Here is a 429172-nt window from a genome sequence, read left to right on the forward strand (position 1 = left end):
CCCCGGAGAAACCCCCGGAATGGCCACCGCATGGGGAGCCCAAGAAAAGAAACGGGCTCCCCATTTGGAAGCCACCTGGAAGGTTTTGTTCTCTTCCACCCACCGTTTCTTTGGTAGCCTGACTTGTTACAAGGGATTGTATTCCTACCAGAGAAAATGCCACCATTTTGTCTGGGCAATCCGCCTTGGAGGAGCCGGGGCGCGAATTCGGGTCCTACAAGTCACAAGGCATGCGCTCAACCCTAGAACCAGAGTGGTAGAGCGGATGCTTGCAACCTTCTTAACAATGACATTATGTTATTCCACGAGTTTACTGTAGTTTCGTGTGTCATTAACACGTGAAGTACGTGCAGTAACATCTAACCTCGGTAACGAACAAATTTATGTGTTCTTATGTTGTTCGTTCAGCATGAATGATGTAATTTCATAACAGTAAAATTTAATTTGTATAACTAGTCTGGCAATTTTTTAGTTACTCTCCTGCAAACAAACTTACAGTCCCGCTGTACAATAATTATATAGAAATATAGACTAGTAAAAACATATGTAACAGCTTGTACTGTTAATGGTAAAGTTATTTTGAAATAAATGTTAGATATTAAAAGAGTGTGTTTGGTTAAAATATTTGTGTGCTTACAAGCATGCAGTTATTGTATAAACATTGTTTTATATCAGAAGTGTCTCTAGATGTGGCTCAAATTTTTATTTATTACATGACATTACTATTAAAGTGAATTTGAGTAGATATTGGCTGCTTATAAAATGTATCCACTATAGCGTGTTGAAGAACTACAGTACTCAATAATTTCAATATCCTGCTATGAAAATCAATATATTCGGGAAGTCATTGATGTTTATTCTAAGTCAGCATATCTTATGGGTGACCATCCTTTGTTTGCAAATGTCTCACAAAAAAGGTTTCTCCCATTTGTTCCAGTCCGATTCCAACGTAAGTTTCAATTGCATGCAGTTGTACCAAATTACACTTGAGTATTCTAAGAAATGTTTTAAAATTTTTTTTTTGTCTTCTTTGATTAGGAAACGTTCACATTCTTTGTTGAAATCTTTAATCCACTGGTAAGTATTTGAGTTTCTGCCCGTGAATTTCTCAATCATGAAATCTTTTGCAATTTTCCCTAAATTTTGTGTTTCAGATATAGTTTTTTTTTCTTCAAGAAATTTTTCTAACAGTTTTCTAACAATTTTTTATTTGATCCACTAGGTATAGATTCAGCACTTTTTGTTTTTTCCTCAATTTCTTCCAGGTAAAAATCCTTAAACTGTAAGTTTTTATCTCTATCCAAATATGTTTTTGATATATCATGTATGTTTGATGTCTTTTATTTAATGATTTACTGACCTTGGCATAGTTTATAGTATTTGTATCTGCTTGGTGTAGATGTGCAGGTTGGTGTTCGAGTGGAATTTCAAAAATCTGCCCATCAGGTGTAGCTATTGAGGTTATGCATATGGTGTTTGATTTCCCATCTGCTGTTGGTTTCACAGCAAAATCAAACCTCAATTTTTCCATGTTTCGTGAAATATTTGCAGAAAATGTTGTTTTATAATAATGTTTCACTCTTGGTTAATTGGTAGAATGAAACAAAGACGTAATTGTGTTTCTGTATTTAACGAAAGAAACAACATTTAAAGCCCTTATTTCAGGTTTTTGACGTGAAAACGACGAACGCCGGCTGCACGCACGAAAAAGTGTCCCGTTACGCACATTGATCCGTTACGCTCATTGTTCCGTTACGCTGTGTTCCGTTACGCTGTCGGCGAGTGCAGTAATAATAGGTTATGTTACAATTGACTAAAAAATTATGGTGATTCATATAATATATTATAGATATTTGGTTACAGTTTATTTATATGAAAACTTGTTCATAATTATATTTAAACTTTATAGCTAAACGCCAGTTTTTAAAATTAATTACACGTCATCCAAAAGGTGAACTGTTTCGTCGACTGTTTATAAAGTGAAGTGAAAAGTTAATGTGGTTTTCATTGCTTATTACAACAACTATTTCGGCAATAAAGGTTAATTATTCTTGCATTTTAAAAATCTGATTACTAGTATAATTTAAGTATTTATTTTTTTATTATTAAAATAAAAATGATTCAATTTCATTCATAAAAGTATGCAATCATTTCATCAATGTTTTGTTATGACGTCACGTTAAACTATCGTCCATAAACCGACTTTACAGACAACCAATTTTTTTTTGACGTGACGTCTAATAAATCGATGAAAGCCGGCTGCACGCAAGAAAAAGTGTCCCGTAAAGCACATTGTCCCACTACGATGTGTTCCGTTACGCTCATTGTACTCTTGCGCCGCAACTCTCGTCCATTCGATTGGAACAACCATCGATTTGACTTTTCAATCATATTTTCGTCGTTTGAATTATCATTATTATGTAATTTCGTCCACCGATTTTCAGTACAATCGGTACGGTATTTAAAAGTAATGTTGAATATATTCAAATACGTTTTAAAACTTCCACAACACAAAACAAAATTTTGTATATATAACATCTGAAACAATCATTTCCAATATGGCCTCGTGGCCGTGCGGTTAGCATAGCTGATTACCAATTCAAAGGTGGACGGACCGAATCCTGTTCACAGAAATATTTTTTTTTGTACTTGTAAAAATTAATACGGCGCGCGCGACACTTCAAAAGTAATAACTATATTTGAATTAATGAATGTAAATAAAAGTACATTTATTAATTAAATTGTATATTTCATTTCACTCCTTCTTTGTTCCATACAACATAGTGATAATTCAATTTTATTCATAAAAGTATGCAAAGGTAGATTTTATCATACAAAAGATATAAAAATTTTTAAAAAAATATAGGCCTACCTAAAAAAATATAATATGTTTAATGCCTAAATGGTTTGGTTGCAAAAACCTATTACGGCTCAGTCTGAGGCCGAATATGGTATTTCATTTTCTTCTGGATCAATCATTTCATCAATATTTTGTTATGACATTGTCACGTTAAACTATCGTCCGTAAACCGACTTTACAGACAACCAATTTTTTGTACCTACGAACAATGGTGTTTTACAGTTACACATAATAATTCAAATTACACCCGGGATCTTTTGAACAATGTTTTAAAAAATATTGTAACACATTATAAATAAGTTTGGTGTATTTGGGATGCGTATGTGTTATAAAATCGTATTATAAAAACGAAATCATATTATTCCCCTACGGTGCTGTCATCTACGGTGACGGACGCGAACCGAACGAATCGCGCTATCTACCCGCTTCCGCGGCAACAAGGCACTCGTTAATACATATTTTACTTTGTTTATCGCGAGGGGCGTTATTATTAATGAATTATAAATAAAATTTAGTGCCCGGGGCCACAATTGCATATCATTTTGAGCACTGGAAGACATAAAAACGTAAAATATTCTACGAATTTTAATCTCTGTCCCAGCGTACCCCGAGCATCTGGGTTGGAGATTAAAGCCGAAATTATTTCTTAAACTTACTAATACTTATTTTATTAACTGCAAGAGCATTTTTATTAAATTCTACGTTTAATTTCACGACGAACAAACTTCGTCGTTAAATGTGTAGTTGCGAAAAAGCGTAAAACATTCTCGACGATCTTGAAGTTAAATAGCAAAACTGTATAAAAGTTATAGTTAAAATAATCTCTTCGTTAAAGTAATAAACATATTTGAATTAATGAGTGCAAATAAAAGTAAATTTATCAATTAACTTGTAGATTTTATTTCACTCCTTTGTATCCATACAAAATAGTGATAATTCAATAAAAATGATTCAATGTTATTCACAAAAGTATACAATCATTTCATCAATGTTTTGTTATGACGTTGTCACATTAAACTATCGTCCGTAATCCGACTTTATAGACATATTTTTACAAATATAGATAATATTCTATTCAAGAAAGTATATTGTTCACAATAAATATAACCCACTCTCACTTTTCATTTAATTAAATGTCACTATATTTAGTAGGCTTTGTTTATATCGTGCCAAAGACAAACTGAAAGAAAAAGAGTTCGCACATGAGCGAAATGGTTTTCTTTACAATGTGCGAACTCTTTTCTTCCAGTTTGTCTTCGGTGCGATATAAACAAAGGCTACTAAATATTGTGAAATTATATAAATTGACAAAAATCTTATTTTGCAAATTGAATAATGGAATAATCTTATCAAATTAGTGTATTGTCATCGGTCCTCGATAGATCTACAAAGTTTGAATGAAATCTGGCCGTTTAAAGTTGGTCATAATCGCACCCAAAGGAGTCGGTTACAAACATACAAACAAACAAACAAACATACAGGTGAAGCTAATATAAAGCGTGTAAAAAAGGTTCGCGCGTAACTCAGCACACGTGATAGAAGGAAACTTATTTGGCAATTCAAACCTTGACGTTGACTCGTTAGTAAATCGTAAGGGGTAAGACGGCAGAGAGAGTGAGAGATAGAGAGACAGAAGAATATTGTCTAAATAAACATGAACTAACAAAATTGTTACTCACTTCAAAATAACTGGATTCCTCAATAATGATTAATTAACAAATATATTACTCACTGTTGAAATAATCACACTATAAAATGTTATATTAAGATTTTTAGGATCCCCACTATAGCATGAAAACCAAATCTAATTAAAATTTATACTCCTTTTAAAACGTTAATCAGCTTCTATACATTTTATTCTCAACCACATTTATAATAGCTATTACTTAGTGTTGCTCAGAAAACCATTTATATAATTTAATAACAAGATAACACAGTCGGGCTGTTTTCGTTTTCATTTAATTTTCAAATATTTAAGAATCATAACTTTTTGTATTTATTAAATAATTTTATTAAAATATAAATTATTTAATAAATATGAATTAACAAAATTATTACTCACTGCAAAATGCAGCTTAGAATATCAATAATTATTGATCAATCAATATTGGTCAGTTAACAATAAATATTACTCACTGTCGAAATTCTCACACCATAAGGAAAATTTTGTTTAGTAAATATCAAAGTTATAATTGATTACAGTAAATTACTGTTTAATTTAATATTATATTATATATAGGTTAGATGTCATCGATCATTTGTGACTGATTTTGTAGTTGTGCAAATACTACCTTATCATTCAGTTATAGTGCAACAGATTCTGCCAATAGGCTACATAGACATACTACAATGCTTTCATAGGCATTGATAATGTTCTGCCGTCGAATGAATGAACAATGACAACATGTCCGCCGCTCCTCAACGCGAAAACTAAACGGCACGGACCTACCTCACGGTAATTCTTTACATTACAACCATATTGCCACAAAGTGAAAATAAAAACAATTAATATTCCACGCATGGGATTTGCTGAAATATTTTTCAATTAGCATATTCTTAGTTGGACTTTGCATATTTGCACATTCGTGGGCTCATAATTATAATACGGTGTGTGATTTACTTAATCAAATAATAACTCGTGACAAACAATTACCCTGAAAAACTAAATCGTGAAAAGTATTATCCCAGCAAAAAATATTTAGTTACACAGTTAAAACAATACTCATATAAATAGTGTTTAACAATACTTATTTACCCAAATAATTAAAAAATACGTACTTGCGAAGATGGCCAGTGGCGCGGTGCATATGTATGTAATAAATAGAGACCCGAAAAATTCGCGGGTTAATTTAGTGTTATGCTAAAATTCAAATAATTATACCTTAGTGCTGCTTCTGTCATTGGTTCACTGTTAATCTGAAGGACTGAGGGCCAATTAGAGACCCTCACTCATAGAAGTGTCGAATCACAGACCACCCAGTCGAGACGACTCACAAGTCAGCAGCCAATGAACAGTTGGCATTTGCCCGAGTGTGTAGAGGATACTGGAGTCTATACTGGAGGTCATTGAACCCGCGAATTTGCTGGGTCTCTAGTAATAACCCTCAAACCCCGTTGTGTTGCCTCTATCCCTGCAGCATGGCGGGGTTAGACCTGAGCCGCACACCGTCACGTGGAGCCCGCGGCCCGCCGAGTTCTCTGCACCGTCCGCAACCTACTAGCGTCAGAGATGTTTATAACAACAATGTTTCACACGCAAAAACCTCCCGCCAGCCGACAACAGGCCGCAACTACGTCTATTTGATGAGCCAATCCCTCACAAGGACGTAGTTAAATACCTAGGAGTCCACATGGATAGGAAACTCCTGTGGAGACAGCACATTGACATTAAACAAACCCAAGCTCAGGTTAGAATGCGCGCATTATATCCTGTAATGAGCAGGCGATGTGGCAGCACAGTCAAAAATGGATTACTGCTCTACAAAGCTCTCATACGCCCGATAATCACGTATGCAGCCCCAGTCTGGGCTACTGCAGCATACTGCCATCTAATAAAACTGCAGCGAGTTCAGAATAGGTGCATTCGAATCGCTGCAGACGCCCCGATATACTGTCCAGTAGAGAACTTGCACAGTGAAACTAACACTGAAACTTTGCAAGATTTTTATATCCGCACAACCCAAAATTTTTACGATAAATGCGTAAATAACTTAAATCCACATATTTCCTCCCTTGGGAACTATGATCCAAATGATACACAGAAGTATAAGCTTCCGAAATCAATCCTGGCGCACCGCCCGCCGTAGCTGCGGGCGAGGCGCCCCCTGATTGGCCGAGCCTGACAGCCAATCAGCGCACGACCCCCTCCAAACAAAACTAGTTGCCGGCGCTCGGAGCAGCGCGGATTCCGAGCTGCGCTGCCGAGGAGAGAGGTCGTCTGACGGAGCTGCTCTGCCAGACCATCCCGATCTTCAAGGAGCCGCCCTGAAGTGAAGAGCGAAGAGATTCGACAAGTTGTGCTAGCACTTATCAAGTGCTACACAGCCACCGAAAAAAAAATTCCTGTGCGCCCAGTGCGCACAGGGGGAAAGGTTAAAGCTGTTGCTGTTTAACGACTGACTTGGACTCAACAGCCAAGCAACACTGACTACACCCGGGGTTAAGTCCCCCTTGGCCTAGCCACTTGCGGTCAGTGGGTGATTCTGTGTGAAAGGCACGACTGACTGAGACTAGACCACAACGATGGACACCTCGGAGATGGCTCCCATGCCCTCCGGCGAAACCACGAGTGACTGCCCATGGCAAACGGTCCAGGGCAAGCGGCCGAAACGCAACCACGATGACATGGTAGGCGTGGCCGGGGGCCCCTCACCCCCCGCGCCCTTCGCAGCGCCCTCAGCGCCCTCAGCGCCTGGCGCGCCCGCAGCGCCCGCAGCGCCCGCACAGCCACAACAGGCTAGCACAAAAAAACCTCAGATCAAGCCGCTCTTTGTCTTCCTGGACAAAGGGCACAACTACCCGACCATCTTCAGCGCCCTGAAGAACTCCCTTCAGGAGAAATGGTCGGTGTACAACCGAGGCCGCGACCAACTCCAGGTCCAAACGGCATCAGTCACCGAGTACCACACCGCGATCAGGGCCTTAAGGCGTCGTCCTAGTAAAATTTTTGAGGCAAGCGCGCGAGCCAACACGTGGCTGTGGAGCTTTGTAGGCGGAGCCGAAATGCAGCGGCCGCGAGCAGGGTGAGGGGAGGAAAGTAGGGGAGGAAAAGGTTGCGCAGGAGAAGATGCGCGTAGAATCATTCGACTGGCTGCGTTCAGCGAGGCTGTTCATGTACAATGGATTTATAAACCGACCTGCCTCCAGCGCAAGAGCGCACGGCGCCTCGCGGCTTGCATACACTTTCATACCGAATTCGTTGTTTATATATGTACAATGTTACTAAAATACTTGAAAACACTTTAAAAAAATATGTAACTGATTTTATTTTTCCTATGTTAGTATTTCTTGCATGTTAGAAAAATTGGGATAGCAAATTTAAGCATTCGTGGGGATTTTCATCTCATCGACAGTGAGGTTATTACAGAGATTACAACTCGGTTCGATTATGGAAACTAGGAGAGGAGCCAGCTATTGAATTTAAGAAAACTTAACGACTACCTTTATTATAAACAGTGAGTTGTGTCCATTTTTCTATGCAACTTCATATCCTTCTCTTTGCGAAACACATCCGTTTTGTTAAGCTCGCGGCTGCTAACGAACTAAAGGCACTAATAACAGTTTCGTTTAGAAATTTGTCAATAGATGGCGTTGCCTTTAATTTGTAACGCGCTTTCGTTTGGTGCATCACGTCTTTCCTATGGGTTACCTGATGCCTTACCACAAAATGAAGTTGAAGATTGGCGTCCCGGTTTTGCTGATGCGTAGCCTTGATGCGCCGAGACTGTGAAATCAATGGGACTTTAAAATTGACATTTCCCGTTTTTCAAGTTTATGTCTTACAGACTTGAAACTTGGTATTTATGTTCCTTATATTATGATGTGTTTAGCCTGGGCAACGCCTGGTACTTCAGCTTCGATATTTCGTATTGTTAATTAATCATGGTTTTCATAAAGAATAAAACTTACACCTTCATAGTAACGAGTATATGTGGAATTAATGTATTAATATTACTTTGTCCATGTAATATTTTATACTGAGTCAAGTATTTTATTCTCTATGTTTCATCTCCGGAAGCATTGAACCGACATACTTGAAATTTGGTACTCGTATTCCTTTTGCTAAGTGACTACCCGCTAAGAAAAGATCTTACGAAAATCAGCTCCCAAAGGAAGTTTGCGGGGGCGTTAAAAATCAAAATTCCTTTTTTTTTCTTTCAAGTATCTATGTGCCTTACATAATTAAAACTCGGCAGGGATGTTCCTTATATTACAAAGACATCAACTAAGAACGTGGTTTTCCAAAAACTATATGGGAGGGGGGATTGTGGTGGCGTTATATATATATATATATATATATATATATATATATATATATATATATATATATAAGAGTATATTTTTGTTTCTTTCTTACAAAAATCTACCGTTTTACTCCTATCTCGATGATATTTTGACACTTGACATTTGAAAAACGAGGAAGGTCAACGTATACGTGAGATTTCGGAAAAACATCCCCATACTCCATCCCCACACCCCTTAAAGCCAAATTTCAGTACATAATATGTACTGTCTCATGATATTTCGAAAATAATTATCCCCATCGGCCTACAAGAAGTCTCTTCACGATGTGTTTAGCCCGGGAAACGCTGGGCACTTCAGCTAGTTGCAAATATTTCATCAGGCAGGACCTGGAGTTTAACTGTACACTGTGTGTAATAATTTCATATCACTTCTCACATTACTAATGTGGGTAGTAAATTAAGCCTGTTAACTAACACGTTTGTTTATTATATGACCGTCAGTTTCTGTCGAGACTTCGATGCATAAGTACCGATCACATTAATGTAGGCTACTTGCACACTGAGTGATCATTGGTTCTTGTCCCGCTCCTATGTAATTTCTCGGTAAACTTACCGGCAGAACGGTGGAGAAAGTTGAAACCGCATTAATAGAATTCGTTCGGCGCACAAATGTATGGCCTCCGTACCTGTTTCTATTTATGTCGAATTTTTGGTTGTCCAAATTGGCAGCTATAAAAAATACAAACAAATAAGCTGAATGAATAAAAACAGTGATTCAAGTGGTTTTAGAGAGGAAATAGAAAAAAAAATGTAGAAAGAGCAAAACATAATCATCTTCTATCAAGTGTTCAGTAGGAAATATTTTACTGTAGATAGTATTGCGCCGGAATCAGTGGTGCCACGAACAGTTTCCCTATATTCTATATCGCATAGGCCGTACTAAAAATGTTCAACTGTTCCCCGCAATTTTTTTTTCAGGAAAAAAAGTTGTCAGGGTATTTTATGAGTTTGCGTGTGTATCAAATTTCTTCAAACTTGTAACACATACTAGTTAGGTCACCTCATCTCTATGTACTTAATTCAAATTAAGTTAATATATTCCAAAATGACGGCCAATTCAAATTTTTTTTCGCTACAAAACCATATTACAGAAACCATTTTTTCAGCATGTCATAAAATTTGTACCACACATAGTTTTTAGTAAGGTGTCTTGATTAGTACACATTTTGATCATTTCGAGTTTATTATTTTAAAATGTTATTTGAAATGTTATTAAGAACTATTTCCCCAAATTTCATCTAACACGGTACACATGTAGACTATTAGTTAGTAATAAACCTACCTAGCCTTTTTTGTAATTTGTTTATACCATAAATAAAATAATAAATATTCTAACTAATCGAGATAAACTGACTATGTTTCTAAGTCCACAATACCCAATTAAAGGCAACTTGACTATTAATTACCTGTAGTTTCTTGTATTTTTTGAAGTGACTTTCAAAACCCTATTTTTGGAAAACAATATTGTAATACTTTTTTTGTAACATCTTTATTAATGTTTAAGATATGGATAATCAGAACAACACAGTCTACAATAAAGTGGAACGAAAAACACAACGTTTAGTTGTATTCTTGTCAGTATTCTGTTTTTAGAGCAATGATTGTACTTACTTGATGCTTTGTTTTAAAATATACGTACTCGTATACTAAGTTACGTACAAATAATCTGTACACAAATGAATGTTAAGTGATATAAATATTCCAAGCAAAGAAGTGCAATATTATGATTTAACTTTATATGCTTTTGACAGTCCTGGATCATATTTATCAATTAAATTAGCGTCCGTTTAATTTTAAACGTAGGTTATTAACAAGATTTTTAATTTAAGTTGTGTGATATTATAAATATCAAAAATGAGCCGAGAAAAAAAAGGCTTGCGAACACTAGTCTCAGGAACTTGAGGCAAATTAAAAAAAAAAAATAGTACTTATTTTAAAATGATATGCAAATTAACTCTCTGCACTGTTTATTTCCAATGACCATACCCACAAAAAAGAAAGCGGCTTAACAAATATATGAGCAAGTAGAAAATTTGAATCACTAGTCTGCTAACAAAGCAGTATTTACATTTGTTCACAAACCTTTCATATGTGATGTGCTCAGGAAAAGAATAAACATTTAAGATATGAAGGTGAAGGACACACAAGTAAAGGTGTGGATCCATACGTACAGAACCTTACAAAATAGAGCATGTATTTCAGTACCCATAATTTCAAACAAAAACACAGTTCTTCCAACATATAAATCTTGCCATCAGATGGACCTACTGATTGAAAACATTTACAAAACTTATTTTAAAAATATGCTGATTGTACATCGAAATCAAAATTACAGTCTTGGTTGCCTGCGTTAAAGAAACTATGTTTAAACGGACAGGTTTTTTGTGTCAGTATGTATAACATAAAATCTAATTTGCGTTGACACATTCACGTTAACTTCGCAGCGCCGTTATATTTAATCACAAAAAAATATATAGGTATACACACACACAACAAAATCTGTATTTACATTAACATTAACTGTTAGTATGTATCGCATATCAATATAAAATATAATTACAATAAAATAAATGCAGATCAATGTTTATAAATTGTACATGGGTTCTTACAAATATGAAGAAATGAGCATCAGAAGCGTGTGCAAATTGTAGTTTGTTGTCATACTGAGGAAATTTTTATTTTTAGGGTTACCTATTAGTAATTTCACAATAATCACTAAAATTGTAATTGCCGGCAAGCATTGACAATATGGCTTTAAAAATGTTTTATTTAAATATGAGTCGTACTGGTATTGTGATGATCAGAATGGGTTATTGATTTATTCCTTCCGTTTTTTTAGCATTTTGTGCTTCTGTTATGTACCTATGCTGGTTTCCTTATCGACATATTCCGCGAATGTCTTGGTTCAATAATTTCAGGAAGTAAGCAGTGGTTGAAGAAAGTGACAAGTTTAGTAAGCATTTGGTTTTTCCAGAACTCTTTGTCTCTCTGTATATTCAGAGTTACCATACCTTGCGGAGTCCACACAACAAAATGGCAAATTTGTCTTCGTGAAATATGTAGGAGACCTTGTACTTAATACATATAGTTATGGGATGATTTTAGTTGAAGAGTATCATTTTTTATTTCTAAAAAATTAATCTTTTCTTTAACAGCATCCATTGCTTTTCTCATTAGTTTAGCCGATGAGGGACACTTGACTTCAAGTATTTCGTCTTCGCCTATTAGGCCATCAGGTGATGCTCCTAAAAATGGAAACTCTCGTCAACAATAAGGCCACATCGCCTTACCACAATTCCAGGATTTTCGCTTTCAAACTGAGCAGCTACCGGTTCTTTTTCAGTGCCCCAGCATGTGCTTGAATTTCCTTTGAAGACCTGATACATTATTTCTTTAACAACGTTGGCACAATACGTTGCTGCTTTCATTTTGCATATCCTCCCGAACATGGATGATGACCACAGCAGCTTGTGGCCCATAATCGCTGTCTGCACTGCTTTGTTTGCGATTTTCTGTTTTCTTTCTGTTTGGGAAGATCAAACGACGTCCTTTTTGGTATCCTGCTCTATTTTTGCGTCTGTCAAGGAAATTCTTCGTGAGGATTCCAGGACTTTTCTTGAGAGCAGATTTGTGAATAACTCGGTGCAACTCTCCGCTGGAATTCACAGATACTACTGCTGCTTCACATCGGGTTTTGTTGGAATTGGCTAAGGCAAAATTTCCTCCATTAAACTTTGCTACAACCGAATTGAAGTTTTCTGCAACATTGTTGTCGACATCCAAAATAAGACTAGTAGCGTTTTTTGCCACTCTCTGAATGTGTGTCATCAACTCTTGCCTCAATCCTGTTCTTTTCATCTCATCTACCAGGTTTACTTCCCCAAGTTTTGGTGACCCATCACAGAAGTATTTCCTTTCTCTGCACTTGGAATGATCCCCGAGAACGTGATATGGACTATTTAGAATATCCTTTCTCAGTTCTTCAACAGACAAATGATGATCATTCTCACTCTTTTTTTTTTTTCTAAACGTAATGGCACAAATTACAGCTGCCCTCAATCTTACAATTCGACTTTGGAGAGCTGAACGTAGCTCATTATTCGAAATTTTTGTGTTGCTACAGGTATCTCGTACTTTGGTTACATAGTTCCTACAAATGTGGTAGCGGCATTATATTTTCTCTACTTGTCTCATTGGCCCATAAGGCATGGCATCAACTAATTTTGCGTGCACACTACTATCGCCATCTGCGATGAAAACGACTGTAAATGATACCATACATGCTTAAGCTTTGGGAAAATCCTTCTACAATCACATCTTGCTCCATTGATGTGGATGTTCCTGACCAGTTCTTCGCACATTTGTGTTCTGGAATAATACCTGTACCTTTAGCTGAAGAACGTTCACAAACAGTGAAATATTTATTTCTTACGCCAATGAACAAAATCTTTTTCGTCTTGAAGCCGACGATACAGCCCTAGAAAAGAAAACACTAAAGTCATAGAATTAAGATACGAACTATATTAAATCACTATTATAATGGCCTATTTATATCTAGATGTAAGTATTGTCTATAAACTTGTTACATGAATAAAGTAATGTAATTACAACTTACCACACCTGCTAATGAATTATATTTGCTTTTGTGAGATCGCTTAGACCAAGCTGCGTCGGCAACAACGGCTATCATTGGACGACCTTCCTCATCAGTGTCGCCAGCTAGTATAGCGATCTCTGCTTCTTCTTGCGCCGCTTCATCCATAAGCTCCCACGCTGATTTCTGAATAGTATCAGAAATACGGTCATGGTTTGACTTCCAAGTTTGTTTTGAAATACAGGGCATGTTTAATGCACCACATAACTCTTCCAGTTGTGATTAGCCTCCTCCAACAGATATTGTCCCTGACACGGCAACTGTATTGACACTCATCATTCGTCTTTTTTTCAGTGCATTCAGTTAGCAAAGTCTTAATAATGCTACAAAATTTACTTCTGAAAGTGATGACACTACTGAACCCAAAACGTCGTTCACTGATTACATCCATGTCACTGAATGTACAATCAAATCGTTCGTTTCGGCTAATTGATTTTATACTGTCAATAACATACTGAACATCAACTATTCTTCTACCTTCTAATTTGATGTCTGTAGCTGTTGGTAAGTCGTGTTCTGTATTTTCACTCACGTAAGCATTGCATTGGGAGTCACTTAAATTTTGTTCTGCGTTTGAAGATGTGAAATAATTATACAGACAAATAAGTTATCAAAATAATAAGTTACTTGACTGCTATGCTAATTTGCATGAGTCTCCTTGCTTTCTGTAATTGTAGTCATTTTATAAGTTGAAGTTTACAATCGCTATTAAAAAAATTGAGGTTTGATTTTGCTGTGAAACCAACAGCAGATGGGAAATCAAACACCATATGCATAACCTTAATAGCTACACCTGATGAGCAGATTTTTGAAATTCCACTCGAACACCAACCTGCAAATCTACACCAAGCAGTTACAAATACTCCAAACTATGCCAAGGTCAGTAAATCATTAAATAAAAGACATCAAACCCGGAAAATATGTATACGTTTGACAGATGATATATCAACAAACATATTTGGATAGAGAGCAAAACTTACAGTTTAAGGATTTTTACCTGAAAGAAATTGAGGAAAAAACAAAAAGTGCTGAATCCATACCTAGTGGATCAAATAAAAAATTGGAAAAAACTGTTAGAAAAATTTCTTGAAGGAAAAAAAACTATATCTGAAACTCAAAATTTAGGGAAAATTGCAAAAGATTTCATGATTGAGAAATTCACGGGCAGAAACTCAAATGCTTACCAGTGGATTAAAGATTTCAACAAAGAATGTGAACGTTTCCTAATCAAAGAAGACAAAAAGTAAATAGAAATTTTAAAACATTTCTTAGAATACTCCAGTGTAGTTTGGTACAACTGCATGCAAATGAAACTTACAGTGGAATCGGACTGGAACAAATGGGAGAAAATGTTTTGTGAGACATTTTCAAACAAAGAATGGTCACCCATCAGATATTAGAGACACTTCTGAGATAATATAATATTTATCGATTTTATTTTAACTGCAGCCAATATCTATTCAAAATCTACTCTAATAGTAAATTGATGTAATAACTATCAAGTTTTTTTACATTGTTGTAAAATTTCTTTCATACGTCGATAAAGAAGTATCACTCTAAATTATAAATAAACCAAACTAAAAAGTATAAAATAAATAATATTTTAAAAAATCTAAAAAAACACGCTTTATATAGAAAACCCAACAAAAAAATAGAAAATAAATTTTAATAAATTTGAATTAAGAATAGTGTAAAATTTTTTAGTAAATATAAATTAATAATAGTGTATATAAGAAAAAATATATTTTATTAAAAATAGCGTGAGGTGCTTTTTAAGATATTATCGAAATGATAATCCTTCTACTCATATATGTCAATAAAATATTTATGACTATTGACACCATTCACCACACGCTTTTTTTTTAAATTAAATAAAAAAATTTCTTATATACACTACTATTAATTTATATTTATTAAAAAAAATTACACTATTCTTAATTCAAATTTATTAAAATTTATTTTCTATTTTTTGGTTTGGTTTTCTATATAAAGCGTGTTTTTTTAGATTTTTTTAAACTATTATTTATTCCCATAGCGCTAGCCTTTGCTTGTAGAAAACATAATGCAACGAACTCAATTCACACACCAAAGCACATCAACACCCATCCTTTAAACACTGGCTGGGGTGTCCTGCCTCTTTCACTAAAACCTGTTTCCTGCCAACTTCGTTGCCTTCCCGCACCGCCCGCTGGGCCAACCCCTCCCTTACACTACCCTTCTATCCCCTCCACTCGCCGACCTCAGTGTTGTCGCCCTCCTGTCGCCTTCCGAAGCAGAAGCAGCACCGTCCGGCCGTGCGTAGAAGTGAGGTTTGCCGGAATCATGGCTTAGCTTAGAGCAGGCCTCAAAAAACCCAAAGCGACAACTATGCAATTTTATTTGATATTTGTGTTGTCGAAGTATGTATCTATGTTCCTGTAGTCTCCAAAACCTAATAAATTTATAGGATATAGTTCAAAAATTGTGTTCAATTTGCTAATATTACGATAATTGAACCACGAATTACTAAACTAAATTACGAATTTTACGAACACAGATGACTATAGAAACATCAATACATCTTTCTTGTTAATTATTTTTTCGAAATTACCCTGACAACTTTTCTCGTATAAGCAGGACATGCTTTACCGTAGCCGTCAGTTTATTGTCTCTATTTCTTACTAGGACGGCCCCTTAAAGGCGATCGGCGCCCAGTACTCCGTCCTTCTCCAGAAGGACGAAATTCCAAAGAAATTCGTGTTCCGCGGCGTACATCGCGAAACCCCGGCCGAATTCCTGACCGAAGTCTTCACCGACATGCAGCTCCCAGTCCAGTCCTTCTGGTTCCTGGAGAATCGCCAAACGCGCCAGAAGTGCGACAAACTGGTTGTCGAGGTCCCTCAGACCTGCGACACAAACACAATTCTCGCGATCAGAGAATTCGCGGGCATGATCATCCGCGTTGAGGACTACCGTCACCCCGCGGGTCCCTCACAGTGCAGCACCTGCCAGCGGTTCTCGCATGTTGGCAGAGGCTGCAGCGCCAAACCAGTGTGCCGCTGGTGCAGCGGGCCCCACCGCGCTCCCGACTGCCCCCACGGAGGACACCGCGACCACGTGAGGTGCGCGAACTGCGGCGGGCCACACGCGGCCAACTACCGCGGCTGCTCGGTGTACAAGGCCGAGAATCGCCGACACCTCCCCCCTCAGCAGAGGAAGGAACGCGAACGCCAGTCCAAGCTGGCCATGCGGGAAAACCGGCGAGCTGCGGCTGCCTCACAGGCGCAGCCCCAACACCCAGGCCCCTCTGGCCAGCATCCAGGCCCGTCAGGCCAACAGGGGCCTCCGAGGCCCAACCCATGGGGCCCGCCCAGGTACCCGGAGCCGCAGTACTTCGGCCAATACCTGGCTCCGGCACTGCAAAACCGGTATGCCCCACTTACGCAGGGGCCTACCTACAATGAGGTAGATTACCCGGCCATCGCGAATGACTACAGACCACGCCGGCAGTACCAGGGAAAACCAAAGCCGCACTTCAAGAAGCACCATAGTGGCCACAAAAATGGCGGTGGTGCTTCCCACGCGAAGCACGCAGAGCGAGACAGGCAGCCGGCCACACCCGCGGCACCTACCCCCTCACCAAAACCGACTCCGCGGGTCAAGACCCAGGCTCCCCCCGCCCCAGCATCTGCCGAAACAATGGCAGTAGACGCGGCCCCAGGCCCATCGACCGAACCACAGGCTGTGCCACACAGTGAGCCCGCACCTGCGCCAGACATGTCGCAGTTCCTCCAGGTCTTGGAACAGTCCGAGACCTTTAAGGCTGACCCAGTTCTGGCCGCGACCATCCTCCCTATGTGCCAACTCATGGCCATATGGTGCAATCCCGCAACGGAGCTTAAAGAAAAAATCAGAGCCACAATGGGCTTTGTCCAGGTCATCACTGCTCGCCATAATGGCAGCAAATAATCAGGGACCCGACATAACACAATCGACCAACCACACAAACTTACACAAAATCCTTTTCTGGAATGCAAATGGAATAAAAAATAAAATGAACGAATTTATTCATCACCTCGACAAATATAAAATAAATATTGCGGCAATAAATGAAACACACTTGCAACAATCCGATCGGTTCACAATTTTAAATTACGTCACATACAGATGCGATAGACCAAATAATAGAGGAGGGGGCGTGGCCTTAGCTGTGCATAAGAGTATAAAACACTCAGAATGCCAGCTCCCTCCCTTTCCAAATTTAGAAGCTGTAGGAATTAATCTTGTAATAAATAGGCAGCAAATTAAATTAATTTCTATTTACGCGCGACCAGGCAGATCACTAGAAGTAGCAGACCTAGATTTACTATTTGATGTAGGCCCTTCGTTTTTAGCAATCGGCGATATAAACGCGAAACATATAGAGTGGAACTGTAGGTACCAAACAGCGAATGGTAGACTACTCTACATGCACCAATTAAATAGAAACTATCATGTCTATGCTCCCTCAGAGCCCACGCATGATTTTGGTAGACAAAACACACAACCAGACATTTTAGATATTGCACTTAATAAAAGAGTAAATTCCGGATTTGAACTTGAAGTTGTGCATGAAATGTCTTCCGATCACTTTCCGGTACACATTGTATTTGATGATGCAAAAACAGAGTCAAACACGCCTCGTAAAATCAAAGATTATAAAAAAGCCGACTGGGGGGGTTTTCAAAATTATCTCCGAAATAATCTACCGGACGCGGCCGAAATAAACATAACAGACAGTGAAAATCTAGAGACAGCAATCACTGAATTAACAACAAAAATTCAAACCGGAGTAACCAGGTGCATTCCAGAAAAGGAGATTAGGTTCATGCATGACGAGCTGCCAGCACACATAGGCCAATTAATCACACAAAAAAGTCGACTGCGCCGCGAATACACACGACGTAGAATGGCCCAAACCAAGCGCCGAATAAATGAATTACGAACAGTAATATCAGACGAAATTGCCCTTTGGCGAGCGAGCACATGGGACGCAAAAATTTCTAGGCTCAAAATCCAGGACAATAGTGCCTGGACTATGACCAGACGTCTCCTAAATAAAACAGATAAAATACCACCACTACAAACAGACACTGGTATTGCCTTCCAACCCCGTGATAAGGCAGAAGCCTTCGCGAATACACTTGAAGCTGCGTTCCGGCCTCACAATCAGCCGTGCGACAGACAATTCACTGCCCAAATATACAGGGAATTGCGCATGAAACTACAACAACCTGTAGTTGCAGAACCAGTCCCTACACTAGCGCAAGAAGTCAAACGTGTTATTAAACGCATGCGACCTAGAAAAGCCCCGGGGAATGATAGTATACAGGCTATCGTCCTAAAACAACTACCAGATGAAACACTCGAATACTTAGCAGCATGCATAAATGCTATGCTAACACTACACTACTTTCCGACACAATGGAAAGAGGCTAATGTTATAGTATTTCATAAGCCAGGAAAAGACAAATCCTTGCCGCAAAACTATAGGCCAATTAGCCTACTAAATACACTCTCTAAAGTAGCAGAATGTATATTATTGAACAGACTTAAAACACACATACGAGAAAATAACATATTGCCTGACGAGCAATTCGGTTTTCGTAGTGCACACTCGACTGTACAACAGCTAGTCCGCCTAACGGAAGAAATAACTAGCGCATTTAATGTGCGGGATTATGTAGTAGCTACATTCCTGGACGTAGAAAAAGCCTTTGATCGAGTCTTTCACGCAGGTCTAATCTATAAAATGTATGAAACAGGCTTCCCTGACTGTTACATTAAATTAATAACATCTTACTTAGCCAATAGGACATTTAGAGTCACAACAGAAGGCTCTAAATCAGACATAAAACCTATAAATGCAGGCGTGCCACAAGGCAGCATTTTAGGCCCTGTTTTATTTAATATATACGTGAGCGACATGCCAAAACCTGCACACCGCCTTGTAAAATTAGGCTGTTATGCGGACGACACAGTCCTCTACAGCCGATCGCATAACCTACAATTAGCCACAAATAGGCTACAAACCGCACTGAGCTCCATGCAAGATTGGTGCACAAAATGGCGCATAAAAATAAACACTACAAAATCAGAAACTGTAATTTTCACGCGTAAAAATCTACCACCCCACGATCGCAGGCCTGAATTAAACCTGTTCGGCGACCAAATTCCCCACAAAGACGTTGCTAAATATTTAGGTGTTCAAATGGATCGCAAACTACTATACAGGATTCACATAGATTCGAAGAAGGGACAGGCACATGGCAGAATGTGTGCATTGTACCCAGTAATGAGTAGGCGCCTCGGAGGCACAGTTAAAAACGGACTGCTGCTCTATAACGCCCTCATCCGCCCAATAATTACATATGCAGCCCCTGTGTGGGCTATAGCAGCTAAATCACACCTTGCAAAACTACAGCGAATACAGAACAGATGCATTCGCATCGCTACAGACGCTCCCCGATACTGCCCAGTCGAGGCTCTCCATCGGGAAACGAACACAGAAACATTACATGATTTTTACGTCCGAACCACACAGACATTTTATGACAAATGTGCAACACACGAAAATCCACTTGTTTCATCACTAGGACAATATGATCCAGATGAAATAATTAAATTTAAGCGACCGAAAATGGTACTTGCGCACCGACCACCGTAGAGCGCTGTGATTGGCCGGACCCTCCAGCCAATCACAGCGCGCGCGCGCCCAGAGTCCGGACCCCGACCAAATGGTTGCGGACTGTTCAGAGAATTCCGTCCAGCGCCGAGTGTGGCTATACTGTAATGGGTGGCCATGCCGCTGGGCACAATAATTTCTTTACCGCGTGCTGGTCGGAGAAGGGTCAGCCTCTCTCTTTGCCTAGCCTGGCGTTCCTAAAAAGGAAGCTCAGGTCAGTGGCCAGTGCGTAAGGTGCTAGGTTCGATAGGTAGCTAGGACGCGGCGAACAGATAGGAATACCACGCTAGTTAGGTCGGACGATACGCCTGTTGTGTGCCCTGCTTTTTTCAAGGCGGGGCACCTACTTGCGATGAGTAGTAGCGACGAGGAGATGGAGGTCGGCACCGCGACGAAGCGCACGCATGAGGGCAGCGACTCAGAGACTGAACACTCTGTTCAGTCTAAAAAACCGTCAGGGCTCCAGCCCACCACAACCGAGGACGACAACAGTGGCTTCACCACTGTTGAGCGTAGACAACGCAGGCGTAATAGCGATGCGTCACAAGCGGTACCGACACCGCAACAACGAACACCGACTGACGAGGCTCCGCGCTACAAACGCGTACCATTCGTAATCCGCAACAGTCAGGCAATCGGCAGCTTGGGCCCTGCCTTCGCGCGACTCGGCATCAAAAACCGAATGACGCTGACGAAGCGTCAAGAAGTGCGCATAACTTTTGATGGCAAATTGGACCAAGACAAAGCGACCGCTTGGTTTAAGGCAAACGATGTGCCTTTCCACACTTTCTCCCAGCCCAGCGAGCGAGGGGAAAAAGTAGTGATAAAGAATTTGAGTAAATTCACGCCGGTTGATGCGATTTCTGAGGAGCTCACCGCGCTCGGGTTTAAAGTAAATTTCATCAAACAGCTCAGTCGGCGGCTAACAGACCGCAACTCAGGGCAAGAGTTTTTCGAGCCAACACCGTCATTCGTGGTGTGCGTGGCACCTAGCGCGCACGACATCTACGCCGTCAAACAACTATACTACACAAGTGGTATAAAGATTGAGCGGTACACGACTCGCGCGGAAGACGTCCCGCTCTGTAAGAGGTGTAGTTCCTTCGGACACACCACCGGAAACTGTTCAGAAGTACCTAAATGCATCAGGTGCGCGGGTTCGCATCCCCGCAGCGAATGCCCAGTCCCAGAGGAGGCACCAAAGGTGTGCTCGAACTGTAAAGAGACAGGCCACACCGCGGCCTGGCGACAGTGCCCCGCGTTTTTGAAGATCGTAGAGTCGCGGAGACAGGCCGCCGCGGAACAGGCAGCACAGAAAGCTGCGCGCACAGCCTCGCGAGCACAGCCGGCCGCACCGACGCGGGAAAGTTTCCCCCCTCCCCCCGCGCCCACCAGGGAACACGTGCACCGGGCAACAACAACAACAACAGAGCGCAGTCCGCGAAACGCACGGCCCAGCGAGCAGGCCAGCCAACCGGGCATAAATCAAACACAGGCAGTAGCTTCCACGTCATACGCGGCAGCTACGTCAGGCGTAAGCGCACCGCGGCGCACGGCAACGGAAATCGTGCAGGCTCGCGTCGAGAAGAGCCAGCAGCATAGAACAGAAACCGCGCCAGAAGCACAGCCAAATAATAATATCACTAGCCTCGCGGAACTCGCAGAGATCTTGCGCATGTGCGATTATTGGAATTTAGTGAAGGCACTCGAACCGTATTACGCACGCATCCGCTCCACCGAGAGCATTAAATACCGCCAAACCATTCTATTGGAAGCACTCGCGACAGTGCTCCAGTAAATGGCAGTAAATATGGGGAAAACACTACAACTCCTAAACTTTAATGCATGTGGTCTCCGCCTTCGGTCGTACGAGTTGGAACAGTGCCTTGTAATATATGGGATTGATGTGGCATTCATTACCGAGACTCACCTATCACCGCATCATCGATTTAATATTTGTGGTTACACCACTTACCGCACTGACCGCGCCACTCGTGGGGGCGGCACAGCCATATTAATTAAACACGGGATTCATCACCATCCGATAGAAATAACTGGCTTAGAGCACCTAGAGGCCACCAGCATAAATATTCGTAATAAAAATGCGCATGTCTGCATGTCGGCAGTATATAAACCCCCAGATAAGCCACTACTTTCTAGGGATTTAAATAAATTAATTAATCCACAGCAACACTTTTTCATCGCAGGCGATTTAAACAGCAAAAACGAAGACTGGGGATGCAAAAATACTAACCCAGCAGGCAGAAAATTATTAGATCATTCGGCAGCAAATAATTACGAAATTTTTGCTCCAGGCTCGCCAACTTGCTATCCAACGAATGGTAGCATGCCTGACATATTAGATATAGCTCTTACAAACATACCAGGTGCGCAGGTTATTTCAGAAAAATTAGATGAGCTTGACTCAGACCATTTTCCGGTACTTATTCAATTAACTTTTAATGCTCAATTTTGCGCAGCGATATTTAGCCGCACTTTTGGTATTCCCGACTGGGACAAATTTCGCGAAGACCTGGAATTAACTTTTACAGAAACTCCAGCGATAGACACAGCAGATGAGCTCGAAACTCACGTAAAACTTTTCACCGACACAATTACAGACGTGCGCAAAAAACACACGAAAATCGTGAATAAAAGAGAATTTACGCGAATAAATTACCCAGATGTAGACATGCTAATCGTTTTAAAACGGCAGGCGCGCAACACTTATCAACGAACGAGAACACCGCAAGCTAGGACTGAATACAATCGCCTTAAAGCTCAAGTCTCGCGAAAACTTAAAGATTTAAAAATAGAAAAATACGGAAACTTAATAACAGAGTGCGCAACTCAACCTCGGCAAATGTGGCGGCTCACACGCAATTTACGAGGGAAAAATAAATTTATCTCCACACCGGCCATTGTTACAAACGCGGGCATTAAATATGACGCGATAGATAAAGCAAATGCTATAGCAGACATTTTTGAAAAACAATTTTCACCAAACGAGGACATAAACGAGCCTCAGTTTACTAGGACCACGACAGTAGCTGTTAATAACTATTTACAAATCGTTCCACAAGCCGAGCCGGAACTCGTAACAATTAAAGAGCTCTTAGAAGCTATTCACTCGCGACCAAAAAATAAAGCAGGCGGACCTGACGGAATAAATTTTGATACTTTAAAGAAATTATCATTTCAGGCTATACAATACTTTCTTAAAATAATAAATGCTATTTTTATTCTTAAATCCTACCCAGCGTCATGGAAACTAGCTAAAGTAATCACCATTCCGAAACCGGGAAAAAATGCGTCACTACCACAAAACAGGCGACCTATTAGCCTCCTAAATAGCATGAGTAAAATTTTCGAAAAAATTTTACTCAAACGACTTCAACACCATTCGGACGAACACGAAGTCATTCCAGATAACCAATTTGGTTTTAGAAGGGGCCACTCTACCTCTCACCCCCTAATTAAGCTCATTGAAGAGGCCACTGACGGTTTTAACTCACGAGCGAAATTTACTGTCGCAACGATGCTAGACGCGGAAAAAGCTTTCGACAAAGTTTGGATACCTGGCTTAATTCAAAAATTAATTACATTTAACTTTCCAGACACGTATATTCATCTGGTGGCCCACTATTTATGGCGTCGAAAATTTTTTGTATCAATAGAGGGGGCGAAATCATCCACTCGGGAGCTGACAGCAGGTGTGCCGCAGGGGTCCCCACTCTCACCCTTTTTCTATAATGTTTACACAGCCGACATCCCGCGGGAACATGCCCACGTGCAATTATATGCAGACGACACTGCAATAATATATCAATCCCCGAATTTGAAGTTTGCTTTAACCAAAGTTCAGAGGCAGCTTACCTCACTCGAACAATGGTACACTCGCTGGCGCATTAAAATAAATGGAGCCAAGTCCACAACTTTAATTTTAACTAAAAAATACACCGCCCCCGACCGCGAATTAAAAATTTTTAATCAAGCCATACCATTTGTTAAATCGGCTAGATATTTAGGTTTAACTCTAGATACCAGGCTCACCTGGAAAGTTCACACCACTAAGGTGACACAGTTTGCGCGAGGCACTTTGCGCAGCCTATACTCAATGTTTAAGGCCCCCCAATTTCCTAGAAAGAAAAAATTACAGCTGTATTTACAAATAGTTCGCCCTCAATTATTATATGCTTGCGAAATCTGGGGCTATGCAGCAAAATGCCATATCGATAAAGTACAGGTCACTCAAAATAAATTTCTTAGAGCCATTGCAGATTGCGGCTGGTACACCAGCACACTAGAAGTACACCAGCTACTCAAAGTAGAATATGTAGAGGAATATATAAAACGGCAAAACAGGTCTTTTTATGGCCAGCTCCCTGAACATGCCAATACTTATATGAATTCACTTCCGGACTACGACCCAGCTGCACAGCGACAGTTTAAAAAACCGCGACTTGCCTAAGCCAGGTTATACTAGAATCCACACATCCCATGTACGCAGGGCAACTTAGCAAACATAGCAGACGTTTCTCTCTGGCCCCGATGTGCCTGTCTACGTCCTGCGGTGCAAATAATCAACATTGGACTAGCCAATGATTGACATGCCCAGGACTCGTAAATATTGCGTCAACACTACTTTTGGCCCAGCGGGGCTCTATTTTATTGCGTCAACACTACCTTTGACCCAGCGGGGCTCTAATTATAAACCAGCGACAACTCGACCGCAGGCCCAAATTCCTTTAATTACCAAATCTTTCCTTCCCCCACCTCCTCCACTAGTCCTTGCTAGTTGTTTTCCCCAGCCATTATTAATTAATTCATTAATGTAAATTTCATTTTCTTGCTAATTCGAAATGGTCCGAAGCATGCAGGTGTAGGTTTTGACCCATGCAGCGGTCCACTGCCTGTGTGTTAGGGCTGACTCCGTATGCCTGAAGGGCGAGACCCGCCTGGCAGGCTTCACCTCCAGTGCCGGCCGCGTTTCGGAAGGCATGGGTTTTTGAATTGCGACAAAAAAAAAAAAAAAAAACTGGACGAGGGCATCTCTCTGCTCGAACAATAATAGAATAGGATGACATTCATTTACTAATTTCACTCTCTATTTTTCAGGTTTAGACGGCAACAGCCTGGGGGCTAACTACAGCAATACTGGTTTAGCCTAACTTTGACCGAACTATACTGGAACGCAATAGTTCGGTCCTTAAGGCGGCCAGGTGTTTACTAATCTATGTAATTTCTCCTACACATCGGTAAACTTACACGATGATATGCCTGCTTGGTCAGCCGGGTATGTGCGGCCTTGGAGCTATACACTACACTCACACAACGAAATTAATTAGGCCATTTTTGCGCACACTCCACACGCCTCTAAATACAGACATCACGACACTCTCATGCATCAGTTAGCCAACTAACTGAGGGGAAAGGGTGACCTCCCCCCGCCTGACACCTACACTATTAAAAATAGAGCCAAGCAACATGCGACAGCTATTTTACTTCTTCTGGACCGTGAGCCACCTTTAATCTTAAAATCACACACATCGCGCCCCGCCGACGTTTCCAATGATTCGATCAAAGTGACGGGGTTGCACTATTTATATTGGCGACCACATAGCGAGTTATGGGAACGTAATAGTTCCCGGTATCGCTGTCACACGCTCCCGGCCGAGCATATGAGGAAACGGCGGCGGCTGGGCACAATACACGAGCCTGCTGGCAGCTCAAACACTTACATCAAGCTCTCACACAGCCCGTACAACACCGTTAGAAATAAAGCGTAGGAGTTGTTGTTAGGGATCCGCGATGAAGGAGTGGGCAATTTCTCTAACCGACCGACTGCCTTTTGCTGGCGACAGGCGATCTGAAGCTATGTCCTCTCCAGAGTGTGTCCCGACACATCAACTTGCGGGTAACACAATACAAATTAATTACTCGTAGCTTCATAGCGTAGATGTTGCGGCTAGGGTCTTGCAATGACGGATCAGGTAATTTCTCTAACTGACCGACTGCCATCTTGGCGACAGGCGACCTGAAGCTATGCCTGTTCCGGAGTACGACCCAGTGCCAATACTCGCGGTTAATTAATGCAATGAAAAACACCGTGCGTACACAACATATCACTCTTCTTTTTATTTTAGGTACGCGAGCTGACTGGCAGCTTGGTGGGAACAACAACATGTTGCCCCTAAAGACCAGTGCCCACCAAAACAAATGCGGACAAAAGGTCCAAGCTCCCAAATTGCTTAGTAGAATTTTTCTATCTGCCCAACTCTTCTTCCAGGACCATCCTTCTTTTCCTGTACTCAACCTGCCTGCTAATAATGCATGATATTTTGCATCCCGCATGAAAGTGCCCAGGGTTTTCCCTGTGTCTATGCAGGTTTTACCTGGGCCCAACTTATCTAGTAATTAGTCTAGAATTAAGATAGGGGAGTTAGCCATGGCGCCAATTGCTGCCATGGTTGGCCAATCCCCGAACAAAGCACACGATGCATGCCTCCCTTTCTGCATGGCTTAAACCCAGCATGATTAGGCGTAAGGGCTTCGGCCTGGGACGCACCTAGAGTCTTCCCTAACCCAGACCCCTCCCAAACAAAATACACTTAGTTTTAGTTAGGTTAGGAAAAAAAAAAAAATAAAATAAAATAAATTCGGAGCAGCGCAGTACCTCTCCGGCTCCGCGCGTGCGTCCTCGCGCGGAGCTCGCGCCACCCAAGCAGCTCATAGAACATGCTATGAGTAGAGCCTTCCCACTAGGCTTACACGGCGCCCACCAGCCAACACACAATAACACGCACGACCAAACTGTTTGAATGCTAATTCAAAATGGTCCGAAGCATGCGGGTGGTGTTTCGGCTCCCAGGAGTTCACTGCCTGACATGTTAGGGCTGACTCTCTATGACTGATGGGCATGGCCAGCCTGGTTGGTTTCACCCCCAGTGCTGGTTGTGTTTCTGAAAGACATGAGATTTTGAATTACTGGCTACTGCTTTCGCATAGGCATTTAACCTGCGAGGTTTCACTTCAATTCATGTATTATTTAAATAATTTAATTATTTAAACCCACACAAGGCAGCTCGAAACTTAAATTAAAATTTATTTAAATACTCGGGGGGCTGAGTAAATTAAATAATAGTAAATTAGACGCTACTCTGCTGTGCCGCCAGCTGTCAGTGCAAATAAACACCGTTGAAGCTGACCTTGCCAACGAGTGGAATGCTGCAGCAAATGGTGGGTGCAGTAGGGTGGTATATTATATCACATACTATTTTAAGTATAATATTAAGTATTAATTAATAGGATTCCGACCGTGTGCCTGACCACGTCCTGCGGTGCAAATATGCAACATTGGACTAGCCAATGATTGACATGCCCAGGCTGGCAGCATCATGTGTCGGAATTAAGGCCCCCACAATCCCAGTACACTCGTTGCGCCGTTCGCTGAATCTAGTCGCGTTTTGACCCAGCGGGGTTCTAATGAAACCAGTCGCGTTTTGGCCCAGCGGGGCCCTAATGAATTACACACATGTTCCCTGACTGTCCCTTAGATTAAAATATATTCAGTGAGCAGCCTCACTATTGAATAATAGGTGTCTGACCATGTGCCTGACCACGTCCTGCGGTGGAAATATGCAACATTAGACTGGCCGATGATTGACATGCCCAGGCTGGCAGCACAATGTGTCGGGCATGCATGACCGTGGCAGCTGGGGCAACCTGGGAGCTGCGGTCATATAATTACAGCTGTAATAATGCACTTCTTTTTCAGCTAACCTGGCTGGCTGGCAGCCTGGCGGGAAACGACTAAAGTCGCCCCCTAAAAACCAGTCCTACCAAACTAAAGTGCGGACAGAAATGTCCAAGTGCCCGCCCTTGCTTAGTAGACATTTTCTACTCTTCCAACTCTTCTTCCTGAGCCATCCTTCTACTCCCGTAACCAACCAGCATGAAATTAATGCATGAATTTTTGCATCCCGCATGTCAGTGCCCAGGGTTTTCCCTGTGTCTATGCAGGTTTTACCTGGGCCCAACTTATCTAGTATAGTCTAGAATAGTCAAGTGAGGGGAGTTAGTCATGGCGCCAATTGCTGCCATGGCTGGCCAATCCCCCTCCTTAGCACATATGCATGTTCCCTTTTCTGCATGGTACCCCCTGCATGACTAGAGCGTATAGGCTTCGGCCTGAGACGCACTTAGAGTCTCTCCCTAACCCGGACCCCTCCCAATACACTTAGTTTTAAACTTAGGTTAGGAAAAAAAAAAACAATGTTTCACGAAAACATTGCATTCAAATTCGGCATTGAAATTTTACTCCTATCAAACACAAATAATTTTCACTTCAAAAAATAATACTAAACCCCGGTTATGGATTTGATTTTTGACAATGACATTCATTAAAATACATTAAACAGTTAATACTATAAAGGCTTTGTCTTTGTTCACTTTGGTTAGCACCATCAGCCACAGATGGCAGCACTGTGGTCGTTACACATTTCCGTTCCTTGACTTTCGACGCATTCACGAAATCACTCCCATCGAATGCCGTATACCGAGAGCTAAGATGTCACACTTTCAAAAATAAGGAAATAAAGATGCAAAAGGCGGATTGCACGGGAGTTCGACTCTGGGTCAATGAATCGTGAGTGTCGCGGCACCCCTCCCCCCCCCCCCCCTGCTAGTAAAACGGAACAGAACGCGCGTCTCCACGGCAACGGGGCGATGCTATCGAGAGGTGCGCCGCGGCGCAGGCGCAGAAGGGATGGGCTACGGACGGCACCAGGGGAGGGTGGAGGGGCTGCGTGACGGTTTTTTCTCCGCGCATGCGCAGCAACCGAAAAGGGCGACACGCAACGACGTTTTGACGCTCCCCTTCCCCTTACACAGTTTCGCGCAGTGGCCGACAGTCGAAGCTAGGTTTTGCCGCGTAGGTACATCACGCGCGCGCCTCGAACCCTGCCCCTTTTTTTTCTTCGGAAAATACGTTCCGAAAGCGGAAAAAAGGGGGAGAAATACCCGCAGGAATTGAAGGGTACGCGAAACCTAAAATTAAAGCAAAGTTAAAAAAAAAAAAAAAGAGCGGGGTCACCGGAGTTCTAGAGGCATCCACGCGCGGATGGGTTGCGTGTAAAGGGGCGACCTGTGACATCTGGAGGGCGGGGGCAAGACCACGGCGACAATCGTCCCGACGGGGTCACACCGCAGAAGGGGTGGATATTCTTCTCGGATGTCGCCCCGATGGTGAGATGTGCGCCGCGCGGGGTTCGAACCCGGACGGAACGGCGTGAATCCGACGTCGCGTCGGCCGGCGAGGTACTGCGCGAGCGGAGGAAAAAAAAAGAAGGGCGGAAACCGTCTGTCGCGACATGAGGAAACGAAGGGTGAGTACATTACCCCTCTCAGCTACCGACAAGTTTGCATTTCTTCTTTGCTACGGCCACTGTGTCACTGTGTCGGCGACGTGACGTTAATCTTGCGCCTTTCTGATAACAGCTGACTTTAAAGCCCGTGAAAATAAAGAAGCCTTTGAAGTTATTCCAAAGACATTCCAGCGTAAACATTGTGACTGAAAATTTATGTACCTGTAGAAAATAGTAACAATGTTTTTTTACGGATTTTAATTCCTGAATCACCCACCTATATGATTATCCATTGTAAAACGTTACTCCTCGTTACTCGCTTTGCACTAAAGAAGCCCGTCTATTGGTTGGTGTATGTGTGTTGGACGGGTTAATAAGCTCGACGCATGCTAGTATTTCTAGCGCGGTATAGCCTCTAAGCGCAAGGCTCTGCACTGGCGCGCAGTCTTCTCGTCGTCATAGTTCTTTTACGCCTAAAAATTACTCTAAAAACACGCATTTTAGCCGTGTCCACTCTTCTAAAAATACAGTTTAAAAACTTAATCCGGAATCAAAAGTACTTTTCGGGCCTGAGCGAATTCTTAAATGCTTTTTTGTAAACAGACCCCACTAGGATTTCCTGAGTAGTTTTGAAATCGCGTTGTTTTTCCTGAAGCACCGTGTGTGTGCCCGGGCAGACGGAGTCCATAACATGTTTCTCAAAAAGGTATGTTGACTAGATTAGCTAGGCACTAACTTAAACTTGTAAAGGTAAATAATCATTTTATTGAACTATTATTATTCCTTATATTATTTTTACAAAACGAAACTGAAACATGTCGTATGAACGTTTTGCTCTGGAACGATGTATTACACATTTTTTTTTTTTTTTTTTTAATTTTTATATCAGTGGGTTTTAGGCTCGGAAAGTTTCTTTTTTCTTCCAAAATGAATTAGTTTTTAGTTTTATTTGTACAGAACTCGTGCTGAGAGGATCATAAAAAAGTTAAATATGTTTATAATTATATATATATTACAATAAATTTCTCCGAATCTGCATAGATATATCAAATAGATTACGAATGATTGCATTCGTTTGCAAATGTCAGTTAAATATTGTAATAACATTATTTTTCACCCTTTGCTCTTTATACAAAATGAGTCTGATTTGGACCGACAGGAATAATTATTTTATTCAAATAGTTGAGGTCAGTTATGTGAAAAATAGTGGTACTCCCAATTATTTAAAATAAATAATTTTGCTACAATATGCCTATATAAGCTGAATGGAGTTGCTTGGCTTCTGGGGAACCCATTTTCATAATTTTTTCCATAACGCGCCTTAAGAAGTATAACCTAAACTCATTTATATAAATACACTTGAAATGGTTTATAAATAAAATTTATATCACTAATTTTCACAATAAATAAATGTTTGTAATGAATTGGGCAGTATTCAATAACAAACCATCAAACACTAAAGTGTAGGATTTAAAGGGCCATATAAAATATTTATTTGTATGTATTTTTTTTTTTCGTCCTGCGAAAATTTCGTTGCATATTGCGCAGGCATCATAAAAATTCACTCTCATCATTTTTTTTTTCATAACGCGCTTGAAGAAGTATAACTTCAAAAATAAAATATTTTCCAACAATTGGTGACAGTTTTCTTCAGGCTGCATGGATGTCAATGTTCAAGATAAGACTGATCTGTGATGACAAGCAAGTATCAATGGTTAGTTTAAAGTGTTCAGATGAGCTATTCGGTTAAGAAGGCAAGCCGTTAGTAACTGACGTGATTTCCTGCTCTTCAGTGGTGATTTAATTTTTTTTAAAATTACATTTTAGTAGAGCAAATTAATATTAGTCTTTTTTCAATCAAGTCTCACCCCACCCTCGGGAGAATTTTTGGCTTCCCTTTCCAAAAGCAAAATATAATTTTTAAGCTTTGTACAAGGCCTATGCTGGATCAGTCTAAATTCGACCGATAAAATTTTGGCTGCAGGTTCTTTACGTAAAAATAAGTTGAAAACTCTTATGCATACGGCTTATGTTCTTAAGTGCTTCCGAAGACTGTTACATAACTTTGTAGTAGCAGCTTAACCAGTCGTTTATTGAAAATAAATAAGAAATTAGTTATGATGGAAACTCAAACCTCTGGATAGTTTCTAATTGAACAAAGTTCTATAAATACTGCAAATCTTGTCGCTGAAGTACAATTATTTCAATAAAATAATTTAGGGTAACAACCTTAATTACCATTACCCTTTGTGACGAGAAGGAATAACGTGGTTTTTAAAAGCTGATTATTAATCTACACGTCTAAAATAACTAAAAACGGCAGGGTTTTTTTTACGTACTTTACCTCACAGTTTTCGAAAAAAAATACTAGTATAACATTTAGAATAAAATACTTCGACGCCTGTGCACATTCAATTTGCAATATCAGAGACACTGATAGTTAAGTGATGTACACACCAATGAGGTATTTCGAAGATAATATTAAACTACAAATAAAACTAAAACAACTGCAGATATATCTTAAAGAACAAACTTGCGTGCTGAACAAACCATACGTGCCAAACATCACAAAAGAAAAAAAAATGTGACCATGCCTTTATTTGTGGGGAAATATATTTTCACGAAACATAACCTGACAACTTTAGGTACCACAGCTAACAAAACGGTGGGGTTAAGGGCAATACAACCAGGCGACCTTTTTTCGTTACTTTTGACATTTAGATTAATAACCAGCCTTTAAAAATAACATTATTCCCTCTCGTTACGAAAATTTACGGGAATTAAGGAATTAATCCTAAATTATTTAAACTTTATGTTTTACTTCAGCGACAAGACTAGCAATGTTTTTAGAACTTTGTTCAATTGGACACTATCCAGACGCTTGACGTTCCGTCATAAATACTTTACCATTTACTGTCAATAAGCGACCGGTTCAACTGCAACTTCATGGGAAGCACTTTAGACTATAAGCCGTATGCATATGTATGTATTTTCAACTTAATTTTACGTGATGTACCTGCAGTCGAAGTTTGTGGGAAGGATTCAGACTCAGCCCCTATATCGGCCGGCCATCAGTGGCCAGAAATTACGAATTCTAAAGATATTTCCCATGAAGTGACACCGTGTGTGCGCCCGGGAAGACTACCCGGTTACCAATGCGGTATAAAGAGCTTCAGGAAAACAACGCGATTTCAAAATTACTCGAGATATCCGAGAGATATCTGTTTACGAAAAGCATTTAAGAATTACTCTGAGGCAGGATGATTGTTAAGTATATAGCAACAACCATCTTCTTCCCTGTACATTTTTACCCTGTTTTCAATGGAACAAAAAAAAAGTAATTTTCCAATTTGGCATAGTTTCTACGAAATACTTCATTTATTTCAAGCGCATACTTCGTTAAAAAGTCCGTAAATCCAAGATAATATTAACTTAAACTTTTTAAAAATAAAACTTGAGTGGACAGGAAATTGTTCATATTTGTATTGTCATTTTATAGTAAAATGCATGACATATTTTACGTGTTTAGGAACATCATAAATATAGAATTATAGAGTGCACAGTAAAAGAAATTGTTCAGAAATTTATGATACGGATGATGAGAAATTTAAAAAGAGATTTTTCCTATTTAACCGTGGTACATATCTCTTTCATATTCGTTGAGGAAAAAAATAAGTTCATATGAATTTGCGCCAATTTTGAGTGGTTGAAATTTCTTAGAAACTTACGTCACGTATTCAGTGACCTGCGACATTAGCGCGGTCGCGTCTGTTTGATCTGCCAGAGGTGAAGTTGCAGATGCGGGTATGGTATTTGATTGGTGCACGGCATCTTTGACGCCAGTTGCTGATGGTGCAGTCGCTAAGAGAGGATCCGTCTGATCTGAGCCAGTAAACCTTTGATGCCGGACGGGTCGGACTTCGCCATCTGCAGCTGTCACGAGCAATGTTCGACGGTAAATTCAGAGGTACTGAGTTGACTTACTTTGAACGTGAATCCTCAAGAGTTATCACGGCATAGCAAAACATTAAAAAATGGTCAAGGCTATAGCAAATAAAAAACATTTCTTCTTCTTCTTCACGTGTGTGTTTTTTACAGTGTTTACCAATAAACACAAATCTTGGAATAGGGATAAATCGCAATTACCACGAAGATTTATTGACGTGAAACTACGAAGAATTTTAGGTTTATCTGAGTTCCGTTCTTCGTTGTAAATTTATTGTAATTTCTGACCGTGCACTTAGCTGTGAACATTTATCAAACTATTCGAAATGGCCACATTGTTACGCGTGTTTTTTTTTTGTGACAAGAAACAAAAGAGCCTTCTCGCATATTGACATTGCTGGCTGCACAGGTTTTCTTTTGCTAGTTGTCGCATTATAGTCGCGCGAACGTGTATACTACTGCGCTCTTTGCTGCAAGATTAATTGAAAATTCTTATTGAATTAGTATCAAAAATCAATGATAGGCCAGATGATAGCTGTGGGCGCGAGCCCTGAAACGCGGGGCTATTGAGAAAAGTAATATATAAGGCAAAAAACAACAAAAACTTTTAGCCTTGCATAACCTAACAAAAACATTTCAGCATATTTAAAAATAATTTACTATGGCAAAAGGAAAACACTAAAGAACTTGCATTAATATATTAGTAATTGGTACAAGTATGTAGCATATATGCACTACTACATACAACAAATGCTTATTTTCTTACATCTTATAAACTGTATTTTTTTTCTTCTTTTTATTGGATAAAATTCTTTACTTTTACAAAAGATTCCTTTGGTAGCCAGTTGATAAGAAATAGTTTTTTTAACTTTGTTCAACACTTTGATTTATTTATTTTTGTATACACGAAATACAGTTTTCAAGATAATTCAGAGTATTTATTACAAAAATTAGTTCATAATTTTAAATTTTTATTTATGTTTCACTGAAGAATATTGTTTTTAAACCACGCAAAAGATAATCGATAATCGATATTCCAGTCATTATTCTTTAATTTGTTTTATTATGCGTATTAATGTGCGCAGTTACTTCTGTAAAGCTGTACTGAATGACTGAATAACTTTAAGTACAGGAATATTGTGACTGAGTAACTAAAATAATGGGCTACTGGGATACCTCAATATTGCTTCGAACACTAATTTTGTAGTGATAAACTTGTTTTCATGTAAATATATAATTTTAAAAGAAACATCGGTAACTTTACATTACTATTTCTGTTCCCTTTACAAAAAAAATTACAGTGTAAGGAGATTTACCACCCCATAAAGACCATCCAGCCAGGAACTTTCGCCAATGTGGAAAAGTTAACGTCCCTGTCTCTCTTCGCTTATTGCGCGAATGTAGGGACATTGACGGAAAGGATTTTTTTTTTTTCGGAGTGCGGTCGCGTAGACGCGACTCATTTAGACGGCGGAGAGCTACTTGTGGGGTTCGTCCGCGCGCCGGGAGAGAGCGTTTATCTCCTCCGGTAAAAGCAGCTTGATTCCCACGCAACGTGGGCCGCGGCACCGAGCCAAATACTCCTCTCCCCCCCCCCCCCCCCCCCCGCGACCCTAAAGAGACCCAACCCTTTCCACGCGGCGTCGGCAGTGACTCTGCGTCGCGGGAAACGGCGCGATTCCAGGACGATACCGCGATGCTTCGAGCTTCGCGGAAGCGACATTTCGCCGATGTGATCTCGGCTGGCCCGCCAAACCGCGTCGAAAATCTCTGCGCCGTTTGCAAAAAAAAAAAAAAATTTCAAAATACACAAAATTAAATATGCTCCATCTTGGATTCAACAAAGCCATAACTAGAAACCTTGTCATTCAATTACAAGCGAAACTCTGAACGCTTGTATAATTTTGGCACCGTCTTCTTCAATCGGTCCACAAGACAGTCCAAACCAATAACAAAACAACAACAACAACAACAACTGAAAGGTCGAATCACATTCATTTCATTCAAAACTATAATGTCTTCTCTCAAGGACTGCAGCCAATTAACGAGCGATTAAGTCTCGAAAAAAGCACAGCAGACATCAAGCAGGTTATCGATCCGGCGAAATTTCCGAGAATCTGTCGTTTGGTTTTTTTCAAAATTTGGCTTCTTTAAAGCAAGGTATAATTGAGCTGAACAAAAGTTGTATTTAAAATTATATTTAATTTTTTTATGTGTTCAATGTTGATACATTCAGAGAAAATGTACAAATGATCAGACACACTGTAATTTGTATTGTAAATGGAATTCAAATAAATTATTCATGTAAAATTACAGGTATTTATTTGTAAACTCATACATTTACAAGAAAATAATTGTATTACTACAAAATAAATTTCGCAGTTATACTGTGTTCAGATTATTAACCCGGTATTTATGCGTTGTGATGTCCCAGTAACTACAATAGTTAAAGTTATTTGTAAACCGATACCTAAATAGCTTTCCAATTTTAACGGCGCAAATTGAAATTATAATAAAACAAAGTCCAATTATCGAATTTCAATTATCATTTTGATGGTATAAAATTATGTCTGAATGAAACATCAATCAAAATATAAATTGTTGTGCCAATTTTCTTGAGAAATACTCGGTATTATCTCGAAATCGTATTTCGTATGTGCAAAAATAACCACAGCCACGTGATGTACAAAGTTACAATATCTTTCATGTAGTATTACAAACTATTTCTTGACAAGCGGTTTCCAAAGGAATCTTTTGTAAAAATTCAGAAAATTGTTTTCTGTGTACACGTAGCACTTTTCCGAGGTAGTGATTCCACAGCATTGTTTCTGCTTGCTCCTGAACGTGAAACCTTAATTGTAGTCTACAGAGTAGCTTTAATGTAACTTTAAACTGTAATAAACAATAGCTAAACACTTTTTCATTTAAGCAACACATGTGAATTCTTTTGTCTAATCCAACGAAATTGTGTAGGAAGCTAGTCACGAATAAGTTTTTATAAAATAAATTCATACTTCATGAACATTTAAATAATGAGCTGCCACTGACATTATCAAACAAATATACAATTATGAAATTATTTAGTTTTTCATTAAAGCTGTAAGCTGTTTTTATTTATACTTCTCGCATGTCTTGATAGGGATTGATGTGAACGAAATTCGACTTTTAAATAAGTTACTTTCTATTTTACACCACAATTATAATGCAATTTCATTATTCACACTTAATTTTTTTTACTTTAACTTGAAAAACTTCCTTTTATTTTCCCGCACCCCGCTACGAAATAAGTAATATCAATACATATCAAGGATAAAGCTCAGAAAAGATACCTGAATTGTTGGGGGGGGGGGGGGGGTGGTAGAGTTTAGAAATATTCTCTCACTCTCATGATTTTATTTTATTTCAAAAGGTAAACGAGATAGTTGTGTAAGTTAACGAAAGAAAATACATTTTTTTTATTAAATCGATAAGACCGTCCAAGAAGCTTATCTTTAATTTTTTAAAGGCTACGTAAGTAAAGACGAGGTATAAAAATTTCCATTACACACGGATGTTTCAGTTTCTAGCCTGTCATTGCTCCCTTACATGCATCCGTAGGGGGAAAAGGGGGTGGGGTGGGGAGAAATTATAGTGTACTTTCTGCCAATATTTTCCCCACCCGCGGGAATAAATACCTAATCGATGCGATATTTTCAACTGCAACCCCCCACTTCCTCTGTGAAGAATGGGTGACCGTCCCACCGAAGCCCATTCCTGCAGATGACAATAGCACAAGTCTTGCCCCCTACCGCGGGTGAAGTAAGGAAGGGGTAGATACATCACTGTCAGGGCTGGGCCGTGCCTAGTGCGAGAAGGGATGTCGGTGGTAGGCACCTACCTGCACGAGGGGGGTGCTACCCCTACTCACCCCCCTCCAACACGACATTCATCTCTCCCCTTCCCAGACGCCCACGTGCGGGCATACACGAGTAGGCACTGCTGCATTGAGGGGCGGTGGGGGTTGCGGAGGAAGAAAGGGGGGGAAGCGCTGCAGTTTCAGCGAGTGTGACAACAAGGTTGGGGAGGGGAATCGAGGGGGAAAAGGTCGTGACCTGCAGGCGGTGACGTGGTCTCATAATAAATATCCTTATACAGCATGGGTTCTGAATTCCACCGGCCAACTTCGGCTGCGGTTTCGTCGAAGAAAAGTAAATAAATTGAAAACTTATGAACTACTTATGGAATGAAATGCTTCCCAAGTTAAAGCTGGAGCTGAGAGACAGTTTCGACGTGGATAACGTCTTTAAAATTGCTTCTTAGTAGGAGGCTATTCAAAAAACGAATGATAAAATCGGGAGATACAGTTTGGTATTGCAGCTGCATATCTATCATCTCCATCCGAAATTTAATTACCTGCACCCCTGGATAGCTAAAGGATCAAAGAATTCGTTACGCTAAGTGAGGACTGTGACGCATCGCGCATGGTGGAGGGGGTAGCGCCGCCATTTTGAGGTCATTTTGCTGCGTTTCGAGATTTCCATTTAGTATAACTTTTGACTCGGAGAAGCTACGACGTTCGTTTGAGTTTCAATCGTCAGCTCTCGTCAAAATATATGGAACGCATGTATAAAACTTTAGTGTAAAATATTTACAGTGAATATATATGGTGTTAAAATAAAAAATAGCGTATTTTATATTTTGTATAGAAAGTACCTGTTACGTACACGTTTTTAACGTTCAACACACGGCCGTGTCCATGATACCACCCCACCCCATTTTTCTTAATAATAGAGAAACTATTCTATTTAAAATGTAACTCTAAGTGTCTGCATAATTTTGTAGCTAGTGAGTGCTATGTTAGTTTTTTATTTAAGTTATTATCGTTTAACTGTAGCACAATTTAAATTTTATAAGTAGTCGTTTTGTATTCGTTGATGTCCATGACAGCTCTATTAAATTTATGTCTTTTCTCTCGAGATGTAAGCAAATAGGAGTAAAATAATAAATGCTTTGCCAAGAGATTTTTCATGTAGGAATAGAACAAAATATTGATAATATAAAAAGATCTAGTTTTATCTTTTGCAATAAATTTATAATAGCCTATCTATTATAGTTTGGTATCACGTTCATGTAAAATAATGTCACAAGAAAACCTGAGATAAGTACCTATATTAGTACAAAACCGCTGTAACGTACTATTATTTTTAGCGGCTTACATTTCTGATTTATTTTATTTTAAATATGACTGTATCTGCAAATTTATGTGTATGACCGTTAAAGTAATTTAATATCAAATGGTCGTGAATGCTGTTATAAACAAGTGGAATCGAATGCTTTATCTATTCCATAATATTCTGCCAATTCTTGTTGGACAGCATAAAGCTCTGGGTTTATGTGCTTAATTATTTCAAAGCAGTTGTCATTTATTTTATAGGACTCTACATAACTAGTGTCAAACGTTGTGTGCCATATGACCATAACATTTTTGAACAAGAAAAAAATAAGCTATTTATAGTACTCTACTCTTGCATGAAAAACTTTCGTGACGAAACCTTTCTTTTTCTTCTCCTTTGTTTTTCTACCTGTCGAGAGAAAAAAAAATAGAGCTGTCATAGAAATTAAATAATACAAAACTATTATTAGTTTTATGAAGAGAAATAGTTCACAATTAAATTATAATAAATTAAAATAATATATATTTAGTGTTATCACTCGCTACAAAGTTTAACTAAATAAATTTAGAGAAAAACAGAAAATGCTTTCTGTTAATACCCATGATTCTACATTTTCAGAAAATTCGTTTATTAAATTTAAAACGAAATATTGAAACGAAAAACTGGAACGCCTGGCATGTTTGCAACTTGCACAACATCCAGTACCTGCTTCAAATAAGAGACACAAAACTACATAAATAATAATGTAAATGTTCGTTCCAAATCTTAAATCACAGAAAGTTCTTCACCGATTGCTTTGAAATTTTAATAAATCGCCAATAATCAGAGACGGATCCAGAAAAGGGAGAGAGGTTATGAACCGGAGGTAAGTTAACCCTCCCCCTCCCCCTCAAGAAGGGTAAATATGCAATGGATAAAAATACCTCTAAAGTATATTTTGGGATGTAATTATATTTAATAGATACTTATTAAAGAAGGGCGTGTAACTATTAATAAATTAATCGAAAATAATATTTTGGACATACGTCATTACTGTATGTCACTGTTCGTTATAGAGGAAAAATTCTCGATGACATACATATGTCCCAAATAAATTATTGAATATATCATCTCTATTGAAAGAATTATTTAAAAAAAACGTATTTATGACTTTGTCTGGGTCTAACATCCGGACTAAGTTATCCGGAAAGGGGGTAATCTCGGACTTAAGCTGGGTTTACGATTGATTTCCTTAAGAATTATAACTTAACATCGAGCACACTATTAAGTCAAAACTACATTTTCCAGTTTATGATTGACATAGAAGTAGTTAATTCCAACCAATCACAGCACAAAACACATGGTCGGCCATTGTTCGAAATGGAGAAGCAGGTTTGAAATAGGTTATTGACAAATGGTTTATCTAATTTTCGAAATGGATGATTACAAATTACAAATATACGAATTATAACCAAAAATACTGCCTCGCTCGGTACAATACCCAGACATAAACTTCCGGCTGAAAGGTTCCGGTTTGTTGTGATTGGTCGCTTCCCTTTAAGTCTTAACGAAAAAATATAAAATATAACCATTTCTGTTAAGTCTTAAGTCATCATATGGTTCGCACACGACCCGTCAAAATTCACACACGACAATCATAAACCATTCCACTAGTTTACATAGAGTCATATGGTAAGTACACGACTAAGTCTTAATTCTTAATTCTTAATTTTCAATCGTAAACCCACCTTTACGGTGCCTCCCTCCCTCCCCACCAAAAAAAGTCAATCCTGTTCCCGCTTCTGCCATTAAACATGGGCGTGTGTTGTGCGCCCGGTTCTAAAAGGCACGCTCATCTCGCCCCCGCTGCTGGTCGGACGCGGCGATCCAGCGCGAAGACGTTTATGTACTCTCGGTGAGTCAGAACCGCGGCGTCGTTCATTTGTTTGTGTTTGGATCCGACACCGCCCCGCCCTCCGACCGACACCCCCTCCCCCTCATGAACCAGCTCATCCGAACGTAAACGTATCCCCCTCCTCCATACAACGGGAAGCCTCAGATTCACTTAGCCCTGATCCATACCGAACACATCCAAAGTTCACCACTTGGAATTAAAGAAAATATATTAATATTTTGGAATGATTCATTCATTAAAAAAAAACTTTAGAGCATTTTTGCATGTCTCTAACCTAACCCAAACATCTTTTCATTTGAGTTACGTTCGTTTAGGCAAGCAAAAAAAAACTCCTCGAAATAAATAATTAAATATGGAACACAATTTTGTGAGAAATTTTTTTTTGAACGAACCAAAATTTATTGGAAAACCTAGAAAACTTGCGAGGTTTGAAAAAAAAAACTTTCATATAAACCTCTAAAACGCAGGAAAATTTGAATATCTTAGTTACAATACAGTATTAGTAATTTTTTATATAATGTAGTAGGCTATTTTAGTCTTAAACCTGGTATGTATTTAAGTCATAAGTTTGGGTTCCTGTAATAACCTTTATCTTGATTTTTACTGGCGTAAAATAAACATAAAGGATACAATTTTTTTTTTTTAATTTGGAGCACAATAAAATGTCTATAGTTTTCAGCCTGACCCCAGGCAATGATGTATCGTTTAAAAATTTGTTTGTTTTTTTAGCCTGGCAGTGTTAATGCAGCACAGTTAATGAATATTATATCATTGTTAGTTTAAATGTGTGTTTTTTAAATAAAATGTATATTTTAATCTAACTGTTATCTGTTCAGAGAGCCCCACTCAGTTGGACAAGGGAAACAGGGAAAAATTAGGAAAAATTCACTAAGAAAGAGCATAGGAACCCTGCAAACCTAAACTAATTTAAACTAACTACAGTTTTACAACATAAAAAAAAACGAAAACACACTAACTCTCGGGGTATGTGAATCTTAGGTTTTTACCCATCCACAGTATAGCGCATTCTATCTCAACTGAAAGTTTTGTGATTGACTTAAGGCATGGTCCTCACGCAACATACTAATATTTGTTTTCAATTTCCTCACCATTACTAATAGTTAAGGTTATTTCTGTAAATTAACTCTATACATCTCTTGCATTTGTCGTCTGTCACAAATGCTTTCAACATATATTTACTAAGTGTTACGCAATGGAAGTACGAAGTAAAAAGTAACGCCATTTTTTGTTATTGTTATCACTTACGTGAATTTTACACCTACTATACCACGCTTAGTAAATATCTCTTGAAAATATTTGTAACGAAACAACAAATTCAAGAGATGTTTACTTAGAGTTAAATTCATAAGAATTGAAAAGAAAATACAAAAAAAATATCACCATGGCGTGTGAGACTCCACCTAAACGATACACACAATGTTTTTTTTTCTACTTTAACAAAAGACCTTTAAAAATCAGCTGACATTATACAGTTTTTAATAGTACAAGAAAAATATGGTAATTTTGTACAACAGATGATTGTTTTTGCATATATGTAATAGTTTTTTGGAAACAATATTGAATATTTTTTGTCACACTTACGAAAAAATTGGCACATGTAAGGGTTCTATAATTATTCGTTGCCTCTTATTGTAATGGTTCGATGTTCTGACTCCACCAGAGTAAAGTATGGTAGGAAGGGGATGGGGGGAGGAGAGGGAAGTTCAAGATCATATTGGGCGTAATTCCATATCTGTGGATCTTCGCACTTATCTGTGAAGTATTGCATTAGACTGGGGAGTCATAAGTTTTACTCAGATACTATACGGTATACTCAGATACGGTGCCAAACACTATTTATATATTGTCTTTCACACGGATCTGCAATTTACATCTACGGTCGCCGGTTGCTCCTACTGTATCTAGCTTCGAACCGAAGACCTCCAGAGTACGTAACACGAGTGCAGTACGTCCTCAGTAATCGCTTGTGAAACCCACTGCACTAGTTCTGTACCTGTTGTGAATAAGTAAGTCTTATAATTAAGAGACTGGAATAATTCGCGGATTCATTTCGCGATAGGCTGAAATTCAAACATGTGTATAATTCTTCTGATTCTGCTATTGGCTCGCAGTTTAACTGGAGCTCTCTGGGCCAATGAGAGACTATCAACCAAAGAAGCGTCGAATCACAAGCTACCCAGTGGAGACGCCTCACAATTTAGTACCCAATGAACACGCGTGTTTACTTGAGAAGTGTAGAGGATAATGGAGGCTATCCTAGAGGTCATTGATTCCGCGAATTTTTCCGGTCCCTACTTGTAATGTAAGATATCGACTTACATAGTTATTCACGCTTGATACAGAGTTATGTCTGAGGGTACACGTCGTTTGTCCTAAAATCGTTTGTCCTAAAGCGTTTATCCTAATTTCGTTTGTCCTAAAAATTAGGACAAACGACTTTAGGACAAACGACGTTAGGACAAACGACTTTAGGACAAACGACTTTAGGACAAACGAATTTTAGGACAAACGACGGAACAGCTTCAAAATATTTTTACTCTGAGTTTTAGGACAAACGACTTTAGGACAAACGACATTAGGACAAACGACTTTAGGACAAACGACTTTAGGACAAACGACTTTTAGGTGTCTGACACACTACCATTGAAGTAAGGATTGAGTGCGTCTCTGCAATGCCTTACATATCGCTGCTCTCACTCGCCACTGACATAACCGACTCTGGCTCTCATTCGTTGCTTCGGTCCGAGTGCGGAATGACCTGTCGTCACCTGCACTCGCGGGCCAGACAGCGTACAAAGAGGGTAACTGCCGTCCGACACGACACACGCCTTGAGGGGTGGTTGCCACAAAGGGCGACGAACTCAAGAGCTGACGATGCGAATACACACACACACACACACACACACCACACACACTCGCACGCCCAAACAACCTTACAATAAAATCCATTTTCGAGTTTAATCACACACACAACTTTCAAAGTTAACTGTTTTTTTTTGTTCAAGCATAAATTTTGCATACCGTGGAAAAAAATAATAGAATATTCAACAATTGTTGGACTTTATTTTGTAGTATTTTGCATATTAATGTGCGCAGTTAATACTGAAAAGCTATTCAGAGAAGGGTATGTTAATAACTTTAACTAATGCATAAAATGCGCAAAGCTTACATGCCCGGGAAAGAATCAAAAACCCAGTGGCGAACCATTTTTTTTTTACAGAGATTCATTTGTTTTTGTGTAAATGTACAAATTAAGGAATTTCTGCAATTTTCCACTGATATTTCACACGTTTACAGGATATATATTCATTTAAGTCATTGACTGGAAAAACGAATTCAACTTTTATGATGATCGTGGTCTTAGGTGGCCTCATGTGGCGAGGATCCGGGGTTCCATCACAACACCCCAGTGTGAGGTTGGGGACGCACCACAACGCCGAAATACCACAACGCCGAACGTACAATAACGCCGAAAACCATAACGCCGAAATGCCAAATTGACCACAACGCCGACAGCTAGAAAACTGCTGTGTACCACAACGCTTAATTACCACAACGCCGAAATACATTAACCCCGAAAAATGTCATTGCAGGACTGCCACGAAGGTTAGGTTAGGTAAGGTTAGCACACAAATTCATTCAGTTGTTTTTCATTTTGCTCCTGTGCCCCCCCCCCTCCCCACAGCAACATTTTACGGCGTTACTGTATTTCGGCGTTGTGGTACACAGCAGTTTTCTAGCTGTCGGCGTTGCGGTCAATTTGGCATTCGGCGTTATGGTATTCGGCGTGATTGTACGTTCGGCGTTGTAGTATTTCGGCGTTGTGGTAGCGACCCATACAGGTTCAAGTGCAACGAGAGGTTCGGAGCCCGCTACAGTCTTGGAGGTCACGTCACCTTAAAAAGCCTGCCTAGTAAGGGGCGTTTCAGTGACCCCACACACGTTCCATAAATCCTCAGAAGAAAAACTGCACTGGCAAGGCCTAAATTAATTAATTATTTTTTTCACAAAACGTATTATACTTCTTGTTCTTTTTTCTCTTAACCCTTCTCCGCTATTTTCTTTTAATTCACTGTTGAATATCTCATATTTTAAATTTCCATTTAATGCTGTAAAGAATTGCTGATATTTTGCTATCAGTAATTTTTGAGGTAAAAACAAATATAGTTTTTAATTAGGTTTACCGGTACTAACCAAAACATGAACGTTAATACTAGCGACTCTAAATTTGAGCAACAGAGATCAATATATTAATCGAAGAAGATTAAGTTTTGAGAATGCTAATTAAGTTTATTTAACTTCGTCCAGGCGCTGAAGTACGAGTCGTTTTTCCTCTTACCCCCAATAACACTATTTATGTAACATTACGAAAATAAAATCCGACGTTTAGATGATCCAAAAATAAAGATAAGGGATATAAATAAGCAGGCACTACTTCCAAAATCTTATTGTAAAAATAAAAATCTACAATTAGTACGTTACCGACTTCGTCCGAAAACATTTTAGAATGACATGATAAAAAACTAAGTCTGCCTGAAAAATCCGCTTGTATCAAGTTTTCTTGAATATGTGCTTTCGGGATATACGGATCGTGCATGGCACGAATGCGCAGTTTTGGAGGACTCTACAGGCCGCTGGAGACGGATGGAAAAACAATCAGTTAAGCCTGCGTAGGCTGGCCTGAGCGAGGGTACTTTACTACAACAGTCCAGTACAGATGATGCTGAAGATCCATGTCTCACGACGTAATAGAATAGTTTATAAAAACGTAGGAATCAGAACGATGCCTTTGGCTTGTGAAAAATGAAGATTGGCATTGTTATCTCTTGCAGCGACTCGTACAGAGTTGCCAAGGAAGATAGGTTGGGTTTTTATCTTGCGAAGAAACTTAAACAGTTTTGTGTACAAGACGCTGTTATTGGTTATGATATAGCACACGACAAACATGCAAACTTGGTAGTGATACGTCGCCGTTTTCTTCAATAGCTGAAACAGGTTTACTGCAAATGGCTGACGATCTCTATGAACACAAATTACACACTTTTAATTTGATGCAATAATCTCGTAATAACAACAAATAATAATCCTGACTTTTAGCGATTATGTTTAGCTATGGCAACAAACAATATAAATTTGGTATTCTATTTTCTTTGAATTAATTTCCTGTTACTATCAAAATTCCAAACTAGAGTTAACTTTACTCAATTATACACAATCTTTATCTGACACACAATTTAGAACATACACTTGCATTAGACTAAGACCTATGCCACGAGTTTGGGTCCGCCCTCCATTTTTATTATATTTAAAATTTAAGTCAGATCCCTAGTGGCGCTTTCACCTACACACTATTGAGGTACGGCCAACTCGTCGTCTTTCTATTTCCGGTTATGAGACGTCTCAGTCCGGTCTCTATCAATTGACTACTCTATGTATAAAGTCAATTCCGGGTAAGTTCGCCAACACTACCTATAAACCCCTCTTCGCCGTATGCGGACGACGTCGATGTCGACTACCACTCTCGTTGCGCCGACTCGCTCCTTCCCCACTCGCTGAGCGAGTGTCCCTAATCAAAAGTCAGCTCCCTTCACTTCAGGGGATATTCGCCCAGCCCTGAGGACTTCAAATTTGATTAGCAGCTTTTCACAAAATTACTCACCGAGCGAGTTCCTACTCGCTCCTGGCGAGTATTGGTGGTGAGTCGTGGCGTCTGAGGTTAAGTCCGTTTCTTCTTATTATGTCGTCTGCAGCTAAGTCCCGGTCCAGTGTGAAAAGTTAAAGTTCCACTTACTGCTTGTTGAAATTCGCCTAAGTCCCACCTCGGCTGCGGATGGAGGTGATAAACTCTGGAGATGGCGGCGCGTCCGCCGCAGGCAGAGTCCGGTTGCTGCCTCTCGATGCAGAGTGACTGTCTTTCGTGGCGGAGCAGCGATTCCCTTCTGCCCCGAGTGCTGATTCTTCTAAGTCGGTAGCGGCGTGGTGTAGCGAAGTTGCGGACGTCGTGGGCGATGGCGGCAACGTGACGATCTGTTGTCTTCTTCGGAGCGGTGGTAAGCCGAAGCCTCTGGCTGGCAGCTAGGCACCTTCTGCTTGCTGCTTGCTAACAAACCCGTATTTATACCCGGCGAACCCAGAGTGACATCATCCAGTGCCAATCAGCACAGACTTCAAGTGACATCATCTAGAGCCAATCAGCGCTCACTGCGTTGTTGCTAAGGGCTCGGTTGCCTATGAGTCTCGGGTTTCCTGGGGCCTAGGAGTTATGCAACCTCTTAGACTCCCGTGTATTGCAGTTGTCCTGCCTTCTGGGGAATTCTCGTTAGGTAGGATTTTCAATCCTACGCGTGGTTAGTCAAAATATTAAAAAAAAAAAAAAAAAACTACTTAGCCAAATGACACTCGAGACATTTTAATAAAAAAAAGCATATTGAATGCGAGAAGAAAGAAACACAAAATAAAAAAAATAGTCGGGAGTTGGAAGTTATGAAGTTTACGAACCTAAATTGTGGTACTACAGTCTTTTAAAGTAAGTAACTTCTTTACTTCAGATATATAGAATTTTTAATGACATGTGTCGCAACTAAACACCTAAAATCATCCAATGCATCATCCCATGATACCATTGTCACCTTTGAACACGTTCTGAAACAGGCATGCACAGTTTTTCCTCATAGGATTTTCGGAACGGTCTTGGAGTGCACTGCGAAGCGTAGCGTAGCTTAGCGTCACACACCAGCAACCCGAGACCACAGCGGCGGACTATTCTGGTTCGTATCGAGGCCGGCGAAGGTTGGAGGCGACCCTCTATTCTCTAAATATTAGTGTTTGGTCGGTGTGCTTTTCTTCTACTCCCCCCCTCCCTCAACCCCGCACCACCTTAACGGACGGACGGGCGAACGAACGGGAAGAGAAGCTTCACTGGGTCACTTCGATGGAAGTGCAGCTCTTTACGAACTCTCTCGGAGGACTAGATGAATCTACCCCCGAATTTTCTCACTCAGTTAAAAAAAAGACAAAAGAAAACTTTTAAAAGTCTGTGTATAGACTGTTTCGTGTAAATTGTCTCAAATTCTACCCTTTTCAAAAGCGGTAACAATGTCCCACGTACCTATACTTCTGCCAATATATTTTTTTTTCTGTCAACATTATTCGTCAACCAACCTCACACGATGCTTTGAAAGTGAAAGTTAAGAGATATGGTACCGGTAGCACTACTTTTGAGAACTAGTCAAGCTTGAGATACGTTAAGTACATGAGACAGAGTGCGGCAATAACTAAACTGCAAAACTTCGATACCAGTTATATTATACGCCAAATTATTCCTTGCAGGATCAGCAACTGCACCCCTGTCGAGATAGAACTGGTTTAGGAGTGGCGTTACGTCATTTCTTCACGACTAGGAGGTGTTTGAGGAAAAGCTACAACAAGAGCTACAACAAGCTACAACGAGAGGCTGAGGCAACCCATAATAGCGTCGTTGCCACCAAACCCCCTTTAACCTATTCAGCTTACAGATGGTTGACTCAGAGGAGAACCATATAACGGTACCATAAGGCGAGTCCATCACATTTATGGGACCCCTCTGAAAACCCAGAGAGCCCAGGATCCGACCGTAGTGTATCTAACTTCTACTATCTGTCCAAGCTAGTACCGGAGCTGTTTCGTCGCTCACTGTGTCCGCCCATTAACATAGTTGGTAATCCTCTGGACATTCTCTAAGCAATCAGAGCAGCCACCAACTGCCAGTGCGCTTCCTTAACATGCGACCCGGGTGCGTTAGAGGGTACTTCAGCATGGAATCCCAGCGACAGAGTAAACCATATACAGAACATTCCAAACAATGGATTATTACAGTTGTGTGATCTGATGGATCAGTTATATTTACGTTATTGGTACCGAGCGAGGTGATGCATTCGAAAGGGCGTGGACTATAATTACGATTTCGGTGTTCTGGTGTTTACCTTTATCACTCCAGACAAATGCTGGGATGATTCTTTCCCAAACTTCCCTGCCTTAAATCGTATAAGTCACCTAACTAACCAACTGCTTCCAACCTGTGGCTGGGTCAGCAAAGCATAATGCCTCCGACTTCGTCTGTCACTCCACGATTATTCCCACCTTCTCTCTGTACCATTCTTCTCTCTCCTGCACTCCTTTAACTATTTGCTATTACCACTTCCTCCTAGGTCTTACTTAGGACATACTTCCTTAGTTTAACTCCTAATTTCCTAGACAACCTCTCTTTGCTCATTCTCTGGTCTTGGCCCAACCATCTCATTCTTGCCTTTTCCATGATGTCATTAAAGTCCTGTACTCCTTCTCTTGCTTGCACCATCTCGTTCCTGATCCTGTCTCGCCTCATAACTGCCAACATATTCTTCACAAACTTCATACATATTGCTCTGATCTTCCCTGCATCTCCCTTGTCTACAGTCCAAGTCTCTGCAGACAAAATGGTCTAAAATATGAATAAGTTTTAATGGCATATATGCATGTATGTATAATAAACCAAAATAAAATAAAACAGCCTTGGAGAATGGTATGTAGATGAGTTTGGTTCCAGATTTAGAATAACAAGTGAAAATGCTAAACATTGATTAAGATATATGAGTTGAAAAGTTTCCAACTTTGCACATCGAAAATGACAGAGACCAGCATCAAACACAATACGAAGATAGCAATCGAATTTTCAGCAATTCTAGTTGCAGCCACATGGTCAAGTTCAGAGCTCGCCACTGAACAACAGGTGTCAAAGCATCGGAGAGAGAATACAGAAGCACATTAAATTATATATATTCAGTTCTTCATAAAAACACAGTCATAAAACAATCAATAATCACCCTTGCTTTCACTCATGTAATCGTGCAGCTGTAGCTTACCTGACGTACAAAACATGACGTTGGTGGGACACATTTAAAACATTAACCAGTATTGAGTTAGTTTGTGTATCAAACAAAATTCCACAAAGTTTTTAATATCATCTACAAAATTGTTAACATCTCACGATGTAGGCATGCATAAGCAGAAGTCATATTGCGTTGCTTCAGTGCTACCCATTAAACTCGCATAACTTAAATGTGTTAAGCTGCTCAGTCAATGCACAGTACTGTGACCATACTTAAACTATTAATGCTCAGCACGTTATCTCCACTGTCGAAATAAATACTTTAAAATATGTAACCTATCACAGGTCAGAAAGAATCAGCTAACCAATGAGCAGTTTGCAGCATTCTTGTCCTTCCCAGCGAGATTCATTGACCGTGCCTCAACAACGATTAACCGTCTTTGATTTGCTCCAACACATACCGGGGCTAAACCATCTTTCCCTCGCGTGAATCGAAGTTTTAAAGTTTTTTTAATTATGTGACAACCAGCGTCAGCGGCGACGAATGATTGTTAGGCGCATCTGTATTGTTGAGCTGGATTGATTTCTAGTCGGTGCAATCGATTTTTACACGGCGAGCAAATGGTTTGATACGGTTGCCACAATATACTAGGAGTTCATGTAGTTACAGCACAGACAAACAAAGAAGTCTGCAAACGACGAGACAGTTTCAACAAGAACAGTAAACCTTTGATAAAACAGTTAAAATAAAAGTACCCAATGATTATGACTAAAAAGATCATCTGGACAACACAAAGGCAACACAGCGACGCAAAAGCTAACTTAGCGATGAAAAAAAACTAACCATATATTTTGGACAACACAATGACGACCGCACAGACGAACACAGTGGAGGCATCCTAACACAAAAGAGATGAAACGTTTTGGGAATATACATTTGCTCCATTCATCAGGCACAAGCTTACTCATGTAATATTTTTCTGATAAATTACTTCCACGTAATTCTCTGAGCTTATGCATTTAACATTTGACATCTGTTTTTGTGTATTTATCTTAATTGTCCGTTTCTTGAGGTTTCTCTATGACATACGTACAGTGTTAACCAGCAATGGCTTATGTCCACTGATGTGCTTTAAATTTATCCCGAAGTTTACAATGATCTTCGTTCGGCTAAAAACACAATGGTGCAACAGGAAATGCTGATGAACGATTATTATTTAACCAGTTTATGAAATGCATCCATGCATGAACTTTTGTACGAGTAAAGTAGAAGTGTCAGGAACACCATATGAGAAGTTTGAAAGGCCACCTTCGTGAATCTTCAGTAGCCGTAACTACTTGATTATACACCTTTTTTGAAGACTTTATTAGACAGTACTTAAATTGTAACAAAAAAAATTGAAACATCCTGGCCGTTGCTTTATTCAGTGCCCGCAACCGCTAGACTGTGATTTCATGAGTCGAGACTGCACGAAAAGTCACACAGGTACAGCTGATGGTATCAAAGTCTATAGTACTATATATTTAAAAGAGTTACAATTCGATTGTAAGGTACTATAATTTTGGGAGTGGTCATCGGCCTGTAGCATTTATCTGCACAATCTTTCAATAAACAATCTTCTCACCTTTCCCGTCTTAAATTAAAAAAAAAGCATGTGTAACCATTATTTGAAGGAGAAAGTTTTTACCTTATAGTCTGTGCCAAGCAACTTGTCTCAAAATCGAAGGTTATCAACAGTAGCACTAGTGGTTCCCGGTTCCAAAATCTGCAAGCCAAAACAAAAAGTCAGTTTACGTAACTTTAACAATCGCATGAAGTCGGTTACAAATGGCAGAAAGATGCATCGACTACCTACTGGCAATGCGTTTAAATACTTGGAGAATCTGAGACATGTTGCGTGGCACATACCTTACACTACTACAATTTATTGAGTTAAGGGCCTGGCGAATACAAGTCAGGCTGCTCCCAGTCTTTACGTAATAATGACGCCGTACTGACCTCATGACCTCATTCGGGACTTAGTTATTTGCGGACCCACTGTTAGGCGGCTGATTGGTACAAAATTGATTCCCCGTCGTTGAACTGGGACCTCTCTGCTGAACGATTTAAACTACCCCCCTCCCCCCTTCTCAACATTAACCAACCGCCATTCTCCGACTTCTCAGCTCGACATGGGTCACCCTCTGGCTTGTTCTCCGCGCCATATTCCGTCCGCGCATGCCCGGCGATAAATATCGCCAATTATCGAGGAAAGAGAAGGAGAGATGACTTCAGGAAGATCGCAAGGGAGAGAAGTAGAGGCGAAGGATGAGGGTAGGAGGGGAGGAGAGAGGGGAAGAAAAGGAGGAGAGGAGTAGGTAGGCCTTACACACAGACAACAATCTTGTGTAATTTAAAAAAAAAGATTCCTTTGCGAACCATTTGCCAAGATATAGTTTTTAATACTACATGAATGATATTGTAACTTCGTTCTACACATGGCTATGGTAATTTTTGCATATATAAATACGTTTTTTTCCAATACAGTTCTAAGTACTTATTACGAAAATTGGCGCATAATTTTAAATTTTAATTGATGTTTTATTTGAGCATATTTTTAATACCATGGTAAAGATAATCGGGTATTACATAATTTGACTTTGTTTTGTTAAATTATGCTTAGTAATGTGCGCAGTTAATAATGGAAAGCTATTCAGGAAACGGTTTACAAATAACTTTTAACTATTGGAGGTACTGGGACAGCACACAGCATAAATGTTTGGGTAATAATCCGATGCCAGTATTAGCTGCGAACACTATTTTGTAGCGATACAGTTGTGTTCAGGTAAATGTGCAAATTTACAAATATCTGTACTTTTACTTGAATATTTCTGTTATATTTTCAAAAAATTGGTAACAGTGAAGGATGAGGAATCATCACAGTCTCGGCAATCCCAGTCAAATAAAAGTGGGTGACTATGGCTACTATTGAACATCTGACACTCTTTCTTCGCCCACATAAACAAAATTAACCTCGCGAACCAAGTTTCACCAATTCCACGAGAAACCAAAGATTCACAAACCCAGAGTCAGATTCCCTAATAATCTACGTTTGTGATTCTGAATCTATATATATTTTTTTAAATTTGTACGTCTCGAGGTGCGTTGATGGTTAAATGTAGGTAATCAGTGGAAATGCGATGAAGTGCGCGTACACACAAACTGAAGACACTCGACATTCAGACAGCCTGATAGCCGATCGCGTGTGGTCGTGTTAACTCGTATGTAATCGCTTTCGTGAAAATCGACGGACATATCAAGCGTATAAGTGCGCGAAACAAGTATTCGTGATAGTGAAATCGTCTTGCGATAATTTTTAAGAACTTTAATAGTAATAGTTAAAGCGTTGAAAGCACATTGTTTTCATAATTTTTTACAGTGTCTTTTTTAGTTTAGGGCTTAAATGCGTGGTGTGGTGTTTCTAAGCTCTAAGTTCGAGTCCCGCCACTGGAAAATACATTTTTTTTTTACTTTTTATCAAACTAATTATTTAATTCTAAACTCAAAAATTTAATAAAATTATATTTTTACTAGTTAATATTTAACTTATTGTTAATAATTTTTGATACATACATAGTTTAGTCCATTGGTTTGGTAATTTTACACTAAGTAGTTAAATAAATTTGATTTTTTTCACGCCAATTCATTTTTCCTAACCTTTAGAGCAGAGTGTTTTGGTACTTCTAGATTAAACTTTGCAAACTTAACATTCGAAATAAGACAAAACTTATTGTCTACATCTACTTAAAAAAAAAAAACTCCCAACCCACATATACTAATAGTTAAATTTTCTGGAATAAAAATAACATTTTTTTTATTCGAGTACCTAACTGAAATTTGTTTCGATTCTTTTAAATTCGTGAAGCCCAGACAATGCCAAGTATTTATATATAAATACTTATAATAAAGTTTATAACTCTATATCCATTGTACTACAAAATACTTTTCTGTGATAAAGTTGTGTAACCAAAATTTATGTGAATTTTGTTCACTATCTATTTCAAAATAGTTTAGCGCATTTAACAAAAAAATAAATATCCTACAACTTCTAACGCGCGTATTTCATCACACGCTACCTTTTTTGACGTGAATACGTCTTTAAAATTGCTTCCACAGTGGGAGGAAATTCATAAAACGAATGATAACAAAATCGGGGGATACAGTTTGGTGTTGCAGTTACATATCTGCCATCTCTATCCAAAATTTAATTACACCACTGGATAGCTAAAGGATCAAATAATTCGTTACGCTAAGTGAGGACTGTGACGAATCACGCGTGGTGGAGGGGGGAGCGCCGCCATTTTGAGGTCATTATGCTGCGTTTCGAGAGTTACATTTAGTATAACTTTTGACTCGAAGAAGCTACGACGTTCGTTTGAGTTTGAATCGTCAGCTCTCGTCAAAATCTATCGATTGCATATATAAAACATCAGTGTAAAATAGTTACAGTGAATATATATGGCATTAAAATTTAAAAAAAATGCGTATTTTATATTTTGTATAGAAAATATTACCTGTTACGTACACGTATTCACGGACAACACACGGCCGTGTCCATGACACAGCCACGCCCCATTTTTTTTATGCTGTCGTGCGAAGTTGCAAGAACGAGCGTTGAACCTCGGATGTGTTCGGGGAACTGACTGGGAGACGGTGTATCTTAGGATCCCCCACCCCTTCACCCTGACCAAGGAAACAGAGCGTGCGCGCGATAACGCGCCCCTGCCATGGCAGTTTATCAACCTGTCGAGACGCGGCAGTGATACCCCCGCAATTAATACCCACTACCACTGACACGATCGCTCTTCATTACCGAGCTCTAATTAGACGTTAGCTCGGCAGCACCACCGCTGATCTAAGTGCTGCTGCGTCACCAATCTTACGCAGCTACACAAAATGCACTTACTTAGTTGGAGTCCTGCAGGATTACATTTGTGTCTGCAGGATTCACGTGTGTATTATAGTTTCAGCAGCAACGCAATACTGTAGTAACATTAAAGTTTCAGCAGCGTTGTAATATTGTAGTTTCAGCAGCAACGAGTGATACTGTAGTAATACAATAGTAGCTCAGCAACACTTCTGTTGTCACTCAGCTGTTACATATCGCAGGTCAGCAGCATCGTAATATTTTATAGTTTCAGCAGCGATTTATTTGTTGTAGCTCAGAAACTCTATATTTTGTTCATTTTTCACGCTTTGCAGTTCAGCTGCATCGTAGTATGTAGGTTCAGCAGTGTAAATCATGTATATTTGAACAGATTACGAAGACAAACTAAATTTATATCCGATGATTTTTTTCTCAGGGAAACTGATAATAGAAATCAAGGTATACAATAACGATGATCGGAGGCGCAAATCTGGGGCCCGTGGAAATTTCCTGAAGGGAAAAGGGGGGGGGGGGGGGAGGGCACGTGGGCCAAGAGTTTTGAATGTTGGGTTAAATGACACGTCATCTCTGGAAACGGTGCTTGATGTTATATTCTACCTAAATTTTGACCTAAATGCATGCAATAAGCAAAAAAATAAATAAATACACAGAAAGTTTTCCATAAGACATTGTTTTGATATCAAGCCCGTTTCACGATTTTACAAGTATAGGCAGGCCCACTCAGAGAGAGAGGCTCCTTAATTCCAAAGGGGTGGGTGCCCCCACCCCCTTTTCCTTGCCCGGGATTTACGCCCATGGCGATGGTCATCGACCGACGGCACTGTCTCAACGCCACATGACGTGTGATGCCCCAGCTATTTAGGCCATTTAAAACCGATTGAATAGTCACTGAATATTTCAACTAGGTTATCATATTGCAGTGATTTGGAGAAATTTTCCAACGTGGCAGGATTGATAAAGTGGCATGACAAGACACCCATCCTCAGGAAAAAAAGGTTTAGTTCAGCCTAACATTAAAATTCAAGTTTATTTATTGTTGTTGCTTGCTCATACGTTACGCGTTCAAGTATTAAGAAAAATTAAAATTAAATGGGGACTAAAGAAAGAAATTCGTTTTAGAGATAAAATCCCTTTTAGCTAAAAGTAAAATAATATAATACACTTTTCAAAAATAAGAGTTATTTTTAACACACTTATTAGTTTCACTTGTTATTATGTAATCAAATCTTTTAAGTCGATTTTAACCTACTTCTAATTGTCGTATCGATTTTAAACTTTGCAAGTATAGGTAATCTCGATGACAATACAGTAATTACATGACTATGACTCAAAGAGTGAAGGGGGAGGCGCATAGGGGGAAAAACCCACTACCTTCGTACTATGGGCAATTACCATGTTTTTTGTACAGCCATGAGTCCAGGGAATGGTGGGAAATTTTCCCGATGTCGACTGTCACCCCTTAAGGGGGTGGGGAGGGTCGAAAACACAAATTTCCAAAATTTTCAAAATAGATTCTTTTTCAATTTTGAGTGTTTCCGAGCCATTAGAAATTCTCAAATCGGGACAATAAAAGTACGTTAATTTTGACGTGCTTCCGGGGCCTTCGGGCACCATCGAACTTTCTTGGTAAGGGGAGGGGGGGAGGTCAAATGCCCCCGAAATTTTCGGGACTTTGAAAATTGATTTTATAGTACCTACCTTTCGAGGAATTTATTTTCAATATGAACTAAAAAATAAAAATAAAACATTTTTTATAAAGCTAAAAAAAATACGCTTTAATTGTTGTATGAACTAAGAAGTAATTTCAATCTAAGTAATTTGTTATACAGTGACAGAAATAACTAGAACACTGCAAAATTAAATATTTAATAAGCTGGACATAGGAATCTAGTAACAAACAAATAAAATAATTTTAATGAAAAAAAATCACAGGGTGCTTGATATCAGTTGTTTTAAATTTTCTACCACTAATGTCTATTCTTTAGGACAGGGTCACTGTGAAAATGAAAAGAAGAGAGCACCCCATTTTCTCCTTCCTCAAGAGAGATATTTCAGGACGTTGAAAGGTTCACCTACTCACACGTTTGTTAAATGTGGGTTTTACAAGGTATACCTTCCATAATAACCGATGAAAATGATATTGGCAGGTATAATATCGTCAGTAACGTAAAAGGTAATTGTTGTATTACGGGGGGAAAAAAACCTTCAGTGTTCAGAAGACATAGTTATCTATATCTAGTGCCTCCGTCCGACCTTTAAAAAAAAACCCGTTTGACAATTGATTCTTCTCACGCAGTTTTAAGCCAAATGGTGAGCCCCAACTCGGACCCTCAAATTGTTAGTGAATATCTCTTTTATATATATAAATGTGTATATATAAACACGATAATATATATAATATATAATATATAATACATATCTGTGTATGTGTGTGTGCTGTGTTAAAAAAAAAATAATAGTAACGACGAGAATACGAAACAACGAACCCGGCACTTGGGACAGGGCCTTAAATGCACAACAACAGTTTTCACCTCAGGTGTTCCGGACGGCGAGTGTAGATGACGTCGCATCGCATGGCGCTCTAGTGGCCGGATGATGGGTCTGTCTGGTTTTGAGGGGAAGCGTATGTGTGTGTGTGTGTGTGTGTGTGTTACTGGGGGGAGGGAGGTGGGTAGAGACCTCGCCACTCGACCAGTAACCCCCCCTGTGGTCACGATAACAGTCATCGAACCACAAGCGGTGGCCATTGTCAGGCGTGGAGAGGAACCTCGGCCATTGAGTAGCGAGGGTCAATGGGCAACTCTGCGTGGCCAGACGCACCAGGCCTACACACACATGACGTGCGAGTGGGGAGAATCATGAGTCCACGCCTTCATTTTTTTTAATTTTTTTTTACTTTTCAAAAAATGGAAAAGAACTATTCATTTAAAAGTACAGATACGTATTTGTAATTTTGTTACGTTTACACGAAAATAACTGTATCACCACAAAAATAGTGTTCGCGGTAAATACCGGGCTTCGGATTCTTTCCCGGGAAAAAAAATTCAAGCTTCGTGTCGTCCCAGTTAAACCTCCAATAGTTGAAGTTATTTGTAAACCGTTCCTTGAATAGCTTTCCAGTATCAGCGGCGCAAGATAATAAGCCTGATAGAAAAAAAATAAAGTTAAATGGTTGAATATATGATTGTCGTGTTTATGCTTTTAAAAAAAATTATGCTTGAATGAATCATCAATTAGAATATATAATTATGCACCAATTTTCATAGGAAATACTCAGTATTATTTAGAACTTAATGTTTCATGTATGTAAAAATTACCAAAGCCAATGTGTTGTGCGAAGTTACGATATCTTTCTCGTAGTGTTACAAACTATTTCTTGGCAACTGGTTTCCAAAGGAATCTTTTGTAAAAGTACAGAACATCTTTTTCTGTGTCGTGAGCCACCAGAAACAGCCCGTAGCGCCTAGCCGGCAGAGACACATACACACGAGAAAGACACTAGTTAGAGCAAACATTTAAATACAAATATGATTTGGTGTAGGCTTTTGGACATACGCCATTGCTTAGCACATGTATGTCTGTAGAAGAAAACTACAATAAAACACAAATGACAAAAAACACAAATTAAAATTTTTTGGGTTCGGTATTTTTGTGCTGTTATCATTTGTGGGTTTTTTTTCGTTCTGTTAGTCCATTTTTCTTTGTTTTCTTTGTTTTTCTTTGTTTGTTGTCCATATTCCTGTTGTGGAGTATTGTGTGGCGTTAAATCCTGACAAAAGCAATTTTTTGCTTAATTTGTGTTTTTTGTCATTTGTGTTTTTTTGTAGTTTTCTTCTACAGACATACATGTGCTAAGCAATGGCGTATGTCCAAAAGCCTACATCAAGTCATTCACTTCCATTGCACAAATCTTTCAAAGATAATAAATAAAAATATATTTTGAGGAGTTATAATTCAAGACCCATAATTTTACTACCCACATGTGTTAAAAATCTATCTTGGCTAGAAGGTGGTAGGATTTTATATATATCCAGGGTTATAATTTAGGTGGAAAATCACAAAAGGCAGCTTCCTATTGGCTCAGTTGTCAGCCAGTCAATGAGATCTATCTTGCCATTGGCTTCTGTATCGGCCAATCATGTTGGGCCTGTTCCCGTTATCTGTATTGGTCATTTGTAGAGACCGGAAAAATTCGCGGGTTCAATGACCTGTAGGATGAACTCCATAGCTCTACGTACACTCGGTCAAATGCCACCCACTCATTGGCTGCTGTCTTGTGAGACGTCCCAACGTAGCAGCCTGTGATTCGATGAAGTTTTTTTTTTTTTGGGTGTTTCTCAATGGCCCAGAGTCCTCCAGGTGAGTTGTGAGCCAATAGCAGAGGCAGCACTGAGGTATAACTATTTGTATTTTAGCTTGTCACGAAATGAATTCACGAATTTTCCGGTCTCTAGTCATTTGTAGCTAAACCGTACGTGGCCTCGGTCCTTTTGCTTTCTGCCAGTGATTTTTTTTTATTATTGTTTTCCGCAACTTGTACCCTCTGTCAATGTGTTTTGAGTTTTTCAATATTTATATGGAACATATATCTTGTTCATGTAATTTTATATGTTGGGTATTGGTTTGAATTGTGTTTGGTGATATTTGAACATTCTTCACATTAGGCCTACATCTTATATCTAGATTTATTCACAGCCCTAGAACTACATCTTACAACTTTATTAATTTTTTATGTCCACATTTTAAGACTCGTATTAAAACAATATTTTGACATCAACAACGTCACGGTCGTGATGAAAAATCTTTACTTTATTCTTACATACACTTATTTATAAATTTTCCAGCTTATTTGTCAGTTAAAACTAACTTTAAATGTTTTTTTTTGTACCACAAATATTTTTGTTGGGCTAACAAAATCTAACGAACAACGAAATTATTTTGTACGATCAACAAAATATTCAGACGAGAAGAAATCTTTCCTACTGAAAAATAAATAAAAATATTGGTTTAATCAACGAAATATATCCGTGCGCCAAATACAAACAAAAAATTCTGTTGACGCAAGTTAAATATTTCTCTCAGTGTGAAATCGAAGTATTGTCACAAAAATATATGTATATCAACCCCTTTTTTTTTTTGTTAAAACTTGTTGTAAATAAGGTTTGTTTTATATATTTCAGGTAGTTTCATATATAATTTTTTTTTGATCGGGCATACAGAGAAATGGAAGGCCTTCTCGACTAATTAGGAGCATTAATTAAATATCCTGACTGGTGTCGGCTCAGCTCGTGTTCGTATCGCTTGTCCGTCCACTGTTCGTTCCGCCGACTGACGCCGTGAACTTTTAACCCACTTTTAACCCCCTCCCCCCACTCTTCCGATATCCATACCGCCCCTTTTTTTTGCCCCCACCCCTCGCCAGATACAAAGCCCCGCGATTCATTCCCGGAATTCATCGGCCCCAGACACGAGGACGATTTTCGGAATCGCCAGCTAGTGACCCGGTCACGATGACAGCGCTGTCACGTGAAATAAAATAAAAAAGTGTAGGGCTGGAAAGAGGGGAGGGGATAATTTTTTTTTTTTTTAACGCGAGCATGACCTTCGACATGCTGCTACGTCGTCAGTTTCTCGTAGCGGGAAAAACAGACGTCGCTAATCACTGAAACTCGAAACACATTCGGACGGTTTTGCTCTGGATTACGTGGCGAAATCACCACCGCAAAGGGGTGGGAAAAAAATGGTAGTTCGAGACGAACAACACGTTATTCCTGACGTCACGTCAGACTTTGCAATTCAGGTAAATGGCAGTTGTAACTGTTCGTTCCTGGAATGAACTACCTGAGTTAATCAGGCTTCAAAATTCCCTTTATATGTTGAAGAAAACATTATTCAGGTACTTACTTCACTCCCAAGCTCAGGTTTAGCTGTGGCGTCAGTAATGTTTGTAGTAAAATATGTGTAAATAATTATAAGAAAATGTATTGTTACGTTTGTGATAGTTTTTGAATTTAGTTAATAAATGTTAAGTCACAAAACATGTTTTACTGTATTCAAAATTATATTAAATACTTTTTTGAAACATATAAATCATGAATCTGGTCTGTAATAAAATATATTAATTTATTAATCAAATTAGTTTTAGTAGGCTATCTATATTATAGGCTACGGTTAATTACTTTTATAATCATAGAAGTTATTAGTTTTTACTATAGTTTAATATTAAAAGTGTTTTTTTATTTCTTTGGCATTATATTTGTAACTTTGTTTACTTAGGTTAACTTAGTTATGTTAGTTTGGTTTTAATTATTAATTTTCATGGACCTTTTTAAAACAATTAACTTCACTACATAAAACACGTAAAACAGCTGCAGTTTAAAGTTTTCTATTTTCAAGTCGGCGGAATTTCTACTGTCTGCCGTATAGAAAAAAAAAGGGATTCATTTATGTATTAAATATTTTATAACGCATCATATATATAATCGATTTTTTCTGGAGGTTTTGCGTAAGAAGCGGCTAACCAACTGATCAGTTCCACATACACCCGTAACCCTGTGTCAGACTCGAGAAAATTCCCGAAAGTCAGTATTTTTGTCACGTTATGTGAAATAGTCATTTCCTATCTGCATTTACACGCAGTTAAAAATTACGGGATGTATATGAAACGGAAGCCAAGTTAGGAAAATATTCTTGATGTGTAACATCTTAGCTCTCGGTATGCGGCATTTAGTAGGAGTATCTACGTGAATGCGACGGAAGTCAAAGAACGGAAACGTGTAAAAACCACGGTTCTGCCATCTGTTGCGGACGGCGTGAAAAAAAAGTTCTCAAAGTCAAGGGAAAACTTTGTGGGATTAAATGTTTAAGGAATTTTAACCAGACGGGCATTATTTTAATACAATTCCTTGTCGAAAATCAGGTCCCAAGCCTGGGTTTAAGCATTTTTTCAAACCATTTTCGATTTTATCGGTGCCGTTTCATTATAAACCTAGTTCAAAATTTCTGTCTGAAAATCGAATGATTCGACGTAGCTGCTCCAGCAGCGAATTCTAGCGGCGAGTGCGTAAAACTACTTACGTGTGATTCGCGTCCAGATATGCAATCGAGAATAATTCTGTTTTCGTATATTTATAACTTTTGGCATAATTTTTAAAGAATTCTTGTCAGTGTTTCGTATTTAAAGTGTATTTGCAAAATGAGAACACAAGGAATCGTTACCGAGGTTAGATGTTACACATCACTGGCGGGTATTGAGAGACTCGCCAACTTTTTTTTTTTTTTTTTTCGCTTCTTCTACGAAGCGAACGAAGGAAGACCCGAGGAAACTTCCAGTTCTTTTATTGGGTTCGAGGTTGGCGGCACTGGCAACCGGGAGGACCTCCGAAACAACAGAGCGGCGCATCGCTAACCCGGTGGGAGCAGTTGGTGAGGGGAGGGTGGAGGAGGAGGAGGAAGGTAGGAAGAGAGAGAGAGAGAGAAGTTGTTGGAGTGTTTCCAACCCCACAAACCAAAACATTTCCAATTTCTTCCCGAGGTGCCGCGCGCACCTCCGGAAAAACGTCCGCGGTGATGACGCCTCCGCCTGTGCTTCTCTCCGACCCCAGTCACGTCCGCCCAACTTCCGACAGGTTCTCGCCTGCGCGGCGGACATGAAAGGCCGGCCGCTGTCGACGAGGAAGGCAAGAAAAGGCCGAAGTAGGAGGGGGAAAAAAAGTTCTTCTCGCACGTCCATCACAGCGGGCCCGCGAGAGTTCCGACGCTTTGATTGGGGCGGTGAGGATACGTTTTTTTGACGTGACAACGCCTAATAAATCGATGAACGCCGGCTGCACGCACAGAAAGCGTGTCCCGTAACGCACATTGTCCCGTTACGCTGTGTCCCGTTACGCTCATTGTACGCTTGCGCCGCATCTATCTCTCTTCCACTCGATTGGAACAACAACCATCGATTTGACTTTTTCGAGGCACATTAAACATGAAACACTCCCATTTGTTTCCTACATTTCCTATTATCGTCCTATCCTTAACAGAATTAACACAGATTGGAAGAAGTTAAATAGCAAACATGTATAAAAGTTATAGTTAAAATAATCTCTTATAAACATATTTGAATTAATGGGTGCAAATAAAAGTAAATTCATCAATTAAATTGTAGATTTCATTTCACTCCTTCTTTGTATCCATACAAAATAGTGATAATTCAAAAAAAGATTCAATTTTATTCATAAAAGTATGCAATCATTTCAGTAATGTTTTGTTATGACGTTGTCACTTTAAACTATCGTCCGTTAACCGACTTTACAGACAACCAACTTTTTTATTTTATTAAAATTGGCTTTTCTGTGCAATTATCGGGAAACATCCTACGAATCGACGAGTAACTCCGTTCCTTACCTAGTTTTCTTTTTTCATATGAATACATCCCGTATTAAAATAGTCCGTCATATCCGTTCGTCCGTCAAACGCCGAGCGTTTTACAGCACTCCACCAATAATATTTTCCCTTATTCATGCTACCAACTGTTGATAAAACCTAAATTTCGGGAAAAAAAATTACCATTGTAGGCTATAGTTAGATTAGTTTAGCAACCATACGAGCTATGCAATTATAACTCATTATAATACACTCTGATAAGTATTTCAACATTTTCGGAGTTACCATGCGTAATTATCTACACTTCTGCGAATCGGACTATTTTTTAGTTTGAAAACACGACCTTTGAAATGTGTCCCAACATAATTTAAAATAATTATGTAAGCGTATAAAGAATTAAAAAAACTTCTTATCTAATAAAAAAAATTCGTGCAACAACCTTACAGACATTTGGGGGTAATAATTTCATCTATCTGTCCGTCATTAGTATGAAGGTACCAATTTTTCGGGGCATATTGTCGCGGTCGCGGGTTGAAATTTTGCAGGGTTGTTGAAATCAAATTTAGGGACTTTACTGACGGGACTCTGGGCTGGCTGCTCTGTTCACTCGTCAGCGCAAGTGGCGTGACCATGTAATTGGGGCACGGGGCCGGCGCGGCGCGTTGCGGGCTTGCAGAATTTTGTTTGTTTGTTTGGCCGCGCGCTGGCGCAGCCACGGGCCGCAGTTACTGGGGCGCGCTGTCGTAACAAGCCGCGCGGTGTGGCCTGCACATCGGGGTAGAGGGGGGGTAGTCTTCCCAGATGTTCTAGTTAGTTGTTTAGTAAATTTGACTTCAATAACGAGCTTTTGTTATGGTAGGCGCGGCAGGGCGCGCGAATTTAAGCGCAAGTGAGTGGTGACTCGGGGCTCACTCAGGCGGAGGCTATGCGTCTCACCTGTGGTCACGAGTTGTTAGTTCGTTCGTGATGTAGGAATTCAGGCTCACTCAGGCGGAGGCTATGCGTCTCACCTGTGGTCACGAGTTGTTAGTTCGTTCGTGATGTAGGAATTCAGGCTCACTCAGGCGGAGGCTATGCGTCTCACCTGTGGTCACGAGTTGTTAGTTCGTTCGTGATGTAGGAATTCAGGCTCACTCAGGCGGAGGCTATGCGTCTCACCTGTGGTCACGAGTTGTTAGTTCGTTCGTGATGTAGGAATTCAGGCTCACTCAGGCGGAGGCTATGCGTCTCACCTGTGGTCACGAGTTGTTAGTTCGTTCGTGATGTAGGAATTCAAGCTTTCGGGCGGAAGCTATGGTCGACGCCAGAGGCCACGAGTCGTTTAATTTAAGTTAGGTCATAATGTAGTCGTCAAGCTTTCGGGCGGAGGCTATGGCCCTCGTCAGGGGTCACGCGTCATAGTTTTTAAAATGTAATGTTCGTTCGGGATTTCAAGGGCAGGAGAGGCCCCTACGTTATTTTTTTTAAAGTAATCGATCAAGAAAGGCTTTTCGGAAAATGTGAGTATGGACTTATCTTTGTTTTAATTTTAAGTATTAATTATGATTTGAGGTATTCGGAAGGACTAGGGAAGTGTTTAGTGAAGTTCTCTCATTCTCTCTCTTGTAAGGTCGTTCAATCGTTAAGGAAGTAAAGAGATTATTGTTTTAAATTGTAATCCCGCTATTTAAATGTTCTTTAAAATGATGTTGAGTATTTGACTTTAAGAATAAAATAATTTTAATTAAGTATTATGTTATTTTGCAAAATCTCCTTAGTTCAGCTCTCACCAGACATCCTGTACGGGATGACGAACCTATGATCCTAGGTACAGTACAGTATTTTATGAAGTTAAGACTAGTTGATGCCAAGCGAGTTGTTTCTATGTAAAGAGCTACGATTCTCTCCCCCCTCTGAAAGTGGATCGTGACAGAAATGGCGGTGGCACCGGCTAGGTGCACGTGACAGAAATGGTGGAGGCGCCGGGTAGGTTCTATTTCTGGAGAGAGAGAGAGGTAGATTTTTATGTTTATTATTAAGTTAGTTTCAGCTTCTGATAGCAGGTTATTAAGAGTTTACTTGAGGAGAGGATTACGGAATTTAATCTAAGTGGAGGAAGTCTTTGAGTTTTTTTTTTTTGACGTAACAGATGTTTATTTGAGGATACTTGTAAGGATAAAGTTTATAGTGATAAGTTGTTTTAAGTCGTTGAATTTATTGTAGATTTATATCGGGGATTATTACGTGAGGAGAATACGTTATAAGTTAAATGCTTATTAGAGATAATGCAAGTGGTTTAATTTAATTGAAATTAATTTTAAGATTGTAGGTTAAGAGAGTTAAAATTTAAAATAAAGTTTTTTTCGTAAATAGGAATTATTTTCAAGTGAAGTTTGTTTTGCTGTCGTGCGCGTAGGAGACGAGACGTACGAATTAAATCAGTCGAGGGAAGGATAAACGTTAGAAAGGAATTAAAGAGAAAACGAGAGTTTATGTAAAAGAGAGTTATAGAATTTATAGTGATGTTTTGTTTTAATTAGAAAAATGTTGAGAGTTGTTTCAGAACGACACGTCAGTGGACGTGGCAGAATGAACACGTGACGGGGAGGTGCTGAGACCTAGCGGAGAACGGAGGAACCGCAAGCGAGGGTTGGCGCACCTGATGGAATTCGGTGACGTCACGAGCACGTACAGAGACGTGGACGGCCGTGACCTTGTTTTGATCAGCTGTACGGTAACTTAGCGATAAGAAAATAGACTATTGGTTAAATAAATTTAAATTTAAGTGTGTTTTAGAAGAAGAGGAACTTTCAGTATGTAAGTAATTTAATTTAAGAAGTGTATGATGTATAGGCTAGAAGTGTTTCGTTGTAAGTTGTTTATGTTTTTGTTAGTTAAATTCTACCTCGGTTTTAAAAATATTTTTTTGGGATTTGTAAACATTATTAAGGAGGTACACTATAAAATCGATAAGCATTGAGAAAACTGGGAAGGCTAGATTTTGTGTGTAGAGGGAATTTACTCCAAAAGAACAGAGAGACAAAATTAATGTTTTCATTAGGGCGAGGGACCCTAAGGTGAGGCGTTGTGTCCCTGGGAAGAAAGGGAATTGTAGCGCAGACCATAGGAGATGGGCTGACTACGGAATTAAGGGTCAGGAGAATCCTGAGAGTTGTGAGTAATTGGGGCAGGAGTTCCCCATGGTAGTACCGAAGTGGCTATCCTGTATGGGATAGGGTACCATTTCAATGAAGTTTGTTGGTGGGGTTAGAGCCCCCTGTGTAGTGGGCCTATAGCAGATAGGCACTACAGTGAAATTTTTGGTTATTTTGTGAGGTAAATTCCCTGGAGGTTAAGTAAGATTGGATTCAGTTAGGAAGGAGGGAAATGAGAAACATTGCTGTAGAGAGTTAGTGTACTTGCCTAATGTGAAATTGAATTTTACTAAATTAATTTAGGAGAAAGTTTTGTTCGGTAAATAAATAATAATGGAAGATAGCTAGATAATTAATTAATTTTTTTGAGTAAGGTGTTTTAAGTAATGAAATAAAATAATGTGAAGAAGTTTGAATAATTGGGGAGGAATTTCTTTAAGAGTGTAGATAATTGTTTTTGAATTTATTGAGATATTCAGCCAGTGGAGTTTGAGTATGAGAGATACAGTGAGATTTCAAGGAAATTGGTTGTTTATTAATTAGGACGAATGAGATTTTATGATTAAGAGTCAGTAAGCATAGTTAAAATTTACGACATAATATTTGTTGACAGTTTACAGTTATTAAGGAGAAAACAGAGTAATCTATTTATTTTTATTTTAAGGGTTTGAAGATAAGATTATGAATTTTTTTTTTGAAAGTTTCTTGGGCATGTTTGAATAATTTTTATTTGGATTTTAAGAAATTACAGAGAAAATTTAATTGATTTACATTAGTTTGGAAGTATGGTGGTTTAGTGTTCGATTAGCCCTAACTTGATGGTCGGATCCCAAAAGAATGCCGTAAAACCGATAGCCAATTGAGAGGAATGCGGTAGGCGCTTGTGTAGAGAGGGGTTGTGGGAAAACTCCTTGGGACTGATGGCAGATCAGGGGCCCTAAATAGTGTGTGATGCTGTAAAACCAGTGCAGAGAAAGCCTGGTATGCTTAAATTTTTGGGCACAGGTTATGTAAACCTGGGGTTCCATGGGATTTAGTCATGTTAGCTGCTGTGAGACATTAAGATTTCCAGGCTCCATAGTAAATTCAATGTAAATTTTTGTTTTCTTAAAATAATAAATTTGTTTTTAATTTTTTTGAGATATTTGATTTGGAACAGTGAATACAGACCCCGAGGAATAAGAGTTGTCATGATGTGAGAGGAGAAGGTGGTAGGCCTAAAAGGGTACAGGCACCACAGAGGTTATTTGTATTGCATAATTTAAATATAAGGAAACTTGAGAATTTGAAATTTTGTTGTTGGTTTGTACACCCATAAGAAGAGTATAGGCAGAATTTTTATTGTTATGAGATGTCTAATTTAATTGAAAAGAAGAAAGTTTAAAGATGCAAGGTAACATTATTATTGTAATAATTGAAAGAGATTAAGAGGTAGAGAGAAATAGGCAGTTTTTGTTTGTAAGTACTAAAGTTTACATATAGAAATTTAGTAACTAAGAATGAATAATAAGTTAAGTCTAGTGTAAAAGTTTTTTTTAAGTTTGTTAAGTTAAGAGTCACAAGTAAATTTTTTTTTAGAGAGAATGTCTTTGATAGGAAGTATTAGAAACTTATGGGAATTTTAGGGTAACATAAATAATGTAGGTAATGAATAATAAATAGATGGTAGGTCTTAAGTTAGGATTAACATTTGAAGCAGAATTTAATTAAGAAGAAGGAAAATAAATAGGCCTAATGAAAAGAACAAAAAAGGATTTTATGGTAAAGCATTTTTTTTAAGTAATAAACAATGAATAATAATGTTGTTTCAGGGTAATGTGTACTAATAATACAATTTTTTTTTAGGACCAAAGAACAGGAATTATGTAATTTAAATTAACATGTATTTTTGAAACTGTTACAGATTCCTTAAGATGAGCTGAGCAGCAGTCCAGTTTACAAGATGACAAGAGTTCGAGAGACAAGATACAAGATCACTGAAACAAGAGCCAAGACTGAAGATTCAAGAGAAGAGAAAGCTGGCAGCCATGGACTTACAAGTGGAGATTAATAAGGTCATGTAAAGTTTTATTTTTTTTTATGGAAGACAGTAACTGGAGTTTTTTTTTGTTATAAACATTATTTACAGAACTTTTTAGGTTATAGTAATGTAATGGAACTAGTGAGTTGTGGTAGCTGTCAAAAAGAACTAATACCTTAAGTTTAATTTTTAAAGTTAATTTTCTTAATTTACAGAGGGATTAGTAGTTTTTTTTAAAACCTTATTTAGGTTGGAATTTAAATACAATAGCTTATTATAAATGTGTACGAACAGTTCAAGTTCACAGTACTGATAGGTAGGTCAGATGATCTTATTGATTTTGATGATTTGTTGTTTTGAGTTGATTTTTAAGTGTTGTGAATTAGACAATGAAATAGTTCTGAAAACTTAAATTATTTCAAGCTAAGAAATAGTAAATTTAATTGTAACTCGAAGGACACCAGAATTTACTTTTTTTTGAATTAGTAATGTTTGAAAATTTTATACTTTACAAGAAAGGTTATAAACAAACAGATCGGATGGAACAAGGATGCAGTAAATCACAATTTCAGTTAGAATTATTGATTTGCTTTTGAGGTTATGAAGGAAAAGTTGCTATAATTTAAAAGTTTAAATAAAATGTTTTTTTTTTTTTTTTAAATTTGTTTGAAATAGAAAGTTTAAAAGTTAATTAGTCATGATCTAGGTGGGTGATGGGGTGGGAATTGGCCACTCTTTTTCCCTATAACCTCCCTAACATGGCCTTCTATTACATCTAACAGAATAGAAGAAGAAAAATACTTATTATTAGTTAGAATGTTTTTTCATGAAGATACCTGATGAACTTTTATTGTTTGGAAGAATAGAAGCAAGGTTAATCAGATATTTTTACTCAGAAGAAGAAGAAGAAGAAGATAAAGCAGTTTTATGACTCGACAAGCCAGAGATTGGTGTTTCCCCTCTGCGCTTCTATTGACTACGTTGTTTACTCTCATGGGATAGCTGGTTCGGCACCATGGAGAGAGATTGGTGGGCATTGTGGTTGCCCCCAGAAGAAAAGAAGAGTAGAAGAGGTTATGGGTGGGTCATGTGAACTGACCTTCAACCCAGTTACTTCGTGGGGACTATTTGCTGTATAGAGAAGATCAAGACTCAAGAGTTAGGGAAAATCATTGGAGGTCATGTTTCCCTTCCTTAAGTTTTTCCTATCAAATTATTTGCCTGATTAGATTATGCTAAGGGTGGGATACTTTATGTTAGCAGTTGAATTAATTAATTTTATTTTTTTGTGTGTTTGCATCCTTGCCCATCGATTGCAGTTTAGTAGTTAGTTTTGTATTTGTCAGGCGTGATGGTAATGCCTGTTGATGATGTTTCAGAATTGTAATCTGTTCGTGATGAGGATGGCACAACTCCGAAGCAGATGTGGGGAGAAGTTGTGAGCTGCCCTGGAAGCCAGTCCAGTAGCTGTTGGAGTTGAGTGGTGTTTGCTGATGGCCAGCCCAGGGAGCTACTCTTCTCGACAACACTGACTTCGAGGAGTTGCACCAACCTTCACGAGATAAGAGTTTAATTAATTGAAACACTGTAAGGACACTTAATTTTTTTTGAAGAACGAAAGAAGTATGGTAATAAACGGAAACCGAAAAAAAAAAAAATAATAATAATTATCAAGAATTTGCACATTGTTTAACGAATACTGAGAAACTAAGAACAGTAATTTAATTTGTAAAGAGAGCTTCACTAACAGAACAATTTTTTTAGAATTGAGAACTCGAGCCTCTGAAGGTTCCTGTGAGAACAAACCAGATAAAAGTTTTACATTTAATTTTATGAATACTTGTTGTTTTAAAATAAATCTTATGCAGAATCTAGATGTATGTTCAGACAGCAAGGAACTAAGAAAATTATTATTTTTGTGAAATGAGGAATTTATAGTTATGGTTTAATGGAAAAAGACAATTTGTAATTTTGAGGTAGCTCGATGGGGCTCGAGCTCTGTGAGGGGAGGGTTATGTCGCGGGTTGAAATTTTGCAGGGTTGTTGAAATCAAATTTAGGGACTTTACTGACGGGACTCTGGGCTGGCTGCTCTGTTCACTCGTCAGCGCAAGTGGCGTGACCATGTAATTGGGGCACGGGGCCGGCGCGGCGCGTTGCGGGCTTGCAGAATTTTGTTTGTTTGTTTGGCCGCGCGCTGGCGCAGCCACGGGCCGCAGTTACTGGGGCGCGCTGTCGTAACAAGCCGCGCGGTGTGGCCTGCACATCGGGGTAGAGGGGGGGTAGTCTTCCCAGATGTTCTAGTTAGTTGTTTAGTAAATTTGACTTCAATAACGAGCTTTTGTTATGGTAGGCGCGGCAGGGCGCGCGAATTTAAGCGCAAGTGAGTGGTGACTCGGGGCTCACTCAGGCGGAGGCTATGCGTCTCACCTGTGGTCACGAGTTGTTAGTTCGTTCGTGATGTAGGAATTCAGGCTCACTCAGGCGGAGGCTATGCGTCTCACCTGTGGTCACGAGTTGTTAGTTCGTTCGTGATGTAGGAATTCAGGCTCACTCAGGCGGAGGCTATGCGTCTCACCTGTGGTCACGAGTTGTTAGTTCGTTCGTGATGTAGGAATTCAGGCTCACTCAGGCGGAGGCTATGCGTCTCACCTGTGGTCACGAGTTGTTAGTTCGTTCGTGATGTAGGAATTCAGGCTCACTCAGGCGGAGGCTATGCGTCTCACCTGTGGTCACGAGTTGTTAGTTCGTTCGTGATGTAGGAATTCAAGCTTTCGGGCGGAAGCTATGGTCGACGCCAGAGGCCACGAGTCGTTTAATTTAAGTTAGGTCATAATGTAGTCGTCAAGCTTTCGGGCGGAGGCTATGGCCCTCGTCAGGGGTCACGCGTCATAGTTTTTAAAATGTAATGTTCGTTCGGGATTTCAAGGGCAGGAGAGGCCCCTACGTTATTTTTTTAAAGTAATCGATCAAGAAAGGCTTTTCGGAAAATGTGAGTATGGACTTATCTTTGTTTTAATTTTAAGTATTAATTATGATTTGAGGTATTCGGAAGGACTAGGGAAGTGTTTAGTGAAGTTCTCTCATTCTCTCTCTTGTAAGGTCGTTCAATCGTTAAGGAAGTAAAGAGATTATTGTTTTAAATTGTAATCCCGCTATTTAAATGTTCTTTAAAATGATGTTGAGTATTTGACTTTAAGAATAAAATAATTTTAATTAAGTATTATGTTATTTTGCAAAATCTCCTTAGTTCAGCTCTCACCAGACATCCTGTACGGGATGACGAACCTATGATCCTAGGTACAGTACAGTATTTTATGAAGTTAAGACTAGTTGATGCCAAGCGAGTTGTTTCTATGTAAAGAGCTACGATTCTCTCCCCCCTCTGAAAGTGGATCGTGACAGAAATGGCGGTGGCACCGGCTAGGTGCACGTGACAATATGATTGGCTGCAAGTAACATGATCGACAGACGGATGACGTATGAATGGAGGCGACGGACTATTGTAATTCCGGCTCACGTTTTATAAATAGGAACGCCTGTTTGGAAAGTGGAGTGCAATAAAAATAGGGTAGATTTTTAAACGTTGTAAAGTATAAAATGTGTTTAGTATGTCCGAGTTTAGCACATTTATGTGTAGAATAATGATTTACGCACGCACCAATACATCTTTTAATATATATTTACAGAGAACTACTTGTAATAGGCAAGTTTCTTGAACTTTCGATTCCGGGTGACTCATCTTCTTTGAGAACAAATTTTGGACACATGCTTTAAACATTTATAATCATTTGAAATTTATTTCGTGCAGAAACCCACGTTTGAAACCACGTTTGAAAGTTAAAAAAAATGTTTAGGACACAACAATTGTACGACGAAATTACGAATAATGGTGCGAAAAATGTACAATGTCGAGGCATGTGGCAAATTTATACAATCTTAAGTGCAAGAAACGACGATTATAAGAACAAACAGCTTATGACGATCCCAAAAAAAGGTGCGAATCACGGGTGCCGATCGGACGAAACTCTGCAGGGAGGGCAAGAAAGCCAAGATGGCCGATATGGTCCGGCCCAGTATGAGTGCAGGTGTCACCGTTAGCAATCAGCCGCGACTTGGTATTGCTGTCCTTATTCACGTTAAAAAATGGCGGTCTTGAAAAAAATTGATTGTCTATAAAGTCGGTTTACGGACGAGAGTTTAACGTAACAATGTCAAAACAAAACATTGATGAAATGATTGCATACTTTCATGAATAAAATTGAATCATTTTTTATTGAATTATAACTATTTTGTATGGATACAAAGAATGAGTGAAATGAAATCTACAATTTAATTTATAAATTTACTTTTATTTGCACTCATTAATTCAAATATGTTTATTACTTTAACGAAGAGATTATTGTAACTATAACTTTTATAAGTGTTTGCTATTTAACTTCTTCCAATCTGTGTTATTCTGTTAAGGATAGGACGATGATAGGAAAAGTAGGAAACGAATGGGAGTGTTTCAAGTTTAATGTGCCTCGAAAAAGTCTAATCGATGGTTGTTCCAATCGAGTGGAAGAGAGATAGATGCGGCGCAAGCGTACAATGAGCGTAACGGGACACAGAGTAACGGGACACTTTTTCTTGCGCGCAGCCGGCGTTCATCGAATTATTAGACGTTGTCACGTCAAAAATAACAGCACAGATGAACACAGCGGGCTAACAATGACGAGACAGTTCAAACAATAACAGTAAGTGCAGACAGACAACAAACCTGGACAACGCAGCAAACATGCGAACACCACGATGAAAATAAACAGGTATTATGGAAAACACAACGTTTACAGCACCGACGAACACATGACAGTTCCGATGACGGGAACAAATGTCGGTTCCCGAAACGTCACAGTTGTTTTGTAATGAATATTTCTGTTCAATTAAAAAAAAAATACACTGTAGTAACCCGTTTTCTGTGAAATCAATCAAAAATGTAGTAGTAATTTATCAACGTTGAGAACTTTTTGTGGTCTGGAATTCATCCTACAAGATGGAAATTTATCACCACATGTTGTGGCGTGAACATTTCTCAGAACGGTGTGCCTGACTCTAAGGTTACGAGGTGAAGGCCAATAGCAAACCGTGTTACGGAGCGGGGATGGCGTGTGATTGGACACACACTGGGGCAGTCCGCCGGAGGCGCAGATACAGCGGTTGTGATTGGATTACGTGCGATGCCCAAAGGCACGGACAGGACCATTGTGAGGGAGTCACGGGCAAAACGGGAAACGTCCAACGTACGTTGACGGATATCTTACGTAAAACTCAATGAAATTGAGTCAAGAATTGAGTCAATTGGTTGAATTTTTTTAAGCCTACCATAAAAGTGCAATTAAATTTATTTTGACGAGTGTTTTACAGGTTTTAATTTACATTGTTTGAGCGCAAAACTTACGAAACCCCTTTTTGGCTCGGCAAAGACTCACGCGAAATTTACCAAAATTATTTCACACCCGGTCAAAAAAAAATCAATCATTCCTGTGTTCATACGTGTTTTTGACATGTTTTTGTTTTGAAAACTACAGCAACATCTGCTATAATTTTATTTTCAATGGGTACGTTCTAGTTATTTTGAAATCATGAAAAATTGTGTGTTTTCTTTATTAAAAAGTTTTGCATCATAGTAGTAAAGATATTAATAGATTTTTCAAAGAATACTAGTTTGCACTTGTGCGTAGAATTTTTGTCATCATATCTGTAATATCATTAAAGAGATGGTATGTAAAAGACCACAGTGTTCTTTTCTAGTTTGAAATGAAATTATAGACATATAGTCTTCATTCATAAGTAATGATCAAAGCGTGAAGGCTATTATGCTGTTTGACTAATTTATGCATAAATTTACAAAATAATTAATTAAAGTAAAATGAAACCATTAAAATACACACTAGTTTTTACTCAAATACCACTTTTCATGAACTAGAGTTAATTCATTCCTCAATGTCTAATCTGGAAGGAAACAGTTTGCATAGTGTCGTGTTATACCAAAAAATGATGTACACGAAAAGAACCTTAAGTCATATATAATATCTGTGTATGAAGAAAGTAGTATGTAGTAACATGGTTCATCGAAAGGCAAACACTAATAGTTCGGTTAATACTAGTTTATATAAGTTATGTTAATAAAAGGAATCACTGTGGAAATGGTAGTTATCTCCTTTTTGTGGCACAATGTAACCATTGTAACTTTAAAACTTACTAATTTTCCAGATAATCATCAGTGATCCTCCAGCTGTTAATTAATGAAGGCTTAGCACGTCTACAGATAATCACAGACATCTATACATGCATTGTATGAGACATTTACATTACAAATGTAGAAAAATATCCTTAGTAAATAAGTAAGAGATAAAATTGTATAAAATACCTTAAACATTTGTAATTTCTTGTTGCGCCCATACTTCGAAAAATTCACAAAAACCTTTTTGCAGTGTATGAGCCAATTAAAATTATCCATATGCTGTTTTATTTTCACGAACAATATGTTCTAACTTTCACTGGATTTTGTTGTTGTTGGTTTACTTTGGGTTCGTGTTTTTTTTTACGTGAAATTATTCAAAGTCCCTGCAAAACTAATGAGAATTTATAATTCTCTAACCAAAATCAGCAAAACATCAAAGTCCTTTACTACCAAGGTTCCTGTAATAAACTTTAATGACGTAATATATGTTTTTGACTCTATGCATATAAACCCAAAATTGCTGTAGACTCAGAAGAAGTATTCATGTAAGTGGGATTTACTTTAAAAGAAACGATCATTTCATAATGTGTCTGCCCCCCTCCTTTCTAGACTCGGCCAAAAGTTCGATCTAACTTTGCGTGACTGTCTGGAATATTTTGTGATGGCACGGGTTTTGACGTCATTTCAATCGATAGTTCGATCGAGAAAGTAAATAGGGGCATTCATACAGTTCTCACAAAATAGACGATGTTCAAAATTGATGATCATTAGAGGCCTATTTCTGTAACGCTATTATTCGTGAGATGGTGAAATCTTTACTCAAGGGACATTACGGCATATATTGAAAAATTTGATTTATCGTGACCCAAAAAAAGAGCAAGCAAGACACGATAGTTGAAAACTAATATATATATATATATATATATATATATATATATATATATATATATAATTATTGTCACTGACTAGAAAAATAGGTTCTTCTTTAATACAACTGAGTTTGAATATAAAATTTAAATACGCATATAAATTAGCATTTGTGAAACACTAATATCAAAATATTTTGAATCAATTTTGTGTTTGCAAACAGTTCATGTGACAGTTTAGAATAACCTACGATAATCTAAATTACTTGTGCTCGTCGTTTTTAATCATAACCCAATAGTTAGTTCTCACACAGCGATAGATTTATCATGTTCTCATAGTTAGAACAACCTACATTCGTATATGCTACACTCTGCTTCAAACTTTGTAGTTTATTCTATGAAACAATTTTTTTTTTAATAATACGTTAGTTTCTAGACTTATATTTTGTAATCTGTTTTATAACAGAAGTTCGAACATAAAAAGGAATATAGTTTCACCTGGGTTTGGGCGTTTAATTTTAACCAGAAATATATCGGTTTTTAGCTTTTCTGTGAATAAAGAATATTATTCAAACATATTTTCTGCGTTGTGCTTGCTTTATTTGAGCTGATGCCTATACGGCTGATGAAAGTTTAATATTGATCTAGGTCGTTTTCTTCGGCTCAGTCCAACTCCTTCTTTGCTCCGTTGGCAGGTTGAAATTTAAAGTCTTTTTTATTGTATTAAGTTATTATTTAAAATAATTTTTAAAGGATATAAAGCAATGTCAAGGGACTTAGAAGAGTTTCTTAAATGAGAAGATCGCTTACAAAAAAAAAGGTTTGGTAATGCGTCAAATAAACCACATAAGTCAATACCACCGAAATGAGTTTATTGAAAATGTTCGGGTTTAAAAAGTTGAAAAAAAGTATATAAAATATTCTTAAACTGTTTTAAAGTAAATTTAATATCATGAAAATATTTTTAATTGGGTACATTGCAAACAATACTTATTAATATTTCAATAATTATAAAAAAATAAAAAAATTATTGAAAGTTAAGTCATGTTTATTATAACCGAAAACATAGTTTAAAGTTAATTTATAAGATTACGTTAATCATTCATGTATTTCAATGCAAAGTATTGAAAAATTTGATTTGTCAATTAGTAGTGTATATGGAATATGTTGCTAACCAATTCTCGAGTAATTAAAGATAAAATTAACGATTAGGGCTACTACCGATCATTTTTGGCCCGTCATCACACACTAAATCCTTGCTTTATTGATATCACCCTAACAACATCAGCCTTAACAGGCATCGCTTTTATTTACAGGAGTAACGAGGACGTCATTAAAAATAATTTATCCAAATGACTACACTTTTGGTTTTATTTTGTGAACTGTAATTTGATTCCAAATATTCAAAAAAAAATGTTTTTGTTAAAGTGCCCTACATGTTTGATAGCCATTAAAGCTAGCCACATCTAACACAATTTTCGTGTAGTGATGTGGTGCCATGGCAATATATCACCTAAAAACTATATTCCCACCCACAAAACGTTCACAGCACGTGTGTTACAGTCAAAAGTTCCATCAGTAAGTTGGTACACTGTTAGAAATTACAGTAAATTTACGAACTTTTCAACCAAGAATTCATTTTAAATAAAAGAACAGTTCTTCGTAATTACTTATAACTCGATCTTCGTAGAAAAAAACACCGTATTTTGAATTATGAGTTCTGTTTTCAGTTATCATCATTATAAAATCACGCGTGGAAGGTAGAGCTGTGTTTTTGCAGTAGTCTTCAACAGTTTATCAATGATTTTATACCAAGATTATTCTTGTGGATTCATTTTCAAAGTAATTGATTTTAGTACATGCAAATCTACGAAGATAACGATAAATTTACGAAGATCTCTCGATAATTTATAACTAGCTGCCTTCGTAAATTTACGGTGAAAATTTTCTTAACAGTAATATGTCGTACACTGTTGAGATCAGGACCGATTATTGCAGACAGAAAACGTGTGTATCAGTTTTTTTTTTATCCTGAAGTCGCTTGTACCAATCCTAGGGTTAAGGAAGTTCTCAGACCTACCTGGCCCGTTGGGACGAGATTGCGTCTAGCCGATTACAAAGTATCGCCTTAATCCCCTTCCAGCGGGACGGAACTGGAGTAAACACGGTCTGGGAAAAAGAAATAAAAATACTATTAGTGCGGGATATCCGACTTGCAGCTAAGTAGTATATAATAGCCGGTCCTGAAACTGGCTTCTGGCTGTGGAGCGGGGAGCCGAGCCGCCATCTTGGATTTTTGACGTCACGGCGGCCATTTTTGACTCAAAATTCCTCAAAATTCCTCAAAATTCCTCAAAATTGACTCAAAATTCCTCAAAATTGACTCAAAATGACTCAAAATTTCCCGTTTTCGAGGGAAAAATTCCCGTTTCAAGAAAAAATAAGGTTTTGCCCTAGAAAGAACCCAAATTCCTAAAAACGGCTTAAGCATCCTTAACTCAGGCCTGAGTTAAGCCATTTCAGGAATAAGGATACCATGACCGCCATCTTGGATTTTGACGTCACGGCGGCCATCTTGGACGATCGTAACGGGACACAGCGTAACGGGACACAGCGTAACGTGACAATATGCGTAACGTGACACTTTTTCGTGCGTGCAGCCGGCGTAACGGGACACAGCGTAACGGGACACAGCGTAACGGGACATAACGTAACGGGACAAGTATATCACGGCGGCCATTTTGGATCCGACATTTTTATGACGTCATTGTGTTCTCGAAAATTCCGGCGATGTGTTTTCCGCCATTTTGAATCATGACGTCACCGTTGAAATTTTCGTTACGGCAGCCATCTTTAACTTTTTTATTTATTATCCGATTTTAACGAATTTTTTTTTAAAATTTATAAAAAAATTAAATTAATAAAATTTTAATAAATTATTAATAAAAAAATTACATAAACGACACGGAGCTCGGGGTCCTCGGTTCGAACCCGACAGAGGCAAAAAAAATAAATAAAATGACGACCAATCCTTCCCCCACGGTGGATGCAAGCAGAATGACCCCCACCACTTATGTCAATGCACATATACCATCAGGTAGTATGACGTCATGTCCGTCATCTTGAAATTTGGACGCCATCTTGGAAATCCGTAATTTTTATGTTAGAAAATCGGGAAAAATTCCAAAATTCATCAACAAATTAACGTAATAGAATTCTGATTGATTATATCGATGTTCGTCCTTGGTTAGAAACCGGTGAGGGCAAAAAATAAAAAAAAATCAGATCCTTCCTCCACAGAAGCCACCTACAGACTGACCTACCACCACCAATAACTAGGTATTTACCATCAGCTGGTATGACATCATGTCCGCCATCTTGTCTTTGTCCGCTGGAGGGAACCATCTTGTTTTCGTCTGCTAGAGTGTGCTGGAGTCATGTTAGTATAATGTTCTGTTCACCATAACTTTGACCTTGACCTTGGACTTTGACCTTGACCTTGAAATTTGACCTTGACCTTGAACTTTGACCTTGACCTTAAACTTTGACCTTGACCTTAAACTTTGACCTTGACCTTGAAAATTGACCTTAGCCTTTGACCTTGACCTTGAACTTTGACCTTGACCTTGAAATTTGACCTTGACCTTGATGTCCATCACGGATCCGTCATTTTATGTTCAGTACATGTTACCAGGAGCTACCACATGCTAGTGGTCATTGCCACCATCATGTTTTCGTCTGCTGGAGGACTCCATATTGTGTGTACTCGTCTTACCATCATGATAATTTTTTAATAACATGCTACAGTGCAGTAATCATTTATTATTACTCAGGTGCCCGACATCTTGAAATTCGGCCGACATCTTGAAATCATGTAATTATTTAGTTAGAAATGCGGGAAAAATTCCAATAGTCTCCGTAAAAATCAATTATTAATTTACAAATTGAATCGATGGATCCCTGTCCACGGTTCGATTCTTGACCAGAGACAGTTGTAACTAATTATTAAATAAATGTTAGGTTCTGTTTCCATAACCTTTCGCGGAGTTAATTAATCATTCACTCTACGAAAAAAAAACTCAAGTCAATATACCGGACCAACGAATTAAATCAGTGCCGATTAGCCTATTATGAAAGTCTAATTTTTCAATAATCTGAATAACATATAAACCGTTCATGTACAAAGCCACACATATAGATCAATTGTCTTCAGTCCATGAGACCGAGTCATGTCATTATCAGACGTATAGGCTAGTCATTTCAGGACCACATGACCTTCGTAATCCATCGTGACATTTTTATACATTCTAAAGGACCAAGTGACCTTGAAAAATATTTTAGTAACACCAAGAGGTGATAAACTAGTATATATTCAATCACTACATTTTGTACTACGTGCAATCAACAAAAAAGGAAGCACCAACAACGAAAAGACAGCACCACCAACGAAAAGGAAGCACATTTGGAAGCACCAACAAAGAAAAGGCAGCACCGCCAACGAAAAGGAAGCACATTTGGAAGCACCGACAAAGAAAAGACAGCACCGCCAACGAAAAGGAAGCACATTTGGAAGCACCGTCAACGAAAAGGCAGCACCGACAACGAAAAGGAAGCACATTTGGAAGCACTGACAACGAAAAGGCAGCACCGACAACGAAAAGGAAGCACATTTGGAAGCACCGACAAAGAAAAGGCAGCACCGCCAACGAAAACGAAGCACATTTGGAAGCACCGACAAAGAAAAGACAGCACTGACAACGAAAAGGAAGCACATTTGGAAGCACCGTCAACGAAAAGGCAGCACCGACAACGAAAAGGAAGCACATTTGGAAGCACCGACAACGAAAAGGCAGCACCGACAACGAAAAGGAAGCACATTTGGAAGCACTGACAACGAAAAGGCAGCACCGACAACGAAAAGGAAGCACATTTGGAAGCACTGACAACGAAAAGGCAGCACCGACAACGAAAAGGAAGCACATTTGGAAGCACCGACAAAGAAAAGGCAGCACCGCCAACGAAAAGGAAGCACATTTGGAAGCACCGACAAAGAAAAGACAGCACTGACAACGAAAAGGAAGCACATTTGGAAGCACCGTCAACGAAAAGGCAGCACCGACAACGAAAAGGAAGCACATTTGGAAGCACTGACAACGAAAAGACAGCACCGACAACGAAAAGGCAGCACATTTGGAAGCACTGACAACGAAAAGGCAGCACAGGCATCGAAAAGGAAGCACATTTGGAAGCACCGACAACGAAAAGGCAGCACCGCCAACGAAAATGCAGCTCATTTGGAAGCACCGACATCGAAAAGGAAGCACCATCAACGAAAAGACCGCACCATCAACGAAAAGGAAGCACATTTGGAAGCACAAGTTACGAGAACTTAATCTTAGTTAGAAATATGAATACAAGAAAAAAAAAACATTAAATTTTTATAATTGCAATTATTTATTTCTTTACATTATACAAATACAAGTAAAACAAGCCATTATTGTATGTAGCCAGCTTTCCTCAGTTCTTTGAGTATGAATGATATTTCTTTGATGCACGAATAGTTTCCTGCACAAAGCGAGTCATGTAGAAGTCTTAGCCGGTCAACCAATATGTTTGGATCGTTCCATGAAGTGTAATCAGTCTCTTCTACCACCATCTTACTTGTTTGATTATTATAAATATTATTTTCTCTGCTGTCTTCCGTTTTAACACCATCCTCTGGGTAACTTTCATTATCGAGACAATGATCATCACAAGCTTGATCCGATTTATTTAATATATCACGATGTTTCCATCGTTTCGGTCTCAGGTCACCACCACAGTCTTCGTTCTTGCCTGCTTTAGTTGCTTCATCACAGTCTATACCTTTGTCAACAGCCTCAGAGTCGCTGTAGCAATCACCGTAGAAGGCATCATCTTCACCCAGATTACCGTAAGAATTCGATGCCGATGATGTCGAAGTGTCTTCATCGTCTTCATGCTTCCTTTTTAGGAGTCCATCATTTTTACAGAGTAGGAAAGATCTACTTGAATTCGGCTGGAATGTATTCTCACTTTTCACGTTAAGGATTCTTCCATTGTCTTCATTCTTCCATAAATCATCTTCATCCTTCAATTTAAGTTTTTTGTCGAGATCGGAAGAGCCGCGAACATAATCTCTCCCAAGACAAGGAAAATTATTGTCGTAATGCAAATCACTCTTCCTTAGCCTAGTAGAGCCATCGTTGTCCTCGAGCTTGTACGCAGGCTTGACGTTACAAGTTCTGTCATGTCTTTTTAAGCTCTCTCTCCGCGTAAACGACTTGCTACATCTAACACAACTTATCATATTACGTAGTGGATTTTTAACACAGTCATTCTTCTTGTGTTGTCTTCCATTCTTTCTCAAGATAAATTCTTTGCTGCAAAACTTACACCTGTGTCCTTTCAATACAGCAACAGTCACCGAATCAGGATTCATATTAGTTACTGAGACTATTGTCAGATGCAAACTGAGTGAATTAAATTAGATACATTACTTAAATAGAATTTTCTAAATATTTCAACAGCAAGAATTAAGTTACCTCATACAAAAGAAATTGTTTCATGTGGTTTCGATTATTAGCATGAGATGTTGCCACGTGTTGTGTTGAGTCATAATTTATCTAGTTCTTTTATGTGGTATGCGGGATGCTCACTAACGTTCGCAAAACAAGGATGGCTTCGCTAGACATCAAGGAGAAGGAAGTTTATCTTTCATGTTAATGATTCTCAGCTGTCTCAAAGGTTATTATTTGTCTGAGTAAAGTTATTTTTTTAAATCCACCTGATAAAAATATTGTATGTTCTGATTTATTGACAGAATTTCACTGATTAAATGTAACTCTGAATAAAAATGACATGACTCAGTAAGTAAAAAATTCTTCATGCAGAGATAGATCTCTCACAAATAATCAGGATCACTCGGTGAAAACCATCAGATGTCTAGCCAGGAATAATCAAAACACTTGGAGAAAGCCATCAATATAATATCAAGATTAATCAGAAGCACTCGTAGAAATCCATCAGATGTCTAGTTAGGTATAATCAGAAGCACACGGAGTAAACCACCATAATATTGTCAAGAATAATCTAAAGCTCACGGAGTAAACCACCATAATATTGTCAAGAATAATCAGGAGCACACGGAGAAAACCACCATAATATTAACAATAATAATCAGAAGCACACGGAGAAAACCACCATAATATTGACAAGAATAATCGGAAGCACACGTAGAAAACCACTACTAGTTTTCTTTGATATCATTAAAATACAGAAAAAAATATTTAATAAATAACATAAAAAATTAATAAAAAAATTTAAATGACAAAATAAAATACAAAAATATATAAAATTCTGGCTTGTACTAGAACTATATCTTTGCTCAACAATGAGAAGTTCACAAGCTAGCAGAATATGTTTATGTATTTTTGTATTTTATTTTGTCATTTAAATTTTTTTATTAATTTTTTATGTTATTTACTAAATATTTTTTTTCTGTATTTTAATGATATCAAAGAAAACTAGTGGTGGTTTTCTACGTGTGCTTCCGATTATTCTTGTCAATATTATGGTGGTTTTCTCCGTGTGCTTCTGATTATTATTGTTAATATTATGGTGGTTTTCTCCGTGTGCTCCTGATTATTCTTGACAATATTATGGTGGTTTACTCCGTGAGCTTTCGATTATTCTTGACAATATTATGGTGGTTTACTCCGTGTGCTTCTGATTATACCTAACTAGACATCTGATGGATTTCTACGAGTGCTTCTGATTAATCTTGATATTATATTGATGGCTTTCTCCAAGTGTTTCTGATTATTCCTGGCTAGACATCTGATGGTTTTCACCGAGTGCTCCTGATTATTTGTGAGAGATCTATCTCTGCATGAAGAATTTTTTACTTACTGAGTCATGTCATTTTTATTCAGAGTTACATTTAATCAGTGAAATTCTGTCAATAAATCAGAACATACAATATTTTTATCAGGTGGATTTAAAAAAAATAACTTTACTCAGACAAATAATAACCTTTGAGACAGCTGAGAATCATTAACATGAAAGATAAACTTCCTTCTCCTTGATGTCTAGCGAAGCCATCCTTGTTTTGTGAACGTTAGTGAGCATCCCGCATACCACATAAAAGAACTAGATAAATTATGACTCAACACAACACGTGGCAACATCTCATGCTAATAATCGAAACCACATGAAACAATTTCTTTTGTATGAGGTAACTTAATTCTTGCTGTTGAAATATTTAGAAAATTCTATTTAAGTAATGTATCTAATTTAATTCACTCAGTTTGCATCTGACAATAGTCTCAGTAACTAATATGAATCCTGATTCGGTGACTGTTGCTGTATTGAAAGGACACAGGTGTAAGTTTTGCAGCAAAGAATTTATCTTGAGAAAGAATGGAAGACAACACAAGAAGAATGACTGTGTTAAAAATCCACTACGTAATATGATAAGTTGTGTTAGATGTAGCAAGTCGTTTACGCGGAGAGAGAGCTTAAAAAGACATGACAGAACTTGTAACGTCAAGCCTGCGTACAAGCTCGAGGACAACGATGGCTCTACTAGGCTAAGGAAGAGTGATTTGCATTACGACAATAATTTTCCTTGTCTTGGGAGAGATTATGTTCGCGGCTCTTCCGATCTCGACAAAAAACTTAAATTGAAGGATGAAGATGATTTATGGAAGAATGAAGACAATGGAAGAATCCTTAACGTGAAAAGTGAGAATACATTCCAGCCGAATTCAAGTAGATCTTTCCTACTCTGTAAAAATGATGGACTCCTAAAAAGGAAGCATGAAGACGATGAAGACACTTCGACATCATCGGCATCGAATTCTTACGGTAATCTGGGTGAAGATGATGCCTTCTACGGTGATTGCTACAGCGACTCTGAGGCTGTTGACAAAGGTATAGACTGTGATGAAGCAACTAAAGCAGGCAAGAACGAAGACTGTGGTGGTGACCTGAGACCGAAACGATGGAAACATCGTGATATATTAAATAAATCGGATCAAGCTTGTGATGATCATTGTCTCGATAATGAAAGTTACCCAGAGGATGGTGTTAAAACGGAAGACAGCAGAGAAAATAATATTTATAATAATCAAACAAGTAAGATGGTGGTAGAAGAGACTGATTACACTTCATGGAACGATCCAAACATATTGGTTGACCGGCTAAGACTTCTACATGACTCGCTTTGTGCAGGAAATTATTCGTGCATCAAAGAAATATCATTCATACTCAAAGAACTGAGGAAAGCTGGCTACATATAATAATGGCTTGTTTTACTTGTATTTGTATAATGTAAAGACATAAATAATTGCAATTATAAAAATTTAATGTTTTTTTTTTTCTTGTATTCATATTTCTAACTAAGATTAAGTTCTCGTAACTTGTGCTTCCAAATGTGCTTCCTTTTCGTTGATGGTGCGGTCTTTTCGTTGATGGTGCTTCCTTTTCGATGTCGGTGCTTCCAAATGAGCTGCATTTTCGTTGGCGGTGCTGCCTTTTCGTTGTCGGTGCTTCCAAATGTGCTTCCTTTTCGATGCCTGTGCTGCCTTTTCGTTGTCAGTGCTTCCAAATGTGCTGCCTTTTCGTTGTCGGTGCTGTCTTTTCGTTGTCAGTGCTTCCAAATGTGCTTCCTTTTCGTTGTCGGTGCTGCCTTTTCGTTGACGGTGCTTCCAAATGTGCTTCCTTTTCGTTGTCAGTGCTGTCTTTTCTTTGTCGGTGCTTCCAAATGTGCTTCCTTTTCGTTGGCGGTGCTGCCTTTTCTTTGTCGGTGCTTCCAAATGTGCTTCCTTTTCGTTGTCGGTGCTGCCTTTTCGTTGTCAGTTCTTCCAAATGTGCTTCCTTTTCGTTGTCGGTGCTGCCTTTTCGTTGTCAGTGCTTCCAAATGTGCTTCCTTTTCGTTGTCGGTGCTGCCTTTTCGTTGTCGGTGCTTCCAAATGTGCTTCCTTTTCGTTGTCGGTGCTGCCTTTTCGTTGACGGTGCTTCCAAATGTGCTTCCTTTTCGTAGTCAGTGCTGTCTTTTCTTTGTCGGTGCTTCCAAATGTGCTTCCTTTTCGTTGGCGGTGCTGCCTTTTCTTTGTCGGTGCTTCCAAATGTGCTTCCTTTTCGTTGGCGGTGCTTCCAAATGTGCTTCCTTTTCGTTGTCGGTGCTGCCTTTTCGTTGTCAGTGCTTCCAAATGTGCTTCCTTTTCGTTGTCGGTGCTGCCTTTTCGTTGACGGTGCTTCCAAATGTGCTTCCTTTTCGTTGGCGGTGCTGTCTTTTCTTTGTCGGTGTTTCCAAATGTGCTTCCTTTTCGTTGGCGGTGCTGCCTTTTCTTTGTTGGTGCTTCCAAATGTGCTTCCTTTTCGTTGGTGGTGCTGTCTTTTCGTTGTTGGTGCTTCCTTTTTTGTTGATTGCACGTAGTACAAAATGTAGTGATTGAATATATACTAGTTTATCACCTCTTGGTGTTACTAAAATATTTTTCAAGGTCACTTGGTCCTTTAGAATGTATAAAAATGTCACGATGGATTACGAAGGTCATGTGGTCCTGAAATGACTAGCCTATACGTCTGATAATGACATGACTCGGTCTCATGGACTGAAGACAATTGATCTATATGTGTGGCTTTGTACATGAACGGTTTATATGTTATTCAGATTATTGAAAAATTAGACTTTCATAATAGGCTAATCGGCACTGATTTAATTCGTTGGTCCGGTATATTGACTTGAGTTTTTTTTTCGTAGAGTGAATGATTAATTAACTCCGCGAAAGGTTATGGAAAACAGAACCTAACATTTATTTAATAATTAGTTACAACTGTCTCTGGTCAAGAATCGAACCGTGGACAGGGATCCATCGATTCAATTTGTAAATTAATAATTGATTTTTACGGAGACTATTGGAATTTTTCCCGCATTTCTAACTAAATAATTACATGATTTCAAGATGTCGGCCGAATTTCAAGATGTCGGGCACCTGAGTAATAATAAATGATTACTGCACTGTAGCATGTTATTAAAAAATTATCATGATGGTAAGACGAGTACACACAATATGGAGTCCTCCAGCAGACGAAAACATGATGGTGGCAATGACCACTAGCATGTGGTAGCTCCTGGTAACATGTACTGAACATAAAATGACGGATCCGTGATGGACATCAAGGTCAAGGTCAAATTTCAAGGTCAAGGTCAAAGTTCAAGGTCAAGGTCAAAGGCTAAGGTCAATTTTCAAGGTCAAGGTCAAAGTTTAAGGTCAAGGTCAAAGTTTAAGGTCAAGGTCAAAGTTCAAGGTCAAGGTCAAATTTCAAGGTCAAGGTCAAATTTCAAGGTCAAGGTCAAAGTCCAAGGTCAAGGTCAAAGTTATGGTGAACAGAACATTATACTAACATGACTCCAGCACACTCTAGCAGACGAAAACAAGATGGTTCCCTCCAGCGGACAAAGACAAGATGGCGGACATGATGTCATACCAGCTGATGGTAAATACCTAGTTATTGGTGGTGGTAGGTCAGTCTGTAGGTGGCTTCTGTGGAGGAAGGATCTGATTTTTTTTTTTGCCCTCACCGGTTTCGAACCAAGGACGAACATCGATATAATCAATCAGAATTCTATTACGTTAATTTGTTGATGAATTTTGGAATTTTTCCCGATTTTCTAACATAAAAATTACGGATTTCCAAGATGGCGTCCAAATTTCAAGATGACGGACATGACGTCATACTACCTGATGGTATATGTGCATTGACATAAGTGGTGGGGGTCATTCTGCTTGCATCCACCGTGGGGGAAGGATTGGTCGTCATTTTATATTTTTTTTTGCCTCTGTCGGGTTCGAACCGAGGACTCCGAGCTCCGTGTCGTTTATGTAATTTTTTTATTAATAATTTATTAAAATTTTAAAAAAAAATTCGTTAAAATCGGATAATAAATAAAAAAGTTAAAGATGGCTGCCGTAACGAAAATTGCAACGGTGACGTCATGATTCAAAATGGCGGAAAACACATCGCCGGAATTTTCGAGAACACAATGACGTCATAAAAATGTCGGATCCAAAATGGCCGCCGTGATATACTTGTCCCGTTACGTTATGTCCCGTTACGCTGTGTCCCGTTACGCTGTGTCCCATTACGTCGGCTGCACGCACGAAAAAGTGTCACGTTACGCATATTGTCACGTTACGCTGTGTCCCGTTACGCTGTGTCCCGTTACGATCGTCCAAGATGGCCGCCGTGACGTCAAAATCCAAGATGGCGGTCATGGTATCCTTATTCCTAGAAATGGCTTAACTCAGGCCTGAGTTAAGGATGCTTAAGCCGTTTTTAGGAATTTGGGTTCTTTCTAGGGCAAAACCTAATTTTTTCTCGAAACGAAAATTTTTCCCTCGAAAACGGGAAATTTTGAGTCATTTTGAGTCAATTTTGAGGAATTTTGAGTCAATTTTGAGGAATGTTGAGGAATTTTGAGGAATTTTGAGTCAAAAATGGCCGCCGTGACGTCACAAATCCAAGATGGCGGCTCGGCTCCCCGCTCCACAGCCAGAAGCCAGTTTCAGGACCGGCTATTATATACTACTCAGCTAGCTCTAAAGGACATTAAATCCCTTTTGGAACAGCAGAACAAGTAACACGAGTCAGAGAGGCAAATACCTTGGGAACAGTTATGGGCAATAATCATCTCTTTTCACGTCCGTGTCACCAACTGGATTATTATCTCTAATAGAATACGATTAGAGATTTCAATAGTAAGGAATTAAACAGCAAATAAGTAAAATAAAACACTGATATTTTAGTTTTTCAGAAACATTTAACCCCAAAAAAAAAGGCAGAAAGATACGCAGGTAGGTCATACTGTTGAGACCATTTACATGACATTACGTATATGTAATAATGCTGGCACCTTGTAAGCCTGAAACGTGGATAGTGACAAATTAATTTCATGTACCACATTTTAATTTTTAAACTAAAATTATAAAGGTAGAGGTTCTATGTGCACTGTGCGAGTACTTGGGATAACAAAACCAAAAACTTCTCTGCAACGACTAAAATCTCGAGATTCCACGCAAATTGATATAGTTCAATATCCATCAAACGATACATTCGAGATGTATCGATTTGTAGGGACCGGAAAAATTCGCGGGTTCAATGACCTCTAGGGCTTCGGTTGAGTGTTTCTCACTGACCCAGAGTCGTCCAGGTGAGTTGTGAGCCAATAGCAGAGGCAGCACTGAGGTATAACTATTTGAATTTTAGGCTGTCGTGAAATTAATCCGCGAATTTTTCTGGTCTCTATCGATTTGTATGGTAGCCGCGACGAACTCACGCAAGTTCTTACGGAAACGCAAGACGCTAAAAGTTTATGAACCACATCCTCAAAAACAAAAACGCAAGCGTCGGCCAACGTTCAACTTATTGCTTGTCGGTTTGCTATTCTACATTCCTAGTTTGAAGTGAAAGTGTTCTGAAAACGTTTGAAGACGCAGACGTTACGTGAATAACAGGCCACGATGGTATCTTTTTTTTTTTTTTTTTACTTTTTACAAGATGTTTGCACTTTCTGAACTTTAGCACAGTGAAATCAAATAATACTTTTAAGGTAAATTATTGAAAATTTCATCTTTTCATGATGAAAATAAGCTATCCAAAAGAACCCAAAGGAAAAATAATTACCATATTACAATTTCAAAGTTGTAGCGTTGTACATGTATTGCGACTTTCATGCTTTGTAAACGACAAACATTTTCTTGTTGGTTGCGTTGTTGCGTCAGCGTCGTTGCGTTAATTGCGTAGTTTATAAACCCGGCCTTAGCCCCGGCTGCATTGCGATAGTGACGTCATAAACGGACCTGGACGGGTGGGAAATGGAAGTGGCAAAGCGGGTGATGGAAGGAAGGGGGAAAAAAAGTAGATCGTGGAAGGGAGTCATTTGGTAGGCGAGGGATGGGTCGGAGAAGGGAGAAGCGAAGGCAGTAAACACGAGGCTAATAAACTGCGCTTGCCCATGTGGCTAAACGCGGAGATATGACTCATACGACGGGGCGTCGTTAAATATTTACTCCTTCATGCGCGTCCTTTTTTTTTTTTTAAAAAAAAAGAAGGTATTCAAACACCGTGTAGCGAAATACATTTTAAGTACCCCCAGCGATATACTGTGTGCGCCACACACAGTTTCTTTTAGAAGCGTCCGGGCTTTTCATTTTTAATTTTTGTTTTAACGAGTATCCCAGACGCAAAAAAAAAAATTCACAAAGAGGAACGTAAAATAAAAAAAAAATTACAAGGGAAGGTTTGCTAAATTACTTTTGAAGATACGTCTCTACGATGTGTCCAGCTGCATTTTCGAGGTAATTTCCTGCATTTATGCGGGTGAAGGGAAAAAAATATCCTATACTTTAGTTTTGTCGCGAAATCTTATACAATGTGTGGTTCGATGTATCGATCACTCAGCAAAGGGTACCACGATAGTAAAAGGTAACTATCAAAAAGGCACCTCGAAGCAACAAATGATTTGAAACGGGTGCTCGCGCGAAGACATCTTAGTCGGCGTAGTTCTCCCTCGTGCAATTTCAAAAATCTTTATACCACTTCCAATAAAGCTACCATGCTAAATTATTTTGTTACATGGCAAAGTACCTAGCTTTGGCTACTTGTTGAAGTCAACACTTGAGAACTAACGTGATTATCTTCATAGTTGTGGTCGCCCACGTGAAATCATAAGTTATTTCCTCGCGACGCTTACAGATTTAGAGCCTGTAAGTAAGTACAAAAGTTTTTTTTTTAAAATAACGTCCATTTAGTCATTAAAATATTAAACTCGTGAGAAAACGTTTTTATTCACAGTTTTAGTTTACTACATATCTTCTTCACTTTTACTCATAATCGCCATTCAGTTCTAAGCACTTCTCGTAACGCTGAACCATTTTAAATCTAACCCCTCTGCATAGAAGTTCGCCGCCTGGGAATTAAACGCTACTCGCAATGCAGACTAGTAAAGCGGGAAGCCCGCAAACAAGGGGCATTACACGGGGGCAGGCGAAGAACCCATTTGCACAGATAAATTCGAAACACAACGCGCAGCCTCGCGGGTCCGACTCTTGACATCTGGGGGTTGTCGGCGAGTAGCCGTGCCTGCCGGGCGTGTGGCTCACAGGATACCGTCAGCTTGGCACTGGGATTCTTTGGTAAATGCCCCTGTGTGCAGGCTTCCCGCTGCACTGGCCTGCACTGCGGGTAGCCTGGCTTTCTGGCGCGCGTCTCGCCTGCTCGCTTCGGCGAAACCGAGAGACTGGCTGTTTGTTGTTGCTGCTGACTGCCGTTTCACTGTATTGTCTTTGTGGGCGAATACGAAGAACGACGCGGAATTCAAGACTGCCGTTATCAACTGGTTTGATTTCCAGGCGGCGAACTTTAATGCAGAGCGTTACGGAAAAGTGTTAAGAACTGAATGGCGGTTATGAGGAAAAGTGGAGTATGTAGATGTGTAGGAAACTAAAACTGAAAATGAAAACTTTTTTCCATGATTTATTTTTAAAAAGACTTTAATTTATTAATATTCCTCGTAGTTATCTATGGCTTGTGTTTAAATTAATGCGTAAATTAAGCCATATTTTAAAATTAAAAGTTAATAATTTGTTTTAAGCAATTTGGGGAATTAAATAAAATATTATCTGCACAGCTATTAAAATATATTTAGTTTCAATAAAATAGACCAAATTTTGTGGGTTATGCCGTTATTGAGCTATTGTTGGCACCCAATTGAGACGTCTCGCAAGTCGCGGACAATGAACGGCACAGATGATTACGGAACTCTCCCCAGGGGTCATTGAACCCGCGAATATTTCCTGGTCCGTGATCATTGCCAATGCGTAGGGACAGGAAAAATTCGCGGGTTCAATGACCTCCAGGATGAACTCCATAGTTCTACGTACACTCGGTCAAATGTCACCCACTCATTGGCTGCTGTCTTGTTAGACGTCCCAACGCAGCAGCCTGTGATTCGATAAAGCTTTGGTCGGGTGTTTCTCGTTGGCACAGAGTCATCCAGGTGAGTTGTGAGCCAATGGCAGAGGCATCACTGAGTACAATAACTATTTATATTTTAGCCTATCGCGAAATGAATTCGCGAATTTTTTTCGGTCTCTACCAATGCGGTATTTATCGCGCAGTTGTTTCGAACTGGCGGGATGCGGTCGGTGGGCGCAAGACACGCGTTCCTCTGGCCAACGCGTGAAGGAAGTGTAGCACGGGAGAGAGAGACCGTGGAAGACCATGTTGGCTGATACCACTGAAGGGGTTGGAAGAGGGAAGGGGGGAAGAAGGTTCAACAAGGGCGTCCCTCCGGTACGTCCAATTTCCGGCAGACCTCCGGAGCAGAGCCGGACCAAGTTGACGGGAGCAAGTGATATCGGTTATCGGGAACGCGAAACCTACTACGCACTCACTGAACCCGAGTCAGTCAACCGAATAAACCACGTTTGTGCATCTTCGAATGTGTGTTAACATCTTAGCTCTCCGTATACGGCTTTTGGTGTGAGTAATTTCGTGCGTGCGACGGAAGTAATGTAACGGAAATGTGGAACAACGGGGCTGCAATCTGTGGCGGATGGCGCGAAAAAAGTTTACAACGACAAAAGGAAACCTTTGTGATGACCTTCAACGAGATGGACAGTATTTTAATAGAATTTCCTGTCGAAAATCAGGTCAAAATCCGGGGTTTAGTATTTTTTTTCACGTTTCTTAAAATCTTTGTTTGACCTGACAACGTCTAATAAATCTATGAACGCCGGCTGCACGCACGAAATGTGTCCCAGTACGCACATTGTTCCGTTACGCTGTGTCCCGTTACGCTCATTGTACGCTTGCGCCGCACCGACAGAAGTGAAAACTTAAAACTTTGTTTATACATGTGTAATATGAAATAATTTCTACGTCAAATGTACATTAGAAAATTAATCTGATTACTAGTATAATTTCAAGTATTTATTCTTTTATTTAAAAAAAAAAGTAGCACCGGTCGGCTAGTGCAGTAATAATAGGTTACGTTAGATATTTAATTACAGTTTATTTATATGAAAACTTGTTCATAATTATATTTAAACTTTATATCTAAACGCCAGTTTTTAAAATTAATTACAGTCAAGACATCTACACATGAACTGTTTCGTCGTCTGTTTATAAAGTGAAGTGAAAAGTTAATATGATTTCATTGCTTATTACAACAACAATTTCGGCAATAAAGGTTAATTATTCTTGCATTTTAAAAATCTGATTACTAGTATAATTTCAAGTATTTATTCTTTTATTATTAAAATAAAAATGATTCAATTTTATTCATAAAAGTATGCAATCATTTCATCAATGTTATGTTATGACGTCACGTTAAACTATCGTCCGTAAACCGACTTTACAGACAACCATTTTTTATCGGAAACCGTTACATCATATAGTTTAAAATTTTAGTTTGCTAATAGAATGATTCTATATTTGAAGTAGCTGCTCCGGCAGCGAATTCTAGCGGGGGGTGCGGAAACTACGTGCGATTCGCATCCGCGCACTCAAGATCTGAAATACAAAAGGAAACTTTAAATTATTAACTGTTTGATGAATTTTAACAAGGTACGCAGTATTTATAATAAAATTACTTGTGAAAAATCAAGTGCAAAGCCGGAGTTTAGTATTTGTTCAAGTATTATTTTTTTTAAGTGAAACTTCTTTACAGCCGGTGGGGTTAAGTAGAGCTGATGACTCGAAAATTGCAACGCTTCGGAGTGGGGCACTCGATGTATAAGAGGAGAGATGATTCTGGGTGAATCATTTCCCACTCTCGAGCGGCAAGCCTTTTTTTGTGGAGCGAAGCCGCAGCGCTGCATTTTTCGTTACGCTGCCGGCACACTCAACCTGCTGACCGCCTACCCTCGAGCACACAGTCCGCTGGGAAAACACCCAGGCCGTCTCCCAGCTCCGCATTTCCTACACACGATGTTGTCTACTGTGTTACTACGTGCTTTTTTGTTTAATTTTAGCGTTCATGTTTACCGAACGTGTTAATTTATCGTCCAAGTCAACTATTGAAGTGTGTAGTTTAACTTGTAATGCATGTTGGAGACTTCGCCACCCCCCACCAATTTATTGCTTTTGTCAATGTAGCCTATAACGTACGTTAGCTTAGATGTATTAGATTATAAAAAATGGGGGTTGTCTGTAAAGTCGGTTTACGGACGATAATTTCACGTAATAACGTCATAAGAAAACATTGATGAAAAATTGCATACTTTTAAATTTTCAAAGATTATTTACAGTTTTTTTTTTCAAATTTAATTTAAATAATTTGTTTAAATATAATCACGAACAATCAGTTAAAAAGCCCGCCTTAACCTGTTTGATATTCTAGAAGATTTTCCCGCACGGTGGTTGGCCGGTTCTTGCACGCTCGGCTAAGGTGGACCGTGACAATTTTTCGTGCATGCAGCCGGCGTTCAACAATTTATAAGACGTTATCACGTCAAAAAACATTTTCGCAAAAAAAAACTCTCTTCTTTACGGGAGCTTATGTGTTACGCGCGTTTACGTGGTTGGAACTTAATTAAAACGCTTGTTAGGTAATGCCAGCGAAATAATAAATACTCTAAAAACTTAAGTACCTATATGCATAGAAAATCTGACAAATTTCTTTGAAGTCCGACCGTGAAACTGCACGAGAGAGTGGTGGATTTCGGATATGTTCGAGACTAATCGGGGGTCAATGAATCTTAGAGATTTCCATCTGGTACTTTTTTTTTTTGGAAAAGGAAAGCAAAAAGCTCGCAATTGTATCAGAGACGAGGAAAAATTTCTTGTACCTTATAACGACAGTTTATATTTATTTAAATTTCTGTCGGACGCGTATTGATGGGCAATTTATTATCAAAACATATAGATGAATGACATATGTTTTTTAAAGATAAAACACTTTGGTAGAATCAAATGAAATACAACATTGCTAACTGAATCTCCGTCAATTACATTCCGTATCTAGCCTAGCGTTTAGCATGCTCTCTTACCTATTTATAATCAACTGTCTGCAAGATAGGCGTTTCTTATTTGTCTTACCCGTTTCAAATAACAGTAAATGTATATACATAAAAAAAACACATCGCAAACAAACTAAAATATTTCTGAAGAAACAAATAAAGAAATTAACCACAATTATTGTGAACTTATGAGTTCAAGATTTTAGTAATATAGAATGATATTAATTTTTTATTAGTAGGTAATCGGTTTGCTAAGTCCCGCTTCCAAATACTGTGTACCAATGAAAGCTGTATACCGATAAGTCTGAATTCGACAGACAAACTTCCGCTACAAGATCATCACGACAAAACAAGTTGAAAACATCAATATGACTTACGGTTGAAAGTGCTTCCCAACAATTTTGAAGATGAAGATGAATAACATTTTTATTTTATTTTAAAAATATAGAAATTATTTAAGATATTATTTCATTGAAATATTAAGGGATAAGTAACACGTCACAAAAAAAAATGTGTGGTAAATAAAGGTTTAACTCCCAAATATTTCAATGACAAAATTTCGCTACAGAGACAAAATTCGTGGTGGTCGAAGAAAATCATTCAATTGTACATAACGAAGACTCTCATTGTTCAATATTAATTACGTTCTATATTATTTACAATTATGAATATTTGTTCAGCTCCATCTTCAAATGCGTGAGCCAGCCTCGGTGGAGCACTTTGAACCCTAAGTCGCATGGAGGTTTTCAACTTTTATTTTGTCGTGGATGAACTTGCAGCCGAAGTTGGTCGGGTTGGTTTCAGACTCGGTCTGTATACAACGGTAACGGCAGGGGTTTCGGGGGTTGGGAACTGGGTAGAGCGGGATCTAGTATCTGGCGTTATATACACCTCCCAAGGCATTCGTCATCCTGACACGCAGCTAGCTCGGCCCAAGTTGGGCGAGGAGTGATTGATGTGCCCGCGAGGAGAAACAACACTAACCTTCCCCCCCCCCCCCCTCCCCGCAGAGAGCAGGAAACAAAAGAAGTCGGCGGCCGACAGACGCCAGCTAGACTTCCGTAGTTGAAACTTGCTCTCCGCCGATGCGAGATTCAATCGGCCAACGGTACAGGAACACGCCGTACCGACATTCGAACACTTTTAGAAAATTAAAATTAAAATGTGGACTTTTCAACGAAGAATTTACTCAAAATAACAGTAATACATAGTACAATGTAATTTTATTTTGTAAATGTAACGGAAACATTCATTTTTTTAATTTGTTCATTTCATAAAACCAACTGTATCACTATTAAATAGTGTTCGCAAAAATGCTGGGCTCGGATTCTTATTCGGGCATTTATGCTTTATGTTGTCCCAGTACCTCAAATAGTTCAAGTTATTTCTAAACCGCTCCCTGAATATCTTTCTAGTATTAACTGCACACATTAATAAGCACAATAAAACTAATAGAGTATAATTATTGAATATTCGATTATCTTTTCCATGGTTTAAGAAAATTATGCTTGAATTAAACATGAATTTTAAAAAATTATGCTCTAAAAAACACTAATTATTATCTCGAAATACGTGTGCTGGTTTCTTCTGAATTCTGTATTCCGTACTCAAAAAGGTTAACACGCTTGGAAGAAAGACCGTAATTTTTTTTGTTTAAGCTGCAGACTTAACATGTTTATTAAAGCTTTTGTTGGTATGCCAGATTTATTCTTTTGGATTCGTGTTCATAGCAAAATAGCTCAGTAACCGCAAATTTACCAGTATCACCGGGGAAATTTGTAAATCTTGTAACATTGTTAGAAGTAGGGAAATTTTGCGAATTCATTCAGCCGCAGGCTAGAATGCAAACCTTCAAACTCTCTAACTGGGTTCATGGTTGGACACGCCCCTCTACGAATGTGAGCCAACAATGCCCAGCTAGGAGAGAAGCAAGCAAATCAATTTGTGCCGATTTACGAGGACAAAGAGGTTATCACCTAGAAATCATCCAATTGAAAAGCAAACGTTGGTTGAGCAATTATTGCCAGACGCATGACGAAATTTCAAAATTTCCTGGTCTCTAAACATTGTCCATTGAGGAGGACATGAACATTTCGCTGCTTCATCTCGTCTACAGGCTGGAATTGAAAAAAAAAAAAAGTTTCTTTTGGCTTGCTTCAGCGCCTGACCTACAGTTAACGAGTAAAACTCTGAGACAACGAGACATCTTAGTGTAATCCGCCGTGTTCTGTTATTGCACGTTCATTTCATTGTTTATCCAGGACAATTTGTGGGAATGTTCCTCTATCTAATCATGGGATTTTGGTTTTTCAGTGTAAATTAAGTCGCCAGATACACGTTACAATTTACCTGCTGACTGTAAAAACAAAAGCAGGCAAATATTCATAACGGATGTTGTCGCAAGACTATTAATGTTTTTGTCACTTACTCATAGTTACGGGCGTGTATTTGTCCCTCATTAGACTTCAATAAGGTATGCCCGCGCTAGCGAATGTCCCCTTGTAACTGGCGGCCGTCTGCAAGAGAAGCCATTGCCCTGTTTGGCCGGGCCAGTCAGGACGAGTTTGCTTCCGCACTGGATGGCTATTTTTTGTGTACTCACATTGGAAATGTACATGAATGAAACCAAGCCAAACACGAAACACGGGGAATTCCACAAAGATTTATCACTTAGCTGGTATGAAAATCGTTTCGCGAAAAGTACATGGCCCTACCCATAGATCATTTTCTAGGTTTCGCAACTGGGTGACATTTATATTTCTTCATGGAAACTCTTAAATTTGTTAATCAAATTCACCAAGTGCATTTCTGGATTATTTTTTTTTATAAAATTTAAGCCCCAAATTGCAATACAGCTTTCGTATTAAAATTAACCACTTGGCAGGACAAAACAAAAAACAAAGCGTATTATGTCTGTAGTGATTGCTCGCGGAGAATATTTATTTGTTTTTATCCGAGCTTTAAAAGAATATAGTTTATTTAAAAAGTATCAGAGTGTAAATAAACACGTTTTGGAATATATAATTTATAATCTGCAATGACAAAAAAAATGTCGGGGAACAAATCCTCCCCCCCCCCCCCCCCCCAAACCTTTATATACACTGTTTGAAATTACAGTGAATTTACGGGTTTTTTAACCAAAGAAATTAACTCAAATAAACGAAGTATTTTTCGTAATTTCAAATAACGGAATCATCGTAGAAACTACGGCGTATTTCAACTTCCGAGTTGTACGTTTCATTCCAAACGAAGGTAAATAAATAAAACACACGTGGACAAATCAGAGTGTTCTGATTGTAGACTTAACTAGTTTTTTTAATATTCTTGGTCACGTTCCCATTTCAAAATTTCGGCTATGGTACTGACATTGAACCATCTTTAATTTCCCTCTCTCCTGTGTTCGGATTGGGGAGCAAACACGGCGTCTGCAGTATGCGTGCCTTCCCCGACAAACAGGCATACTTAGTCATTCACCCATTCATCTGCCCTTCCCACACATCCATCTTTTTTTTTACCCCTTGGTACAAGGTGGCGACCACGCCCTCGCCGCGATTAAACACGGAGTCCTTTGTTCCCGCGCTGGAAGGTCGTCCCGGTGATTAAGGCAGCGCTTTTGACAGGTAGAAGCGGCGTGCTTCAAGGTCGTGTGGAATAGGTAGAGACCGGAAAAATTTGCGAATTCATTTCGCGGTAGGTGAAAATTCAAATACCTATACCTTTGGGTTGATTATGCTGTTGGGTCACAGTTTAACTAAAGGACTCTAGGCCAATGAGGGACCATCAGCCAAAGAATCATCAAAACACAAGGCTACCCAGTCCAGACGTATCACTAGAGACCTGCAAAATTCGCGGATTCATTGACCTCAAGGATAGACTCCACAGTTCTTTAAATACTCGCGGAAATGTCACCTGTTCATTGGCTAATGACGCGTGACACGTCTCAACTAGGCTGTCCGTAATTCGGCACTTTCTTGGTTTAATGTTTCCCATTGGCTCACAGTTCCCCGGATGAAATGTGGGCCAATCGCAGAAGTGGTACGAAGGTATAGTTGTTTTGATGCTAGCCTATCGCGAAATGAATCCGCGAATTTTGCATGTCTCTACGTATCACAAGTTAACAGCCAATGAACACGTAGTATTTTTCCCCAGCAAGCAGATGATTTTGGAAGCTAGCCTAGAGGTCATTGAATCCGCGAATTTTTTCCAGTCCCTAGGAATAGGGCCTAACCCCGCAGGGAAAAGAATGGGGAGAGACCATCGGCACAGCGCGTTCCAGATACTGTGAATGAACATCTTGGAACAGCAGTTTCACCTAAAGATAGATATAGGCAAGCGAGTGCAATTTGCTCGTATCCCAGTTTTAGTAAGGCAGGCCCCAACCACACCACACACGCATACATAAACACAGACACCTACACAATTTATGTTTGGAAATTGCTCGGGATAAATTTAAAGGGTGGGCAGGGAATTCCGAAAAAGCAATTTTATGACAGTGGGAAAAAATTGTCCGGAAACGCAACCCTGAAAAATATTCAGGCGCGAGCAGTAGCACGCAAATTATGAATTTCGCGCCCATCAAGGCACTACTCCAACTTGCTGAGACTACGTGTGATAGCAGCGCCGTGAACATTTAGGAATCGCAAGCACCGCTCAAAGACCCCCTGCTGGAAAGGCATACCCCACAAGTTAAACATAATATATAAATATGATATTATTTTGGCTTGCGCTATTTTTCATGTTCGGCTTGTTGGGAAGTTAGATAACCAAACCCGGTACAAGACTGTCATTCTCTTGTTAAACATGAAAGTTTTTGAAGATATACTTCATTAAGCACTTTACGAAAAAAAAAATTGATGTGAGTTAATTTTTTTGCACCATGCAACTAAATTTTCACAGGATTAAATAAATGGCTGCACACTAATAAAAATTATACATGTGCTTTTTAATATTATACTACTTTAGTGATTGATACTCAATACTGAACCATATAATTAAAAACGTTTATTTATTGTGAATATTTGGGATAAAAATTATGTATGTAAACTTTTTCAAGTGAGGTTATGTTCCGTGTGTATAATTCTTTGCTTTATAAATTATTACATTGCTAGCGACCCGCCCCGGCTTCGCACGGGTGCAATGCTGATACTAAATATACTACAGAATGTCTTTATATACCGGCCCCCCGGCCGGTACCACCGCACCCGCAATGTCCCTGCATTTTAAATCTGTAATATCTTCGAAAATATTCATTTACATGCTGTAAAGGGCCATATTGATCTATTTTAAATGCAAAATATATTTAAGGCACTTAATTGGATAAGGATTAATGCTGTATTGCTTAAAATCGCTTCGTAAATAAGCCATTATTTCTCGTAAAATGTAAAGGATAAAAAATGGTTATTGTGGGTTATCCCTAAGAGATAGACATATACCATCACGGACTTTTTTGTAGACCTTTTTAAGGTGTACAATACTGTAGCACATTATTTTGACCTATCTCGTAGGGTTCAGCCAGCGTTTGCAATGTAAGCGCAAAAAAATGTGTTTATTTACATCACATTAGAAACCTCAAAAATTATCAGTGTTTCTCTACTATATTATGCATGTATTTATTATCCATATAAACCTTCATCTTGAATGAATCTATCTATTAAAAAAACCGCATCAAAATCCGTTTCGTAGTTTTAAAGATCTAAGCATAGTACATATAGGTACATAGGGACAGACAGACAGCGGGAAGCGACTTTGTTTTATACTATGTATTGATATCTTAAGAAATGATTAATATTAAGAAATTAGAATAGAGCTTAGCATGTTTACTGATTATTATTAATTAAAATTTATCTTGATAGTTTTATTAAATTAAATAATTAATTTTATACACATGTTTGTATAATATTAAATATTTAGAATTTATTATTTTATTTCTTTAATTTATATATTACATACTTATTTATAATAACCCTCCAGTTGTTTTATTATTTTATTTTTTATAATTATTTGCAGGCAAAATTAATTTTTTTTTTATCACGCCAAGAAAGCGTAACTTTTAACACGCGGACTTTTAAGTACATGAAACATTTTTAGGTAGATTTCGAAGAAATCGATTGAAGTCATTACCATGGTCGGACTTCCCAAAAATGTTTTAAATTTTTTTTCGTTTCGTGGTCTATTGATCTCAAAACCATCGGTAGATTAAAAGTTTATATATATTTATAAAAATTTTGGGTACACAATAACTGCCGTAAATTTTCACAAATCACTTTCAAACTGATACATAAATAGGGGCTGGAAAAATTCGCGGTTTCAATGACCACTAGGATAGACTCCACGATTCTCTATGCACTCGGGCAACTATCACCTGGTCATTGGCTACCGACTCGGGACACCTGTTTACTTCGATTCTTATGATTCGATACTTCTTTTGTTGAGTGTTTGCCATTGGCTCAGAGTCCTTCAGGTAAATTGCGGTCCAATCACTGACGCAGCACTAAGCTAAACGAGTTTGGATTCCAGCCTGTCTCGAAAGGAATCCGCAAATTTTTCCGGTCTCTATACATAAAATATAATCATGGAAAATCTCGTTAGAGTTCGTTCACTGGCAATATCCAACCAAAGAGGTGAAATGGGGAAGGTTTTCGGAAAAACAGAAAAATCGCAATAACTCCCATAATATGATTAATACCACATCCGTTTGAACGTATTATAACTCGTAGGGGTAATACAAAAAAAACATTTGCCTAAATCCATTTTTGATACGACTAACCATAACAGCAAGGGGTGGAAAAAACAAGGGGTGGAGAACAAAAAAATTCATAAATCCCTTAGTACGAACACTATCGAATCCGTTAAAATTATTTTCAAATGGTATAATTTATGTCTAAAACACGCATTAAATTTTTGTTAGATTGAACCATTGCAGAAAGGGGATTAAAAAACATGGGTAGAATGAAAAAAAAAAACATAAATTCTGCGTCATGTACACTATTCAATCCATTCCGATTTAGTGTAAAACAATAAACTATTATCTACAACTTTCGTCTGAAATAAATTTTCATACGACCAGCTATTACTGCAATGGGTGGAAAATAATAGGGGTCGAAGGACAAAAATTAATCAACCACTTAGTAATTACAATATTAAATTTGTTCATATTGTTTGTAAACCTCATAAATATTATCTAAGACGTTTGTCTGAAACAGTTTTTGATTCAACTAACCATTGCTGCAAAGGGTGAATAAAGAGGTGTTAAAATAACAAAATAATTTCATAACTACCTCAGTTATCAAACCATTAAATTCGTTCAAATTGTTCGTAAATTTTATAATTTTTAGCTAAAACTTTTATCTGAATTGTTTTTTGAGATGAGACTTTGCTGCAGGGGGTTGAAAAAAGATGTAAAATTAAAAAAATATATATTTTATACTTTCGTTCTAATATAAAGCAAAACCATGAATTATTATCCTCAACTTTCGTCCAAAATAATTTTTATACAACCTACCATTACTGCAAGGGATGAAATAAACAGGGGTTCAATGACAAAAAAATTCATACTTCCCTTAGTAGGCACACTACCAAATACGTTCAAATTGTTTGAAAAAAAATACAAATATTACCTAAAACGTTTGTCTAAAACAATTTCTGATATAATCAACAATTGCAAAGGGTGGATGAAGAGGGGTAAAATACGAAAATTAATTCATAACTCCATCAAATCCGTTCAAATTGATTGCAATTTTTTTAAATAACATTTGTCGGAAACAATTTTTATAATAAAAATAATTATTGCAATGGATAAAACCAACCTGGGGTTGGAATAAAAAGTAAATAAATAAAACTTCACTACCACTCGCATCCATTATTATTTTTGTTTAACTTTCTAAATGTTGTTTAAACATTGTTGTTATAATAAATTTTGTTATAATAAATTTTTATCTAACCTACCAATTACTACAAGGGGTAAAAATAACAAGGTTTGACATATACTATCAAATCCATGATAATTTATTACAAGTATCCTAAACTTGATCTAAAACATTGGCTCAAAAATGTTTTGATGAGATTAATTACTACCGTAAAAACAGAGGTTGAAATTTAAAAAAAAAATGGTTGTCTATAAAGTCGGTTTACGGACGATAGTTTAACGTGACAACGTCATAACAAAACATTGATGAAATGATTGATCCAGAAGAAAATGAAATATCATATTCGGCCTGAGACTAAGCCGTAATAGGTTTTTGCAACCAAACCATTTAGGCATTAAAAATATTATATTCTTTGAGAAAGAAATTTTTTTCTATCTTTTGTATGATAAAATCTAACTCTGAATACTTTTATGAATATAATTGAATCATTTTTATTGAATTATCACTATTTTGTATGGATACAAAGAAGGAGTGAAATGAAATCGATGAAATGAAATTGAGTTAAAAATATTCATAATATTTTAGCTACATGGAAAATGAGAAAATGTTTAATCGAGTATTTTGTAATGTTGGAGAACATAAATTTGTTATGTACTTATATAAAGTTCTTAAAATATTCTAGAATTTTATGGTAGTTTCTAAAATATTTTCAGCTTAGACGAACACAGTGAGCTAACAACTGCGAGACAATTTCCACAAGAACAGTGAATGGAGAAAAAAATGAAATGGTGCATGTCCAGATAATTAATTGTACTAAATCAAAATTCCGCATTGCATGAATCAGTCGAAGATAGTAACTTCACTATATTATGCTCGTTTGAAAGAAAAGGGGGGAGGGGGGAACTAGGTAATGATTCGGCCGTTTACCACTTGAGGACTTCTAATGCCAGGCCTTCCGTTTCTAAAGGACGGTAAAATCGTTAGAAAAGAAAGGTGTGAAATTTACGACTGCGACCTCAGACCTGGCATTAGCGGCGATCCTGCCGATAGCACGGAAGGTTCGCCAAACGAACGGGCGATAAAACGGTAAATGACGTTGGATATTACGATAACCACTTTTCAAAAGAAGATAACGCACTCACAAAATCGTTTGTAATGTGAGAAAGGTAAAAGTGTCTGCACACACTTTAAAAAATTAATCATGTTAACTTTGTCTTCGTGAACTTGTTAATTATTCTGTAATCATATTTAGACTTTACTGAAAATTACTGAAATAATAAGCTGTTTGACTCCAGAAATTAATTATCTTGAATGACAGGCTTTAAAACATTGGATAAAGAACAACGCTAAACATGAATGCATTATTGACTTTCTTAGAGAAGAAAGTGAATTTTTAAAATTTCACTGAAACTATTTTTGTTTTTTGTTATTTGTTTTTCCATACCGAAGTGTTAATGCATAGCGCATGAATAATGATAAACAGTTCATCATGTGACAAAGGAAGCTACTATAGCTGGTAATTATGAATGAACAAAACTTTGGACTTCCAACTCTTTAGAGACAACTTTCATGATCAAAGTACAGTATGTCAATAAAAGAATGTCCCAGTTATAAATTTTAATATAATAAACTGCAAGCGTTGTAGTGTGTTGGTTCAAGGTCACAATTAAAAAGTAACTCAAACAGTTTCAGGTAAGCGCATGTGGGAGTACGGCTTTGTTGTTTTTTCTCTTGCAACGCCACCTACGCAAAATGGCGACTCCTGAGCGTAAAGCGTTTGGTGTTCTGCAATTTTCTAAAAGTGAATCTGTAATTTCAGTTCAACGTGCATTTCGTTAAAGTCTAACTGTGATCCCACTTGTGGTAAAAACATCCGCCGATGGTACAGGTAGTTAGTTCTAAACGATTGGATGTGTTTGCAAAGAAAAAAAAAGAACAACCAAAAGTATCTGTACAGGATGTTAAATGTGTCAGAGAATCTTACCTGCGTATTCATAAGACATCTGTTCGGCAACTGAATTTCAAGACTTGCTTTCTAAATACGACCACGTGGAAGGTTTCAAGAAAACTTTGACGCATGCGTTTATATCGGTTACAGTTGCTACATGCTTTAAAGGTGCACCTACTGAACATATGTAAGAAAAACTGTGCTAGTTTACTTTTGATTTGATGTATGATTTATTGTAAATAGTCTAAATTAAACTGTTGAAGTGAAACTTCTTTGCTGAGGAAGTTTCCATTTTCGAGAGTTACGATAATTCCCATGCACGAGGGGAATAGTTAGGCACGTGGTGGGGGAACCGGTAGAGGAGGAGAGTGCGTCAGCGGCGACGCCACTCCAACGCATGCGTTAGCGGTCGAATGAGAAGCAGGCAAAAAAAAAGGGGGGGGGGGGGCATGCTATATGCTAGTTGTAATGGCTAGGGGGAGCCGGCAGGGGAGAGGCAGAAATGACGCAGCAGTGATGCTACGGAATTATCGTAACGCCGCTTGTGTTTTGTTTACTCCTCAGTTTTCGTAACGGCTAACGATTGACGCTAACAAATTTATTTTATTTTAAAGTATATACAATTTATTTATTCGAGTGGCAAAGAGTTATTGAATTGTGCAATTAACTTTATAAGTACCACTCAAGTTTATGTGAATAATGTGATTGAAAAAAAAAAAAAAAATATATATATATAGATAATGTATCTCTAGCTATAACTAACAAGCAAGAAGTTTCACTTCAATCGCGCGTGGATTCAACGCACACACTTTATTTTTTATTATAATGAACCAATGAACCTGTGACATTATTTTATGGACACCCCATATTTTACGTCGTGAAACACGAGGTAATCAGTTCCCACTGATCAGCAACCCTTGTTTGTACACCGGACCGAATTATAGCGGGATGATGATGATGACGACGTCATTCACCCTGCGCTGTCTGGCCGCGAGCGCGCACCGACCGAGTTCGACGTGGTTCGCTCTCTCTCTCTCTCCCTCTCTCTCTGTGTGTTTGTGAGAACACGTGGTCAGGGTTCAGGAGGGAAGGAGGTGAGAGAAGTGAAATTAATGCAGGGTGACGCCATGGCTGCACGCACTACTGGCCGCCTCGGACGAGCGAGAGTCCAGCGGCGCCAGAGCTCCCACGTCGGGATGAGGGAAGTGTCGACATGCGCATTTCGACATACACACGTTAGGCATGTCGTGGGGCAGACGATGTTGCTAGAATTCCGCTCGACGCGTCGGGGATGACGTCACTATACCGACATGTCGGGAAGTCGCAACTTGTAACATCCATGTCGTTTGAATGCTCGACAAAAAAAAAAAATCCACATACCATCAGATGTCTAGTTAGGTATAATCAGAAACACTTGGAGAAAGCCATCAATATAATAACAAAAATAATCTGAAGCACTCTGAGAAATCCATCAGATGTCTAGTTAGGTATAATCAGAAGCACCCGGAGAAAACCATCATAATATTGTCAAGAATAATCAGGAGCACACGGAGAAAACCACCATAATACTAACAATAATAATCGGAAGCACACGAAGAAAACCACCATAATATTGACAAGAATAATCGGAATCACACAGAGAAAACCACCACAAGTTTTCTTTGATATCATAAAAATACAGAAAAAAAATTTAAAAATAAAAAAAATTAATAAAAAAATTTAAATGACAAAAAAAATAAAATAAATAAATAAAATTCTGGCTTGTACTAGAACTATATCTTTGCTCAACAATGAGAAGTTCACAAGCTAGCAGAATCTGTTTATTTATTATTTTTATTTTTTTGTCATTTAAAAGTGTTCGCAAATTCGTGACCAACAAAAGAACTTTCATACACTTAAGAATATTTCTTACCTTAAAACTGTCGTAAGTTAGAAACATGTAGTTCAGACGCACACAGCTCAGAAACGCCAAAGCTTGAAAATCATTACATGTAACTGTAATAAATAACCTATAGCTTAGAAACACAACCATAACAATTTTGAATCACAAAACTTAGAATTAAGATAACTGATAAATTTTTATTTAGTGAGTTTTCAAGTTGTGACCGCAATCCAGACTCATTGATACGGACACTTTGAGGTCGCTGATATCGCCGAGACAGAAATGTCGAACTAGCATCGACGTGTCAGAGAAGACGAACATCGTAATTAAGTTTACGGGATGCCACAAATCTGCACATCTGACTGGGACTTAACCTTTACTACACAGGAGGAGTATTCACCATAGAATGGGTGTTTCCCATAGAATGGGGATTTACAGTACAGTCAGGGATTTCCCACGAAATAGGATTTTTTTTAAATACTAAGATATTTCCTCATTTTATTTTTACATTTTTTGACTACAATTTACTAGTTGATTAAATTTTAGAGAAGTATTTAGTTGGGTATAATTTACATCTTAATTCAGATAATTTAAATAATAAGAACTTGATTAGTTAAAAATAATTCGTTCCCGTAAATTACAAGAAACATTAATGAGCAAACTATTTTTGTTATTAGAGTGGAATCAGTCCTTTTCAATAAAATTTAATAAGATATTTTATATAAATACATTTAAGAAAAAACCACTTGGTTTAAAAAAATAGGTTTAATTTAAACCATGGTTTAAACCATGGTCTAAACCATTGTTAATGAAATCGGTCAACCCTGCTTACTAGACATAGCTAAGCTTTCGAAAGCGAAGCAAGATCACCGTTCCAACTAAGTATTAAATTTTACAAAGCCAACGTGCTTTTTTAATTATAATAATTAATTAAAATAATTTAAGTTTTCTTGGTTTATCAAAAGATCTCTACTGATGAATACCATTTTTTTTTACATTTACATTTTTTTCCCTTTTATATTTAAGAATTTATGTTGAATTTGTGAATAAAATATTTTGAGTTTACTTGTTTTTTTTTTATCGCCTTAAAATTTTCATGTAGATACAGAGAAAATAACATGTTGCGGCTCTAAAAAAAAATGGAGAATATGTTTACTCAATATTGGCTCATCTCACTGGAAGGTCTGCCTACCCCTGCACTAGACCAAGTAGAAGGACCCATTATCAACCATAGCCTGGAGATGTTCACGTCGAATTCAGGGCAACTAAGCGGTCGACACTGGTGTCTTTCAAAATGATTTGTGCCCCACACTTTAAAATAAACAGACCGTAAAAAAGAAAACCTCGCGAGCACGTTACACGCATCCGACGGTCATGATTAAAAGGCATAATATTTACAGGCATTAAACTTACGGAAACGAGAAGTTGAACCGTTCGTGTGATGAAGTACCGCGTGCGTCTAGTAAATCTTTCTAGTGTTATTCCTGGCAGGCGGTTAAGCAAATATTTGTCGTCCGTAGCGGAGTTAGCGCGAAACTAGGTGGCACATTTGATGAGCAGCGCGCTAAATCCAGGTAACGTGAAACCAGTAAAAATTCGTGTTATTTTGTGTCACAGAAATATTTTTTTGTACTTTTGCAAAATATTCCTTTGGCAAAAATTTTCAAAAAATTAGTTCCTGTTTCTGTTAGAAAAAATACTGAAACATTTGTACAACACATTGCTATGGTTATATTTGCACAACTGTTAATACAGTCGCTCTCAAATAAATGCAGAAATTAACAAATATCTGTAATGTTGCATGTTATTTCAGTTAAATTTACAAAAAAAAATGTAAGCTAGTCTTTCAATTCTCGCCAGAGAGATGTAACATCTAACCTTGGTAATGAGAAAATTCATGTGTTCTCATGTTTCAGATAGGTACTTCTCAATACAAAACTCGGATACGAAATGTACCGTATAATTCTTTAAAATAATGCCGAGCGTGTAATTATAAGCAAATTATATTTTCAACTTAATTACTTGAAGCGAATCACGCATAGTTTCCGCACCCGCTGCTAGAATTCGTTGCCAGAGCAGCTACGCTGACAATCAAATCATTCGATTTGTAGAGTGAAATTTTAAACTTTATAATGAAACGGCTCCAATAAAAGCGAAAAAAAATTAAATAAAACATACTAAAACCCCGGCTTTGAAACTGATTTTCGACAAGGAATTTTATTAAAACACTCTCCCCATCTTGTTCAAATTCACTAAACAGTTAATACTATAAAGTATTCATTTGGCTTTGTGAACCTTGGTTCGTGCCATCCGCCAGATGGCAGCACTGTAGTTTACATATTTCCGTTCCATTCGACTTCCGTTCCATTCACGAAATTACTCCTACAAAATGCCGTGTACAGAGAGCTAAGATTTACAGATAAAATTTAGCGAATAAGGCTACCCACACTTGTACATGAAAAATCAATGACTTGCTTTCTTTTTCTGCTCTTACATCCTTAGGTTCTTTTCCGGGTTGCAAATAGTTTATTCGTATTTAGGGATTGAAGAAATTAATGGTTTCAGTTACCTGTAGGATAGTCTCCTCAGTCATCTGAATAGTCGGGCAAATGTCAACTTTTCATTGGTTGCTGACTAGTGAGAAGGGTCAAACCGGGTAGCTTGTGATTCGACACATCTTTGTTAGAACGTTTCTCACTGGCCCATATTTCTACAGATAAACCGTGAGCCAATAACAAAAGGAGCTCAAAGGTGTAGGTTTTTAGATTTTAGCCCATCGCGAAATGAATATATTAATTTTTTTCCCGATCTCTAGTTACATAGATTCACTTTAATTTGGTTATTGGTTTCCTTTATTTCAGACCGCGCCAAAAATATTATTCAAGAGTATAATGGTATCCATTTTAGACTGTCTCTAAACAAATTAACGGGAATAATGCAGATTTCTGTTCTGAAGTTTTGACACGAATAAAACTAAAGTTTATTGGTTAAAATTTTTGTAAACTTTGCACTCAAGAGAAGGACTTGAAATATCTTAAAACTGAATCATTCTTAGACACATATAATTTCGTACAAATATTTAATGGCAAAATAATTATCAAAACAATGTTGTTATTTGTGGCTCAAACGGTAAATAGAATAATTGTGTTCAACATGACGTAATTATTTTCAGGAAAATCAGAGACGTTCGGTAGTTCATGAACGGCTTCTCCCCTAACCCTTTTAAGTGTACACTGACATCTATGCGTCACCTAGTGTGACCAAAAGAGAAAGAAAATCCTATACTGTAATTTTTTTTTTTTGTTACTGGAACAGAAATATTCCTGTAAAATTACAGATATTTGTAAATTCGTACATTTGTAAAAAAAACAACTACATATATCACTACAAACTAGTGTTCGCAGTAATACTGGGTTTGGATCATTATCCCGGCATTTATGTTTTGTGTTGTCCCGGTACCTCCAATAGTTAAAGTTATTTGTAAACCGTTCCCTGAATATATTTCTGGTATTAACTGCACACTGCATAATAAAACAAAAAATTTCAAATTGTTGATTATTCTATTATCTTTTTCATGGTTTAAAACAATTATGCTTCAATAAAACATCTGGTAAAATATGAAAGTATGCGCAGATTTTCGTAGGAAATATCAAAAAACGTATTTCATACATGCAAAAATAAAATTGTCCATGAACTTATTTTCTGTGCGTGCTCATGCGCAGAGGCTTGAATGCTACGGCACCTCACGCGGGCTCCGAACCTCTCGGAGGCCAACTCAGTGCTCATAAATCATGAGTCATGCCACGATGATGCCTTGATGGAAACCACAACACTCGCCACACGATCGCTACGTGTCGACGACCGACCAGGAACTTCAACTTTAAATGCAGTGACGGTAACTACTGATATGTTTTAGTAATGATGGCATTTAATGCCGATGTCTGAGAGAATATCTGAAATTGAAATCCCGGCTTCAACCTGACTCCTGGTTTGATAAAAAAAAAGTAGGTTATATGTTAACAGAGTTATGCGAGTTATCGGGAACAGATATATCGCTAGGAATACGGCACCAACATTCCTGCCAAATGAATGTTTGAAATATTTTACTAGAGATCTAACGAACTGTACGTGCATTCTCCTTTTTCTTTTTTGTGTTTGGCATTCCCGAAACACTTTGTAAAAACAAAAGCATACAGCGATGTTGAAAACAACAAAGAAAATATACTTTCAGCAGTAATTATAACGAGAAATGATTGTACATGTTAATTACATAATAATTGAATATAAAACAAAATATTTTACTACTCTTCCAAACACTAAACCAAAAAACACAAAGAAAAATAAGTACTAGGGATGAGTAAAATCCTAATTTTCTCAAATCCAAATTTCGAATTATAATCCCAAAGATTATCTCGAATACATCCCTGGAATCCAAATTTAGGTCTCAACGGCCAATCATAAAATAACGTAGACTACAAGAAATGGAAAAAAAAATTAAATATGGTGTTGAAACATTTAAAAACTTTAAATGTTTGTTTATAAACTAAGTTTCCAGAATCAATTCACAATGCAAATTTATTTATATAATTACATGTTAAAAGTACACTATCTTGGGGAATGGTAACAGGATAGGTATGAAGTAAGAACTTGCGGTTGTCAGTGTTGAATTATTAATTTTTTTTATTTCCTGTAGTATTTTTTAAATCCATTTTTCTCGAAAATAGAATACTTTGAATACTAAGGATTTTATGGTACATTGGGATTTAAGAATTTGATTGGCACATTTCTAGCAAATGCATTTAAAGAACCCAGTTTGTTTCATAAAATAATATAGCCTAACTTCTGCACTTCGAGAGCCGAAATTCCCTTCGCCAATTGAAGAAAGCCTCTATGATTACAAATTATTTCTTTGCAACTGGTTTCCAAAAGGAATATATTCTGCAAAAGTACAGGAATTTTTTTTTCCTGGGTAGATTTTAGGCGAGGAAATTTTTTGTGCCAACGACAAACGAATAGTAGGTTCGCCGGGAAATTACCTTTAACTAATGTAACGTCAGGGAAAATGACGTAACCGACTCGTCGTGCGAGACGCCTTACAGCGTCGGGACGCCGTCGCAGACACCCGCCCCTCCTGCCGCCCCTCCTTCCGCCCCTCGCAGGGGAAGTGGGGGGTTGGAGGGGGGTTGATCACGTGATTGCTCGCGGCGAGACCTGTCCCCAGGTGCGGCCTGTACCCCGATTGCAATCACTGCCGATTGACGCTCGCTCAATCCCTCCGGGACACAGCGCCTTGCCGGTCAGCGACGGGGGAATTCATTCCCTTGGTTCGTTCTCCAGCATTCAACCACCGAACCTTTCTTGAATTTCCGGCGACGTGTTCGGTTGGACGAAAGTTGTTCTCGACATTCGCAAAAAAAAAAAAAAAAAAAAAAAAAAGCAGCTTAAACCAATAACGAACCAACAGCGACGTCGTGCTCATATCGCACTCGGAGGCCGGAATAATTCAGGGATTCATTTCGGGACAGCCTAAAAATTCAAGTAAATTATCGCATTTGGAACCATTAGACGATGTTCATATCCGGGAATTTCGGTACTAGTCTTCAACGGAACCGATAATTCCCGGGAATTTCGGTACTAGGTAATTTATTTTTTATTTAAAGAATCTAAAATGTATTTATTCGTGTGGAAAAAAAATAGTTATTGATTTGTGAAGTTGAGTTTATAATTATCATTCATTTTTATGTGGATAGTTTGATCGAAAATGAAAATAATTTATATTATATTATATTTATATTATAATTTATATTATTATATTTAAATAATTTATCTCTATCTATACCTAAAAAGCAATAAGTTTATTTCGCAGTTTTTACTTCAAATAATATACCCTAATATAATTGCTACTGAAATCACAGTTTAGCTGAAAGAACACAAGTTGCAACTTTGTATAAAATTATCTTAACATTCAAACACAAAACATTTTTTTTTCTGTTTCTCTCTGCCGGACCCAAATGGAAAACTAAATAAAAAACAACTTGAAATCATATCCTGTGGCGTTTTGGCTTCCTATAACTGAAATTGAATTATCTGTAACAGGCTGTTTAGCCTCATTCCATCTGTCTGAAATTCCATCTTACTGAAATTCCAATTACGGAAATGCGAGAAGCCATCTTTTGAATAGACCTTAATGACGAAGTACGGAATGAAAATTATACATCTTCCTCCTGACAAAACAGCGAACTTGCCTTAGTACGATGAGGGAGGGTAAAATAAACATTTAAGTGCGCAAACCAACAAGAACTGCATGATAGCTAAGCGAGTTCTGTGTTAATGAAGAACATTCTTGCCTGTAGAAAAAAAAACAACTTATAATTAACTTCAGGGCCTTTTTCGGGTATTAGCAGCAAGGAAGTGCGTTGCTTATGGAAGAGAATGCAATCTTGTTCGCCTTTTCTGATCTTCTGCGAAAGGGTTCTTGACTCGGAAATAACGTAAAAGGGAGGAAAGGCAGGGTATTACCAACCCTGTGAACTTAAAATAGGCTGAATAATTACGTAATAACCATCCCCGGGCAAGAATCTTTTTAAACTCCGGTTGTTCTTCCGTGTTCCACATTTTTTTCTATTTGTGATGATAAACCACCACGTAACGGAATATTTTCAAAGAGAACCTTTACTGGAAGACTCCGAGTTAAGTGGTGGTGATTCAAGTCCATTAAAAAAAACAGTAAAAAAAGTTCAATATGCTATGATAAAACACGAATATGCCAACTAAGCTTGCATAAAATCTAGAGTACACTTTTATAATCCTTCAAATATCTGAAATAGTCAAGTCTTTTTTTTTTTTTTTAATTTTTCTTGGTTTAGATATTAGCTTGCTTAGTGTTTTACAAATTTAATGCAACCCATAATTTTTCATTTTATAAACATTTTGTAAGTTCATGAAATTATTAATTAACGTTAATGATTAATGATCACAAATTTGGCATATAAATTAAATTTTTACAAGAATATTTATTTTTATTCCATCTTTACGTTGATAGCTGATTACAGGTTTACCTACATTTCGCTTACGAAGTAGTATACTGGAAGATTCAAGAAGATTCACCACCACTCACAGGGCTTATTCCTTACATAACGATGTGAAATAATTATTTTATATCTGTTTTGTTTGTTTTGTAAATTCACGAAAGTTTTGTTAATGTTGATGTTCATGATCGGGCGGAGGAACTCACCGTGTTTTTAAGTTAGTCATATCACTTTCTTGTTTTGGTTATAGTTCTTTTTCAATTAAATTACATGCTTTACTACTAACAAAAAAATCTTACATTTCAGCTACCAGTGTCGTATTGCAATGCACGACTTGATACACATGCTTTACTTACAATTGCTTTGTAGATATTTTTCTTCAATTTATTGGCTTATCTTGTTTTGTGACATTTTAGTCGTATACGACCTACAGAAATAAATATTGTAAAAAAAATGTAATATGTATAACAAACACACGTAGTCATTAAAATTATCTATGAATATATAACAAATTTGAAAAAAAAAGTACATAATATACCTTTAATATCAATGCTAACCGAATTGAGCTTAATTGGCGTCTGTGTTCCTTGAAACAAGTTGAGAGAGAACAAGGGAAAACAAAAACAGAGGATGACATCAAAAACATGGAAACATGTTTCTTGGAAGACTTCTGAAACCAATCGTCCATTAGCGCCGAGATTACACAATCATTGTTGACCATTGTTGACCATTGTCTCATCGACAGTCCAAGTGTATAAATATATGCACTCCAGCCTCGCTCCAAATATAAAGCGCGAATTTTGCATGTCTCTACCAATTACTAGTTACTTCCTGTCACCTGTTACCTTTTTTTTTTTTTTTTTTAGCGCCGTGATTTCATTACTTGGATTTGGATAGTTAGATTCTCATTTCCTTAGGCATAACAGTTTAATTTGGAATATTGAAAATATCAGCTGTTTTAAATGTGGAACCTTTACAAGTGTGACTATGACTTGGTGTCACACTATGCATTTCTGCCTCTGCGACTAAAACTTCCGTGCACAGAAAATAATTTTCTGTACTTTTACAAAAGAATCGTTTAAAAACAAGTTGCCAAAAAAATTTTGAAATACTACAAGAAGTATATAGTAAAATTGTACAACACTTGGCTATTGTTATTATTTGCATATATGAAATACGTTTCTCGAGATAGTAATGAGCATTTCTTGCGAAAATTGGTGCAAAATTTTATAATTTTAATGATGTTTCATTCAAGCATGACATATTTTTTAACAAATGGAAAAGATAATTGAACGTTCAACAATTTGACGTTATTTATTTGTATCTTTCTTATCATGTGCGCAAGTAATACTGGAAAACTATTCAGGTTCACAAATAACTTTCACTATTGAAGTTACTGAGACAACAGGAAGCATAAATGTTTGAACCCAGTATTACTGCGAACACTATTTTGTAGTGATACAGTTGTTATCAGGAAAATGTACAAAAATTTACAAATGTCTGTAATCTCACATGAACATTTATGTTCCATTTACAAAAAAAAAATCAAGTGTTCCATTTTCTGAAAGAATATTCTTTCGACCGCTTTTCTTAGAGTGCATAATACTGGTCTCTTAAGAATACACTAAGTAAATGTATCAAAATAAAACATGTGAACAATTCTATAAGAAATCACCAATTACAAACTGGTTTCCACTCTGGTTCAAAAGCATAGTGTGACAGCGGCCTAAGAATATCCGGTCGTGCACTTTGAAATTTTACAGGAAATAAAAAATTGAGAGTGTACGTGAGAAAATATTGTTGGAAATTTCTGAGTTGTCAAGCTAAGTTCATAGTGCTGAATATGGTGGCTTACCGAATAAACCCATTTTTTTTAATCTGTCTCTAAATGTAAAAAAAAACTCTTAAGATAAATGGTAAAATTTTAACACGCACCTACACTGTTGTCGCTGTTTGTCAATAAATAATTAATCTCAGTTTTAAAATAAACTAACTTTAATTGGTTTTCTCAAATATTTCACTGTGGTTTATTTTTTACCTTGGCGTAGTCTACAGCAATTTTACGTGTAATTACCGATGAGTTATAGTCATTAAATTTTATTGCATCGCTTTGTATACGTGTGGATCGTTCGCCCATAAAACACATCAGCTCCCGAGGTACTTTTGTCATCCGATATTACATCCTCTTTATCTGTCACCAATCATTTATTTTTATTTACTGTTTAGGTTGGCAAGAGCTGATTACACATAAAATTTAACAGGTAATATCACGATAAAGAACCGTAGCAACGTTTCGAAAATACCACTTGTTTCTTTTCCCTCATCACCATTGTTTACTCTTTTAGAGTCCTGTTGTATATCATATATCATACCAAGTTTTATATTCCCTACATACATCCCGCATTCTGCTTTAACTTCACTGTTATCAAATCGAACTAATTTTATTTATTAGATATAATATTAATAACTTTAGAAATTTAGCAAATAAAAGTTATATTTAATTGAAATACGCATAAGTGAGAACGACGAATTTGTACATGTTGTTCAGATGAAATTCATCCCCAAAATAAATAAATAAACTCTGATCCTCCGAAATAGAGCTGAAAATTAGGGCTGAAAAATTTAGAGATTTTTAAAAAAGTGTAAACGTTTAATTAGTTACAAACTTTCTCGTGGATATGTTTCAGTGCTTTCTATGGATGAAAGTGATATTTCGTGAATGCGAAAATTAGTTCGTGCGCCAAAGAGGCCTGGTGAAACGTGTTGTGTGTTGCCTAGCGTACAAGGCGCCGTAGGCAAGCATCGTAATTCTCCCCTGAAGAGGGAGAGAGAAAGAGAGAGAACGAGAGGGAGAGAGACAGCACCTAGAGCCTACTGACGCGACGCAAGGCTAGCTTTGTTTCGCGGGATATTGCGAAGTGTCGCCAAAGTCTATGTGCCCGTGGGTGAGGTGATAGTGTGTGTGTGTGTGTGTGTGTGTGTGTGTGTGTGTGTGTGTGTGTGTGTGTGTGTGTGCGTGGTTGGGGAGGGGGTGTTGGCATACTCCCCCTGTGACACGTAGAGACTGCAGTAATCTACCCGCCCGACCGGGGGTTTTACTTCTATGCTCGTCTCGGGGCAGAAGGTACAGTCCTGCACCGCACAGTAAAGCACATGCAGCTTTAAAGGGCTTCCGTCTACTTTGCACTTAATTATATTTTGCTTAGTATTTATAACATACTTGCCGTCACATGACAAGAAACAAAAAAAAAACAGTTTCAGACATTTTTCGTAGTCCTTTTAACACAGCCAAAAATAAATATTTTTTCTCTACTACATTACAAATATCTATACCGAACATCAGCTGTGTTCTCTTACATTTGCATTCCATACGTTATTCCTCTACACGTATAATTAACCTTTTTACAATTATTTTGTAGGTGATACACAAATTAAAATACTTCATTTTTTTGTTAAGTGAAATCTAATTGATTTTGATTTAGTAACAATGCTTTGTGGTCCGGCAGAATATGAAAAATAACGGAATTCAATCCCCTACGGTGGAAAGCAGGCTGGCAATAATTGTATTTCCGTGAAATGAAACAAAATCTCTCAAAAAAATCTCGCAAAAAAAATTCAAAATTTGTCAGGAAGTTTTTACAATTAAAATTTTTATGACGAGCACAACACAGTTTAATAATAGTATACAGAGACAAAAAACCTTGGAACATACAGCGACGAACCCAACGATGATTATAAACAGATAACCTGGATAACACAACGACAACACAACGATGCAAGGCGAACCAAGCGATAAAACTAAAAATATATTGTGGATAAAAAAACGACGACATCAGAGATAAACCTTGTTTTTTTTCTTGAAGCTTCTGACAAATATATTTTATGAATTATATTTGCTTTCGATGCATTTAGCATTTGATATAGGCTGTTTATTTTTCTTTTCCTGTGCGTTTATGAATTCATTTTTTAAAATCTATTTTAGGTTTCTCCATGAAATACAGTGTCAATCAGCAATGCCATATGTCCATTTTTTAAATAAAATTATCCATTAGAACAGTAAAACACAAAATTCAATAATTTACTTGAACTTCAAACCTAAATAATAAAGTATACAAAAGTTCATAATTTTTAACAAACTTTTTTGTCGAATAGGTAACCTTCAAAATGTCTTACAGATGTCCGACTCTCTACTTAATTTGTTATTCCCCTTCCCCTCCTTCCCCACCCCGTGGTCATCGAGTGTCCCACTCCCAGCGTTGCGCTTTTGGTGATGCTCTGATGTCATCTTCTCGCCTCGCCCTTGGGCCGTTTGCCTTCGAAAAGAGGTATTCGGTGACACCGTTCTGATGTCGAAAGGGAACCAATTTCAAAGCCCAGAAACGTGCTGGCACCTTCCCCCTCCGGATCCACGTCGCTCCTGCTGCCGCGCCTGTCGACAAGGCGTTAATTAACTGTAATTAACTGGAGGAGAATGTCGGCAGCGGCGAACACGTGTGCCCGTCGCGCGCGGTGACGGCGGCGGCTGCGGCTGTCGGCGCTCCGTGTCGGGCCGGTGTCGGAGGAAGAGGATATCGGAAGATTCTCACCTTCCAAAGGGGAGGACGCAGTTTTCAAAAGACGCCATATTGGATTAAGCAGTTTTTCAGATCATAAAACTTAAAAACTTTTATCACCGAGCTAGCTGTTGTACGCAGCTTCGCGCGGGTCAATAAAGATTTTAAACAGAGCTATTTTCGTTTAAGGAAAAACTTTAAAACAAATTAGATCCAAATTAATGTCAAGTTGCGACTAATTGATTTCGTATCTTCATTCAAAATTAAAATTAATTAGCTAGTTCCTTGTCAGTATGATGGCCAATATAATAAAAGAACGACTGGCTTATGATACGAAAATTATGGTTACTTGCTATATATATATATGGTTACTTGCTATATATATATATATATATATATAGCAAGTAACCATTATGTATATAGATATATAGCTATAGTACCCGTGCTTCGCTACAGTGATCTACAGGCAGAACACTTTCCCACAACTAATTATGTATGCCCTTCCTCGTGGGTACGCCACTGCCAAGCCTGGAATGAAAATAAAATCAAACAATCCAAAGCCATTTGCCATGTAGATGCAGAAGATTGCATCATCAATACAATAGCCATTGACATGGATACGAAGAAAGCATCAACAATTCAACAGCGAAATCTTATCAAGAAGTATGAAAATTCTGCTGCAACGGGTGGTTTTCTTGATATTTCATGCAGGCTGAGACACTTCAGGTGTCTCATGTGATTATGTTTAGTGTTTATTATGTTTAATTATAATTTTAACGTAATTTTTTAAGTAATGTTTTTATATTTATTTTTATATAAGTCTTTACTAGTTTTAGTTAATATTTAATCAAGTACTGTGGTTTACCGTGCGGCCATTGACCCCTGCTGAATGGACTTGTCCACGCATGAGAGAGGGGGAAATTAGCGGAGGGAGGTGGATGACGTCACTGGAGTGTGACGTATGCGGCGAGCGGACTTTTTGGACTCTAGGCAGTCGAGTCTTGTCGAGAGAAGCTTGCGGGCGTTGACCGACGGTGGGTCAGTTGTGTATATGGGTTCCCAGGGTAACTCCGTGCGAGGGAGTTGGGACACGACCCACTTTTCGGTATGAACGGTTAACCATGGACACTGCTACGCGGAGTTATCATTGCCGCGGCCCGCATCAGCTGCATTATATTTTTGATAATTTGGAATTGTATGGCAACGTATTTCGTATCAACGATTTTAAACTTTTTCGCAAGTCGCGAGTGTTAATCCACCACGCCCCGAAGTGCGTCGACCGGCGCCATTTGACTGTGCAACATGGTCATCTACGTCCAGTCTACAGCCCGGGTACCCGAGGCGCTACAGTTTGGTAAATTTCTACTGCACGGCGAGCACCAATGTAAGTAAAACTTTAATTTATTAATGGTGGAAGAAGAGGTAGTTTTGGGACAGTAGCCAAGATTTCGTGTGGACTCTCCCCCCCCCCCCCCCCCCCTCCCTCGCGCGGCGATGAAGGACAGACTTAGACTTATGTGATGGCAAGGTTTTTGTGCCGCAGGTAACGTGATCGCTACGGCCGGGCGTCACGTATAGCATTTGTAAATTTTATGTCGTTTTTTATATATTTTATTCTATTTGTCTGTAGTTCATGTATTCTAATTTATCGGGAATAAATTTAAATGTTTGTATATAAAGTAATTGGTCTGAAAGCTGCAATAACCTACTGCATACACAATCAAACTTGTAATTTAGTTTTGCGTCTCTACCGCGTTTACGCAACTAGCCTTGGCGAAGTCAAGGTTAGCGGGGTTGAAAAACAATGCTTGTAACTGGCAGTGCAGGTAGAGATGGACGTGGGCTGTTTGCCCCCGCACGGGGTAATTTTTTACACCCACAAGGCAAATATCTTTCTCTTGTTTCATCGAGATCAGAGAAAAACTGCAGATTTTTAAAAGAAACAATCAAATGAAAAATGTACTTTATGTAGGCTACATATATAAAGTTGTAACATTATATATTTAATTGTATTTTATATAATTATATTTAATATCATTTTACATATAATTTGATTTTATAAGATATCATCTTTAGATCACACTTATGCACCACATAACCACTTCATAGTTATTTGCTGCATATTTTGCTAAGGGTTTCATCAGCATTAAGCCAAGAATGTAAACAATTATTCGTTATTCTATTGATTAAGTTAAAACTATCTTATAATCTTTCATAAAAATTTAAAAAAATTAAATATGGCCTATGTCCATCTGAAATGATGTAGCATCATAACAGTGAAATATGTGGTGAAATCTGTCATGTAGTTTTCGAGTTTTCTCCTTACAAAGAAACATTAACTTTGTGTTTATAATAATAGTATATAACTATAGATCAATGTCTTCGTTAAAGACAAGCAACACAAATTAATAACTTTTCTGAGACTGTTAAAGAGTGGATGTTGATAATGCTACCACAGTCGTAGGCACATTAAAACTAAATTTTACACTGAACCCCAATTTCCCAGGGTAGAATAATTGTTGCTCCCAATCGCTATCGACGCCTTGCAGTCCATTTGATCACGGGTTGCACCACGGAGCAGGATGGCTCAGTTGTGTCGGCCTTCGTAGCGTAGTCGGCAACGCACCGGGCTGCGGTGCGGAGGCTCTGGGTTCGAATCCCGGGTAAGACATTGATGTAATTTGTGTTGTCCTAATCGTCTCCTTGGCGCTTATCCATACACACCAACAATTACAACTACAATTTCACAACGACGCGGGGTTACAAAATAACATGAAGGGGGAAAAGATGATTGTCACATTGGTGACTCACAAACTTACCGCTGTGTCACCCATCTTTTAATAATGGACTCGCATTACAGAGGGCCCGGGTTCGAATATGTGGTCTGCCAGTCCTGGTATCGGTTTCCCGCCGGTTTCCTGAAATCACTTTCAATGAATGCTGGAATGATTTGCCAAATTTCTTTCAGAATTTCCCTAGCCTCTATCGCTGTGTGTTATCGTCTTCAATAACCAAAGTGAACTCAGCTGATTTTGGCTTGGTATCCATTTGTCAAGAGCCCCGCCTACCTAAAGCTTCAGAAAAACACCACGTGATACTCAAAATGTCAAGAGTGGTGTCTGTTAGCGAAAATAATTTAAAGTACTCTGAGGTTGGCTGAGAATTTGTGTTTGCATATTTAGTTTATCAACTTTTTTTTTTAGGAGAAAGACCTTTATCTTCATTTATCCATTATATAATGTAATGGCTACCGCCAAAAAAACTCATAGCTTCCTTATACACGACGAGAAGAAAGCGCGTCATTTCACATCGCAGCCTTGCGCTTAGAGGCGATACCGCGCTAGAAGCAACAACGAGCGTCGCACTTATCATCCCGCCTCACCGACACAAATACACCTTCGGCTAGTTGGGTCCCTCAACACTGCTGATGCGCTACCTCATCACAAAAGAAAAATAATAATGGATGGCGCAGTAGGTTCTAGAGTTCGATGAACTCGTGAAATTAACATGTCCCACTTGACGGTGTATTTTCCATCGAGAATGGTAGTTAACCCCTCTCAATTCCCTAGCTGCATATCGCTCCCCCTCACTTGTTCCCAAGGTGCAATTTGCATGCTGAAGGCCATTTCGTTAGCCGGGCGCTATCTAGCGACGGGCGAAGCGCCTCCGTGAAAAAGTGTCAAGATATGTTATAGCATGGGTGTATGCCATTGACTGGGCGTGGATATATAAACACACACATATAAATGTACACATACATACATGTATTCACAGGCCGAGTCTGAATTCTGCAGCAGTTTCATCATGATAATAAATAAGATTATACAACACACACACACAGGATGTCACAAAACTCAAAGTCAAGCCAACCTTAGTTAATAAGCCAATTAATTACCATTTTGAATGAAATAAACAGATATTAAACATTTACGGAAGTTTTTTATTTTTTCAAAAAATTTAAATCCCCTGCACCCAAATCATTATATACTGTGAATAAAAATGTTTGCTAAGCAATCACAAACAACCCTTTTTATTAAGAACAGTTCAAAATAAACTTAAACATGCTATACTTTAAGGGATTAAAATTATTATCCAGGTAAGTTTTACTGGTCAATCTTTAAAAAAAAATCCTTTCTTACTTAGTTTACATATTGAACAGTCAAAGTTCCTGAATAAAATTTGATGCCTCATAACTCACGCGAAGAATTTTTTTTTTTCCTTTCACGAAAGTTTAGAATGTTTGTAATTACCCCGAACCGGCCGTTAAAAAAATTTTATATTTTAAGAGGGAGGAGAGGGGGGATGTCCGTGGTAACGAATCAGAGGTCAGTGACGACGGAATATTTTGAGGTTGAAGGGAGGACGACAGAGCAATCAGCCCCTTCGCCGCGTCGCCTCATTACGATATCGACCTGCCCTCCGGTTGGCTGCTGGGTTGACGTGCTCCTTCGGCCGGAAGCAGACCCCCGGCGGGTAAATTACACCATCCCACCCCACCACCCCCCAGCACCTTTACCCTTTTACCTCTTCACCACTTGGTCTCGGCGCCCTCTGGAAATTAATTACGCTCGTCACGTCTGCCTCTCTCTCTCCCCCCGTCAGGCTCGCGATTTCCGAAAACCCCCAGGACTGCTTCTCGACTCCTGGTTCGCCGCCTTGGCCGGGCCGTCATTTTCTTGCATCGTTATTTAGTCTGTGGAAACCCCCGTAAGTAATCCGGATATTATGATGATAACTCTGCACAGAAAACTGTAATACATTAAAATATAAAACTTTCACATCCTTTAACATTTGATATCTGCAAACACACACACAATTCCACACAATGCAGAACAACTAAAAAATTAATATTCAAGCCGCAATTTGCAACGACTGGAAAAATTCTGGAAGTCTGATGGTGACAACAATTAGTTGAGTATTTTGGGTGACTATTTTTTTATGTAGGCTGTCTAAGGGCTTTTGCGGTAGTTGATGGTCATAAGTGCTCTTAATAATGTGATGGCGATACTACCAAACGAAGATAGTTATATTTATTTATCGTTCTATAAGTTCAATCTTAAAATTTGTTCACTAATAATTTCTTCCTTCCTTTTAAAGCCTGAAAATATATTTTGTGAGAATTTTATAGAGTTTTTTTAAAGTACAAAAATTAAATTTTGTGATTTCAAATGCATAGACAACCAAGATAATTCCGTGGAAGGAATTAATAAGAATAATATCACAGCACAGACGAGACATTTGCGACTGTAACATTAAATACAGGTAAGAAAAAAACCTAGGACAACACCGCAACGAACAGAGGAACCCAGCGATTATTCAAAGAAGATAAACTGGACAGCACTACGAAAAAACAGCGACACATATGTGAATCCAAAGATTAAATATAACAAATATTCTGGCAATACAGCTACAACAACACACAATAACATTTTAGGCTTCTTCATACACTCTGACGCAACGTTGCAGGAAATGAGATATGTTCCCTTCATCGGCATAAGAAGGTTGATAGCGGACACTGGACCGTTCTTTGTTGTTTTTTTTTACAACGACACACAGTATAAACAAGGAATAGCGTATGTTCAAAATTATGTTTGGACTCAAGTAAAAAATATTTTACTGTGATGTCTCGCTTTGACATTTAAGGAAAATAAAATTGTGAAATTACCGAGTTTTAAGTAGTAGGATATATATTTAATCGAGTGTTTATTAAGTTCTAATCCAATTACAGAAACATGTCAAGAGAAAAAAAATTGTTTGAAATTTAACCTATGCAAAATGAAATTATATATATTTTTTGCATCTCCATAAAATTCCCCTTTGCGATCAACCGTTTGAAATAAAAGCCAAAGCGACCAAAACGTACAAGAGAATTAGCATATGGCATATAAAAGTATTCCGCACGGTTCGTAATATTAGCATTCTGCCCTGATAGCCATGTGTAGGAACATTTCATTATGCGAAACTATTTTATTCACACACACATATATACATACATAAACACACACACACAAACAAACGGAACATTTAACCTCCCGCTCTCGTCTGCAGTTAGTAGAACCATGTCAGTATTAGTCTAGAGAGTGCATGTCTATTCCAAAGTTGAAGTTTTTCTCGTTAAAAATTGATTGTCTAGACAAATCGTAGGTTTATAATGTTCAATGTTGAAAATTGTTTTAATAGCTTGAAAAGAACTCGCTAGAGAAAGAAACAATTGCCATTATGAAGTGAGTATTGTTGGGCAAAAATGTAAACATCATATCAGAAAGGTAGTAGCTTTAAACATCATTTACGGAGATTTTTCTTTACGTACATCTTAAAAATTCACGAATGCTTAATTTACTAACTTTGAACGTGATTCCACTTCAATCATCCTAAAGAATTAATGGTTTTGAGGCCTTTCCATCTTGCAGTTTCAAATATTTTGTTACCGCCTGTAATAAAAATTCTAAAATATTTTTTTTTGGTTTGTCATTGCATAGGACTTAGATTTGACTACTTGCCAACTGGTGTGATTATAATGTCAGTTGAAGTCGCCCGCGTGAAATAATAACTTTTTTCCTCGCGGCGCTTACCAGACTAAAACATCTACTCTCTCAGCACAGCAGGAGATTTCGACGGGGTGCAACTTATTTCGCAGAGCAGACCTCGAAGGCTTCAGAAGTTAACATTTCAGCGGTGTTACAATGGTTGTCAACAGTACTAGTGACATTGATGAAGGAAATATCATTCAAAGGTTGTAGTTTCCTCAATCGTCCATATTAAGAGTGAGCCAATTGCAAAAGCAGATTAAACTTAAATGAATTTGAAGTTTTGCCGATCGCGAAATCAATCCGCAAGTTTTTCCTGGACCCTACAGATAGCTCCTGACTAGGCGGGCCTGTTATTAGATATGTGGTTGCAACAAGGCGTAGAAATTATGGGAGATATGTTTTATGCCTTGACATGCAAAAAATTTGTGATAAATAGTTCAAAATTCGGAAAAGATGGAAGATATCATGTCCGCAGGGCCTAATTCCCCTTAATGTAACATTCGAAAAAACCTTTTTAATGTACGGCAGAATCACTCTTCTTCCTTCCACATGCCAATTTACGTTGTATCCGCCATGGAGTGTCTCACTTCTAGGCGTTACGCTATTCGTTGCCTTCCTAGCGTTACGCTCTCGTTACTCTCTGATGACGTCATTTTCTCGGCTCACCCCACCGGCTGACGATGAAGTTTCTTTCACTTCAACGAACCAAGTCGGGAATATTGCGGACATGCTTTTACCCCCGGGGACGTAAGCGTCTAATTTTAACAGCACCAGTGGGCGGCGTGATGACATCATTAATCGATTTATCGACATAGCAGGACGACGTAGCTTGCGTGCCTATCGACTGGTGTTCGCAGGCCGGGATTGTCTGCGGAAGTTGGACGGCGAGGTATAGCTACGCTTATAGCTGTGTCAACTGCGCGCGTTACGCAATTCCCCCCTTCGGCGCGGCGTGCGTTCGACAAGTAGCTGCTCGCCGGCTTTCAGACGAACCAGCCGAGCTCGTGATGTAGCATACAATTAGCAAACTCCCGCCAAACACACACGCGGCAATTCATTTACGCAAGAGTTCTCCGTCGACATCTGTCACGCGGCGGGCCTCCCTCGACAGCGGAGATGCATCAAGCGAGGCACCTCAGTACGTACACGTAAACACAAAACCTTTTCCATTACACAATTTATTTTTCCACGTTTAAATAAAATATCAATTTTATGGCATGATAATTAAATTGGCTAATATAAAAACACACTAGAAACAAACATAGGATGGTTTCGTCATTTTTGTGGACAAATCTGCCTTTCCAATGTATGGCAGAAGATTGTTTGGAATTTACGATTCCAACATCATGGCAGTAAAAAAAAACTTTACTTAAAAAAAATTATCGTAATACAAATTGTTTGCAAAAACTAAACCACCAGTACTTCAAATTCACAGAGCAGAAGTGAAAAACGTCAGTCGCCAGATAATAAAATAACTGGTTTGACTAACAATCGCAGTAACTGGGTTATTTGTCGTGCGCTCGCCCGTGTTGATAGATCAAGGCTGGTTTACACTAGACCAGTAACTAAGTCCAAACGCGAGGGGGCGAGTGGAGGAGACGACAAGGCAAGCAGACGTGGATAAGTTTCGCACAACACAAGAAGTTAGAACACCTGGCAGATGTTCGGGTGTCTAGCTGTGAAAAATGGCAATCCACTAACGAACTCTACCGAGACGACTTCGTACATTTCCAGTGAAGTGCGAGTCGAGAAAAAAGTTGTACCTATGATCGAGCTTATCGCCGTGGTGATTGAAAAGAGTGGCATATTGTTCGATCGGTAGGGGACACGACGGAATTGTTTGCCGTCGGACATTTGGTTTTCCTCTCGGTGTGCCTGGAGATTGCGGCCGACGCCATCGCAGACTCTTGGGTACAGTCCGAGACCTCGTCGAGAACCAGATCGCCGTGGTACTGCCCCTCTTCTCCCAGGATCTGGTTCTGTGTCTTTAGGCAACGGTAAACCACCGCAGAATCACCCCGCCGTGTTTGTCTTGGTTGCGACGAGGTTTCAAAAACCGCGGAGTGGTATCTGGGGATGAGAACCCTCAGAATTCAGCCCCAACATTTCATTACCATCATCATCATCATCATCATCATCATCATCATCATCATCATCATCATCATCATCAATACTCCATAATGTCTCCTATAATGACTTAAACTACCTGGACACTTAAAAGTCCAAATGGTTTTAATAAATGAAAATTGTTGTTTACATACACAAAAATAAATTGGAAAAGATTAAACGTCAGATGGAGCGAAATAAATTGCTATGGCGAGGAAAAGTTCTGGAGTGTTTTAATTTTAATTTATTTTTAAGTTTAGAGCGCTTTCACCCCTGCTTCGTAATTAGATATTCTCTCATCTCACTTCATCGCGAAATTCCATTGTGATTATATTATCCGTTTAATAATTTATAACAAAACAATTTTGAGAGACATTCTCGGTTCCATTTTTACCTCTTAAATATTGTTTCCAAATATGAGACCAAGTTCGTGGAAACGGAGGTGTGACGGGACATTTTAAATCACCCCTGAAGATGGCTACAACAATGCACGCCGAAACGTCGGCCGCGCCATCATTTCCCACGAACGTGGACCCGAAGCTGGAAGCTAAATTGGCGGCTCTGGGTCACGCGAAAGCCCACGATGCAGTCTGTTCCTCGCTGTCGACGAGGGGGAAGGCTTCGCCAATCAAGAACCACGGCCACGCAGACCCGGTCATCCCGCAACCAATCAGCTGCGTTCCTGAAACCGGGGCGCGTTCCTTCTCGGGCCAGGGACGCGCAGTCCGATAGCTCGCCCGCCCGAGCATCCTCCCCGAAGCCGGGTTCACACCGGCACACGTGTTGCCAACACATCTCGCCAACAATGACGCGAAACAGAAACTGTAAACGCTGACAACAAACATTCACACGTTCACAAAATGATCATGCAATGGGGAATTTTGATTTAATGCAGTTTTTTGGACATACGCCATTACGGTTTTGCAACGTTTGTCATGAAAAAAATTCCAAAATTCCAAACAAAAAAAATTAAGATAAAAATTCACAGAAAACAAGACTGAATCAGCTGATGTTGGACAAACGGAACCAACGATGAAAATAAACAAGTTTTATGCACAACAAAACGACGACAGCATGGATAAAAAAAATTTCAACCTCTAAATATCAGACAGAACAAGAATTCCGGTAAAAGAACTTAGTCATGAAAAATAATATAAAAACACAGACGAACACAGTGGGCAAACAACGACGAGACAGATTAATTATAAGCAGACAACAAACCTGGACAACGCAGCCAACATACAAATACAAAAATGAAGATAAAAAAGTAATATGAAAAAAACGACGATAGCACTTACGAAGACAGAAGGTTTCCAAGTCAACCGTTGCGACGTTTCGGGAAATGACATCTGTTCCCGTCTTCGCGCACAAACAGACCGATTCATCTTCCCATCAGTGAGCGGTAAACGTCAAAGAAATTTTGATACCATGTTGGCAGCATTGTTACACACGTGCAGCTCGTGTTTTCAGCATATGCGATCAGCATTTCGTTGTGCTTGAGGCTATACTCGGTATTGTTGTGTGCGCAGTATGGCCCTACTGACCTGGCATTATTCATCAATGTGGAGATGAGTTGAGAAAGTGTATTTACTTTAGGAGAAAAAATATATAGTAGGTGTTTTTTTTTTTTACGAAGCAGTCGGTCGAGAAGTAGTTCAGTTATCATTATAAAACTAACACTTCGGATTTTAATCACCCACCTGAGTTTTTTTCCTCTTATAGTTATGGGTAGAAACCTGCAAAATTCGCGGATTCAATGACCTCCAGGATAGACTCTACTAAATTCTACACACTCGGGCAAATGCCAACTGTTCATTGGCTGCTGACTTGTGAGTCGTCTCGACTGGGTGGCCTGTGATTCGACACTTCTATGAGTGAGGGTCTCTAATTGGCCCTCATTAATCCAGATTAACAGTGAACCAATTGCAGAAGCAGCGCTAAGGTATAATTATTTGAATTGTAGCATATCACGAAATGAATCCGCGAATTTTGCAGGTCTCTAGTTATGGGCCTCACCCAACAGATGTCGCGTAAAACATGGTCTCAGTTTCCACTGTAAGAGTCGCACTTCTATATCTCCTCTCTTGTTCTATGGTTGTAAACACCTGTTGCCAACGGTGTAAGACACGGCTTGATGGGCGAAATGTTCACTGCTTGAACACGCTGTCCAAGAGCTCGCCCGTCCTTGCAATTCCCAATTATTTCTGGTTTTTCATATCATTAATACCTGTCACTTGTGGTCCTGTCACGGAACTAGACAGACGTAAGAAAGGTGTGGTGGTGCGTTTTTTTTCCCACACAGACGCATTAGAAGTGTGTGTATGTTCATCCCATTTTATGAAAAAGAAAATAGCATTGGCGTTTTATTCTCTTTTTCCTGAGCTATGAAATGACGTCGTGAATTTTTTTTTTCCGCAGTACGTTCGCATGTCTGTGCCCTTATCTGATGAAGTCCAACAGTTTTAAAACCAAATACACAAACCTAAGAAACGGCATTGAACCAGACTTATCAGTAGGTACATCTACGTGTAGCCTGTTTCTGCTGAAGAGATTTTCAGAAAGAAAAACTCAAGAGATTTAGGGTGGGAGAGGGGGTTCGACTAGATGCTCCGTGCGTGGAGGAGAAGGCAAGACGGCAGCATGGGGGAGAATTCAAATTGCTGAGACTGAGCCCTAGTTTTTGATGTAGTTTTAGGCCCTCCCGCTCGATAGTAGATTTTATAATATATTACTAACATAGACAAATTGATTGTGAGATATACTTTTTCCAGCTATTATCAGGCAAACAAACCAGTGAAGTATAAGTTCATTTTATCTTGGCAATCACATATTTTGTGGTGTGGCATAGGTATTATAAATACTGTAACTCCTACTCATTTATATAGAAAATGAATTTTTTTTTATTAGAGACTAGTATTAGGTGTTTTTTTTTTGCACATTCGTTGTCATCAAATAAAAAAAATTGTCACCGAGTAGCTTAGTTATCATTATAAAGTTTACGCCTCCTAACAAAGAACCTGGGCCCCCAGGACGAAATCGTCGAAGAGGCTAATTCCCAGTACCATTTGTCATCCTGAGGCCTCAGTGCCATTGTAAAGTGTTTATGTATTGTGTTCCATGTTTTGTTTATGTTTTCATTAAAATGGATTTTTGTCAGGACCCCGAAATCATGGGAACCATTAAAAAACAAAACTTAGAATTTGAACCATTCGCCCGAATTCTTTTTTGCTAGTAGTTATGGGCCCACCCAACAGGTAGCGTCTCATGTCGCTCATAACACGGTTTCAGTTTCCCCTGTGAGAGTTGCGCTTCTATGGCTGTTTCCTTGTTCTATAGGATGCAGGTGTTTCCCCGCTCCCTCTTCCATCAGGCGAACACTACATGTGTCGCTATCTGCCGAGTTGGCCCGTAACTACTTGAAAAATAACTTTGACGGAAGGTTCAAATCCAAAGTGTTGTTAGCTTTATAATGATAAAATTTAACGACTAGAGATTAAAATTGTGCAAAAAAAAACATTTAATACTATTTTGTAATAAAAAATGCATTTTATTTTAAATGCCACACCACAACCCAAATAAAGTGAATTAATCATCACTGATTTATCCTGATAAAAGTTGAATAAATACATCTGACAATCGATGTAGATGTGTAAGTAGTATATTATGAAAGCTACTATCTAGCGGATGCGCCCGAAACTACTTCAAAAAAACTAGTTGTAAGTCTCGGCAGTTCGTGGTGACTCAACCTCGGACCTGCGATCGTGTGTTCCCTTGGACGCCTCCAACAGCAGGCGGACGTGCGGGCGGCCGCTCCGTAGGGCACGCGGAGAAACCCTGCCCTCTGGAGGCCTCAAACTACCCCCCCCCCCCCCCCCCCCCCCCGTGTGAAGTGTGACGTCACGGCGTCGCTTCGATCCGCTGAAATGTCACAGCCTCTCCGTCCTCCCTTCCTCGCTCTTCACCGACCTCTTTGCAGGCACACTTTTGCCCCTTCCGAGCCAAAAACACCGCACCTCCCCTTCCAACCCTTTCCTACCCCCTTCTCCAACTTTTCATTCCCACCCTGACGGGGACAAAAAAAAATTTTTCCCCTGCGGGCATCTTGGCACTTACCCAAAAAAAGAGAAATCCTTCCTTCTCTCTATTCTCCACCGCCCCCCCCCCCCCCCCTTCACGAACCCCTTTCAAGGAAAAAAGAATATATATGTGTACACAGCCCGTCTCATTATTCGGATAAAGAACGCTTTAAAGCGAGAATGCGCGTCTATATTTAGCTCCGGGTGCAAGCAACGACCTTCGTGTGAATAAACAAAAGCGAAACGTTATCCACGTGAAAACATTCCTCAAGACAAATTTCCTACATTTTGTGCTGTGAAAACTTGCACCTATAGTTTCATATCGCTTGTTAAAAATTTTTTTTTGCTCTAAATCTGAGTAATAGATACAGCCAAATTTTCCCAGAACCTTTTTTTTTTTTTTAAATTGAATTACAACACTTTGCCCCGGAACGCATTGGCTATGCTTGGCGGTTACTGTTTATGGCATTGCCATGCTCCTGCGACAATCCGTTAACTGTACATTACAGTCCACGCATTCAACAGAAGCAGCGATTTTTGAAGGTCGTAGGCATTATTTTCTAATCAAAATAATCAATTATTTGTATAATCAAAAACCAGAAGATTTATTGTAATTTTAAAATTCAGCCATATTCGTAGTTTATTTTTTAATTGTTATAAATTATTGTCATGCATTACATCGTAACATTTTTCCACTACTCCTATTTTTTCTGCCATAAGGCACAACAGGCACTGATAATTTATTCAGGGTTTTAGTCAAATTGATTACTTTTAAATCCATTTAGAGAGTTGTTTAATGTGAAATCACCTTTATGCACAATGACTTACGAGGATTTACCGCCACTTTCGTGATTATTTTGTTGGTTTGTACAGTAGATTAAATATAAAATGACGTCAAAAATGCTTTTGTGTTAAAAATTTCTTGGCATTTAGTTGTGTGTTTAAGACTATAGTATATAAAAATACATTTATCACGGTTAAATAAAAATTAAAAGTTATTATTATTTTTTTACATTTTTCAAGCCAAGGAGCTTAAAATAAATCTAGAAACTTTCAGGATAATTCTTTGCGTTTTTCTTATATTGAGGCAAAATTTCAATTAACTATGGCGATTTCATTCTATCAAACTCTTTTGTCGAGCCCGTCTTGATTCTGGAAGAACTACTACTTGACAAGTCGGCGTGAATGAAATTTTGAGCTATGTGCTACAACAACGTTCTTTTAAAATCATAGTTGGATTTATTTTCTTCAAACATACACGTTTCAGAAATGAAATTCAACTAGAATAACATAAATTAACAAGAGGAATATCAATGGCCCATAAACTTATATCGGCAGGAGGTATGTACGCTGATAACTAATCCCTTTAAACATTCTAAAATACGGCCAATAATTTTAGGTTTTAAGGATCTAATTACTACCCTGATCAATTGTAACTTTTAAAATAATATGGTTTCCTATCCTAATTTTAATTTCAAATTTGAAAAAAAAAAAAAAAATTATAAATCTTTAAATTACACGTAAAAAATAATAAATTAATAAAACATATTTACTGAAGCAACTCAAAAGCAGGATCATGTAAACTGAACGATTTAACAGATAATTCTTTATTTTGTGGATATTACAAGTCAATTCTATACATCTCGATGTGGGATACAACTAGACATCAGATGTGGCAGATGTATTATTATTTACATCGATGTCAGATATCTAGTCTGAACTGCTCCGAGGGGCAGTGCTTGCAAGCACGCACGACTTTGTCACTTCCTGCCCGCGGGCACGGCGTTATCAGCGGCGCCGCGTCCGGCCCGCGTATCGCGCAGGGCGCAATCCACGCGCGCACTTGGCCTGCTCCTTGCGCAAGCGCTGTTGCTAGAATCAGTAATTGTTCTCCAAGGAAGTTATGTTAACTCTCGGTTGAAGCGATAAGAACTTCCCGAGCGTCGTTGTTTCAACTATTATTGGAATATTTTTCCCTCGAAGGACGTTCTTCGAGGAGAGAGAGAGACGTGATCTGCAGCAAAGGGGCGGGTGACGAAGTTACGTCGTCATCGGGAGTGTCGCGCGGAGGCCCCAGTAGTCTCTCGACTCGACGTCGCCATGAGCCGGTCGCCGTGGCTGGAGCTCGCGCTCTTGCTGGTCAGGGTGGCCGCGGAGAGACAGGTCGCCGACGGGGCCCGTGAGACGGCGGAAGCAAGGGTCTGGAACGCGAGGGTCGCCCCCCAGGTGCCAGGGGTCCTCGACCTGCAGGCCGCCGTGGAGAGACATCCCTCGGCGACTTCACCGTCCGCTGACGTCCAAGACGTCCTCCGGGTGACGCACCAGGACCTCGGTGAGGTCGCCGAGGTCTTCTCGGAGGGCGGCAGCAGCAGCCGGGACGCGCCCGACGACGGCTCGGCGGCGCGGCGTGTCCGCGAGGCGCCCCTCGCCTCCAACATCAACCTGATGGTGGACACCCTCCTGGAGAGGTTGCGTCCCAGGATGCCGTCCTCGGTCGAGCTCGACGACGTCGAAAAGCCGTTCAAGAAGAAGCTGCTCCTGCTGCCCGTCTTCGGGGTCCTGCGCGCCACCGGAGGCACCCTGGAGGACCTGCGGACGCTGCGGCGGACCTCGGACGTGAAGCTGAGCCTGACGGCGGACGGGGCTCGGCTGACGGGCGCCGCGGGGCTGTCGACGCTGCGCTTCGCCTACGACTACGAAGTGAGCTTGCTGGGAGCGGGACTCAGCGGCCGGATCACAGGGTCCGTCGGCGACAACTCGGTCGGCTTCGCGCTCGCCGTCAGCTACGACGGCCGCGGCGGCTGCGCGGTGAGCGTGGAGGAGCTGCGCGTGCTGAGGCTGGACCAAGTCGAGGTCGAGGTCACCGGAGTCGGCGTCCTAAACTGGCTGGCGTCGACGATAACCACGGCCGCGGTGAACGAAGCGAAAGACAAGATCGGCGGTCACGTGGAGGCGGGTCTCGTCCGGGCCGTGGAGAGGGCGGTCAGCGAAAATAACCTGTGCGACTTCCTCGGAGCGCGGTGAACATTCCCACGGCGATCAAACATGCGGTGGTAACGAACTTCATTTTAAAACAACTAGTATACCTACACAGTGGCGTAGCCAGGATTTGCGTATGGGGGGGGGGTGTTAAGAAGCATCCCCCCCCCCCCCCCGCCGTATTAAAGCGTACAATAGTGCTATTTTAGCAGTTTTCGGTACTTAAATTTAAATATTTTAATGGTAAAAATTTTATTAATTTTAATATGAAATTTGTTTGAGTGATGAATAAGAAATTAATTAAAGATTTGGTTCGAACCCCTAACCCCCCCCCCCCCCCCCCTCCTGGCTACGCCCCTCTACCTACATGAAGTTTTGCAAAACAAGTAAATTTTTTACTTGGCGAAAACATACGAATTTATCTCAATCATTTATAATTTTATTTCAAATAAATAATATAATTTTCATGAAAAAATATTTTTTCCACCGTCAATAAACTAAATTCAAAAAATATTAAGCTCTATCACACTGGACATACAAATAAAATTATAAAGTTTATTTTAGTTTATTAATAGTAATATTTTTTTTACATAAGTTTGAATTCCCTTAATGTAACTCTGTTTGATTTATAATTTTTTTTACACTTTCAATTCTTTCTAATGTATTTATATGTACGAATACTAACTTCGAATAATAACATATTAAACAATAAAAACTTCTGAATGTTTTATTTTTTCAACCTGTCGCCTGAGGATACACCTATGAGATTTGATTACCTTAAAACTAATATCTATTCAAAATTTAAAAAAAAAAAAAAAAAAAAAAACTGGAGAAATTATTAATGTTAACAGTAATGTAAATAAAAAAAACTATTTTCTTTTGTGTATTTGTAGTCTAGCGGAATTACGGATCCCACTTTTTTTAATGTGTAAGCTGTAAACTTAAATTTTATTTACTTTTTAACGCGTGCAAACGATTCAGTAGTAAATTTTGTACAAGATAGGCTAATCTGTATATTTCGTTTCTATTTAAATATATATATATATATATATATATATATATATATATATATATATATACATATATATAAGTTAAGGAAAATGGTTTTACAAAATTTAATTAATTATTTATTTTTTAAGAACTAAAAATTCTTCTCTTTTGAATATATATTTTTCTTTGAAAAAAAAATTAAATGTAACGAGAAAGTGATTTGTAACGTCCTTTTACAAACAGAATACATTTTCGTTAAAAAAAATGGAGGAACTTGACTCTAAACAAGCTTTATTTCTTTTTCTTTCTTTTGTTTTGAGTTTATAACCGCATTATCTTTCTTGGTACACATGTGCACGTTACCTCGGAAAAAAAACTTTTCGAATGAACTAAGTTTAACTTGGACCGCATTTCCCCAGATATCGCCAGGCGTGTTAAACAACTTTCCAGCTTTGCGTACTTTCTATTACCTTCCTGTGAGTCTTGGTGAATATTTATTTCTTCATATCTCGTGAAGTATCGCCATAAACAAAAGAACAAAATAAAGTATGAATAAAATTTCCTTTAAAAAAAAACCTGTGAATACAACCACATTTCTGTTTCACTTCGCCCATATATTTTGAAATAGTATAAAATTCAGTGGCGCTAACTAATGGTATAAAAGTTATATTATCTAACTTAATCATCTGTGTCAACTAAATAGTTGTTTTGATAGGTCTCCGTTCCGTATGCGACATGTGTACATTAAACTAGAAGGGCTTTCAGACTCGTAAGAACACTAAATTGTTTTTTTTTTTAATTACCAAAACTGACATAGTGGCGCTTTTACCACATTATTTCTCTCAAATGCTTCCTCTTAATGATGATAGTCTAATTGGTCTACGAATATGTGAGTTCGCACATTAAAGAAAATATAAAAGAAAATATAATTTAAAACTATGCATACAGAATTTTGATTCACTTGAGTTACAAGATAATTTAGGCTACTTTGTAGATAACAGAACATTGAGAAAATTAAATATATCAGAAGCTGCAATAGAAAACAAAAATAGAGTATTCTCTAAGTGGGCTTTACTACCGTTTCAATAGAAACTTAATATTTTTTTTATTTTTAATTGAGAGTGAAAACATTAAAATGTGTATATAAATAGAACGTTCCGCTACCCAAATACCTGTCTACCATTTGAAAATACGAAATATTTTGCGTTGTACTATTTGTGACTATGTCTGATGCATCATAACATTCATAACTCAAAGAAAAATTGAGCGGTTACGGTTACATTTGTGTCGCTTTGCAACCTGTTTTATGCCCTTCTTCAAATCCATTTCATTTGAAGGTCCCTTAAGATATATAAAAAAAAAAATATGTGTGTCCTTCATCGTATCGAATTCGTTTGATTTTTATTTTATGTAGAATTCTATGGAGGTATTTTTGGCTTCAGGCAGAAACGAAGACGTCAAAACGTACCTGTTGATTCAATCTGGGTTACGTCCCAGAACGCGATCACCCTTCCTCTTGCCCCAGGGTCCCTCGACTTTCTATCCCTTGACGTAACCTTTCTCGTCCATTCGCCCTACCTCTTTTTTTTTTTATCCTCCGTGCTTTACCCTTCCTAGCCGACCGACCGCCTTCTGAAAACATCTCCGCTTCCCCTTTCACCCCCTCTCCCTCACTGTACGATAACCCAGAGGCTTGAGGTGTAAGAGCTCGCAAACCGAGTTTCGCAAACAGAATTCGCCAATAAGTCACAAGCCACCTGCGAAGTTTACACGCGCGGTGACTAGCGGAAAAAAAAATTGAGGGGGGGAGGGATTCCCGTAAATCGATCTCATCCGAACAGATTCCCTCAAATATGAACGTTATAGGAACCTGCGAGTTCTCGAAAAAAAAAATTCGATAGTGTGAATAATTTCATATTCGATATTCATGAATGCATTGATATTCGATTCACCATTTCAAATTGAATTTTTTTTTATTTTGTTACCAGTAGACAGTTCTGCACCATGTTGGACACATTCAAAATAAAAATCAAAAATGTAATATGTATGAGGCTAAGATGATTTATTAAGAGTTTGAGATATGCACTGAAAATTATTCACACCTTGTTTTATATTTAACATATATTCAAGTATTATCATAGAAAATTATTAATAATTTTCTATGTATGTAACTAGATAAAAAACTTTCTAACTTAAAATTTACTGGTTTAATAAAATACATTGCATATATTTTTTTTAATTTTAATTTATTTTAATCTCTTTATAATGGTTCCATATTTACTTTAATGCTTTTTGGATCAATTTTTCTCGAACTCCTGTGAAATGTGGAATTTTTTTCCCACTATTTGTTATAATTGGTTTACAAAAATATTCGATATTAGTGAAAATTGTAATATTCGATTCGAATGGAAATAAAACGGTATTCGCAGAAGCCTAAGAACGATGCCTAAAATATATATCACGATACATAGGGCTACTGAAAAAATATTTCAACGTTCCGAACATTTATTTCAGTGGCAATTGTTTTTTTTTCTTCAAAATATATCCTTCTACGCCGTTTTTAGACATTGGCATAACTCAGGGTGGCATACAAGAGCGGTTGGAATCATCATTGGTCACATAGCAACAAATTGTTTTGAATATAAAGTAATATAATTTTGTAAACTCCGAAAAAAATTACGCCAAGACACGAATTAGATTTTCTCTCGGAAAAATTTATGAAATTTAAAAACGAACACTGTTATTTTATTCAAAATTGGGGGGGGGGGGGGGACTGATTGGAATTCTTCACGAACCTTGGTAATAAATATTTCAAAACAATTTATATCAATTAAAAAAAACTATATTGGAAAACAAAATATAAAGGAAAAATTGCCAATCCAATTTTCGATACTTTCGAAACAGTTACATGACGGAGTAAAAAATGTTATAATTTTAAATCACATAAAATTAAAAAAAAAAAAAACATTTTAGCCAAAGCTCATACATCAGTTCATTTTAAAGCATATCGATTTCAAGCAGAAATTCCTTGGAATTTTCGTAAAACTAAGGGATATGTGTGTTTATAGAACACTGTATTGTCTAACTGTTATAAAAAATTTATTGACATAAATTCATAAATTTTAAACGTATTTAAATGGGCGCGCTTGGAATTTGAATAAAATTCATTTCATTGTTTCACAAATGAAAATTGTTTTAGTATTACAGCTAGACAGTTTTAAACTACCAATAATAAGTTATGACTGAGAAAAGGAAAATTTAATAAACTTAAAATTACAACTCAACAACAGAACACGTTTAGTTTTTTTTAAGGCTTCGATTCAAGTTTTGTAATAGGTTTTGAAATCCTAAAAAAGTTGCGGACAAAATCTATTGCAGCTATACACGTCTGCCACTGAAATAAATACACAAATTATTTTGGTCGATAGTTACAAGTTATAGGCTACTTTTCTGGAATGGTAGTAAGCGAAATGGCTTGAAAAAATTTCCACTGGCGCGCAGTCTTCTCGTCGTACATAGGACAAATATGAAATTTGAGCGGTGACCATAAAATTATAAGGCGTAAAAATGAAGATAGATTGTAATGTAAGGCCTTTGGGTGCTGTTAAGAATCTTTACTGGGCGTTTCATGATAATATTTGTCTGTAAACACGCGTGTTGACCTTTTCCGATTTCCTGAAAATACGGTTTCAAAACTAAATACGAAGACAGAATTACCCAGCCGCCTCAGTGCATTCTTACGTAATCTCTTAAACGGACACACCACTCGGATATGTTGAGCAGATTTCAAACAGCGTGGTTTCTTCTGGAGCTATGCATCCTGTATGTCTGCCCAGATAGACGGCGCACCGTTGATGCTTATCACGTTCAACTGCTTCCACCTTCATCCCGCTTATCTCTCACAATTCGTTTGGCCCGCACTCTGCGCCGAGTGTGTTAATTACCGTTCGTCTGATAAACATGAGTACGCACTTCTCATTTAACGCTACATCATGACAAAAAAAAAATACCCAGACGTGAAAGCAAACGATAAAGAGTTCCTACTTAGGTTTAGAGCGGAAAATATTAGCTTTTAAAGCGATTCGTATTTCAAGGAAGATTACAGTTTCAAACGAAATTAAACTTCAAACCAACCGAAGGGAGGTTATATTTTAGTTGATTTCTTCAAAATTGGGAATCGGAATAGGTCAAAAACTAATAATAATGACTAGTAGCGTTGTGTTATTTGTTCGGACTTAGTTTTTATCGTTTTCGTACATTTCTTACGTTTCAACAGCTTAGCTCATGCGGTTAAGTAACTTGTCTTCTCAAAAGACAGAGCAGGTATGATTTTCTAATTTTTTTTCTTCTATTTTTTTTAATCATACCTTTACGTGGTTACACTAATTGTAACTTAAATATTGAGTGTTAAGTAATAGCAAAATGCTAATGGAGTACTACAATATTTGTATGCTGAAAACATTACTTTGTTCGTCATCACCATCATCATAAATGGCTTTCAATCTGAGGCCGGGTCAGCAAAGTAAAAAGCTTCCACCATTCCTCCTCCTTCACTCTCTTCCAATCTTATCCTCTCTCCTGCACTCCTTTAACTATCTGCTCTTCCCAACTCCTCATTGGTCTTCCTCGGGACCTTCTTCCTGTGTCTTCCTGTGTGGGACACACGTGGTTACCGCGACAGCTCTAAAAAAACAATTATAAATAATGACTTGAAAAAAAGAATTCACGGAAATGTAGAACATGTACGACAAGATGGCGGCGGCTTTGACGTGGTAAAGACGTCACGCGAATTTAAAAAAGGATTGGCTATCGATATAAAATCGTGTGTGTGTTTATTTTTTCTTCGAAGGAAACAACTTGAACATGTGAAACACTCTTTTGTCGATTTGTTTTTTTTTTTTTTTCACTTTACCTTCTTTCTACTCGCTTTCATTTTATTTTTTTCCCCCTCCCTCAGACGTCGGCGTCTCCCTGACGCCTTCTGGCGGGCGGTCCCCGAAGCACTCGTGCACTCGGCGGTCCCCCGCGGTGTGTGACTCGGCTCCGACCAGCGCCCGCTTGCACTCTCTTCGTCGCCGCCATCCATTATTCATCCGCCCGTCTGTCCCCCTCCGTTTCCCGCGTCTTCCACTCCCTCCCCTTCACCGTGCGTGGCGCTCGCAAGATGGTCAGTGCTGCTGTCGGTTCCATTCGACGGTTTAGACTGACACAGCTCCTGCCGGATCTCTTTCAATGACGACCATCAGTTTCCTTCGAGTGGGCGTGACGTGTTATTTTTGAGTTTCAAAATCGTTTAATATCTTCTCTCTCTCTCTCTCTCTGTCTCTCTCTGTCTCTCTCTCTCTCTCTCTCTATATATATATATATATATATATATATATATATATATATATATATATATATACCTATATAATATTTCCTATTCATAATCCCGTTAACCAATTTAATTTTTTTTCAAAGCAATACTTCTATTGTTCCTGTTCAAATATTCGCCAGGCGAAGGGCCCGCTGTAAAATGCGTGCACGGTATTCGTTGTGTTGGTAGGGGTGAAGGAGGGAATAATCCTCATCGCCGCTCGTGGGAAACTAATGCCACAACATACAAAAACCAATCACGAACGGAAATGTACAATAAAATTCCAAAAAAAAAAAAAAATTGCTAAATGTACCGCAATTACAATAAAGATGTGCCTAAATACACATAAACCCCCGACTAGGTGGTACCCTCAAAAGTTAAAGACTCCCTACATTTACCTAGCCGACAAACAATAACGTTCGCCGAAATTTCCTTGCCTCAAAACGTCCTTTTTAAATTGCAAAAAATCATTTTTAAAATTAAACCATAAAATGAAACTAATATACAAAAAATAATGACTAATAAACGCCAATCGTAATCAGCAATCTTTATAAATATCAGCCCTCTTGTAAATGGCACGGTAACGGTCCTTTAGCCAACTGTACAGAGAAGGGAGCATGTACCAGAAAGTTCATGAAAACTGCACATGAACCAGATTTCCATCCAAAACACACGAGGTGCCACAGTGGTCGAGTAGTCAGATCACTCGAATTCCCGCCAAGGCGATTAGGGTTCGATTCCCAGAATCTTAGCAAGTTGGAAATGTGGCGGACGTTACAATAAATCGGGGGATTTTTCCTCTTGGTAGTCCCTGCTCCCGATTTTTTTTTTCAAAAATACATTTCGTCGCTGCTCCAGCCACATCAATTCTCCCCTCATGTTCTCAAGCGAACATGTCGAAGAGGTGTTGAACACTAACACACACACCTACACACATGTATATATTTACACACATATACACATGCACACATATATAATTATATTTATACATACACACATATATCCATATGCATTTAGCTTTTTATGCATAAATAAGTATACTCGTATATACATATACGCATATAGCTATATATACATATACACACATAAAACATATACAAATGCATTTGATTATTCACATACATACATTCATTAAATTATTCGTTCTTAAGTAATTCTATACCAACATCGTTGATGCGTTGAGGGGTCCGCCTAGTCACAGGTGTATTTGTGTTGGTAATGATAAGTGCGACGCTCACTGGTGCTTCTAGCGTGGTATCGCCTCTAAGCGCAAGGCTCTGAATTGGCGTGCAGTCTTCTAGTCGTGTATTGGGAAACTGTGAGATTCCATCGGTAATCATTACATTACAGAATGGAGACATGAAGATAAAGGTGTACTGTATGTCCTTTGAGTGCTTTCAAGAATCTCTATAGAATGTTATTCTGTAATTATTATTTTTTTTTTTGCAATTTTAAGTTTTAAAACAACGAGTTAAGGAAACATTACTATTTACGAAAAATGCGTGCCCATACGTATGGGCATAATTTCCAATCATCTTTATTCTTAACGAAATTTTTTAAAAGTCAATAAATCAAATAAACTAATGTCCATAAAAATTCGTAAGCGAAGAGTGATCGTAGGTACATAAACAATTTCACCACGTGTAAAATTGTTACGTTAAACAAATTATCAGTCTGTAAAGATTTCAAACCGAAATGCACTTCAAAGTGCAGACCGATACCAACGAATAAAAAAAATTCCACTTAAATAACCAAGGCTACTTTTTCATCCGTTTTTATTGGCTGGAATGAACAAGCACTAATTCAATCATAAACAGGATATTACTTAAAACCATGAGCTCGTCGGCGTACAGGTTAAGTTTTTTTTTTTTAATCGTAAACCCAGCTTTACATGACACACACTACGGAGTGCAGCGGGGATTGACTGCCAACATTTGAGGACATTATCCCCTTCTCCACTATCGACCTGAAGCTCTTCCGCATGGCAAACTAGCCCCTCCCTGTAGGTGAGTGGGGAAGGTAGTTGGGGTTCTTGCGATATCCGGCCAGCTACGGCGGAAACCGGGCGCCAAGCCAATAAAGCTTCGTGATTACACACTTCCACACCCCCCCCCCCCCCCTTTTTCGTGTTTGTCAGAAGGGTGCGGGAGGTATGGATTAACCTTCCACCCCTTCCTCCTCGCGAACCCTATCTGTTCGCCAACCCCCGACTGCAAACATCACTCTCATCCCTCCTTTTTTTTTTTTTTTAACTAGTTTAGCAGCGACTACCGTTAGCTCACGTAAGAAAATGAAATAATATGGCTGTTGGTAAACATAACGACATCAAAAAAGTCACCAGACATTCATAATTTCTTAGTGAGTTTTTTTTTTTTACGTAAATTTGCATGGTTTGTTAGTCTGCAGCATTTACATTCTTGTCTCATAACTGGGGACTGGACAATTTCGTGGGTTCAATGACCTCTAGACTGGCATTCACGATACTGTGCTTGCTGATCATTGGTTGCTGACTTGTGAGACGTCTCAACTGGGCGGCCTGTGGTCGATTGTCTCTCGTTGGTCCAGGGTCCTCCAGACAAACTGTGGGCCAATGGTATAACCAGCGCAAAAGTACACGTACTAATTTGAATTTTAGAGTATCGCAAAATGAATCCGCGAATTTTTCCGGTATCGGCTTATAACGCTTTTTTACAATGAAGGGCGTTTTTTTTTTACGATTGTTAAAACCACAAGTTTACTGTTTTCCGGTGAAGCGGTGATCATCGAAGATCCGAACCGGGATCTAACTGATTCGATCCTTTTTGTAAATATTCACAGCGCGTGTCTCCATAAATCCAGTATTTGTAAGTAATAAGTCAGTACGTTTAAATATATATATATTCTTTATATAAAGTATGTTCGGTAGGTGACAAAGTACGAATATTTTTCTGCATTAAATTTGTGCATATCACAATACATTTCATGCCTACTACTGCCTCCCATCAAAAAATTCTAACAAATCACGTTTGACAGATATGTGATGTCAACACAACGGAATTCGCGGGCGCTATATAGATTTTTCCGGTTATAATGATTATATCCATTCCCATAGCTTCGCGTTTGTGACGATATTAAAATGCGTTTAATATTTTCTTTTTTTCGAAAGATAGACTGGTGCGTTGGTAGAAAATAATATTGTTCATACATTTATTTTCCAAGGCTTTACTTACTAAATTTATTTGCGTAATATTGGAGAAATATTTCACGTAAGGTGTTTACTTTTTCCTCGAATTAAAATTAATTTCAGATTAAACTTACTTTGATTCATTGATGTTGTACATGTATTGCAAATTTTATGACAAGAAATATCTATGCATAGGTGTGGGTGTATAAGACTTTCTGTTAGTTTTTTTCTTATACAACTCTACATATTTATTCCGCTCTTACTGGTGCACACTTGTCCTTCGAAACAAGAGGTGCATCACTGTCTACGTGAGATTTCGGAAAACCACCAGTTACCCCCCCTCCCCCCTATGGGTATTTATTGACGGGGACGCACCACTTTAACGCCGAAAAATGTCATTGCAGGACTGCCACAAAGGTTAGGTTAGGTAAGGTTAGCACACAAATTCATTCAGTTGTTTTTGATTTTGCTCCTGTGCCCCCCCCCCTCCCACCCCGCAGCAACATTTTTCGGCGTTACTGTATTTCGGCGTTGTGGTACACAGCAGTTTTCTAGCTGTCGGCGTTGCGGTCAATTTGGCATTCGGCGTTATTGCACGTTCGGCGTTGTAGTATTTCGGCGTTGTGGTAACAATCCTTTATTGACGAATATTTCGCAATTACTTTTTTTTTTTAAATGCTTTCTTCATCTCGTGGGAAGGATTGTTGCGTGTGATGTGCTCGCGCCTCGTTGATACGTAGCGATTGAAACGTCGCGTCGCGTCCGTCGCACCACTGTGGTTGTGGTTGCCGCGTGACAGGGCGTGTTCGCTCTGGCAGGCGAGGGGCGTTGGTCGGTGCGCCCTTGTGACGTCACCCCGCCGTCGCAGTGTTCTCCCTACTTCCGCGCGCTTCAGCGACTCTTTCGTCGGGCCTCTGGCGCAGTTGGAGGAAGCTCGAGTTACGAGACCGCGCAGGAGTGTTTAACATCCTCCCTTGCCCTTTGACGAGGGGACATTTCACCGACCGCCTTTTAAGCCGTAATTAGCGAACGACGCTTAATCACCCTCATGTCACGCACCCCCTTCAAATAACTACGAACTGTCATTTTTTTTTGTAAAAGGAACAATGACGTAAAATTACAGATGTTTGTAAAAAAAATTTTTTGACGTTTACAAGAAAACAACTGTATCACTGCAAATTTGTGTTAGCAGCAACACTGGGTTCGGATCCTCACCCGGACATACATTTATGCCTTGTGTTGTCCCAGTACATCCAATAGTTAAAGTTATTTGTAAACCGTTCCCTGAATAGCTTTCCAGTACTAACTGCTCACATCAATATGCACGGTTAAACAAAACAAAATTCAAACGGTTGAATATCCGATTATCTTTTCTGTGGTTTGAAAAAAAATTATGCTCGAATGAACATCAAATAAAATATTAAATTGCTTGCCAATTTTCGTAACAAATACTCAGTATTATCTATAAAAAAATTATTTTATTTATGAAAAATACACGTGTTGTACAAATTTACAATATCTTTATTTCTTGGTAACTAGTTTCCAATGGAATCTTTTATAAAGGACAGAAAATTTATTTATTCGTGTAGTAGGGATAATTCTAAACTGGCAGTGATATACATTTGTTTCGATTAGATGTTTTCCTTGAAAAAATATACTTAAAATACAATAAAACTACTAAGTACGATAAAAATAAAGGCGAATTGCCGCCACTCACGTTAGAAGTAAAACTTCATACTTCCAGAAATTCATTTTAAACCCATATATAACCACACAATTAAGTGAACACTAAAGATTCGCCCTGCAGGTTCAAAATTGTAATAAACTGACTCTATATTTAATTTCTCCTTCCCTATTTCGACAATCGAACACCAAATTCGTCAGCGTTGCACAGTTCGTTACTCTGTGATGCGCTTGCGCATCGAATTAACCCCACCAGCTGTAAAGAAGTTTCATTTAAAAGAAACGTGGTTGCTGTTGTTTACAACAAAACACATCATCCAAATATATCTCAATGTAAATTTAGGTTGTTGACTCAAAAGATCGAAAAAAAATTTGTATAGGTGGTTTTTTCATCTAATCGAGAGAAAACCATCGTAACATAACTAATCCGAAGCATCTGGTACATAAATAATTTTAAGCGCCAGTTTTTAAAAAATCTACACAGATTAGAACACTAACAAAGAATTTCGTAATTTTAATATTTAAGTAATTTCCTTTTAAACATTGGGTATTCGTCGTTATTTCACTAACTAACGTTAGCTTTGAATTGTATCAAAGAAAATATACGACAGAGACCTATCGTGACCAAATATGTGTCCTAGATGACGAAAGTGTGTCCAAATGTGTGTCCTTTTCGTTGTCTGTGTGTCCAATGAGTATCCTAGATAACGAAAGTGTGTCCAAATATGTCTTCTTTACGTCGACTGTGGTTGGCTGGGAGTACTAGCCAATTAGAGACCTCTTATTTTCTGTCTGGTTGGCTGGGGTGTTTGGCCAACTAGAGGCGAAATGAAAGTTTGTGATCTTTCCAATACTGTGATTTGTTTGAATAATTTTAAATAGTAAAGAAAATTCCGTAAACGAATATCAGTTTAAAGAAAAGTTTCTCATCGCCTTTATTTTGCTTTTAATGAAATTTACTAGCAAGGCGTCAATAACCATTTAAAGGTCATTTCTTTAAATATTTATTTCGGTTAGGAAGCAAATTTCTGCAAAATCTTCAGAACCAACTATATTATTTTATTACGGTCTCTAATGATGTTAAAAACATTTTGTGGGACCTGTATATGGTGATAAATTTGAAAAGTTTTTATAACCCGCAAGGGGCTCGGAAGAAAATCATTCTTATCTGTATTTATGCTGTTACATTTTCCACGCCCCTAGTTCACACGCTGCTCGAATTTGCAAGACTCGGGTGCGATGTACATGCGATCATCGTAAACACGATGTTATTTACGACGCGTTTCAAAAACTGCTCTCTTTTTTTTTCCACAGCTTGGCTGAGTGTGTACTTTTCGTTCATCCCGTACCAAACACGAAGTGACTGGAGCCTGCCAAAGGAAAGGAATTAATTGAACACAATATATGGATATTTTTTTTTACACAGGGTGAGTCTGAATTCGACCGACCAACTTTGGCTGTAGTTTCATCTCCACAAAATAAGTTGAATAACTCTATGCGAATTACGGTCTTAAAGTTCTTCCCGAGGCTGGTATACGTGTTTGAAGGCGGAGCTGAACGTAATAGTAGAGAAAGTGTTTAATATAGAACACTGAGCGTCTAGATTATGCCTGAATGAATAATGTTTTGTAACCATCGCAAGTTATTTCATTTGATACTTTTGTAACGTGCTACTACCTCCAATTAGTTCCATGAAATAATTCTGCTACAGCGACAAAATCTGCGGGGGCTGCACAGCATGATTCAGTTAGACTTAGGTTAGACTCTCAGTGTTATATCTGAGATACTGTCCGTATTATTTACAATAAAAAATATCGTTCATCTCCGTCTTCGAAGACTTAGGGCGCTTGCACACGCTCCGGTACAACCGGAGCCGGAGTTGGCACCGGCACCGGAGGACTCACAAGACAACAGTTCCTTATGGAGTGCCGCACACGCAGTCCGGGCCGGCAGGGAAACCGCTCCGGCTGCCGGCATGTCGGAGTGCAGCCGGAGAGGACCTCGATAATCCGGACTACCTGCCCGGCGCGGAGCTGGGCAGGGGAGTGGGCTGTCGTCGCTCGCACAATACAAAACACTGGCACATAGTCCAGGCATTTTATGAGAAAAGGGGGTCGATTTATGGACAAATTACAAGAAAAGTTTTTTATATATCAAAATTTGCAGAAAAATTTTTAGAATAACATATCCAAAATCCACAGAAATCCACTTTATTTTGGTAACTTTTTTGCGGGATTTGTCCAGGAAAAATGCGGAATAAATTAATAACTGGAAAACGGTGCGTTCTACAAAGAATGGTATAGACACTAAAATTAAAGAGAGCCAAATTTTCCATAACATATCAAAAATGTACAAAAATCCACTAATAACTACTATTTGTTTTCTGGAATTCGTCCCGAAAAACCTAAAATATTGAAATAAATTGAAAATGGCTCATTATACAGCAAAATGTTTCAGGACAAAGTTAAAGTACACAACGTTTTTCATAATATATTACAAATTCACAAAAATCAACACAAAAAAGGTTTTTGGTTTTCCAGAAAATTTTCTGAAAAAAAAAAGACAAAACGAAAACATATCGTACGTCAAGAAAGTCGTGACTAAAATTAAAGACTTTTTTTTGTATTAAATATAATTTCAATTCACCAAAATATAGTTTTTTTTTGTGACTCGTCCTGGAAAATCTTTAAAAATTCAATAAAACGAAAACGGAACATCGTATTGAAAAAATTTCGGTGGGACAAACAGAAGCACACAAGATTTCATATACTAGATCCTAAATTCACTGAAATCTGGTAAAAAGATTTAATTTTGTGATCGGCCACGGAAAAAATATTGAATATGTAGGCTAAATAACAGAAAGCATTGTATCCCATGTCAAATTATGTCAGATCCGAATTATATTAATTTTCCATAATATATTTTAAAGTCACTTAAATTATAATCCTTTTTCAGTTAGTGATGTGTTAAAACGTTTTTGAAATCTACCAAAATTATTTTCCAGAAAAAAATATCAGACTCATTTCAACTGCTTATTGTTTGAAAGAAAAATTCGACACGTCCATTCTCACAAAACATACCAAACAATTAAGTTTACACAAGATTTCCAGTGACCTGTTTCGAGAAGAAATAGAAAAATATACACACACTGGGATGCAGTCTGCACAACACACAATACTGAATAAACATGCATGGATATGTAGGAACACCCTACCTTAAAAGCCGTCACAGTAATTTCAGTCCTCGGGAGGTAATTCACGCCGGTTTTTACAGGTTGATCCATGACAGTTTACACAAGCAGAAGAATATGAGATGCCGTGTTTCCTACAACTGCAGTTGGATGCACCGCAACCATATTCCTTGCAAGTGCACCTGATTACCTTCAAAGGCATTCCGGAACTGTTGGCTTGTCTGTCGAAATTGGCAAGAGAAGGTGGCCACATTTTCTCCATCCCCATTCTTCTGGATTCATCTTTATTCCCTTCCATTCTTGTATCTGATAGAAAACCCTTAAGGAATGGAAACGAGCTGAAGCACTAGTTGGAGGTAACTGTTCTGGTTGTACACATTTGGAACTAGTAGCTGCTTTCTTACTAAACACTTTAAAACGTAAATTGTCGAGTGTGTCACTTCTCGACCCATTGTACGGGCGTACTAGTAGCTGCTCTCCCGATTTTACAATGTCTTCTTTTGACACACTGGGAATACTATCTGAAAATACTTTCGCAAGTTGCCTGAAGGCACTGTCATTCTGGATCAGATCCAATATTTTCCCCTTTCCTATACCATAGATGTGTGATGATGTGTCACATCCCATGAATGCATGGCAGAAAAGAATATTACTACAAATTTCATCACCGAGCTTCAGCTTTAGCTCCTTAATGTGATATGTTTTCTTCTGCCTTTGTTCACTTTTTAAACACAAACAGTTATGTGATTGTGGGTCAAAGTAGTTGAGTTTTTTTTCTTTTGATAACATTTTTCCGGGACATTTCCTGGAAAACAAAAAACTATTAAATATTGATCTGTGTGAAATTCTAATATATTATGAAAAACATTGTTTACTTTATCTTTTCCTTAAACCATTATGCTGTAAATTGCAAAATTTTCGATTTATTTCATTTTTAATATTTTTTTCCGGGATTAATCCAGGAAAACGAAGCAGAAGTTATAAGCGGATTTTCTTGAACTTTTGATATGTTATGGAAAAGTTAATGTTCTTTAATTTTTGTCTCTACAGGTTTTGTCGTCAGATGCACCGTTTTAGAGTTTTTTTTCCTCGCGTTTTTCTGGAACAAAACTCGGAAAAAAAGGTACCAAAAGAAAGTGGATTTCAGTGGATTTTGGATATGTTATTCTACAAATTGTTCTGCGAATTTTGATGTAAAAAAACCTTTTTTGCAATTTGTCCATGTTTTTTTCATATCTTTCCTGGACTAACAGTGCAGCAAAGACTTGTGAGATGGCAGTGTTCAGGTACGACGCTGTGACGCTGATTGAATTGGTAGAAACCAGACCGTGTTTGTGGGACAAAACCAGCGATAGTTTTAAAGATCGCACAGAGAAGCAGAACGCATGGCTGGAAGTGTGCGCATTTTTGGAACCTAAATTGCATGACATGGACAGAAAACAGCAAATAAAAATAGGTAGCAAGTACAATATGCACAACCTCCTGTTCCAAACGGGGCACATGTTTCTACCGCGAATGCTGAAACCAAACTACCGGCTTGCTGGTGCGTGTGCAAGGACATTACTGCCAGCGCCGGAGCCGCTGCCGGAGAGAACTCCGGAATAAACCGGAGCGTGTGCAAGGACAGCTCCGGGCGCCGGATCCGTTGCCGGAGCTAGCACCGGGAAAATACCGGTGCGTGTGCAAGCGCCCTTACTGTATACCAATCAGCCTTTGGAAGCACTTTAAACCATGAGTCGTACAGATGTTCCAACCTATTTCATCGAGATTTGAACCTGGAGCGAAAGTCTGTCGGTCGCATTCAGACGCATCCTGTATGAGCGGTTTACGCAAAATAAACTTTATCGCCATCGAGTGAAAAATTTCGCACCTTACGCTGACAGCAGATTCCTTTTCTTTTGAATTAAGCAAACTACTTACTAGTCTCCAGCTTGCGGTAAGATTGCCTACGACAACATTGAATTAAGCTGGAATCAATAATAGTTGTCATTAGGGACTTGCAATCTATTTGGCTAGTTTCATTCAAGCTCATTGCAGGCCATAATAATTATTATGTTTAAGCTTGACATAAGCTATATTTATGGAAGAAGGGTAGTTAAGTTAAATATCTATTACTAGGGACCTGAAAAATTCGCGGTTTCGATGACCTTCAGGATAGTCTACACAGTCCTCTGTACACTCGGGCAAATAACGCCAGTTCCTTTGCTTGCTGACATGTGAGTCGTCTCACCTGGCTTCGCCTGAGATTCGTTACTTCTTTTGGCTGAAGGTTTCTCATTGGCCCAGAGTCGCCCAGACGAACAGTGAGCCAATAGCACAAGCAGCTTAGAGGTATACATGTATGAATTTCAGACTATCACGAAATGAATATGCGAATTTTTTCGCTCTCTATGTATTACTGAGAGAAAGTAGTCTGCTAGTTGCATTGCTAAAACCTGAAAGGTTTAACTTTTATGATCCATCCAATCCTCGTTATTGGCACTGCCAAAAAAAAGTCTAAATATGCAAATATGCAAAATATGCTAATTGCTCTAAAAACATGCAATGTATACATAATTTGTAAATTTTTGTACAAATAAAGCCAATAGAAACCATCTGCAAGTTGAACGGGGTTGTAAACGTAAACATGGCCCGGGATATCCACTACGCGGGGAAAGGAATGATTCTCGAACACAGATGATCCAGTTCGGTCGGGTGTTGGTGGGAGGGGGTAGGGAAGGAGTGGAGGGGGTAGTGCGGTACCTAGAGCTGGCACGCGAAGGCGCCCTTGGACGGAGCGGGTCGCGGTATAAAACACTGCCCCTCCCTTCGCGCGCGGCCGAGAGAGGAGGAGGCCCCCTGGTATTGATTTCCACTTCGTGAGGGCGCGGTCGAGGCAGGGTAGCTCTCCCCCCCCCCCCAACCCCCCACTACATCCGCCTAGCCCGCCATCACACGCGCACACACTCCAGTAGACACGCTAACCTCCCGCCACCGTCCGAAAACCCTCCCCGCTGCGTTCTTTAAAACATTTAATGCAGTTTATTGGACATACGTAGAAGACCGGAAAAAATTCGCGGGTTCAAATACCTCCAGGATGGACTCCAATATCCTCTACACACTCGGGCAAATGCCAACTGTTCATTGGCTGCGGACTTGCGAGTCGTCTCGACTGGGTGGCCTGTGATTCGACACTTGTATGAGTGAGGGTCTCTAATTGGCCCTCAGTCCTCCAGATTAACAGTGAACCAATGACAGAATCAGCACTAATGTATAATTTTTTGAATTTTAGCTTAACACGAAATGAACCCGCAAATTTTTCCGGTCTCTATCTATTATACATTTTTTCAAAAATATTTCCAGTTATGCGGTATTATATGTAAAATTAATAAATTTTAAAAAATAAATTTTAGGCATCGGTATGCTCAACGCTCGAGGAGTGTGTTTAAAGTGTCTGCGGTGTAAGAATAATTAAGGGAGCAGGTGTCACGGCAAGCCTGTTCTACCAACTTAACTGTCGTCCTTTCTGCAATTAGGCAATTAAGATGTGGCTCGCAGCGAACACCCCGAGCAGTTATAACGGAACTCGCCCCTCTCGTCGCGAACACTCGGCACCGAGATCCAATTAGCAGAGATGCGAGGAAACTGGGCGGGCACCTTAATCCGGGGGACGCGGAACAAGGTATGGCACGAAGCAAGAAGAACCAAGAAGAACTGAGAAGCACAGGCTGGGATTCCCTCGCTTGCCCGTGGCCATCTCGTTCCGTTCGACTCGACCAACGTTATGGAGTTTTAGTTTCTGGTGAACTCTCGCCCACCGTTATTTGTATTCGTGCTTATCTCCACTGCGCCAGGGAAGCTGTGTCGACAGGACGACTTTGGTGGATACAATTATTTGGACATAAGCCAATACGGTTTTACACTGACTGCCATGGAAAAAAAATTAAAAAATTAAAAAATTAAAAATTAAAACAATAAGAAATAAAAATGAAAACATAAACCCACAGAACAAGCCTACATCTGATAATGTTAAACTTTAATATTAGAAAGCACAGAAAATTTACTCATGGAAAAATAACAGCTCAGACGAACACATTGGGCTAAAAGTAACGAGATATTTTCAACAGGAACAGTAAATGTATAGGGAAAACAACTCTGATCAACACAGCTAACAGATGCACCCAACGATGAAACTAAACAGATATTATGGAAAACACGACAGACTAACACAATCAAACTTTTCATATCAGACATCACGTGGGTTCTTCACTTTCTCCCTTCATAGCCAAAATTTTAATGAAAGTTTCGAGCAAGAAACACTGAACATAATAAATAACACCCCACCTAAAATCTGCCTTCGTTATGTTGACGAGATTTTTCTTGCATGTCAACATGGCCCCGAAAAGTTAAGAGTTGGCCCATTTACTCAATTCACTCATGCCATCTGTACAGTTCACATATGAAATGGAAACCGAATGGTGCCTTTCTTTTCTATACGTCTATTCTCCAGGGGAAACTGCAAAATCATCACTAAAGCATACAGAAAAGCGACATATCCGAAAAGTACTAAAACTGGCATAATGCAAACTTTAATTTATCGAGCTGAAATGATTTTTCCGTCAATAAATCAGTTGCTAACGAACAAAATCAGTTCAAATATGAACTGCTAGCAAATGGCTACCCACCTGGCATCATAAATGGCACAGCAAATAAAAAATCAGTCAACAAATGAACTACAGAAAAAACATAGTGGCACATTGGTTATTTATTCCCTATGGTTGCAGCTTCTCGGAAAATAATAAGACGTTTGGGAAACAAACAAAGACTAAGGACAGTTTTCAAATCAAATTCCACTATTAAAAGTATGATCGCCAGAGTATAACCAGCCATAGATCAGTGGTTTCTTCTCTTATGGTTCGCTGGTCCACTAACTGACCAGATAGCCTAGCCAACCCGTTAAATAAACAATTTGGTTAAAATTTACTTTATATTGTAATAAGCTTAATTATTTAAAACCAGAACATTTTAAACACTTTGTCAGTTGTTTGGTGGGTTCCCACCAACTCTGAAAAGCGACACATACGAGTCTTTCCCAGTAACTCAGTGTACTAGAAGTAAGTTGTGGTAACAGTTAGCTGCGTAAAGAGGTGTAAATAGTTAAATATTATTAATATAGGAAAATTAAAACTGTTTCAATTCATTGAGTTTTATTACACATACCTAGTTAACATTTTAAAAATGTTAAAACGTAATTTTGTGTACTTATATAATTGTGACTTCGGGGAGTTGATTTTAAAATAACCATTAAAATTTTCTCTAATTGATATCAAATATCAAGATTAAACATTGTTATACATGACGGTTTCCACAATTCAATTAACTGGTAGAAGAAAATAACGAACCCGATCACAATAGTGCCGGAGGTGAAGTGATTGTGCTTGACCATTGGCTGTGTAAAAGCTAGCAAGGTTGCCATGGTTATTTCCTGGAAATGCCAGCTTAAGGGCGAAAAACAGTTGGCCAGGAATTCTGGGGTGAATAGCGAATCGTTATATCGCTCCACCTTAAGATATCTTTACTAATGCTGTGGAATCACAACTCGACGAACGCGTCGCGACAGCAAAATGTGTCGTTATTTTGAACATGATGTTCCGCTCGGAAGATAAAAAGAAACTATTTTGTATAGAATTTTTCCAGCCGTTACATACGTACCATGAATACGTCAGCCATCAAAGATCACAATTTCTATGTGTACTTAACATTTTAGCTCGGTGTACTGCATTCGGTTGCAATAGTTTCGTGAATGCGACGGAAGTCGCTGGTATTCATGGCGGATGAGATGAACCAAAGTTCACAAGGCGAAAAGGAAAATGAATCGAATTAACTTTTTAGAAAATTTCGACGTAATGGTTAGTAATTTAATAAATTTTGTCGAAAATCAGGTCCAGTGCCGGGGTTTAGTACTTTTTCAAGATTTTTGTCGCTTTTATCGGAGCTGTTACATTATACAGTTTAAAATTTCTAACTGATAATCAAATGACTAAATAGTCAACTCTGCTGCTCAGGCAGCATATTCTAGAGGCGGGTGCGGAAACAAGATAGGTATTATATGCGTCAAGGATTGTCGTTGAAAACACAATGTTCGTAAAATTTTTCACACTCGGTATAGTTTTAAAGAATTATACGTTACATTTCGTGTCCGAGTTTCGTATTATGAGTTTAATTGCAACATGAGAACACATGGATCTGCTCTTTAACGAGGTTAGATGTCACACATCCTTGACGAGTAAAGACTCGCTTACATTATTTTTAAATTGACTTGTTTTAGATACATGTGCCAAATTATACATTCATAAAGAAAAATCATTAAGCATGAACTCTTTCTAAGTTTTCACACATAACTTTTCCAAACAAATCCTTTTATTACAATCGAAAAAAAAATCTTAATACTACCAATGCACCAGTCCAAACTTCATTCAAATACAAACCTACTGACACGCATTTCAATTACGTCCAGGCCGCAGAGCAACAAAAAAAATTGTAATTGGAAAGTTTGTCCCACCCACGGAATTTGTTGCACTGACGTCACAGATGCATCAAATGTGATGGATTGGGTAAATATTTTATTCGCGTCGCATCCATCGCATCGCGTCCATCGTGTCACACCCTTCGCGTCCATCACGGCATGCTCATCGCGTCGCGCCAATCATGCCAACCACGTCGTATCCATCGCGTCGCGTCCGTCGATTTATACCCTAAGCGTCCATAACGACAAACCCATCGCTCCCATCGCGTCGCGCCAATCGCGCCAACCACGTCGTATCCATCGCGTCGCGTCCGTCGTGTTATACCCTTAGCGTCCATAACGACAAACCCATCGCTCCCATCGCGTCGCGCCAATCGCACCAATCACGTCGCTTCCACCGCGTCGCGTCCGTCGCGCCCATCGCGGCTCGCCCATCCAGCCGTGCCCGTCGCGCTATCGTGGTTCCAGAATCACTTACTGCATTTGTGGTCGCATTAAACTTGCTCTCGTACGATTACCTCTCGGATGCTCGTCACGTATTTTCTCGCACAAATGCTAATACATAATTAACAGATAAACAGCTAATGCGGTTCAACATTACACCATGTCCAAGCGGAAAATTTATAAAGTGAATTTCACTTTTTTTTTATGTTCGAGCTTCCCTTTTATCTCCTTCATTCCGCGTGTTCTCGCTTTAACAAACCCCGATTTCGGCTTGTTTTTTTTTTATAATAGCCCCATTGTTCGGTATACATCCCACATCTCACATCGACCTAAACAGTATGTATGTTACACTTTATAAACAATTTGTGATAAAAAACATATAAAAAATTCCGAAATCTATTCTCCTTAATATAATGATACTGAAAAATTTCTTCGAGATTTATACCCAAGGTAGACGGTGGCCTAAAGGAGTACCATACCTGTATTATCTTGGTTTGGGAAACTTTCAACTGTAATAATTATTATTTTGAAACATCTAACTTATTCTTATTAGCATAACAAGAAAAGAACCATTTTTATGACGGCTTTATCATCTGGTAATTATGAGTAGGCTCAAAACATGCAACCACTGTAAGTTAATTAGATGATTAATTTTGATTTTATTGGTTTATAATATCCACTAACAACTCCTTTTGACTAATAATATTTAATTTCTATTTCTTTAACTATTTACTAAAAAATATTATACATCTTATTGGCACAAGTGTACACAATCTGAGTATTTCTTACGAAAACTGACGCATAATTTTATATTTTATTTGATTTTTCATTCAAGCATAATTTTTTCAAACCATAGAAAAAAATCGAATTTTCAACCATTTGACTTTATTTTGCTTTACCTTGCTTATTATTAGCGCAATTAATACTGGAAAGCTATTCTGGGAACGGTTTACAAAAAAAGTAACTATTGGAGGTTATAGGACTCCGCAAAGCATAAATGCTTGGGTAAAAATCCGAACCCAGTATTACTGCGAACACTATTTTGTATAAATACAGTTGTTTTCACATAAGTGTACAAATTTCCAAATTTCTTTAAAATTTATTTTGCATTTACAAAAAAAAATTAGTATGTTCGAAGGTCAAAAAAAATTACTGATCTCCTTTAAGATGTATGAAGTTTTCTACTCTCATTTAGTCTAAACGGTCCTTCAAGAATGCATTCGGAAACAGCATACGTTCCGTTTCCTACTGATGCGGTACCTGCAGGGCTGGATAAAACACGGAGGCGGTAGTAAATAGCCGGGACATCGAGTCATCATTTCCCCCCCCCCCCCCCCCCCAAATCCTTTTTCAGGAATAGATTACCATCAGTCTCACTTTGGTTCAGAATTACTCGCGCGAGAGAAACCACGTACGATGGTTGAAAACGAGAGAAGGGACGGTTTAAAGAGGGAAATGGGAAATGGGGCTGGGGGAAATTATTCACGCTTATTGCTCAATTAATCCTTGCCCAGACACCTTAATTTCACGCGCAAGAGGATATAATAAATCATTCGCTTTGACAAGAAGTGAATTTACAAAAAAATGTTTTACCCTTCCCCCTTCCCCCTTGTACCGAGGTCTTAGTATGAGAAGGATGGGCCCAGTTTAAAATACATCTCTTTAAAATCTGTGGAGATTGGCATACCGTTTTTTTTTTCTCTCGCGCGAGTAAACAAAACCTAATGTTCAGCGAGTTTTTCAGCCTCTGTATTTAAGACTAACACATTTCCAGAGGAAAATTAGTTTGAACAACACACGGTTTAGTTAATTGTCAGTATCACTGCATTGAATAATCTGCAGTGGTGCAAACACTTTCGATTCAAGCGAGCTTCGCACTGTATCATCCCGTCTCACTAACACACATGAACCACAACCTAAGCGGAGCCGTTAAGCGGTGATAATTTAGCCAGTAAAAATGCTTATGTGAGTATAGTACATAGGCAGTGTACATAGTACATAGTACATAGTGGGAGTCTTAGCCCGACAACAAAATGAATCCTCTAATGGTCTGTGTAAGTCGTTTCCTTCCCAGTTTGTGGAGATTAAGGGAGACTAGGCCCCGCCATTTTGAATTTTTTTTTCATCTTTTTTACTATAATTCTAATTTTATAATATTTATTCCCACTTTTGACATGATCTTCTATGCCTTGTTGCAACCACATATTTACCACAGGTAGAGAACGGAAAAATTCGCGGACTCATTTCATGACAGCCTGAAATTCAAATAGTTATACCTCAGTGCTGCCTCTGCTATTGGCTCACAACTCACCTGGACGACTCTGGGCCAGTGAGAAACACTCAACCGAAGCTGTATCGAATCACAAGCCGCTACGTTGGGACACCTTCACAAGACATCAGCCAATGAGAGGGTGACATTTGACCGAGTGTACGTAGGACTATAAAGTTCATCCCGCGAATTCTTCCGGTCCCTACTGTAAGCGCCGCGAGGAAATAACTCATTATTAGAGACCCGGAAAATTCGCGGGTTCAATGACCTCCAGGATAGACTCCAATATCCTCTACACACTCGGGCAAATGCCAACTGTTCATTGGCTGCTGACTTGTGAGTCGTCTCGACTGGGTGGCCTGTGATTCGACACTTCTATGAGTGAGGGTCTCTAATTGTCCCTGAGTCCTCCATATTAACAGTGAACCAATGAAAGAAGCAGGTCTAAGGTATAATTATTTGAATTTTAGCATAACACGAAATGAACACGCGAATTTTCCGGGTCTCTACTCATTATCACACGCGGGACACTGCAACTATCATGATAATTACACCAGTTCGCAAGTGCTGGCATCAACATGTAGCCGAAAGCTGAGTGTGTACTATGCCATGCAAAAAAAAAAAACTAGCACGGAAGCTTTATTGCAAGCGGTATACAAAAAAAACATCGGAAATTGTTGCAAGATGGTGAGGCCTAATCCCCGGGAACTGTTCGCCCGATAGCATCGGTCGGTTCTTATTTCTCTTTGGGAAGTTAGGTCCCTTGCCGACTCTCGGCTCTCCGTCCTCCCTGCATCGCGACCCATCACCCCCGCGCTTTGGCGGTGCAACCCCTTCTCTACATCTCTCCGCGGTGATCGATGTCGGCGATGAATAGTCGCTTCAGTCGCTTCTCTTATCTTCTGAGCCGCGTCATGTTTGCCCAGCGTCGCCGGTCCTCGGGGAACGCCCGGAAAGAAGAAGGATCTAGCGACGAAGAGAAGAATGAAAAAAAAAAAAAAAATTCCCTTCCGGCTCCCGGCCTACGGATTCAGGTGGCTTTCGGAGTTCATATTTCTTCCGAAAAGGGAACTTTTCGAACATTCTAGTTACCCTATTCGCAAATCATCCTACACTGTAATTTTTTTCCCTTCGTAAATGGAACAGAAAGTTAAACTAAAAAACATTCCACGCACGGGAGTTGCTTAAACTTAGTTTAAACTAGCTTATTCTTACTTGGATTCAACATATTTTCACGCTCATGGGCTCATAATTATAATACGGTGTGTGGAGCCCGCGCCCCGCCAAGTTCTCTGCACCGACCGCATCCGTTTAGCGTCAGAAGTAGCATTTTGTAAGTCAACTTCTTGGATCACTGAAGTATTTACTAAATGGTTAGGTTTATTATATTAAGTAACACTTTCGAATGAGCACTTTAATAGTAAGGTATTTATCCTTTTTAAATCCTAAGTTATCTTAAATCAACTACATTTATGTTGTTCTCAAACCATTCGACTCATATTTATAATATTCTAAAACTATAATGAAGATTTTTTTTTTTTCATTTTGCTCAATTAGTTTTTAAATATTCAGTCGGGTTTTCCCTAAAATACAGCGAAATTCCTCATTTTTATGTTTTTGGCTACGATGTCTATTTTTTTTGTTATGTGTAGGCTATAACCATATTTAATTGATTGATTTAAAATTACCGCTATGGAAATAATAAAAGCAAAAATTAATTTTAAAATTTGAACATTTCTTTCATTCATTTTCTGTCGTTTATGAACTGTGTTGAATTTACTGGGTCTATTAGTCAAAAGAACTTGAAAGACTTTCATCCGTCATGGCACAACTCAGCTGCCAAGTTTTGCCACATTTCCCAGCAATTTCTTAAGGGAATCACGAAGGAAACTTTCTGTTTCAACGGACTTGGTCTTCATCAAGCCGCCCGCGCTGAAGGGAGAGCAATGGTACTCCGGGGCTATTTGTCTTTCCAATTTCTTTGCGCCTCTCCTTAACTCGCTCACTGGTGAATAATGTAGGTGGATGTTCTGTTGATTTTCTCGCCTTCCTTTGAGCCGGGTCTAAGAACGGAGAGAGAAAAACTCCGAGCTGATGCTAATCCTTCACAAATTAGACGTGTACAACAGCCTGAGCAGGAGTAATCTCTGAGAATTTCAGGCTGCAGGGTGACGATTCCTCTCCGTAAATCCTCAGGAAATTTACTTTGAAGTGCGTGTATTTTCCTCGTGTCGTGTTACTAAAGAACACTCAGGCAAAAGTAGTTATCTGTAAATATAAGTTTTATTTATATTTCAGTTCCTTGCATGGACGAAAAGCAAGTTTTGGATTAGACATTTTTATGCGGCATTTTTCGTGAAACCATTTTATTTCTGACGTGAATACATATTTAAAATTGCTTCCATAGTGGGAGGCAATTCGAAAAAACGAATGATAACAAAATCGGGGGATACAGTTTGGTATTGCAGCTACATATCTATCATCTCCGTCCAAAATGTAATCACACCACTGGATAACTACAGGATCAAAGAATTCGTTACGCTAAGTGAGGACTGTGACGCATCGCGCGTGGTGGAGGGGGAAGCGCCGCCATTTTGAGGTCATTTTGTTGCTTTTCGAGATTTCCATTTAGTATAACTTTTGACTCGGAGAAGCTACGACGTTGTTTACGTTTCAATCGTCAGCTCTCATCAAAATCTATCGATTGCATATATAAAACATTTGTGTAAAATAGTTACATTGAATATATATGATGTTAAAAAAAATAGCGTGTTTTATATTTTGCATAGAAAATATTACCTGTTACGTACACGTATTCACGGACAACATACGGCCGTGTCCATGACACAGCCACACCCCATTTGTTAGGATATAACTCGTAAATTAATTAAAAATTTGGTTTTTCAAAAAGTATATAAACCTGAGGTTTAGAGGGTTCTGGGAAAACTGAATTTGTTTTTATTTATGGATGATATCCTTGAAATAATCTGAATAACGATCTATTAAGTGCTCTCAATTTATGCTAGGAATAAAATATAAATTTGGTGTTCATTGTTCTCATAACCATTAAATAACACTTATTGATGTGATAAAACCATGTATAAAATTTCAACCATAGTTAAATTGATTCAATTTGAATGATTGGAAAAAATACAAAACAATATAACTAAACAAACTATTTATTTAAGACAGAAAATACAGACAGTCAAATTGACAGAAAAACACTAACATAAATTTTAACTCAAAGAAAATATTTTTTGTGTTCAAGACGCTAACAACTACTTTGCTCACTGCAACATAATGATAATCTATCTTATGTGCATATTCTTGTCTTGCTGGATAGGCACCTTGAAGTTCCATGATTTCAAGGCCTTCGCATTACTGCGGCAAATGCGTTTTTGCTTCCAGAGGGGTATTAAGTTACCTTAAACGCTAACTCTAACGAGGTACGTGGTTTCGATCCCAAAATTTTAGGCATTAATCCAATTTTCGAGCACTAGAGACGGTATCCTATGGTTCAGAGACAGATAACACAATAATACTGGATGTCCCGTCACGTTAAGCTTCGGTGCAAGTCCCTGAACTGCGAAAAATTACGAAAAACAAAAACATAAAAAATTGACTTAATACAGTGTCTTGGGCATACGCTGATAGAGTTTTGCACTGTTTGACATAGGAAAAAATCATAAATGCAAACTAAGAAATAAAAAATGAAACATAAACCCACACGGGAAACCAGCCTAAATCAGCTGATATCAAACAGATAAACGCAACGATTAAACCTAAACAGGTATTATCGACAACACAACGCCGATAGCACAAACCAACACATTCAGATTTAAACATCAGACAGCAGAATAATTCCGTGGAAGGAATTTAGTCATGTAAAAACAAATTATAATAGCACAGACGGTGGGCTGACTACAACGAGACAGTTTAAAAAAAAACAGTGAATGTAGACAGACAACAACCTGGACAACGCAGCAGATATACGAACACAAGGATGAAGATAAACAAATATTATGAACAACACGACGACGATAACACCGACGAACACAGTAGGTTTCTTATGAAGAAGAAAAAAACAGTTGCACAATACCTGTCTAGGTTCATCGTTGGGTTTATCAACTGATTTGGCCTTGTTTTCTGTTGTTGTTTTTTTAATTTCAAATTTTGTATTTATGACAATTTTTTTTTATGACAAACAGTGCAGAACTGGTCCTAGAAAGAAAAATTTGACGTCCATCATCAGAGCGCTTAACGGTCTGTATGTAAGTTTTAACCATATCGCCTTCACGAAATGATTCACCACCGGTCAAATTTCGCAATGGAAGATATGCCCTGGTGCAATTTAAGTCTATAATAAGATCTGTATATTCTACTTGTTCAACAATACGTATGTCCAAGAAATTGCATTAAAACAAAAAAAAAATTTAAATCGTATGAATCATTTTAAAGAACGTTAACATCAGAAATGTCGAACGCTCCGTTCTCAGGAGAAGCTGCTTCGGAATTCAGAGCGCCGCACATCGGCAACCCATACTCCGGAGAGTTCTGAGGGGACAACTTTGGACTCCTCCGTCTGCCACGCGCTGGTACGTCCAAGGAAGCGCGTTCCGGGGACAAAGGGATCGGAGGGGAGGAGATAAAACATTAAGTTAGCGGCACAGTTCGGACGGGCAAGGGTAGATTCCTGGACGCCATCTGCATCTATCTTTTGGCCTCTCCTCCGCCACTTTCAGCTCCCCGTTTCCTTGCGGCCTCTTTCTTCCAGCTCGAGGGCATCACGCCCCGACTCCTCGCTGCAAGTCTCGCGGTGAACTTTGTAATCGGCTCGCGAACACGGTCGACGACCAAGATTGCAGGTCAGAACATCATCAAGTCGTCACCCCATTCTTCCACTACTGCTGGTCCAGACAGGGGGAGAAGTAAGTGAACTCTTATTTGGTTCCCCCGTTAGTAAAAAAAGCCCCGCGAGAGGAAAAGAAATAAAAAAAAAAGATATTAATTTCCCTTTCTTTGACGTGACAACGTCTAACAAACCGATGAACGCCAGCTGCACGCAAGAAAAAGGATGACTCATTGTCCCGTTACGCACATTGTCCCGTTACGCTCATTGTACGCTTGCGCCGCATCTATCTCTCTTCCACTCGATTGGAACAACCATCGATTTGACTTTCTCGAGGCACATTAAACTTGAAACACTCGCATTCGTTTCCTACTTTTCCCATCATCGTCCCATCCTTAACAGAATAACACAGACTGGAAGAAGTTAAATAGCAAACATGTATAGACGTTGTAGTTAAAATAATCTGTTCGTTAAAGTAATAAACATATTTGAATTAATGAGTGCAAATAAAAGTAAATTTATCAATTAAATTGTAGATTTCATTTCACTCCTTCTTTTTATCCATACAAAATAGTGATAATTCAATAAAAATGATTCAATTTTATTCATAAAAGTATGCAATCATTTCATCAATGTTTTGTTATGACGTTGTCACGTTAAACTATCGTCCGTAAACCGACTTTAGAGACAACTAATTTTTCTTTTCTATATTGATTCATTTACATCGTTTGCAAACCTACTAGTAACAACGTTGACGCGTGCTTTTAGAATCGACGATTTGAGCACGTAGACCCGTGCGTAGGTCGAGTCTGACTTGAGATACGACAGCGAGGTCGCTAGAGACGTTAAACACACAACGCACACAAGTCAAAGAATCTGGTGAAGGAAGTAGTTATGGCATACAATGTTCGATAGATATACATTGTGAAAAAAAAATTAATATATGTAAAAATTATATTTTGTATATAATGTTACATTTTGCACCGAAAACTAAAAGTAAATGCGTGTGTTTTATTTATATTATTTTTCTGTTCTTTGTTGTTTGGTAGGCCTACCTTAAAGTTTTTGACACATTAAGTCATACTGTAATTCTATTAGGTATAGTAAAAGTGATAACCAATTGCATTTTCATTACATTAAAATAATCTCTTTATCAATCATTCAAATCACCAAATCACCAACTAGTAACAAATCATTTTATAACTTATCCAGGTGTCTTCGTTTATATATGGGTATCTTTAAAAATTTACTGGTACCTAAACATGAACACACAAGAATCGCCGTGGAATGTAACAAGGCATTCAAACACTGTTTAAGTTCAAAGCAAAATAAAAATAAGAAAAGAGATTTTTTTTTCATGTGCATGTTTACCCTGTTTTAAACAGGAAACAAAAAATAAAGATGCGCTTTATACAAACATTTATTTACCTGAAACTACAAAGGAAACCTTCATTCATTCCAGATGCATTCTCGGCATGAAAGTCTTTGTATAGTTTCCTGACCCGAATAAAAAAAAAAAGTATCCAGTACCGACAAAGAGAAGTTTGAAGGATGTTTCGACTGAAGGCATTCAATCTTCGCCCGAAGCCGCAGCACGGGGTGGGTCGTAATTAAACGACTGGAACCCAGATCTCATCTGCCCGCGAGGTTGGCCGTAATGTCTCCCGAGGGGGTTTCGCGCGCGCGAAAACCGGACGCTTGTACTACCGGCGGGATATCAGATAGCGGCGGTCGTTACTGGAGTCCTTGGCTTGACGATCGGCCTAGGGGGGGGGGGGGGGGGAAGGGGGTTGGGATGTACGCCGTACACCGTTAGAAATTACAGTCAATTAACAGACTTTTTAACGGAGAATTTATCTTGATTAAACGAAATGTTTTGCGTAATTTTACATAACTGAATCTTCGTAGAAACTGCCGTATTTAGACTTTCGATGTCTGTTTTTTTAAGGTAAACACACTCGTAGAAGAAATTAGAGTGATTTTGCAAGAGTCTAAACAAGTTTCTGAATGTTTTCCTAGCATACCAGGATTAGTTTTGTGGATTCGTGTTCAAAGTCAATAAACTTGGTACCCGTAAATTTACGAAGATAACGGTAAATTTTCGAAGATTTCTGGATAATTAATTTGTAACCAGCATTCTTCGTAATTTTAAGGTGAAAAAATTTTTAACAGTGTAGCGACGTGTGAAGGCACGGCGAAGAGAGGAGACGACTTCCGTAGACGCCGCTACACTTCGATACTAGTAGGATCTCTCTCTCTCTCTCTCTCTCTCTCTCTCTCTCTCTCTCTCTCTCTCTCTCTCTCTCTCTCTCTCTCTCTCTCACGCACAAACCATGCCGTGTTTCGGGAGTAAACACAGCACAGGGACAGGGAATAAACGATACGGCTGTACAACACCGTAACAGCTTATAAAAGAGTTTGTGCTGAAACAGTACTGTTGTACTGAAACACTTAAAATAAATTTATGTAAACCTATTAACCCTCGTTTGTACAAAATAAAATAAAATACGTGTGAATTAATTCCAGTTTTGTTAGAGGAGACCAGAAGCTCCAAAGAATGCTCGTATCCACGCTGTATTAATTTATCGCACGAATTCTACATATTTTCTATTAGGAATTCACAAAGCATATTTCGATTAACGTTGACTTGTTTTAAAATATTTTTTCAACACGCTAGTTCAGTAATTATATTTTCAAAACTTTCATTCTTATTAGTTTGAAACAATTTTTTAGTAAAAAAAGCCATAAAAAATCATGCAAGGTATTTAGGTTTCAACTTACATGTTGAAAATGTTTGCTTTTTAAGAGTTATTTACAAAGCAAATGTATAAACTGCAGTATTTCTAATGAAATAAAAAGTATCATATCCAAATCTCATAGAGCGTACATAAAACCTCACAAAAATATTTTTTTTTCTAAAAACTCATAAAATAAATACGACTACCAATGGCGTATTGTGGTCTTGGCCTTATATTTATCTCTGTATGGAAAACGGGGGATGGGGGGAGGGAAAATGGTGAGAGTACTACACAAATTGTTTCTAACAAATTAGGGAGCGCCGCTTCCCTGCACACAACAGACGCACGCCTATTAATGCAAAAACAGAAATACCCCTGAAAACTCGCCCAAAAATTTTTAATATCCTAATAACATCAATCATCCGCGAGGAGCAAAGAATGCGCTTTGAGGTTGAGTTTTCCACGGCAGCTGTGGTGGTTGTAGGGGGGGGGGGGGAGTTTATATGGCCGATTTAACCAGAACAATCAAAGCGTCGGGAGACGGCTACTAGCGGAAATTGGATTCCACGACTGACAATCTAAACCATTGGACAGGGGGCAGAAGGGAAGACCACCTCCTGCCCCCCCCCCCCCCCCCCGTCAACCTTCTAAACACACCAACGTTTTAACAAATTGGCAGTGAAAAAAATCGCACCCCCTTCTGTGCTAAAAAAAAAAAAAAAAAAAACTCGTACCTACTGGGGTGAAGATTGAAGCGCATGTGAAAAACATCTACATAAAATATAGCATCCAATAAATTTAAGGAGGTGGGTGGAAAGACTCAGCTATGCAAAGCTTCTTGTTTTATTCATAACGTCGAACAATGCTAATTAATTAGTCGTCATAAGTTCATTCTAAAAAAATATTAGAATATCTAACTAAATTAACTTTTCGAATGGCTAAGTTGTATAGTTCAACTAAAACACAACAAACTATGTTTTAAGTGTCTTTCTTAGTTTTAATTGCTGTCTGCTGATAAGAAAATTAATTTTAAAGTTCTAAGTATTTATAAACACCATTTCTCATTAAAAATATTATTTACAATAAATACATTTTTAATTATATTAACCATTATATTAAATATCAATCACTAAAATTTTGATTTAAAATTATATACATACATAATTTGTATAGAGCGTTATATTGTCCTGTCAATTTTTGTTGCATGCTAAGAGCTCATCATAAAAATGCATTCTTTTTTCATAATGCTCCTTAGAAGTATAACCTAACCTAATTTATAAAAAAAATACACTTGAAAAAGTTTATAAACACAATTTATATCACTAAAATTCACAGTAAATAAATGTTTTTAATTGTATCGACTAGTATTGAATATTAATCACAAATGAATAAGATTTAAAAGTACATATGTAATTTTTAATTGTATGCAGATTTTTTTTCGTATGTAACGTTTTTTCACCCTTTGAAAATTTCGTTGCATGGCGCGCGATCATCGTAAAAATTCGCTTAAAAAATCTGATTGTTAGTATAATTTGAAGTATTTATTCTTTTTTATTTAAATAAAAATTATTCAATTTTATTAATAAAAGTATGCAGTCATTTCATCAATGTTTTGTTATGACGTCACGTTAAACTATCGTCCGTAAACCGACTTTACAGACAACCAATTTTTTAAAAGTTTTAAATGTTTGTTTGAGCTTTATTTAAAACATATTGGAATGATTATGCTACTGTTACTAAAAACTAGAACGCTACAAAACTGCAAAAAATATTTTTGCGAAACTCCGTACCCCCGGAGAAACCCCCGGAATGGCCACCGCATGGGGAGCCCAAGAAAAGAAACGGGCTCCCCATTTGGAAGCCACCTGGAAGGTTTTTTTCTGTTCCACCCACCGTTTCTTTGGTAGCCTGACTTGTTTCAAGAGATTGTATTCCTACCAGAGAAAATGCCACCATTTTGTCTGGGCAATCCGCCTTGGAGGAGCCGGGGCGCGAACACGGGTCCTACAAGTCACAAGGCAGGCGCTCTACCCCAGAACCAGAGTGATAGAGCTGATATTTGCAGTCTTCTTAACACAAATAAACTACAAATAAACACAATTTATATCACTAAAATTCACAGTAAATAAATGTTTTTAATTGTATCGACTAGTATTGAATATTAATCACAAATGAATAAGATTTAAAAGTACATATGTAATTTTTAATTGTATGCAGATTTTTTTTCGTATGTAACGTTTTTTCACCCTTTGAAAATTTCGTTGCATGGCGCGCGATCATCGTAAAAATTCGCTTAAAAAATCTGATTGTTAGTATAATTTGAAGTATTTATTCTTTTTTATTTAAATAAAAATTATTCAATTTTATTAATAAAAGTATGCAGTCATTTCATCAATGTGAAACTGAAAAGATGATATTCCACGAGTTTACTGTAGTTTCGTGTGTCATTAACATGTGCAGTAACATCTAACCTCTGTAACAAACAAATTTATGTATGTTCTTCGTTCAGCATGAATTATGTAATTTCATAACAGTGAAATATAATTTGTATAACTATTCTGGCAATTTTTTAGTTAATTTTCTGCAAACAAACTTACAGTCCCGCTATACAATAGTTATAAATAGTAGTAAAAAAAATTGGTTGTCTGTAAAGTCGGTTTACGGACGATAGTTGATGATAGGATGATAGATAACTGAAACGATGATATTCCACGAGTTTACTGTAGTTTCGTGTGTCATTAACATGTGCAGTAACATCTAACCTCTGTAACAAACAAATTTATGTATGTTCTTCGTTCAGCATGAATTATGTAATTTCATAACAGTGAAATATAATTTGTATAACTATTCTGGCAATTTTTTAGTTAATTTTCTGCAAACAAACTTACAGTCCCGCTATACAATAGTTATAAATAGTAGTAAAAAGAATTGGTTGTCTGTAAAGTCGGTTTACGGACGATAGTTTAACGTGTCAACGTCATAACAAAACATTGATGAAATGATTGATACGATGACTGAAACGATGATATTCCACGAGTTTACTGTAGTTTCGTGTGTCATTAACATGTGCAGTAACATCTAACCTCTGTAACAAAAAAATTTATGTATGTTCTTCGTTCAGCATGAATTATGTAATTTCATAACAGTGAAATATAATTTGTATAACTATTCTGGCAATTTTTTAGTTAATTTTCTGCAAACAAACTTACAGTCCCGCTATACAATAGTTATAAATAGTAGTAAAAAAAATTGGTTGTCTGTAAAGTCGGTTTACGGACGATAGTTTAACGTGTCAACGTCATAACAAAACATTGATGAAATGATTGCATACTTTTATGAATAAAATTGAATCATTTTTATTTTAATAATAAAAGAATAAATACTTGAAATTATACTAGTAATTAGATTCTTAAAATGCAAGAATAATTAACCTTTATTGCCGAAATTGATGTTGTAATAAGCAATGAAAACCACATTAACTTTTCACTTCACTTTATAAACAGTCGACGAAACAGTTCACGTGTAAATGTAAGTTGTGTGCTGCCGCTGTCTTTCTTCTCCTCGGACGCATAGGCAAGTGGAAGAGAGATAGATGCGGCGCAAGCGTACAATGAGCGTAACGGGACACAGCGTAACGGAACAATGTGCGTAACGGGACACTTTTTCGTGCGTGCAGCCGGCGTTCATCGATTTATTAGACGTTGTCACGTCAAAAAATATTTAGTTGTTTGTTGTTATATTTTTAATGTATAAATTGAGAAATAAATATCTTTTTTTAACAAAACATTGTAAAGATATATTTGAAACTAATTTGTGTAACAGTCCTATGTATAAAATATAAATTTAAAAATTATTGCCTTCCGTACTCACTGCAGTCTTCCGCAAATGTAAATGTTAATGAAGTTTATGCGGTGTAAATGGTAGTAGTTGAAATTTATCCATGGGTTTTTAAGAAGGATGAATCGAGAGTAATAAATTATAGATTTTAAACACTTATCCAAAGAAAAGAAAAAACATTTTTTTTTTGCTTTTAGAATTTCCAAGCAGTTGTTTATAAAAAAATGTATATATAGTTCATTTATGTGAAACTAAATCATGCACTATACTACAAAATGGGTCAGAATTCAGCCGACAAATTACGGCAGCGGGTTTGCGCTTTTGAAGTTGGTGCTGAACAACATTTTTATTTGAGTTAATAAAAATCGTATTTAAGATGAAACACTAAGCACCTGAAAAATGTTTATTTTAACCAATTCATTCAACCATCACAAAGCTTGTGGCTGCCGTAATATTTATTTTTTTTATTTTTTTATTTAAACATATAGAATGTTAAAGTGTTACCGCCAATAATTTCAAAGAAATCATTCTCCGACAAAGACATAGTTTTGATGTTTGTAAAATTGTATTCTATTACAAATTATCCAGACGCTTAGAGTGGCATTTCAAACACTTTATCTGCTTTCTTCGATAAAAGTGAAGACATTTTAGCACCAAAAAAAAAAAAAACAGTCAAAAATGAAATTTTTCAGGAAAAGCCAAAAATGTTCTTCCTTTGCTCACTGGTATTTAAGTGACGTGAAACTGATACTGTAAATAACTCTTTCTTACTACTCTTTTTTGTTTTAATGAACATTAATTTTAAATATAGTTGTACAGTTAGGCTTGAAACTTTTGTGGTTCTTGTCTGAGCTTGTTTTTGCCAAAACAAATTCGTCTTGAGTGTAAAAAAATAGTCTTTATTATTGATTATTTATACAGGAAAGCAGTTGAAAACCAACAAGTAAGCAAAGTTTGTTAACTTAAAATAAGATTACGGTGATATTACAATACCATAGTTTAGTTCAAGGCCTCGTATCGTACATACTATAATGGTTAAATTTTTTTGCGCACCTGGGATCACCATAGTAAGGACCAAAACGCAGTATTGAATTTTTGGTACTAGGAATGTTTTTGCCAAATGCTCTTCAAGTTTTCAGGTTTCTGTCTCTCTCCTTTTTTTGGTTTGGGGGGGGGGGGGGGGAATTACTCTGCTTTGTGGGTAAAATTATAACTCATTCTGTATGAGCACAGCAAAGGTCGATTTTTCCCGCCGCAATGATCGCCACAGACACCCAAACCTGTTTGCACTGGTTGGAGATCTGAAGTGACTACAGTTCCGGACCTGATGCGCTGCTTCCTGGACTGATACCTTCAAAGTCACACACAGAACCCATCTTCGATTACTTCGCCCAGGACTTCAGCACACTGTACTCACTGTGTGCGACGAGTCTTTGAGCGGAGACAAGGGGGCTTTAGGGCCACCAAACCCCTTCCCCCATCGTCATTTTTAATAATCCCTTTAGAGGCACTATCCTCTCCCGGCGGGGAAAGAAATAAAATGGTGCCGCCATCGGCTCCAAAAGGACGACGTGGGCGTGAATTATCCCCCTGCGCGGGCGAAATTATTTCCTAGCGTCTTCCAGAGAGACGCCTAGTCATGGTGGAGAGGAGGAGGAATGAAGGGGGTGAGGGGGATAGGTATAAGTAGACGCCAGGCGTCTACCGCCTCAGGGAGGGGGCGCTGGCTTAGCCGCCATGAAAGTCGATATCCGGATATAGGACCAAGGGTTGCTTCACACGGGCGAGGGGTTGCATTCTGAAAGAGTCGGGGGCGAGGAAGTGTGGGTCAGGCCGGCGCGGAGCGAAATGGGGTAAGCAGATTGGAGAGGGTGCAGAAGGGGCTGGGGGGTTGCAGACGGAAATAACGCGAAAGGACTAGAGACGGTGGCCAGCTCTTCTTCCCCCTCTCAAAACCTTTTTTTATTTTTTCACCCCAACACACAGACACGCGTCTAGCACTCACACACGCCTCGCATCTCCCGCAAAGGAGACTTGTGACTCACACGGTGCAGGATGAAAAGAGATACCCGCTTCGCGAGCGACTAAACTTGTGCCACGGTGCCACAGATAACGTAAGAGAAAGACTGTCCTTCCAACACATCAGCACGAATTAATACAGCGACTTGAAAAATATACACTCCTAGCTACTGTCCCGTTCTGCACAAAATATTTTTATCACATAATTTCCTGGACAAATTGCATACCTCTTGAAAGTTTCTCGCCGCTTGGTTATAGACAAAAAAAGTACGCGTTGGCGCGTATTGAGTGTTAAAACAACTTGGGAACTAACTGCTAATTCACTGCTGCGAAAACGTGGTCAGGTGTATGGATGAACGGTTCGGACGCTCGGAAAAGTGTTGACGCAAGTGGGAATGAACGGGTCGGACGCACAGGAAAACACGTACGGTACGAACTGCTCACAGGCACGGACAAGCGCAGGATGAACGGCTCGGAAGCTAGAACAAGCGCGGACAAGCGTGTGGATGAACACTTCGGACGCACAGAAAAGCTTGGACGGATGTACGGATGATCGCGCTCGGATTCACGGACAACCGCAAACAGACGTGGGGATGATCATATCGGACGTACAAAAAAAAATGTGAACGGGTGTTCAGATGAACGGCTTGGAGGCACGGACAAGCTCGGACTAACACGAGTTTGAACAGTTCGTACGCACAGGAAAACATGAATGGACGTACGGATGAACTGCATGGAGGCACGGACGAGTGTGGAAAGACGTAGGGATGGACGGCTCGGACGCAAGAACAAGCGTGCATACAGCGCGCGGCGAACGGGAACCGTGGTACATCGATCGCCTGTGTAAATGTAGGTCGGCTGTAGCCTCGGCACGCCCGCATTCACGCTAAGGGAAGTTGCACACACGTCGATTACGATAGTACCTTTTTTTTTGTTATGACCAACAAGAAAAATTTTTTTTGAAGTGAAACTTCTAATGCGACTTCCAACAAGGTTGCGTTAAAGGTTTAACGCTACCATGAAGGGGGTATGAAAGCACTGTTGCGTTAAACGTTCAACGCTCCTGGGGAGGGGGAATAGAAAGAGACAGAGCGAGAGTGAATGCGTGGCACTCGAACGCATGCGCGTAGTATACCGGTTACAGGCCAGCGCGAGCGTTAGCGATGAGTAGCGTCCAATATTCCAAGCACATGCGCGTGGTATTCTTGCTATGCAGCGAAGTAAACAGTATGAGCGTCGTTAAATTAGCTGAAATACGTACTTTTTCTATTTTATTGTTCTATTTTAATTTATAACATTCATTATTTCATTTACTTTGTTTTTTTTTAGTTTGATTTGATACAATATGATTTCACTAAAAATCAATTTCTAACCCTTCCTATTTTCACTTCCACATTACGAAGTTTCACTTCTTCCGCGCGGAGGGACTCCACGCACTATTTTTTTTTTTTTAAATTGGAACGAAGCAGAGAACGGGAGCTAGTGCCCTGTTCGATTCCTGCGCGGCACGATAAGATCGCTGTGTTTACTTCCGGCCGCTGCAGTCAACAACAGACTGTCGCAATGTCGTTTCCAAAAGCCCAGTGCCGTGCGAGACCCAGTGCGCGTTGCCGCGCGCTCTAGTTAAGGCTCAGCACCACACACCATGTTTATATTTATTTCGTTTTTCCACCATTACTTTTATTAAGGGCCATTTCCATAATTTTATCTCAACACCTCCCTTGCATTTGTTTGCTTACCAAAATTATTTTAAACATAATATTTAAATTTCATTAAATGCAATGTTAAAATAGCGTGCCTAGTATAGCAAGCCAAATCTTTTTAGCTAATTAATTTACGACTAAAAGGGATTAAGATAAAATATTACATTCATATCTACACACATTTGTTTTATTTTCTTCAATATTTTGTATACAATGATAAAAACTAACCTTTAAAGGTCTTCATACGAATTCTCCAAGGTTCGAATTTGTTGTTGTATACCAAATATTAATAAAATTGTATTTTAAAAAACTAAATAAAAATTATTTAATTATGGTATGAACCATACCGTAAAAAATCTTTAAATTATTTTAGTAATTTGTTCAAACGCGACATAATTAACTACAACTCTGTATAACGTATTTTTTTAAAGCTATAAATAATAATAATTTTAATGAAAAAAAGGCTTGGGGTGCTCTTTTCTTTCATTTTCATTTCGACCGCTGACCTAACGAAGATACTTTAGTAGAAGAAAATTTAAGACAACTGATAGTAATCACCCCACGCATTTTAACAAGATGGGGCAATATTTTAATGAAATTCCTTGTCGCAAATCAGGTCCAACGCCGGGGTTTAGTACTTTTTCAAGATTTTTTTTTCGCTTTTATCGGAGCCGTTTCATCATATAGTTTAAAATGTTTGTCTCCGAATAAAACGATTCTTTAGTCGACGTAGCTGCTCCGGCAACGAATTATAGCGGCGGGTGTAGAAACTACGTGTAATTCGCCTCCAGAAATTTTGTTAAAAACACTATTTTCGTGTACTAATAACGCTCGACATTATTTTAAAAATTCTACGTTTAAATTTCGTGTCCGAGTTTCGTATTTTAAGTGTGTTTGCAAAATTATAACACTTGAATTTGCTCGTTTCCGAGTTTAGATGTTACACATCATTGCCGAGTACTGAAAGAGTCGCTTAAATTTTTTTTCCCAATTTTATCTCACCTTTAATTTTATTCGTATGGTTACCCGCCTTTAGTTGACCTGCTTCTTCTGGCCAATATCCTGTGTGAGCCATTTTATTCGTCCACTTGACAAACACTTCAGGCCTCGGTGGTTGGTTGTGCGGTCAGATCCCTAACCTCCCAAGAAAGGTGATCCGTGTTCGATTCTCGGCGGGATCAAAGTCGAATTTTTTTTTTCCTCGAGTGTGCAACGTGGCGGACGTTGCCGTCCTCAGTGTTGGGTTTTCTCGGGGCACTCCCGTTCTCCTATCGTATTCATTCCGTCAACGCCCCATGATGTCGAAGCGACTTTTAAAAACTTATCATTTAATTTCGTTTATATTACTTGTATGTTGAAATAAAAATATTATTTTGTCATATGATGCTTAATAAGTGAGTTATTTTTATTTGTAATTGGGGCAGAAAATATTGTTGACGAACTGGTTATTTTATAGGTATAAATAAGAACAGTGCTATGGGACAAAAAAATATAAACGTATAAATATATAATTCAACCATAAAAGCCTGAAACTATACAGTACACCAACCACATAGCAAAAAAAAAATTGTAATTTATTTTCCATGCAACTTGAAATGAGTCGTCACGAAATATCGCATTTTCTGAACGTAAAAATCTCATGGTTTGCGTGAAGAACGATAAAATACCGTACGATGTGTTTCCGTACGATTGAAAATCCATGATTGTGTTTTTAGCGAATTGTAAGGTACCATTCTACCATTTACCTGGAGTGATTTTTTTGTGTGAAAATTATAAGTGAAATCACACTGGACAGATAGGGATTTGAGCCTTCATAATTCTAATTAAATGTCTTGCCACTTGGCTTCAATCTGTAGTAGTTAAGTTGGTAGGCCTCTCCCCCAATTTACAAGATTATTTGCTATCAGGCATGAAAGCGAAGTGTTTAATGTGCTCAATAAAATATTATAAATGATCGGTATTTCAATTGGTGTTTTTTTCTTTCTGTTTCAGGTAGGTGCATACTAAGATTTTAAGGGCATGGCACGACTTGTTCTGTAAGCAAAACCCGAGAATCTGAAAATACGGTGAGTGTAAACAAGCATTCCATGCGGTTGCTTTTTTAACACTTGAATTCACCAAGAAATTAAAATTATTTTTGAAAGTTGTTGAGGCAAAGGTAAGTCACGTGTTTCCTTTAGTTTTACATAGGTATTTTAACCAACTACAGTTTGGGTGGAAATATCTACAGAAATTTTTTCTTCTGCATAATTATCAATACACGGGCTCGAGAAAAAAAAACCACTTAAATCATTGGCAAAATTAATCAAAACAATTAAAAACATATCTTTATATCTTTATCAACTACAATATATGGTTATATTAGTATACCTGGTCTGCTACACCTAAAACCACAGTCATTGCTTTAGGAAAAATCACTCCATTTGATTAACATGCAAAATTTTTTTCACAATTTTTAAAACTAAATCTGTAGAGAGCTGGCCATACAATGTAAGATTAAACAGGTATTGGCTGGAACTCGTCTTTTCAAATTAATTTTTAGGCTTGAAATTTGGTACAGATTCTTAAAAGCACTCAAGGGACTTGCGTTACTTCTTCGTCTTCATTTCTGCGCCGTATAATTTTACGCTTACCACTCAAATCCCATTCGTTGCCCTATGCACGGCGAGAAGACTGCGCGCCAGTCCACGGCCTTGCGCTTAGAGGCGATACCGCGCTGGAAACACCAGCGAGCGTCGCACTTATCATCCCGCCTCATTGACACCTGGCCCTTAAGTGTGCACCACCAGCCTTACCGCATTTCGCTTAGCGTTCCAATTAGACGGCATTTGCTTATTTGTAGCACCATTCACTGTCACTTCGCGTGCTTCAAGAGCTCCAAGATGAAAAGTTTTTTCAATTACTCGGTCATAAAAGAGGAAAAGGAAGAGGTTAGCGGTCGTGGGAAGAGGAAGGGGAGGGGAGGGGGGTTTAGAATTCGCTACTTCGAGATTCAATGCCGTGGGACGATAGATCAAGCAAAGGGAAGCAGGAGGTGTTTGCAAAGACGCCTGCTGACAAGACGTGTTGTGGAGGGAAGCGAGACTACTCGAAGGGCATACCACCCTCATCCTTCCGGCTGGGGGGGGAAGGGGGGGGGGGTTGGCGAACACAGAAGATTGAAAATGAGCGGAAGGGTTCGCTAAAGGAGGGGGCGGAGATCCTTGGTGAGGGAAGGAGCGTGTAGTCGGTTGGAGGGGGGGGGGGGGGGGAAGGATCGGAAAGGTAATGAGAATTCAAATTTTCTCCTTCTCCCCGGACCCCCCATCATCCACCTCTCTTCCCCCTCCCCAACGGTTTCACTACCCTCCCTCACCACTTCCCATCTTACTCTCTCCAACCCCTTCCACGGCACTCGGGCTCTTTCTCGAAGGTTCTCGAGCTCGCAGCCATTCAGACGCATGGTGTTCAATTTACAGGGGGGGAAAAAAACTCTGGACGGTTAGTAACAACGAGGAAAATAAATGTGAGGGATTCTTTCAGTACTCGCCAAGTGATTTTTAAACATGTAACCTCGGTAACGAGCCAATTCACGTGTTCTTAAGTTTCAAATTAACTTACAATACGAAACTCGGACAACAAATTTAACGTAGAATTCTTTAAAATAATGCCGAGCGCGATAAATAAGTATGAGAAAAGTAGTAATTTTATGGAAAAACTATAAAAAAATTTCCCCCCTTTTAAAACCTAACTATAATTCTTTTTACAAGCTGGTACTATTGATTCCTCAGGGCTAGCCGCAACGCATGTAAATGATTCAACGCTGAACATGTGAAATTTACCCTTAGTCCGAAATTATCCTTGCCTGCGTTTTTGAGGTTATACAGCTCAAAACGCGCTGAGGGTGAAATTTTGGTATGCACCAGAAATGCAATGAACGTATGCAGAATTTCCTTTTATGATGGTTTGGTTTTGACGATGGGACGGTGACCAGGGGGTAGAACCTCTTTCCCAGATTTTTGCTTTAATAGCCTTTCCTTTCGCTGGTGGGATGGTAATTTCTTTTAGTAATTAATTAAAAAATTAAAAAAAAATATTTAAAAAGTGGCCGTCAGATAGGATCAAACCCGGAGCGTCTGGGCGTAAAGCAAGTAGGCCTACATTACCACTAGGGAACTGCGCATTTGGCCAGAGTGAAACATAACTAGTACATAAAATATGCTTAAATTTTCTAAGTCCTTTTTCTTCTTCTCGGAATTGGCAGACCACCGGGATTTTATTTTAAATTATAAGAGGTGTTCGTCCTAAAGACATACTATCTACTAATACACCTAGTTTCAGCCTAAAGTGAATTTCCCAAGTCGTGCCCTCCCCTCGTTAGAGGCGATGTCGCGCTAGAAGCACCAGCGAGCGTCGCACTTATCACCTAGCCTCACTAACACAAATACAGCCCTGACCTGGCGTCGTTAGGGAAGTATGTGTGTTAGTGAGGCGGGATGATAAGCGCGACGCTCGCTGTTGCTTCTAGCACGGCATAGCCTCTAAGCGAAAGGCTCTGAACTGTCGCGCAGTCTTTTAGTCGTCACAGAATAACTGTAAAATTTTAGCGGTGAACGTAACATTATATTTCGGGGAAATTAAGATAAAGGTCTAATGCAAGTCCCTTAAGTGATTTCAAGAATCTGTACTGGTTGTATTACGCCTAAATATTACTCTGAAAACATACGGTTTAGCCATTTTAACTCTTCTAAAACTACAGTTCAAACACTCAATCCGAAATCAAAAGTACTTTTCGGTCCTCAGAAAACTCTTAAATGCTTTTCGTAAGCAAACCCCACTCGGATATCTCGAGTAGTTTCGAAATCGCGCGATGTTTTTCCTGGAGCTCTGCACACCGTGTGTGTGCCCGGGTAGGCGGAGCCCTTAATACAGGCGTGAGTCGAGCTGGCATGACCTCATATCACATCCCTCTTAGCACTCGCACAGACATCTCCGAACACGCACAGGCTGGCTGTGTAGGATGCGTTGCTTTCGGCGCGCGTCCAAATCTCATCCGAGGTAGTGGTTTCAATCGACTTGTCCAGATAAGGCCCCGCCACAGGCTACAACCTCTCTCTCTCTCCCCCCCCCCCCCCCTTTTTTTTCTCCCTTCGCGAGCTTCACGAAAGTACGAGTCCCCATTTGAGGTCAGCAAAACAAGTGACTCGGCGTAATTATATTACCTTTTCTTGAGACGTAATTGCGTTTAAGGGGGGACAAAAGCGGACTCCGCGGCAGTGGGCAAAGGTACTGGGGGTTTCTTCTCTCCCTCCCCTTAATTTTGTTAACGGCTCTTCCTTGACTGTAGGGCGGTGGTCTTAACATCTCCGCTCGCCAGTTACGACCTTTCAAAGCGCAAGAAAGAACAAAGCACTTAACATTGACTTAGGTTGCTATCACAAAGCAGGTAAATGAACTTCGAATCTCCGTTGCAGTGTTTTTTACAACGGAACAAGTAAATACGAGCTGAACAAACGTATTAAGCAATTCCATCCTGCATGTCACCCGCTCCTAACGACAAACATGATAAATATGTACTCCCGGTATTAAGGAGTCATGGCAATTCAATTTTGTCATGAAATAGAATGGGCACAGTTAAAAATCAAACTATTTTATTCTAGTCTCATAAAGAATACCAATAATAACGTGTTAAAATTTCATAAAGCTTTTTCGATTACTATAAAAAAAATTAAAAAATTCGAAAAAAAATCGAAAATTGCACTCCGTTAAAGTTAATTTTTTTTTTTGACACGGTACCATTTAGGCCTACCTCCGGGGTATATAAATGATACGCTCATAGAATCGCCGAACTGTTTGTAAACGTTTTAAATTCGGTTCTGGTCTTTCAGTTTTGCTAAAATTCCAAAGAATTTAGGAGTGTTGATTTAATGTTTTTTTGAAATAGCCGTGAAGCCTGAATCTTGTTACCAAGTCAACATCCGCAGGGATTTCGCGTAATTCCGTGAAATTGCGGTCCGACAACCGTCACGCAACTAAAAAAAAAAATCAACCGGCTTTACATAAATCCATTCTCTGTGAAGAAACAATCACGTCAGATCTGTTAGGACGAGTCTACAGAGAAAAACGAACACAACTATCAGCAGATTGATAGGATTCGACTGAAGTTCCTGGGTAAGCTTTAGGGGCTTTTGTCATTTCCCAGAAGGGATTACCGTTGATAGTTAAATCTGAGCAGCATATCGCTCAGCGTACTCCCTGATTCCACCTGCCTGTTATTCACCAGCTCAACATCTAGGCTTATTAATAAGCTCAGTTAATACTGCACTGTTGAAAATCTGCACCTCAAATTTACGAACGCTGGTTATAAGTTATACAGAGATATTCATAAATTTACTGTTTATCTTCGAACATTTAGAGCACTTCCGTTTATTTCCAGGTTAGTTTTTCCTAGAAAAATCCGTAAATTTACTATTATTTCTAAAAGTGTGGAAAGCTATTTAGGAAACGATTTTAAAAAAAAAGCCCGGGCAAGAATGAAAAACCCAGTATTTCTGCGCATAACTATTGTGTAGTGGTACGGTTGCTTTCGTGTGAATTTACAAAAAAATTACAAATATCTGTAATTTTATATTAATATTTCTGTTCCATTTACTAAAAAAAAAATTTAGGGTTGTGGTCGATCGGTGTGAGATTTAAGCCAGAAACAAAAAAAAAGACAGGGACTTGGCGAAAACTGCTGGCAAAACCCCAAAGCTCTAAACCCCAAAGCGAACTAACCCATTTGTAGAGACCTGCAAAATTCGCGGTTTCGGTGGCCTTCAGGATAGACTGCACATGCCCCTGTACACTCGGGCAAATAACGCAAGTTCATTGGCTGCCGACTTGTAAGTCGACTCAGCTGGTTTGTCTGCGATTCGATCCATTCTTTGGTTGAGGGTTTTATTACTGGTTGAGATTCGTCCAGATGAACAGTAAGCCAATAGCAAAATCATCTAAGAGGTGTATGTGTTTGAATTCTAGCCTATCACCGAATGAATCCGCGAATTTTGCCGGTCTCTGCGGCCATTTGCAATGCCGTGATGCGCGGCGGGAGCTCTGACGGGGCCAGCGCCGTGCGCCGGTGGTCGCTCGCCGGCTGGGAAACCCGGGAAACCCGGGAAACCCCGGCGTTCGAAAATTTACCCCCGAGTCTGCCGTTGCGGGGCGAAAGAGTCGTGAAACGGAGATCAAAAATCCCGCCGCGGAAATCTTGATTGCCCGCTGCTGCTGAGCGCTCTCACGTACCGAATCAAACTTTACAAATGGCAATGTTTTTCTTTTTTCTTTTTGCTCTCAGCTTCGAGTACTGATGATGCCACAGTCGGCAAAGCGGTAATCAGAAATTTCGCCTGATGGTGACAGGTGCACTTTTACAAAATAAAATCTGTACTTGTTTAGAGGTACCTACATTGTTTGTATTTAATTGCCTCTACTTAATATTTAATCCACTTCTGACTAAAAAAAAATCAGATAAATTCACCGTGAATCAATGTCTGCGAATCGTATATTCCGGTAGAATTTTTTTTTTGAAATTCAGTTTAAATAATGAAAGACGTTTAATCAGAAATTTTAATTTTTTTTTTCGACGAAATTTATATTTAAATGTCATTCCGTTGAATTTAAATAATTTATCAACTCCAATGTTTTGTATTAGGAATGTTCTAAACTTCAGGAAGCCGGAGATTGACTTTCTTCCATCAACATTTTATTACGAAATATGAAATCAAATTTTAAAAAATCCAATTAGTAGAATAATTTCAAAAAAACTTCGTTCTTTGTAAGTTTTATAAATGTTATTTACAAAGAAAAGTACACGCTAAATAAGTTTATGGTTAGATTCCAATTTTAAAGATTTTTTTGCATTTATTTTTATTATATTTAATAATAACAAAGTTGCAGTTCAACACACAAACAAATCCTATTGCTGGATTTCACTGTATGTCACCACAAATGGAATATGTAAGATATAAAGAGGTTTAAAATCAATCTTTATTATCACAAGAATCATTCATAGAACATATTTTTCTAGGTTTATAACTGGCACCTAACTTCTTTTCCGCCTTATTTTCGAATTTAGAAATTAATTCAATCAGAATTTAAAATTTTTTTCTAGCAACAGGACGCACGAACGTATGAACAAACAAGTAGTATATAAATAAGGGTTCCTGCGCCTGGCTTCTGGCTGAGGTGCCGATGTGTTAACCGCCATCTTGGATTGTGACGTGACGGCAGCCATCTTGGATGACCTTGTCCTTAAACTTTGACCTTGACCCCTGATTGAAATAATAAAAAAAAATTGAAAGACAATCAAATTTAAAAAAAAATACATGAATGTTCATATTATCTTTGAAAGATTTGTGCAATGGGAGTTGCATGACTTGATGTAAGCTTTTGGACATACGCCATTGCTAAGCAGCTTAGCAGCCATTGCTTAAGCAATGGCGTATGTCCAAAAGCTCACATCAAGACCATGAATGTTCAGTTTTATTTTATCAATAAAAGTCATTACTTAAATTTTCTATGCATGTACGTTGGCGTTCTGTAAGAACAGTGAGAAAGGGTAGTGAGATAATCAGTATTTATTTTAAAATATGGCTGTGAATAAAACTTGCTCGTGGAAATGACGGGTGACGGCAGCATCCTGCCTCCAGGCGCCGGCGCCAGTGTCCGTGGATCAATGGCGCTTGGCCGACCTCTCGACCGCCCTGCGCGCCACTCGAAGGGCGACAATGGCGCGAAGGTCGCCGAGTGTTGCCCGTCGCAGCCCGCCGAGTGGCTTCTCCTCTCGAACACGACGGCTCGCGGCGTCCCCTAACGTCTGTTTCCCCCCCACCGGCTCAACAAGTGTCGAGGAGCCCGGTGTTCACAACAACTCAACACCGACCGCACAACAAACACTCTTCTTCGCATTCGAGTTTCCAGTTCACATCCTTCATTTGTTATCACAAGAACTTTCCATGCTACAAATTATGCTTCATCCGAAAAAATCTTTTTTACGTCTGTTTCCCCCCCGGCTCAACAAGTGTCGAGGTCTCGCTGGTGTTCACAACAACTGAACACCGACCGCACAACAAACACTCTTCTTCGCATTCGAGTTTCCAGTTCACATCCTTCATTTGTTATCACAGAAATTTCCATGTTACAAATTATACTTCATTGGAAAAAATATTTATTACGTCTGTCTCCCCCCCCCTCCCCCTCAACAAGTGTCGAGGTCTCGCTGGAGGGGGAGCCCGGTGTTCACAACAACTGAACACCGACCGCAAAACAAACACTCTTCTTCGCATTCGCGTTTCCAGTCCACCTCCTTCATTTATCACAGAACTTTCCATGTTACCAATCATGCTTCATCCGAAAACATATTTTATAAAGTTTATAATTTTTTTTTTCGTGATAAATTTATTTTCAGAGAAATATTTTATTTGTAAACGTCAAGCAGTAAAGTTAATATTTCTTTTCCTCCGATTCGTACCCAAGGAAAAACTGTGTGTGTTTTAATACCCTTCCCCCTTCTCCTTTTTCGCAACGAAACTAATTTCATTCTTGTGTTAGTGTAACGTGCAGAATCGGATGCCAATTAACTTCGACTTGAACCGATTGTTAGTCATCTTTAAATATTCTTATTTCGCTTATTTACGGCTACTATGTGTGTATATAGTACCTAATTTAATCGGAGTTCACAGACCACTTCTCTAAACGTTATATCAAATATATATGTATTTAGATTTTCACTCAACTTTTTCAAAAGGTGAAATTACTTATATTTAGCTCAGTTTAATATCTTAAAACTTTGAACAGAAACATTCAAAGATTTTTAAATTACTTGTTTAACACCAAATTTTCAGTAAGATTAACAGTTTGTGTAACCTGGCCGTTCGGTTGAAAATCCTGTGTGCCAACGTATCGTAATTTGTTCTTAATCGTTTACTCATAAATAACAATTTAGGTACAATTTATTGTTTCTGAAAGTATAAAGAAGAATATATTGAAATGCATAAAATCGTACTAAAGAAAAGATAGCTTTGTACAGACACGTGAACATTTACAAATAAACATTTGACAGACATACAATAACAAAATTAACGGCTTATTATTTCTAATGCGATGAAAATGTTTAAGTGTAGTGCGTTACATTAAAATAATCCTAACTGTCTATCAAAATAAATAATATTAATTATAGTCAGTCCAACATACTGAAAGCAGAACCAAACTAAATTTGTTTCAAAGTTATTTATTAAAAATTAATAATTTTTGTGAGTACTTACTGCGCAGTCGTAATAAAATAGTGCAATGTAAATTATCGTCCCTAAAATCACATCCCATGACGGCGCAAGAAGTATTCGCGCTTTGAAGTAGCGCGGTAATGCACTGGCTAGAAATAACCGAACTCTGTGCTACGTCACTTGAGACATTATTTCAAGATCACAAGGTTTCAAGATTAAATTCAGAGTAAATCCTATTTTTAGATTGGTATTAAGATAGTTTATTTTCAGTCCTTCCTCACAACTGAAATAGCCCGTTCCAGCATAAAGCGATGGCACTCAAATATATAAATATCTGTGAAGTTTCTTTTCCTCGAATGTACATTCAACTATTACTGTTACGTAGATTTGATTTCAATTTAAGGACTTATACGTTAACTATCTTCATCTTCAAATATCGTTCAAATATTAGACTATGTTAAATAGTACTTTTTATAATGTTTATGACATCCAAGAAAACAGCAACAATTTTTTTAACGATTAATTAGATACCTAGATTAAAGTAAACTACTAAAAATTTTCAGTTCGATTTAAAAATGCTAGCTGACTTTACAATCACAGTCATCCATAAACATGAGACATGAATCATATTGTTTTATAATTTTTTTGTCATGACTAGCATTTTATTGGTGTAATTAATAAAAATTATTGTCGGCGCAGCCTACAGAGGTAGATTTCGAAGTAGGCTACCTATTTCTTCTAGAAATTTTTTAGAAACTTCTATCAACTTCTTAATCATTTTAAGAACTTAATGTTCATGACCCATTTTATGTTCTCCAATACACCAAATGATCGATGAAGCATTTACTCATATTCCATGCTGCGAAAATTTTTCAAATGTTTTTCACTCAAAGCATTCAGCATTGGATATCTTGGAACGAATTGCATTATTATGCCAACTAAGAAAGTTATATTGTTACTTTTAAGTAATGTTTTTATTCCTTGCACAAATATATGGTCGTATACAAATTTGCTTTAGACCAAGGTTTAAGATAATATTAAAATTGTTAAAAGTAAATACGAAAGAATTTTAATACGGATATTTAAATTTTGTTTTATTCCAATCCCTATTTATACGATCACAAATCGTTTAATCAAAGTTTCTATCAGTCAAATATTTTAGATTAGTTTCAAATTTTTACAATAAATTATAACGGATATGATAGTATACCTACTTAAAGTGTATGATTTTTCTTTGTCTTTTAACCCTTGTTATTATCACCCTTGAAGAAATGACTGGTTACATAAGAATTTACTTAAGAAAAAACGTTTAAGATAATATTCAGAAAGTTTATAATATATAAGAACGGATTCGATAGTGTACATGATACGGAAGTTTTTTTTAAATTCAAACCCTTGGTTTTTTCTACCCCTTGCAGAAGTGGTTTGTCGAATAAAATATTATTTCCGACGAAAGTTGTGATAACATTTTAAGTTTTCACAATAAATACGAATGGATTTAGTAGCATGCATGGTATGCAAAGTGATTTTTTTTAATTTCTACTCCTGCTTATTCCAACGACTTGTATGAATGGTGTGTCTTATAAAAAAAATGTTTTCAGACAAAAGTTTTCAATAAATAGCCTACTAAAAGATTGTCAAAAACAATTTGAACAGATTTGATAGTGCACTTGTTAAGGGAGTTGTGCTATTTGTTGTCCTTTAACCCCTGTTCCACCCTTTGCAGCAATAGTTGATTGTATCAAAAATTGTTTTAGTCAAAATTTTTAGATAATACATATTTATAAGGGTTTACAAAAATCGATCAGATTTAGTAGTTTGCATACTAAAGGAGTAATGAATTTTTTTGTCCTTCAATCCTTGTTTTTTTTTTTCTCCCCTTGCGGTAATTATTGGTAGTATTAAAAATTATTTCACACGAAATTTGTAGGTATGATTAAAGGTTTTACAATAAATTATAACGGAGTAATAGTGTATATGGTAAGGAAATTAAAATTATTTTTAACTCTACCTTTGTTGTGAACCCCTTGCAGGAATGGTTTGCCTTATTAAAAATTGCTTCAGATACAATTTTTAGATAACAAGTTATTATATTTACAAACAGTTCGAACGAATTCGATGGTGTGCTACGGAGGGATTTACGAATTTTTTTGTCCTCCAACGTTTGCTTTTTCCACCCCTTGCAGATACGGTAGGTCGTCAAAATTTTATTTAGACTTTTATTTTTGGTATTACTCTTATGAGTTAAAATACGTTCAAACAGATGTGATATTCGTCATATTATATAGCGATTTTTCAGTTTTTCAAAAATGTTCCCTCTTTATGCCCCTTTGGTCGGATTTTGCTCATTAACGAACTCGACCGAGATTTTCCATTACTATATTTGATGTATCATCAATTTGGAAGTGATTTGTGCAAAATTACGAGAGTTATCGTGTACATAAAAATGTGATAACCTATAGATGTTTGTATATGTATATGTATATGTATATATATATATATAAACACACACACACACACACTGTAACAACTCCAATCGATGGTCTTTCTTAGAAATCTACCTAAAACTTTGTAGTATCTCTGTTTATTTATCAGCATATTTTCAGGAGAGTTTAAACGTTTAGAGGAAGCATAGAGCGATTGTATGGAAAATATATATATATCCGGAATCCGCTTCGGGTCCGATTAGAGTTAAGCTTGTTAGCCGCACCTTGTAAAGACCTTAAGGCCATTAGAACTCTCGGGCATTTGACTTTAAAGGTGAAACAGAGGATAAATAATCAAAATCCCAATTAACACGAGTTCTAAAACGCCTGTTTAAAAATACACGTATGTGCTTTTTTGTTACCGATGAAATATTCTTAAACCATTCGCTACATAGCAATAATTTATTGAATACTTTAAGCATTTTATTTGGCCAATGTAATCTTAGATTAAAACTAAAAAAAAACTTGTCTTTCCTTTTTTAAATTTTACTTTAATCTCAGACTACTCTTTCTTCAGCCGACACGTAAAAATAAAGGCATATTTTTGTTTTACAAAAATTCTTTAGGTTTTATTTTGGTATAGGTTATTCAGATATTGACAAACTACAAGAGGCCATTATGTGGGGCATATCTCTCTATCACACAAATCTAAAAACCCGTTTATTAAAATTTTGATTTAAATTCCGCTATTTCAACTAAAAAATTCTTAATCAAATTTTAACACGTTGGATTACTTAATTTCACAGTTGTTCGTATCGGTATTATGGGCTAGTTAATATGAAGATGGCATAGGTCAAAATATAAAATAAAGGAAGACATTTATAGTGCACAAGTAACAAGTTAGGTACTATTAAATATATCACATTTTTAAAAATACTATTGGTGCATATTATGGCACGTTTAATATGATAATTATTGTGATAATACATCAAAGATTAAACTGAAACCGAGAAAACATAGGGTTTTGAGCTTCACGCAAAACAAAACAAAATCTTAAATAGAGAAATATGTATTATTGGAGAAAAAAAATCAGTGAATAGTCTGAAAAGTCAGCGAAATGTCAGGGCATTATGTTTGTAGGTTTTTCTGGACACCACGCACGATAGTTTCGTTGGGAAAAAAAAGGTAACTTAAAGCAAGATATTTTGGATATTTATGCACTTTTATTTTGTAACCCAAGGCTTTGATATTTTTTGAGTTTAACATATGACTGTTGACTTCGTGAGCTATGAAAACATTTACGGAACAAAAAAAAAATTCTGCGAAAATGAAAACGAGATTTTTTTTTTCTGCTTTGTTATTTCTGTTTTTCCAACGGTGAAATCACCCGAAAGATTTAATAGCTTGTTTTGTGTTCCGCTCGAAAGGAACAAACCCTGTTTTCTGCCGGAAGGCATCGCCGCTCTCCTTTCTCATTGGTTTTGTTTCGCGTCATTGTCCGTTCATTCGGCTGTCTGTGGCGTGGCTAGTTGTTAGGCTGCGTTCCGGCAGTTGCCCCTACGCTGTAGTTTCCTTTTTTGTGAACGGAACAGAAAAATTCATGTAAAATCACAGTTGTTAGTAAGTTTGTACATTCACACGCAAACAACAGTATTCACTAGTGTTAGCAGTCATACTGGGTTCGGATTCGTACCCGGTCATTCGTGCTTTGTGTTTTCCAAGAAGTATCTCAAAAAAGTCCAAGTTAATTCATTTGTAAACCTTTCCCTGAATAGGTATACAGTATTAACTGCGCACGTTAATTAGCACGGTAAAACAAAAAAATAACTAAAAATGGTGAATATTCTATTTTAATTTCCATGGTTTAAATATATGTGAGTGTGTGTGTGTGTGTGCGGGCCTGAATGAAACGATTAAAATTTAAATTTATGCGCCAATACTCAGTATCATTTCGAAGAATGTATTTAATATATGCAAAAATTACCACATACATGTGTTGTAAGATGTTACAAAATTACAAACTATTTCTTGGCAACTGGTTTCCAAAGGAATCTTGTGAAAAATATATAATTCTTATTTCGGTGTATGCACGTTGCGTTTGGGGATAAAACTCAACAACAAGGCCCTTTTTAGGTAGTTGCAGTCGCTACCGTGGTGCGAATTCCGGAAATTTTCTACTTAACTTTTCGTTCCATTATCCTTAAATCCCAAAACCATCGTTGATTCAAAAGATTGTAGAGATATAATTTTTTTTAAGGACACGATAACTGACGTACTTTTTCACAGGTCGTGTGCTGACTGATTCATAAACCATAGCGGTGGGAAAAAGTCTGTTGGAGTTTGTAATGGGCAAAACCAGAACAAGGCAGTAAAATAAGGAGGGTTATTTCCTTAATTAAACAATATAACACAATTCCTTTAATATGAAAAGATTTGTTTCCCTTTAAAGTTATTATAACTCCTAAGATAATTACCGAAAACGTTTGTACGCAAGGTTTTTTTTATAACAGCAGCCAATAGTTAAATAGGAGTCGGAGGACAAAAATAATCATAACTCCCTTGGTAGAATTAGTATTTAATTATTTCAAAGTAATTTTAAACCGTTTAATTATTGTCTAAAAACATGTCTGAAACGATTATTCATATGACCCACTTTTACTGCAAAAGGTAACCAAATGAGGTCGCAGAGGAAAAAATTCACTTTAGGCTCACCAAATTTCCAAAGTCCATTTCAAACAGAAGTAAAAAATTTCTACTAATATTCAATTAGTAAGGTCTTGATTTCAATACAAATTTCAGTAAAAAATAATATAAAAAATTTTTTTTATACTAGCATGTAGTCAAATACCTCGAAAGTAAAACTTCGAAACATAATGATACACACACTATTAGTAGATTTGAACAAATCCCTTAACCAAAAATTTTCTGATTTTTCCCATATGGATAGGAATTTTTTTTATTTGAAGTTAACTGCTAATGTAAAAACCCGTGGCGTTGGCACATTGTTTGTTCTAATATTTTTTAAAATAATTTTTATATAACTTTGAACAGGAGACACCGAATTTTATAGCGTTCGAAATACCTTTTACTAAAACAACATTTTATATATTTTTGCAGAATTTGTTGTTCAAAATGTAATGATTTTCAAGTTGGCGTTCAAGCCTCAGTAGCTTGTAACTTATACTTTAAAAGTAACTTAAGTCGCTTTAAATAAAATGACCACTCTCTGATAAAATGGGTCACTGATAATCTTTTAGGGGGAAAAGCGAAAATTTCTCACAAAACCGGAATTTTCGCCCTCGAAATGGGAAAATTTGTGTTACTTTTTGAGGATTGATTTTTTTAGTCACTGTTGAGGAAAGACGTTAAATTTTGACGGCACCAAAGTCCAATATGACGGCCGATCGCAGACCTGCGTCCCACCCTGAACCCTTCTCTCTCGCAGCCCATGTTACACGCTACAGCTGCCCCGCGTCAACTGTGGCGGAAACGCCTTCGCGTCTTCGCTTCAGTTCCCGTGCGAAGGACGCGCTCTGGCGCCGAACGCGACAGAGTTCGCCATCTGGCGAGAGAGCGCCTCCTGAAAGGGATCTCCGTATGCTTAAACCCTCTCCCCTCCCCTCCAACCCCACCACGACACCCAACGGTTACATACTGCACCATCGCCCAAACCATTCCCCCCACGAGACTGGAGACTCCCTTCACTTTTGGAGGCTGCCCGAATCTTCCGTGGATACACTGTAAAAAAAATCGTGCGCTATTTAACAAATAAATGATCACAAAAATAGTTGCCAACATATTTTTTTCCCCACTTTGTAAATCTACAAATTATAAAAGTGTAAGTAATGCCTACAGGGTTCCGACACTCTTTACTTCAAGTCAACTTTACCTGAGTTTTCCCCGTATCTCCTGATGTGTCATTAAACATGTTTTCCCCCATTCTCGCTGGTTCATTCAACACTACATAACACATCATTATGAAAACACATTTCTACAAACACTCATAACATTTTAAACTGACTTAAATAATGTTTTCTTGCACAATACTTTTAGTTTTTACTGTTTTCATTTTCTATCACTACATTAACATCTCTGCCAGTCTGAAAAATATAACGAATATATTTGGTTTCATTTAAGGCCTACATTATTGATTGTGATCAGGCGTTCTGTGTTTTCTCTTAGTTTAGTTGATGTTTGTAAAAATCAGATACTGAATTGATTATTAATCGCATAATTAAAATACGTACCGATTTAAATATATCAAAATAATTAATGGTATAAAAAAATTTCTGATAGTGTTTTGTAACATGGTTATTGTGATTTTCCCTTAGTTTTCCAGGTGAATGATAATTACATTGACAGTTAAATGTCATACATTACTATAATTCTGGTGAGTCTTCGTCACATTTTAAGCTTAAATATGCATTTATTTTGTTTAAAAGTAAATCATTGACTGGAATGGGTTATGAACAAATTTGGTAACAAATTATATTATTCACCATCTTTGTTTGAAAATAACTACGAGAGAATAGTTTTATAAACTTTAACTGTAAAACTAGTATGTCTCAACTCAAAAACAATCCAGTAGGTTTAACTAAGTGATCGTGTTTTCCGACAGATCTTAGCCTGGAGTATATACGTACTATATATCTTTATAACAACTACCATTACACATAATTATATATATACACGAAATGATTGTAGGTATAAGGGGAAATACAATGTAGAATAAAAAGTAAAAAATTGCAATATTATCGAAACACTGTAAAACTAATTTTTTCAAAACAAAAAAAAAAGTACAAAATATTTTAGAAATATAAAAACTGTTCTTAATTAATTTGTTATAATAATAAAACCAATTAAAAAGCCATTAAAATAAAGAATACAGGGACATAATAAAATTATTCTTACAGAAAATAATAACATAATTAAATATCACAGAAATCTCTACATTAGTTAAACTGACCAACCAAAGATTCATATAATTTTTTTTTTAAATCTGGAAATTACATTTAGTAGTTTATTTTTTCAAGTTACCAATGTATTTGTAAAACGTATAGTTGATTTTCACAGGGTCATCGGTGTAGCGCCTCCACACCCCTAACCCCGCGTGCCCTTTCGCGCCCAAACAAGCAGCGCGCGGATTGGCTCGCTTGGCTGCCTCGGACCAGTTGCCGCCAACCCAGCCGGAACTAACTCGAAAACCATCTTGCGCGCTCTCGTCGGCGAAGCTGAACCTAACACTAGACCCGTTGCTGTGCTTCGAACGAAAGTTTAAAATCTTTTTCGGACGATCGCTTTCAGCAAGTTCTCCGACATCAAACTACAAAACTTCCGAATTAAGTGAAATGCATTCATTCTATTTTCCCTTCAAACAATTACAGTAAAATTTTTTTTACACAATTACGTGCAGTAAAGTAGCTTGGCTTCTGGTTTGTAACCGTGTCCTTGGCAAATAATTCACCAACGTTTCGGTCGACTTTGCAGTCGCCATCATCATCGGGGAGCAGTTACCTGCTGGCCTCTCTGATGATGGCGACTGCAATGTCGACCGAAACGTTGGTGAATTATTCGCCAAGGACACGCGGCTACAACCCAGAAGCCAAACTACTTCAGACAATGGCCGTGAAAGCCTGCGAACATTATTGAAATTACGTGCAGTATTATTTATTGGGTCCGCCCACTTGGTCTAGTGGCTAGCGTGGCTGCAAGTGAATTAGTACTTACAATCAGTCACGTGTGTAACGTACACAACCATGCGCATTGGCCCTGCTTAATGCATGTATTCGATGAAAAATCTAAATGCCTAATGAATGCGTGGGAATTTATGCCTTTTACGCGTATTCATGTGTGTGCGCGTGCACCGATACACACGCATACAACATGACTTTCGCCGTGGTCCATTCCATAGAAAAATATGAGGTTCCACATCTCTCTTTTTATATTCGATAATTTTTTTGTGCCCATAGCTGTCCTACTTGCATAACTCATTGTTGCAAGAATAACTAACTAATGGTAAGTCATCAAGTTTCTCTGTATCTGTTTATTTAGTTTATCGTGTATTTACACAAAAACAGAATCTTATTTCTTCAAAAAACAATCTCCTTACGTTTATAAGTACATCATTTTGGATAAAAACTTCTCAATTTTCAATGCCCAAATTTCAAAGCATCAACACTACATCTAATTAACCACTCGAACATTAATTCTGCTTATATTCAGTTTATGTATTTTAATTTTTTTATAACACTGCAGAATCTCCTCGGTTGTAGTAGGCCTACATGTTATTGTCTCCTTAAATTAGGAAATTTATTGCAGAGCAACACGCAAAACGTCATTGTATGGCTTTAAAATTATCATCTTTATTTCCCTAGAAGCTATGTGTAACACAAAGACAATTTAAATTAAATATCAGCTTGGACTAGCAAATTATTGAGGAAGAATTTTCGCTTTTATTTCATTATGAAAAAAAAGAGTATTGTTTACATTTGCTCTTTGAATATTAGTGTTACTATAAACGAATGATATATTGTTTCCCAAATTGCGTGATAAACAAGTAACTCTTTTTAAGATTTAATTTACGGCTTAACTAAAAACTTTTCCTGTACGCTGTGTAGTTAAAAAAAAATATTAAAGAACATTTCTTTCAATTGTTTACTAAACAACATTTCTTTAAATTGCTTTTGTAAACCTCCACTGTGTGTTGTTTCGTGATAATGAACTTCGCCGAGCACGTATTTAAACGGCGCGAATACCGTCTAAAACACTGTCTGCATCAAAGGTGTTAGGCTAATTAACCCAGCGAACAAGGGCGGACGGGAAGTAATCTAATAACGGCTCGATTTTATCCGATTTTGGAAATTACGCTCGTGGAAGCTAAATGATATTTGGCCCGCGGGCCGGGAAACGGCCAGAGCTCCGTTGACAAAGCTGCAGAGAATTAAATGAAGAACAGATTAATTCAGTCAGATTTCATTTTTTTAAATTTATTTTCCACCCGGGTCGCCTTCGTACAATCGAGTTGTTGACGAGCTATACCGTAAATGTTTGCATGCTGCTGAACAAATACAGAAAATGCAGAATTTTTGTATTTTAATAAATTTCGACCTCGGTAAAGCAACTTCATTTCTGAAATTCCATGTATTAAGTGCGGTTTAGCACTATCACAGAGCTGTTTAGCGCAGTGGTTAAGACACTGAACTCGCATTACTGAGAATCCGATGACAGTTGATAGTATAATTAATTACGATTCGGAATTTAAAAGATTTAAAGAAAAATACTGTCGTATTATTGAGTTAAATTTTTTTTAAGTTTTAAAATCTCCACTATGCACCAAAATATTAAATACAAATTTTGTTACGCAATCTTGAAAATATATTCTATTGACAACATTACTTGTGGAGTGAAAAATATTTTTTGCACGAATTATTTGGCACATTTTTTTATCGGGTAAATATGATTTTTTTACAATTTAAAAAAATACTATGCTAACATAGCAAGTAATTTGCTTAAATGAATATATATATACATATACATATATATATACATATATATATATAAGGTTCGTCACTCAAAGCACGTTACTTCAAGAGCACGTGCTATGACGTCACATGACTCGCAAAGATAATTTCGTCATGATTGTTTCCCGAAAAATGCATATTTTATTAACGATTAGTTTGAGTATTTCCTGTCATTATAAACACATATTGGTCGAAGAAATATCGTGATAGGAGCGAACTATTCTTGAAAGAGAAAAAAAAAATCACATTCGAACGAACCAACTTCAGTACATAAATGTAAAAAAATAATAAATATTTCATTGTATGGATATTTATTTCATATTGGTGAGAGAGAAAAAAAAGGTCATATTTCAGTACTGACTCAAAGAATCAGCGGATAAGTAGCTTTAGTGAGAGAAAATAATTTTCAACAGGATGTCACATGTGTGAGAGGAAGCCTGAAATACGATGACTGGTTGGATGGCTTGAATGGAGTAAGGAGGATGGTAAAAATATAAATTCAAGAAGAGGAAAACTGTTAAGGATCAGCACCTCTTTTCGTAACCAGCAGTCGGCTGCAAATCCACAGACACTGGCTGTGCTTTAGTATAGGCAGACTTGCCAACTTTTAAAATTCTCAAATAGTACAATAAGCAAAAATGTTTAAAAAGTGCGTAAAATGCTCGCGGGAGTTTTGGAACAAGTATCTGTAAAAACTGATGTCCTTATAGAGATGTTATCAAAACTTTTCTGCAGTTTTTTTTTCTTTTTGAACTTTTTTCAAGATAGTAGTAGACATCTATCAAAATGTCATGGACATTACAAGGGAGGCCAGCAGCTGCCTTCTCCGCTGCCAAATTAATCAGATGACAGGGACACCCAACTACAATAAGCGCTTCTTGTTTTTCCCTTAACACAGAAGCTGCACCATTTTTGCTTCCCAGCATAACTGGAGCATTATCTGCAGAAAATGCAAGTGTGTTAAAGGGACATTCAAATGTTCCAATTCTGAAATTACTAGGTTGCCAATATTTCGGCCAGTGGCATCCCCCTTTAAAACTGGCAACGAAAGCAATTTGGACACTACAGACTTCAAATGTTCATCGTAAAATGTAATTACCAAAGGATATAATTTAGAATTTGAATCATTACTGCCGTCTGTTGCTATCGAAAATGGTACAGACAGCAACAAAGAAATAATATCCTCGGTGGCAGATGCAGCCATTTCTTGCATAATAGCTGTTGACTTAGTTCTACCACAACCGTATCTCTTGGCGGTCTCAGAATTTGGGAACATTTTCCTAAAGAGTGGGCCGGCATGGTCAGAAACACTTAACGAAATGTTATGTTCCACAAGAAAACTTGTGAAAAGACATTCAGCATTTATCACAGCACTGTCAGATTTTTCATTCCTAGCAAAGTAGTCAAGAAATTTTCAACTCGTCTCCTTACTCATAATATTCGAAACATGTTTTGCACATTTTAAGTGAGCATTTATATCACTTCTGCCACCATGTCCGATATTTATGTCACACCTACAAATCGAACAAAACGCGAAGTTTATTCCTTTTCCAGATTTAATCATACACGGAAAATCTTTCGCGTAAACGTCAAGGAAAACTTGCATATACTGTTTTTTCAACTTTGGAGGCATTTTCCACCTGAAGCGTCGTCAACTATCAACAATATTATTACATGAAGGAAATTAAATCTTCGCGGGCGGAGAGCGAAAGTGTGAGCACAAAAATGTAAACCAGATTTAGATCCACTGCACAAAATAACTTTCTACGTGAGTTGGCAAAGAATATATGCATATAAAACCTTAACGATCAACAAAGGCACGCGCTGCGAGACGCCATGTTGTTTACACTGACCTGTGCGCGCGCAACTGTCGCTGCAAGCTGAATACAGCTATCTAAACAAAAGACGGCCACACAAACGTATTCGTAGTACGTTAATTATCCAAAACTTACCAGTATATTTTCTATTTGTGAAAATATTTGTATTGGTTGGCGGCGAAAAGGGTACGGCGTGACTAACAGTAAATCACAATAAAAAAAAATTGCCAGTAAGCCTAAACATGACACATGAGCGCGAGCAACTAACGTTTCACTTTTCACCAACATACCTACACTACAAAATGCAAAAAATCCGGAAGATTTCCAGACGTCCCCGTACACCGTACAAGTAAGTCGTTTTCCGTACATTGTACGGGAAAATCGTACAAGTTGGCAAGTCTGTATAGGGTATGACTTACATACTTAAGAACGGTGATTTATTAATGAAGTGTCAACAAATCAATGTCTATTGTATTAAAAAAACTAAGTTGGATTTTATTTTTATTCCGATTTTTCAAACGTAGGTCTAAATCGTGATGGCCACTTTAAGAGTCGCGTATTGAAGGTACAGAAAGCAATAAACTATATAATTGCACTATTTTGTTTTGAAGCTAGAATAAAAACAATATCCCTTGAACCTGAAAATATATCTGTGAACTAATTGTAGATATTTTATTGAGAAAAATCAATAACTAAATCTATAAAAAAATATTTTAAAAAGTGGCCAGGATATGTTGGATAGAGTAAACTGTTATTTAAAAAAATAGCGAGTAGCCTATTCATTCAATTGGTAAAAAATGAAGTTTTCGTTAAATTTATATATATTCCTCACGCAAAAACAGAATATATAATATTTTCATACAAAAACAATTCAACACAAAATATAGGAAGTGGTATTTTTTATTTCAAAATTATATATAAAATGTGTAAAATTCTTCGAATTCATTTTTATAACCTACCTTGACGAATTTATACCTGAATGTTTTGGTACCTGAAAATTGTTATCACTAAGTACTATCGTAATTCAAGCTTTAATCATATTAAACACATTTTACCATGAATTATTTTGGAAATTAAGACTTTTCAAGAGAAGTAAAATCAAAATTTCAGAGCAACTTTGGTTAAAACTTTCTTTAACTAGTGCCTCATATATATATATATATATATATATATATATATATATATATATATATATATATAAAGTAGTTTAGTTAAAATATCCGTAGAGAACAGCTAACATTTTAAGAAGACAATATTAGTTTCGAATAGTACAAAGAAACATAGCGTACTCGGACTAATAAAACCGATAAATGGTCAATAAAAAAATTAATTCAAAATTTCCCAATCAAAAAAGTTAGCCGTAATTGCTTGCACGACACGCTGATAAATCGAGGGTCGTGGATTAGATACACGCTTAACATAGGTAACACATTGATACATTTCTTGTTTCGCAGAATTAAATTTATATGTTATTATATATAATTTTGGAGGATTTTTATTTTCAATTTCGCCTCAAGCTCACAGTGACTGTTGGTGAACTGGTACCACTCTGAAAATTTTTGAGGATCGTCGGTTTCCGAGTCGAGTTTCGTGACACACACTATATCTTCCCATCTCCCCTCTTCAGTGTTTCTTCCAGCTCCGCCGTCATGGCAAATAAACAGTTCGCGGGGGGGTCAAAAAACGCAGAGGTCCCCTGTCGAAGAGTGGCAGAGCTCGCGTCCACGGCACTCGGACAAAGGGCGTATACCCGCCGGGATCCACCCCTCGCGCTGCCCCACAGCGACGACGCTAACGCTATTTCGTGTTTCTGCTGTTGCTTTGTCGCGTCATTAGTGCTCGAGCCGGCCCGTTTTTGTTTTGTTTTGTTTTTTTTATCCCCTCCCCTTTTTCACGGAGGGGGGAAAAGGGATTTTGCGGGAATGTTCTGGCGCAGAGCTGGTATAGGTCTAGGGGCGGAGGAGGGAGGGGTTAGAGGATAGAAGGAGGAAGCCGTGGGGGAAAAAAAAGGGGGGGGGGGGGGGCAAATTGCCGTTTGTTTCGAACCGCGCGGGACGATTACTGGTGCGAGGCACGTTTCAGACTTAAAAAAAAAAAAAAAAAAAAAACCTAAATACCCAACAAATTAACCCCTTGGATAAAAACGAAAGCCATTTGTTAAGATTTTTGTTTGTCTTTTTTTTTTTTTTTTCAAACAATGTAAAAGTCAAGTAACATTTTTACACTTTGCTGAATCCATACCACTAATGTCTTCAATATTTCACTTTCTCAGCAAAACTATCCATCTATCAACCATTTCAATCAATCCCTTCTTTTAAAAATCATTACTAATAACTATAACTTTCAAAGAAGACAATGCAAATTTAGAAGAAGAAAAACTATAATTTATATTTAATGTAATTTTTTTAAGTGGTTTCTAACCTTGCACTTTCGTTTGGTAAATTTTAAATCAAATGTAAGATTTTGATTTTGTCTGGTAGTTTTGTTCTTAAGGTTTTTATAGTTACAGTGAAGAAAGTGATAAAACGTTTCCCCTCCCAACAGTACCGTATTTTTATAGTTTAAATGTTTTAGGCCCAAAGGAATAAATTACGCGTATTTCGAAAACAGAAACAAAAAGACTCATATCTGAGGCTCGTGAACCAATTCTTTTTCAATATTAAAAGTACAGCTTTTTCTCCTTTACAACAAATAAAAAATCTCTATTAATATTAACATAGCATGTTTGTTATCAGTATGTGTGTAGATTCTCGATGACACTAAAACTTTCCGTGGTATTCATTATGTTAATATATATATATATAAAGTTATGACACAAGACACGTTCACACAACTCTTTTACACAGTGTCATGATTATTTTATGACAATTTTCGTGACATGTACTCCCTTCCGTGCAATATTTTAAATTGGCAAACAAACAGTCGTTAAAATTTTTTCATGATCATTCGAACCATATACAACTTCTAAGGTTTTTTTTTTTTTCAATTTCATATTTCTCACTAATTAAATGTATGTTGAGGTTAAGTGTCACCAATTTACTTATCGCGTAACATGCACAAAAATTGTGTGAAATCAACGCATGATAGATTTCCTAACAGTTTAAATTAATCTGAACCAACGCAAAGAAAAAAAAACTAAATACGGGAAATGTATAGCAAGACAAGACTTTATTTTTTGTAAAAAAAAATAATTAACCATTGTTACTACATCAACGTATAATGCAGAACCTAAAAACGGAATTATTGTTTTGATATTAACAAGGTAATCTTCGAGGCTCTTGAGTTAATGTCGTCAAGTAAACAATGTGGTTATGAACGTTGACATAAATATTTGGTCATTTCATGGATGTTGAGCCATCGTCAAATAAATGCCACGGTCATGGAGGTCGCAGTTGAAACTTGGTGATCACATCGCGGCTGTTGATGTACTGACATCGAGTAAACACGATGGTAATAATAACCTGGTGATTATCGCGGTAGTTGTGTTGTCGCGAGACAGCTGGTGTCTGTTCGCGGGATTGTGTGCTGATCCGTGAAGTTCATCTGCCAGGCCGCAGCAAACAAGATCCGTCATAAATCAAGTGCTTGTCAACTTTCCACTGCTTCGCTTTAAGAGCGTTCATCAGAGCAGCAAGTTCTCAGCTCGCGCCTGGCATCTGCATTTGGGTGTGTGTGTGTGTGACCGCGAAGAGAGCAAAAGGAGGAGACAAAAAAAGTGTCGGTTATCGCTCTCGTACTGTCTTCTCCACACCATTCGGGAGGTGTTACCTTTCTTCCCCCCACCTTGCGGGCCCCTTGTCAAGATAAACCCTTCCCAAGGCCACGGACGCACAATAACAGTTGCAAGCCACAGCCACAGTGCTACGCATACGTATATATGTACACTCCAACGATTCACTCATCCTATTTAGTCTTGTTTCATATTAATATATTATAATCACAAAAGTAAAAATGGTGTTATAATACATACCGCACTTTAACTTGAATACATTTCGAATAGTTGTAATGGGAAACTAGGAACTATGATAGAAAATTTTCCAAATTAGTTAATAATTTCTATAAGTGCAAATATTAATTTTTGACGTAACAACGTCTAATAAATCTATGAACGCCGGCTGCACGCACGAAAAAGGATGACTCATTATCCCGTTACGCTCATTGTACCTTTGCGCCGCATCTATCTCTCTTCCACTAGATTGGCCTATGAATCTACTATTATATTAAATAGGTTAAGGCGGGCTTTTCAAAAGTAGCTTTTAAATTTAGTACTTTAACTAAACTATTTTTTTATTAATTAATTAATCATTAGCTTTTAAATTTAGTACTTTAACTAAACTATTTTTGACGTGACGTCTAATACATCGAAGAACTCCGGCTGCACGCACAAAAAAAGTGTCCCGTTGCGCTCATTGTTCCGTTACGCTGTGTCCCGTTACGCTCTTTGTTCCGTTACACTGTGTTCCGTTACGCTGTCGGCCAGTGCAGTAATAATAGGCTATGTAACAATTGACTAAAAAATTATAGTGATTCATATAATTGGTAGATATTTGATTACAGTTTATTAATATGAAAACTTGTTCATAATTATATTTAAACTTTATAGCTAAACGCCAGTTTTTAAAATTAATTACAAGTCATCTACAGGTGAACTGTTTCGTCGACTGTTTATAAAGTGAAAAAAGTTAATGTGGTTTTCAATGCTTATAACAACAATTTCGGCAATAAAGGTTAATTATTCTTGCATTTTAAAAATCTGATTACTAGTATAATTTCAAGTATTTATTCTTTTAATATTAAAATAAAAATGATTAAATTTTATTCATAAAGTATGCAATCATTTCATCAATGTTTTTTTATGACGTCACGTTAAACTATCGTCCGAAAACCGACTTTACAGACAACCAATTTTTTTTATTAATTAATTTTTTGACGTAACAACGTCTAATAAATCGATGAACGCCGGCTGCACGCACGAAAAAGCATGACTCATTGTCCCGTTACGTTCATTCTACGCTTGTGCCGCATCTATCTTCCACTCGTTTGGCCTATGAATCTACTATTATATTAAATAGGTTAAGGCGGGCTTTTCAAAAGTAGCTTTTAAATTTAGTACTTTAACTAAACTATTTTTTATTAATTAATTTTTTTGGTTTTTTTTTCATTTTTCCAAAATAAAGAGCAATAAACAAAAAGAAACATAAAAGAGAATTTTAAAAATATTTAGAAATTTTAATATCAAGTTGAACCGCCTAACCGACGTGCAAGGGAATATACTATTTTATGGAGCCAATTGAACATTCCAATTAAACAATCACTTTCATTCAAAAAGTTATAGTTAAAATAATCTGTTCGTTAAAGTAATAAAAATATTTGAATTAATGAGTGCAAATAAAAGTAAATTTATCAATTAAATTGTAGATTTCATTTTGTATCCATGCAAAATAGTGATAATTCAATAAAAATGATTCAATTTTATTCATAAAGTATGCAATCATTTCATCAATGTTTTGTTATGACGTCACGTTAAACTATCGTACGTAACCCGACTTTACAGACAACCAATTTTTTTTTGATGATCTTTAAATACTACGGACAAAATACGATAATCTAAACCCCCTCGTCAAAAGTCAGACATTCTCCATCTGTATATTTCTCTAATCTCTGGATGTGACACTGAATTTAACATGAAGTACATGTCGCCAAATTACAAGGTTCAGTTTCCTCTATGAGAAACAATGTAAAATCAAAGTCGGAGATATTAACATTCCAAATTAGTTTAAATTCATTTAATTTGCTTTATCTGGGATAATACAAACCAACTCTAGACTAGCATAATCAATTATAGAGAACTCAAAGTTAAATAAAACAAAATATAGCTGGTACAGGCTTGTCAGTTATGGTAAAGCACTTTACGATAAACTTTTCTAAATTGATGATAGTTATGGAAAATTACTTCACAATAATTGGTGCAGCAAATTGAATATTATAATATTGATGTTACATTAATTAATCAGGAATAAATCTACAGATCAACACGTCGTTTGGATTACCTACTAATATTTCAAAGCACTTCACATACATATTTACACTGTCAATTAACAGTAACTCCATACCACTTTAATCCTTCTGTAGTTCCAAACATAAGTCAAAGGATATCGTGGTGTTATTCGTCCAACCATAACATATAGTCATGACACTCCATAAATGTCTTCATTGTCACGGCGTTTGTTGGTAGGTAGCAGTAGAAATAACCAGTAGATCCTTAGACATCAACTCTAAATTCGGAGTTTGACTATCATCATGTATACCCAGGTTCTTCAAGGTATTATGAAATTTGAATTATGGGGTTCTTGATTTAGTTATCCCTCGTCCTGAAGTTCGTGGTCCAGCATAATAGTCGAAGCAAGATATTTCGCAGGACAATTATAAGTTCGTAGTTTTCACTCTAAGATACACGCTGAAGTCGCCAACAGTTCTTTTTTCAATCTCCGTAGTAGCTTAGTTCACATTTTATACGATTAAGTATATATGGATCACAATTTTAATAAATTATAATCACCGTACATAATACAGTCTTAGTGTATAAAATAACATTGATGTATTTACTTCTTTCAAAAAAGAACCAAATTTTTTGCGTTTCAAACAAACAATTTTGTTTCTCATATATAAATTAGTAATACCCAATTTCAGCCACAAGTACAAATAAAAAATACGTAGTGTTGATAGCAACACAGTTCGCATTTCGTAAACAAAATGGCATTTAGTACGGAACTAAATGTCACTTGTAATACGCGTGGCACCCACGCACACAATTTTTATACATTATGTAATTAGTGTGTTAGTAACGAGCGATAGTCATTCCTGTGAGTTACCTCGACCTCGATTTCTCAGTTACTTCCACAACGATCACCAACAGAAGGACAATGAAAAACAAAAATTACATAAACTACAGCAACACAGAGATTGTTCTTGGTTTTCTGTTGTATAGCACAGACATTTTATCCTATGAAAACAATTTTAATTTACATAATTGCATGATTAAGTACCAGTACATAAGTTACAGTGGTTTTATTTTTATCAATGTAGGCTAACAAGAACACACGGCAAAGAACACTGGTCAAGATACAGTAACACAATCACATATACAACATATACACAATATAACAAACGACGTGAACATAAATAAGATACAGTAGTGTACATTTAAAGTTGATACAGTCCTACAAAGTACAAAAAAAAATAATAAGGAATAATGTGTTCCAGAATTTGAATGTAAAAGTTATTGTTCACATATTTGTCCAGTTAAAATTTAAATATTTTCTGTAACTTAAAAGTTACATAATTGCAATTGAACTAATTTATGAACACAGGTTTTATTGCAAATGACCTTCTCAATTGTTGGTTTCAAATTAACTTCAGACTATAAAATACTTTAATGGTGTGAAGTTTTAAGCAAAATGTATCAATTCAAGCAATCAAAAAAAAATATGTATTGGCGAGTTAACTTCACAGGTTGAATAAATCAACTCTATATCTATAATCAAGTAGCAAATTTAGTTATAATCAATTTAATTACATTGACAATAAAATTCATAAAAACGAATGTCGGGTTTAACCTATAATTAATTTAGATAGTTATATAATTATTTTGACACGAACCATTATGAATCAGAGGACCTTTAAAATAAATAACATAAATTTAGTTATAATGGTAAAACTATCGTTTACCATTAAACTGTTGAACTCTAGAAATGGTTTTACAAAAAAATACTTTGTGGAATAAGTTTTTGGATATTCGTTGAAAATGAAGCGTCAACTTGTAGCAAAAATCAGTTCAAAATAATTAATTCGTGCAGAAATATGATGTAATTGATATAAATAATTAAGTACTTAATTTTTTTTTACACTGGTAGCAACCACCAAAATCATCAACACTATCTATGAATTAGAATTTTCGAAGTGCTAACAAATACGATATAGCTGTTTAGTACTTGGTCACCAAGTCTTGGTGCTACATCTAAACACATTTTTATGTATTCATTGGAGGATTGAAACTCTCTGTACACCCTAACAGCCAAAATTTAGACACTTAGTTATACCTTACAGTCTAACAACCAGTCATCGTGCGGCTTATTAATGCATTCAAAATTGCAATTAACTTTGAATAAACTTACTTACAACTTAATTAAGCTTATTTTCTTATATAGTTATCCTTTAAAACACATTAAATTATCAGAGTTAGGAAAATAGTACATTTACAAATTTACAACAAAAAAAATTTTCTTTTGGTTATTTACGAGGGTGGTAATACTTCCTGGTAATCTGAGCTTACGCAGCAATGCCGCGGCGCGCCGGGTCAGGTAGAAATCTATCTTCGTCTCCTCTTTGACGCTTCTTCGCATTCCAAGATAGGAACCGCGAGTATCTCTTGTTCCATTCTCACACATACACGGCAGTCCGGCGCGCCCAGCAGTATGCTATAAACGCATGCAGTGCCTTCGGTTTAGGAAGATTACTCGAGATTTGTCGCGGTGACAATGGGGGACAAAGCGACAAAGTTTCTGGCGAAGAAATACAGTTTTTGCCTATTAAAACAGAATGGAGATGTGCCTATATTTCTTGGCTACAACGTCGTTTGAAAATGGTTAAAAATGGCAATTACAGTATGCTTTTAAAGCAACTTTCAATTGATATTTTCAAAATGTTATGCATTTAAAATGTTCACCAACATTTAAATTCTTTTAATGCGTCAACAGAAATGCTAAACGTGTAAAAGTATAGTAGTAATCTTCCGAATCCTGGATGACTGTATTAGAAAGTTTAACTCCATCTGATGCACGCTCTTAAGCGTCTAAAGCTGCTACGGTAGGTACATACAGGGAGAATTCGTGTTCGTGTCTCGCCGCAAGGAAGTATAATTTAGAAGTGGTTTGAGCTATGGATGCCCGGGTGTTATTTGTGTTAGTGAGACTTGATGCTAAGTGCGACGCTCGCTGGTGCTTCTAGCGCAGTATTGCCTCTATGCACAAGGTTTGGACTAGCTTGCAGTCTTCTCTTCGTGCATAGGAAAACTATGAGATCTGAGTGATAACCATAACCTTATATGGCGTATAAATGAAGATAAAGGGGTCGTGCGAGTCACTTGAGTGCTTTTAAGAATCCGTGTAGGATGTTTAATGCCTTACAATTATTCTGAAAACTCGTGTTTTGACGCTGCAGTTTGAAAAAAATAATTTGAAAACCAATTTTCTCTGGAGTTCGAGGTATTTAGACTTAATGAGACGTGATGAGATACTAATGGAGCATTGACGGAATGAATGGACTGGGAGATATGCGAAGTAATCCCGAGAATAACCCATCGGTCGCGGCAACGCCCGCCATGTACACCCACCGCAGGATGCGACAGGCAGGGGAAACATAATATTCACACCAGTCCATTCCAAAAACAGCATGCGTGCGCGTTCGCTTTTTTTCCCCTCCGTTTTATTTTCTCACTTTTTTTTTTACCTAAAATTAACATGTTGAGAATTTTAATTTTAAATTTTCTATAGCGTAAGTGCTGCATTTGGTTATAAGTTTTATGTTGATTGTTTAAAACATTGAAAATGCGTAGGAAAAGTTATTTTTTGATGAAAATAAAAATTCCAACATGTAAGTAGTTTACCGTTTTAACGAGTGGTTAGGTTAGGTGTAAAGATTACAAATTTGTAATGCAAGAATTGTCTGTTAAATTTGGTTAGCTACAATAAAATAATTTCAAAATAGTAGATGGTTCTTTACGTTACGTTAGCTACATTACACCTGCTGTAAAATAATTTTAATGCTTGGTTAGAAATTAAGATTTAAAATTTAGCTAATTCAATGTAACCCATTGCCCTTTTTATTTTGTAGTATTTGTAATGTAGCTAATCTAATCTAACCAACCGTCCACATTATTTTATAGTATGTTTAATGTAGTCTGACGACATCGACATCTTTCCCGCGCGTTTTTTATTTTTTGACGTGACAACGTCTTTTAAACCGATGAACGCCGGCTGCAAGCACGAAATAGTGTCCCGTTGCGCACATTGTCCCGTTACGCTGTGTCCCGTTACGCTCATTGTACGCTTGCGCCGCATCTATCTCTCTTCCACTCGATTGGAACAACCATCGATTTGACTTTTTCGAGGCACATTAAACTTGAAACACTCCCATTCGTTTCCTACTTTTCCTATCATCGTCCTATCCTTAACAGAATAACACAGATTGGAAGAAGTTAAATAGCAAACATGTATAAAAGTTATAGCTAAAATAATCTCTTCGTTAAAGTAATAAACATATTTGAATTAATGAGTGCAAATAAAAGTAAATTTATCAATTAAATGGTAGATTTCATTTCACTCCCTCTTTGTATCCATACAAAATAATGATAATTCAATAAAAATGATTCAATTTTATTCATAAAAGTATGCAATCATTTCATCAATGTTTTGTTATGACGTTGTCACGTTAAACTATCGTCCGTAAACCGACTTTACAGACAACGATTTTTTTTCTCCTAACCAAACTAAAACAATTTTTTTTGGGGAGGATACGGGTTAGGGGAGGGACCTAGGTGCGTCTCAAGGCCAAAGCTTAGTCACGCTGAGATTACCTATTATAATATGTGCTGCCGAAGTTGCACGAGCGAGCGGCTAACTTCGGCGAACTCTGGAACTGTTCGGGCCGCGGAACGGACTGGTGTGAGCCTCGGGCTTCCCCGAAGGGGAAAGGAGAACACAGCAGGTTCCGGAAGGGATAACTGGAGGTGGCAACACGCTGTCAGTCGATAACCATATTTACTGCCCGTTACGCGCCGGCTCGTGGAAAGGAAATCGAAGGAAAACACGCTGGCTACGTCAGGAACACTCGCCATATTTCCACTCCGTAACCTTATGTTTCCCTCGCGGCGAGACGCAAGGTTTGCACTTCACGCTGGACGGTTTGCTGCCTGCTGCTCACAAAAAAATAAAGTGACCGATTCCGTTTCCCGGTTCCCTATCGATGTAGTTTTCACTTGGAAGCACAAATTCTAAATATCTTCCTGACGTTCATAAAAAAATTTCAGAGATATTTATAATTTTTGCTTCCAAAACTTGTATTCTTCCTGAAAAATTAAAAACAAAAAAAATATTTTAAAATGAAAATATATGTCAGTATTTGGTTGGATTGTTTAACTGTTCAAAAGATTTCTTTTGTATTTCAGTAAGATTTTATATACTGTTGTCACTTATTTACTTGTATGTTTTCCTTTAAATGTTAAATTTTTACTTTTATATATGTATTTTTTTTCTGAAACAATGTTATACTTTATCTTGTATTTAAATGAATTTCTCTTTTTATGTTTAAACTTTATACAATTTAATAATACATTCTTAAGTTTTTTATTTATTTCTCTATTGTTACATTTTAAATATATTTGCATTAGTCAAAATACTGGACGTAGATTAAAGTGATTAGATGCAATCACACACAAGCTTGCTTTTGTGCGTGCTAAATTTCGTGTTCAATTTTGTGGACTATTGTCAGAAAGAAAAATAAATAAAATTTAAAAATAATAATAATCTGAAGAATACTTTCATATATAGGCTGCAATTAATGATAAACTCGCCTTGAAATGATATCCTAAACTTTGTAAAGCTAACACAACCTGGTGTATCACAAAATATATTAATTTTCAAGTAGTATATAAATGGACATACTGGGACTGGTGCCAGTGCATGGATTGTGGATGGGGTCAATGACCGACCACTCTGACGTCACTGTGGCCATCTTTGATGACCTTGACCTTTGGCCATTTTATATCCTTCATTTTGGATTCTATAAATTTCTGCCTTCGTTGCATTTTTCGATAAGCCCGCCATCTTGGATGACTTAAACGTTGCACTTTTCGTTATGGCCGCCATCTTGAAAATCCACAATTACTATCCGATTTTAACAGGAACAATCAGAATTAATAAATCTAAATTAGTTAATAAAATTTTTATCAAAAAATTAGCCATTTTGCAATCGGTCCACAATATTGAAAATCCGTTGTTATTATTACTATAGAAAAAATTTGTAGAAAAATTGTAATGCATAAAAAATTGCTTCATTAAATTATGATAAAAAAACGTACTCATACCATTGAATCCTTGTTTCGAACTCGGTGAGGTCATTTGATTAAAAATAGCGATGGATTCTTCCTCCACGGAAGCCTTTGGGCTAACTGACCTCCCCACCACAGTCGATGATGTTTGAATTCATTCGATCGTCCTGTTTGTAAATGTCAAACACCATTAGCGGAGCCTTGTTCTTAAACTGTTGGGACTCAGTATCGGCTATTGTATGCGGCCATAGTATGCTTGCTGAACCTTGGCGTACATTTTATATGCGAGAAGAAATCTTCCGTTTTCAAAGTCAATGTTCATGTCCACGTACGGATAACTTTCGCGCTGATTAAAAATACTTTTACATTACGTATTTGACAGTTATCGAATACGGAGCGGCTCACTCCTGCATTAAGCTGTGTTCCAATATGAAGCCTGAAGATGATGTATCTTGGTTTATTCCATAACGAAGCTCGACTTTACTATCCAATTGACTCGCTGACTGAGGCAAGCCAGGATAAGTTTACAGGCTTCAGGATCGGAATGGTACGTCAATGTTGTTGCCATTTTCTACGTTCTTCAGCATCTTGATATGTTTCACCGTGTTCATTTGGACGTGAGGCAGCATCTACTTGATAGACTGTAGTGTTAGCGAGATATCCGGTGGATTTTATGCAGCAGCGACGATTGCATTAATGTGCCTGTTGGATAGAAGTAGTACTGGCTCTAGTTTCGAAAAAAAATGTTTGTATGCTTGTCGTCGTCAGCGAATCCAAGAATCATGGTCAGTGGAACACAAACTTCGAATTTTCCTTCTGCTAAAACAGGTATCTTGTAATCATCCTCGAGGCCCCAGCCTGCCATCTTTGCAACAGATAGTTCTTTCGGCATGAGCGAAAGGGAATTTTTCATTCCGGATGATATGCCCACATCTCTCGTCTGATCTACCTCGACGCTCATTGGGTACATATGTAATTCGCTCGTTTAAGTGAAGAATACCATTGCAGGGTATTTATTGTCATCGTTGTCGGATGCGTACCATCTGCCTTGGTCAGTATACATCTTATACGTAGAAATAACTGCGAAGGTAAAGTGCAGATATCTTGGTGCAGTACAACGATGCGTACTTCGGAAGGCGCTTGCTCAGTCAACGTGTATCTACGTGCAACGATCGCCTATGAGAGCCGGGTTAGCAAAGAAAACCCAGGGGGAAACCCTCTGAAACTAACTGTTGCTTCTAGATCGGTATCGTCTCTAAGCCGAAGGCTCCGAAATCACGCTCAGTCTTCCCGCCATTCATAGGTTATCTGCGAGATTTGAGCGGTCAACATATCTTTACATGGCGGAGAGATTGAGATAAAGGTGTAATGCGTGTCCCTTGAGTGCTTTCAAGAATCTTCACCATGCGTTTGAAGATTAAAAATTTCTCTAAAAAAAAACTCGCGTTTTAGCCATTTTTCATTCTTCTAAAAACTAAGTTTAAAAACTAAATGCAATATATATATATATAATACAGGACCACTCTTCCGCGCTCAGCGTATTCTGAAATGCTTTTCCGTAAACAGACACTACGTTGATATCTCGAGCAGTGTTTGCAAATCGCATGGATTCTTCTGAAGCTCTGCGCACCATATAGGTATGTGTGCATCTGAAGGGGCCAACGATATTCTTTTTTGTTCTCTAAAAGCAATGCTAAAAGTAATCTATTTGTATAAAACTACGGGGATAGTGGGGGGAGGGGATGGATAGATATTTGCGTCGCCATCCGCCACAGATGGCAGCACGGTGATTAAAACATTCCCGTTCCATGCGACTTCCTTTCCATTCACGAAAATACTCCCGCCAAATGGCGTACGCCGAGAGCTAAGATGTTACACGTCAAATACTACACATGCCATTAGGAGACGCTGAGACGTTGTGCATCGTAAACTACTACTATTTTTCCTGCATGCAGAATGCAGCGTTTGGAAATACATCCATGGCGAACAGAGCGACGGAGAAAGAGACAGGGAGGGGGTGGAACGAAATGCCTCGGCGGATGGAAATAAAGACAGTGCGGGGAGAGTTATTGATTCCTCACGCAGTCGCGCTGGCTTGCGAGTTTTGTTTGCGGAAGGAGGGGGGGGGGGGAGAGAGAGAGAGAGAGAGAGAGAGAGAGAGAGAGAGAGAGAGAGAGAGAGAGAGAGAGTAAGGATGCGGTTGGAGAGAGAAATGGAGAAGGGCGTACCCCTGCGCCGCTCCAGTTGGAGAAAAATGGTAAACGCGGGTGGGCTTCCACGGGCATTACAAGAGGGATGGGTTGAGGACTGGGGAGGGGCGGAGGTCGGACGGTAAAGAGCTGATCACGCGATGCAGGCATTTCCATCTGCACAGCCCTAAAAACCCCCTCTTCCCCCCCCCTGACCCTTTTCACGAAATTCACCATAATTAATAATTCATCCTGCGCGACCCCTGTTCAGCAGCACACTTTGAACCCCAACCGGTCATGACGTGATCCAATTCTCCACGCGTGGGTGCGTGTTTGCTGAGCAGTGGCGGGGTGGGTGAGAAAAGTGGGGGGGGGGGGGATAAAATAAACAGCAGCCTTCGATGCCAACTCGAACTGCCCGAAAAACCGCGCAGGGGTGGGAAGTAGCAGCCTACATCTGACGGGCGCAAGTTTTTTTGCACCCCAGTAAGTTTCTGCTTCACCCAACACATTGGCTGATCTCACTTCCGCGTCTTTATTTTCGTTCTATACTCAAATCGCTACCACTATCTCGTTAGACGCTAATCGAGCCCCGGAAATTAATTTTGACATAATTTTTTTTTTGTAAATGGAACATAAATATTCATCTAAAATTACAGATATTTATATTTATTACACGCTTTATATTAGCTTCACCTGTATGTTTGTAATCGACTCCTTTGGGTGCGATTTTGACCCACTTTAAACGGCCAGATTTCATTAAAACTTTGTAGATTTATCGAGGACCGATGACAATACACTAATTTGATAATATTATTTCATTATTCAATTTGCAAAATAAGATTTTTGTCAATTTATATAATTTCACAATATTTAGTAGGCTTTGTTTATATCGCGCCAAAGACAAACTGAAAGAAAAGAGTTCGCACATTGTAAAGAAAACCATATCACTCATGTGCGAACACTTTTCTTTCAGTTTGTCTTTGGCGCGATATAAACAAAGTCTACTAAATATTGTGACATTTAATTAAATGAAAAGAGAGTGGGTTATGATTATTGTGAACAATATGTTTTCTTGAAGAGAATATTATCTATATTTGTAAAAATATGAAGAAAAAAAATTGCTTGTCTGTAAAGTCGGTTTACGGACGATAGTTTCACGTGACGTCATAACAAAACATTGATGAAATGATTGCATACTTTTATGAATAAAATTGAATCATTTTTATTGAATTGTCACTATTTTGTATGGATACAAAGAAGGAGTGAAATAAAATATACAATTCAATTAATAAATTTACTTTTATTTGCACTCATTAATTCAAATATGTTTATTACTTTTGTAGTGTCACGCCCGCCGTATTTATTTTCACAAGTACAAAAATTAAAATATAGCGGCGGCGGGATTCGATCTGTCAACCTTCGAAAATGTAGTCAGCGATGCTAACCGCACGGCCACGAGGCCATATTGGAGTAATAGTTTCAGATGTATATGTATTTATAAAAAATTTGTTTTGTGTTGTGGAAGTTTTAAAAACGTATGTAGTCCGCCATGTTTATTTCTTATAGTGGTAGGCGGGAAATTTAAATTATTTTGTCGGCTGCTAGCCGACCGCCATGTTTATACTAACTTCAAGATCGTCAAGAATGTTTTACGCTTTTTCGCAATTACACATTTAACGACGAAGTTTGTTCGTCGTGAAATTAAACGTAGAATTTAATAAAAATGCCCTTGCAGTTAATAAAATAATTATTAGTAGGTTTAAGAAAGAATTTCGGCTTTAATCTCCAACCCAGACACTCGTGGAGCGCTGGGACCGAGATTTAAATTCGACGAGAATATTTTACGTTTTTATGTCTTCCAGTGCTCAAAATGATATGCAATTGTGGCCCCGGGCACGAAATTTTTATTTATAATTCATTCATAATAACGCCCCTCGCGATAAACAAAGGAAAATATGTATTAACGAGTGCCTGGTTGCCGCGGAAGACAATGAGCGTAACGGGATACATCGTAATTAGACAATGTGCGTAACGGGACACTTTATCGTGCGTGCAGCCGGCGTTCATCAATTTATTGGACGTTGTCACGTCAAAACCTGAAATAAGGGCTTTAAATGTTGTTTTTTTTTCTTTAAATAGAGAAACACAATTACGTCTTTGTTTCATTTTACCATTTAACCAAGAGTGAAACATTATTATAAAACAACATTTTCTGCAAATATTTCACGAAACATGGAAAAGTTGAGGTTTGATTTTGCTGTGAAACCAACAGCAGATGGGAAATCAAACACCATATGCATAACCTCAATAGCTACACCTGATGGGCAGATTTTTGAAATTCCACTCGAACACCAACCTGCATATCTCCACCAAGCAGATAAAAATACTACAATCTATGCCAAGGTCAGTAAATCATTAAATAAAAGACATCAAACACGGAAAATATGGATAAGTTTGACAGATGATATATCAAAAACATATTTGGGTAGAGAGCAAAACTTACAGTGTTAAGGATTTTTACCTGGAAGAAATAGCGGGAAAACCAAAAAATGCTGAATCTCTATCTAGTGGATCAAATAAAAAATTGGATAAACTGTTAGAAATATTTCTTGAAGGAAAAAAAAACTATATCTGAAACTCAAAATTTAGGGAAAATTGCAAAAGATTTCATGATTGACAGAAACTCAAATGCTTACCAGTGGATTAAAATTTTCAACAAAGAATGCAAACGTTTCCTAATTAAAGAAGACAAAAAAAATAGAAATTTTAAAACATTTCTTAGAATACTCCAGTGTAGTTTGGTACCACTGCATGCAAATGAAACTTACAGTGGAATCGGACTGGAACACATGGGAGAAAATTTTTTGTGAGACATTTGCAAACAAAGGATGGTCACCCATCAGATATGCTGACTTAGAACAAACTTTCAATTACTTCCCCAATATATTGATTTTCATAGCACGATATTGAAATTATTGAGTACTGTAGTTCTTCAACACGCTATATTGGATATATATTTTATAAGTAGCCAATATCTACTCAAATTCACTTTAATAGTAAAGTCATGTAATAAATTAAAAAAATTAGCCACATCTAGAGACACTTCTGAGATAAAACAATGTTTATACAATAACTCCATGATTGTAAGCACACAAATATTTTAACTAAACACACTCATTTAATATCTAACATTTATTTCAAAATAACTTTACCATCGACAGTGCAAGCTCTTACATATGTTTTACTAGTCTATATTTGTATATAATTATTGTACAGCGGGATTGTAAGTTTGTTTGCAGGAAAGTAACTAAAAAAATTGCCATACTAGTTATACAAATTAAATTTCACTGTTATGAAATTACATCATTCATGCTGAACAAACAACATAGAACACATAAATTTGTTCGTTACCGAGGTGAGATATTACTGCACGTACTGCACGTGTTAATGATTCACGAAACTACAGTAAACTCGTGGAATAACATCATGTCATTGTTAAGAAGACTGCAAGTATCCGCTCTACCACTCTGGTTCTGGGGTAGAGCGCCTGCCTTGTGACTTGTAAGACCCGGGTTCGCGCCCCGGCTCCTCCAAGGCGGATTGCCCAGGCAAAATGGTGGCATTTTCTCTGGTAGGAATACAATCCCTTGTAACAAGTCAGGCTACCAAAGAAACGGTGGGTGGAACAGAAAAAAACCTTCCAGGTGGCTTCCAAATGGGGAGCCCGTTTCTTTTCTTGGGCTCCCCATGCGGTGGCCATTCCGGGGGTTTCTCCGGGGGAATGGAGTTTTGCATAATACTTTTTTGTAGTTTTTTAGCGTTTTAGTTTTTAGTAACTGTAGCATTATCATTCCAACATGTTATAAATAAATCTCAAACAAACATTTAAACATTTAAAAAAAATTCCATTTATAGAATAAAATATTTATGACTAATGACACCATGCACCCCACGCTTTTTTTAAATAAAATAGATTTTTTTCTTATATACACTATTATTAATTTATATTTATTAAAAATTATTCTTAATTCAAATTTATTAAAATATATTTTCTAATTTTTAGTTTGGTTTTCTATATAAAGCGTGTTTTTTAGGTGAAACATGAATTAAAACATAAATTATACGTCAATTTTTGTAAGATTATCTCGAAAACGTATTTCATGTAGTAATGTTATAATAACCATATACATGTTTTGTACAAAGTTTCAATATTTTTATTATGGTATTAAAAACTACTTCTGGGCAACTGGTTTCCAAAGGAATCTTTTGTAAAAGTACAGAACATTTTTTTTCTATGCAGAGCCCTATGTACACTCTTTCCTATTATCTGATTTCTTAAAATAGTATCTCCCCTACTTTTAAGTGGGCTTACGTGAGTTGTACACTCTACTGCTATCTGGTAGTTGACTGGCCCACCATCGTAGAAGGGAGTGGCGGAACAATTGTGATCCAATCATCACAGCATGCTATGTTAATTACATTTGCAGTCTAACCGATGACCAAAAAATCGGCATTTCCGAGTCTATGAGAATAGCACATTGCTTTTAGTTTTTTTATGTTCGCACCAGATTTTATCTGACGCATAATCTGCTATTTAAATATATATATATATATATATATATATATATACATATATATATATATATATATTTCTCTGTTTATTTTAATGTAGCTATACTAACCGCAACCTAACCGACCACTTTTAATATTTGAATTCATTTTTCCTCCGCAAAAATAAAACAAATCCCGAAGGTTGGACGAAGGTGAATATTCGGGCAGGGAAAGAGATTGATGTACATCTTAGGTTTCCCTGCATGTTCAGGGGGAGGCGTGTCCGTCGACACGTGCTTGTGTGTGCGTTCCCCGCACCGGGCGATGCTGGCGGACAAGGGATCGCTGACCGCTCGTCGATGCTGCTGGCGATTGGTTCACGTTTAATGCGCGACATCGCTTCGATCGTAAGGAATAAATAATCTGGAAGAGGTTGGGATCCCCGCTAAGCGGTGGCCGGCGAGAAGTCCGGACCTCAACCATTTTATTTTTTTTTTACAAACCCTGATAAACAAAAATATACACCGATATTTTTTATTTTTTGAGTTTATTTAATCACCATTTCAACTTTTCTTGCGATTTTTTTCAATAGGTTAGATTTTTGTGATGCTAAGTCTTATAAAACTGTAGCTGTATGCCTGTTTTTTTTTTGTTTTTTTTTTTTGTTCGAGAGTTATTCAAATTACTTTCGGGAGAGCTCTGAGCCTTTCTTCGCCCATCCCTCGCCATGCGTTGCTGGGCGTGGCTCGGCATGACTCGTTTTGCCGCGTCCTTTCCTAGTGCGTTCTTCATTCCTCCGCTGGGGCGAAAAATCGTCGTCCCCCAAATGGACGCGCGTGGATTGATTTTCCTACAAACTTCCTCGGCGACCATAATGGTTCTGAACGGGGCTCTGGGGATGGGAGAGAGAGACGCGACGGAAACGCGGAAAGCTAAGAAGAGATAGAGAGAGAGAGAATAAAAAAAAGCCCCGTTACGAGACAGACTTCCTCTTCACTTCTCTCGCCAGGGATGGGAAGCGCACATGCACTTCTCTCGGCGGAATGCGTGCTGGGTAGCTGTTCCGGTGGAGTCGCCCTCGAGTACTGTCCCCTTAGCGTCGACGTACGCCGGCGTCCCTCCCGCATTTCCCCCCGCGCTTCACCCAATCCCTTCTTCCCCCTCGCTCTCCCCCGACGATGTGCGGGAGTGCTGCGAGCGGCGGGCGGCAACTCAAAAAGTCCGATACGTACCCAGGCAGTGCTTAAAATCGACACGATAGATGGCACTACTATATCTAGCTAGTTCCATTGTAAATTCACAGAGAGCGTTTACACTTAAATATTAATTTTAAATGTTTATGACGAAATTAAAATTACGGTTGTAAATAATAAACAGTAGTAAAAACTTAAATTATTATTTAATAATATTGTTTGTTAAATGTAGGTTTTTTTAACGGTCATGTATTACCACCTGTTTGCTTCTATAATAACTGAAGCAAATTAAATTAAAATGTATTATACAGTCCATAATGTAAAGATATGTAATTGTATCGAGCATCCTGGCAATGAACAAGTCTTGAGTCGTTTATTCGTGATAGTTGTACAGTTACATAGTTATCTCCTCATCTTGTTAAAATTCATTAAACAGTTAACATAAAGTTTTACTTTGGCTTTGTAGACTTTTATTCGCACCATCCGCCACAGATGGTGGAACCGAGAGTGACGAACATTTTCTTGGGGAACCAATTTGTAAGGGAAGCCTTTTTTTCACAGACGAGAGAGCCAAACGCCCGATCGTGCATCTTCGGTTGTTTTTTTTTTTTTTTTTTGTTCATTGTAAATAAATATGGCGGTGTTGATAAAAGGATATTAATGGTCAATTAGGTTAGGTTAGCTACATTATAAATACTTTAAAACATTGTCGACGGTTGATTTGGTTAGGATAGCTACATTAAAGATACGGGAAAAAAACATGAACTTTGGGAACTTCGGGTTTCGACTCTCTCGTCTGTGAAAAGAAGGCTTCCCAGTTTGTAATCCGGAGGTCACACTTCTCCCTCGCCGCGAGAGATCACGTGACGGGACACGCGAAGATTGTACCGGGATTAGGGGTGGTTGGAAGGGAAACACGTGGAGAGGGCGGGGGGTGGAAATGACCGAAATGACCGCCTCTCGTGATAATGTGAATTTCTGAGTCCACAAAAAAAAATGGCCTAGAACACTATTTCCCGTACTCACAAATGGTCCTTGCTTTCTTTTCGTTCATTTTCATACTTCACGATAAAATCGAGCAGCGCATTTCAAGAGAACGTACCTAGATTGTTTATTACTTTCGCATCGCTTTCCTAATTCGTTGCATTCTAACTTAAACAAAAGAAGAAAAACGCTGCAAAAAGAGAAAAAAATAAGAATTTGTTATATTGATCATTATTTATCTTTCCAGAACGTATCACTAAAGGTTTTCTTTCCCAACACATGTAGCAGAATTTTGGTACAACCAGGAAAGTAGTTCTAAATTTGTGAGTTATGGACGGTCTTTTCAACGTTCTCTTTAGAGTACAACTTAGGGAAAGGAGTTGGGGGGGGGGGGGGGGGAATGGTGACAAGCTTAAGCCTCTGTATTTGAAAGTGGCGAGCGAAAACTCATTTCTCCCTTTTCAAGATTGAGCCGTTTAAATGGTGTTCTCTGCTTGTGGTTATTTGTCACCCTAAAGATGCTGATCGCAATGTTTACCGAAACGTTGGTGAAATACACTACCATGACGCGGCTTCAAAAAGCACAAACACTATCAAACACTGGTGTTTAAACCCATTGAAAAAATATTTTTTGTGTGTTACCCGCTCAGTTTCATTTAAATCTCGGTTTAATTGCTATAATAAGATAGCGAACAGTCAGCATTTGTTGTAAATGAGAAACAATGGATCTTCATGATTTGGAAATATTTTCTACGATAAGTTCATTTCATTGTGACACTCAAGTTTACTCAAGATTCGAACAAAATTTATACTCCCCAGTTCCGATAGCTGTCTTGAACATAACCTCAATTGCAAAAGTAAATCCATTTAATATATATTTATTCTAGTGAATGTTATAAAAGTGGTAATAACGAAACTATTCAAAGAAATAAAGTAGGTTGTAACTCCATAGAAAGCCACAGGCATATTTTTTTTATAGTCTGATTTGAATACAAAGTTATGAAATAAATTCAATATTATTTTGTATTATTTTATTACATCCCTAAATTTATGTCTCGGACACCCATATATTTTCAACCCGGTAAGAGTGCGTGTGTGTGTATTTCTCTTTAATAAGATATCGGAGCAATTAAAACTTGTTTCCACGATGCAATCACTACTACACTTCGCCAATGTTCTTGGCGTCCGAACCACCAGCTGGAACAAAAAAAAAAAAAAAAGCCTCTGCACGAAGTGTCCACTGGCTAGTTCTCTTCCCCGATAGCACGGGCGAGTTCCGGCTCCAGGAGAGTGGTTTCGCCGGGGGGGGGGGGGGGGGGGTAAAGCCCGACAAGGGTCGATAAAGTGGTGAATGGTGGGGGGGCGGGTGAGTAAGGATCGCCAGTATCGCTGAAAGTTCCTGACGTAAAACCCAGCGATTCTCGCGCAAGGGCGCCAGGGACGGTCCCGATGCGACAACCTGCATTATACAGCAAGCATAAGGTAAGTATAAAACGTGTGGCCGGGGGCTAGCGTAGAACCAATGTGGGTCTGGCTGGGTGAAGGGTGTGTGTGAGCTCTCAGGGATGTCAAGTATTGTGATGGGGCGGAGGAGGGGTTAAGAAGAAGTCACAAGCACGACGGTGGGAATACGTACGCCTAGAAGACGTTTGAGGCCACTCTGAGATTCTTAACTCACTTAATATTAATTATGAATGTATATATGTATAAAATTGTAACTTTTCAGGAGTGCGCGTTTTCGAATAGTTGCAACAATATTTATTTGCTGTTTTTTTTTCCTTTGTAGTATGAATTGCTTTATGAAAATTTAACACATGTTTTATAAACTTCTTTATAAGAACAAAAAATATATTTTTTTTGAGGTGATAACAGAGTGACATCAATTTTTAAACATAATATTTTGATAAATGGTGTTCTAGGCCTTTGTAATTAAAAACTGCACTTAAGACATAATGGTATGATGGCTCTAATGTACAAAATTTTCCCGTATTTCAATACTATTGCATGTTTGTGCTTTCTTCGTCTCCACGGAAACGTATATACATTGTTGACACCTTCTGTTTCTCCTGGTGCGGCCATTACATGTTAATGCTTAATTCACTTTCAGACCATCACCTACTAGGGGAGGTTTCGGGGGCTTTGAAGATTAAAAAAATTTCCTTCTTCTCGAATGTATGTCCTGCAGACTTTAAACTTGGCAGTGATGTTCCTTATATTGCATAAACATGAAACTGAGGACGAGGTTTTGCAAAAAAAAAAAAATCACCTCCCAAGGGTGGTTTAGTTTACTTCAGCTAGTATAATTATGGTTTTTAATAAGGAATTCGCGCCATCCACGACTTGAAAACAAACGTTTGGAAATCAATCTTTAACGCGACACCTCCAGTACGTTGGCTGAGGGTATTATTTTAAAATTGTTTTTTTTTTTTTTAAATATAGCGCAATATTCACTTTCGAAAAGGATTGTTTTGTAGTCGATTAAAAAATGTCTAATTATATTCTAAAAAAAATTAGTTTATTTCATTTTATTTTTTTATTTGTAATCAATAGGTCTACTTATGTATTTTTTGAGACAACCATGTCATTGAAGAGATCGCGGACAAATATAGGAGAACCTTATTCCAAATCGCACGAAGAGAAATTTTAATCTATGTCTCTCAGAATGAGTGTTCAACTTCTTAACCGTTTTGCCGCTTCGCTCAGTTGTTACTCGATGTGTTTCAAAATATTTTACTGGCATTGTGAATTGTACAGTGGCAGCAAAAAAAACAGTAGATAATAGTAATTTGGTATGCGATTTCTAACGAAATAAAATTTAGGAATCGATTTATTTTCTGAGAAAATGTATAGCATGAGAAAATTAAACCATCCTATCAAAAAATCACAAATTATCTTTAATGGGGTAATATAAAGGTGATGTCTGCTCGGCAGTAAAAAAAGAAAAATTTTCGCAAGGGATGTAAACAAAATTAATAATATTTAATGAGATTTGCCCTTTCGGCTGTGAGAGGATTTCTTTCCCCGGTCTATCAGGGGTTGGAAGTGAGTAGGAAAAAATGGTTTGCAAAAATACGCTTAGTTACCGCACATAAATCTCCACTCCGAAAATACTACCGAGGCAAAAATAATAGCAGACGAAAAATTAAGCTGCGAAAGACCTGTAGATACATTTAGAAAACTCATTAAAAAATTCATTAAATCCTTCTTTGGGTAGTAAGTAATAAAATCCCTATTTGTTCAGTTAATCACATGTGTATTCGTTATTCGATCTAATTGGCACGGTGTCTTCACACAATGTTGATTTTTTTTTTCCTTAGAACTTCAAAATACATTGCTACCCATTTGTTTTCAGTGCTGGTTTAATTTATTTGTGTAATATTTCGTGTTCATGTTTCAGTTCGGAGTAATTTTTAATACAAAGAATTCTGTGCTTGCCGAACAGAAATTTCTGGAAAGTTTTTCTGAGAGCCAGATGTATATATATATATTTATTTCAACATTATGCAAGGGAGTAGTGTAGTTTGGTTCAAACTGGGACTGAAGACGGAGTGAGGATGGAGTAAAGTGTCCGCCATTGTGGATTCTGACGTATTGGTGGCCATCTTGGATGACATCGACCTTTGACCTTGACCTTCAATTCCTCAAAATTTCTAAAACAAAATTTATTTCGAGGGAAAAATTCCCGTCTTACGGGGAAAAAAAAACGTTTTATTAGTCAAAAAAATAAAAATTCAAATTTGAAATGTTTAAAAAAATCTGCATTAGAAAAACGAAAATTTAAATTCCCCATGAGCAAGCCACCATAAGCCGCTGAGGCCAAGGCCTTGGCCTTGATCGTATACTTGAAATCCTTTCATTATTTAACCAAAAAATTCCTGAAAAACTCCCAAAATAAAAAAAATATATAGTTTACTTCCAATTTTTAGTTTCTCAATCCATCCCGGTCGTCGGTTCGATTCCAGGCGAGAGTAAACATGTAATTTCTTAATAAAAATATTTTAAAAATTCTTGATTACAATTTAAATATATTTTAATAGAATTATTGCTTACGTCACACGCGCCATCTTGGATTCTAGAACTTCCACCATTTTGAATCGTGATGTCTCGTCCGCCATCTTGAAATTCCGCAAATATTTATCTGACGATTCGGATTTTCTTTGAATTTAATAAAAAAATTATTTAAATAAAATTTATATAAATTTTAATTTAAAAACGCACTTACGTAATTGAATCCTCATATCGAACTCGGCGAGAGCAAAAACAATGTGGCGGGTCCTTCCTCCACTGAGATCAACGACAGACTGACCTCCCACAACTAATGCTAAGATAGATATATCGCCAGATAGTATGACGTTACGTCTGCCATCTTGTTTTCGTCTGCTGGTGGCCGCCATCTTTGATCTGACAATTTTTTTTCTGCTAGAGGGCACTGCAGCTATGTTAGTTTAATTGTTATCTGCTAGAGTGCAGTAATTATTTATTGCCAGGACGCCCGCCATCTTGTCAGTTGTCATGGCCGCCATCTTGGAAATCTGTATTTAGTAATCTATAAATTCGGGAAATTTCCAAAATTCTTAAAAAAAAAGCACCTGCTAAATAATGATTCAATACATCATAGTGCTTGGTTCGATCCTTGCTCGATTTAAAAAAAGTTAATATTAGGTAAAAAAAATGTATTAAATAAAATATGTTGAAAATTCCTAAAAGCAGCTTAGGTTCCTAAGTCTACCAGTCTCCAGTAAGCCGATGATGACATATTGGCCACGAACTTGGAAATTCATAATAATCAACCTAGAAATAATATTGATCTAGTAAACTTCAGCGGTAATCAGTGTTCAGTTTTTTATTTACTTTATATTCTTTAATATTTTTCTTCCAATATAGAATCCTTCGAAAACGAAGGATCTGATAGTATTTGAGGAGATGAGGATTTGATTAGCCCATCACTATTCATAATATTTAGCAAATATCTGTTGAGAAAAATTTAAAACGAATTTATGCATATACACGAGAGATTGCTCTTGTAATAAATTATTAGGAAAAGCCTTCATAAAATAACAGAAATGGCAGGAAAATTAAGTATTTAGGATAAAGTATGAGACCGAGCCTTGAATGGAACAAGATAGAAAGTTGGAATTTCCACCGAGAACATGTATTGCTTCGACCAAACACTTTAAACGTAGTTTTAAAAATTGTATAATTATTTTAAAGATACGTTACATGCATGCCAAAATCAATCAGGCTGCAGTAAAAAAATTGTCATAGTCATGCGAGGTTATAACGGTAGTGACCACGGTCGCTAATCCGTTGCACACACATGACGGCAACGTAAAGAATGCAAACTCATAAATTATTTGGCTTATAATATTTCGTGTTTTTAAAAATTATTTTTAATAAATTCAAAATAAAACCATATTTAACTGTAGATATGTTTTTTTATTCCACATAAAACCTTATTTTAATGGTTCTTATGAATTCAAAAGCGAACTTTTAAGTCAGCCCTAGCTGGTTCTGAAAGTATGAAATCATGTATATTGTTTAGGATTAAACGTGCGTTTATAAACTTCGTCTTAATTTCTTTTTAATTTTAGTATATTATTCATAAAAAATCGTTTTCTTAAAAATATAGAAACCTGAATTTTTCAGCGTTTAGGAGAAACCTCATTTTTATTGATTTATATATGATATACTAAAAAAAAGTTTCAAGATGAAGACTACGTTTAAATGGTTAATCTAAAACCGTATAAAATACTTTTCTATGCTAGGACTGACATAAGAATGGGCCTTTAAGTTCATATAAACCGTTAAATAAGGCCTTGTTTGGTATTTAAAAAACCTTTTTAAACAAATAAATATAGTTGTATTATGAATTTATTAAAAATAATTTGCACAACCATGAAATCATAAAAGCAATCATGCACACAGTTTAACGTCGGAAATAATCTAATATATTTCTTCCTCAGCAAGTAAGTGATGGAACCTGTTAAAGCAAAACGTCTCGATTCACTATAAGATTATATAAACCATGCACATAACTGCTAAAATGCAGGCCCCAATTCACGAACAGGCCAACCGGGAATTTGTCCGGAGCACCAGTTTTTGAGGGGGGAGGGTAAGAATTTAAGGTGCGAAAAAATAGGGCAAAAAAATTTAAGGTACGAGAAGAATAAGTTTTTTTAACGTACGGTAAATATTTGAATAGATATATCATTTACGACCTTATTTCACCCGCTATTCTCCCTACATTAAGAAAAATTATGATTCCTTAAAATTTGAACGTAATTCGAAAATAATTGTTCTAAAGCCAATTTTTCCAGTAAATAATATTCTATTACGTTTACAACAAAACATGCGTTACTGTCACAAAGTAATAATATCAAATTTATTTTATATAATAATTAATGAGTATATAAACACTACTTGTGTACATAGAGTACCGTACATAACATGAGAAACTGAATAAGTGTTTTGTGAACTTTTAAAAATTATAAAAATGTCCTGTCCACGATTGAAGTAGGTTACGAGTTAATAACGGCACATTAGTGAAATTCTCGGGAAATCTCCACACGTCTGATTCACTCACGCGAACAGTGTAAAGACAAATGCGTGCCCCTCCCCCTTCTCCAGGGTTGTTCAAGGAAAAACGTTACCAAGTACATAGGAAGCATCGCAAATTTCTATTCCACGGAAGCAAAATTAGGTGACGGCGCCATGTTTGACTCGGTTGGCGATGCAGCGATAGAAACAACAAAAGCAGTTCAGAGGGTCACAATACAGGTTTGATTTAGTGTATCTTCATGCAATAGGGAAGTTTGAAAACTGTTTTGTAGGGGAGGGGGTAGAAAGTGCCACCGGAAACGTGTGACCTGTATAAAAGAATCAAAGCCAGCTACCACGCGAGTTTTTTTTTGCGCGGAATCGATTATTTTGTTCCCCCTTGTCGGCGCCGAACGAAATAAAAACACGACGAAGCGCGTGCTAATACGAGCAACTCAACCACCCTTGGGTTTTACGTTTTGCTAGCGGAGGGCAGGGCATGTCGCAAATAAACAAGGGCGGTAGAGAGAGAGAGAGAGAGAGAGAGAGAGAGAGAGAGAGAGAGAGAGAGAGAGAGAGAGAGAGAGAAAGAGAAAGAAAGAGAGATAGGAACTGTTTTAAAAAGAGAGATGAATTCTGGGGTAAAGCGGGGGAAAAAAAAGAGTAGCGTATTGAAGTTGTTTGTGGACGAGTAGCGTACCTGCATGACAAATTCGCTATCACTACCACGCGGTGCAATTTCAGGGTCACTTCGCCACCCTTTTCACCAAACCCCACGCAGATATGTCAAAAATAAAATTGGAGGCGAACTAAGAGTTGCTATGGAAACACAATACATTATTGCATCTCCACGTCAGACAATAGAGATAAAATAGCTCGAAATAATTTTAGTCTCAAGAGACTAAAGGGAGCGTAACGTTGTGTTTCTTACTTAAAACATATTCGTCCTTGAGGGGAGAAAATAAATTCAAAACTCGCAATTAGCTGGAACCACAAAGGGCAACAGAAAAAGAACGAAATATAATTGCGACTGTGGACAGAACAAAACAAACACGAATTATGTTATGTTATCTGTTTAAAGTTTTCAGTCTATAAACTTCCAGCTGTAAACTTGGTAAACCATTTATACTGGGCTAAAAATGTTAGATGAGCTACTTCTAATGTTTAGTAGACAGCTACTGCCATTCTTTTGAAATACAATTTAATAAAGGGGAAAAAAAATCTTATTTTGAACTTTATCAAAGCCATGTAAGTTCATTAAAGTCAGTGACACATAACATCCTTTACGAAATAAGTTTTAATACTAAAATTTATACCTCTCATATAACTAAAATTAAATAACCAAGTATTTCAAATCGTGCCAGAATGTTCTATAAAAGTACTTGAAGCTTTGCTTGAAAATTTTATTTTTACTGTTAATGAATGCAATCTTTTAAAAAAATATGCTCAGCGATTTGAATGAAAAATGCCCGTCGTTTAAACACTTATGGATAAAAATTAATGATTACTCCATCGTGAACTATTAGATCAATTGATTCCGTTATGACACTTTTTTTTTTCCGTAAATGATTCCTCAAAATAATGGTGGAAGGGCATTGGACAAAAAATATTTTATTGGACGTATATACGAAACTTAAATTAGCACTAGCGTTGCCTGGACCATTGAATATATATAATGTATAAAGTCGCGAGCCCAGGTTAAATTTTCTGTCCGTTCTCGCAGAAGAATTGTTGTAGTAGGAAGCTCCGTCGCAGCGATCGCTTCAATCGCTGGGTATCGACAGCGCACGCCCCTAGCGGTCTTAGGACGTACTACGTTAACCAGCCAGTCATGCCACCTCCCTTCACCCTCCCATATACGGGAAGCTGGTATCAGCACCGCTCGACGACCTTGACGATAAGTATTCCTTACCACTGCCTTTGAGAGCCATGAAACCCCGGGAGAAGACAGTTACTGGGATCACTGTATGGAGGGATTGTGTACCCTAGTAACGTGAAAATTAGCTTCTAATAACTTTGTATCAGGCCTAGTCAGTCAGTGTTGAGTTTAATAAATAAATAAATACCCATTTATTTTAACTTTATTTCGCATTGATAATTTTATGTCAAACATTCTGAAGGGTAAAAAGGTGCGTACAAGGGTTGTCAGAATACGAGGATCAGTTAACGAGGCACATCAATGTTCCGATGTTCCGCTTTCCAGTTAAAAATGCCCGGACTGAATACACGGTGATATATTGTCCGCGAGTTAAAGCAAAATGGATAGCGCTATAAGATAGTGTGGTGGAAACACAATTGCTGTTTATATGTCTATGACCTATGATTTTCTGTTTACCCATGGCGATCAGTTGAACTGTTTAGAAGTTGATGTGCTGCAGCGCCATCTAGCGGTGAGTTACAAAAAAAAACCTTTTCCATGAAAAAACACTTCGATGTGCCAACTGTCATGGTGATCGGTCAAAAGGTATCGGATTTTATCAATGGCATACATACGAACATCCTATTATATATATATATATATATATATATATATATATATATATATATATACACATATATAATTTATATGTACAAAAGAGGTAATGAAATGTGTCCCGTGTAGTGACCGTGTTCACGTGGGGGGAAAAAAAAGGTGGTGACAAGATTTCTGACAGGTATTAATTACCTGCACGGAAAAAAATTTTTCTGTACTTTTACAAAATATTCATTTGGAAACCAGATGCCAAGAAAGAGTTTGTGATACTACAAGAATGATATTGTAACATGGCTATGGTTATTTTTCTACATATTAAATAATTATTTTTATAGATAATACTGAGTATTTCTTAAGAAAATTGGTGCATAATTTTATACTTTAATTTGATATTTCATTTAAGCATAATTTTTTCCAACAGTGGAAATGATAATCGAATATTCAATAATTGGACTTGATTCTGTTTCGTCAGGCTTATTAATGTGAGTAATTAATACCGGAAAGGTATTCAGGAAAAAGGTTTACAAGTTAATTTTAACTATTGGTGGTACTGGAACAAAACTTGAGCATAAATACTCGGGTAAGATTCCGAACCCAGTGTAACTGCGAACACTATTTTGTAGTAACATAGTTGTTTTCATGTAAATGTGCAAAGTTACAAAATATCTGTAATTATACGCGTCTTTACCTGTTCCATTCACAAAAAAAAATCACACTGTGCCTTAGCGGAGGTTTTTTTTTTCCTTTATACTTAATTCCAAAGATGTTAAGTCATCGGATCTACTTGTCTCCTCTTCAACGAGCCACTTATCAGAAAACTACGGAAAGTCATCGCATGACCGGCCGTCGTTAGCCTCTGCGGAGCCGTTACGGACACCACAGGTGAGGCGCCCGCTAATTGGTGTTCGGGGAATGGATGGGGGGGGGGGGGGGGGGGGGGACCCGAGCCGCGACGAAGTGCTCAAATGAAACACGCAGATATCTCGTCGACCGGCCATAAGGGGTTGGCCTTTCGCGCGGGGGTCGTTAGCGGCGGCCGGAGAGGCATCGCGACGGAAAGAAACGCCTGGGGGGGAGCACAACTATTCCCGTTCTTGGAGCACCTCGAAATTTCCAGCGGCGCGGAAGAATTAAATGAGTGAGTTCGCGTCTAAATTTGGGCCAAAATTTTGATCGAGAAATAGGAGAGGAAGGAACGTGCGTCGAACTTGAAAAATTATATTGGATTCTAGAAACGTTGCAAGTTTCGTTACGCTCGCCATCTTTAAAATCTGTAATTTTGATGCTATAAAATCGGGAAAAAAATGTTTAAATTTATAACAATTATTAATTAATAAAACTTTAAATAAAAGTTGCGCCATCTTAACCTCTACAATCACGGATGTACTTTTCGCTTGAAGAGTCAGGTAGGTCAAATACAAGTAGGAATTTTGCAGGTTAATCAAATGGAGAAATGCTTCCCTTCGCCTCAAGTCTCGACTGCGCAAGTCGGCTTAAGTTACGCGCCTTGTCCTCGCGGAGTTGGTAGCTAGCTACTCGTGCGAAACGCGGCTTGCAAATGCGCGCACACGGGTGCAGATATACTTTTTTTTTTGCCCTGGTGTGTTCGTGCGTGAGAGGGTGGCTGGAAACTGATCGCAATATGTGTGTGTTTGTGTGTGTGTGGAGTTCTTTGGGGGGAAACTTATGGTGTGTAAAATAAAACAAAAAGTAAGGGGGAGAAGAGGGGGAGTGAGCAGGGTAACTCACACCCTTCGCTTCTCTTACTTCAAAAACTCCTTCATTCCCCCCACAGCCATTTCATATCCCCCCCCCCACCCCCGACCCCATCACCACAAGGTTTCCCCGACGTCATTTCGCCCCGGGCCCCGCGCAGCTGGTGCAGCCCGCTGGAGAAGTGTGTCAGCGCCCCAGGAACCCGAATGGCTTCTCTTGTCCCGACACGCCGAGACGCGAGACCCTGGGATTGCAGCCTCTTTAAGGCCCTGCCCCACACCTCATTTTGATTTTTTTTTTGAAGTTATAACGTCTTATAAATCTATGAACGGCGGCTGCACGCACGAAAAATTGTCACGTTCCGCCTGAGCCGAGCGTGCAAGAACCGGCCAACCACCGTGCGAGAAAATATTCTATAATATCAAACAGGTTAAGGCGGGCTTTTTAACTAATTGTTCGTCAATTATATTTAAACAAATTATTTAAATTAAATTTGCAAAAACTGTATTTAATATTTGAAAATTAAAAAGTATGCAATTTTTCATCAATGTTTTCTTATGACGTTAGCACGTAAAATTATCGTCCGTAAACCGACTTTACAGACAACCCCCTTTGTTTTTTTAAATTTCTCGTCATTACTATCAGCCTATTTAAGGCTGATATTCTAACTCGATGAAATAAGAAACCTACAATCTCTTATACAATATTTTTTTCCTTAAAGTCCATATTTTTTTTTCTCTTGTGCGTCAAATCATGCATGTTTGAAATTGAAATTTATCTTATAAGTGCTAGTCATTTGTTTGTATTTATAGACTGTAATGTATTTTGTAAGCTGTGAAGTGGCAGACAAGGTGACGCCTCAACTTCACCACATGAAACAAGTCGATTGGATAAATTAAAAATATATATACCTATATATACGTACCTTGCATTTGCTGTATCATAAAAAGTTTCAACTAATATTCAATTAGTGTGATTTAATGGGTCTAAAAAGGCGCGTAAGTGATCGCAATTATTATCACTTGCGAGAATTTTTTACACCCATCACTAGGGAAATGTACGTTACGCGAAATAATCTGATCGCTCATTAATAGCCTTCAATAAGGTATGCCCGTGCCGGAGATTGTTCTCTTTTGATTGGCAGCCAACTCCAGGAGAAGCCATTGCCATATTTGGCCGGGCCATTCGGGACGCGTTTGCTGACGCACTGGATGGCTATGATTGGTGCACGGCAATAAACACGGACCTGAAATAACACCAGCCAACCACGAAACACAGACGATGGTACTAAGTTTTAACGCAGAGCTGGTCAAAAATTAAATGACCCTGCCCATTATATTACACTTAGTGAATATATGCTGTTGAAAATATTTTTGGCAGAACAACAAATGGAAAGGTGGTATCGAGTTAAAATTTTTAGAAATAACCCTTAGATAAAATAAATAATGAAAAAGATAAAAATTAAATAAATAAAAATGGCGTGGGGATCGACCCTTAAGGCTAATCGCTGGGTTACAGATTTTCTCAACATATATTTACTAAATGTTATTTTCGACCTGTAATGGGTCACGCAAGCGATCATAACTATGAACACTAGCATGAAGGTTTTTTTTTTTTTTACCGCTATTAGACAATAGTTGGTCAATTGGAAGCCTGTGTCCGAACCAACTGAATTGTACTACTAACAACAATGACATCAGAATGGGATAACCCAAGTCGGAGGATTACGCACACACTTGTTGAAGAAAAGACTCTCGATTTGCTCCTGAGAACCCGAAAGAAACACAATTATTCCAAACATGAGAAGTTAATTAATTTTGTGTTCACAATTTTTTGTCACTAAAATCCAAAAATTTTTGTTCCTGAATAATAAGTGTGCGTCATTTATCGATGCAGCTTTATCCAAAGGATGTTGAGGCTGGATCCAATGAGTAACTAACTGTATAATAATATCTGAATTATTTATGCTAACACAATCTGGAGTGTCACAAAATAAAGCCATATTCAACCGTAGTTTGTGTGTGGTTATATATTACACAAAAATGGTTTTAGGAATTTTTCATTTTATTTGCGTTTAGTTTCAACAATATTGATTGTTAAACACTATGCTGTTTTAAATTTATGTGATTTGTTGAACAAACTTGGTATAGCCATTTTTTGCTGATTTTAATATATTAATGTATTCTGAATAATTCGAGTCACCACTAGCGCTTGTTTACATAAAGTACGTCCAAATTAACTGTATGTCTGATATTTAACGTGTTCCATCGTTTGAACCACAGGCAAAAAGAGTGTCCAAGAATAATACACGTCGTGATATCACGCTACTCAGGAAAGTGACAATATAAGATTTGTGTGTTAAGCAATCTACGTTTATAAAGGTGATAAATCCTAACCTGAAGTTTAATTTAAATAAGTTTCATGAAAAAATAAAATAGTAGATTAATCTTGTAAGTAGGCTCCTAATTGATTCCCATCTCAAAAAAAATAATGTTTGCAAGTTGATGGACAGAAACAGCGGATTCCAAAACATTTGTTTGTAAACAGAATTGAGATTAATTTTTTTTTAAACTCATTAGTATCTAGTCTGATTTAGGTACTGCTGAAATAAACTTCCTTAATGAAAAATAAATTGGCTTTAAAACATGGAGAGAAAAAGTTTCTGCTAGCGTTAATGACGGAAGTATCGAAACACGTAACTAAAGTGAAACTTTGGCCACTAGTTACGTAAAGTTTAAAAGTGTCAAACGAAACCAGAGCATCGCATTTTTTGTTGACACAAACCAATAAATCTGACTAACTACCAAACAGAAAGGCACTTAGTTCAGCCAATTAACTTGGTCTGGCGCGCGCCAAATAATGACAGTGATATAATTGCCAAATAATTCCTCTAATTTTTGGGCGGGTTTTTAACGCGTCTGTCTGAGAAACCGAAATTAATTAGTGATTATTGGTTTAATATCTGGTAAATTAACAAACCGTTTCGATACTACCGAAACCGCTGACGAGATGACTACAAATAGCACATAGCGGCGGTGACCACTCACAGATACTGTAACTACACATTTTAGAAAAAAAATTCCCCCCTTGTAATAGAGCGGATTTTGAAAGGAAGTGCCATCTCGCACATTCCATGCTAAAAGCACGAAAACAACGCGATAGACGCGACGCGATGTGCCCGACACGATGGAAGCGAATAAAATATCTGTCCCAGCCAATCACGTTCGAAACATCTGTGACGTCAGTGCAACAAAAATTGCGGGTGTGGCATACTTTCTGATTAATAATATTTTCGATTCCCATAGCGTCGTAGTTGAGAAGTTACCGAAATACGTGCCGGATATTTTTGTTTTCGAAAAATGCTTGGACTGGGTGCGTTGGTAATATCATTAATATTCCTATGTTTTTGAAATTATTTTACTGGATGTCTTTGAAATGTTTGGAATGTGTTTACATAAAATGATTTTTTCCGGATGAAAGTCAAATTTTTGATTAAACATATTTATCTCGAACAAGCAGATTAAAAAAATTACGTGTAAAAATTTATGTCTGTCATTTTAATGACTAATATGTAATGTCCAGAAACATTTTATACTCAATCGCTGATTTTGGTTTTTCGCTCGTGTAGAACCCGCATGTCCACAATAAAGCAATATATTTATTTATTGTCACGTTTCTTTCTTATATTCGCGTCCGTACCACCATTTTTATTTCCAGTTGCCTTGCCTCGCCTATTCAAGACGAGGAAATGCAACCCGGAGACGCTGCCAAGAGTTAACCAGAATAACACCTTCCAAAACTAAACTCAACTCCTGTCTCTCGGGATGTCCGTTCCAACTAAAAGGAAAACCATACCAGAGGTTGTTACCAACTCGCGCCCCACAAATAATAAACTTCGTGCACAATAGTAATTAATATTTATTTCCCTCCCACGAACTTGCAAAATGTGTTTGCCACCGGTACAAATTTTTACAAAAAAAAATACTGATAATCTTACAAGTTAACACAAAAAAATCTACCTCAATTCTTTTGGTGACATATTTAGCTTTCGCAAAAACTAAACTTGTAATAAAAAAATGTGTGCATGGAGTCGACGTGCGACAGGCGTGAAACTTACAGAAAGAAAGAAATTATTAGTATTTAATTTATTTAATAAGATATAATAATAGATAATATTAAGGATGCGGGTATGATCCCAAATGAAAAAAAAATTCGTTTTTTCCTAGCTCTGTACTCTCGCATCCGCTCACTGACACTTTTTGGCGCCTCTTTTGGCGATTTATTTCAACTTTCCTTTTATAGTACCTCTTATCTTCTTCTGCCTTTTTATTATTTTTAAGCATGATGTTAAATAACAATTTTCAGCTGGATAAAATGAAAAAACAAAAATAACACTCCAATAGAAAACAAATTACAATTTTAAAATCTATCTGACAAGTCTACAAGTCATTTTCATTTTAAATCACAGTGTTAACATACCAAAAATAAATTACACTCCTTAAGTTAACCTCTTACAGCTATACCTCTTTTTTACAATTCCAATCACACTATTCACATAAAAATAATGATACGTATAAAGTTATTTGGACAAATCATTAGCTAATTCCTACACGAATAAATACATTGTATATACTTTAAATAAATTAAAAAATATATATGATAGCGTCAATCGTCAGCTGTTACGAAAACTGAGGAGTAGACAAATACAAGCAGCATTAAGAGAATGAATTCCGTACCATCACTGCTGCTCCATTTCTACCTGTACCCTGTCATCTCTCCTTCATGCCGTTACAACTAGCATAAAGTATTCTACGCTACACATATCCCCCCCCCCCTTATTTTGTCGTCTTCCCAATCTACCTCTAGCGCAAGCGTTGGAGTGGCGTCGCCGATGACGCACTCCCCTGCTCCACTGGTTGTCCCACCACGTACCTAACTATTCCCCTTCGATGCGATCGGAATTTTCGTAACTCTCGAAAATTGTAGCCCCCTCAGCAAATAAGTTTCACTTCGGAAAATTACAAATGTAGTCTTACAATCCTGGCGAGGTCTTGCTCTTACTTATTCTTCCCAACAACAGCGAGCTTTTTATTTTTTCGCTCGTCGAAACTTTAGGTACTCGCTGCGAGAGATCCTACTTGAAACGAGAAGTCTACTTCTGAATGTCCGACGTTAAACACTCGTTTTTTTGACCTGACAACGTCTAATAAATCGATGAAAGCCGGATGACTCATTGTCCCGTTACGCTCATTGTACGCTTGCGCCGCATCTATCTCTCTTCCACTCATTGGAACAACCGTCGATTTGACTTTTTCGAGGCACATTAAACTTGAAACACTCCCATTCGTTTCCTACTTTTCCTATCATCGTCCTTTTCTTAACAGAATAACACAGATTGGAAGAAGATAAAAAGCAAACATGTATAAAAGTTATAGTTAAAATAATATCTTCGTTAAAGTAATAAACATATTTGAATTAATGAGTGCAAATAAAAGTAAATTTATCAATATTAAATAGTAGATTTCATTTCACTCCTTCTTAGTATCTACACAAAATAGTGTTAATTCAATAAAAATTATTCAATTTTATTCATAAAATTATGCAATCATTTCATCAATGTTTTGTTATGACGTTGTCACGTTAAACTATCGTCCGTAAACCGACATTACAGACAAACAATTTTTTTTTGTCGTTTCCCTTCTCGACCAGCAAACTACGTGCGCCCCAATGGTCTGGTCCGCATGCGTACAACTGCGCGCGCCTCTTGGTGGAAACTGCTTTGCGTGCAGGATCGTCGGTGAGCCAATAATTTAGTTTTGAGGAACAATCTACAGTGCTCATCATAGTGCGTCCGACGGGCCGTTTCACCAAACTCTTCGGCCAAAAACACGAGAACGCGCGCCTGTTCACCTGCGCAGCGAGCACCGCCCAGCTCAACCGCACTGCATTCGACAGTCAAAAGGGGTTGCCTGCATCGCCGCCCCATATCTGCTCTGGCCTCCGCGTACGGACGCGCTAACACCGCCGAGCACCGAGCACCAAGCAACTCCACTGCGCAGCTGGCTAAATGTCAAAGGTCGTGCCTTCTCGGCACCCGTTTACGCAGGAACTACTCGCACACCCGCTGTCGGCGAAGCTGCCTCCTATCCGCCGGGGAACTGGAATGACTCACGACCAGAAAAAAAAATTAAGTTACTCTTTCAGTACTCGCCGGTTATGTGTAACATTTAACCTCATTAACGAGCAAACAAAAAAAACTTGATACTAAACTTCGAGACGAAATTAAACATAGAATAATTTTTAAAAATTGCCAAGCATGATAAATATACGAAAATTGTATTTTCAACTACACATCTTTAAGCTCAAATTACACGTAGTTTCCGCACCCGCCGCTAGATTTCGCTGCCGGAGCAACTGCGTGGACTACTGAGTAATTTAATTACCGAAATCTCAACTATATAATGAAACTGCTCCGATAAAAACGAACTAAGTCCCGGCTTTGGACCTGCGTTATATTGGATGTCCGAGTATTGTATTATAAGTTTAATTGCAACATGAGAACACATGAATTAGCTCGTTACCGAGGTTAGATGTTACACATCACTGGCGGGTACTGAATGACTAGCTTTTTTTTTTAAGTAAGATACAAAAAACCTCTTATTTATGTGTTAGGCATTATTTAATAAATAAAAAAATCGAGTTTTTGACTATATTGTCCCAAATATTGTTTCCTTGTCAACTAGGTTTGCACCATGGGGTCAGTCATTAAACAGCTCGGCGCCCTTTCCAAAGTAATTTTCTGCATTTAATTAAGAAATGGTTACTCTATTCAAGATATTAATTAATCTTTAAATAAGATATTTTCATCTCAAATGATTATGCATTACCAACTACAGCAGCATTATTTTTTTCTCGAAGCTAAAACAAACTAAAACGAACAAAGGATAGGGTTCGTTTTAAAAATCATTTGTAGCGTCGCCGCCGAGCTTGTTTTGTGTGAAGTAAGTGCTTAACTCTAAACAATACATTTGTAAATGCTTGTGTCAATTTTAGCTCAGAATTTAAATAATGAAACCCGTTTGTAAAAGATTAAAAAAAAAAACATTAAAAATCATCCCTAACCTCTGTGATAGCAGTGGCACAGATAAATTATTTAAAAAATAAAATCTTTGCATTGGACATGACGGGTCGCGATCTCCCGCGAAGGATGCTGCCGAAATGAAACAGTCGAAGGGTGAAAGAGAACGCCGATGGAGCGCTCCCAGCGGGGATATCGCAAACTACGTCATCCGGTCCGCTTGCCGGATTCCGCTCAAAGGGGGAGAGGCCTCGAAAATTCGGGGCCTCGCCAGTCGCCCGGAATGTGACCGGAGAGAGTTTTGAGGGAGAGTATGAGAAGGGGGGGGGGGAAGGGAGAGAAATAGGGTAAGGGAGGATTCAGGAAGTGCAACATCATGCTCACTGACCTGGAACAACGCTGGCGTGACGTCCCAGACACATTCCGAAGCTCTGCCACGCCCTCCCTTATTGCGATCAATCTTCGCCAAACCCGCCTTCAATTAAACCCCGTCCATGATTGCCTCGTCGCGATACACCTCACTCACTCTTGCTCAAAAGACGGATTAGAAAAAGAAAATGTGGCATTTACGTTGCTACGGTGAGAAAAAAACCTGGACATAAATTATTGTTATCCACTTATATTTTCATCCTACACGCTTAAACCAGTGCAATGATCGCACGTGATATCACATCCTGCTAAGTGGTTTATCAGAGGATTTTTAATGGGAATCTGTACTCAGGGAAGAGTAACCGACTGTGAAATTAGTTGAATTCACTTAAAACGTAATTCGAGAAATTTTCGGGTCTCTACGTATGACGTAGTTATGTTCTCTGAATGATTCTTGCAATGGAGATCAATTTCATGGGCATACATCATCGCTGGATTGCACTGTATGTCATCGGAAAAACCTCACTATTGGACAACAAAGTCGAGTGTATAATGTTGAGTACATTGATATTAAGATGGAACACTAGGCGTCTGCATAATGTTTAAATGAACATAGTTATACAGCCAAATCAAAACATGCTGCTATCGTAAAACGATTCTTTTTGGGGTAACAACAAGTCACAAAAACTTTTGTCCAAAAATAATGTTACCCAAATTATTATCATATAACTATTTTACTACAGCAACAAGTTTTAGGGTGGTTGTAGAACTTAGATTAAACTTTATCCAGACATCTGGTGCTCCACTATAAAAACTTTCTCTATTATTTACACTATAAAAATTGTTTGGTTCCAATTTAAAAGGCTCACATCGGCCGTTGGAAGCATTTTAGACCATGAATCGTATAAATGATTTAAACTTATTTGTTTGGTAATGAACCTGTGGCCAAAGTTTGTCTGTCGAATTCATTACTCAACATGTATTCGTGCTGCGGAATGCTCCAGGGTCTGTACGAAGAGTAAAGCTTCGTGGCATTAGCGAAGCTTTCCTCACGAGGGGTCCCATTTTCATTCGGCCCGGGTTTCGTAGACCGTCGCGCGTGAAGTCCAGCGGAGCGGTCAAATGACACGCCAGAGCTCGTCCAGAACGTCAGAATCAACGGCGCTTTAATAATCCATACCCCTCCCCCCTTCCCCCTCAACAGCACACATTTTTTTTCTATCTTTGTCAAAAAATAAACGTGGACGTACGGACAGGTCGAGTTCCCCCCCCCCCCCCCCCCACATGACTCTGTGTAATTGTAGAGCGAGTTCTGGACAATTTAGCAACGTTAACAAGAACTCCTTCATCCCCCACTTCCTTTCGAGAGATCGATAGTGTTAGGTCAATCTGGGTTGCGTCGAGTGATCGATACTGATGTCTGTTGTTCATCTGGGTCGAGCCCCCCCCCCCCCCCCCCCTCACCGACAAACTCCCCTGTGACACTGCGCGATTGTAAAGCGAGTTCTGGACATTTTTTTTTTAATTTAATTATTATTCATAATTCACACAATCACACAGTAAGTTTTAACTCACAAAATCAAGATAATGCGTCAGTCTCTTAATGGTGCCTTCTGTATTCTAACTGCATATTTTAATCAAATACATGTTATGAGAACTAAAAAATACCGATATATTGAATGGATTGACAAAATTACAAAAAAAAATGACTTAATTTATTATAAATTATATATTAAAACGAATTCTTGTAAGTAAGATGAAGTATTACCTTAAATAAACAATATTTATAAACCTGTAGATTGTTATTAAAAAAACAATTTGTAGGTACATAGCTACCAAAAAGACAAGAAACCGCTACTTTAATATAAGAGAAATCTCATCATCAGTTAAATTATCCATCCAAAAAATTATTTATTTTTTTAATTTGAAAGTTATTTTAAGTTTTGTTAGTCCCGGTTGCGTCGATAGATCAACAACGTCTGTCGTTCATCTGAGTGACATTACAGTCGCGTACAAGTTGTTGCACGACAAAATCCTTCTGCTCTACATCCGGGGCAGCGTAGAGTAAGATAATTGCTCGCAAAGAATAAGAAATATTTCGTTGGTAGCGGACCAAGCGAAAGTCACGTCTTTGGCATCTGGCTAGACAACTTTGATTATTTTAAAAGTAGGGAATCAATTTTTTTTTGACGTTACGATTCTCTCGTCCTGCATACATTCGGAATATTCAATATTTAATGTTATTTTTTCATTAAATTCGTTATTAATTATGAATGCTCTAAGGTTGATAGTTGTAAATGATATATAAATTTAGGATAAAATTTATATTCCAATGTTGGGACAGTCTATAGCCGTGTAAATATAAACTCCGTCACATAGGAAATTAAACGTTTTTATTAACTTACGTCTTCAAAATAACTCATGTCTTAAATGATATATGATTTTGCAATACGCGTGATCTCTTCAAATTTTGCTTTAAAATTATGTGAAGTAATTTTAAAGAAGTTTTAGAAAATATATTTGAAAATGTTTTCTTAATCGTGAATTTTATATATATATATTCTTTCTTTTTTGCAGTAAAGTTTTCTATCAGACAAAAATCCACAGTCCTGTATAGGAAATCGAGAAATGGTAAGCTCTCAAATGCCTGCCGTCTGATTAAAACACCATATCGATGGTAAAATGTTAATTTTACAGGGCAGTCAAAAAACACTTTTAAATTACTATATTTACTAAATATTAAACATTGACTGTTCATACATGTTTACAATCAAAGTAAACTCTTTAAAATAATGTAACCATAATTTTTCATTCAATCCTTTTTTCTCAAAGTGACATACAAGTATGCTGTATGTAAATATTGGTGGAATGTTGACATACAAGGTTGCAGTTCAACACCATCGATATTTCTCTGGGAGTCTTTTTACATGGAAATAACACATCCCTGATGAGATAATGTTGTATCATTGACTAAAGATCTTCAGCGGGTGTTGAATCAACGAAAATCTAATTACACGAGGGGAATAATCACAGGAAAAGTTTTAATGGCATCTTGTTATAAGATTAATCTTGAAAATGAAGATATTAAAAAGTGTCCCAATCAGTGTGAACGAAGTAATTTCCGCTTCTAATTACATTTTTTTAAAATAATATTTAGAAAAAAAAAACAGGTGTAAGGGTAGAAACGAAGGAGCTCAAAAAATTTGTGTCGCATTACTTACTATTGAGTATTTTCAAGAATTTTGTGAGAAATTTGGATATTTTTTTTTAATTTGAGACAGTTTCTCTGGTCGCAGCTCTGGGGGGCGACTATGACTGCGAGTTTGCTGTTGCGGCGTTCCGTAAACACGGCCGTCACGGTCCAAACGAGAGAGGGAGGGAGCTAGCACGATGCGACGACGTGTTGATAAACACACGTCTCACCCTTCTGGAACGCTCCGCTAATCCCCCCCCCCTCCCGTCCCCCCCCCCCTCCATGATCCCCCATCCACCCTGCTGCCTCCACCACTCCGCGGCAATCCGCCAATCTCCCCGGGCACCAAAACACCCCAAGGGACTCTACGAACGTTGTCCGCGCCAACAAGATAAATAAACCCTGCCCGGACCACTGGCTCGCAGGGATACCGCATTCCGTTACTCACGCACAGCGCACAGACGGTCTGCTTTGAAATATTATATATATATATATATATATATATATATATATATATATATATATATATACATATATATATCGTAACTTGAAATGGTTAGTGAATGCGATCCTTCACATTTATTTTTTTTTCAAGCAACTTCAGGTACGAGTGTGTGTGTGTGAATATATGTTGGCCTATACATTTTATGCATTGTGTTAATTATCTAATATGAATGCTTAAATAATGAGTAGTTTTTAGTTTTTAAAGTAAAAAATGTGTAGTTTACATAAGTTTATTTTTTTGTTAGTTATTGTTTATGTTCTTGTTTATCGATATTGTTTCACTAATTTTATGTTTATATTGCGTAATTTTTCGATGTCAGAAATCTGATTATCATTTAAGAGCACATACCGAAAAAATTAATTAATTGTGCTTTTTTTGTAGTTTAAGTATGAGCATTTACTTAGTTTGGTAATTTTTAATTTTTTTTAGTGACCACTTCTTTCTTTGTTTCTATTTAATGTTTATTTTTATTTGTAAAATTAATATATTTTTTTAAATCTTTGGTTAATTGTAAGGCACGGCGAAGTCCACGCGTTAACTTCACCACATATAAAAATAAGACGATTAAGTCAATCAATTTTTTGTTGATATTTATTTTTAATATTCTTTATATTATGTAAAATTTTTGTCCAAAATAGATTTTTATACAACCCAATATTACTGCAGGGGGCGGAAATAACAATGGTTGAAGGACAAATAAATTCTGACTTTAAGTACGTGAACTATCAAATCCGTAATAATGTGGTAAGTCTTATTATAATTTACGGCCCCCTACGAATGCGGCACCCGTGTCGAGTTATTTTCAAATCTAAATTGGCAAACCTCAAAAAATTTAATTAAGAAAACCATATTTTGCCCATCAAATTTAAGCACCTAGCCCTAATCCTGAGTGTCACACTAAAAAGCAGCTTTTTCCAAAACAAAGGCAAAAATTCAGCTGTAGGAACCTTCATGTTAGCAAAAAGATAAACAAACAAGTTGAGTTTAAATTTATTCGAAAATTAGGTACTATCCACATCATATATATGTAAAAACGATTGCACTTGGTTTTAAAAAAAGCTACAATTAAAATGCCTCAAAATTATACACTATAAAGCATATTAAATTTAATTGTATCATTTTCTTTCCGTATTAAACAGCTGGTTTGACTAAAATAACAAATAACTTAACAAATATAAATCTATATAAAATGTACGAACAACTGTACAAATTATAAATTCCTTATTTTTAACGAGAAAAAAAAAGTAAGAGGCGCTTGAGCAAGAAAGTCTCTAAACTGAGCTCAGCTGTTGCGCGTAGTTTGACAGTTCAAATGCGCCGTTCGTCAACTTGATTCGCCAGCGCCACGTGGTACAAAACAAACAAAAAAAAAAAACTTTTTTTTCCTCGTAACGAAGTCTATCTGTAACATGCACCCAACGTAGTTTACATTTAACGCGATCTTCAGCGAAATTTTTCGTTTATGCCGTGATAACATTTAACTTGCACGAGCCCCCGTTTGACTCCCGCAGCAATTTCCAGTGACACCAACAATACAATATAGTTTACCAAAGTAATTGGATTTTGTGTAGCAGTTTTTGTGCTCGCTATCCCACCATACACGCAAAAATGTAGGTACCTACCACTGCAAAGTTTCGTGGTACGCACCTCTACGAACGTCACTCCGACAGAACTATATATAAAACAAGACTGAATATGAAACTAGCAGTTTCTAAAATTGAATGTTACTCACTGAGATGCACGGTGCTGACGGCTGTCACACCGAGGCGACGGCAGCGAAGCTCAGGAAGAGTCCCTTCAGGCCCGGGGCGTGGGAGGCCTCTGTGACCGGGCCGCTATGACTGGCAGCTCGCACGCTCCGCGGAGACGAGAAGCCTACAACTCACATAGTTTCGGTTCCCTACCACGTTCGTGCAACTTCGGATTTCTCTCAAAAATTGAAATTTAAAAAAAAAAAAATCGAAGGGTTAGGTTAGGTTAGGTCAGTCACAACATGCTTGTTTTCATTGGAAACTTCTGATTTAGCGGCTGAAGTGGCGTTAATACCAAAACGCAAAAACTTCGGAAATCTTCGGAAATTCTTGCAGGGAACCGAAACTATGTGAGTTGCAGGCTTCCCCCGCTGAGACAACGCGCCACGCCGGAGCATGTTCCGACCTGTCCGCTGTTCGCTCTCCACTCCCACCCCGCTCGCCCCTCGACATATTCCCTCCCCTCGCCCCCAGGAGCAGCTGCTCGGGCCCACCCGTCATTTTCAATATTGTAAATGAGACACTCTATAAACACACACAAACCATATTACACGCTAGGGTTTTGTTTCGAGAAGGGCAGTTAGCAATGAAATTAATTTAAAATTCGCCTGCAGATTTGTGACATTTTAGATTAACGTACCAGTTGTGTTGAAACCAAGCGTTACTTATCAAAAATTGCTATACCGTTCATCAAAAACTTAACATTAATTTATATTTATTGTTAAGATCAGCTCACATCAATACTTAGATTTTAAATAATCCGAATTACGTAAAAACTATTTACAACACCAAAACTGCCAAAATAGCAAAAGTAGAAGTGTGTGTGTTTGTGTGTGTGTGTGGTGTGTAGTTAGCAGGGCCACCGAGAGGGGGGGGGGGGGTGGGGCAAAAGGGGCAAATTCCCAGGGGCCCGGTAGCCTTAGGGCCCCGGGCGCCCGGCTGGGAAGTGGCAAATAAATGGCTGGAAAAACATTTTTCCCCTGCTATTAAAACATATATATATATATAATTGTGTGTGTTTTGTGTGTTCCTAAAACTAGAGTCGATAACCAAAAACCTAACCGAGCAGTACTTGTTAACATTCAGTTCACACCAAAATACTTGCGTAGTAGCAGAAATGGGAACGCCAGGTACCAGCACAATAGGTTTGCTTGGTCCCGTACACCCCTCCTCTTGGGGTCAATGCCATGTAGACTCGCCCTTCTGAAGTAAAGAATGCGGTGATGGGCCCTGGCTGGAGGGGGGGTTTCATGGAGATATCTAATGAAATGAAACATCTCAAATCAATTCATGTTTCAAATATTTGTCCAAACCAGTTGATACCAATCCAGCTTTTAAACACACTATGAAGATTAAAATTGGATAGTTTATTTCCAAACGTGTGTATCGCTGTTCGAGTGTTCTGCACATTTCCCGTGACTGTGGCCGAAGCGAAAGGTCCTTCAGCAAAATTAAGGAAATAACAAATGTACATCGCTCAACAATGTCTCAGGAAAGGATTAGTGGACTCACCTTGCTTGACTTAGAGCCTGATCTCGCTCGGTCATTGAAATACGACAATGTAATTAACGATTTTACTTTGAAAAAGGCACGGAAAACAGATTTGTTGTGATTACTTCTGAACTATTTAATTGTTTGTAAATCAATATTATGGAGTAGCATAATCCTTTTAAATGCATTATAAGTTTAAAATTTTAAATAATATACTACAGTGTATGATTATTCTGAATGTAGTCATTCGATATGAAGTAATGACTGTTCTGTCGTAAAACATTTTGCAGTGTTATTAAATTTAGACATTTTTATAAAGTATATGACATTTGAATTGTTTTTTAGTAGGATGTAAAATTTATATAATTGTTATTTAAAATGCATGCCATTTATGATTTTACATCGAACTAAGGGTATTAAATTAATTTGTATAAATTATCAATATGTATTACAAATTTTTCAATGAAATGAACGTAGTTCAATGTGTTTGATATTTTCGAATTAATAAAATTTATTATTACTTTAAATTATTTTAATAATATTTATATTCAGAATAAATTATTATACTTATGTATTTTAAACACTCATATTATAATGCAATTTCTGATTACCATTTAAGATTCTTTTTTAGCAGAATATACATCAAAATTAAATATTATTTGTATTTTGATGGGATTAACAATGTAAAAGTGCACTGAGATAATACATGCAAATGCTCTCTTTTTTTTGTGTAACTAGGAAATTGTTATGTATGTTCAAATGAAGGATGCAATTTGACGATACCATATATATTTATGGTATACGTAGTACGTAGTAGTGGTATGCAAAAAAAAAAAGGAAGGGGGCCTACTACCCCAGCTGCCCAGGGGCCCACAAATTCTCTCAGCGGCCCTGGTAGTTAGTCCTGGTACCTGAAAAATATCCCGAATCGCTCGCACTTCAGACCTTGCGCAGTTAATGCACGTGGTTGGAAGTAAGTATAATGACGTACGTAGCATTTGCGTTCGAGTTGTTGAATCATAGACGGTCCAAAAAGACGAGGGTTAATGATCACTTGTGCACATTGTGGGCAGAGTTAAGGAGTTTCAAAATTCAAGGAAAGGCACGACAGCAAAACTTGTCGCTGGTGTAAATATTTATTTCCTAGATTTAATTGGATTTTATATCCTCATTCCGCCCCCCCCCCCCCCCCATCCTCATTTTTGTCGGGTTTTGACTCCAATTTTTTTTATTAATTAATGTATGACAGTGACAATATTTACAGTATAGTTAAATAACAAAAATCAATTTAACATTATCTATATGATTTTTGATCAATATTTAAGACTTTCGTGATAGTTTGCTATAAATAAGTTGCTTAGCTGTAACTTCAAATACCTTGGGAAGAAGTTCAAACTACGTGTATATAGTACAAATATTTCCAACCTTTTTTATTTTTGTGATTTAACTGCAGTTGTATTTTGGATTATGTCGGTCGAATTCTGACTCCCCTGTATATAAAGCAACGGAACACCGCGTGGGCATAAGAGAAAGCGATGCGTGTATTGGATTTCACAGCAAAAATTTATTGGAACGAAAACGCGAGAAGAAGTTTAATAAACGATAGCACAAACAGCTCCAACAAATATTTTTTTTTTTCCTCTTTTGTAACACGAATGGCAGGATTCCAAGTGAGCGATTTATTCGACAGTAGTTCTCAATACAGCTCGCCAGATGCGCCGCGTCCTTTTACTTGGGCCATAAAATTATTATAATTAAGAGACTTGTAAAATTAAACGGCAGCCAAACATGCCATTAGGTGTACTGGACCAACAAGTTGGTGTTTATTATACTGACATTTTTATGTGGCGAATTAAATAAGTGTCCATCTAGTCTTCCACTTAACCCAAATTAATGTTCCACAAAGAATATGGAAATTAATAATAAACGAAAAACTTGCATAAATAAGTGAACATAAATTTAAAAAAAATAACATGGAGATGAAAAAATTTAAAATACAATACAAACCAAAAGTATATAACTATTATATTTTAAAAACACATAAAATGTTGAAAATGGTTTGACGTAACCTATAAGATATTAAAAACTAAATAAAATATATAAAATTTACATTATTACAGACAACTTTCCTAATACAATAATTTTAATTTCATGGCACTTTTTTTTTTGTAATATAACATACAATAAAACTAACCAAAGACATAAACTATCCTAAACATACTTATATACATTTTCTAATAATATTTTACACATATTACCACATATTAATCCACACGCATTACTGATGCCACAGTTAAACTTGAGCATGGAAGTTAAGTAAGTATCTTAATGATGTTTTATTTAACGTATAAAGGGAATTTCGAAGCCTGATTGATCCGGGTAGCTCATTTCAGGAACGAACAGTAATCACAAAAAAAAAAATTGTGGGATGATAAAATGGTAAGATCGTTCCTTACTACCCAATACATGTTGATACCTGCCCCCAATACTTCTGTTCATAGTAGAGTTTTGCTAACGTCCCTAGTGACCTTAATGTCGACAGTAAGTTAAACAAAATACTTGTAACAGATTTGTCACAGTGCCTTCTAATGAAGTCACGAAAATTTTCTCCTTCAATCCCAGTTTTCTTTCTTTTATTTCCCACCCCTTGAGCTAATTGTTTGTGTGACCAAAGATAGTAAGTAGTACCGTTCTTCAAACGGCTGCAAAAATTTTCATTAAAAATGATTTTTAGTTATTTTTCTATTTTTTTTCTTTTTTTTTCTTTTTTTTTTTTTTAAATAAACGTACCTAATTTGTAATTCGTTTGGTCGGATATCTCCAACCGATACACTCGACCAAGATTTTCCATTTTATTTTATTAAAAGTATCCGTCTAGAAATAATTTGTGAAAAAGTAATGCATTTATCGTGTACATTGTAAACAGATAGCACAAACATTTGAGTTAACGATGGTTTTGATGTCTGACGAATAACTAGGTAGAGAATTTCCGGAAGTTGTACATAGGAAGTATTTCTTCAAATCTTATAAAATAAAATCCGCCGTAAATGAAATGGCTGCGCTGTGTATCTGAGCGACTAGTACCTGTCGTGTGCCGTAGATAAATTCCAGTTGGATGTTGCAGGGGGGGGGGGGGGGGAAGCTGTCTTCAGAGACCCCTGTTTGCACAGACAACCCTCAAACCTTTGCTCAGCGCCCACAAGGCAGGAAAATCTTTCCCCTCTCCCTCCCCACGATAGAAAGAAAAAAAAAGTGAACGACTATCAACATCGCCAGAGATGTGTACCTAACATCTAACCTCGGTAGCTATTTAACTCACATGTTCTCATGTTCTAAACTAAACTTTTAATACATAAATTGGGCACGAATATTTAACGTAGAATACTTTAAAATAATGTCGTGCGTGATAAATACACGGCAATTGTGTTGTAAACTACATTTCTTGATGCGTATCACACGTAGTTTACGCACCCACCGCTAGAATTCGTTGCCGGAGCATATAGTAGAAATTTAAAACTATATAATGAAACAACTTTGGTAAAAACTAAAAAAAAAAAAAAAATGGAAACAAAATAGTAAACACCGGCTTTTGACGTGATTGTCTACAAAGAATTTTATAAAAAAAACTGCCCGTCTTGTTAAAATTCATTAAACCGTTACTACTATGAAGTTTCCCTTTGGCTTTGTGAACTTGGTTCGCAACATCCGCCACAGATGGCAGCACCGTGGTCACACATTTCCTTTCCATTCGACTTCCGTTCCAATCAAGAAATTACTCCTACCAAATACCGCATAGCGAGGGCTAATATGTTACAAATCATAAAACGCCCTTCCTTAGATAAGCTATTGCGATGTATTCAACACGTTTGAATCAAAACCTTAACAGTTTGAGAAAAAAATATTTTTAAAAATATTTTCTGGCCCTTAGGTAGGCCATTTCCGTCCATTCACGAAAATTGCTCCCACCAAATAAGGGGTAGGACGTTACTCGTTTTAAAATAGGGTATAACCCGAAACGTTAATAAGACTCGCTCCTAGGTTTCGGGTTTGTTCGAACGAGCTCGGCTGCCACACTCGCTCCCTGCCTCGTTGCGATTGGACGACGAGCGCGGGAAGTGCTTCGAGAGTTTCTCAAGGGGGAGAAGGGGGTGAGAGAGCACCGAGGCATTCATCAAGCCAACAGGGCGGGGGCGCCCCCGGTGACGCTAATTAGGGCCTTAACTACCCCTTCGCGGGGCGACGAGTCGACGAGGAAGCCAAACAAATTATGGGCTGTGTTTACATCCCTTGTGTTCCGGAGGGTGGTTGAGTTTTGACTGAGCAAACTAACCACCGCCGGGGAAAGAAAATAAATAAATAAATAAATATTTCGACGGGCGACGAGAAGCGAGGTCTGAATTTCTTGCGTAACCACGTCAAGTCTCGGTATCATGTGTCATGTCTTCTCGTCGCTGTTATTTGAGGTCTTTTGATGTACATTTATCACGATAACGCTCTAGCATATCATGTTTCGCATCAGATTTTTTTTATTCAGCGGATATTTGTAAGCACTCGTGTGACCTTTCACAAATAGAAAATAAAGTTTTTCAAATATCTTTTGAGAAATTTGTGAACCAATTATAAACTATACAAACGTTAGAGAGCGATTGTAATAAACTTACAGGAAAAAAAATACTTTGGTTAAGAAAAGAAAATAACCATTTGAACGCATGAGACCGATATTTAACTTTTATTCGCGTTTCCATAAACTACTTCCTAAAAAAAAAAATGTTTTAGTAAAGTCTAAACTACCGAGATAGAAACAAAAATTAATAGTAGTGACGTAATTAATTGTGTTCTAAACATGGTCAAGTCGGTACTATTACTGACCACGTCATATAGAATGTTTAGCTGCGACAGATTCTCTTCTCGCGTTTCATGCCACACAATACGGCTTCGTTCTGCGAAAGGCAACTGTGGGCCATTGTATAATCGGGCTGCGCAGTATGTCTTGCAGCGGTGATGTTTGGGTATCAAAATCACTTAGTTAATTTATTTTTTGAAGTTATACTTCTCTAGGCGTGTTATGGAGAAATTATGAGTGAATTTTTGAACATAAGCCCATATTGCCACTTTCCTAAAAATGAGTGGACATACCGAACGTAATGGTGTGCCAAGTGAAACTATATGATAGTGAAACTTCCCTGGAATATATTTGGTAAACAAAAAAAAACAGTCAAGAATAATTTCAAGTGTAATAGAACTAAGGTATCTGGTATTACTACATTTATAATACATATTATACTTCCCAACTTGTCATACCTTGCGCAGTGTTTACAGTGCACCGATAATAAACTGCAGGACCGAGGTTCAAAACTCGGCAGTGAGAAGATAAATTCATTTTTTTTAATGACAGATTATTGGATTATACAAATTGTGCTTTTTAAGCGAATATATATATGAATACATTTTATTTGTTTATGGTATTGCTATGATATTATTTTATGCACAATTTTTATATTAATATTGAATACTGAGTACCTGTTTCATTAAATTTTGTTACAATAAATTACAAAATAGTCCAGTGTCTTTGATACGGTGGTGTAAATGTCAAAAAAAATTTAATTTTTTTGATTTTAAATCCAAAATTTTAAATTTAAATTTTAAAAATTATTTTGAAAATTATTTTTTTTCTAGAGAGTAAAAGAGAGAGAAAGAGAGAGAAAGAGAGAGAAAGAGAGAGAAAGAGAAATCAAAAAGACGTATAACTTCTAACACGCATACAAAAGTACACACACATTTTTTTTTAATTTTTTTAACCCGTATTAATGTCGTGAAATTAGTTTTTTTTAACTAGTTTCATATAATGTAAAACAATAGACCTACTCATGTTTAATTACATGAAAATAAAATGACAACCGTCACAGGGTCTGCATGGATGGACACTCACAGGGGCCGGCTGGCCTACGCGAGGAACAGACCCGTCGTTCCGGCCAGCACCACGAAGTATGCACTGAGAAAAAGGATTGGTTCTAGGAACCAAATAAATTTGTTTGCATACTGGTTGTTTCATTCAAACAATATTTGTTTGATTCTACCAAACATTTATTTGATCATTACTAAACGTTAGAAGCGCCAAAGAAAAGATAATTGTTGGCATAAATAATTATTTGTTTAAAATTAATTTGTTGTACAGACCAATTATTTGGTTGGGTCAGCACTTTAAACGAATATTTAGTTCAGCTAAAGAAATCATAACTCTTACCCAAAAAAACCGTGTGTTTGCTTAATATTTATCAATCCAAACAAAATTATTTTTTCCGCTATACTAAACCATTTGGTTAGCAACACTACGTACCTATATGCGTAACACGAGAAGATATGGGGCGTGGAGAAGCGACGGAATGAACTGGTGGGGGGGGGGGGGGGGGAGACGGGAGTGCCCCGAGAAAACCCACCGGCCACGACAAACGTCCGCCACGTTTCCCAATTGCTGAAAATCTGGATTAGATAAAACACCGCCCCCCCCCCACCCCACCAACGGGAATCGAACCAGGATTGCCTCGAGTTAAAAAATAAAAATAAAAAATACCAGTAGCATCAATTTTTAATATTTGGCAGTTTTTTTGTAACCTACATGAAAGAGACAAAAATTTTCAAATTCAATACATTTGGCTGCACTATGATATAGTAGGAATTACTGAGAAATAATTTTCTCTATTTGTTCAGCGGTAAGCTGGTTGGGGAGTGAATTGTAGGCTAAACCAAACCTATGCTTTTAATAAAATTACAAACATGTTTAAGCTTTGGCTGGGATCCAAACTCAGAACCTCTGCCAAAAAAAAAAGTGGGCTGGCACGCCGACCAACTGCGTGAATTAACTAATTTTCAGCCACACTTTTGTACAGTGTGGCTGAAAATGAGGTGATACAGATGTAGTAACAAAGTAGATGTACTGGAAAGTATATCTGGTATGTCAAAGACCAGTTTAAAGAAAATTTTTCAGTTACATTGGATGGATTGATTGAGGCGTTGACAATGAAAAGGAAGTATGTGCCATTTATGATTTTTTTTTCAGGAAAATAAATCTCAATTAAGGAGTGTAAATACACTACCACTGACTTATTTTGTTTTATTATGATAAAATTTGTGGTACGTTTGGTTCATGTTCACTTTCGCATCTACAAAAAAAATCCTTTTCCTGGGGAAACGGCATTGTGTAGTAATGTGCGCGGTTATTGCTGGAAAGCTATTCGTTTTCATGTAAATGCAAAAATTTTCAAATATCTGTAATGTTTCACGAATACTTATTTTCTGTTCCATCTACAGAAACCATTTACAGTGCAGGTTATTTCGTCCCTAATGACCTCGATGCCAACGATGGGTTAAGCCCAAATTTAAAAAAAAAAAAAGTAATTTAATTAGAAATAGTTTAATTAACGATACTGTTTTATTTTTTATTTCCCCCCCCCCCCTTGTGGCGTGAACAACACATTAGGTCTGGCATCGAGGAAAGAGACGTGTCCGCCCACACAACTATTTTCCCCATTGCGGCGTGCAACCAGGCGTCGCGACGCTCGTCTGTCTGGCCGGGAGGACGCTGGACCGCTGCCAGCGTCTTTCATCTTCGCCTCCTCGCCGCGAGGCTGAGTGTTCCAGAATCTTCTCCACCCCCCCCCCCCCCTCCCGCACCCTCAACCAACCCACCAACCCGGAACGACGCCCTTGGCCTTCATCGAAGTAGGCGCGACCGCGCGTTTCGGGCCACGGACACCAAACATGCTTGGAAGAAGGACGGAAAAATGGGGGGGGGGGGGGGGGGGATGATTGTGAGCGAGTCTTTCAGTTACACAACATAACCTCGGCAAACGAGCAAGAATTACGTGTACTCAACTTGCAACAAATACACGTACAATACGAAACTCGGGACACGAAATTAAACTTAGAATTTTTAAAATAATGTCGAGCGTGATAAATATACGAAAATTGTGTTTTCGACTACATTTCTGGATGCTAATCATCACGTAGTTTCCGCACCCGCCGCTAGAATTCGCTGCCGGAGCATGCGTGGACCATTGAATCGTTAGAGTACATACCGAAACTTTAAAATTATACAATGAAATGGCTACGATAAAAGCGGAAAATACTTGGAAAAAAAACTAAACCCCGGGATTTGAACCCGATTTAATTAGAGTACTGCCCATCTTGTTAAAATTTACCAAACAATTAACACTTTAAAAGTTTCCCTTTGGTTTTGTGAACTTTTGGTTCGCGTCGTCCGCCACAAATGGCAGCACCATGGTTACACATTTCCGTTCTATTCACGAAATTACTTCTATAAAAGCATTATACCGAGAGCTAACGTTACACATAAAACGAATTCTGACCTAGACCACCCATACTAGATACTTTGTGCTGACGGAAAACGATTTCTGTCATTTTCGCTAAGTAGCTTAATGATAGGGAACAAGATTTTATTATAAATAGCTATAAAACTGAAACAACACCGAAAATAATGTAATAATGCAAGTTAATACGGTATACATAATTGTAATTCAAATGATCTTTAGTCAAAGTAGCAATAAAAAATAAACTCAAATGGCAAAAATAATTTAATTATATATAAATTTTGTACAGAAACAATTGCATATATGACACTTAAAGTATCGATTTATTGATATATTGACATTTATTAATTTTTGTATTTTTTCTGCAAAATACTGTATGTTGTGACAAGTAACTCGTACAGTGAGTGATAACAGTAATTCGAAAACACAACGTTCAATTTTTTAAAAAAAATCCTAAGCGTTGTTATAAAATAGACATCACCGCCTAATTAAAACAGTAGTTTATTTAATTGGGAGTGAAATAATTGTATTTCTAAAAATTCATTTAAAGAGCAGTTGAGAACAAACTCAGTGGTTGTGAGTACGACCTTGTGCTTACCAGTGAACTAAAATATTCGGAGCATTTGAAATTATTATTTTTTAATTATAGTGTGGTGCTGTCAAATAAAATTTGGATTCAACATTGATATTAGTTATTTAAAATTACAGTTATGAATATTTGTAGTTACTATTAATGTGCCCAACATCAATCATGTTAATTATCATGCTATGAAGTAGTACTGTTCTGATATCTGGTTGTATTAAAATTATTTTTAATACTATAGTAAAGGTTTATTGAAGTAATTGTCAAAGAGACATCGATAACCAGAGTGGTTATGTTTGTGTATATTCGCAATTACACAAAGGTTGTAATTATTTTTATCGACATATATTAAACAGCATTTAAAGTCTTTTGTTTAATTATCTTAAATATATTTATTATTGTATTTATTTCCCCTTCTTGTACTATCAATTCAGGATTTTTTTTTTTTTTTTGCCATTTTGAATTGAATATCACTTACGCAGTGCATAACTGCATGAACAGTACACAGTAAACACACGTGCGTATAGAATATATAGGAAATTTAATTTTACTTTGTTTGGCTCCGCTTTTATTACTACACAATATCATCTCATATTTATATTACGGATCAAATATACCGTGTTTGTTGTTTTTTATTATATTTTCTCAATACACATTAAATATGCGTAGTATAAATCATATTATTTTAAAAATTCGGCACGTTTCACAGTTAAAATTACATTTGTTTGGTGGAATATATTTGAATAATTAACCGTTTTTACAACTAAACGGAATTTTTAAAAATGAAAACCATATCGTTGAAATCAGTTCCTGTTTTAAAAACGAAATAGACTTTAAAATAAAATCATTAAATTTTGTCTCTTTTGTGACAGCAGGAAATTGAAGCATTGTATTAAAACATGCTTGATTAATTGTGTAATTTTTTCGCGGAAAAGTCTATTTTAAAGATATTAATGGAATGCACGTGTAGTTCTTACGTATACTACATGTCAACTTGCGAAAATATTGAAGTCAGTTACGGTACGTAACCACACAATAAAATATTTTGGCACATCTTGCTTCCCACTTTTGACTTAAAAGGAAATAAGTGTGTCATGACAAATTTTATAATTATTTTAATATGTTTTTATATATGCTTAGGCTATATTTAAAAAGCTAAAATTCAAAGCTTAGCACAAATGTTATTATTTTATTTATAACGCAATAGTTTTTTAAAAAAATACTGAAGAGTATTTATCCAAGGGATAAAATCACAGTGTTTGCCAATGATAATTTAAATTTTCGTAGCAATTTTTTGCAAGTTATAAGGTATTGTTAATTTTAAAAATCATTCACGTCGTTAATAACCAAAACCTAATAGCGGATACCTATAACATTAAAGTAAATGAACTAATCTATTTATATAGGTGTGAGGTTTTGGATTCTGATTGCAAAACACTGCGAAGATATTCGCTAAAAAAAATTTAAGTGTTTAGGCCTGATCCACCGCGCAGTTATTTTTCGTGCGTAAAAGTGCGCAATCCATCATTTCCACGAAGGGTGGTCTACTGCGCCTCACACAGCGCTCGGAAATAAGGTCTTAACCAACCAAGCGGGTTATGTCAACCCATAATTTATTTTTGTAAACGATCGGTGTTAACGATGATAGAACGACACATCACAAGATGCCTTCTATTATGTATCAGGCGAGAACCCGAATATGTAAGTGGACGATGAGAACTTAAGTGCTAATGTAAAATTGAGAAATAAAAGTACAGCACAAGGTTTGAAATATCGCGTATAGGCTATTGTAAAAAAAAGACAGTAATATTTGGATTTCGCTTTTTAAATGTCACTGGTTGAGCCAGACTTTTAGGCTGTCGTAAAAAAAAACAGAAGTTACGTTTTAATTTTAAATGACAGAATTCTTTGTCATAAAAAAAATTTCAACGCCAACGAACATTTTTTAAAAACTGCTGAACATTCTTATAGAATCAAGCAGTGTAAGACAGCAGAATATGTTCTCAGCTAAATAACTTTCTGTAATGATAGTTAATTTTATTTGTCGAATAATTTCTCACAACCTTTATTCTCCATTCATTTACAATGGTTTTTTTAATTGGAACTACTACATAAAATAAATATGGGGGAAATAATAAACAAATGTTTTGCTGGTTACGTCGGGTTTTAAATTTTTATATTTTTAACAGTATTCATTTTATTCATAGTGAACGTCAAAATATTATTCTTCGACCCGAAATATTCAGTTTTCTAATGACTCCCATATTGTAGCAGAATTAAACGCCTTTTATGGTTATGTGAGTTTAATAATTTACTATATTTTATTTTTGTTCCTTCATATAATCTTCGTATAGGTGTTTACAGATGTAGGGTTATTTTTACGATAGTGCAAACGCCTATGAGACGTAATCTTATTTTCAGAACTATCTTATCAGAAAAAAGTTTGACGTATTATTATTACGTTTGGTAAAATTTAAATTCAATCAAAATAAAAATATTAAATAAATATTCAGTATTCAATATTATAATAAACACGTGTTTAAAATTAATTTTTTAATTTAGTAAAATAGTCGAGATAAATATAAATTATGAAATTCAATAAATTCGCTGAATGCATATTCTAATTTATTAATTTCGTTTATTTACTAAAGAATAATGAAATAATGTATAATGACAATAATTTATTTTTAGGAGAACATAACCTCACTTATAAAAATACACTTGAAAAAGTATATAAACACAATTTATATCACTAATTTTCACAATAAATGAATGTTATTAATTATATGGATTAGTATTCAATATCAGCCACTGAATTATATGATTAAAAAGCACATATATAATTTTTATTTTTATGTAGTCTATTTTCATCCGTGAATTTTTTGTTATATCGCGCGCGTGCATCGTAAAAATTCACTCTCATCAATTAGGTAAGTATTTTTCATTACGCTGCTAAAGAAGTATGACTTCGAAAAAAAATTATAACGGAACACTTATTTAGAGCGGAGTAAGTTTTCAACTAAGACGACGGAAGAGCGAAGTACTCGCTACCACAGAAATGCGCCTTCTGGACCGAGAGACGAAAGGCGGCGACCTGGCGTCGGGACGCTACAAACACGTGTCGAGTTGTCACCGACGCCTCGGCACTTTCCTGACTCTTTCCGACTCTTTCCGTCTTTTATTCTTCTTCTTCTTCTTCTTCTTCTTCTTCTTGGACGCCGCGCAAGAGACGCTTATCCAGAACCATCCACAGCTGCCCGCTACATTTCCTTCTCTCCTTTTCTCTTCTAAAAAGGAGGAGGGGGGAAAATTCACCTCCCTTCTTTTACCAACCTCCGAGCGCTGCGCAAGAAAATCTCTTCATCCTCAGTCGGGGCAATTTGTGTCCGAGCCACCCTGGACCTTCGTCAGCTGGTGTGACGACAGCCGTACACCAGTTTTTTTGTCTGTCTCTCTCTCTCTTTCTTTCTCTCTCTCTCTCTCTCTCTCTCTCTTGGGAAGAAATAAAACCTGCAAAGTGCAAAAAAAAAATGGAAAAGGGCGGAATACCGTGAACTTAATTTAGCCGCAAGATATTACGTTTTTTTTAGTCCGGTATTTTCATTTCGGATTCATCCAAAGGAAAACCTGCTCCTGGTTTAAACTTTTTATTATTTTTTTACGTACGGATAGTTTGTTTTTTTCCGGGCATCTTGATAAATTTACCACCTTCGTTTGGAAACTTTCCGCCAGTAATATTTAACGAGGAAAAAAATTGTTTTTTCTAACACGTCAGCCAGCAGGAATGTAACAAACGCAAACAAAAATATCCATGTTTATGTTAATACGCATGAAAAAATATGGAGATAACTGGAGTTGGTCCGTTACCTCTTTTATAAACAAATAAAATGAATACTAATTGTGACGCAATAAAAAAAATATAATTTTTCACGTCTATAAAGGACTAACTACAAAAAGGTTAACATATTTTAATATAAAATATTCATGAAAAATGGTAAAATGAGTAACCATATTAGCGCACACACATACAGACTGACATTTACATATAAAAATTTAACTTTCGTCATAGAGGCATTTCTTTATGAAATTTGATCAAACACATACATTATGCCGATCACAAAAACCGTACAAAACATATATTTTTCTTATTGCAATATATAACATAACAAAAATTAAGTTATATATTTTTAATGTTTTCTGCTGACATTAAATCTTTAAAACTTTTATTTTTCAATACATTTATATATAGTTTACCTTGATTAACCAGGGTAATGGCGGGAAGGTCAGCATAGATAAGCGAAAATCACGGATAATCAAATCAGATGTATTTAGGTTATTCAGAAAAATTTCGTGAGTAATTTATACAAAACTAATGTACAAGTATTACTGATACTAAATATTAGTTTTTAAAAATATGTATGACTGAAATCATTTGTAATGGCTTAAAGACAAAGTACAATGAATAAATATTAATTAAGTATATTTAAAATTTGATATGCATAGGTACGTGCAATTTAACGAATAACTTGCCTTGAATCAACAAATAATTCTGGAAATATGTACATACGTACGTACTAGTTACGTTTTAGTAAGGTAGTATGCAGCAAATTTTCATTTTTTACGTTTTATAAACAACCTTTCTTATTTCTGTTTTCATATTTCTTAAACCCGGACTAGTATTTCTTCTCACGGGCAATTCTAGTCCGTTTCTTTGCCCGTTCCTTTCTACTTTTAATGCGTAGTTTTTAGTTTTACTTCTTTCTTGTCTCTTCACTAATGAATTAAATTTCGCAGGCTTGAAACCTCCCCCCCCCCCAACCCAAAAAACGTTTTATTTTTAGTTGAGAACTCGGTTAAATCAGGTCATGGATAATCGAGGTACGCGTATAATCTTTGTTGTGATATATGCAGCGTAATGGAGGTAATTATTAATTTATTGCCTTATTACCTCGGAATACTTAGCGCACGCATTAGTATGCCATTTGATAATTAATATTATAGTGAAATTATGGACAGCTTATCCATGTTAATTATTATAATTTACCAAATCCTCTGATGAAAACCGCAGTGTTTTTTGGCTAAAAATTAACTTAGAGACCAAAATATTTAGCATAGTTGACACAAGGTAGCATCTACCTGAAAATGGTTTATAAAAAATTTGTTAGGAAACTGAGGATAATTTTTTGAAAAGTTGAGAAATCTATGTAGAAAAATATATATGTAGAATATATATTTAAAAAATAAACAAAGAACGCTTTTATCGTTGAGTGAACTAAAAAAAAATTAATAAGTTTTTTGACTAACAACCGAATAATGCACCACAACTCTGTATAACTAAAAGCGTGGGGTGCTATCTTCTTTCATTTTCGTAAATGACTATATCCTAAACTTTTCGTAATTACTATATCCTAAAATTAGTAATAGACAATTTAAGACAAATAGTATACAGAACCCCCATTACTTTTTTAAGTTCACTATTGTTAACTTTATTAAGTAATTTTCGTAATGAATATTATAAAATTTTCGAAATGACTATATCCTAAAATTGTTGTATTGACTATATCCTAAAATTAGGTATAAAAAATCTATTACAAATCATTTTGACATTACTGATAAAAGATTTAACAAAAATTATATCAAACACCTCATTACTAATTTTTAAGTTCATATTGTAATAAAATTATGTATTCATTTTTGTAATTATTACATTCTAAAAATAGTGATAGAAAATTTAAGACAAATTATATCAAGCACCCCACGCTTTTAGTTAATAAGAGTTCTGATGCATTATTCGGCTGTTGGACAAACAACTTAATTTAAAATTTTATTTTTTAACATTTATTTAATTCAACTATGAAAGTGTGTATATTTTTATTTTATTGTTTCTGGTCACAAAATAAAATGTCGCAATATTTGATACAGTTGTCACTACCCATTTTGTTCTTAATTGTTTACCGCACTACATCACTACCATAGAACTGCAGACATTAATTAATTAATAAATCTTGAGACAACATTGGTTTTAGCTTGCCAGTTAAAAATTATTATGAAATTAAATAATAAACGATTACGGTTTTGAAAAACTAATTTAAAGGAATCTAAATGTTGTGTTCTAAGTGAAATGAAAGCTCTTGGCCGTCTTTCAAGTACATTTCTGCAGTCTTAAATCCCAACAGAAATATTCTTTATATTACGTGCACAGAGTTTTCCTAAAATCGGCCTCCAATGTGGGTTACAGGAGAGTTAAAGATTTTAGGGCTTTAACACCTCCCCCGGCACATTTTCAACCCTAACCCGACCTCGGAAATACTCTAAATCGAAAAGAATATATTTTTTATATTTTCAAAATTTAGGGTCACTAACCTTTCCCCCCTCCGAGGGGGAGAAAGTCGAAGCCCGACAAATTTTCCACCATGACCTGACCTTTTGGATAGGAAACCTTCCAAATTGAAAAAGCATTGATTTTTTAAATTTTCACATTTTGGGTGTTTAACCACCTCCCCCCCCCCCCCCCCCCCATGGGGCACATTCGACCCCGGGGCAAATTCCCGCCATAACCCGACCTCATGGATACACAAAACGCATGGTTATTTCCCATAGCATGAAATTAGGTATTTTGACCCTATAACCCCCCACTCCCCCTTAACTCTTAAGCTATAAAAACATTGTATTGTCAGTAGTTCTTTACATGTATGAAAAATTTCAACACATTCGGACGTCGAAAACTGGGTAAAAATTGAATGTAAAGACTTTATTACATATTCCATTAATTCATACATACCGGTCAAACTAATAAAAGCGTGGTAAAAATATAAGTGTGTAACGTGTGTCGTCCAGAAATTTGAACTGATGCGTGTTAAGTAGGTACAATTAAACGAACGGAAGGATTAGATAAGTGTGACGGGAAGAGAGTCGGCTGATATAAAACCACCAAAAACCTCTCGCCTCTTCGAATCTTTCCGTGGATTATGCAGTAAGTCCAGGCTTAATTTCGCCGTTTTTTTTTTTTTAATTCCCGCTCTTCGGGTTCAGCCCCATTGACTACGTCACAGGGAGTCGTTCTGGAGAGGGCGCGAAACGGCATCTGCTGGTTGCGAGGGAGGCTTAAAGGGGCTACCGGGTAACGACCACTGTTCAACGTTTACGAGGTGTTTTGCCTCCTCTTCGGGATACGCGAAAGGAAGTCTTGCCCAATTACATTAACGGCTATCAGGCCTCATCAGATGTGATGTTGCCGCGGTGGAAAATAATAATAAAGATCTCTCATCTTCCCTTAGATTCGAGATAAATCGGAAGTGCTTCGCAGATTATTACGTCCCCTGATGCTAAAACCACAATCGGTTAATTTGCCTACTTCTTTGAACAGAAGACAAAAAAGGCCAAAATAAATCTTACAAATTTTGTGATAAAAAAAATTGCGAGCGAGAATTTTTTTCCGCTCGTCAGAGATGTGTAACATCTTACCTCGGTAATGCACTACACTACGCAAATACACTAATAATAAGAAGCCTCGAACTCGAAATTTAACTAGAATTCTTTAAAATATTGCCGACTACATTTCTGGACGCGAATGACACGTAGTTTCCGCACCCGCCAATAGAATCGCTACCGGAGCAGCTACGGCGATTATTGAAATAATTCTATAAGCAGGCCGAAATTTTAAACTATGTAATGAAACGGCTCCGATAGAAGTGAAAAAGACTTAAACTTTTCTTCATATGCTGTTTATCGCCACAATTGCAAAAACGAACTGAATGGGAATAGTTAGTTATTGTTTTAATCGAAACATGCGTTTTAACTTCAAGCAAAATTAATGTAGATATTATTGATAATGTGATAGCAAAAATTCTGACCGTTAAAAGAAAAAAATTAGTAAGTGTGCGCTTTTTGTACACTAACGATTCGTCTCTACCAACCTCAGAACATTATTCACATTGAGAGTTGAATTAATAAATGTTTGTTTTTAAATAAAATTGCAAATCAACAAAGGTTACACAGTCAGTTTGAAGTCTTTTTTTGACGCGCTTGTGTAAAGAATGGTGTGTTTTGCATATGCCTGTCTGATGTATTTAAAGTAATAAATAGGATGCATAACTATTAAATAATGCGTAACGATTCAGATTTAAAAGAATTGGGGTATGTCGGTAAACGTTTATGTTAATAGATAATATACAACAAAATAAATACCAACATTCATATAAATTTTTGTGTGCTCATCTGTGTTTGAATGTATTAATTAGTTGATTCTTAAAGGCAATACAGTTTATGGTACATTCCTATTTGATTTTTGCGGTATTTTAATCAACCTCTTTAAATTAAGCCAATGAGTGTATTGCATTAAATGGGCATTCATTAAAAATAATATAGCAATTATAGGATACAAAGATAAGAATTTTGAACCAGCTAGGTTAACCTAACATTCTTTTAGACCATCAAATAATGCCACCTTCAGTCTCTAATAAAACCTTATGAAAATCCTTATCTATTTTGTCATGAATATCAAGACACGGAAATTAAAATTATGCTATATTTTATTAAAATGTATAAATGTATCAAAGATACCTAGATTCTAATAGATATCGTTCGGGCCAAAATTAAATTGCTTTGGTTTAATGATGTGTGGTTTGGTGGTAACAAAATCGTTAGTTACCGATTTTATAAGGGGGGAAAAAAAGAGTTATGTTTAGCCTGGGATTGAAATATCTACTTCTGTACTCCTCTGGGTGATGCGTTCTTTTTTCACCATCTAGCTCTCCATTCCTGAACGTTACAATTTTCGTGACGCTCTAATGGATCATCGTCCTGACTAACCCTACCAGCTGCATGAAAATAATAATAATCACCCACTTTACTCATCTCGTAATGAGCGACGAGCGTTGTTTGGATGGTTGTCTTTTCTGTGCTTGAAGACGGGAACAGATCTGTTGCCGAAACGTCGCAACTGTTGTCTTAGAAAACCTTCTGTGTTAGTCTCTGCTGCCGTCGTTGTGGTACCCAGATCATTTGTTTTGTCACATCGCTGGGGTCAACCTGTGCGTCTTTTTGTGTTGCTGTGTTGTCCACGTTATTTGTTTAGTATCATCGTCGGGTCCGTCGGTTTGTCTCTTGAGTTTGGCTTTATTTTCTGTTCTCTTGTTGCAACTTGTCTCGCCGCTGTTAGACCACTGTGTCCGTTTGTGCTGTAATGTTATTTTTCTTCTAATTCCTTGCACGAAATTTTCTGTGCTGCCTATGTTTTAAATTTGTTGGCATCGGGTGATTTTTTTGTGTGTTTTTAATATTAATTTAATGTCTTTTTTTTTTTAGGTTTTTGTGACATGCATTGAAACCAGCAATGGTGTATGTTCAAAACAAGTCTTATATTTGCCTATTTTTCTTCCCCATCTCGGCGCAGAGAAGCAGCTATCGCCTTGTTTCCAACACATTTTCGCGTCATTAAATTCAACTTTTCACGTCATCGCCGGCGCCTTCCTCGCAAACCTCGTTTGCCCTTTTCCGCCACCCCCGAAGAAACGCAATTTCCTGCACGCGTCCGCCCCTCTTTCCCTCTTTCGCCCCTTGTTTCATCCCCTTTTTCCTTTATTCCAGCCTCTCTCTCTCTTTCACTGCTTTTCTTCTCGGAGTTTCTTATGTCTCCAATTATCATGTCCTCTCTGGCGTCGCTTGACCCGCCCGCTACGAGAACGTTAGGGCGCGGTTAAACTGAACGCCGAACCACTGCAGGTGAACAGGTTTAAGTCCATATGTTTACAAATGAGAAAGTGTACGGTTACACGGCAGCTGGTATAAAGTGTGGTCAACTCCAAAACAGATTGCCTACTGTCATCGAATGAATGTGTTGTGGATCCTATTTATTTGAGCAAGTGTGCCTCTGTTAGAGAATTACCGTCAGCATCAATTTTAAAATAGCAAAATATTTACCTGTTGATTTTTTTTTTTGTTGCAGTTGGTAAAATATTACACCCACTTGTGACAGAGAACAACGTTCTCCATCTTGCGTTTGTTTTTTCTCGCAAAGGACTGTTTGTATTCTCGACATTCAACAGCCAATTAGAGGCTTATGTTCTTTTCCGTATTTCATACTCCGAAAATGGTTCAAAGTTCCGAACACCTAATCGGGGCCTCAATCGCCGAGACATGGTTGTGGAATTGTTAATTCTTTCTTCCCGTGTCGCAGACCCGTAGGAGGGATCTCGATCGCTGGAAACATGACAGGAGGTAACCAGGGTTTTCAGGTGGGGTAGAGAAATGGTCTCGAACCAAACATGTCCAGCCTGTGTTGTACAGGTTTTTGTTTTTCCTGAAGTGGTTTTAGTGTCCCGTGTGACCGCGCGGAGCGCTGTTGCTGCCACCTTCGTCGGGCGCCGAAGTTTATCTGATGTCATCGAGGCGGGATGATGGTGCTTCTGGCGCGGTGTTCGCCTCTATAGGCGCAAGGCTCTGAACCGGCGCGCAGTCTTCTCCTGCCCGTGCGCGGTTCAGCTGTGAGATTTGAGCGGTTGTAACGGGGGCGTACGCTCGTTAACGTCCCCGCCCGCGCCGGCAGCGAGTTACCAGACCATAAGGCCTCGCGTTCCAAGACACAAAAATAAGGGTTCTGCGTTGAATATGCTTCACCTGTACTCTACCTCCTGCACTCCTTGTGCGCGATAGGACACGGCGAGGCGGTTTGCACGCCTCCGTTCGCTTTAGTTTTCTGACGTGACAACGTCTAATAAATCGATGAACGCCGGCTGCACGCACTAAAAAGTGTCCCGTTACTCACATTGTCCCGTTACGCTGTGTCCCGTTACGCTCATTGTACGCTTGCGCCGCATCTATATCTCTCTTCCACTCGATTGGAACAACCGTCGATTTGACTTTTTCGAGGCACATTAAACTTGAAACACTCCCATTCGTTTCCTACTTTTCCTATCATCGTCCTATCCTTAACAGAATAACACAGATTGGAAGAAGTTAAATAGCAAACATGTATAAATGTTATAGTTAAAATAATCTCTTCGTTAAAGTAATAAACATATTTGAATTGATGAGTGCAAATAAAAGTAAATTTATCAATTAAATTGTAGATTTCATTTCACTCCTTCTTTGAATCCATACAAAATATGTGATAATTCAATAAAAATGATTCAATTTTATTCATAAAAGTATGCAATCATTTCATCAATGTTTTTTTATGACGTTGTCACGTTAAACTATCGTCCGTAAACCGACTTTACAGACAACCAATATTTTTTTATGTAATATAAATGTTTTTAATGGTTTTTGCTCTAGGTCTAGTGTTAAATTCCAGGAAAGTTTCTCTTGGTCGTCGGTTCCAAAGAAAAGTTTTTTCAGACGCCCTGCAACGCGCCGCAGCATAACGAACGCTAGCGCTTCGCTGTTTTTGTTTCAACTCGCGCATCACCGCACGGCGCGCTGGTCAACTAGCGTCATGGGGCTGACGAGTACAAGCCAGCGGCGGCGGGACTCGTGTAGAAGCTCCTGAGCTTCCCACAACGGCCGGTCCCTTATTTTCAAGGGACGGAACTTGTGTCACTCTCCTAAAAATTACAGTTTGCGAGGGACGTCAAAGTGCAGATGGCACACCAGGTAAAAAAAAAACACGATCGCCATAAGAATATTGTTGCTTGTTCAATTACGGAAGTAGCGTCAGCGGAGGAGGAATGACGCATACGCTGAGCGCGGGAGAAGAGGACGTAGGGGAAGCCTACAACTCACGTAGTTTCGGTTCCCTGCAAGAATTTCCGAAGATTTCCGAAGTTGGTACTAACCCCACTTCAGCCGCTAAATCAGAAGTTTACAATGAAAACAAGCATGTTGTGACTGACCTAACCTAACCCTAACCCTTCGATTTTTTTTTAAATTTCAATTTTTTAGAGAAATCCGAAGTTGCACGAACGTGGTAGGGAACCGAAACCACGTGAGTTGTAGGCTTCCCGAAGAAGTAGCAGCAGACCGGCGTGCCCGAGGTTACTCGAGTACAAGTCACGATGGCGGACCGACTTGCTATGACAACGTGGTCGCCAATGGAAGTGCGTGCTGCTATCCCTGCATTGAAAGCCGCAACTCTCGGCACGTCACTTCCAAAACAAATGGAGCAGGCTGGTGCGACAATTCCTTGCATCTCAGGGCACCGAGTTTTACCGAGTGGTCTCTTCAAACTGACTACACGCTACGACAAATAATGTCTCAAATTCGGTGGTGACTATGTTGAAAAATAGTGCAAGGTATATAGTTCATGATGCCGTGGTCTAAATAAGATCCATTACAATATTGTTTTGCTGCAAACAAAATTCTATTGTCCTTAAAATAGGGCAAACAAATTATTTATGAAATTTGTATAACAAAACTATTTTTACTTTAAAGAAATGTTAATGTCTAATCAAAGTTAACATATCAGAGGAATTTTTACTAGCCATAACAACTTTAACGTTGATTTAATTTTGAATTTATTTAAGTCCAACTAAAAATTTAATTCAGAATTTTTGCCATAAAAAAAGTGGCATTACCGTGAACTCATTAAAAAGGCTAACATTACATTATTAAAATATACTGCCGTAATTATAATGCCGTGTATTCAAAAATAAGCTACAGACGCTGGAATTTATCGAACTAATTACCCAACAAGTTTTCAAGAGATGCACAAGTAGCTGAATAATCAAAGGGTATTTTCTATACTATAATACTTGCAAAAAAAGTATCTGAAGCAGCTTAAAATACTTCACAGGATGTTTTGGTGCCCTGGTAGAAATCTTTTATAAACTTTTCACCCGAGGGGGAAGGAGAGAGTGGTAGGTAGGGGCTATTAGTAACTTTCCGAAGGCGCAAATCTCTTGAGTATGCGCGGGGGAAAAATACACGACGAGAACTTGTCCGACTCCATCAAAACACTTCAAAGATTTTCTCGGCGCCGTTAAAAAGTCGCGTTTCTCGACGCAGTCGCCAGATGACGAAGCAGCGCGGGAGCAGATGGGATACGAGCTGTGTTTTTAGACCGTTACCGAAATCACTTGAAGTTTGTATCTACTTGTATGTACATCTACTCGGAAGTGACGTAACGAGGGCTTTCTAAATTCGAAGTGGAGTATGCAGGTAGGCAAGTAAATGCGTCTGTGTACTTCTCGCGTGCTTCAAGGCAAAGAAACGTCTCCATTTTGAAAACCATTTTGTAGGTTGTGTTTGATTCAAAACATCAATTATTAAAAACCTTGTGAAATATTTTTTTTTCTCTTTGCTTTACAAGGAATAATTGTAGGTACTAAACAAACAAATAAATAATTTAGCATGATTTTCAGAGGCTTTTAAACAATAGCCTGCTATTTTACCGATCATAACTTACGTAACAAAGAAAATAACATAGACGATTGCATTACTAATATATAACTGTACTTAATCATGTCAGATCACCAGTCACTGGCACTTAAAAAAAATGTTTATTCGCAAGTCACTCAATGTCTGTAGAGTTCAACAGTTCGCACTACTCGCTGGAGCTAGGCTCGACAGTGGTTCGCCTTTTACCTCGCGCCTGTCCACACACACACAGTCTCGCGCCACTCAGCCGCACTCTCTCGATCCCGTCTTTCCACATCGCGCCACTATCGAGGGGGTCTCTCACCCTCCTCGCCTATGTCGCACTTCCCTTCGCTCGCGGAACTCTCCGGACTCTCGGAACTGTCGCGGGACCCCCGCGGAGGCCGGCGTCGCTGCTTAAATATACGTGGTTCCCTTCTCGAACTGACGAGAGCGGCCGTGACGAGTCGCGTCATTCTGGGCCGGCCCAACGCTCGAAACATCGAGAATGGTGACGCTTATTCACGCCACTCCAAGTGGCGGCCTATGTAAGCCCAGAATTACCAGGCCACTAAATGTGATAAAAGCCCTTGGCGGGACGATGCACGGGGAGCGGAGGGGGAAGGGGCAGCGAGGACCCTTGTAATCCGGCCGGGCACGCGTGGCATGCCTTACGTCAGTGGACGGCGCGTGACGTCAGTGGCCGTGCGTGGCCGCCACCCCGCTCCGAACCTGGGGCGCGTCGCGGTCTTATCTCTCGCTTTCGTAACAATATTTTAACTTACTCAACTTAACTATGTAGTCTGAAACATTCTGGAAACTACTGATAGTGATAAGCGTACATCTGAGGCTGTGAAATAATTAATATTCATTTATTTTATTTAAAACATTCTAACTAAGGAAAGAGATACTACATAAAAAAAACACAATCTCAAAAACATGGATAGAACATTATTATATGTGTATAAAGTTGTTTCCAGTTATGTTTAGAAACTACTGATCCTGGCAGTGGTTTTGCTTAGGTATAAAACAAGATTTCCGAATCTCCCATCGGAAACACCTGTGCTGAACAGCCTCTCAAATGCTGCACTGGAAGGAATGCAGGTATTTTAATTCAATAAATTCCCTACAGACACGCGGTAAAAAGTAAGAGGCATCTGATTTCCCTGCCGTTATGAGATTTGAGCAGTGACCGTAACATTACGTGGCGGAGAAGTTAAGATAAAGGCGTAATTCAAGTCGCTTTAAGTGCTATTAAAATTTTTTACCGGTTGTTTTATGCCTAAAGATTACTCTATAAAAAATTGGTTGTCTGTAAAGTTGGTTTACGGACGATAGTTTAACATGACAACGTCATAACAAAACATTGATGAATAATTGCATCCTTTTATGAATAAAATTGAATCATTTTATTGAATTATCACTATTTTTATGGATACAAAGAAGGAGTGAAATGAAATCTACAATTTAATTGATAAATTACTTTTATTTGCACTCATTAATTCAAATATTTTTTTACTTTCAAGAACAGATTATTTTAACTATAACTTTTATACATGTTTGCTATTTAACTTATTCCCATCTGTGTTATTCTTTTAAGGATATTATGATGATAGGAAAAGTAGGAAACAAATGGGAGTGTTTCAAGTTTAATGTGCCTCGAAAAAGTAAAATCGATGGTTCTTCCAATCGAGTGGAAGAGAGAGAGAGAGAGAGAGAGAGAGAGATGCGGCGTAAGCGTACAATGAGCGTAACGGGACAATGTGCGTTACGGGACACTTTTTCGTGCGTGCAGCCGGCGTTCATCGATTTATTAGACGTTGTCACGTCAAAAAGCCTTTTAGTTACTGGTTGAGAACTGAATCAGGGGAAACCGAACTGCTTATATCGGGCCTCGGCGATTTTTTTTAAACGCGCTTTTCGTAGGCAGACCCTACCACTCGGATGCCTTGAGTAGTAGCTTTGAATATATATACTGTATAGAAGTCGCGAGTGGATAGGATTTACTCTACGTTTTTCAGAAGCGTATGAAGAGCAGCTTGGGAACTTCACCGCTGCAGTGCGCTGCCGTAACGCCCTGAATCGTCTTAGTTGTTATTTACACGTTAGAGCGCAGCACTGTCGCCCGCTGTCATTCCCCGCACCCCCCACCCATCAATCACTGCAGCTCAAGGTCGTTCAACGGGAGAGGGAAGGGGTGTTTGAAGAGTTCGACACTTGTCCGCTAGGGACCACCACAAGTCGATGCCCTAGAGATGGTGGCGATTGCGGCGGTGAATTAACCAACTACCTCAAAACCGTATTAGAAATTTTAACCTGGGCTGGCGACTTCTATACAGTATATATAATCAAAGGTAGTAGTGTGTTGTCCTGTAGCCCTGCGCACCGGGTGTGTGTGTGTGTGCGCGCGCGCGCCCGGACGGACGGAGGGGTCTTGAAGACGGGACGCGCCGCGTCGGGCGGAAACAACGCGCTCACGGGAGGGGGGAGGAGGGGTTGGACGGAATTAGCGGCCGCCGCGCCGAGTTTAGCCCCGGGGCCAGATGCGCGCCTGGCGGCAGGAGCTGTGCCGGAGAGGTGGCCGTCTTACCCGGGTAGCGGCGGACCTCCTGGCGAGGCAACCTCCTCCCAGCCCCCGCCGCTCTGACGTCGGCGGGAAGCCTACAACCCACGTAGTTTCGGTTCCCTACCACCTTTCAATATATATACTTAGAGACCGGAAAAATTCGCGAATTAATTTCGCGATTGGCTAAAATACAAATACTTATACCTCAGTGCTGCCTCTGCTATTGGCTCACAACTCACCTGGATGACTTTGGGCCAATGAGAAACACCCAACCAAAGCTTTATCGAATCACAGGCTGCTACGATGAGACGTCTCATAAGACAGCAGCCAATGAGTGGGTGGCATTTGACCGAGAGTACGTAGAACTATGGAGTTCATCCTACAAGTCATTGAACCCGCGAATTTTTCCGGTCCCTATATATACTGTATAGAAGTCGCGAGTGGATAGGATTTACTCTACGTTTTTTTCAGAAGCGTATGATGAGCAGCTTGGGAACTTCACCGCTGCAGTGCGCTGCCTGTAACGCCCTGTATCGTCTTAGTTGTTATTTACCCGTTAGGGCGCAGCACTGTCGCCCACGGTCATTCCCCGCACCCCACCCCCCCCCCACCACCCATCATTCACTGCAGCTCAAGGTCGTTCAACGGGAGGGGGAAGGGGTGTTTGAAGAGTTCGACACTTGTCCGCTAGGGACCACCACAAGTCGATGCCCTAGAGATGGTGGCGATTGCGGCGGTGAATTAACCAACTACCTCAAAACCGTATTAGAAATTTTAACCTGGGCTGGCGACTTCTATACAGTATATATATTCAAAGCAACCACGTTCGTGCAACTTCGGATTTCTCTCAAAAAATTGAAATTTTTAAAAAAAATCGAAGGGTTAGGTTTAGGTTAGGTCAGTCACAACATGCTTGTTTTCATTTTGAAACTTCTGATTTAGCGGCTGAAGTGGCGTTAGTACCAAAACGCAAAACTTCGGAAATCTTCGGAAATACTTGCAGGGAACCGAAACTACGTGGGTTGTAGGCTTCCCTGACGTCGGCCCCCCCTCCTCGACCCAGTCCGTCCGCCCCCGTCGAGTGCCTCTGAAAAAAATATATATATTTGAAAAATATATGCACAAAGTTTTAAATTTTCAACTTCAAAATAAATTATCAGCCAGTCAGCACGGATTCAGATATGGAATGTCCACCACTACTAACCTAATTACTTTTCTTAACTCAATCCATAATGTAGTTACTAACAGAGGTCAGGCAGGTGCCTGTTATTTTGATCTAGCCAAAGCATTCGATACAGTAAACCTTACCTGCGCGGTAAGAAGGTCCCCCCACCCAGAAGCGCAGGTCGTGTGTTCTTATTGTCTCTACGTCGACAGCACAGTCGTTGGATAATAACGGTATAAAACACGCAGTGACTAAAGACCTAGCAGTGGCGGTTGCAAGAATTCAATTTTTTTCTCTGGAGAAATAAAAAAGAAGAAATTCAAAACATTTTTTAACAAGTAGTATTTAAAAAATATAAACTTACGTTACCGTTGACAACTAACACGCTTACATACGGGGCCTACGGTAACGGCCGTAGGCGACGCGGTTTCTATAACACAGTTTCAAAACGTTGGTGTTGTTAGCAACTCACCATGCATAACCCAAAATAACACATTGGCTTCTTTGGTGTTTTGCAAATTGTTTCCCCAGTTTCGAAAGAGGGGTGTGTATATCCTTTTTGTCACTCCCTTGCGTCCGTCATTGAGACAAGAGGCATATTTATAAGCGTTAAAATGTTACGTTTGACAGGAAACTGTCCGGCAAGTTTACCACACTGACAAATATGTGTTTCATTTTAAAAAAAAATGTCATGGCTATTATGCAGATTTGTGTGATAGATCTACTAATACTTGTTATATAAAATATTTGAGCTGACAGATTTAACAAAAAGTCAAATATTTAAAATATTTTTCTTTCATATTGTTTATGAATCAGATGTATGTTAACATACATCCAAATTTTTATAACGGTCATTAACAAAAGTGCCAGTTAACAACCCTTCATATATAACAGTTTCTTGTTATAATGAATGCAACGGATTTTTTTTTTGTGAATCAGAGTTTTTTTTCGCTTAGGAGGTAAATTGATGGAAGAAACAGAAATGTAATTGTGATTTCACAGGCTACATAATTCAATCTTAAACTCTGTGAATATATTGATTGTTCTATGCGCATTTTGATGCCATCTACAATGATAAAAAATAAGTAGCTGGATAGGGTTTGACAAAAAAAAATCTCAATTATGGAACGGTTTTGTAGTCTTGACATTTTAAAATATTTTGCCTGTTGTGTTTTGAGGTATAGTTATGTTATACCTGACATTTGTAATGGAATATTGCTCGTTTTTTAAATTAAATGATTGGTAATTAAATCTCTGGTAATTTTTAATTACAAACGAGCCAGCCACCCCCCCCCCCTTCTTTTTCCCATTTTTTCCCACACACACACACAATTATTAACCAAAAGTTACAAGGTTATTTTTCATTCGGACAATATTACTGGAGGTGTAAAGTATTGTGGAATGTTTAAATAGGTACTAATTAACACTGATACCTTCTTACCTCGGACCCGAATCCAGAACCCATCGTACCCTGCAACACCTCGCTCTGTGGTAGGGCTTAACTTTGCACGGTAATGCAAGTGGGGTTCCGAACCACTGTACGCCAACTCGTGGCTAACGAATTAGAATCATTTGTAGCAGTCACCAATGGCATTACTATTATCCGACTTTTTTCCGGATCGTCCGAGAATTTATCGTTTTATTACATGTTTGTACAAATCTGTAATCAAACTAGCGTAAAAAATTTACAAAATATCTGTGAATCATCAAATGTTATCACTAAAAATATTTCACTCACTTTATAAAATTAATTTATATAGTGATTAGTAAAAGCTGACTAGTAGGTAACAGAAAACGTGTTGAAAGCTTTAAAAAAATTACTTAATAGAAGTTAAAGTCAATTTAAATGTATTTGAATAAATATTTTCAAGTAAAATCACCGCCCATAAAAAAATATTATCATATATCGCGAAATATCTTTTTTTATTTTTGAATCCTAAGAGATTACTAGGCATTTATCTCCAGCTTCAAAAAACTTTCGAGAAAAATAAAAGCAATTAAAGATGAAATATAACATGCTTATCAGTATGAAATTTTAAATTGGATTTCGGGATTTTAGTAAGCAAACGGACACAGTTCAGAATCACAGAACGCTGGAAAAAAAATGTAATTTCGTAAAAATAACTTCTAAATAATGAAGTGACTATTAATTTAGCGAGTACGGTAAGCTAAAAAAATAAAAAAAAAAAAATGATGATTTAAAAGGAAGAGGAAAAAATTCATTCTAGAACGTTGAACACGGCTACATATATGTAATCAGCAAAACGAAAAACGCATAGCCATAAAACGTTACAGATAGCCCAACGTAGTTTCTACCTGCGAGAGCCTTTGGGAGGAGGGTGGTGGGGGTGGAATGTTTGCTCTCGACAAATTGGAGCGTGGTTTCGTGTTCTAACAACCCGCCTGCCCCTCACACACCTCTACCCCACTCCCCCGAGCAAATGTGCGATAGCGATTTTGGGTTACGACCCTGATGTTGTGTGTTGCGAGGTAACATGGGGGATAAGGTGCATGTTTGCTCGCCATTTTTTTTTTTTTTTTTTTTTTTTTTGTGGTCGAAGAAGTTTCTACACAGTAAAAATATTGTGTAGGTAAAAAAAAATTACGATTACTTTCCAAGATATCTTTTTGTAAAAGTAAGCAAAACAGAGTGCGATTTCAAGCTAATACTCTACAGAATACAAAAAAATCGTGTGTAGCTATCCCCATGTTTATCACAAAACTGTGGGACTTCATTATTCGCTCGCTCAAACTATGTAGGCCTATTAGTTTTATAAATGCAACAAAATAATTAATTCGATAAAAACTTCACTAACCTTCTTGCCATAACAAACCTTTTTTTGGGCAGATAGGTTCTAAAATAACTTGATGTAAGTTTTTGGACATACGCCATTGCTAAAAACTTTTTCTGTTGAAGAAAAACTAGAAAATAAAAATAAAGAAATATATAAATAAACCCAAAAAAAGGAAAAAACACAAAATTAATTATATATTTCTTTATTTTTATTTTCTAGTTTTTCTTCAACAGAAAAAGTTTTTAGCAATGGCGTATGTCCAAAAACTTACATCAAGTCATGCACTCCCATTGCACAAATCTTTCAAAGATAATAGGTTCTAAAATAATTTGTGTGTGTGTGTTTCGGAATAATCACTAAAATAAATTATTTGAATTCAGCGTTTACCCGTGTACACCCGTGTACACTGACTGGGCAATGTTAGGCGTTGCGTCATTTTTGAGCCCGTGGCACTAAACGCGCGGACGCCGACATCCCCCTGCAGAAATATTTTGGCAATTCGAATGTCACGGCAGTTTTTCTTGCTCAAATAAATAACATTTTCTTGTTATTAATAACAACATAATTACAATTTTGTGAAAGTGCCATTTTGCGAACTATTGTTGTGATTATAATTTTTATTACACTTCATTACGAGTTTTTCTCGTTCAAAATACTTTTAAATACGTTAAAGGTTAAAGGTATCACTTATTTGTCTGTCGTTAAATTCATTAAATTAAACTTAAGCTATCAATCACTTGGTTTCTTTCCAAAAAAAAACCAACAAATTCGGATAATGCTAAGTTAACCCGGATAAACCTAGGTTTAAGTCTTCTTCTAGCATTACCCGTTTATGTATATATTATCAGTGTACACCCAGGGAAGGAATACGCTCGCGCATGCATGCATCGCTCTCTCTCTCTCTCTCTCTCTCTCTCTCTCTCTCTCTCTCTCTCTCTCGACCAGCACGGCTATGGGAGGAGTGCAAAGAAAGAGAGATAGGTTCGGTATTCCTGGGATTATGAAGTTCAAAACCCGGAGAGTCGGGCCGCATAAATATTCATGTCCATTTACCGCTGCCGGCTTGACGGGGTAGCTGAACATGCGCTCTTAACCCCCCCCCTCCCCCTTTTCCCTTCTCCAACACACACACACACCACCGGCTGGTGGTAAGGGAGTGAGGTTCTAAAGGAAGAGTAATGAGAGAAACACTCACCACGAGAATGTTGCGGTTGTTTTCGTAGCGTGCGTACGACTTTTTTTTTTTTTTTTTCGTTTCCTTTCATTTTCTAAGCAAAGTTAAACAGAAAAAAAATAGTTTTCCTGCATACTGGGATCAAAACGTCCCGATAAGGACTGAGTTCGCGTATGCAAGTGATACGCTGATGGGCGCTGCGTTCGTGAAACCAATTAGGACTTTGTGGCATGAGGATTCCCTTCTTGAACAAACCTAATTCCACGCGTCATTTGGGGCGAATCCTCCCTCTCCATTTTCCTCATGGGGTAGTATCCTTAATTATTTTGCTTTAAATATTTCATCTTTTTGCGTAATAAAACTATACTTATATTTAATTGCTTAAAGAAGTTTTTCTCCTAAACAAGTCCTTATTCAATGGTTTATATATCAATAAAAATGACATATTACAAATACATACTTCGAAGACAAGAGTTAAATACAAATGGTTAATCTAAAAACTGAACACCACATTATTTCATGTTTTCTGTCCGTGCTATGAATGACATAAAATAAGTATGCCTGGAGTCCACGCGCAACAGAAGTGAAACTTATTCCGTATTATATTTTTATTATTAATTATAGGATACAAAATTCTCATTGGATGAGGTCGTTGATTATATATATGCAAGTATGCAAACGCTAAATAATAAAATTGTGAAAGTATGCGAGATAGTAAGAGCGCAAGCGTACAAGCTTACAACCGTGCAAGTGTGCAAGTATGCTGGGTCATTTATATATTTCCCTTCCGTCTCATCTACTGGTTCCCCCACCACGTACCTAGCTATTCCCCTCATGCGTTCGGAATTTTCGTAACGCTCGAAAATTGTAGCCCTCTCAGCAAAGAACTATCACTTCAAAATTTTCTTTTAAATTCATACAAACCTTTAAATAAAGACTCGTTAAGTAGAAAACCTTTTTACGGCAACTTATTGTGACGATATTAATTATTTATTAAAAATCATGTGCAAAAACACGAAAAACAAGCAAAATTATTTAGGATATAAACGCTTTAAGGAAACGTGTCTCACAAGGATCAAAACCACTCTTCTTTCAGCTTCGTTTTCATATTTTGGTTTCCAGTAAAAATTGATTCAAATAACTTACCCAAGGAACATGCTGAAAATCACAGGTTTAAATCTCATTCCCTCGGAAAATATGTAAAGGTTTTTTCTACCATATATATTTTAAAGCACGGTTTTTTTATTTACTTATTTTTGGCGATAAAATAAATATAAGGTAATAAATTTACAATAGCCAACAGTAAAAAAATATCCAGTGATATGCCTCGATTAATTACGTATGGAATACTATGGAAAGCTAAAATCATGGTGGTTGGATCGAGATTACAACGTGTTTCATCTGGAATTTAAGTCCCAATTTCAGTGCGCTAATGGCAGTTATTATTTTACGTCATATGCCATCGCTTCATTCAAGAATTCCTTGGAAAACGTGATCTTCGCGATTGAAGTGGAGCAAAAAACAACTTCAGATTTGAAAACCCACGCTCATATATTGTTGGAAACACCAAGGATTTCGCGCTCAGGCTGACATGAAAGTGACGTTTACGCGCATCCGATCACCTATTGTGGTGTATTTTACTAACACTTCTAAGACAGTTTGAAGTTTATAGCAAATTTAAGGAGAATAATTTACTCTGAAAACGTAATGGATTGCAAACATTTTCCCCTCTCGTTCTTTTAACTGAAAAAAAATATTGCAACAGTCGTTAAACTTAGTGTCTTTCTTGCACATAGCCTGCATTCTTAATTGCTTTCCACCTAAATTTATTGCTAATGGCCATCCTGCAAGGCAAGGATAATTAAGGTGAATCTTTTTTGCTCTCTAGATTTATATTATTTTCATTTTCTAACAAAGTAAGGATAAAATTGCGGCGTGATATTAAAACTAGATTTTGCTAACTTCCAAATTTCAGTACCTGATGTTTAAGCGCTATATCACCTTTCCATTCACTAATATCCTTACTAATATTATAAATGCGAAAGTAACTCTGTCTGTCTGTCTGTCTGTCTGTTTGTTACCTTTTCCCGGCTGAACGGCTGAACGGATCGTAATGATATTTGGCAAGGAGATAGATTATATCCTGGGGATGGACATAGGCTATCTTTTGTCTAAAAAAATAAATTTTAAACGTGTTAAAAAAATATGTCTTGATTTTATGTAATGTGTGTCATAGATATACAAACTGTTAGTGTCATTCCTCTATGTCTGCCGAGCAATAGCTTTCAAGCTATTACGTTACGTTTTGCTGTTGTAAGGAACTAAGTAGAGAGTAAGAAAAAAATAAAGATCTTGACAGTTTGTAGTGTCGCCATATTAGTTTCAATTTTCAATACCGTTTTTGTATATTACAATTTAAATTGCATAAAAAAATCATGTTTCATAAACACATAAATAGTGAGTGTGTGTCATTTCTCTATGTCCACGAGGTCTCGCCGCGTCAATTTTCTCCTTGGGGCGAACCCGTACGCTTAATAATTAAATAAACAGCTTTTATCGTTGAATTATTTCATGATTTATTTCATGAAAATCTGCTCTCATAAGAAAGTTAGTTTTATAGACATTGAATAGGTGTCTCTCTGTCTCTGAAGATCAATCTATTAATCGTTACAAATTTATTTCCTTTATTTTTTTAGTTTGATTTGATACAATATGATTTCACTAAAAATCAATTTCTACCCCTTCCTATTTTCATTTCCACATTACGAAGTTTCACTTCTTCCGCGCGGAGGGATTCCACGCAATATTTTTGCATGCAATTAAAAACTATTTTTTAATGATGCCAAAGAAGTATAACTTCTCATGCGCGTACCTAAGTACACGCACCCATTTTTTTATTTAATTTCTTCTATATATTTTTTTTCTCCCTACCTAGGGCACTCATAATTCTTTTAAATTTCACGTGTATGTTTTCAATGTCATTCGAGTTGTACAATTTTTTTTTGTCAAATTGGTCATTATTTATACTTTGTTTCATTTTGGAAACATACTTATTTTAGGTAGGCTATTATGACAAATAAAAAAAATTAGTTTCACTAACATTCTTAGGTTTTTATTGTGTTTATAGCTTGAAGTTTAATATTATGTAGGTACATAAATTCTTAAACTTATAAATTTCTTCGAAATTTATTCATAGGTTGGTAGGGCCTACTTATTTTTTCTATTGTCAATATTGTTACCTACTTATTTGCAAGGAGTTTGGTTTAGTGTTTATAATTTATCTGCTGAGCGTCAAGAGTCTTAGGGCTGCTGAGACCGAAGACCAGAAATATTTATCAATTATGTAATATATTGTTGAAAAATTTGAATTTTACTATTTCAGGAAAGTTGATTTTTTTTTATTAATTAGAATAGTTACGTGTAATTGCCATCTTCCTTTATTTCATATTAAACATTATGTTTGGTTGAGTGTGAGATAATTTTATTTATGTATGTTTTAATTTCTTTTAATTTCTTATATATATATATATATCTATTCTTACCTACCTACTTCTATTAAATTTGAGGTGGATGTTAACATTGCCATTCCAGTTGTATAAATTTTTTTTGTCAAATTAGTTGTTATTTATACTTTTTGTTTCATTTTGGACTATGTTTTTTTTTACTAATTCAAAGATTTGTGGTGTGTACAGGGAGTGATATCTCTATTAATTTCTATACTACTATACTGGATAAGCGGAATATTTTACATATAAACAAATCCTACAAATGTTTTAAACATTATGACAAATAAAAAATAGTTTCACAAACATCCTTAGTTTTTTTTGGTGTGTATAGTTTGAAGTTTAATATTATGTATGTACGTAAATTCTTAAACATAGAGTTATTTATTAATTTATTTAGATAATTATTCATAGGTAGGTAATAAGCTTTCTATTTGTCAATATTGTTATTATGGTAGATAGGAGTACAGTAAATGCCTACATTCTTAAATTCCTTTATATCTCTTTCGATTTGGAGTGTTTCCGAGCCATTCGGGATCCTCAACATCACCCCCCCCCCCCCCCCCTACCCAGGTGCTTAAAGCCCCAAAATTTCGAAAGTTTAAAATTTTTTTTAAATCTATCTCTTTCGATTTTAAGTGTTTTCGAGCCATTCGAACCCCCCGCCCCCCTCTGGGAACAAAGCCCCAAAATTTCGAAAATTTCAGGAATTTCAAATATCTATTCTTTCGAGATGGAGTGATCCAAACCATTCGAGGTCCTGAACATCCACTTTCCGCAAAAGTGAAAGCCCTAAAATTTCGAAATATAAGAATATATATAATTGGATGTTGGCATGTATGACGTCGATAAACTCCTACACCGTTTGACCGTTCGCCATTAAAGTTGGCACATCGAAGAGTTTTTATCATGGAGAAGGTTTTTATGCTAACCATTTTTCTTGTAACTCGCCGATATATGGCGCTGTAGCGCATCAACTTCTAAACCTTTCAACCGATCGCCATGGGTAAACAGAAAACCATAGGTCACAGATACACAAACAGTAATTATGTGTCATTTCTTAATGTCCACCACACTGGACATATCGCTATGCATTGTGCTGTAACTCGCGGACAATATATCACCCGGTGTTCAGCCCGGGCAAAGCCGGGTACTGCAGCTAGTGTAAGTATGTAATTATTTTTAATGTGAATTATTAACTAAGGATCTTTCCATTTTTATAGAAGTTTCCTGAGTAGTTTTTTTCGTTTGTTTTGTTTTAAAACATGCAATTTCATTTAAATGGTGCTCAAATTTTGGTTTATTTAGTTACATGACCACATGACTTAGCTTTGGCCACTTTTTGAAGTCAACACTTGTGAACTGGTATGATTATCATGAAATTAAAGTTCATTTTTTCCTCGCTGTGCTTACAGACTAGAGCCTGTTAGTAAATACGGTGTTTCGACAAGGCGTAGAAGGTCTGGGAAAATATGGATTTATGCCTTGTCTTGCCAAAGATGTGGATAGATAGTTCTAAATTATAATTCCAGCCAAAAGATGGAACAATCCAAGATGGCATCTTACCACTATGGTTTGAGGGATGGACATGTTGACCTTCGTGAGTAGTTTCGGCGGATTACTTGATCTGAGCTACGTCACCCGACTGCACACTCACGCTCACACACGCTCACACACGCTCACACACGCTCACCTACAAGCGCGCAGTATGTGTTCGGTCTCGACAGGACAGTGATTGATTGAATGCCTCCGACGCAAGGCGGTCATCGATCTCAGGTTCAACGGAGATTAATACACGTTTTACACAATTCATCAATATATTTTTTTTTTTTGCTGTGATTTCTACAGAAGGCCCAAGATTCACCAAAGTGGCATCAGACGCCCGAACAGTTCCGAGCATCTTCGAAGTTCGCCGAACGATCGTCAAAATTCGTGATCGAAATTTCAAAATATAAATGTTTTACGACTTTAGAGTGTTCATAACTGTGGCTAACCTAACTGAACCAACCTTTCATTATAGTTACGATCACCTAAACGTTCGAAAACCTTCCCTCCAGAAAAAAAAGAGCAAATGTCCGCGATAATTTTACTTATGTAAAACACATAACTTATCCTACCTTTTACTTTAACAACAGAAAATATTTGAATATGCATGATCGCGGATGATTTGTGCGTGTCAGTACGTATTAAGTGGCTCCATTCCAACATAAATGAATCCTATAAACCAGTCTATTTTTTTTTTTTTTAGCAAAATCTATTGTCACTGAAAATGCGGGCATGTTTTACTTTGTTTTTATTGGAGTGGAAAGGAGGTGATAATGATTTTACAAAGAATAAATATATCTCTGTTTACAATAAAATAGGGAGATAGTTTGACTAAATTGGCAAACGTATTCGACATTAAAAATAAAACATAATTTTTTATACATTACCACATTCAAAATCCAGAACCTGTATGGTTTTGTAATGAAAAATCATGTAAGAATATGACATTTTATTTCGTATATTGCTTTACTTAAGCTTTTTTTTTTTTTTTGTATCTTCACATGCTTTTCTCGCAAGCGAAGCCGAGGGTGGTGAGCTAGTACTCGATGTAAAATTTTCTTTTGAATGCGTGTTCTTTCGCACGTGCACAACATGCCTAATTTGAATAGTTTGTAAGTTGGACGTGTCAATCTGAGCGTACATGCGAGTACACTGCTGTCTAATGTCCTAATTGTTGTGTGCATTAACGACACACGTGCTCATCTACTGCTATAGTGGGCCTCACCCTTAGTTTGCAGTGGGCATTTACCGTCTCTTTCTAAAGCATGAGTTTTCCTATTAGCCCTGTTAGTGTGCTCTGTTGCTAGATAGGCGCCATAGACTGAAAATCTTTCGGACACAACTATCTAATGAAATAAAAAAAAATTTTAATGTACTTAAAATATTTTATATATTTAATGATAATTGTGGAAATAAATTATTGTTTTATTTCATCACGAGCATCGTTTGATAACATTCAATTAATTTTTTTTAGTTTTAAGATGTGACGAATATACGTTATTTTCATCACATTTTTATATCATTTTATATTAAAAATGTTGGCACTATTTCAGAAAAGCACATAATTAAATGGTATGTCTAATTATTAGTAGTAACTGAACTGCATTAAATTGTTTCTCATTTGAAATAATAATAGGTTTTTAACATTAGATTTCTTTCTCTTTCAGAATGTCTATCACCGTAATTATACTGCCAATAGACACTATTTTATGATTTAGAAACATCGACAAATAGTTAAATTAAAAAATATTCAAACCTTTTTAACTAACGATAGCATACCATTTTTTTATGTTAGCAAGCTGGGTAGTATCAAACTGTAGATTAATAGTGTTACAAACTATATAGGAAGCTGTGCAGTGTAGCTTCACATAGTTTGGAGAAGAGGAGTAGAGAACTGGTTTAAAGGAATCAGAGGTGAAACGGACTATCTTGCTTCACTTGGATGAGTTTATTTATGCTGATTTTCTCCGTTGACCTAATTCACGTTCATTCATAGATGATTTCAACTGATTTTCTTGCGCAATACTCCTGATTATCGTGTGAATTTTATTACGTTAAGCGTAGAATTATTTTAGAGCCCAATGATGTACTAGCACGGAAAAAAACTTGTTTGCAAACTATTTAAAAAAATTCCCTTTGAATTTACTTAGAACACTGGTTACAGGGATATTCGTAAATCTACTGTTATCTTCGTAGATTGACTGGCAATAAGTTCACTTACTTTGAGAATGAATCAACAGTAATATTCTTGGTATACAAGCAAAACATTCAAAACTGATTAAGACTACTACAAAAACATAATAATTATTATATTCTACTTGTGTGTTTTCCCTGTTCACATCGAAACACAGAACTCGGAAGTAGAAATACGGTGTTGCTTCTACGATGACTTAGTTGCCTGAAATTACCAACAAAATCTTAGTTTAATTAAGGCGATTTCTTCCTTAAAAAGTCCGTAAATTTACTGTTATTTCTAACAATGCAGAAGTACAGTTAATATCGAAGCGCCGATTCAGATTAAAAGTACACGGAGGAGTTCAAACGATTAAAAAAAATTGGTTGTCTGTAAAGTCGGTTTACGGACGATAGTTTAACGTGACAACGTCATAACAAAACATTGATGAAATGATTGCATACTTTCATGAATAAAATTGAATCATTTTTATTGAATTATCACTATTTTGTATGGATACAAAGAATGAGTGAAATGAAATCTACAATTTAATTGATAAATTTACTTTTATTTGCAATCATTAATTCAAATATGTTTATTACTTTCACGAAGAGATTATTTTAACTATAACTTTTATACATGTTTGCTATTTAACTTCTTCCAATCTGTGTTATTCTGTTAAGGATAGGACGATGATAGGAAAAGTAGGAAACAAATGGGAGTGTTTCAAGTTTAATGTGCCTCGAAAAAGTCAAATCGATGGTTGTTTCAATCGAGTGGAAGAGAGATAGATGCGGCGCAATCGTACAATGAGCGTAACGGGACACAGCGTAACGGGACAATGTGTGTAACGTGACTTTTTCGTGCGTGCAGCTGGCGTTCATCGATTTATTAGACGTTGTCACGTCAAAAAATTCGTTCCGGTGGGTTAACATTGGCACCATAAAATCCTTCAAAACCATCCTGGAAGCAATAATAGTCTTGTTGTGGAAGATAAATTGAGACAAATGGCGTCTGGGCCCTCAATTTTACGACTTATTTACCGCCATAAAACTTGCATCACGGAGTGTCGACGGTGATAGATCTAGGCGGCGATGAAGACTGAGGTAAGGCGAAGCGATTGGCGAAAGACATCTTGATATCGACGTAGAAAAAATCTTCGTCTCTCTCCCCATCGAGACCCCGTTACATTGTCAAAAATTTCGCTTTCGACACCTTCCAATCAAGTTGGCCGAATTAATTTTTTGACAGTTGTAACGTCACCGTAAAGTCATATGTTTGTTTGACAAGTCAGATGGCTCAAGTTTCCGGCAGATACTTCATATTTCATATATATATATATATATATATATATATATATATATATATATATATATATATATCGTTTTGGCCGGTCACAATTCTGACGTCAGAATCGTGACCGGCCAAAACGATAATGGCTTTCGTTTCTGTCACAACGAATATATAAAATTGCAAAAAACAAATCGGAGATTTAAGAGGTTGTAAAGGAAATATATTATTAGTATGAATGCAGTTTGTAAAGTAACTTATCTGGAAAAAGTAAATTATCTGTCTATAATTTTAAATATCGCAAAACATTTGTTAATGTGTGCACCAAGTATTTGTGTGATTTAATTTTTAATATTAACCAGTTCAAACTTTGCATCTAGCACTACAATGTTTTAATTTTAAAATATTGAAACTTTTTACTAACTCAGTCTAGTAATAAAATTTAGCAGTGTATTAGGATTCAAAACCTGTTTCAGGTAATCCGTCCAACTTTATTTGGTGGGGAAACATGGAAATCCAATATTAACTCTCAAGTTATTATTATTTTTTTAATATAGTTGGAAACGAAAATTTGTCAGTACAGAGCCTTTGCGCTGCAAACATCAAACAGCGTAGAGCTCCAATGGTAGAAATTATTTTCAAAATTGTAATTTTATGTGAAGTCTAAGTGCTGAAGTAAATGAAAAATCACTTATTCGCTTTCACTGAGACGTTTTCTAAAATAAACTCTAACCATCCGCTGTTATATCCGCATAAACTTTTTGAATCTTTTATGTTTTTAAGTCAAAGTTTTAATAATATTTTCACTTAAAATAATTATTTGTATTCTGTATAAAAACCTTTACGTAAACTATTAAAAGTCGTAAAGAGAAAAATGGATACGTGTATTCCTACCAGCATAAGAGTATTAGAACATAAATATTTACTACAGCACGCTATAGTTTTTGATTTTGTAAATTCGTAATTTACAAGAGCGATTAGGTTTTGGTTGATTTTGCCGCCATGTTTTTACCTAATATTATACTAAAATTTACGAGTTCTGCAAGTGTAATTGTTCGGAACACCCGACTTATAAACACCAAGTTGTTATTATATTATACATTTTTAATAACTTGGCAAGATACTCCCATTACTATAATTCTGCAATGCTTTATGCATTAAACTAAGCTTTAATTGTTAAGAATATCTCTTTTGCATACCAATTTTAGCTATATATTCACTTTAATACCTTTATTACCAAGAGAGAAGTAAAAATATTCACCCATGGAACATTAATCTTAAACTCTGGCTTTACATATAAATTAAAAATTATCGTGGCGAGACAAAGACGACTCATTAAAATATTGTCGGATTATAGATATTTTTAACGTTCGTAGCAGTCAAAATATGCTTATACATGATTAAATTTTTTTTAACTCGTTATCAATAAATAAGCTTTAAAAATTTATCTTTATGGTTTTTTAAAGCTTTTCTACATATTTTTGAGAAAAAAACATTGTGTTAATGTATGTTTAAGTAATAAAGATAACCTCAGTAGTTAACTCTACCCTGATGATGGCGACTGCAACGTCGACCGAAACGCCTGTGATATATTCGCCTTGGACTCGACTACAACCCAGAAGCCAAGCAAATTCGTCTGTAAATGCTTATCATACTTTTATGATAGTATAGTTTTTTTTCATCCCGTTAAACTCGGAAATTTATCAGTTGTCCCATATTTCACTTAAGTAGTAATATTAAATCTCTTGTTTGTAAACAACACTAAACTGTTTCAGAAAGTTGTGCCTAACACAGAACTAAGGCTGTAAATATGGCAGCTTTTAAAATCAGTTTATTAATAAAAATACGCACAATGAGTATTAAAGTCAACTTTGGGAAGATTTTATGCAATCGGAATATGTTTTGAGTTTCACCATATTATTTATAGACTATTGTTTGATATAAAAATTGGTATAATTTAGTCAAATCTTTGCGTTAAGTAAACAGAAGTTAATAATACGAACAGTTTTATCTAAGATTACCGTACATATATACTGTATTCTGTATATGTTCACCTTTTAACTGATAAAATGAATTAGTTTGCAAAGGATATGAGCACTATTATAGACATAGGGATGCGTCCTTAGCACACACATCCCTACATCCCTTAGCAAATGCAGCCACAATGTAGAGGACGCATTTATAATGGATGGATAGTATCCGAATACTTTTACTGCTAGCACCACCTGTTGACTGTCAGTCGTACTAATGTTCACGCAGCCATTTTGTGTAGGGATATCTACGAATATTCAGCAAAACGTAAATAATAAATACCTACCAATTAAAAAATAATGTAACGTGTATGTTATACATGTTAGCGATCCAAATAAAATACATTTTATAAATTGTAAACTTTAAAAATACTTATGAGTTTTGAATTATCCTTTAAGTTTAAATTCGTATTTTTATTATATTTATTAACGTCTTCATTTGTCTCTGTTTAAGTTATCACTTTCGCTTATAATGTTTTAAACAAATATTATGCTGAAAATCTGAAGTAATATTATACACAAACAAAATAAAACCCGATTCCGAAGCTAATGGATGTAGGGACGCGTTAGTGGATGCGAGTGTCGCATCCCTAGAAATCTAGAATTAGTGGATGCGTGAAGGGATGCATCGGCATCCCTTGTGAGAATTCGGATTCAACACAAAGATGGCCGCGTCCACTACGATGCATTTTTAGTGGATCCCTTAGCTAAGGGATCCATTAGGCCAGTATTCGGATACAGCCTCCCTTATAGTCTCCCTTCATGAGAATGTCATTCAATTACAAACCACTTACATATGTGAACAACCTAATAATATAAAAATTTGAAAACATGCTATTGTTTTGCTAAAAGTAACCTGTAATAAAAGTAAAAACTTTTCAAAATCAAAATAAGCGGGCCTTGTAAAATTTAATTACAGGTGAGAGCTTAAAATAAATATGAGAGGAAACAGATGTAAGATTCCTAATAAAATAATTTTTGTTTTATTAGATTGCGTGAAAGCATAATTCATCTAGTGTTTTACAAATTGTGTCGAGTTTTGAGGTAAGAACCAGATAACATCCAAATTCGTAGCAAACGATTAAACACATGAAAAATGTCTGCTAGGGTAGGTCGAAAAGAGAAAATATATGTTTTTTTACGAACCACCTTAGAGTAGAAATTTTTTCTCCGTACAAACAATAAAAAAAGGTTAAAAATTTAAAAAATCTGTTGACAACTTCCAATCGCACACCAAACTAAAAGTATTTAGTGATGAACATTTCTCATGATATTTTTCTATATTATTTCAATTTCAAAAGCCGATACGCCTTAGTTTCCTATGCTTATTTTATGGCTAAATAAAGTTAAATAAATTAAAAGCATTTTAATATTTCAATGTTTTTCGGTCGCGCAATGTGTTATAAAAAAGTCGCAACAATTTTGTAATTTCCTTTCTTTTAACACTGCGCAAACCGAAAGATATCAACCGATTTTCAATTTATTTTAAAGCCTTTTTTATTGTTATTTTAGGGAGAAATTTTTCCACATTACAGCGACTTAAATAAAAACTTAATATTTTCCGTAACACCCTGATAATATATCTACACTGTCTACCAAGGTAATAAAATGTGTATGGACTGGAAAAATTTGCACGATCAATTACCTTCAAATTACCTGCAAATTTTTTATGTGTAAACATCTTAGCTCTCGGTAAACAGCATTTATAGGACTAATTTCGTAAAAATGGAACGTAAGTCGTTGAAAGGAAATGTGATACAAAGATGGTGGACCTACTTATAACAACATAAACTCATATATAGTCACTTTCGGTGTACCAAATTAAACTTTCTAATCGTGAAACTACACTGGAATATATTTGGTTAACTAAAATATTTATAGTAAAGAGTAATCACAAAATTTAAAATAAAAACACTACTGGCATTACTATGGATATAATATATATTCTCCGTCAAAATATTCAAGAGGCTTACTCGTCAATGGAAAAAAAATTTTACTCTTTAAAATAACATTATAATATGATAAAATAATGATGTTGAATCAGCCCATTAAGGTTAAGGTTTGCGCGTAGGAAATATTTATATACTTTTGCAGTCTTTTGAGGAAAAAAAACAAATATACGAACATGTATTTAGTGTTTTAATATGTGTTTTAAAATTTTTCATGTTTAAAATTTAGTAATGCTACTTCTAACGTGTGCTGAAACTTAGTATTACCTGTTTAGTGAATTTTAACAAGATGAGCAGTATTTTAATAAAAAAAATTTCTTGTAGAAAATCGAGACCTGAACCTGGATTTTGTCGGAGCCGTTTCTAATAACTTAAAATTTCCTGTTGTTTCATGCTGCTAATTGCTATCTGCGTTTAATTGTGGCAACCTACGATAACGATTCATGCAGCGAATTCTAGCGGCGGGCGTAGAAAGTACGAGTATGTGTGATTCGCAGTTACAAATGTTGGAATGTGCATGAAAAGGGAATATTTTATTGATCAGTATGTTTTTTAAAACTCGTCATTATTTTGAAGAATTCTACGTTATATTTCGTGTTATAGTTTTGTATTAGAAGTTTATTTGCATAAATAACAACATGAGAACACTTGAGTTTGCTCGTTACCAAGATTATATGGGCTGCATCCGAATACTGGCCTAATGGATCCCTTAGCTAAGGGATCCACTAAAAGTGCATCGTAGTGGACGCGGCTATCTTTGTGTTGAATCCGAATTATCACAAGGGATGCCGATGCATCCCTTCACGCATCCACTAATTCGAGATTTCTAGGGATGTGACACTCGCATCCACTAACGCGTCCCTACATCCATTAGCTTCGGAATCGGGTTTTATTTTGTTTGTGTATAATATTACTTCAGATTTTCAGCATAAGATTTGTTTAAAACATTATAAGCGAAAGTGATAACTTAAACAGAGACAAATGAAGACGTTAATAAATATGATCAAAAGACGAATTTAAACTTAAAGGATAATTCAAAACTCATAAGTATTTTTAAAGTTTACAATTTATAAAAATGTATTTTATTTGTATCGCTAACATGTATAACATAAACGTTAAATTATTTTTTAATTGGTAGGTATTTATTATTTACGTTTTGATGAATATTCGTAGATATCCCTACACAAAATGGCTGCGTGAACATTAGTACGACTGACAGTCAACAGGTGGTGCTAGCAGTAAAAGTATTCGGGTACTATCCATCCATTAGAAATGCGTCCTCTACATTGTGGCTGCATTTGCTAAGGGATGAAGGGATGTGTGTGCTAAGGACGCAGCCCTATGGCCGGGTTTATAGAAAACGCAAGAACGCAGAAACGCAAGAAACGCAACTACGGTTAAAGTCCAACCTTAACTCTTCTACCAGCACGTTTATAAAAAACGCAAGACACGCAAGAACGCAAGAACGCAACGCAGAAGTTGTTCAAATTTCTTGCGTTTTCTCCTTGCGTTTCGGCCTTCAAAAATTGTTGCTTAAGCCCACCCCACACGATGCCCATTTTCTGCTATAACTTCTGTTATACCAATGGGTATAAAAATTTTCATAAAAATTTGTATAGCAGAACCGCAGAAAGATTTCTTAACTCCATACACACGATACCTAGAATGCTAACAGAAAACCAGCCAACGCAGTTGCCGACCAAAGCAAACATCTCAGGGGAGGATAAACCTGTCTTAGTCAACTTATCAAAATACTGAAAAAAAAACGTGAAAGTTACACCTGTTTGTGTTAAAAATTATGTAACTTGCGGAAATATTATTTGATATTTTATCTTATATTTTTCATTTGCAAATAAATAACAAAATTGGTTTAGTATTTAAAAACAAATTAAGAGCAATTTTGGAATTACAAATATATTTTTAAGTTGTAGGTTAATTTCAAAATCTAAAAATACATAAATTTAAATGATACAAGGGACATTGGGTTTACTAAATGTAGTTTATGTACGGTTTAAATTCTAATATTAATTTAATTATACAGTTAATCAAGCTAATTTCATTGTAATAGTAAAAAAATGCTACCGATTCATATATGTTATATATAAGATTTATTGATTACTTATATATTTAACTACATAATTAGAGAAATTGTAACTAATATTTTTTTTAACCCAGTGAGACAAATAAACACGCACATACCGCGTAATAAATTTAAATCTTAGGTGAAGAAAAACATTTTGCATGTTTTTTTTTACCCTCACAGGTGTGTCGCTATGAAGTATCAGTTTATTCATTATTAATTTATGGACACTCGTTTCTTAATAAACGTTGGCGTTTTAATTATAAAATTAACTTTTGGTTTAAATTATTTGTGAACATGTGATTTTACTTTACTTTTTTAAAAGTAAAAATAAATCTAGGTACGTAGTACTATGAATAAAATCAATGGACTGAGACACCTAAATGTAGTTAATAATATTATATCATAAATTAATTCGAATAATTTATATTTGCAGAAAGCACAGTATGTACAATTTAATTATCTGTTATTTAAAAAAAACTAAAATAAATTTGGACTGATGAGGTTTCGAACCACATTTAAAATCACCCTTCATCCACAGCCATGGTGCCCTTCGCCACTACGCTACCGCAACTTCTACGAATGTGATAGGAGATAATGGGTAATATAGAATGCAACGTATTTTCATAATGTATTTTAAAATTTCCGATTACTTCTTTCTGTGGCAATTTCAGCTTAACAAATATATTCCATAGTAGTTTTACTATTATAAAGTTTCATTTGGCATACCATTACATTTGTTACGTCCCTTAATGTTGACAATACAGACTATATACGGGGTTATATTGCAACACGTGGGTCCGCCATCTTGACGGCTCCAGCTCGTGGGTATAGCAGAAAAATAGAACAACGGTTTTGGCTAAGACTTTGGGTATGAAAACTTTTATACCCAGAGCCAGACCCCTTGGAAGGGTGCTGAAATGTTACCCACACGGGAGCAGGCGCGCTAGCATAAAAATTACATGAAAACTGCTAAGGAAATGGGCATCGTGTGGGGCGGGCTTTAGTATGTGGAAACTGAAACTGTCATGCAATGCATATAGAAGGCTCTTCGATTGTAATTAATCGTTACGCTTGTGTTTATTTATGTTTTGGGCTGGCATTCTTCTAGTGAATACAGCGCAATGGAGGAAGCTGATTAATTTCTTGTTCAGCTTATCCAAAAAATTTTCCCTACCTGTACGATAAGTACAACAAAGATTTTAAAAATAATCATGACTTATTCCAGAAAATTTTAATTTTTGACGTTGGCGATGGCCGGTGTCCTTGCGTTTTTTATAAACGACTGTGAATTTCTTGCGGTTGTCGCGTCCTGCGTTCTTGCGTTTCTGCGTTCTTGCGTTTTCTATAAACCCGGCCTATGTATTCGGATACAGCCATAGTTACACGTCACTGACGATCACTGAAAGACTCGCTCACGTATCTTTTTTTTTTGTAAATGGAACTGAAATTGTCATGAAAAATTACAAATATATGTAAATTTATTCATTTAAATGGAAGTAACTGCATCGTTAATAAAAAAAAATGTTCGCATTACTACTGGGTTCGGATTCTTGCCTGGCATTTATGCTTTGTGTTGTCCCAGTACCTCCAGTAGGTATAGTTTTTTGTTAACCTTCCCTGAATAGTTTTCCAATATTAACTGCTCACATTAATAAGCAGATATAAAATTAAGGCCATATATTGATAATTCGATTATTTTCCCATGGTTCGACAAAAAAAATTTGATTGTAGTAAACATATATACATGTATATTCAGTATTATTTCCAAAAACGTATTTCATACATGCAAAAATAACCATAGCAATGTGTTGTAAAAATTTACAGTAGTTTTCTTGTAGTGTTACAAATTATTTCTTGGCAACTGGTTTCCAAAAGAAGCCAAAGTACAAAAAAAAATCTGGACACAGTCCTCTGCCGTGCAAAAAAAAAAAACGCCCGTTCGTTGGCTGCTGACTTGTGATCCGTCTTAGCTGGGTTGTCTGTGATTGGATACTTCTTAGTTTTGAGGGTTTATCGCGTTGGCCCGGGGCGCTTTAGATAAGCAACGAGCAAGTGGCGGAAGCAAGCCTAAAAGGAATGTGTATTTATGTGAATTTCAGCCCAGCGGGAAATGAATCCGTGAAAATTTCTCCGGCCTCTAGCGATGTGCCCAGCTTCTTGCGGACGGACAAGGCGGCAAAAGCGTCAGCGGAAGGGGTTGGTCGAATGAGGTATTTAGTGGTTGATGGAGGGGAAATGGGAAGGGGGTGGGGGAGTAAATCCAATTTTCCGCTAACGGTAAACTCGACGTCCGTCGCGTCGCCTCAAGTTTTCAGAGTGTGGCCGTGCCACGAACCTTTCCGTTTCCTTCCACCCCCCCCCCCCCCCCCTCAAGCCCTTGCCCATCTCTAACTAAACCTAATATTACCTTTCTTCGCCCATCCTACTGTCGACCTCGAAGCCACCTTCCCCTCTGTTGCCATTTCACCCCTCTCGCTTCCCCAGCCCCTACCGAGGTGCTACGGCTGCTGTTAACCTTTCCGCCCGGGGCGGGCAGAGAAGCCCTCCCCGGTCAAATTGGACCCTGCTGTCTCAGGCATCTGTCTCTCTCTCTGTCCGCTCCCCCCCCCCCCCCCCATCCGGGCCGTATGTCGACCGAGAAAATCACATAGAGTCACGGGAGTCGAAGAAATACAAGTCCTAACACACACACGGGTCTCTCTTCCTTGCGGGCAAGAAAACTGTAAAATCAAAAGGTGCGCCAAGACGTGAATAATAATTCAAATTCTAGCTGCATGCAAGAAAGACCGAGGTCAAAACACACGGTACACGTCAATTTGTTTTTGTTTTTGTGTGAAGTCAAATTTCTCGTTAAAATTATCATTTTTATAAATGTTTGTTCTTAAACGGGCTATAATTAACTGGCATGTGAAAACAAATGTTACATAGTATTATTTTTATTAATTTCTTTCTTTTTTTACATAATTTACACGGAACAGAAATAACACTCACTAAAGTTACCTTGCGTTAGAGTGCTAATAGAGTACTTGACGTCTATGTGCAGTATTCTTAACATACAGATCATTAAAGAAAACACAAAATACTGTATCAACTATTTTAAAGGCTATATGTTTTAAATTTTTTTTAAGTCTACTGTAAGATCAAGTTGTGCATTGATTCAAAATAAATCAAATTTAAAATTACACGATTAAAATAGACACCTACAAAAGCGATCAGAAAAAGGAAAATCCTGCCTATATACCTATCAGAGAAATCTCTTCATAAATTAATTCATCAAGTCATAGATGGGTAGATTATTCATTTGAAAAATATTTTTAGTTTTAATTTTTTTTCAGTACTTATAGCTACAAATTTTGGAAGCAAATGTTCTAAATATCTCTGTGAAATGGTTCTATAAAGTTAAGGCCTTCTGTGTAAATGAATTGTCTGTCTATACCAAGTAGGTAAATTTTTTAAATTTTAATTTTGTTTTTTATTTTTGCTTTGAATTAACGTGTACAAAATAAAGCTCTGAAAAATAGGACTATCTGTATATCTATTTCAATAGTGCCCAAGTCTTTGTACACTAGCACACTTAGCGGCCGTTCACATGACATAACACAAGCAGCGTTACTAGAATTACGTACCATCACTGTTACGTCATTTATACCTCTCCCCTGCCGTCTCCCCTTCCAGCCGTTAAAACTAGCATATAGCATGCTTCGCTACGCACCTATCCCCTCCTTTTTTTATTGTCGTCCCATTAGACCTCTAGTGAATGCGTTGGAGTGGGTAGCCGCTGACGCACTCCCCTCCACTACCGGTTCCCCCACCACGTACCTAACTCTTCCCCTCATGCGATCGGAATTATCGTAACGCTCGAAAATTGTAGCCCCCTCAGCAAAGATTTTTCACTTCAAAAGTTGACTAGGTATATAATCAAGATAGCGATCGTGTGATGTTTCGCAATTGTTTTCGCTACGAAAATAAGTTTTCCATCCGGTAAATTTTGTTACGAAATCGTATATGTGAATACCCACACACACTCGTCCTCTCGGCTCCAGGCCTTTGCTACGTTTCAATGGAAATTCCTTTCTCAAAACCCTATTGCCATGCATCTTTCCCAATAGCCTACGATAGAAATGTAAATTGAGCCTTCACGCCAAACGTATTTCTTATGGGGGTGATACCGGAGCTATCCTTACCACACTTCACAGCTTCTGTGCCAGAAAGTGTGGTTAAAAATATTCTCCCAGCAAAATATTTCCTTTTGCAACAGGCTTTGAAGTGTTAATGTACGTTTTAGTCTTGAAAGGGAATGACTGCTGATGACCTAAGCCTCCTCTCCCTTGCTCTCTCTCTCTCTCTCTTCCTTTCTCTACTCCTGCGTCTTTCTCTTCAATACGCACTTCTGTTTTAAGAAGTTGATGTGTTCCCTTTCTCTCTTACCTCCCCTACTACCCCCTTTATCGTCAATTTTTTGGCACCGAAAAGTGTTTGTCGGCACTTGAAGTTCTTCTCGCCCCACGTTTACCTCTTCCTCCCACCCTTATCCACCACCCCCATCCTTATTCTTAACTCAACTTTCTCATTGTATGGCGAATAGGATAAGCGGTGAATTTTCTCAGATTATTTTAAAAGCTTTAGGGCCTTGCATTCACTAACAGAATCGGAATAATCATACGTACATGCTGTAGTCAAGCACGTATCAATGACGTCACTCGTGGGTGTAGATCCAGGGGGCATCAGCCCCCCCCCCTCCCAACGAAGTTAAGAACTCCCCCTTGCTGAGGGGGGCCTACTAGCGCTTGAAAAATCGTGACTGTGAAATGGGTTTGCTGAACGTAAACGTCAGAACAATGTTTTACGGAATATTTTCTGTATATTGTAAAGTTTACTGCTTATACAACATACAAAAACCCTATTCAAACATGACTTGTGTCGTTTGAAACCCATTCGCAGAACTCTCGAACCACGCGGGCCCCCTGTGTGAGTACTACATATCTGCGCCCCAGCCGACGCCGTCCATTTATGCTACGTACTTTCTGTAGGCACTAGATTTTAAATTCATGATGAAAATCATGTAGGTAATGGTGATATATGATAAAGATCACTATGATGATTGTTAATAGATACATGTTATGATAATGATGATTAAATGATTATGACTAGTATGTTTATAAATTTAATAATTACGACAGTGATAATTGTAATGAAAATGATGTTTATAGTAAGAATTATGTTTTTTAAATCATTCATGAAATGGGGAATTTTGATAATGCATTTTTTGTACATACGCCATTGCAGTTAGAGGTTGAAAATTTTTGTCCGTGCTCACGTCGTTGTTTTGTTTGTAATACTTGTTTAGTTTCATCGTTGGTTCCGTTTGACCATCAGCTGATTTAGCCTTGTTTGTATTTAATGTTTTGTAATTATTTTTTAATTTTTTTTACTTCAGAATTTTTACTTGACAAACAGTGCAAAACTGCAATGGCGTATATTAAAAAAATTCATTAAATGAGAATTTTGGTTATGAAGAGACTGTTAATGATGGCGATAAAGTTTATGATTAAATATCCCAAAATTTTGGGGACTTATTTAGAGTCAGGCCAAAATTCAGGGTCCTTTACATAAATTCCACCCAAATATGCTTTCCTGTTAGCTGATTCCTTATTGTAGAACCACCCATTTTTTGAAGTGGGTTGACTTGATTATACCACTCTACTGTTAGCTGCTAGTTGATGGGCCCACACAAAGAAAGAGGTTTGTTCGAATCAACCAATATCTTTATTTCGCCATACACTATCGATTATTTTTTTGAAGCAAACATACATTTCTTTCAGTGCACAGTTAGAGAGGGGAGTGTCCAAACAGCGGTGATGCAATCATCAAAGCAATCCAAATAATTCCGAAGGTATCCCACGGAATTTCCAGGTCTCTAACTATGATGGTTATGATGGTGGTCCCTGGTGAATATTGTTGAGCTACGAGTATCAGACGACTCCGCGGCGTGCGGGCCCCGACGCACTTGAATCTCCTATGGCAGAATGACCTCGGCGGTTTCGAGTGGCTACTCTTGTCGAGTGGTCACATCACTCACCTCCCGCCGAGAGTTCACTGCTGGGCTTTTTTTATTTCTGCAAATGGGAAACATGTTGGACCTTAAAGTATTCATATAAATAAACTGTAATCAAATATCTAACATAACCTATTATTACTGCACTCGCCGACAGATGCTACTTTTTTTTTAATAATTAAAGAATAAATACTTGAAATTATTATAGTAATCAAATTTTTAAATTGCAAGAATAATTAACCTTTGCAGCGGTCAGGTCCGCTGCCTTCAAACTTCGCGCTTCTCCGCGGGCTTCGGCGCATCTTTCCCTCCCTCCTTCCCCCTCCTAGTGTTGTGTATTGTTCTCCTCGCCCCCCCTCTCGGGGTTGGCGCATGCGCGCTGTGCCGCGCCGATTCCATATAAGCAGCCGTCAGGGTTTTATTCGCCCTTCTTTCTTTTTAGTATTCATGAGTATGTAGTCTTCAAGTAGAATTTTCTGTATCAACGACGTGTGAGAGCGACCTCAGGGGGAACCTATGTAAGTGTCATATCTTGTGAGTGAGGCGGTGGCCCTTGCCATAATGTAATCCGCGAACTTAACTTTTTGCTATCTAGTATAAATTCTCTTTCGGCTGCCACCTCGGAAAAAAATGTGTTTGGATTTAATTTACTGTCGCTTGCCTTTTCATGCATTTACTCATTTCTATTAATTGTTTACTCAGAACTGTTCTCCCCTGAGAAGTCGATAATGATATTGATAATGGTGATGTTATTTATTAGTATGTAAACTTTATCGCGTGGTCATGCAGTTTTGCTTTATTTATTATCCTGTATCTGTGGCGTAAGCCTTGTAGGTAATTCAGTTGGTTGACACGACGACTCTTTTGATGGTCCGTACAGGGATACCTACTCCAGTTATGCGGGTGTTACTTGCGTTGAAAATGTCCATGGCCTTGATAATTGTAATGTTCGTCTACATTAGGCATACTTATTTGTGTGTATCCCTTTAGGATTTTTCAAATATAATTGCTTGAGGCAATCGTATTTCGCTGGATTTTTTTTTGTATTTACCTAAATTTATGTCTTAATGCTAAAAACTCATGATAATTGTATTTCACCTGTCAGTATTACTTTGTATAAACTGTTCTATTGTGTATTGTGTAGCTTAATTAGGCTCTGGGCTTAATTTAAAAATGAATTTAAATATTCTCTTATTGGAAACTACCTTCTTAGTCCCTGTTTAATGCATTGTTTTCTAATACACAAACGCCTTAGTCATTGCCGAATAATATAATTTGGCCACTCCTTGTTTAGACGGCACATATATAAAGATAAGCTTTCACCTTTATTGTCGAAATTGTTGTTGTAATAAGCAATGAAAACTACATTAACTTTTCACTTCACTTTATAAACAGTCGACGAAACAGTTAACGTGTAGATGTAAGTTGTGTGCTGCCGCTGTCTTTCTTCTCCTCGGACGCATAGGCCAATCGAGTGGAAGGGAGATAGATAGATGCGGCGCAAGCGTACAATGAGAGTAACGGGACACAGCGTAACGGAAAAATGTGAGTAACGGGACACTTTTTCGTGCGTGCAGCCGGCGTTCATCTATTTATTAGACGTTGCCACGTTAATATTTAAAAAATGTAAGTAAAATTTGTAAATTAAATACCGATTTTAGAAATACGTATAACGTTAAGAAAACATATTTAAAAAATACCACCTCAGTCCACAAGCAATTATTTGCGCGGCACAAAGGTTCGTTTGAATGAAATTAAACAAATCATGTATAGGTATGTTATACAAATTTTAGTTTTTCTGTGGCATTTGTTTTGGATTAAGGGTATATATCAAATAATGAACCAGGCCTATGGACCAGGTTATGTACACTTAAATACCCTACTGCTTTTAAAAAGAACACATATACATGGCTATTCTGGGGTCTGACGCCAGGCGATATAGAATCTCAGGCCATGAGGTGTGTACTGAATGGATAATAACAATGTTCGACCGACAAGCCCAGTGTGTTCCGACTCCTTCTCGCGAGAATGAATCCACATTATTTTTATGGCCGCACGCACAGGCGCCGTCTCGAAGTTTATTTATGGATCGATGATGGGGAGGCGGAGGGGATGGGATGGGAAAAAAAAAATTCGTTCTTCTTTCGAAAAAAATTTTTAATTCACGCCTCCGCCTGTCCCAAAGGTTCATCCTCCTTTCTGGTCCAGCCATGCGTGCGGCGGATCACGTCCCTCGTTGTCGGAGCCCTCTTCCCCTCCCCTGCACACCAACCCCCGAGGTCGCTTCCACCCAGCTGGCTCCGGATTGCCCCGTCATTGGCCCGTCGCAGCCAATCGCGGCACGGCCCGGCGAGCGACGCAAGGCCGGCAACCTCCGCGCGCCAAACTTCTCCCCTCCTTCCCCAATTCTTTTTTGGACAGGCCCCACGCCGTTTTAAGCCCCAGGGATAAAAATTTCTTATTTTGCGGGTAAAATTTTTTTTTTCGGACGCCTTTCCTAAACGTTTTGGTTTGTTGAGACTGTACACACGGTAGTTCAAGAAAGAAAAAAAAGGAAAAATATTAGATTTTTATGTTTTTGGCATTTAAAAGCTTATTAGCGTTTAAAATACACGTAGTCTGAATACCTCGATTTGGAAATAGTTTATCTCCCTCTTAGCTGCACAAATTTTAAAATACGAGCAACGGCACTTAAGTTTGTATTAATTCTTTAACATGATTCAGGATTTAAACCCATGCACGGGGCGGATACAGTCGTGTCTAAAAATGTTCGTAAAGTAATAAAATAAGTCACATGGTTTTATTTGTGTTCCAAAACATTAAAAATTTTAACTTGTAGTCATACGGTCTCTTTATTTTCGTTACATAACAATTTAACGTATTGTTTATTAATAATAAATAGTACTTATATTTCAATCATGTTTTTTCGTTGAGCCACTTTTAAATGCAGTTTCGCATTTTTTTAACAAAACATTTGTAATAATTTTAATGATTTTTGTGGCATTTATGTATTTTAACAATGTATTTTGGATTTTATCTTCATTCAATATTCAGGAAATTAACTTGACTTATTTTTTATTTGACTTCTTATAATTCTAAGAAACGTAGTAAATTTTGATTTGATAGCAATAGATAAGGAACAATAATTTGTTATGTCTCTAAGCTCATCAATTAAATATGGTGTCTGAAGCAGGTGGCTTGACTTTTGTGTATTACACTTTCTGCGATAAGTTAAAGTTCTTTGAATAAATATTTCAATTAATAATTACAAAATTTATTTTATTTCCTTTAGTAACAGTTTAATATATGTTCAATGAGCTCGTATTGTGCCATAAATAGCTGTACCATAGGCCCTGTAGTTATTTACCTATGCCAAAAAAAATTTAAAATATTTTAAATAACACTAATGAAAAGAGGGTTAGTACTAAATGATGCATGCCTAACTTCAGCGAACAAATAAATATATGTTTCAGTATAAAAATAATGGTACTTGTTGCTAGGATGTTTCTGTACTGCAAGGAATTCGTGGAAAATTATTGATGAAGTTTCGAGGAAACGCTTTAACTTCAGCACTTCTCGTCACATCTCAATGAAACTAGAAACTAGAAACAAACCTATGGGAAACTGAACACACACTATATCAGATGTTCACTATTAAGTTGAAAATGTTGTCAAACAATGTTTTAAATCGTGGTTGAAATATTTTTTGAAAACATGTATTTTATTAAAATCATGTTTATCCTCTTTATGAATAAGTATGTCATTATCTAAAGAAAAGAAATTTTATCAGGATAGTAATTTTACTAGTTTGCTTATCGCAATCTCGTTTGCATGATTTAAAAATAAAATCCTTAAAATCGAGGAAATTTAAGAAAGTTAAAACTCATAAATTTTAGTGCATGTGTCACGCCCCTTTGATTACGTCTCATGTATGGCTTCAAAGATTTAAAAGATTGCGATGAAGCGTGTGATTTTTACAAGAACACTTGACAAATGCTGTTGTTTCTCTCAGTGTTAAGTGTTTTGACAATAAAAGTACAGCTGTCTTTTACACAGTATGTATATTTACAATAAACTTATTCAAGCCTAAATTTTAAACAAAATAAAATACTTTTAATAAAGGCTGTTTTAATCACGAAATACTCCAATTTCCAGCAAAGAAATGCTAGGTTTTTCACATTCTCTTTAAGGGGTAAAATTATAATCTATATTGCTTTTCAAATATCGGCATTTTTTATGATGATTTTTAAAAGAAATTAATATTACAACAGTTTGAAAAGTTTTAATCGACTAAGTAAGATATTTTAAAGGGTTAGGGAAACTTAAAATACAAATTAATGTTTGAATGCTAGTATTAACACAAGGTATGTAACTTTGCAGTAAACTGTTTTAAACTGCTCGTTTGTACGTAGCCTTTTTTTTTTTTCGTAAAATTTTTTTTTATATATAGCATTCATAAATGAACAGAAATTTGACATTTTAAGGGTTTTCGAAAAACTTATATTATATTGATTTATGAATGAACCAAAAAAGATACTACATGTATTTACGACCAGTTAATTTATAACATAATACCCCACAATTTATGCTAGGTTTTAAACGTACATTTGCCTTTAATTTTGTAAAATACTTCTTTAATTGATAAAACGTTTTATAAACAACTAACGATGGTTAAATAAGGATTAATATTAAACCATTATAAAAAAAACACGCAATTACAGAACCAAATAATTCAGTTTACTGCCCCCTATAACGTTTACTTACTCTTTGCATAGTTTGTTTTTAGGTGAAATTTATCACAACTTAGAGTAAAAATTTTTATATTTTTTCCTTCAGAATTTTTCAAACGCAGGGAATTTACACCAAATAAATGAGTAAAACTTCTTACCCTGACCAAGCTCAAAATGTACCAAACGGGGACTAGTTTAGTGAGCGAGTCGGCGACAGCTGAAATGCGTGCACGGGAAGAACTGCGCTGTGATGAAATATGTAAATCTCAATTTACGACGCTTCTCCACTCCTCTCTAGTCTCGCAGGACGAGTTTTACGCCAAGAAAGTATAGAAAGAAACTTGGTACGTGCTCTCCGAGGTTACGTCTTTTGAAACTCCTTCGGGTTGGAATGGTTATCTTATTGCGTTTTGTCAGCGCACGCAATAAGCTTTTCTGTTTCTGCAGTCACGCGTTGCTCTGTAGGAATTGAAATGGGACGGCAAAAGAAAATTATTCTTTATTTTCCAGAACAGAATCTCTTATCGTTGTCTGCATTCAAAACTTTTTTTTTACAAAAATAATTCAGGTATAAATTTTAATAGACATTTTTTTAGTTCTAAAGTTCATTATACGGAGAACTATTTGAGAAGTTCCAAGTCCTCATTTTTTTTTCTATTATGGTGGGATCTCACACACCATTTTTATTTTTATTCATTTTCTCGTTTTCAAGTTCCGCAAGCTATAGCAATTTCAAACACATGTGCGACACTTTGCACTCATCATGTAACTCTTAGTGAATATCTGTTCAAAATATTCTTTATAGAATCACAATTGAAAGAGGGTATACTTTTAAATTTACATAAATAACCCTTAACTAATTTTAAAGGTGAGAAAAAATGAATAATGGAGTGTGAGAACCCACCTTAGATAAAGTTTTGTTATTTTTTCTCCTCAATCCCAAGAGTACATTCAACAACTTAATATCCCAATAAACTAGATACATTTAAGGCCAGGTATAAGAATGTTAAAATAAGATGTTTCTGAAGTATTGTATATACTATTATTATTTGTGAAAAGAGTGCTATGCTTTTGTATAGGCGATTTGAAGTAGAATCTGCAACAGGGAGAATTGCTTTTAATATTTAAAAAAAATGTGAGTAACACTTTCAGTACTCGCCAGTGTTGTGTAAACATTGAACCTCGGTAACAAGCAAATTCATGTGTTCGCATATAGTTCATGTTGAAAATAAACTTAAAATACGAAACTTTGAGATGAAAATTAACGTAGAAAAGTGCCGAGCGTAATAAATAAAGTGACAAATAAAATGTTCGCTTTTGAAATGGGTACCCCAATTTCTGAATGCGAATCTCTCACGTACTTTCTGCAACCCCCCTCTAGAATTCCCTGCCTGAATCGTAAATATTGCTTGCCACCATAAAACGCAGATATCAGAGCAGCACGAAATAACCGAAAATTTTAAATAATTAAAAATGGCTCCGATAAACCCCCGGTTTCTGACATGATTTTCGATGAGGAATTTTACTAAAAAACTGCCCACCTTGTTAAATTTCACTAAACCGTTAATACTATAAAGTTTCCACGCACATTAGAAGTTATACTTCTGTGGCATTACTAAAATTATAACATGAAACAATTTAAAACACATATTATAACACTAAGTACAGGTTTATATGTTTCTTTTTGGCTAAACAACTGAAATCAGTTTGTAAAGACCACCTGAATAAACCTTAACCTTGTTTAGCTGAGTCAGCGTTATTATAATATATGATATTATAATGTATCATAAAATTAAAAACATCGAGTGACGAGATGTCACTTGAGGTTAACAAACGCTGTGCTATTAAGCATTTTGGCAAATTAGAAGGAGGCGAAAAATTCGCGGTTCCAGCGACCTATACGTTTTACTATGACTATTTTAGATTGCTGACTATATTTCAAGGTAGTTTCACTATCATAAAGTTTCATTTGGCACACCAACACGATGTTTTCGAAAGTGACTATATGTGCTCCTCAGGTTGGTTTCTTTCAGGAAACGTCTGCCGCAGAAGGTCCGTACTGGAACGTGATTCAAATCTACGTAGGCTATTGCCTTCACAAACACACTGAGTTGTATAGGCATTTGTTTTGCGTGGGTTATAGGTGGCAGTTAAAGAGTTTATCGGGGCGTCAGTCGCCGTTTTCGTTACAAAGAGAGTCTTCAGCCGATATCGCAGAGAAACTTCTTGCGGGGCTGTGGAATGCTTCAACTTCTCGCGCGTCCTTTTAACACCTCGCAAAGTTTCGCCCTACTTAAAGCGAGAAACTGAAGTTTGTTCACAACTGCTGGAGCACACACTGTTAAAAAAATTTTACTCTTTAAATTTAACGAGAACATTGCCTACGAATTATCCAGCGGGTACTTGGTTAACATACTTTAAACACTAATTAGATATCATCTAACGACACCTTTAAAGTTTGTTAGTTAAACAAAAAAATTGGTTGTCTGTAAAGTCGGTTTACGGACGATAATTTAACGTGACAACGTCATAACAAAACATTGATGAAATGATTGCATACTTTTATGAATAAAATTGAATCATTTTTATTGAATTATCACTATTTTGTATGGATACAAAGAAGGAGTGAAATGAAATTTACATTTTAATTGATAAATTTACTTTTATTTGCACTCATTAATTCAAATATGTTTATTACTTTAACGAAGAGATTATTTTAACTATAACTTTTATACATGTTTGATATTTAACTTCTTCCAATCTGTGTTATTCTGTTAAGGATAGGACGATGATAAGAAAAGTAGGAAACGAATGGGAGTGTTTCATGTTTAATGTGCCTCGAAAAAGTCAAATCGATGGTTGTTCCAATAGAGTGGAAGAGAGATAGATGCGGCGCAAGCGTACAATTAGCGTAACGGGACAAGGTGCGTTACGGGACACTTTTTCGTGCGTCCAGCCGGCGTTCATCGATTATTAGACGTTGTCACGTCAAAAAATGAAGAAAGACGTAGTTCGGGTTCACGCCGTAGATATTTCGTGAAAAAGGTTGGGATAAAATTTTAACAAGTATAATTTAATAACCAATATCTTTAAATGCAATGGTTATAAAGAGCTGTATAATGAATACAGAATAGATAAAGGGCACTTCACTGGTACGATGATGTCACAGGCCAAACAAATAGGCCTACTGCGGGACAAAAGCGTACAGACATGATCTATCCGTTTTCGTTGCATTATTAGTATCGTTGTTATTAGCGATTAAAATCTGACAGTATTTTACTCCAAAAGAAAGTTCGACCGTCTGTCACTGTAACGTGTGAATAGACGCTTTAAAGTTAAAACACTTTTCTCTCGTCTGCGCGCGTCTTAACACAATTGACAAAAAAACACAGGACCTAACAGACGTACTCCTGCGTAGTTTAAGTACGAAGACCCAATTATCCGGACTACGAACGCTACATATATTTCAGGTGCATTATTCGTTGAAAAATCCATAAATTTATTGCACTTTCTAACAGTGCAGTCGTGTAAGATTAATAGGTCTGCTTCAAGAGAACCCTACAGCGTCACGACCACTTTACTCAACTAATGTAGGTACTCAATAAGAAAAACATTGTTTCATTTGTATAAAATTAACGAGCTTGCTAAAAGGTGAAATTGTTTCAACACGTAAATTTAATGAGAAAATAAGAAAACCATACATTATTGATTAATATTTTAACAAAATTAATTAAATATTTTTACTATTATTATTTACACGAGATATAGTGCTTTGACACTTTTATTCGGAGAATTTCTAATAGGTTAGTTAATTTCTCAGGAAATTTGTTTTTTATTCATATTTTCTAACGCCAAATTAAAAGTTATTTTGAAAAATAAATTTGTATTAATTCAAACGGCGGACTCTTGCACTTTTAAGTGCCCTACCAAATAAAGTAACTTATTTCATTATATAGTTATGCAAGAATGATTTCAAAACATTTTCACGCATTATCGTCCATTAAACCTAAGATACTTTATTAAAATAATAATAATTGTAAATCAAAGGAAAAATTTAAATATTTATGTGCTTACTAATTTCTGTAAAATATTTCATAGATAAAATCAATATTTGGGGCTCCCGTTGAAAATCAAGCGATATATAAAAACTGAAAAGGGACCTATTAAAATACATTAGGATAATCTCCTTAATTTGCTGCCACTTTGGCTGCACAGGAACAAAGCTTATTTTCAGGTTAAGTTATCGCAATTGTAGGAAGGGAGGTTTCTAAACGTTGAATTTAGAAATACTGTATAAACCGCACTGCAGATAGATTGTCCAACAAATTGTTTCGGATAGTGCGTACATTGCACGGTCTGCAATCAACAGGATTTCTGCGAAAAATTAGATTTTTGTTGCCCCTAAATGAGAAACCATTAAGTTTTTGACGTGTTGCATCTTAGCTCTCGATATATTTGGTGGGAATAATTTCATGAATGTGACGGAAATGTGAAACAGCTGAAAGCGCTGCTTTCTATGGCGGATGGCGCGAACCAAAATTCACAATGACAAAAGTAAATGTTATCACATTAACTGTAAAATTATTTTTAACAAGATGATTAGTATTTAAAAAAAAAAATTCCCCTGTCGAAAATCTTGTCAAAAAAAGGTTTCAGTATTTTGTCTGGTCTTATTAACTTTCATCCGAGCCGTTTCACAATAGTTTCAAAATTATTTCTGGTAATCGAATGGTTCGATAATCGACGTAGCGAACGTGCTGCTCTCCGCGTGTGATGGTGGCAAGCGACTTTTACTATTCCGGCAGCGAATTCAAGTGACGCGTGCGGAAAGTATAAGTGCGAAAAAATTATTTGAATACACAATTTGTGAATATATTTATCACGCTCGGCATTATTTTAAAATAATCCTACTTTCACTTTCGTGACCGAGGCTCGAGTTTTGCTTTTAAAAGTGTATTTCAACATGAGAACACATTAACTTGCTTGTTACCAAGGTTACAAGTTACACATCACTAGCGAGTGCTGAAAGAAGATCTCACCCCTTTTTTTTAACTTTAATATGTACCTAATGTTTCTAATTGCAAGCGGGCAATAATCCAGCCTATTCGGCTGATTTTTTTTTTTTTTTCCCCCCGATGTTCCATGTAACTACATTCCTTCAGGGGCAATCTCTCTTGAACGGTGGAGTATATTTGCTCTTCGGCTCCTGACCTTTTCACCGGACGTGATGAAGGGAGCGACTCGTGTCTCCCGCCATTGAGAACGCAGCACCATTTGTTCTCCAGCGAGGGATAACTGAGGAAGGGGAGGTTGAAGGGGGGAGGGGCAGAGATGGGGCCGTCTACTCCGCAGACGAAGAGAGATTCCGGAGGAAAACCGTAGACGCTAGCTGAGCCGCGTCTTGATTGCGATGTCTTCCCTTTACCGCTCGCCAACCCGTCCCCCTCCCCCTCCTTCCGGTTCGCTCCTTCTAAACCCGTTTGCAGCCACTCATATCGCGGGATTAGTCGACAGTTGCAGATTAACTGCGGGTGGCAAACCCCCCCCCCCCCCCCTTACCCGCGGGACGTTGCGGTGGGTGGAGAAGGATGTGGAAAGCGAAGGGGTTGGGGGGGGGGGGGGATCCTGTTCATCCGGAAGCAGCTTCCGAGTTGAAGCCTTCCCTCCTTCCCCTCTCACTACCAAATTCCTCACCTCTCCCCTCATCCAAGTTCTTAATATTTCATACGGAAGTCGAGGTGGCTACGCCGTCGACGGGAAATTCGCGAGAAGCGAGCATCTACCTTGGACCAAAGAAAGGTTCTACGTAGACGCGGCTACACATCTCAACAACGGAGAGCAGTCTACATTTACCGTCGATTGCGTTTTCAGCAAAATTATGTTTGAAGAAAACATTGTTTATTGTTATAGCTTAAAATTGCTGACAACTACCTTCTATCCCCCCGCCTTTTTATTTCCCCCTTTTTCAAAGGGTTTTGTCTAACTGTGTGTATTCAAAATGACTAAAATTCAAATCAAAACTATAAGTGCATGTTTTCAGTCTTAATATTGTTTCATGCAAAAATGTGTACAAACACACAACGGAGATTAATCAATATTTTTAAAACATGAAAATAATAAAAAAAACTGCAATATTTATTAATACGAAGAGCTGAGAAATTAATTGTAAATTGGTATCAATAATATTTCAGCGTGTTTCCCCTCCAGATTTCTTTTCGTTCAAACAAAACAAAAGGTATAAAAGGTATTATTCTTTGTCTCAGCTTCGGAGCATCTAATGTCGAGTATCGTCAGTATAACTTTTAATTTTAACTTGCATAAATTCCATATGCAGTCTTCGCAAAGTCTTATAACCGCCCCTATCACCCAAACGAATATTTGACACGAAATACGTCTAAAAAACGATAGACCCTACGTGAAATATCATGACAGGATGATACATAGTTCTCCAAACATAATAACGGCTTAGCTAAGAATAAATGTGTCTTGCAAGACCAACTTCGATTTTTTTTTTGAAAAATTATTTCTTTGTGGTTTGCAAAACACAATGAACAATTGTATGTGATAAAAAAATTTCAAATATATCTTTAAATTTTCCAATAACAAAAGTGTCAATGATATCTTTAAATTCATTCGAGTAGTAACTTCTAGTTATTACTTTGCATTCTAAAAACCGAATCTTAATTTCTTTTAGTTACAATAAAAAACAAGTTTGCGAATTTCGATTGATATTTACGCAGGAACTTTGAACCAATTATGTGAATAAAGTTGGTACATTCGATTTTCACAAACAGTCTTTGACGCAATGTCCTTACTAGTGTCAAATTATTTTACGAATGGGTACAAAAATGACAAGTAATTATTATTGTTAATATTCAGGATATTTAAAACTTAAAAAGTGCGTGCGCGGAGTCCACACGTGACAGATGTGAAACTTCTTGCGTATTAGGTTTAGATAAACTATTCGTATTGTTTTTATTGAACAAGAGAATATTAAAGATGCGGGTATGATCTTAAATGAAAAAAAAAAACAGAGTCATAGACAAACACAAGCAGCGTTACGAGAATTCCGTAGATTCGCTGCTGCGTCATATCTATCTCTCCACTGCCGTCTCCCCCTCCAGCCGTTACAACTAGCATATAGCATGCTTCGCTACGTACCTATCCCCCCTCCGTGCCAACTTTCCATTCGACCGCTAGCGCATAAGTGGGAGTGGCGTCGCCGCTGACGCACTCTCCTGCTCTACCGGTTCCCCCACCACGTGCCTAACTATTCCCCTCATGCGATCGGAATTTTCGTAACGCTTGAAAACTGCTTGTAGCCCCCTCAGCAAATAAGTTTAACTTAAAATATATTGTATTTCAACTAAAGTAAATATAGGGTACACAAAACAACGAAACTTATAGTGATTACTGCAGTGTACAAAGACAAAACAAAACGTCCAAGGGCCTTGTAAAATGTCAAACAAAATGAACTGTTAAGCAAATAGCTTCGAAATTAATTAGGTTAACTCGGTGAAAATTTCATCTCAACACGAGTCGTAAATTCAGTACTCCCTCGGTGGATAAAAAAAGATGGCATGAAAAAGGGGGGGGGGGGGTGAGTTTATAAAGGCGCCGCTGAAGCTGCGATTAAATCGCGACGGATTTCATTCAAAGTACAGAAAACGTTAATAGAATTTCCGGAAGAGTAAATACAGCCCGGCCTTAATAGTTTGAAAGTTTGAAAAGTGGAAACGGCGCTAATGTTGGAATAACGCAATTTATTCAGAAGGTCTTAAATCGGTCTGGTTTTCGGAAGCTGCGGTCGCGTTAAGAAGTTGCGATGGGGAGGGAGGGTGAAGAGGAATGATGCAAGTAAGAAAAAAAAGGTGCGGGGAAAAAGTTGGGCGAAGCTGGCGCTCCCGAACTTAGGGAAGAACTTCGTGCAGAAAGTGACTAGCCAGAGCAAATATCTGGCTCCTCGGTGATGGATTTATTCTGCTTACTATAGGGGGTATATTCCTAAATTATCATGCTTCTCTAAACAAGGCTTCTTGCTCAGGATATTTAATGTTTTATATTAGTTTTTAGTTCTTTATAAATGGTTTGTTTAATTTAAGTGTATTTCATTTGATTGTTTTGAGAAAATGAAAAGCCAGTTTATATTTAAATCCTATCAGGAACAAAATAAGAGTAAGTACTTGTATGATAAAAAGTTTTGAATTAGGTGTTTGTATGCTATCTTTCTTCTATAACTCTCTATTTTTGAGGATAACATTTGTAAATCAATGATGATTTGGTATTACAAAAATAATTTCAAACTTCCCTAGTTCCAGGGTTTTATTAATTAATTATTAATTTGTGAGTGATAATAGGAAAATAAAGTTTCTACCGTAAAGATAACATGAAAAAGGTTAATTCAAAATTGGATAACACACGAAATAATGCTCTCAATTCATGATAAGATTTAAAAATAAAGTGGCTTTAAAGTTTCCCAGAACCATTTATAACAACACATATTGAAGTATTAAAACTATTTGCAAACTATTAATCATGGTTTTATTATTGATTATGTTTTTAATACTACTAGGAAGATATTGTAACTTTTTACAACACATGGCTATGGTTATTTTTGAATACAAATGATACGTCTCACGAAAATTGGCGCATAATTTTATATTTTAATTCATGTTTCATTCATGCATATTTTTTAAACCACGAAAAAGGACAATTTAATATTTAATTATTGGACTTTATTTTTTATATATTATGCTTAGCCTATTATGTGCGCAGTCATTACTGTAAATCTTTTCAGGGAACTGTTTACAAATAACTTTAAACTATTGGAGGTACTGGGACAACACAAATAATGAATGTCCGGATAATAATCCGAACCCAGTATTACTGCGAACACTATTTTGCAGTGGTACAATTGTTTTCACGTAAATGTACAAATTTACAGAAATTTCTATAATTTCATATGAATATTACTGTTCCATTTACAAAACAAATGTACAGTGTGCCCTTGTCGACCCTATTAGCTTGTTATAAAGTTATAAACCATCGCGTGTAACCCACCAAACGATTTCACCTTGCAATCGAGCAACGGGCACGCTATAAAGGCCGGATTATGTACAGAACAAGCTGAGTCTAGCCTGGAGTGACATGAATCCGCGGAATCATTGTGACTCTACCCATGATCCAATTAGAAAGTATTAATATATATATATATATAATAATGTTATGCATTATAGCAACTCCCTAGCGAATTTTGAAAGTGTTTAGTTATGAATGTTCACTAAAGGGTTGATTTTTCTGTTTTTTTTTCCGCAGCTGGTTAACGAGTAAAACTTCAATTACAGTAAACTCATGTTAAGAAGATTCTCAAAGTACTTAGAAATTTAAACTTATTAATAAGAGAGGTGAAAGTGTGTGTTTTTATCGGTTAAGAGCTAGTTTTATTTAATAACTTTCTATGCAGTGAAATTTCGGAAGCGGTATTTCTTAAGAGGGTTTTTTTTTTCTGTATACTGTCCCATTTTTCAAAATACTTTCTTACGAAGATGATGGGATACGTTTAAAAAAAAAATCGTAATTGTCTGGTGAGCATGTATGAAACACTCGGGAATCCGGACAGCGAGCTGGGAGATGGCCAACAAAAAGAAACTCTTCTCCCCGCACGCTCACCAAGCTCACCAAAACCTTCCACCCCGAGAGAGCGAGAGAGATAAAGAGAGAGAGAGGGAGAGAGAGAGTGGACGGGTGAGCGATGGAAGTGGGATTTCGCCGCGCGGGAAAGGGGGAAGGGGATATACCGAAGTAAACCAATCTGACTAATAACCCGCAGAGTGTTTCCGATGGGATGGGGAGAGGGTGGGGGAAGCGACCACCCCTCCCCCTCCTTCTCTTCCTCCTCCAATCAGGCCAGTTTCCCCACGGGAGAGCTCTTTACCGCTGGACCTCACATCTCCCCCTCCACCCCACCCCGCAACCTCCCGATGGAACCCCTGCACCGCACTACTACTTCCCCGTGTGATAAATAGCCGGCGATCAGTCACGACAATTCCCGACCGCTGCCGACATCGAACCCTTCCCCTCAACCCCTCCCCTTCCTTCGCCCCACAACAGCGGTGCCAAATGTCCGCAAGGGAAACGCGGTCCAAGTCCCGCCGGGTGCCGGTGGCGCGCATTTATCTCCGGCGGCGGCGAGGGTGGGGTCGGCTTTACCGCTCGCTGGAAGAGATCAGCGCTGTGGACCCTGCCGCCTGCAGCCGTCGGCAGGGTCGGCAGGGATGGGCGGGGAGGTAAACAAGTGAGGGTGACGACCCGCCCTTTTCTCTCTTGTCCGCTCTGACGTCACGCCCGTCTCGAGCAGACATTCGGGAGCTTAACAACTATACAGACCGAAAAAAAATATTCGCTGATTCATTACGTGATGATTAGGGACCGGATAAAATTCGCGGATTCAATGACCTCTAGGATAGCCTCCACTATCCTCTGCACATCTCAAGTAAACACGCGTGTTCATTGGGTACTGAATTGTGAGGCGTCCCCACTGGGTAGCTTGTGATTCGTCGCTTCTTTGGTCGATAGTCTCTCATTGGCCCAGACTAGCTCCAGTTAAACTGCGAGCCAATAGCGGAACCAGCAGAATTGTACACATGTTTGAATTTCAGCCTATCACGAAATGAATCCGCGAATTTTTCCGGTCTCTAGTGATAATGCACTGTACATGATATATTTCTTTTGTAAATAAAACAGAAATATTCATGTAATATTAGACGATATTTGTAAATTCTAGCATTTACATGAAAACAAATGTATCACTATAAAAAAATAAAGCGTTGGTAAGTATTGCTGGGTTCGGATTCTTAGCCTGGCACGTATGTGCTTTGTGTTGTCCCGGCACCTCCGAATAGTTAAAAGTTATTTGTAAACCGTTCCCTCGATAGCTTTCCAGTATCAGCTGCGCATATTTATAAGCATATAATTAAACAAAATAAAATCCAGTTTTTTTTTGTTTGAAAAAATAATGCTTAATTGAAACATGAATTAAAATATAAAATTATGCGCTGATTTTTGTAAGAAGTACTCAGTATTATCTTGAAAAATGTATTTTATATGTGCAAGAATAATCATATCCATGTTTTGCACAAAGTTACATTATATTTCTTGTAGTATAACAAACTATTACGTGAGAACAGGTTTCCAAAGGAATCTTTTGTAAAAGTACAGAATTTTTTTTTCTGAGTTCTTTTGCTATTGTTTCACTGTTAATCTGGAGATGCATCAATCAATGAAGTCACGAATCACCTGTTATCTTCACATTTGAGACGCCTCACAACATTAGCAGCCAAATGGACAGGCCACGTTTGCCCGAGTATGCATTGAATCAGTGGATTCTATCACGGAGGTCATTGAACCCGTGGATTTTTATCGGTCCCTACTGACAACGCTTTCCCAGAAATACGTCATTCCGCGATGTAAGTATAGGTCACCACTACTCTGTTGTAAATCACCAGCAAATTAACGGACTGTTTCGACTAATAATGTGCCTCACATTAATATTCGTAAGAAATTATGCCGCAGATAATGGCTTCCGTAAACATATGCACATAGATGGAAAAAATGCAAAAGGCTGCAGGCTAAATTATATTTTTGAGGGTTTGATTGATTCACACTGTATGATGGTTATTGAGAGTTCATGTTCAAATTGAATTTGGTCAGTATTCGTAAAATTCAGAAAATCCCTGGATTGTTTGAAACCAGCGTTCTTCGTAAATTCAGTTAAAACCTTTTTTAAACGGTGAAGCACCCCCATATGTGCAAATGAGGCTCAGATTTACTAGCCATGTTAAATTAATTTTTTTTTTTTATTATTTGCTTATTTCAAATATGTTCATCAAATATTTTACACACGGGAACACGCGTGGAATAGCAGGAAATTGGACTTCCAGTGGTTGACCATAAGTCAAGCAAAAAAATTAATTTTTAACTTAATATATTCATGACATCTCCAAAAGAGTAGAGAACGTTCTTTGGATGATTCCGACCATGAGGAAGATTAATTTGAAACATTTTATGGACATGCTCATTGCGCAAGAAATACAAATACACAAATACACAGAAGAAGAAAAAAAAACAAGCAAAAACTGAGATAAAACATGGACAAAAAAACTGTTTTATCTTAAAAATTCCTATTGTGTTCGTCTGCGCTGTCGCTGTGTTGTCCAGAATATGTTTCGAACTATCGTTGGGTTCACCTTTTTTTCACTGTGTTGTCTAAGGTTGCTGTTTTCCATCTTTTTTTCTCTTCTTGTTACAACTGTTTCGTCGATGTCAGCTCTTTGTGTTCGTCTTTGCCGTGATATTTTTTTCAGGCTAATTACTTCCACGGAATTCTCTGTGGTGTTTGTTCATTTGGCATCGGCTGATTTCGGCTTGATTTTCTGTGTGTTTGTCTTTCTTGTTCATGCTTTGATTTATATACGACATACAGTAAACACCAGCAATGGCGTACCTATGTCCAAAAAATGTTTTGAATAAGTAAATAAACTGTAGACTACAGGTATATTTAGTGTAAAATGAAACGGAAAAAAAATAATTTTTAGTAGAACACTCATAAAGATTATTTTCTTCTTCTAGCCACCCAGCACCAGAAGAAAATAAGTCTGTGTTTTGGGTCACAGCTGCAGACGATTAAGAAACACTCACTTGTCAGGCAAAAGTATTTAAAGACAGGAATACTGCCAAAAATCTTGAGTTGAAGACAGTTACCCTGATGATGGCCACTAACTGTCGAACGAAACGTTGGTAAACTCTTCACTTTTGAAACGGCTCTAAATCCCACATGAAAAATAACCAAATAAAATTAGAATTTTTGAAAATCGTAAATATATATCATATTCATTAAAGAATAAAAGGTAAAACTTAGATTCTTTTTTTGTTTTTTTAAAGTAACAAGTTAATTTCTTTTTGCTGTTTTATTTATTTTGCCAATCTGATCTCACGATTAAATTCGTTTGAGTGTGGACTTTTTATTTACTGTCTGAAATGTCATGATTTGATTTGAGGATGATATGATCGTTGTGGAAACGCCTCGCAGTTTACTTTGTGCAAACAAAGCAATATTATTTTATAGGTAATTTGGCGAAATTGGCACGCGACGTGGAATTGCTTACTATGTATTCACAGCACGTTTTGTTAATTAATTCCTAGCAAATACACTAGGGAACAGTTACTTCCCATGTTTCGATAAAAGTGTGAAATTTGGGTGGGTTTTAATGTCTCGATGGAAATCTAAATGACTCTCAGATAAGGTACTTTCAGGCTTAGCGAAACACTTTTTAAAGTAATCATAGAAAAAAATTCACAAATACAAATGATTCGACGCCAACGTAGCCAATTTTATGTACTCTGTCAAGTTGTTAGCAAATAAATGAAAGTAATCTCACTACTAAACGTCTTACTGTAAGTTCTAAATAGAAAAATGGATGGCCACTGAAAAAGGTTTTTTTCTTTTCTTTTTTTTTCGTTTGTGAATGTTACACGTTTGGTGTAAAACGGAAATTATTAATATTTGAAACAATTTGAGTTTCATTTTATCGAAGAAAACCGGTTCCATCAAAAGTTTGTAGCCATTAGTATATATTATTATATAATGTCTGTTATCCTACTAAATTTCTCGTAGAGAATACTTCATAACCACAATAACTCTTAAAAATTACGTTTTAGTAACAATGCCTAGTTAACTAATTGTATTTAAAAAAATAAAAATGATAAGATATTACTCCAAATACAAAAATGTATACAAACCTCATTACTTCAAAAACCTAGTAAATATTTTATACAGCTTTTATTTTAATTGAAAAAGATTTTCCACTTATTAACTAGTAAGTTTTAATTTTTAATGAATAATTATTAAAAAATTATAAAATATTAATAATTGGTTTGATCATATGTTAGTAAAAATTATTATTATAAATCATTTACACCAGAAGTAAATAACCAATACATTATTATCTTAAATCTACTAATGGTCTAAAACATCTTATTGGACCTGTATGGATACAATATAACAGATTCAAGGATATAGAATCTTTGAAACAACATTTTCTTTTTGTTTTTATGCGTAGTTTGTGTAGTGTAACTTGAATCAAATTAGACAGTTATCAAATGCAGTAGCAATGTTGTCTAAGTATCCTTCTGCCACTGTTGTTCTGTTGACAGTGTTAGTCAACAACTTTACGTTGTTGCCAGAGCTCGTAAAAAAGCATCGTGTGTTGCTTTGCAAGTGAAACTTGGGAATTGGGCACCACTGGTACCACTTTCAAAAACTAAAGAAATACATACAAGGTCCAGTCTCTAGTTGCAATGGCAATAAAAACATTAAAAACATGTCAGCTAGTCTTTCAGTACTCGCCAGAGATGAGTAACATCTAAACTCGGCAAGGAGCATGTTCACTATGCATAATTCATTTTTCAAATACACTTATAATACAAAAAAAACTCGAGCACTTAATGTAACGTAAAATTATTTAAAATAATTCCGAGCTTGGTAAATGTAGGAAAATTATGTTTTCAGATACGCGAATCACAAGCACTTTCCGCACCCGCCGTTATAATTCGCTGCCGGAGCAGAAAACGTCAACTATTGAATCATTCGATTTGCAGAAGGCAAGGTTAAATAAACTATTTACTGAAAAAGGCTCCGGTAAAAAAAATCTAAAACCCGGCTTTGGACCTGATTTCCGACGAGTATTTTTTATTAAAATCCGGCCCATCTTGTTAAAATTCATCAATGAGTTAATACTGTGAAGTTTTTCCTTTGGCTTTGCGTATTATGTTCCCGTCATCGTGGGTTTACACGCTTCCGTTTCATGCGACTTCCGTTCCATTCACGAAATCACTCCTACCAAATGCTGCATGCCGAGAGATAAGATGGATGTTACACATAAATGAAAAATAGAAAGGTGCAAGCGCAAATATGCCCGAGTGGCGGTTAACTTCACGGCGTCCTCTTTCAGGCTGCAGCGAGGACGTACCGTTGAAGATTCTCGGTTCGCGTATCACGTGCGCGTGCGTGTGTGTGTTTCAGTTCCTTTGACCCGGGCGACAAGCGGGGCTGACACGTGTAAGGTGCGCAGGGGTCGGTTAAGTGGCTCTGAAACGACGAACATCACAAACCGCGCCGAGCGGAGCAAGAAGGTGGAATCACGAGTGTGGGAAATCAATCGAATTGCGAGGAGCACTTAGCTAAAGTGTCTCACTTCAGGCGTCGAGAGTCTTTCTTCTCCCCCCCCCCCTTCTCGCTCTTTATCTATCTCTCTCTTATTCCTCTTTCGCAGCTACAACAGTCTCTACTTCCCTCGCAAAGAGACGGCAGGAGTGTAGATCAGAGACCGCACGATCTGCAGCGACGGTTCAGAACCTGGGTTCAGAGAACAGCATTGCGGTGGCCAGCACGTGAAGGCCACTTAACAGCGCAGATTGCTAACCAAGCACAACCGACTATCTGTCCCTCTTCAAAACTTTATTTTTCACATAAAGTCACTGCTAGAGAAAACCCGAATAACGGATACATAAATATGATTACCAAGCATACAGGGAATAAAAGTTATGACCGAGTCTTCCAGTACTCGCTAGAGATGTGCAACATTTAACCTTGTTAACGAGCAAACACATGTGATCTCATGTTGCAAATAAACTTATAACACAAAAATCGAGCCTAGGACACACAACATGTAACCAAGAATTCTTTCAAATAATTCCCAGCGTGATTAACATACGCAAATGTTGTTTTCAACTTCATTTCATACGTTGGCTAATAGTTTCCACACCCGGCGCTAGAATTCGCTACCAGAAGAGCTACTTCGGCTATCGAATCATTCTATTTGCAGAACGAAATTTTAAACTTTATTACAAAATGGCTCCGTTAAAAGCGAAAAATACTATAAAAAATACTAAACCCCGGCTTTGGACCTATTTTCGACAATGAATTTTATAAATATACTGCCCATCTTATTAAAATTCATGAAACGGTTAAAAACTATAAAGTTTCCATTTGGCTTTGTGAACTTTGGTTCGCGCCATTCGTCACAGATGGCAGCCCCCTGGTTACACATTTCTGTTCGATGCGACTTCCGTTTTATTCGCGAAATTACTCCCACCAAATGCTGTGTACCAAGAGCTAAGACGTTACACATAAAAAATTATACAAGTGGAGTTTGAACTGGATTAGTCAACAGGGTGGGGAGGGAGCGTTGTATTCCCTTAAACTTAATCTTGCTAGAAACATTAATTAATGATACAACAAATTGTTTACCTTCCCCTCCCCTCTCCCACACCATCCGCAAATCCAAATAGTAGGTATTTCCCTGAGTTAAACAAATGTTATATATTCAAACATTTTGTACATGACTAATTTTAAAATAACGATTGAAAGTACGTGTTATAATTTAACTATTTCTTATGCAAAAAAAAAACAAAACAAAAAAAAACAACAATTTTGTGAAGTATGGATAAGGAGAACCAACATTATAAAAAAATTAAACTTTTTGTGTTTATTGACAATGTTGGTTCAACTGTGTGTTATGGTTAAAATTCCTTCAGAAAATTTTATTTAATTTTATTTAGTCTTTAAAATTCATAAATAATCCCCAGGTATTAAAAAGCCAAGTAAAATAAAATATATTTTTTTCCTGAAAGATATATCATATCACACAGTAGACTTAAAAAGTTCCATTTCGTTATCAATTGTCCACAAACCCGTTAAAACTGCAACTTTTCCAGACAATAATGCAAAAATATGCAAAGTATATATTTTTCATATTGTGAAAGTTCATCCACTCAAAAAGACGGCACGTTTAACCGTGTGGAACGTTGATACAAAATAATGACCTGGAACGGGACATACGCCCTTAAATTGAAGGGTCTGATATGTCACAGTAAACCAAGTAATAAATCTCAAATGTTGGCAAATTTGAGTTAAATTTCAGATATGAAAGGGGCGGTCGGAAATAAATAATGCAGTTGGAAATTGCAACTAACAGTTAATGTTTAGAACGGCAACTTAATTCGCAAACGTTAAAGCACTTGTGCGTGGTTCGCTATGGCGTCAGACACTCCAATCAGTACCAGACGCGGGCATCAGGCGAGTACGGGTCCCTGAGGCAAAATTATGGCAGTGATGTAATCCCAGCTACACCTGGAGACTTAAAATAAATATAAAAAAATGATTTACAGCCGCTCACCCCCCCCCCCCCCGCGTTTTCCGTGTCCGCCGTGATTGGTGGGGGCGTCTGAGGTAGCTCGGGAGTGAATTACTCCGGAGACGTGGACGGGGGTGGGAGCAGGCGGGGCCAGAGGTGATATAAACCTCGGTGCGGTAGGTGTCGCTGGTGACGGTGATGGATGCGGCGTTGTCCTCCCTCCCCTCCCTCCACCCTCCCCTACCCTCCTCCCTCCCCTCCCTCGTGCTCATCGTCGAGGGGGTGGCCCTCCTACCGGGGCCCTTTCCCAGCCGTCAGCCCTCTCGACCCGATATGGAGGTGATTACGTCAAGCGCCCTGGTTCAACCCCGGACGAAACAGAGGGGTGTTCGGGGCGCAGCCACCCTCCCTTCCTCCTTTCCCCTCCGGAACTCCTGCGCCTCGTACACACAATGCCTCGGGAAAAATGGCACCCCCGATGACACCCCTCATCCCAATTACAGTACAGTTTCATCCAATACACTAGAAACAAATACCGTACAGTTACATCGAATACGCTAGAAACAAATACCGTACAGTTTAATCAAATACACTAGAGACTAATAACGGACACCTCCAAGAATTTTTTTTGTGAAAACCTGGCGTTGTTGTCACGTCACTCCGACGGATGGCAGACGGTATGCCAAGTATGAACCATGGAGGTATTAATCTATTACTTCTTACCTCGATGGTATGAAAATAATTTATATTTCATTTACAAATAATTGGTTGTCTGTAAAGTCGGTTTACGGACGATAGTTTAACGGGACAACATCATAACAAAACATTGATGAAATGATTGCATACTTTTATTAATAAAATTGAATCATTTTTATTTTAATAATAAAAGAATAAATACTTGAAATTATACTAGTAATCAGATTTTTAAAATGCAAGAATAATAAAACTTTATTGCCGAAATTGTTGTTGTAATAAGCAATGAAAACCACATTAACTTATCACTTCACTTTATAAACAGTCGACGAAACAGTTCACGTGTAGATGTAAGTTGTGTACTGCCGCTGTCTTTCTTCTCCTCGGACGCATAGGCCAATCGAGTGGAAGAGAGATAGATGCGGCGCAAGCATACAATGAGCTTAACGGGACACAGTGTAACGGAACAATGTGCGTAACGGAACACTTTTTCGTACGTGCAGCCGGCGTTCAACGATTTATTAAACGTTTGCCCGTCAAAAATGTAGCCGTTTAAAACATATGGTACCAGCAGTATGATAACGAAAATAGCTTTCTTATCTCTTAGCAAATTTTTTTTTAATTACACATATTTATGGGGGAAAGAGCTTCAGTTCTCTTAAAAAGAAGTTAATCGTTTGACACCAGAATTTATAGTATATAATTTAACGATTTATTTATAAAATATTTCCGTAGTCACATTTCTTGCAGATATTTTATTCTTCACGATTTCGCCTGTGTTGTTAATATAGAGCTGACAGGAGTTAGTCTCTAGCGTATTAGATTTCATGATCTGTCGTTATTGTCACACCAGTCCAATAGAAAGCAGCGTGTGTATTTGTTTAAAATGTACCCTGCTAATATCATATAAAAGAAAATAACTTTATTTTCTCTCAGAAAACTGATGTATATCGTTACACAAATTTATTGTAAAAATCATAATAGAAATAAAAAAAGTTTACCGCTAGAAAATAAAATACATTATTTATCTATTAAATAATAATAATTTACTGTCCCACCATGCTACCCGGTTATTTTCAGAAAGCTCGCTGAAGCGTATTTACCTCAACTTCTTCAAATATTGCTCCACCTTGGAGAAACCTTGAAACTTCCCCGATGTAATTAGTGGCATCTTTAAAGTTGAATTTAATTTGAATTTGTTTATTTGTTTTTTTTTTTTAATATATCTTGACAGCGATGTTACTATGAACGATAACACACGCAATGAACAGGAATATTTTGAAAGTAATTGACCACGGTCTATTGTAAAGAACCATCTTGGAGTCTGCGTGGAGTTGATTTAGAGAAACCATTTTAAACTGAGTTCGAGATGGCCGAATAGGGATTCCAACCTTGTACGCTCCTCTAGTGTAGTACCGATATTTCTTTGATACAATGGTAATTCTCATTACTGGCTCAGTCACGCATCCGAATTTTACAATTTCGGGTTTTATTTTCTTTATTTTTTGTTATTTCCACAGGTCCAGGTAAACATATAAAGTGAAGCGTTGGTTGTTATCGATCGACCACGTTTATAGGCTGTTTGGCTATTTGCACCAAGGTAAATCATTAGCAGTTATTTTACGGTGGTTCCTCAGCGAGTATCTAATTTGTGCAGATTTACTTCTACTGCTACATTTAAAAAAAATTATTTTACTTTGTGTTTAGCGGTATTTAAACTTTAAATATTTTTACTAACCTGGGGGAAGACAAGGTTCGAGAAAAAAAAAATAGTTCAATTAATATACTGTATGTTTATTCACTAGTCTACAAAATTGGCCATTATCGCATCGTTTTCAAACAGCCTAATGTTTATAGGACATTTTTTTTTAATGAGTTAAGTTCACTTGTCGCTTGTGTACCGTGTCCGCTCACCACTCGTCCGACACCACCCACGTGCGTGGCGACACTTCTCGCTCGTCGCTGAAGAACTCTCCTGTCCGCCGCTGAACTCGCTGGCATCGCCAACAACAACAACAACAACTCCCCAACTCGAACTGTCTCTTCTTGGACACAGCCAACTGTCTGGTCAGCTGAGCGAGGCTGGGGGCCGAGGTGGTGACTATGCTGGGATGGGTGGCCCTAGCCTCTGGTCACAGCTGAAGCTGTTAACACCTTCCCTTGACAGTTTTGTCTCAATTTACTTGCCCTGGAAGTTTTTGAAATATTATGTAAGCCGACTCCCAATCCACCCTTAAGGGCGCATATTTGGGAGGAGAGGTGGAGGTGCCGGGTTTGAGTCGGAAAACAGTTGTCCCTTCGCTCGTCAGCCAGAACCTTATATCGGCTGAGTCTGAATTCGGCCGACAAACTTGAGCGACGAAAATAAAGGAATTGAAATATGTTTAAGACTTGTGCTTCTCAAGGCTGGTATACGTCTTTGAACCTGAACAACCTTTTATTGTAAATAATAGAGAAAGTATTTAGGATGGCACACTGAGCGTCCGAATTATGTTAATCAAACGAAGTACTGCAGCGGCCACGAATTTTGTTGCTGTCGGAAGATCATTTATTGAAATAATTAGGGGTAGTTACATGACACAAAAAATAAATGATTTCAAATTCGGGGTGGTTGTAGATTTTAATTCAAATTTAACATAATCCAGATGCCCAGTGTTCCATCTAAAATGCTTTCTCTGTGGCTTACGATAAAAATATTGTTTGGATCATAAGTTGTATAAACGTCTTCAACTTATTTTTGTCGTGATGAATCTGCAGTCAAAGATTATCGTACGAATCCAGACTCATTTTGGTATGAAACCCGCAAAGGTCTGGCATCCCGCACTATAGAACGAGGGTGAGGTCCGAAACTCTTCCAGACGTTTCGGCAGCCCAGGGACGCACGTTGTTCATTACTTCAGTTGATTCCCCGTTTTACCAAACATTTGGGATAAAACGCAAAATTTGAAGATCTATGTAATACCTACAGGTTAATAATTCAATTTTATTTTCTCTTTCTCTTTCAAGCAATGGATGCGTGTACTTATGTTCAGCGTTAGAAGTTATATTTACTCGGCGTGACAAAAAAAAATTAACTTTAATTTTAATGCAAAAACTTAATGAGCTGGACTAACAATCTTTATAAATTATTTTACATGAATCCAGACATTTTAGGACGTTATTTATCACATGTTTGTGATTCTTATGCATTGTGTTATATGTTGTTTTGTTTATGTTTGAAGCGACCAATATGCAACGGCGTGAAATTCCAACTTTAAATATCAAATTGGTTCTGTGTAGCAGTTCGGCCTCTGAGCAGTTTTTTGGGCCGAAATAAGGAGGTAAAGGATAGTTTTTATAACGTTTTGAGCATATTTCCGTCTTAAGCATCCAAACAGTGCGATAATCAGGTCTTATTTTCATTAGTGCAAATTGTTGTCTATTCCAGTGTACCTCGGCTGGAATCAGAAGGACGGAAGGATCAGAAACATATATGCATTTGCATTGTAAGTTGTCTATTCAAATAAATATTTGTGAAATAGTGTTTGCTACTTCAGTAGGCTTAAACAAACATTTTGCAACTGCCTACAGTTAAAGATTCATCTACTGCATCTACAAACAGTATTGCAAGTTAGAGACTTCAAACTATTTGTAACAAATTGTAACGGAAATTAATACTTTTTTTCTGTAATTAAATAACTTGAACTTCTATTTTTTGGTAATTTAGAAGCCTTGGTGCACCAAACATCTTAGAGAAACTGGGAGTTCATTGCAAAACTAGTCATGGTACATTTTAATTTTATTTTTTACCCAAATATTTGTGAATCTTTCCCTTGCTATTTATTTTCAAACTCCAAATTATGTGTATGAGTTTTGGAACAAAACTTTTGACTTTTTATCAATGTGTAATCCAAACTGCCCTATAAATTATAAACTAAACTCAAAATATTAACTTTAATGCATGCCTTTAATCTACTGCTGTGTGATTCAAAAGCCTTCATTGCGTGTAGATTTGTGTGCTGCTGTACAATAAATCAGGGTTATTGCATTTTATGTGTTATGAGTGAGTGTCTATGGTCTGTTCTCAGTGCTTTTTATCCTCAAGCACACATAAATGTATGTTGTATTTTCGCGGCAAAAGGCCAAGTTAATCAATATACAACACACTGCCATTAGTTCACACAGTTAAGTTCATTATGGTTTTGTTACACATTTAAGCAAGGCTATTTTAATGCTGTCTTTTAGTAAACACTATCCATTCAGAGTTATTTGACTAGATTAATTATTTACTATATGAATAAGTAACTGCACATGTTTCTTAGCTTTCGGTATACGGCGTTCGGCAGGAGTGATTTCGAAAATGGAACGGACATTGCATGCATCAGAAATGTGAATGGCACGAAGTTCACAAACCCAAAAGGAAACGTTATAGTATTAACGGTTTAATGAATTTTAACAAGTTAGGCAGTATTTAAAAAAAATCCTTTGTCTAAAATGAGGTCCAAAGCCAAAGTTTAGTCTTTTTCACTTTTACCAGTACCCTTCACTACGAAAATCTAATGATTCAATAGTCGACGTAGCTGCTCCGGCAGCGAATTCTAGTGGCGGGTGCAAAAACTACGTGTGATTCGCGTCAAAAAAACAATTTAGTTGAAAACACATTTTGCATATATTTATCAAGTTGCGAGTTTCATATTATGTTTATTTGCAACATGAGAACACACGAATTTGCTCGATATCGATGTTCGATGTTTACACATTTCTGGCAAGTACTGAAAGTATTGCTTCCTTTTATTTTATTTTTTTAAAGAGATAAAATATAGTTTTCACAACACAGGAGACAGGATAGTAATATCCACGCTTGGCACGAGTTTCTACAATGATGTGTAATTTTTGTATTTATTGTTTGCAAACATACCAAGGTCAGACATAAACTAATAAAACTTACACAGCCGAGTTCTTGTTGGTGACGTCGACTACAACAGGCGTTTCTCAACACACTGTCACCCTTAACCTGTGGGATGTGTAGGCAAGTGTTTTCTCTGAAAGCCTACTTTTTTATGCATTAAGCTTTGACGATAATTTCTACATTGCGAATAACGTAAATTTTAAAAGAGCTGACGAGAAGTTCTTAAAACGGCTTAGCTCGGTCTCACTTATACCTTAAAACAAAACATTCTGTTAGAGAAACGTCATTTAAAAAAACTGACCAGTAAGACGATTTACGTATTTTCACTGTTAGCTAAAAGGTTAAAATATGAACAAGAAACAATATGAAGAAGATAAAGTCGAAGAGGAATATGAAAGAAAAGGAGGTTCAACTGTGGCTTTACATGTTTTCTAATAAATAAGGAAAAGCTTACGGATTCTAAGTAGATAGTCAAATATAAGAAATAAATGTAGTATAGAATATAAAATTAATTAATTAAATCTATACTAATATTATAAAGCTGAAGAGTTTGTTTGTTTGTTTGAACGCGCTAATCTCAGGAACCACTGGTCCGATTTGAAAACTTATTTCAGTGTTGGATAGTACATTTATCGAGGAAGGCTATAGGCTATATTATATTATCAATAACATTAGGGATCCTTACTAAAAGTCCAATTTAGAATCAAATGCGTTGGAGGGGGTTAGATACAACATGTAGTACACGTACAAAGTGTGTGTTGACAATGCCGCAGGCGCTAGAAGTTGCCACGCACTAGATGCCTTATAATTCTTAATTTTCCCATACAAGTAAAAAACACCCGTGTGATATTAACAACGAAGCAATCAGTACCCTCATATAGAATACATTGAGATAGTGTAATGTATATATGTAGATATAAAGATACAGATAAAGAGATACATAGATATATAGGACTATAGATGTAGATAGAGATAAATATATATTTAGAGTCATGGATAGATTATTTGTATGTGTAACTACTTCAAACATATTACAAAACAAAACTGAATGAGGCATTGCAATGCATGCCGAGCATTAGCTAGATAATGGAATCTTTTCAATATTAGTAATCCCTTATTTTTCAGTTTATTTCTATATTGCTTTATAGAGTCTAGATTACATACAGACCAGGTAAATAAATATAAACTGGCAGAACAACGTCTGTCGGGATCTGAAAGTGATATAAATTATTTTTACACTTGACATTCAAATCAAAAAGACAATTACTAACTACATCTGATCTCTAAACAGTTCGCTGGGTACTGCAGCTAGTACGTAATACAGGATACTGCTGATAAATGCTAATGTATCCAACAGAAATAAGCCCCTGAAAACTATACTTTAAAATAAGAAGGTAAGATATGATTTAAAAAAGATTAAACAGGAAGCTAATAACCACTAGTGTGCCCTATGTTTGGTTCAGATCTAGGTGGTTGGAAAATATAGAGTATATATGTAAGTGTGTTTTGTAAAAACATGCTTGTTGAAAGGCAAATGTGATTAAAGCTCGTTTTCCTCCGGGATTACGGTGTCGTGCTGGGTCTACGCTCTTAATCACTCTATGGCTGGTTTCAGCGTGACGTACGCGAGGTCACGGTTGTAGGCCGTTCCAAAGAGTGCGCCAGCGCGTGCTCCGTCTCCATGGAGGGGAGGGAGTCAGTAGGGGAGGGAGGGAGGGAGGTAGTAGTTTTTGCGTCGAGTGAGAAGGGGGGGAGGGACAGAGACAGGCTGTTTATTGATCGCGGGACACGAGAGACGCGGAGCCGCCACTCGCAGGGAAGGCGTGCCCTTCAACCGTCAGAACGGGGGGGGGGGGGATAGATTACCATTATGTATTCACTGACCCCCGACTTGCACGCCCCGGAAAAAAAAAACCCGTCCGTCCAATCTTCGGATACTTTTCTTTTCCATGCTGAAAAATTAAAAGGTGTGTCAAGTTAGGTTCGATTAGTTTAGGTGTATTACGTAAATGCAATTCTCGCAACAATTGGTTCCTATTTATTTTTTTTTCCTTTTTTGGGGAGGGGGATTTTTTTGCACGTCTAGATAGATGATCGTAACTAAAATAAAATATTGGTTTGGTAAACCAGTTACATGATTAATTGTTTTAAGTAAATTATTTCTGCAATAATTCGTCACCTCCCCCCCCCCCCTTTTAGAGATTAGGTTTATGGTCATCTAGGTAATCTTATTTAAAATAAAATTATTGTTTAAGTTCTACTAAAACTCTCGAAAAAATTCGTTGTTAGTTGTTAGTGATTTTTCACTCGTCTATGTTATCGTAAATAAAACGAAAGGTTAATTATGTCAAGTCAGAGACATTTAAAATACGCTAAAATCATGAAACAAAATGTATAAAGTTTTTTTTAATTTATTACAACCACCAAGTTTCACGAGCAAGCAGCTAGCTTCCGTTGTGTTCGGGGACTGATCGAGAGTTAGTGAAAAGTAAACTTTCCGTCAGGGGAGCACTCCCCCCCCCCCCCTCCCCTCCCCACACATATCTAACGCGCATGCGCGCGGAAAACCGCACTCCTGCAGTGCTCCACGACTGTTGCCACCGTAACAAATTTGAGCTTTCAGAATTAAAAAAAAAGTTACTATTTTCTTGTAATCTTCGACCAAGCGAGGTGATGTAATTGGAACCAACCTCCGTAGCGCAGCTGCCTGCCCGCCTGCTCGCGATGCTATGCTGCTCTGGGTTCGAGTCCCGGGCGTGAATTCTTTACCGTCTTAATTGTCCACAAGAGGCCGTCACCCGCCGTTTAAAAGGTCGAATAATTGTGTCAAACTGTAAATAACAAATAAATCAGGCATGTTTGGTCGTAGGCGATGGATATTTATAAAGAGCCATGCAATTTTTTTTTCAAATAAAAATTAATTGATGAAATATTGAATTCACATTTGTAAGAAAAAGTTTTCAAGTTCAGGCGTCGAGATTTCAGATGGTATTTTTTAAAAATATGTTTCCAGAATTCACTCAAGAAAAATGTTGGCCTTGCAGGTTTCTTACCCCGATTTCCATTAATTGTTTTGGTCTGACTGTGTAAACAAGTTATTTCATAGGTGTTAAAAATCAACAATCACATTTTTTTATGACAATCAGTATGGGGATAGGAATATTTATGGGGTTATGTATATTTATGGGGCCAGGAGAAAATATTTTATACTTTTTAGTCAGTTATGACAAGTTTTTTTTATATATTATTTCTTAATTAATAATAATTTACTTCTAAAGATAAAGAACTGAAAAACGTCATCATAGTTTTAACTGTTTTCGTCAAACGTTTTTTTTTAAATTTAATATTAAAAATGTTGGCTATGCTTGTTCATAGTACATAACTTAATAAAATCTTTTTTAATTAATATTGATGACTGCTACAAATAGTTTCTCATGTTAAATAATTGGCTTTTACTATTTTTTTTCAGAATGACTACAACTGTAATAATATTATTCATAAACACTATTTTGTGGTCTAATAAAAATCAACAAATAGTAAAATTAAAAATATATATAATTTAAAATGTATGCAAAATAAGGTTGTTATTGAAACAAGTCGAGTATTTTCAATCGAGCAAAAGTGGGCGCTATATATTCTGTACTACAAACTAAGCGTGAGAGACACTATAGCAAATTCTTAGTGAAGGCGTCTCTTCCGTTCAGACAGTAATATTCAATAGCAAGATATTTTCATGATCAGCTGTAACCACTAGTATCAACTTGATCCATCAACTTTAAAGTAAATGAAGTATTGTATCCAGTTCAGTAAAGTGCATTTTGTGGTATGCTCTTCATATCTTCTTAAAGCAACGGACATATTCACTTCGTAATTTAAGTTTTAAACTTAAGGCTCGGTCAAAAAGGCAACGACTTCACTCGCAGATGGCCGCCAATCACAATGAAGAAACAGCTGGTGCAGGTATGCCTTGTTGCAGTCTAATAGCCGTTCAGGTTTTCTCGCGAAATATGCCTGCCCCTATTAATATAGAATTATATATTTAAAAAGACAATATAACTGTCATAAATTAAATTATATTGATATATACATAAATAAATTTATAAGTGAAGACGTAACTGCAAAATAAAATGTTAAAAAATGAAAAAAAATTCCGATCAGCGATCATGGAATTAACAATTTCTATATCAAAAATAAATAACGTGTGAATTTATTTGGAAGACGAAGCGAAAGGCGGCAATTTATAACAGTGAATCATTTGAATTTCAGTTAATCAAGATGAAAAAAAAATGCTAGTAAGCTGAAAACAATTATGGACAGAGAGGAATGAAACACTCCTGAACCTCCTCCCCTTTCCACAATCGAACCCCAACTCTAGAACGTTTTACTTTTCGTTTCCTTATGACCATTTTTTTTTTCCATTACTTTGTGATTACTTCATCGCCTTGAATAACCCTACCAGCTTTAAAGTAGATGTATTCCAAGATACAAAAATAAGGGTTTAGGTGTTAAATATGCCACATATGTTCCCTAACCGTATTCCTAGTGCAAGATAGAATACGGCCAGTCCCTTAATTTTTAGTGAACGGATTTTGGTGTCCTGTCCGTGACCTATACGTTGCCCAAATTCCGCGCATGCGCAGAGCTCACATTTTCGTTCATTTCGTCCAGATGGTGGACCCGCGAACCCGGCGCCATTAACTCGTGTATATTCAATTTCGAAAATATCGGGGGTCATACCAAACATAATGGTGTGCCAAATTAAACTTTATGGTAGCAAATCTATCGTGGAATACATTTTTGTACAATTTAATGGTCATAAAAATAATCATCGTTACTTAAGAAGTACTTGAGAAAATTACTAGCATCTCTAGTATTTTTTCAGTAACAATTGAATCGACGTTTTTAAAACGATCGCTTGAAATGCGTTGAAACCAGTTTCTAGCCTCGCGCAGGGCTTGCTGGGATTCGTTTTGGACTCGTTCTGCAATACGGTCCGCGAGGCAAAAAGGCGGTGCTTATTGCCTAACTTACCCGTACGTCTTGGAATACCGCCCGTAACACGAATTTACGCGTTGACCATCCCTTCCGGTGTTCGAAACGCTGAGCCTGCTTCACTAGGTGTGTAAGGATTGTAGAGGCGCGTGAAGGCGTCCCACAAAGGAAGGAAGAGATAGAGACGGAGAGAGACAGAGAGAAGAGTTGAAACCCGACGATTGAATCAAAGGGAGAGTAACCCGAGTGATCTTTGCGCGTACGGCGCGTCAGTGAGAATCCAGCGCGCCGGGGAACGTCCGCAGACCGCACAGCCGTTGTGCCACGCGGGAAGCATGACTAACAGGGGCGCTTTGTTCCAATCGATGTTTGAACTCTGAGAGTGCGGAGCTACGAGAACCCCAGTAGCGCCCCGAGGGAGGTAAAATAAAGGGGGGGGGGGGGGTTGTTATGGTTTGGGGGTTTTGGAATTGGGTTCGCGAGCCGCGCCGTGCTTTAGTTTGCGAGCAGCCTTAATGAAAACGAGTATTTCAAATTTCTGCGCGTAGAGAGGAAGGTTGGATTCTCTCGTCAGATTAAAATTTCCCCGTCATCGTTTCAGGGCACAAAACCGCCGAGTTGTGCATACTCTTTGTCGCATTTAGACGAAATGAACCAATTAAATTATTATTTTTTGTTTACTCTATGGCATTTCAATTGAGTTATCAGAGAAATAATTCATAATGTATTAGCTAAACTGCGATTTTTTTTTAGTGTAGTATTATACAAAAGGCAAGATAGGGGTAACAGAAGACTACCATACTGGAAAACTACCATAATGACAGTATTCCGCCTGACCTCTTCGAAAAAGGCGGAAAAGACCATAACTGAAAAATGTCATAATTTTAAAGAACGAGGCGGAATTCAGCCATATTTTCTTATACACTCCATGGAATGAGTACAACTGCTTTTCTCTCGAAGTAGAGTGAAGGTAGCGCTGTAAACCCCCTAGTTGTTTCTTAGGTTAACTTAAAAGGTTACAGATAGCGCTTCTGACGGTGACTTTCTGTAGTTCCAGTCATAAATTAACTCAACAGACCGCGCACTAATAGAAAAAAATGTTTCCAAAAATGGGTTATAGGAAGCAGCGCTGTATACTTATAACTACGATCTGTAAAATTAAAAATATGGTAGTTTTTCATTATGGCACATTTCCTTCTGTTCTGACGGGGGTCGACGGAAGACTTCCTTACTGGATGACTACCATACTGGAAGACTGCCATACTGGATGACTACCATATTGGAAGACTGCCCTACTGTAAGACTACCATGATCGAAGAATTCCGCCGGGGGGCGACGGGAAACTGCCATAATGTAGAACTATCATACAGTCCTAATACTGAACGACATTATTAAATTATGTATATTATCTTAGAAATAATTTGTATAAATAAGTAGCATACGAAGTCTTGTCATTCTCATTAATGTTTTAACTCCAGATCACTAATTGAAATTAAATGCAATCTAGTGACCGAAAATCACAATTACCTGAAAACCAACGGTTAAGTAAGTAAAACATTGCATGATTTATATCATATGTTGAAATTCCATGAAAGATTATGATCATTAGGTGTATAGTCATCTATAGTAATTAAATTGAGTTTATTTTACGTCATGTCTATCAAAATAACGATAAACTAAACTTAGGCATGAATTATTTCACAAAAAAAATGTTTACGTTGCTACATATTTAATAATACCCACATTATGTTTCTGATGGGCTGTTGGGGTTCACTTTTCGTGGGCTGACTTCACTATGACCTTACTTCTTAATGGCTGTGGTGTTGTTTTTGTCATCTCGGGGCTATTACAGAGTATTGTGATCCCAGCATTATGTTTTAGCGTGTGCTGTGAAAACCATTAGAAAAGTATTTTAACATATAGATGTACATAAAAACAATTGCCATTAAGAATAGATCAAAACAATCATAAATGTGAATACGGGATAGTGAGAGCGATTCATATTTGCTGTTTAAGTTTTATTGATAAAGTAGTTGTGACATTAGCCCTATATTTTAACTGCGTCAATGACAAAGAAATCATTTCAGAATATTTATTTATGAAAGCCTTGAAATCAATTTTATATTTGTTTAACAGGTGAATAACCTATTTCTGATATTATTTTTCTTCTTATTCTGAAATGTTTGCTTGTCCGTGAACATATTAATAGCGAGGTCAATGCAGACGACAGAACACAACGCCATAGTAGAGCGACAATATGTAAGGACCGTACGGAACCATCCTACCAATTTTCTAGAAAAAAATCGGCGGGGCTGTATTGAGAGTCACGGCCTTTGGTTTCACGTCAAATTTCTGTCAGAGAATAGCTTTTAGTTTAATAGTTTAAAATAAATATAATAAAAACGAGACATTGTCTACGTACTAAATATTTTAATTAAAAACAGACACTAAATGGTAGCTTACTATTCATTTCAATTAATATTCGACGAAAATGTTTAACATTGGCCTGTGATGTGATAAAAGAGATACCGACAGCATAATATCAAAATTAATGTTTTTTGGTGAACATACAATCTGTATTGCCCAGTGTTGTCGGTTCTCTACACACAAACACACGAATCACCGCGCTATCACGTCTGAGTCGTGAGCTACACTGAACAGAATTTTTTTCATAACCTAAATTAAAACCAAGTGTACCTATTTGAGTGGTCTAGGTAGGGAAAACTCTTAAATGCGTCTCAGGCCGAAGCCTATATAGTTAGGAAAATGTTAAAGAAAGGTGATACAGACCTTTTCGTCTGTTCTGTTACCCACATGTTTCACTGTGATTTTTAAGACGCTTCACGTCAAAACGATATGACAATGGCCAGCCGGGATTTGAACCAGTGTTCTCTGGGATACTAATCTAGTGTCTTACGACTCGGTCCATAAACTTCGATAATGTATCTTTCTCATCTTCAGATTGCCTTGTAGTGATGTCTCATGCTACAGGCGTGAGTGTACGATAATTGCATAACATTACAAATGCATAGTTTTAGACTATAGTACTCCATGTAGGCTATCATCACATGTCTTGAAAAATTATTGACATCTAATATTATAAGTACAACTATCATAAATTACAGACACGAAAATTTTAATTCACGTCTTTTGAGTATATCGTGTAGTAGTGTGTGTAACTACATGTGATATTGTTTACACATTTACCATGGGTGTAAACAGTATTTGTGGAAGGGGAGGACAGAAGCCAGTCACTCCTCCGGAAACTCTTTTACAAAGATAATGCTTGAAAATACTTTTTATGCTATTTTACGCTCCCTTAAATGCTTTTGAAACTCCTTCCATTGTAAATTTTGTAAAATAATTTTTTTTTGTCTAAACAAATATGGCCCCCTCTTTTTTTTTTTTTTTTGCTATGTTATTGACACTTATTGTTACAGAAACAGGTTCCTCTTTTGAGTAAGCTTCTCTGCCCTAATACATGTGCATTGCTAATAGAAGTGTAAACAAATATACACATAAAACAAATAAAAATACAAATCTGTTTAAAGAAAGTCAGTATCTAAGTGAATTTCAAAAACAGTGTAGTTTATTGAATGAAATTTCAACCGACAAACAACATTTTAAATAATAGGTCAATTAATTCAGGTTGTATGTCATGAGAAACCTCAGTCTATTTGTGCTTTAAGAAGGGAATATATCTCTCTCCCGAAACGTCGCAGCTGTTGTCTTGGAAACATATACTGTGTTAGTTTGTGCTATCATCGTTGTAGTTTTCAAAATATCTGTTTTGTCACTCAACTGTAGCTTACGGCGTTCGTCTGTGCTGTCGTCACTGTTTTGTAACATCGCTGGGTTTACCTGTGCGTCTCTGTATATCCGTTTTTTTTTTTTTTTTTTCAATTTTTATCTAAGTTTCATCATTGGGTTATTCCGTTTGCCGTTGTGCACCATAAATTTTCTTTGTAAATGGAACAGAAATATTCATATAAACTTGGATATTTGCTAATTTGTACTTTTACATGTAAATAACTATATCACTACAAAATAGTGTTACCATTTATGTTTTGTGTTGCCCCAGTACCTCCAATATTTAAAAGTTATTTGTAAACCCTTGTTTGAATAGCTTTCCAGTATTAACTGCGCATATTAAGCACGGTAAAACAAAGGAAAGCCAAAAGTGAAATAACAAGGTTAACTTTTCTGTGGCTTTAAAACCAAAAAAAAAAAAAAATTTATACAATAACTTCATGTTTGTAAGCACAGACATATTTTAACTAAACACGATATTTTAATATCTAGCATTTATTTCGAAATAACTTTACCATCGACAGTGCAAGCTCTTTACATATTTTTTTTACTAGTCTATCTATAATATAAAAATGAATCGCAAAATGTGTTGGTAAGCGCATAAATCAACAACGCCTGGGCCAATTTGGCCATTTTTTTTTTAAATTTTCGTTCAAAGATGGTTTTTACGGCGAGAAAAATTCGAATTATTGCCGTAAAAACCCTAAAACCAGCCCTTTTCTTTTTCCCATACAAACGTTTTCTAACTAAAACGAGCACTCATTGTTGTTTAAACAATGTAGGTATGTTCCTAACGTCAAAGAGTCAATTTGCACTTTATTACCTCTGTACAAAGTTCAATAATATCTATCAAAACAGTGTGCGTTGGAGCACAGATAAAAAAAAAACCGAAATCGAATAGTTCAATTTGGTCGGCTTCGCGATATTATTTAAAACATTTTACTTTAAAATGCATCATTTTTCAAGTCATTACATCAGTCAAACAAAATCAGCGTTAACAAAAGTATTTCATAAGTTTAAGTTTTTATTATTTCATTTCCCTATTTTAAATACGGCTTGAAGGATTTGACTCCAAGTCATATCAAATTAAAAAAAAAAGTTGAAACAACAACTGTCAGTGTTTTTTTTTTCTTGGATTTTAGGTTACCTACCCTAATGAGTTTGCTCTTGTCAACTTATACACGAAACAAATTCTTACCTATATAGTGTTTTGTGCTGTGTTCATTTACCTATGATCGCTAATTATTGCATGTGACAAAATAATCTATAATATAGATATGCCTCCTATTAGACGAATCAATTTAGGTAGAAGAACCCGAAATGCTACAAACCAAGCTAATTACCGATATAATCATGCACTACAATGAATATAAAAATTATTATGTTTCACGTGATTAACAATAAAGAGATTACTTATTTTTTTATTTATTTTTTTATTTGTATTTTTTACTAAATTATATTTCTTATTCAAACACCCTATCACCAGGGTGACGGTTCTGTTCAGGAGAATTTTTTGCCCCGACTATAAAATATGTAGGAACAAAAAAAAGTCACATTACAAATCATTTTGACAGGACTTTATTGCAATTTAATTAGGCAGTACGAAGTCTGCCGGGTCAGCTAGTAGTTCTATATAATTATTGTACAGCGGGACTGTAAGGTTGTTTACAGAAATCAACTAAAAATTTGACAGACTAGTTATACAAATTATATTTCACTGTTATGAAATTACACAATTCATGTTGAACCAACAACATAAGAACACATAAATTTGTTCGTTACCTAGGTTAGATGTTACTACACGTACTGCACGTGTTATTGACACTCGTGGAATAACATCATGTCAGTGTTAAGAAGACTGCTAGTATCCGCTCTACCACTCTGGTTCTGGGGTAGAGCGCCTGCCTTGTGACTTGTAGGACCCGGGTTCGCGCCCCGGCTCCTCCAAGGCGGATTGCCCAGACAAAATGGTAGCATTTTCTCTGGTAGGAATACAATCCCTTGTAACAAGTCAGGCTACCAAAGAAACGGTGGGTGGAACAGAAAAAAACCTTCCAGGTGGCTTCCAAATGGGGAGCCCGTTTCTTTTCTTGGGCTCCCCATGCGGTGGCCATTCCGGGGGAACGGAGTTTTGCAAAAATATTTTTAGTACTTTTGTAGCGGTTTAGTTTTTAGTAACTGTAGCATTCTCATTCCAACATGTTTTAAATAAAGCTCAAACAAATATTTAAAAAGTTTTGCTTTTGTACAGTGAGTGGTTTTTAAAATGTTTTAAATGTTTGTTTGAGCTTTATTTATATATATTTTTTTCACAAATTATTGACCAATACCTCTGTTATATAGTATTTTAGACGTTTTTGAGGGAAAAAAATATTTATAGGCACATGAATTTTATTCTTATAAATATTATTTCTGAAAGGAAGATAGTCTTTAACATACACAGTATTATGTGTATATATATGTTTTAATTATCTTACAAATAGACGCTTTGTAGTCAAATTTGCACATGCAATTTCATGGTATTATATGTTCCGCAAAGTAGTAGTTTATCTCAACTACTGTTTAATATTTAATAAATGATATTCCAACTGTAATCGGAATGATCAAGAAAAGATGCTGAAGGGGAAAAAAAAAAAAAAGGAAATATGTTTGTGAAACTATTCAGCTGTCCAAATCTGGTTTTTAAGTTAACAAAACGTCTCTGAATTACGATAGCCTTTATTGTTTAACATTTAGTAAAAAAAAAATAATTTAATTAATTAGATTTATCACATAGTAAGAAATGACATTAAACGCGGTGTCCACTTTTAATACCTTCGAGTTATAGTGGATGCCAAGTTTTTATTTTTCACTAACATGTAGATAATACTGTTAGTTGCACTTGAAGATCTTAAGGTCTTATTAAATTTATATCTTTCTCTGCATGAATGCCTGATTGTATACTTTGTTCTTCAAATTGATTAGCTATGAAGTAGAATATTGTGTCGTAATTTTGGAATTAAATAACTAATTTTGATTGTAATATAATTGAAAGTATGCAGAAAAAAATTATAAAATTAATATTTTAAGCAAAAAGTTATTTAAAACTTTTATAACCTACACATTTATTTTGTATACTCAATTTGAGTTTATGAACTTTATCAATCTTTATTTATCTGTGTGCTGTGTTGTTACGTGTTTTTTTTTCGTAAAGTTATTGTTATGTATCAGTGAATGTCGTGTGTTTTTGGTTGTTATTCTATGTGCTTATATGGTACCTATTTTTTATGTATGTCTCATAATTCGTTTATAAGTGTTGTAAGGCACGAAAAACTGAATTTCAATTTGATCTGACAGTTTTGAAAAAGCAGAATAATATTCTACGCATAGTAACATTTTTTATTTCGTAATAGAAAACATACTTAAATTTTAGCAGAGTTTAATTTTGAAAGACTGTAAACCTGTGTAAAGCCCACCAACATTCGATGTACGAGCCTATGTCTCCCCTAGAGCACCTGTGCTGCTTGCCCTGTGCCAACAAACTACATTACACAAAAATATTTCCCTCGCATTTTGTAGAATTTTTAAATAATTTAATATGGACATTAAAAATTTTATTATCTGAGTGTTCTGTCACCCTAAAAATGAAAACATTACGTGAGAAAACCCTTGAATATTTGCACTCGTTAAATAATGATATACAATTACTTCAAGTATACCAGTGTGCAAAAATGTAAATTCTATGAAGCTAGTTTCATTACGATTTTACGAGTAAGGCCGTTTTCCTCATTCCGTAGAATGTATAAGAAATTTTGGCAGAATTCTCCTTCGTGCAATTATTAATTTTTTTAATCGCCTTAGTAAGAATACAGTGCTGCTCCCTATAAACCATTTTTGGAAACATTTCTTTCTTCACGTCCGCGATCTGGACGTTATTTGTAATTGCCGTCACCGTCCGAAGCGCTATCTGTAAGCTAGAGGGTTGACAGCGCTACCTACCGAGTATTCTATACACTACTTCGAGGGCAATGCCGCTGTACTCTTTCCGTAGAGTGTATACGAAAATATGTCAGAATTCCGTCTCGTCCTTTGAAAGTATTGCATATTTCCGTTATTGTACTTTTCCGCCTTTTTTGTAGAGGCCAAGTGGAATACTGTCATTATGGTAGTCTTTCAGTATGGTAGTCTTCCACGTCCCCGCAAGATATAAATATGGATTGAAAAAAAATATGTTATAGAAAACCAAATCTACAATTTCTCTGTACATTTTGAATCGGAAATAAATGTAATATGAATATAAGATTTGTGTAAACAACGAAATAAATAGTTTTATATTGGAAAGGATATTAACTAAGTCAACAATTTAATTTTTTAATGAATTGTTGGTAAGTAATTCAATTAAAATATTTAAGACCTTTAAAAAGTTCTACAAAATACGACATTTTAATTATAATTTATACAGGAGAGAGGGAATGTTGCCCATAAAGCCCAACTGGAGATTAATAATAAAATAAGTTAATATATATATAACCTTGTGGACTGAAATGAAACTTCGTTTAGTTAAACATCATCTAGATACTTAGGGTTGTATCTTAAAAACGTTTGCATTTCTAACTTCAAATGGGTATAACAGCTTTAAGATGCTTTTTAGACCATAATTTGTCAATATGTTTTCAACTTTTTTTTCGTAATGAACCTGTCGTTCGAATTGTGACTCGTGTGTATATTTATACTAGATGATTTAAAGGTTTTAAAAATCTATGAAATCATATCATATATTCATCTCACTATCTCACATATATTAATTTATCTTATGAATTTCATTTGTTCGAATTTGAGGTAGTCTTTAAATGTGAATTAGTGATCTGAAACAGTAAACCGGCAGTGGATGAAAATTATGCTAACCAGTTTTAACAGTCTGGTACATTATTGGGTCTCAATTATAAATATGTGCTTAGAGACTGGATTTTTCTGAAAAAATTAGTAAAAGTTATTGATAAATCAGTATGTTTTAACCACTAAATCAAACCGTGGTAATCCAAAGATTTAAATTGATCAATTTTTTAAAATAATATGCCTTTGTATTACATTATTTTGGATCAATTTGAACTATCTGCAGTTTAAAGTGAACGCTGTTATTTTTGTCACCATTTCAGGCCTTTGAAAATAATATCTTAGACACCACGAACTGTACTAAATATTTTTAAGAGCTACAAAAGCCTTCCAAGGTGATGCAGGTTTGCAATAAAAAATCGTAAGAATTTCATTTTTGTTTCACCTTTGTTTATTAAAAACACACATTTATGAATTTTTTAAGTTTCAGTCTTCCTGTCGGTGTAAAAATAACAGGCAGAACCAGGTAAACGTTGCGACGTGTGCGCAGATAAATGTCACCAAAAAAAATTATATCTCCCTGAGAAATAAAAAAAAATACGCCTAATTTCCCAGTGCCATTACGTCAAAACCGTTTCGTCGCGTGCAGATTTTCGCTTTAGCTTTCTTGTTACGCAACGGCGGCAAAAATTATTTCGCTTTTCGATCGCAGGAGAACGCCAGGCAAAGAATTCTTACGTGCGTTCCATTGGAGGACCAAATAAAAAGGGGATGGGTGCAATGAAAAGCATGAAACTTTTTTTTTCCCCCTTTTATTGCTTGAATCTCATTTTCGCTAGGCTCGTGGTGGTTAGTGAGAGTAGGTGAAGTGGTATTGGCTAGCGGTGGAATGGTTTGCTGGAGTGAAGGGGGGGGGGGGGGAGGGGAACGTAGGGGTTGATTGCGGTCACAGGGAATTTCGTGCGGCCACGATAGCATCTCGTGATACGCGGCGCTCACGCTAGATGTCTCCGTCATCGGCCGGATTGCCTTCCCGGCGGGCAATCGTTAAGGGGGGAACGAGCTCGCGCGCCAACTCTCTCTCTCTCTCTCTCTCTCTCTCTCTCTCTCTCTCTCTCTCCCTTCTTCGTCAGCAGCCCTTCTCCCCCCCCCCCCTTATCAACGACAACTGTCCAGATCTTTGAATATATATACTGTATAGAAGTCGCCAGCCCAGGTTAAAATTTCTAATACGGTTTTGAGGTAGTTGGTTAATTCACCGCCGCAATCGCCACCATCTCTAGGGCATCGACTTGAGGTGGTCCCTAGCGGACAAGTGTCGAACTCTTCAAACACCCCTTCCCCCTCCCACTGAACGACCTTGAGCTGCAGTGAATGATGGGTGGGGGGTGCGGGGAATGACAGCGGGCGACAGTGCTGCGCTCTAACGTGTACATAACAACAAAGACGATACAGGGCGTTACGGCAGCACACTGCAGCGGTGAAGTACCCAAGCTGCTCTTCATACGCATCTGAAAAACGTAGAGTAAATCCTATCCACTCGCGACTTCTATACAGTATATATATTCAAAGGTCCAGATTAAGGGCGCCGCCGGGCATAAAGGGCGAGTTCGAGTGAGCGAGGGCTAGGTTGTGGGCAGACCTTTTCGAACCTAGTTCTGAGTTCGCGACACTCACCCCTTCTCGCTCCCCAATCAAACTAAACCACGACCGAAGACTATTCGTAGTCATCGTAACCCACACATAGAAAAAAAATTGTACATATACAAAAGATTCCTTTTGAAACCATTTTTCCAAGAAATTGTTTTTATTCCTACAATTTTATAATGCATTTCTATTGTTACTTTTGCATATACGAAATACATTTTTTTTAAAACAATACTGAATAAACATAGTTGCACTTACGAAAATTGTTTAATATTGATTGATGTTGAATGCAATCATAATTTTTTTTAACCATGGGAAAGATAACAATTGGCCTTTATTTTTGATGTGTAAACATCTTAGCTCTCGGTATACGTCATTTGGTAGGAGTGATTTCAGGAAAATGGAACGGAGGTCGACGAACGGAAATGCGACACAAAGATGGCGGACCCGCGAATAGCAACATAAACCTGCATAATTTTTTTAGCAGTACATTTTTTACAATAGTAGAGAAATCATATCAGCCTTGTAATTTAAATTTACCAATGCTCAACTGTCAAATTTAGTACATTTTTGTTATCTTTATTCAGTGATATCAAAAGTTATATGAAACAAATTTCATAAACCTTAAAATTTAATTTAAAAATTTCATAATTTCTGAGAGTTTATTGCCTTTATTTGGCTTAATAGCCATACAGTAAACAATGTATGTCTTTTTTTATTGAAATAAGAATCAAAAGAATACTCTTTTTTATCTGCATTTACAAATAAGTTAATTAAGAATGATTACTTTACGAAAGTAAAGAATATGAACTCGCCTGCCCACTCCAATAATCCGTTTTATTTTTGGTGTTACAGAAAGAGGCTCATTTTCAAGCTTGTTCGCAGGACCCTTACAGGAGCGCAGGCCGCATAAAGACCTCCTACCCCACGGGCCAATCCTATTAAAGAATCTTTTCTACGTCCCACGTCTTTTCTCCCTTCCATTCCTTTCCCTCAAATCCCATCTGTACGGCGCGAAGCAGTAAGCCATCCAGCCAGGCTCAAAAGAGCTCGTATCGTTTTTAAGGACCGGAATCCAATCTCATTGCAGGCTGTATTCAACTGGAGGACGCCCTACCGGGCGGGGAGGGGTTGTGCGGAAACGGAAGTTTCGGTGCAGCGCTGAGTCGGGGGATGAGAGGTTTGCTGCGTTGGTGGATGTTAAGTCCCGTGTCCCGAATCTCGGAGAGAGAGAGAGAGAGAGAGTAAGAAAGAGCACACACACTCTCTCTTGCACTCTTCTTGCCTACACACTCTTTACGTCACAGAGTTAGCAATCTACCTGTCCCCAACTCGAAGGGGGAGAAGGCGAAAGGGATAGTGAAGGAAAGTATTTAACTCGTTGCATGTAACTCGCAACCTTTTACGGAATTCATATCGATTTTCTAAGCATGAATGAAGTCTTGGTTGTTGTCAAGTTTTTAATTAATAAACAGTTATATTTTTAAAAATATGTAGGTAAATGAAAAGATACTTTTATACCATGAAATATGTACGTGACACTCTGAAATGTCTTTTAGTTAGGCACCACTCAAAGAAAGGTTTTGCACCACCTGGATTTCTGTGGAAGCGTGTAATCAACAGTTCACTGCAAACAGTGAACTGAAGTACACATTTTATGACAATGAAACACACATTTGGTACACAAAACCCAACCAAAACAAAGCCATAAATCAGGAGATCTTAAAACTACTATTTTTGAAAGGTGACTGGGTGGTACAAAACTTTATTTGAGGATTGTAAACATCAAATATTATAACTCCTCGGATATGCCTAATTTTCTAGGTGAGATTGGACAAGATTTTTTGTGGTGTAAATGTACTTTTACAGATCTGAAACACTTTTTTAAATTGCTCAGCAATTATTATATCAAGCAAGTAGAAATTTTTTTAAACATGTAGTTTGCAGAGGGAACTTTTGATATCGGACATCTCAGTAGATTCAAGAGTGCACCAGTGTGTGTCAGAGGCAGATAGTATAGTGAAGTTAGCACCCTCGTGATTTAGAACATGGCCTAAGTAGGATAATCCGAAATTTGGAAGAAAAATACGTGAAAATAAAAACAAACATGTAGTGAGTACTTCAGTGCTCGCCACTGATGTGTAACATCTTCCCTCGGTAACCAGCAAATTTGTGTAGTCTAGTTTTTCAAATACACTACGAAACACGTACACGAAATTTAACGTAAAATTCTTTAAAATAATGCCGAACCTGATAAATATATACGCAAATTGTGTTTTCAACTACATTTCTTGACGCGAGTCGCACGTAGTTTCCACACCCGCCGCTGGAATTTGTTGCTGGAGCAGCTACGTAGACTATTGAATCATTTGATTAGCAGATAGAAATTTTAAACTACTTATAGGTATAATGAAACGGCTCCAATAAAAGCGAAAAATATTTGAACAAATAAAAACTTAACCTCTGTTTCGGATCTGATTTTTTTAGACAAGGAATGTTATTAAAATACTGCGCATTTTGTTAAAATGCATTCAATAGTTAATACTATAAATTTTCAATTTGGCTTTGTGAACTTAGATTAGCACCATCCGCCACAGATGGCAAGTTCGTAGTTACACATTTTCGCTCCATCCGTATACCGAGTGCTAAGATGTTACATTTAAAACAAACTGTTACATTTTGAAAGCATGCGAGAAGAGATAGTTATATCTACACCCAACTCAAAAGGAAAAAAAAGCGAACTACTAACAAAATAATAATAAAAAATCATTTCGGTTTTGATTTACTTTTCTCAACCAAAAAAATATATATATATATTTCCTTTGCGACGAACCGCAGTTCGTTCCTGGATTATTTTCGTTCCACCTCGGCATTCGAAATTGAATTGTTGCGTTATTGCATGTCTGGGAGCTTGTTCCTTATGTGAACAAATAATATCGTGCCCGTTTATTCGAGGAAGACTCTCGGATACGCGAAAGAAGTCGCTGATTGAAAACTGCCTTTTTTCCTGCAAGCGAACCGCTCAGTGCAAGCCTCCACTTGCTTTCTTTCACACGATACTTACAAAGTGTTTCGCTGACAGGAGATTTTTACGCTTGTGAAAAAATATATAGTTTGGAAAATAAATTTTTAATTTCAAGCTACAATAATTATAGCGTAATTTGCTCAATATACTTTATAAAAATATGAATCTATAGTAATTATTATATCGTATAATTATAATAAACATGAAGATACAACCCACATTTTGTACAATAAGTTATATATATATATATGTATGTATGTATTCGTGCTGTCATTTAATATTTCGGCAAATATTTTACGAAATATTTACCTGCAAAATTTTGTTTATTTACTGTATTTACTTTGTAAGGGTTGGATCCAAAGGTAATGAATGTTGGACATTTATAAATCAAGAATTTCACCAGGGCGTTGTAATATCCCGACAATTTCTTTCCACAATATGATTGATAAAGAAAAACAGTTCTCTAGTCCCGCCAAAATGGCTTCCTGCGCTACTCTCAACGGTTGTTGCGCCATGCGACGGCAACGAAAATCAAATATATATATATATATTAATTCCCCTCCTGTGCGCACAACCTGTCTCCCATGCACACGGCCGTCCTATGCACTATTGTGAATCAGTAGGTTCGAAAACATGGCGGTAAAATCTTGAGCTCACTACCTACTGTATTTATTTATTTATTTATTTTTTTTTTTTGCAATTTTGCACCCAGCTTGACGAGTTAGGCGATGCTGAAGATCGAGGTAGGAATCGAGCCCGGATCGATTCGCGGCGAGTCGATTGTCCCGACCGCTCGACCACTGCGCGACAGACGGACACCCCGTGTCGGCCATAACTTCCAGGCCCGACAGCGTGGTCCATCCGGCGCTTGCCTTCGGGTCGCCTCGTGACGTCAGCTTTAGTGAACTCGCAGAGGTCAGCGACGGCAGCCTGTGGGCGTGGACTGTCGGTCGGAGTCCCGTCAGGGGGACTGTGTGGGAGGAGGGAGTGGTGAGGGGGGAGGAGGAATGTAATTAAACGCCCATCAGCAAACTAACGTCGTTAAACCGCGTTATTTGGAAACCATTTTTTTTCCCCCGCGCGGCTTTCTGATTTAATTTCACTATCTGGCCGAAGAATAGATACGGTTCTTATTTTTCGGATGTCGCCAAAGAAACATTAATCTGCAATGTAAATCCAATACACTTTCGTGAATTAAAAGAAAAAAAAATATGTAGACGAACCCAAAAAAAAACACCAATTTTTGCAAGGAAAAATAAAGTTATTTCATTAACTTCAGTTGTTTTATAAGTTCAATGCGCCGGTGACATACGCTATGTTCATCCCTAATTGGTCGGAATGCATTGTTCATGCATAGTCGTTGTCCCTAATAAATACGACGTGACTTTAGACACCAAGTGTGTTTCCAACTCGAATTCAGTTCCGTAAATAAATATATCAGTTATCATTGGCAGACACGTGCGAAATGCTTAATGGATGAACAGCGTTTTGCTGTTTATCTTTCGAATTTAATAATCGCGGATTGGCGATGATGGGAGCAGATCTCAGTTCCCGAAACTCCGCAACTGTTTTGTCTCGGGAAGATTACTGTGTTTGTCTTTGCTGTAATCGTCGTTTTATCGGAATACATATTTGATTTAATTTCTCAGTTCGTATGTATGTCGTTGTATTGTCGATAAGTTGTCCAGATTAAAAGTTTAATATCATTTTTGGATTCCTGCGTTAAAGTTGTTTTTTTTATGTTGCTAATATGGTTTGTTGTCAGCCCTCTGTGTTTCGTCTGTGCTGTGGTGTTCCACGTAATTATCTGTGCTGTGATGTTCCACGTAATTCTCTGTGCTGTGATGTTCCACGTAATTCTCTGTGTGCTGTTTATACATTTTAACATTCGACATCGGCTGAAATTAGCACGTTTTCTGTGTGTTTGTGTATTCATCATCCTTTGACCGTTCTTCGTGTTTTCTGTGTGACATACAATGGCATGTGTCCAAAATAATGATTTAAATCAATCTTTCTAATTGCAAGACTCATTCAAATGACGTAATTTTCACTTGTTGCCAAAATTTTGGCCAAGACGTTTTCAAGTGTGGTCAGCTAGCATATTCCTGATCGAAGCCACAATTGTAGAGAGGTATTCCACCAAGACAAACCCGACGGGGTCAAAATCAGAGTGTTCTTAAGTAGGAAACATGGCAGACTTTGCTGTGAGCCTTAAGGTTTTTCTCCAGGTGTTCCCTTTTCTACCTTAGTAATTCATTCCATCATTTATCCATCCACATCATGTCATTCTGCATCGCATCGTCTCAGTTGATATCAAAATGTCTACGACACTTTAAGGAGCCCCCATAGTCGATGGGGTCTGTGTGTTAATAAGGCGGGATGATACGTGGACCCTAACTGGTGCTTCTAGCGCAGTATCACCTCTAAGCGCAAGGCTGTGAACTGGCACGCATTATTCTCGGTGCGCATAAGCCAACTATGAAATTTGAGCAGAGACCGTAAAATTATATGGAGGAGAAATGAAGATAAATGTAAACTGCAAATCGCTAGGTTGGTTTCAAGAATCTTTAGGGGTGTTTCAGGCCTAAAACCATTTTAAAAAAAAAAGGCATTTTAAGCTATTTTACACTCTCCTAAAAATACAGTTTAAAAAACGAAATATGGAAACAGTACTCATGCGCCCTTGGCGTATCCTTAAATGTTTTTCGTAAACAGACACCGCCGGATATCTTGAGTAGTTTTCAAATCACGTGGTTTCTTTCTGAAGCTCTGCGCACCGTGTGTGTGTGTATGTGTGCCCGGGTAGGCAGGAGCCTTAAGCCTCAATCCCTTATTTAATATTTCCCTGAAATGTACTAGACACGCAGAATGGCGTAGTTTTATACTGGAAGCTCCGACTGCTATGTTTCAATCTTCGTAAAACACGTCGACGTTTATCACAGCCACTCAGACAACCCTTTGATAAAGGACCCTCGCAAACGACTCTGACCTATAGCGGTTCGCGCTCGCTCAAGCATACCGGGAAGTGGCTGTAAATGCTCTTCACTTAACCCACTCACGACCTAAGAAGCCCGCTCGGATAACGCCTTGAGGTTATATGGCTACAGTAAAGTGAAATTCTAGATGGAAGTTTTTTATGGGCTATTGGCACCTTACCTGGTTCTAGAATATTGAACAGCCCGCATTCGGCATGAGTCTAGAAAGGCTTCGCCTCATCAATTATCTTTTACTTCGTGGAATCGTTTGGAATGTTACCTCCAACTGAGGATGCGGTGGTTCTTAAACCAATCATCTATAAACACATAATAATGAAATTCAAATTAATGCCTTTTAGGTACTAATAATAAAATAAGTTTGCCCAGTAAGCATTTGCCAACATGCGAAGCCTACCACAAGAATTTAACTCGACAGTTCAGAATGAAAGTTAAAAGTTTTCGGAATCTTCATCACTGCTCACTTATGACTACGGGGACCGCCTGTATACATGTAAGGGTCCTAAAAAAATTTGTTGAACATCTTGCTTTAAATTATGGCTTCAAACATAATTTAAGAAACGTTGCCCGTATATACGTAGAGATAAATTATACATTCAGAGTTTCTTCAGCTTACCAAAAAGTATGTATATTTTGACTATCAAAAATGAATTTTTGCAGTCAAATTATAATTCTAGAATATTAAATTTTACTGTTATCACACGAAACAAATCTATGATTTTTTTTAATGCAGAGAAAAGGACCATATTATTTGTATGGTAAATACACACACAATTGTACACGTTTATAACATCCAATACTTGTTTAGAAAAATTATTTAAAATAGTGTAGATTGATAATCTTATACGTTGCCTAGTATATAGCTAGGCATGCGTGCTTCTAGCAAGAAATATTATCCCCACCTGTTCATGTTCGATTGGACGGCCACTGATATTGCCTGTAAACAAGATAACAAGAACTGTGATACTATTTTCCTATTCATGTTATTAAACACTTTTTCAGGGGCAGAATATCGACGCCTAGGTACAAGTCACTTGACTTGCCCCTATCTTAATTTTTACTTAACGGAGATAGGCTAAAAAAAATTAGATGGATACGACCCTTCCATCTTTGACTTTTATAGATTCGTTCAAAGAGAACCTCTAAGATCACTCACCGCCCACCAAGATTATTCAGATTTATTATCTGTCTCGGTCTAACCCAGAATTTTAGAAAGCGGGAACGTGGCGGACATTTCCGTGAGACACCGGGTTTTCCTCTCTGCACTTGCGTGTTCTCCACCAACCTCATTATCGCTGCTTCATATCATTTCCCCATCTTAACATGTATTATATGTCTTAGATGTCGATGAGACATAATAATAAAATACATTCATTAGTTTTTAGTTATTAAAAACTTAATTTTGTTAGTTGAATGTTTTAAAACCGACCTCGTTTGGACACGTATAATATTACAAAATTTTCCTTTAAAATTCGTCAAATTTAGATTTAGTAAAATGAGTAATCAGAGGAAATAATATACTTTAATAAATCTATACTAGTTTCAGGGAACCTGTTAGCTTTGATTTTTGACATTATTTTCTGAAAGGTAAATTCTGGAACAATTAAAGCTATATGAAGAAAAGCTACTAGGAAAGCAGGCCACCCAGTAGGCGAAGTTAAGCGTGAAACCAACCTCAGTCACTCTTCATAGAGCTCCCCAGTGCAAGTGCGTCTGCGATTCAGTGTCGCTGAATAGTCACAAAGTGCAACGACATTCAGTGTCGTTCCTCTGTCCTCATGTGTCATTTCCTATCAGCTTATTTCGGTGATAACTGTCAATATTTTTTTTATACTTCCTGTGCTATCCAGATTCAGACTCAGTGTTACGGAAGTCCCATTCGGTGTCTTTAATATACTTGAAAATTTTATTTTTTCTTATTAACATTTTAGTTAATTTTTCATTTAATTTTTCCCTGAGTTTTCAACAGCTTCCGAATAATGGACATGAGGTGATGGTCACCGATTGAATTACAAACAATGTAATCCATTACACTGGAAGAAACAGTATAAGGTTTGGAACTGTGTACTGCGTGTGTTATTTTGTGTGTTGTGTCATGTCGTCGTTTTCTTGTAACAGAAATTGCACCAATGATAAACAAGCAGGGGCGCAACAACAGGGGGGGGCAAGGGTATTTTGCCCCCCCCCCCCTCTGAAACCTTGAAGTGGGGGCAAACGGGGGCAAAGAAAGTGCTGTGTAATCAATTTTTAGATAGTAAAACTGCTTAAATAGCACCATTTTCCACCTTTAAATACAAATTTTCCCTGGGGAAGACCCCTGGACCCCCGCTTCAATAGGGGGGATCGATGATTCTTTATAAAAAGGTATATTGCCACCCCCCCCCCCCCCCCCCTTTTGGAAATTTAGTTGTTGCGCCCCTGTAAACAAGTATATTTTGAAAGCAGAAACCAAACAAACTGCAGAGTGGTGCTGGCTGTCCGCAGGAGGCGATCCAGACGGGCCACCGCGCACAGGGCGGGAGACGGGACAGCCTGCGAGCGTCGAAGGGAGAGCCCTACCTGCCCGCCATCTAGTGACGCCTCGCGCAGCCAGTAGACTAGTGAGTACCGGTGGGCGGGAAGGGGGACGCACCACAGCGCCGAAATACCACAACGCCGAACGTACAATAACGCCGAATACCATAACGCCGAATGTCAAAATTGACCACAACGCCGACAGCTAGAAAACTGCTGTGTACCACAACGCCGAAATACATTAACGCAAAAAAATGTCATTGCAGGACTGCCGCAAAGGTTAACTTAGGTAAGGTTAGCACACAAATTCATTCAGTTGTTTTTCATTTTGCTCCTGTGGCCCCCCTTCCCCGCAAAATCATTTTTCGGCGTTGTGGTACACAGAAGTTTTCTAGCTGTCGGCGTTGTGGTCAATTTTTACATTCGGCGTTATGGTATTCGGCGTTATTGTACGTTCGGCGTTATTGTACGTTCGGCGTTGTGGTATTTCGGCGTTGTGGTAACAACCCGGGGGGGAAGCCTAAGATGTACATCAAGTTCTGACCCTGCCCGAACACGCCCGAATATTCACATTCGGCCAACCTCGGGTTTATTTATATATATTTATATTTCTCTGTTTATTTTAATGTAGCTATACTAACCTAACTAACCATCCATAGTGTTTTAATGTAGCTAACCTAACCGACCACTTTTAATATTTGAATTAATTTTTCCTGCGCAAAAATAAAACAAATCCCGAGGTTGGCCGAAGGTGAATATTCGGGCGTGTTCGGGCAGGGACAGAACTTGACGGACATCTTAGGCTTTTCACTAGTGGGCACACGCAACGGCAGACAATAGAGTGGTGGGTGTACAGTGTAGTTATTATGCACGACGAGGGACAGTAGACTAGTGGGTACACAAGACATTTACAGTAGTAGACTAGAGAGTATGCACGATGACAAAAAAAAATAAAGAACGAATTTTTTTTATGTAACACGTCTAATTTACTTTTACTTTTACGAAAGTGAAAAAAATAAATTCTGAAGATGCACGAACGCGGATTATTAGGGTATTTTACTCGAGTCAAAGAATCTGAGGAATGGGGTTAATACACGCTGTATGAGCTTATTATACGCCATGACCTTTGCCTTCCACATATTCCTTTACTTGTACAGGTAGTTTGTGTCGAGTGTTAACACCTAAATAAAAATGAACTAATTATCCCAGTATTCTAAAATCCATTGACACTTTTACTCTAGATTGCAGCATCTCCCTCCACTACTGTTTTGGATTAGATTTCAGTCTGAATTGAAAGTTTACTCTTATCTCCTAATAATTTCGTAGTCGCGATGGGCACTGTTAATTCGTACTCGTCCGAATAACTTTCAAAACTTACGTCTGGAAATGTACCAGTCCTCGTAACTGTACCTACACAATCCATCTTAATCTGACGATCGCGCCTTGCGAGTTGGCAGAAAATCAATGCTAGAGTTTCCAAGGCCAGTGCCCTGCAAAAGCTTGACTTTCCGACCAATTGCATAGCTACAGAAATTATTAGTTTCCAGTGAATTCACTTAGATAAAATAAAATAAAACACGTAAGTGTCAAATGTTACTGCCGGAAAAAAAAAAACAATAATGTAAAGAATTCAAATCGGCCAGGAATTTCTACAGCATTCAGTCAGATGTTGACTAATCACAGCATTCAGTAAATTAAACGTATGACTTTTCCGCTACAATTTTTTTCTTACATTAAAAGTTTACAGAAGTAAAATTGTTTGATAAATGCACAAACATCTTTAATCTATTACCACACTTATTGTTCCCCTATAACAAATTATTTTGTTTCATGAGTTATAGATGTCCTAAGGGTGGTAATCCAAGACGTTCGGGTAAGAAAGCGATTAAGCACTGCCTTGTCGGGATACAACCGTAACCTAACTCGTGGGTTGTACTCCAGGACGTGTCCCTGTAAGGAAACAAATAGGCAACAGTTTTAATAAAACTTGCCCTGCGCGAGGCTATAAACGTGTTTCAGCGCATTCTAGTGGACGTTTCGCAACCACCGATAAAATTGCTACGGCAAAATACTAGATAGCAGCACAAAGGCAAAAGATAACACTCTTTTTCTACTTTTCTCAAGTACATTTTAAGCCGCGATTATCTAACTTCTTATGACCATTAAAGTGTACAAAATTTATTCCCGGATAGTTATGCTACCCTAAAGTTTCACTTGGCACAATAACACTCTTGGTACGACCTTCGATAGTCACAAAAGGTGACTCTATACGAGTTAACGGCGCCAGAAGCGAGTCCGCCACCTGGACGAAAACAACGAAATCCGCATGCGCGGAATTTGGGTAGCAGATCGGCAACGGATAGGACACCAAAATCCGTTCCCTAAAATTAAGGGACTGGCCGCATCCTGTTAATACGGTTAGCATATTCAACGCCTAAACAATTATTTCTGCGTCTTGGAATACCGGCCCTTAGTCAATTATTTTGCGCTGTGCATCATTTTTACCGCGCGGTGAGTTCTGGTGTCTGGTAGCTGACCAGACACAGACATCGTTGTGCAAAGAGATTGCACTAGCTTTCACCAGGGCAAACTGACTTTAATCAAAAGGAGCAATCAAGGCGGATTGGTCCGATGTAATTAACGCGGCATCTGCGCGCTGTTCCCACTCCCGACACAGAGTCAACATGGACCGTGCAATAGCAGGGCGATGGGTAATTGGAGCCCCCTGCTGCGCCCGAGGGAAAGGTCTGCCTTTGTGCGCGGACCTGAAGGACAGTGTGGGATGAGAATTCGAGTGCCCCGAGGAAACACCCAACCCGGACAATTTCCGCCCAAAGAAATTTGCGTTGGATTGTAAACACGTAAGTTTTGTGTGGACTGTAAATACGGACATTTTGGACCTGGCGACACAACTTGAGCTCTCGTAGCAGCCGCTGAATTCGTGGCCAGTTGCATCTGAGTCAGTCGCCAACATAATAATCGTTGTACTCCTGCCAGAGGTAGGTTTCTCACCGAAAAGGTTTGGCCTACCGTTGAATCTGTCCTTGGGGAAACACAACATATGTCTGTGCCAGTGTCATCTTCCCCGTAAGAACTAGTTTTTTTTTTTTATTTCTAAAATGAGACTACAGGTTCTATTTTGTATATGTGTCACCAGATGTGGAAAAGTAGGAAATTAACTTGGGGGTGAGTGACTGCGATGCAATTTTTTCAGGCAAATATTTTAATCATTAATAATTGCATGATTATTTTACAAATGGCAGGTAACATGGATCATGTATCTGAAGACAAAATCTCCGACATGAACACAAAATGCAGTTTGCTTGTGTAGCGAAATCTCCAAAGAAATTGTCCTGAATAAGAAATAACGACATGACAGCGGACTCTCCTTGGAACGGGCTATGAGCGAGAACCAGCTCCGAGATTGACTCATAATTAGAAACCGGGAACTTAGCGAATTCTTCTGGTCGCCAGTGAAGAATGTAGGCATCTTCACTGTTAAAAATTTTCACCTTTAATTTAAGAAGAATAATGCTGGTTACAAATTATCCAGGGATCTTCGTAAATGTATGGAGACTGAGTTCACTTACTTTAAACATGATTTCAAAAGAATATTATTTGTGTATTAACAGTCATTAAAAAACTGGTTAAATCTACAGTAAGAACACTCTTCTTTGTCACGTATGTGTTTACATACGTTTGATTAGAACGAAACATACAACTCGGACGTCAAAATATGGCGTAGTTTCTACGAAGATTCAGTTATTTGAAACTACGAAGAACTCTTTGTGTGAGTCAAATAAATCGTTGAAAAGCCCGGAAATTTAATGTTAATTTCTAACAGTTATCATTGTTTTCATTATTACGGACTGGAAAAATCGCGGATCTACTGACCTCTAGGATAGACTCTACATACGTGGGTAATAATCGCCTGGTCATTGGCTGCTGACTTGTGATACGTCAGAACTAGGTTGTCTGTGATTCGATACTTCTTTGGTCGATGGTTTGTATTCGATACTTCTTTGGTCGATGGTTTGTCGTCGTGAGAGAGTCCACCAAATAATTTGTGAACCAGTATCAGAGGGCAACTTGAAAGTATAAGTATTTGAATTTTGGCTTGTCGCGAAATGAATCCGCGAATGTTTCTGGTCGCTAGCGATGAGAGACCCTCATCGAAAGAAGTTTCGAACCAGGAGAACCCCAGTTGAGACGTCGTTCAAGCCAGCGGCCAGTGAGAAGGGCATATTGGCAAGGGCAGTCCGAGGACTGTGAGGGTCTATACTGGAGGTCACTGAACTCCAGAATTGTTCCAGTGGTAAGGTTCGCAATCGTTCCGCCACTCGACTGAACGACAGAGTGCCAGCCAATTACCAACCACCAGTAGAGAGACCTAATCATGTCGACTCGAAAGAAAGGGATGGTCTACGTAAGAAGTCAGCCTGCACAGGGAAGCATACGGGCTGGGAGTTTCAGCCCGACACCGAATTAATCCGTGAAATTCCTAGGTCTGTACTCATAATGCATGAGCGCACGGACTCCCGGGTGGGCAGCCGCAGTAGGTGGTCCACTCCGTCCTTTTGGCATTTCTGCGCGTCACCCCGCCGGCGTGACACATTGAATAATGGTAATCTTGCCGGCGAATGGCCCTGCAAACATCCTTGTGGTCAGGGACCAGGGTTGTCCAGAAAGATGGTAAGCAGGTTCGAGTTCGCCGGGAGGGCGCGGGGACACGCAAAGGCTTATCTCCCAGCGTTAGCACCAGCACTTCTTTGCCGTGCCTCACCCGTCCTTCCAGGCTCCGGGAGGTCGAGTAATTGGCACTGAAATATGTATGAATCGAGCTCCCCCCTTGTTGTCCAGCGTCCAGCAGTGGTGGCCGCCCCGGCAGGGCTGACCAAAACCCTCTCCAGATCGAAGACTTTCCCGGCCAGAGAGTCGCGTGCGCTACTTACTTCCTGGCTTCGTGCCTTAGACCACGTTCGCGGAAAATGATAACGGTGTGACCAACTTTCCGGCATGCCTGGTTACAACCATCTTCCAAAGCAACTAACAAATTGAATGACTTGTGTTGCGGTACAATATTTGTAAACGGCCATTCGCAGCTGAGATGTGGTTCGACTGTGTGGGAGGCCATGATTGGAGAAGGTCCTGGCCAGTCAGGACGAGTATATTTCTTCGCCCCTTATATTCTTTGGTAAATAAACCGTTGATTCTACTGCGGTAGTCTCGTACATCGAGTGTATTACGTAAGGGGAGGGGGGAAGATTCCGTCCCAAAAAGTCTTGAAATCTTGTTACTTTTGCTGTTTTAGGTAGATTTTGAAGAAGATTTCGAAGAAATGCTGCCTATTGTAGCCATTACTCTGGTGCGACTTCCGGAAAAATTTTTATAGTTTTTCTTTTCGTTGTCCATAGACCTCAAAACCATATATCCAGCAAAATGCCTAATCCAGCACGGCCATGTTCTCGAGCGTGTTGGATTTGAGAGCTTCTATTGAAAAACTATTAAATTACTATTAAATCTTCTTATTCGCCAGTTGAAGGCTGCTTATTCACTGAATATTTGGTGAGTAAAATTCATTGACTTAAAAAAAAAATCCTTTCATACATACGTCAGAAGCAAGTAGATTTTGAAGCTTCCAATTTCTTTTGAAACATTTTAAACAAGTCTGGAACATTCCAGAACTTTTGAAAAATTTTAAATTAAAAATTTCCTAACGATTCCGCAACATTCCAAAAGTGCTGACCAAACATGTTCTCATGTTTCAAGCAGCCAAAATGTATCAAAAATTTTCAGTTCAATCCATCCTGCATTTCTGTAGAATTTCTTTCTATAAAATACGTTATAGAAATTACATGGCCATGCGCTTTAAACTCAGCACACCAAAACAAGGATAGTGCTAATGGCATAAATTGTGCATTGGAAAGAGAGAGTAAATGCACATTAAAATTTACACTGCAAACTAAGAATGAGTCACGCTATACGTAGGAACTGTGCTGTGCGATTCCCGTCAGCTATATAACATGTCTAATCCTTAGATTGCAGTGTGAATTTTAATGAGAATTATGTCTTTTTTTCCAATGCAAGATATCTGCTATTAGCACTGTTATTGTTCTAGTATGTTCTGTTACCAAATATATCGAAAGATCAGAAACATTTTCGACAAAACTTTATATTGTAATTTTTTTGAATGTACCTCAAAAATGTTATTTATAAAAGAAAAACTTAGAATGAGAATTATGGAAATACATTATCTCGTCGTATGAGCATAATCTGATAATATTAAATTCATACTTCTAAAGTAAATGTAACTGAAAGACGACATCTTGGTTTAACCCAACTTTTTATTCTTGGTCTTTTACATCGTTAACTTTAAAAATTCAGCTCTGTTTGACCATAAAAATTTTTAATGTAATGAATTGTTATTTATAGTGACCAATTGCTACAAATAGTCACATGTGTGAAATATAATTGTTATTTAGATATATTTTTTCCCTTGTTTATAACGAGTAAGATTAAAAGTAGGTAACATAATATATTGAAACCTAATATAGCAGAAAATAATTATATTGTGCATAGTTTTAATAGTCATAATTTTATTTTAAAATTTTTTATTTATGTACAATACTTTTTTTCTATAGCCTTATTTCAAAATATGTTACCCACTTTTGATCCTATTCACTTCTTTGTAATAATACCATTAAAAACACTGTTTTGTGGTTTAAGAAACGTCAACAAATAGTACCTAATATGAAAGCTGGACTCAAATTAATCCGTCTCATCCATCCGTCATACATCCGTTTGTCATCCATCCGTCCGTCAACGAGCCGAGCGATTCACAATGACCCGCACGGTCGTCAAATACTTTTCCATTATAATGTTACCAACATACCAGCAGACTACATATAAATCTGAAATACTGTTGTATAGCTTTATTATATTGACGATCATGACAGTTAAGCACTTAATAAATCATTAGATTCAATTTTTTTTTTCACTCTGATATTTATTCAAATATTTTCAATTGTTAAAAATATGTTTGAACATAAGTTAATAACGTTTAATGGAAGCAGCCACACATATAAATATGCTTAAAAACCTTTTTAAGATAGTAAAGGTTGCCGGCAACAGGTCTCTTGCTAACATTTTGGAGTTTATTTCATCCGTCCGTCCGTCAGTCGAAAGTCGAAGCTTGGTAAGGTTTCGACGGACGAACGGATGTAGTTTTCCGGGCTGTTTGAATGGCTGCAGGTCAAATGATTGACGGACGGACGGATATGAAAGATGATTGTGATTCCAGCTTAAAATGTAATAAAACTTGTTTTCAACTGTCGACGGTGTACAAAATAACAACTGTAACGTCAGCAAGCTGGGGCAGTGTGAATGTGGCAGCAGTGGGCACCATCGCTCTGTACTGCCAACTCAGCGTGGGACGGGCTGTAGACTGTCGTGGTCGCCGCGGGATAGTTTGGCCACCCCTGTTCGCGGCGCGCAGGGGGACGCTGCAAGAAGGTCTCTCCGATAACAAGATGACGGCGGGGCGCGCAGCTTCATGAGGTAGGGAGAGGGGAGGGTCAGGGGCTTAGCAGGTGGGTCGGCTACGGGCGTTGTGTAAGTGGGGGGGGGGGGGGGGGTTGGTGCTCGTCGGGAGGTCTTCAGACTAAATGGGCGGGCAGGAATCTCGGATGAAGTTCTAATAGGGAAGTGGCTGCTTGAGGAAATGGCGCTCGCGGCAAAGGAGTCGGTTCGGGACTGTGAAAGGGAGGGAGAGGATAGGTTTCGCCCCGTCAGTTGGCGACGGCGGCGCTTCGGTGTGCGGAAACCTCAGCCACCGAGACTCGGGCTGGAAACGGACGAGACCCGCAAAAAAAAAAAAAAAATACGCATTGGATAAGCGCCCGGGGATCGAAACTCTGCCCACATAATTTTAGCCGTATCTGGAAATGGAAACCGACCTAGTTAGTGGGGATGATAATAGTCGACTGTCCCTTGTGCTTTTAGCGCGTATAGCCGCTGAACTGGCGCGCAGTCTTCTCGCCGTGCATAGGGAAACTATTATATGGTGAAGAAATGAAGATAAATGTGTCCTGAAAGTCCTTGCATCTGCATCGGATGTTTCAAGCTTAAAAATTATTATTAAGACAGGTGTTTTAACATTTTCATTCTTAAAAATACAATTTTTTTAAAAAATTATATGGAAACAAAAAAAACTAATTCGTCCTCAACGTATTGTTACGAACGTGGGATGCAAGGGCTCGACGCGCGAAAGGTGCCTGGCGGCCCCGCACGGCCACTGACGTCACGCGCGCATACCTTCGGGGATTATAGCGGCTCAACCTCGCCTTGCCCTCGCGTTCTCTTTTCTTAGCGGCCAGGGAATTTCGCATGGGGTGGCGTGAATAAGCGCCGTTATTCTGGATGCTTCGAGCGTAGGGTCGGCCCGGGGTGACGCGACGCGTCACAACCACTCCAGACGGTTCCAGAAAGACTGACAAGGGTACAAAAGTGGTGATGCCGGTCTCCGCAGAAGCTCCGAGAGTTTGTACATGCGAGTTGAGTGAAGTGCGAGTTCGGGGCGAGGAGTAAGAGAAACAAACATCCCCCCCCCCCTCCTAAATCAACAATCCCTTTTCGAGCGGCGCAACGCAGAGTGTGACGAAGCCGCCCGAGTGCGACTGAATGGCCCGAGATTGTGTGTGTGTGTGTGTGTGTGTGTGTGTGTGTGTAGACAGGTGCGAGGTAAGGGGTGAACCACTGAGAGTAATGTGAACTGTGGACATGACATATATTTAGTGATTTGTGAACAGACGTTTTTAAGTGCCTCGCTAATAGTGCGACTCTCGTTAATATGTATCATGATGATGTAGAATATGCAATTATATACTTAACTGTCCTAAAATCATAGTTTATTCGCCTGGTCTTCACTGAGCTAGCCTAATTAATTTGAAGGTGGATTTAAGTAGTATAAGCAACTCATTTATTACTGCTGAAGACAAATATGTCTATACGGCGATACATTGCGAGAAACATGAATGTTTTAGAATAGGTTGTGTCAGAAAATAAACTCATGTTACTGGAAATAGACTTTTTATTTGGTAAGTTAATAATCCAATCTTTCTTTGCCAGTCAGCGTATGAACGCGATCTATATGTTGGACTGATAAAACACATTTTGGAGTAAAAGAAAATTAATCAAATATAAATATTAAATTTTCAACGAAAGTTTTGCAAATATTTAGTAGACTATGTTCAAATGGTCTATTTTCTGCCCTTAAGAATGAGGCATGGAAACAAAACATGACATCTTGGTTTGAAAAGTTTTTAGGGCATTATAATTTTCTATGTTATATTTATTAATTGGCTTCGCTAATCATAGTGTATTGTTTAATGGAATGCCTGAAGTTAAAAGTGACTGACTGCTAGAAAATATTTTTCCCTTGTAAAGTCATTGGCCTTAAGTATTTAAGTCATTGCTAGGAATGACTACAACTATAACCTATTAATACTATATTGTATGGTTTTTTTTCAAATCTCTCAAAGGTACGCTCATTGTCTTTACGAACACAAATTTTTAATATTAAAAGATAAAGAATTCTTATAGCATGATAACTGTTCAATCCATAATTACGTCTGTCAGTTTCTATTTCTCGTCTTAAAATATTAAGTAGAATTAAGGCACAACCGGATAGTCCACTTGTGGTTTGGCTTTACGCAGTTTTAAAAAATAATGTGCAGTCTTGTGAAAGTCTTGAAATGCTTTGCCACCAGTTCCTTATCCAGTCTTGCTCTGGCAAATATCCAGCAATCAGCGACCACAACAGAGGAAAAGAAAAAGTTATTTCTGCTGACAGCGAAGAAATATTGCGGTTCTTTCGAAACAGCGACGAAATAATTTGTGAGAATGAGGAACAGAGGAAAGGGTGAATGTGGGCAGAAATACATATCTGTACATTAGAACTAAACAAGCCTAAGTCACAATTAGTCAGCTTTACAGGATTTAAAAAAAAGATACTGTGTTTTCCATCAAGCTACATATGCGTATGACCAGCAAGGAGTGAAGTAAACTACGATTATTTTCTTCCAAATTGGGGACTTTTTCCAACAGCTACAACTTTAGCCTACAAGTACATAACATTGTTACTGGATTTGCGTTTGTGTGGCCAAACTAGAGCTTTGGACTTGGGCTCTTATAACTCTCACTTGTTGATTTAGAATTAAATTTGTGTAATTTATTGCGTCTTGGTTCGACAGAAAATAAACTTTTGAAAAATAATAAGCGGTAAAATAAAAACCATTAATTTCGGACTCTGACGTATGGATATTAGTATGGAATTTTTCGATCCTACTTAGAATAAACTTTTTGCGTTTCTTGGAACTGTGCCAAAAAGTTTCAGCGTGATAATGTGTTGTAACTATAAGATACAATCTCAATATTTATATTATTTGTGCAATCGTGACTTTGGTACATTAGTGGTCTTTATTTGAAGGTATTGTTTGTGATATAAATGCTTGAATATCTGAGTTTCACCGTTTTAGAGAGTTTGTAGTCAAATATTTCGTACGGTAGCAACTGTATTTCACTGGGCAGGAAAAAAAAGCCAATAAATGACACAAGTTTGATGTGTAGAATCCAACAATTCAGATAGTATCAAAAAAGTAGGCTTAACAGACTTGAGAAGCAACTAGGAGAGTTAGGTCTCTTTTTTAATCGTAATGCAGTGTCTTAATTGTGTAGCCAATCCAAAGAGGTTTCCTGCTATTGGTCCTGGTATCTTTCAGCCGCAAAAGGACACCAGTTATTGACTCTTCGGTCAGCTAATTAAACAAGGCATCTTCATAGTAAGCTGTAATCAGTCGATAGGAATTAGTGTGTGGCGTCTTTTGTGTTACTTTTTGAAGGCTTTTTTTTTCTTTTCTTTTTTTCGAAAATTGGTGTTCAAAACATTAATATTTTCAATGACGACATGCGTGGAAGGATGTTATGTTCACTGACACCCGGGTGCGCTGTGCGAGTTGTTAATTTCGTCGCTAGCGCCTTACAACCAGGTGCTCAAGAGCACGATAATAAAGGAGTGAGGGTGGCGCAGTGGTGGAACTCTTGTCTCGCGTTCGGGAGGGATACGGACGACCCGAAACTTAATTTTCCATGATTTCCCAGAATTGTTGAAAGCATATGTTGAGGTGGTTCATTTGAACTTCCCATGTTTGATTCTTTCTTCAAGCGTGCAGGTGTTGTGTATTTCAGTCTCTGATGACCTCATACGTTCTTTAAATGATCATGCAATGGGGAATTTTCATTTAATACAATTACTTATACATATGCCATTGCAGTTTTTCACTGTTTCTCATGGGAAAAATTCATAAATGCAAAATAATAAATAAGAATTTAAACATAAACCCTCAGAAAAAAAACTCTAAATCAGCTTATGTCAAACAGACAAACCCAAAGATGAACCTAAACAGGTATTATGGACAACACAATGACAGCCAAAGGTGCTGCAATGAAACTTTTTTTTTTTACTCTTGCTAACATGAATCAGAAAATTCCGACAGAGGACTTAGGAAAGATCCCAATCAAGACATACCGGTTTAGGTTTTTCCTGTAGTCACAGCAGAAACATCCAAGAAAGGCACCTTAAGATAGTGATGATGAATGTGCTCTTCCGTGGGTGTCATTGCATGGTGAACGGGGCTCTCAGCAGATGCTTGCAGACAGGACCTCCCGGCCTTGACCTCTGACCCTTGGTTCCTCGCAGGGACGGGCCCGACCATGAACCTCATCAACATGGACGCGGAGAACCGCGTGGTGCTGAACGTGGGCGGCATCCGGCACGAGACGTACAAGGCGACGCTGAAGAAGATCCCGGCGACGCGGCTGTCGCGGCTGACGGAGGCGCTCGCCAACTACGACCCGATCCTCAACGAGTACTTCTTCGACCGCCACCCGGGCGTGTTCGCCCAGGTGCTCAACTACTACCGCACCGGCAAGCTGCACTACCCGACCGACGTGTGCGGGCCCCTGTTCGAGGAGGAGCTGGAGTTCTGGGGGCTGGACGCCAACCAGGTGGAGCCGTGCTGCTGGATGACCTACACCCAGGTGAGCCCCGGTGTCGGCCGAGCGAGGTGGCGTGATGAACCGTTGCATCCATCCCAAGTGGGCATTTAGTTTGATTGGCTCCCACATGCTTAGTTTTTTGGCAAAATCTCTAAATGGAAATGCCTCGTTGCAGTCAAATGATGCTTGTAGGCAGAGCGAGGTGGTGTGATGGACTTCGCATTCCCGGGCCATCCATTACAAACGTGTAAAAACACATAACATTCGAACAAGTGCCTAGTACTGACTCATTTCTGCCACGTACACAGATTTGGCAACATCTCTTGATGGAGGTACCTGTTGGTGGGAAGAGCGAGGTGGCGTGATGGACTTTGCATTCTGCAACTATAAATTCCAAAGGGGTGGAACCAAATGCGTATTAGAATAAGTGCCAAGTATTGACTGACTTCTGCCATGTACATATTTTTGGTAATATCTCGAAATGGAAATCCAAGTTTTCTTTTATCCCGGCCGACCTGATTCGAGCTTGATGGCACTTACTACAGTTTGGGATTAAGAGCTTTTCATCAAGATATTCAGGCAAAGTGACTCTCAGTTAGGACACGGATAAAAAAACCGTTCACTGAATCTCTAAATTTTGGGTCACAAGAACCACCTCCAAATTCTCAGATCCATCGTAATTAATAATTATCTTAAAACAGAGCGAGATGTACAGTGCTGAGACACTGGACGCGCATTCCAGGGGACCTGTGTTCGAATCCTGGTTCGACAGTCCCGATTCCCGTTTTCCATTGTTCTCGGAAATCACTCCAGGAGAATTCTGGGATAGTTACTCACTTAGAGGAAACTGCTGATTTCCTTTCCCCACGCCCCTGGCCTGTGTCGCTGTTGGCAAGAAGTTAAGCCAAAACGAACTAAAAAATTATCTCCATTTTAGGTAATTAGGTATGAGCTCAGAACGTAGCCGTTGACGTTCGGATCAAAGCAGTGTTATTGTGTTGGAATTCACCGACCTTTCTCTAAACCTTGCGGTGACCATGATCAGGGTGGCAATAAAGCACCGTCTGAGAGCTCAAGAGTTTGGAAGTGCGCTCTTAGCCAGCTAGTGGCTCTTACTCGTCCCATGGGCCCTTTGTGGAAGACAATTGCTGCCAGGTGGTTGCTTGATTGTCACCCTGGCGACACTGGACGAGAGGTGCTGCGAAGCACAAGGGAATGTTCCTCCGTCACACGGCTTTCGCCAAGACTTTCGCTAACAAAATATTTGCTATGGCCAAACAGAACCAAACTTATTAAATTATCTAAAAAGATTTAATGGCGATAATGGTATTTTATGTACGTTGTCTAAGAGTAAGAATTGATTATTAACATATTATGCCACTAATAAAATACAACTTGAAATTGTTTTTTTTTTGTCATTCCAAATTTTTCTTTAAAAATAAAATGTTATTAAGTACAATTAAAAAAAAATAATTCCTTATAAGTTTTGTCTAAAATTTATGCCTATATCTGACAAGAGAGCTCGCCGAAACAAAGATAACTCTAATGGCAGAAATCGTGCATTGGAAAGAGAGAGTAAATGCCCATTAAATTGCACACGGAAAACTAAGAATGAGACACACTATAGTTACTTTCTATCAATCCTTGACGTGAAATTCTTTGCAAAACTGTGTTTGAAAAATTGTTAGGGGTGTTATTTTTGACAAAATAATGTAACAATCATTATTATATAATGAGAATAATCTATACTAATATTATAAAACTGAAGAGTTTATTTGTTTGTTTGTTTGAACGCGCTAATCTCAGGAACCACTGGTCCGATTTGAAAAATTCTTTGAGTGTTGGATAGTACATTTATCGAGGAAGGCTATAGGCTATATTATATTATCAATAACATTAGGGATCCTTACTAAAAGTCCAATTTAGAATCAAATGCGTTAGAGAGGGTTAGATACAACATGCAGTACACGTACGAAGTGTGTGTTGACAATGCCGCAGGCGCTAGAAGTTTATTTCCTATTGCCTATTAACATTGTTGCCACGCACAAGATGCCTTATCATTCTTAATTTTCCCATACAAGTAAAAAAAACCGTGTGATATTAACAACGAAGCAATCAGTACCCTCATAAGAGTTAAATTAGTATTTAAAAACTTTTTATCACTTTAAATCGCAAACCTAAACTATTGTTTTTTTTCCTCTCTCTGTGTTTAATTTGTTTTTTTTTATTTCCCTTTCTTTCAAGTATATATATTTTACAGACTTGAAACTTCACAGTAATGTTCCTTATGTTACGCAGGATGACATTTTCCGAAAATTAGATCCCATGGGTGGTTAAAACCAGGCAACAGTGGGTACTTTGTCTACATGAGAACAGTATTTTGCATTGTTCATGCCTTCTGCGTCTCCATGGCAACGGGCATCGCGCGGCAGTGGCGTACCCACAAGGAGGGGCATGTATAATGAGCGGAGCAAGAGTGATATGCATGTAGACTGCCATAGCGAAGTACGGGTACATCAGTTGTACGTTGCGTGCACGAGTCGGGAAACCATCGGTGCTATTAATTTTCTCTCCGATACATTATACAGCATTGTAATAAATTTTCACTGAATATTTTTAATTTACCATTACTGTAAATGGGAGATGTGTCTTAATTTTTTTTCCATTAGTATAGCCGAGCGAAGCCGGGTCGGGCAGCTAGTAGAGTATATAACAATTGCCAAACTATCAAATTCTTGGATTTCCGTAAAATATATAAACAGACTTGCCTACACATACAAAAAAAAATATGCCGGAAAGCATGACATTAATTGCCACGTTAGAAAATGTAAAAACAAACATGCAAATGTAAAGAAGTATAGAGTTTTAAGAAGGATTTTGCACGTACCTAAAGAATGCAGAGAATGTTAGACAACTTAGACAATCTGATGTTTATGGCATACGAATAATGATAAAAATCGAAATAAATTATTTCCTGAATATAGATTATTTTTATTTTCCCGTTAATAAAAATAATTGTTGCGGTTATTTCTGTACTGAATTCGACGCTCGAGGATTTTATTCGGGGATCTAGAGTTTTCATGCTAAGGTTCGTAAGGGTTAGAAAGTAGTCGATAAAGCTTAATTTACATCCTTTTGGCAGGAAACCATTATATGAAATAGATGGGTCAAGGGTTAGTAAACCTGTTCGAGACCCTCCCTCTGGCTGAAACGACCAGGCGAATGGCAGGCCAGAATGTAAAACGCCTCTAAAAACACACGATCGTGTTATCTCCTTTCTGTAGGGAATCAAGTTAACGGGGTTAGCAGTGAAATATGTACCGTGGTTATAATTATCGAAGGTAATCCAGACCTCCCTACCTTATAAATGCAGAGCGCACAATTACGTTATTCTGCTTTAAAAAAATTTCAATCCTTTAATTACTTACAGCAGAGAAGTATGAGTTTTTTTATAATTCGCCAGGTAGGTATGGCCGACTACTGGGAATTTGAAACAGCTGCCAGAGCCGTATGCTCTAAACGCATGAAAGAGGATAAAGGAAAAGGATCAAATGGGGATATAACGGCAGCAAAACGTTGCTAAATGTTTGCTAAACGTTGAAATCTTAAAAAAACGCTCTACAATAAATACAATTGAAAAATGTTTAGTTTAAAACAACTCCTGTTTAAATATATTAACTAAATTACAGCGAACTTTACTAAATTTAATATACCAATTATAAGTATACACTTTTAACTGTTTGATTATATTTAAATTCTGTAATTAATAGTTAATATAATGAAAAATAAAAACAAAAGGAAATTTTAAAATAAAAACCGTAACAGTGGGTATCAAACCAAGATGGAGTATTGCCAGACAATTCGCTTGATCACTGCGTCACGCCGCTAACGTGTAAAATTCATGAACAGTATCCCTTAAACTCTACTTTAAAGTCTTTAAAGAGCGTCTTCTCGCTTCCCAGGGTCCACACAGGGGAGATACCTTATCACGTTGAGAGGGGCACCTACCTGCTTCGACGCACACAGTTCAAGCCAGACCGATGAACCCCGACTCGGACCTAAGCTCAAGGCTCTGAACTGGCGCGCAGTCTTCTCGTCGTCACAGGAAAACTTGTGAAATTTGAGCGGTGACCGGAACATTACATGGCGGAGAATTGTTGATAGAGGTGTAATGCAAGTCACCTTAAGCGCTTTCAAGAATCTTTTACCGGTTATTCAACGCCTAAAAATTACTCCTAAAACACGACTTTCAGCCGTTTTTCACTCTTATAAAAACACGGTTTCAAAACTTAATCCGGAATGAAAAGTACTTTTCGGCCCTCAGCTGATACTTAAAAGATTTTCGTAAACATGCGCCCCAACTCTGGCAGCTTGAGTAGTTTTTAAATCGGTTTTTTTTTTTTTTCTGGAGTTCTGCACTCCGTGTGTGTGTCCAGGTGGGCGGTGCCCTTCAAGGGCTCCAGAATTACACCCGGGGATATCCCCCTTCCTCCCTGGAACATAATCCCGCCGAAATTAGCCTCGGTCGGAAACGGAGCCGCGCGCTGGCGAGGTATAGGTGCTTCGCGAGCATTTCCGCGGTCGGTCCGGCGACGGGAAGAGGGGTTGGGTCGGAGGAGGAAGGAGTAGCTTCCTCGAAGGCAGTGGCGAGCGAGAGAGATGTAGGGTCGATTAGCACGCCTCGGCTCGACCAACCCGCGGGCATCGAGGTATCGATCCTCTCGCTCCCTCCGACTCGGAGCACACACACACACACACACACGCACCTGTGCCTCCTGCTTGTTATCGTGTGAGCTCGCGCCGATAATGACGGCCCTGGCCTGGCCTGGCCTCTTCGGCGCGGACCGAACATCCGCCGGCTAACGGCTTTGTGACTGACCTCCCGTGCGCAGGAGGGCAAACACGCTGGGACGCGCATCGCCCCAGAGGCAACTCCAAGGTCGACCTCCGCAAACATTTGCCGAGCCGAAAACAAGGCCACGTTACTATCTCGCAGTCCACGCAGTTCGTGGCGCAGTAATGCAGCACACTTACTGCTAAATGTTTTTTTTGACGTGACAACGTCTAATAAATCGATGAACGCCGGCTGCACGCACGAAAAAGTGTCCCGTTACGCGCATTGTCCCGTTACGATGTGTCCCGTTACGCTCATCGTACGCTTGCGCCGCATCTATCTCTCTTCCACTCGATTGGAACAACCATCGATTTGACTTTTTCGAGGCACATTAAACCTGAAACACTCCCATTCGTTTCCTACTTTTCCTATCATCGTCCTATCCTTAACAGAATAACACAGATTGGAAGAAGTTAAATAGCAAACATGTATATAAGTTATAGTTAAAAAAATCTCCTCGTTGTAGTAATAAACATATTTGAATTAATGAGTGCAAATAAAAGTAAATTTATCAATTTAATTTTATATTTCATTTCACTCCTTCTTTGTATTCATACAAAATAGTGATAATTCAATAAAAATGATTCAATTTTATTCATAAAAGTATGCAATAATTTCATCAATGTTATGTTATGACGTTTTGACGTTAAACTATCGTTCGTAAACCGACTTTACAGACAACCAATTTTTTTTTTTATGTGTAACATCGTAGCGCTCGGTACACGGTAATCGGTAGGAGTAATTTCGTGAACGAAACACGGACGTCGCACGGAACGGAAACATTTGACCACGTTGCTGCCAGCTGTGTTCACAATACCAAAGGGAAAACTTTATAGTATTAACTGTTTAATGATTTTTAACAAGAGGGGCAGTAATTTAATAAGATTCTTTGTCAAATACAGTTACAAAGTCAGGGTTTAGTTGTTTTCTTTTAAGTCCCTTTTCGTTCGTTTCATTATACATACAGTTCAAAAATTTCGGTCTGAAAATGGAATTATTCTATAGACAACGTAGTTGCTCCGGCAACGAATTCTAGCGGCGGGTTGTGGAAACTATGAGTGATTCGCGTTCAGAAATTTCGTTGAAAACATAATTTTCGTACCTACATATTTATCACGCTCTGCATTATTGTAAAGAATTCTACGTTAAGTTTCGTGTCTGAGTTTCGTATTGTAATTATTGTATTTGCAACATGATAACACATTGATTTGCTCCTTACCGAGGTAATATGTTACAGCTCTCCGTCGAGTACTGAAAGAATCACATTGTTTTTTTTACAACGACAACATGGACGAATGTTAAAAATTATTTTCCCTTGAATTTGCGAAGAACACTAATGACAATATTTCCAGGGATCATAATATATTAAATTTATTTTATACATTTATACATATTCAGTGATCATCTGGGTGTACGAGCAAAACCTTAAAAAACTGCTCAAATCTGCAGCAAACACTCTTCATCATTCCAAAGGATTTTTACCCTGTTTTGCAATGGAACACTCCACTTGGATGTCGAAGCATGTCGTAGCTTATACGAACATCCATTTGTCTTGATCCTCCTTTTTTTACTTTTAGGTGCATTCATCATCAAGAGCATACGCTGTTTACTTTCAAATTATTATTTTTGGGAGGGGGTATAACCTACTCCACGCCCCTCAAATAGTCCCTCTCTTGAATATTTTCCTGTTTTCCGGTGAAATTTCCGTGACTTTACTGTAATTACCACTAACGAAACATGTCCTAACATACGTAATGTTAGACTACTTTAGGTGAAGTGATTTCTGTAAAGATATCATGTGCAAGGATCTCACAGATTTTGTGAATTTTTGCGTATCTACGTATACTAATAATAAAACTGTTCGAGGTGAAATGTACTATTGGCAATGGCTATTTACATTATTTTTTATAAAATCAAAAATATATTTTTTTTGTCTGTTTGTTCCAGCATCAATTGAAAAATAATTTTTATGAAATTATTTTCTTTAGTAAGGCCTTGGGCAAACTTCAAAACCAGTCTATATAACTACAGCATTCCATCCCTAAGAGACTGAAAAATGCGTTAATTTGGTTTTAAGATAAATAATTACATCTCCAAATGTAATCAAGCATAAGAAAAAATATCGGGTACCAATAACAAACATACGAAAACTACCAAACCACACTTTTACCATTCTGCCAAAATTCAACCCCTAATGGGTAAATTTAGTTTTAAAATAAATAATATCTCAGGATCTAAAAACGCATATTGGGTACCAATAATAAACATACTAATACTACCAAACTTGATTTTACGGTTTTGCGAAATTTATCTCATAAATAGCTAAATTTGTAAGTTTTACAAGCGAGATGAGTGCTATGTCATTACACCGCTTAAATTATGGGAATGTGAAATGTGCCTGGAATGTGATTGTCTTGGAACAATGCGGTTTTGTTTCAAAATTTAAGTTACAATTTAAATAAGTCAGCATTTCAAGTAAACAATCAAAACAATGACTAACAACAGAATCACAATTCAACTGAAATTAAACAAATGAAGATCACGAAAAAACAACTAAAGTAAAAACAAATGTATTTGTTTTTTTAATTTATTCTAGAATCCTTTTTTTAATATTTTTCTTAATATCTTCAAGATGTTTCCTATTTAAAACAATCAATTAATTTAATTTCAATCTCGTAAGATAAACCAACCAAAGAAAAAAATAATAATCTACGAAATTGATTCGTAACGTCAGTTATTATTTAAAGCGCTTAAAAAATTATGATTTTTGCAGTTTTGTTTCCTGATAACCTTTGCAGGACCATAACTTACAAAATTAAAATAAAATTACGTATATACATAGTTCTAAACATGAGTTATGGTCTTAAGTTCATACAAAAATCATAGAAAAATGAAATTTCAGTTTTCCACTAATTTTCTAATTTTCCGGGCGATTTTCAAATTTTTTTTCACAAAAACCTTATCCTGCCTATTTCGAAAAATAAAAACAAATTATCCTAATCGGTCCAGACGTTCTCAAGTAATGCGCTTACCAACAAACAGCATTTAAAATGGTTTGAAAATAAATAAATTATATCTCCGAATAAAATCAAAAATGTATTTGGTACCAATAATAAGCGTACGCAAACTTCCAACCACAATTTTACCATTTTACGAAATTTCTCTACTAGGGGGGGGGGGGGGGGGGGTAAAAAAAACCGTAAGTATGGTGTTAAAACACCAAAATGGCACTTCCAATTCTGTTAGAGCTAATGTTTAGAATCTAAGAAAGAATAACTTGCATGTAGAGTTACGTATTATATAGCCCTATATATATATATATATATATATATATATATATATTTCGTTTATCGAAATTTATCTTTCAGGGGGGTGAAATGGGGTAAGTTTTGATTTAATTAAAAATGTATATGTAACCTCTGAAATGAATTAAGTAATACGTAGATTATGGTAAGAATAATAAAAAATTATACCATTTATTATTTTTTTACCACTTTGCGAAATTCAGGTCCTAAGGGGTGTAAAATGGGTAAGTTTGGTTTTAAGAATAAATGCATATTCCAAAACTACTAAATGTAAGGGTAAGAAATTAAAAATGAACTACAAGCATAATTTATGGAGTTACGAATTGTGTTCTTCCAGTTTTCTGGAATTCTACTTTTAAGGGGGTGAGAAGGGAATAAGTTTAGTAAAATCATGAAAATATCATATATACATAGCAAATAAAACTGGTTGTAAATAAATGAGAATGAATCACTATAATAATTACGTAGGGTTATTTTACAATTTTTCGAAATTCACCACAAATGCAGTTAATCGGGGGAACGTTCGTTTTGATGGAATCAAATAATATATTCACGTAAATTAAGCTGAAGGTGAGAATCTGAGCAAGAATAACGTATACTGTATTATTTGATAGCAATTTTTTTTTAACCTTTACCACTTTTATATATTCAACCGCAAAAGGTGTGAATAGCGGTCCGTTTGGTTTTATTGAAGTGAAAACTTCTATCGGAAGGTTTGGATAGGGAGTAAATTCATGTAAGTCGTCATGAACATGGTCACGTGCCGTGTTAATGATAACACTATATCTGTTCCTATTAGTATAACTTATATAAGTAACTATTATTAATATTAATAATAGAATTTAAAAAATACAAATATAATTTGAAATAAGAAATACTAACTTTGTAAAATATAATTGTGTAACATAAGAAAATATTTTTTGATAAAAATCAGAGACGTTTTCGCAATTTTTACAAAAAAATATTATCACACAACAAATTTGTTTTATCACGTTAGTAAAATAAATCCTAAATTACTATAAAATACGCATTGCATAGTAATTGTAGGTATTAAAATAATAAATAATTATGTTCTTAATTTTTAGGTTATATTACTACAAAGACTCCGTTTTCTTCGTTATTCAAATGTTTGTTTATAGTTTTAAGTTTTCACTTCTGTCGGTAGTCATCATGACTGCTTTGAAATTTTTTATAGAAGTAATATATTTGAAGCTAATCAAGCGAGATGTAAGTTATGCAGCATGACTTATAAAGATGAATAATCTACAAACTCTTTTTAACTACTCCCTTCTACTTCTGAAGGGGTGAAGATTGTAAAAATGGATTTAACATTAAATAATACTGGATTGAATATTTTTGCAATGATTAATCAACGTACCTCAAACTGCCTGCAATGTTTCAATGTTATCTGAAAAATCTTTTTTATGATGTAACAGGGGTGAATATTTATTTTAAAACATAAAAAGAACTTTATGGATCCTCTAGATCAGTATTTGCAGGATCAATTAAAATTCAATATAAATGTAAGTTATTAAAAATATTTTGGGTCACATCTACGGTAACATTTAACTGGATGAGTTTGGTTCTGTTTGGTTAATTGATATTGCTATATCTACTAAAGCTGTATTTCGGAATTTTGACATAGGCATCCCTGTCAGAAAAGAAAAGAAGGGTGAGAAATTCAGAATTTTTGTTTAAGTAATATTAAGTATAACTAAGAATAAAATAATACGTTCAGTAAGAAATATAATACCTGTAATCTACAATTCAAATTAAGATGCTTTTGTTTCTAAAATCTTAAAATATTTAATTTCTAATAAGGTGAAAAGATTTCATTATTCTAAACATAGCTATAACCAAAATATATCAACGTGTAAGTAAAAACTATGAAACAATCCAAATTAAAATGAAACAGGTGCGTGTTTATTTTTTTTTTTTAATTGGCTTCGTCATCGAATGAAAAGGTGGTAGGTGAGATTTCACCAAGGTAAAATATATCCTCGAATACACTAGAACCGGAATCATAAATCACATAGTTAATATATATTCAAAATTTTAAAATGCTCACGCCTAATCACTTTATAAAATATCATTCTTGAACCGGTTTGTAATTATTTAAATATTTTTCTACACCTGACGATTTATTGTGCCTTTTTCTTTCGAAAAAATATTTGAAAATAATTACATACTTTCTTTAGAATGACGCAATATCAGCAACACCCGGGAATTCGTGAGAAAAGCCGTGGCTAATTAGCTCGTCTTATTTATTGCTGGAAATGATGAGGTGCGCCAAATAGCTATTTGTTAGCCTCAAGTCTCCAAACAACCTGTAGGTGGACTTTACCTTAAATAACACGCTGAACAAGACAGTTATGAGGCCACTACAAATTTTATATATATATATATATATATATATATATATATATATATATATGTATATGTATGTATGTATGTGTGTATATATATATATAAAAGAATAACTTTTTAGTGTCCACGAAAATTCTCACCAGTGACTGCAAAATTTTGTTTTTACCAAAAATCGGTATCGCTGAGACTTCAAATCATATATCGCCAACACAAAATATTTGGTAGGTTCTATACTGACAAGAAAATTTTGCGGTGGCGTAGTTTGGTAGTACTTACAGTTGGGCAGGTACCATAACTCGGTCACATGGGGAATGAACAATGTGACTGACTCAAGGGACTAGATGTGACTGAGCAGTTTGTTATTATGTTTTGTTACAAATTTTTTTTGCCACGTATTTTATTTTATTTTATCTGCTATAAACACATAACTAAAAAAGAAAAACATATTGTTCGACACATCGCATCGTACTTAGGCACTTAAATTATAAAGTCATATTTTAGACGTATTCCTTTATAAAATTGGTAACCATACAAACCATTCAACTTGTAGGGTGTGGTCACACTCTGATATCTCCGATAATACCTTAATAATACCTTATGGATACTTCCTTCTACAGATTATCTAAATCAATCATGACAACAGCCAATTTCTTTTCTTCATGATTTTACCACGTAAATTTGCGATGTTCATTCTTATTTGTATATTGCAATGTAAAAAATATTTATTTAGGTAACCACAAAATAAAATATTACGATTATGAAAAGTTTTCAAGGCGTTGAAAATCTTGATACACTTTTCTTAGCGCGTTGCAAAACAAAACATGTGAGCTATTCTTTCAGTAGGCCTACTCGTGAGAGATGTGTAACATCTAACCTTTGGAACGAGAAAATTCATGTGTTCTCATAAGTTTATTTCAAATTAACTTATAATTCGAAACTCCGACTCGACATTTAACTTAGAATTCTTTAAAATAATGCCAATCTTGATAAATATAAACAAATTCTGTATACAACTACATTTCTCGACGCGAAATCACACGTAAGTTGTTTCTTCGCCCGATGCTAGAATTCGTTGCCGGGGCAGCTACGTGACTATCAAATCATTCGATTCGCATAGCGAAATTGTAACTGTGTAAGAGACGGTTCCGATAAAAGAGAAAAGTAAAATACTTGAAAAAAAAAACACAACTGAAGGATTTCTTTTTTTAATACTGCCCATTTTGTTAAAATTCTTTAGACAGTTGAAGCTGTAAATTTTCCATTTTGTCTTTTGTGAACATTGGTTCGCGGCATCCCCCACAGATGGCAGCACCGACTAGATTACGCCTACCAAATGCCGTACACCGAGAGCTAGGCAGGGCGGGATCTAGGGTCGTGCGCCTGAAGAACCAGATCTCTAAGAAGGCCAGAGTTTGGAGGGCAGCAAGCAGACTTGCTCCTCTGAGAAGCGCGCGATGAGCATAGCGCGAAATAATTGACCGGGAAGGAGGGGAGCGCTCGGCTGACTCCTTGCCCCGAGTGTAATTAGGGGCGGATCCTGCGCCGTTGCCAGGTCGTGGAGGATCCTCGGCGGATCCTCGCGAGGATCTTGAGTCCGAGCCGCACCCACGGCGCGGCAAGTGGCTTCGAGCCAGCTGTTCCCTCGGCAGAGGCTGTCGCGTTAAGGTTGTTGTGTCCTGAACTATTTTACTTCCAATATCTCGTGCTTATGGGCGTTAAGTTGGGTTTACGATTGATTTCCTTAAGAATTATAACTTAACATCGAGCACACGATTAAGTCAAAACTACATTTTCCAGTTTATGATTGACATAGAAGTCGTTAATTCTAACCAATCACAGCACAAAACACATGGTCGGCCATTGTTCGAAACGGAGAAGCAGGTTTGAAATAGGTTATTGACAAATGGGATATCTATTTTTCGAAATGGATGATGATTACAAATGACAAATATACGAATTCTAACCCAAAATACTGCCTCGCTCGGTCCAATAATAAGACATAAACTTCCGGTTGAAAGGTTCCGGTTTATTGTGATTGGTCGCTTCCTTTAAGTCTTAACGAAAAATATAAAATATAACCATTTCTGTTAAGTCTTAAGTCATCATATGGTTCGCACACGACCCGTCAAAATTCACACACGACAATCATAAACCATTCCACTAGTTTACATAGAGTCATATGGTAAGTACACGACTAAGTCTTAAGTCTTAATTCTTAATTTTCAATCATAAACCCGCCTTTACTTTGAATAAATTAATCATACAACCATACTTAATTCTTTATAAAAGTTTCTGTTTCACTGAACAAGTACTTATTTAATGGTTTATAAAACGTTTTGTATTAACCGTATTTTATGAAGACTTCATCTTCAATAACTTTGTTTTTAGTTTATAAATCAGTTTTAAAAATTTGTTTACCCCAAAATGCTTTAAAAAACTGAGTTTTTTTGTGGTTTTGGGAAAACGTAATTTTATTAATTATTAATGGTATACAAATTTTAAGTGTTTGAAGGCGAAGACTGTATGCATACAAGATTCCATTCTTTCAGAAAATGGTAGGACTGTCATAAAAATATGCCTTTAAGTTAATGAAAACCGTTAAATAAGCACTTGTTGAGTAGAAAAAATCCTTTTGTAAACAATTTAGTATGGTTACAATTTTAATTTATTTAAAATCTAGAGAAAAAATACGGAATTTAAACAAAATAATTTTTAATACTACCCTATTAAATGCATGGTAATAACCGTGTGACGTAATACACGACCTTGACGTTTTCTAACGGTTCTTTCTAACTGTAGACCCATCGACGCACTGTGATCATGTTTGACATACTATTTTATTTTTAAATTCGGATTTAACGACTTGTGAACAGAGCGGATCCTGGTTTCTGTTCTTCCATGTTTTCCGAAATCACTACAGCCAAATGCTGGCACATTCTTTCCTCATAAACCTGTTTTTTAACGTGTGTTTCATCGTCACTAATGACCTCGCTTTCGACGTAAAAAAAAAAACTACCTGTAGAATTCAAAATACACGGAAGAAACCGGATCTGAGCTCACGGAAAATTAATACACGTATGAAGAAGTCATTCCAGTTGTTTAAAATACATATTCAGCTCTTTCAAGCGAGAAACTAGCAACTTATGTATTAGATTAAAATAAAGAAAGACCCAACTAATAATGCTGAAAGAGATGTACCGTGGCGATAATGCAAAGCTATTAAAAGTTATAAATTAATCATAAAAAATCACCAGTTTTGTCTTGGTGGTTATAAAATATTGGCTCATTAAAGCTGTTAATTTATTGCTTAACCACGTCCCTTTTTTACTAAAACGAGTCGATTTTTTTACTTAAACGCATAGCCGTGTTCAACGTATCAATTTTGGCTTTAGAACATAAGCGAAAAATTATAATTTCCCCAATATTTTATTAATTACAGAAGAACTTTACATGTTTCTCTTTATGAAAAAATGATGCGAGTGAATTTTTACGATGCGCGCTCAGCATGCAACAAATATTCACAAGATAGAAAAAGTTTACATACAAATAAAAATTATATATTTGCTTTTAAATCATTTACTTTAGTGATTGATATTGAAAACTGGTCCATATAATTAAAAAAAATTATTTACTGTGAATATTAATGATATAAATTGTGTTTATAAACATTTTCAAGTGTATTTATATAAGTGAGTTGATGTTACCGTATGTATAATTTATTTGCATTATAAATATTTATTTAATAAATAATTAAAATTAATAAATTAGACTAAACAATCATATTATTAATTTATTATTATTAAATAAAAATGTTCTCAATTTTTTGCTAAATTGGATAATCAATTTTATTTTAATTTTTGATTGAGTTTACACTTTACCAACCTTATTCATAATATCACTCTGTTACTTTTATTATTTTATTTTCATTAATTATTTGCATAAAAATTAAAGTAATTAATTTAAAAATTAAAGTAATTTTTTACTACGCCAAGGAAGTTTAACTTCTAACGGCTGTACTTAAGTACACAGTTAATGCACCCATTTTTTACATACCATGTATACCTATTGATGCAATGATTTTTTTTTTCCACAAAAACGCTGGGTTTATTCTAGGAGAATGAAACAGTCGTGATTTCATTTTGCTTCACTTGTGGGTTCTAGCCGCATCGAAAGTGAAATGTTTCACAGACGTTTCGATCGACCTTGCAGTCACCATCTTCACGCTAGCAGCGTGAAATCTTCACCTCCAACGCGGCTAGGGCCCACAGGCCAAGCAACTTCAGACAGTGGCCGATCCTTATTGCTCCTGTTTTCGTTAACTTCTACGTTATTTCCTTTTCAATCCACTTGCCCAAGGATCTTAGTAATGATTTCTTCGTCCAGAAGGAAACTTATTTTCCTGACATGCAAAAGTGCCATTACCCTCTTTGCAGGAAGCCAAGCTCAGGAGACTCAAATTCGTGCGCCTCGATAAGATTCCTTCCAAATAAGAAAGTTCCTCTTTTCAAGCCGTATTGCTTTTCTGTTCTAGTGGTTTTGCTTTTCAGTGTTGTAAGAAGCTTTTTGGAATACCAAATTAAATTAGACAATATACCGTACCTATTTCCGAAGATTTATTTCTTTTCTTATTTATTTAGCATGAATAAAATTTAGCACCAGGCTGGTTTAAAATGTACTGTTTAAACTGAGAATCATGAAAATTATTGATGGATAATATCTTAGCTCTCGGTATAGGGCATTTGGTGGTAGAAATTCCGTGAATTCGACGGCATTAAAGGAACAGAAATGTTTAACAACCACGGTGCTGCCATCGGTGGCATACAACAGCAATCAATGTTCACAAAAGTAAAGGGAAAATATATAGTATTAACTGTTTACTAAATTTTAATAAGATGTCCAGTATTTTAATAAATTTTCTTGTCGAAAATGAGGTCCAATGTCGGGGTTTAGTATTTTTGAACCCTTTTTAGCTTTTATCGAAGCCGTTTCATTATATAGTTTTAAATTTCGGTCTGTTAATCAAATGATTCAATAGTCGACAGAGCTGCTCCGACAGTGAATTCTAGCGGCTGGTGCGGAAACTAAGTGCGATTCGCGTCCAGAAATTTAGTTGAAAACTCAGTTTTGGTATAGGTATTTATCATGCTCGGCATTATTATAAAGAATTCTACGTAAAATTTCGTATTCGAGTTTCGTATTATCAGTGTATTTGCAACTTGAGAACACTTAAATTTGCTCGTTACTGAGGTTAGATGTTACATATCAATGACGAGTATTGAAAGATTCGCTAATTTTTTTTTAAATTTAATTTAACACCAAATAACCTCGCAGCTCAATAAATCACGCTATTGTGTGGAGGAATAATATACAAAAACGAACGTAAAAACTTTAATCTGTTCTAATAATGAAACAGTTCGAGGTTAAATTTTGAACAAAGGATGAAAAAACAATTGGAGATGGCTATTTACATTATTTAGAATTCAAAAAAAAAATTTTTCAAATATTTGTCGGTTTTCTGATTGTCTGTGTGTTTGTTTGTCTGTTTGTTCAATCATCAATTAAAAATTACTTGTCTGATTTTGATGGAAGTTTATTTATCAGTAAGGTCTTTGGTTACATTAATTAAAGAATATATTAATTACATAATTCCACTTCTAAGATGGTGAAAACGGGGTAAATATTGTTTTAAAATAATTAAATAAATTTCTGAAACTAATCAAGGCTAAGATAAAGATATTTAGAATCAATAATAAACATATCCAAACTTCCAACTCTATTTTACTATTTTGCGAAATTCAGTTCCTAAAGGATGTAAAATACTCAAGTATAATTTTAAAAGGAAAAATGATGTTTTCCAAATCTATTATAACTAGAGGTCAGAAGCTAAGAAATAATAACATGCAGGTAGATTTAAGTACTGTATTTCTCCGTCATATGTCAAAATTCGTCCTTTATGGAGTTAAAAAGGCGATACATTTGTATTTATAATATTAGTAGGGACATCGCTTCTTATGAAACATGGTTGGTTAAAATCGGCTGACAAGGACTCTCATTTCCAGCGGGAAGCCACCGTTACTGCGTCTATAGACATGCAAGGTCGGAGCTAGTCTGGTTTGAAAATATTGTTATTGGGTTTCATTCGGGGAAGCAAACGGAACATTTTACAAAAAAATTAATCACCCAGCTTTGAGAAAATTATTAAAGTCCAGGCGGTTTCGAATGTTCACTCGTGCGCAGTATTTCAGTTTCCAACACTTTTCATTCTGTGATTAATCACTGCAAGACTGGACCATGTCCTACAATTTAAGGAGTAATTTTTTCCCCCAAAATATTTAGGATTTAGGATCCCACCACAGACTGCTGAATTATTAGACTCGCTTTAATTAAACTGGAATTATAATAACAGAGTGGTTTTCACAGTATATTACTATGCTAGCTTTTCCCCCGGGACACAAACATCGCGAATTTTCATCTGTTATCCCACGGTTCACCTTTCCCAAACTCACTTACCAATTTCTTCCATTCCTCCTTTTTTTTTCTTCCCCTCCTTCCTCACTTCTCCAAACTCCCATTTACTCGACGCACATAATGAGATTTTAGAGAAAACAATGGCGAAATTTTTTTAATCTTAATGAGAAGCCCAAATTACGGCTGTGTTTCTTATTTTTTTTATCAATCCTCCCACAAATGAGACATTTCTTTCAAAAAATAAATTGCTTGAAATTTTACCGAACATAAATTAAGGGCCACCACTTACGTTATTGAAAACAACAGGACACTTTAAACTGCAGTACGCAATATTTAGGAGTTAAAATATAAACAAATAATTTTTTTAATGTATTTAATTGTTATAGTTTTAAAGAATAGTAGAATCCCTGCCTTGCGTCTTATGCCTTAGTGAGGTGGACTTTATCCCATGATCACAGAGTTATAAATCGAGTACATGCTCTGACTTCTTCATCACAGAGACCGGTAAAAATAGCTTAGCGGGACTCCTGACGGCGTAGTAAATACAAATACAAATACACCGTTTTCGTAAGCAGAGTGTTGTGTGATACCTCAATGGGTTGGTAAGAATGGCGTTTTCGATTATATTTTTTAATGGGCCCCGTAAGTGCACATAAAATCCCTAAAGAAAGTATAAGACCAGAAAGAAATTTAATAAAATAACTTTCTAGTTAAAAATTTTTAGCACTTTTATAATTTTTTTTTTTTTTTAAGTGAACGATATGTAAATATATCTAGCCATTCAACTTTGCAGTCCGAAGTTTGGAAATCCATATAATTGTACTACATTCAGAATATCAAGCATAAGGGAGAATAAGGAAAACTTTATATTGTTAGCAATTTTGAAATTCTGGAAAATTCAATGAATAGTTAAGGAAATATCTTTAGTTGAGAGGACTTTCATGAAAATTCTGTGCTAAGGCTAATACTGTATAGCTAGTCCGTTAATTGTGCCATGCAAATTATCACTTTTTGTTGCAATGCTAGTTTGCCGAGTATATTTAAGTGTTGTTTGTTGTTTGTTTTGGCGTGTTAAGGGGCGTGGTGGTGTCCAGATCCGCGACCTTTAATGATGTCACGGCCGAGCGAGCGTCAAGGTCACCATATTGCGTGACGTCATTTCTGCACCACAATTTTAAATTGCCTTTACCTTAATCCTGGCCGCCACATTGAATTCAGTCGTATTCAATATAATTTAAACTATGACCAAAAATTGATGATATAGCACTTATGTAATCAACTTTTAAGACCCCGTTCAGAACGTGATGAGTACAAAACCCAATGATTCTATTAAAATATTTCACATAGTATCCTTCGTGCGCAATATTTACCAACATACTGTCTCCCACCTCTACTACCAGGAAATATATTATTCCTACCAATGTGATGTCACAGTGGCCAAATAAGCCGCCATATTGGATTATATTTCCATCTGCTTAAGTAATCTACTCCGTCAACATCTCGCTTTAATTTGTGTTCGCTATAGCACACTAGTGGGTATCCCCAGACCGATAAACACCATACCGACCGCCAACTTGTCAGCAAGCTTGACCCACCACGAAAATCAACTATAAAATTTGTAAAAAAAAATTGGTTGTCCGTAAAGTCGGTTTACGGACGATAGTTTAACGTGACAACGTCATAACATAACATTGATGAAATGATTGCATACTTTTATGAATAAAATTGAATCATTTTTATTGAATTATCAATATTTTCTATGGATACAAAGAAGGAGTGAAATGAAATCTACAATTTAATTGATAAATTTACTTTTATTTGCACTCATTAAATCAAATATTTTTTTACTTTAACGAACAGATTATTTTAACTATAACTTTTATACATGTTTGCTATTTAACTTCTTCCAATCCGTGTTATTCTGTTAAGGATAGGACGATGATAGGAGAAGTAGGAAACTAATAGGAGTGTTTCAAGTTTAATGTGCCTCGAAAAAGTCACATCGATGGTTGTTGTTCCAATCGAGTGGAAAAGAGATAGATGCGGCGCAAGCGTACAATAAGCGTAACGGGACAAAGCGTAACGGGACAATAAGTCGTCCTTTTTCGTGCGTGCAGCCGGTGTTCATCAATTTATTAGACGTTGTCACGTCAAAAAATTCAAATTTTCCTAATGTGTAACATCTTAGCTCTCGTGAATGCGGCGGAATTCAAGGAACGGAAATGTCTATGCTGCCATCTTGTGGCTGGATGGCGGAAACCAAAGTTCACAAATACAAAGGAAAATGCTGTAGCATAAAGAGTTTAGTAAATTTTAACAAGATGGGCAGTATTTTAGTAAAATTCCTTCTCGAAAATCAGGACAAAAACCGGGGTTTCGTATTTTTTTTTTCAAGCCTTTATTACTTTCATTCGAGCCGTTTCATTACAAAGTTTAAAATTTCTGTCTGCTAATCAAATCATTCAAAAGTAAAGTAGAGAAATATGCTCGGGCAGTGAATTCTAGCGGCGGGTGCGGAAACTACGTGTGATTCGCGTCCAGAAATGTAATTGAAAACACTATTTGCGTATACATTTATCACGCTCGGCATTATTTTAAAGAATTCTAGGTGAAATTTTGTGTCCGAGTTTGTATTTTAAGTTTATTTGCAACTTGAGAAAACATGAATTTACTCCTTGGCTTACTGAGGTTAGATATTACACATCACTGGCGAAAGCATGAAAGACTCGCTCACGCTTTTTTATTTTATTTCAGACAACCAAAAATTTATTTGTCAAGTTACATTGCATGTTTCTTCATTCCTTATCCACCACCATATTGAAAATCGATCAATATCTGCCAAAAATTAAGAAAATTTAGAAATTATAAAAATGTTTATTAAGAATATGTTAGTTTGGAATGTATTAGAGACCGTTGTTTGATTCCTGGTCAGCACAAATTAATAATAGACCTATATGCTAAAATTTATTATTACGAACATTTTTGACGCGCAAATTAATCATCCTCACTATGAACGACTCAATTCAAGGCAACATTAGGCATCCTAAACGCCAATACACGACGTGTCTTACGACACACTTCACCCTTGCTATAGAATCAACAGTTTCCGAACCCTGGTACCTTTGGCACACTATACTTTCTTTTGCGAAGTAAAGCATTTGCAGTCTCGGAAACGTCATGATCCATTTATGAAAATAATTACCCATCAAGGCTGTTTTTAGAGAGAGGAGACATGTTGCAAAAATATATCTGAATAAGTCCAAGAGCACGAACGCAAGGAAGCGTGAAAAAGCGATGAATCTTCATCAAACAAATGGCATTTCGGGAAGTAACCAGTCTAGCGGAATGAGTACTGCCGAGTCCTGGTATATTGAGGAACAAGGGGGGAAAAAAGAGGATTCACTTCACTTTTTTCTGTGAATTGAGGTAAGACAGAGAAGGAAAACGTAGCGAAGCTTCTTGATAATTAAACCCGCGGAGTCAAGGATTAGAGAGGAACGGAGAGAGGCGATGAAGACCGAAGCTCAGAAAGCTGCGGGCGGGAAGTCACGCACAGAGCTCGACTTAAGGGATTTATGGTCTGAAAAGGAAACATGAAACATTATATTCTAACAACAACGGTGTTTTAAAAAAAACACATTAAAAGCAAGCTACCAGTATGTATATTGAAATTCAGGCACATGTAAAAAAAATTCCGTTTTGACTGGGCCCGTGGACGCAGATATAACTTTCCGGAAACTCCTGGGACATTTTAGAAATTTCTTGAACATATCCTGGAAGGGATATATATATTTATATTGGTCCTTCAACACTTATGGTTTCGTCCCATTAACTAATGATTGGTGTTATCGAAAAACCTTTTAAACAATTTAGACATTTTGGCAATAACTTAGAACAGTTGAAATATTTTTAATATATTTTTTTTTAAAAGATTTTTCAGTTTTTTTTTTAAAAAAAACTCTTTTTTTTTTTACTCACTCTGTCCGACATTGCCCAAAAACAAAATCAACCGAGATTTTAAATCAAAGTTTTATGTATCAATCTGGAAGTAATGTGTGCAAAATTACTGCAGATATCGTGACCATTTACGTGATATATTTTCTTCTGTACTGTCGTGGTGTCCATAATACCTGTTTAGTTTCATCGTTGTATCCATCTGTTCGACATCAGCTGCCTTAGCCTTGTTCTCGTTGTGTATATGTTTTCATTTTTTATCTCTTATTTTGCATTCTTGATTTTTTTTTCATGACTGAGGATGCAAAACTGCAATGGCTTATGTCCCGAAAATTCTATTCAATCGTTCATAGTTGTGGTGAAACAAATAATTATAAATATTTCTTTAATTCTACCATCTTCTCTGTTGATTTTTATGTGGCGGGAACAGGTAAAGTAATATCTAGACTAATTTGTTTTTGCCATAATCATGAATGGTCACCGTATATGTATTAGTCACAGTTAGGGCTGCTGCGCCTAATTAGCAGAATCACTCTGCTTGATCAATCTCTCCTCCAATCACAGCCACACACACGTACCAGACACAACTGGGAAGTGAATGGCATTATATAAAATATGTGTTTGAACACCAGGCCTTAGCCAAGTATATGTTTGTCCATCAAAAAAAGCTGCAAAAAATTTATCCTCCTTACTTTGATTATCATGTTATTTTTTATTTCAATTAAATTTGTTAAGTATTATTGCTGTATAAAATAAAATGTATGATTTCCAACTGAAACATATTTTATTTTAGTGTTCGTCTGTGACATTCTTTTGATGGCTGTTGACTGCTAGAATTTCTTTTGAATTCTCAGGCCTATTACGTTTTTTTTCCTGTAAGTAGTTTTTTTTAATTTAACTATGTAGAAACTGTCATGTTTTGTTTTTTTTTTCGTTTACTCGTGCTAGGCAATAGAATAAAAGTATATTCAAGAAAACTCAAGGCAAAGAACATGTTTTATTTACGGTTCACCTTCAACTGCGACAGCGCTATAATTTCCAGGTGTTTCGGGAGAAACTCGGGAAGAGGAGAACTTCCGCGGACGTGAGGAGTTATGGCTCTGGAGAAGTTTGACCCATGACACGGTAGTCCCTCTTGAGAGAGAGAGAGAAAACAAAACAAAAAAAAAATACTCGCCGCTACGTCTGGAAGGCACGCCAGGGCGCAGTAAAACCACCCCGCCGTCCGTCCATGCACGTCTCGATGTTACAGTTCCTCGCATCGAACTCTCTGGACAGCCATTTCCGCGAAGCGAGAAACGCGATGCATTCCAAGAAGAGAAGTACACACACGAACAAGTCCCGACTTACGGGCAGCAACTTCATCAAAGTATCCACCAAAAAACTGTAAACTAAATGAATGTATGTCTTCTGAAAAATAAACAAGCACATTCTAATATATATAATGTACGGAAAATTTTCTGGGGAAATCTTAACCCTTTACAGTCTTTTCATCCACTGAAGTAGACAATTTGTATCTCAATGACACATGGAGTTCATCAAACCTTGAATGTGTGGGTTTAAGGTGTTCCTAAATTCTAGTGGACATCATATTTTATGGATATGGAATAAAATATTTTCATTTTACCTTCATTAATTATTATAAAATAAGTATACATTAATATTATGATTATAGCGTAAGATTATTTCCAAACAAAAAAATTACAAAAAAATTAATTCGGTTGGGAGGGGGGGGGGGGAAGATCGAGTCTTTCATTATTCGCCAGAGATGTGTAACATCAAGTTTCGCTAACGAGCAAATTCATGAGTTCTCATGCTGCAAGTAAACTTAATATACGAAAGTCGGATACGAAATTTAACGTAGAATTCTTTATAATAATGCTAAGCATTATAAATTTACGCAAATAGTGTTGTCATTTCTGGACGCTAATCGCATGTAGTTTCCGCACCCACCACTATAATTGTGTACTAGAGCAGCTATGACGACTATTGGATCATTCCATTTTGCAGAGCGAAAGGATAAACTATGTGTGCCTATCTGGGCACACATGCGGTGAGCAGAGATTCAGAAGTAACCACGTAATTTCAAAACTGCTTAAAGACTGTGCATGAAAAAAATTAAAGAATGCGTTGAGAGTTGATGAATATGTCTATTTCGTATTTAGGTTTTTTAAATTTAATTTTATGAGAGTGAAAATGGCTAATCCGCGTGTTTTCAAAATATTTTTTTGAACATTAAACGCCCGGTACAGATACTTTAATGCACCCAAGGGCCTTGCATTAGACATTTAGCTTCATTTCTCGCCATCTAATGTTATGGTTACCGCTCAAAATTTCATATTTGTCCTATGTACGACGAGAAGACTGCGCGCCAGTTCAGAACCTTGCGCTTAGAGGCGATACCACGCTAAAAGTACCAGCGAGCGTCGCACTTATCATCCCGGCTCACTAACACAGATACACACTTGATTAGGAATTGGAGGGAGGGGGGCCTTTAACGTAACACCGCCATTCCAATATCCTTAAAGGATGATTTCTTTGGGAGGGGGTGGGGAGGGGGTTCCACGCGGGGAAAAACACCGACCAAAGCTAATCCCAATGACTCAGACCTGTACCGATCGATCCCTCGCCCTCCCCCATTTTTTCCCTCTTCACCATAATCGTGTGGCGTAGTTTCTCCCGCGAGGCGCTCCGTTACGTATTAGCTCGTGATTGGGCGGGACGGGCTTGAACAATGCACGCTTCGCGCACGAAGCCGCTGGCTAACGCCGACAATTCAGGATGGGTCGAAGCTGCTCATACCCTTCCCTCCTCCTCGTCTTCCTTTTACTCTGCTGGTACGCTTTGTCCTCTTCCTCCTTCTCTTCCCCTTCTACTCTCCGCCCCTTTTTACTCTCGCACCTCTACTCTCCTCCTTCCACCTTCCACCTTCTCCTCCCCTCCTCCTCTCCTCCTCTCCTTTTCATTCACCTCTTCCTTCAAATCTTCCTCTTGCTCTTCTCATCTACTCCTCCTCTCCTCCTCCCACCATTTCCTTTTTGCCACAAATTAATTTTAATAAATGCCCACTAGAATTAGAATCATCGTTCACTGTAATTTCAAATTATACACATCTTAAAAACAATTGAGGTAGTTAGTTACATATCTTAAATTTAAAATTAAATATACGTTTTTTTCTTCCAAATTTCAAGTATTATGAAACACTACTTATAGATATAAAAGTTTAAATAAAAAACTCGATAAAATAAAGACTGTAACGTGAGGATGGTGTAACATCTGGGACGTCTAAAATCATTCAGTGCCTTGCACTAAGAATGACACGACCTTGACATTCTTCCACGGTCAAGGCCGATAAAAATTCCCCACACGCACGCTACCAAGAGCGTCAATCACACAGCTGCCCGAAACCAGCTGTCTACACTCGCTTCCCCGAAGCCTGAGTCCCCACCCCCTTGAGCATGCAATGTGAGATTACAGAAATTTAACCAACACCTTATCATCATCCAAATCTTATAGAAAAGTACCTAATGGATAGCGATTTAAAAAAATATATCATTTAAACTTTAAGCTCACTTTTTGCAGTTTATTAAATTCGATTACATTCGAGAAACCGTCAATGGCTTTTGCGAGATACTTCACAATGCCATTTTATGCACATGTCAAACATTTTCTTAACTTCGTATATTATCTTAACTTCGTATAGTATCTTAACTCCGTATAGTATCTTAAATTCGTATAGTATCTTAACATTTCTTCATAACTACAATTAACTATATATATACAGGCCTATATATAATGCCGAAAAATAATGTTAAAAATATTGTAAATAAAATACATGCCTAAAAATTGCACAAAAAGTTCACGTTAATATAAATACGAGATATAAAAATAATAGCGTTTATTTCATTACCAGGCTAAATAGTTTTTTTTTTTTTTTTTTTTTTTTTTTTTTTTTTTTTTTTTTTTTTTTTTTTTAGGAATCTAACATATTTTCTAAAGTATTACAATTTTAATGGAGCTCTCCTTTATCAAAGTTTGTAAGGCCTTTTCTGTTCATAATGAAAGTTCAACTCAATTATTAGCACAAATGCCCAACTGTATGTTTTCACGCATACTTCGTAATTAATAGTTACATTAATTCGTATACTTCAAATTTACCGTTTGTGCACACAGTATTTTCATTATACCCGGAATCATAACGCCTGCCCATTTGACTGTTTCCACTTTGTCTCAATTTGTAGAGGTGGAAAACATAATTTAATATCATCGCTAAACCTTTTTCTCCGTTTGCAAGACAGCTTATTCATAAATGTTCGCTAGCAATAAAAACGTCCGTAGCAAAATTCGGTAACCAATATACACCTGTTAAATCTTGTAGCTAATCCATTGGAAGCAACAGCATGCTTCCGCCGATAATTCGCACCGCAGCACACACTGCTGTCCTGATACATCTTAGGGCACACTCGGCTCGTTCCGAAAACAACCAAAGCGGGAATATTTATCAAGCATGCCTCGGGAAAGAGCAAATTACAACCAGAAAAATAACCTAATTATTTTAAAAATTGCACAAAAAGATTACTTTAACCAGACTATAAAATTAAGAGAAATAAAAATTAACATTACTAAAAATATTAAATAGTAATTAAAAGCAGGTACTAAAGCGTATTTAAATTTTGATTGACAACCTAGGTAAAAATTTACCGGGCAACTGGTAACAAGAACTGAGAATGAAACTGAAAAAAGATAAACATTTTATAGTTTGAAGGAATTCGGAGGCAAACGAGTATAAATGGGTTTTTCTGGAACTACAATATAATAAGTTTTGTTAAATGACTGGATGTCTATCACATGTTATTTCACACAGCTTTTTATTCAGCGACAACACTCTAGGCAATGTTCCCCAATTTTTTCTCCGGCTCAGACCCTTCAATCTTTTATTTTCTTCCCAATTTTCTGAAATAATTTATAAAAGAGTTTTTTTCCAGTTGATTCAATATATCATTTGGAAAAAAAAGGGGGGGGGGGGGGGATCTGCGATTGTTCACCATTGAGTAAAATAAAATCGTCAGTTGTGTTTGACTGATGATTTGACGATTTGCGCCATCCTTATATGTTTTTTTACATAAAGACTCTCTATAACCCTGCAGGCATTTGATGATTTTTACGTCAAAGAATGGTGGCTATCAAATTGAGCGCAATTTTGGTATTTACTCTTTACAGCTACGCACAAATAGGATATACTAAGGCGACGTGGGCGATGAACTATAGCAAATTCTGCCCCAATATTGAGTATCTCATATGTAGGTATATCACGCTGAATCCACCCGGGAGTTAATTGTGTTGTGATGCCCTTCCAGACTCACTAGACCATCTTCTTGGGGATTGGAGGTCTTCGTTTCGATTGTGCACTGGAGCAAAACATTTCCATAGCCTGCTTCCTGACGGGTTGGATAATACTCCAGCCGTCCAGAGAGTGCATTCTGGATAACGATGAGGTTGCAGAGTGGGGTTGTACGAAAACACGAAGAAAAATTAAGACGCAATTTTGTAGAAAAATTATCAACTCTCTCCCTAAACATCGTTCTCGCCAACTCGTCTTGGTACCAAAGCACTACGTAATTCTCCGCTTGGCCAGTCACAGCTAAGTCCATATTTTCCCCCTCCACCCTTTCCTAGCCCTTCCCACATCACCCGCTGTCTTATATTGCTGCAGTATATTCTTCCCCTTCCCGTTTATACGTCTTCCTTTCTTTTCATCTTGCTGGCTCAAGCAACGCGTCACACCCTTCTTTCCCACGATGCATTATTTTCTCTCTCTATGTATCGCTCCCTCACTTCATGGCCTCGGCCTTTGCTGGTGTCGTTACATTGTTATATTTTCCTTTTCCTTGCTTCTTCTACTTTATTCTTCGACTGGCCGGAGCTACTTCCCCCCTTTTTTTATATTCTCCGTAGTAACGTTTCACGGCACAGTTGCTACCTCTCATACGTCAAGCTCAATGGCGTCTGGAAGTTCATTCTCTCATATTCTAGCGTTCTCTCCATTTCTCCTCTTCACCGCCATACATTCCCCTTAGCTCTGTTCCAACGTTTGAACTCAGGATTTATCGATTTGCGTGTAGCAACGCCCTACGCCTAAGTAATTAAAATTGCTAAAACGTGATGTTTGCATGTGTGTATGGTATTCAGTACGAAGCATACTAAATGGTCAAAAGGAATTAATTCTAATAATCTGATGTCTGTCACACAGACGAATTTTGTCGCACTCACATCACAGATGTGTCGAATGTTAGTAGCTAGGATAGTACCGTATTCGCGTAGAGTCCTTTTGCCTAACGCCCATCGCGACATTTTGCTTAATGGTTAGTACTCTTAATTATTATGCTTATACAAATAATCATTTATAACACATCAATATTTAATTGTTTATAAAAAAAATTCTACTGAACAAGATTTTATTAATGGTTTTGAAGAAGTTAATGGAAATTTTTATGTTAGTCCTAGCATGGACTAAAATCATGAAATCATGTGGTATACAGTTTTAGATAAACTTTTATTATGTATCCTTCGTCTTAAAACGCTTTATTTTTAATTAATAATTCTTAAATCAGTAAAAGTTAGGATTTACCGAAACCACTGAAACCTCGGTTTTTCGGGGTTCGGGGGAAACCTTTTTTTTAATTAACTTACGAATGATTTACTTAAAATAAATAATTGTAAGGTGAAGGCTACATACGAATGGTTAATTCCAAAACTGATTTCCAGACATGCGAAAATTGACATTAAATTTTGGTTTTGAGTTAGTAAAAACCATTAAATAATGAATTTTTTTAGTATAAAAAAGCCTTTTATGAACAATTAAATATAATAACGTTATGAATTTATTTAATATCATGTGCAAAATCAAAAAAAAAAATATTGTAATCAATATAATTAAGGGTTCAACCCCCTTAAGAATGTGTGCGCTGTGGGCGCGAAGCCCCACCAGACAAACAAACCTTTGCGAGGTGAAGGTCTTGTCTGTGGAGCACACGGGACGGCTAGCTGGCCGGCAGACGACACACGGGACAGCGAGCTGGCCAGCTGGAAGGGCAGTGGAGCGCACGGAGGGAAGGCGGCGGTCAGCCATATTCGCGTCCTTTCATCATCGCCACTTCCGACCCTGCAGATTGGAGCCGTGGGGGGTCTGCTTTCCGCATCGTTCGACATCGCCCGCGCGCGGTCGCCCGACCGTGACGGCAGGACGGAGGTGGGACCGTCCGCAAGCCTCCCCGTGTGATGACGTCAGCTGCGGGGGAACACGGAGAGAAGGGCGGCTCGGCTTAGAATTCTCGAAAAAAAAATTCATGTAACTTAGAAGTCATAAGCTAGAACAATTATAATTTAGAAAAAAATACCGTCGAAACACACAACTTAGAAATGACGTAAGTTATAAAATCATAACTTAGAACTATCATAACATTTTTAAACTGTCGTAACGTAGAAATACCTATCTTATAAGTATCAAACGACGAATCACGTAGCTTATAAAGATCATAACTTAGAAACACACACCCTAGAACTGCCATAACTTAGAAACACACAACTTACTACAATGAACTACAGTGGGCTACTAGTGGAACGGCGGCGACGGTAAAACATCCGCTCGGAAAAATCCGTTGTGTGTGCAACGGTTTTAGGCGTTAAATAATTGCTCGTTTGGTTAATAGGTATATTCTTTTGAAAGTACTAATGTGAAACCAGTTCTTGATTGCAAGGCAAACTTCACTTTTTTTCCAATTAAATATCTCCCATTCCATTCCAAAATGATAGAAAGGCACAAATTATTAATGAATTGAATTATAGAAGGAATATGGACTTGACTTACCAAAATTGTTCCTTTCATTTTCTGGCACCTGGTCGAAATCACTTCGTAATTCCATACACACAGCAAGCCAAGCGATTTTCGTGGCGTTTCGATCCTTAAAATTGTCTAGAGTTTTACCCCATAGCACAGTCTTTGCTTCCACTAATGAAATAAGGATTTCATTATCAATTTCGTCACTCATGATAACAAAACACACGGGGGAGAGGATACGCGATGCGGAAACAGAAACAGTACGGTGCATGCAGGAGAGTTCAAATCATACTGCCCAAAACAAGAGCGGTAAAATCCGCTGTGTGTGCAAACGTGCATTTGATCACGTAGGCCACTACTTCGAAGCGAAGGTAAAACTTCCGTCGGCTCCAGTGGCACCGGGCGGCTGCACAGATAACGCCGGCGTTAGACTTACCGATCTTTTTTTTTTTTCGTCGGATGTGCAAGCTCCAATGTACTACAGTGGAACGGCGGCGACGGTAAAACATCCGTTCGGAAAAATCCGCTGTGTGTGCAACGGGCCTTAGGCGTTAAATAATTGCTCGTTTGGATAATACATTCGTTTGAAAGTACTTATGTGAAACCAGTTCTTGATTGCAAGGCAAACTTGAATAACACTTTCAACAAATTAAATTAAATCATGGCAGTTTTGACAGACTGTCACACATTTTTCACATCAATCAAAACTACACAAGCCATGAATGCAGTCACGCACCAAAAATTATATAATCACAGCTGGAATATAATTTAAGGAAGAAAATTATAGGATCATTATTTGTTAACCGCAGATACTTATGTCACTTTTAAAGTAGTAATTTTTCCACTCATTTGGGGTCATCGATAGGACGACGTAACAGTGCAGCTGCAGAATGCGTTTTCTAGGGTTTAGAGGATCACGTTATGCCATCTTGGATTCTTTTTTTTACTATACATTGAATTATGAATTACATATCGAAATTATTGGCTAGAAAGCGACAGGGCTTCTACGAGTCGAGTGGAAAGGCTTCATCACCCGTGTGTCGGCGGGCGACCGCGCCTTACCTGCCACTTTTGAGTGTCAGAGAATTCAGTTCCACTGAAATACATGTTCCGGTGAAATTGAACATTGAAAAACAGTGAGCGGTGAAATCACTATTCATTAGTGCCCGTAACTGCTTAATGGTGAAATGAAGGGGGTCTGGGTAAACCACTGCCGACTGTGACTTTCCCTCACCAGACAGCACTGTTCCCCGCGCTTCAGAGCTCAATAATTCGCAATGGTACAGGGCCTATAAAAAAAGTCGTGGGGACCTCACGATGTACATAAACAAACTTTGCCGTTGGTATAAGCAGCAAACGTTTTAAACCAGGTGGATACAAAAGCAACTACGTGAAAAGAGCTTCAGCCTTTTTTGGACTGCTGGATCGGCTGCCCTTACCGGCGAATTCGTTTGATTCCGTAATATTCTGCTAGGCTTTCGTTCGGTGAACGGTGATTTAAACCCCCCCCCCCTTCCCAAACGGTTTGGTGGATTCAAAGGAGGTAGCCGATTGCACCGTATTTCACTGCTACCTTTAGAAAATGGTCTCAGGTATGCAGAGTAGGTGATGTGTATGGATTTCACCGCCCGCCGCTACACGGCGGTCGGCGGGAGCGAAAGGCCAACAAGTCTTCGGGAGATCTGGACCCGAGGAGGGGGGCGGGGGTTCTGTTCCCAAGCCCCGGTCACGTTCCAAGAGACGTGTTCGCGTCCGGACGAGGAGTTTATCTGCACGAGGTACGATGTTCACGGGTTAACAAGGGAGGGGAAGCACGCCTTCCCCCACTCGATTAGGGAATTTTTTTTCCCCCCCCTCTAGAAGGTGACGTCACCGACGCACCACCTTACTTTCTCGGGGAGGGGATAAGAACCGGACGTGATCACGTTTGGCGAAGCAAACGAGATAAACTCTCTGTATAAATAATAATAAAATAAATGCAAACACGAGTACTTAAACGTGAGGGGCTTTACGGTCCGCGATGGTGTGTGACGTCTAAGAGCTCCAAACCACTTGTCAGTGGATTCCGCGTTGGGTTCGAATCACAAAATGGACTATCGGTAGCATGTGTTTTTACGCTCGTAAGGACCTGCTGAAAATTGTAATGACTAATAAGTTCAGCACAGCAGAACAGTCATCAGTCATGTTTTTTTTACGATTGTCATTTCCTCTTCGTACCAATAATATCAGTTATACGTCTCAAATCGTTAGAAACCGTTTCACGATATTGGAACATACTTCGTCAATGACGAATGCGTCTTCTAAGAGCAAATAATTTTTACCTGGCACAGGAGTTGTAGGGCTTGCTCGTTATAAACTTACGGGATAGGTTTGTTATTGCTTTAATTACCTGCGTCATATAAATAATCTAAGTTATTTTCTTGTACTTTCACATGCACTGCGTATTTTATGGCCTTGTGAAATCTGAGCACACTGTACATATTCAGAAACATAATAGTTCCACCAAAAACTCATTTTCTATTTGTTTAAACAATAATTTATATAATTCACTTGTTGTAACTAACTGTACGATGATATAGCTTTCGAGCAATTGGTTTCTAGGCTTAAGTATTTTTTGTTACAATATATTATTTCCTGAATATGTTCTGGATCAGTTAAATCGAGAACTTAATGTAATTATAACTAACCATGAAATTTATGTTTTATCGTACTCGTATGCAGTAACAAAACTCTAGATAAAATAAGAAGTAGCTGGTACCGTAAAACATATTCGTGTCCAGGGTCGCATTTTTCTCAAACACGACTATTCAAGAACTATCAGCGACGAAGTAACGGAAAATACCACATGCTCACTTCAAAATAATTGTACGCACGTTCTCCGAACAAAACAGGCTTCTTCTGTTTGCCAGCCATCCTGTTAAGTTTAATTTTGTCTTTCTTTATACGTGCGTAGCATGCTGGTAAACTTAAAATGGGAATGACTTGTGAAAATAGTTCTGGATGGTCAACGTTGTGCAAAAACAAGATTTCAGAATTCACTCTGTATCTGGATAAATATTTCAATAAGTCAGCGCTTCTTAATTGAGTCATCATCATAATACGCGTGGTTCTACCCATTTGACATATACTATTATTTTCCCACTTATTATTATCCACAAACCATTTTCATTCCATTTCTCTTGCCAGAAACTTCCTTTCCTACAGCCTGGCTATTAAAGATTGTTCATTCCCTCCAAATAAGAATAGGCTATTTTATTTAAGAAAATGACAAATTCCGTAAATAAACTGTCCGTGACTAAAGATTCAGTGGCATACAGAGTGATACTAATCTTACTTGAACATAACTTAGTGTGTCTAGGATGAAGATAAATTCGCTGTTGAGTTACCCCACTGTGTCCAACTTTGTTGTGCCTGGTGTTACTGTTCGTAGCTTCGGTGTGTTAATTTTGTTTTCTCGTAACTTCACTTTGCCAAATGTAGTTTTCCGTAAATCTGTTTTGTATATATATCAAAATTCCATAAGGGAAAATAAACCACAGACATTCCTTGGCCATAAATGAGCCCTGTTACCAACTAAACCAATTGTTTGCAACCAAAAATTTCTGATTTTGAACATTATTACATTAGTATGTATAGAATTTATTTTGTTCCCGCTCTAGTATTATCACCGATGTTTTATTTTATCCATGCTTCGTGCTGAAAACGAGCATCATATGTGCTATCCGGCTAGAATTTCTGATTGGGAAGCTCCAACTCAGTTGCTGAAATAAATGTGGCTATCTGATGTTTACGATTTTATGTCTATTGTTCATGTTGTTGCCCTAGAAAGGTTAGGATTTTTACATGACTGTAGACGAAAGCTTGAAACATCATATATAATTTATAATGTTTATAATAAAACTTATGCAAAATGAATATTTCAGTATCTTCGCCCAGTTAAAGACTACAAAAAAAAACACCCAGTTCGCGAAATCACGATCGTATAAACGCATGAAGCATCTGACATGCTGTTAAACTCTTAAGTCTCGTCTTGAACGTGCATAAGCCGAATCTCTCTGAGAGATTGGATATGGCGCAAGCGCTGAATAAGAGATGTCGATACCGTGAAACCACGATCGATACTCGCTGGCGCACTTCGCATTCCGAGCGCCGCTGCTGGCAGCTTTCTCTAGCCCGAGCACGTCCCAATTTCACACTCCAGCTGTTATCTTTTTTTTTTTTTCAGTAACAAAGAGTAAAACCAATGTGAGGTGAAAAAAAACACTGCATTTACAAGTCAAATGCGATTGATATGCAAGTAGAATATTAAAAAATTCTACATTTGGGGGTCTCACAGGTTTTCTGAGATGAAAATACATTGCAGCGCTTGCAGAGGAATAACAATTTCAAATTGTCCTTTTGTTGGTTTTTTTTTTTTAGCTCTATTTTCTGATCCGTGATGCATGCTACTTCTACTATGCTTGAGTGAGTGAATTAAATTTATTCATATTTTCAATTTGCTCCACTTGACCTGGCCAAATTTCTATGCAGTACGGAATTTCATCGGCTTTGACAGTCTGTCTTACCTGCGAATTCCCCAGTTATTACCACATGCTGCCAGCCAATTCCTCTCTTTTACCAAAATTTATTCGATATTTTTAATTTCTGAGATTTAAATCACTAGTTCAGATGTATGCCGAGTTTATAAACTACGTAAGAAACACTAAAACTCTATAAGCTCACTTCTTGCGTTTCCGCCTTCTACATTAAAAGTGACGTGGTTAGAAAACTTTGAAAGACGCTATGTGTAGTTTTGAAAGACGTTATGTGTGGGCTATAGAAGGCTACGATTTTATTTTTATTCCATGCACGACGTTTTTGTTTACTAAACTTTCGCACGTCGAAATTATATAACGCTTTAAAAAAATATTTAATAATTTTACACGCTTTCGAGATAAACATGAGTTATCATAAAATCTCGAGTGATAAATATTACTTCTACAACTGTACAATTTCAAGTTGTAGTGTTGTTGACATATTGTGACTTAAGTGCTTTTAAAAAAAAATCTTTGTTTTCTTTAATTGATTGCGTATTGCTTCCTTGTGCTCTTTCGTTCCACGAGAAGTGTATAAACCGGGTCTTAGAGTGTACTAAACAACAGTCGCACAGAACAATATGGCTGCAATCTTGCCTTTTCGGCGACACGAGGTATCAGCTGGATGATATCTCGGGAGCCTGCTCCGTAAAGGGTCGCATTTAGTTCGCATCGGAATTGGCGCAGATTTCCTCTCCTTCCCCCCCCCCCTCCCCAGTCCCCCTTCGTCGGGCGGATGTGCCAATGCGAGAATCGTCTCCCAGGGATGCTTCCGAAACACCAAGCTCGACGTTAGAAAATACATTTTTCCGACGTTCTGCCATGCGCAAAAATAAGAAGAAAAAAATATTCTCTCCATGTGTGCACACATAAATGTTTCACGTCTACAGTTTTACTGAAGTCGCATTCAGTGGAACTGCTAACGATTGAACGGTGTACAGGCTACGGTGTGGGCACTTAAAGATTTTAAAAATTACGACTCTTTCACTACTCTGTAGAATAGGCCTGCCAGTGGTTATTTATAATTAAGTCCAAGTTAAAACGGAAACGAACATCCAAAACATTTGAAGCGGGGTGAAGTAAGGGAAAAAAAAGTAAATCGCCTCTCAATTACACATTAAACCTGGATCTGCAATTAGAGTAAGTGAACATGCAGTAACTGAAAATTCTGCTGAAAAGTTGTTGCTGGCTGATGAATCAGTGACTTCGCTTTAAATCAGTTTTGAAAGTTGTTAAATTCACTGAAAAATAATTGACTAATCTGTACCAAAATTATTAAAAGACTGTTAATTTGATTGTTTGTAACAGGTAAAATCAAAAACAACCAGACCTTTTCAAAACTTATTTCGCTGTTTTAAAGCTACATAAATCCAGATGGGCAATGGCTATGACTAGTTTTAAAAAAAGGTTTCTGTAAGTTATGGCACTTTTATAACTAAAAACATGGCTTATTTTAAGTAAACTGTTACAGATAAAAACATTTGAGCGAACACACATATTATATATACACATAGACACATACACACGAAGAGCTGAGTACATTAGAAAGCTTTGCAACGAATTTGAATCTAAACATCAGCTAGATCTGTTAAAGATCTTTATCCACGCCTGAAAAGCCGGGTTCCGCTGCTAGGCACCAATAAATCAGCGGAAACTGCTGATAAATCAGCAAACTCGCTCACAGATATAAAACTAAAACAATGCACAGATACAAATAGAGACCGCTGGACTGATTTGCGATAAAATTTCAGCGAGTTAAATCATTTTGAACTATTTCAAATTCAGTGTACAAGCAACCTGGATCGCAAAGGTTAATGAGTTTAATTTAACAAGCAATAACAAAAATTTGTATTGCTACCCAAACAATTTGTTATTTATTGCGTGTGTGGAAACAAAACAAAAAAAAAATTTTCTGCGCTGTACAATGTTCTTGTTAAGATGCACGAATTAGTTTCCATGAAAAGAGGGTTTGATCAGCCTGAGTTGTAAATATAGTATTTGTTAAGACTCAACATCTCCCTCAATGCAGACTAGATTGTAACCGCACAAAAAAAACAAGTGGGGTATTTGTGTGTCTAATAATCATAGTTCTATCTCGTTATGGCTGTTCCTCTTTCATCTGTCCCGGGTGAGGCACGCGGGCCTTTCCCCGCTACGCAACCCGCACATCAATCATCTCTCTCGTCTCCTGAAGTGTTTGCTCGGCCCCTCATTACAGGCCGTTTGTTCCACCCCTGCGCTGCCCCTTTCGACTGCCCGTGACCCGACTCCCACCGCGCGAACACAGGCGGTAATATCCAACCATGCTTGCACATAGCTTCTTCCATACCGTAACACATCACTGGCGAGTACTGAAACACAAACTCAATTTCATTTAATGATGGAAAGCTGTTCAGAGGAACTTTAACTATTAGAGCCCGTCTACAATAGTCCAAACCTGTGCATGGTCCGTGTCCTTATCCGAATGTGAGTGACGTCACATTGTTCCAACGAAAACTGCCCTGTCCACGATTGCGATGTCCGATGTCCGAATGTATTGATTTCTAAAGTTGTCACCAGAGCACAGTAAATGTGCCAAACCAAATGTTTTTGTTTATTGTTTTGATGCTTTGTAGTTTGAGATTGAACTTATGAAAGTTGTGGGAGTTCAATATTATATATTTATTCAGATATTTAACAAAAACAAACACCACGTTTTCAAACGGGAACCGGAAATTCAAATATCGTGAGTGTTCTGTTATTTTTCTGTATCCGAAGTACAGGTTGGGACAAAAAGTTCAAATCGACGAATGTCTTCGGACCAGGTAGGTTCGGACCTTCGCCCACTTGACGCATGACGTCAGAGGGTCACGTGGACCAATCAGCGACGAGTGTCCTTCGGACACAGTTTAGGACATTGCTATCGTAGACGGGCCATTAAGGAACCGGGACAACACAGAGCATAAATGCCCCGGTAAATAATCCGAACCCGACATTACTACAAACGTTTTTTTGTAGTGAAACAGTTGTTTTAATATAAATATACAAATTTACAAATGTTTTGTAAGTTTACACTGTTAAAAAAATTGTTTAGCTTCAATTTACGAAGAACGCTGGTTAAAAAAAAAAAAAAAAAAAAAAGACAGTATGGGCGGTATTCCAAGACATTTTTTTTTGGTAACGTAGCAAATAAGCACTTCATTTTTGTGATACAACTGTAACCTAACTCGCAAACCGTATTCCAGAATGTGTCCAAACCCAATCCCTGTTAGGTAACGAAAAGGCAACACTTTTAATAAACTGTGCCCTTCACGAGGCTAGAAACGGATTTCAACGCATTATAGCCTACGTTTCGCAACCATCGATACATTTGCTACGGCAAATAAAAGACAGATAGGAGCACTATTTTGCGAATTAATTGGTGTAATTTTAATTTTCTCAAGTACTTTTAAATTTCCTATTATTTCTTGTTATGGCCATTCAAGTGTACAAAATGTATTAAGGAATAGTTTCGCTATCATAAAGTTTCATTTGGCACACCAACACGCTCGGTACGTCCCCCGATGATCATAAAAATGAAATGACTGTACAAGAGTTAATGGCGCCAGATGCAATTCAGCTATCTGAAAGACATAAACAAAAAAGTGAGGTGTGCGCATGTGAGTAATTTTAACAGAACGGCAATGGAAAGAACACCAAAATCGGTTTTCTAAAAATAAGGGACTGGCCGTGTCCTATCGTGCACAAGGAATACAGTTAGGGTACAGTTGTCGCATGTTCAACACCTAGATCGGTATTCTAAGACAAAAATTTGGGTTCATAAGAACACATAAATTTCGTTACCGAGGTTAGATGTTACTACACGTACTACACGTGTTATTGACACACGAAACTACAGTAAACTAACTCGTGGAATAACATCATGTCAGTGTTAAGAAGACAGCAAGTATCCGCTCTACCACTCTGGTTCTGGGGTAGAGCGCCTGCCTTGTGACTTGTAGGACCCGGGTTCGCGCCCCGGCTCCTCCAAGGTGGATTGCCCAGTCAAAATGGTGGCATTTTCTCTGGTAGGAATACAATTCCTTGTATCAAGTCAGGCTACCAAAGAAACGGTGGGTGGAACAGAAAAAAACCTTCCAGGTGGCTTCCAAATGGGGAGCCCGTTTCTTTTCTTGGGCTCCCCATGCGGTGGCCATTCCGGGGGTTTCTCCGGGGGAACGGAGTTTTGCAAAAATATATTTTTTAGTTTTTTTTTAGCGTTTTAGTTGTTAGTAACATCATTCCAACATGTTATAAATAAAGCTAAAACAAACATTAAAAAAAATGCTTTTGAACATAAAATATTTTAATTAAGTGTGTATCAGTCAGTGAGTGGTTGTATACCGATGTTGTGTGTTCAACCAATGTGTTTATCGGTATATATTTTCTTGAAGTATTATTGACAGTTAAATTTTAGTCACAAACTAATACCTTTGTTATGTAGTAAGTATTTTAGAAGTTTTCGAGGAAAACATTTTTATAGGCACATGAATTTTATTCCTAAAAAATATTATTTCTGAAAAACCACATCATCTTCAATCTGTAAGATCGTCTTTAAAACACACACATATGCGTGTGTATGTATGTACCAGTATAACATCCAAACATAAAAAAAAATTGTTGTCTGTAAAGTCGGTTTACGGACGATAGTTTAACGTGACAACGTCATAACAAAACATTGATGAAATGATTGCATACTTTTATGAATAAAATTGTATCATTTTTATTTTAATTATAAAAGAATAAATGCTTTAAATTATACTAGTAATCAGATTTTTTAAATGCAAGAATAATTAACCTTTATTGCCGAAATTGTTGTTGTAATAAGCAATGAAAACCACATTAACTTTTCACTTCACTTTATAAACAGTCGACGTGTAGATGTAAGCTGTGTGCTGCCGCTGTCTTTCTTCTCCTTGGACGCATAGGCCAATCAGTGAAAGAGAGATAGATGCGGCGCAAGCGTAAAATGAGCGTAACGGACACAGCTTAACGGAACAATGTGCCTAACGGGACACTTTTTCGTGCGTGCAGCCGGCGTTCATCGATTTATTAGACGTTGTCTCGTCAAAAATAAACTATCCAGAGAGCTTCGTAAATTTCCCGGCTAGCTTCGTAAATTTACGGACACTCAAGTTATCTATCTTATTTTGAACACGTATCAAAAGAATATGTTCGGTGTGTTGCCGAAACATTCGAAAATCGGTTACGTCTACCGTTAAGACAGCTCTTTAATTTTTTGCCCGCATGCGTACACCTCGAAATTCCGAATATTATCGGTTTTTTTGAAATCACAAATTCGATTATTCGGATCAAAGTCTCCGTTTAAAAGTCCGTAAATTTACGTTGGCTTCTAAAAGCGTGCAGAAGAAACAGGATGTAAGGACGGTGTGTGGTAGGTTTGACGAGGATCCGGGACTGACTTCTCGGGGAGTGTCCCCTCGGGACCGGGGACGCACAACAACGCCGAACGTACAATAACGCCGAAAACCATAACGCCGAATGCCAAATTGACTACAACGCCGACAGCTAGAAAACTGCTGTGTACCACAACGCCGAACGTGCAATAACGCCGAATGCCAAATTGACTACAACGCCGACAGCTAGAAAACTGCTGTGTACCACAACGCCGAAATACATTAACGCCGAAAAAAGTCATTGCAGGACTGCCACAACGGTTAGGTTAGTTAAGGTTAGCACACAAACTCATTCAGTTGTTTTTCATTTTGCTCCTGTGTCCACACCCTCTCCCCGCAGCAACATTTTTCCGGCGTTACTGTATTTCGTCGTTGCGGTACACGGCAGTTTTCTAGCCGTTGACGTTGCGGTCAATTTGGCATTCGGCGTTATTGTACGTTCGGCGTTGTGGTGCGTCCCCGGTCCCGAGGGGGACACACCCCCAGAAGTCGGTCCCGGATCCTCGTCAAACCTGCCACACACCGTCCTTAACATTCTGTTTCTTCTGCACGCTTTTAGAAGTCGACGTGAAATTTACGGAAGTTTTTTAAACGGAGACTTCGAATCGAATAATCGAATTCGTGATAATGTTCGGAACTTCGAGTTTGAAGGTTTCGTCTCTCTCTCTGCCCGCAGCACCGCGACACGCAGGAGACGCTCACCGTGCTGGACCGCCTGGACCTGGACACGGAGAAGCCCAGCGACGAGGAGCTGGCGCGCAAGTTCGGCTTCGAGGAGGACTACTTCTCCGGCACGCTGTCCTGGTGGCAGCACACCAAGCCGCGCATGTGGTCGCTCTTCGACGAGCCCTACTCCTCCAACGCCGCCAAGGTCAGCCCCGCCCCCTTGCGGCGCCCGACTGCACTCAAAACACCGCGCGCTGCTTACCCTGGTTCTCAACACGTTTTGTGAATAGTGCAGACCATTAGACATTTATCCATCAAAAAAAAATCATTGCAATACGACATTTAGTTTTCAATATACAGTTTTTTTTTTAATTTTTATACTAGTATCAAAAATGTTGTAATTACCTAATCATTTGGTGGATTTCAGTATCAATTTTTTTTTCCAGTATTCTCCAGTGTTTGGGAAAAAAGTTTTAAAAAAATGTTTGTTTACATTTTTTTTTTTTTTTTTTTTTTTTACTTTTTGAACAACAAGCTATGAAATGATGCCCATAAAGTTTCGTTAGTTTACTCTACAACATTTATATTTATATTTAAACCAGCAAACACACCTCTTTTTTTTCTTTTTTTAAATATAAATAACATTAAATTCTTATGTGAACATATTTTTTTATAACTTTTTTTTAAATGATCTACGCATCTTAAAATAAAAAATACAGGAAAAAAATTGATACTGAAATAAACGAAAATTTACAACATTTATGATACTTAAAAATATAGGTTTTTATTTTAAGTATCCAAAATAAAATAAAAATTAACTTGAAAACAAAATGTAGTTTTGCAATGTTATGTACTGTGACCGTCTCGCCATAGCAAAATTTCGCTGTAGCTAATAAGCTATTTTGTGGGCATTACAATGTTTGATGTGTAAACACCTTAGCTCTCCGTGTACGGCAATTAGTGAGAGTCACTTCGTGGAAATGGAACGGAAGTCAATGAACGGAAATGTGACACAAAGATGGCGGACCCACGTGTAGCAACGTAAACCTGTATATAGTCACTTTCGTAAACATTAGGGAGCATACCAAACGTACTGATATACCAAATGAAAATTTATGGTAGTGAAACTACCACAGTATATATTTGGTAAACTAAAATATACGTAATCAACAGTAATCTCAAGTTTTAAAATACCAAGAAATTTTGCCATTACAGTGATTACATACATGTTCTTAGTCTCCTTGCAATATGTCAATGGGCTCGGTAGCTCAGCGGTAGCGCGCGCGTTTGTTTCCCTCAAGGGACGTATTTCGTATCTTGTCCCTGAATATTTTTTTTTAACTTTTTAATCTTAATATATATAAATTCAGTGTCCTGATGTTTGTTTCCGAAGAACTCTTCACCAAGTAAACCGATTTCGATGAAAATTGGCATTTATGTGTAATTTTTTCCAACTTGAGAGATAGGATAGTTTTTATTTCGATTAATGGTCTTAATAATTTATCATTAATAATAAACTTATCATCAATGTTGATTGGTGTTTAAGCCCGGGAAACAGTGGGTACTTCGTCTCCATGACAACGTTGCGTGCTCGAGAGTCGGGAAACCATCGGTGCTATTCGTTTTTTCTTCGGTACATTACAAAGCATTGTATTAATTTTTTGTCAAAATTAATTAATTTTCATTTTATTTCATTTATTATAATTGTAAATAAGAGATTTGGTCTCATTTATCCCCCCATTAATACAACCGTGCGAAGCGGGGTCGGGCAGCTAGTAGTATTATAATATAATAATGTTTTATAATAACAATTGTTCAGTCAGCTCAATAAGTTTAAGGTTTGTTTGTGGGAAGTATTTACAGAGTGATTTCAATCGTTCAAGCAAAAATAAATATAAAAATATACTTAGTGTTTTAATATGTGTTTTTAAATGTTTCTGGTTTATATTTTAGTAATGCCATAGAAGTATAACCTCCAACATGTCCAAAAAAATTATAGTTTTAACTGTTTAGTGAAAATTAACAAGATGGACAGTAATTTAATCAAATTCCTTGTCGAAAATCAGGTCCAAAGCCGGAGTTTAGAATTATTTCAAGTCTTTTTCGCTTTTATCGGAACCGTTTATAATAGTTTAAAATTTACTTCTTTTTATTTATTTATTTTTTTGTTTTTGTATTGCCATCTGCGAATGACGGTGCCAAGCAATGCTTACGATTCAAGCAAATAATTCTAGCGGCGTGCGCAGAAAGTAAAATTATGATTCGCGTCACGAAATGTTGGTATGTAGGCCTACTTGGAAAGCAAAAATGTTATTGATCAGTATATTTATCACTATCGTCATTATTTTGAAAGGAATTCTACTTTGAATTTTCGTTTTCGAGTTTCGTATTATAATTTTATTTGCAACATGAAGAATATGAGAACACGGAAATTTGCTCGTTACTGAGGTTAGATGTTAACACATAAATGGCGATTACTGAAAGATTCGCTCACATTATTTTTAAGTAGTTGATAAGAGTACATGTATTATTAAATGCTAACTTTAATAATGACCGCAGGCTTTTTGTGAAAATTGTTTGCATTTTCTTGGCTTGTGGATTTCAGTCGCATCAAAAGTGAAGAGCGCACCAACGTTTCGGTCGACATTGCAATCGCCGTCATCAGGTTAACTGTCTCCTACTGAGAGTCTTGGCAGTCCTTCTGTATTTACGTACTTTTGCCCAAGAAGTGAGTGTCTCCCAATTGGCCACAGCTGTGAACCGATCAAGAGGCTTCTTTACTTCTGCCTTCCACCAAGTTGAACAGAAGTAAAGAAGTCTATGATTGGCCTAAAACTACTGCCAGTAAGCAAACACTTGCCTCTCAGGCGAACGAAGACTCGGGATTTTTTTTTATTTGTTGTTGTAAATGAAACTGAAATATTCACGTAAAATTGCAGATATTTGTAAATTTTTACATTTACATGAAAACAAACGTATCACTACAAAATATTGTTCGCAGTATTTCTTGTAGTATTACGAACTATTTTTTGGCAAATTGTTTCCAAAGGAATCTTTTGTAAAAGTCCATAGTAGTTGACTGTTACCATGATGATGTGCGGCTGCAACATCGACCGCAAAAGTTTTGAACTGCTCTGGTTTCATGCGGCTGAGAGGGGGAGGAGCGGGCCGTGATCGCAGTGGACGCAGGTTTGTTCTGTTCTCGTGCCCGCAGATCATCGGCGTGATCTCCGTGTTCTTCATCTGCGTGTCCATCCTGTCGTTCTGCCTGAAGACGCACCCGGACATGCGCGTGCCCATGATCCGCAACGTGACGGTCGACACGCCGCGCGACTCGTCCGCGTGGACGCTCGACAAGACGCAGACTAACGCGCACGACGCCTTCTTCTACATCGAGTGCGTGTGCAACGCGTGGTTCACGCTCGAGTTCTTCATCCGGTTCGTGGCGTCGCCCAACAAGTGGGAGTTCGTGCGCGCCTCCGTCAACATCATCGACTACGTGGCCACGCTCAGCTTCTACATCGACCTGGTGCTGCAGAAGTTCGCCTCGCACCTGGAGAACGCCGACATCCTCGAGTTCTTCAGCATCATCCGCATCATGCGGCTGTTCAAGCTGACGCGACACTCGTCGGGGCTCAAGATCCTCATCCAGACGTTCCGCGCGTCAGCCAAGGAGCTCACCCTCCTGGTGTTCTTCCTCGTCCTGGGGATCGTGATCTTCGCGAGCCTCGTGTACTACGCGGAGCGCATCCAGGCGAACCCGCACAACGACTTCAACAGCATCCCGCTGGGGCTGTGGTGGGCGCTGGTCACCATGACGACGGTCGGCTACGGCGACATGGTGCCCAAGACGTACGTGGGCATGTTCGTGGGGGCGCTGTGCGCGCTGGCGGGGGTGCTGACCATCGCGCTGCCGGTGCCCGTCATCGTGTCCAACTTCGCGATGTACTACTCGCACACGCAGGCGCGCGCCAAGCTGCCGAAGAAGCGGCGGCGGGTGCTGCCCGTGGAGCAGCCCCGGGGGCCGCGACTGCCGGGGGCGCCGCCTCCGGGGGCCGGGGGGCAGCCGCCGCCGTGCGGGCCGGGCGCCGTGGTGCCGCAGAACCGCCGCATGAACGCCATCAAGACCAACCACCCCAAGGACGCGGTGGGCCCGAAAATGGGTAGGTCCTTCGCCGTCATTCGTGAACTCGAGTGTACGCACAGCCATCCAAAATGCACGCAGCAATGCACAACGAAAACCTGATAAACTCCACATATACGGGAAACTTAAAATTTTTCCATTTTCTATCAGACTAAAAAAACCACACTGTGTCAACGACAGCTTATTTTCAAAACGATCTGCAAAACAAATTTCGGTAATGGTTCCTTACTGCGTGTCCAGTTTATAAAGAATATCTTCAAAATCAAAAGTATCTTATTTTTCTACAGTTTCAAATCAAAATACATTCAACTGCTTACTTTATTTTGATTTTTTTTTCGTTCAAATACTTTTCGATATGTTACACAGAACACTGTCCCCCCGAAGCCTTACACACCACATTTTCCAAATCCTATATATATATATATATATATATATATATATATATATATATATATATATACATACATACATACATACATACATACATACATACATACATACATACATACATACATACATACATATTTTATAATCATACAGCTTTGCATCACAAACACATGTACTTTCTTTCTTTATTATAATTTGTTATGTTATTTTCAAATACAACTGGATTCGTAATAAGGAACAGTGGAACAGTTACTGATGAAGTTTATACTTAATCGTATAATTATTGTAGCCTCTTCCAACTCTCGGCCAAGAGACCACATCTTAACACCCGGCTGGGAGTTTTACTTAATTTAAACGGAAAAAACATAGAAATATTAAAAGTGCCCTAAAAATTTTAACATTAACCCCCCCCCCCTTTCCCCTTTTTCTCTAAGCTCGATGATAAAAAAAATTAAATTGCACAACTAAACAAACACGAAGAAAGTAAACTGAGCTAGATAAAAAAAAATTACAAATTTGCCAATATATTTTCTGTTAAATATCAAAAATGCGTTTCACAAAATCAGTTGCATTCAGATAGCTGAAAAATTTCAGACAGCTCAGATAGTTCATAATGGCTTGCAATAGATACACCTAAACGGTTGACCTTGAAAATGCACAGTAAAACGTGTAAAACAAATAAACATTATACATGACTTTGAGCACATTAAAAACATTCCTTACTAAATGAAGTAACTCCGAACAAGCTTATTTAGAAGCTTAACAAAATTTACTGAAATCACTAAAACGTTTTTCTGACTTGATGATAAGGTGCGAAATACTTATTTGCAAAACGGGAGTGTTTCATAAAAAAAACGTAGCACGCCTAGACGGAAACACTTCCTGGACATGTTTGTGCGTTCTCAAAATCCATGCACTGTGCAAACTCTCTTTAAACTTGTAAAATTCGCAGTCTGATTTTTAAAAATGTTAAATATATTCAGTTGCAACCTGGATGATTTTAAAGTTAAGGTTTATCACTGCTTGACTCAACTGTTCTCAAAACAAATTTACGTTGAGCAGTCACACATCTGATGACACGGGTAAAATTGTTACGATTAAAAAAGGCTCTAATAAAACGCAGCACTTTGTGCTTGCTTAATACGGCCGTTTCTTAAATTTCCCAAATGTATGTTTGACATCTTCGCCTAAGGGCCTACTGGGTGATACAATTGGTTCGCTGTCGTTTACTTGCGAAAACGCTGCGTAAGTCCCGGTAGCCCAAGAAGCTTAGGCCACAAACGATGCCTGCAGCTTGTAAGTAAGTCCTCCTAGCCCACAGGCTGTGCTGGCCGTATGAACTACCCCGCACCCATCTGGTAAGCCTACGAAGCACATAAAGACTTCGGCACGCCCGAACATTCACCTTCGTGTAACGTGGGCTTTTTTTAATGCGTCCCTTCTGCGCTTGCAAACAGCTTGCTGCGATAATGACAAGGAGCTTAAAATTATAATTTGTTCCGGTTTTTTTTTCTCTCTCTCTCTCTTCCTTTTAATATTGCGAACGGTTAGTCAAGTTAGGGTAGCTACATTTTTAATACTGTTTTTTTTTTAGACAGGAATGTTTAATATCAGGACGTTGCGTCAGGGGCCACCCTAATTTTTTTTTCTTTCATTGCAAGTGAATACTGTTCAGTTTTGTTCATTCTTTAAAAGAGTGGCTAATTGTTTAGGTTAGTTACATTAAAAATACTGTGATTAACAATTGCTAGTTTAAAATTTAGCTATCTTTATGTAATAAATTGCCCTTATTATTTTATAGTATTTATAATTAGCTAACACAGCCAAATGTTCACACTATTTCGCTGTATTTTTGTTTTAGCTAACCAAACCCAAATCTAACAAACCGTCCACGCTATTTAAAAGTATCTAATTTCTTTGCAACTTTGACCACTTTCCCGAGTGAGTGGTGAACTTTGGTAAACTTCGGAACTGTTCGAGCAGCCAAGTTTCGGGTGTGCCGAAAGGTCTTGGTGCTTCGTAGGCCACTCTTGCACATTTCCATGCCGTTCACTATTTTCCAACCTTATTTTATTACTCTTTACTGTGATTTTCTGCTGTGTGTTTTACGCTGGTTTTGACTTTCAAATTTTCTTATTTGTAACTACTTATATTCTAATTTATTAATTCATATAATTTTTGTTATTCAAGATGTCATAGAAAATGAGCTTGATTTTAAACTGAAGTAACTTTTTCGCGTAAACTTCATCTTACTGTAAGCTACATTTAAGCCACGTGTAAGCTTCTTTCTTTCAGTTTACATAACATATTTGCAATTCTTATTTTCAGATTGTCCCACGCAAAAATATCAAGTTTAAATCAATCCATTTTATTAAAATAATGATGAATTATTTTTATTTGTTACTTAATCGTCCAAACGATAAAACATATCTAAAATGAATTTTGCGATGAGATAACACACATATCACATGCTTGCCTTTATAAAATTCATAATGCAGTGATAAGGACCAAATGCCATAATAGATAAGCAGTAATTTCGAATGGAGTAAAACAACGGTGCAGTTTATCTCGTTTAATGTTTTATTTTTACCCAGGACAAGCAATTAGAAGCTTAATTAAAGGCAAGTTTAAAAATGTGGCTTTAAAAGCCTCTGTACTTTTACCACGTGATCACCTTAAACAGAAACATGAACCAGTGATTAGTAGGGTAATACTCCCCAGCCTTATTTTATCGGTACAGAATTTAGTGTCTAGCTAAGCAAAGTGAAAATCATGGTGACACTAACATCGTCAGACGAGATTTCAAACCTGTTAACAAAGATACTGTGACAAGGCAATTTATTATAAGATTCCCTTCCAGTAACGAAATCAGAAAGCACCTATGGTCTGTGTAGTTATTGGCAGGAGTAATCGCGGGACACAGCAATATTTATTTATAAAAACTATTATCACAGACTCATTAACAAGGGGGTTAATTTCACTATCTAAAAGTTTCATTTGGTACACCAAAACGTTTGGTTTGTCTCCTAATATTTACGGAAGTGACTATATACGGGTTCATTTTGCTACACGTGAGTCCGCCATCTCTGAGTCACATTTCCGTTCATCGACATCTATTCATTACTCTCACAAATGCCGCACACCGAGATATAAGACGTTTACACATCAAAAACTTTAGTCGAAGGCACATTAAAATACCAGACGAAAGATTGCTTCAGCATAACAAAAAGTTAAGCTTATTTCTCTCAAAAACATGTTGTTATGAGATCATATAAACAAGAATCTGAAAAAAAAATTGTACCTAACACAATAGATGACAAGGGGTAACATAATGATTAGAACTACAACGAGTTTACGACTTTTAGATCCAGGGTTAAAGATTCGAAATTTAAAATTCTCATAGAGTATGCCATGGTTTTCCCCAATTAGAATAATTTCTAAATTTTCGGAGGGTTTTTTTTAAAGATGACTTCATACACCTAAAATTTGTGTGGAGCAAAATACCTTCTTCTTGTGTATTTTTGAAATCAAACTTATTTAATTTTTATTTTATTTTTATTTTATATTATTTAATTTAGAGTGTGTTCTTAATGTATGCGATAAATTAAGCAATGGTACGTTTTCATGTTTGGTAATAATTTAAAAAAACGTTCGTCATTGTGTTTTGATTTAAGAGATTTGTCTGTAAGTTTTGGGTCATTTTGTGTTTTGAGCTGTTATGGCGTAGGCCTATACTTGACTCTGTTCGTCAGGAATACATCCCAAATTTAATTAGGAGTAACAAAGATATTCACTACTTAAACAACCTACTGGCTATTTAGAAGTAATATAAACCCTATGTAAACCCTTGCACATGTACTATATATGTAGAGACTAAAAGGTAACCATCAGTGAATAATTTAAATGTTGAGAAAAATAACAGACAAGCTTCTATATACATTAATGAGTGCTAAGCTTAAGTACACAAATCAGTGTATTTTGAAATTGCACCGTAAACGCATTTAACTACACTACACTGACAAAAAATTTTATTTCATAATTTTTCACTAGTTTATTTCCCTGATTTGGTTGTTGCTCATGCAATTTTTTTTTCCCCCCTTTTCAGTTGCGAGTCTGATGATTCTGCATTAAAGAGCTTACGTCGCTTCTTTCCACCTTTATTATTAACTGTGATAAAGTAAACTTTAGATGATCATGCGAAAATTTGTTGCTTTCTTCACGTCTGCCAAACATAGCACAATGCGATCAGAATGCTGAAATTTATCACTACGTGAGAAGTAGCAAAACACTGTACAAAATCTTACTTTCCATTGAACTATTCTGATGGAAACTATTTTAATTATGGTCACTTATAGTCAGTCTGTAGTTCGTATAGGTTTTCAAGTTTTTTAAACTTGCCAATTTATTCTGAATTTTGTATTTAAGTTCTAAATTAACAATAATACGTACGTGTTGAAAATGCTAGTCAGTTTACGTATAATACCTATGTTGCGAAATTTAATAGTGCAATATTTTATAAAAAATAATTTAACATCTAAATTTAATAGACTAATCGAGCCAACATAGAATACTTAATACTCAACCATATAACTTCACTTAAATAAATTCAAATAATGCCTTGTGCGCTTAAACACCATGCAAGGAAAATAAAAAAATTTAAAACTGCAAATTCATTCATTTATGTGCATTTTCATACGTTCCCTACTTATTTTCTAGGTGCATAACTGTGCCTACTTTGTTTTGTGATTCACTGCAAATAATTTTCTTTTAAATGCACACCTGATTTAATTTCAGAAACAGAGCACAAAAAAAAATGTTATCTGCCGAAAATTTAACTATGCTATACAATTAAAATCACGTCCACATAAAACATATTTAATTATTTAAACCTAATCTTTCTAAAAAAAATCGCTTTTAAAAAGTGTTAAAAATTACATTTTATAAAAAGGAACTTACGAAATGTTCCAAACAATATGCTATACCCTGTTCTTGTATTTTTCTAATTTTCGGAAAGCGACCCCCTTTTTTAATTAAAATAAATCAAGCACGAATGTCAGGGGTTCACAAAAGACATGTTTAAAAAAAAAGTATTTTCAGTTGTTTCCATCGGCATTCTGGCCATGAAGAGCAGAGTATAGTATCATGAATGTGTGTGTGTACCTAATTAAAGGAGTTGCAAATGCTTAACTGTGTACTTTTATCTCCGCAGTGTAGGGGAAGTAACATAAAGTGTGAAGACTGCCAAACTGAATCAGAGTTCTTCTGGCCGGTTCGAGCATGCGCCACACATCCACGAGGTCAGGCAGATGTGGTGTGGCTCGTTTTTTTTTAATACCAAGTCCACGAGTTTTGTTTGTACCGTTGTGGTTTTGTTCTCCTTTTTTTCCAGCTGACAATGAGCGCCGCAATTCGAACCTGAGGACTAACGGGACGAAAGCGGCGGGAGGCGACTTGGGTCACTCCGTCAGTCCACCTTGAAACGCCGTAGGGTAGTCTTGGAAACACTATTGTTTTTGTTTGAGCTATTCCAGTTTACTGGAATACAGCATTAACCCTAGCTGTGCAACATGCTAGGCTTTCATGGGGGATGATGTACATATGTCTGTGTGGTGTTAACTCGTCCCGAGTTCGACAGTTCTCCGAAGTACAGCGGACTTCCGATAATCCGGGATACAATGGTCCAATGATCCAATCCATCCTGATTATCCGGCACCACCTAGTAACGGACTCGAGCCAACTACGCGAACATAAGCTAAACACCTATAATTTTCACCTAAGGTCAAAAACTCCTTTTTCAGTACACTTTTAAAAATTTTAGTACATTTACGCACTTTCAAACGAATGAATAACCTCAAATAAAAGAAGAGTTCTTAGTAATCCCATAAAATTAGATAATTGTATAAACTACGCCAGGTTTTGTGAACGAGATAAACACACATGCGGAAAAAAATTTTTTTTGCTGTTGACTCAGAATTGTTCAATGTTTTGTTAGTACGATAAGATTATTATTTTTTGATTCTTTCAACCACTGTGAAATTTTTAAGATCCCTGAATAATTTCTAACCAGCTATCTTCTTGAATATTAGCTGAACATTTATAGAAGTGTTACGCACGCAAGTGTTCCGCGCGACCCGGAAATGTTCATCCTATTGTTCCTTCCGAACACCATCTTGCAGACGTATTTGCCCTACAATGATACGCACATCCGTCATTATTGTTTTTCTACTTGGATGCTGCCAACAACTGTTAAGGCTTATATTTTTGAGGAAATTTCTTTTTAAAAGGTTTACCAGTTGGTCGATCATGTACGCTAAGGTCTTATAAATTATTAAAAAAAAACTCTAAACAATTGTTTTATATATTTTTGAGTTGCTGTCCATTATTAATCACTATTGGGTCTCAAAAAAAAACTCCAAACGTGTTCATAGGCAAGTTAAAAAATAATTCGGTAGCATCTTAGCCAAAAAACTAAAAAAAAATCTTTTTAAATAAAGATGATGCCTCTCAGAGTTAATAATTGTATCCGTTCGTCCGGCAAGGTATTGACGGACGGATGAAGTTTTTCGGGCAATCTGATTGGCTGAATGTCACGTGATTGACGGGCGGATTGGTGACGGACGAATGGGAAAGTTCAGCTTTAGCGTTTATCGATAAAGGGATATACCGTTCGTTGATCCAGCATTTTTGCTAATCCGGCACCAGCAAAGTACCGGACATGCCGGAATATCGTAAGCTTACAGTACCATTAGCGTGCGTACCTTTCTGCCACTGTTTTTCTGTAAAAAATGTTTGAAAACTTCACGTGGTTGTCTTTGTTCGTAAACAAAAAATCACGCGATAATTTTCAAGTGACAGTGTGTAGATGGGTGCCAATGGTACTATGCTGAGAACTGCCTAATGTTTTTAAGAAGCTACACGAGACAGACTATAGAAACTGACAAACGCAATCTCGGATTTAACAGTATTTTGGTCATATCACTGAAAATTCTGCATTATTATAGCATTGCGCACAAGATAATTCAGGGTCTAAAGTTAACAATGTATAAAGGAAATTTTGCAATAAAAATTAACGACAAAGTATATTTTTATCACCTAAAAACTGTTTAATCCAAGATGGCGTCCCTCAGCTTCAGTATCTTCCCCCTTAAAAGTACTATCTTTCTTGTGCCATGCATAGCTCGCTACGTTTGCGCGGGGAAATGAAAATAGACTAGATATTTTTAATGCAGTGTACTAGTTATTTTTTTATTTAGTTATATTGAACTGTACTTCATACAATTTTTTTTGGAACGATGTGCACGTTGGGGAAGAAATCTTATAATTCTCAGAATTAGATTCCATTAAATATTTGTGTTAAACTTACTCCTGAACTTAGTGGATTTTCGCCCTAAACTGAGGGAATCAGTAAAACTTTTTAAGATTTCTTTTCACTCAATAAAAGTGTAGATGTTTATTTTTTAAAAAAAAATTGCTCTTTCTAACGGATTTAGACTAATCATTGGAGGCCTACAAATTACAATGATTGAAACCTAGCAAATTCAAAACACCACAGCAACCCAATGACTTGCCAGGGATTCGAACTCGATACCCCTCTCATCGAAGTTGGAACGTCAGCCAACTGCACTGCGAAGATCGGTAATGTCTTAATAAATAACGCCAGAAAAAACTTTGTACCTTATTAAAAAAATATATCAGTCTAATTTAAGCAAGCATTGTGAATAATGTTGAAAATAAATCAACTGCACTCGATTCAAGCTAAACATTTCATTTTCTTTCTTTCTCTTTGTGTCATAAATCATACTATGTGTTAGCATTATACACATATGCTAGTTTAATCATCCTATCTTATGGTACATAGAACCGTACGTTACAATATTTCCATTACCAGCTAAAATAACTGTTTATAAGTATTTGACGTTTATTTTCATGTTGAACGGAATTCACTTTATTTATAACGTGCCTGAAAATATTTTACCATATTATTCAATTAAACGATTACTTACATATTTTTTATAGGAAGAGGGATTTAATTTACGTATATAATTTAATTTGAAGAGAGCATAATTGGTAGTTAATCACAAACGTAAGTGATGTTAAACGTGTATAATTAACAGCTGTATTACCCGTCCTTACTCTTCGATATTGGTTTCCTTTCATAACCTTCGCTCGAAATCAGCTAAAAATAATTAAAGTCAAGATTTTAAAAAAGAGTTTTGTTCCTCAAATATTTTTCTTTTTTCCTAACTTTTAACTTAATTCTAATTTAATGTCAGCGTACCAACCTTGAAAACTTAAATTTTTATACTTCATGAAGAGACTAGATGAAATGTTAGCAAAAAAATTTTCTTTAAAAATTTAGGAATTCATAAACGAAGACATAAAACTATCAATCACCTACCAAAGGCCATTTACTTGAGATAAACATGTATTCCTGTTTTAATTTCACTTTACCTTTAACGATAAATATATATCTCAAAAAACGCAAAAGAATAATATTCTTGATGAAGTGAAGTAGTGTAAATTGGGAGCTTCTGGCGCAATGTTATTCTTATAGGACTACGGTTTGTTGGCTTGATGGCTTATTGGCTTGCCAATCGTAAGGATTAGGCTATTTTCGACATGTCCGTCTCTCGAAGCCTATGATTGGGACCTCGGTGGCCATCTTGGATAACGCCACACCCGCCATCTGGGAATGAGCTATTTTTTAAAAATCTGTAATTATGAAGTTAAAAATTCGAAAAAATTCCAAAATTCACATAAAATTTCGTTTATTAAAATACTGATTTATTAAATTGAATTCCGTCCTTGATTCAAACCTTGCTCGATGCAGAAATTGTAATTTAGGTAAAACAAATATTTATTCAATACAAAATATGGCGTAAACTCCTACCAGCCGCCAGTAAGCTGCCGATGCCATCTTGGCCACTATCTTGGAAATTCGTAATTATTAACATAGAAATTCGGGAAAAATTCCAAAAATCCTCCAAAAAACAAAAACAATTGAATTAAATTACTGACTGATTCGAACGTTATCCGACCTTGATCTGATCCTTGTTCAATGCAAAAAGTATATAATTTCAGTAAAAATTAAATTTATTTATTTTGATTTAACATTGAAGTGACAGGTTCGAGAAATAAATCAACAAAATTACAAATAAAATAATTATTAGGCCTATGTAATTTATGCAAGACAAAAATACAAGCAAATTACTACAGTTTCTCGATTTTTGCAATCTTCTTAGAGCACGAAGCAAGTCTTGTGCATGCCTTGACATGTGCTTTCAGTGCAGATCTACTTGACAGTCAATTAACCAGGCACATTCAGTCAGTGGCCAGGTACAACCAGTTGGTTGTCCTGGAACGTTCACGTCTAATCAGTATCCAGGAAAATTCAGTCGGCGACCAGTCGCATCCAATTGAATTAGTAGCCAGGTGCATCCAGTTGGTGTTCAGACACATCCAGTCAGTAGCCAAGGGGTATTTTTTTCGTCGATCCTCAGCGAACATTCTAAACAGGTCATGAACAAAGTCATTCGCATGGACCAAGCGTCTCCGAACCAAGAGATATTATTTTCCCGATACGCGGCGAACATTTAAAACGGTCATGTTCAATGTCAGGCATATATGTAGAGCAAGCGTCTACGAAACACGAGGCTAATCATGTCCTGAGTACAGACTTGTCGATACTCATTCGTCAAAAAGGAAGCACAGTCAAAAAAAGAGAGCACATTCAGAAAAAAAATGAAGCAAGCTCAAATAAAACGACGTGCACTCAAAAACAGGAAGCACATTAAAAAAAGGGGGAAGCATTTTAAACTAAAAGGATGCACATTTGGACGAAAATTAGACCAAAAGGAAGCACATTTAACGAAAAGGACGTACACGTGCACGATCATTCAAATTAGCGGGGTTACGATCAGTCATAGGATAAAGCTCCAACTCCAGAGACATTTGGCTACAAGAGTACAAGGTTTTGGACTACGAAGCTACAAGTCTACGAGTCTATAAGACTCCAACTGCCTACGAAGCTACATGGCTACGAAGCTACCAGACTACGAGACTACAGGACTTAAGAACTACAAGACTACGAAGCTACAGGAATACGAGTCTACGAGGTTACAAGGTCACAACGCTACGAGACTACGAGACTACGAGGCTGTATCTGTCTCTGACGCCATTCAACTGCGAGAGTTAATTTATCTCATGCAAAAGAATTGTTGCAAGTAGTTCTGTTTTTAAACAAATGATTTCGCCACATTTTGCATGGAGGTAAGCATAATTTATTTTTCATTTGGGATGCAGGATGCTTACGATCTCAAAAGGAGGGCTTCGCTAGACATCAAGAAGAAGGAAGTTCGTCTTGCATGATAGTGATCCACAGCCATCTTAAAACATTATTTTTGTCTAAATTGCACCAGATAAAAAAATCATGTTAGTGATAATTTGGTAGCAGAAATTTACTTAGTAAGCAAAACTCTGAATAAAATGGCATGTCTCAATAATTAAAACGTTTTAATGCAGAGATGCTTTATCATAAATAACCAGAAGCACGCGAAGAAAATCAGCAGAAGTCTCGCCAGAAATAACCAGGAGCACGCGGAGAAAACTTACAGAAGCGTCACCATGAATGACTAGAAGAACTTGGAGAAACCAACAAAATATTGGCAAGAATAATCAGGAGCACACGGAGAAAACCCACATAATATTGAGATGAATAAGCGTAAGCCAACCAGCAATCAAACCGTAGTCCTATAAGAATAATATTGTGCTCGTATCCCCAAATTTACACTACTAAGCGACAATAATGTTTCTTTGATTAAGTTTAATTCACCGAAATTTGAAATACCACACTACACCACTTTGTCTTAACTTCCCTATCAACTGTTAATTGTTTACAGTATTCTGTGGCCGGCAATGTAATAATTGTCAATTCTTGATTAATATTTTTAATTGAAAAATAAATAAATTTGATTTATAATAGGTTATTCATTAATTCTTGTCACCCACTAAATCAGCTAGCTGATTCGTTTTGTGATTAATTTATTGACTTTAACTCGTTCGTAACTAATTTAATTGATGCTAGCTTACTTTTATTAGCTGCTGCATTTTTCTTCCCCAATTTTTTTAACTATCCCCGTACTAAATATCGCATTATGTTAAGTCATTAAAAAGTTGTTATATCGTAAGATTTTTTTGTCATCTAGTTATTTATGTATTATTTTGTTATATAATATTTTCTTTGAGTATACTGAAAGCAATAAATAAGAATGACAGTGGTGTTGTTTATATTGAATTTTAAGCACACATAAGACTATAAATGAAGATGGTTATAGTTAGAAAGTTAAATCCAAATTAGTGCAACACATTAAGTACCTAACAAACGTATATTTATCGGTACGATGTAGTGAACTTATTAATTTTAATGGAATTCCGTTTGCTTTGTTTGTTCTTACTTCTGTGAATGGTAAATTATATTGTGCATGAGAATCCCTTTCCTTGCATTTGTAACGAACTGCGCATATTTATACATGCGCCAAACTTTCGTATAGTTACCATTTTTTATTTCACGTGCATTCTATTATTCAATTCCAAATGCATGAGTGTACTGCGTATCAAACGTAAATGTGTATTGTACAAGTATATTAGCTGTATAATTTGAGAAAAATTGTGGTTTTGTTTAAGCATGAAACACTTAACCATATCTGCATGTTAGAATATTTGGCAAGCTGTAATAAAAATGTATAAGATATTTACTTTTACAGTGTTTGTACCTGACTTGAAGAAAAACTATGCAATATTTTATTTTCCTACAGTCAATTCATATAATATTTTAGTTCAATTCTAGCATAATATTTTTGTTTTCAAAATATTAATATTTCAGGATTAATTTTTAACTTCAATTGTTATAGTTTTTTGTAAATCTTTTAGTTAAGTAGTTTATCAAATCAGTATTTATTGTCTTATCATTTAAGCTAAATAGTGTGAGCGTTTGTGTCAAATATCTGGGGATTAACCTGTGTTACGGTGTGACTTTTTTGTTTATGGTTCAACCAATTTCTCGTAATTCAGAACTGAATTAAGTTTAACTATTTGTTGCTATATTAATGAAAAAAGATCACATTTTATGCTAATACTAATATGGAAATATGTGTAGGTTATTTTACATTATGATTAGCAATGTTTATTATAAATATATCTACACATAACGTTTACTTACTTGTTTTTAAACTTCTTTCTTGGTACTGCTTTGAATAATAAATACAATATTCACACAAGTAGAAATAAAAATAAGAAGTATAACATGACTTTCCTGTACTTTTAATTTTAACAATCCACAGAAACAGCATTTACGTACGTATCAAATCATTGCTTTTTGATTAGTTTATGTTTAAGCTTGCCAATTTTACTTAAAAATAGCTATAATAATTATGAACAAATTTTTGTTCACAGAAGTAAACCTTTGCAATGTTAAAAGTAAACTGTCGGTTTTTTTTTTTTTTTTTTGTAATTGGAACAGGCGTATTCGGGTAAAATTACAGATATGTTTAAATTTGTACATTTGCATAAAACAACTGTATCATTACAAAATAGTGATCGCAGTAATATTGGGTTTGGATTCTGACACAAGCATTTATGATTTGTGTTGTCGCAGTACCTCCAATAGTTAAAATGTTATTTGAAAACAATTTCCTAAATAGCTTTCCAGTATTAAATGCGCACATAATAAAAATGATACAACAAAATAAAGTCAAATTGTTGAATATTTTATTACAAACTATTTCTTGACAACTGGTTTCCAAAAGAATCTTCTGTAAAATTACGGAAATTTTTATGTGTAGCTATACAAACAATTGTCAGTTAAAACACATGTAATGGATTTAAGGTCTTGAAGTTTTGCCAGCATTGTGGTCGTGACGTCAGTTGGATTAACTGGTGATAAGGAGCAGCAATTGAGAACCCCGTGACTCAAGGAAACGTCTGCCACGTTTCTCACTTGCGAAAAATGTCCAGCCAGAAATCGAAGTGTTGCGAGTGATCTGACCACTCAACCACTCTGGTTTTAAACTACATATTTGTTTTCAATGGCTATTAATATTAGTTCATTTCTAAAAATATCATGTTAATCTGCATTGTAAATCCACGCATTCGCTGTATTTTTTTCAAGACAAATTATTTATTCGCTTTGTTTAAGAATATATTTTTAATTTTATTGTGTATCACCGAATTAAATAACATGCAAATATTTTAAATTGTTACCCATAAATCTGAATTATGCTTCGACTTAAAAACATCCATCCATGAGTTTGGTGTAAAATAATTTCACGCGTATAATAATTTTCTTCTCCAGACAAATTTCGGGTACAAGTTCACTAAAAAATCTTAGTAGAAAACACAAATACGACTTACGTCTAAATTGCTTCCCAAGGCTGGTTAGTAGGTATACGTCTTTGAAGTTGAAATTGAACAATATTTTAAATTTTTATTTTTAATAATAGACAAAGTATTTAAGATATAACACAGAGCGTCTATTTTTAGTAGGAATATTATTTCAGTTAAACAATTCGGAATATCGCCTTTATGTTCCATACATTTTTCGTGGCGTTTTACTACCCTCAATAATTATTTCAATCAAATATTTACGCTACAGCGACAAAATTCGTGGTGGTTGTAGAACTTCGTTCAAATAAACATAATCCAAGGAGCTTAGTGTTCCGTCTAAAATACTTTATCCATTATTTACAATAATAATGTCGCTCAGCCCCACTTTAGACGTGTTTTCAACTTATCATTTCTTGATGAACCTGGAGCCGAAGTTATTCGGTCGAATTCAGACTCGACCTGTATAGCTATTTTATATAAGTATTTCCTTTCATTTTTTTTTTACAGCTGTCGAGTAAAACAGAAAAAACAAAACAAAAACAAAATAAAAAGTCCGCGCTGTTTGTTTCAGTTGGAATGACGGTGGGCATGACGATGACCATGAACAAGAACGGCGTGGGCTTCGACACGAACAGCACGCCGAGAGCGGTGAGACCGACCAATCAGCAGGCGCCATCCGGAGCGGACAGCGGGCCCGACGCGGGCGGCAGCAAGTCGGCCGGCAAGATGGCGCCGCAGTGAATCATCATCACCCCCCTCTCCTACTCCCGCGGGTGCGCGCGCCGCACGGGACACGCGCATGCGCACTTCGCTCACCCGGCCCGCGGGCCACAGGTTCCCTCCCCTCTGGAGCGGTTCACGGACGCGGATCCGTCACGGACGCGGATCCGTCACGGACGCGCGGACTTCGTCCGGACAAATTCCGCCACGCGTAAGGATGCGTGCGTTCTGTTTCTCTTTCCCCTGTTGAAAACCGCTTGCCGAATTCGTGTGTGCAAGATTTTTTTTTTTTTTTTTTTTTTTTTTTCCAAAACGGCACGAACGTACTTTCAACATGTGTACGGCTTTGTTTCCAGCATGATTTTTTAGCTGTGTGCGCAAAAAGTGATTCGTTTAAATTTTTTATCATATAAATTTTAAGAAATGTTATTAGAGTTGTATATATATATTTAAGAAAAAAGACTACACTATATTAATTACAGACTTTTTGAAGTGTACATAGACTTTCTGCTATAAAATTGTCCATGGCAAAATAATTTTTAATTCGATGTGGGGAAAACAATACTTCTGAGAATGGACGCTATTCTGTGTATTACCTATGTTCTAAAAGTATCGTTAAGTATTACTCGCACGTTTAAATATACTCAGTCTCAAGTGGTATGTACGATACGACGTTTAACGGATCAAAGCAGCACCCGACCACTTACACGCATAACATCACTTTGCACTCTTGTAATATTGCCACAGCGTCCCACAGTGCAAACTAACAACCTATAATGATTGTCGTAGGAAATCTATTATTCATCAAATATACCTAAGCCTTATTTTTATTGATGGGTTAAAACTATCAGAGACTTTAATAAAATTTGCAACATTTTCTCAGTTTGTTGGCTAGAGAAACCTATATGGAAGAAATAAACAATTTATTTTTGTAGACAGCCCAGAATTGATAAGTTCACTTCTTGATAAGATACCTAATAAACCGTTTATTAAACGGCATCGAGGATTAATTACTAATGAATAGAGACTTGAAATATTCGCGGATTCATTTCGCGACAATCTAGAACCAAAACTTCACGGTGGAAATTTTGAATGAAGATACCATTATCCAACCTACAACAATGCATCTGTGACCTCCAAAAGCCGTAGGCGTTTTGCAAGATTAATAAAAGTATTTCTGAGTTCTAAAGCCGATTTATATTTGTTTCGATACGTAATACAATGTGTTTGTGAACTCTCGGGGCATATTTTACAAACCGATTCGACTCATTTTCCTTTAAATCTCTGATTTTTACTAAAACAGCGTGGAAAAAAATATGACAGATGGTTGAAATTGTTCCAGTTCTTTTTTTTTTTTTTTGCAAATAGCAATATATCAGCATTATTTTTTTTCTTTAATGCATTTTATGTGTCAAACAACCAGGCTCTTTTTTTTCCTTCAGAATTTTTTTTGCATGATATAAGCATCTGTTGATACCTTCAAGCACACTGAAATATTGCCACGTAAGGAGACATACACTGATGCAGTTGAAACTGAATCTGGCCCACAAACTAATAAAAAGTAGCTTTAATCATAGTAAAACTAGTAATCTGGATAAAGCAAGCCTAGCATATTACATATACAAGAGGGAATTATTTCATAAAGAAAAATAAACAATTGCGGGTAGTAAGTTAGCAAGACAATAAAGATAGTTCTTTCGTTCCTGAAATTACTCTTGCAAATGGGTAAAATTTATTTAAAACAATTTCATGGACATTTGCCATTGCTGTATACCTCTGTATGTCGAAGGAAAACCTCAAGAATGGACAACAGAGACGAATGCATAAATAAACACAAGGAGAACAAGTCAAAATCATATGATGTCAAATACCTAGTCAGCACAAAGAATTCCACGTGTAAGGTAATTAGTCGTAATTCTTTTTTCCCTAAATTCTTTCCACGAAATTTTCTGTGCTGTCTAACATCTAACATATGACGTCGGCTGATTTTTGAATTTTTCTCCATGTGTTTGTGTATTCGTCTCTGTTGTCCATTCTTGAGGTTTTCCGATGACATCCAGTGTAATACTGCAATGGCTTATCTTCATGTATTTGTTTAAATTCAAAGAATTTTTTCCAGCTTTTGATTTGTTAAAGTCTTAGAATTGTTCCTCGTTCTCTTAAAAATATTTTAATATTTTAATTTTTAAATATATAAACTTTTAGATTTGTGATTTGTATTTTGATTTGTACCACTTGCTTAACATAAGAAATGGCCTACACATTGTTGGAACAACAATAACCAGGGTTTTACAATATGTATCTATTAAATTCGCAAGAATTTATCATTGTCAGAAATTATACTTTTTCGTTTTTAAAAACAATTTCAATCTTACCTATGCCGGTGTATGTTTTGATATCGAATGTATATTTACGCTACTCATTAAAATTGAGTGTTGAACTTAGTATAATGAAATTACGTTAAAAGATCAAAGAAAATCTAAATAATATATGAATGTAAAACGATGTATTAAAATTAAATGTAACAAATTCACGTTCATGTGCAAGACGTTCTTAGGGTTAAGATTAAATTTATCAAATATTTACATAACTTGCACGCATTGCAACAAAGTAAAGGACTAACGACGAATTTTATTAAAGTCTTTGGTAATATTAAACTTATTCTGAAAATACTTGCCTTGTCTACTTTGAAAGTTTTTGGCGTATTGAGTGTATTTCTCAAGTGAATTGTTAACACCATTAAACCACACACTATACAAAACAGGACTGTATTTGTAACGGGTAGAGATGCAGTTTTTCCATATATTAGATAGGAACACTTGCATTTAAAATGTATTGGACGGAATACTTATAAGACCCTTAATTTATTGTACTATTAACTAAATACGTTTGAATATGCCAACACTGCTTGTACAGATATAACTTAAATTTTACTCTCGATCTAATTGGAGTGTAGTTATTGTGGAACATCCACACAATACTATTTTTGCGATGAACATTCTGGAGAAGTACTGTGCTTGAGGTGTGAGTGTAAACTGTTATTTAAAATAATATAAAAATAAATATAAGGCGGCCTTGTATTTATCCGGAAATTTACTTTAAAGAAGTGTTGTTAACCAAAAATGGTACGGGACCAAAAGTTACATTTATCAGAAATCTTAAAAATAAAAATAAAAGATCTTACTAAACATGTTTCAGTATTTTATATTTTAGTTTGCATTAAGTTTATTGAAAATGTATACTGCATTTTAAAAAATGTAACTACAAAACCATTATATGCATATTTAATATTGTATGCTAAGTGAGTTTATAGAAAAAAAACAATTGAATTGTAATGTACCGTCGAAAATGTTTAAGTACTCCATACAATCAGAAAGGAAAAAAAAAGTAAAGGCGTCCATTCACTAAGAAACTTTCTGCGCACCTGGTAGCAGAAATGTTTGCAAACATTTTACATACTCGTAAATTTATTTAAAAAATGAATTTCTGTTCAATGTATTTTATCGTACTGAAAAATGGTATACTTTTGAGGTCACAGTCAAATTGACAATTTTTATACTCATGTTATTTTTTTACTTTTAAAGTTACGAGTGACTTTCGTTAATTTTTGTTAATTTAACGCTTTATACAGCAGATGTGTACATGAAAACACAAGCCAAATATATATATATATATACATGTATCAATACTTCATAAAAATATTTTCTATTGTATTGCTACGCAATACAAAAACAAACAAAAGTGATTTAATTCTAAAAATTACTTTTAACCATTGAAATTCCTAGCTTCCAGTTAACATCGATGCGAGGCACAAAGTTACTCTTGTACCATTCCTACATTTAACCGTTTTAATTTTTAGTTAGTTTACACTCTAAAATTGACCCACTAATTTAAATGGATTGAGTTGTAATCACTGTAATGATGCTTTTTTAAGATGTTTTTGACTAGCGAATAATTGGGATGCTCTTGAAACAGCCCTTCAAAGCAGAAGAATAATACGGTGATAACCAGTTCAAATAATGTTAAGTCAGTGTAATTGATTCACTTCAGCAATGAGTAACATTTAAAATATCGCTTTAAGAGTTTTTTTCTTCATATTTTTTCACTGTCAAATTTCACTAAGTTGGTGATTTATTATTATTATTATTTCAATCTTAAATTGGTAATTAACAATGGTTGAAAATTCAATTTCCTTTTTTTCCCCTAGGTAATGTGGTCTTAGCTTTGTTTACTGCATTTTACAAGTCAGGTCTTAATATGTTTCATACCAAAGGCAACATAAATATGAAATTGTTATTTTCAAAAGACTTAATTTTGAAAAATTAAACTTTTGCTATAGGTAACTCGTAACAAGCTGAAACAATTAATGGGGAACGATTAGAATTTTAGCGTTTGGACAATCACCTACATTTATCACTCCCTGTGTTTCAATAACACATTTTATCACAGATTTCACTGACCACAAATACTCAAATCTACTAAACAGCCAGTCATCAAATATGCTAAAGGAATATCTTGAAATCCTTTTTTCCTAATTAGATGACTCTAAATATTATTTTCTTTAGGGCCCAGTACCTGAATAGTTATCACGAATAAATAGTATTCGCGGAGCTTTTTTTTAATTTGTAGTAAATAAATCACGTACTTTTATGAAATAAGAAGAATCATATATGAATTAAGAAGGTCAAATATGGTTTAGAAATCTGCCAAACTTAGGATAAAATAAGACAGATACTTAATTCCATTGAAATAACGCAACAATTTTGCAGTTTCCTTAATTTCGCACCTTCTTTGTTCTGGTTTGTTAACTGTTTACTTCACTTTGTTGTTAAATATGATCATCCATTACAAAGATTAACATGGACGTTTCGCTGCAATTATAAGTAGAGTGAATATAAGTATATACTGAGTTAGTTTAGAGTCTAGAGCTTCGTGTCACCAATAGGTACCCCTTTGTGTAGGGAAAACATTTTTTTTTCCTTCCTAAACGAACAATGGTGAAATCCGAGCCTAAATATCAGCAGTTTAAGTGTTTTCCAGGTTTGCGAAACTTTTTTTTTTTTTTTCGATTTTCTTGGCGTGAAATTGAAATAATGGGTTCGAAAGCATTTTAACACACAGGTTCGAGTGTGTTGCTAATATGGTTAGGAATTTCGTGGAGAAAAGAGTCTGTTTCTTCCCGATTTCTTGCTCGGTGCATATCCTTGATTCCAGTTGGTCGAGCGAACGTGACTCGTGTTTTGCAGGCACCGGGAGATGCTGGCCACAAAGTATTCGCTGCCTGCCCGCGCTTTGTCTCATGTGTACATCCACTCCGTGGTGTCTGCCTCGGCCTCTGGAGTCGACGCGACTGCTACAGCAGGGGGCCCAACTGAACAGGCGGAATATACGGCCCTCTAAAAAAATCTGTGGTTTAAGCAATGCCAACATCAAATATTTAATTTTTCAATACCGAGGAAAACATAGATTTTCTTGAACATATTAGCATCATTCAAAAAGTATATTTAAAAATTCTTAGTCCAGAATTTACGGAATGGTGTATAAATGGAGTGGCGTATTGATTATAATGGAAAAAATATTATACCTACTATGGAATAATTTTTGCCAAAGGTAAATTGTTTTGGTAGCAGTGAAATAGGCATGGCCGCAAAACAAAATCTTGTGTGTGCTTTCATTTGCTTGTGCTCGTGTAAATTTTTGCAATAGAATCTGCGGCTATGCAGTTTCTTATATTTGAAACAAAAGATAAAGCATTTTAACAGACTGTTTCGGTAGTTCGGTATTGAAAAATAAAACAATATTAAACCCGATACGGTTACTATTCCCATCAACGAATGGCAAAAAAAAAATCAAGGTTGCCAACATTTACTTTTGAAAAGTTAACGACTTTCAGGTTGTTAGGTTACCTCTAAATCCTCTAAGTCCTCGCATTTCCAAAAAAAAATAACAGCTTTAGTTACAGAATTGATTTGCCCCTCTTTATCTTCTTTTGCTTTATGTGCTGCAGTTTCGCCCACGATCAGAGGCAGCCTGGGGGGGGGGGGAGGGGGAAAGCCTTCCCTGTGAGGTTGACAGACAACAGATCGAACCTAAAGACCAGACAGGCGGGCCAAGCTATTGTAGTCTCGGCGATGTTCAACAATCCAGATAACTGGCCGTAGTGGACCAGCAATGACGTACACGCGAAGAGGGGATTTAAAAAAATATATATATAAGAAATGAAATTAAGAGTGGGTCTATTAAAATAACTGACATCAACAATGGGGTTTTTATTGATACATTATCATTATTATCATGCGTCACTTCGTGTGTAGTTTTGTAGTTGCAGTTTGTTGTAGCAGCCCGCTTTGCAACGCCCGAAATAACATATCGCCTTCAATAAATACTCGTAAATTTTTTTTTATTAATTTGTTGGGGTGAAGGGGAAAGATATTAAGTCTCCTTAACGTATCCCCTTCCCCTAAAACTCCTTCTTATGGCTGTCGCTGGGACCAACTTTGCATTCCGATGAAGTTCGTGACCTTTCTTGTTTCAGCTTGTTTTTTTCTTCAAATAAACCGCATAATTATCGTGTAACAGATTTTGAAAATATAACCAAAATAATAGTCACCAAAACTACATACAGTTGCTAACAGTTGTTACAAAAGTACTCACTTTATTTTTAAAAAAATATAGACTGGTACTGTTCACAACACTTTCAAGTTAATCATCTACCAAACCTCTTATAAAAAACTCAGTGTTCTTTTTCTCCTTTAATTGTTGCTACAGCTCTTATGAAAGAAGCTGAGGTGTTGAATGTACTTACTCATTTCAATCTATTTCTCTATTTTTGTGTCCGGCCTTCTACAAAATGTTTCATAAGTTGTTTTACAAATTAATCTATCTAATCTAATGCCATGCACGTACAAAGTGTATTATTTATTTTGGACTGCCAGTATTTTAAGATACTATTCTCATACGATGTGTAGGCCTGCTGTGCCATTCATTATAAGTGACGTTGTAGAAGTAAGCTATGTAAACCACACATATTCCTCAGTACAATGTTTAAAAAAAACGAAAAGATGTAACAGTTTCGAAAATACCATATCAAATGTAACTGTCATTCACAGCTGTAAACAACCGTGGCAGAATGAGAAATGTGACATCGCATCCAGCCGCAAAAGTAAATAAATAAATAATAAATATCATGATGTGACCACATGATGTGTACTCGACTAAAATTCTTGTACTGTGCAATTATTTTTAACAGTTTATTTGTGAGGCATGTTGTCACGTGGAATGAATGATTGTAACTAATGAGTAGTCTCCTGATTGTTAATGAACGGGGCTTCCTTGCAGATCTACTATGTCGTCCTCCCCCCCCCCCCCCCCAACATCAAGCAGAGCACAAGATTCAAAGAAGTTGCGACTCACTCTTTTTCCACCCTCCTCCCTCGTCGTATTGCAGTCAGGAGCTCAGCATTCACAAACCATACATCAACATTTGCTGTCGGTTGGCGAGGTACACGTAGATACCGGGAAAATTCGCGGATTCGTTTCGCGCTATGCTACAATTCAAACACGCGTGCTTTCATATCGCTCCTGTCATTGGCTCACAGTTTATCTGAAGGACTTCGCGCCAGTAAAAAAAAATACCTTCAAAGAAGAATCGAATCGGAAGCATCCCAGCTGACAGGTTTCACAAGTCCCCAGCAGCCAATGAGCATTTGGCATTCGTCCCGAGTATGTTGGGAATCTTGGGAGTCTTGTCTTAGCGGTCATTGAACCCGCGAATTTTTTTCCCGGTCCCTAGGTAGAGGACTTTTAAGATCGCGGCAGCCTGGTTCCAATGCTCACGAGCCGATCCATTTATCAGCAATCAGGATGTTGCATAAAAATTCTACGTTTTTTAAACTTGTTGCATTTTTTAAACAAAATAAATTAGTAGACATTTGTATGATGTAATGTGGCAGGCGCCAAAAAGAGATGACTACTTACTTTGTTAAATGTGGTGTGTAAACACATCGCAGAATACATTTCAATGTTCTAAAAAATTTCATAGTGAAGTAAATATACTTCAACGCATATCTAAGTAAACGCAAAGATTTCCTTTGATATACTGAAATTTTTTTAGAAAAAAAAATGCTGTCAAACATATGGCCGATCAGGAAGTATTTAGTTTTTCCTTATATATTCCGTAAAAATCTTTTAAAATTAAATACTTTTATGTATCTCTATTTGGCGACTGTATATTTAAATTGCTAAAAGTGTCGATTTTCCATATGATCTCCAATATTCTGCATTAATTATTTCCCTATCATAATCAGTTAAAAAAAATTATGTTCATCGTGATCAACTGTAGTTTCTCAGACCGACGATAATACTCTCATGTTTCATTTTTTCATTCATTTGAAAAATAATTCTGTATTTTGTGAAAGAAACTGTTATAAAATTAAGATATGGGAAACAACATTTGATTTTCTAATTGCCTGAGATGGTTACTGTTAACAGGCACTATACTTTGATATGATACATTGTGATGTGGACACAAGCCACGCATTACAAAAAATAAATAAATACATAAATACAGAACTATACCTTTGTAATTAAATCCATCTTTGATGCAAAAGTATTTTAAGTCATCGTGTGTATATTACTTCAATCTAAGCCTCCCTTTTATCCCGTCATCCTTTTTGTGCAACAAACCAACCACTTTTATATGATTAAATAATTCCCGCAATACGCAATTGCATAGTTTCCAATATTCCTTACTATAGAAATAGTATAATATTGAAAGAACACTTATTCTACACGAAAACTGTTTTCGGTGACAATAAATCGATTTACTAGGTCTCTACTAAAGTAACACCGTTTCAAAGTAGATATTTGTTTTTTTTTATATTAAAGTGTCTGTGTAACTTTGGTCATAGATTAACTATAGAAATACATCCACAAAAATAGATAACACCTTCAGCGTAACGACTGATAGGGCCATATAGACTATAACACTGTGACTACTGAGATACAGATATACAAATGTAACACACCATCACCATACTACTTATATTTCTGCATTTAAAATACACAGATGATCCATTTTTAATTAAACATTTTTACTATCACATTTTCGTAAAAAAATTAAGCTTTATACTATCACAAAATTATGGACTACATAATTAAAAAAACTTTTGCTTTTAACACCTGACAGTGACATCACTAAAGAAAAGTTTTTAATGCTTCTTTAATATTTTTCTCTTTGATACACTAGAATCGTTTATGCTTATCAGTCTTGGTAAAAGTTTCTCTATGCGCAATTTCAAACTGGCAAAATTTCATACCCGCTTAGCTCTATTGCAAACACTTCTACATTTCACGTGTTTCGGAGAAATGAAACTCGCAATACAGCCACAAACCATTAACTGTCCTTACCTTGAGGTGAAATCTTCTTTGAAAAGTCTGTAAAATTACTGTAATTTTTTAAGAGTACCAAATTGTTCGTAAATTTAAGGTGAAAATTTTTAACGGTGACACTAAAGGCTGCATAGGCTTTTCTGTAAGGATACTGCAACTATTCGGAATGGCTTACCTCATTAAAGATGCCCTTTTCAAAAATTATTTAAGCTAAATGGTCCTTTAAAGACATAATCGGAAACAGGGTTATATTTGTTTGAAAGGGAGTGAGCACTGAACTCTTGTTCGTTCAGCCATGTATTTTCCTCAATTTGGAATGGAATTTATCCTAATTATTATCTTTAAATAGTTGGGTTACATATGTTTTCATATTATTTTTCTACAAAAAATAATTGTCCATTGTTGTCGGTGTTTTTCCGAAACTACTCGCGAAAGAATATTTCATTACCATGCAAGATTAGTTTCATACTTATAGTAATTTTCTGAGACATTTTAACTAACTCATGAGAAATAACTGGAGAAATACTTACTAAAAATTTTACGAAAACTACTTCCTTCTAACGTGCTTACAACTTGCAAGGCTTATCGTCTGAACAATCTCAAAAGATAAGCCATCTGACAACAGAGACTGCCAGTTACTTCCTAACGGCAAGTCGCTCTACGTAAGTAACTTAAGAATTATAAAGTATACTTAGTTAATAGCACGGTTTCGTGACGCTGTTGAGCTATAAGAATAGGAACATCAGATGGGCATTTTTTAAGGCACTTTAATTGGAGAATCTAGCAGTAGAAGCATATGTAAAGGGTTATGTTTATGTTATATGTAGAGGATACTCAAGTCGTCGCCTTATGCCGAAAGATTTATTGGTGTACAGTTAACTAACTGAACCTTACTGAATACATTCATACTCAAGCCGTTGTTGACCAATGGTGTACTCAAAGGGGGAGGGGAGATTAGAGATATATTCCTCGAAATTATAAAGAAATTATCACTCCACTAACAAAAGGAAAAAATTTGAAAGCAAACTGAAGGAAAAAGGGTTCTATCCCTCGCCCCTCCCACTCCGTAAATTAAATTATGCTGTTGTTGACCACCACTCACATATAAAATACCATCGCGTTTTTTTTTTTCCTAGCACGAGAGGTCTACAAAATGAGTATGTATTGAATGAATTACACCACAGTAACGACTGTTTCAAAGATAACACAAGTTCGTTTATCCTACCAACTCCGCCGATTCACTTAGATGACTCGTGCGTAGTCTTCCAGTCACTAGAGACACAACACAGTTAATTCGGTCGAGCACATATTTAGATTAACCACGAGAAAAAAAAATCGCGAACATAACAGGATATTAGCTACATTTTAACATGGAAAAAACATGTTAGTAAATTATGGGATTTCAGAAATTTTTTACAGTTACTTAATAATCAAATTTAAAAAAAAAGAAATTAATAAATTTGACATTCTGAATTATTTTTGGTTTACATTTTGGTTTACGCTCAACAAGTACTGTCATCATTCAAACAAAATTATAATGAGGTAACGTCAGAACGCTATGTCAGTAATGTGAACTGCATGTACTTAAGCTTTGTCAACTTTTCTTTCGCTTTGACCAAGTTCTGTCGTGCACTCGTTCACTGAAGTGACTTGGGAGAGTTTTCTTCCGTATGATTGCTTGTTGTGAGTGAATAGTGGAATCCATGCTTGATGCACGCTCATGAGACATTTTTAATTAGGTTTGTGTGATTTGTCCGTTTATGTATAATGCCAAGTGAGTGTATAATTGTTTTCTGAATAATTTAAACATTGGTAAAAATATTTTACATAACTTAGAGATAGTTACTTTGACAAATTTGTGTTTATCTTTGTTTCGTGGATTTTCTTAACTCTTAGCAAGGCGTAATTTGTATTTTTATTTCCATAAATAGGATTAAAATATTTTTTCCCTATCATTATTGATTTTAACAGCCTATTAATGGTATGATGTTATATTTTATAACTTTCTTCACTATTTTCATGAAGAGTAATGTTTCTAGATCATTTTGGTGTCCATACTGACAGTATTATATAAATTGAATTTACTTAATGCATTTTTGTTGATCATTGCAAGAAACTATAATTTAGAACTTAACTGCTTGTCTTTGGTAAGAAGCACAAAAATTGTGGCTGTAAACTTCCGATATGTTACAAGGAAACGTACAAATAAAGAATTAAATATGGTTATATTATGATTTTCAAAAAAAAAACATGAAATAATAGAAGCAAAAATATTATAGGACACTAGGCTACACCCGCTTGAGCCCTAACTCATTCACGAACTCGCTGCAAGAGAGCGAGCGGAGATCACAATGAGCGGACTCGGGCGCGGCGAGTCAACTCGCTGAACGAGTAGCTGGCGAGCTCGCCCAGTGTAATCGAGGCTGAAGTCGCGAGGTTCCGAGACGGGTCGTTACCACAACGCCGAAATACCACAACGCCGAACGTACAATAACACCGAATACCATAACGCCGAATTCCAAATTGACCGCAACGCCGACAGTTATGGTTTTCGGCGTTATTGTACGTTCGGCGTTGTGGTGCGTCCCCTCCGAGACTTCCAGAGACGCAGTCGGTGACGAGGACATTGCCTGCTTCTTCCATGCGTGATCCTTCGAGACGAATCGGGTGACTTGATAGAACTGAGCATGTACGCACAGGGGACAAAAAAAAACATGTTACGTGCTTGCTGCTGCAAGGGAATTTCAGTTGTGGGCATTCAGCTTGGAAGACCAAGGTTTGTATGCCAATGTGGAAAAGGATATTTGACACGAATTAAATCAAGATTACTATCGCAATCGCCATTACTATGGTTTCAAGACTCATGGACTTGGCACATTACAATAAAGTAGAAAGTCTACTGTTTATTACGAAATATTCACTTTATACTTTTTTTTAGAATTTCAGGTTCGAACTTCATCAATCACTGGATTTTTTCTTATGTAAATATTTTTAGACGCAATTTTAAGAAATAATATAAAAAAATATTTTCGAAAACAAAATCGGTATTTTTTTTTTTGCAAATATAAAAAAAAGTATTTTCGTTTTTATTCAAAATCTAATAGATTTATAAAGCTTTAAGCACTGGAAGACAAGACACATTCAAACTGTGTGGTGCTATTTTTTTTTATTAACATGTATGCGTGATAGACGATAGTTTAAAATGTTAATAGCTTTAGATGGCTTGGTTGCGATACCTTAATCAAAACCCGTCAACAAAGAATAAGATGAATGGCTTACTAACGACGCTGTTGTAAACCTTACCAATCAAAATGCGCGTCAGCAGTGCATCAGTTGGCAGCGAAGTGAATATAAAAATGCGCGCGGTACTTAATGCAACACGACAGCGCTGCGAAGTACCACGCATACTGATACTCACTTTTGGGCATCCCTCCCCCCCCCCCCCCCCCCACACGAAAACAAAAGAACATAATGCTGTATGACTCACGAGATATTGCGTCACCACCCCGATATTATTTCATCGTCGAGTCACGATTATCAAATGCTACTTTCCTATGCCAGACTCGTAACAGGTCCCGCCCTACCATGCAATTGTAAAAGAAATTCATTAAAAAAAATTTTCAACTCAACTCCGCACGTATCTGGACTGCTACCCATATTTTAAGATCGTGAGCCTTAAACAACAGCAGCAGCAAATTTAAGAAGGACCTAGCAATAGTAACACTGAAATGACAAAAATAAAAATGTTAAAGTATAATTTATTGGTGCTTTTACGTTGTTTTTTTTTTTTCGCTTCGGAATACAAAAGAAAATACCGCCTATCAAAGGTATTCAAGTTCTCAACCTGAGGGTATTAATATACCTATATATAAAAATTGAAATTACCAAAAAATATATACATAAAATTAAAACTTAAGTTTTTACATTTACCAAATACATGTATAAATTTCGATTTAAAGTTCTCTATAAAAAAAATTGGTTGTCTGTAAAGTTTGTTTACGGACGATAGTTTAACGTGACAACGTCATAACAAAACATTGATGAAATGATTGCATACTTTCATGAATAAAATTTAATCATTTTTATTTTAATAATAAAAGAAAATACTTGAAATTATACTAGTAATCAGATTTTTAAAATGCAAGAATAATTAACCTTTATTGCCGAAATTATTGTTGTTGTAATAAGCAATTAAAACCACATTAACTTTTCACTTCACTTTATAAACAGTCGACGAAACAGTTCACGTGTAGATGTAAGTTGTGTGCTGCCGCTGTCTTTCTTCTCCTCGGACGCATAGGGCCAATCGAGTGGAATAGAGATAGATGGGGTGCAAGCGTACAATGAGCGTAACGGGACATAGCGTAACGGAACAATGTGCGTAACGGGACACTTTTTCGTGCGTGCAGCCGGCGTTCATCGATTTATTAGACGTTGTCACGTCAAAAACATATATTTACAATAGTTTTATATGACGTCTTTTTCGTACTATTCCTATTTCGTAGTGTTCCAGCTAAGAATCTAGTCTCGTTGGGGCAACCCGAACACAAACAAATTTAAACGCAACTAAAAAATTGTAACTTGCAAATAACAACCACAGTTTGTTCTACGAAAGTCTGCGGCGCGGTCTTCACGTTTCCGGATGTACCGACAGACCGGCGATCGTCAAACCACGTGCATCACGTAATACTTTTTCATGAAATCGCTGTCACTAAATTTCTACCAGCTGGTTACTTACACGACAAATCGCTGGCGCCGGCGCAATTTTACTACTGCAGGTTCCAAGCACCCAGTTGCCCGGCCGCTACACATACGTTCCTCGCAGCAGCAGAAACACCTGGCTTGCTGTGTATCGGGAACTTGGTGCTAACTGCAGCCCGCTGACAGATTCAGTGAAAATTTACACACCACTCGCAATCGCCACGCGGTGCATTTGGCGGGAAAATAAATTACGTCTGTAAAAGTTTCACGGCGACACTACTTTTCAGTGAGCACCATCCTTACGTTAAACACCCGGTTAAACGTACAGTACACCCGGACTAACACACGTCATGTCGTTAATATTTTGCATGACTTTATTTTTTACGCGAGCTCTTGCTTCACGACCGCCCGAGCCAAGAGTGACTTGTCACCACCTGTCCGCGGTTTAGCCACCGCCGCGCGCCGAAGAAAATAGTCCCAGTCTTCACTTTCTCACACTTATTTAGGCATGCCCAAGTATGCATATATGCTGCCCATGGAAAATTAAATATTAAATAGGTAATACTTAAAACTGGTACCATTAGAAATAACTTAAACTGTACTAAAAAAGATACATTAAAATCTCCGAGTCTATATAATCTTCTCGTTAGTACGACGATCATGTTGCCAACCTGATAGTCTCAGTGAACAATAACACCATTAAATTGTGGCAAATACATAAAATAAATTATTATAAAACTTAACTTTAAAAAATTAACCTGAACAGTTGTTTTATTTGTGTGATCAGTGGCATTGGTCACATGGTTACAAAATGTATGGTGTATTTTAATATTGATACATACCTACGTTATATAAAGTTATTATTTTTGAAGAGATTATATAAAGTAGTTTTTAGCTATAAAAAGTGCAACCAAACATGGTTGGAACAAATACGCGTAAGTAATGGGTTATGAAAATGCAATTCATTACGTAAAGATGTTAAGTTACTACGCAAGAGTATCATTGAAGACTTTGAGCGTAGTAGTTAAGGGAGATTAGACCTCTCCATCTTGCGATTTCAAATATTTTGATACAGCTTGCAATAAAGTTTACGTCCTAATTTTTTTTAATTCAACATGGCATTAGACTTAGCTTTGGCTAGATGTTGAAGTCAAAATTTTTGAACTGGTGTGATTATCACGATAGTTGTTGTCGCCCGCGTGAAATAATAAGATATAACCTCCCAGCGCTTACAAACTAGAGCCTGTTAGTAGATATGTGGTTGAAACAAGGTATAGAAGGTCTGGAAGATATTATTTATTTATGCCTTGGCATGCCAAAACATTGGGATGAATAGAATTATAAATTATAAATAGAATTATAGCATAAATATGTTTAAAAAAACCAAGATGGCAGGGCCTAGTTCCATTTAAGCGAGCATATTTTTGAAAAATTTACTCATGAGTTTTCTAGTTTCGAAATTGAAGAATTTTTCGAAGAAAAACGAGGAGACCCTTGTACATACTTCGATAAAAACCACGCATTAATACTGAACTTATGAGGGCATTCATGAAGAAGACTGCTACGCTGTAAAATAAAAGAAAATAGAAATAATTTCTACTATAGAATATCCAACATAAAAGCAGGCTCCTAAACACTTTTGTACATACTCAATATTCACAAATTTGTGATATGCCCGGAGTTGGGGTTGATCTTACGATATTCGCATTTGAGCTTGATTCCTCAGTGGCTACATCCACGGAGAACGTTTGACGGATGCTATAACATGCAAAGCGTACAACAGTGAATACAGGAGGCGCTAATTATGGAAGAAATGAAATTAGCGCGGGGCATGAGATACGGAAGGTAGCTTCTGCAGATGATGTAATATAATTTAGGTGAATATTGCTATGCAATCAGTTATACTCTGAGAGAACTGGTTGTACGGTACAGATTATAATATAAAGAAGTGTTGTGTATGATGCAAAACATCATTTTCTAAAATATATATGTATATATATATATATATATATATATATATATATATATATACGTTTATTAGCCTAACCAATTTCAATGTGTATCACAAAATTAATGGCGACATTTTTTGTGTCAACAAAATTATTACTGTGTTCGAATATTTGTTTAATTTAATCTTTATATTTATTCAGCCAATTTATATGAATATTTTGTTCCCAGAAAACCACCTTTATCTCGGTGCATTTATTTCCTCACTGAGAACCATATCTATATATATATATATATAAATTTAGCTTCCGTATGTATTTGGCCGCAAAACTCGGAAAGTATACGATGGTTTGGATTGAAATTTTTACAGAACATTGCATCTTAACAGAAGAGTGTTTATATGAAATAAAAGTTTGGGAAAATCCACCGGAAAAGTCGGAAAAAAAAGTTTCTATAACTAAATATCATGGTCACCCAACTTAGTTGTGACCACGCTCGACGATGCTGTACCATATTGTCGAAGTTCAAGCACATCAGGCTACTCGACCATTGTGCCTTGACGACTATAATTTACACAAATATGTGTATATATATATATATATATATATATATATATATATATATATATATTTCAAGAAAGAATAAAAAACTTTATTTAATTTGAAAGTATATTCTTTCGACTCTATTGATAAAAATACGTTTAAATTAAAAAATATTCAAATTTTTGGAGCACAGTAAAAAAAATGCATTTAACCACGAATATGCGAGTTAAACTTCAGAACGATCCAACAGCATTCATATTTTCAAGACAATTAATTGAAGTTGGTAACGGCACTGTACCTACAAATCCAGAAACAGGAAAAATCAGCTTATCATCTGATTTATGCAACATCGTAGATTCAAAAGAGGAATTAGTAGACAAGGTATTCCAAAACATCGAAACAAAATTCAAAAATCATGCATGGTTGAGCGAAAGAGCCATTCTAGCGGCTAAAAATGTTGACGTACACGATATGAACAATAGTATTATAAACAGAATCGAAGGTGAAACAATGACATACAAATCTATTGATTCAGTAGTGCACCAAAATGAAGCAGTGAACTTTCCAACGGAATTTCTCAATTCACTCGATGTTCCAGGATTACCACCACATATTTTGAATTTGAAAATTGGTGTGCCAATTATATTGCTTCGAAATATCTGTCAG

The 429172-nt window shown here is 37.3% G+C and overlaps 2 protein-coding genes across 2 annotated transcripts; both read left to right on the top strand.

Moving 5' to 3' along the window:
* The first annotated feature begins 29140 nt into the window (after positions 1 to 29140).
* On the top strand, positions 29141 to 420540 carry LOC134542761 (potassium voltage-gated channel protein Shaw-like). The gene is made up of 6 exons (XM_063387264.1): positions 29141 to 29626; positions 341712 to 341827; positions 353497 to 353837; positions 393306 to 393500; positions 396510 to 397458; positions 411778 to 420540. The coding sequence occupies exons 3-6, from the start codon at positions 353511 to 353513 to the stop codon at positions 411945 to 411947; spliced, it is 1641 nt and encodes a 546-aa protein (XP_063243334.1). The 5' UTR covers positions 29141 to 29626; positions 341712 to 341827; positions 353497 to 353510; the 3' UTR covers positions 411948 to 420540.
* Positions 131895 to 133740, top strand: LOC134542995 (uncharacterized). The gene has a single exon (XM_063387649.1). It carries the CDS (start codon positions 132147 to 132149, stop codon positions 133068 to 133070), a length of 924 nt encoding a protein of 307 aa, XP_063243719.1. The 5' UTR covers positions 131895 to 132146; the 3' UTR covers positions 133071 to 133740.
* Positions 420541 to 429172: the final 8632 nt, after the last annotated feature.

The sequence above is a fragment of the Bacillus rossius genome (genome assembly GCF_032445375.1).
Source record: "Bacillus rossius redtenbacheri isolate Brsri chromosome 9 unlocalized genomic scaffold, Brsri_v3 Brsri_v3_scf9_2, whole genome shotgun sequence".
Lineage (NCBI taxonomy): Eukaryota > Metazoa > Arthropoda > Insecta > Phasmatodea > Bacillidae > Bacillus > Bacillus rossius.

What these genes read in the sequence shown, in the direction of transcription:
- LOC134542995 (XM_063387649.1), top strand. Translation starts at nt 132,147, where the DNA reads ATGAGCCGGTCGCCGTGGCTGGAGCTCGCGCTCTTGCTGGTCAGGGTG.
- LOC134542761 (XM_063387264.1), top strand. Translation starts at nt 353,511, where the DNA reads ATGAACCTCATCAACATGGACGCGGAGAACCGCGTGGTGCTGAACGTG. An exon ending in ACTCCTCCAACGCCGCCAAG is followed by an intron (nt 393,501 to 396,509) that starts GTCAGCCCCGCC and finishes TCGTGCCCGCAG; the next exon opens with ATCATCGGCGTGATCTCCGT. An exon ending in CGCGGTGGGCCCGAAAATGG is followed by an intron (nt 397,459 to 411,777) that starts GTAGGTCCTTCG and finishes TGTTTGTTTCAG; the next exon opens with TTGGAATGACGGTGGGCATG.